The 508,737-nt window shown below is 42.3% G+C and overlaps 1 protein-coding gene across 2 annotated transcripts; it reads left to right on the forward strand.

Moving 5' to 3' along the window:
• Nucleotides 1-48,868: 48,868 nt before the first annotated feature.
• BTRC (beta-transducin repeat containing E3 ubiquitin protein ligase) lies at nt 48,869-466,400 on the forward strand. 2 transcript variants are annotated; one of them, XM_030202848.1, is made up of 15 exons: nt 48,869-49,041; nt 126,105-126,212; nt 225,605-225,682; nt 263,587-263,676; nt 363,851-364,082; nt 380,405-380,591; nt 392,025-392,121; nt 402,255-402,392; nt 425,579-425,697; nt 427,256-427,505; nt 430,023-430,141; nt 431,647-431,757; nt 438,725-438,803; nt 462,746-462,939; nt 463,443-466,400. In XM_030202848.1, the coding sequence occupies exons 1-14, from the start codon at nt 48,997-48,999 to the stop codon at nt 462,905-462,907; spliced, it is 1,815 nt and encodes a 604-aa protein (XP_030058708.1). In that variant the 5' UTR covers nt 48,869-48,996; the 3' UTR covers nt 462,908-462,939; nt 463,443-466,400. The 2 variants fall into 2 exon arrangements, with proteins under 2 accessions (XP_030058708.1, XP_030058709.1); XM_030202849.1 differs by lacking the exon at nt 126,105-126,212.
• The last annotated feature ends 42,337 nt before the right edge of the window (nt 466,401-508,737 follow it).

Genomic DNA, 508,737 nt, shown 5'->3' on the forward strand with positions numbered 1-508,737 from the left:
ATATTCTATAATTAAAGTCCACATATGAAGGAGACCAAGAAATGAATATCTAGGAGAAGATAGATATATACGAAATAGCAAAGAAAAATGTGACCCAAGCACTGTAATTAATAGACCCGCTGTAAATTTGTAACTCACTCATGGGGTCAAGAGGTCACTGTCCCTTTTCCCTCAAGAAAGAACTGTAAACAGATCCAAGATGGCCGCCAGCACTTATGGTTAGCTGCACGCTCTGATTCCTCTCTGCCATTATGCCTAAACGAAGAGGGAAGAATATTGCCCGATTTACCCCACTACCTCCTTCGATTTCCGGACCGATGGATCGGTTTGTGAGCCAGCAGGGGACTGCAATGCAGATCGGGAGAGGCCCCTCGCTGGACGCCGCTGTTTTGGAGGAGTCGATGGCGTCCTCCGGGCTGGATACAACTTTAAGCCCCGATCATAGAGCTCCGCCCCCGCAACCGCCGATCACAAGTTCGCCGCTTCAGGGAGAGCAAGGCCTGGCACAAGAACGCACGGTATCTGCACTGGGTAATCAGTTTCAACTAGATGAGGCGGGACGAACAAGATCGAGTGAAGAAGCAGGGGAAAGAGACGAAAGCGGAGAGCCGGTGGAAGACTGGGAAAGCATATTTCCGGCGGAGCTGTCTAACAAGCCAGTGAAGGTAACTCTAGATTCCCTTTGGGAATTAATGTCCCAACTGGGGAAATTATTTCTTGCTCAATCAGTTAAAGGAACTCAGAAATTAAAATCCTTAGAACAAAGGGTGGAACAGAATGAAAAAACTCAACAAGTTTTGGTAAATCGTATGGATAAGTTAGAACAAGAAACAAAAAAAATTGAAAATCTTCAAATGACTATGGTAAAAGATATTACTAATTTAAGACTGAAAGCTGAAATATATGAGAACCATATGAGAAACCTTAACTTGAGATTCGTAAATTTCCCAAGAATTCAGATGATTCAACCGGCTGAAATGCTGAAAAGATATTTGCGGGAAAATCTGGGAATTCCTCAGGAGAATATTCCACCCTTTACTAAAGTATATTATCTTCCTAACAAAAATACTACTCAACAAAATCAACAGGAACAAAGACCTGAAAATTTATCACAATTTCTAGAGACTTCAGACACTGAATTAGCCACAGCGGCCACTTTGGTGGCAACTGTGGCGTTGCAACATGATAAACAGTGGTTGTTCTCAATGTTTTTTCAACATAGGGATACACTGTTTTGGGGTTTAAAAATTTCCTTGTTTCCTGATCTTTCTAGAGAAACTCAACGTAAACGAAAACAGTTCCTTATTATGAAACCAGCAATTCAACAGTTAGGAGGGGTATTCTTTCTGAGGTATCCATGTAAATGTATTGTTAGGTTTGACTCTGTTAAATATGTTTTCTTGGAACCCCACCAGCTATCGGCTTTTATTGCGTCTAAAAGATCGTCTAGATAGCTTTAAAAAAAAAAATTTAGCACTCCCTTCATAAGTGTTTTTTCTTTCTTATAACTATTTCCTTGTTTTTCCTCTTAGTTTAAAATCTTGGATCCCTTTGTTAGGACGTGAGTGTTTTGCTAGAATATTTCCATTTGGAAGAATGGTAATATTGAATTTTGCCTGTTTGATTTACAATTGTAGATGTACACTATCCTTCAAGTTGTACCTTGAATAACAGTTTGTAAAAATATAAATAATAAAATTTAAAAAAAAAGAAAGAACTGTAATTGGGTTGGTTCAAAAATACATATTTTACATTATTTAAGGAAATCATACATTTACATGGATAACGCAGCTGAAAAGTTGCACCAAGTGCCCACTTTAGAACGATAAGATAAAAAATTCTTCCTGCATATCTGAGTCCAATGAGAAACATCTGGAAAAATAGATATTTTCCCACCCAAATAATTACAGTCCTTAAGTCTAAAAAAATTGGTAACAACATTTTCTTGTCCTGCAGAAATACAAATGAAACCAAAAGAGTAGCTCTAGAAGTTATTTCTTCCACAGATGTCTCCAAAATGTTAGTTAAATTCAAACTCTCTGAAGAAAAATCAAGTTTTTCCAAAGAGCTAGTGCGTTTTTTAAACGAAACGGGAACGAAGTAAATCCTATTCAAGGGGGGTAGAACAGATTCTTGATACCCAAACAATTCTTTTGGAAATTTATAGAAATTCTCCTTAGTTGTAGCTGTTAAAATCTGAGGAAAGTTCAACAATCTCAAATTCAAACTTTTATTATAATTTTCAAAATTCTCTACCCTTTGATATAATATCATTTTATCCAGTAATCAGGGCCGGTCTTAGCAAGTGCAGGGCCCTATGCAGACCAATTTGGTGGGGCCCCACCCTAGCCCCGCCCCCACCCTAGCTCCATCCCATTGATAAGATTATTCCATTTTTAGAACATTTTTTTATTTACGAAATTTCAAATAAAGACAAATGAAGCTAAACTTGTACAAAAAAAACTGATTGAAATAATAAGCACAATGCTATCATGAAACCTCCCCTCCCCAGAAATTATTCAGTTCAAGTCCACTACAATTAGTAGCGGGCCCAAGCCGGGGGTGGATGCCGCACCGGTGGTGGTGGGAGTGGAGTGGCCGAGCCGCGGGAATGGGGATCATCTCAGGCAACTAAGGCGAGCAGCGGCGGAGGTCGGAGCGGAGGCATGGGCGAGGCAGAGTTGAGGCGCTGCGCGGGGCCCCCTTAGGCGCACCGTGCGGGACCCCCTTAGGCACGGGGCCCTATGCGGTCGCCTTGGTCGCCTCTGCCTAAGACTGGCCCTGCCAGTAATAACAAAGTTTGTGTAGATTTCACCTGTTGAACTTGAGTCTCCAAGACCTCCATCCCTTTCAGCACCGCATCGCTCTTTTCCAAAGCCTGGAGCCTGAATTCAGATTGTGACAAAGTGAGCAAGATTTTAGAAGTCAAAAAATAGAGGTCCTCCAAGGCATGCCAAATGACCTCAAGGGTGATTTTTGCTGTTTTAGCCAGGATGGCAGGATCAACTCCAACTCCGTCGCCGGTTTCTCCAGACTTTCTCCCACTGGCATCTTACCCAAAGGTGCTGCCCAAGATGACACTGACTCAGGGGAAGCTTTGGCCCTCAACCCACTCACGGCTGACGATAGCGGAGACTCTGTTGCTGAGCCAGAACCACCCAGCTCTGCTTTCATCCTGGGATGTGGGGGAGTAGCGGGACCTAATGGACAGAATGAAACCTCACTCACGAAGCTCACACCCCTCTCCAAAGCACGAGGAGTCAGTTCACCCAACAGTGCGCTGGTATACATGGTGATTTCTGCCTGATGAAGAGAAGGAAACACCACCAGTCAAGTGGGTTGGGCAGAAGGCTTCCCACGGCATTTTGGCATAAGCACATAAGTATTGCCATACTGGGACAGACCGAAGGTCCATCAAGTCCAACATCCTGTTTCCAACAGTGGCAAACCCAGGTCACAAGTACCTGGCAAAATCCCAAAACAGTACAATACATTTGTGCTGCTTATTCTAGATATAAGCAATGGATTTTCCCCAAGTCCATTTTAATAATGGTCTGTGGACTTTTCCTTTAGGAAGCTATCCAAACCTTTTAAAAACCCCGCTAAGCTAACTAAGGAAACATGGAGAGACCTCACTCACATGTTCATATCTAGGCAACCATCTTGGACTCTGAAAATGACCATTTTCTTCAGTGGAGGAGGGTAAATAGTGGAGTGCCGAGGGATCTATACTGGGACCGGTGCTATTTAACATATCTATAAATGCTCTGGAAATTGGAACAAGTGAGGTGATTACATTTGCAGATGACACAAAACTATTCAAAGTTGATAAACATATGCGGACTGTGAGAAATTGCAGGAAGGCTTTAGGAAATTGAAAGACTGGGTATCCAAATGCAGATGAAATTTAATGTGGACAAATGCAAAGTGATGCACGTTGGGAAGAATAATCCAAATCATAATTACTTGATGCTAGGATCCACCTTAGGAATCAGCACTCAAGAAAAAGATCTAGGTGTCATCATAGACAATATACTGAAATCTTCTGCCCAGTGTGCAGCGGTGGCCAAAAAAGCAAACAAGGTGCTAGGAATTATTAGGAAGGGAATGGAAAATAAGACAAAGAATATTATAATGCCTCTGAATATATGTAAACCGCTTTGAATGCAGTTGCAAAAACCTCAGAAAGGCGGTATATCAAGTCCCATTTCTCTTTCCCCTTTCCCTCTACATCGCTCCATAGTGCGACCTCACCTTGGGTATTACGTGTAATTCTAGTCACCATATCTCAAAAAAGATATAGCAGAATTAGAAAAGATTCAAAGAAGGGTGACCAAAATGATAAAGTGAACTAAACTACTCTCACCTGAGGAAAGGCTTAAGATATTACGGCTCTTCAGCTTGGAAAAGAAATGGATGAGAGAATACAATAGAGGTCTACAAAATCCTGAGTGATGTAGAATGGGCAAAAATGAATCACATTTTTTACTCTTTCGAAAAGTACAAAGACTAGGGGACACTCAATGAAGTTTCATGGAAATAATTATAAAACAAATAGGAGGAAATATTTTTTCACTTAATGGTTAAGCGCAGGAACTTGTTGCCGGAGGATGTATTTACAGCGGTTAGCATATCTGGGTTTTAAAAAGGTTTGGACAGGTTAAGAACATAAGAATAGCCTTACTGGGTCAGACCAATGGGCCAGCTAATCCAGTATCCTGTTCCTAACAGTGGCCAATCTAGATCACAAGTACCTGGCAGAAACTCAAATAGTAGCAACATTCCATGCTACCAATCCCAGGGCAAGCTATGGCTTACTCATGTCTGTCTCAATAGCATACTATGAACTTTTCCTCCAGGAACTTGTCCAAACATTTTTTTCACCCAGATATGCTAACCATCCTCCAGCAAAGAGTTCCGGAGCTTAACTATTCATTAAGTGAAAACATATTTCCTCCTATTTGTTTTAAAAGTATTTCCATGTAACTTCATTGAGTGTCCCCTAGTCTTTGTACTTGAAAGAGTAAAAAATTGATTCACTTCTACTCGTTCTTCACCACTCAGGATTTTATAGACCTCAATCATACCTTCCTTCAGCTGCCTATTTTCCAAGCTAAAGAGCCCTATTCTCTTTAGCCTTTCTTCACATGAGAAGAATTCCATCCCCTTTATCATTATGGTCACTCTTCTTTGAAACATTTCTAATTCCACTATTTCTTTTTTGAGATACAGCGACCAAAACTGAACACAATACTCAAGGTGAGGTCGCACCAAGGAGCAATACAGAGGCATTATAGTATTCTTGATCTTATTTATCATCCCTTTCCTTATAATTCCAAGCACCCTGTTGACTTTTTTGGCTGCTGCCACACACAGGGCAGAAGATTTCAGCGTATTGTCTACAAGGACACCTAAATCTTTTTTTTGGGTGCTGACCCCCAAGGTGGAAGCATTAGGTAACTATGATTTGGATTGTTCTTCACAATATGTATCACTTTGCATTTGTACACATTAAATACCATCTGTCATTTGGATGTCCAGACTTCCAATTTCCTAAGGTCTTCCTGCAATTTTTCACAGTCCGCATGTGTTTTAACAACGTTGAATAGTTTTGTGTCATCGGCAAATTTAATCACCTCACTTTTCGTTTCTGGAGGAAAAATCTATAGTCTGCTATTAAGATAGACATGAGGGAAGCCACTGCTGTCCATGAGATCAGTAGCATGGAATGTTGCTACTATTTGAGATTCTGCCGGGTACTTGTGACCTGGATGTCCACTGTTAGAAGCAGGATACTAGGCTAGATGGACCATTGGTCTGACCCAGTATGACTATTCTTATGATCTTATCTGGACGCTGCTGAGATTCATTGCCAGTGCCAGTGCCCAATCCTACCTTGAATGGACAGTTATCCATGACTGGCTCTAAAAATTGGCAGCACCTGGCTAACTTCTGGCAGCTGCCCAAGACTTTGCTATTCACTGCCAGTAGCCAGATATGGCCCAGCACTAAATACCTGAGTCTAAATCAGCCTGTAGCAGCCAATGTTAAAAAAAAAAATAAGAAACATTAAACATCTCTCCCTCCCCCCAGGCAATCTGGGGGTCACTTAACTCTACTCCCCGAACCCTCTGGTACCTTTAAATTTTTAAAAATCTTCGCCGGCAGCGAGCAGCAACTCATTCCCCTTGCTCGTGCCAGCTCCAAGCCTTCCCTTTCATGCAGCTTCCTGGTCCTGCAAACAGGAAGTTGCATCAGAGGGACGTCTCGGGCCACTGCAAGCAGACAGAATGTATTTCTGCTCACTGCCGGCAAATAACTAAAGGATTTAAAGATAGCAGTGGGGGTGGTTGGGGGAGTGGAGTTAAGTGACCCCCCCAATCTCCTAGAGGGAGAGATGCCAGGAGTCTTCAGCTGCCGGGGCTTGAGGATCCCCAACAACCACATCGCTGCTGGGTGGGCTGAGTGCTAAGTAGGTGGGCAACCACGGTGCTTGAGGACCATAATACAGTCTGTTTTTCAAGATTCCTGCAATGAATATGCATGAGATTGATTTGCATATAATGGAAGCAGTACATGCAAATCAATCTCATGCATACTCATTGTGGAAAGCTTGAAAATCCGACTGGGTTGGGTATCTCAAGAACCGTAGTTGCCCACCCCTGAAGTAGACCCTTATAAAACTGCCTGATATATACACATACATAGCAGGAGCAGAGATACACAGCACCTTCTTTTATCTAATATCCCCCAGATTCTATATATAGTTCCCAAAATTGGGTACCAATCCAAGATGTGCACCCAACTAAACTGGCTAATGAGCCAATTAGTGCCAATAATTGGGTGTTAACTGGCACCAATTTGAATTTGCATGCATACGCTATTCTATAAAATTTGAACCTAAATCCCATAGTGGGCAACCCAAAGGGGGTGTGGCCAAGGGAAGTGCATGGGCAGGTCAGGGGCATTCATAAAATGTGTATGCAGTGTTATGAAATACAGTGGACATGGAATTACACATGGTTTCAGCGCAAAGCATAAGTCCTGGCGTCCAAATCTGGCCACTGAAATTGGCACTCAGTGCTAATCTATAATGGTTATAGATTATAATTATAATCTATAATCTAAAATAGAACACCATTGAGCTCCATATACTGAGTCTAGATCTTTATGTATAGGTGGTCCTGGGGGCTGAGAATAGGCAAAGTAGGGGGAGACTTGCACTTATGTATTTTATAAAATATACTTCACTCCCCTGTCACTTTCTGTTACTATGCCATCTTTGTCATGTATTGTAACCTCCTGATTTATTGTAAGCCACATTGCGCCTGCTCATGTGGGTAAATGTGGGGTAGAAATGCGCAAAAATAAATAAATAAATAAATACTTATATGAGTTTGATCTTACAGCACACATATCCACACAATTAAACCTGCTTCGGAGTAGGTATAAATGTGTACATCTACTTGTCACAGGGTAATTTGGTAAAAGCACAGAGTGATATCAGTTGCCTTTATAAAATAGGTACCTCAAGTGCCTTTCTTGCTAGGATTGTGAAAAATTGCAGGAAGGCCTCAGGAAACTGGAAGGCTGGGCATCCAAATGGCAGAGGAAATTTAATGTGGACAAATTCAAAGTGATGCACATTGGTGAGAATAATCCAAATCATAGTTACCTGATGCTCAGGTCCACCTTAGGAGTCAGAACCCAAGAAAAAGGTGTCACTGTAGACAATGTGCTGAAATCTGTCCAGTGTGCAGCGGTGGCCAAAAAAGCAAACAAGAAGCTAGGAATTATTTGGAAAGGGATGCAAAATAAGACTAAGAATATTATAATGACTCTATATCGCTCCATGGTGTGATCTCACCTTGAGTATTGCGTTCAATTCTGGTCGCCATATCTCAAAAGCTATATAGCGGAATTAGAAAAGGTTCAAAGAAGAGCGACCAAAGTGATAAAGGGGATAGATCTGCTCCCATATGAGGAAAGGTTAAAAAGGTTAGGCCTGTTCAGCTTGGAAAAGAGACGACTGAGGGGAGGAGGGGATATGATTGCGATCTATAAAATCCTGAGTGGGGTAGAACAGGTAAAAATGAATCAATTTTTCATTCTTTCAAAAAGTACAAAGACCAGGTGACAGTCAAAGAAATTACATGGAAATACTTTAAAAACAAGAGGTTGAAATATTTTTTCACTCAACAAATAGTTAAGCTCTGGAACTTATTGCTAGAGGATGCGGTAGCAGCGGTTAGCACAGTGGCGTAGCTACGTGGGGCCTGAGGGGGCCGGGGGCCCCGCAGATTCACCCCAGGACCCCCCTCCCGGCGAACCCGCCCCCGCCGCCGCCTACCTTTTACTTTTGCTGGCGGGGGATCCCACTTCCCGCCAGCCGACGTCTTCTCAGTCCTTCCTGCTCTTCAATTTGTTTGCTGACGTCCTGCACGTAATTGTACGTGCAGGACGTCAGACTCAGAGAACTTCTCTGAGTCTGACGTCCTGCACGTACAACGTGCAGGACGTCAGCAAACAAATTGAAGAGCAGGAAGCGACTAAGAAGAAGACGTCGGCTGGCGGGGAGTGGGATCCCCCGCCAGCAAAAGTAAAAGGTAGGCTGCAGCGGCGGCGGGTTCACGACGGGAGGGGGGGGGGCGGCAATGTCGGCGGTGGGGGGGCGGCGCCGGGGGGAGGGCTAAAATGTGCCCCCTCCCCCGGGCTCTGGACCCCTCTCCCACGGAAGGCTGGCTACGCCCCTGGGTTAGCATATCTAGGTCTAAAAAAGGTTTGGACAAGTTCCTGGAGGAAAGGTCCATAGTCTGTTATTGAGATGGACATGGGGGAAGCCACTGCTTGCCCCAGGATTGGTAGCATGGAATGTTGCTACTAATTGGGTTTCTGCTAGGTACTTGTGACCTGGATTAGCCACTGTTGAAACCAGGATATTGGGCTAGATGGACCATTGGTCTGACCAAATATGGCTATTCTAATGTTCTTCTGCCCTTTTAAAATTTACCCCTTTTTTCAGTTAAAAAAATGCTTGAACATCAAATTTAAAAAAAAATACAAAGATAGGTGCATTATTACAATCCAAGCCATAACTCTGCTCCAGGGGATGCCACTCCAAAATGCAGGAAAAAAGTGTGGAACTTTACAGGATGGATCATTTTCAGACACTCGATTCACGGGGAAAACTCTTTTTTTCCCTTGGAAATCACAATGAAGGTGCACTTTTAAAGAACAAGATAAAACATACCCTTGGAAACACCTGTTCATACCCTCATTCTTCTCTCCCTTAGATAGATAGACAGATAGATAGATACACATAGAGAAATGCATTCACATACTCACACGTCCCAATAAGATTTAAAGAGAAAAAAACCTGCCTGAGTTAAGCCAGGCATTTCTAACTGCTGCTCTCCCTGACAGATGCCTCAGAGCCTGGGGCCGCAGTTAAGGTGACGAGATGCAGCAATTCTTTATGAACATTTCATTGCCGCTCGCTACACGACGTAAATTAGATGGTGTGTTACATTCGGGCAGTAAGAGAGATATGCTGGCCCATTGGATAGGAAGGGTAATCCTGCCGTGAATTTCATTACTGCCTTGATAGAGGCAGAATTAGCAGGTTGACAGTGACTGTGATTGTCTTTCACTAGGGGTTTTGGCTAGGAGTTGGAAGGATCTCCTGCCACTGGAAAAGCTTACTGTGGAGTGACCCCCTGCACACAGTGGCACTTTAATTGCTCGGCACCTTTCAGCCCCTGTTTAGATCCTCTCGAAGTGTCTTGGTATTTTTTTTTTATTTGAAATTTCCAAAAAATAATACATAAAGCAAAATGTTTAAGCAATATTCTACCTGAATAGCCCACTTTAGGTACAGAGAAAAAGAGGAAACATATACAAAAGAAATAAAAGTGAATAACCTTTCCCTCCAATCAAAACAACGTGGAGGGTCATAATCAAAAGGGGCGCCCAAGATTTCCTGGGGCCATCCTCGCAGGACGGCTCCGTGAAGGGGCAGGGAAACCCGTATTATCAAAAAGAAGATGGGCGTCCATCTTTCGTTTCGATAATACAGTCGGGGATGCCCAAATCTCAACATTTAGGTCGACCTTAGAGATGGTCGTCCTTAGGTCATCCTACAACCTTAAATAAATTGCCATCTACAGCCTTAGAAAAATACAAGTCCAGGTGAAAACATCCAAGTGCTCATCAGGGACATCTTTTTTTTTAGAGTATGGGTGAAGGATGTCCTTCGCTATGCCTCCATCCCCTGCGATAGAAAGCGATTTTACAATATCAATGTCTCTGGTAACATCTGATCGCAAATAACACAAACCAGGGCTATTAGTCCTGGTTTGTGTTATTTTCCATCCCCTGCGATGGCAGTTGAGGACATCCAAAATGTGGATGTTTCTGTGAGAAGGATGTCCATGCCTGCTATGCCTCTGACACTCCCTTTATTTATTTGGGTTTTGGATCACAAGTAGCAGCAGTGGGATTTGAACTGGCCACCTCTGGATTGCAAGCCCAGTGCTCTAACCACTAGGCCACTCTTCCACTCCACTCCCTTGAAATGTGGCCGTCCCTGTGGGGGGGGGGGGGGGGGCAGTTCAGGACATCCAAAATGTTTGAAAGAAGGACATCCACACCTTCGCCATGCTTCCGCTGACACACACATACCTCCCCTCCCAGGGACCTGCATACTGCTGCAATGGACTTGAGTATGACATTTCAGGCTGGCAAAAAAAGTTTTTAAAGTTGCTTTTTTCGGGTGGGAGGTGGTTAGTGACCACTGGGGGAGTCAGGGGAGGTCATCCCTGATTCCCTCTGGTGGTCATCTGGTCAGTTCAGGCACCTTTTTGAGGCTTGGTCATAAGAAAAAAATGGATCAAGTAAAGTCGGCCAAGTGCTCGTCAGGGACGCCCTTCTTTTTTCAATTATCACTTTAAGACGCCCATCTGTTAGGCACACCCCAGTCCCGTCTTCGTTACGCCTCCGACATGCCCCCGGGAACTTTGGTCGTCCCTGCGATGGGAAGCAGTTGGGGACGCCCAAAATTGTCTTTCGATTATGCCGATTTGGGCGACCCTGAGAGAAGTATGCCCATCTCCCGATTTGTGTCGAAAGATGAGCGCCCTCCTCTTTCGAAAATAAGCCTGTTAGGCACTATTCTGTAAATGTGTGTGTGTGTTTTCACATGAATCTGTCATTTCTGCCCCATTTCGGTGCCTTGCATTCATTAGAATGCTTTTCCATGCCTAATGTTCGGCACTATATATAGAATTCCCCCATAAGTGCTCCCTGCATTATCTCTGTCTTAGCCAGTTATTGGTTGGTAATCTGAACACACTAGCTGCTTAACGCTTCCATGCCCATTCTCTGCCCGTGATCCATCCCCTCCAAAAAATATATATTTTTAAATAGTTAACAGTGGTTAGCATGTGGAAAAGGGGAAAATACCACAAAATGCTGTAACACATTTTGGGGTAGTCCATTTTCCCACGATAAATGCGTGTTAAGGGCAGGCCTAATATGGTTTAGTAAAACGGCCCTTTTGCCAGAACATAAATAGATAATTCACTATGGGGCTAATTTACAAAAGAGAAAAATGTCTAACAAGTGGCAAAAAGCATTATGTGGACGTTTTTCTCACCAAAGCGTCCAAATCAGTATTCATTTTTGACACCCATTTTGTCCGCAGTGCATCAAAATCTCAAGTGTGGGGGGGGGGGGGGGTGTTAAGGGTGCTATTTGGGCGTTCCTAAAACCTGGATGTTTTTCAACCATAATGGAACAAAACCTAAGATGTTTTGAGCTGGACTTGTTTTAATAATGACTAAGCCACACGTAAGTGCCCTAAATGTCCAGATGACCATTGGAGGAATAAAGGAATGACCCCCTCTTACTCCCTCAGTGATCACTGACCCCCCCTCCCACCCCTCACCCCAAAGGAATAGTACATACCAGCCTTTATGACAGCCGCAGATGTTATAACCAGTTCTTTTACAGAAGGCAAGCAGGTCCCTGGAGTAGCCTAATGGTCGGTTCAGTGCACTATGGAGAAGGGGACCCAGGCCAATAATCCACTCTAACAGTTATACTTGTGGTGGAGCCTTCAAAAACACACCAACAACCTATTGTACCCATATATAGGTGAGACCTGTAGACATAAGGGCTATTTTAGTGGTGTACAGTTAGGTACAGTAGATGTTTAGTGGGTTTTGGAGGGCTTACCATACAATAATAATAGTGAGATGTGTACCTGGGACCTTTTATATGAAGTCCATTGCAATGCCCCCTAGGGTGTCCCACCACTCTGCTGGGATGTCTGTGTGGCCAGTCTACTAAGAATGCTGGCTGCTCTTACATCCCAATGGTTTAATGTGCATTTTGTGTGTTTTTCAATTGGACAGGTTTTTTTTTTTTAATGGACCAAAAAGATAAACACAAGTGGCCATTTTCAGAACAAAAAAGATAGGTGGTTTACTGTTTTGAAAATGGCTATATTTGCTATTCAGATTCTGGATGTTTTGAGCAAAAATGTCCAAAGTCGGTCTTAGACATCATATCGAAAATGCCCCTCTATGCATTGCAAGAGACTGAAAAGTATATAAAAACCCACACAATATTGATAATTTAAAACCTGATATGACCATGTGTTGGCATTCACTAGAGGCCAGACACCACCATTTTTTACAAGATGATGGTGCCAGAGACAGGAGCAAGTGGGCAGTTGGCATGTTTATCGCACGCTAACACCTGTGTTAACGGTTACTGCAGCTAAAACCAGCCAGTGCAGTCAAATTCCCACTCTTCTACTTAGAATGGTTTAGGGTAGTAGTGAGGCAGGTTATAGATGAAAAAAATGCATGTCCCACACTAACAGCTAATGTGTAGTAGATAACCGCATGCTAGCTGTCTGGAATGCTGATAGTGTAGCTGCACTTAACATCACCTCAAGGGGTGATATTAAGTCCAGCCACGCTATCAGCAGGAAGTGTGGCTGCTGCCAAAAGAAATTGTCTAAAAATCCTCTCAGCTGTAGCATGAAATGGCTATAGAGAGGGTGAGATTGGGAGAAGGAAAGCTGGTAGGAAGGCGTGAGATAAAAAGAGAGAGACTGCAGACTTAGAACAGTTGGCATGAAAGAAAGAGACAGAAAGGGGAAAATGAAGTAAGCCTGAAGGTACAGAGGGTTGAGGGAACATGCAAAGAGTAAAAGATATGGAAGATGGCAAGTGTGGAGGGGCATAATCGAACAGGGCGCCCATGTTTCCATGAGGATGTCCTCGCAGGACGTCCCCACGAAGGGGCGGAGAAACCCGTATTATCGAAACAAGATGGGTGTCCATCTTTCGTTTCGATAATACTGTCGGGGATGCCCAATTCTCAACATTTAGCTCGACCTTAGAGATGGTTGTCCCCGATTTTCGGTGATAATGGAAACTGAGGACGTCTGTCTCAGAAACGACCAAATCCAAGCCATTTGGTCATGGGAGGAGCCAGCATTGGTAGTGCACTGGTCTACCTCACATTCCAGGACACCAACCGGGCACCCTAGGGGGCACTGCAGTGGACTTCAGAAAAAGCTTCCAGGTGCATAGCTCCCTTACCTTGTGTGCTGAGCCTCTCAATCTCCTCCAAATCCCACTCCCCACAACTGTACACCACTACCATAGCCCATAGGGTTGAAGGAGGGGGCACTTACATGTGGGTACAGTGGGTTTGTGGTGGGTTTTGAAGGGCTCACATTTACCACCACAAGTGTAACAGGTAGGGGGGGATGGGCCTTGGCCCACCTGCCTGAAGTGCACTGCACCCACTAAAACTGCTCCAGGGACCTGCATACCGCTGTCATGGAGTTGGGTATGATATTTGAGGCTGGCATAGAGGCTGGAAAAAATATATATATTTTTTTTTACGGTGGGAGGGAGTTAGTGACCACTGGGGGAGTAAGGGGAGGTCATTCCCAATTCCCTCCAGTGGTCATCTGGTCATTTAGGGCACATTTTTGTGGCTTGGTCGTAAAAACAAAAAAGGACCAAGTCGTCCAAGTGTTCATCAGGGAAGCCCTTCTTTTTTCTATTATCGGCCTAGGACGCCCCAGTCCCACCTTCGCTATGTTTCCGACACTCCCCCTGAACTTTGGTCGTCCCTGCGACGGAAAGCAGTTGAGGACGCCCAAAATCAGCTTTCGATTATGCTGATTTGGGCGACCCTGGGAGAAAGATGCCCATCTTCCGATTTGTGTTGAAAGATGGGCGCCCTTCTCTTTCGAAAATAAGCCTGACAGTCAGCCCAAGGGGATATGTGATGCTCTTAGTGAACCTTTAGCTGTGTCTTTCCCCCACCCCTAGGTAGCCCAAGGCAATCTGCTACCTGAGGAAAGTGATGGGATGGCATTGGTGATACCCTTGAGATTGTTGTATTGTACTTGACTCAGGGTTGACAATGGAGTTCCAGTAGAGTTAAAAAGGTACTTTTTTAAAATTACATCATTTAAAACAGATTAGAATTTGATTATCTGAGGAACAATTTGACATGTCAAGTGCCTTTGACATAGTTGACCACGGAATCCTATTACACATACTTGAATATTTTGGCATCGGAGGCAATGTCCTAAACTGGTTCAAGGGGTTCCTAACCTTGCGCTCATATCAAGTCACATCAAATTCAACTACGTCTGCTGCATGGACACCTGAATGTGGAGTACCGCAGGGATCCCCCCTCTCGCCAACTATTTTCAACCTAATGATGATTCCCTTGGCAAAACTTCTATCAAATCATAACCTTAACCCTTACATATATGCAGATGATGTAACGATATATATTCCTTTCAAACAAGACATTAACGAAATCTTCAACGAAATCAACCAAAGTCTACACATCATGAATACCTGGGCAGATGCATTCCGACTGAAACTGAATGCAGAAAAAACTCAATGCCTCATACTTACCTCCCAATACAACACGAATAAATTTACCGCTATTAACACACCTAAACTAAATCTGCCAATCTCTGAAACTTTGAAAATCCTTGGAGTCACTATCGACCGCCACCTAACATTTGAGACTCACGCGAACCACACAACCAAGAAAATGTTCTACTCCATGTGGAAACTGAAAAGAATAAGACCATTCTTTCCAAGATCTGTCTTCCGCAGCCTAGTACAATCACTCGTACTCAGTGATCTGGACTACTGTAACTCACTATACGCAGGCTGCAAAGAACAAATACTGAGGAAACTTCAAACAGCCCAGAACACAGCAGCCAGACTCATCTTCGGAAACCAAAATACGAAAGTGCAAAACCCTTACGTGAGAAACTACACTGGCTCCCACTCAAGGAACGTATCACCTTTAAAGTATGCACCTTAGTTCACAAAATCATTCACGGTGAAGCCCCTGCATACATGTCTGATTTAATAGACCTGCCACCCAGAAACGCTAAAAGATCATCCCGAACTTTCCTCAATCTCCACTTCCCTAACTGCAAAGGCATAAAATACAAAGTACTACATGCATCAACCTTCTCTTATATGAGCACGCAACTCTGGAATACACTACCACGCAACCTGAAAACGATCTATGAATTAACCGACTTCCGTAAACGATTGAAGACTTATCTCTTTGAGAAACTTTATTGCAAGGATCACAACACATGAAGTCCTTACACACCAATAAAAATGCATTAATACACTCTCTTCTGAATTCTCTTACCCCGTATTTTCACCACACTTAAAACTCCACCCACATATAAAACTGATATACCCTAATGTTCTCTTGCTATTGTTCTATCGCTCTATCTTTTCCCCATTGTAACATTCCATTGTTTCTACGCCCCTAACGATATTTTGACTTGACTTTGTCTTCCCATAACTCCTCACAATGTAACCCATAATCGTACTGTAACACATTGTATTTCCATCATTCACAATGTATTGTAAGCCACACTGAGCCCGCAAATAGGTGGGAAAATGTGGGATACAAATGCAATAAAATAAATAAATAAAAACACCTGAGTCTATTAGTACATGACTTAATTCAGTCTCAATTGGATTATTGTAATGTGCTATACTTCGAGTTACCAGGCTCTGGCTCTTGGTACAAAATGGTAGTCTTGTACTACCTCTAGGGGGAGTCAGTCTTCCATATAAGAATTACCCCCAAGTGTGCACAGAGGAGGATTTGAAGTAGAGGAATATCGGGCTGTTGTGAGGGGAGGAGGCTTTGGACAAGAAGTGGGACTTAAACTAGAGTTTGAGTTCAGGTGAGAGGGTCAACGGGGGGGGGGGGGGGATAGCATGGGGGTACTGTTGGTAGGGGGAGGGAAATGGAGAAACAGCCACTATAGTGGCATCATGTTCTGCAGGAATTTTGGGGCAGCTGTGTTACTGGACTGCTGACAGTGCAGCTGCACTTAACAACACCTCTTGAGATGGCCTTTCACAGCAGGCCAAGTTTCAAGTTTCTCTTTATTTGTTATACTGCTGATGGGCAAACCATCTAAGCGGTATACAACATCTAATGATTATTATAGAAAAGAAATACAATTAAACAGGGCAGAGAAAGAGAAGAAAGCTAAAAAAAAAACATGCTGCTGCTGCAGCCACAACGTACTACACCTCTACACTGTCAAGACTCAAGGCATCAAAGAGAAGGTGTCAACCACCGTAAGCCTCATGGAAAAGGTGAGTCTTCAAGTGCTCACTAAATTTCTTAAAGGAAGGATCAAAATGAAGAGCCAAAGGGAGTTTATTCCAAAGGGTGGGCCCAGCCACCTTAAACATGGAGTCTCTAAACTTATTATGAGTCTCTTACTCAACACCCTCACTTATCACCCCTACCACTGCAATTTCCCCACCACTAGCTGTCTGTTCATCTATCCAATTTAGATTGTAAGCTCTGTTGAGCAGGGACTGTCTTTTCATGTTAATTTGTACAGTGCTGCGTAAGTCTAGTAGCGCTATAGAAATGTTTAATAGTAGTAGTAGTAATAGTTATTATGAAAGACAGAATGAAATGAAGAGACGTGAAGCAAATTCTGTTGGGAAGCACGAAGAGGGCAGGCAGTAATGTACAGCATTGATAGATGGGATAAGAAGGGCGATATACTGGAAGATGTAATGGTATATATCAGCATAAGAAGTTTATGTAGCTTATGACATGGAATGGGCAAAAAATGCTCAGTCTTCCAGTGGAGTGACATGATCAAATCTGGCCGCACCCGAGATGAGTTTAACAATCACATTCTGTATAAGTTGCAGACGCCTGATTTCTTTTGCTAGAAGTCCTACAAACAGAGCATTAGAATAGTCTAGATATGTCAAGACCAGAGAGTGGATTAGGACTCAAAGTGCCTTAGAGGTCAGTAAGTGACAAATAGAACAAATCTGGTATAAGTTGAAAAAACATTTCCCTATTACATTTGAAATATGAGGATGAAAAGTTAACCCAGTGTCAACTATCACCCCTAAAATTCTCACAGTATCACTGATTGGGATAGTACGGTTGAGAAGGGTAAAATGTGATTATCCTGATGTGGTGTAAACAGGAGAGCTTTGGTCTTATCTAGATTCAGATGCATGCCAAACTAAGACAGCCAAAAGTTTCCCATTCAGCTCAATAAAGGCTTAGGGATCTCGAGAATTCAGAGTCCCCAAAACCTGAATATCATCCACATATATAAAGGGGGGGGGGGGGTCATATCTAATGATGATATCAATGCCATGAGTGTTAAAGAGAATTGGAGTCAAGGGCATCCCGCAGCCCAGAGAAAATGAGGAAGAAATTTCATTTTGCCAAAGAACATGGTATTGTCTATCTAATATATATGACTTGAACCATTTCCAGGCATTACCAATTACGCCAACATCTCACAGTTTGGTAAGTAAAATGGCATGATCAATGAGGTCAAAGGCCAATGAGAGATCCATCAATAACAGGAGAACGTCCTTGCCCTGAGATAATGCAGTCTTTATAACCATATATATACCAATAAGAGCCGTCTCAGTATTATAATGTCTATGAAATTATGTCTGGTGAGAATGGAAGATGTTACTCTGATCCAAAAATGAAGATAGTTGATCAAGCACAAGAAATTCAGCTTAGAGGCAAAAGGGAGATTCGCAACAGGGCAATAGTTAGTAAGTTGATCTGACTGTAATGAAGCGTCCTTCTGATGGGGGTGCACAATGGCTGCCTTCCAGGGCTTAGGAACTACACCTTGGCGGAAGCTCTCACAGACCATTACCAGAAGAAAGGGCGAAAACAATCCTTCATAACATTTAATCAACCATACAGGAAATGGGTCCTGGGGGGATGTCGTAGTACAAACAGAGTACAATGCAACCAAAATACTGCTAAGCATAGGATCTTGAATAATGACAAGGGCTGCAAAATAATATGATTCATGGCGGTGTATATTCATGCTGTAAGCTGACCTAAATTACAAGTATTGTGATTCATGACAATACTGTGTGATAATAATAAATGAGAGAACCAGATATGGCACTTACCTAGAGGGAATATTTGAAATGCACTCCCCTCTAGAGGTAACAATGAAAATGGCAAATCTAAAAAAAATGCATACAAGCTTTTAGTGTGAAAAATCTTAAAAGCAACTGTCTTAGATTAAAAGATAAAGAACATTAAAAAGCCAGCTTACAATAAAAATGGTAAATTTAAAAATTACATACAGAAATTATGTATAAATAAAAGGCTTGAAAACCAATGCCATAAATTAAGAGTTGCAAAGCATTAAAAAGCAACCAACTTACAGCCACAGAAGTTATCCAGTAAAACTCTTAGCAGAAATCAATCAAGTGTTAACTTCTGGACTTGGGTCAATAGTCATTGATGAATCTTTTACTAAGAGATCAATTAAGTAATTTTAAAAAGGCAAAAGGTGTGTGGAAAACTGTTGATCATCATTCAAAATTGCTAAAAATACAAAAAAACTGATCTTAAAAATCACCGATTTGTCTTTAAAATCAAATGTTTTTAAAGGTTTCAAAAACAAAACTAATAGGTGGATTTCAAAGAGTAATGAATGCCCTTTTAGAATTGCTAAAAATTGCATTAAAATGCTGTCTGGAATGCTTAAAAAACCAATAAAAACATAGGAGATTTTTCATGCATTCCAGTGGCCATATTAGACTAAGGGCCATGTTTACTAAGGTGCGCTAAAGCGTTTTTAGCATGCACTAAACATTAGCATGTGCTAAACGCTAGAGACACCTATAGGAATATACAGGAGTCTCTACAATTTAGTGTGCACTAAAAACGCTAGCACACCTTAGTAAACAGGGACCTAAATTCTATAAATGGCACCTAAAAAATTGGCAACAAAAAAAATAGTGCTTAGCGCTATTCTATAAACAGTGCATAAAGTTAGGCATGACCATTTACACCAACAAAACCTTGGTGTTAATCCCCATACCTAAATTAGGCACAGATCTCTGTTATTTATTTATTTATTTGTTGCATTTGTACCTCACATTTTCCCACCTATTTGCAGGCTCAATGTGGCTTACATAGTAAAGGCGTTTGCCCAGTCGGTGGATAACAAATACAAAGTTGTATAGTGATCGTATGAGGTATAAATGGAGGTCGGAATTGATGAAGATTGCGTGATGTCCTGTTTGATCATAGTCATGCTGTGTTGGTAGGTGAAGAGGGTTATGTGGGGTCATTGGGGTAGGCCTTTTTGAAGAGGTAGGTTTTCAGTGATTTCCTGAAGTTCAAGTGGTCGTGCATTGTTTTAACAGCTTTTGGGAGCCCATTCCATAGTTGTGCGCTTATGTAGGAGAAGCCGGTTAATCTATAACAATGTGTATAAAATGTGGGAACATCCCCGAGCTGCCCATGACCCTCCCATGGCTGTGCCGCTTTTTTGGACCCACACATAAATTTTAATTTAATCCAATTAGCACCAATTTTTGCTTGCTAAGAATCCAATTATCGGCGCTAATTGGCTCACTATTCAATTAAATTGTATGCGCAAATTGGGCGCATGCTCAAATTTGCACACACAATTTATAGCGACTTTTACAGAATTTGGGGGATTGTGCGTTCCAATGACACAGTAATGACATCACTGGAATCAGGGCACACTGGTAAAACTTCTACAAACATGTTACAATTGAAATAACTGCAGTTTTGGATTCTAATAGGATAAAATATGCATTTTAAATTTTAAATACAGCATATTTAAAACATAAATACACATGGATTTAAAAAACAATATCAAACTATATAAATAAACATGAAAGTAGGGTAAATCACATCAAAACAAATAAAATGCAAATTATCAGTTTACCAAACTTAAAAATATTATACATGTATATGAAGGGTAAAATTGTATGTGAACATGTAATTAATTAATGATATTTAAAATACAGCTCACAAACATTTATATAAGACAGATATACATTGAAATACATTTTAGAATGTATTTATATTAATCATAATGTGTATCAAAAAATCTCAATGTGCAGTTATGTGTGCACTGGGAAAAAATGTGAAAGAGGGGATGCCATATATGGTTCTCATATAAATACACTCAGATGTGATTCCATATTTAATCCATTCTGTGTAACAGTATTATGTTTAATAATGAACTCCTGTTCTTCTTGTAAAGAATCTTATTCACATCACCCCCTCTCCAAAGAATTTGAACCTTTTTTTACACTATACTAGTAAGCATTTTTTTTGATTTGCCATTTTCATTGTCAGCTTTAGAGGAAAGTGCATTACAAATATTCTGTGAGGAAGTCTATAGGAAATTATCGTTCCCCCTTAACAGTACTCCCTCACAGTCACAGAGCCACCTTAAAAGGCAGACCACAGAACAAAGGAAGAGATGACTAGTAGAAGCAGAGCAGGGAGGGCGTGGTCAAGGCAGGATAAGAACTGTCAGCATAGATCAGAGAGGCCCAGAGGAGAGAAGACTTCCACCCTGTGCCTCCAGCACCAAGGTAGGCCAGGTTTAGTTTGGAACCCTGCTAAAATTGTAACTTTTAAACTGAGGGTCAAACCTGTCTAATTGCGCTGCTTTCTGGGAAGACAGAATTGTAACTCAGGGATTCCAGGCCATAAGCAAGCTGTTTGTGCTGTCTTTTGAAAGACAGATCAGTGCACACCGTGGCCCTGCAGGAGCTGGCCATGGCACAGAAATTTTTGAACAATCAACTACTTTTTAGTTGTGTATTTCATCTTGACCTGTGAGAGGAACAGGTCATCCATTTTTCTGTTTTCAAAAAACTGATTTATTTCACTTTTAAACTCTAGCTGTGTTATTCAAGGCTCCAGGCCTGCCCTTGTTCACGCTACAATGGAGGACAGTGAATGCTGGAGTGCCACAGAGATCTATACTGGGACCAGTGCTATTTAACATATTTATAAATGATCTGGAAATTGGAACAACGAGCGAGGTGAATAAATTTGCAGATAACACAAAACTATTAAGTTGTCAAAACACATGTGGATTGTGAAAAATTGCAGGAAGACTGAGGAAACTGGAAGACTGGGTATCCAAATGGCAGATGAAATTTAATGTGGACAAATGCAAAGTGATGCACATTGGGAAGAATAATCCAAATAATAGTTACCTGATTCAAGGGTCCACCCTGAGTCAGCACTCAAGAAACAAATCCAAGTGTCATTGTAGGGACAATACGCTGAAATCTTCTGCCCAGTGTGCAGTGGCGGCCAAAACAGCAAACCAGATGCTAGAAATTATTATGAAAAGGATAGAAAATAAGACCAAGAACATTATAATGCCTCTGTATTGCTCCATGGTGCGACCTCTCCTTGAGTATTGCGTTCCGTGTCTCAAAAAAGATACAGCGGAATTAGAAAAGGTTCAAAGAAGAGTGACCAAAATGATAAAGGGGATGGAACTTCTTCCATATGAGGAAAGGCTAAAGAGGTTAGGGCTCTTCAGCTTGGAAAAGAGACAACTGAGGGGGGATATGATTGAGGTCTACAAAATCCTGAGTGATATAGAATAGATAAAAGTGAATCGATTTTTCACTCTTTCAAAAAGTATAAAGACCAGGGGACAGTCAATTAAATTACATGGAAATTCTTTTAAAGCAAATAGGGGAAAATATTTTTTCACTCAAAGAATAGTTAAGCTCTGGAACTTGTTGCTGGATGATGTGGTAACAGCGGTTAGCGTATCTGGGTTTAAAAAAGATTTGGACAGTCCATAGTCTGTTATTGAGATGAACATGAGGGAAGCAATTACTTGCCCTAGAATTGGTAACATGGAATGTTGCTACTAATTCTGCTAGGGACTTGTGACCTGGATTGGCTACTGCTGGGTGCAAGATACTGGGCTAGATGCAGTGGTGTGCTGGAGCAGGCTCTCGAGAGCCGTTTGTTAAGTTTTTAAGAATTTTGGGAGCCGGTTCTCCATGGCTACTTTAACAAATGGATCCCAAAATGTGGGCTTGGGCCCCTCCTGAATTCTCTTTTACTTTGCTGGCGAGAGAGAGCCCCCTGTTAACAATTTTGTTGGATTATTTGTAGTAAATAATTAGCAGATTTTAGTACACACAGCTTCAGCTTTAGAAATGTTAATTTCTTTTCTTCATCTCTCTCTCATTCACCCCTGAATAATTCACTGCTGAGTCACTTTAAAGTTGAAGTAACAAAACATCTGTTTACTCACAGTTTGTAGTTAGATTATAATCAGACAGGCTTATATATACATATTATTATACATTTGTATTATCAGCTCCTTCCATGTGCTTAGATGGTAATGGATGCTCACACCACCATAGATCCTCTCAGGTTAGGAGAGATCATGAGCTCCATGTGCTCCATGTGCTGCATGTGCTGCATCTAACCCCCACAGGAAGTTGCATAGCTATGTGACCTCTCTAAGTAATTCACATCAGAGGTCACAGAGTAATCACAGAGAAATAATAGGTGACAGGCAATGCATGTAAAATACAATTACATTCCAACAAACCCCTTCTCATGCATAACTGTCATGCAATTATTTATTCATACAAAGTCCAAGCTTTATACGCAGATTCACAAAATGTTCTCTGGGTAACGGTTTGGTCATGATGTCAGCTGTCATCTCACTGGTGTGACAATAGTGTAGACTGATGACCCCTTCTTTCACCAACTCTCGCACGTTGTGGTATTTCGTTGCGATGTGCTTGGTGCGTGACTGAACCTTGTCATTCTGTGACAGTCGGATGCAGCTCTGATTATCTTCCATTATCTGGATTGGTCTCTGTTCAGCTATTCCGAAATCCAGCAAAAGTTTTTCAATCCACATCAGTTCTCTGCACGCTTCCGATACGGCCACATATTCAGCTTCTGTAGAAGACAAACTCACAATACTTTGTTTATGACTGGCCCATGAAATTTGTACATTTCCATACATAAACACATATCCACTTGTGGATTTATAATCAGAATGATCCCCTGCCCAATCTGAATCACAGTAACATATTAGTTTTGGATTACTATTGGCTGAAATCTTTAATTTACAATCAATGGTACCCTTTAAATACCTTACCATCCTTTTAACTGCAGTCCAATCTGATTTGGTAGGTGAGCAGACCCTTCTGCTCAAAATTCCTACTGCATTTGCTATATCAGCCCTGTATGTGGTAGCTAGATATAAAGCTTACCTATGGCTGATCTATATTGGATGTTATCTGGTAAAGGTTCTCTTACTGTTTCATCCTTCAGAAAATCAGTGATCATGGGAGTGCTTACAACTTGGGCATCTTGCATACCTAAACTTTCAATAAGCTCATTTATTTTCTGCTTCTGGCTTAGAAGATAAGAACCATCATTTTGTTTCTCAATTTCTATACCAAGATAGTATGACACATTTCCAAGTTCTTTTATCTCAACATTCTGGTTTAAACATTTTACAATGTCCTTGTACTCTTGCTCACTTTTGCTTGCAATGAGCAGATCATCAACAAAAGCTAAAATGTATGCATATTGTCCATTTGTGCACCTAGTGTACAAACATTTATCTGCTTCACCTTGCTTAAATCCTAAATTTGTCAATATTTCATGCAATTTTTCATTCCAACATTTTGCACTTTGCTTTAATCCATAAAGACCTTTGTTTAATTTACATACTAGCTGTCTTTGTTTTGTATTTATGAAACCTGTTGGTTGTTCCATGTACAAGTCTTCAGTTATATCTCCGTGAAGAAACGCTGTTTTCACATCAATGTGTTTGACTTGCATGCCTTTTGAGACTGCAATGCTCAGAAGTGTTCTTATTGTCGTGTGTTTCACTACAGGTGCAAACACTTCATCAAAATCTTCTCCATATTTTTGAAGATATCCCTTTGCCACTAGTCTGGCTTTATACCTTTCCACTTTTCCTTGTGCATTCCTTTTTAACTTGAATACCCATTTGCATCCTATAGCTTTCTTGCCAGGAGGTAATTTTGTAAGAATCCAAGTATTATTTTTATCCAATGCATCAATTTCTTCTTGTGCAGCTTTATGCCATTCAGCAGCTTCTTCTGCTGGCATTTTCTCAATCTCATCCCATGTTAAGGGCTCTTGAGCTTCTGCTGACTTTGTTAGGTAAGACAGTCTTGGGGGTGGAACACCTTTGTTTTCCCTGGATGAGCGTCTGACAACAGGTTGGTCTGACCTTTCCGCATCCTCTAAATCTGAGAGTCCTTCTCCAATTGATTCCCCTTCTCCAACTGTACTGTCTTCTTCAATGATCCTTTCTGTGTCTGCTTCCTCTGCCTGTTCCTCGTTAGATACAGATGAGTTGCTTTCAGACATCTGCCTTGGTATGGCATTTATATACACTGGCATGTCTATTATGGTTCTAGTTTCATATTCTGGATGATAAGGCTCATCTGGGATAATCCAGCCTTTATCAACCCTTTTGTTTTCATCAAAATATGTAACATGTCTTATGCCAACAATGCCAGTTTTCAGATTCAAAATTCTATATCCTTTGTGTCCTGGAGCATAGCCAACTAAAATGCCCCTTTCTGTTGTGGAATCCAGCTTATGCCTTCTTTGCTTTGGTATATGAGCATATGCTGTACTTCCAAATGTTCTTATGTGTGACAGGTTTGGCTTCCTACCATGCCATGTCTCATGTGGTGTGCGCTCAGCGCCTTTAGTTGGCATTCTGTTTTGTAGGTACACTGCTGTGAGAATGGCTTCCCCCCATAGTCTTTTAGGGAGATTGCTATCTGACAGCATACATCTGGTCATTTCCACAATTGACCTAAATTTTCTCTCTGCAACAGAATTTTGCTCTGGTGTATAAGCTACTGTTGTGATATGCTGAATGCCTTCTTGTTCTAGAAATGTGCACATGCTTTGTGATGTGAACTCACCACCATTGTCGGTCTGAAGAACCTTTGGTTTTCTTTCAAATTTATTGCTCACCATGGCTACGTATTTCTTCAGCATGTCTGTGACTTGACCTTTTTTTTTTTTCAGCAAATAGGCCACACAATATCTAGAGAAATCATCCAAGAATATTAGCACAAATCTGTTATTTCCCAATGATGGGATATTAAACGGTCCACATAAGTCACTGTGTATTAAGTCCAGCACTTTATTACTCCTATTTCCTGTGTATGCAGGAAATGTGGGTCTCACCCCTTTTTGAGTAACACAGTCTATGCATTTCTCCATTTTACCAGCATCTGCACTTATCTGAATGCCGGTGGCCAGTTGCTTACTGTAAAGATCCTGGATCACCTTAGAATCACGATGTCCCAGGCGGCGGCGCCAGATTTCCAGACTACATTTACCATCATTCTTCCTTACTTGCGCCATATGTGAGGCTTCACCTGAAATGTTCAGCTTATAAACATCATTATGCATAAAAGCTTCAGCATACACTTCATCATTTTTAGAGATTGTGCACTTACTGTTTTCAAAATGAATCGCAAATCCCTTCTTATCTAATGTAGATACACTAAGCATATTGCAAACTGCTTGGGGAATATACAAGACATCACTTACAGGAATTTCTTTAACTTCATTAGACACTTTGCATTTTAAGAATCCAATCCCTTTTGCTTGGATCTTAGCAGTCCCTGCGTTTGCAGTTTTAAGAATACCTTCCTCTGGACACATTTCCTGAAAGAAATCCTTACAATTGGTTAAATGGCATGTGCTCCCTGAATCCAAAATCCAAGTACTTTCATTTGAATTATTATTTACCATAGTCAAAGATTTTTCTGTCATTAGAAAGCCCTTGTGTTTATCTTTGTCCTTCATACATTTCCTGGTTTGAAAATTCTTTAGTTCCATTGGCTTAGGTGAGCTAGAGGGAGTGTTTTGTGTTTCCTTACACCATTTAGATACATGTCCCTCCTTTCCACATGAGTAGCAAATCAGCTTGCCCTTGGGTGGAGTTTTCCCATAGCTCCGCCTTCCTCTGTTCTTTGCCAAGAAATTTGTTTCATTTCTCTCTGACTGACTTTGAGAACACATCTCCTCAGAATCATTTATTATGCATTCCTGCCTTAGTTTTGATGTTGCCTGTTCAAAAGATTGCCCTTCAATGGCCTCATTTACAGACCTAAAAACATCAAACTTCTTTGATAGTGAGGTAAAAAGAAATGCTCTTTTCAATGCATCACACATGGGAATTCCAGAAAGTTCTAACTTTTGAAATGAAGACATAAGATGCATAATGTGATCATTACATTTACTTTTATCCCTTAATTTGGTTTCATTCAACTCTGCCAGCCAAATTGGTTGCTGCTTTGCATATGTAGTTGCATACATAGTTCTCAGTTTATATAAAATGTCCTTTGGTGTATCTTTTCCCTCCACTAATATGGCTTGTTTCTCTGAGAGAGCTTCCAAAAGCATGCACTTCACATAATAGTTTGCATTGTCCCATTCAGCCATATTTTCAGCTGTTCTGTCTTGGTCTAAGCATATATCTAATCTTTTTGCTCGAAGGAAACATATGAATCTTAATTCCCACTGCTGATAATTAAACTCAGTTAATCTAGGCACCTTGAGAGAATAGAACAATGGTGAATTTCTTCCCTCAGCCATTTTCTTAGCCTTCTGTCTGCTGTGTGGGGGGAGAGAGAGACAGACTGAATCTTTCCTTTAAAACTTAAGAGAAAAATGTGGCCTTTTTTTTCTGCCTGGTAATATTTCTCTTCTTTTTCAATTCCTGGACCCTGGGCCCGTAACCCTTTTTGTTGGATTATTTGTAGTAAATAATTAGCAGATTTTAGTACACACAGCTTCAGCTTTAGAAATGTTAATTTCTTTTCTTCATCTCTCTCTCATTCACCCCTGAATAATTCACTGCTGAGTCACTTTAAAGTTGAAGTAACAAAACATCTGTTTACTCACAGTTTGTAGTTAGATTATAATCAGACAGGCTTATATATACATATTATTATACATTTGTATTATCAGCTCCTTCCATGTGCTTAGATGGTAATGGATGCTCACACCACCATAGATCCTCTCAGGTTAGGAGAGATCATGAGCTCCATGTGCTCCATGTGCTGCATGTGCTGCATCTAACCCCCACAGGAAGTTGCATAGCTATGTGACCTCTCTAAGTAATTCACATCAGAGGTCACAGAGTAATCACAGAGAAATAATAGGTGACAGGCAATGCATGTAAAATACAATTACATTCCAACAATGCAGTGGTGTGCTGGAGCAGGCTCTCGAGAGCCGTTTGTTAAGTTTTTAAGAATTTTGGGAGCCGGTTCTCCATGGCTACTTTAACAAATGGATCCCAAAATGTGGGCTTGGGCCCCTCCTGAATTCTCTTTTACTTTGCTGGCGAGAGAGAGCCCCCTGTTAACAATTTACCAGCACACTCCTGGCTAGATGGACCATTGGTCTAACCCAGTAAGGCTATTCTTATGTTCCTATGAGTGGTGGGATCTAAGCATCTACAGATAGAAGAAACCAGAATCCTCAGTCTCCAGGACTCTGGACCTTGTGGCCAGTACCAAACATAATTTGGGCTAAAGAGATTAGCTCTTCCCAGATAAAACAGTGTATTTAGTACCAGACAGGCGGGATTTTTTATTTTCATTTTAGTCAGTGTGCACTAGGGCTGTAAGCAAAACATGGAGAAACTAATCCAGGTCCTGAAGAAGCAGCAGTTTATGCAAACATAACAACAGTTTATCCTAATGTTTATGTTTATTACGGTACTTATATACCGCCTTTCAAAAGAAAAGTCAAAGTTTATGCAGGTGCACTTTGAGCAGCAGCTGCATCAACAGCAACTACAGCAACAAGTTTTGCAGAAACTGGTAGAACTGCAACAGGGCTCGCTGGCCCAGACATCCCCGATACTATAGGGACCAATGTCCCATGCAAAATGTATGTCCCAGTATTGCCTAAAATGACTCTGGAATATGACCTGGATTATTTTCTGGTGAATTTTCGAGATGGCTGCCCGTCTAGCTGGCTGGAGACAACATGGACTACATATTTGAGAAACTTGTTAACAGCCAGCAGTCAAACCACCTTCTATAGTGCCAACCATGATGGTTGAGCTGCTTGTAAGGATGTAGCCATCTTGGAGTGGGTGGGGCATACCCCAGAATCCTATAGGCAACGGTTCAGGATAAGTACTCTTCATGCAAAAGAAACTCCCCACAGTTTTTTTCTACAGGCTGAAAGAGATTGCATAGGGGTGGTTGCAATCAGAGGAAAAATACAGCATGGAAATAGCGAATGTGGTTCTCTTGGAGCAGTTTCTGGATGGGCTACCTCAGTCTACGAGACAATGGGTGAGGTAATACCCCAAGCTGACATTGGAAACTGCCTTGAAATATTCCACCAAGCACAACCAGCCCTTGAACCAGGGAAGGAGGCCTTGGAAGCCTCCAGGTGGGAGCCCTGGAAGAAAAAAAGAGAAGGCAGGGGTCAAGCACCCCAAGGAGAGGAAGCCACCATCAAGTCCAGTGACACAGAAGGGAATGTTGGAGTGATGGATGCTGTCTTCACCCAGAACGCAGTACACCATATAGACCCAGGGACAAGAACCAGGCTCGTTCACTTGCATTGAGTGTGGAGACAAGGGACATTTGGCAAGAGACTGCCCAGGAATGAGTGGCTATAGATGTGAATGTTGCAGAGCTACACTTCTGTAACTTTATGGAAGCCTCCCAGCCAAGAGGCAGGAACTTTGTGCTCCAGACTGAACTGGAGGGGAGTTCATATCAATAACTGGCAGTGTGAAAACTCTCATCCAAAGAGGAAACCTCACCCAGTCTAAAGTGAATTATGACTTTGTCTTGCACACACGGGGATCAGAGGGAATACCCAACCACTCAAGTTTCCTTCAAATTTACAGTTGGAGAAGCCTGTTTGGAGGTTGGGGTTTTGCCTTGGCTACCTTACCCAGTTATCATGGGCTGGATTTTTCAAGATTGGAGGCCCTTTTGACATCGCCAACTGCTATCCCAGAGGAGAAGGATGAGTCTTTCCCTGACCTCTTCCCTTTGGAGGATCCTGATTTATATGTGGAGAACTCGAAGCAACCCAAATCTGCTGGCAGCAACGCCTAGAAAAACTATGTGGCAACCTTAATTTAGGGGCTGCAGTAGATGAGGACCTGGGTGTAGGTGAAGACACTCAGGAAAACCCCAGTCCATTAGAGAATATGGTCAAATGGAGCTGGAAGGACAATCCAGGGTATTTTAAGAGGGCTCAGTTAGAGGACGAGTTCCTCAGAGAGGCGCAAACCCGGGCAGTGATGGTAGATGGGAAACCAGTGGGTAATCAAGACCCTTATAAGGTAGCCCCCCATATTTTATATTGAAAATGACTTGGTATGCAGGGTGGCCAAGAGATCGTTGGAAGGAGAAGAGGTGGATCAATTGTTAGTGCTTCAACCCTATCACAGGCAGGTTATGCAGTTAGCTCATAGCCACCTGTAAGGAGGTCATTTAGGGAAAGAGAAAACCCGGCAGCAGATAATGGCCCAGATTTTCTGGCCAGGCTTATACAAACAGGTCCTGCTCTGCTGCCAATCCCAGCATTCAGCACTGGGATTTCTCTTACTGCATGGCCATGAGTGTCTGGGGTCTTTTTACCAGCTGCGGTAAAAAGGGCCCTGGCGCATGGGAAAAACAGTCCCCGCAGCTAGCGCAAGACCCTTTTTCCTGCATCGTGGTAAAAGGACCCCTCAATTAGACCAGGATATTCAGTTCTAGCCCCTATCCAGGAACCAGAGCTGCATAGCCATGTGCTTGGTTCAACAAACTCTGTTCATTATCCGGGCACCGGCATTGAATATCTGCGGTGCCCAGATAACTTCAGACTCTGCCCCAACTAACCAGATAATGCCATGGCAATCAGAGCAGATATTCAGTGGTTCTAGCCATTTAAATTCCGCTGTAGATCTGCTCTAGGGCCAGCCAGCACAATTTAACTGGACAGGAACCTCTCCTGCCTGGCTGAATTATTTTAAATATTGATCCCTATATACTTAACCCAAATCAAAGTGCCTATGATTATGGTGATTTGTGATGGTGAGACTGAAGATGCAGAAGAAGTGAGTGAATAATTCTAAGTTCATGAACAGAAATTCTTCCCCTGCCTCTCAGGACCCACAACCAAAACACAAGTGTAGCCCTCAGAGCTGCTCCAAACTATGATCTACAGAAGCCAGCTACGATGCAAATGTACCTTGTCTAGAAAGTCATTAAGACGAATGTGTGAACATTTCATGATGCCTGCTTTTTTCAGTACAAAGATTTGCATACGTTTATCATGACTACTAACCAAAGGTAAATTGGCTTTATAAATGCACAGTGACCTCACGATACACCATGTTCTAGCTAAGGCCTCCACAGAATTGAACCAAATTGGCTGCATCTCTATAGGAAATCAAAAGAAGGCATTTTAGGCATCAGGAACATTAAAGACACCTGAAATTGCATCTTTATATTAAATAAAGATGAAATATGGAACTGTGAGTCCAGAGCAGGTCCTACCAATGAGCTACTGTATTTTTCATGCATGCCCCCATTTTTCAGCTCATGTTGACTTATTCAAATGAGACCTCACAACAAAGTCTCTGCTCTTGGGCCTTTTGCATCCCTCACGGGCCACCCCTCTGCAGGTCAGGGAAAACTTTACTAACTTTGATAACATTGAATGAAACTGGGTTAAGTGGTTTAAAAAATATTGGAGGGGAGGCCGCCTTACAGGGAAAGATAGACAGACACAGAGTGATGATCTTAAGACCAGTTTCCCTGTGAAAAAAACCTAGGCACAAAATGGGAACTGTGCAACTCTGCATGGTCTTCAAGGACTGTCCAAACCATGTCAAGTTAAATTAAATGGTCATATCCCTTGTACTTTTTTAGGACCTCAGAAAAATAAAGTGCTTTAAAAAATTGCTTCATTGCTGTCTTTTTTTTTTTTTTTCAAAATAGGAAGGTCCTTTCCTGGCACATGTGTGTGATAAAAAGATTGGCTGTCAACTGAAGGATTGTTTTTTTTTTTCTCTCCTACAGTCCCTAACACAAACCTTCTCATTTATATGTAAAGCAGCCATTAGTCATAGCTCTGTTCCCTCACACTGCCTGATGTACAATCACACTGTACCAGGGATGAATCTTTCAGCACAGCTGCTCTGCTATGAATAATCCATCCCCTGTCCTATAAATCAGAAAAAAATCATACACCTCATTTTCTTGATTCTTACATAAAGTCATATATTTTAAATGAGGATGAGATAAATATTCATGAGGCTTTAAAAACGCTTTGCAGGCACTTGCCTTTTTATTTTTTTATGTTTCTTAAAATATAAACCTTTTTTCAGTGATGTTTAGATGCAACATCCCTTTACCCAATGTGGCTATTTAAATAAAAGGTTATATACACAGAAGGCTTTTATTAAATTGCATTTTCTGCACAACATTTTAACCACCCAGCATTAAAGGATCGGATCACGGTGTAATATCAATGAATTGACTTCCCTTTGCATTTCCCCATAAACATCCTTGTTATATTCTCCTTCATATAATATGCCATAAAAATAAACTATAATATGGTTAAAAGGTTACTGGCAACAGATAGGAATTCAGTACATACAGCATGAACTGTATTAGAATTTTTTTTCCTTAGGGTACAAGTTTAATCTCTCTGTGGAGGATACGATGAATTTCCCAGAGGTCTTAGCTGTGCTGGTAGTTCCTTAGGAACACCATGGGAGAAGTGCTGAAATACTTATTTGAAGCCGTTGTATCCTAAAATGATCCAGTAAAATTGTCTTCATTTAACTCAAAAGGAAGTTTTCTATGTTTTGATTTCTATTTTATGATATGGCATTTAACCGCTTTCTGGCCCCTTTTTTTCGGGGGGGGGGGGGGGGGCGGGGGGACTGAGGCTTCCATATGTGTTGCTTATTGTCCACTGCATCTCAAACTCCAAAATCCCTTTCCTCCTTGTTTAGCCAGTAAGGCCAGCATGTTCCATAAAGCAAGAGAAATAGCACAGGTACACATGAGGAAAATAACAGCAATTCATTTGTGACAACAACAGACGTGGAGGGGCATAATCGAACGGCGCCGGCCATCTATATGGCCGGTGCTGCAAAGAGCAGTCCCGAACCGTATTATCGAAAAAGATGGCCGGCCATCTTTCGTTTCGATAATATGGTTGGGGCCGGTCAAATGTCAGAGATGGCCGGCATCGGTTTTCGGTGATAATGGAAACCGATGCCGGCCATCTCAAACCCGGCCAAATCCAAAGGCATTTGGTTGTGGGAGGGGCCAGCATTTGTAGTGCACTGGTCCCCCTGACATGCCAGGACACCAACCGGGCACCCTAGGGGGCACTGCAGTGGACTTCATAAATTGCTCCCAGGTGCATACCTCCCTTACCTTGGGTGCTGAGCCCCCCCCAAATCCCACTCCCCACAACTCTACACCATTACCATAGCCCTTATGGGTGAAGGGGGGCACCTACATGTGAGTACAGTGGGTTTTTGGGGGGGGGGGTTGGAGGGCTCCCATTTACCACCACAAGTGTAACAGGTAGGGGGGATGGGCCTGGGTCCACCTGCCCGAAGTGCACTGCACCCACAAAATACTGCTCCAGGGACCTGCATACTGTTGTCAGGGAGCTGGGTATGACATTTCAGGCTGGCATAGAGGCTGGCAAAAAAGTTGTTTTTTTTTTGGGTGGGAGGGGGTTGGTGACCACTGGGGGAGTAAGGGGAGGTGATCCCCAATTACCTCCGGTGGTCATCTGGTCAATTGGGGCACTTTTATGAGGCTTGGTCCTAAAAATAAATGGACCAAGTGAAGCCAGCGAAATGCTCGTCCGAGCAGGCTTTCTTTTTTCCATTATTGGGCGAAGCTGGCCATCTCGTGACCACGCTCCCGTCCCGCCTTCGCTACCCCACCGACGCCCCCTTGAAGTTTGGACGGCTCCGCGACGGAAAGCAGCTGGCGCCGGCCAAAATCGGCTTTTGATTATACCGATTTGGCTGGGTTCAGGAGATCGGCGGCCATCTACCGATTTGTGTCGGAAGATGGCCGGCGATCTCCTTTGAAAATAAGCAGGATAGTAACATCCGTGGAGGGGCATAATCGAATGGGGACAACCATCTCTAAGGGCGTCCATCTCTAAGGACGTTCCGGCGAAGGGGCGGGGAAACCCGTATTATCGAAACAAGATGGACGTCCATCTTTCGTTTCAATAATACAGTCGGGGACGCCCAAATCTCAACATTTAGGTCGACCTTAGAGATGGTCATCCCCGGTTTTTGGCCATAATGGAAACCGAGGACGCCCATCTCAGAAATGACCAAATCCAAGCAATTTGGTAGTGGGAGGAGACAGCATTCGTAGTGCACTGGTCCTCCTCACATGCCAGCACACCCTAGAGGGCACTTCAGTGGACTTCACAAATTGCTCCCAGGTGCATAGCTCCCTTACCGTCGGTGCTGAGCCCCCAACCCCCCACCCCCCCACCCCCCAAAACCCACTCCCCACAACTGTACACCAGTACCATAGCCCTTAGGGATGAAGGGGGACACCTACATGTGGGTACAGTGGGTTTCGGGTGGGTTTTGGAGGGCTCACATTTACCACCACGAGTGTAACAGGTGGGGGGGGGGGATGGGCCTGGGTCTGCCTGGCTGAAGTGCACTGCACCCACTAAAAACTGCTCCAGGGACCTGCATACTGCTGTGATGGAGCTGGGTATGACATTTGAGGCTGGCATAGAGGCTGGAAAAATGTTTTATGATTTTTTTATTTTTAGGGTGGGAGGGGGTTGGTGATCACTGGGGGAGTAAGGGGAGGTCATTCCCGATTCCCTCTGGTGGTCATCTGATCAGTTCGGGCACCTTTTCGAGGCTTGGTCGTGAAAAAAAGGGACCAAGTAAAGTTGACCAAATGTTCGTGAGGGACGCCCTTCTTTTTTCCATTATCGGCCGAGGTCGCCCATCTCTTAACCACGCCCCCATCCCGCCTTCGGTACACTGCGGACACGCCCCCATGAACTTTGGTCGTCCCCGCGATGGAAAGCAGTTGAGGATGCAAAAAATCGGCTTTCGATTATGCCGATTTGGGCGACCTCGGGAAAAGGACGCCCATCTCTTGATTTGTGTCGGAAGATGGGCGTCCTTCCCTTTCGAAAATAAACTAAATAGTAACATAGTAGGTGACAGCAGAAATAGACCTGTACAGTCCATCCAGTCTGCCCAACAAGATAAACTCATATGTGCTACTTTATATGTATACCCAGGGCTTTTTTTGTGGGGGTACTTGGGGGTAATGAGTACCGGCACCTTTTCCATTGTCTGCTAAAATTGACCCAAGGACCCCAAGTTTTAATGAAAGAGCTCAAGCTCTACACACCAATTCTGCCTTGTCATAGGTTCTGTGACTGGTTGCAGGGGGCCTGGCTATTGTGGGGTGGATCCCTCAGTGATCACCCCACCCTTGAAGGGTAGCCTAGCATTTGAGTACCAGCACCTTTTTTGCTAGAAAAGATGCATTGTGTATACCTGACCTTGATTTGTATCTGCCATTTTCAGGGCATAGACCGTAGAAGTCTGCCGAGCACTAGCCCCGCCTCCCAACCACTGGTGCTGCCACCCAGACAAAAGCAAAGCAGGAATCCATGTCAAAAGAGAGATCAAAAAAGGAGAATGAATTGAACATTTTTTAAATAGGATGATTCATAAATAATTAAGGGGTCCTTTTACTAAGGTGCGCTGAAAAATAGCCTGCGGTAGTGTAGACGTGTGTTTTGGGTGCGTGCAGAATTATTTTTCAGCACACTTACAAAAAAATGCCTTTTTAAAATTTTTGCCGAAAATGGACATGCGGCAGAATGAAAATTGCCGCGCATCCATTTTGGGTCTGAGAACGTACTGCCAGCCATTGACCTAGCGGTAAAGTCTCACATGTGCGTCAAATGCCACTTGGTGCGCGTCCGATACGTGTGTCTGAAAATATTTTGGATGTGCGTATCAGATGCACACCAAAATGAAATTACCACAAGAGCCACGCGGTAGCTGGGCAGTAACTCCATTCTGGCATGTATTAGGTGCGCATAGATGCTTACGTTGCTTAGTAAAAGGGCTCCTTAGAGACCTTTTTACTACAGTGTGGTAAAATCTGGGATTAGCACGTCCCAATATTGGACTTGCCTGCATGCAAAGCCCAGATTTTGGGCTCCTTTTACAAAGCTGCGCTACCATTAAAAGAAGCCCATGGGAATAGAATGGGCTTCATCGCATTTAGGGCTTCTTTTACAATGCTGCATTAGCGATTCCTATGCAGCAAATGAGAGGAAGCCAATTCAAGTTCTTATGGAATTCCTCTCATTTGCCATGTAAGAACCACTAGCGCAGCTTTGTAAAAGAGGCCCTTAGAGGGGCATAATCGAAAGGGATGCCCAAGTTTTCCTGAGGACGTCCTCACAAAACGTCCCGGTGGAGGGGCGGGGAAACCTGTATTATCGAAACAAGGTGGAAATCCATCTTTCATTTCAATAATACGGTCGGGGACGCCCAAATCTTGACATTTAGGTCGGCCTTAGAGATGGTTGTCCCTAGACTTGGTCGTTTCTGATTCTGACTGTACAACTAAAATGGCAGTATACATCATCAAATGCCCCTGCAATAAGATTTATGTAGGGAGAAGTGTAAGAATGGTAAAAGTACGCTTGACAGAACATAAATCTAGGATCTCCACTAATAAAATGGAGGCACCGCTAGTACAACACTGGGTCCAATCTCAACATCAGATAGCAGACCTCAGATGGCGTATTATAGATCAAGTGATAGAAGGGTAGGAGGGTGGTGATCTTGAAAAAATACTCAACTTTAGAGAAGAATTCTGGATATTCACTCTAAATTCTATGGAACCCTATGGATTAAACCACGAAATCGATTAAACCACGAAATCGAGTGGATGACACTAATTTGACGTATTGTTTACTAGCAATCAGCTGGTCAGCCCTTGCAGTTCAGATTGGTGGTTTGTGTATCACTTGAAGAATTGAAATTGCTATAAAGTTTGTTTTAAAAAAAACGCGGCGGCCATTTTAGAAGCCATTATACTGAAAAAATCCTGGTCAGTGAGAGTTAGTTTTTAATTATAAGCTTGATAGCTCTGCTAGAAATTATGGATTTATATTGTAGGAGACTACCTTGAGTCAGCAAAAAGCGAAACATGGATCTATGTCAGTGACAACTGGTCTCCATTTTTCGATCTGAGTATGGAGAAACTAAGTTAAAAGCTAAGTACTTTTTTGACTTGAAAGATAAATTACAAATAAAAGAAAGAAAAGAAAAGATTAAAACTTTTTGTTAATATAAATTGAAAATTTTGATAAATATGTTGAGAATAAAATATGGACTATTGCTAAATGTTGTAAAGAAGGATTAATGAGGATTATGTATACCCCCCCCCCCCATTGTATGCTTGGCTCATAAAATTATTTAGTCAAAGTGGAGGTGGGTATGTGTATCTGACAGATCCTATCATAGCTCTATTATTTTACTGACTTTATTATAAGACTGAGAAATATTAGAGAAACTGAGCATAACTATGATTGATATCATATTTCTAGGCATATAATAACACAAAGATATAAAAAAATATTGTCAGATTCTGGAATTAACAATACTTCTTTGAGATATTTTGAGATATTTTCTAAACAGAATCTCAAGTGATAATAGAGATCATACAGAAAAATTAAATATTCTTAAATTTTTACTCTGTCAAAAGTCCAACCTGTCAAACGGGCTGGACTCCACTCCAAAAGTGCCTTGAATGTCACCATAAAGTGGCCTAGTTCAATCCCCAAGTCCCTTCACCCCCCACCCATAATAGCGACACAAGGACAAGGGGCTGCAGGTCCAATGGATCTCCATTCCCCCAAAAATGTAAGCTACAAGCACTACAGCGGCGGCAGGGGAAGAAGCAGGAAGCAGCAGATGCCGGACTAGAGGGAGGAGAAAGTAGGGAGCGATGCGCTGTGGCACCCCTGAGAGTTCGCTGCGGCATACCAGGGTACCACGGCGCACAGTTTGGGAATCGCTGCCCTAGAGCCTTTCCTCTGTTCCCTCTTCACCCTATACGAGTCAGAAATCACATAACTAAAGGTTACAGTGGCACAAACTGCTCCAGAATGGTCAGTTCCAGACAGTAAGGCCACTGTCCATACTATACTTCATTTATACAAAACCCTTGAAAGAGCGTAAAGAACTGTTAAAAAAGTACAAATGTTGCTTTTCATCCAAGCATATGGCTAAAGACTGTAAAGCATCCATCAAGTGTACGGAGTGCAATAGTGACCAGTATGTCAGTGCCTTACACCCTGACAAGAGTAAGCCTAATTTTACAGGAGCCCCATCCTTAGAATCAAGCCATAGTGGGGAAAAGGAAGTAGAACCAGCGTCACCACTAAAAGTTACTCCAAACTGTACACAGGTGTGTGGAGGAGGCAGCAGTGGATGGTCTTGCACCAAGATATGTGTAGCTAAAGTATTTCCAAAAGAGCAACCAGAAAAGGCAGTAAAGATATGTGCCATCATAGATGAGCAGTTAATCAGTCCTTGGCAAGGACGGAATTCTTTGACTTATTTGACATCCAGGGAGATCACTTTCCCTACAACCTCAAGACCTATACAGGGATAACAAAGAGGATGGGGAGAAGAGCAAGTGGATGTGTGATAGAAGTGATGGATGGTAGCAACATGACCCATCTACCGACTCTTAACGAGTGTAATCAGATACCAGTGTTGTTGAAAGTACAAGGTCAAAGTGCTTAAGTACAAGTAAAAATAAACGTATGTTTTAATATTTAAGTAAAAGCAAAAAATACAATGAAAAACACATTTAAAAATTTAAGTACAAGTAAAAAAAAGTTATTGCCTAATTTAAAACTGAGTAAAAAGTAAAAGTATTGCAACTATAATGAATGTAACTATTGTTAATGTTTTTATCCCAACAACTTTATTGCTCTACAATTCAATTCACTTTGCTTTTAGTAAGACTACATTTTTGAAATGACTATCAATCATGTGCTTGTGAGTCATTAATCCAGCACAGCTAGAAAGGTTCAAAAACTGCACTACCAGGAAGTGGATTGTTCAGTCTGATAAAAAGTTCCTTCAAATCAGGCCAGGTTTAAATATTACTGATGTCTTCTGACTGGGTCTGCACTCTCAGGTTATGATCAAGGGAATCTCTGAAACACTTGACTTACATATAGCAAAGAGTACTTTATCATCATCATTACCATTATCATAATCATCTGCATTAGAAATAGTGCTGTCTAATTCATCTCTTGCATCTTCATCTCTACCTTTGTTATCATCGTCATGCTGTCCAATTACAAAGAAGTCTTTCACAAAGTTGGAATCATTGTCTGTTCTTGTTCTGACAAATTTTCGTCTGATGGAAAACTCCGTTTCAATATCTTTGAGACTTGATACAAGAACATCAAATGTGTGGGAACCTTTCAATCTTAAGGCCAGACAAGTAGACTTCCTCTCTATAGACACTGCCAATCCACCGGACAGTCATCTTAATGTAAAATTTCCCATGGGATGACAAGCAACAAGAATTGCTACCAGCTTCATTTCTGCTTTAAAATGATCAAACTCATCACTGTTCTGTTTGGCTGGAGACCAGTAACCAGTTCAAGAAACAGGCAACTCCATTGTTCTTATAGGTTATATTCACTGAACAGCAAAATTTAAGATGAGATGATCCACTGTTTGTGTGACAAGGTTTGCAATAGCAAACTCCTGTTCCCAGTTTTGCCATTTTACTTGGTTTACTAAGGAATCATCATTTACATCCCCTGTCACGATCCTTATCCCGAAGCGCTAGGGGCCGGGCAGCGGCAGCCTTGGATGTCACCCTTATGGCGTGGGACTGGGAAGGTCGCGGTGGCTTTAGGAGCGTGCTGGTGGCGGCTTCAGGCAGCTCTTCCGGTGCGGCACGGCGCTGAATGGTACAGGACATCTCTTCGTGCCATGGTGCCACCTCCTTCTGACATCCGCTGGTCTCTCCCCTCACCACGGTCCAGGCTGATGCCCCCGCCTCTCCTCCACAGCAGCACTGCATCACGGCATCTCCCCACAACCTAGCTAAGGGCTTTCCGGTTCTGGCCTCCTGACGTCAGACACCACCAATATTTAAAGGGGTTGTTCCCTTTCCCAATGCTTCAGCTACAACCTTGGTTGTTTCTGACTTCTAGTCTGCTCTCGCTCGTCGGATCTTCTGACCACCGCCTGCCTAGACCTTCACCTGGACCCGGACAATGCCTTCTGACCTCTGCCTGCCTAGACCTTTGCCTGGACCCGGACAGTGCCTTCTGACCATCACCAGCCTAGAACTTTGCCTGGACCTGGACAATGCCTTCTGACCACTACCTGCCTAGACCTTCGCCTGCACCCAGACTCTGCCTTCTCACCGCCGTTGGCCTGAACCTTGCCTGTACCCCGGACTCAGCCCCTGCAAGCCCCTGCTGTCTCCATTCTCTTGCCTGTTCCAGTGCTGTCCCTCGTTCCATGGACCTCGGATTATCCAAGTCCTGTTGGCCATCAGTGGCTCAACTGCTGGGCAATGGCGGTCACCACAGGTAAAGCAGTAGGATTGGCCGACAGCTGCTCTTGGAACAGTACTCTCTGCTTCAAGGACAGCACAGGGACTCACCAATTCTAACATCCCCCTTCCACTTTTACTTTTTACTTTTAACTGCAAGCATCAGATGTAACTGAATAAAAGTAGTAAAAAATGGAAAAATTGTTACTTTAGTAAAAGTAAAAGTAACAAATGTTATCCTGTACTTCTTTACAAGTTAAAGTAAGTAGTTACATTTACATAGTTACAATACAACACTGCTAATAACAGGGAGGAAATTCCCACACCAGAGGTTGAACAGCAGCATCATCTGCAACCTTTAGTGGAGTATCTGCAGTCATTGGACCCAAATGCCAAAATCTTACTCTTGTTGGCAAGAGATGCACCAACAGTGATCAGTGTTCTTGAGTCTCGTGCAGGTTCACCTGACGCTCCATATGCCTACCAACTTGCCCTAGGATGGGTGATAGTAGGTGATGTCTGCCTTAACAGATTGAGGAGACCACGTGTAGATGTATACAAAATGTGCGTCTTGGAGAATGGATGCACCACCTTGTTCAAGCCTTATCATAATGGTCTGCAAGTGGAGGTTTACAGCTGGGAAGAACCAGACACTTGATCAACCATCTGTCAGAACACCTCTCCACCAGAGTTAGGAGAACATCTGGGGAATTTGGTGTTCCAAGTCCAAAGGTTGATGACAAACCAACGCTTTCCTTTTCATGGATAAGGAATTCTACAAGGATGAGTCAAACAGTTGTGTGGCTCCTCTACCATTCCAGATGCTAGATCACAAATCCCTAATAACAGAGAGCAAGCTCTGTTTCATCTCACTTCATTGCAAAAGACTCTAAGAAGGAAACCAGAGACAAAACAGTACTTTACAACATTCATGCAAAACATACTGGATAATGGCCATGCATATCCAGCTCCACCATTAAAAGACAATGAAGAATGTTGGTACTTACCAATCTCTGGTGTGTATCGACCACAAAACACAGGCCATACAAGGACTGTATTCAATTCCAGTGCTCAATTTCAAGGATTCTTACCCAACAATGTGCTGCTTTCTGGGTCTAACATGATAAATAGCCTATTAGGATTTTCTTTAGAAAGGAACCCATCACCATAACAGCAGACATCCAGCAAATGTTCTATTGCTTTGTTGTACACCCAGACTACAGAAACTACTTAAGATTCCTGTGGTACCATGATAATGACATCAACCAGGAACTTGTGGAATACAAAATGAGAGTTCATGTCTTTGGTAACAGTCCATCATCTGCAGTAGCAACCAACAGGCTTAAAAGGACAGCCAAAGAAGGTGAAAAAGAGTGTGGCACAGATTCTTCATTGAAAGAGACGTTTACGTTGACAATGGTTTGAAGTCCTTATGTCACGATCCCAGGCTTTGAACAACCAGGCGCGAACTCTGGAACAACGTGAGCCCTTGGTCTACTGTCGTCGAGCGGCAGCAGGAGGCAAAAACCTCCAAGCAAGACTGGGCTGGATTCAGGATGCACTTGGCTTGGCTAGAGTCAGATACTGGAACAAACCTGGCTTGACTGGACTGGAAACCAATGCTGGAACGGACTTGGCTTGGCTGGACTGGAACCGGATGCTGGAACAAGCTTGGCTTGACTGGACTGGAACCAAATGCTGGAATGGACTTGGCTTGGCTGGACTGGAACTGGATACTGGAACAAGTTTGGCATGACTGGAACGGGATTCAGGATATTCAAGCAAGATTCAGGATTTACAAACAAGCTTGGCAGAAGCAGGATTCAGGATACTCAGGCAGGATTCAGGATTTACAAACAAGCTTGGCAGGGGAACAGGAGCTGAAAGCAAACACGGCAGGGACAAGCAGGAAGGGGACTGGAGCTGAAGGCAGAGGGGACTAGAACAAGCAAGACAGAACGAAGCTGATCCACACAGAAAAACAACAGAACTATGGCTAAAGGCAAAAGGTAGACTAGAACAAGCAAGGCAGACTAGGCAGAACACAAAGGCAGAACACAGAGCACAAAGAAACAGATGTGCACACCGGCACCTTAAACAGAAGTGCCCATGGGCACACAGGCTAAGAACAAAGCAGAAGTGCCCACAGGGACACACAAGAACAAGGCAGAAGTGAACATAGCACATGGTCACGGACTGACCTGGAGACCTTTGGCATTACAAAGGCCCTGAATGAAAGTGAACCACTTCCTTATAAACTGGACAGAGACAGGAAATACACAGAACCCAAAGCGAGGCTTGAAACACGGAGGAAGTGGAAACCCTACACTCTGAACACCCAAGTGAGGCTTAGAACACACAGGACAAACACAACACTGGAGATAGAAGCCAGCTCATGAGCTGACCAGCAGAAATAAGGTGAGTCAAAAGAGGGGTCACGGCCACAATCATGACACCTTACCTACCATAGAAAAAACCATTGACTTGCTAAAGAGAACACAAGCAATGCTGGCAGAGGCCAATCTGAGACTTCATAAAATTGCCTTCAACATTGCAGAACTAATGAGAGCATTTCTTGCAGAGGATCATGCCAAAGATTTAAACAACCTAGTTCTAAGTGTAGACACCCCTCTGCTTCATAGAAGCCTTGGAATGCATTGGGATCTAAAGAGAGACTTTTTTAGTTTTCAAGTCTCCACCCAAGAGAATCCATGTATACACAGAGGTGTCTTGTCTACATTGAATAGTCTGTATGATCCACTGGGGTTTGTAGTTCCAGTCACCATTCAAGGATGATCCCTACTGAGAGAACTGTCCCAAAGTACTGATAAGTGGGATGTCCCACTGCAACCAGAAATGCGACAAGAATGGGAGACATGGATAGATTCTCTAAAGACTCGAAGAACTACATATCCCTCGCACTTACATCCCTGCAACACTCAGTACTGCCTGTCACAAAGAGATCTGCATCTTAGATGCTTCTGAAAAGGCCATAGCTGCAGTGGCCTACTTGACAGCTACAAACACCTACCACCAAAGTGCCATCAGAGATAATGAACTTCAGATCATCAATGACAACTTGGCACCACCTGGAAACTTTGACACAAGACTTCCCTGGAAGACAAGGAACTTCTTCAGCAGAGCCATCACTAAGCCAGTGATCCACAGCACAAAGAGATGAAGACTCTGTGGACCATTGTCCACCAGAGACTCAGAGATTTATCTCTGTTTTGTGTTGTTTGTTGCTTGTGTTATCTCTTGTTTCACTTCCTGTGAAACTGCAAGAGAGAAGTCGCCAGAGCAACAGTGAATTGGAAACAAGATGTCACCATGTTTAAAGATCTTGATATAAATGGACTTTGCATGCCTATAAAGTTTATAGTTTTGAAAAATTAAATAGTGGTATCTACCTATACCAGATGGGGAGTGTTATGCCCACTTGTACATGGAGGCAGATTGCATGTTGTTTGTATAAAGTATTCCGTGCTTGTGCCTTTAAGATAAGAAATTGTGCCCTTGGACTACAAATATTCTTCCAACAGTGGCCAATTCACGTCACAAGTACCTGACAGACCCCCCAAACCCCCCTCCACAAGCAGTCCAGGCCCTGGTGGCTAGTGCCCCCTCTGGCACAGGGACACGGGGGGGCAGGATACTGGGGTAGATGGACCATTGGTCTGACCCAGTATGGCTATTCTTATATTCTTAAGTTCTGCATGCTTTACATTTACTTCTCATTTGTTTACTGCATTACTGCAGAGCACTCAAAGGAACACCTATAACATCTGAAGAAGAATTTACTACAAACACTATTGTGCTAAAAAACCAGTAATCCTGTCACCACTCAAATAGGGTTGTCAACAGAGAAAAACCTGACACCTGCCCCATCCCATACCCCTCCTCTTGCCCCACCTATGCTCCTCCCATGCTCTGCCCCATGCTCCGCTCCAAGTCCCTGCTACACTTTCCAGCACTGCCCTCCCCGATGAAAAGATATCACCTTCTTTTTAATGTTTTTGCTTTATTTTAATTTATTAATCTTTAAAGTAGACTAACATTGGTACTACAGTACTTCACCCTACATTCAAATAAAAAAAAATTCTACCTTTGTTGTCTGGCCATTTAATTTTTCTAACTGTGTAGGTCTCAGTCTCTAGTTACTGCTTTCCTGTCTTCTCTTAGCTCTCTTTCCGGGGTCTCCTATTTGTTTTTCTTATTTAGTTAGTTAGTTAGTTATAGCAGCATTAATATCCCACATCTTTCAAATATGTTTGCTTTGATGTATATTTATTGCATTTGTATCCCACATTTTCCCACCTATTTGCAGGCTCAATATGGTTTACAAAGACCTGTAATGTCATCGCCATTCCAGGATAAAAAGATACATTTGGTAATACAATGAGGTTGAGGTTGATATAGAAGAATTAGACATACAGTTATAGAAGGGCATTGTTCAGAGTGTGGTGGAGCGGTGAGGTGTTATAGTTACTCTATTGATTCTCGTGATAGGCTTTGTTGAAGAGATAGGTTTTCAGAGATTTACAAAAGTTAGTGATTTTGTTAATTGTTTTCAGATTTGTTGGCAGTGCATTCCACTGTGCATTGATGTGGCTTACAATGTTAGTTTGTGAAGGTAGATAAGGTAGGTGTTACATTTTAGAATAATATGTGGGGGAGTAGGTGGTTACATTTTAAAAGAATAGGTGGGGGAGTGAAGGATAGGAAAGATATTTATGGGGAAGAGGGGAGTGGGCATTAGTTTGGGTGAGGGGGATTAAGTCGTATGTTGTGTCGGTGTGGATGATTTGTTTGTGGCTAGGGACTTTTTGAACAGGTACGTTTTGAGGTGTTTCCAAAAGTTTGTGTAGGGAGTTATAGATCTTAGGGATTTGGGGAGTTCATTCCATAGTTTGGTGCTTTGGTATGGGAAGTTCACTGAGTGGACGGATTTGTAGATGAGCTTGTGACATCTGGGATAGTGAAGGGTCAGGTCACTTCTCGCCTCCTTCAGTGTGTTCTTGAGAGGTAGGATAATCATGTCTGAGAGGTAAGCAGGAGCCTCTCCATGGACTATGAGCCAAACCATAGTGCAGAATTTGAAGAATATGCGGGCTTTGATTGGGAGCCAGTGGAGTGCTGTTCATAGAGGCCTAGCCCTTTCATATCGTGGCTTCCTTACGATGAGACTGGCTGCTGTATTTTGGGTGGTTTGGAGTCTCTTTATGACTGGCTGTTTACAGCTGGACTAGATTGCATTGCAGTAGTCTAGGTGTGAGAGAACTGTGGATTGTACAATGAGATGGAATATTTTTGTGGGGAAGTTGTTTCTGATTCTCCTTAGTTTCCACATTGTGTGGAAGGTGTTTGTTACCACCTTTGTGACCTGGGGTTCAAAAGCCAGCTTTTCATCGATAATCATTCCTAGTAGTTTTAGGTCGTTAGTGAGGATCATTTGTTATGTTGGGCATGGTGGCTTGTTTGTGGGGTGCTGTTATTGCCAGGAATTGGATCTTGTCTCTGTTAAGTTTCAGCTTGAATGCAGTGAAACAGTTGTCTATGCTCTTTTTGATGATCTTTGTGATGTCTTTGATGTTGTTTTCGAATGGGATAAAGATGGTCACATCGTCAGTGTAGATGAATGGGTTGAGTCCTTCTTTAGCTAGTTTTCTAGCTAATGGGGTCATCGTGATGTTGAATAGGATTGGGGAGATGGAGGATCCCTGTGGTACTCCTGATTGTGCTTTCCAGGGGGAAGATAGTTCATTGTTCATTTTGACTTGATATGATCTTTTGGTCAGGAAATTTTCGAACCATTTAAGTACTGCCCCACTTATACCGATCTTATTGAGCATTTGAAGTAATATGCAGTGGTCCACCATGTCGAAGGCCGATGACATGTCGAATTGAAGTAGTAATATGTTCCTTCCCTGACTGATTTCTCCTCTAAAGTTGGCGATTAGGGCTGTTAGCGTTGTTTCTGTACTGTGATGCAATCTGAAGCCTGAATGGGATTCATGGAGTATCGAGAAGTTGTTCAAGTATTTGGTAAGTTGTTTGTTGACTATGCTTTCTATTAGCTTGGCAATGAGGGGTATGGAGGCTATTGGTCTGTATTTTTTCGTTGCTTTTGCTTGATTTAGGGTTTTTGGGAATGGGTGTCAGAATGATGTTCCCATTTGCCTTGAGGAATGTGCCTGAGGTCATTAGGTCAGTTAAGTAGGCAGTGATACTTTCTAGGAATTGGGTGGGAGGTTCTTTTAGAAGGTAGTTGGGGCATGTGTCCAGTGAGCAGTGGGATTTAGTGTCTTTTTCATCCATTACATTTATCTGACACTGATCTTTTCCTTTCAACTTCCTTCTATTTTTCTGCCTCTCTATCCATTCAAATTTCATTCACTCTTATTAGCCAGTCTTCAATCTCCCTTTATTCACTGCATCTGCCTACAGCGTTCCATATTTTTAACTCTGCCCAAGCCCTCTCATTTCTTTCCTTTTATTCCTCAGTCTCTCTTCCCCATCCAGTATTACCCCCCGCTCTCTTTTTTCCTCATCCAGCATTACCGCATCTCTCTCTCTCTCTCACTTCACTCCCATCCAGCATTACCTCATTTCACTCTCTCTCTCTCTTCACCCCATCCTAGGGTTACCTATGTCTGGATTTACCCGGACATGTCCTCTTTTTGAGGACATGTCCAGGCGTCCTGACAGGTTTTCCCAGTACGCCCGTTTGTCCGGATTTCTGGACAAACGGCCGGGCGAGTGGGCCTATCCTAGCCTCCCCTTCCTATCTACTGCCCTGGTGGTCTAGTGACCTCTTTGGAAAAAGCCCCCTCTTTCCTGCCCGGAGCACTGCCCTTGCCCTGCATCCTGTTGCTGTGACGGTCTCGGGATTCAAAATGGTCGCCGAGAGTTGAAGCGGCCTCGCAAGACTTCAACTCTAGGTGGCCATTTTGAATCCAGAGACCATCACAGCAACAGGATACAGGGCAAGGACAGAGCTCCGGGCAGGAAAGAGGGGGCTCTTTCCTGCCCCGAAGAGGTCACTAGACCACCAGGGCAGTAGATAGTAAGTAGGGGGAGGGGAGGAGAGGGGACCAGGGGGAGGGGAGGTGATGGGGGAGCAGGGGAGGGGAATATGTGACAGGGGGCGGGGTGAGTATGCAAAGGGGGCAGGGCGTGGGTGGGGCGTGGGCCCTCTTTTTGAGAGGACAAAATATGGTAACCCTACCCCATCCAGTATTATCTGCATCTCTCTTCTATGTCCCTCTTCCTATCCAGCATTACCCCAGCTCTCTCTTATTTCTCCCCATCCAGCATCATCCTATCTCTCTCTCTGTTTCTTCTCCCCCATTCAACATTACTCACTCTCTCTCTCTCTGTCCCTTCTCCCCATGGAGTATTACTGTCTCTATCTCTTCTCCCTATCCAGCATTGCCCCATCTCTCTTTCTGTGTGTGTGTGTATCTCTTTTCCTCCATCCAGCATTACCTCCGTCCTCTCCCTGTCTCACTTTCCCCCATTCAGCATTATTCCTTCGCTCTATCTGTTTTACCTCACCCCCATCTCTCACTCTCTCTGTCCCTTTTCTCCCATTAACTATTACTCCAGCTCTCTCTCTCTGCTGTGTCCTCCTGCCCTCTCTACTGCAACTTCCTGTTTTGATACTAAACAGGAAGTTGCAGTAGAGAGGGCAGGACCTGGCAGGTGGAAGCCAGGCCACAAAGACAGCCTCATACTGTGAATCGCTGCCAGCTGTAGGATCCTGTGAGACCTGAGGGAGGAAAGGATTTTTTACTGCGGGAACAAAACTTTTTACCGCATCCCTCTAAGTGAGCGATCACTCACCGTAAAGGGAATACTGGTAGTGACCCCAAAAGTGTATTTCAGGAAGTGGTGTGCTGGAGCAGGCTCTCACAGGCTCGCAAGAGCCGGTTGTTAAGTTTTTAAGAATTTTGGGAGCCAGTTGTTAAAGTAGGGCCCTCCATGGCTACTTTAACAACTGGCTCCCAAAATGTGGGCTTGGGCCCCCTGCTGAATTATCTTTTACTTTGCTGGTGGGGATGCTGAGCCCTGCCAGCCAAGTAAATAGACTTCTGCTGCTCCCTGCTTCCAGCTCTGGGCAGCAGGCTGGGACTTCTGGAGCATGTGAGAGAAGTTCCAGCATGCTGCTCAGAGCAAGACGTTGGTAGTGATGGCAGTCCATTTAGTGGCTGCCAGCAAAGGTATGCCTAGGCTGCCTGCATGAAGGGAGGGAGGAAGAGAGAGAGGCAAGTGTTGCCCCCCCCCCCCCCCACCTTGCCCTTCCAACTGCAGAGCTGGAGAAAGAGCCTGTTGTTTCAGGAATCCAATGGGAAGCTCTGTGCTAGAGGCTCAGTAATCTATCTAATTTAACCACATCATCCAAGCTGAGAGGAAAGGGATACAGAATATCTAATACAAGTTTGCTAAACGTAGATAGATGCTGGAGTTGGAAGCGAGGGAAGCCCAAGTAGACCTTTCGGTTTCTTAATGAAGTTGCAATTACTCTAAGCCTAAGAACAATTTGCCTGTACATAGTTGTTAACCTAGTTTACAGGCCTTCTGCAGGCCAAAGGGGACAGTTAAAAAAAGTAACTCTGCTGACTTGGACGAGGGTGAGGTGGTCTGAGAAAACGTCTTTGTTCGCTCTCGAAATTTCATCCCGAAAACTACATCTCCCGTCGGCCCCTCTTTCAGCGCACCTTCTTCGCGTTCGTCTGCAGGACGTCGTGACCCTGTGGCGTCCGTCGGGTTCACGTTACTAGTCGGGGGAGGGAAGAAGGACGGACGGGGAGCGGCTTCTTGTAGGCTCAGGCCTAAGATCCTGGGCGTTGCAGGAGGATAGAGGCAGGCGTGAAGCCGATATCTAGCCGCCCCAGCGGCAGAGCGGAGTCGGACGAAAGTAGCCATGGACCCGGAGTCTGTGTTGCAGGAGAAAGCGCTGAAGTTTATGGTGAGGAGAGCTGAACGATGGCTCGGGCCTGCCGGATGCTGGGATTGGAGGAGGAGGAGGAGGCGGCGTACTACGCGGGTGACAGGCACAGTGAGATGCGAGAGGGGTTCCGCGCGGCAGGGCATCTCAGGATCAGGGGAGCGGAGTCTTTGGCTGGGGAGCGGGGCTCCGGCAGCACTGTTTTGACGAGTTGATTGTGGTGGGTAGGAAGTTATTGTGCCGCTGAAGAGTGACGAAGGAACCTTTAGAGATGGGCCGGAAGGAAGTTAGACGTTCATTTGCTAGCAGTTAATCAGAGAGGACGAATGTGACCTTATAAAACGGCAATTATGATAGAGTTGAAAATAATGTTTAAGAGCCCTGTTTTTGTGTGCGTTGTATTTGTAAGAATATGTTTGTGTTATTTTCCTATTTATACATTTTAAAAAATGTTTTTCTTGATCCTTCCTCCCTTGGAGGAGGGTGAAAGTAGGCTGACATTGCTTTATGGATGAATGTAAATATTTAATTTTCTTCCCCACTTTGAAAGCAGCTCCTTTGACCTCGTATTGTGCTGTTATTTCTTTATGCTGGTTATAATCACTATAAAATGGTTGTAAATAGTGTTTTTTTTTTTAAATCTTGGATTATGGCTTGACTTCAGATATCACAACTTTTTATTTATCAGAGTATCAACAATTGATCTTTTGCAGCTTAATTCTGTTATTTTTCAGCATGGACAAAGCTGAACACTGAAAGCAGATTTAATATACGTTTTCAATTATACATCATTTTTGTTTTAAATGTTTAAAAAAAAATAAATTATTGATTGAAAGTGTAAACATGTCAAGAGTAATGAAATAGTGTTTTTTTGTATTGAAAAAGAGTTGAAGAATATAAAATCTGGTTAGGAGTCGTGTCTGAAATACAGTGGTTATAGTTTATATTAAGTAGTGCGCATGCTAAGGCCATTTGTACCGCAGGGCTAAAATGGTCGACTTTTCCATTTTCAGTATTTATGGCCATGCACTAATTTTCCCTTTAGCACATGAGCCCCTACCGCCGCCTGTTTTGCAGGTGGTAAGGGCTCATGCACTAACCACATGCGAATTGGTTAGCGCATGACAAATGTAACTGCACTAACCAATTATCACAGAATACACCTATTGTCCACCCCACCCCAGACCCGCCCCCCAAAACTAAAAAATGAATTTTATTTTTTAGTGTGTGAGTAGCACATGCCAATCCCCAAATTACAGTGGGATGCCTGAGAGCGCCCTGCGATAAGGCTTGCGTTGTTTAGTGACTTTTACAGTCGAAGGGTGTAGAACATTAAGGGGCCCTTTTACTAAGCAGTGGTAAGTACTAATGTGTGCTTACCGCAGGTTAAAAACCTCTATGGAGCGCTTAGTCATCCAGCGGTAGTTTTGGGATTGGTGCTAAAAAGAGATTTTATTTTTTAGCACTGGGGGTACGTCTAGGGGCAGAGAGTAAGTGTGTATTAATTAGCACAGCTACATTGCCGAACGCTAACCAGTTAGTATGTGGTGTGAGTCATGTGTATGTGAGTCCTTACTGCCTTGGAAATAAGTGTCGGTAAGCACTCACACGCTAATGGCCATACAGTAATGGGAAAATTAGCGCGTGACCATCAGTAGGGAAAATTGTAGTGCTGTGCTAAAAGTGGCCTTAGCACATGGAAAGCCCCGCGCTGTTCACTTTTTAGCACAGCTTGGTAAAAGTGCCCCGTAGTATCTTAAGATGAATTTGTATGCACTGTGAGGGCAACTCTGCAACAGTATGCCTATTCTTTAAAGGAGAGTAGGTGCTTACTTTCCTTTATAGAATAGTATCGTAATATGCACCCATGATTTAGATGCAAGTATTTGAGGACAGTCTAAATTGCTGAAATAGGCATAGAGCAGGAGTTCTCGACCCAGTCCTTGGGACACATCCAGCCAGTCAGATTTTCAGGATAGCCACAATGAAAATGCATGCGGTACATTTGCATGCATTACCTTCCTTGTATGCAGTATTCATTGTGGCTATCCTGAAAATCCGACTGGCTAGTTATGTCCTGAGGACTGGGTTGGGAACCCCTGGCGTATAGTATTCTAATAAACGAACAGTGGATCCAAAAAGAAGTCCTCTCACAAATGGTGTTTCCTAAACAAGGTCTTTATTCACATCAAATCAATAAAAACGACCCGACACGAATCGTGTTTCAGCCATAGCGGCCTGCCTCAGGGGTCTATTGATCTTTGATGTAAAAAACAGATGACTCACAATCAAATGTATTCAAAACAGAGATATCTTCCAGTTTGTGTTTAGACTCCTGCAGCTTTCCTTCGCCAACCTCCCACACTTGGAGAAGGCAAGCTGCTGGAGTCTAAACACAAATTGGAAGATATCTCTGTTTTGAATACATTTGATTGTGAGTCATCTGTTTTATCTGTTTTTTACATCAAAGATCAATAGACCCCTGAGGCAGGCCGCTATGGCCGAAACACGATTCGTGTCTGGTCGTTTTTATTGATTTGATGTTTGTTTAGGAAACACCGTTTGTGAGCGGACTTCTTTTTGGATCCACTGTTCGTTTATTTGACTCTCATTTCTCCTGTAGAGAGATCACCTTCTGTAGGTATTTGCTTCGTAGAGTATTCTAAAGTATTAGCATATTATTCTATAATTTATGTTTGTAACTGTGTGCACTGGCCACCTTCCAACTACATGCCAATTGCTTTAAGTGCCTTTTTATAGAATAATGCATAACCAGAACATGGGCGTTTATGCACATATGTGTCAGTTTTCTAATAATTTATCTGTATAAATGTAAGAGCCTTATTTATAGAATTACTGCTTATATGCCTAGAAACAGATTCACACGAAAGTCCCAAAGAATGATGAAATAATACATAATGATGCATTTAATGTTTTTATGTTCTGATGAATTTGTTAAAATTACAGTGAGAAATTTTTGTTTAAAGTACTGTTCATTTATATGGCCATTAGAGTTTCCGTATGCAATTTGTTGCTGAAGAGTGTATTCCACACTATATAGTTCAGTATTAACTCAAATATAACAAAGTGGAATTTAATAAATAATTTGAAAATATTTTTGCTCGTCTTTTCTAGGTTTGGTTTACTCTGCATATAACTCTTAGAACATTATTCATATGTTCATATCATTATTTTTTCTATAACTTCAGTTGTATATTTTTGTGTTGCATTTTTGGGGGAGAAGAAAAAGCCTAAATTGGAGTTGGAAATGCTCAATGGCATCTTAAGAGAAAACTGTCCTTCCTTCCTTTCTTTTCTGTAATCCAGCTGATCTCGTTCATTGGTATGGAAAAACCTCCATTCCAAATCCACAAAATTTCTTTTCAATCAGCTATTTATTGTCCATAATCAATGTTTTTTAAAATATATTTTCACTGTATACGATATATTTTCAATCAATATGTAGAGTATGCAGAATATATACCCTCCTTTAGCTCTGTCATAAATATTTGTGGGTAAGAAGACACTTATCTTTTCATAATCATCCCAACAGGACCTGTTTCACTCTTGTTTCGTCAGAGGATGTCAGTTCATGCCTCTTTCTCTGAAAAATAATGCAACATCTTAACCCACTTTTCCAAGTTTTTTAACATCAAAAAGAGCTCATAGTAATCTTACAAATTGTCCTGGCATGCAGCATCTCTTCTCAATGTTTCTCAGACTTTTTCCCGCTTGCAATAATTCAGAATGGTTCCCACAAGTTAAATAGACGTCAGAGCATGTTCAGTTCTTACAGTGTTTCTTAAAGAAAAACATAGTAATCTATGGCGCTAATCAATCCACTCGGTTCCAGTGTTTGAAGCTGAAATATCCATCGCTGTTCTTTTTGTGTCAACTTTCTGTCACTATTTCCTCCTCTGGTATCGGGGAGATCTATCCAAATGAAGACCAAAACCTAATGATGTTCCTACAGATTTTTTTGTTGAAATTAACAGAACTGGCATTAAAAGAAAATTTCTTTTTGTTCCAAAAAAAAAATATGTATTTGCAACTATCTGGAGTGGTGATGGGGGCAACCTTTGCACCAAGTGTGGCTAAACTTTATACTGTCAGCTTTGAAAGACAGCGGATTGATGATTCCACCTTTTCAGAAAATATCCTCTTGTGGCGAAGATTTATAGATTCTACTTCATATAACTCTAGAAATCCAGTTTAGGTAAGCAAAAGAAAATTAATTCTAAGGAGGAAAACGCCTCGAAAAGCACCTCTTCTGCTCACTTGCAAAAGGAGGGCTAGGCCTTCTTCATCATCGGCTAAAAACCTCCTAGTCTGTATGGCTTGTTTAGATTCTTATACTCAACTCTTCCTTCTCTGGTCACATTTTCTGTCAAAAAGAAGAGGGAGCACTGAAGTTGTGCACCTAATGCTCAACTCATAGGTAACACAAAAGCTTACATTCCGTTCACTCTGCTGACGGATGCATGAAGGGCAACAACAAACAAAACATAGCTGCTTTTTCTACTTTCTGTGACGTCAGATGCTGTCATTTAGACCCAATAAGAACTTTTCTAGATTGGCACTAAGGAATGGGAAAAAAATCAGAAAAAATGAATCCATTCTATCTTCCCATTAAGCCCCTTAGGAACTAAAGTGTTCAAACGAAAGATCCACTGTTCTTCTTTTCTCAAGAGTGCCCGTCGGGCATCTTCATCCTGCAGACCGGTCTCAATCTGTTGCAATGTCACACATTTAAGCAAATCAAAATCATGTGTTAGTTCAGTACAATGAACCGCTAGTGGTGTGGTCGTTTTTTAGTAGAGATTACACTCTTATGTTCCATAAGCCTCACGTATAGTTGACGGGAGGTTTGCCCAACATAGAGTTTACCACATGGGCAAATGATACAATAAATCACTCCCTTCGATCTACACGTCGTGTTAGTATACAGAGCAAACTTGCATCCTGTAGACGGATCTGAAATCAGTGCTCTCTCTTCTTTTTGACAGAAAATGTGATCGGAGGTTCTGAAGCAGCAGAGGTGAAACAGAGGCCAACGTTGACCACGGTCATAGTAACAGTGAAAGATGGAAGGACAACACACGTCTTTAAGCTAAGTACATTTACATAAAGCTAATGTAAATTCGAGAAGGAAGAGTTAAGTATAAGAATCTAAACAAGTCATACAGACTAGGAGGTTTTTAGCCGATGATGAAGAAGGCCTATCCCTCCTTTTGCAAGTGAGCAGAAGAGGTGCTTCTTGAGGCGTTTACCTCCTTAGAATTAATTTTCTTTTGCTTACCTAAACTGGTTTTCTAGAGTTATATGAAGTAGAATTGATTAGTGAAGAGATCTGTGCCCCTTTTAGAAGTTTAGTTCATCTCTATATGAAGATTGATAGATGATATCTTTCTTTTTTGGAGGGGTTCTGAAGAAGATTTACAGTCTCTTGTGGTTAAATGGGCGCAATTTGGCACTACAATTCACCCATGAAAGTTAATTCACTTCTGTGCATTTTTTTAGATGCATACATTATGCAAATAGAAGGAAGATTTAGGACAAAAGTATATAAAAGAAAAGCCTACAGACCATAACAGTATGTTAAAATAGCAGAGTTATCATCCAAAGAAATTAAAAGCTAGTTTGCCACATTCTGAATATTTAAGGTTTCGAAGAATTTGTACTGAAGATAGAGACTTTTTTGTACAAACTAAAACTTTATCAGAAGCATTATTAGATCGAGGCTATCCAATGAAAGTTATATGGAAAGCCTTTACCAGAGCAAGATTTAATGATAGAAATGAGCTGTTGAATAAACAAGAGGAAGATAAAGAAGTGAATAACATCCGAACTTGTGTATTAAAATTTATGTCGGGAGCAGAAGAAGTGGGAAAGATGTTGAGGAAACACTGGGAGATTATGAAAATACATCCTGCATTTCATGACCAAATGTTGTGAATAGCATATTTGCTGGGTTCAAACCTCAAAGAGATATTAAGCCCTGCTATGCTTCCTGTAGAAGATCCTATTAGAAGACAGCAAGCTATGGGGCATAAACAATGTGGACAGTTTAAATCTTGTTCTCAGATAATTGAATGTACACAATTTGTTAATCCTATTAACAGCAGATCATATACTTTGCGTCATGCTATGAATTGTAAATCTAGTTGTGATCTATGTATTGCAATGCACTTGCAATAAGTTATATGTTGGTACAACGACACAGCCTCTTCATTTGAGATTGAATGAACATAATTATAATGTGCAACATAACACTACTCATTCTGTGAGCAAGTAGTATACTATGCCATACTTTGTATTGTTTGAATATTTTTACTGCTGTAATTGTCTATTGCTTATGTTTGACATTCTTGCTGTACTCCACCTTGAGTGAATTCCTTCAAAAAGGCGGTAATAAATCCTATGAAATAAATAAACTTGGGGCGCCGTCGGTAGTACATTGCTTAGAGAAACAGCATTGTTTTGAAGATTTCAAGTGTTTAGTTTTAGATAGATCTTCCCCTGATTCCAAAAGAGGAAATAGTGATAGAAAATTGACACAAAAGAACAGCGAAGGATATTTTGGCTGCAAACACTGGAACCGAGTGGATTGAATAGTGCCATAGATTGGTCTGTTTTTCTTTAAGAAACATTGTAAGAACTGCGCAAGTTCTGACGTCTTTTTAAACTTCTGGGAGCCATTTTGAAGTGAGATACTGTATGCCAGGACAAATTGTAAGATTACTATGAGCTCTTTTTGATGTTAAAAAACTTGGAAAAGAGGGTTAAGATGTTGCATTATTTTTCAGACACAGAGGAATGAACTGACATCCCGTGGCAAAGCAAGAGTGAAATGGGTCCTGTCGGGATGATTATGAAAAGATAAGTGCCTTCTTACCCACAAATATTTATGATAGAGCTAAAGGAGGGTATATACTCTGCATACTCTACATATTGATTGAAAATATATCATATACAGTGAAAATATATTTAAAAAACCAATTGGTTATGGACAATGAATAGCTGATTGAAAAGAATTTTTATGGGTTTGGAATTGAGGTTTTTTAAGCCAATGAACGAGATCAGCTGGTTTAGAGAAAAGGAAGAAGGACAGTTTTCTCCTAAGATGCCATTGAGCATTTCCAACTCCAACTGAGGCTTTTTTTTCTCCAAAAAATATACAAAACACAAACATATACAACTGAAGTTATAGAAATAATAATGATATGAACATATGAATAATGTTGTAAGAGTTATATTCAGGGTAAACCAGTCCTACAAAAGACGAGTAAAAATATTTTAAAATTTAATTCATTCCACTTTGTTGCATTAGCGTTTCAGTTCCATAATTTATTTATTTATTTGTTGCATTTGTATCCCACATTTTCCCACCTGTTTGCAGGCTCAATGTGGTTTACAATGTTCCTTCATGGCATTTGCCACTTATTTGCACTTATTTCTCAAGTTTGGCATTTGCACTTATTTCTCAAGTTTGGCATTTGCACTTATTTCTTAAGTTTGAAAGCTTTGTTTCTAGGAATCCATTTGTGTAAAACTGTAACATTTAAACTTAATTAAGAATGATGCTTACAAGCCCATTAGCAGAAATTGGGCAGAAAGGAAAAATGATATATAGTTGAGAAGTAATTGTTTTAAGATACAAATTCATCATTATTGATACAGTGCGTATAGCCATCCAATCTTTAGCATAAAAGATATATGAAAAAAATCGCATACTTCAGGATGTTTACAGAGTGACATGTTTGCCTGAGTGGACTAATGGCATTCTTTTGATATGACTTTTTTTCCTGTTAAGGTTTAGCTGCTGCTGCTAATGTAGTTGTCCTGCTACTTAATCAGATAGTTTTCTTTGTACTTAAAACATTTTGCTGTCATATTTTTCAGTTCTACCGATTTTGGTATTTTATCATTTGTATCTTGGCATTTGTATTTTGACTCGGTTACTAAAGAGCCAGTGCTCTTTCAAGACTTGTGAGCATTCTATACTTAGCTAGAGATAGTGATTTCTGAATAAGGTATTGTATGATGGATAAGAATATCTTTCTCTGATATTAAACTCTAAGAATTAGTTTCACATACTGTATCTTTCAAGTTGGTTGTTTGCCAATGTTAAATAGCATCTCCAAATAACAATAAATATATACAAACTGCTTTTTTTTACTAGAAGGAAGGGATCCCCAGAAGCTTAGCCGGTGGTGGGAGGCAGGGCTGGTGGGTGGGAGGTGGGGATAGTGCTGGGCAGACTTATACGGTCTGTGCCCTGAAAATGACAGGTACAAATCAAGGTAAGGTATACACAAAAAATGGCACATGTGAGTTTATCTTGTTGGGCAGACTGGGTGGACCATGCAGGTCTTTTTTTTTTTGCCGTCATCTACTATGTTACTATGTAGATGTGCACTTAAGTTTTTACTTTTTGTATGTGTTAGCTTCTGATGGCAAGCAGATGTCTTTAAACTAAAATTACTTGAGATTATTTTGGATATGAATTATCAAGAGGTAAATTTTATTGGGAATGTATCGCTAAATATATTTTCTTAGTAAGATTCAACAAAATTTTAGGAAAATATCAAATTCTGCTAGAGTTTTGGGCAGATTTTGGTTTAGAATCTCTAGCATTGAAAACCTACAATCTGACTAAAGCATTACAGGTAAGAATTGGGCAACTTATGGTGGTCCATATAATTAAACCTGAACTGGCATCATTTTGGGGTAAATTAGTATTATTTGAATCAAAAAATGTTGAATTGCTTACTAGTAACTTTCATCAAATACAATTGAAATCCATAACTGATGTGCCCCTATAGAAAGAGTATTTTTGGTTTAAGTGTGAAGATTGCTCCAAATGGAGACTACTAGTTTTTTCCTTTAAAAGTATTGACTTGCTCATATTTATCATGCCATTGACTCTGAACCATTGGTGGTTGGTTGATCCATAATGCAGTAATCAACTGGTGTTTGGCTGGAGGAATACGCTCTGGTACTTGTTCCTTAGAGAGTGCATCGTACCCTGGACCACTTAACTGTACTACTAGCTGCTGGAGTCCCAAAGGAAAAAGGTTAAATTTGTCTTCGTATGAAAATGGGCATATTTTATAGTTGTTGTTTTTTTTTCCTTCTGACCCTATCGATGTAAAGAGCTCCCGAATTCCATGATCTCGTATTTTGTTAAATTTTAGGATTGTCAGTTTTGAAAAAAAAAAATGGTCGACAGCTGTTAATAGAAGCATCAACCTACAAGCAAATTAAGACCTACTAGTTAATATTTGGTTGTCATATTATCAAGACAACAAGGCACTGGTTTAGAAGAAAGGTGGAATGAAGTAGTTTCATCATTGCTACTTTGGAAAACTGTCAAGAATTCTATGGCCAGTTTATTCAAAGAGTTATCAAATATATACACGGAAATCTCTCAGGATGATACTATTCATACTATCTAAATCAGATTAAAAAAAGAATCAAGAAGTTCAAAGTTTTTTTGCAGATGCCCATGGTGGTTTATACTCTATAAATAAAGGGGCTTGAGCTGTAAGCAGCAGTATGCTTCTTTCCTTAGTACCCTTTTGTCTTTTGAGCATGTTGAAATATTTGTGTGGTGATATTTTTCTTTTAGGGCTCTGTTTACTAAAAATTAGGATGTGCTAACGCTAGAGACACCCATAGGAATATATAGGTGTTTCTAGGCTAATTTTAGTGAATGCTAAAAATGCTAGTGCACCTTAGTAAACAGGGCCGCTAGTATTGTAAACTGCTTTGGTATGGTTGACAAAAGGCAGTATATCAAAATTTAAATTAAAAAAAAAATCTTTTACAAGTAGAATTAAGCATAGTTGTAGTAGGGCACATGTAGCCAAAGTGAGGTCTACTGTATAGTGAAGTAGGTGAAAAAGCACCCAAGGCTTTCAAAGTTGGGATAGTAAAGGAGCTCTTTAATAAGAGACCCAACAAGGGCTGTGTTTTGGAATAAATGACTGCATCAGGGGTCATATATAGAAATTCAGTACACTGAAAGCTGATTAGTCAACAGTTCGTCTCATTTTCGCTACTTCTCAGATGTCACTGCAGTAAACTCCTTTGGGACACACCGGTGTCTGAGAAGTAGCGCTAATAAGATGAACTGTTGACTAATTAGCTTTCAGTGTATTGGATACTGTTTATTGACAGAGTGAATTTCAATAATTGACTTCTGAAGCAGGCGTTAATGAAACACGGCCCATGTTGGGTTTCATTAAAGAACTGCTTTGCTATCCCAACTTTGGAGGCCTTTGGTGCTTATTTCTGCTATTTAGCCTTGTGCTGTGTATTTTGCAATCGCTGTCTTCTGCTGTTGGTGTCTACTGCATATCAGCATGTAGCAGGTTTTGTCATTGTCATCTATCAGATTTACCTGATTCTACAGACCCTTCTGCTCAAACTGTACTGACCATTTTTGAGTGTAGCAACATTAAGGGGGAAAGTTATCAACATGGGCTACTGTTAAGATGTTATTTTACTGTTAACTTGAGTTATTAGTAACTAGGTTTCATTGCATAAAATGGAAACTGTGATAAAATAGCACGAGTTAGTGGTAAAATAATATGGCTTAGTGGTAGCCCGTGTTGATAACTATGCCCCTCAAAGTGACACACTAGTGGACCAAACAACAATCATAAACTGAGAGGTAAGAAGGGTCAAACTACTTGTTCAGCCACATAATTATTTTCACCTGCCTAATTAAAGGTCTAACAAGTTGCTAGATGTTGTAGACCTTACAAACAACTTTTATTAATAGTATTAGTGAATCTTAACAAAGATTCTTGTGGAGAAAAAAATGAATGTCTAGCTTTATGCAAGCTTTGCTTACCCAAAAATTAAAAAAAAAAAAAAAGATTCAACTTTCCAGACTTTTCTTTATATTGTTATACTTACATTCTTCTTTGAAGGAAAGTATAGGGTATACAAAGATTCAACATATTCTACATCTAGGTGGGTAATATTAGAGTGAACTCTAGTGGCGCCCTTGAACCTTCATTTTGTTGATGGTGTGTGTGCATCTGTTTAAATGGTCACTTCTAATCCTGTATTAAAGGAAGTGCTAAAAGTTTTATTTCTCCTCCGCTCTCTTTTACTCCTTCTCTTACTCTCAGCTGGTGACATCAATCCCAATCCTGGCCCTCCTCACCAACTATTATCCAAACTCTACGGATCTCACCGTGACCTCTCTAACCTCATCTCTATTCCTCTACTCCCCTCCTCTTCTCTGCCCTTCTCTTGCGCCCTATGGAATGCCCGCTCTATCTGTAACAAACTCCCCTATATCCAGGACCTCTTTATCTCGCGTCACCTCCATCTGCTCGCCATAACAGAAACCTGGCTCTGCCCTGATGACTCTGCTTCAGTCGCAGCCCTGTGCCATGGCGGTTATCTATTTTCACATACTCCTCGCCCTGCTGGCCGTGGGGGCGGTGTTGGACTACTTCTCTCTCCCTCCTCCAGATTTCAACCCCTTCTTCCACCTCAATCTCACTGTTTTTCCTCCTTTGAAGTCCACTCTATCCGCCTTTTCTCTCCTCTGCCTCTTCGAATAGTGGTCATTTATCGTCCCCCTGATAAGTCCCTTTCATCCTTTCTCAGTGACTTTGACGCCTGGCTTGCCTTCTTCCATGATCCTTCCTCCCCCTCTCTCATCCTTGGTGACTTTAATATTCCTGCTAATGATCCTTCCAACTCTTATATTTCCAAGTTACTCGCTTTAACGTCCTCCTTTAATCTCCAACTATGCTCCACCTCCCCCACTCATCAAAATGGTCACTGTCTTGATCTCATCTTCTCCTCCAACTGTTCACCTTCTAGTTTCCTTGCCTCTGATCATCATCTTATAACTTTCACACTTAAATCTCCTCCCTCCCAGTCCCGTCCTATCCTATCTAATTTATCTAGGAATCTTCACGTTATAGACCCTTCATCTCTATCCTCCCATGTTTCAAACCTCCTCTCTACTGTGGCACCATCCACGTCTGTCAACGAGGCTGTTTCTTCTTACAACAATACTCTATCCTCTGCCTTAGACACTCTTGCACCTTTGATGACCCGCCCTTTAAGGCGTACAAAACCCCAACCTTGGCTGACTTCTAATATCCGCTACCTACGTTCCTGTACCTGCTCCACCGAACGCCTCTGGCGGAAATCTCGGGCCCTTGCTGATTTCTTACACTTTAAGTTCATGCTGACCTCCTTCCAATCTGCTCTTTTACGTGCCAAACAGGATTATTATATCCAACTGACCAACTCTCTTGGCTCTAATCCTCGACTTCTCTTCACCACATTGAACTCTCTCCTCAAGGTGCCCCCTCCCCCAACTCCCCCTTCATTATCTCCTCAGACCCTTGCTGAATTCTTTCACAACAAGGTTCAAAAGATAAACCTTGCTTTCTCTACCTCACCAGCTCTCTCTCCACTAGTCCGTTCCCCTCTCTCTCCTTCCCCTCATTCCCTTTCCTCCTTTCCTGAAGTTACTATTGAGGAAACTACACTTCTCCTTTCTTCCTCAAAATGTACCACCTGTTCCTCTGATCCCATTCCCACCCACCTTCTTAATGCCATCTCTCCTACTCTTATTCCTTTTATCTGTCACATTCTCAACCTCTCACTTTTCACTGCGACTGTCCCTGCTGCCTTTAAACATGCTGTGGTCACACATCTCCTTAAGAAGCCTTCACTTGACCCTACTTGTCCCTCTAATTACCGACCCATCTCCCTCCTTCCTTTTCTCTCGAAATTACTCGAGCGTGCTGTTCACCGCCGCTGCCTTGATTTTCTCTCCTCACATGCTATTCTTGACCCATTACAATCTGGTTTTCGCCCTCTCCACTCAACCGAAACTGCGCTTACTAAAGTCTCCAATGACCTATTACCGGCTAAATCCAGAGGTCAATATTCCATCCTCATTCTTCTTGATCTTTCCGCTGCTTTTGACACTGTCGATCACAGCATACTTCTCGATACCCTGTCCTCACTTGGATTCCAGGGCTCTGTCCTTTCCTGGTTCTCTTCCTATCTCTCCCTCCGCACCTTTAGTGTTCACTCTGGTGGATCCTCTTCTACTTCTATCCCTCTGCCTGTCGGCGTACCTCAGGGTTCTGTTCTTGGTCCCCTCCTCTTTTCTATCTACACTTCTTCCCTTGGTTCATTAATCTCATCCCATGGCTTTTCCTACCATCTCTATGCTGATGACTCCCAAATCTACCTTTCTACCCCTGATATCTCACCTTGCATCCAAACCAAAGTTTCAGTGTGCTTGTCTGACATTGCTGCCTGGATGTCTCAACGCCACCTGAAATTAAATATGACCAAAACCGAGCTTCTCATTTTCCCCCCCAAACCCACCTCCCCGCTCCCCCCGTTTTCTATTTCTGTTGATGGCTCTCTCATTCTCCCTGTCTCCTCAGCTCGAAACCTTGGGGTCATCTTTGACTCTTCTCTCTCCTTCTCTGCTCATATCCAGCAGACCGCCAAGACCTGTCGTTTCTTTCTTTACAACATCCGTAAAATCCGCCCCTTTCTTTCCGAGCACTCTACCAAAACCCTCATCCACACCCTTGTCACCTCTCGTTTAGACTACTGCAATCTGCTTCTTGCTGGCCTCCCACTTAGTCACCTCTCCCCTCTCCAGTCGGTTCAAAACTCTGCTGCCCGTCTCATCTTCCGCCAGGGTCGCTTTACTCATACTACCCCTCTCCTCAAGACCCTTCACTGGCTCCCTATCCGTTTTCGCATCCTGTTCAAACTTCTTCTACTAACCTATAAATGTATTCACTCTGCTGCTCCCCAGTATCTCTCCACACTCGTCCTTCCCTACACCCCTTCCCGTGCACTCCGCTCCATGGATAAATCCTTCTTATCTGTTCCCTTCTCCACTACTGCCAACTCCAGACTTCGCGCCTTCTGTCTCGCTGCACCCTACGCCTGGAATAAACTTCCTGAGCCCCTACGTCTTGCCCCATCCTTGGCCACCTTTAAATCTAGACTGAAAGCCCACCTCTTTAACATTGCTTTTGACTCGTAACCACTTGTAACCACTCGCCTCCACCTACCCTCCTCTCTTCCTTCCCGTTCACATTAATTGATTTGATTTGCTTACTTTATTTATTTTTTGTCTATTAGATTGTAAGCTCTTTGAGCAGGGACTGTCTTTCTTCTATGTTTGTGCAGCGCTGCGTATGCCTTGTAGCGCTATAGAAATGCTAAATAGTAGTAGTAGTAGTAGTAGCAGTTGAAAAAATAAAGAGAGCTTGACAATCCACTGTCCTTCTATGGGTGCAGCCCACCATTTACTCTAAGTAATTGGTGGATATATTGTGCTCCATTGATAATACAAAGGATGGTTGTGTTGCTGACTTGATGCAGGAAAATCAACTGATGATTTTTGTTGCACATTTACAAAGTAATCATGATCTTCCTTTCTCTCAGTGCTACAAATGGATTCAATGACAGTACTTTATTCTCAACTGGAAGAAAGCTTGAAGAAAGCTTTGACAACTAGAGGATGGCTAATTGGTGTGGTACCTGCAAAATGGCAGTTATCAATACACATGCCGCATCTTTCTTTTGTAAATTACTTCACAACATATGTATATCATTGATGAAGTGTGTCCTAAAGAAAATATGGGGGAGAGAGTTTGGCATTTGTATTGAAGAAAAATGGTCCCATTTTTGGCAATAGGCAGCTTGTCTGTCAAAATCTGCATCTCTTTCACAGTCTTTGTTTTTAGTGCATCATGCATTGTGGACTTCCATTAAAGCACGTAGGATCAACGTGTCTTCATCCACTGCTTGTTGGTCATGCAAGGATGATATTGGAACATTGGAGACTCTATGGTCCACCATCCAGAAGATCTTTCACACTTATATTCCATATCATTTTCCATAATTCTCAAATTTATACACTTTTGGGAAATTATTCTGAAATCTGATTTCCATTACTTTATAATTGTGCTTCACAATATGCTTGTTAGTTGGAAGATCACTACTTCATTAATGAATACTTCTAGTTGGAAGATCACTACTTCATTAATGAATACTTCTGGTTGAAATCAGTTTGTCTTAGATATATGAGGCAGCCATAGCAGAGAAAAGTGGGTATATAGAAAAATTCATATAGCAATGGGCATTGATTAAAAAAAAAACCCAAAATACAGAAAGCTTATGAACTTTGTAAGGACTTGAGAAAACTGTACGGGAGCATGAAAGATAATATTTTATGAATGTATAACAGATGTCAAATAGTGCTGCATGTTCTGTTCAATTGTATAAGTTTTATCATTTTTCTTTTAAACTATATTTTACAACATAACTAATTTTTTTAAAATCCTCATATTTTTATTCCTAAAGTCTTGTATTTGCCATATTCCCTGTTTTCTTATTTTGAATCCGTAACGGGCTGGGCTGATGTTCACGTCAGGCTCCTGCAACTTAGATTAAATAGAGCACTTTTTGTTTATTTACAACCCAAACTTTTACAGACTTTTTTTTAGTCTGTGTTGAGGCACCAGTCATCTGTTTTACTTAGAACGTCTTTCATATATTTTGTCTGGAGAAAGAAAACTTTTATCTTACTCTCCTTATGTTCTGTGATCGCAGCTGGATCTATATTTACATCTAAGTCTCCTCCTGGACAATAAAAGAAAAAGCCTACAGCAACCTGCCTTAACTGGACCATCCAAGGATATCTGGACGAGATACTACAAAGTGCATGACTACAATCTTTGAGTTGAAGATTTATTTTAACTACATAACTGTTTCTAAGATTCTGATTCTGTTTCGTTATGTTAAAGTCCACCATCAACCCCCGTCTGCATTGTCTCCAAAGAAATTGACACAGAAGTGCAAAGTTTACTGGAAGCTGTTGATCTCCCTGGCCTGGTCTGAATTTACAACTTTAAAAGGTCTGTTCTCTTAGATGACTTAAAGACTTTAGTCCTACATTGCCAACTGGTAAGATTATTGATCCACAGAGTCTTAGGTCTGTAGTGCCACCCAGTGAAATTTTGCCTAAGGAGCTTCTGATATAAAGAATGTGCCTTGGCCCAGCAGACCGAGAGACCTCAAGGATTCCAGTGGTGTGTGGGAGAGGAAACTATAATCCCCACCAACCAAAGAGCAGACAAAAGTGCAAGAGGTCAAATACCTATATAACAGTACTTAAAAGATCATTTCGTTGCCATACCAAGGCTATCCCCAGCACTGTGACCACCCTTTGGAACTATAGGACTGGTGAATGCCAGATGAGCTGCTAAGAAATCTTCAGTGATCCATGATGTCATCCATGAACAGCATCTTGACATTTTAGGAATAAGTCAAACCTGGCTATATGAAAGTTGGGGTTTACCACTGGCTGAACTATGCCCAACAGGTTTCAACATCAACTAAGACCAGGAAGAGGGAGTGGAGGGGTAGCAGCCCTGATTCGGGATACAATCAAACTGTGCAGAATCGCCATTCCCCAGCTAAATGAATCAGAATCTCTTTTAATCCGCTATGAGAAGAAACCAATCTGGCTGCTCATGGTATACCGAGCACCTTGTAGCAGCACATTATCTGTGCAGGAACTCCATGATCTGATACACAAGTGATCCTGAATTACCCTAGGATGGTGATCATGGGAGATTTCAATGTACACATTGAAACCCCAGATACCACCACAACTGTCTTCCTGGACATGATGACGGCACTAGGAGTCACACAGACGATCAATTCTCCAACCCATGAAAAGGGTCACATACTAGATTTAGTATTCTGCAAAGAGGTTGACATCTCAGAATTGAAAACACTCCTATAATGGACAGACCATTTTCTAATTAAGTTCTCCCACTCCTATAATGGACAGACCATTTTCTAATTAAGTTCTCCCTAAGTGACCACCTGAAACAAATGCCACCTCCCAGAGTTTGGAAAGAGATTAGAGATGAGAAAAAGCTTACTGCTGAGAATTTCCTAGAAACTTTGGACTATCCCCATGTGGATTGTCACGAAACACCAAACCACCTGCCTGGGGTTACCCTGTGGCCACTTAGAGGGTCTATCCCCAGCCCAGCTCAGGTCCGCCTGAACCTGCAGCTTGTGCTCTACACTAGTACCTTCCTCCCACCGACTGAGTCACAACCACCTCTGGGCGAGTCTCCCGCTCTCAAATTATCCCCAGTGATTTCTAAGTTACATAGTAACATAGTAGATGACGGCAGAAAAAGACCTGCACGGTCCATCTAGTCTGCCCAACAAGTTGGTGGAGCCACACTCCCAGTGGTCCCACAGTTCCCAGGAAGCACTCACAGACCCAATACACAAACCACCAGGATGATTTATCAGTCTATACAGGCAGAGGCAATAAACAATTCACCACCGTAACTTCCCCAAACGGTTCCCTCCCAGTCTCAAACAATCTGAAAATTCTGGGAGTTACCATTGATCGAATTCTCACACTTGAAAATCACGTGAAGAATACAACGAAGAAAATGTTTCACTCCTTGTGTAAACTCAAAAGAGTAAAACCCTTCTTCCCAAGAGCCATCTTTTGGAACCTAGTACAGTCAATGGTACTAAGTCACCTGGACTGTTGCAAGCACTCTACGCTGGCTGCAAAGGACAGACCATCAAGTAACTTCAAACAGCCCAAAATACCGCAGCCAGACTCATTTTTGGAAAAACAAAATATGAAAGTGCAAAACCCCTAAGAGAATTTACACTGGCTCCCACTTAAAGAACGCATTGCGTTCAAGATCTGCACGATTGTTCATAAAATCATTTACGGAGATGCCCCGACCTACATGCTAGACCTCGTGGACCTGCCTCCTAGAAATGCCAAAAGATCTTCCCGCACCTTTCTCGACCTACACTTCCCCAGTTGTAAAGGATTAAAATGCAAACTTACACACGCGACCAGCTTCTCCTACATGAGTACAAAGTTGTGGAATACTCTCCCAACTCACCTGAAAACGACAAACAAATTAAGCAACTTCCGCAAATCTCTGAAAACCTCTCTCTTCAACAAAGCCTACCACGAGAACCCATAACTAACTATAATACAACACCTATCTTCCTCTATTCAGAATGTATCTTTCTATAACTGCCTGACAAAATCCTCTTGTTTTTCTTGACTGCTTTGTAACACCAATTGTATTCTTTACTCTGGTATGGCGATGCCATTACAGGTCTTTGTAAGCCACATTGAGCCTGCAAATAGGTGGGAAAATGTGGGATACAAGCGCAATAAATAATTATTGTCTTAAAAATTGAACAATGAACAAAAAATGTGCAATCAGCAAACAATAACAGGTAACTGAAATATGGATCAATTATAACACTAACTAAACATTTGTTTACTTTCTAAAAAGTACCTGACAATAAAGCTTCTCACAAATTATCAAAGGTAACTGTTTACAGGGCTTCAGCAAAGAGCTTTCTTTCTCTCTTCTAGGCTGAAATGGGGGGAAAAAAACCAGTACAATCCAAATGAAAAAAGCTTTTGGGCCAATCAGCCCAGTCAACAAGTTAAAAAAAAAAAGTTGGTTACATCACTTCACTGTAGGCCAGTGGTTCCCAAACCTGGTCCTGAAGGCACTCCAGGCAGTCAGGTTTTCAGGATACCCACAATGAATATTCATAAGAGAGATTTGCATGCAGTGGAGGTAGAGCATACAAATCTCTCTCATGAATATTCATTATGGGTATCCTGAAAACCTGATTGGCTGGGGTGCCTCTAGGACCAGGTTGGGGAACCACTGCCATTTCCTTTATCTATGTGCTAACTAAAAGAAAGAAAGGTTGGTTCCTTGTAACAGCTTAAAACATAACACGCACCACCTGCTGGCCAAACTAGAGAAATGCATTTCAAGAATTAATAAAGGCAGTTTTACAGGCTTAAAACACACTGTTCTGTCACATGGATGAAAAGACAACTACAGCTGGTCTGTTAAGTCTTGGGGTCCATAGTCACATGTATTGGCATATTTGGTCAGTAGTGTTCTAGTCGTAACGTTACAGGCCTATCCAGTTGGGGTACTGCATGGCTAGATCCCACTCATGTGGCCCATCTGGTTGGATGATAAGGAAGGAGAAATTGTCATACCTGATAATTGTCTTTCCTTTAGTCCTAACTGAAAACTAACTATAACCCACTGTAATCTTCTCTGGTGTTCCTAACATTATAAAAATATCTTTAGATGAACCATTCAAATCTCCAATTTTTTTTACAATTTTTAATTTTTCGTATGGAGTAGTAAAAACCTCAGAAATATGGAGAAACTGTAACACTTCAAAGCACCCCTCAATCATCGGCACAAAAACCTCCCCTATGTGTTTTAAAAAAATCTAATTGGATTTTTTTTCCTTTAATCCTACCAGACTAGTCCAGAAACCCTCATTGTTTTAGCTGGTAGGTCTCTATTCTTCTTGTTTGATCTTATACTTTAGAGATGGATTCCTTCTAGAAATTTCTCTAAGGGACTCTGTTACCTTCACCTCTTGACTTTATGAAATATCTTCATGTCTGTATTGGATGTACATGAGCACTATTGCTTGGCTAGTTGAGATACTAAGCATTTTGTGACTTCACCCTACCCTTAAAGGGGAGAATCACACAGAACTACCTTCTTTTTCTGTCTCCATCTACTATTCCCACTCATCTGGACTGGTCTGGTTGGACTAAAGAAAAGAAAATTGTCAGGTTAGACGTAATTTCTCCTTACCTATTTTTTTTAATTTTATTATTATATTTGAACCCCATTTTTGGGAGAAAAGCCTAACTTCTTTTGAGCATTTTCTTGACATCTACTGAAAGGAGTACCGAAGGACCCCCACGTTGTTTGTTGGGTAATCCGTATAAGATTAGAAAAAGACTACTGCTATTGTTGGTTTGTTAAATTGTCTATGCCATTAGTTCAAAGAAAGCATCATGATTGACTTTGGGAGCATACAGGTTTACTATTATACAAGATGGTCAATTCTACCAGAAAATGGACATGATTAGTTTAAAGTAAATATTTTAACTTTTGGCAAAGTGTGCATCAAATGAAAGAGGAAGGATTGAAGTTTACTAAACTATGAGAATGTTCTTTTGACACTTCTGGTAGCCACAGAATTGTTAAAGTCAGAGGTTGTTTTTATGAGAGAAAGCACTTAGGTAATATTATTTTTGGGTGGCTAAATATGACCTAATTGTTTGACACCTCTCAATTATTTTGCTGTTTGAACATACACTAGTTGTACATCCAAAGGCAGAAGCTAGTATGTAAGCTGCTGATTATTCTATAGCTAAGATTGATGTGAAACTACCTGGCAAATTATGTCATTCTGTTACTGGTTTACACATGCTACAGGCTGTGCCAGTAACTAAATGAATATAATGTATATAACAAAATCACTCTTGTGTACAATGACCATTTTTGGTGCTTTTGACATAAATACATTTCTCTAAAGCATAAGCTTCTTTAGAAAACACTGGTAATGGAACAAGAGTTCTTAGTAACAATGACAGTAACAAGAGTGACAAACCCATTCTATTAATGAGTAACGTTGTTTGCTGTTCAGCAATATATCTCGTTGTAACCTCGACGAATCTGAATAAGTTTTGTTCTTGTTTTCTTATTTAAATAGAACTGTTGACTTGTGGCACCTCCTATTAATTATATATTATATGATGTTTTGCAAAAGATATTTACATTGTTTTACATTTTATTTGTTAATTGACATAGAGGCCAGCAGTTAATGGTGACATCTTTTGAACAAGTCTGTGGTTATGTATATTTTAATTTCAGTGCAATTTTCTGAATATTTTATTATGTAAATATGCTGCCTAGGCTGAATAAATCACACACCATGTGAAGCAGTTAAATGTGCGGTATAGGATTAACTTGCTTATTTGTATGACAGTTAAAAAAGTTCTATTGTGTGTATTTTAACTCTTGTGTATACAATTTTTCAGATTAATCATTCCACTCCAACGGAAAAGCAAAGGCATTATAGGCAGAGGCTTAAAAATACAGGAAGATGTATGAAAGAGGGACATGTGCAAAAAACTGAAAAAGAAGTTCATCGCTAAAGAACTTGAACACAGGCATTAATGAAAGAATCATCAAATTTGTTGAATGAAAGAGTCTGAAGCAGGAACATCCAAACAATTTTCAAGCTCTTCAGAAGAAAGTCCATAGAAAAGCCATACAGCAGACAGTAAAGTGGTTAAATGTGCCTCTCAAGCTTTACCAGTTAGTCCAAGGGAAAAAAAGAGTTATGGAACTGTGCAAATGTCACAGTCTCTTACTCAAAAGTCAGCTAGTTCTAGCACACTAAGACCACAGTTCATACACTTTGAAGCAGGACATACCAATGGCAGGGTGCCTGTTTTGCTACCATGAAAAATGTCAACCCCACTAAAAACTGAGCTTAGCAAACACATTCTGTGACTTCATTCATACCTGTGTCTGTGATGCAGGAACAGTGCATGATTGCAGACTGTGACACGTGTGCTGATAGTTTGAAGAGCTGTTTACCAGAGAGGCAAGAACCTTGGAAGGAATATAAAATGGGAACAGTGGGAAAATGCCATCAATGGGTAGAAAAGGTGGAGACATTAGGAACCCTAAAGGACTGCCTCGCTTGACTTGAGAAGCAGCTGCCACATTTTCTTGAACACGTATTCATCAAAAGACAGAAAAGTGACTTCATGCAGGCAAAAGATGCAGTATATCTAAGCTTGGCAGTTGTACAAATTGATTTTGCTGAGGCTTTCAATGTTCAGTCGCAGGCTGAGATAGAATGCTCATTGGAACCATGAACAAGTGACAATCTTCACTGTATATTGTTGGCTTGGTGTAGGCTGTGGCAAAAGTTTTGCACTCGTGAGTGATTAACTTGAACACAAGTGTGCTGTTCATGTATTCCTTGATCGGCTGTTTAACTATGTCAAGTCACACCATCCACAGTTTAAAGCAGGTTGCATTCTTAAGTGATGGCATAGCTAGTAAATTCAAGCAAACATTCTTGTTCTGCAGTCTCATTTGAAGGCAGCTTATGATTTGCATCAGGGACATGGAAAAGGTGTTGTGGATGGGATAGGGGGAGTTGTTTTCCACTTCTAAATTCATTCTACAGTTCTCTTTTCACATGTTGCTAATGCCAGTACCTTTTACTCAGGTTGTTGCTAAAAGAGCATCTAAAGTCATGGTTCTGAAGGCTACTTATTTCTTCTGCAGTGACCAGCGCGATAAGTTGGGTTAACATTGGAATGGTATCAGGGCACTCTGTGGTACAAACAAATGCAGTGTTTCATAACCACTGGTGAGTATTGCATTATGAGCAAGCAGCTGTCTAGCTGTAATGATGGTGTTGCTAATATAATGAAGGGTGAAGTGCAGAAAGATGACATGACTGAGGAATGTGATGAAGAAAAGAAGAGGAAGATGATAAAAGTGAGAAAAAGCAGTTAAGTCAATCAAGGAGAATTTGTACTTGTCAAATACTGTACAAAGAGGAGAGATTTTACGTAGGACAGGTTGTTGCTGTGCTCCTCTGATGATGACACAGTGGAGCTATCATACCTGCGTAAATAGGATCACACAGAGCATATGCTTTATTATATTTCCCCGACAGAAGACAAAAGTTAGGTTTACAGCTGTCAAGCTATTGAGAAACTGGCAACACTGATTATTGAAACCCAGAACTGTGTTTACTTTGCTGCATCGCCAGTTGTTGCAGATTGATTAATAGTGTAAACAGTGCACCCATGTAGTCCTCACTTTGGCGGATTTTATTTAAAAATTATCTGTAGCTTGAACATGATTTATGGTAGTTGTGAATTAGAAAACTTTATTCAGTTGCTTTAAACAGCTTGAAAACTATGCACCTGTTTGTCATTCTGTACTATGATTTTGCATTTTGCAAATGTTTACTTGGTGTGGACTGTCTATCCAGCAGTGTGTGCAGTGTATTTGCAAGTGGTTGGACTGACTTCTGAAGTGTTCTAAACCCACCCTCAAGTTGATGTCCAAAATTTGTCATTCCATTACCAGTCATGTTCCTGGTAGTTTCCTAAAAACCATAACAATCTAAATCAAACAGGAAATCACTACAAATAGTGCCAACTGCAGTGTGCAAAAGCCATGTTCAAATCCGTACAGATATATTCACTGATCTGATATTGAGAAATATTAGTCAATTTGTCATTCTGTCTCTAATGAAATTGACCAGATACAAAGAGGAGTAGCCTAGTGATTAGAACAGCAGGATAATGAACCAAGGAAGTCATGGTTCAAATTCTGCTTCTCTTTGGGCAAGTCAATTCAGCCTCCATTGCCTGAAGCACAACTTGGCTTTTAAATCCACCTGGACAAGGAAATAAGTTGTGAACCTGCTTGTAACTCACCTTGAGCTCAGATTTTGAAAAGGCAAGTAATTAAATCTAAAATAGAAACTAAAACTATTTTCAGTAAGATCTTTCCTCTTTTTTTCAAAATGTGTAGCACTTTTTCATTGAGGTTCCTTTTAATAAATGTAGCTATATCTGCATCTAATTTCTATTAATGTTAGAAGCAGTGTAGTTGGATAGCTTTTTCATTGTAAAATGTCTTTAATTGTCCTCCTGAAATGATCCTCGGATAAAGCAAATACATGCCTTTAACTGTATTGCCTCTTTGAATATCGGCTACATTTTCATAAGCAAATTTAGGCCTTTGATATTTTTGATGACTATTTTTAGTTTTGTAGTTATGATTGTAATTTGAGGTCTGTTTATATGTTTCTACTTATACTTCGCAAAGGTGTCAGGGCAACATCCTTAAGAATATTAATGTATTCACCATTAAATGCAATATCAATAATTATACAGCTACATCATTTTGTGTTTTCTTCCCCCATATACTGTGCTTGCATCACATAGCCATGCAGACTCAAGGTGGAGGAAAGATAGCCTCCATCCATGTGGAACTGTATCTCCAGACAGGCAATAATATAGCACAGGCTATTACTCATCATAGCCCAATTGGCAAAGTTCTTGACGTTTAAAAGAGGAGAAGGTATCAGGCTTAAGACCTCCAGTCTATGACTCTTAGTGTACTGTTTTCGCAGTAAAAATATACAGAATAGCCATTTTAGATTCTGATCCCCGGGGTCACTTCCTGTAGGTATTTTCCTGTGAATTTCTGCAAGGTTTTTTTTTTTTGGGGGGGGGGGGGGGGGGGATAACTTCTTACCAGTTAGTGTACTCTGTATGCTGAGATCATAGCTGTTGAGACTTTGTTGAAATTCAAGATATTCCCACTTCTTAGAGAGCTTATCATGCTACAACTTCAAAAAATCTCAAGAACCCTAGTTCAGGAAAAAATATTATAAATCAACATAACCAAATTTCCAGAGATATAAATGTTGGGACGAAATTAATTTATATGATATGTGGGTGTCCGTGTATAATACATCACTTCCACTAACATATTTCAATTATTCATGGTGAATAAAGCTGTGTGTATCAAAGGTAGGGTCCTTTATTCAAGATTCCCATCACCAGCTCATACACCATCATCGGACATTCACTAGTGTATATCAGCAGTGTGGATTGTGCAACATAATGCCAAGTTCTATAAATATATTATTATAATCTTATGGTCCCAGTATCATAAACAATCATTCAGATAGATTTTAATTTCTGAGAGTCTATAATGGCATGAGGGAAAGAAGTCTACCCAACTCCATACAGGGTCAAATTTAAAATGAAACACTTATCAATCTATGTCCAATTCTCATCCTTGGGGTGGGGGATTTCAACAGAGCCCTATTTTGGCAACTATTCTTACTTCAGGAACCTCAACTGGGGGCAGGAGTAGAGTCCTATCCATGCATTAACTCGAGATGGCAAATCCAACTGAAAATTCCAACGATGTTAGTTGTGAAAAAGAAAATCCCAGAATGATGATTAACCTAACTTTATTGTCAATAAAAATGTTCACAGAATTGTTTTCCACTCTATATTGTCATTTAACCCATTTGGTTTTACTGCTTGTGTTTCAAATATCCAATATTGTTCTCTCAACTGTAACCGGATTTGTCTTTGTGTTGCACAATCCACACAGATTGCACATATACTCTAGTGAGTGTCCGATGATAGTGTATGAGCTGGTGACGGGAATCTTGAATAAGAGACCCTGGCTTTGAAACATACAGTTTCGTTCACCGTGAATAATTGAAACACGGTTGTAGAAGAGAGATTGTTATGATTCTACTGAGACAGGCGGGAATGACTGGGACTCGCTTCTGATTGGCCTGTCAGGGATTGAGATGACGTCAGAAGTCAGACCTGTTTAAATTGACTTCTCCCCATAGCGGACGCTTCAGCGTTAATTCCTGTCAGCTGAGCTCTGGTTCTCTTATTCTGTCTGTGATCGTGGCACAGTGTGTATTTTGAGGAGTTTTGCTTGCTCTCCTTTCTGTTTGTATGTGTGTGTGTTCTGGTTGTAACCAGCATGTCTTTGATTGCTTCTCTGCAGTGCAGCTGGGTCTGTCCTCTGCCTCCTTTCTCCCTGCCTCTGTTAGGCAGCTTTCTGTCCGTGGTAAGCTTGTTCAGTTTCCCTTTACTCAGTGTTAACCCTTTATGTGCAGAACTTGGTATTTGCCTTCTGTGAGCCTGCCTTTGTTAGGCAGCCTTTCTGTCCGTGGTAAGCTCGTTCCTGCTTTATTTAGTTTCCCTTTACTCAGTGTTAACCCTTTATGTGCAGAGCTTGGTATTTGCCTTCTGTGAGCCCTGTCTCTTTTAGGCAGCCTTTCTCTGGTGTCTGCCTTATCCCTTTCTGTACTCTTGTGTACCTGCTTCTTTCCTGTCCTTATATTTGAAAGCAGCATTTTCTTTTAGTCTGTTTTCCCTGTTCAGCCATTCCTTTGGCGCTTTACGCTTGTAGGTTCCGGGTCTATAGTGTCCCATTCTGACCCTGGCCTTCCATTTTTCTCTTTGGGCTTTGCCCTCCGCTACCTGAGTTACTGCGTAGCCTTTGTTTGTATTCTTTCCCTCTGGCTGTAGTCTGTATCCAGTTTTGTCTGTCGACCTTCCCTTTGTGTCACTGGCTGGCGCTGTGTGTGCTGCTTGATCTCCAGTCCCTTCGGGGACCCCTTGTTCTTTTCCCTTCCCTAGTGTATGATTCAGTTCCAGTTCGGCCTTGTGGACCGTATGCTTGGACTTTGTATGCTTGCAGCCCACCTGAGTGGTCTATTTCCCTTTTCTGGTGGTGTTTGTTTGTCCTGAGTGTGCGGGGCTTAGCGCCTGATTGGTCTACCCTAGGCCTTGGCCAAGGTCCTTCCTATGCCTCGGCCTAGGCACAAGGGCTCATGATCAGATTAACAGAGATATTATATTCTGAGGACACCAACATATTAATCATTTCCTTAGCATATGCAGCAGATGAATCCAGGAACTGGTGGGTTGTGTCCATCTACCAGCAGGTGGAGATAGAGATTACAAAGCTGAAGCAAGTGATACCAGATAGCTCCTCCTTCACCTCAGTATATCTCTCTATAAGGTGGTAGACGGTGTCTCTGCAGCTCCTGGATTCGTCTCTTGGGCCTGCTCCTGGGCCTTTTGGCCAGTTGAGCTTAGGGGGTGTTTGGGCTCTGTGCTAACTTTAGGGGCATACCTAGTGGCCTGGGTCGCTGCCTCACCCTGTGGTCCCTTTTCTCCCAGAGTTTGGACTGTTGTTTGGACTGTAGTGTTCCTTACTAAAAAATAAACAAACAAAAAAAAACCTCTAGTCCACAACAGACCTCTGTTTGCTGCTGTTATCAGCTGAAAAAAAAAGAGCAATTTGGGACACAGGCTCTGCAGCTGCAACAGGGCAGCAGGTTGCTAAGAGGAGCCTTGGAGGCAGCGTCTCTGGAGTTTCTGTGTGTGTGTGTGTGTGTAGCCTTCTGAGCCAGTTTGGTGGCAGGCTTGCCAGGGAGGTCCCACTGTCAGTGGGAAGTCTGGTTGCGCATCTCCGGTGAGTGCATTTATTTTCTGCCATTAGGGGATGTGCAGCAGAGGCTCCTTGTCTACCAAGCATTGATTTGGACTGCTTTTGATCCTTTGCAGAAGGCTTTGCTTAGGAGCAGGCGGTGTGCTTGGTTGCCAGTTCTTCGGCATGCAGAATGTCTGAATTTTTAGCGCTGCCATGCCGATCTGCTTTTCTGCAGTTTGCTGACACTGGAGTGACCTTGCATACGATTCCTCCTCTTCTTACCGGCTATGGTTTGGCCTTTCTTCTTTATCAGATTCTCTTTTTTTTTCCCCTTCCTTTTGGAAGGGGGATTTTCATGCGGAGCACGTGGAGCTTGGTCTTCTGGATGTTCAGAGGGTTCTCCGGCATTCGCAGATGTCGCACGTTTTTCAGCGTTCTAATCTTTTCCTTGTCCTTCTCGCTAGTTCTTGCTGTGGGACGGCTGCTTCTGATCCGGCTATTTCTCCTTGGATTTTTTTTTTTTGTTGAGGAAGGTTGCGTCCCGCCGGTAGTGTTCAAGCTCATTCCACGAGGTTGCTATCTACCTCTTGGGTTGAACGGGTTTGCTCTTTCTATTCGGATGCTGCCTTTGCAACGGCTGTTCTGTCTCAAAGAGCGGCAACTTCCCACCCTCATTAGGGATTGCTTTGGTACATCCCACCAGTTCCTGGATTCATCTGCTGCATATGCTAAGAAAGGTAAAATTATTCTTTACCTACTGATAATTTTCTTTCCATTAGTAGCAACAGATGAGTCCAGGATCCCGACCTCTGTCAGCCGCGATTGTTTTGCCTGTCTGTTCTTGTCCTGGTCTTCAAAAACCAAACACCAAACAAACAAACAAAAAAACCCAAAGGGAAAGAAGAAAAAAAAAAGAGAGAGAGAACAGAAACCACTGAAGAGTCCATCGTGGTCATGGTTTCTCTTAAGTCGGACTGACGAGTTTCTGTTGTCTTTGGTTGGTGAGGAAGGCTTCCTGGTTTCTTGTCTGATTCTGCTTTGTGATGAGACATATACTGAGGTGAAGGAGAAGCTGACTGTTTGGTATCACTGCCTTCAGCTTTGTAATCTCTGTCTCCACCTGCTGGTAGATGGACATAACCCACCAGGTCCTGGATTCATTTGCTGCTACTAAAGGAAAGAAAATTATCAGTAGGTAAGGCATAATTTTACCATAAAATTATTCAATTTGGTCCCAACGTTTATATCTCAGGAAATTTTGTGGTGCTCATCTGGTTGTTTTTCCACTCATTAGTAGATGCCAAGGAAAACAGGAACAGCCATGTGTATTGCTTGCCGTTCTTGAGCTTAACAGCTCACATCTTTTTCTCTCTCATGGGAGACGAGTCGGCAAAAATCCTCACTATATGACCTTCCCATATTAATGTATCCCTTTGTAAATACAGAATACTTTTTAGCAGGGTTTTTTTTTTTTTTGGGGGGGGGGGGGGTGGTTCCTAGCAAGATCTAAGAGCCTACTTTACTTTGATCATGGATACAGTTGCTGGACTCTCTCTGGTTCTGATTACTGCTCTTGAAATTTTCTGCACAATAATAGGGCGATATCTTGGATCCCTCGAAGTGGAGATTATTGTGTCGTGCCCTTTTTTAGTATGCTCTATCTTGTTTGAAAACTCATATTTTTCACTAGATTTTGAGCGAGACTTTAGGTCTGCCTATTCCTCCATATTCGAATACACTTCCTCCAAGCAGTGGCTTATATCTGTAAAATCAGACAGCAGCTCAGAGATCAAAGTGGCTATTTTTACTTTAGGTCTAGCAATATCTTTTCTGATATTACCGTTTTTTGAGCATATCGTTTTACTTTGTTTTGGGCTGCTTTGGAGAAAACTATTGCTCTTTCTCGACTCACCACTACCTTTGTTGTGCCTTATTGTGTCAGGCAGAACATTGCATATGCAGACATTCAAATCAGTTGTCTTCCATTAAGTGGACATACACATGCTTTGGATAATTAAGGGGCCCTGCTGTAGCATTGGCGTGTGGATTTTCTGTGCACCGAGGCCCCCTTTTATAGCAGTGGGTAAAAGGCTTTAAAAAAATAAAAATAAAAGAAATGGTCTTGTGGTAAGTTAAACACTTGCCATGCGTCCGTTTCCTGGGGGAACCCTTACTGCCACCTGTTTATGAAGCGGTAAGGGCTCCCGCACTAACTTGGCGGCTGCCTGATTACCACCAGAAAAGCCTCCAGCACTAAAGAGAAAAATATTGTTTAATCCCCAGAAATGGTGGGAGTGGGAAATACTGCTGGGCTCCTGTGGTAGCCTGGTGGTAGTGCCATATTGGCATACGGCAAGCCTATGGTAGGCTTGCTGCGCCGTTGTAAAAAGGCCCCTAAATGAGGTATCCCAGAATATAATTTCAGTGTTGACTACAGATTACCTGTTTGGTGGTTTGGCCATGCAGAGTTTTGAAATTAGGCAGTCACCTAGGCAGGTGATATCGCCACCTACTGTGAATTTTATTTTTGCATTAGTTGAATATCTTCTCTCCACTCAATATGCAAATAATCACTTGATGCGGACACCTCTATGCTGTTCTCATGTTTTTCTCTTGCATTACTGAGTCTGGTTTTTTGCATATAGCTTTTTATTGGTTGGAATGGTAGTGTCCCAGGTAATCATAACCTCTCCATTCTCCATAATTCTTTTAGGGTCAGAACCCTAATGCTTTTCTGCAACAGTGATGTAATGTTTACAGAATGCATTGTGCTTTTATACAGAAATTTTCTCCCATTTTAACCTTGCATCCTGCTATTTATTTGTATTGTACATTGCCTGAATTTCCTTATATATAGGTGGTTTATCAAATTAAATAAACATATAAAAATAACCATTCCTAGCCTTTCCTTGCAGAATGTACATACATCTGTTTTACCAGTTTTTTCTCTGTTTGCTGTCAGCCATCTGATCTGTAATCCACTGTACTCTAATGGTTAGAGCAGTGGGCTGTAAACCACGGAAGCCAGTGTTTAAATCCCATTGCCACTTACCCATTCCATTGTGTTAGGTGCAAGCTTAGATTATGAGGCATATTTTCAAAGCACTTAGCCTTCCAAAGTTCCATAGGTTTCTATGGAACTTTGGAAGGCTAAGTGCTTTGAAAATATGCCTATGTGCACTCAGAGGTAAAGAGAATTCCTGCTGAACTTTTCAACTCCAAACTGCTATTGAAGAACATGAGCTAAATCCGAATCCTTCTCCCTTTCCCTAAATCCAAACCATCAAGCTGTCATCTTAGGTTTCATTTCACCTCATGTTTATCATTTGTGTCCAGTTTTGATCCATGGATGGTTCCAGGACTGACATAGTTTTCCACTGTATTTATGCATTTGTCACTGGCTTTCATTTTTGCAGATCTGGTGGAAATTCTGTTTTCTTATGTGTACTGGTGAATTATTGTGCCTTTTCTTCATTGGCATACTTATGCAAGTTTAATGATGGAGCCAGATTCTGTATGTTTACTTTCATATTTCAGTACTTTGTGCTTTTGGCTCTGTTGATGCTGTTAAGTAGGCTTGGAGGCCTATGATAATAGCTATATGATAGTACAATCTATTGCTATGAGGCTCATTTCTCCTTTGGCTGTGGGAATCTATAGTCTTGGCATACACTGATTCTTATAAATTACCTTGTTGGCATAGAGGAGTTTCTCATTCGTACATCCACATTTTCAAGATATTTGAGAGGGCAAGCTACATCTCCAAAGCTGTATGAAGTGCAGGGGTTGCAGGCTGATTGAGGGCTTGCATCTTGTTTTGTGATAAAGAACTTTACAGGAAATTAAAATTAGAAATTGTAATGTTCTGATGGTTTCTCTTGATAATTTATTATGGATTATTGCTCCTTCCTGTTCAAGTCCCTTTGTCTCACAGGCATCAGTTGGATGTTTTCAGTTTTGTTCAATTTTCCTCAAAGGAAGGTTGCCTTAGCAGATTTGGCGAATCTAAAAATTTATCCTGATGCCATCTGAAAAGCTGCATTTAATAGAGTTTCGAATTGTATAGTGTGATGTTACTGCTGCTCAGAATTGTTAAAATCTTTAGAATTAAGGCTAAATTTCTAACCCAGAAAGTTTGCAAGAGTACTCAAGGGATTAAGTGCTATACAAAACAAGAGAAGTGATCGGGAATTTCCTTCAATATTCTTTGCTGGGCCTTGATGTTAGGAATGACAGATTTTCCATTTTCATATTTATGATCAAGTGTTTTCTACAAGATTTTCATGGTGAACTTGATGTACTCAGTCTAAAAATTTCTTTGTATATTTCAAGGAAATTTATTGTCTGGGGGTATGGGATGCCTATTAAAGGCTTTCTTATTATCATTCAATGCTGTATTGAGTTTTCTGATTTTCTTAACACTAGCCATAATGGTTCTATTTAGCATTCATTGATCTTTTGTTCCATGTGTTCTTCTATTTGCCCTGCTGTTTTGTTGCCATAGAGTTACAGGAATCTTTATAATCATATATTCTGTTGGCATCTATTGCAACTTAGAGATTGTAGGTAGACAAGTTATTGCTCTGTAATTTTTAGGAACATTTCTTGCATCTGTCTTTTAAAAGGAGAAGTGTTCTTTCTTTTGTTTGCAATTGCCTGTTGAATTGATTTTTGCCGTTTGCCAAGTCTTGGCATAGGCTGTTAACTGAGCAAATAATTGGGTATTCAGTCTTTTGTGTAGTTTGGGAGGTTTTTTTTAGTCCACTTTCCACATTCTTTTTTTATTTACTTCAGACCACTGAATAGCTTTGATGTTTGCCTTTTCCAAATTCTTTCTCTTGTTGGGTAGTTATTCTAATTCTTGGTTCCTTGCTTTGAGCATTGTGTTATACGTTAGTAAAAACAATTTTAAATGCCACTATGGTCCTTCAGGCTTTGCTTAGTTTAACTCTTGTGCTTTTGATGTTTAATACAATACTGCATGTTGGCTTGGTGCAGTAACCGTGTGTAGAGCATGTTGAAGTAGCTGTTTGTGGGGAAACTGTTGCCTTTAGACTCAAGGTAGAAGACAACTTTGCTTTGTATTGGCAGGAATATATTAAAGAAATAAAGAAAGAAACATAACTGAAAATGACAGCAGATTGCCTATCCAGTATGCCCATACATACAGTCTACTGTCTTTTTCTGTCCTTAAGAGATCCTATGTGCTTGTTTTCTTGAATTCATATACAATGTCAATGTATACAGTCTTCGTCTCCGCTACATTTACCATAAGGCCATTTCATGCATCCACCAACCTTTCTGTAAAAAATTATTTTCTTAGTTTATTCCTGAATGTATCACCTTTCACTTTTATCGTGTGCCCCCTCATTCCAAAATTTCCTTTCAGTTGAAAGACATGGTAACATAGTAAATGATGGCAGATAAAGACCTGAACGGTCCACCCAGTCTGCCCAGCAAGATAAACTCATTTTACATGGTATGTAATACTTTATATGTATATCCGAGTTTGATTTGTCCCTGCCTTTCTCAGGGCACAGATCATAGAAGTCCGCCCTGCTCCGGTTTTATTCTCCAAATACCGGCGTCGCCACCCAATGTCTGCTAAGATTCCATAGATCCATTCCTTCTAAACAGGATTCCTTTGTGTTTGTCCCACGCATTTTTGAATTCCATTACCGTTTTCATCTCTACCACCACCCACGGGAGAGCATTCCACGTATCCACCACCTTCTCTATGAAAAAATACTTCCTGACATTACTCCTGAGTCTGCCCCCCTGCAACCTCAATTCATGTCCTCTGGTTCTACCACCTTCCCGTCTCCGGAAAAGGTTTGTATGCGGATTAATACCTTTCAAATATTTGAACATCTGTATCATGTCACCCCTGTTTCTCCTTTCCTCCAAGGTATACATGTTCAGGTCGGCAAGTCTCTCCTCGTACGGTTTGCAACGCAAATCCCATACCATTCTTGTAGCTTTTCTTTGCACCGCTTCAATTCTTTTTACATCCTTAGCTAGATACGGCCTCCAAAACTGAACACAATACTACAGGTGGGGCCTTACCAACAACTTATACAGGGGCATCAAAACATCTTTTTTTCTGCTGGTCACACCTCTCTCTATACAGCCTAGCAACCTTCTAGCTATGGCCACCACCTTGTCACACTGTTTCGTCGCCTTCAGATCCTCAGATACTATCACCCCAAGATCTCTCTCCCCGTCTGTACATATCAGACTCTCACCTCCTCAACACCTCCTTATTTCTGCTGGTTATACCCCTCTCTTCGCAGCCTAGCATCCTTCTAGCCACGGCCGTTGCCTTGTCATATTGTTTCTTCACCTTCATATCGTCCGACACCAACACCCCAAGGTCTCTCTCCTGAGTCAAGCTTACTAATCTCTCCCCTCCCATTCGGTATCTCTCTTTTGGGTTTCTACACCCCAAATGCATCACTCTGCACTTCTTGGCATTACATTTTAACTATATTACAAGTGTACCCCTTTTACTTTTTTCAATGTTTATTTTTAATATCAAATCACACTCATAAATAACCAAAAAATCTTCTATACAGTCACTGGAACTCACTCATTCAACCCTTTCACTTCTATGTAAGAGTTTGAAATTTAACCAACATAGCCCAATTGCCCCCAACACATTGCAAATATTTTCTAAACAAGTACATAAATACAGTGCTGTTCCGTTGTTAAAAAGTCAGGGGTTAATACCCCTGATCAAGGATCAATATCCTTATGTCCTTGCATTGTCCATATAAGATGTAAAAAGTTCCAAAATAATATCAGCAATGGAAAATACAGTTCTCCAACCAGAAAAACTCCTTCAATTGGTAAGATATCCTCACAGATTAGCTTAATGGCTTAGCGCAGCTTGAAGAGGGCTTCCTTATGACTGACTTGAGTTTGTTGATCTCATCTTTCAAAGCTGATAATTGGAGACAGATAGGACAAGCTCTAAGGTTCCAGATAGTTTGCCTTAGGATTAAAGCAGAACATGTATTGCACAAGACTTGCCTCATGTGCTTTTAAAGGTATTTAAATGTCTCTCTCTCCTGTCTTGCTTCCATATACCTATTGAAATCTTTGTTCCTATACACTTTGAGGGAGATTCTATATATGGCGCCTACAAAATTGGCATGGAAATCAAATGCTAAGTGTGTTCTATAAATGGTGCCTAGATTTAGGTGCGGTATATAGAATACGCTTAGTTGATATCTCAGCACCTAAAACTATGTGCCTCTATTTACACCAGCATAAATCCTGTGCATAAATTTCAAAACTCCCACGAAGCACCCATAACCATACCCCTTTTTGCCTGTGCGCTTTAGAAGTTAGGCGCACTGCATTACAGAATGTGCTTAGTGAGTTGTGCATGTAAATTCTAATTATTGCCAATTAATGCTCATTATTATATAAGTACATAAGTATTGCCATACTGGGGCAGACTGAAGGTCCATCAAGTCCAGCATCCTGTTTCCAGTAGTGGCCAATCCAGGTTTCAAGTACCTGGCAAAATCCCAAAATAGTACAATACATTTTATGCTGCTTATTCTAGAAATACTGTCAAACCAAAATGGCTGTCTTCTACTTTTATTGTTGAAAAATAACAAATTACTTAAAAGTAGAGCTGCTGAAAGAGTACTGTTGCCACTAATATCATCCGTGATCAAAGAGCTACTGCTGATAATGGAGGAGGAGCCTCATAAACTTACACAGCTAATTTCATTTCACTCTCCAGTGAATCTAAGCTTGTGTGCGTGTTTATAATCATTGGTTCACCTTCCTCCTCTCTCCTATGCAGTGTCCTATGCTAGAGTGATCATGGAATAGCAGATACTGCATAGGAGGGAGGAGGAAGGTGAGCCAATGATTATAAACACGCACACAAGCTTAGATTCACTGGAGAGTGAAATGAAATTAGCTGTGTATGTTTATGAGGCTCGTCCATTATCAGCAGTAGCAGCTATTTGATCACGGATGATATTAGCGGCAACAGTACTCTTTCAGCAGCTCTACTTTTAAGTAATTTGTTATTCTAGAAATAAGCAGTGGATTTAACCCAAGTCCATCTTAATAATGGCTTATGGACTTTTCTTTTAGGAAGCTTTCCAAACCCTTTTTAAACCCCATTACGCTAACTGCTTTTACCACATTCTCTGGCAACGAATTCCAGAGTTTAATTACACGTTGAATAAAGAAATATTTTCTCCAATTTGTTTTAAATTTACTATTTTGTAGCTTCATTGCATGCTCCGTAGTCCTAGGGAGCACGCAATGAAAGAGTAAACAAGCGATTCACATCTACCTGTTCCACTCCACTCAAGTTCTCAATACTCCACGAATCACAATCGGGTTTCTGCCCCCTCCATAGTACCGAATCTGTGCTAGTCACTCTCCTGGCCAAATTCAAGCAGGAAATAGCCATAGGTAAAAGCATACTTCTCTTACAATTTGACATGTCGAGCGCATTCGACATGGTAAACCACAGCTCCTTCTGACTCTGGGCAAGTCACTTAACCCTCCATTGCCCCATGTAAGCCGCATTGAGCCTGCCATGAGTAGAGCAGCAGGCTAAGAACCAGGGAAGCCAGGATTCAAATTGAACTGATGATCCTTGCACAAGTCACTTAACCCTCTGTTGCTTCAGATTAAAAAAAAAAAAACCTTAAAATTGTAAGCCGGCCAAGGACAGGAAAATACATATGATACCTGAATGTTACTTGAGCTGTTTTTGAAAAAGGTGTGGTCATAAATCTATATCTAATACCAGGTTTAGTGTGAAGTAATACAAAATACTACAAATGTCACTCAGGACCTACAGAGCAATTTCAATATACCATAATACAGGGCTCAACAAACCCCAGGTGCTAGGACACCACGGCACCTAGGTTTTACAGCCCAAATATTTGCGGCCTGATCGGGCTGCGGAAAGCAAGGCCAGCATTGGCAGCAGCTTCGGTATGCTTAGAGAAGGGGATGGGGACAGAGCCCGTGGGGATTGGGACAGACTAGCAGGCTTATTTTCTAAAGAGAAGGGCGCCCATCTTTCAACACAAATCGGAAGATGGGTGTCCTTCCCCCAGGGTCGCCCAAATCGGTATAATCGAAAGCCAATTTTGGGCATCCTCAACTGTTTTCCGTCGCGGGGATGACCAAAGTTCCCGGGGTGTGTCGGAAGCATAGCGACGGTGGGACTTGGGTGTGCTTAACACATGGGCGTCCTCAGCCGATAATGGAAGAAAGAAGGGTGTCCCTGATGAGCACTTGGCCAACTTTACTTGGTCCATTTTTTCTAGCGACCAAGCCTCAAAAAGGTGCCCGAACTGACCAGATGACCACCGGAGGGAATCAGGGATGACCTCCCCTTACTCCCCCAGTGGTCACTAACCCCCTCCCACCCTAAAATAACTTTAAAAATATTTTTTGCCAGCCTCTATGCCAGCTTCAAATGTCATACCCAGGTCCCTGGAACAGCTTTAGTGGGTACTGCAGTGCATTTCAGGCAGGCGGACCCAGGCCCGCCCCCCCCCCCCATCTGTATCACTTGTGGTGGTAAATGTGAGCCCTTCAAAACCCACTGTACCCACATCTAGGTGCCCCCTTCACCTCTTAGGGCTATGGTAGTGTTGTACAGTTGTGAGTTTTGGGGGGCTCAGCACCCAAGTTAAGGGAGCTATGCACCTGGGAGCAATTTGTGAAGTCTACTGCAGTGCCCCCTAGGGTGCCCGGTTGGTGTCCTGGCATGTCAGGGGGACCAGTTCACTACGAATGCTGGCTCCTCCCATGACCCAATGGCTTGGATTTGGTTGTGTCTGAGATTGGCGTCCTCGGTTTCCATTATCGCTGAAAACCGGGGACGACCATCTCTAAGGTTGACCTAAATGTTGAGATTTGGGCGTCCCCAACCGTATTATCGAAATGAAAGATGGATGCCCCTCATTTCGATAATACGGGTTTCTCCGCCCCTTCGTGAGGATGTCCTGTGGGGACGCCCTCAGGAAAACTTGGGCACCCTGTTCGATTATGCCCCTCTTTGTCCCTGTGTCACTTTCTACTTTGAAGCCTGTTAATGAGCTGATGCAGATGATATTTTGATTTTTTGGAAAAACAAGCAAACATGCTGGCGACAACTAGCACAATTTGCGTGGGGGATGCTCTACATTCCTGCTACCAGCACATCTTCTAAGAAGACATCTTCTATTGCAAGAAGGACTGTGGAAGACAGGAGAGCTAGACTGAATCCTGAGATTTTTTAATCTATGGATGAATAAGTCATCAACAAGCATAACAGTCCTTTTCTCCCTCACTAGGGCATACAGATCGGGTTGTTATTTTTTATCCTTGGACATTTTAACAAGGTGGATTAGGATTCCTTGGGGTAGTAGAAGTCAGCAATTGTTGGAGTTGGAAGGGTAGAGGGTGGTGGTGGGGAGGGGGTTGTTATAGTTGCTCATTGTTATTGTTTTCAATTTGTGATTTATAAACAGCATATTGTTTTTATACTTTAATAAAAAGATGGAAATATAAAATCCTAAGTGTTTGAGGTTTCTGCTGATGAGGACAGAGCCCACTGGGCATGGGGACAAAACTTGCGGGGATGGGGTGGAGACAGGGTCAGCGGGGACAAGTTAGGGATAGAGATGGAGACAGAGCCAACGAGGATAGGATGGAGACAGAACCTGCGAGGTTTGGGGTGGGAATGGAGACAGAACCCACGGAACAGGGACAAACTTTATCCCTGTGTTATTCTCTAGATATTCTTCCCCTCTCCCTCCCCAACCCAAGTAAACACGGCACCTCCCCTCCTGGCTCTGGTCAGAAGTGAAAGTAAAAGAACAACTGAGTGGAAGAGTAGCCGAGTGGTTAGTGCAGCAGGCTTTGATCTTGGGAAACTGGGTTTGAGTCCCACTGCAGCTCCTTGAGACTCTGGGCAAGTCACTTAACCCTCCATTGCCCCAGGTTCAAAGTATGTACCTGTGTATAATATGTAAACCACTTTGTAACCACAGAAAGATGGTATATTGGCTCATCCCCCCTCCCCCTTTTCCTCTACTGCCTGGTACTGAATGCAAAGTTTGAACAATGTGGTTCAGATCTTGCATGTAGCACCAAATCTGCAGCGGAGGAAGCTCTGGCCATTCTCTACTTCCAGGTCTGACCATCTGGCTCGGGCTACAGGCAGTGGGTGTGAGAGGTGAGAGCTCGGTTTGTTTGTGCTGTGGAAGGAGAAGGCAGAAGCTGTCGAGGGGGATGTGAGAGGTGAGAGCTGGGTTTGTGCTGCTGGAGGAGAAAGTGGATTGGGGGGGGGGGGGGGGGGCAGATGTGAAAGGTGAGAAGTGGTTTTGTCCTGCAGAAGGAGAAGGTGGAAGCTTTGAACTGGGAGGGGGGATATGTGAGAGATGGATTTATTTGTGCCGAAGGAGAAGGTGGAGCTGTCAGCCCGGGGGAGGGGGATGTGAAAAGTGAGAGCGGTGTTTGTGCCTTATAAGGAGGAGGATGAACAGCAAGAGCCTGGCGACTGTGTGCCACTTATGAAGGAAGGGTGGAGCAAGGGCTGGATATCTGCCACAGGGAAGGGGAGAGCTCTGGGTATCTGTTGGGGAGGGAGCAAGAGCTTGGGTGTCTGTACTGTGGGAATGGGGTAGGGAGAGATCTGTTGTATCTATTCAAGGGTAGAGAAAGTTTGAAGCAGGAAGGGAGAGTGTAGGTGCTGGGGAGGTATGCAGATGGAGGAAAAGAGAAAGCTGGAAAGAGATATGGAGAAATTCAGTTATGGTGGGGGTGGCCGTTGGAAGACAGAAATGGGAAGTGGGTAATGAATGCCACATAAGGGTAGATGGGGTAGTGATCATCGAGAGAGAGCTATGGGTGACCACCTGTGTGTGGGGGGGAGGGAAGTTGAGGGAAGGCAGCGAGAGCTTCATTGGGATATGTGTATATGGGGGAGGGGTGAGAGGCAGAGAGCTACGGGGGGGGGGGGGGGGGGGCATATCAGTGGGAATGAGGTTAAAGGGAGGCGGAGAGAGCACTATGGGGATATGTGTGTACTTGGGGCAGGGATATAGCCACGGGTGGGCTTGGGTCCATCCACTTTTCATCTCAGGCCCACCCAGCAGTAACTGTCCTCACTAGTAGATCAGAAAAGCAGCTACTAAGTGCCAGTGTTCTGCCAGCTGACCAACAGATGCAGGTGGCATTCCACCCACCACTGCTGATGCGACCTACATCTGGCAGCCCAATGACCTGTAGTGGCAATGTCATCCTCAGAAGGCACCGTGGGACCTCCCAACTGTGTGCTCTGCAGCTTCCTGCCCCCCCCAAAGGACACAGATTTCCTGTTTCTTTGAGAGCGAGACTCTGCAGAGCTGTCAGCACACACTGCTGGGAGGTACTGTGCTGCCTTCTGAGAATGATATTGCTGCTGCATCTTCGGATGAGCTGATGGCAACCATGGGTAAGGGGCTCATGGTGCTGCAGGGAAAGGAGCTGCTGCAGAGGACAGGAGAATTAGGAGAAGATCTAAAGGGGGTTGGGGTGTGTGGGTGGGATATAAGGACTAAGAGGAAAGATTCTAGGGCACTAAGGAGAGGGGAAGGAGAAATAAAGAGGAGATGCTCAAAATTTTTTTTTTTTGGGGGGGGGGAGGAGAGGGTACAGAGAAGAAATGCTGAACATGAGAGAAATGAGGGGATCCTGGACACAGGGCATGTTGGACATGAGTGAAGTGAAGAAAGGGAGGATTTTGGACACGGCATTTTGAACATGAGGGAAGGAATGGGAGAAGCTTTGGATACAAGGAAAGACTGCACACAGAGGGATGACCGCACACACAAGGAAGGACAGGGCACAGGGTATGCTGGACCATGAGGGAAGGAATGGGTGGGAATGGGGGAAGAGTGTGGATGCAGGGAAAGACTGGACATGAGAGAAGGAGTGGGAGGAGATTCTGGACACAGAGAGAGTCAGGACACAGAGAAGATGCTGGGCATGAGGGACAGAATATGGGTGATTCTGGGCATGAAGGAAGGAATGGAGGAAATTTTGGATACAGGGGAAGACTGCACACAGGGATGAGCGCAGGCACAGGGATGGATGGGACACAGGGTATGCTGGAAACAAGGGAAGGAATGGGGGGGTTAGTATGGACACAGGAAAAGATTGGACATGAGAGAAGGATCGGGAGGAGATTCTGAACACGGAGGGACAGGACACATAGGAGATGCTGGGCATGAGGGAAAGAATGGGGAGATTCTGGACATGGGGAAAGATATGAACAGGGTCATAGAGGTGAGATGCTGGACATGGAAGGATAAGGACAGGCACACAGAAGAGAGATGGATGGTAGACATTGTTACTGTGGAGGAGATTCTCCAGCAGCTCTGTTGGTAGGATAACTATAAACTTTTATAGGATCTGGTTCTTTTTTTTTTTTTTTGGGGGGGGGGGGGGGGGGGAAGAGGGATTCACAGAGGCTACTGCTGGGGGTGAGGGTGGGGGTAGGGATGTTATGACATGGTTGCTGCTGGGGTGGCCGGATAGGTGGTGATAGGCTGTGATGCTGGGAGTGGGTGAGCTAGCTGGGGACAGGTGGACAATAGAGAAATGCTAAGGCTACAGCTTCTTGGAGTAGGTGGATAACGTGCACCAACTCCCCCCTACCCACCCTTAGCACCTTTAGCTTTTCTCCCATTAACCCAGAAATAGCCTAAAGCCTCTCTCCATCACCAGCTACTGTAGGTGAGTGGGCAGTGGGAAAAGCAGTAGCCTTTTATCCCTTCCTTGCTACTTTAATAGCTTGCTGTGCATCACCTTGAGCACATTATTAATATGCAATTTATAAATATGCATATATAAATAATAATTCCTTTCTAGCTCCTAGCTTTTTGGGCTGGCTTCTATATCCAAAGAAACTTTTTGTCAAGCCCTGCCATAATAACCGTTACTTAAACAAGTCACACAACAAGGACCTACCTAGGAAAAAGACAGCCCCGCAAACACTGCAGAGGGCGCTAGAACATTAATAAACATATTGGAAAACTAAACAAGCCAGATTAGTACAGATTGATCCTGCAGTCAGTGCTAACAGAAAGCCGTGTCTCTCTCACATGCAAAACACAGACTCTAACCCAGTACAGAACCACAAACTAAAAATAGAAATAAAAATTAAAATGAACCACCAAGAAGCCAGACTCTTCATACAGTGCAACAATAGAGAAAGAGAAATAGTTATGCATGTCCCCCTCTATTGTGCAAAATATAAAGATATCGGGTGTAAATTTAAAAAACTGGCACATTCCAATCACTACATTAGAAATAAAACAAAAAAAAAAATGGAAAACATAATATAATTTTATTGGACTAAATACATTTTACTACTACTACTACTACTTAACATTTCTAGAGCGCTACTAGGGTTATGCAGCGCTGTACAAAATACACAAAGAAGGACGGTCCCTGCTCAAAGGAGCTTACAATCTAAAGAACGAAATGTGCAGTCAAACAAATTGGGGCAGTCTAGATTTCCTGAATAGAGGTATAATGGTTAGGTGCTGAAGGCGACATTGAAGAGGTGGGCTTTAAGCAGGGATTTGAAGATGGGCAGGGAGGGAGCCTGGCGTATGGGCTCGGGGAGTTTCACGCGTGGGGTGAGGCGAGGCAGAAAGGGCAGAGCCTGGAGTTGGCGGTGGTGGAGAAGGGTACTGAAAGGAGCTACATTTTTCAAGTAGCTTTCATAGACCAAAAGCTCCTTTCTCAAGTCGGGACAGTATGTTGCTGCTATGGTGTCCAACCTGAGGAAAGAGGTTTTGGTATATAGAAATTAGTTCAATAAAAAGAGCACATTTTTTTCCATTTTCTATTTTTATTAACGTTTATTAACAGCTACCACACTACTTTATCTTAAACTAAAAATAAAATTAATTTTTCTGCCTTTGTGGACTGGCTATTTACTTTTTTCAATTCTCTTGGTCCTAGTCTCTGGTTTCTTCTTTCCTGCCCATTTATAATTTTTCTCTGCTCCTTTAACTTTCAGCTTTCTTCAGTTTATTTTCTTCCTCTGTTCAGATTTAAATCTTTCATACTATCCAGCCCTCAATTTCCCTCTTTTTACTGTGAGGTATGTTTTCAAAGCACTTAGACTTACAAAGTTCCATAGTAACCTATGAAACTTTGTAAGTGTAAGTGCTTTGAAAATGATTACCAGTGTACCTGCAGTTCACCACCTCTTTCCCTCACCCTAACTTTCACTTCCTCTTATTCCCTTGTCTCTCATTAATTTTATCATTTCCCCTTTCTATCCAGCATCTGCCCTTTTTCTTTATCCCCCCCACCTTCCATCCAGCATGTACCCTCTTTCTATTCCCTCTTCCAGTGTCTGCCCCCTTTCTCCTTCCATCCAGCATCTGCCGTCTTCACTTAACCCTGTATTGCCCACTAGGCAATGTATTTATTATTTATTTATTTGGTACATTTTCCCACATGAGCAGGCGCAATGTGGCTTACATTAAATCAAGAGGATACAATACAATACATTGATGACACAGAATCGGAATGTGACAGGAGGGGAAGGTACATGAGATAACACGGTGTAAATGTCAGGGGTGAAGAGCCAACAAGCGAGAGAGGTTAAACATTGGAGTTGACAGCGGAATAAGTATATATATTTATACTTGGTCATTTTACTGATGTTATGCTGTTAACAAAATTGTAAGTTTTATGTTAAACTGTACCTGCTGTACACAGCCTTGGGTGAATCTTTTCATAAAGGCAGTTAATACCAATAAATAAGTACATATATAAGATGTAAACTGTTTTGATTGTAACACAGAAAGGTGGTATATCAAATTCCTTCCCCCTTTACCCCCTTACATCTAGCATCTGACCATCAGCCACAGGAATGCACACTGTGGCCCCACAATAGCTGTATTTTGTTTTATTTTGCTGCTGCTGGTGGTTTGAGAACGCAGTAGCGGTGGGAGGTAGATGGATTAGGTCCCGGCACGCTGGCTGTACGGCAGGCCAGAATTGCTGTGCAGTATCTTACTAAAAGGTGCACAGCTTAATGTTAATATTTAGTGATCTGGGGAGTTGTGTACCATATCGTTCCAAATTCATGATTACGTATGTTTAAAAATGCAAATTAAAAGGTCAAATGGTCAGCTACAATGTAGTATAAAATTAGGAAAATATGTTTTATTTGTAAATCAGTTGGTACTGAAATTCCTGGGGAGGAAGGAAATTAAAGGATTGGCTGATGATTGGCCAAGATTATGGACAAGAGAGTGCTCCGTGTTAGAGGGGAATAATTTACTACACAGCACAACTTCTCCGCATAAAGATATTACTAAAAGCAGTATTAGCAAATGAGTGAAAATGTACTAAAACTTAGTGCACATGTTTTTAAACATTAAAAAAAAAAACATGATGCGTAATGTAGTAAGCAAATAGTATGCAAATGAATTGTGAAAAAAAGTATATCAAAATGCACACAAACATGAAGGAGTAAGGTATGGTAAGCTTAGTGCATCTCTTTACAGGTGGAAGTGAGCTGACAACACTTGGAGGAGTAGCCTAGTGGTTAGTGCAGCGGACTTTGATCCTGGGGAACTGGGTTCAATTCCCACTTCAGCTCCTTGTGACTACGGGCAAGTCACTTAACCCTCCATTGTCCCAGGTACAAATAAGTACCTGTATATAATGTAAACCGCTTTGAATGTAGTTGGAAAAACCACAGAAATGTGGTATATTAAGTCCCATTCCCTTTCCCCCCTTTATTACCACTTGTTTAATGTTGGTGGTTATAAGTTGAAACTTAAGGGGGAAGTTACTGTTATTTTAGCACAGGCTCTCATTGCATAAAATTGAGTCCTGTGCTAAAATAACCTGACTTAACAGTAGCTCACAACCTCCCCCCCCCCCCCCCCCCACGTCTTGTGTATATCTTGAATTTAAGAAACCTGATCCTGCCTTGTACTCCTGAATTAGAGGGATTCTGCTCTGAAATTCCTCACTCCCCACCAATTCATTAATCTGCCCCCCTTCTTATCTACAGTAGTCAGAGGGCAAGGCATAATTGGTTGATAGTGGGATTGTAAGGGGGGGATTAGGTTTGGGAGTCTTGAGGTGGGGAGGTGGCTGTCCCTAATGTGGCTTCTCTAATGGTTAACCCATCTTTATTTCATGATTGTAAATTTTACCTCTCACTTAAGAGTTAATTCACATATCTGATGCTGTGCCACAGTAGACCCCAAATCTGGGCTTCCCAGGTGCAGTGGCATACCGTGGACCTGGAAGGCCTAAGTCTATGAACTCACCCCTCCCCTCACACCTAGCTCCACTCACTTATCAACTCCAGGTCTTGGTAATTCTGACTCTGCTCATGGGTAACAACTCATTTCTGGGATCTGTATGAACTTTTTTCCTCTGACACAGAATTAAATTTTCAGCATTAACAAAAAATGAGTTAAACCATGCTTTGAGGTGTATTAGCTGATCGCTTCAGCATAGAGCTATATTAATTTTAGCACACATTTTTTTACTCAAGTTTTTAATGTGTCTTTTCTGTGAATTTAAAACCTAAATCTTGAGTAAAGTTTAATTCACTTAAATAAAAAAGTATGTTAAGCTTATTGTACTTTGTTACATTGGGCTGAAAGTGTTTTGGAGATTATTTCTTGTTTTTTCAGCATTTTTTGCCTTTTGGAATTATTTTGTGCTGTGTCGAGTTTGAAAGTTTGTTTAACTTGTATTATAAAGCATTTAATATTTCAAAATTATGTACTTATTCAACTATTGACATTTTATAAAATATTTTTCCAGTGCTTTCTTACTATTTATCCTATAGTTGAAATGGCATTCTTTTCTCTCCACAGTGTTACTTATTTTTTGTGTGCACTACTCTGCTGTGCCTGTCAGGAAGTGCAGTATATCAAGTGAAATAAACTATAAACCATATTTTAATGGATGTTTTTGAAGTAGTTATTTTTATAAAAAAAGATTGTGGTATGGTTTAGGAAAGAACATTGACATTTCTTTGATGACTATTTTTACATTGCATATTGTACTTCGATTATGGCCATTATTATTAAGTTCTGTTGAAACGAATACATTTATAGTAACTGTTGGGCCTTCTGCTGTTAGTGATTTCTTTTATAGCCAGTCTTGCTTGTTTGTAATTTAGTAGCCCTGATTTCCAAACATTTAGTTTCAGTCACTTGGCTTCATTAAACATATGCAATTATCCAAAGCAAACAGATTTGCTGTTGTCTTATTTTGTTTCTTAAACTAGCCTTTTAGTGAAAGCAGAATTTTCATCCTCCCCCTTAGCATACAATAAACATCTGAAAGAGTAGGTTGACCTTGGTGTTTGCTTCCTCTCTAAATTACCACCTTGCAGCAGTTATTCCATACTGAATAATAAGTTTAATTTCACGCCCTGATTAGTGCAAGTGGGTGCAGGTGGATATTTATTTTATACAACTAAACTGATGTGCATTTGCAAATTACTTGCTAGGCAAGTGGAGCTGTAATTCCTTATGACTAGTTTGTACTGAATCAGTTATCCCTATTAAAGCAAATAAAAGAAGGCACATAGTCAAAACAGCTTGGTGTTTTCGACTGGATTTTATGAGAGGGTGGGAGTTAACCATTACATGACTTGTACAAGGAAAAGGCTAAAATAATTGTAGCAAATACATAGTAACATAGTAAATGACAGCAAAGACCTGAATGGTTCCTCCAGTCTGCCCATCAGTCACACTCATTATTAATTCACTAGTAAAAAAGGCCCGTTTCTGACACTAATGAAATGGGCGCTAGCAAGGTTTTCCTCGGCTCCCCTGCAGCCACCCATGTCCAGCGACCCTCCTCTCCCCCTGCAGCCACCCATGTCCAGCCAACCTCCTCTCTCCCCTGGCCCCCCTCCAGCCACCCATGTCCAGCGACCCTCCTCTGGACATGGATCAGCTGTGAGGCATGTTTCCCCCCACCCCCCCCCCCCCCGGGTTCTGAAGTTGACATCATAATGGCTACGGTGATGTCAGCCTGATCTACGGAGCCTAGCAGACCAACTCAGAATGAGCCACGGTCCCAGGCAGCAAGTCAACGTTGGAGGTGAGAATTATTATATAGGATGATTAAATCAACAGTGAATGTGACATATACTTTATCACAAGTCTGTCTTTGGCGTTTCTGGGACATAGACCGTAGAAGTCCACCTGGCTCTGTCCTTGGGTTTCACCTACTGGAGGTGCTGTCAAAGCTCAGTCCAGCCTATCCAAATCCGCCTTGTCATTTGTGGGACCCAGACCGTAAAAGTCTGCCCAGCAGTGTCCTCAGTTCCAACTACTGAAGTTGCAATTGAAGTCCTTTCCAGCCTATCCTAAACTGGATTGCCATATACAGACACAGACCTACAAAGTCTGCCAGGCACCAGCCTTAGTTCTTCACAGCTGGAGTAGCCATCCAAGTATCACTCGCACATCCACCCCCTGCAGCCATTTAAGGGGTTATTTTTTTAATTTATTTTTGTTTTCCACCATCTATTTTCTAAATAGGGTTCCTCTGTGTTCATCCCACGCCTTTTTGAATTCCATCACTGTTTTTGTCTTTACCAACTCCCTCGGGAGGGCATTCCAGGCATCGACCACCCTTTCCGTGAGAGAGAATTTCCTGATATTACTCCTAAGTTTACCATCCTGCAACCTCAGCACATGTCCTCTAGTTTTACCATTTCTCTTTCTCTGGAAAAAGATTTGTTTCTATATTAATACCTTTCAAGTATTTAAACGTCGGTATTGTATCTCACCTGTCCCTTCTTTCCTCTAGGCTATACATATTCAGGTCTTTCATTCTCTTTTCATATATCTTATGGCGCAGGCCCCATATAATTTTTGTTGCCTTCTTCTGGACCACTTCTAGTCTTTTTATATCCTTAGCAGGATATGGCCTCCAAAACTGAACACAATACTCCAGGTGGGGACTTGTACAGGGGCATCAACACCTCCTTTCTGCTGCTGGTTACTCCTCTCTCCTAGCAACCTAGAATCCTTCTGGCTACAGCCACTGCTTTGTCACACTGTTTTTTCGCTTTAAGGTCTTCAGACACCATCACCCCAACGTTGCTGCCCCCTTCTGTGTGCTCCCTTGGGTTTCTACTCCCCAAATGCACCACTTTAATTTTTTTACATTAAATTTTAATTGCCAGATGTTAGACCATTCTTCTAACTTTTGCAGATCCCTTTTCATGTTTTCTACTCCTGGGAGTGGAACAAATGCTGAATGGCAGTCCAGAAAGTGTGATTAGGAAGGACACAAATAATCAGTATTTTACACTACTGATATTGAAGTAAATATGCTTTTTTTTCAGTGAAAACTGGTTTGCATACCAAGGCAAGATACTTTTATAAGTCCCACCCCACTATATTCATTCCTATTGAGCTAGATCCACATGCTTTTCTGTAGTTGTGCCTATACCATTCAGTTTCTGGTTAGAACTTTCTTTTAATAAATTTTAAGACGGCACTAAAACTTTTCTTCAGAAAAGCCTTTGGCTCCACTTGAAAAATATTTTGCAAGTTCTGTATTAATGTTGTTTGCTTTTTCTTATAGAGCCCTCAGATGTACTACATGCTTGCTTTGTCTGTTTCTCCAGGGTTAATTTTGTCTCCTTCCCCCTAATTCCTTATTAAACAGTGATTATAACCTAGTATCCCTCTTCTGTTTCTCCTCTCCCCTATTCTATTAGCCTTGTTTCTATACTCTTTTAATTTTTGTTTGTAAACTACCTAGATTTTCATTGATTTGTGATATATTAAAATTGAACCTTAAACCTTAGAAAATGGCTGATATAATTTATTTAGATTAAACTGAAGTTGAATTAAATGAGTTGAAGATGGTAATAGATATGAACCCACAGACTGAATGATGTGCAACCATTTGTAGTGGTGGTGTAAACCACTACACATTGTAAGGTCTCCACCACCGGGAGACTCTTGAGTCCCTCGGCCCTTTAGTTGAGCTGTGTGCTGTAATCCACTGCCAAAGATCACACGGCGATCCACAAGGTCAGATCATTATACTTTATTGTAATCCCTTTGTGTCAACTGCTCCTCCAAAGGTAGTTCCCACCACAGCATTTCTCAAGAAGTATAGCAGTTCAACAGCATAGTATTCAAAACAAAAAACCCCCCAAAAGGTTCCAAAATATCAGCAGTTCATATAAAGCAGTAATGCAAAGCAATTCTTCAAACAAAGTAGCTCAAAAAAGGGCTCAGACTCACAACAGTTCATGTATAGCAGGTATGCAAAGTAACTCTCCAAACACAGTAGCTCCAGAAAGGATTCAAACCCTCCCCAGCAGTTCATGTCAGCAGTTAGGCAAAACAATTCCCCAAACACAGCAGTTCAGAAAGGGTTCAAACTCCCAGCAGTTCATGTATAGCAGTTATGCCCAAAACCACCACTCCTTCTCTCTCCCTTTCAAAAGAAATCAACCTAGGGATAGTGGCAATGGTCCCTCCCCAGCCAGGCCAGCATTATACCCTGACCACCACCCGCATGATCCTTCTGTGGTAAACCTGTTGTCTCAGCTCCCCTCGTGGGATAGCCACTTTTTCCCTTCTTCTACCAGGCTCTCCTCCCAAGCAGCTTTCTCCTGTTTCACCTCCTTTCCTTCCAGTTTAGTCAGAGCAGCAATCTCCATTGGCTCCCCTTGCTCTAGTTCCTCCCTCTTTTCTTCCCCTTGCCAGTCTATAGGTTCCTCCCCATACCCATTGCTCAGCTGCTCTCCATTTGCTTGATTGGGCAGGCTCAGAACTCCTTCCCTCATCATGGCTCTCTGGGACAGGTTTTTCCAACTCCCTTCTCATGCCCTTCTCCTGACCTCCTCTGGGGGCTGTTGGGGATTGAAGTCCCTGTTTCTACCATGGGACCTACTCCGGGGCTGCTGGGAATTGTAGTCTTTTTCCTTTTCTCCAATCCCCCAGGGGAAAAGACGCCTTCCTTTCTCTACCCAGTCTCCCTCCCTCTCAATCCTCCTCGTTCTTCCATGTGCCTTCATTCTTCCTCTCACCCTTATATTCTTCACAACATGTATAGGGTAATAAAATATTTTGCCTGTCAGACTAGGTAGAGTACAATAGTACATACACAAAAAACTGAATAATAAAATACAGACAGGCTCATTTTCAAAGCACTTAGATTTACAAAGTTCTTAGGGTTATTATATGGGGCTCATTTTCAAAGCACTTAAACATAGAGAGTACCGATAGTAACCTATGTGTGTATTAAGTGCTTTGAAAATTAGCACCTATGTAACTCTGTAATTCTTAAGTGCTTTGAAAATGCACCTCTTAATAACATAACAGCAATACTTTCAGCCTCTTTTTAAATCCTGCTGTATTTGTCAGTAACTTAAGGGAGCTACAAAGTTTATGCCACTCCTTGGGGCCGGAAATAGAGAGAACATGATCTTGTCTCAGAGAAATGAATCTTCCTCAAAGAAGGTATAGTTAAGTGTTGTGTGCCTTTAAGTGTAAAGATCTCTTTTGGTCTGTAGACTTTCAAAACAGGTGACAAATAATATGGGACATCGCTGGGCCTTGTGTATCAGTGTTAAGACTTTAAAATTAATCTGAAATTGAATAGGCATTCAATGCAATAATTTATGAAAGGGTGCAATTTGATGCTGACATGATGCCCCTGTCAAATAAGCAGAAGCATTCTGAGCAAGCTTGCGAGACTCTGCTGTCAGTTGTCTAACACATTCTCAACCAATGTGCTGTTAGGAATTCCTTGGTATGCCCCATAAGCATCCATCCCTGACTCCACAATCTTCAGCGTGTCTAAAAGCAGACACTGTTGCTAAGAACCATCCTGTGGAGCTTTCCCTGTGCTGCGTACCTGCCTCTCTATAAGAGCCCCCATAACTCTCCTGGAGTGAAAAATAAGGCTTTATCAAAGGAACACCCCCCCCCCCCCCCCCAAATTCTGCTGCTGCTGCAGTTTAGCCTACTTTCTACCCTCTCCAGTCAAAACGATGGTCTTTCCTGTGCTGCTATTGTGACTTACTCTGCTGCTTCTGCCACTGGTTACTTACTGCATTCCAGCAGTGTAGGAGGATCCCCACTCCCATTATTGCAGCTGAGATGGAACTGCTAAAGCAAAAGCTGTGTAGAAGGAGGCACCCCACTCTTGCCATTGCTGCTGTGGACTTCCCTTTTGCCTTCCTAAAGTGAAAAGGGGTTAGCTGCACAACAGGTAAAAATGGCGGCAGTATTTAGTACTGAAAAGAAAGTAAGTGCTGGCTTAGGGAGGAGACCACAAAGAAGTGTTGGCTGGGGTTTTTTTTTTTTTTTTTGGGGGGGGGGGGGGGACACAGAAAGGAGAAATTGCTGGCTGGTGTGGGAGACAGAAGTGTTCACCTGGGGAGGAAAGGTGGCAGAAAAGTGCTAGTTGTGTGAGGTGCCAGAGAAACAAAGGTGCTGCCGAGAGATGTGCTGGCTTTATGTTCATGTAACCTGCTATGATGTTTACTGAATAGCAATATATAAAGTTTTACAGTAAACATTGGGGGGGGGGGGGTAGAAAGAGAGAGAGAGAACATGTCAGTGTTACCCCTGTCCCCACTTTTATATTTGCTTTATTTGGAACCTTTTTTGCAGGACCTGTGTATGGAGCCCACCATCTTGGGAGTTAAAATGGGCCAAGCTGAGATTTGCATTTTAGCATTTGCAGATATTTTATTAATTTTCACCAATCCTGTGCATGTTTTACTTCTAGTGTTGCAGAAGCTCCATATTTTTGAAAACTCAGCGGGTTGTAAGTTGAGTTATGCCAAAACAGTGCCCTTGCCTATTAATTTTGATCCAGAAGCCTAGAGAGAGGGGATTTTTCAATTGGAGGGGGGGGGGGGGGGTATCTATATGGTATCAAGGGGTATAGTTACCTAGGAATTATTCCCAACTTTATACTATGAATGTTACCCCCTTGATGGAGGTTATGAAATCTACATTTCAAAATTGGGAAGGTCTACATTATCGTTGGGTTGGGTGGCACTGTACTATTACCAGAGTGTCCTTATGTAATGCAGAAAAAATACACAAGGGGTAACACACTCAAAATATTTTCAAAAATCATGAAACATGCAGTTTGCTAACAAAATGACTAACACAAACTATGGGAAGCTACAATCATCTCAAAATTTAAATAAATAAGGCCTCAAAGCTCAGAAAGCATCGGTCTGACCAAATGTGTCAGTTTTCCCAAAAGAATTCCCAGATATTATCAGTGGCCTATGCACAATTTTATAAAACTGTTTCTACATTCTAAACATGTTTTACATAAAGTTTTATAAAATTACCCCAATTTGTCTAGGTGAAAATTGGAGACTCATTCTGTGGAAGACATTCCAGGTTATTTTATTTAGAGGTACTAATTAATTTATTAAAGTTATAATGAAACATCGGTCTCTGCAACATCTTGAATGGAAAGAAGCCTATTTTTGGAACCCCTTTTCATCATTATTGAGAAATGTAGTTCCTTAGCACCTGCAGCAGATGAATCCAGGAACTGGTGGTTATATCTGTCTACTACCAGGTGGACATAGAGATAGACAAGACTGAAGGCAGTGATACCAGATGGCCATCCCCTGCATTAGTTAGTTTATCTCTATCTCCAGCAGGTGGTGGATGGATTCTTCCCAGCTCCTGGGGGTGCTCTTGGGCTGGGTGGCCAGTTGAGCAAGGGGGTGATTGGCCGAGGGTGCCAACTTTGGGGGCATACCTGGTGTCAGGGTCCCTGCCTTTCCCTGCTATACTCCTTTTGTGGGGACCGGGGTCTGCCGGCCTCTTCTCCCGGGGATGATCCCACCCTTAAAAGGAGGCGGATGGGCTCATTGGAAGTGGGGGCTTTTAGTCCCAGTGACGGCTGCCTCTTCCCTAGTGGCCCCCTCTGGCGGTTCTTGGAGGCTGCCTGGCCTCGAGGACGTAGAGGAGGGTGAGCTCCTCCATGAGGAGTCAGATGACTTCATGGTTGTCCGTCTCTTTCATAAGGAGGAACTGCTGTCCCTCAACTCTCAAGTCTTGGAGGCCTTAAATATTGCTGACACGGAGTTTATTGCATCGGCTTTGGTTAATCAGAAGATTGCTAGTACTTGGAGGTCATCGAAGGCATTCCCGGTCCATGAAGCCATCCAGGAACTAATTTCTGCGCAGTGGTCGAACCCAGATGGGGGCCTTAAGGTGGCCAAGGCCATTGCATGGCTTTATCCGGTGGGCACAGATTGGGCGGAGCAGTTTTCTCTTCCCAAGGTGGACACTCGGGTGACAACTCTGCCAGTGGAGGATGGAGTAGCATTGAAGGACATGCAGGACCAATGTCTGGAGGCTTCTTTGAAGCAGTCCTTTGAGGTTGCCACGCTGGCTCTTCAGGCATCTGTTTGTTCTTAAGTGGCTAGAGCTTGTCTTAGCTGTCTTCACTCGGTGCTGGAACATGGCCAGGAGAAAACATTCTGGGGCTCCTGGGTTCTCTCAGATGGACGTGGGCCTTGCCTATTTGCGGATGCCTTATATGATTTAGTCCGAGCATCAACCAAGCTGATGGCATTCACGGTTTCCTCTTTTCTTTTGTGACTCTGTTGTTGGTCGGCGGATATAGCTTCCAAGCAGAGTCTTATCAAATTGCCCTTTAGGTATAAATTGCTTTTTAGGGAGGACCTGGAGAAGATTGTGAAGTACTTGGGGGATTACAAGTCGCAATGTCTCCCTTAGGATAAACCCAAACCCGCTCTTTTGGCAGGGTCCTCGAGGTCTCGGTTTCAAGAGGCATGCCGGTACCATCCAGGCCGGTCATTGGGGGCCTTTCAGTGCCTGCGCTTTCAGCAATGCCCTTCCTTTCAGAATGACAAACGAGCTCTTTGAGCAGGGACTGTCTTTTTGTGTATGGTGTACAGTGCTGCGTATGCCTTGTAGCGCTATAGAAGTTATAAGTAGTAGTAGGATCCCTCTATGTTAGCCATAGCATACATTTCTTCTTCCACGCAGTATTGGCGTTTTTGTTTTGCCTCTTTCTCAGGTACAGATTCAGACAGAGAAAGAGAGCGCTCTAAAGACAGGAGTTCAGCATAATTGGTCCTTCAGTTCCTCTGTTTTACACTGATTGGATTATGGTTTTTTGTTGTGAGGAAGGTTTATGGCTTAAGGTTTATTCGTTATAGTTTTCGAATTATCTTCCACTGCTTGCGAATTCAGGGGCTAGCCATCAGGTATCACTGCCTTCAGTCTATCTCTATCTCTATCTCCACCTGCTGGTAGACTGATATAACCCAACTGTTCCTGGATTCATCTGCTGCGGCTAAAGGAAAGAAAATTATCAGGTAAGACATAATTTTACCATATGTTTTCATATTTAGTAATTGGAAATTTCTTGATAGAGAATACTTCATGAATAGACTTTTGCATATTTGTTTCCTGCAAGCCTGAATGTTTTTCATCATATGGATTGCAATCTGCTGAGATTGAACTGGCTATGTCTGTAATAAATTCAGGACAGGAGGGGCAGTTATTCCTCTTGTAGGAGCTTTGCATCTTGAAGATCCAGTTTGATAAAAAGCTGTCTGTACTTTGGGGGAAAAAAACTATTTTGAATGGTATTGAATGCAGCAGTTTGTCACCAGAACCTTACTGTAGCATTTGTGTTGCAGTCACATTTTGCAGCTAAAAGTTGAAGATCTAAACTGTTGAAAAGGTTTCCAATGATTATTCCGATCGCCAATTACCTAGGCGTGATGCAATTTATAATTTTACAGCCTTGTTAGCAAGATCAAACTCTCCATCTGTGGCAGGTTGAAGAACAGTGTAGTTAGGAGTGTTGGCTGCTGATATTTCCTCGAAGGCACATTTAATTAATGTGTCATTCAATGGAGAATTCTTATTTAAAGAAGATTTGGAGTTATTGCTTTGGAGATTTAAAAATGTATCCTGGGGAAGTGTGGAATGTTTTGAAGGGATTTCTTTCATGACTGCTGGCAGTTAAGATTTCCTAGAAGTAGATTTAGAAATGACGAGCTTCAGAATATTTTTCCTCCATTTGTTTTCAAATAATTATAAATAGACTCGGAGGAATCTGGAAAAAGGCAGGAGAAGAAAATTCACACAATGAAGGTTTTTGGTCAGTCTTCTTAATTATTGAAAAGTGACTAATCCAAAATGAAATGGAATCAATTCTAGCACATTATAAGTAGATCATAGAAATCATCAGTTTATATAATGCTCGAGTTTGTTTAGATACCCAGAATGAACAGGTTCTTTAAGTTTCATTTCCAAGACAAGAACAATAAAGGAAATGAAAATCTGTCTTTGCACAGATTTTCTTAACATTTTCAACTTTAACCTTAATATAAATAACCTCATTCATATTGGATCAAAGTTATTTTTTGGATCAAAGTTATTTTTAATTGGGTGGGTGCCAACAGAGAGATAGCACACTGTAGAATGAAGAGAAACATTTCTTCATATCTTTAGTAAATTTCTATATAATTCTAGCCCTTCATTTAATTTGTAAAATAGCATTTTGCATCCTTCTCTGTTGTTTTTCACCAGCAACTTTTTTTAAATCTCCCCAATAGAACAGAATACCTTCCTAAAATTCTAGGATCAATTCTATATCATGATTTGTGCATTAATTTTCCATATGACCGCCACAAGATTTTTTGTCAATTCTGTTTGTTTCTTTTTATGCTGTTTAACTCTTGCAGCTCTGCTTAAAGCTCTGTAGTTTTTTTTTTTTTATTTCTGGACCTTTTCCCAATTTGTGTTCCCCAATATATCCCACAGGATCTAAGGGCTTACTTAAGAGTATTTAGCATTTTGTAGCAAGCACGGTATTCTTTAGTGACCAGCGCCCTTTTTGCGAGTGGGGGCTGTGTGAAGCCTGTTAGTTTCTAATGTAGGATGAGCATGATCAGACCATTTACTTGACCATGATACTTGTCCTGTGTTGCAGGAGAAGACATAGCTATAAATATCAGGGCTAATTAAAAATAGGTCAGTGGGCAAGTAAGACTTATGCCGTTGAGAATAGCAATCCAGTCTGCATGTAGATGCATCCAAGCATCTATCAAGATATGATGTGTAATGATCTCATGCAGAAAAATCTGGCCTGCTTATTGTCCATACCAGACCAGTCCAGACACATGAGTTATGTTCCTCTATCAACAGATGAGGCAAAGAATAAAACCTCAGACCTGACCTGAGTCCATTTATAGGGTTCTGATGCTGATTTTCAGCATCTAATTATTTCTTTTGTTTCCAGCAGAGGATGCAGACATGGATTGGTGCAGCAACTATAAGTAGGCCACTCCTGGGAAGGCTGTAGACTCAGATTCCTAGTAGAGCATAGACCAAGCCTAGGGTTGCTCTTGGAAATGGTCCATTGGGGGCTGATTTCTCTTTCCTTGAGAAGAGAATCAGCTGGGACCGAGTTCCTACACACTGGGTCTGGTATTGGGTGGTGCCTGAAGATTTTTTCACTCTTCGTGGGTCTGAAAGCAGGAACAACTGACAGCATTCTTCCTCTATATGGGGAGGCAGTGAAAATTACAAAAAAAAAAAAAAAAAAAAAAGGAAGGGGTGGTTTTCAGCACAGCCTCTTCTAAGACTGCATTCTGGGTTCCTTTAGTGCTGTGTTGAATTTGGACTTGGTCAGGGGGTCTGAAATGATTACTTTCCCGCTGTCACTACTCTCACTTGATTCCAGTGGAATAAAGGGAGGTGACATGCTGCAAGTAAGTTGTGGCAGTTCATCTTGTCAACTGGTGCATTTGGTTTGACTTTGAAGCAGGCAGGTATTCAGGTGCTAGGTGAGTGGGTGTAATCTGTGGAGGGTTAGCATCCAGTAAAAATGAATTTGGAGGGGTTCCCCAGATTGAGCGGTGGCCTGTGATTGCGCATGGAATAAGACCTGGTTAGTGTTCTTATTTTTGGGTGGGATCATTAGTCATTTTATTGGTTTTATGCCAAAAGTACTTCAGTGAAACATTTTGAGCTCATTATTTAATTATTTAAATATAATATATTATATAACTTCTGCAAGCCTGGCCTATCAAAGTGGTGTGCATTCAGATACTATAGATGATTTTCTGTCCCTGGAGGGCTCATAATCTAAGTTTTGTACCTAAGGCAATGGAGTGTTAAGCGACTTGCCCAAGATCACAAGGAGCTTCAGTGGAATTTGAACCGGGCTCTAACGATTAGGCTTCTCCTCCTCTACTCTTTTCCCTCTGACATACAAATGGGAAGTTAATATAGTCTACATGTCTGTCTGTCTACCACTGCAGTTCTCTACTGAGTTAATATTTCAGCAGGCAATCTCAGAAGTATGTTTAAGCTCTTCTCTTCTCTCCACTTCCCCCCCCCCCCCCCCCACCCGCCTTCCTTACCACCTAGGAATAGACTGCAGAATTAGCTATATGCCCCTTTGTACAGTCAATTTTCCCAGACTCCCTTTAAGGCCAGATTAGGCATGTTCTGCATGGAGGTGACTATAAGCTATGAATTAAAGAAAAAATAATTTTATGGGTAGTCCTGCTATGCCAGTACCTTCAAATAATATCTTGAGCCCTTCCTAGTCTTACATAAGAACATAAGCATTGCCTTACTGGGACAAACTGAACTTCCAGAAGGCCCAGTATCTTGTTTCCAACAGTGCCAGGTCATAAATACCTGTCTGGATATATGTTTTCATTCAACAAATCTGAAGGCAATGTAATAGTTGTAAGTAAATAAATATTTTGCAAAGTTTTTCTGCAAAACTCCCCATATGCCAGTTTCTGAACCTTTTGGTACACCTTATCCTGAAGTTGTTTTTATCTGTAGTGATTTTCCATTTCATCAATTTTAGAATTACTTGCTTTATAGCACTGTTCTGGCTCTTTGCCTATTGCTTAAGTGTAATAATCTTTTTTTTTATTAGAAAATATGTGATTTTCAGGGGAAGTGATGACTGAGAAGCTGATGGTCCCCTTAGGTGCCAGTGCGCCAGCAAAAATCCAGGCAAAGCTGTGCAAATTGCTGCAAATTACTATTGTTTGGGTTGGTAGACACATTAAGACAACTGGCTATCAGTGACAACAAAGTAGTGGTTCTCTGAATTGAGCACCTTCACCTATGAGATGACACAACTGATACCAGGGCATGTGGCAAAGATTATGGTGGCAGCAATCAGAGGAATAAAAGCTGCAGAGCATATTGAGGAGGAGGTGACCCAAATCCTGACTTGGGGTGTGATGTGATGTTGGTTTGCAGACCTGAAGTCAGAGCTTGGGGAGATGAGAGATATGCAGAGGAATTTGGATGAGTCTAGATTGACATCAGGGAGAGTGATTATCAATAGAAGAAGCTGAGGAGAAAATTGAGCACCATGGAAGTGACATTGAGAGATTGAAACAGGAGCTGCAGGAGAAGGGGTAAAGACAAGAAAAAAGCTCTACTGAAAGCAGAGGACCTTGAAAATGATTTGTGTTGATAGAACAATGTACTACTTAGATTGTGTGCCCACTGGGGACAGTCCCAGTACCTGTAAAATGAAGCAACCGCTTAGGTCTAAGCAGTATATAAATACCTAAAATGAAGTGAAATGAAACCTGCAATTGAGGGGGTCCCAGAAACCATGGTTGAAAGGAGCTGTGTAGAGGTGACTCAGAGTATATGTGCAGATATATTGAAGATTATGGTAGAGATGGAGGCCATTGTGGTGGAGAGACTGCACAGAGTTCTGGACCCTAAGGAGTAAAATTGTCCCCGTGGCATAGTTATGTGTTTCCACAGACACACAGTCAAGAAGAAAATACGGCTGCATGAAAGGTGGATGCAATTAAATGGGAGGAGAGCACAGTGAAAATCTATGCCTAATATCTCTCCATCCACCCTACACTGGTGTAGAGAATTCCATGAGATTATAGCTACACTTAGAGAGAAAACTATAAGATATAAATGGATTTACCCCATTGGACTTGCTTTTACCATAGAAAGGGAAGTCCTACAACTTTCAAACTGCGCAGCAATCAAAACAGGTGCTGGTAGGAGCAGGACTTGATGCAGAGCTTAGGCGCCACCACAACCCAATGACAGAGAGTTGAAAGAGGGGGAGGGAAGAGGCTTCAGAGGCACTGGATGAACAGAAGCTATATAGTGTTAAAGGACTTGGGCTGACACATTAATCGTGAAAAGGAAGACTGGGGCAAATGGTACAGTAACCTTTAATTGGGGCCAGAATAATGAGATAAAATCTTCTGCTAGTTCAAGAAGACATTTTCATCATGCTCGGGAAAGCCACTTTCTCCAAATGGAAACTGTGATATACATTTAAGAATATATGGATAGGGAGGGAAAAGGATGGGGAGAAGGAGGAAAGATCTCTAGGATGGGTTGATTGGTATGTATGAGTGTGTGATTGGAGCTCAATGGTGTAGCACGGTGAATGCCTGGATGTGTTTGAGCAGGAGGAGGAGGGAATTGGAACTATATGGCTAAGTTAAAATTGGTATCCTTGAATATTAGGGGCCTGAATTCACCACAAAAAAGGCTCCTACTGTTTAAGGAACTCATTTGGTTACAGGCCACAATAAGCTTTGTCTAGGAGCCTAATCTCCTTAGAAGTAAACATCAGTATTTGCTTTGTCATAAGAAATTTCTCCAGATATTTTGTGAGGAAGGGAGGAAACAGGGGTATGTATTTTTTACTCTCTAGTGATTTGATTGCCAAGTTCTTAATGTTATGAGGGATAGGAAGGAGAGGTATTTATTCTTACAAATATCTGTCTAAGGTAATATCTACACTGCTAACATGGAAAACTGTTTCTTTGAGGGACTGTTGGAAACTGTAGGGGGTTTGGGGGCAACAGCATTAATTGTTGGAGGAGATTTCAACATGATACCAGATACCATGATAACAGAAAGGCTACAACCCCAAAATAATCTCCAAGAATATTGCCTCCTCCCTCAAAACACCCAGAGAAAATCTGCTACAGTACAAAGAAAAAATAGCCACAGACAGAATCCCCCTTATAGTGACATACAACCCAGAGCTGGAAAAATTAAGAAAAAGCATAAGAGATCTGTAGCCTCTACTCCAGGAGGATGAATTACTGAAAGAGATATTCCCATCCCCACCAGTGCTGGCTTTCCGACAGCCACCCAGCTTAAAACACAAGCTAATTAGAAGTAAGCTCCCAACACAGACTCCAAAAAGAAAAGAATGTCACACATTGCAATATATCCAGCTGCAAACTATGCCAAAATATCTCACAGGACCCCACGATCATTCACAAAGGAAAAATATTCAACATTAAGGAATCTTTCACATGCTCATCTTCCAATGTGGTATATATCATTCAGTGTAAAAAGTGCGATGAAGGCTGCTACATTGGAGAAACAAGTCAGATGCTAAAGAAGAGATTTAATTTACATAGACATCATATGAAAAATGCCAGTACAAACAAAGATGTCACGCCTGTGGGACAGCACTTTACAAAACCAGAACACTGTACCAGTGATTTCAAAGTAAGGATCCTGAAAGGGAACTTTAAATCAATACAGGAACGTAAGACCTTTGAAGTCAAAATGATTAAATATTTTGACATCCACCAGACAGCAGGGGCGTAGCCACGGGTGGGCCTGGACGGGCCCAGGCCCACCCATTTTCCCTCCAGGCCCGCCCATCCGCATTGCTGTCTCTATCCCTTTTGTCCCACGGAGGCAGCGCTTCCTTCCTGCCCGTCTTCTCCCGAAGCTCCGCTGCATCGGTCCCTCCCTGCAAGTAGAATCCTCCTTTGCCTGTCGCGCTGCACTGCCATGCAATTGCACACGCAGCTACGCTCCTCCCCCTGCCGCGTTTATCTGGCCCTCTGTGATGCACTTCCTGTTTAGGGCCGGATGCGGCAGGGGGAGGAGCGAAGCTGCGTGTGCATGGCAGCGCAAGGCGACCGGCGAAGGAGGATTCCACTTGCAGGGGACCGATGCAGCGGAGCTTCAGGAAGGAAGTGCTGCCTCCGTGGGACAAAAGGGATAGAGACAGCGCGAAGGATGCGGATGGGCGGACCTGCAGGAAAAATGGCTGAGCTGCTGGGACATGGGAGGGAGAGGAGGAAGGGGCTGGAGGGAAGGGAGAGAGTTGCTGGGACATGGGAGGGAGAGGAAGAAGGGACTGGAAGGAAGGGAGAAGGGACTGGAGGGAAGGGAGAGAGCTACTGGATATGGGAGGGAGAGGAGGAAGGGGCTGGAGGGAAGGGAGAGAGTTGCTGGGACATGGGAGGGAGAGGAAGAAGGGACTGGAAGGAAGGGAGAGAGCTACTGGATATGGGAGGGAGAGGAAGAATGGACTGGAAGGAAGGGAGAGAGCTACTGGATATGGGAGGGAGAGGAAGAAGGGACTGGAGGGAAGGGAGAGAGCTACTGCATATGGGAGGGAGAGGAAGAAGGGACTGGAGGGAAGGGAGCGAGAGCTACTGGATATGGGAGGGAGAGGAGGAAGGGGCTGGAGGGAAGGGAGAGAGTTGCTGGGACATGGGAGGGAGAGGAAGAAGGGATGGAGGGAAGGGAGAGAGCTACTGGATATGGGAGGGAGAGGAAGAAGGGACTGGAGGGAAGCGAGAGAGCTACTGGATATGGGAGGGAGAGGAAGAAGGGACTGGAGGGAAGGGAGAGAGCTACTGGATATGGGAGGGAGAGGAAGAAGGGACTGGAGGGAAGGGAGAGAGCTACTGGATATGGGAGGGAGAGGAAGAAGGGATGGAGGGGAGGGAGAGAGTTGCTGGGACATGGGAGGGAGAGGAAGAAGGGACTAGAGGGAAGGGAGAGAGCTACTGGATATGGGAGGGAGAGGAAGAAGGGACTGTAGGGAAGGGAGAGAGCTACTGGATATGGGAGGGAGAGGAGGAAGGGGCTGGAGGGAAGGGAGAGAGTTGCTGGGATATGGGAGGGAGAGGAGGAAGGGGCTGGAGGGAAGGGAGAGAGTTGCTGGGACATGGGAGGGAGAGGAAGAAGGGACTGGAGGGAAGGGAGAGAGCCGCTGGACATGGGAGGATAGGGAGAGAAAGATGGGAGATGGATGGAAGGATGCAGAGAGAAAGGGGAGAGACTGGAAGGATGTGGAGAGAGAGAGGGGAGACTGAACAGAAAAGGGTAGAGAGATAGAGACACTAGATGGAAGGATCAGGAGAGAGGGTAGATGGGTGGAAAGACGAGGAGAGAAAGAGGGAAGACACTGGATGGAAGGGTAGGGAGAAAAAGGAGACGCTGGATGCAAAAGAAAGAGGGGAGCTGCTGGATGGAAAGAGGGAGAGGACAGAGTAGGGAAAGACTGGAGAATAAGAGGAAGGGGCATGTGGAGAACAAGGGTGAGGAAAAGATGAAAAGCCATAGGTGGTGAATGGACAGGAAACCCTGGCAAGAGAAAGACGAAGGAAAGCAGAATCTAGAGACTGGGAGCAACATAATGAGAAAAAGTAAATGGCCATACAACAAAGGTAAATAAAATAATTTTATTTTAATTTAGGATAAAGTAATATGGTACCTGTGTTAATAAAGTTTCAGAGACCAATACTTCCTTCGTTAGGTCAGGAGAGGATACCATAACAGCGTTATGCTGACCTGAGGCAGAAGGTTTTGGCCTCTGAAAGCTCATTGAAAAGGGTGTTAGGCTTTTAAATAAATTTTCTGAAACCTGATGCACTGAAAAGCAGCACTTTACCCCTATGTGACAAATGCATCTGATTAGTGTGACTAAATTTTGCTGGGGAAGGGGGTTAGAGAGAAAATTTTGTGCCCACCCACTTTAGGTTCAGGCCCAACCAAAATTGGCAGTCTGGCTACGCCACTGCCAGACAGGACTTTACAAAGATCTGGGTTTTCTAGCCCATTACAAAGCATAAAATTGTATTGCTTTGTAAATTGTAGTGCTCTCCTGTCTCCCTGACTCTCACCTACCCACTCCCATCCTGTTAGACTGTCACTGAAATGCTTTGATGTTTCACTCATCCCCTGTCTCCATACATATAGACTGTCACTGAAATGCTTTGATGTTTCGCTAATATATACTGTCATCTCCCAACATTTGCTTATTTCCGATCTGACGAACAAGGGCAACCTTCGAAAGCTAATCAAGAAATGTATTAAGTTATGTCCAAATAAAAAAGGTATCATCTTATTTTCTTTTCCATGTTTTATTTTGTTTGATTTCTATTGATTAACCTTTAAAAGTGGACTAACACGGCTACCACACCTCTCTATTTAACATGATACCAGATTCCTGCCTTAATATTTCTGGGGGAGGGAATAGGATAACAAGTATAAGGAGTCATTAGTTTTAGCAGTTTGTCTCATTTGGGTTAGTGGACGCCCTCCGTAAGAGCGTGGGACCAGTAATCTCATCTGCTGTGAGGAGAGAACACTCTGTCTGCGGCTCCTCACAGCATCTGGTGCATGAGCAAACCTTTTGAGTGATTTTTGTGCCTTCCCTGCAGGATTTTTATCTTGCTTCTTGTTCTTTTTCACTTCAGGTTTTTTTTGTTTTGTTTTGTTTTTGCTGCCTCCCTTTATTGTTTTTAGTTAGGTTCTTCTTTTTCTTTGTGCTCTTTAGGCCCTCTTAGGCCTAAGCTTCAGTTGGGAGTTTTTCCCCTAGATATTTTCAGTCACCAAACAGTCATTTGTTTTGCCACAGCTGTTCTTCTTTCCATGTCATCAAAGGTTCCTAGTGGCTTCAGTCGCTGTGCTCAGTGCAATCGGACCATCTCTGGTAAAGACACCCATTCTTGGTGTCTTCAGTGTCTGGGGCCATAACATTCCCCTGCCAGCTGTATTTTGTGCCTGCATATGCAGAAAAGAACCCGGCTGTCCAGAGATGCTCAAAGACATTGGCGTCCTGATGTCTGCCCTCGATAAGCGCATCCGGACCATACTCCATGGACACCTTGCGGGGCTTATTCAACAGAGTGTATTGGTATCTGGGGTGCTTGTACCAGCCATGCCTCTCCTTGTTGTCCTGCAAGGCCCTCAGCCTGCGGTGAGGTGTCCGACTCCCATGCCACTTGCAGATCCAGTATCGACAGCCACCTATACTGGCACCCCCTTGACGTCGATGGAGGAAACTTCGCCGTAGTCGAGAGTGGAGCCTAAACCTCAACATCCTTCCACACATGGACGTGGTTGCTGTCTCTTGAGGCAGGTTCACTCTCAGCCCTCCTATAAGGAGTTTTTTGCTAACATCAAAGAGAAGTGCTCATGGACTTCTGATGAGGACCCTAGGTACTTCTCGGAGTCCAAGAAAGGTAGCCCTTGTAACCTCCAAGCAGTGGATTCTTCAAATTGTCCATCTTGGTTACACTATGCATTGGCATCAAAGACCACCATATTGCTCTCCAAGAGCATGTTCTTTCAGCTCTCAGCACAAGGAAGTACTTGCAGAGGAATTCTCTGCTCTTATAAAGGCCCATGTGGTTGAGCCCATTCCACAAGAGGAGGAAGGGCAGGGATTCTATTCCAGGTACTTCCTTGTACCAAAGAAAATGGGGGGACGTGCCCCATCCTAGACCTAAGGGCCCCAAACAAATTCCTGGTCAAAGAAATGTTCAGGATGGATTCTCTAGGCACTCTTCTCTCTGTGATTCAGGCTCAAGATTGACTATGCTCTCTGGACTTAAAGGGTGCCTACACTCACATCCTGATACTTCCAGGCCACAGGAGGTATTTCAGATGGGAACACATCACTTCCAGTACTGCATGTTGCTGTTGCCCTTCATCAGTTCCCAGGGTTTTCACCAAATGTCTAGTAATAGTCATAGCTTCGCTTTGCAGCGTTGCTACACAGACTGGGAGTCCATGTGTTTCCCTACCTGAACTATTGGTTGGTGAAGAGCACATCGAAGGACGGTGCTCAGGAGTTCATGCAGTGGACTATTCAGGTGCTGGAGCTACTAGGGTTCATTTTAAACTACCTTAAGGCCCATCTATTCCCAGTTCAGCAATTGGAGTTCATTGGAGCCCTTCTAGACACTCAGCAGGTGCGAGCCTTTCTCTGTGCCGGGGGCAGGCACTCTGGTTATACTCACCATGAGGGTTCAGGCCAGCCAGCAGGTCACAACGTAGCAGATGTTGAGATTTATAGGCCACTTGGCCTTCACGGTGAATGTCAGTCCCTAGACATGTCTGCATATGAGGACCCTGGCTCTGAGTGGTGTTGGGCCTCCGGGAACCTAGAGGATATCATCTGAGTAACACCAGAGTTGGTTCAGTCCCTCCTTTGGTGGACAATTTGATCCAATTTGACTGTGGAACTTCTATTTCAAATTGCTCAGCCCCAGGAGGTGCTGACGATGGATGCATCCTGTCTTGGATGGGGAGCTCATCTGGATGGGCTTCACACCCAGGGTGCTTGGTCAGCTCAGGAAACAGATCTTCAGATCAACCTTCTGGAGCTATGAGCAATCTGGAATGCTCTACAGGCTTTCAGAGATCAGTTGTTCAACCAAATTGTCCGTTTGAATGAGTACAGTCAGGTTGCAATGTAATACACCAACAAGCAGGGGGGAGCAGATCATACTCTCTATGTCAGGAGGCAGTTCAGAACAGGATAGCTCTCAAGCCACATACCTGGTGAGCGAATCCAACACCTTGGCTGACAGTCTGAGCTGGGTCATGCAACCGCACAAGTAGATCACCCCCTCGATGGATCTCTTTGCCACTCTAGTCAACCACAAAGTCCTTCAGTATTATTCCAGGGTCGGGGCACATGATAGACTAGCGTTGGATACCTTCCTCCTCCATTGGGGGAACAGTCTTCTGTATGCATATCCTCCCATCCCTCTCGTGGGGAAGACTTCGTTGAGACTTGAGCAAGGCCGTGGAACCATGAATCTAATCACCCCTTATTGGCCAAGGCAAATCTGGTTCCCTCTTCTTTTGGAGTTGTTCTCTGAAGAACTTTGGAGATTGGAGTGTTTTTCCGACTCTCATCACGCAGAACAAAGGATCTCTTCTACATCCCAACCTCCAGTCCCTGACCCTTAAAGCCTGAATATTGAGAGCTTAGAATTTGCTTCCTTGCTTCTTCCTGAGGGTGTCTCCAGGGTCTTTCTGGTTTCCAGGAAAGATTCCACTAAGTGGTGTTACTATTTCAAATGGAGGAGGTTTAATGTGTGGTATGAGGGCAAGACCCTAGATACTATATCTTGCCCTACACAGACCCTGCTTGAATACGTTCTACACCTTTCTGAGTCTGGTCTCAAGACCATCTCTGTAAGGGTTCACCTCAATGCAGTTAGTGCTTACCATCAGCGTGTGGAAGGTAAGCCTATCTCTGCATAGCCTCTAGTTGTTCGCTTCATGAGAGGTTTGCTGTTGACAAAGCTCCCTATCAAATCTCCACCTGTGTCATGGGACCTCATTGTTATCCTCACCCAGCTGATGAAAGCTTCTTTTGAGACACTAGATTCCTGTCATCTGAAGTATTTGACCTGAAAGGACGTTAAGGTTCGGTGCAATAGATTGCACTCATACATTTGGAGTTGAGAAATCTGAGGAACTGCACCCATTTCTTATGTACTGAGCAGGAGAGAGACTGTAGGGTGAAAGTGCCTACTGATATCGAGGTGGTAAAATAGTGAGATAAGACAATGGCCCAAGCCAGGAGAATGGGAGGCATAATCAGAGAGGGGGGGGGGGGGGGGGACTGATTTGTCTATATATAGGTCATTGGTGAGGCCTTATCTAGAATATTGTGTTCAATTGTGGAGGCTGTATTTCAGAAAGGATAGAAAGGCTAGAAACAGTTCAGAGAAAGACAACCCAAAATGGTGTGGCTGTGCATTAAAAGCTGTGTAAGAGGAAACAAGGATATAAACAGATGTTTTGTCAATTTATCTAGAGCATGATGATGTACGTTTAAAATACCAAGCAATGAAGTAACATGACTTTTTAAATTTCTCCTAAAATTCATGAAATCTGAACACATCCACAGTACCCTTGGGAGGGCAGCATCCAACAATCAAGAGCCACAGCCTGAAAGGCGCTCTAGAGAAACAAACATTTCGATATTTAAATACCTGAAAGGTTTTTCTCTTGTGCACCATTAATATATTTCTTCTGGTTTTTTTTTTCATGAAAAAGAAGTTGTAGAACTAGCGGTCATAGTGTAAAGCTCCAAGGTGGGAGAGAGAAAGACAAGACACATTTTTTTTTGTTGAAAGATGCCTGGAATGCTGTTTTGGAGCATATGGTGGAGATTAAATCTGTAATGTAATTGTACAAAAGCATGAGAAAAATGCATAGGATCATAACAGCTTCAGGATAGAAATTGAGCACCTTGGGGTAACCTGCACAGGGTTATAGTTACAACAGGTATGCAGCTCAAATTTTCTTGTTGTGTTTCCCATATTGTTGCAGCAATGTTGGTTTTGCTCACGGTTTTTTGGCATTTTTTTTTGTTATGGAAGCAATGCTATTAGTGTGCACTTTTTCCAAAAGTATGCCCTTTCAGAAGGAGGGTGGACTCTTCATGAGATTTCATGTTTTTTTCCTGTCGTTTCATTTGAAAATTGCTTAAATAATTTCTATAGATATGCCAAGCAGCATCACTCTAATCGATCCAAGACTACAATCAAGGGCTGCGATACACTTGTAAAAAGTGAGGGAAAAAAAGACCTCAGCGTTCAGGTCCATGCTGTAAACAAAATATTTACAAAGCTAGAGCAAATCAAAACCATCCCGGGTCAGAAAAAACCTCCACTTGTGAGTAACTAAATCATCAAAAAAATCAAAGAGAGTGGAAGCTGCTTTGACGGCAAATAGGAACAAGAAACAATAAACTATTCAACAATCTACTTTTGCTAATTCTCTACTTCAAGCACACATCATCGGCGCTCCAAAATCCAACCTTGACCAGGACAAACTTGAAAGTTACAGGCCAGTATCCAACATCTCGTTTCTAGGGAAACTCATAGAACAAACAGTCTGTGTTCAACTCAATGAATGGCTAGAAAAGAATAACTGGCTAGATCCATGTCAATCTGGATTCAGACCTGGTTATGGAACAGAAACGGTCCTCGTATCCCTGCTAGATGATCTTCACAGAAACCGAGACAAGTGATTTGCCTCGATGTTAGTACTGCTAGATTTCTCAGCAACTTTTGACACTGTGGATCATGATATCTTGCTAGCACAACTGACAGAAACAGGTATCAATGGAACAGCACTTGCTTGGTTCATATCCTATCTATCAGACAGGTAACAATCCATAATGATTGGCAGCAACTCATCACCACCATGGACACTGACCTGCGGGGTACCACAAGGATCAATACTATCATCTATTCTGTTCAATATCTACCTCAAGCTACTAGCTGAGCTGATTTGGTCAATGGACACTCAGTTCTACATCTATGCGGATGATGGTTAGCTACTCATACCCATTGAACCTGACTTACCTACAGCCTTGAATAAACTGATCACTTGTCTAACATCAATTCAAGAATGGGCTAAACACAACAAACTTTGCCTGAACCCAAGTAAAACTGAGCTTCTCTGGGTCCCTAAAACAAGGGGGTACATACCTGACATCAAAATCCCTTTTGGGAAGTATGAACTCCCCCTCAAATCACAAGTCAGGAACCTTGGAATACAGTTAGATTCAACACTTACTCTGATTCCCCAAATCCAAGCAACCTTCAAGAGCTGCTTCTACTATTTACGACAGCTACACTGCCTCTCTCCTTACATCGAGAAGGTAAATCTTATCCCAGTTGTGCATGCCATGGTAACATCAAGACTGGATTACTGCAATGCACTATACAATAGTCTGACTACAAAGGGCCTGCACCAGCTCCAGTTGATTCAGAATGCAGCAGCAAGACTCATAGAAGGTTGCAAGCGACGTGACCACATCACACCATTTTTGCAAAAACTTCATTGGCTACCAGTACAATACAGGGCTAAATTTAAAACTCTATGTCTGACCTTCAAGGCCCTGAAAGGAAATGGCCCCGAGTATCTGAAGAATAGGATGATTCTCCACACACCGCAAAGGACACTAAGGTCCTCCCAAGGACTTTCACTAACTACACCCTCTCCAAAAGACATTACACGATGTGATACCCGAAAGCGAGCCTTCTCTGGAGTAGCCCCCACACTCTGGAATGCATTGCCTGAAAGGCTCCGCTTAACACAAGACTACCTCTACTTCAGCAAGCAGGTGAAAGCTTGGCTCTTCAACCAAGCCTTTAACGGAAGAAGTAACTAACTTGTTAGTCTCACTCACACACACACGGATTGACTCGGGCTGCACATTCTTCAGCGGGACATGTTTATCCACTCCTACCCTAGCTGAGATAATATTTAACCATCTCTCTGACCTCACATGCAACTTTCTTAAAATCAATCACCTTACTTTCTAATTCTTCCAACTTGTGTACTCATCTATTTTATTTTTTAATTTGTACCCCGCGCTTTCCCACTCATGGGAGGCTCAATGCGGCTTAGGTACTTAGGTACTTATTTGTACTATATGTTACAAATAAGTACTATATAGTACAAATAAGTACTTAGGTACTTATTTGTACTATATGTTACAACTTTGCCTTACCCTTCACTACAAATTATAATGTTCTAGTACATATTGGAGGAGTGGCCTAGTGGTTAGGGTGGTGGGCTTTGGTCCTGGGGAACTGAGGAACTGAGTTCAATTCCCACTTCAGGCACAGGCAGCTCCTTGTGACTCTGGGCAAGTCACTTAACCCTCCATTGCCCCATGTAAGCCACGTTGAGCCTGCCATGAGTGGGAAAGTGCGGGGTACAAATGTAACAAAAATTAAAAAAAATTTTTTAAAAATTGTGTTTTCATTGCAAGTAGTATACCATGCCATACTTTGTATTGTTGTTCAAATATTTTTACTGCTCTAATTGCCTCCTGCTCATGTTTGATCTATTCTTACCGTACACTGCCTTGAGTGAATTCCTTCAAAATGGCGGTAAATAAATCCTAATAAATAGATAAATAGGCATAGCTTTTCAACTCATACCTGTTGGAATCCCTGTTTTGCCTTTGTTGCTTCAGGGGAATTACTCCTGCTCCATGATCACGGCAGACTCCAAAATGGCAAATGAGAATCCCACAGCAGACTCCAAAATGGCGAATGAGAATCAAAGATGCCAACTCTTATTTAAAAAGTCCCATAAAGCTATTCTCTCATAATAAACAATTAGCAGAGAGATTGGAAACAGTCCATATTTATTTATTTACTATGACATTTGTATCTCGCATTATCACAAGCAGAGTTCAGGTTCAGTGTGGTTACAATCTAATTATAAGCAGGTACTGTCTCTGTCCCTAGAGGGCTCACAATCTTGGTTTTTGTACCTGAGGCAGTGGAGGGTTAAGTGACTTGCCAAGGGTCACAAGGAGCTGCAGTGGGACTCGAACCCCAGTATGCTGGGATCAAAGTCTGCTGCAACCATTTGGCCACTGCTCATATTGATAAATCCACTTCTGTTCACATTCAGGCTCATTTTCGAAAGAGGACGCCGCCCATCTTTCGACACAAATCGGAAGATGGGCGTCCTTCTCACAGGGTCACCCAAATCGATATAATCGTAAGCCATTTCTGGGTGTCCCCAACTGCTTTCCGTCGCAGGGACGACCAAATTTCACAGGGGCGTTTCGGAGGCATAGCGAAGGCAGGACTTGGGCGTGCCTAACACATGGACGTCCTTGACCCATAGTTGAAAAAAAAGGCGTCCCTGATGAGCACTTGGACAGCTTTACCTGGTCCTATTTTTCTTACGACCAAGGCACAAAAAGGTGCCCGAACTGACCAGATGACCACCGGAGAAAATCGGGGATGACCTTTCCTTACTCCCCCAGTGATCACTAACCCCCCTCCCACCCTCAAAAAAAATCTTTAAAAATATTTTGTGCCAGCCTTTATGTCAGCCTCAAATGTCATACTCGGGTCCATGACAGCGGTATGCAGGTCTCTGGAGCAGTTTTAGTGGGTGCAATGCACTTCAGGCAGGCGGATACAGCCCCCCCCCTCCCCACCTGTTACACTTGTGGTGGTAAATGTGAGCCCTCGAAATCCCACCACAAACCTACTGTACCCACATCTAGGTGCCCCTCTTCACCCGTAAGGGCTATGGTAGTGGTGTACAGTTGTGGGGAGTGGGTTTTGGGGGGGGGGGGCTCAGCACACAAGGTAAGGGAGCTATGTACCTGGGAGCACTTTCTGAAGTCCACTGCAGTGCCCCCTAGGGTGCCCGGTTGGTGTCCTGGCATGTCAGGGGGACCAGTGCACTTCGAATGCTGGCTCCTCCCACGACCAAAGGGCTTGCATTTGGTCATTTCTGAGATGGGCGTCCTTGGTTTCCATTATCGCCGAAAATCAGAAACAACCAAGACTAGGAATGACCATCTCTAAGGACGACCTAAATTTCAAGACTTGGGTGTCCCCAACCGTATTATCGAAACGAAAGATGGACGTCCATCTTGTTTTGATAATATGGGTTTCCTCGCCCCTCCATCGGGACGTTTTGCGAGGACATCCTCAGCAAAACTTGGGCGTCCCTGTCGATTAAGCCCCTCATTGTCTAAGATGTTTCCCAAAATCTCCTCTGTGGTCTGAGCGCTGTAGTTGAAGTACAATTCAGCTTAAAGAACTAAATTTATGCAGCTGTTGTTTACAGTATGCAACTAGAGGTGCTTCCACCTTACTTAAACGCAGACAAGACTGATGTTGTATTAACCTCATTTTAAGGCTGTCCAATATAAATCAAGCCACAAGGGCATTGAATTAGATCATTTCCACTGACTCACATGTCGTTAAACTTCTCAGTTCACAACTCTTGGCTGATCATTGCATCGACATAGGTGGAACCTTCTATTATTACTGCACATGCTGAGCAGAGGACACATTTTTTGTGGCCTTGTTCTATCATTGTTAAAAAGCATCTCTCAGATCACACATCATTCTGGCTCAACTGATCTCCCAAATTACAATTACACTGACAGGAAAACAAAGGGCCCTGTTTACTAGGCAGTGCTAAGGGCGCGCTAGTGTTTTTAGTGTGCGCTAAACATTAGCGTGTGCTAAATGCTAAAGACATCCATAGTAATATAAGGGTGTTGCGCGCTAATTTTAGGCGCATGCTAAAAATGCTAGCACGTCTTTGTAAACAGGGCCCAAAATCTTAACTCTGGCAACGTAAAATAATGGTAAAAAGACAAAACCTAAAAAATAAAAAAATAAGTTTTAGCATTATGTTTATTGGTCATGCTTGCTATACTGCTATTCTTGATACACAGGTCAGAGCTATCAAAGCATTACACGTGTTTTATAACTACCTGAATGCTTAACCTTATCTTTTTGTTTTATTTTTTGTCTTTTTACCATCAGTCATTTTTCCTTGCTATGATTATTTTTGTAGTATGTGCAGCTATATTTTGTTATATGTATTTGTTTTTAATGTAGATATATTCATGGAGTCCTGATGCAGGCAGTTTAGCCAAAACACGGCCTGTGTCGAGTCCTTCTAAACTTGTTGGTCTGAATTTTATTGCTGTAATCTAGTAAAAGGCGCCTTTGGTTACCTGGTCTCCCTTCCATCATTTTTTCGGACAACCCCACTAAACCTTTTTATATTTTGATTATAATACCATTTTTAGTTGTGATCCTAGGTTTCTACCTTTTTTAAATCTGAAGTACAACCCAAATGATACAGGGAATGAGATGGCTTCCCTATGCAGAAAAGGTAACACTGTTCTGGAGAAGATGGCTGAGAAAGGGAAACATGATGGAGGCATATAAAATCATGAGTGGGGGTAGAACAGGTAAATAGGGAATGGTTGTTTACTCTTTCAAATAGTACTAAGATGAGAGGGCATGCCATGAAACTTGCAGGTAGTACATTTAAAACAACAAAAAAAGTTTTTTTCACTTGGTCCATATTTAAGCTGTGGTATTCATTGCCAGAGGATGTGATCAAAGTAGTTAACATAGTTGTGTTAAAAAAAAAGTTTAGATGAGTTCCTGGAGGAGAAGTCCATATCTAGCCATTACTAGTCATGTAAACCTGAGAAGGGCCCTGTTAAGTGAGCAAGAAGGATTGGATGTACTGTTTGGTATCATGCCAGATGCTTGTGTCGGAGAGGGAGTGCTGAGCTCAATGGACCTTTGATCTGACCCAGTATGGCAAATCTTTTGGGTTTTTTTTATGTTCAATTTTATTACATCAGGAAATTAAGTATGTTTTTTTTTTCCTGTATCAGTTTTGGTTAAAAAAATATGCTGGTTTGTGATCCAGCTTTAGGATTTTTTTTTTTGTAGACTGTAGAAAGAATGGAACACTGCTGACCTAAACAACACTCAAACAGCGATTAACTGACCAGAGTAGACCCAGTATTAATTTATATGAAAATACATGCAAATAGAATATTTTTTTTTTTTTTTTTTTAAGGCAGCCTGGTATGCATTTTCTTTCTTTATTAAGTCAATGATCTGCCTTTCTTAAATCTATGTGTGCCCTTCCATGTTTGTAAATATGCCAAATAATTTTATTCTTAGCAACAGCTTTCATCATTTTATCTCGCACTGATGTCGCTCATTAGTGTATAGTTCTATAGCAGATAAATAATAAGTATCATTGTGGTACTAAATTCATTTTTGCTACTATCTACCTTGGACATCATTGGAAGGGTGTTTTAGAAATCCAAATACACAGCCTTCAAAACCGCAGAACTGGCAGTCTGATCCCTCTTACAAACCCAAACCCTGTAGAGCGAATACAGTAAGTTTGGACGTTTATAAGAGCTGTGCTACTCCATAACTAAGGGACCTTTTTTACTAAAACTTATTATGTGCTAAATGCTGGGCATTCAATTTTATACCTACGGACTACCTGGATTTTAGCGCATGCTATTGTTACTGCATGCCAAGCTTTAGTAAAAGGGCCCCTAAATTTGAAGTGTTGATAGTTTTAAAATTAAGTTTATTTCTTGTATATAATATTTCAATGTACTTAAAAAAATCTTTAATTAAAATTATTATGCTAATGGAACACTTTTTGTTGATGGTTATCATATTGGTAGTTCTCAGAAAAAGTTTCCTGTTCCGCCATCTACTGATGAAAACTGATGAGAAAATCAGCTTTTCATGTTTGCCATCAGTTTTTTTTCCATAGTGTGTATGAAAGCTTGGTGGCCTTATCACATGTACAGTGGTGGAAATAAGTATTTGATCCCTTGCTGATTTTGTAAGTTTGCCCACTGACAAAGACATGAGCAGCCCATAATTGAAGGGTAGGTTATTGGTAACAGTGAGAGATAGCACATCACAAATTAAATCCGTAAAATCACATTGTGGAAAGTATATGAATTTATTTGCATTCTGCAGAGGGAAATAAGTATTTGATCCCCCACCAACCAGTAAGAGATCTGGCCCCTACAGACCAGGTAGATGCTCCAAATCAACTCGTTACCTGCATGACAGACAGCTGTCGGCAATGGTCACCTATATGAAAGACACCTGTCCACAGACTCAGTGAATCAGTCAGACTCTAACCTCTACAAAATGGCCAAGAGCAAGGAGCTGTCTAAGGATGTCAGGGACAAGATCATACACCTGCACAAGGCTGGAATGGGCTACAAAACCATCAGTAAGACGCTGGGCGAGAAGGAGACAACTGTTGGTGCCATAGTAAGAAAATGGAAGAAGTACAAAATGACTGTCAATCGACAAAGATCTGGGGCTCCACGCAAAATCTCACCTCGTGGGGTATCCTTGATCATGAGGAAGGTTAGAAATCAGCCTACAACTACAAGGGGGGAACTTGTCAATGATCTCAAGGCAGCTGGGACCACTGTCACCACGAAAACCATTGGTAACACATTACGACATAACGGATTGCAATCCTGCAGTGCCCGCAAGGTCCCCCTGCTCCGGAAGGCACATGTGACGGCCCGTCTGAAGTTTGCCAGTGAACACCTGGATGATGCCGAGAGTGATTGGGAGAAGGTGCTGTGGTCAGATGAGACAAAACTTGAGCTCTTTGGCATGAACTCAACTCGCCGTGTTTGGAGGAAGAGAAATGCTGCCTATGACCCAAAGAACACCGTCCCCACTGTCAAGCATGGAGGTGGAAATGTTATGTTTTGGGGGTGTTTCTCTGCTAAGGGCACAGGACTACTTCACCGCATCAATGGGAGAATGGATGGGGCCATGTACCGTACAATTCTGAGTGACAACCTCCTTCCCTCCGCCAGGGCCTTAAAAATGGGTCGTGGCTGGGTCTTCCAGCACGACAATGACCCAAACCATACAGCCAAGGCAACAAAGGAGTGGCTCAGGAAGAAGCACATTAGGGTCATGGAGTGGCCTAGCCAGTCACCAGACCTTAATCCCATTGAAAACTTATGGAGGGAGCTGAAGCTGCGAGTTGCCAAGCGACAGCCCAGAACTCTTAATGATTTAGAGATGATCTGCAAAGAGGAGTGGACCAAAATTCCTCCTGACATGTGTGCAAACCTCATCATCAACTACAGAAGACGTCTGACCGCTGTGCTTGCCAACAAGGGTTTTGCCACCAAGTATTAGGTCTTGTTTGCCAGAGGGATTAAATACTTATTTCCCTCTGCAGAATGCAAATAAATTCATATACTTTCCACAATGTGATTTTCCGGATTTAATTTGTGATGTGCTATCTCTCACTGTTACCAATAACCTACCCTTCAATTATGGGCTGCTCATGTCTTTGTCAGTGGGCAAACTTACAAAATCAGCAAGGGATCAAATACTTATTTCCACCACTGTATATACATGAAAATTGATGGCCACATCAGTTTACATTAACCCAGATTTCCATTACACTAATAGTAGTTTTAGATGGAAACAGAAGCATAAACTGGGACAGCTTAAGTGTTAGTTCAGTAAATGTTTTACAGTATGATTTATTTATTTTCAAAAATGTATACCCTACCTGTAACCTAAGCGGCTTAGTCTATTGGGGTTGAGACTTTGTAATTCTATGTAATTGTAGGATTAACTTTAGTGCTTCTTTATTATCTGTTAAGGTTAGTCATGTATATTTTATACATGAGGGTTTGATTATGGCTTTGCTTCTTACCTATATGTCCTAGTAGACAGCACCGTAGTACTTGGTTTAAACTGTAGCACTCAAATGTCACCAACCCTCACTGGTTCTTTCAGCATGTAATACCCCTTTTTCGCGGTAGTATACACTAGGAGTTCTTTGATATGATAAATATATGGGTCTAAATTAGGTATAGTTGACATAAACAATATTAAACAAGGAATCACTTTGTATTGCCATTATTGTTTAGAATAGAAAGAGATATATTTTCAAATGCAGTACAGTCTTGTTTATCCAACGTAAACAAGACCGACTCATTGTCTGATAAGTGAACAGTCTGATAGTAGGGAAAACACTGCATAAACCCCTCAAACAATGCATAAACAAAGGCATAGAGTTCCTGATTTTCAAAAGTTCTAAAACAAATATTTTTAATAGTAATAAATGCGATGATGACTCCGGGGGGGGGGGGGGGGGGTAGGGTTCTATCTAATATGCCAACATGGATTATTGAAGGTCAGATAATTGAGACTGTACTGTATTTAAAAAGATATTTTGCACACCACTGTACGTATAAAATAAGCAGAGACTAGGAGTATAATTTGTTAAAAGAAAAATATCCATTGTACACAGGTTCAGAGTTTAGTCAAGCTCTATTGAGCAGGGATTGTCTCTCTGTGTCAGGTGTTCAGCGCTGCGTGCGTCTAGTAGCGCTATACAAATGTTAATAATAATAATAATAAAAATAATTTATTGCCTTTGCATGAAAATTAAATGTGTCCCTAAAATATTTTTCTGAAATTAGTGCAGTTTTATTTCCTGTGGTTTTCCCGGAGTAGCAGCAAGATGGTGGCAGAGAAAAAGACAGCTGCCACGTCACACCCACTTCTTCTGGCTCTTGAATTCTTTCTCATGTTCTTTTTCTTCTCATTTTGCAGAATCAGCATTTCAAAACTTAAGTGAGGGGGAAAGGCTTTATAAAACAGTTATGTTAACATTAGCATACATTTTACATTGGTGTAAAGCAAAGAGTACCGCCCTAAAGTGACCTTTTTGATTGTTGTAAGGCAGATAGGCTGCTTGCCCTTTATCCCTGAACAACAGTGTTAAAGTTGCATTCAAACTTGGCACAGTATGTCAAAGAAACAATCAGGAGGCAACGTTAATGCTTTTTTTTTTTCCAGAGGAATTGTTAAATATCATAATTGTGAACCTAGGTTTAAAAACGTACCAAATTTCGAAAACTAGGGAATCCACCTAATTTATTGGAAGTAGCCATTTGTTAAAAGATGGAACTGGATTCACATATGAGCTCTGTCACTAGCTTGATTTCTGTACAGGTTACTTTTCCTTCCTGTGTCTCCGTTATTCATCTGACTTGGGGTAGTAATATATGTTCTTTCTGTTTTCTGCTTATTAAGCTGTCATATAGTGTATAAATATTGAAGAAAAATTGTATGACCATTCTTCCCATAGCTGCATGTTTAGTTGTAAAGAACTCATGACAGTTGTTGTAGAAAACCCCAAGTTATTGTAGTTTTTATGTACAAAGCCGTGTTCTCGGTGATTATTCCCAATAATATGAAAGCCCACATACCTTTTGAGGATCAATTTGATCCCTAAAAGTTTAATGGGGACTTGTAAATTGCATAGGGGAAGAAAATCATGGCATTCAGTTTGAAATGGATTAATTCTCTTGGTACCTTTTTTTTTAAAGCTAGGATATTACTGATTTGAAAGTGAGATTTATATATATATATATATATATATATATATATATATATATATATATATATATATATATATTTTTTTTTTTTTTTTTTTTTTTTTTTAAATTAGCATCTATATTTTTCCATATAAGGACAGGTAGGCCAAAAAGCCAGCTGAAACCATCTCTCTGCGGTTGAGCTAGCCTTAAAATGTTCTATAATCTATGTCATCTTGTCTCATACTATCCCATCTCATAGTTGTCCTCTCTCTGCAGTGCTCTATGCCCAGGTCTCTGTGGCTGGGCTGCTCCAGCCTGGCGGACAGCATGCCTTCGCTGCGATGCCTGTATAATCCAGGGACTGGCACATTTACAGCTTTCCAGGTACTTTATCTGTCTCTCTCACTTACTAGGATCCATTTATTCTTCCTCATTCTCTGCTGTCATTTTCTGTCATTCAGCAACCTTGCTAGTGTTTAACGTCAGCATTAGTTCACATGCATTCAGTTTTCTCCATTGGCAAACACATTTACCTTTTGTGCGATGTGCTGAACTGACTCACTCGATCAATTTGGTTTTGATGTCTGTGGAACTGCTGAATTTTTAATGGACACGGGAACTTCTCGTGTTAAATCCATTTTGGAAATTTTATGTTAACTTTTGTCTTGATGTTTGAGATGTATGGTCTTCCAGTCATTAACACACACTGTTGTACTGTATAACATCTATTTATATTGAATACATTACTGGTTTGGACAATCTATACACAAACATTACTAGTTAGTAAAGGTTTTGAAGGTGGCTGTCTAATATTCAGTTAAAATGCTTAGAAAACTTGGGTGCTAGGAAATTTTCCATTACATTTGTCTTTGTGGGAGTGGGGGATGGGAGGATGGGGAGGCATTGCATTTATCTTATCTTTTTTTGTTTGTTTTTTTTTTCATTTTGGCTAGTTTTTATTTTGCTACTTTTGATGAACTTTGCTCTGCTCATCTTCTTTTGGCTTCTTTCCCCTCCATGCAGCTTAATCCTTTCTACCAGCCTCTTCCTCTCTTTTCAGTCACTCTTCCCTTTCTGGTTCTGGCAGCTGGGAGCAGCCTTGGGGCTGCAATGTCTCCACTTGAGCCCTGGCCTCTGGCAGTGGTCTCTCTTGTTGGATCTACCTGGTACGATTTGGAGGTCTATAAGAACACTCAACAAATGCAGCAGTATAGAATTCAGTTTTGTCTATGCTGTTTCTGTGTTTCCATTTCTCTGTTGCAGAGTATTTATCCGACTTGCTTTGTCATCATGTTCCACTGAGAATATGGTATTCATAGCAAAATAAAAAAAACTGCTTCTAGACATTTTACCTTTCCCAGCATTAAAATAAAAAAAAAAAAAATGATGAAACTATGCATTTTCTGTGGTTCTGTACCATCATTGTGGAACTCGGTACCATTGGAGGATTGCTGTGAACTAAGTTTAGTGTTCCATGAGATCAAGACCTAGTCTGTTTTTTTTTTCTAGGATGCTGAATAGCTGATTACTCTATAATGCAGTTAATATATTATTTTGGATTGTATTACTTGGTCTTATAGCTTTTATTTTGTATTGATTCATATTGTACTTTTGTTGGAGGAGTAGCCGAGTGCTTAGTGCAGTGGACTTTGATCCTGGGGAACTGAGTTTGATTCCCACTGCAGCTCCTTGTGACTCTGGGCAAGTCACTTAACCCTCCATTGCCCCTGGTACAAAATAAGTACCTGAATACAGTGAAACCTCGGTTTTCGTCGATAATTCGTCTGAAAATAATCGATGAAAATGATGAAAACCGAGGCAATTTATTTTAAATTTTTTAAAATGAATAAAAAGACTAATCCTACTATATAAATGATGATGCGGCACGTCACACAACGCTTCAGATATCATAACAGGCTGTAACTGCGCCAACAAGCTACTAAGGGCAAATCAGCGCCCCGATCAAGAGGACTCCGGATTCCCCTGCCCCGCTTACCTCCGCCTACCCCCCAGTGCACGTCCCCAACCAGCAACTACTTACAATGCACCACATCCGCAAATCGCTATCCCGTCCCGCCCTCACAGATCTCCTACACATACCTCCTCCACCAGCCTCTCCCTAATGATCCCACACACTTAAACACACCCACCTCCTGCTCCCGCCCTTCAAAAATGCTAAACAAATGCAAACAGGAACAAGGGGAAGGGGGGAGTGGCACGCCTTCCACACCAACAGCCAGCCAATGCAATTAACGCACATGATGTAAAAGACACCCACCTCCTGCGCAGGCCCTCAAATCACTAGCAATAAATGAACATTTAACATGGCATTTACCGACGAAAACCGAGACAAAAATTTCGCAAAAAAAATCAACGATAACCAAAAACGACGAAATCCGACGTCAACGAAAACCGAGGTTTCACTGTATATGTAAACCACTTTGAATGTAGTTGCAAAAACCTCAGAAAGGCGGTATATCAAGTCCCATTTCCCTTTCCCTTTTTAGTTTGTTTATAATTCTCTTGGATTCTCTTAAAAAAATTTTTTTTTCAAATACTGCCAGCAAGACAGGGATTGCCAGTGGTTACATGTTTTAGGAAATATTTAACACATGAATCTGGACAGTAAATACTTATAGTTTATCTTAAAAGATGTTTGTATAAATGAACAAACATACCCCCCTGTTTACAAAACCACTCGGCAATGCCGACTCAGCCCTTTGTGTCGGCAGTACCTCACCACCAGCTGCTAGTGCGGCTTTGTAAACATGGGCCATACTGTTTAAAAATGTTGTGCTGTTAGTGGGTAATTTTGTTTTTCATTGGAAGAATAAATTCTAAACTTTACTGCCTTCTAGTTGTTTTGCAGTAGTTCTGCTTTGCAGAACAGAGTGTAAAAAATGTACTTTGCTAAAGCAGAATTTTCTTTTCTGTTAGAAATTACATAAAATCAATTGACTTTCAGTTCTCAATAAACAGTGCTTTTATTCTAGTAAAAAATGGTGCTGGTTCTTGCATGCAGGGCCATCCTTAAAGGATAGGGTGATCACTGAGGCACCTGCACCCACAATAGTTACATTCTCTACAGCTGATCAGTGAAAAGGCTGCATTTTAAATACTACCCCAGCGCCTAGAATACACCAAAAGGTGTGTGGGGGGGGGGGGGGGGGGGAACTGCCACAAATCCCTACACAGAAACTATATGCTTACAAAATACATCTCATTGTCATACATGCAACCTATGGATAGACCTTCATCAAATATAGAATACTAGTAAAAAAGGCCCGTTTCTGACACAAATGAAACGGGCGCTAGCAAGGTTTTCCTCGGAGTGTGTGTGTTTGGGAGAGTGTATGTGAGAGTGAGTGTTTGAGAGTCAGAGTGAAAGTGTGAGTCCAATCCATGCTCCTCTGTCACCTGGCCCCTCCATTCATCCCTATCCAGCAATTCCGCTGTCTCCCTGAGGCCTGCCCTGCAATCCATATGCATCCATGGCCATCTGTCCCTTCCATTCATCCCTATCCAGCAATTCCCCTCTCCATGAGTCCTGCCCTTCCAATCCATGCTCCTTTGTCACCTGGCCCCTCCATTTTTCCCTATCCAGCATTTCCCCTCTCTGCCTGAGGCCTGCCCTGCAATCCATATCCATCCATGGCCATCTGTCCCCTCCATTCATCCCTATCCAGCAATTCCCCTCTCCCTGAGTCCTGCCCTTCCAATCCATGCTCCTCTTTCACCTGGCCCCTCCATTCATCCCTATCCAGCAATTCCCCTCTCTGCCTGAGGCCTGCCCTGCAATCCATATGCATCCATGCCCATCTGTGCCCTCCATTCATCCCTATCCAGCAATTCCCCTCTCCCTGAGTCCTGCCCTTCCAATCCATGCCCATCCATGCTCATCTGTCACCTGGCCCCTCCATTTTTCCCTATCCAGCATTTCCCCTCTCTGCCTGAGGCCTGCCCTGCAATCCATATCCATCCATGGCCATCTGTCCCCTCCATTCATCCCTATTCAGCAATTCCCGTCTCCCTGAGTCCTGCCCTTCCAATCCATGCCCATCCATGCTCATCTGTCACCTGGCCCCTCCATTTTTCCCTATCCAGCAATTGCCCTGTCTCCCTGAGGCCTGCCCTGCAATCTATATCCATCCATGCCCATCTGTCCCCTCTATTCATCCCTATCCAGCAATTTCCCTCTCTCCCTGAGTCCTGCCCTCCCAATCCATGCCCATCCATGCTCCTCTGTCCCCTGCCCCCTCCATTCATCCCTTTCCAGCAATTGCCCTCTCTCCCTGAGCCCTGCCCTCCCAATCCATGGCCATCCATGCTCCTCTGTCCCCTGCCGCCTCCATTCATCCTTTTCCAGCAAGTCCCCTGTCTCCCTTCCATGACCCCCCCTTGCATCCATGCTCCTCTCTCTCCCATGTCCCAGCCTGGGCCGCCCTCTTCTTCCCCCCCCCCCCCCCCCTTCGCATCCATGGTGTCGTTTCTCCCCTGCCTTCCCGCTCCCATTGTTTTTCTTTTGTGGCCACCCTCTTCGCTCCCCCCAACATGTTGTTTTTTTTTTTTCTTGTTTTTAAATGTACCTCCGTGGTTCCGGCAGCGAAGCGTCAGGGAAGGAGGCGGTGCTCCCGACGTCTAGGTTTCCCTTCGCTGTGTTCCGCCTTCTTTTGACGTCATCCTTGACGTCAGAAGAAGGCGGAACACAGCGAAGGGAAGGCTAGACGTTGAGAGCGCCGCCTCCTTCCCTGACGCTTCGCTGCCGAGCTTTGCGATTGGATGAGTGTCATTGCTCCGCCCTCGACGTCATCACGTTTGACGCGTAGGCGGGGCAGACACAATGCGATCTCACCCCCTTCACTTTTGGCTAACAGAGGCTTCATTCGAACGTTGGAGGTGCGTTTTATATAGAGAGAAATGACTACAAATCTGAAATGTGCAGATATAAAAGGAACTGGAAACTCCAAGAAACCAGATTCTGCGTACAGTGCAATACTAGAGGAAATAAAGATATCCGATTCTGCATATTTAGATTTCCAAGCTGACATATTCAGATCACTAAAACAAAACTAGCATATTTTTTCCACCTTTATACATGTGGAATACTGACAGTACACGTGTGTGCTTTGGCATCAAGTTGCATACTTTGCCAGAGGGTGTACAATGTGGGTGGTATGTGAATACAAGCATGCACCTAGTTTATGAAATACTATAATTTACTCATGTACTTGTAATATATAGACACAGACATTTACATCAGTTTTAGGGTTGGTGCCTCTGTGTTATAAAATTAACCTCTTATTGTTTGGGCAGCTCAGCCTCTGTAGCCTATGACCGACCACACTTTGCAGGGGCTGTGCCATTACGTAATGGTTGCAACATGTCCTTCCACAGTCTGCCATGGAACTGCAGGGGTTGACTGGAAACACTGCTTCTCTTATGGGGACACTTTCTGTGAGAGTATTTGGGGTATGCAGAACCTTGTCTCTTTCTTCTTTGATTTGACTATTAAGATTTTTAAAAAACTTAATACCAATAAAAGTAAAGAAACTACTAATAACAAGAAAAAAAACAAGTGGCCTAGTATCTCGTTTCAAGTGTTGATACAAATAGTCACATAAATCTGATTCAGAGACGTTCAAAAAGGAAGAATATGGCAAACCTTATAATTATTATACAAAATGAGTCCTATAGGAACAGACAGATCTTCAGTGGGAAGGTAAATAATTTTTAAGAGAGGACAAAGATTGAACAAAATAATTATATATGCCCTGTTTCCTAGTCATTGCATGTTCATACTTGTATACAAAACAAATGGAATTGTACCAGAAGTGTTGAGCCAAATCCTTCCAATTTTGTAATATCCATTGCAATGCATTTGCGAACAATGTATTAAAAAGGTGTTGATCTTCTTCAGAGAGGCTGTTTTCAGCGGGCAATTTCTTCAAATGGGTTAGTTTTGTGCGTACCTTCACAGGAATGAGCCTCACTACTAAGCCAGGAAATGTGGCGTATGATCTCAGACTCTCAAACTTACTGCTAATGCTCGCTGTGCCAAACAGAACAGCTTTCTGGAGTTCATAAGATGTAATTTGTACAGGCAGCGTATCCAGGTGTGCTTTTAGCACCCAAAACGAGGGGAAATATTTCTGTATCTTTCTGCCACATTTTCTTAGTTTCAGACTGCATTTCTTGGGACATGAAGATCTTCCCTCTTTCCACTGAGTAATTGCTTGGGACCAGTGCACCTATAATCAATACTGTTCTGATGTTTTTCTCTTTTACTACTATATCCGGTTTTCTGGCATTCAGATTTTTATCAGTCAGGATGGGGATGTTCCAGGTGATCATAACCTCTTTGTTTTCCACAATTCTCTTACGGTCATGATCCCAGTGCTTTTTCGGTACACTGATGATGTAATGCTTAGAGTTTGCAGTGAATGAGATGTGCCACTTTGTTGTGCCTTTCTGTATAAAAAGTTTAAACCATCAGCACTTCACTGCCAGCCATGAGATGCGTAATTGTTTCTAGCTGTTTCTTACAGAATCTACAGATGTCTGTTGAACCAGGTTTATTTTCATCTTGTCAGTAATCCACTGTCCTGGGCTGCATCTATCAGTCACTCATCCTTAAGTTTCAGTTCATCTCTCTCTAACCATTCATGTGTCTGATCTTGATCCATGAATAGTTCCTGGAGTAATAATTTGTACTCGCACTGTGCTTAATGCATTTCCACTTTTTGCTTCTTCCTTGTTTTCTTGTAAGAGCAATCCTGAGAACATAACTTGTAGCATATTCATTCAATAATACACCACAGGAGTTATGGACATTTTAATAGTTTCCATATGGGCGAATCTCTGAAAATAAAGTTTTGAACCATATCACTGATTGATCTGCTTTGTTTGTCTCCACGTTGGATTTTGCAGTTCGTTTGCCATCTTGTTTCTTAGGACCCACTAAGATAAGGCCAGAGTGCTCATTTGGTGCACACAAGATTAATATGAGCTAATAAGTTCATCGTGTTAGTCGTAACTGTGGCTTGAAGATCTAGTGGTAGTTCTATAGCCAAATATGCAATGCCGTTAGACACCCATTTAAAGGAATGCTGAAAAAAGTATGAATTTGTACAGTAAGTATTTAAGGGCAGCACATCTGATTTTATATGCTGATATTTGACCAAGATGCGCTAAAGGCAGTTCTATCAGGTTTTGCATGTAGCAAAGTAATAAACCATACAAAATTTGATAAACAAGTACATAAAGTTTAAAGGTAATCCAAGAATTTATTGGAAGCCAATGTAATTTTGCCAGAAGAACAGTTGCCTTAGTATAACGAGGAACTCTACAAACAAGACGAGCAGCTGTGTTCTGTGCTGATTGAAGTTTCTTGACTAAAGAGTACTTTGAACCTGAGTAAACGACATTACAGTGGTTAAACTTAGAGAGTACTAGTATTTGGACCGAAGAACAGAAGATTGAATTTGGAAAGAAAGGTCTCAATCGCGTCAGCCTCCACAATGTATTAGCTTGCTGCTCTAAACATTAGGCTACTACTCCATTCCATAAAGAATTACAGAAATTGAGCTGATGGAAAGAAATTCCCATTTACTTTTCTTTCACAATGGTCCCTGTTTCTAAAAACTGCACTGGCTCCCAATCAAAGAACGCATTGCTTTCAAAATCTGCACTCTGGTTCACAAAATTATCTACGGTGAAGCCCCAGGATACATGACAGACCTGATCGACCTACCAACTAGAAACACATCCGAATCAACATGAATGTACCTAAATCTGCACTACCCAAGCTGCAAAGGACTTAAATACAAATCAACATAAGCACACAAATGTGGAACGCATTACCAAAAGTCTTGAAAACTACGTACGACCACCTAAACTTCCGGAAAAAACTAAAAACCTGTTTAAAAAGGCATACCCTACAGATCCAACCTAAATACCTGAACTCTGCAACACAGCAAAACTAAAGAACATAATGGACATAATATACCTCTTCCTCTCCACAATTCCCTAATGTGTTGTTTCACATGAACCTTATCCTACCAAAACATAACTTTGTATTTGTTCATACCGGAGTTGACGAACGCCCCTCCGATACTATGTAAGCCACATTGAGCCTACAAATAGGTGGGAAAATGTGGGATACAAATGTAACAAATAAATAAATATCACCTTAGACACCCGAGGTTCAAATGACAAATACTGGTCAATAGTTATACCTTAGATTTTCATAGTGGTAACTAACAGTCCATATTATCTATAGTGAAGTTCCTAATAGCCATAGGGTGATAGGGATTAGTCAGGATTAGGAACTTGGTTTTGTCTTTGTTTAGTTTTAATTTGAAATCAGCAGCCCAGGATTCCATCCAAACAGGATTTGATAGTAGGCGAGATTTCAACTACATTGTCTATGAATGGGATGTACATGGTAATATCATTGGCATACATAAAGGTATTAAAACCTCTGGATTCCAGTAAACTACCTAGTGGAGCCATCATTAAATTGAACAGAATGGGGGAAAGAGTGGAGTCCTCAAGTACGCCACAGAGTACCAAGGTGTAGACAAAAGACCAGTCTGCTTTACTCGATATTGTCTAGCTTTCAGAAAACCATTGAACCATTGCAGGACTACGCCACAGATGCCAAAATGATCCATCAAACTTAGTAAAATACAATGGTCAAAAGTATTAAAAATGCTAAAATTGGCTGTCGAGGTGGTTAAGACGTGCTATAATGTAATTGAAAGGATTTGAATTATCAAATACACTAGCAAAATCTATTAATGGAAATCCACAGAGTGACAAATACTTCAAATGAATAAACAAATTATCAAAAAAGGGCAGTATACATCATTTATGAAGCAGTGTTTGGGCTTGGTTCCTGTAGCCAGCATTATATCTAGCTCCTCAAAGATAAGTGTCACTATTATGAACTGTGAAATTGAATTAAGTTTATGCATATTTCACATTAAAAAGTGGAAGGATTTTTTTCAGCCGATGATGAAAGGGTGAGAGATCTTTTTTGATCCCACATTGCTTGGTTAATTAGCCTAGATTCAAGCTCTTTGAGGCTTTTTCCTTCTTTTTTTGATTATTTATTAATTTGAAGTATTTTTCACTTTGTTTAAAAAGAAAAAAATATATATTTAACAAATTTCTGTCCCAGTTATTTACAAATCTAGGCAGGTTACTTAATTACATACATAATAAAAACATAAAGTATAAAGCATTATCATAAATTATAATTTAAATCGAGATATTTTACCCATGTTTATTGGCTGTCTAAAAATTGCCCTGACTCAGTTAGGCTAAAGCTACACATGTTTTCATCCTAGGTTATTGGCCACATTGAGAGAAAGCTTTTGAAGGTGTGTTTAGATTGTGGTGGGGAAAAAGTATGGTCACAGATGGCATTTTCAAATCTTCACATACTGTATGTTTTTCAAGCTAATTTCTACCACCAGAAAAAACATCTGCAAGTGTCTGCTTGTACTTTGTACCCATGACAAGTTTTAAACCATGTTCTTTCATTTAAAAAATTGGTGCAAAAGCCTGGAGATAAAAAAGTATGCAAAATCTTTGTCCTAGTGTAGCGGATCTGAAAATTGCTTGCAGAAAGCTAAAGATATGTAGATTAAATTTTGTTCTGTTTGAAAATGTATTGCTGAATATAGTATTTAAATGGTATATTGAAGAAATAACTGCATTATTTTTAATATAAATTTAAGTTCTGGTAACAAGTCCCAAATTATCTGATGACTTGGAGGCTCAACATGTTGATATTAGAGAAAAAAAACGTGTGCACCGTCTCCAGCTTTGCAGTAATCTAAATTACTTGGTGACAAGCATCTTTTACATCTAGATTTAAAAGTATAATGCCTGGGAAAGTAAACTGTATGGCACACACACTAAGCAATGGCTGCCTCCATGTCAGCATTCTCCCCCCCCCCCCCCCCCCCCACACACACACTTCCCCTCCTTACACCTCTGTACATTTCTGTTTCTCTCCTTTACTCTAATTTTATTTAATACATTTATACCCCACATTTTCCCACTAGATGCAGGCTCAATGTAGCTTACACAGAACCGTAGGGATGACTACAGTACAGAAAAGTACAATTAAGCAGTGTAAAAGAAAGGTAATAAACAAATAGGTAACATTTAGACAACGAAGATAGCAAAAGATAATACAAGGTTACAGGTAATAAGGTCCATGAATCTTGCTGAAACCAGGAATTGGTAGGTTAGGTTGAGTCTGGAAAGTAAGCCTTCTTGAATAGGATGGTCTTCAATAATTTTCTGAAATTTAGATAGTTCTGAGTTGATTTTACGGATTTGGGTAAAGCATTCCATAGTTGTGTGCCTATGAAGGAGAAGTTGGAGGCGTAGGTGGATTTGTATTTAAGGCCATTACAATCAGGATAGTGTAAATTTAGATAGGATCAGGTAAAACTGGAACAGTTTCTAGGTGGTAAGTCAACCAGATCCAGCATGTATTTGGGAACTTCACCATAAATGATCCTGTGAATCAAGGTGCAGACCTTAAAGGCAATACGTTATTTGATGGAAAGCCAATGTAATTTTTCACGAAGGGGCTTGGCAGATTCAAATTTAGATTTGCCAAAAATCAATCCAGTTTGAAGTTTCTTGACTAGATATTCTTTGCAGCCTGCATACATTCCATTACAATAATCCATATGACTTAATACTATTGATTGTATTAAGTTGCGGAAAACATTTCGAGGAAAGAAAGGTTTTATGCGTTTGTCTCCATATGGAGTAAAACATTTTCTTTGCGGTACAATTTATTTGGGTTTCCAGGATTAGATGCTGATCAATGGTAACTCCAAGAATTTTTAAACTGCCCGAAATGGGTAGGGAATAGTTGGGAGGATATAGAGTGGTAGGTTTATATTTATTATGCCGAGACGACAGGATGATGCAGTGAGTCTTCTCAGTATTCAGTTTCAGATGGAAAGAGTTAGCCCATGCGTTCATTGTGCACATGGTGAATTCATGCCCTTCCTCCTTCACCCCCTCACTCCCTTCCCCTCGTTACTTCAGTCCCACCCAGGTTTTCTGTTGTCCCTCTCTGTTTTAAATGTATGCCATAACTTTCCATGTATGTATAAATGAAAAATATAAAAGTAGCTGCTCCGGCAACTACTTTAAAGAATGCCTTCAAATAAAAGACCGAGGCCGAGTATCATATTCTAACTTCTTTGTACTGCACAGCATGTTAGCTATCATAAGATCTCTTTTTCAAGCCTTGCAAATATTCTAATGCTAGATTAGCAAAAGCTTACTGGAAAGGATCATGAGCAGAATACCAGCAGTCTTTGCTTGTGGCTATAGAGAAGATGCCATCTGGAAGGCTACTTAGTCACTGTTGATTTTGTCTAGTTATTTGCATGCTTAACTGTAGAGTTCAAATAAAAATCATGGAACATGAACATTTTGAATCGTTTCAGTATGCTGGAATTTTTAGCTGGAGGAATAAAATTAATCTCCGAACAATCCTAAAATATTTGCCATAAGGGGAATTCTGAGTTTAAAACTCACAAGAGGTAACATAAATTTATTGTAGTGCTGTATTTAAAACAATTGATAGCTAACAGCATTTTATTTACTATTAAACTAAATGTTTCTTGCAGGTCACAACACATTAACCAAACTGGGGCTTTGTTCTCAAGATTAACTATTTCACAGTGCTCACAAATGAGCAAATATAACAATACAGATAGCATTAACATCTTGATATGCATCCTAATATATATTCAGTGTTTTCCAGGTCTAGAAAGCAACTCTGAAGTTATCTTAAATTGGGGGATCAAGTAACATGTGAAATGTTATAGGACTGTGATGTATATTAAACTGGTAACCAGAAGAGCTGAATGAGGGGAGGGCTGGCATGATCTCTTGCTCACCTATCCAGTACTAATTTTGCTGCTCTTTTCTGGACAATCTGCTGCATCCTTAGATATTTGGCAGGCCTTGATATAGAACACTGGAGTACTTATAACAAGAGTATACTAGTTTGACCAAATTAAAATTCTTTGTTTCTTAACAAAAACAGTAATCATACATAAACTGGGCACAGTTAGAAGGTGGAGGGTGGCGGTAGCATAGGATTCAGAGGCTAGCTGAAGGACAGGATGGGAGGCAGCAGAGTTTGTTGGCTTGCATAGGAGAATTTGTGAGCTTATTTTCCTTTGGACTAGTCTGGGCAGATTGGTCCAGTTTGGTCTTTTTCTGCCTTTATTTACTGTGTTAATATGGCCAGGAAAAGGGGTTCACCCCATGTGAATCTACGGGATAGGATAGGGGCCTGAAAGCGGTAAAAGTTGAGAATTTTAGGATTCAATAATCTACATTAAGCTTTATTGTGCTCCTCCATAATACAGTATTTTAATGAACATTTTTATGGGTCATTAGTATTCATACTGATGATCATGACAACACTATTAAAACAAACACCATTACTTATTGTTTATCAGTATGATAATGCTATGAGCATGCGGGCAGTCTATTAGCCATGGAAGACTAGGTGGTTAATGCAGCCTATGCTGTTCTGCCTTTCAGGAGCTCATCTATTCCTGACCAAGGTAGCGAGAGCTAGTTAATACCTTGGGCTTGCTTCCTTTATGGGTCACTATTTCTGTTATCCATGTCCATGGTCAGAATGCAAATTTCTTATTGGCAGTAAAAACTGGTGGCTTTGTAGGCATATTCTCTTTGTTTTGATCTTATAAACATGGTAGTTTAAAAAACCTCATTTATCAAAGGTGAGAGATTAAGGGCCCCTTTTACTAAGCCGCGTAAGGCTCTATGCGTGGCCAATGTGTGCCAAAATGGACTTACCGCCCGACTACCGTGTGGCTCTTGCGGTTCATTGTCTGAAAAATAAATTTTACTTTTGGACGCGCATAGTGGACGCGCGCAGGTCCTTACCGCCCAAATTCTTTACCGCTAGGTCTATGGCCGGTGGTAAGGTCTCAGACTACTACTACTACTTATCATTTCTATAGCGCTACAAGGCATACGCAGTGCTGTACACCCCAAAATGGATGCGCAGCAATTTTGATTTTGCCACATGTCCATTTTCGGCAAAAATTTTAAAAAGGCATTTTTTGTAGGTGCGCTGAAACATAATTCTACGTTCGCCCAAAACCCACGCCTACGCTACCGCAGGCCACTTTTTACCACGGCTTAGTAAAAGGACCCCTTAGTATTAAAAGTTCTATATTATTGCAACTTTTATTGGCATGAAAAAAATTAGGCTCCTCTGCTCTACTTCTAGATATACTATATGCAGTATTCTAAACCCTTCATCTTTCTTCATATCCAATACTGATATCTTGAACTAACTGACATATTTTTGTTGGGGGTGGTGGCAGTGAGGGAGAAGGTTGCAACCTGTTTTCCACAGATCTTAAGCATATGCAGGTAAGGGTGAAGTGAATTATTCTGCATTATTCTTCCTACTAACCTCTGGTAGGTTTTGGGTAGAAAAATATATTTAAAAATTGATCTGGTGGCTCTTGCTGTCCTCCATTTTAGTTAGTAGTAACAAACAGGGAAGTATGTGGAGCATATACAAGCGTTGCCATAATGGGATAGACCAAAGGTCCATCAAGCCCAGTATCCTGTTTCCCAGCAGTGGCCAATCCAGGTCACAAGTACCTGGCAAGATCCCAGAACAGTAAAACAGTTTTTATGCTGCTTATCCTAGAAGTAAGCAGTGGAGTTTTCCAAGTCCATCTTAATGATACTACTACTACTATTTAGCATTTGTATAGCGCTACAAGCGTACGCAGCGCTGCACAAACATAGAAGAAAGACAGTCCCTGCTCAAAGAGCTTACAATCTAGTAGACAAAAAATAAAGCAAACATATCAATTAATGTGTAGAGGAAAGAGGAGAGGAGGGTAGGTGGAGACGAGTGGATACAAGTGGTTACGAGTCAAAAGCAGTGTTAGAGGTGATAGCTCATGGACTTTTCTTTTAGGAAATTAGCCAAACCTTTTTTAAACCTTGCTAAGCTAACTGCTTTTACCACATTCTCTGACAACGAATTCCAGAGTTTAATTACACGTTCAGTGGAGAAATATTTTCTCCACTTTGTTTTAAAGTTACTACTTAGTAGCTTCATTGTGTGTCCCCTAGTCCTAATATTTTTGGAAAGAGTAAACAAGCCATTCACATCTACCTGTTCCACTCTACTCAGTATTTTATAGAAGTCAGCATAGTTCATGGAATTCTTTCCAACCTTTCTGTATCTGTATGTGTGTATTTGATCTGGAGGGGAGAGGGCAGGGGTAGTTTGAATAGACCTGTACCTAAACATTCTGATTTGGAAAGAAAAATTAAAATAAAACTTATTGTGACTATATCAAACCAGTAGATGTCACTGTCAACTAATTTCAAAGAATGGCTTTTATATCTTTATTTTTTTTTCCAAACAGTCATGGAAAAGGGAGATTTTATATATATGTGGTGGAAGTGTATAAAGATTCAGCCCTTCTGGCAGACTATATGGAAGAAAATTACCCAAATAAAACAAAGTGTGTTGTATTCTCTTGGTTTTTATATCTTAATCACAGGGTACCACTGTTGCACATCAACAAATATTAGTTGGCAGTAAATATAGCAACTATTAAGAAATCAGTTTCTAGGTTTCAAAGTAGAATTTACAACAAAGAAAATTAAATACTCATCTGAATCACTAAGACGGGCATTATCGAACGGGGACGACCATCTCTAAGGACGTCCCGGAGAAGGGGCGGGGAAACCCCTATTATCGAAACAAGATGAGCATCCATCTTTCGTTTCGATAATACGGTCAGGGACATCCAAATCCCAACATTTAGGTCGACCTTAGAGATGGTTGTCCTTAGGTCGTCCTTATAGATGGTCGTCCCCGGTTTTCGGCGGTAATGGAAACCGAGGACGCCCATCTCAGAAACGACCAAATCCAAGCCATTTGGTCATGGGAGGAGCCAGCATTCGTAGTGCACTGGTCCCCCTGACATGCCAGGACACCAACCGGGCACCCTAGGGGGCACTGCAGTGGACTTCACAAATTGCTCCCAGGTGCTTAGCTCTCTTACCTTGGCTGCTGAGCCCCCCAACCCCCCCCAAAACCCACTCCCCACAACTGTACAACACTACCATAGCTCTAAGGGATGAAGGGGGGCACCTATATGTGGGTTCAGTGGGTTTCGGGTGGGTTTTGAAGGGCTCACATTTACCACCACAAGTGTAACAGGTAGGGAGGGAGGTGGGCCTGGGTCCGCCTGACGTGCACTGCACCCACTAAAACTGCTCCACGGACCTGCATACTGCTGACAGGGAGCTGGGTATGACATCTGAGGCTGGCAAAAAAAATTTAAGTTTTTTTTTACGGTGGGAGGGGGTTGGTGACCACTGGGGGAGTAAGGGGCGGTCATCCCTGATTCCCTCCGATGGTCATCTGGTCAGTTTGGGTACCTTTTTGAGGCTTGGTTGTGAAAAAAAATGGACCAAGTAAAGTCGGCCAAGTGCTCATCAGGGACGCCCTTCTCTTTTCCATTATCGGCCGAGGACACCCATCTGTTAAGCATGCCCCAGTCCTGCCTTCACTACGCCTACGACGCCCTCGGGAACTTTGGTTGTCCCCACGACGGAAAGCAGTTGACGCCCAAAATCGGCTTTCAATTATGTTGATTTGGGCGACCCTGAGAGAAGGACGCCCATCTCCCGATTTGTGTCGAAAGATGGGCGCCCTTCTCTTTCAAAAATAAGTCTGTAAGAGTCAGTCCTTCAGTGATAGGGATGTGTCAACATGGGGGTTGTTTGTGGATGGTGAGTGGTAGGCAAAAAATGTTGATCATGCCTCATGGAATTACTTCTATGTGTGTGTGTGTGTTTGTGGCCAGAAGACTAGAGGTGAGGCAGCTGTGCTAAAGTGCGTGAAAGTTTCTATGCTGCAGTAGCTGGAAGTACTTTTCCTGAAAATATGCATTGGGCCATTTTTTGAGGGGAAGTAGTTTCTCTGGTTCTTTCAGACCAATCTTGCCTATTTTCAAACTCGGTGTCTTTTTAACCAATTTTTCCCCTATGCCAAATTTGGGCCAGTTTCCTTTAATTTTCAGTGTTAAATATAGTGATACTTATAGTTGCAGTTCAAATTGAAGCTCACAGACCCGCTAATGCTTTTCTTGGGGGGGGGGGGGCTGCCACACAATTTTTCAATTGCTCCTTAAAGTCTCCCCCCATCCAGTCCCATCCAAGGTGTTGAACTTTCCAATGAAAAGCAAGTGTCTCCCTCAACAAGAGCACCTTGTTTCACCCATTTGTTGGCTGCTTCAGGAAAGCAACTACTCCTGGAAATTGTCACGCATCACTATATTTACAGGCTCAGCGTTTTTTGACTTTCCACAAATGTTTACCTGTTCTAAAGGTTTTTGTGTAGGGAAATCTTTTTTGCTCCAGGTCTCTTAGGACTAGTGCCATTTTTTGAGGGTTTGTGTTTGGGTAATTGTTGATTTTGGTATTGTTATTTGGGGTTCACGTTTTTTTATTTGTTTTTATGTTTTGTGTTGTCACTCACCTGTCCTTCTTTTGGTAAAAAGGTTTTTTAAATCATCTGTTTTTCTCTGTAATTAGAGTTTTTGCAGATGATTCATTTTTCCTTTTTTCCAGGCAGGGACCTATGATAGTACCTCACTCCCAATTGGATAGTGGATGTTGTATACTGTTGGTATTTTCCCTATCGGGAGGCGTTTGAGGTTCCAGTTGTTTAAAATTCATCTAGAGATTTCCTGGTTGAAATCTGAAGGTTACAGGAGGGTGAGACACAGAGATAGCTATATATTTTCAAACTTCTTTGGGGTTTGGTAATAATATAGACCCTTACATGATTTAGTTTAATTTGTTTCAGTCATGCTGCAGCATTCTGAATTAGTTGGAATGATAAGTAGTAGTAGTTGGAGCTGATCTCTTTTTGGTTTGACCAATATTCGGGGCATTATAATAATCTTGTCATGATGTAATCATGGTATGGACCATTGTGGTCAGACTTGTCTTTCCAGTACATGGAGAGAGATTTCATAGCTGCCATAGGTGAAAGACAATTTTTGAAGGCTATTTGAATTTACGGGATCAGAGTGAGTGATGAGTCTAGCAGTATCCCATGATTCTATCCCATGATTTCTGACCTGTGATTTTAGGGGGAGTTCATACTTCCCAAAAGGTATTTCGAAGTCTGGCATTTGTCCACTTATGTTAGGTACCCAAAGAATCTCTGTTTTGCTTGGGTTCAGGCAGAATTAGTTGTTGTTTGTCCATTCCTGAATTCTGGTTAGGCAGGCAGACTATTTACTCAAGAGCTGTGGGTAGACCTGGTTCAATGGGCATGAGTAGTTGCACATCATCAACATAGATGTAGAATTTTGTGTTCATCGACCGAAGCAGCTCAGCCAGAGGCTTGAGGTATACATTAAATAAAATGGGAGACAGTATGGATCCCAGTGGCACTCCACAGTTTAGTGCCCAAGATAATGATGTGCTATTGCTGAACAGAACTGATTGTTGTCTGTCTGACAAATAAGATTTGAACCATGTAAGTACTGTGCCACTGATACCTGTTTCTGCCAGTCTTGTATGCATAATATTATGATCCTGTGGCTGAGAAATTCAGCAACACTATTATTGAGGCAGATACCCTGTCACGATTTCTGTCAGATCATCAAGAAGGGACACAAAAACTATCTGTTCTGTACCTAGGTCTGAAGCCAGATTGACATGGGTCTAGCCAATTGCTTTCAGTTAGTCAGTCAAGTTGAATGTAGACTGTCTTTTCTGTAAGTTTTGCTAAGAAAAGAATGTTAGAGACTGGTTGGTAGTTTTCAAGCTTGTCCTGGTTGAGTGAGCTCTTTTTTAGTAGGGGGCACACCACAGCTCTTTTTAGTGTTGTTGGCAGTTGCCCTTGCCCTTCCAAAAGAGAGGTGTTAACAGATTTTCTGGCCCCTTCTATGAGGATTATGCTTGCTCGTACTATCTTTGCTGGACAGGAATCAAGAGGGCAGGTTGTAGGCCATTGGCCTTTCAGGAGTTTTTCAAGAACTTCCTCTGTGACCTGGTTGAATGAATCCCAGATGGATGTACATAGTGAGGAAGAAGGAGTGTTCTCTTCATTAGCTGGTGGGAGCTTTGATGAGACTATCTGTAGGTCTTGATGGAGCTCTTTAATTTTGTTGGAAATGTATGTGGCAAACTTATTGCTGATTAGTTGTGACTGGCAAGGCTGGTTCTGTTTTGGGGTTTGCAGTAGGCTGTTTACTGTTTTAAATAGTTGCTTGGTTAAATTTGCAGCTTGTTCTATATGTTGAGAGAAATATTGTTTTTTGGCTGTTAAAGCCTGGCAGTACATTGCCATGTCCTCTAAGTGAGATTTTTGCCATTTTCTTTCAAGTTGATGTCCTTTACGCTTAAGGACCTGTAGTTCTGGGGAGAACCATGGGGAACGTTTGTAGAGCATAGGATCTTCTTTAGAGGGGCCATTTTTTTCTAATGCCATTGCTAAGAATGCATTCCAGATAACAACCTGTTCTGACACAGTCATCATCTTTCCATGCACATGGGGGTAGGACAAGGCCGCCAGGAAGTTATCAGCAGTCAAATTTCTTGTGTCTCGGATTTCCTTCCAAACTTTGATTGGGACCATCTGTTTTATGTGGTCCTTAATAGAAAATGTGATTAGAGAATGAACAGTCCATGATAGGGGTGTTTTCTTGATTCCACCAGCCTTGTGTTCAGATGTCGACCCCTTTGCAGAACACCAAGTCTAGCATATGGCCCTTTTCAGGAGTTGGAGATTTGATCACCTGAATGAATCCTAGAGCTGCCATTGTATCAAGGAAGGCAGCAGTAGTGGTGTCTGGAGTTAGTTGGATTTTCAACATGAGATTGCTTTTTATCACTTTTCATGTTAGTTTGGAAAGTGGCATGGTAACTTGCTTCAAGGGAACTTATCAAACAGCCTTTGTTTGTAAAGCTGTTTATAAAAATTTTAATAAAGATAAAGGATGAGGTGATTTTTTTTTTTGAAGGGAGAAGGGAAAAAAGGTTGATCATTAGCTTGGCATGCACCCTATAAAAATATTCACTTGTCCCGATAAGAGTGAAGTCATTTTTGACATAGCAAAAGTAAAAATATCCTCCACTTTTGTGAATACTCATCATTGTTTTGATGCTGCAGTTATAAGTATATAGTTCCAATCTTTCAGCGTGTGGGGTTCTTTCCATTATGCTGTTAGTGATTTTAATTTAAAAAAAAATGTCAGTATTAGCTTACATTGTGTACTTTGTGCATTATCAGAATTATATAGTATGTAGAATTTATTGGAGGATATCTATATCAAATTGATGTTTTGGGATTGAAGAATTATGAGACTCACTCTGCCAGCAAGAACAGGTGTTATTGTGGTGATTAGTGGTTTTTCAGTATTCATATGTAATCTATAGTAAAAGTGATTTTCTTGTCAGTCACTGTCTAGGTCCATCTTGTTCTGGCTAACACAAATGTACCGTGATATTCCTGTCTAACTGATGTCCTAGGTTGCTTCTTCTGACTTTGAACAGTCTGGGTTAAATGTCAAACCAGTTTTTGTTCATCCACTAACTGAGGAACTAATTTTGTTTCCAGCCAGCATATGCAAACCTTTGAGTTGTTTGATAGCATCCAGAACCTTTTCCAAAGTGATGGTAGTGGTTGTGCAATGGTGCGAGTAGGGAGTTGGATATGTTTCTTTAACCAAAATTATTTAATGAATCATTAATCATTCATTTTACTCATAACCTCTGTATAAAGCTCAGGTCTGAGTACATAAAATAGTAACCTAACCAGAAAATATACAACATAAATGTGGAGCATAAAAGCACCGTCATAAGTCTAAAATAAAATATAGAAATTTTAAAGGCAGGAATTACGTTTAATTGTGAAAGCCTGATTAAAGCAATACCTTGTTTATATCAGTTTCAGTAGCTCAGAAAGCATAAATATCCAGGCTAGTGCCTGCTGACAGTTCTAGTGCTTACTGGACTCTTTTCCTCTATGCCCAACAAGGTTGTATCAGAAGTAGAGCTGTACAGAGAATAGAAACTCTGATGAAGAATAATTGTTTCCTTATTGTCCAGCTACACCAGTACTTCTCAACCCAGTTCTGGGGGTGCTCTCAACCAGTTGGGAGATTTGCATACTGAGGTGGTAGTATATACAAATATTTCATGCATATTCATTGTGGATATCCTGAAAGCCCAATTGGCTGGGTGTGCTCCGAGGATAGGGTTGAGAAGCTCCGACTTAGCTAGACCAGTCCATACCGGTGGGTTATATCACCCAACCAGCAGATGGAGGTAGAGAGAGAGTTTCCAATAACATTGCTAGTATAACAGCAGGTGCAGCGTGGAGCTAGTCAGTATTTCTCAATCTCCAGCAGATGGTGCAGGTTGGACTGATGCTTTTGTTCTTTTTTTGGCCCGAGTCCCATGGGTCCAGGCTATCACAGGTGTTGTGCTAGTGGAGGCCTTTGGGCTGTTTTTTCTCCCATGCTTGGTCTACAGACCGCTGCCTGGTTGAGTTTAGGGGACTTTAGTTCCCTTGTGCTCTGATCCCTTGCCTGTGGGCTGGGTCCTTTGAGTGGCTGGCATAGGCCCCTGCCAGATGGGGTTGGGCCCTTGCCCTCTCCTTCCTAAGGAGCCTTTGGCAGAAAAAAAAGGTGCTGAGCTGTTAGTCCTGTTTGTTGTAGCCAATTAAAGTCTGTTTAAAAAATAAATAAAAAAGATAGTGTACTTAAACAGCACAGGAAATGGCTCTAGAGATGGGACTGGCCCTGGGTTGTTGGTAGAGGGTCCCTTTTTGTGGCAGGCAGATTGCATGAATGTGTTGAAGGAACTGCAGCATACCTGCATGGTGCTCTAGTTCCTGTAGAAGCCATTGCTTGTCGGCAGTGGTGGGCTCTGTTGGTTCCCAACTGTCAGGTGGGGCCTTAAAGGGCAGTCTCGGACAACTCAGGAGGGGAGTGTACTGGAACAGGCGCCTGGGACTGTACTGGCCACCTCACTGCCTTCTGCATTGAGCCAATGGCGGCGGACTTGTGGTTTTCAAAGGGGGCTGCAGTCATCTCAGATGCCAGCTACATGCTAGGGATGGCAAGATCACAGATGCTCCTTCTTTGGAAGTTCTATGGTACAGCTTCCTGGGCCCCTCAAACATGGATTGCACTTGTGAGGCCACCAGGTGCTCACATTGGGACTTTGGGCCCATGATTGCTGCAGTGATATTGGAGGGACTTGGTAGGGCTCTTGTGGCCTTGGGGGATCAGGCAGGGGCACTGCCTATGCCCTTTCAGTCTTCTGGAGTCCTCCTGCCTCCTTTTCCCCTGCTTCCCTCTCACTTTTCCAAGTAGGCACAGGTTCTAAGTGGAGGCTCTGAAGAGCTTCTTGGGCTGGGGGGGGGGGGGGGGGGAGGAGAGTTCCTTCTGTTGGGTTGATTTTCCGATGTTGCAGATTTTTCTCTGGAGGTGCTCACAGTGCCCATTGATCAGGTTGCTGAGGTTCTGCAGCTGTCATCATTGCCCCCCACAGAGATGAGTAGGGGATCACCTCAGTTTGGTGGGTTTCTCTCCATTGGACTCTCTCAGAGATGGTCCTTAAGGAGTAGGAGACCCTGGGTGCTGTTCTATGTGGATCCAAGTTAATGGGGCAGCTCTAATTGCTTCCCTGCAAAAATGTGCTCTTCCCCCTCCATAGGATGGACACCTTGGTCAAGGTTCTGACCAAGAAGACGACTGTCTTGGTGGAGGGGGCACTGCTTTCTGAAGGAGGAATAGAATTTTAAACTTTGATAGTATTTTCTTTGAATTCATTCCTACTTAGAGTATCTCAGAATTAATTTGACCCCTGTGCAGAGAATACTGCAGGATTTGTATTGAGAGATGGCCAGTTGAACTAGATAAGTGGGGAAATTTTTACTAAAATTTGATTTTGAATATTCCATAACTAGTGGTACTGCTGTGTTATCTTATTTTGTAAATTTTTGCGGTGAATTTCATTGTGTAGGATGCCTTTTAACTGCATTATTGTTTCAAAGACTTGTACCTGCTTTACTGAAGTAATTTGAAATACATCTATACTGAAAATTCCAATCATTAATTTAGATAATTGTCTCTGTGCCTGTTTTTTTAATGATAAATGATGTATGTGAATTACACAGGCATATAAACAGCTTCTGTAATATTTTTGTTGATGCAAGGCACAGAAAACAAAAAGTGGAAATCCAAAAACCATGGAAGAAGCACATGATAAATATATAATTTATATTAATTCTCTGGTTCAGAAGTGGGCAAACTGTGGCCCTCAAGACCATGGGAAGTATACACAGAAAATGTCATTAACTAGAGCTTTGGCAATTTTAAATACTGTGTTTCGTAAATATTGTCAGAATAGCCACTCTAGCTGTTCATGTCTGTTGTTTTTAGTTAAATTTTACTTATCACAGAAGGTCTGTGGCACGCTGTGCATTTCAGGTTCCAATAATACATAATGTTATGGCCTGCTAGGGGTAGTATTGACATTCATGTGGCCTTCTGCATATAAAGGTTGCCCATCCCTTCTCTGATTTTTTTCCCCCCATAATAATTTGAAATATGCTCGTGTTGTGCTTGACCTGCATATTCATCTCTATAGTGAGAGTGAAGCTAAACACTTTCTGTAAATGTTTAGGAGATTGTGGCTGAAACCTTCAACCTTGTATTAAGTCCTCCATATTAATGTAGTTAGATGGTTTTCAACTGTGTACAAGACAGCAGAGGTGAGAGATTTGATTGACAAGTCAGAAATGCATTAGATCATTCCCTCTGCCAGAGTCTCTAGTTCACGTTGTTAAAAATGTCAGCCTCTCCAAGTTTGAATGGCAGCCCGAGGGCCTCAAAAGCCTTTTGTTTCCCGAGATGGAAACACAAATTGGATGTGTGCCTGGAAAGCTTCATCCTGGGCTGTAATTTCATCTTTTAGCTAAGAACCACAAGGTACATGAACAAAGTAGCCTGTAAACAATAATACAGAAAAAAAAAATAAACAAGGTCATGTTTCTGGTGCGTTGATCTACAGTGTCCTGACCTCTATCACACTGAACATCTCTACTCTGATTGCTCTTCCCTTTGGCATCACAATGAGAGGTAGAGGGTTCATATCAGGGGAGAGATTTAAAGTTAAGAGTCATTGCACATTACTTCTATTAACTATGAAAGATTCAACTCTTAGTATCTGACACTTGTTTTTTTCTTTTTTTTTTTTAAGTCGAATTAGTCCTTGTGTGAGGTAGATTTATTTCTCTGAATTGACCTTTGTAGGATTAAGCATTCACCGTAAAATATATAAAAAGTTCATGAAAGTCAAATTGTAGAGAAACATTAGTATAGGGCAAAAAATTAAAGCTTCTTTGCCTTAATAAACAACATTTCGTGAGATTGTTTACTATTTATTTTATTGATTTATTAGAATTATTTACTTCCTTTCTGAAGAAATTCACCCAAAGTGGTATATAGCCAGAATAGGCTGGACATTGGCAATAAACAATTATAGCAGTAAACTGGAAAGGAGATAGCCTATCCTCATCCAGGCAATATTTATGCTAAGCTATAGGAAACACTTGACAAAATACCACCAAGCCTTAGCAGCAGCCAAAGAACAATATTTCTCTCAGTGCATTGAACAGGCTGCCAGTTGAACCAAGCACCTGTTCTGCATTGTTAACAGTCTACTGCAACCCATAGAACCAAACCAACTTGCCCAGTCAAAGTTGAACTGCAGTGATTTTGCTGCATACTTTGCCAACAAAATTAAAAGTGTTCACCAGGATTTACAGGCAGTCTCACCTAGTCCTCCAGTTAGCTAACCAGGCATGCACAAACTTTACCGCTCCCGACTCAGACATATAGGACTCTTTTAACCCAAAAACAAAGAAGGGCCTTGACAAAATCCTAAAGGGCTTCAACCAACTACCTGCCCTTCAAAGATAGTAGAGCAGCAAGCAGGGGCGTCAGAGAAAGTCATACACACAACAGGGGATCTTTAATGAAGCCAAGTAACAGAGGTAAAGGATCTCAGAAACCCACAGACCAATCAATACATTTTTTGTCTGCATCAAGGGTTCAGGTATCATTCATTGATCCTACAAAATGTATTTTTGTTGTGTTTAAAAATTTTTTTTTTTAACTCTTGTACTCTCACACCTATATAGTTGCCTATTTGTAAGATTCTTTCTGACTTAGGAGTACAGTATAGACTGTTTGCTGATAACATAAAGTTCTTCTTTCCTGTTACTGAAAACCTAGCTGGTACTCTGTATTTTTTGGTTGCAGGTTTGTTTGAAAGTTGTTGAATCTTGGTTGGATAAATCGCATATCTTGTTTTTATCAGAATGTGCTAATCTCTCGTTTTCCTCTCAGATAATTTTGGGCAACTTGTTATTGCCCATTGTTAGGGAAGTACAATATCTGGGAGTTTTGTTGGATTCTTCTCTTGTCTTTTTGATCTCATTTACGGAATGTTGTTTGGAAGATTTTCTTTCAGTTAAAATTAGTGAGGGAGCTTCGGACTTTTCTGATGTTTGATAATGTTAGTACAGTGATTCAACTACTTATTACATCTTACTTTGACTAGTGCAAAACTCTGTAGTTGGGTGTTCCCTTTTGTGCAGATAGCTGAGAATGCAGAGGCGCAAGTTTTTTCAGGTCTATCCTGATCTCTTCATATCTTTCCAGCTTTGAAAACTGACACTGGTTGCCTGTTAAACATAGAATTCAGTTTAAGATCTTGACCCTTATCTTCGAAGTATTGCATAATGAGGCTTCAACATTGTTAGCCTCTTACCTGCATGCTTATCGGTAACCTACACTTGTTATGAGGTCCACAGAGAAACTTAGCTGTCCTGCCACTCCACCAAGTTAGGCGGAATGAGACTAGATCTTCGATTTTGATCTGTTGCCGGTCCCATGTTCCTATGGGCAACTTAGAGTTTAGCACATCCCAATCATTAGCGTGCACTAAAAACGCTAATGCGCCCTTGGCGCTGCTTAGTAAACAGGGCCCTTTGCTTTTTATAGCCGCAATACCTCACAATTCCATGCGGGTTACATACAAAGAGACTGGACAGACCAGGAATTACAACATAGTATTATCAATCAATTAAAATAAATACATTAATTTCCTTCCATAATTCTGAAACAAATATGTTTTAAGCAGATGTCTAAAATGCACATAGCTTGATGCCTGAACTGTCAAAGGGGAGATTTCCTTGCCTATTTTAGCAGCCTGGTAAGAAAGCAAAGAATCTATACACTTCTTTCGTATTTTACCCTTCAAAAATGGAAAGGGAAAAAGGTTAAATAACCGATAAACTCAAATTATTTTAGACATGGTAAAACATCTTAGCAAATAAATAGGAGTTAAACCATAGCAGACTTTATATGTTAAACATGAACGTTTAAATAAAACCCTTGAAGTCACTGGTAACCAATGAACTTTAGAATAATAGACATGGTAGAGCGTTTCAAGGAAAAAATCGAGTCTTAATGCGATATTCTGAATAGCCTGTAACTTTCGCAACAGTACTTGAGAACAACCTAAGTATATTATATTAAAGTAATCTAAAGAGCTCAGCAGCAGTGCCTTGACCAATAACCAAAACTGATACTCATATTTACGAATAGAACATAGTTTACGCATAAGAATACATGTTTTCTGAATTACCTTATTAACATGTAGTTCCAGGGAACCCGTAGAAACCAAAAACACCCCTAGATTCTCACAGAGAAGGCAAAGGAATAAACCCAGTGATTGATAGGTTCAATCGGTCCCCAGAACCAATAATAAGTAACAACTTTATTTTTTCAGTATTCAGTTTTCATCTCTGAGCTGTCATCCAGTTTTCTACAGTATGAAATAGCAACTGCAAGGTTGTCTGTTTTGTAGTAACATCACCTTGAACTGAAAGAACAGTTATGTTGTCTGCATAACTGAAAGATACAGTGCTTTTTTTGTGCCGGTACGCGACGGTACGGCGTACCGGCACCTTTTTTCTGGGGCTCCCCTGCTCGCTCCCTGCTGTTTGCACTGATCCCTGCCTCGTAAAACTTATTTTTTCGCAAACCGGCAGACTGAAGAAATAAAACAAACAGCTGACAGGCTTGCCTCGTTCGATCGCGTCGGCCGCTTCCTTTCCCTGCATTCTGAGCGCGTCCCGCCCTCCTCTGATGTCATTTCCTTTCCTCGAGGGTGGGACGCGCTGAGAATGCAGGGAAAGGAAGCGGCCGACGCGATCGAAGGAGGCAAGCCTGTCAGCTGTTTGTTTTATTTCTTCAGTCTGCCGGTTCGCGAAAAAATAAGTTTTACGAAGCAGGGATCGGTGCAAACAGTAGGGAGCGAGCAGGGGAGGGTGAGCAAGTGGGGCTGAGGGTTGTGTGGCCAATTGGGGCTGGGGGGGTTGTGTGGGCAAGTAGGGCTGGGGGTGTGTGTGTGTGGGCAAGTAGGGCTGGGGGTGTGTGTGTGTGGGCAAGTGGGGCTGGGGGTGTGTGTGTGTGGGCAAGTGGGGCTGGGGGGGAGGTTGTGTGGCCAATTGGGGCTGGGGGGGTTGTGTGGCCAATTGGGGCTGGGGGTGTGTGTGGGCAAGTAGGGCTGGGGGTGTGTGTGGGCAAGTAGGGCTGGGTGTGTGTGGGCAAGTAGGGCTGGGGGTGTGTGTGTGTGGGCAAGTGGGGCTGGGGGTGTGTGTGGGCAAGTAGGGCTGAGGGTGTGTGTGTGTGGGAAAGTGGGGCTGGGGGTGTGTGTGTGTGGGCAAGTGGGGCTGGGGGTGTGTATGTGGGGCTGGGGGGCTGGGCAAATGGGGCTGGGGTTTGAATGATCTCGTGGGCAGATGGAGGCTGGGGCGAGTCACTGGACATTGAAGGGAGGGGGAGGATAGGGGGCAAAAGAGAATCGCTGGACATGGAGGGGATGGGATAGTAGGGCAGGGGAGAGAGGAGAATGGAGAATTGCTGGACATGGATGGAAGGGGAAGGCAGGGAAGAGAGAATTGCTGGACTTGGATAGGAGAGGAGGGCAGGGGAGAGAGGAGAATCACTGGACATGGGAGGGGAGGGGAGAGGAGACATGCTGGACATGGATGGAGGGGAGGGAAGATAGGAAGGAGATGCACATGGATGGGATGGCAGGAGAGGAAGGAGAAATGCTGGAAATGGATGGAGAGGAGAGCAGAGCAGGAGATAGAGGAGAATTGCTGGACATGGATGGATGGAGGGGTTGGCGGGGAGAGAGGAGAAATGCTGGACATGGAAGAAGAAAGGAGGAAAGTAAAGAAATAAATGGAAAGGAAGCCCTGGAAACGGAGTTAAGAGAACAGATAGAGAGCAGCAGAATCAGACACTTGGACCAGTATGGATAGAAAACAGTCACCAGACAACAAAGGTAGAAAAAAATTATTTTATTTTCATTTTAGTGTTTGGAATTTGTCCAGTTTGAGAATTTACATCTGTTGTCTTATTTTGCACTGGGTATACTGGAGCTGTAACATCTTACAGAAATGATTTATAATGAATAAAAATCACAAGTTATTGTTTTTCTCCTATACTAGTATATTTTCATTGATGTCTGTTTATATGCGCCATGGCTGACATATCCAAAATTTCAGCTGGTTATGTTGTTTCTCACATAGTGCTACTCCACCTTTTTGGCCAGCTCTATCCTTCTTAAAGAGATTATAGCTTGGTATGGTTGCATCCCATTCATGGGAGTCATTAAACCATGCCTCTGAGATAGCAACAAAGTCTAAGTCCCTGCCTTTAACATCAGGGTTTGCAGATACTGACTGCACTTTTGTGCTGAGACTGCGAGCATTTGCTCATTGCTTTCCAGCTATATTTTATTGATGCTCTTACCTTTTGCATCGCTTTTTGTCTAGTTTCCCCTTCCACTTGGTCACTGATAAATGATTTGCTAAGACAGTTTATTTTATTGTTTCTCCCATTGTTGTTCAACTTTTGTTTTTGCTGGGGGTGACTTCTTGAATTCATCTGATACTGCTTGCCACCCCAACCCTCTAGTTGAATATTTCAAAATATATTGGCTGAATTTCTCATTAAGGATCCTCTTTCCTGCCAAAGAGAGATGCAGGCCATCATTACAGTATAGCCTTTTGTTTCTTCTTATGTGTCTAAAACCTTTGTGTTGATACTATAAATGTTGGTTTTGTTATATGATATTAGAATGTGGTAGCTTAGTTTTGAAACTATAGATTTAAGGATAAGAAGCATTTTTTTCTTGAAATGATTATGGTTAGATATGACTTGATTTTTGCAATCTGAGGGGATAAGGTGTAAATAATTCTTTGATCCTGTTTTGTTAGCAATTTTGAAATCAAGCTATATTTTTTTCAGCAAATGCTCTTCCCTTCGAAAAGGGCCTTGATATTTAGTCATGGGAGAAGGTTTGATACTGATACAAAAATTGATCGTGCTCTGACTTTAATCTTAGAAGAGCTTGCTTTTCTTTCAGAAAAAAACAATTTCATTAGAGAGGTACAGGTGCTATGATCAAAAGTGAAAACATTTCATTCAGTTCTGTGTGCATGAGAAAAATGCTTTGGGATTATTGGGTTACATTAATGTACACTGCCTCAATACAACAAAGTACAGTACCTATTTCTCTGTCCCTGGAGGGCTCACAGTCCGAGTTTGTACCAGAGACAGTGGAGCATTAAGTGACTTGCCATGATCACAAGGTACTGCAGTAGAATTTGAACTGGATTCCCGTGATTCTCAGTCCAGTGCTGTAACAACTAGGCTCCTCCACTCACACAAGACTTGAAACCATGAAACTTTCTGAATTTCCATTCCTTGGGCTTATGGAGAGCAGAATTGTGGTGTGGGAATGGAAGATGTATTATTTCTGAGGGAGCTCTGAAAAAGAAAAACATTCGGGGCATGAAATCTTGGGCAGATAAAAAGCACAGTGGAAGTGACAATAAAGCCTGGAGATCTTTAATAACAATTTCTTCATTCTGACTCGACATGGCTGTGTTTGGCGAAAAGGCTTGCATGAGGAGTCTACACTAGAATACATTCATTTGTGTCCTATATAAAACAGAGAGTACAGATGACAAAACTGTTAAAAACAACCTTACCCAAAAAGTAATGTATGCGGAATATATACATGCTCAAAAGCTAAAAACATGCATATAGATAAGAATAGAAACCTGCATATATGAATACATATACCGGTGTGTGATTACATACCGAAGAAATAAAATATAAACAACTAAATAAAACATGCACAGTGAATATAGCAGTTAAAAAAAAACTATTATAAAGACTTTGTATGAAATAATAATTGGAAGCACCACTGAGAATAAAAGACATTATTTACAACTAATCACATATAAAGGTGTGCAAGTAAATAATAATCAAGGGCATATAATTATGGAGAAAATGAAAATAAAAACAAAAACATACCTGCTACACTCAAAAGAAGAATATAGATTCTAGAATCTAAACAACCTCCTATCAATTAGGTCACCAATCTGTCCAGATATAGAGTGCCAGTTATTCATATAGCTGAAGAAAGGGGCAAAGTACCCATCTATCAAACATCTATTATAAATCAAAATGTGGGTGACACAATACACATATATCACACATGCTTTATTAAAGCGAAGAAAAGGGAAATGAACAGAAGTAAAACTGTGGAAAATCTGTATACAAATGGCAGAGTAAATGTCACCAAGATGCCAAAAAAAAAACTTGAAAACATAAAAGCAAACCATACCAAGAAAGGATAAATGCTATGTACTTCCCACCTATAGATAGATATAAAGATGCACAAACCTTCCAGCATAAATTGAAATCCACAGCTATCACAGTGTATGAACACAACGTGTCTGTTGTCCACCCTATCTGTTGTAAAAATACATGATCATGCTTTAAAAAGCCCATGGTGTCTGCATAGCAGACAGTCCAAGAACAATATATGAATATATTTGTAATTTTTAAAAATGACACTCCAAAGAAGCATGTGTGCAGGCAAGTTCCTGGAGGAAAAGTCCATAGTCTGTTATTGAGATGGACATGGGGGAAGCCACTGCTTGCCCTTGGATATGTAGCATAGAATGGTGTTACTAATTGGGTTTCTGCCAGGAACTTGTGACCTGGATTGGCTACTGCTTGGAAGCAGGATACTGGGCTAGATAGATCATTGGCTAACCCAGTATGGCTATTCTAAAGAACGCAAGCCTCAAAACATGAATTACAAACCAGAGTAAATGCAAAAATGAAAGTGAAGTCTTAAAAGCTCACTAGACAGTTCTCCCACCAAAGCTGTAGAGAAACAAAATGCCAAACCTACTCTAAGCTGTTTAAAAATAAGAGTGCAGCGGCATGTGAGGCGTGGCTCAGTGTAGTGAATATGCAAAATAAGTAATCCCGAGGCGTCCAGAGTTAAAAAAAAAAATCACAGAAATGTGCTTACAGAGATTAACAGAAAAAATCTTTAATGTGGCTAAGAACATAAATGTGTACGCAGAACAATCAAGAATATATCAGAATGCAGTAAAAAAAATATCAAACTTATCATTGTATAGCTAGATAATAGGGGAAGGTACTGAGGACAACACATGTATATTACAAGCTTGTAACTCTTTACCAAAAAAGGAAAGAAATTATGCTCTCAAAAAAATGCACAAAGCATATCAAGGACTACTATATTCAAGACTAAAAATGTAGACACAAAAACCTATATATTTACTTGACATAAACAGAATAAATACATCATTTTGTGAAAATTGCCACTAAGGTGTATCTTATAGATCTATAAGAGCAATGAAACTTTCTTGAATAGAAACAAGATAAAGTGTACTGTGATGTAACAAAAGAGAAGAAAATTGATGAAAAATAGAATAACTAAGGGTCCCTTTTACCAAGCTGTGGCAAAAGGGTGCCGCTGCGGCATTGGCGTGTGCTTTACATGTGCACTGAGGCCCCCTTTTACCGCAGCTGGTAAAAGGGAAGTCTCGCCTTCCTGCAGGAAATGGCCGTGCGGCAAGTAAAGCACTTGCCAAGCGTCCATTTCGGGGGGGGGGGGGGGGAGGGATGGACACAATTTTCAGATTCTGATTATGAGTGATTTGCTCCTGATCCAGTTGGTCAGCTGGTTCCCAGTTGAGCTTTGCAGGTGTCTTGAGTCTGCAGTCATATCTGGAGGTTTTCAGATCTCTGTCTCTGGTTTCCAGCGAATTTACTTCTTCCTTCCCTTCACCTCACTCTCCCCTGTTTTCTGTGGAGCTCTTCTTTTCCAGCACAACAATCTTAAAAAAAAAAAATGCAAAGGAAAGAGATTTGCTGGAGAACATGGGACAGACTTGTAGAGACTGTGAACTTGGGGGAAGCAGGCAGTGGTAACTCCAACTAAAGTTTGACTCAGAACCACTTGGAGGGCTGCAAGTTCTACTTGATGCAGGGAAGGGATCCTGACTCACCACTTGGGACACGTTGTACTGCACTTGAAACAGTTGGTCTGAATAGTTAATCCTGAGGAGACAGTTAAGTGGTGGTTGTTCTGTGGGACCCGCCAGCTAGCGTTGGGGCGTTGCAGTGCATACATGCTGAGATTCCTTCGGGCCATGGAAGAAAAGGATGGCGACAACACATCTGCGGATTTGGCGCAGCATCCAAATATGCCGGGGATCTTTCGGCTCTCCAGCAGGGCCAGTGCGCAGTTTGAATCAGGAGCGTATGGTAACAGGTATCATTTTGTTGAGGCCAGCTGGCAGTGAGAAGCAGCCTCTGATCACACACTGAGCACAGCCAACATTTTACAGTTTCAGGGCCTGACAGAGCATTCCGCTGCATTGGGATCTTTGTTTTCTCTGGAATTTATATTGATCTGGAATGACAATGTCATAACAAAACTATGTAAGCCACATTGAGCCTGCAAATAGGTGGGATAATGTGGGATACAAATGCAATAAATAAATAAAATAAAAATCTTACATCAGGCCTATTTACTGAAGCTTCGGTTTCTCGCCCTGCTACCCCTCCAGCTCTGAAGAGATCTTGTTTAGACCTCCAGGAGTGGACAGATGAGGCTATCTCTACTTCCCTCTCCTTATCTGTTTGCGGTCTATTCAGAGGAGCCATTGTTGAAGGAGCCGTTAGAGAAGAGAGAGCGCCCTCCTGAGGAGGGGATGATCTGAAAATACTGAGATTGTTTCATAAAGAGGAGCTTAGTATTCTTATTTCTGAGGCACTGGCAGTGCTTTCCATTGCGGAGCCTTCTGCTTCAGTGAATTCAATCTTCGTCAATCATAAGAAGGCTGAGAGGTCCTGCTAAGGCCTTCCTGATGCATCCAGACATTCAGGACATGATTACAGCAGAATGGGTCTCACTGGACATGGGGTTGAGAGTGGGAAGAGCCATGGCTCGCTTCTACCTGTCACGCTGGTCAGGAATAGTGAGCCCTTGGGCCACTGCCGAGGAGCAGCAGCGGCAGGCGAATCACCCAAACAGGAGGCAAGGCAGTACAGACTGGTACCACTAGAACTGGAACAGCCAGACTGAAGCTGCTGGACTGGAACAGACGCAATAAGCAGTAAGCAGGAGAATAATCCACGAGCCAAGCAGAGTCTTACTGGCAGGCAGCAAAGCAGAAGGGAAACCAAGAACCAAACAGAGTCTATAGGCTGGCGGCAATCAGTAGTAAACCAGGAATCAAGCAGGGACTTGGGCAGGCAGCAAACAGGAGAATAAGCCAGAGATCAAGCAGGGTCTTGGGCAGGCAGCAGACAGTAGAATAAACCAGGAAACAAGCAGGGTCTTGGGAGGCAGTAGACAGTAGAATAAACCAGGAAACCAGCAGGGTCAAAGGCAGGCAGCAATCAGTAGAATAATCCAGGAAAACAAGCAGGGTCAAGCTGACAAAGAAAGCTTTCAGGGCAGGAACCATAACAGACCAACAGGGACAGGAACACAACTCAAGACCTCTGTTGCCAAGGCAAAGTATAAAGTTGCCAGGTGGTTAATAAAGGCAACATACAAGGGAGGTCACCAGGTAAGGGTGCTGCTTAGTTCCGAAAATCCCAAGACACTCTGGAAGGCTGGAAAATCTGGACCGGACCAGCATGACTTCTGGAACATGGGAAACAGCAAACAGACAGTCCATCGCAGCCACCAGGTCTAACCACCAGGTGGTGAGATGCATGAGAGATGAAACATGGGCACAATCGTGACATTACCCTTTAGTTCTGGAGGAGAAGAATACATTGCAGCTTCCCAGGGTGGGCTCCCTGCTGGTTATGGTAGTGACTAAGAAGAATACCTTTCTGGTGGAAGGGGGGATTGCCCTAAAAGACAGGATATGAAGCTAGAAGGCTCGCTGAAACAAGCCTTTGAAGTGGCCTCTTTCGGCCTTTAGGCAACTGTGTGCAGCTCATTTTTGGCAAAAGCATGCCTGAAGTGACATCAGCAGTTGGAAGCACAAGATGGGTGCCATAATGCCCAGCTGGAAGTTGGGTTGGCCTACTTAGCAGATGCTATATATGACATGTTATGGGTTACGGCTTGCAGTATGTCTTTGGCTGTCACGGCACATCGGCAAATCTGGTTGCGGCATTGGGCAGCAGATGCAGCATCAAAGTCATGTCTAGTTAAACTGCCCTTTTGGGGCAAGTGGCTATTTGGGGAAGATCTCAGTAACTTGGTGAAAGTACAGGTGGAAACACAGTGGTTGCCAGAGGATAAGCTGAAAGCCACTGGTCATATGTCTTCAGGGGGCGCTCTATCTTGATTTTGAGACAGCAGATGGTACTGGCCTGGTGGTCAGCAATATAGTCAGAAGTTCTTCTTTCAGTTACTCTAATTTTTTTGGGTGGACAGGAAGTCCTCCTCTTAGCTAGAATATTCAGTGCCTTCAGAGCTTCACAGTGATGTGAGGCTGGTCCACTCTTCTCTTCCTCCGGTGGGAGTACGTCAGGAGGAGTGGGCCAAAATCATGTCACACCAGTGGGTTCTGGGTATTCTTACAAAAGGCTACAAGTTGGAGTTCTCTCTCCTGATTGCTCCTCTCTTCTTGCAGTCTCCTTGTTGAAAGTGAACCAAGGCAGTCTATGTTCAGGCCACCATAGATTCATTGCTGGCACTCTGGGCCATTGTTCCAGTTGCTCAGGCCTAACAGGGACAAGACAGATACTCCATCTACTTCATTGTCCCAAGTAAGGAAGGTACCTTTTGTTCAGCCTTAGATCTCAAAGGTCTAAACCGCTGCCTCCAAGTGTCCCACTATCACATGGAATTGCTAAGAGCAGTCATAGCCTCGGTTCAAGGAGGAGAATTTCTCACCGCCCTTGATTTCAAGGAGGCATACTTACATATACCAATATGGCTGCCTCATCAGAGGTTTCTACGTTTTGTGGTGCTGGACCATCACTTCCAGTTCAGGGCTTTGCCTTTTGGTCTTGCCACAGCACCAAGAAAGTTTACCAAGGTTATGATGGTGGTGGTGGGTGGGCTTCCTTTGGTGTCAGAGAATCAGAGTTCACCTGTATCTTGATGACTGGCTCATTTGTGCATCATCCTATTCATACAGCATGGTGGCGACAGATAGTTGTCCATCTTCTGCAGTCATCGGGTTGGGTGATCAATTTAGAGAAGAACAGACTAACTCCATCACAGATAACTGCTGGATGTTCTGTTCAACGTCGCAAGGGAAAGGATCATTCTCATGGAATGCAGGAGGTTAAAGCTGGTTCAAAAGATTTGTCTTGTCCTTGGTCATGGCCGGCCGAGGATCTGGGACTATGTTCAGGTTCTGGGAGCAATGTTGGTGGCAGTGGAAGTGGTGCCATGGGCAAGGGCTCATATGCAGCCTTTACAAGAGTCTTTTCTTAGCCGCTGGTCTCCGGTGTTGCGGAAGTATGACTATCTTTCTTGGATGCTGGTTGTCAGACGAAGTATGCATTGTTGTTTATCATCCAGGAAATTGACCATCAGAGCTCCCTTTCCGATAACACAATGGGAGGTAGTGACAACAGATGCCAGCAAGTCAGGTTGGGGAGCGCATTACAAGTTCCATCTGGTACAGGGCACATGGATGAAACAGGAGTCTCGGTGATTGATAAATTGCTTGAATCTCAGGGCAATGTGGAATGCCTTGCATGATTTCACTCCTTTTTTGGCAGGGGCCCTGGTCCGAGTTTTCTTCAACAATGCAATGGTGGTAGCTTATATCAACAATCAAGGGGGTACCCACAGTCGTCCGATGGTGGTGGAGATGGTCTACCTTATAAGTTGGGTGGAGAAAATCTTTTTCCGCATGCTGGCAGCTCACATCACGGAGTTCTTGAACGTGGAGACAGACTTTCTCGGCAGGATCTCCTTGGACCTTGGAGAATTGGAACTATCTAGCCAGAGGTTTCAGCTGATGGTAGACTGATGGGGTTCTCCACTTGTGGATTTGATGAAGAAGAAAAGGAAAGCCAAGTGCCCAAGTTCTTCAGCCATTGGAAAGAACTGGGCTCAATGGGGAGCGATACCCTACTGCAGCCCTGGCTGGAGACACATCTACTGTATGTCTTCCCTCCTTGGCCCTTGGTAGGCCGCATGTTGAAAAGGATCACATTGCACCAGGGTCAAATAATTCTTATAGTCCCAGATTGGCTGCAGAGGCCATGGTACATGGACCTGATTCAACTGCTGCATGAGGGGTCCTCTGTCTTACGCAGGTACATGGCCTGCTGAAACAAGGTCTGGTGTTCATGAAGGATCCGTTCCCCTTTGGTCTTATGGCTTGGCCATTGAAAGGGCTAGGTTGAGATGAAAAAGTTATTCTGATTCGATCATAGCTACCTTGTTTCAGGCTCGGAAATGCTCTACCTGTATGGTGTATGCGAGGGTGTATAGGAGTTCAAGGGCTGATGTTCTGAGCGTGGACTATCTCCCTTCTCTGGTCAGATCGCGCACATGGTGTTGGGTTCTCTAAAAGTTCAGGTTGCAGCTTTGGCCTGTTTCAGGGGCCAACTAGAGAAGATGTCTGTTGTGGAATACTTGGATATTGTTCGATTCTTGCAGGCAGGACATTTGTGGCCTCTCTTTCATATGCCATATCCAGAGTGGAACCTTAACTTAGTCCTTCGGGCACTTCAGAAGCCTCCTTTTGAGCCACCCCGGAAGGCCTCCTTGAAAGATCTTATGCTGAAGAAAGCATTCTTGGTGGCTGTTACATCAGCACATAGGGTTTTGGAGCTTCAGGCTCTCTCTTTTTTTGGACCCCTTTCCTCATTTTTGGAAGGCAGGGGGTCTCCGTGTGCACAGTTCCTTCCAAAAGTGGTATCAACATTTCATCTCAAGCCATCTGTTGAGCTTCCTTTCTTTCTTAGAGAGGACGAAGAGGCTTGGTATTCTTCCTTAGTGTTTCTTGATTTGCAGGCAGTACTCATTACATATCTGGAAGTCATGAAGGAGTTTTTCAAATCATACAGACTGTGCTTTTTGGTAAACAGAGGCTTGGCCTCATATCTTCCAAGCTCATAATTGCTAGATAGCTAAAGGAGATTATCTCATCAGCTTAATTGCTTGCGAGGAAGCAGGCTTCTCAGACCTTGTGGGCTCATTCTACGAGGTGCACAGTGACATCCATGGTGGAGGCTATCTTACTGTCTCCAGCAGATATTTGCGAGGCAGCGACGTGGTTGACGCTGCATACCTTTGCCAAGCACTACAAGGTGGATGTTTTGGGGCTTCAGTTCTCAGGATCACACCCACTCTTAAGTATTGCTTTTGAACCTCCCATAGGCTCTGGAATAGTGGGAAACTACATAATGGAAGGAGAAATGAGGTTTACCTGATAATTTTCTTTCCGTTAGTCCTTCCCACTATTCCAGAGGCCCGCCCGAGGTTTCTGGATGTTTAGTCGGTGTGAAGTAATGGGTCAAGTAACGACTGTCACCTTGCGTGGTGCTTCCTGCACATCTCCTGTTCTGCACAAGTTGTCCAGAGATGAGAGAGGTTCTCTTATGTTTGCTCATCTGGTTAGTGTTAGGTTAGCGAGTTGTTTTAAGATTGTTACGTTTATTCAGAGTTTTGCCTTACTGCTTGTCTACGTAATACTGAGGAGCTAGACTGGATACCGAGAGAGATACATCTCAATTAAGTTTTCAGTTATCTATCTCCACCAGCTGGTTGATGGACACCACTATCCCACAAGTTCTGGAATAGTGGGAAGGACTATGGTAAAAAAATTATTGGGTAAGACCTAATTTCTCCATGTTGGGAATGCACATTTAATGGGTTATAAACATGTTTAGTGCGTTAAAATTTTATTTCAATTAATGCATCAGGCTCCCTGCTCCTCACCATTGCAGTTTTGCACGCCCCCCCCCCCCCCCCCCCCCCCCGGTGTCATTCCAAACTTGTGACTTTGGCTGACCTATAGCCTTCTGCTGTGTCCTGCCTCCTCTAATGTAACTTCTTTTTTCTGGTGAGCGGGATGTGACAGTGGGAAGGCTCTGGGCATTACGGCTGCTGGGTTCAGGGGGAGGGGTAGAGTGGGAGATGCAGGGCCATTGGAGGAGTGAGGGAGAGAAAGAGTTGCTGGGACCTGTAGCAAAGGAAGAGAGAGGAAATAAATCCCTATAAATAAATGCTGGCTGTGAGGGGATGGTGCAGGCGGAAAGGAAGAGAGATGGGGTGGGGGGGGGGGGGGGGAAGATATATGTATAAACACTAATGCCCAAAGACTTACGCTCTTATATGGTATACATTTTAACTTTCGTGTAAATTTCATTTGAATTTGCCCATTGGTAGGTTTAAAAAAGCTTTAATTAATGCTGCTTGATGCACCACAAAAGGTTTTAATAAATTCTGGCTAAGAGCATTTAAAGGCACATGTTCAAGTGTTCATTTTTGATACTTCTGTGTTGAAAAATCGTGCTGATAAAATATAAAATAACAGTGGCATGTTGGAGGGGCAGCAAACTAGTGGTTAGAGCAGCCGGCTAAGAATGAGGAAACCAGGGTTCAAATCCAGTGGCACTTTTTGCTACTCTCTGCAAGATACTTGGAGGCCCTTTTAATCACCCAGTGGTAGGGGTACTGCCGGGTTTGCACATGGCAAATCGGCCCTACTGCCTGGCTCTCCCAGGAGCCTGACAGTAGTTCCTGATCTGCCGTGCACCATTTTTGGCACTAGAAAATATTTTTTATTATCTAGCAGTGGTTGGTGGGGAGTGGGCATGTCCAATGCTGCCTGATTAACGCCAGGTTACCGCCGGAGCCCTCACCGTTTCCTAAATAGGGGGTGGTAAGGGCTCATGCAGTAAATGGCCACATTGCAGTTTTTTACTTACCACATGGACATTTACTGTCTCCTGCAAAAAGTCCCCAGTTTTACCCGCAGTGGTAAAAGATGGCCTCTGTGTGCAGCAATTCCAAGTGCCGACGTCACAGCGGGCCACCTTTTACTGCCACTTGGTAAAAGGGCCCCTTTGCTAACATCGTGTACTAACACAATAATGTACTTCAGTAAAATCTTGTCATACGTTTCTTTAAGAGGCAATGAAGGGCAAATAGGTCCTACTGCATAAAATGTGATTTACGATAAACAGCGTTAGTGCAAATGAATCTACCCCTTAGATTTTAAGCTGCCTAGAGACAGGAAAATATCTACTGTGCCTTAATGCAACTTGCTTTGAGGTACTAATGAAATGGCATAAGTTAAATAGAAGGAATCTGTTTTTGCTTTTAATAGTATATTATTGTGATTAACGTGAAAATGCATTCATCCTATTCGCATGCAATTTCAGCATTAGTGATCAGTAGTTTAGATAACACCCAGAATATTTCTAGGCCTGTAGATATATTGATTTTGAAGCAGGTGATCAAATTTGGAAAGAAGGGGAAAGAAAAGGTTTGATTTAAATTTAAAATATTTCACTCAGTGTGGTCCAACTTGATGTGGCTTGAATAAAATTAAACTTCTAGCTGGAGTGCAAAATTTATGCCAAGGGTGAATCAATGTGCACTTTTTGACTTGCTTATCAAGCTGGAAAATCAGTAACTCATATGGATAATCACTTGACAGCTGTTTGGTGTAAGATTGATGTAGGTTAACAGGTGGAAGAGCTACTTAGTGAGAAATCTTCCTGCCTATCCTCTCCTTTATGTACTTAAAATATTTCTGCGTATATTTCTTTGATTCATGCGTGATATTAAAATAGTCATGTCACAAATTCAGATTGTAAGAGAGAAATCTGAACAAAACCCATCTGAGTTTCAATTACAGTTTACTTGTCCCTTTGTAAATTCAACTGATAATATCCACATTGTCATATCGGAACTATTCAGGTACTAGTCTTATAAAGCCAGTTTCATTGCCTGATGATTGTGAACATCTGTTTAGAGAAATAAGAGAGCACCACAATGCACTAATTAAATTAGACTTTTCCAGAGTTGCGAACTGCACTAATTTAATTAGAATCAGCTGTGTGAGTGTGTATGTATTGAAATTAGCAGAGCTGAAGCCTTATGGGAGTGAAAGTAGAAGACTTGACTGATTTAATGTACTTTGCTGCTATCTAATGGCTATGCATGGTATTGCATGGTCTCTAGGGAAGAGTAATGCGGGTTTATTGATACTATACAGTAGCATATACCTTGGGACTGACCCCATCTAATTTTGTTGTGCTTCTCTCAAGAATGTTAACTGTAAGCAAAGTTAAAAAATATGCAGTTTCCTGCTCCCAAAATATTTATATTTCATCTTTGTTTTCATCTTTTTTCCCCTCTGTCTAAATGCTGTTGGTAGTAGGAAACAAAAGAGTATTTTCTACATTAGCCTATTTTAAATATTAGCTTGAAAAGAAACAGAGTAGTTGCATAGAAATGTCTTTACAGTGGTAATATTTTAGATGCAGGTTTTCAGGACTACTGCAGATCTTTGGCCAAGCAATGTCAGAGAAGCGAATTGCAATTCAAAGACAGCAAAGATGATTGCAGACAGGAAAACTAACTCTTCAAAGTATGTTATGTGTCATACCACAATGAAATGTTTTAAAGTTTATCATTGGTTAATTTACTGCAAGCAATTGGTTTGAATTTCAGTAATGACTCTATTATTTATTTAAGAGCTCTTCTTAAGTGCAAGCCTGACCAAAGCCATTGTATGTGGTTTCCAATAAAACATACATAATAAATCACACACAATTAAACAGACACATTAACAAGCATCAAAAAATTGAAGACATTTGCAATGAAAAAATGTCATCAAAGAAGTGTGTGTAACGTTTTTCCTTTTAAGAGTTTAAAATTGCAGTGCGTCCTAATATCTAATGGCAGCTGGTTTTATAGACAGGGTGCAGCTACTGAAAAAGCAGAGGAATGAGTTTTAGTCAATTTTTCAACTCATGATGAAGGAACTTCCAGCATGCCCATAATTTCAGAACATAATTGCCACACCAGGGAACACCATTGTAAGGAGTTATTCAAGTATGTGAGTCCAAGTTTCCCCATAAAAACTTGAAAGCTAGCCAATAGATTTTAAATTTAATATGCTGCTCTACTAGCAGCCAGTCTAAAGCATGGAAGGGAGGGCACAATATGCTCATGTATGCCACTGCCAGTTAACAACATCCTGGCAGCGAAATTCTGAACCAGTTGCATAGATTGAAGGAGAGCAGATGGGAGGCCTTTATGTAAGCCATTATATTTGTCTAGACTATTTATGCAGCATGTATCTCAACAGGTGTAGTTTAAAGCAGGGGCGTAGCCAGACAACAGATTTTGGGTGGGCCTAGGCAAGAAGTGGGTGGGCACCAAGTGTTCTCCCCCCTCCCCCCCCCCCACCAAAAATATATCTCAGTTGGCAGGAAAATGCTTCTTTCCACCATGGCAGTCTGCAGCAGGTATACGCTGAAAACTGAGTATCATGGAGAGTAGCGTTTTCGTTACCATCAGAGGGAAGTCTTCAGCTGGCAGAGCTTGAGATCCCCACCAGCTACCGCTAAATGTGTGCTATTGTTGGGTGGGCCTGAGCTCTAAGTGGGTGGGCCCCGGCCCACCTGTGTCTACTCCACTGGTTTAAAGAGTGTATTTTTTTGTTTACAGCTATCTTTGACTGTTCCTTTAAGGTCATCAATATTCATCTAGCAGTACCCCCAAGGTTTCTCAGTAGTGGTGATGGCCAATAGTCAAACTCAAGGACAGAACAGTAGACAATGGTGGCTTAATCCACAATGATTTAGTTTTCTTCAAGTTTAAAGCCAGAGTGTTGCCTCCATCTATTAACCAATTACAGAAGAACTTGACCAATCATTTCACAAATATCCTTATGCTGCCTAACTGGTAATAAATCCTGGATATTATCAGTGTAAATCAAGTATTGCAGCTTTTGCTCATGTAAGAGATGAGTGAAAGGTAATAGTTATTAAATAGCTGTGATATAATGCAGACCCTGGAGAAGTACTGTACTTCAAAGTCTTCCACGTGGATTTATTACCAGTCAAAGCTACCTTGAATTCCCACAGTTGTTCAAATGAGTGAAACAAGTGTAGTACACAACCTCCCTGTCTTGATTTTTTTCAACTGGACTAGCAAGGTACTATGGGCAATTGTGTCAAATGCTGCTATAGCATCAAATGTAAGTACCACCATCTGGCTCCTTTGGTCTAATTCCAATCTTACAGTATGTAGTGCAGATATTAGTAATGTTTAAGCTGCCTCAAGGTACGTTTCTCCATAATCTCAGCGAAGTCAAATTTGAAATCTTCATTTGGCTTTTTCAGACTTGACATGTGACTGTCCTTTTCAGAGAATCCAGAGCTGCTGATTACAATAAGCTGTTCACTGTTGACAAGAAATAGGGCTACGCAACTCCTCCAGTTTGGCAACTATGCTAATAGGACAGGAATCCAAGGCCCAGCCTTTGTTTTACAGCTGTCAGTGCCTATGAAACTTTTTTCCACATAATCAGGTGGAATGTGTATGCGTCGTTTAACTCTTCTTCACCAATACTACCCCCATACATGATGGTTTGCATTACACCTTTTCCTTTGTTAGAAATTATGATTTACCTCTTCAACAGCTGAACACAGTTCCTTATGAGTATGAGACCTGTGGCCATTTTCTGCAGAAAACCCTTTTGATTGATTTGCAGCCTTAACTAACGTGGCCAATAGAACCTTCCACTTTTGTGCTTGAACTAAGTTTTAGCTTGTGAGATCTTTTTAATACTCAGCACTTATTTCATCTATAGGATGGTGTGAGTTTCTGTTTTACCCTTCTAAGACACTTTCTGTGGCATGATTTCATTGATATATCACCCATGCCTGGCGCGTATGCTGAGATGGTACAGTTATAGACTTATTATGGTGCCACCTCATTTAACAATTACTCCAATGAGGAATTCCATGTTTATTTGTTCTCACTGGGACATGTGAAGTGAACAAATCCTTCTCTCACCACTTCTCACCTTTCTGGATCAAAAGGTGGACAAAAAACTTGAGTAATACTTTCCTTGGCTGTGGGAAGCAAAAAGACACCCATCAAAGAAAAGTCAATATTCTTACCTTCCATCTTTTTGTTGGGGAGCAAACTCAATTGTCTGGATTGGTATAGCAGGACTTGGGGAAAGGAAATTAGCAGATGAGCCCAAATTTCACCTTTATGTTAAACTTTTAATTCTTACAGTTGATACAGTTTGTTCTTAATTTTCCTTTCCTGTCAGAAATGGTATCCGCGTCTCATAAGATTTAAGGACAGTGTGCTGACAGGCTTAAGTTAAGTGCTGGTCATAGCGTTTAACTTAATCCTTATATTGAATGCTGCTGTCAGTATACATAGTGATCCTGAATATACTTTATTAAAACAATAAATAATGTGGTCACACAAAACTGACATGGCCATGTCTTGGCATATGGCTGTATCAAGGGTAAAAAATTCAGAAGACCGTTTTTGATTGGTTTCTAAACAGTTACATCATCTGTCGGAAAAATTATAAATGCATACGTTAATAGATATCATTAGAGTGGTGGTGTAGGTTAGAAGTAGCTGGGTTTAGCTAGCATGATGGATCTCTGAGAAAATGTGTCAAGGTCACATAGGAAAAAATGATTAGGTTAGTACAGGGTTGGCACAAAAAGAAAAGTGGCAACAAAAGTGGGGAAAGAAACCATTACTCTGTGAAATGTAGTCAGTTGAACACAGGCATTTTTGAAAAATGTGTGATTGGTTAGTAAAGGGTCATAGATTTGATATACTGCCTTTTTGTGGGTACAGTCAAAGTGATTTACATATACTATTTGCAGGTACTTATCACAGTATGGTCCCATGTTAACATAATGTATCCCCTTTGAAAATGACAGGTACGCTGCTAATGCAATTTTTAAATTTTTTATGTTTCAACAAGAACATAAAGTGATAGTGTACAGTTCTAAACCAAAACTGTATATAAATAATCGCTTCTGCATTGAGCCTGCCATGAGTGGGAAAGCGCGGGGTACAAATGTAACAAAAAAAATAAATAAATAAAAGTGTACTGAAAAATCACTTATCTTTTAGTGCACTTCGTGTCAATGTTTCTTTCACAATACTGTCTTATAAGAGTTCTTTCCTTTATAAACTCTCTTCTGCTGCCTTTTCTTGTTTCAACAAGATTGCCTGACCACAGGGTTTCGTCTGAAGCGACTGTAGCAAGTACTCAAGTGGCACCTCAGAACTCAAGCATTCCTCAGAATGTTCAAGTTTTGAGGTCTTCTGTATGCATATTCTTCATTACCTCTTGTGGGGAAGACTTTGCTAAAACTCAAGTAGGATCAGGGAACCATGATACTTATAGTTTTTTTCTGCCTAAGAAGAGAGGTGTGGTAGCCGTGTTAGTCCACTCTTAAAGGTTATCAATAGAAATCAAACAAAATAAAACATGGAAAAGAAAATAAGATGATACCTTTTTTATTGGACATAACTTAATACATTTCTTGATTAGCTTTCGAAGGTTGCCCTTCTTTGTCTACTTCTGGAACCTGTGAAGACTGGAATGGTTTCCAACCCTCATCACTGAGAATGAGGGGTCTCTCTTGCCTCCTAACTTCCAGTCCCTAGCCCTCATGGCTTGGATGTTGAAAGCATAGATTTTACATTCATCCAACTCCATAAAGGGCATTCATCCAACTCCATAAAGGTGTGTCCCATATCCTGCTTGCTTCTGGGAAATATTCCACTAAGAGGTCATACAATTTCAGAGGTTTGCCATCTGCTGTGAGGGCAAGGCCTTAGATCCCTTTTCTTGCCCTACACAAAAACTGCTTGAATACCTTATACACCTTTCTGAGTCTCACCTTGAGATCAACTCTGTAAGGATCCACCCCAGTGCAATTGGTGCTTACTTATCACTGTGTGGAAGGAAAGCCCATCCCTGTACAGCCTCTAGTTTGATTGATGAGAGGTTTGTTATAGACCAAGTCCCCATCAAAACTCCCACTGTCATGGGACCTCAACATCATCCTCACCCAGCTGATGAAAGTTCCTTTTGAGCAACTAGACACCTGTCATCTGAAATTCTTGACCTGGAATTTTCTGTTTCTATTGGTGTCACTTCAGTACACAGAGTTAGTGAGCTTCAGGCCCTAGAAGCTAATCCAACTTACACAGCGTTTCATTATAACAGAGTGGTTCTTTTCACTCATCCTGAGTTCTTTCTGAAGGTGGCGTTGGCAGAACAATTGACTGGTTAAAGTGGAAATCCAACATTTTTCCCAAAGCCTCATGCCCATCCTGGCAAAAGGAAACTGCAGACTTTGGACTTCAAGTGAGCCTTAGCATTCTCTCTGGAGCAGACTAAAGCCCATTGATAGTCCATCCAAATTTTTGTTTATTTTGACTCAATCAGGATGGGGGAAGCTATTGGTAAGTGCACTTTATCCAACTGGCTAGCAGATTGCATCTCCTTTACTAATGCCCAGGCTGACAGCTTATAATGTCAGAGCCATGGCTGTGTTTGTGCCCACTTGAAGTCAGGCGCCATTGAGGAGACTTGCAAGGCTGCAATGTGGTTTCGGTCCACACATTCATATCTCACTGCTGTCTTGTACAAGATTCTTGACAACTCAGTTGGTTTGGTCAGACAGTTCTGTAGAATTTGGAGTCTAGAATCCAACTCCACCCACCTAGGCCCATGTTTGTTCTGTTCAGGCTGCATCTATACCACAACTATGTATATAAGTTCATTGGTTTCTGATTGGCTTTGCCTGTTGCAAGTCCCTATTGACTGTTTGTTGTTTCCAGTGAGCCTGGTAGCTAGGGATTCTCAAATGTGGTATGCAGTGTCCTGCTTGTCTTCTTAGAAGGCAAAGTTACTCACCTGTAACAAATGTTCTCTGAGGACAGCAGGACACACATTGCCACATACTTTTCCACCTCCCCTAGGAGTTGAATCCCTTATGCTTTTTTATTGTACTGCTGGTCCTGCTTGTTCATTTCGAACAGGAAAGCACCCGCGCGTGCGTGGTGCAGCGCTTTTAAAGCTTCCAGAATGCTGAGTCGCATCTGTGCCGGGCTCTGTCAGATGATGTCACTGAAAGGTGTGTCCTGCTATCTTTAAAGAACATCTGTTTCAGGCGATTTTAACTTCACTTTACTGTATTTGACAGGTATCCACTAAACCCTTGATCTTCTCTCCCAGTTCTTGAGGGATGCTTTTTAATTTAGTCTGATAGTAAAACCTATAATTCATTTCTCATCATTATCATTGTGTAGATTATTCAAGGGGATTCACTAACCTCTTGTTGACCCTCTGGTCCCTTAATGTTTCACAATGGCCTGGCCTCTCTTCTTCCTAGCTTTAGATAGACTAGTAACACAAACTACAATGTTTCCTCTTAGAACTACCTCCAATGCTTCCCACCGCAGTGTGAATGAATACTCTGTAGGGGAATAATATGCATTGAACTTATCTGTTTTACCCATCAGCTCCTTGAGTTCAGCTTTTCCTGGCAAAAAGTTATTTTTATTCTCCAAAGGGCATTAGAGGAAGTTTTCTCTTGTAAGTCAGTGACTGTTGAGATAACACTATAATCAGAGATAATAGATGGGAGGATATCATTTGAATTTTCCCACATAGAAAGTAGAGGCACACACTGAAAGATCTCACTTCTGCTATAAGAATTGAACCTAGGGGAAAAATATAGTTTCATCAACTAGGATTAATGTGCTGCCAGACACTTTAAATATGTGTCCAGTAGTTAAAGTATCTGAATGGAGGGATTTGCATGAGGTGGAGGGACTGGATCTAGTCAAGATAGCATTTGGACTAATACTCCAATCACCCCCTATTAACAGTGTGCTAGATGTAATATCGTAAGAACATAAGAGTTGCCCTACTGGGTCCAGACCAACTGGCAGAATCCCAAAAAGTAGCAATAGAGAGACATTATGATATTCTTTGTTTTATTCTGTATTCCTTTCCTAATAATTCTTAACATTCTGTTTATTTTTGTGTCTGTCCTTCCTCATTGGAATAAACCAAAAAACATAAAGTTGAGAAGCAATTTTGATTAAAAAAATATCTCAAAACATTCAAACCATACTTCCTAAGCATAAATACATAGAGGGCAATTTTTTAATGAATCACTTATATAATAAGGTTATAGAAGGTTGCAAGTGATGTGACCACATCACACCATTTTTGCAACAGGTTCATTGGCTACCAGTACAATACAGGGCTCAATTTAAAACTCTATGTCTGGTCTTCAAGGCCCTGAAAGGGAATGGCCCCGAGTACCTGAAGAATAGAATGATTCTCCACACACCACTAAGGACACTAAGGTCCTCCCAAGGACTATCACTAACCACACCCTCTCCATAAGACATTACACGATGTGATACCCGCAAGCGAACCTTCTCCGGAGTAGCCCCCACACTCTGGAATGCACTGCCTGAAAGGCTCCGCTTAACACAAGACTATCTCTACTTCAGGCAGCAGGTGAAAGCTTGGCTCTTCAACCAGGCCTTCGATGGAAGAAGTAACTGATTTGTTAGTCTCACTCACACATACAAGGCGTGACATGGGCTGCACATACTGCAACAGGACATGTTTAACCACTCCTACCCTAGCTGAGATAATATTTAACCATCTCTCTGACCTCGTTTCCAACTTTCTTTAAATCAGTCACCTTACCTTCTAACTCTTCTTACTCTCTTACCTATCTATGTGTTACATCTTTGCTTTACCCTTCACTATCAATGTTCTATTATGTATTGTGTTGACATTGTAAGTAGTATACCATGCCATACTTTGTATTGTTATTTGAATATTTTTACTGCTGTAATTGCGTAATGCTCATATTTGTTGTATTCTTACTGTACACCGCTTTGAGTGAATTCCTTCAAAAAGGCGGTAAATACATTCTAATAAATAAAGGGGTAAAACTACAAATAAAAACATAAAAATAATAAATAACATCATCTCAAGTTATGTACATATATGTATATATATCTTCTCAAATATATAAAAAGTCATAACAGCAAATGATAAAATAAAGTACAATAAATGCATTACATGGTGAATGTGTAATGCATTTATTGTATTTTTATGTTTTTATTTGTAGTTTTACCCCTGACGCAGCCTGAGGGCGAAACATGGCCATGTCGGGTACTGTTTTTATCTTGGTTTGAATACATTATTTCTTTGTTTTTTATATATGTGTATCGGTCTACTTTTTATAATAGCTTTTTCCTTGATACATTTAGATTTTGGAGACTGATCTACCCAAATAGCTGGCAGAAATCTATTTTCTTTGACCATTGTAAAGCACTTTTGAGGCAAATGCCAACCATCTTTTGCTGACTTTGGAATAAAAGCTGTGGTAAAAGTTGACCTTAGCCATTGTTCTCTCTAAACTGAGCGGGAGCCCTCCACCTACAGTGCTGCCATTCGGGGTGTCATTTCATTATCACATTTTCAATAGCGAGAGGCAGGTAAGCTCTGTAGGAACCCAGGGAACCTGCCTGTCCCTAGTGACTAACACAATACTGACCATCCCTCTTCGGTAGCAATGCAGTTGGATGATTCCCACTCAGTTTAGAGGGAACAGTGGCCTTAGCATGCATTTACACGGGTTTTTCTTGCAAGCTAAGGTCATTTTTACTGCTGCTGGAAATTGGCTGATTTTCTATTCATGCGCTAATGTTGCCATTAAAAAAGGTATACCACAGGAGCACTTACCAGTACCTACTTTGTAGACAGTATGGGCTCCTGCAGTAATCCTTCACTAATCAATGTGTGATAACGTAGACGTGCAAGCTGATTAGTGCTAGAATGCCCACTCACCGCCCCCCAGACAGGCCCCCCCCTCCATGCAGAAATAAAATATATTTTTAGCGAGCGGGTTGCATACAGTGATTGGGAACTTACCACAGAACATTTGAGCATATCCCAGAGTAAGCCTTTTCAAGCTGTGGTAAGCACTTTCTAACGCTTACCCCACAGCTTTATAAAAGGACCCCTTTGATTCTCTCCTCCTTGACTCTCCGGTACATAATTGGCATTCCGTATTATGAGCAACCCTTGATGAGTGGCCCCTTATAAGTAGGTTTCTTGCCCATGGAGAGGTCAGCAGTCATGATTTCATTTGTGGTGGGAAGGGCAGAAAATCTGTGCCGGAAAACATGAACTATTGGTTGGGGGGACACCTTTTATTTACTTGGTGCAGGCCTATATAACTTGAAATCATTGAGTGCTTGATGTGGTCTTGAATGGGTTTGTAATAGGGTTTGCTGCTCTAATTTCCAAGACCTCTGTAGCATCCCCTTGAAGGTTAGCTGCCAAAAGAGCTGCAGTTGTGTCTATCCTGTGGATACTGCTTTTATTGGGAGTGGTTATTCAGTTCTTGTTGAGGAGCAGCACCTGGCTTGATAGTCCTTTTACTTTGTGGTGCCCAAGAAGGGTAGGTGCTTTCAGCCTGACCTCAGTGTCATGAGAGTCAGTTCCTCACAAAAAGTTCCTCATTTCTGGATGGATATTTTGGTGATAGGACTTCCCCTTTCTGAATGCCACTTTGATCTCTACATATATCAGAGACCCATTTTCACATTCTAGTCAAGAAACACCAAAGGTTTTTCCGGTTATTCATGCTTGGAAAACACTCTCAGTTTAAAGGTCTTCTCTTTGCCTTATGATCTCACCATTTCTGCAAGAAATTGCATGAATAATAAAACTCTTGCATTCCTTACAGGGTGTAAAACAACAATAATAACCAATATCTGTACATGTTATTTACTTAGCATAAAATTATCCTTCTTCAAATTCTGGTCTAACCCCATTCCTCATTAGTTGGCCAGCATCCCTTAGTAGTGCAAGTCAATAACCGACATCAAATTCCTCTATTGAGTAAATCTCAAGATCCGCATATTCAGAGTCCATGTCCAATCCTTTTATCAGTCAGGCTCATTAGTATGAATGAAAGAATGCTTTCAGTTTTTAGTAAGTAGGCATTCACAGCCCACTTCTAACATAATTCAACATAGCTTAGTCAACCTGGAACAATTTTGCATTGGTTAGCCAAGATATTGACAAGCAATAACCCCAGTGACAAGAAGAGAAAAAAAATAACACGAAAAGATGTCAACAGTAACTCAAGAAAGGCTGCTTGAAAAAAAATTGCATTTTGTTGTCTCCAAAAGTACAGCAAAGTGCAATTCTCACAAGATTTTACCATAAATAGGTGTAATGCAGGATGTAGTGTGCCAGTGAATGGTCTCCTGGATTATTTTGCTTATGGCGCAATGAATAAGCAGGCAGTTTCTTTGAAACTGCAGTGTATGACTAAGGGTAATGCATTTGATATACCACCGTTCTGTGGTACAACTAAAGTGGTTTAGATGTTATATGCAAGTACTTTCTCTGTCCCTAGTGAGCTCACAATCTTAAGTTTTGTACTTTGGACAATGGAGGGTTAAGTGACTTGCTCAGGGTCAGAAGGAGCTGCAGTGGGAATCAAACCCATATGTATCTGTAAACATTCCTTTGGGGACTCTGGCCCAGAACTATTTAAGACTGTAACAGGCATGTTCAAGATCTTAAATACAACCCAGCTCTGAACTGGGAGCCACTATAATAATTCTAAATGTGGCATTGTGCTCTCAAGAGAACTGAAGTCTTCCCGTGATCTGTGCTGCTGCACTCTGAGTTGCAAGTGCCTCAGATCTTTTCTTAGGGAGATATGTTTAACTCATTTTAGTAATCTGTGTATGATGTAACTGTGGCATGTATCAATGTTGCAAGGTCATAGATGTTAAAATAGGAATTAAGCTTCCAAATCATATGCAGGGGCAGGCCTGTAAGGCACGCATGGACATATGCAGAGAGACTAATTATTGGGCTTCATTTGCATAAATCAGGGGCTGAAAAGCAGGGTCATGTGCAAAAGAAACCAAATACACAACCAGTCACTCAGTCCTAGAGCTGACCCTAGTCTTATGTCTGGTCACTTTTTAAAATATGAGCGCATATTCAGATTTGCTTCTAAGTGAAAACCCAGATTTTCGTGCTTTTGAAAACACTTATTTCAAAAATGTTTAATGGTCCTAGGACAGGAAATGGCTTTAAAAATTCATGGAAAGCCTGTATTTTCTCATAACGTGGCAACTCCTTTCTACAGTGCTGTAGTGTAACATTCATGTTGGCCAGGTTGTTCTGTAAATTAAACATTGACAGCTACCCTGAGGGAAGCAGCCAATGTATTTATGATGATGTGCTGATTACACAAAATACACTGCAAGCAGAAAACAGCTGCAGAGAACAAACCTCTTAAAAAGAATACAATTACAAATAGCACCCTCAGTATTTCTAGTAGCAAGTGTGAAATTCAGCATGCTAATGTAGGCTACCTGTTCTACTTGGTAGGAAAAGAAAATCTTAAGGAGATTTAAATTGCTGTATTCCAGTGCACATGTGGTGGCCATATAGAAATGCTAAGAACTAATGTTTTAAGTCAGAGTACTGATACCTACCTTTGGGTGCACAAGATGGCGTTTGTCCTATAGATTATATTTTCATTTCTTTTTGGCATTGCCCGTTCAAGATATTTTAAGGAAAGCTTGTTATGAACAAGTGTTATGTAAAGTGTTCCAGACTAAGAATTTGATAGTTTGATAGCTGCATCGAAATGCAAGTACAGTATAAGAATACCACTAATAGGTAGCATGGCTGTATTTGAAATGTATGGTGCCTTGTGAGTGTATTTTACCCCATGCCACCACTTCTGTATTTATTTATTTATTTATTTGTTGCATTTGTACACCACATTTTCCCACCTATTTGCATGCTCAATGTGGCTTACATAGTACCGTCAGAGGCGTTTGCCCAGTCAGTGGATAACATAGAAACATAGTAGATGACGGCAGAAAAAGACCTGCATGGTCCATCCAGTCTGCCCAACAAGATAAACTCATGTGTATACCTTACCTTGATTTGTACCTGCCTTTTTCAGGGCACAGCCCGTACAAGTCTGCCCAGCAGTATTTCCCACCTCCTAACCACCAGTCCCGCCTCCCATCACCGGCTCTGGCACGGACCTTATAAGTCTGCCCTCCACTATCCTTGCCTCCCAACCACCAACCTCTCTTCCCCCACCTGCTCCGCCACCCAATTTCGGCTAAGCTTCTGAGGATCCATTCCTGCTGCACAGCATTCCTTTATGCACATCCCACGCATGTTTGAATTCCATTACCGTTTTCATCTCCACCACCTCCCACGGGAGGGCATTCCAAGCATCCACCACCCTCTCCGTGAAGAAATACTTCCTGACATCTTTTTTGAGTCTGCCCCCCTTCAATCTCATTTCATGTCCTCTCGTTCTACCGCCTTCCCATCTCCGGAAAAGATTTTTTTGCGGATTAATACCTTTCAAGTATTTGAACGTTTGTATAACAAATACAAAGTTGTATAGTGATCATATGAGGTATAAGTGGAGGGTCAGAATGGATGAAGATTGCGTGTTGTCCTGTTCGATCTTAGTCATGCTGCGTTGGTAGGTGAAGAGGGTTACATGGGGTCGTTGGGGTAGGCCTTTTTGAAGAGGTTGGTTTTTAGTGATTTCCTGAAGTTCAAGTGGTCGTGAATTGTTTTCACAGCTTTTGCACTATATTGCAGCTCTTCCACTTTTGAATTCTGTGGTGGAATTTTTGCATAGGCCAACTGAGTTTTTGGAAGAGTCTGCTAGCTACAATGATATACATATTGAAGGGAATTCATCAAAATTCAGCGCTGAAAGATATTGGCACTAAGCACTATTTTATAAAGGGCATGCATTCTTTATAGAAGCGCGCTGATTCCCACGCCTACCTTTAGGTGCCAGATTTATTTCTACTGATACCTGGTATAAATGCTGGCATCCGGGTTAGGTGTGCTTACCTGGTTTTCTATAACTACATGCATAACTTCTCGGAATGGCCATAACTCCTTTTGAGATGCACGCTATGGGAGTTAAGCACCCTGCCTTATAGAATAGTGTGCAGCTAAATGTGTGTGCACATTTTAGTGAGTGCCAATTAACATCAGTAATTGGTTGTTAGCATGCAATTATTGATGGTTAAGAGCTTGTTAGCCAGTTAATTTGCACGCATATCTTGGCAGCATGCCCAAGTTTGGGTGTGGAAATTTGGTTGACATATATAGAATCCAGGGGATTATGTTGGATGTATGTACCTGTTATATACATACTTTAAGCCAGGGCTTGATAAACCCCAGGTGCCAGATCACCATGGGAACTGAAAACTCGGACCTGGCACCTAGATTTTGCTGGCACAATGCAAGTCAGCTGGCAGCTCAGTTAGTGGTGCAGACAAACAGCGGGCTTTCTCTTTTTCTCAACGCCCAATCATACCTTTCTCTCTCCCCCCTTCCCCTATACCCAGGCCTGTGTTCACTGTAGAGAAGCAGAAGGAAAGGAGAGCAGCTGCATATCAGGCAACAGCCTCCTCTTCTGCTGCCTGGTGCTGAAAGTTATATGCAGATGGAGGAGAGAGAAAACTTTAAGAGATGTATGAAGGGATCGAGTTATGGGAGATGGCCATTGGAAGACAGCAAGCAAGCAAGAAAAAACAGCAGAGTTGAGAATGGGTGAAGAATTTTAATAACAATCCTTCAATATGACTTGACATGGACCGTGTTTCGGCGAGAGGGCCTGTGTCAGGAGGTCTGCAGCTTTATCAAAGAGAATACTATTCTCTTCTATTAGGTTGTTTCTATTCCGTCTTTAGCCATATAGGGCCAGATTATATGTATGGTGCCTAAAAAATCCATGCAGTAAACATTTCCGCCTAAGTGTGTAATATAAATGGTGCCTAGATTTGGGTATGGTATATAGAATACATTTAGTTGATATCCCAGTGCCTAAAACTATGCGCCTCCATTTACACCAACAAAAATTTATGTAAATGCCGGCATGTAGATTTACTATCACTGGGCCATATTCTATAACTACGCACATAAATTTGAGAACTCACATGGAATACCCATTTCTCCGCCTATAGCTGCACTGCTTTTGAACTGCACGCATTAGAATTTAGGCACAGTTCATTACAGAAAAGTACGCTTAGTGAGTTGTGCACATAAAGTCTAATTATTGCCAATTATTGCTTAAGTGCTGTTTTATACGCTGATTGGCTTGTTAAGCCAATTAAGTTATGCAAGTTATTATAGAATACACATGGATTTTGACACGGATCTGTAGGCATGCTATATAGAATCTGGCCCATAGTGCAAAGCGGATTACAATGAGACTTCTAATCAGAAGGAATTTACAAAAATCTACAATACTACAGTAGAAATTAAAAAACAATAACTTAAAACCAGCAGATCAGATTATTGATTTAAGAACAAGCAAGTTTTCAGTGCCTTATGAAAGGAGATATAAGGTGTGATAACTCCTATTTCAACAGGAAGCTTCCAGATTCTAGCCCCTTGAAATTCGAATGAGCGTTCGCAATATCTCTTCAAGTTCATTCCCTTTACAGATGGAAAATCCAGTGTTCATTTTTTCCTACTTCTCAAATGATTGCAATTGTTTGTAAATCGAAGGAGTCCTTCCACTGATTCTGAATTCAGACCATAAAAGCTTTTATATACTAAACATGCACTTTTAAAATGAATTTGAGATTCAAATTTTAGCCAGTGTAGCCTGTTCAAAAGAGGACTAGCTTTGTAAAGTTTTTCTACATTAATAATAATTAGAGTCACTTTTTTAAACTGTACATTGCTTGAACAATACAAAGAATTACCGTAATCTTGATGTAGTAACAGGATTGCTTGAACTATTTGATGGGCTCAATATAGATTATGGCTGCAAACGGCATGACCACATCACACCCTTCTTGCAAAAACTACATGGGCTACCAGTACCTTACAGCACTAAATTTAAAACTCTATGTTTGATTTTCAAGGCCTTCAGACAAAATGGGCTAGAGTACTTAAAGAATAAGTTAGCTGTCTACACGCCTTTGAGACCTCTAAGATCCTCTCAAGGATCATCACTATCTGTCCCCCTCATCAAAACAAATTGTAGGATGTGATACCCGCCAGTGAGCCTTCTCAGGAGTAGCTCCCAAACTCTGGAATTTACTCCCAGAGGGGCTACATCTAATTCAAGACTACCTGTACTTCAGGTAGCAGGTAAAAGCCTGGCTCATCTCCCAAGCCTTTAATCCGTAGGGTGACTGACTATACACCCATTCCGCACCAGGACTAGCTTGCTACACACACTGTACCTTAGACCAGTTCCTTATATCTTGATTAACTGTACAAAGAACTTGCCTTTGGTTTAGCCACCCATTTATTTATCCCAGTTGACTCTGTACCACACATTTTGTCCCCATCTATATAATCTGCATTTCGCTTCTCAGCTATATGGTAAACTGTATTGTAGAAAAGCATTAGTATCACAGCGTTGTTATTTGAATGTTCTAATTGTGGTCTTATTAGATATTCCATCACTATGCTTGCATCATATTATGTCTCTGTTATTTGAATTTCACTGCTATTAAATGTGTATATTTTTGATCCTGTTTCATGGTAGTCTTATTATTAGGTTTCAATTTGCTGTTTTCAAGTCTTCCTCTTTCATTATATTTATGTTTATATTTGTACATTTTACCATTGTTATTCTGTTAACAAAATTGTAAGTTGATGTTAAACTGTACCTACTATACATTGCCTTGGGTGAATCTCTTTATAAAGGTGGTTAATAAATCCCAATAAATAAATAAAAATTAAAAAATAATCTTGATGTGGTAACAGGATTGCATGGGCTATTCTAAAACTTGACGGGCTCAATATAGATTGAACTGCTCTTAATCTATATAGATTGAAAAAAACATTTTTTAACCAATTCTTTCACTTGTTTTAGAAACATCAGTGTGTAAACTAAAATTATCCCCAATACCTTTGATTTAGTATTAAATTTCAAAGATGTTCTTGATGCTAAATCTACAGTCTTAGTGGAGACCCGTTGTTGATCACCAAACCATAACAAATTTGCCTTATATTGTCTGCGTATAATAATGAATATATATTCATATTTCTCAGTTTCCTAAGGGACTAATATATGCATTTGATAACTGAGAGGATAAAGGAGATCCCCGAGGGACCCCACATTTAGGTTGCCAATTTATCGATTTAGTGCCATTTTTCATAACAGTGTATTGTCTGTTCTTGACTTCAAGAAAGCAACAAACCAACTAAAAATTGAACATTCAATCCCCATTTCACTTATCTATTTAACAACAGTGGTCAATGGCATCAAAAGCTGCTGAAACAACAAATCCTAAAAGCTTTGCAACCCATGAAATACTGGCCACTGGTGTATAATAATCTACTTCAGTGAAATTGCCAGCCATATTTTTAGGAATGGGGGTAAGTACAATGCCAGCAACACCTTTGGGATAAATACCTTCTGATAACCCAGTACTGACAGTGAGGTATATTTTCAAAACATTTAGACTTATAAAGTTACATAGTAGCCTATGGAACTTTGTAAGTCAATTTTCTTTGAAAATAAATATAATTATGTAACTTTTTAAGTCTACGTGTTTTGAAAATATGCCTCGAAGTTAGTTATCCAATTTAAAATAACAGGAGGTATTGTTTCAAAGTAAAAGAAGAGCAAATGTCCAAATAGCACCTTTTCTTTGCTAATCTTATGAGAATTTGCAAAACTATTGTTTATGAAACTGAAGAAACCTTATCCTGATATCTATCCACTGGAATTTCCATTCTGTGATCCTGAACTTTCTCTATCAATGCCTCATTAGTTAATTGTCCTATTCAATTGAAATGAGGAATGAATAGTGTTGACTTTGGTTTGAAAATATAATGCTATTTTTTTTTGCTGTAGGTTGTACTGATTCAAGAATTAATAGTACCATCTGTACAGGTTACATTTTGATAAATTTTAAATAGTATCTTAGAAGAATTATCTGCCTCTTTAATCCTTTTATCATAATAGAGAATTTTTGCTTCTTTTATTGCTATTTTATATTGATTATCTCTCCAGCCTAACTAAAGATCATCTTCTTTTGATTTTCTCCATTGATGCTCTATAGCTCTACATTTCCTTTTTAGTTTAAGCAGTGTTGCAGTGAACCATAGATTGGCAAGGTTTTTACATTTCTTTTCATGTAATGGTGCTAAAGCATCCAAACCCGATAAGGTAGTTGAATTCCATGTCTGCATCATTAATTTAATATCATTTATTTATTTATTGCATTTATATCCCACGTTGTCCCACCTCTTTGTAGGCTCAATGTGGCTTACATTATGCCGTAATGGCGATCACCATTTCCGGATTGAGAAATACAAAATAGTGTTACATTAAAGTTCATAAATGTTGAAGTAAATTATAAAGTAAGTTGGATAGACAGTTCATTTCAGGCATGGGAAATAAGAGGGTAATGCGTTAATGTTCATTGAAGCGGTCAGGTGTAGAGAATTCGGTTTTATCTGGTTTGGTAGAGTTATGGTGTTAGGTCATTTGAGATGGCTCATTATGATATATCTTTTTGAACAGGTTGGTCTTTAGTAATTTCCGGAAGGCTGTTAGGTCGTGCATTGTTTTTAAGGCCTTTGGTAGTGCATTCCATTGTTGCGTGCTGATGTAGGAGAAGCTAGATGCATATATTGATTTATATTTAAGTCCTTTGCAACTGGGGTAGTGGAGGTTCAAGAATGTACGTGCTGATCTTTTTGTATTCCTGGTTAGTAAGTCTATGAGGTCAGACATATATGCCGGGGCCTCTCAATGAATGATTTTATGAACCAGGGTACAGATTTTGAATGCAGTTCGTTCTTTCAGTGGGAGCCAGTGTAATTTTTCATGATTACTTAAATCAGTTTTTGTTGTAACCTCCTTCCGAAAAATATCACTTTCTGGTTATTTCCATCCCATACGTTTCTTCCTTAATTTAGAGTCTGAAAGGAGAGGGAAAAGCTTCTAACAACTTTAAATAAAAAGTGGATATATAATTGTTGGATCATATAAGTGACTCAGTCTCATTACCTTCTGTATATGCTATAAAGTCTAATGTATGAGCCTTACTATGTGTTGATCTTATTGGGCCCATCACTAAATTTAAAGAAGATAGGTAAGAATGGAATTGTTGGATTAAGATCATCCTTTAGATGTAAATTTAAATCTCCTAAAATAATTAGTTTGTCAAAAAAACAGAAAATAATGTCTTATTATCTCAGTTATCTTAGGGCCCTGTTTACTAAGCTGCGTTATAGGCACGTTAGCGTTTTTAATGCGCGTTAACCATGTGCACAGTATCTTTCTGACCACGGCTAATGTAAGCTCCCGCTCGCTCTTTCCCTCTCTTACCATTAATACATTTTTGCAGACCAGCACACGATTCATCAGAGACTCTCTATTCCAGTACAAGTTTTGTCAACTTACTCTCAGACACAAAGTACCAAGGTTAGTATTGAAATCCACTATACGTATGGACTTCTTAATGCTGTTCTTTTCCATATTGTATTCAGTTGTAATCTAATCGTTTAAAAGAGATATAGGATTTTATTGTTTGTTTTGCAATTGTCCCTAGTTCATCATGCATTTTTTACTTTTACTTTTATTGAGTGTACCATACTTTTGTCAATTACATACTGTGATTTATATTTTAATCGCCAATATCCTTAAGATATTTGCAGAGCAGCTGTCTGGTCCTCTCTGCATTCTTTTGTGAAGCATTATAGGATTGATGTGCAGGCTAGAGAGGATGCGAGTTTTGGTGCGGCAGTTCTGGTTTTCGGGGTTCCCGCCCTTAGACTATTTACTGCTTTGGTACTTCCTAATGACACAAAGAAATTATACAAAATTATAAACAACCTAACAAACACCAAGGCCCTGATGATGACAAATGAAGACCCTCCCCCCCCCCTCAAGCTATGGAACTTGTCAGATTCTTCTAAGAAAAGATGCTCAAACTAAGGAACAGTATAACAGAAGATGATGTAAACTTCAAAACCCTCATAGACAAACTCAACCACCCAGCTGAAGAAGCACCAGCTGATAAAACATGAGCCACTTTCACACAACCCACATATGAGACAGTGGCCCAAGTGTAAAAAAAAATTCTCTGCCTACTGCATTCTAAATACATGTCCCAATCACATGACCAGCTCACATACCACTTGACCTACATGTTCCAGGAAGGTCGATTTCACTGAAAAAAGGCAGCATACTGCTCACACCAATCCCTAAAGACACCAAGAAAAATATCCTGAAACTACAGGCCAGTGGCATCCGTACCTCTAACGACCAAATAATGGAAGGCATAGTAGCCAACCAGCTGACCAGCTACATCCGCAAATTCTCTATACACGAATCTCAATCAGCCTTCAGTCTCATCACAGAACTGAAACAGTACTGATCACACTACTGGCTAACCTCAAAAAGGAAATCACTTATGGGGAAAAAAAACATTCTACTACAATTTGACCTGTCAAGTGCATTTCATATGGTCAACCATCAAATCTTCATAAGAATATTCAACAAAATTGGCATAGGAGGAAAAGTGCGCAAATGGTAGGGAGTCTGGTGGCTAGGATTCCTAACCACCAGACCCTACCAAGTGAAAATAAAATTCCCTCACTCCCCTCCATGGAAAGCTGAATGTGGGGTCCCCCAAGGCTCACCACTCTCACCAATACTGTTCAACTTAATGATGGACCCCCTGGCCCGAACACTATCCAAACAAGGATTCAGCCCCCTCATATATGCCGATGATGTATCAATCTCCATACCTTTTAATAAGAACCTGTATGAAATCATAACCAGGATTACAGATGGCATAAATATAATGGAATACTGGACATCAGCATTCAAGCTCAAATTAAACAAAGATAAAACACAGTGCCTGATAATTACATCACCACATAACTCCGACCAATTCCCAAACATCTCCACCGTGGGTACACTCCTCCCAATATTTGACAATCTAAAAACTCCTTGAAGTCACCATAGACTGAAACTTGACCCTGGACAAACAAATCTCTAATGTCACAAACAAAATGTTCCAATCCATGTGGAAACAACGCATTAAAAACTACTTTCCAAGAAACATATTCTGCACACTGGTCCAATCCATGGTCCTTGCCCATGCTGGCTACTGCAACGGAATCTTTGCCGGATGTAAGGAACAATCACAGAAGAGACTACAAACAGCTCAAAACACAGCAGCAAGACTTATCTGCGGTAACAACTGATTTGAACGCACCAAACCACTACTCCAAAACCTACACTGGCTACCAGTTAAAGCACGGTTATCCTTCAAGATATGCTCCTTCACCTACAGAATGATATTTGGACTTGCACCGGAGTACATGACAAACCTAATAGAACTATCTACATGCAACACAATCAGAGGAGCAAGAATATGTCTCAACCTCCACATTCCTAAATGTCAAGGCCTGATATCCAAATCTTCATACTCAACCAACTTCACATATATCTGCCCCAAGACATGGAAGGCACTACCAAAAGCCATCAAAAGTATGGATACCTACTTAACATTCCGAAAACACCTTCAAGCCCACTTCTTTAGAAAACTCTTCTGTGACGACCCCATATAATTAAACTGATCACCAACCATCTCACCACGATACCAGAGCGTTAACAGCACATGATTGAAAGTCAGATCTAACTTCTAACGGCTATTGTCACATGTCTACATGATGTAACCTGTAAGCTACATTGAACCGACTACCTGATTGGGAAATGTGGGGTACAAATGAATAAATAAATAGTTCTACCAGAATGCCTCTCCCACTGTAGCTCTCTGTAAATCCCGCGGCACACACTCTACCATAATTCTCTCAACCTTCTCAGTACTTACAGCATCACAGCTCTTATACCTGCCCCCACTATGTGCTCATTCTCCCCACTGCTCTTTTTCTGAATACTCCCGATACACCATCCCAGCAGAAGAAAGTTGATGCCCCTGTATAAGTCGTTGGTGAGGCCCCATCTAGAGTATTGTGTTCAGTTCTGGAGGCCGTATCTTGTTAAGGATGTAAAAAGAATTGAAGCGGTGCAAGGAAAAGCTACGAGAATGATATGGGATTTACGTTACAAGACGTATGAGGAGAGACTTGCGGACCTGAACATGTATACTCTGCAGGAAAGGAGAAACAGGGGTGATATGATACAGACGTTCAAATATTTGAAAGGTATTAATCTGCAAATCTCCTTTTCCGTAGATGCGAAGGCAGTAGAACAAGAGGACCTGAAATGAGATTGAAGGGGGGCATACTCAAGAAAAATGTCAGGAAGTATTTTTTCACGGAGAGAGTAGTGGATGCTTGGAATGCTCTCCCGCGGGAGGTGGTGGAAATGAAAACAGTAACGGAATTCAAACATGCATGGGATAAACATAAAGGAATCCTGCTCAGAAGGAATGGATCCTAAAGAGCTTAGACGAGATTGGGTGGCAAAGCCGGTGGCGGGAGACGGAGATGGTGCTGGGCAGACTTATACGGTCTGTACCAGAATCGGTGGTGGGAGGCGGGGCTGGTGGTTGGGAGGCGGGGATAGTGCTGGGCAGACTTATACGGTCTGTGCCCTGAAAAGGACAGTTACAAATCAAGGTAAGGTATACACAAAAAGTAGCACATGTGAGTATATCTTGTTGGGCAGACTGGATGGACCGTGCAGGTCTTTTTCTGCCATCATCTACTATGTTACTATGTTTTACCTCCCACCTAGCACCTATTTCCTTTTTCCACCCTCCCTCCCTCACAGTATTCCCAGTACAGCACTCAGACTTCACCCGTGGCATCCCTGGTTTGCTCTCCTTTCCCTCCACCTCTGGTACCTTTGGCAGGTACACCCCTCCCTTAGTTCCTCCTGATGTGCCCCTTTCATCTCTTTTCACTCCTCCCACACTGATCTCTCCCACTCCCTTAGCAACCCGCAGCCCATCCTGTTCATTTCCTTTTGCCCCTTCACTCCCTAGTGCTTTTCAAGAGAAGAAGAGGAAGAGAAGGGGCTGCAGCCTCCTCCTTTGCTGTACAACTCTGACTACTGAATGTGAACTGTGTAAGACACCTTACGAGCCTCAAGGTTCAAATTCAGTAGTCAAAGTCAGCATGATAGAGGAGGGGAGGGCACAGCCCAACAGGTAGCTGTTTTCTTCCTCCTTCCCTTTGTTGAAGAGCCCTGGAGAGGGTGGGGGACAAGATGAGATGACAGGGGTGACGGGAGGGGGGCAAAGTTGGTTTGTGTTCTTGGGGGAGGGGTGTGTGAGTGGGTGTCAGCAGTGCCAGTCATTGGTTCATGTGCAGAATTCTGGACAGGAGGTGAAATCTCTGCAAATTCTGCATTGTACAATCCCACAGAATTCCTGCTGCCTCAGAGAACATCTCTTACAGATAAGCAAGTTTGTATTGTGGACTTTTTTGGGGAACTTGTAAAGCTTTTTAAAAATCCAGCTGTGCTAATTGCCTTGATTTTGTCTTCTAGTAACAAATTCCACAATTTAATTATGCATTGGGTGAAAATACTTTTTCTGATTCTTTTAAATGTGCTACCTATTAGTTTCATGGAGTATCCCCTTGACTTGTTACAGTCATTCCCTATTTACCTATTCCACCCACTAATGATTTTATAGGCCTCTATCATATCTTCTCTTAGCAGACTTTTCCAAGCTGAAGAGCCCTACCTGTTCAGCCTTTCTTCATAGGGCAGCTGTTCTATCCCCTTTATTATTTTGGTTGCCCTTCTCTGCACCTTTTCTAGTTCTACTTTGTCTTTTTTGAGATAGGTTAACTCCATGCTGTATTCAAGATAGTGACACTGTGTATTGATACAGAGGGATTATAATGTCCATTTCACTCACCATCCTTTCTTAATAATTCCTGATCTATTTGCTTTTTTGACTGCTGGCCAGGGGCGTAGCCAGACCTTGCCAGGAGGGGGGGCCAGAGCCCGAGATGGGGGGGCACTGTTAAGCCGCCTCCCCCCTCCGGCAACCCCCCTTCCCCCGCTCGATCGCGCCGACACTCTTAAACTCCCCCCCCTCCCGCCACCAACCCTCCCCCACCATCGCCGCCAGCCCCGCTACCGCATGATTTACCTTGATTGCTGGCGGGGATGCCCAAACCCCGCCAGCCTAGAGTGTTCTTCAGCGCTGGAGTTAGTAAACTCCGGCGCCTTCATTCAAGAAAGTTCGTCTGAAGGATCAGCTGGTTTTGACGCATTTACGTCCTGCACGGGGCTACATGCACGGTGCAGGACGTAAGGCGTCAAAACCAGCTGATCCTTCAGGCAAACTTTCTTGAATGAAGGCGCCGGAGTTTACTAACTCCAGCGCTGAAGAACACTCTTGGCTGGCGGGGTTTGGGCATCCCCGCCAGCAATCAAGGTAAATCATGCGGTAGCGGGGCTGGCGGCGATGGTGGGGGAAGGTTGGTGGCGGGAGGGGGGTCGTCGGCAGGGGGCCAGGGGCGAAGGCCCCACGTAGCTACACCACTGGCTGCCACACATTGAGGTGAAGACTTCAGTGTATTCTCTTTTTACTAGGCGGTGACTCCTGATATGGAGCCTAGCATTGAGTACCTATAATTTGGATTATTTTTCCTTTGCACTTGTTCACATTAAAATTCATCTGCTGTTAAAATACCCAGTCCCACAAAATATGATGCAGAAAGCTTTCACAAGCTCAGCTGGGCAGTTACCGGAGGGTATATGCGCACATTACTGGCCGTGAACGCAGGTTTGTGTGGTATAAGTGAACATAAATTGCATTAAAATGTATGATAAAGAGACCAGTAAATATTCCGCAGCAGTGCAGAACAGTGGCTTTTGACGAATGCACAATCCTAGAAAATTTTCACCGGGTCTGGGACAGCTATAGAAAGGGTTGCTCGAGAGGATTTTTGCAAGAAATATTTTGAGCCCTTTTGTTCCAGAGCGGCTGCAACTTTAAATAGATGAGTGATGTGTGTATGTCTGAAGAGAAATGAGGTTTATCCCAATAAAGATCTAATATAATAAAACGCACCCTCAACGTTCTGAAGCCACGTTCTGTGAAGCCGGAAGCCTGAGTTCTGTGAAGCCGGAAACTTGAAGCCGGAAGCCTGAAGCCTGAAGCCTTGAAGCCTGAAGCCTTGAAGCCATCTGACGTCACTCCCAGGCTGAGGCTGAAGGGTTCAGCCTGCCGTCTCTGCCCCGCCCTCGCGACAAAACAAACAAATCCGGAAGCGAAACGTCAGGGAAGGAGGCGGCGCTCCCGACGTCTAGCCTTCCCTTCGCTGTGTTCCGCCTTCAAAACAAGGCGGAACACAGCGAAGGGAAAGCTAGACGTCGGGAGCGCCGCCTCCTTCCCTGACGCTTCGCTGCACGAACCGCCACGGAGGTAAAGTTAAAAAGAATTAAAAAAAAAAAAAAGGATGCATGGATGCGAGGCAAGGATGCGAAGGGGGGGGGCATGGATGCGAAGGGGGGGGGAGAAGAGGGCGGGCCAGGCTGGGATATGGGAGAGAGCGTAGCATGGATGCGAGGGGGGGGGGGAACATGGAAGGGCGAGAGGGGACTTGCTGGAAAAGGATGAATGGAGGCGGCAGGGGACAGAGGAGCATGGATGGGCATGGATTGGTAGGGCAGGACTCAGGGAGAGAGGGAAATTGCTGGATAGGGAAAAATGGAGGGGCCAGGTGACAGATGAGCATGGATGGGCATGGATTGCAAGGGCAGGACTCAGGGAGAGGGGAATTGCTGGATAGGGATGAATGGAGGGGACAGATGGGCATGGATGGATATGGATTGCAGAGCAGGCCTCAGGCAGAGAGGGGAAATGCTGGATAGGGAAAAATGGAGGGGCCAGGTGACAGATGAGCATGGATGGGCATGGATTGGAAGGGCAGGACTCAGGGAGAGGGGAATTGCTGGATAGGGATGAATGGAGGGGACAGATGGGCATGGATGGATATGGATTGCAGAGCAGGCCTCAGGCAGAGAGGGGAAATGCTGGATAGGGAAAAATGGAGGGGCCAGGTGACAGATGAGCATGGATGGGCATGGATTGGAAGGGCAGGACTCAGGGAGAGGGGAATTGCTGGATAGGGATGAATGGAGGGGACAGATGGGCATGGATGGATATGGATTGCAGAGCAGGCCTCAGGCAGAGAGGGAAAATGCTGGATAGGGAAAAATGGAGGGGCCAGGTGACAGAGGAGCATGGATGGGCATGGATTGGAAGGGCAGGACTCAGGGAGAGGGGAATTGCTTGATAGGGATGAATGGAGGGGACAGATGGGCATGGATGGAAATGGATTGCAGAGCAGGCCTCAGGCAGAGAGGGGAAATGCTGGATAGGGAAAAATGGAGGAGCCAGGTGACAGATGAGCATGGATGGGCATGGATTGGAAGGGCAGGACTCAGGGAGAGGGGAATTGCTGGATAGGGATGAATGGAGGGGACAGATGGGCATGGATGGATATGGATTGCAGAGCAGGCCTCAGGCAGAGAGGGGAAATGCAGGATAGGGATGAATGGAGGGGGCAGGTGACAGACAAACATGGATGGCCATGGATTGGGAGGGCAGGGCTCAGGGACAGAGGGGAATTGCTGGAAAAGGATGAATGGAGGGGGCAGGGGACAGATGGCCATGGATTGGGAGGGCACGGCTCACACTCTCTCTCTCATATACAATGTCTTTCTGACTCTCACTCTCACACACTCTGTCTCACACTGTATCACATTCACTCTCTATGTGCCACACAGTCACTCACACACTCGCTTGGTCTCATACACTCACTCAAACAGAGAATCTGTGTCTCACACACACTCTCTCTCTCGCCCACACACACACACTCTCACTCACACTGTGTCTCACATACACACTTGCACACACTCTCATTCTCACACACACACTCTCTCACAAACACACTCACACCCAGACTCACGCTCTCTCTCACACAATCACACTTTCACTCTGACTCTCAAACAGACACTCTCACATACACTCTCCCAAACATACACACTCCGAGGAAAACCTTGCTAGCGCCCGTTTCATTTGTGTCAGAAACGGGCCTTTTTTACTAGTATTAAATAAAAAGATAGAGAGAAAAAGTTCCAATAAACCTCTGCACCTGTTCAGCATATATCATTTGTTAGCCTAATAATATATATGCTTATCCACGTTCTATACACAAGAATGCTTGTACCAATCAGGCAACAGCTTTAGAAGTGCATGCGCAGATGCATGTTCTTACTTTTGGTTTATTTGACCTGGACAGAAACCTGATATATGCAGGAAGGTCTTTTTTTGTTGTTGTGCTTGTGTTCTGTAGTTCATTTGGACTACAGTGGTGCCAGTATATAGACATGCCTTTTGATGGTGATTTCCTCATTTTGCTTGACCTGCTTATATGTGCTGTGCCAGGGATCTGTGGAGCTGGATAAGATGGAGAATATGGTGGAAAAAGAAGGTGAGAACTGGGCAATCAGACAGAAGATGGGAGGCTAGAGGGATGCTAGGTGCCGAGGCCCTGTTACAGCCCAGATAGCTTATATTTCGCCCAAGGACGTCACTGGAGGGTGTGCCAGAGGAATCTGTGGTGCATAACTACTTGTTGTCCAGAAGGGTGATATTATGCCTCTACGAAGAAATAATTTATGATATTGATCCAGTGACAGGTCGAGGGCATGTCATTCCAGGGTTGGCAAATCTACTGGTCACCTTGCGTTTTCTTTCCACTGGATCATTCCAGAATGATGATGAAGTAGCCTGTGGAATGGGCCAATCATGTTATTCCAGACACTTTACTCCCAAGTACTTCAAGCTATGACAACATGTGTTTGAGGACTATATATGCTTCCCAGAGCAGCAGGCACAGTGGCAGGAGTTGAAATGGAGTTTTTCAGTGTTGCTGGGATGCCAAACTTGATGGGTACAATAGATTGCAGCCATGTTGCTCCCTCAAAAGAAGTGGAATTCTGCAATGAAAAGCAGTTCTAGTCACTGAACATCCAGGTTGTGTGTGATGCAAGATTGAAGATCCTTGATGTGGTGGTGAAGTTTCCAAGGAGCTTCCACAGTTCATACATTTTGTCCAGCTCAGCAACAGAGTACAACTATGCTGAAGGGAAGGCTGACTCCTAGGTAAGTCTCACACAGCACTATTGTATCTCCAAGAGCATGGGAAAGCACATGTTGTTGTGAAGTGTATTCCTTGGAAAGGAATAATATAGGTGCTAAGTGTAGGGTGGCAAAGGCTAAAAGGTTTTCTGTAGTTGATTGGGAATTGGCTGGAAAGGGTGGGGAGTTGGGGGGAGTGCCACCATTTTATATAGTACAGTCATTTTTATCATTGATATATATTTTTAAATAGTATGTATATACTTCTGTTCATAAGAGATGCAGGATACTCAACTACCGTATTTTTCGGACTATAAGACGCACTTTTTTCCCCCAAAATTTGGGAGGAAAATGGGGGGTGCGTCTTATAGTCCGAAGGTAGCGATTCCGGATTGCCCTCCCCCCGCGTTCGGGATTGCCCTCCCCTACTCACCTCAGCGATGTTCCCTGGTGGTCTAGTGACGTCGGGGCAGGAAAGAGCCCCCTCTTTCCTGCCCAGCGCGCTGCTGTCCGTCCTCCTCCGTCCTCCTGTATGCTGCCTGACGGTCTCGGCGATATTCAAAATGGCCGCCGAGACTCTCGGCGGCCATTTTGAATATCGCCGAGACCGTCAGGCAGCATACAGGAGGACGGAGGAGGACGGACAGCAGCGCGCTGGGCAGGAAAGAGGGGGCTCTTTCCTGCCCCGACGTCACTAGACCACCAGGGAACATCGCTGACGTGAGTAGGGGAGGGCGATCCCGAACTCGGACAAGACGCACCGGAGCACCTAGGTTTTAGAGGAGGGAAAAAGGAAAAAAAATTTTTTTTCTATTTCCCTCCTCTAAAACGTAGGTGCGTCTTATGGTCCGGTGCGTCTTATAGTCCGAAAAATATGGTAAGACATGACTGCTGACCCCACTGGCATTGCTGCATACACCTCCTGAGAGGAAATAATACGAGATGCACACCACTACGAGGTTGGTTATAGAGCATTCCTTTGGGATACTGAAGAACCACATCCACTGTCTACATCTTTCAGGATAAGCACTGCGATATTTCCCAGAAAAAGTTGTAGATATTATCTGAGCATGTTCTATCCTCCACAGTGTTGTCCTCAACCATGGGATATCTTGGAATCAGATCCTGTCATTTGTCCGCCTGCCACTGACCAGAAGCTGTGAGGGGAAATGAGGTACTATGCAGGGCTATAGAAAATTACATTTCATATAAGTATTATAAAAACCCTTTGAAGTTTTCACTCTTGAAAAACATGCATAGATGAGGCCTCCATGGGTTTATCTGTAATACATTTGCTTGATCTTTCAATGCGTATTCAGCATATCTTAGTGACTAAAGTAAAAGAACCATCCACCAGACAACAGTGCCTTCAAATTGGTTTTACATCTGTGGCCTTATAAATAATCACAGTCTTGTTCATGCACTTGACTTCACTTTGCACTGTATGGATCATGTATATTGTCTAAGACTCTATTTTTGCATGTTCTCAGCCTATCATATTTACTTGACTCTGACTCTGCATGTTCTCTGCCTATCATACCTTCTCCGAGGACAAGCAGGCTGCTTGTTCTCACTGATGGGTGACGTCCACGGCAGCCCCTCCAATCGGAAACTTCACTAGCAAAGTCCTTTGCTAGTCCTCGCGCGCCCGCGCGCACCGCGCATGCGCGGCCGTCTTCCCGCCCGAAACCGGCTCGAGCCGGCCAGTCTTCTTTTGTCCGCACTCGGTACGGTCGTTTTTTCGCCGTGTCGAGCCCCGGAAAGTCGACCTCGCGCGTCCAAAGTTTTTTTTAGCGTGTTTTTTCTTCGGAAAAGCTTTCTTCTAGTGCGGGAAGTGCTCCGGAAACCCTTCCCGGGTTTCGTGTCAATCCTCCCCGTACTTCCAGCTTTTTGCCCCGATAAGTTTTCTTTCGTCGTCGGGGTAGGCCTCTTTCGGCCTCGGTCGAGATTTTCTCCCTCTAAATTTTGGTGCTTCATTTTTCGCCATTTCGGCTTTTGATTTCGCCGGCGTGATTTTTCCGCCCATGACATCGAAGCCTTCCAGCGGCTTCAAGAAGTGCATCCAGTGCGCCCGGGTTATCTCGCTCACTGATCGACACTCGTCGTGTCTTCAGTGTCTGGGGGCTGAGCACCGCCCTCAGAACTGCAGTCTGTGTTCCCTGCTTCAAAGGCGGACTCAGGTAGCGAGACTAGCCCAGTGGAACGTGTTGTTCTCGGGCTCTTCGTCGGCATCGGCACCGGGATCTTCGAGTGCATCGACGTCGTCAGCGTCCAGACCATCTTCCTCGGCCGCCCTTGCATCGAGTGCATCGAGGCATCGGGCCTCTGCATCGGCGCCGAGACATCGGATAGCTGCATCGACGTCGGTGGTACCGGGACCTCGTCTCCTGATGTCGTCGGACGGTGGTGCATCGAGTGGAGTGCAGGTGAGGGCTGTCCATTCCCCTGCTGGTGGCGGTGAGCCCTCGGGTGGGTCTCCTCCTACCCTGAGGGCTCCTGCGGTACAGCCCCCCCGAGATCGACCCTCTTCGGTCTCGGCCCCGAGGAAGCGACGGATGGATTCTACGTCCTCCTCGTCGGTGCCGGGGAGCTCCGGTGACATGCTTCGGAAGAAATCGAAGAAGCATCGACACCGGTCTCCTCCCCGTGTCGGCACCGAGAGCTCTGGGTCGCCGAGGGATTCGGCACCCAGCAGGCATCGGCACCGAGAGGACCGCTCACCCTCTGTTCAAGAGGTGTCGATGCGCTCCACTCTGGACAGCCCGGAACAGCCTCCTCGCCCGGAACAGGTTCTGACGTCGACGCCTGCATCGACCTCTCAGCCTTTTTCTGCAGCCACTCTGAACGAGAGCCTCCGGGCCGTTCTCCCAGAGATTCTGGGAGAGCTGTTGCGCCCTACCCCTCCGGTACCGGCGGTGCTTGCGCCTCCGGTACCGTCGAGCGTGGCGCCGGCTGGCCCATCGCCCAGGTTGAGGTCCCCGACGTCGGTACCGCGTGCGGTGCCGACCGCGGCCACCTCCCAGGAGGGCTCCCCGACTACGTCGGCGGAGGGAGCTTCGCCGATGCGGGCGAGGGAGTCTTCCTCTCGACGCCCCCGTCGTGGACGTGGTTCCAATGAGTCGAGCAGGGCGAGGTTGCAGACACAGGTTCGGGAACTTGTGTCTGACACCGAGGGTGAGGCCTCGTGGGAGGAAGAGGAAGACCCCAGATATTTCTCTGACGAGGAGTCTGAGGGTCTTCCGTCTGATCCCTCTCCCTCTCCTGAAAGGCAGCTTTCTCCTCCTGAGAGCCTGTCTTTCGCTTCCTTTGTCCGGGAGATGTCTACGGCCATCCCCTTCCCGGTGGTTGTGGAGGACGAGCCCAGGGCTGAAATGTTTGAGCTCCTGGACTATCCTTCTCCACCTAAGGAAGCGTCCACTGTTCCCTTGCACCATGTCCTAAAAAAGACATTGCTTGCGAACTGGACAAAACCCTTAACTAATCCCCACATTCCCAAGAAGATCGAGTCCCAGTACCGGATCCATGGGGACCCAGAGCTGATGCGCACTCAGTTGCCTCATGACTCTGGAGTTGTGGATTTGGCCCTAAAGAAGGCTAAGAGTTCTAGGGAACATGCTTCGGCGCCCCCGGGCAAGGACGCTAGAACCTTAGACTCCTTTGGGAGGAAGGCCTACCATTCCTCTATGCTCGTGTCCAAGATCCAGTCTTACCAGCTCTACACGAGCATACACATGCGGAACAATGTGCGGCAGTTGGCGGGCTTGGTTGATGCTCTTCCCCCCGAGCAAGCCAAGCCTTTTCAGGAGGTGGTCAGGCAGCTGAAGGCGTGCAGAAAATTCCTGGCCAGAGGAGTTTATGACACTTTTGATGTTGCGTCCAGGGCCGCTGCTCAAGGTGTGGTGATGCGCAGGCTCTCATGGCTGCGTGCCGCCGACCTGGAGAATAGACTCCAGCAGCGGATTGCGGACTCGCTTTGCCGTGCGGACAATATTTTTGGCGAAAAAGTTGAACAGGTGGTAGAGTCTCTCCACCAGCGGGACACCGCATTCGACAAATTCGCCCGCCGGCAGCCTTCAGCCTCTACCTCTACAGGTAGACGATTTTTCGGGGGAAGGAAGACTGTTCCCTACTCTTCTGGCAAGCGTAGGTACAATCCTCCTTCCCGACAGCCTGCGGCCCAGGCTAAGCCCCAGCGCGCTCGCTCTCGTCAGCAGCGTGCGACTCAGCAAGGCCCCGCGGCTCCCCAGCAAAAGCAAGGGGCGAGCTTTTGACTGGCTCCAGCAGAGCATAGCCGACATCCAAGTGTCCGTGCCGGGCGACCTGCCAGTTGGAGGGAGGTTGAAAGCTTTTCACCAAAGGTGGCCTCTCATAACCTCCGATCAGTGGGTTCTGCAAATAGTCCGGCAGGGATACACCCTCAATTTGACATCAAAACCTCCAAATTGTCCACCGGGAGCTCAGTCTTACAGCTTCCAACACAAGAAGGTACTTGCAGAGGAACTCTCCGCCCTTCTCAGCGCCAATGCGGTCGAGCCCGTGCCATCCGGGCAAGAAGGGCTGGGATTCTATTCCAGGTACTTCCTTGTGGAAAAGAAAACAGGGGGGATGCGTCCCATCCTAGACCTAAGGGCCCTGAACAAATATCTCGAAAAAGAAAAGTTCAGGATGCTTTCCCTGGGCACCCTTCTCCCCATGATTCAGCAAAACGATTGGCTATGCTCTCTGGACTTGAAGGATGCCTACACACACATCCCGATACTGCCAGCTCACAGACAGTATCTGCGATTTCAGGTGGGCACACGCCACTTCCAGTACTGTGTGCTACCCTTTGGGCTCGCCTCTGCGCCCAGGGTGTTCACAAAGTGCCTAGCTGTGGTAGCAGCGGCACTCCGCAGGCTGGGGGTGCACGTGTTCCCATATCTCGACGATTGGCTGGTAAAGAACACATCAGAGGCAGGAGCCCTGCAGTCCATGCGGATGACTATTCGCCTACTGGAACTACTGGGGTTTGTGATAAATTATCCAAAGTCCCACCTTCTCCCAGCGCAGAGACTCGAATTCATAGGAGCTCTGCTGGATTCTCGGACGGCTCGCGCCTATCTCCCAGAGACGAGAGCCAACAACTTGTTGTCCCTCGTCTCGCGGGTGCGAGCGTCCCAGCAGATCACAGCTCGGCAGATGTTGAGATTGCTGGGCCACATGGCCTCCACAGTTCATGTGACTCCCATGGCCCGCCTTCACATGAGATCTGCTCAATGGACCCTGGCCTCTCAGTGGTATCAGGCCGCCGGAGGTCTAGAGGACGTGATCCACCTGTCCACGAGTTTTCTCGACTCCCTGTATTGGTGGACGATTTGCTCCAATTTGACTCTGGGACGTCCCTTCCAAATTCCTCAGCCACAAAAAGTGCTGACCACGGATGCGTCCTTCCTGGGATGGGGAGCTCATGTCGATGGGCTCCACACCCAAGGAAGCTGGTCCCTCCAGGAACGCGATCTGCAGATCAATCTTCTGGAGTTACGAGCGATCTGGAACGCTCTGAAGGCTTTCAGAGATCGGCTGTCCCACCAAATTATCCAAATTCAGACAGACAACCAGGTTGCCATGTACTATGTCAACAAGCAGGGGGGCACCGGATCTCGCCCCCTGTGTCAGGAAGCCGTCAGCATGTGGCTCTGGGCTCGCCGTCAAGGCATGGTGCTCCAAGCCACATATCTGGCAGGCGTAAACAACAGTCTGGCCGACAGGTTGAGCAGGATTATGCAACCTCACGAGTGGTCGCTCAACTCCCGAGTGGTGCGCCAGGTCTTCCAAGCGTGGGGCACCCCCTTGGTAGATCTCTTCGCATCTCGAGTGAACCACAAAGTCCCTCAGTTCTGTTCCAGGCTTCAGGCCCACGGCAGACTGGCATCGGATGCCTTCCTCCTGGATTGGGGGGAGGGCCTGCTGTATGCTTATCCTCCCATCCCTCTGGTGGGGAAGACTTTGTTGAAACTCAAGCAAGACCGAGGCACCATGATTCTGATTGCTCCCTTTTGGCCGCGTCAGATCTGGTTCCCTCTTCTTCTGGAGTTGTCCTCCGAAGAACCGTGGAGATTGGAGTGTTTTCCGACCCTCATCACACAGGACGAAGGGGCGCTTCTGCATCCCAACCTCCAGTCGCTGGCTCTTACGGCCTGGATGTTGAGGGCGTAGACTTTGCCTCTTTGGGTCTGTCGGAGGGTGTCTCCCGCATCTTGCTTGCTTCCAGGAAAGATTCCACTAAGAGGAGTTACTTCTTCCATTGGAGGAGGTTTGCCGTCTGGTGTGACAGCAAGGCCTTAGATCCTCGCTCTTGTCCTACACAGACCCTGCTTGATTACCTTCTGCACTTGTCTGAGTCTGGTCTCAAGACCAACTCCGTAAGGGTTCACCTTAGTGCGATTAGTGCATACCATTACCGTGTGGAAGGTAAGCCGATCTCAGGACAGCCTTTAGTTGTTTGCTTCATGAGAGGTTTGCTTTTGTCAAAGCCCCCTGTCAAGCCTCCTACAGTGTCATGGGATCTCAATGTCGTTCTCACCCAGCTGATGAAACCTCCTTTTGAGCCACTGAATTCCTGCCATCCGAAGTACTTGACCTGGAAGGTCATTTTCTTGGTGGCAGTTACTTCGGCTCGTAGAGTCAGTGAGCTTCAGGCCCTGGTAGCCCAGGCCCCTTACACCAAATTTCATCACAACAGAGTAGTCCTCCGCACTCACCCTAAGTTTCTGCCAAAGGTCGTGTCGGAGTTCCATCTGAACCAGTCAATTGTCTTGCCAACATTCTTTCCCCGTCCTCATTCCTGCCCTGCTGAGCGTCAGCTGCACACATTGGACTGCAAGAGAGCATTGGCCTTCTATCTGGAGCGGACACAGCCCCACAGACAGTCCGCCCAATTGTTTGTTTCTTTTGATCCCAATAGGAGGGGAGTGGCTGTAGGAAAACGCACCATATCCAATTGGCTAGCAGATTGCATTTCCTTCACTTACGCCCAGGCGGGGCTGGCTCTTGAGGGTCATGTCACGGCTCATAATGTTCGAGCCATGGCTGCGTCGGTAGCCCACTTGAAGTCAGCCTCCATTGAAGAAATTTGCAAAGCTGCGACGTGGTCATCTGTCCACACATTCACATCTCATTACTGCCTGCAGCAGGATACCCGACGCGACAGTCGGTTCGGGCAGTCAGTTCTTCAGAACCTGTTTGGGCTTTAGGATCCAACTCCACCCCCCGAGGGCCCTGTTTGTTCTGTTCCAGGCTACACTCTCAGTTAGTTGGTAAATTTTTTAGGTCAATCTCAGTTATGTCCTCGCCGTTGCGAGGCCCAATTGACCATGGTTGTTGTTTTGAGTGAGCCTGGGGGCTAGGGATACCCCATCAGTGAGAACAAGCAGCCTGCTTGTCCTCGGAGAAAGCGAATGCTACATACCTGTAGAAGGTATTCTCCGAGGACAGCAGGCTGATTGTTCTCACAAACCCGCCCGCCTCCCCTTTGGAGTTGTGTCTTCCCTTGAAGTGTATTGTCTTGCTACATACTGGCCGGCTCGAGCCGGTTTCGGGCGGGAAGACGGCCGCGCATGCGCGGTGCGCGCGGGCGCGCGAGGACTAGCAAAGGACTTTGCTAGTGAAGTTTCCGATTGGAGGGGCTGCCGTGGACGTCACCCATCAGTGAGAACAATCAGCCTGCTGTCCTCGGAGAATACCTTCTACAGGTATGTAGCATTCGCTTGCTTGATAGGCTTTCAGTTGTCCACTGTGGAGGGTAACCTAATGGTTAGTGCAGTGGACTTTGATCCTGGGGGAACTGAGTTCGATTCCCACTGCATCTCCTTGTGACTCTGGGCAAGTCACTTAACCCTCCATTGCCCCTGGTACAAAATAAGTATCTGAATATATGTAAACCACTTTGAATGTAGTTGCAAAAATCTCAGATAGGTGTATATCAAGTCCCATTTCCCTTTCCCTAGTTGAGATTCTACATGGAATGTTGCTACTATTTGAGATTCTACATGAGTAGAATGGTGTGGTATGCAGGACGTCAGACTCGCAGAAACAGAAGCCTGCGTGGCCGCGTTGCTGATCTGCAAGGGCAGGCTTCTACATGGAATGTTGCTAGTGGAGGAGTAGCCTAGTGGTTAGTGCAGTGGACTTTGATCCTGGGGAACTGAGCTCCATTCCCACTGTAGCTCCTTATGACTTTGACGTCACTTTACCTTCCCTTGCCCCTGATACAAAATAAGTACCTGAATATATGTAAACTGCTTTGAATGTAGTTGCAAAAACCTCAGAAAGGTGGTATATCAAGTCCCATTTCCCTTTCCCATTATTTCTTGATTCATGAGCAAGCTTCTCTATATTAAACTACCATTACAAAGGCCTTCTGTATCCTAGGACCTCACTGTCACCCCACTTCCTGGATGTAGCTGCTGTTTGAACCAGTTGAAGCATGTTAACTGGCAGGTGCCATTACCTTTGGCTAGAAGAAGTGAACTTCAGGCGCTAGTTGCCTGTGTAACTATGTCCAGTTTCATCACAACAGGGTGGTTCTTCTAAATCAGGGGTGTCAAACCTCGGTCTTTAGATATTCCCAATGAATATGCATGAGATCTATTTGCATGCGCTGCCTCCATTGTATGCAAATAAATCTTATGCACATTCATTATAGAAATCCTGAAAAAGACCCGGCGAGGGCCGAGGTTGGACACTCCTGCTCTAAATCATCTTAACTAATGTGGCAACATATTTCTGTGTGAACAGAGATATGCTGCTTCCTACATTCTGTCCAAAGATTCATAAAAATACAGGCAAAAGTCCCTCCACACTCTGGACTTCAAAAAATGTCTTACTTGCTATTTCAGAAGAATAATTTTATCAGAAAGATACATAACTGTTTGTCATCTTTGATTCCAGCAGAGTTGTCATTTCAGTAGCCAAGTGCACTTTATCAAATGGGCTGGCATTCTGTGTCCAGTCCCGCAATGAACAGACTGGTGCTCTGTTAACCAGCAAAGTGAAATCTCATCAGAGCAGAGCAACTGGAGCTCCTGAAATCTTATTTGGAAGGTTGACCTCTATAAGTAGTATCACAGGCCACACTGGGCAGGAGCTGAGGGGCCTGGGACTGTTCCTGCTTGGTCCACTATGCCACCATGGACCGTCGGGGGGGGGGGGGGGGGAGTCTGGATGATGTGATATCGGGGTGGGAGGATTGGGAAGTGTTTGGCCCAGTGTTTGGCCCTGTTGTGTCTATTGTGTCAAATCCCCACATAGACATGGCAGTGCTATTTTCTCATTTTCTGCCTTTGTAAATTCTGTGCTCGTACTGGACATCACTCACACTGTGATGCTTATGCAAGAAGACCCTTTTCTGAAATTCTTGCCTAATTGTAGACGTCCCGACTTGACATCTCTAAATAGACTTGTGTAGCCTAATCAAGGATGACACATGGCAAAAGCATTCTTCCAATCTGCACACTTTCTGGAGATGGTTGAAAGTCTATCTTTCATCTCATTATTTACTTGTCTTGCATTCAAGATCAACAGGCTATTGATCCTTCTTGGGATTCAAGCAGTGCTCTTTTTCATGCTGTCCTAGTCCTGCTTATATGTGCCATCCCTTATGGGAATGCACTTCGCACATAATTTCCCAGTATAAAAAAATCTCCTTAAATATTTAGATGGACCATCAAAACTGGGAGATAATATATCACTCTCCACTATTCTCATCACAGTCCAAGATTTTCAGTTCACTCTATTGTGAATATAGGTTCACATTCTAATCCAAAGTCCCAGCTTCAGTAAATTTCTTAAAATGAATTACAGTGCTTAGATTGGGACTTTGGATTTAAATGTGTATCTATATACACAATAGAATGAATTGAAGAGATGGCTGAGGGGAGATATGTTAAGAGGTCTATAAAATACTGGGTGGATTGGAAGGAACGGGTAGAGGTAAATCGCTTGTTTACTCTTTCCAAAAATACTAGGACTAGAGGACATGCAATAAAGCTACTAAGTAATGAATTAAAAAAAATGGAGAAAATATTTCTTCACTCAACGTTGCCAGAGAATGTAGTAAAAGCACTTAGCTTAGCAGGGTTTTTAAAAGGTCTGGATAATTTTCTAAAAAGAAAAGTCCATAAGCCTTTTTAAAGATGGGATTGGGAAAATCCACTGCTTATTTCTAGGATAAGCAGCATAATTTTTTTTTTTTTTTACTGCTCTGGGATCTTGCCAGATACTTGTGACCTGGATTGACCTCGGTTGGAACCAGGATACTGTGCTTGATGGACCTTTCGTCTGTCCCAGTATGGCAACGCTTATGTTCTTATGAAAAACTTGGACTGTGATGAGAATAATGGAGAGTGATCTGCATCTTTGAAACAGATATTTATCTCCCACTTTTGATAATCCATCTAAATAGTCAATGAGATTTTTCTATACTGGGAAATTATATATGAGGTGAATTTTGGGTAGAGGTTTCATTGTTTCAATGTGTTTTACTTATATCTTTTGTGAGAATGGCAGATACTATGCTTTGTCCAGAATAATTGCAGAGCCTTGATTTCTAATTTAGGGCCCATAGAGACAGTGTGTGTGTGTGTGTGTGTGCGCTCAGGGGGAGTCTTAGTAAATCAGGTAGTTTATTAAAATTGATTGCATTTTCTCTCATTGATCATGCAACTTCTTTATCTCTTCAGCTCTGGATTTTTATAAACCTGATAACTATTGCAGAAATCATAACTTGACAAACCTCTTAAGCCTGAATACATAGAATATTCTTATGCAGTGAATTCTATGACAACTGTAAAGATTGTTCTGTGAGGACAAGCAGGCATGATATTCTCACATGTGGGTGACGTCATCCACGGAGCCCGATGCAGACACTTTCATAGTGCACTGGCACTTTAAAACTGCGGCAGTGCTCCCACTGTGCATTCATGGGTGCCTTCCTGCCCAGCATTCAAGTGTGTTTTCTGCAGAACAGAGAGGTTGGGTTTCTAATCTCTCCTCAGTGTGTCACTCTTTTCCATTTTGGTATCTTCCCTCTTTTTAAGCACATAAGCACTGCCACGCTGGGAAAAGACCAAAGGCCCATCAAGCCCAGCACTCTGTCTCCGACAGCGGCCAATCCAGGCCCCAAGAACCTGGCAAAAAACCCCAAATTTAATAACGATCAATGGACTTTTCCTTCAGAAATCTGTCCAGACCCCCTTTAAACTCAGCAAGGCCAGCTGCCGTCACTACCTTCTCCGGCAATGAGTTCGAGTCTAACTACGCGCTGAGTAAAGAAAAACTTTCTCTGATTTGTTTTAAATCTACCACATTCTAACTTCATCTTGTGTCCCCTTGTTCTATTATTGTTAGAAAGCGTAAACATTTTCTCATATCTTTCTTTTTTCTTTGTTAATTTTAATCAATTTATTGATTTTTTTTTTTTCAAAGTAGTTTTTCATTTTTCTTTTTTTGGCCTTTGAGGCCTCTGAACCCTTCTTTTTGCCGGGAAGCATCAACCATTTTCGAGTACGGAATTTCTCGAGCTCCCCGGGCCATTGAGCCTTTTGACCTTGCGTCAGTTGTTTTTCCCTCTATGTCATCAAGGGTACCGAATGGCTTAAAAAAGTGTACTTGTTGCAATAGGACCGTTTCAGGCACAGACTCCCATAACTGGTATGTTCAGTGCTTGGGTCCGGAGCACTGAGACATATAGTATGGCCTCTGTCTGCGCATGCAAACGAGGACACTTAAAGCCCACAGAGTCCAATGTGAAAAACTTTTTGGTTCTGCATTGGCTTCGAGCATGGCAGGGGATTTGGCAGTAGATGCAGAATCTGCATTGGACTTGGTACCGCAACCATATAAGGACTGTACGTCCTCCTCATTGGTGCCACGTGCATCGAGGGACTTGCAGTATAAATAAAACTTAGGAATCATTGCCATCATTCTCCCTCCAGGCACTCTGCCAATACCTTCCCTTCATTGACATCTTTGATGCATGGGAAGCATCCATTCTGCAGTGACTGTTCTTCGCTACAACTTATTTCTCAATGAGAGCGCTTTGAGGTCCTCAGTCTCCTACACCTGCACAGGCTATAACTCAGGCTGCCTCCGCACTGCTTTCTCAGCCAGAGCTCTCAGGGCTACTACATATGCAGTCTATTCAGGCTTACAGGGTGCTCACGCCAGTCTCAGGCCAGCCCATAGATGGAGAGACAGTCATGGGTGAGATCCCGCACACCAGCTTGGTATTGACCGTTGAGGGCACCACGAACCTGACCAACGCATTCGCTGACATCGGCAAAAGAACTTTCTCCAGCCTCAAAGACTCATCTGCCTCGACGTTCTTGCACGCAGAGCCGATGCTCTAGTCGACACACACTTCCACATACTACCCAAGAGGAGTACTTTGAAGAGTCAGACTCGGACCTCTCCTGGGAGACGGATCAGGACCCACAGAACCTCTCAGCTGAGGAGTCCTATGGCATACCATCTGACCCTTCTTCGCTGCCTGAGAGACATAAATATATCCTTTCCTGGCCCAAGCAATACCTTTTAAATTGGAGACAGAGGAGGAACCTCGTTCAGAGCCTTTTGAGGTTCTAGATTGACTCTCCTCCTAGTGAGGGGGGAGTCACTGTTCCACTTCACACAGTCATGAGGAATACTCTGATCAAAAACTAGGAGACTCCACTAACAGTTTAAGTTGCTCCAAAGAAAATTGGTACAATGCACAGGATATAAAAATGCACTAGGTTTGAAAAAAGCAGCTACCCCTTCATTCCTTAGTTATACAATCTGTTTTGAGATGTACTCGCAGCGTGAGATGTCATGCTTCTGCTTCTCCAGGCAGAGAAGCTAGAACATTAGACTCTTTTGGTAGGAGAACATTTCAAGCCTCTATACTAACCAAATGCATATTAGATTATCAACTTTGTTCCACATTGTACTTGAAGTCTCTAATACAGAGTACTCTGTCCTTTGCAGACTTCATTCCTCCAGAAAAGGCTGATGAGTTCCTCAGACTTTACAGGAAACTTCTAGATTGTCATAAATATCTAGAAAAACAGGCCTGTTATGCCTTTGACATCTGTTATTTCATTTTTGTCTTGGGAGTAGCAATGTCTTTCATTGCTCAGAGTTTTTGACCTCAAATCTGTTGTTTAGGAGCATCTAGCAGATGTCCCTTGTCGTTGAGAGAACTCATTCGGTGAAAAGGTTGAGGAATTAGCCAACCGAATTAAAAAGCATACAGCTACTATTCAAACTCCTGTCCAGGCCACAGGCTTCTGCTGCCTCTTCTAGAAGATTTGTGGGAGAATTTCAGCACTCTAATTACTTTACATCTAATTGTTGTTATATACCTACTGCTCCTCCACCCTATAGGACTACGCACCTGCGCTCATGTCCATGGCAGTAGCGGGGACAGAAGTCACAAACCCCTTCTCAATTTAAACACACTTTTTGACTCCTTCCTAGAGGGCACTGCCACCATCCAGTTGTCCGTGCCAAGCAGCCTACCAGTTAGAGGCAGACTGATCCTCTTTCAACAAGCTCATAATCTCTGACTGTTGGGTGCTACATATCATCTAGCATGGTTGCACCCTGTGTTGTGGGAAAAAAGACCTTCAGACCATCCACCAAGAGAGTATCATTTCAAGAGGAACTCTCTGCCCTCCTCTGGCAAAATGCAATAGAACCAGTTCTTCCGCGGGAGAGGGGTCGAGGATTTTACACCAGTTACTTTATCATACCAAAAAAGACTGAAGGAGTTTGACCAATTCTCGACCTGGAAGATTTAAACAAACTCCTACTGAAAAAAAAAAATCTCATTGTTTCCCTGGAATCACTCCTCCCCATGATCCAACTTGACAACTGGCTTTTCTCTCTAGATCTGAAGGAGGCATATATTCACATGCCTATTCTCCCTGCACACAAGAAGTTCCTGCACTTACTCTGTGGGACTCTGCATTATCAATACAAGGTCTTACTGTTTGGCTTGGCTTTATCTCCTCGAGTCTTCACAAAATGCCTGATAGTGGTAGCTGCAGTACTTCACAAGTGGGACATATATTTCTTCCCCTACTTCAACGACTGGTTAATAAAAGCAGCCTCCTGAGAGGTGGCACAGACCTCAATTCTCTCCGCTATATATGGCTCCTAGAACTTCTTGGTTTTGTGATAAATTACCCCAAAGCACATTTTCAGCCAGTTCAGACCTTAGAGTTCATCGAGGCTCTCCTGGACACTACTCAGGGTTGATCCTTCCTCCCTCAACCGAGAGCGGACAACATAATGCATCTCGCTGCTCAGATTTCCAGATCCTCCCAAGTATCTACTTGTCCATGTAACACAATTGGCTTGGCCCCACTTTTGAATATCTCAGTGGCCTCTTTCCTCTCAGTTGTCTCAAACCACGGAGTTGCTGTCAGTCCGTATTTGGGTTACTCTACAGCTACAACACTCTTTACAGTGGTCATAGGAGCTGACTCTGTGGGTGCTGTGGGTGCTTGAGCACCCCAGATATTGAGAAAATTCCTTCTATATGTCCAGGAAGAGTTTATTTCCACTGGGCCTAGCACCCCCAATAATTCTGAAAAGTTGGCTCCTATGACAGTGGTGTATGGTTTTCTAGAATCTTACCCGAAGACTTCCGTTTCAGCCTCTTCTACATTACAAAGTCCTCACCACAGTTGCCTCCATGGTAGGTTGGAGTGCTCATCTTGATGGTTTCCATACAGAGGGTTCTTGGTCCCCACAGAAAAAAACATCATATCAATCTCCTGGAATTTCAAGTGGTCTGGAACGCCCTCAAAAATTTCCAAGACCACATTGATCAGATAAGTCTAATTTGCATGGACATCAAAGTTACAATGTATTACCTGAACAAACAGGGAGGAATAGGTTCTTACCACCTCTATCGACAAGCAATCCAGATATGGACTTGGGTAACTTCTCGAAACATTTCTATAAAATTGTTTATCTAGCCAGCAAACAGAATGCTCTGGTAGACAAATTGAGACTTTCAGCCTCATGAATGGTCTCTCAGCATGCCTGTGGCTCGTCAAATATTCCAGCAGTGGGGGACCCAGAGATAGACCTGTTTGCTTCTCCTCAGAACAATAAGCTTCCCTGTTTTTGTTTCAGAATATATATGCTCCCAGCTGTGTAGTCCCAGATGCCTTCCTTTTCCATTGGGGAACAGATCATCTAATTTCCTTTCCCCCAGTGCCGTAGCGAGGGCTAATGGCACCCAGGGGCGGGTCACAGCTGCGCACCCCCCCCCCCCCCCCGGGTGCAGCACGGCACGACCCCCCCCCCCCTCTGCGGCAACCTCCCCCCCCCCCCCCCGGACCGCATTCTTACCTGCGGGAGGGCCGATCCACCCCAAGTGCACGTCACTCGGAGCTGCGTCGGCCCCGCTGGTTCCCTGCTCTCTCTGCCCCGGAACAGGAAGTAACCTGTTCCGGGGCAGAGAGAGCAGGGAACCAGCGGGGCCGGCACCCCCTGAGCGCGTGCACCCTGGGCAGACTGCCCCTCCCGCCCCCCCTTCCTACGCTACTGCTTTCCCCCGTTTCCTCTCATTGGGAAAATGCTTCTCAAACTACGTCAAGACTAAGGGACCATGATCCTAATTGCTCCCCACTGGCCACATCAAATTTGGTTCCCTCTTCTAGAGCTAACTTACAAGGAACCATTGAGGTCTCCCACATGTGAGAATATTGGCCTGTTCTCAGAGAACACTTGCTACAGGTAAGTAACTTTACTTTCTATGAATATGTGTTGCATAAATTCACATGATGACCTGTATCCATTTGAAGCATTGAATTCTCAGTTCACTTTACTTCATACCTCATCATCAGAAAAGGAGCTAGCAGTTGCAGCAAATATGTGGCAGTTTGTGTTTGCTTGGTAACCAGATTTTCAAAGCTTTAGAACTGCTGTTTTGGGAGGCTCCTTTCATCAACACACAGATCATGTGACTGGATTGAATCCATAAAATTATAAATTTATATTATTAGTACATTTCATTTAACAGATAACACATTTATGTAGACTGCTAGAAAACTTAGATTAGCCAGGATATTAATACATTCTGCCAGGTAAATGAGGTATAGCCAAAGAACTTCAGTTTATTTGCCTAAACTAAATCAACTATAATGTATAAAGATTGCTGTTTTGAAGTAGTCAAGTATTATTGGTCTGTTTGGATCTTAAATCACAAGGGAGTAGTAGTCTTAGTCCTGATTTGATGTCCAGTATTTGCTGACATTTATCCTGTGTGGCAAAAAAATAGAAATCTGTATAATCACACTTCTCTAATCGATAGAGTAATTGATAAACCAGATACGATTTAAACTGATTGCTAGCCTGTAGAACTCCTTAGAGGCTTTGGGCGCTCTTAATTTTGACATGTATGTAGTGTACCTTGTGGATGAATTATCTGCCTTTGTTTGCTTAATGATGGGCCGGGTGTTAAAGTCAAGTGTTTAATTAACCCAGCAATGGGCTGTGCTGTCACTTAGACGTACAGCTGATTGAGGTATCTTACCAAGAATACTGAATAGAAATGATAATGTGGCACCGAGATGGAAGATTGCTTTTTTCAGTCCATTTGCAGGGTCACTGCTTTGAATCTGTGATCGGATGAAAAGTATTCAGCCTATTTAAGAACAATATTGGCATTTAAGTGTGCCTTCCATACATTATGTAACTAAAATAAATAAATATATTTTATTTAGTAAGCCATTTGTGTCTTAAGGGTTCAAATATAAAAGTTTATTATTCAATGGCTTCTGTGTAATTTCCTGTTAGTAAAATGGAACACCAGCTAGTCATATAAATCTGCCTTAAACAAATGCCAGATTTTTAATCTCTGCTTTATAGTAATTAAAGGATATTTCATACCTCTCTCCCATCTATTGACTTGGGTATGTTTGTTCTGGGGCTCTTTGACCCCTTAATGCGAAATGTCTTAAACTTTAGGGATCTAGGTTGCTCGTGGTGTTTTTATTTTTGTTTTATATTGAAAGGATTATTTTAATATATGGAAACTTTTATGGTCTTTAGAAAACTATGCATCTAAAATGCAAACGCGCTTTTTTGCTTTCTTACTTGGATGTAGCTCACACCTTTGTCAGTAGTATCTCAGGTGCAGTAGGCATTTCCTTGTCCCTGGAAGGCTCACAGTCTAAAGTTTGTACCTGAGGATTGGAAGCTTAAATGACTTGTCAAATTTGGATCACAAGAAGCAGTAGTAGGATTAGGAATATGTATTGCTATTATTAAAATGGTATTTGCTGCAAATACAATTAACTTAGTGATTCTCAACATGCAAAGACAGTTTACTGATGGACTGAGCTGGAGACGACTTGGCCAATCAATTGGCTGGAACTGCAGGCGGTAATGTATGTCTTTCAGGAGTTTCATACTCTGCTGTTGGACAAGATGGTCAGAGTTTTTTCGGACAACATGACGACGGTGGCTTACATCAATCGCCAGGGTGGGGCACAGAGCAGGGCTCTATCGGTTGAGGCAGGCCACCTCCTGGAATGGACGGAAACCCATCTGCAGTGCCTCTCGGCAGCTCACTTTGCGGGGCAATGCAATGTGCAGGCAGATTTTCTTAGCTGGCATATCCTAGATCCTGCAGACTGGGAATTATCTGAGGAAGCATTTCACGTGATAGTGATATACCAAAGATGAGGCGTTCTGGAAATGGACCTGATAGCGACCAGGGCCGATGCCAAGGTGTCTGTCTTTTTCAGAAGAAGAAAAGAATCTGAATGCGCCACTGCGGCTGTGGCCGGAGTCGGTCCTTCTCTATGTCTTTTCTCCATGGCCGTTGATAGGGTTCTGCGCAGGATCGGGCAAAACCAAGGGCAGGCCATCCTGGTAGCCCCAGATTGGCCGCTGTGTCTGTGGTATGCAGACTTGGTTCGTCTCCTTGTGGAGCCTCCACTTCGACTTCTGGTCAGCCCTGGCCATCTCATCAGGAATCCAATTCAGATAGAGGATCCTTACTAATTGGTTTTATGGCCTGGCTGTTGAGTGGTTGCACTTGACGAAAAAGGGCTATTCGAATGAGGTAATTGCTACCTTATTGCAGGCTCAGAAAAGATCTGCTTCTACGGTCTATGCCCAGGTATGGCGTCTGTTTGTTGCTTGGTGTGAGGATCGCGCTTGGTCTCCGTTCAAGACATCTGTGGCTCAGCTCTTGGCCTTTTTGCAGGATGGGTTGCAGAAGGGGCTGGCTTATAATTCACTGCAGGTGCAGGTGGTGGCTCTGGCCTGTTTCCAGGGTTGAGTATCAGGTTCTTCTCTGGCTGCTTACCCGACATGGTTCGTTTTTTGTAGGGAATGCTATGGCTTCGTCCTCTGCTACGCCAACTTTGCCTGACCTGGAACTTAAATTTGTTCCTTAAGGCTTTGCAAGGAGTGCCCTTTGAGCCCTTGCGCAAGGCTTCTGACAATGATGTCACCTTGAAGGCAGTATTATTGGTGGCTATGGCCTCGGCGAAGAGAGCCTCGGAATGTCAGGTGCTGTCTTGTTGCAATCCGTTCATTCCATTTTCTGAGTGTGGCGTCACTCTGTGGATGGTGCCTTCCTTTTTGCCGAAGATTGTCTCAGCGTTTCATATCAATCAGCCCTTGTTTCTTCTTTCTTTTCAGAAAGAAGACTACCCTGCATAGTTTAGGGATTATCCGACTCTTGGATGTTTGGCTTGTTCTGCACCGATACCTGCAGAAGTCCAGTGACTTTTGACGGTCGGACCACTTGTTTGTTCTCCTTTCCAGTTCACGGTGGGATGCTGCTTTTAAGGGTAATATCGCCCGGTGGATTAAGGACGCAATTTCCTCTGTGTATGTGTTGGCTGGTCGGGTGCCTCTGGTGGCGTTGAGAGCCCACTCCACTAGGGTATAAATTCTGTTAATATTTCATCATCTGTCTCTTCATTTTGGCCAGGTAGACAATGGTATACCCCCACCATTATTCATTTTTCCTTCACAGATGGAATTTCTATCCATATAGCTTCCATGGTGCACTCTGTTTCCTGCAGAATTTATATTCTTTTTAATTCAAATGCTGTCTTTAACTTATGGTGCCACACCTCCACCAATATGGTCTACTCTGTCATTAGAATATATTTTCCATCCTGGTATCAGTAGTTCATTGGTTATCCTCTGTCCGCCACGTGTCTGAGATTTGGATTTGGATGTTGCCAAAAGAGAACACGAAGAGAAACTTGCCTCATATATGTGAAAAACTCATAATAACTTTTTCAGGTATATGAAAAGCAGAAAGTCTGAGGGAATCTGTGGGGATGGTTAGATCATCAAGGAGTAAAAGGGGCAGTTAGGGAAGACAAGGCCATAGTGGAGAAGCTGAATGAATTTTTTTTGCTTTCGTCTTTACTGAAGAAGATGTAAAAGATCTACCTGTACCAAGGGTGACGATGCGGAGGAACCGAAAGAAATCTTGGTGAACCTGTAAGATGTACTGGGTCAAATCGACAAATTAAAGTGTAGTAAATGCACCTGGATCGAATGGTATACATCCTACGGTACTGAAAGAACTCAAATATGAAATTGTAGATCTGCTGTTAATTGTCTGCTGTTAATTGTCCATAGTACCTGAAGATTGGAGGATGGCCAATGTAATGCCAATTTTTAAAAAGGGATCGAGGGGTGATCTGAGAAATTACAGACAGGTAAACCTGACATCAGTGCTGGACAAAATAGTGAAAATTATTATAAAGAATAAAATCACTGAACATATAGACAAATATGATTTAATGGGACAGAGTCAACATGGAATCAGCCAAGGGAATCTTGCCTCACTAATTTGCTTTATTTCTTTGAAGGCATGAATAAGCAAGTGGATAAAGGTGAGCCAATCGATGTATCTAGGTATTCATGAGAGACTCCTGAGAAAAGTAAAGAGCCATGGGATAGGAGGCAGTGTTCTATTGTGGATTAGGAATTGGTTGATGGATAGAAAACAGAGAGTAGGGTTAAATGCCGATTCTCTCAGTGGAGGAGATTGAATAGTGGAGTGCCCCAAGGTTCTGAACTGAGACTGGGGCAATTTAACATATTTATTAATGATCTGGAAATGGGAACTACGAGTGAGGTGATTAAATTTGCAGACAAGGCAAAACTGTTCAGAGTTGTTAAAATGCATGCAGATTGTGAAAAATTGCAGGAAGTCCTTAGGAAGTTGGACGACTGGGCATCCAAATGGCAGATTAAATTTAATGTGGACAAGTGCAAAGTGATACACATTGGGAAGAATAATCCAAATCATAGTTACTTGATGCTAAGATCTACCTTAGGTGTCAGCACCCAAGAAAAAGATCTAGGTGTCATCATAGACATTCTGAAATCTTCTGCCCAGTGTGTGGTGGTGGCCAAAAAGCAAACTGGATACTAAGAATTATTAGGAAAGGGATAGAAAATAAGACAAAGAATATTATAATGCTTCTGTATCACTCTATGGTGCAATTCTGGTCGCCGTATCTTATGAAAGATATAGCAGAATTAGAAAAGTTTCAAAGAGTGACCAAAATGATTAAAGGGATGGAACTCCTCTCATATGAGGAAAGGCTTAAGAGGTTAGGACTCTTCAGCTTCGAAAAGAGATGGCTGAGGGGGATATGATAGAGGTCTACAAAATACTTTGTGGTGTAGAACGGGTAAACATAAATCATTTTTTTACTTTTTCAAAAAGTACAAAGACTAGGGGACACTCAAGGAAGTTACATGGTAGTACTTTTAAAACAAACAGGAGGAAATATTTGTTCACTCAACAAATAGTTAAGCTCTGGAATTCATTGCCAGAGCATATTTTATGAGCAGTTTGTGTATCTAGGTTTAAAAAAGGTTTGGACAAGTTCCTAGAGATAAAGTTCATGGTCTGCTATTGAGATAGACATGGGGAAAGCCACTGCTTGTCCCTGGGATTAGTAGCATGGAATCTTACTACTATCTGGGATTCTGTCAGATACTTGTGACCTGAATTGACCAGTGCTAGAAGCAGGATAATAGGCTAGATGGACCATTGGTCTGACCCAGTATGGCTATTCTTATGTTCAGTGCTATATAGTCTATCTTTGTATATTTTTAGGCTTCTAGTATGTTTTTTGTTTATATTTGTAACCTGTTTCATAGTTGACAGGGATAATCTTTCAACTCTTTTCCTTACAAAAAGGCACTTGGGCTACTTTTGCTTGTATTGCAGCTTCATTGGAATGCCCTGAGTATCTCTGTTCTGATAGTTACTATGTGCTCCTAAGTGAATACTTGACTATCCCCTAGGTTCTAGTTTAAAAGTTGATCTATTATACCCATTTTTAAACATTATTGCCAGCAAACACCGTTCTACCCCAGGTAAGGCAGAGCCCATCCTGTGGGAATAGGTCTCCCCTTTCCCAGAATGTTGCCTGCTAAATCCCTTTTTCCTGCACTGTTGTCTCATCTACTCATTGGGGCCAATGCAGAAAGCCACAAGGTAGAGCGGTGGCTCAGCACATGGCTTCTACTGCAAAATTAACAAGAAAATATACCATGACTATGCAATAATCGGAAAGCATGCAAACTACTGCCGTGTTAAAAAAAAAAGTGGCAGTAATCTGCAGCTCATTACGAAAATGGTTCCCTTCCTCTTGGTGCATGGACGATGATTGCCTCAGACAATGACATGAGTGATGTTTAAAAAAAATTTTTAAAGTAAGCCATTGGTCTACATACCCCCAATACTACCAAAAGCCCTGGTAGTCTAACAGCACTGCCCCCTCCCCCCAAAACAAAATTCACTAGTAGTTTAGTGTAATGATTGAATCACTTGGAGGGCAGGTCCTGGCTACAGAATGACTTCCTGCCACACCAAGGTGGTGATCTCCATTCAGTCCACCTTCCTCCTTCATGGTAGCAGAGGTTGCCAGACTGGAAGGGAGACTCTGCTACTATACTCCTGAAGATGTCTATCTGCCTTAGCTCCTCCAAATCTGCTGCTCTAACTTTCAGAGATTGTTGCACTGAGGGACATATCTAGCACCTTACTTCAGAAGGCCCTGGGATACACAACAGATACTGCTGCGAGGATCTAAGCCTTTGGATTGGGGAATATAGTCATCTAAGATTAATTAAATATTGAGGTTTTGCATCAAAGAACTTTATATTCTGCACTCCACTGAACAGAAAGTCACTGGTGCTCCTTCAAAATAGTACTGGTGTGGATATGAACCGTCCTTCATAGCTAATCTGGTTGCAGGTGAAGACCTTGATATAAAGAATTGTAATGATGTATCTGCCTTGTAAATAAGAGCATGAATCACTGTAACCAGATGGTCTTTTTGCAAAAAAGGGTGTAACTGCCTAATCTACCATAATTTTAAATATTTTACTTTTATCTCATTAATTGAAACACAAGATAGTGTTTTTTGTTTTGTTTTACGCAATATATTGGCATACATAGCTTATTTAATTAAGGATGATCTTTGTTTTTAACTACATATAGATTGTATACACCCACACACATTATATATATATATATATATATATATATACACATACATACATACATTCTAAAAAAAAAAAAAAATATATATATATATATATATATATATATATATATATATAAAATCCACATTTTAAGAAAGTTCCTTATACAACTATTTTTATACCCAATTTGAAATTGTGACATATATACCACAATTTCCACAGTTTTGAATTGGGTATAAAAATGACCGTGTAAGGAACTTCCTTAAAATGTGGATTATTAAATTGAGTTTATTTTCTTGGAAGAAAAGGATTAGCCATTGACTGCAGGTGTTGAAGCAATATGTTATAATGACTTAAGCTTTTGCAGGTTTCAGTGAGTGATAGTGATAAATGTTTTTCCAGCATAGAAAATGTAGCTTATGTGTGTGTGTGTATGTTTATATATATCTATAGATAGATATGTGAAAATATATATATATTTTTTTCCAGTGTTCACATACCTAGTTTCCCTGGAGCTTATCATCTCTGTCAGGTTAATCAATAGGCACCGTATGGCAGAGGGTCAGTAATCAGTGTCATCGTGCCTTTAAATCGCGTTGAAAATTTGCTTAAAGCCTGAGCCAATTAACATCGAGATGATGAATGGATGGGTAGATGAGAATAGCCTGACGCTTAGGGGCTTTGTGAAAAGGAGATGCTCAGCTGTTGAGCAGCAGACACCAGCGAATAAAATCAGCCATTCATATGAGTTTAGTCCACCCACTCTTAATGATAATGTCAATCTAGCAAAATATACACACATTGGAGTTGTCATGAGTTAATAAATCAAAGGAGTTTGTCAAAGGCATTCAGATAGATTAACGAGGCAGCAGCAATAACAAGTCAAATTTGCATAGAGAATTGCCCAAATCTCAGTAAATTATGATCGTGTTTTTCATTTGATTATTTGCTAATGTCTCAGGAGGGAGAATGATTATATTAGCATGCAAAATCTACTCTAGCAGTAGAAATTTGAGGTATAGAGGGCCTGGCACACTGTGACAATCAATCAGTTTCTGCATAGTAGCATAAAAACAAGGCTTTGAAATGGATGCATTTTCCACCCCCTGTTCTACTCAGCTAAATGGTTCAGCTCGACAGAGGTTTTATATCGCTGTAACAGAGTACTGAATTGTGCCTTCAGGCAGAATATAGTTTTGCTGCTATAACCAACCTATCCATCTGCCAACCAGATTGGAATTCTTCTATCCAAGGCTTCTATTAACCCCCACTGACAACTCCAAACAGGATTAAGAATTTTGAAGCATGAAAATATTTGGGCTAGCATCATGTATAGAACCTTTTGTTTTGAAAATGCTGCTGCTGTACTGTTTTCCAGTGGTGGATGAAAGCATATGAGAGAGAGGGAGAATATTTATTACCTATTTAATGGAAGTGGAAGGAAATGAAAGAATGGAAGGGTTAGTGTGTTCTTTGTGAGGGCTTTAAGAAGCCTTGTCCAGGGTAACTCTATATTCAATTAATTGTTTCACAGACAGTTTGAGTCTGTTTTCAAGAAAATGACAACATTGTTCTTATTGTGTTAGTATTTGGGCCACTATGATTAGGATATAAGCAGCAGTTTCAACCTTGCTGATTAAAAAATTTAAAAAAATCATATTTAATGTCATTAACTCTCTGGGAGCATTTTAGCTTCTCCAGTTACATTAGTCAGTGAAACTGAAATATCTTTTTAAAGAGACAACTTACCTTGATATATACATAATTTTGCTCTGAAATTATATTGGCAGAAAAGGTTTCGCAAACTAAAATTTGTGTGCCTAAAAAAATGTAACTGTTAGTGAGGTCCTTGTAACTTTGGCTTAAACTTCTATTAAAAGGTTCAGGATATGGAGGTACCAACCTTAGCAGTGGTATGTTGTATGGTACATTTCAACCAGCTAAGCAACGTGTGTGGTTTATTGCTGCTGTCATCAAAGAATGCCTACTAGAGGTAATGCTTTCTCAAGTTACAAATAAAAATCTAAGCATTTACAAATCATGGATCTTGACTGATGAATATAAAATTGAGTGAGAATACAGCTTTTGTTTCAGACTTTTTTTTAGAGGGTCGGGAGAGGGTGAGAGAGCATGGAAGGGGTGAGTTTGATGATGAGACTATGACTAAGAACATGAACTTCTCAGCTCTTACACCTCATTTATTCATTACACCAGAGGCTACCTACTCCTTCATCTACCCAACTGCAGAAACATATTGTCACACTCCACCCATCCGAAGGTGTGGGCCAAGTATCCAAAGCATCGTCCACACGATGGTGTGGACTGAGTATTCAAAACTAAAGCACCATCCACCCAAGGGTGTGGACCAAGTATACAAAACCAAGGTAAGGACTCCAGTCAAAGGTCCATCCACAAATAGTTCTCTGGAATCCATCAGCCAGTAATCCACCAAGTAGTCCTCTAGAGTCTGTCAACCAGTAATCCACTAGTGCGTAGTCCTTGATTCTCTCCAGGTGATGGAGAGAATGAATTCCAATTCTACCACCTGGCTGACTACAAGGTCCTATCTTGATCCCTCCCTTGATCCCTCCCCAGTATCCACCTATGTATTTTATATGCAAATGTGGGTTATTTTAATCAGCTTCTGGGCACCTGTCTCTCTTACCCAGCTATCGGGGAATTATGTTAACATCTCACAGAGGGGTTAGTTCCCCCCCCCCCTCACCCATCACCTCCCATATAGCTTCCCTGACTGCTGCTTCTTCCCGCACATTGGTCACAGCAGGCTGAAGTTTTGTGATGGGCTGCAGTGATGTCAAGCAAGTTCACTGAATTCCTACCTGATTCTGGATGGAACTATAATCTGTGGCCCATGGCCAAAAATTGCATTGTAGTGGCTGGGTAGGTGGGGGATGAGGTAATTTTCCATACTGTATAAACCCCCAAGTAGTTGCAGAATGGGCTCATAGTGTCACAGAGACTGGTTTCAGGTGACTTCTGTGACATAGAGGGGCATTTTCGAAAGGGACGTCCATGTTTTGATATGGATGTCCTCGCAAAACATCCCGATCTAGGGATGGGGAAACCCGTATTTTCAAAACAAGATGGACGTCCATCTTTCGTTTCAAAAATACCGTCAGGGACGTCCAAATCCTTAAATTTAGTCATCCCTAGATTTAGTCATTTCTGATTTTCGGCGAGAATCGAAACCAAGGACGTCCATCTCAGAAATGACCAAGTGCAAGCCATTTGGTCGTGGAAGGAGCCAGCATTTGTAGTGCACTGGTCCCCCTGACATGCCAGGACACCAACCGGGCACCCTAGGGGGCACTGCAGTGGACTTCATAAATTGCTCCCAGGTGTATAGCTCCCTTACCTTGTGTGCTGAGCCCCCCACCCCCCCCCCCATACCCACTACCCACAACTGTACACCACTACCATAGCCCTTATGGGTGAATGGGGGCACCTAGATGTGGGTACAGTGGGTTTGTGGTGGGTTTTGGAGGGCTCGCTGTTTCCTCCACAGACGTAACAGGTGGGGGGGATGGGCCTGAGTCCGCCTCCCTGAAGTGCACTGCACCCACTAAAACTGCTCCAGGGACCTGCATACTGCTGGCATGGACCTGAGTATGACATCTGAGGCTGACATAGAGGCTGGCACAAAATATTTTGAAAGATATTTTTTGAGGGGGGGGGGGGTTAGTGACCACTGGGGGAGTAAGGGGCGGTCATCCCCGATTCTCTCATCTGGTCATTTTGGGCACCTTTTTGTGCCTTAGTTGTAAGAAAAACACGACCAGGTAAAGTCGTTGACCTGGTTGTTCAAGTGTTCGTCAGGGACGTCCTTGTTTCTTTCAATTATGGGTCGAGGATATCCAAGTGTTAGGCAAGCCCATGTCCCATCTTCGCTACACCTCTGACACACCCCTTGAACTTTGGCCGTCCCTGCGACAGAAAGCAGTTGGGGACATCCAAAATCGGCTTTCGATTATACCGATTTGGACGACCCTGTGAGAAGGACGTCCATCTTCCGATTTATGTCGAAAGATGGGCGTCCTTCTCTTTCGAAAATGAGCCCGATAGTGACAAAGAAGCACAGGAGTCAATATTTAGGGCAGCCAACATATAACGTTTTATGGATAACAGTACAAATATTCAGTGGATGGAACTGTGTATTCAAGTGTGAATCCTGAAAATGCCAGCATATGGTAATTTATCTGTTTAAATTTATTCCTGCCATTATTGTGTTCAGACATTGATGCATTAAGTGAGACAGAATGGCTGAATTTTATCATTCTACATATAACTTTTAACCCTGCATTAGGACTGCCCCAAATCCCACTCCAGTTTAAAATGGATAACCTTGGCTGTATGGCAACTTACATGAGTTTAATGTTTTTCCAAATAAGTGCAGCAATTTTTAATATTGAGTCCATAAGTCATTAGCTGCCATTTTACTCTTGGCAGGGATATTTTTTTATCCTGGGTGTATCACTGTAAAATAAACTCCTCCCTTCCACTTCTAGGGTCAGTAGCCTGGGTAGTACTAGGAAACTTTAGTCCCAAGGTCAGGAGAGACATCTCATCTAAGAAGTCCCTTAGTGCTACTCCATGTGACAGGGGTTATATAGGAGCAGTGATTGTCTTCCATGGTATTATTTATTTACTAGTAAAAAAGGCCCGTTTCTGTAAGAAATGAAACGGGCGCTAGCAAGGTTTTCCTCGGAGTGTAAGTTTGAGAGAGAGAGAGAGAGTGTGTGTGAGAGATGGAGTGTGTGTGTCAGAGAGAGAATGAGAGACAGAGTGTGTGTGTGTGTGTGAGAGAGAGAGAGAGTGAGTCTATGTGCGAGTGTGTGTGTGTGAGAGAGAGAGAGTGTGTGTGTGTGGGAATGAGAGTGTGTGTGTGTGTGAATGAGAGTGTGTGCCAGGGTGGCCTCCTCCCTCCCTCTCTCCCTCCCTGCCAGAGGCCCCCCATCCCTTTCTGTCTGCCAGGGGCCCCCCTCCCTCCTATTTCCATGGCCCTACCAGTTCCAGTGTTCTCCCTCCCTCCCTCTGAGTTCCAGGTTTGTCCCCCCCCCCTTCCCAGTTCTAGGTTCATTGCCTCGCTTAGGGCCCTACCAGCCTCAGGGTTGCCCCTTTTCCCTCCCTCCCTCCGACTTCCATGTTCTTCCCCCCCCCCTCCCAGTTCCAGGTTTCTCCTCTCCCTACCGGTTCCAGGGTACCCCCTATTTCCTTCCTTCCCTCTTAGTTCCAGGTTTGCCCCCCCCCCCCCCTTCCAGTTCCAGGTTCTTTGCCTCCCTCCCTCCCTCCCTCCCTCGTGATACGTTCTTTGATTTTGAGCAAATTTTTTTTTCTTGTATCTGTTCAGTGAAAGGTTTTTTCTCCTACACACCCATCTCCTCCTCCTCCGCCGCTCCCTGCCACTTTCTCCGTGAGTTTCCCTACTCCTCCCCCTGCCTGCCTGTTACTTGTGCTGTGCGTAAGCCGGTCGCCGAGTTGTGGATGGAGGGAGAGCGGGCGGGCGGTCTCTGACAGTGCGCTGAAGCCTTTCTTCTAGCTCAGTGGGAAGGGCTGCCAAAATGCTCGTTCCGCTCCCCGGTTCTCCGTTTTGTAGCGCGTGCAGCTCTGATACTTAGGGAGCACAATAGCTGATGGGCGCGAGGCTGTTTTTTCTTTTGCTGTGTTGTTTGATGCCAGATTTGCGCGTGGCAGTGTGTGTGTGTGGGGGGGGGGAGGGGGGTAGAATCAGCTGTGAGTGACGTCAGCCTGGCTACGGAGCCTAGCTCAGCAACGCCGAAGGAGCCACGGACCCAGGCAAGACATTAGAACGTTGGTGGTGAGAATTATTATATAGGATATCTCAGATTATCCCAAACAAGTTTGAGTTCAGTGTGGCTTACAATAAACAGTATAGGATACATAAGAAAAAATAATGCATAACAAAGTAATTTGTTGTAAGAATTCAATTTTACAATACAGTATCATAAACATACTCAGATAGCTATGGATGTTTAACATTTAGAAAATCTATTATGAATGAGAAATTGTACATGAAGCAAAAAGAAAGTTAATGGTAAATAGAGTAATAACCAATTCAGGTAATAATTAATTGTTTAAGATATGGTTGTTCTTTGTGAGGGTCTGTTTGAATAGGAATGATTTGAGGATTTTGCGAAATCTAATATATTCCTGTATATTGGGTGGTAAGGAGTTCCACCATTTGGTTCCTAAGTAAGTGAAGTCTGCAGAGTGGACAGTTTTCTAGATCACTTTTTTGCAGTTTGGGAGGTGTAGTCTAAGATAGTTTCTTGCCTCGTATTTAGCGTTTCTTTGAGTTAAGTTTATTAATAGTACCATATAGTCTGGAGCTGTGCCATTTAGGATTTGAAAGATAAAGGTACATAATTTGAAGGTGATTCTCGCTTTGATGGGAGCCAGTGTAATTTGATTAATAAAGGGGAGGCATTTTCAAAACAAAAGATTTTATATATGAACCTGGCTGCAGTGTTTTGATCTGTTTGAAGTTTTTTCAACAGGTACTCCTTACAGCCAGCATATATGGCATTACAGTAATTGAATTGGAATAATGTTAATGATGGTACCAAAAGTCTGAATGTTTCTGATGAGAAATAGGGTCTGATTCTTTTTAGTTTCCAAAGAGACCTGAAGGATTTTGTGATTACTGAGGAAACTTGAATATCAAATGTTAAATGTTTGTCTATAATTATACCTAGAATTTTCAGTTTATTGTCTTTGGAGAATGAAGTGTTGTCAATTATGAAACTGTTGTAGTCTTTTTGGTCAAATAGGTTGGTAATGACTAAGAATTTAGTTTTTTTTTTCTTTATTTAGTTTGGATTCTGAGGCTCAGGTTTCCATCAAATTTAAGACAAGTTATGCCATTTGTAAGATAACTTGAATGTTCTTTTTGAAGGTTATGTATATGGTAACCCGTCATCAGCATATATAAATGTTCTGAATCCTGCTGTTTCTAGTCTGTTACCTACTGGTGACATCATTACATTAAACAGTGTGGGCAATAGTGGAGAGCCCTGAGGAACATACCAAACTGCATTATTAAGATCTTAGACCCTATGCTAATTTCCTTTCTGTGATTTGATACTAGGGTAGTAAGGACAGACTCGGTGCTGTAGCATAGTCTGAAACCTGATTGCGATTTTTGTAGTAGGAAGAAATGTGAAAGGCTGCTACTATTCCTTCCATCGCCTTTATCATCAAAGGAATGGCGACTACTGGGTCTGCAGTTTGTTACATCAGTTTTGGGGATTGAATTGTTTTTTGGTGGGGGGATTGGTGTTAGTATAATAGACTTAGACAAAAAATAGGACAATACCACTATGTTTGAAACAAATGAAATTTTACCATCCAAAGTGGCTCAACCAATTAACAGTTGCTATTCAACTTTTTTTATATATATTCAGCTTTTTTTTAAATATTCAACTTTTTAAAATATTTGTAAAAATAAGGAGGAAAAAAGCCTCTGTATTCCCGTTTCAGTACATATTTGTGTCTGTTAAACCGGGATGGAATCTTCATAGGCTAAAAAAACCTCCTTATACCTTTAATCAACAAAACACATCATTTTTGACGAACACTTATCTTTTAGTGCCGTCCTTGCCGTTGCAATTTGGCTTCACTTTGATATGCCTATTAAAGGTATAAGGAGGTTTTTTAGCCTATGAAGATTCCATCCCGGTTTAACAGACACAAATATGTACTGAAACGGGAATACAGAGGCTTTTTTCCTCCTTATTTTTACACATATTTAAAAAAGTTGAATATTAAAAAAAAAGCTGAATATATATAAAAAAAAAGTTGAATAGCAGCTGTTAATTGGTTAGTATAATAGAGCCTTTATTATCAGGGAAAGTGCTGTGGAATAGTAGGAAGGAGATATACTGCTGAAGCAGATTAATGACTATATTAGGAGCTTCCTTCATAAGGTAACTAGGACAAGGGTCAAGTATGCATTGTGAGGTTGGGTATTTTAGGAGGTAATGTTTTACTGTGTCATGGGTTGGGTTGGTAGTTGGAAGAAAGACCAGATTCTGTTAGTGGCTATTCCTGTATATGTATCTGACTGTTTTTTGTAAATATCTTGATGGTTGATTTTTAATTTGAGTACGCCTTCTCTTATTTTAACTGTTTTTTGTTCGAAAAAAGTAGCCAGTTGCTCTGCTGCTGGTGGGGGACTCAGTGGTTGTGGTTATTTCTTTTGTGGATAATAGGCTTTTTATCAGATCAAAAAGTTTACTGGTATTAAGGAAATTACCACCGATTATTTTGTTATAGTATTGAGTTTTTGCAATTTTGATTTCATTTTTATATGTTTTGATAGCAATTTTCTAAGTTAATTTGTTTTCGTTTGATTTGTCTTTAGCCCATTTTCTTTACAGTTTTCTACATTTCCTTTTCAAAAGAAGGATAAATTGATTAAACCAAGGTGAATTTTTTTGGGTTGGTTTGAATGTAGATTTTAGGGGAGCTATGTTATATGAGACATTTTTGCATAAGTCATCCCATTTAATCTTGACTTTGTTATTGTCTGCTGGAGGAAGAGCAGTGGCATTCCTGGGGGGGGGGGGGGGGGGCGGTCCGCCCCGGGTGTACGCCGCTGGGGGAGGGGTGCCGCGCGCGCCTGTCCTCCGTTGGTCCATGCTTCTTCTCTGCCCCGGAACAGGTTACTTCCTGTTCCGGGGCAGAGAAGAAGCATGGACCAACGGAGGACAGGCGCGCGCGGCACCCCCTCCCCAGCGGCGTGCACCTGGCGGGGTGGGGGTTCCTACGCGGGGGTGTCCTTTCGCCGGGGGGGGTCCGCGCTGCATCGGGGGGGGGGCGCTGCACCCGGGGGTGGGGCGCATTGGAGATCCGCCCTGGGTGCCAGCCCCCCCAGGAACGCCACTGAGGAAGAGCAGGATTGTTGATGATGTTGGACGAGAAGGTTATGGTATTTATTTTTCCTCTAGTTTTGTGAGGAGTCGTAGTACTTTTATTTTTCTTTGATTTTATATTTTCCATCCAATAGAGGGAGAATTTGAGTTTACTGTGATCTGACCAGGGAGTTTGAGTCCAAGTATTATGTGCATTGATGATGCATTCTGTGTGATTTTAGCAGAAATGAGCCTCAAGTGAGCTTTGAATGTGCTCTTCATGGAAACATCTATCTTACTTAGTAGATGACTGCAGATAAAGACCTGCATGGTCCATCCAGCCTGCCCAATAAGGTAAACTCATAGCATGTGTTGCAATATAACATATATATTCTTGATCTTCATCTGTCCTTGCCATTTTCAGAGCACAGACCATAAAAGTCTGCCTGGCACTGGACATACTTCCCAACTATTGGAGTTGCTATTGAAGCCCACTCCAGCCCATCCAGATATGTCTAGCCATAATCGGGGCACAGACCGTAGACGTCTGCCTTGCACTGGTCTTATTTTCCAGTTACTGGAGTTACTAAGCACCACTAAGTTTTGATTTGCTTCCATTCTCTTTCCATATAGGAATCCTTTGTGTTTATACCACATATTTTTAAATTCTGTTACCATTTTCATCTCCACTATCTCCCACCACCCTTTCTGTGAAAAAGTACTTCCTGACATTATTCCTAAGTCAACCCAGCTTGCAACTTCAATTCGTGTCTTCTAGTTATATTGGTATACTAGTGCGGGCTCTGATTCTTTTAACTTGTTTGGTACTGGTTACTAGTAGAAATAATAATGATGTGGTTATGCAACAGCTATCCTTACTTTAATTATTTATCCATTCATTTAAGATCATGCACTTCCACACACCGTTCTATTCCTGGCAATTATCTTTCACCAATAGGAGGTATTTGCAAGTACTGCCATCAGTCATTGATGAGATATCTATGTGACACTAATGATTTTTTTTCTTTGTGTTACTGTTGTGATTATTTCTGTAAACAGCCTCTTATTGTAACATGTAATATTCCAAAACCATTTGTTTTCCAAGTTATACTTTTGTGCAATCCTATCTACTGGTTTTTATTTTTAAGAACAAAAGCTCTAGATATAAACGTCCTTCTGATTAAAGACAAAATGTGACTTCCAGCTATCCTGTCTTTAGTGAGCTTAACCCAATTGCTAACAGTGGGACATGTTCAGGATACCTTGTAATAGCATGCTATTGACGCTGTTGTTGGTGCTGTATTGGTTTTTCTCAAGCTGTGCAAGACAATATGCACTTTGCATTTTTCAGATTTTGTTTTTCTTTTTTCCAGTAATCTTGGCTTTACCCACCTCCCTGTCCCCCCTTGCCCTTCACCTCCGACAACCTATATAAAAACATTTCCTGTGTTCTCCAAAATTATTCCTGATGGGTACGCCTAATCTGATTTTGTTAACTGCTCGTTTTGATTTTCCTGATAGCCCACCACATGTATCAATAGTATCCTTTTACATCAGTGGACCACAAAATCAGATATTTCAGAAAGTTGCCTTTCTTGTGAAAAAAAAAAGTTAGCAAACAAAGCATGATTAAATCTTATTCCTTTTTCACAGAATTCCTCAGAGAGAGAGGACTGTATAAATGATGAACCCCCTAGGAAAATTATACCAGAGAAGAATACACTTAGACAGGTGATGTATCCTTTTTTAAATTTCTCTTTTATTTTTAAGCTGTCATGTCAAAGCCTTTTGTGTGTGTGTGTGTGTGTGTGTGTGTGTGTGTGTGTGTGTGTGTGTGTATAGAACTGAGAGGCCAGCCCCAGTGGTTCACTGGCAGTGCTCAGCCATGCCTGCAGAGGACTTGGGTTTAATTCTCAGGTTATGATGTTTACTGCCAGGGCATGCTGGGATTGCTGTAGAGCAGGGCAGTGCCGTAGCGAGGGCGGCTGACACCCAGGGCGGGTCGCCGCTGCGCACCCCCCCCCCAGAGCGCATTCTTACTTAGTTTAGAAGCGAGGAGTGGGCGGGAGGGCCGATCCGCCCCCGAGTCCACGTCGCTGGGAGCTGCGTCGGCTCCATTGGTTCCTTGCTCTCTCTGCCCCGGAACAGGAAGTAACCTGTTCCGGGGCAGAGGGAGCAAGGAACCAACGGAGACGACACCCCCCCAGCAGCGTGCACCTGGGGCGGACCGCCCTACCGCCCCCCCTTCCTACGCCACTGGAGCAGGGTTCTCACCCGAGTCCTAGGGACACACCCACCCAGTTAGGTTTTCAGATATGCATGAGATAGATTTGCATTCAGTACATCCATTGTGTGGAAATCTATCACTTCCATTGTGGATATCCTGAAAACCTGGCGGTCTGGGTTGAGAACAACTGCTTTACAGTGCTGAATTAGGGGAGAAGGATATAAAAGTAGTGGTAAAAAAATATATATATATCTACAGCTACTTGCAAATGAAAACTTATGATGCTATTTCCCAGTCCTGGTTTCCGTTGAGCAGAAAGTATGAAAGAGTAGGTTCAAGTGGCTATGCCAAAACAAAATAAAGAAAAACCCTCTGAGAATTGTAGAAGATTTAGGATTTGATATGTCAGCTGTGTCCTAGCCTAAATGGTTTTGCAATATCTTGCTGCCTAGATTTCTTTCCTTGGCATTTATCTGAAAAAATTTTATGAAAAAGAATTCTTTATGTGTATATAAAAAATAGCATTTTGAATTTCAGCTGTGGCTCCTTTTTGTGCAGATGGCCTATGTTTTGGAGGGGGGGGGGGGAGTTAACATTTTCAGTTTATTCAATTTAGTGTACATAATACTGAAAACCATGGGCCCTGTTTACTAAGGTACACTAGAGGCGTGTTAGCGTTTTTAGCGCACTCTAACCGTGTATATGTCCATAATATTCCTATGTCCACAATATTCCTTAGTAAACAGGGCCCCGTGTCTTTAAAAACCAGCAAGGATTTAACAGATAAAGGAAAAGAAAATAAATAGTATTAGAAAATTGCTGTTGATCCTGTAATAAAAAGCCCCTATAGCAACAGGTCCAAAATGAATTAAAATCCCCCCTTTCAATGCATTGTTTGCAAAGGCAAATCCCCTGATTCTATATAATGCGCTAGAGATTTTGGTGTGGATTTTATAAAAATGCGTGCAACTTAATTGGCTTGATAAGCTAATGAGCGCTGATAACCGCACTTAGAGCCTCTTTTACAAAGCCACGGTACCAATTTCAGGTGTGGCAAATGAGAGGAAGCCCATTCAATTCCTATGGGCTTCCTCTCATTTGCCACACCAGAAATCGGTACCGTGGCTTTGTAAAAGAAGCCAGTAACAAGCAATAATGAACACTAATTGGCACTGATTAGAATTTAGGCACAACTCGCTAAGCATATTCTGTAACAATGTGCGCCGAACTTCTAAAGTGCACAGGCAAAAAGGTGTGGTTATAGGCAGGGAAATGGGCGTTTTGTGGGTGTTCCAAAATTTCTGTGCCTACTTATAGGATATGGCCCAGTGCGCTTAAATCTATGTACCGGGATTTATGCCATATTTTTGATGTAAATGGATGCACGTAGATTTAGGCACTGAAATATCAACTAAGCATATTCTATAATTGGTGCCTAAATCTAGGCGCCAATTATAGAATACACTTAGTCGGCACTGATTTCAGCACTGTTTTAGGCGCCATATATAGAATCTCCCCCAAAGTGCGTAAGGAAAAATAAGAGAATATAAATGTGTTCATGACAAGTCCGTGGATTGTAATTGCATCTCAATTCATATATGTTATAATGCCATTGTATCGCTCCATGGTGCGACCGCACCTGGAGTATTGTGTTCAGTACTGGTCTCCGTATCTCAAAAAAGATATAGTAGAATTGGAAAAGGTACAGCGAAGGGCGACGAAAATGATAGTGGGGATGGGACGACTTTCCTATGAAGAGAGGCTGAGAAGGCTAGGGCTTTTTAGCTTGGAGAAGAGACGGCTGAGGGGAGATATGATAGAAGTGTATAAAATAATGAGTGGAATGGATCGGGTGGATGTGAAGCGACTGTTCACGCTATCCAAAAATACTAGGACTAGAGGGCATGAGTTGAAGCTACAGTGTGGTAAATTTAAAACGAATCGGAGAAAATTTTTCTTCACCCAACGTGTAATTAGACTCTGGAATTCGTTGCCGGAGAACGTGGTACGGGCGGTTAGCTTGACGGAGTTTAAAAAGGGGTTAGATAGATTCCTAAAGGACAAGTCCATAGACCGCTATTAAATGGACTTGGAAAAATTCCGCATTTTTAGGTATAACTTGTCTGGAATGTTTTTACGTTTGGGGAGCGTGCCAGGTGCCCTTGACCTGGATTGGCCACTGTCGGTGACAGGATGCTGGGCTAGATGGACCTTTGGTCTTTCCCAGTATGGCACTACTTATGTACTTATGTACTTATTCAGCCTAAGAAAAGAAGCACCTGAAATTACATGCTGACCATGAAAAACCACCACATTTTATGATCACAGCAAAACAATAAATTATTGAGGATAAAATATAACTATATATAGATATATATTTTAATTTGTACCTTGATAGTTTAGCACTAAGTCTTTGTGACAGATTTTTATCATTCCGTAACCTGCAGACACGTAATTAGATATTTATTTCTGTGAACTAGGGTGTGTCTAGAAATGCTGAAGAATAATGTGTACATTAAAACCTAAAAAAAGGTTCCTTTTGTAGCTGAAAATGTTTTTAAAATGCTGTCTATCATTATGGAAAACTAATTCAACCAGCTTTTTACTCATAGGGAAATTTAAAAAATTTAAAAATTATATACACAGTATTTTAAAAGTATACACAATTCTACTTTTTTGGGGTATGTTTACTAAGGCTCGTAAGCATTTTAATGCGCCTATAAAGTTAAGCTGTGTTAAATGCTGATGCGCCAATACATTCCTATAGGTGCTTTAGCATTCAATGCGCATTAAAAATGCTAACACGCCTATAGCGTGCCTTTGTAAACACAGGCGTTTATTTGTAATTTTTTTATGCATAATATCTCCTTCATAAGGCCTGATTGCTCCTTTTAGGCCTGAAATCTACCCCACTCCTCGAGTCTTTTTCCCCAGCAATATCACTGTTCAGAATTCATCGTCCACAACTTACTCCTTCACCCTGTCTTAGCTTGAGCCCCTTCAGTAAGTTCAACCCCACCTTTTTCTCTGCTTTCGTAGTTGCCTGTGCCCCTACTCTCGTTCACCTTTCTCTCCATTCACTTGTTTTTCTCTCCCTGTCCTATGCAATTCAGTCTTACTGCCCCCCCTCCCCCCCCCAAACTCCCAACTCCCTCAGTTCTGTCTGTCCCCCCCTCGCATAACCCCACATCTCCTTTCTTTCTTTTATTGCCAGGTACATATCTCTACCTCTTCTCCTTTCTTCTCTATCTACTCCCTGTTATGTACTCGAATTTGCTCCAGCCCACCTTCTGTTCCCATCAGTTGGCAAGATGAGGAGGCAAGTGGCTGCACATTGGGCTGTGTCATTGTCCTCTGCTGTTCTGAGCTGATTCCTGATTGCTCATTTAAACCATGCAGCTATATGAAGTGCCATATGGCTCAAATGAGTAGTCTGACCCAGGATGATTCAGAGGAGGATTCAGACCAATGTGCAGCTGTTTACAGTCACCTCATGCCACATAATTGCAGGCTAGTGGGTGATAAGAGATCTTGCAATGCTGCTGCTGCTGCTTCTACCTGCACAGAATTCTTTGCTTGTTCCAACTCATGTTTGCCCAAGCAGTAGCGGCCTCTGTGGAATGTACAGCCGCCCTTTGTGCAATCATTACTACACTTATAATCAATGCTTGATTTATGATATACAACTTTTTATTGCATTGGACTCCTGATGCAGGCAACTCTGCCGAAACATGGCCATGTCAAGTCATGCTTCTCCAGTTGCAAACATTGACCTGGTCATTGTTTATGACCTTAATAAACAGAAATGTTTTATCATTACCTTGGGACTCCTTGGACTTGTTTTGTACTCACTTTATCTTTTGCAGAATTCTGCATAGCAAGTGCAGAATTCCCCCAGGAGTAAGCTTTGATAGAATGTAGTTGAAACACCCTGTCATGTTTAGTCTTTAAACTTTCATTTTCGTTCATTTTTTTCTTTTCATTTTTGGGGGGCTTGCTGCAGAGGTGGCTAGCAGGGAACCTAAGCCTGGCCATTATATGTTACCATTGATCAACATTGTAACACAGTAAATGATGACAGATAAAGACCTGAACGGTCCATGCAGTCTGCCCAACAATCACACTCATTATCAATTCATAAATCAACAATTAATGTGATATTATATACTTTATCATGAGTCTTTCATTGGTGTTTCTGGGGCATAAACCATAGAAGTCCGCATGACTCTGTCCTTAAGTTCCACTTACTGGAGTTGCTGTCAAAGCTCATTCCAGTCTATCCAAATATGTCTTGTCATTTGTGGGACCCAGACTGTAAAAGTCTGCTTGGTACTGTCCTCGGTTCCAGTTGCTGAAGTTGCCATTGAAGCCCTTTCCAGCCTATCTTAAAACTTGTTATTTTTGTTTTATACTATTTTCTAAATAGAGTTCCTCTGTGTTCATCCCATGCCTTTTTGAATTCCATCACTGTTTTTATCTCTACCACCTCCCTCGGGAGGGCATTCTAGGCATCGACCGCCCTCCCTGTAAAAAACACATTTCCTGACATTACTTCTAAGTCTACCACCCTGCAACCTCAGTTCATGTCCTCTAGTTTTACCATTTCCTTTCTGCTAGAGCTGTGAATACTGCCTTTACTGCAGTGGTCCAGAGAACAACAGCCTATCCCATGCCTGAAATTCTAAACATAGAGAATGCCAAATGAGCTTCAACATAGGGAGGGTTGAACAAAAACATGCTGACACTACAGCAGTGGCTATTTTGGCACCAAGGCGACTTTTAGCTAGCATTTTCACATCCGTGTGATCCTTACATTAGAATAACTTGACTTTAGGCACCATAAACTGCCTTGTCCTACCAGCAGTGTATTCTTTGACCCTGAGGCAGGCAGGTTTTCCTGCCGAAACATGGCCTATTGTCAGGACTCTGGTGCCAATAAAGGTGTTTTTGTTTAACCCTCCCTGTGCTGAAGTTTGTGTTGCATTCTCTATTCTTCTGCTTTCCTTGGACTTTATGTAGAGGTGTTTTCCTGTTCTTTGTGGACTCAGAAATTCTAAAGATGACAAACTGGTGCTTTTTTTCTTAAGGAGATCTTGTTTTTATTTTCTTGTTTCCTTCCTACTGTGAGTCAATTTTTGTTGTCTCTTATTCTTTTTCTTTCATGGTCATGTATATGAATTGTTGCACAACTTTTATTGTTCAATTTCATGAGCACAAAGTATACAAAATGTATGTGCTTTTGGATATACTGGGTACATTTGTAAACCCCCTTTGTAGTACAGCTAGTTGACTGCTTAGTGTAAGCCCAGGGTGGTGAGAACAGGGGCACACACTCTCATTTCTTTGGCAAGACCAGAGCCAGGACTAGTATTTACCCTAGGAGACAAAGCAAGCAGCACCAAACTTCAATTCCACACTGTACTTAATAATCCAAACCACACAAAGTCCTTTTTTCTCAACCAAACTTTTGCTGTTCCTTTATTTGATAAGGTAGCAGAAAAAATGTATTTGCAAAACATGTGTCCAACTATGTACACTTTTATGTCTTCTCATATAGCAGCACATATTGTTTCTTTTCATTCCTCTTCGATATTTAGACCTGCTCACCAGGTGCATGAGGGTCATGCAAAATACAGTTCCTTACACATGCTGTTCTCTGAAATCAATTCTTCAACATTATCATTACTTTTCAGATGATAAACACAGGCTAGCAGGTGATGGTGTTATAAATTCTTTCAAAGATGTTATATCTTTCTGCACTAGGTAGAATCTTTCCTCTTAAGATTTGGAACAGGGTACTTGGTTTATAGAGCGGGTATGTCGAATGGACTCTTCCTCTCTCTGGACTTCTTAGGAATTTAGAGGTTCCCCATACCACCACACTGCACAAGCCAGCAAATTCTCAGGTCCTGGTACTTGTCCCTGATCCATAAATCCTTGCTCTGAAGCAAGTGCTTCTGTAGTGTTAACCCATGAGAATATAGCAGGCTGATTCTTCATTTTGATGGCTGCTTCTGACATTGCAAGAAGGAATCTATCTGTGGACTATGGGTAGGGTTGCCAACTGGCTGGTATTCAGCCTGGCCAGTTTTTGAATGGCCAGGCTGGATGCCAGCAAATCCTTAAAACCGGCAAAAGATAAGCCTTTTTGTGCTTCATGCTCCTTGCCCCCTGGTCCAGCAGCTCCCACTCACTTTCCACAATTCCAGCATCTCTCCATCTGCCTCGCCCCTTACCCCCAGGCTCTTGTGGGTCCAGCAGCATCTCTCCCCACCTTCTCTCCCACTCTCACTGCGGCAGCCCTCCCTACCTTTTACTCACTCCCACCATGGCAGCCCTCCAACAGCAGCGAATTGCCATTGGTGAGGAAGAAGCACTATATCCGTCCCGTCCCAGGGCTTTCTCTCTGATGCAACTTCCTGTGAGCAGAATGCATCCAAGAAAAGGGTAGTGGAAATAGAGTGTTCTCTTTGCTCACTGTGTTTGAAGAACCGTGGTCAAGAGAAGGAGAGGGAGAGATACTAGACATGCATGGGGGGGGGGGGGCAGAGAAGGGATTGATGCCAGATCTGCACCGGTGGGGGGGGGGGGGGGGTTAGGGATTGATGCCAGACCTGCATGGGGTGGGGGAGGGAGGGAGTGATGCTAGATCTGCACCTGAGTGAGAGAGAACAATTGATTTCAGATCTGAATGGGGATAGGGAGGGATTGATGCCAGATCTGCATGGAGTGGGGGAATAGATTGACGCTTAATCCATGGGAGGGGAGGGGGTGATGCTAAATCTGAAGGGGGGATCGATACTGTACTAGAAAGGGAGGACAGAGAGATACTGTACTAGGAGGGGAGGGGGAAGAAAGGGAGAGAGAGGCCGTACACATGGGGGGGGGGGGGAGTAGGAGAAAAAAAGAGAGAAATTACCAGGCTTGGGGGTGAGGGAAGAGAGAGGTAAGGGTGATGGTCCAGTAGAGGGAGGGAGGGAGGAAGGAAGAGAGGCATGCTGGACTGCAGAGGAGAAGACAGGAGAGAGAGAGGGAGAGATGCTGGTCCTGGGTTGGGGAAAGTGGGAGGAGGGGAAGACAGAGGGGATAAGTTGGATAAGGGATGGGACAGGGACACAGAGAAAAGGTGGTGGGCATAGTGACCAGGACACAGAGAGGCAATGCTAAACACAGGGGGCAGATGTTGAATATGGGAAGAGGACAGGGACATAGAGAAGAGATGCTGGACAGGATGGATATGAGATGCAAGAAAGATGGATGGTGGACATATAAAAATGTGAAATGGCCAGCATACCCTGACAAGAGAATAAGGAAGAAGAAAAAAAAAAGAAAAGCAGAAAATACACACTGGGCCCAAATGAAATTGAAAAATAAAATGCTCTCACAACAAAGGTAGAAAAAATATTTTGAATTTAATGATTGGCATATGTCAGCTTTTGGAAATGTGAATCTTTGATATCTTGCGTTTCACATTCTATGCCTTTAATATTACTGTATATGCAGAATCTGACTTCTTGAGGTTTTCAGTTCAGTTTTTGCCTTCATAATTACTGATGTGTGGTCCCTTGTTTCATGGTTAAGGGGTTCTCTGTGCTTTGTGTGTGTGACCAAGAGGTATTCTGCTAGTGTTTAATTTCTATGTAGGGATCTGTAACACTCTGACTTGCTCTGTTTTTTTCTAGCAGGAAGGATACTGGTGTTCTGAGGTGCTGCCTTTTTATAAGTAGGGTTGTTGCTGTTTGAGTCCTGGGCATTCTCTCTTTCTAGTCCCTGCTGCCCACAAGCAGCGAGCTCTGAAAGACTTATGGGGCTGTTGAATTGATGGCAGGCCCTAAAATGAGGTGAAGTTGCCAGTGCCATCACTGGCCATCCCATACCAATGGAGGGTTAAGTGGCTTCCTAGGCCACAAGGAGCTGCTGTAGAATTTGAACTTGGGCCTTCCAATTCCCAGCCTGCTGCTCTATTAGGCTACTTCTCTGCCCCATCCTAGACATTAGTGCTACTTTATTATGACAGGTTTTCTATATCAGTCTGGAATGTGCTTTATTTTGTTATATTTTTGCAGAGTTTGGATACTGAGCAATGTTTCCATTATGTGGTTTTTGAAATCATAGAACGTACATACATACATGTGGCAGTTTTCTGAGATGGCAACCCTAGTGCTGACAGTTGGCTGTAGAGGGGCAGGGCAGAACAGGACAAGGGTACAATAGTAGGTGTGACAAGGGAGGGGCATGGAACAGTGCAAGTCAGGTTTTTCTTTGTCAAAAGTTGGCAACCCTAACTGCGGGTCAGAGGTGGGAGATGGGACCTAAGATAATATAAGGAGCCTGGAGTGGGTTTAAATAAGAGGGGGGAAGTGCACTCCTGCTGCCACCAGACCTTTCCCCCTGCTTAACAAAGGGCACTCCTATCCTTCCATCAGTTTTCAGAGACTTTCTAACTTTCCAATCTTTTCTGGAAACTTCTAGTACCTTACTGGTGCCTTTCTGACAGATGCTGGAAGCACCTAAGTTCAACTAGAGGCCTGAGGTAGAATGAACCTCAGGCTGCTTATATGCAGCTGATAAAAGCAGATGGCTTCTTCCTGTGTTCTGGCTTACACTAAAGAGGTAAAGTGGTATTGTTATTACACTAAAGAGAGCCAGGGGTGGAAACACTGACAAGAGGAATGAAATACAGAATTCAGACAGCTTTATACTGGTGAATTTCTCATGATGTTACACACTGTTTGTAACAGTTTGCTGCATTTCTAGGATTTTATTTTATACAGAAGCTGCAACATTTATCTTGTGCATGGCGAGGTGAAACATTTTTTCTTTTCATCCACCCATGTAATTTTATATTTCTTTTTTGGAAACGTATTGATTTCTCCACAAGTCATAGTCGATGTATAATTTTTATCTTAAAAAATTATATGATGCAATTAGATTTCAAATCATGATTTAAGTTTATGTACTTCTAGCTATTAAAGCAAAATATATTTTCACATATCACAGACTCTTCCTATCCAAGGAGAATCTTTTATATAAAAATAAACACCAAAAAAAAAAAACCCAATCAGATTTTCACTTACCAGCTCTTCTACACTACACTAAACTTCCTCTTTTGAAACTACTGTTGGAACCACCAGCCAATGAAATGGCTTTTAGCTGTAGCTATCTGGTTACCTGATAATTATGCACACATCACTGCAGTCATGCCCTCCTCTCGGTGTACAAGCTCAGAAAAAAAAGCCAAAACTTTTGAACCACTTACAGATTTTAACAATTACACTATTTAGTTTTTATTTCTCCCCAGTCTCACTTGCACACCTCCCTCCAAACCTGGCTGTTCTCTTTAATTTGAATGTTGTTCAAGCTCACCCTGAATGAGGAGGTTTTCCCACATCAAAGACATATATAGCACTGGTTGTATTCTTTCAAACAACTTCAGCAGAGCCTGCCTGCCTCAGTGAGCACTGCGGTCAAAGAGGGGAGGGCAGGGGAGAGAGGAGAATCACAGCTTCAGGTAAAACATTTTGCAAGTGAGCTGACCTCAGGAAAAAGGTGCCGGTAGGCGCCCTCCAGAGGTCGGCGCCCCCCTGCGGTGCTTACGCCTCTTACCATGTTGGCACGGCCCTGCAGCTCATTATAATAGCCTTTAGATCATTTGCATTCCGTTTTCGTTAGCTGCTACCGTTATCGGAAAATGCCCTTTTGTGCATGTCCCTTTTTACTACTTGCACGTTAAACTGGCTAAAACCAGTTTAAAACCCACGTTGCTGGCTCAGAAAGCTTAGTGCATCTAGCCCATTGTATCTATTACTGAGACAGTTCTGACTCGGGCTCAGGTCACCGGTCAGCAGTCTGCTGAACTGGAAGTTATAAAATCCAGATTACAGACTATGGAGAGTTTTGAAGCAGTCTCTCTTAAAGAAAGGACTCCTGAACTTTCCTAGGTCTCCTCTTATTTCCCCTATGGATAGGTTTAAGAAATATATGGTGGACATTTTGAAATTTCTTTCAGATTCTTTGCTTCCTATCACCAGGGCTCAATATATACCAGCCACCACAGTTTCTGATGGTTTGGAGACTCAGGCTTGTGATGAAGGTGATCTTAATTTGACTTCTTTCTTGGAGTCTTTGCTGGAGGTGGTAATGCACAGGACCACTCTGGTGGTCACATTTGCTCATCAATCAGATCGTAATACCTTAATGAAACTTTCTTTTAGATACTAGATATGTTGTCTATGGGATCTAAAATATGAGTATTTCCTGATCCAGCTAGGGTTACACCGATGACACATAAGGCTTTCCTAGCCTATAGGCCTAGGTTTCAAACCTTGGGTGCCAATTTTGTATTATGTTTTCTTCATATATATTTAATTGTATTTCAAGGTAATCGATTTCAATTTTTTGATCCCAAACAACTAGATGACTTTTTGCAATATAAAGAGGAGGTGAATGTAACCGTTTAACTCATATGTTCACTGCTTAGGGTGGGCTGAGATATAATTTTGGTTAGCTGTCCTTTTGGATGGATTTTTTGTAATTTCTTTTCTCATTTTTTTTTTCTAAATCTTGGATCATATTTCCTAGTTAGTGGATGAAAAAAGTTGTAATTATTTCTAATGTTATATCAATTTTTCTTTTGATTATTTTCTCATTTATTTGTATCCCAATATTTTGGTGGTACTTGAATATTATAATATGTAAAGCTGAAATTGATACATGTACCACTCCACAGGATCCACTTCCCTCTCTATATGTTAAGAAATTTCTCACAACTTTTCTCCCTTTTATTCACACTATGGTTCAGGCTAGTTTATTAGAAGGTACAGTTCCATCATTATGGAAAATAGCTGCGGTGTTTCCCCAAATTAAAGATGCATCTAAATGTGTTTGTTGCCTCTGTTGAAAATTATCATCCTATTGCCAACTTACCATTCATAGCTAAGATTGTAGAGAATCTTGTTCATTGTTCATATGTTACTATCAGGCTCATTTTCGACAGAGAAGGACACCCATCTTTAGACACAAATCGGAAGATGGGCATCCTTCTCCCAGGGTCGTCCAAATCGATATAATCAAAACGCGATTTTGGACATCCCCAACTGCTTTCCAATGCAGGGACGGCCAAAGTTCAAGGCGGCGTATCGGAGGTGGGACTTGGGCATGCCTAACACATGGACGTCTTCGACCCATAATGGGGAAAAAAAAGTGCATCCCTGACGAGCACTTGGATGACTTTACCTGGTCCTGTTTTTCTTACAACCAAGGCACAAAAAGGTGCCCGAAATGACCAGATGACCACCGGAGAGAATCGGGGATGACCTCCCCTTACTCCCCCAGTGGTCACTAACCCCCTCCCACCCTTGAAAAACATCTTTAAAAATCTTTTCTGCCAGCCTCAAATGTCATACTCGGGTCCGTCACAGCAGTATGCAGATTCCTGGAACAGTTTTAGTGGGTACAGTGCACTTCAGGCAGGCGGACCCAGGCCCATCCCTCTCTACCTGTAACACTTGTGGTGGTAAATGTGAGCCCTCCAAAACCCACCAGAAACCCACTGTACCCACATCTAGGTGCCCCCCCCCTTCACCTGCAAGGGCTATGGTAGTGGTGTACAGTGGTGGGTATTGGGTTTTGGGGGGCTCAGCACACAAGGTAAGGGAGCTATGTACCTGGGAGCAATTTGTGAAGTCCACTGCAGTGCCCACTAGGGTGCCCGGTTGGTGTCCTGGCATGTCAGGGGGACCAGTGCACTATGAATGCTGGCTCCTCCCACAACCAAATGGCTTGGGCATCCCCTTCGATTATGCCCCTCTTTGTCTCATTAATCCATGCTTTTGAATGTGCTCAGTAATTTTGTTCTTTATAACCCCTCTTTTTTCTGCTGTAGTCTCTTAAAAGAGGGAGAAGGGATAAAGGAAAGCCACAAACACTGGTGCCTGCATGTAAATTCTGCACAGTATGTGGAGAATTCTGCTTAGGTAAGGAATTCTGCACAAATTCTTTGTTTCACAGAATTCCCCTAGAAGACAATTTAGTAAAGGGCCACTTTTGTTTACTCTCCCTGTCCTCTGTTTTCTTACCCACCTAGCAGTGTGGGGTGAGCTGAATAAGGTGTTGAACACAGCTCTGTTGTCTTGTGAAAGCAGTGTGATTTCACCCTCCCCCCTTTACATGCCCCCCCTCTATTTATTTATATTAAGGTTTGGATTTTTTTTCCCAATATTCTTTTGTGTGGCTGGAACCATGGAGATCAACGGCTTGAGAGAGGCTAAGAAACTACCAAAAGTATCTACCTCCTTGTTATCTTTTCTGAAAAGGAAGGTGAAAGTAATATCTGAAGGGCATTGCAACCCCCCCCCAACACACTTCTATAGATGGAGAGTTCACCTGCCCTGAGGGGATTCCATTGATTGAGTGGAAGATGTATATTCAAGGTTTTGTTCTTTTTATTGATACTGTGCAGCCCTTAAAGGTGCTGATCAATTGAGTTAACCTGTTTATGGAGGATAAGAACGTAGCTAGCCTTTTTCCAGAAAGCAACAGCCTGGAAACCAACAAAGAAATTGTGTAATGAAACAAGCAGATTTTTTTTTGTTGCAGTTTTTATAGAGTATAGGATAGAAGGCCATTTAGTATTATCAATAGCTGCCACCAGATTCAGACAAGATTTCATACCTTTGCATGTCAAGTTGTCATGGAACTGGAAGCCCTAGTCTGGCTAGTGTAATAATTGATGGCTGGGATTTTAGTAACTTTCATTTGTAGGACTTTTCCAACAGAAACAGCCTAAAAGAATGTGGGTCTGTAGTGGTGGAAGTAATTGACCTGTAGAAGGTATTTTAAAATGGAGAGTTCTTAAGTGCTTGCCAATAATGAACTAACATCTGATGAAATCATTTTAACTTCCTTGGGAGAAATTAACTTATGTTAGGAGTGCTGTGATACTTATGCATGTTCTGTACTTGCATTAACCATATAGCAGGGGTCAGTAGCGTTTTTATTGAAGGTGTGTGTGTTTCATACGCACCCCCTGTCAGACGTAGCCTCCTGCCCATGCTTTAAAATCATCTCTGCTCCAGTGTTCGCCATGGCAGTGGCAGCCACATTCATAGGCTGTCCACAGCCTGCACCAGGACTTCTTCTCTGAACCATCCCTCCCCTTCTGACACAACTTTCTGTTTTCTGAAGGGTAGTACAGTAAATACTGGTGCAGGCCGCAGGCAGCCTATGAGTGCTGCTGCCACTGCCCGGGCAAGGACTGGAACAGCGATGATTTTAAGGTACCTGTGTGGGGGGGGGGGGGGGGGGGGGGATGTGAAAGACACAACTCCGGTTAAAAATTCCTGGCTATGCCAATGGCAGAAGGCTCGGCAAATCCTGGGTGCCAGGTCACTATGGCGTTTAGAAATCATACTGAATGCCCAGCATTTTGTTCCCTCCTGAGATGATTTTTTTTTCCATTTCACCCCCATCAAGTTTGAGCCATCCAGTGAAGAACTCTCCTGCTGCTCTCAGGATGTCATCTTGAATTCTTGCACCACTTGGCTCAAGCTTGAGCTGTCATAGTGTACAGAGGAGGAACTGTTTCAACAGCAGCACAACATCAAGGGGGTGGAGGGAAATTAATTAGAAAAGGAGGGAGGAAGGAAAGGTGTGGAAAAAAGAGAAGGAAGGAAAAGGGAGGAAACAAAGGAAAGATTAGGAGGAGTAATTGAAAAGTTGGAAGAATAAAAAAAAGAGGAAAACTGGGGAGGAAAGAAGAAAAGGAAGAAAAATTGGAAGCAACAGCAACAAAACCATTAAAGGCAGTGGATTCAAGAAAAGAGGGAAGTGGAACCTACTCTTCCTGGAGCCTGCCTCCTGGGGGGGGGGGCGGACTAGGAAAGCTGAGACTGTGGAGGACGATTAAAGAGCACTGAGGGGATGAGAAGAATGGACTTGAAAGAGCTGGACTGAAATGGAATAATGCAAGGCTGAGAAAGAAAAGCCTGAGGGTGGACAGAGTGGTAGGAATAGGAGAGAAAAGGGCACCATGGTGAGAGTGGTAAGAAAGAAAGGGAGACTAATGGAGACCCTGCACTGAGGCTGATAACTGAACTAAAAAGCAAAAACCTCTGGCACTGCTATTAGGAGTTGCTGGCTTCTGACCATGCTATGTAGTGACACTAGGGAGCCTGTTTTACTATAGGGTCCTGTTCTGTTTCCATGGGAAAAGACACCTGTCTTAGATTGTTTTCAACACCTAGTACATGTACCCCAAAGGCTATGCGAGGTGACAGCAGGGGAGTATGCGGTGCTGTTAAGCGACATCTCTCCCTCTTGCTCCCTGCCCCTTTCTGCCCTGGGCACCTGTTCTGTAACTTACTGTACTGCTGACCATTGCCAGGCAGTTTGTGCAGCTAAAGAACATGATACGCTGACATTCATTGATGGCTGCTACTGGCTGCCCCTCAATTGTTCCATTCCCTCAGTTTCTCCACATCAGCAGATAGGAATATGCATCCAGAAAAGAAAAGTCTTTAAATCGAATTTAAACTATGGAAGGAACGTTTGAGAACGGAAAGATTGTGGCAATTTATTCCACTGTTCAGAGCCTTGCACTGAAAAAATACTCCTGGTATGCTCATATGTCTTGAAATGAGGGTATCAGCCTGTTTTGGAAGGATGAGCATAGTGATCTTGAAGTCAAATAGGGGATCAGCAAATGGGAAAAATACAAGGGCTCATCTGAAAGACAAATCTTAAAAACTAGTAGTAAAATCTTGTACATTATACAGTAAATTAATGGGAGCCAGTGTGCTTCTTGGAGAGGGGAGTAATATGATCATACTTATGAGGTACTTTGTCAAATGCCTTTTGAAAATCCAGATATACAATATCGACTGGCTCACCTTTATCCACTTGTTTAATCACCCCTTCAAAGAAATGTAGTAGATTGGTAAGGCAAGATTTCCGTTGACTAAATCCATGTTGGCTTTGTCTCATTAATCCATATTAATGTATATGATCTGTAATTTAGTTTTTTATAATAGTCTCTACCATTTTGCCTGGCACCAACTTCAGGCTCACCAGAAATTGGCATTACATTGAACACTCTCCAATATTCCGGTACCATGTTTGATTTTAACGATAGATGACATATTACAATAGCTCTGCAAGTTCATTTTTCAATTCTGTTAGTACTCTGGGATGTATACCATCCAGTCCAGGCAATTTGCTACTGTTTAAGTTGTCAGATTACCCCATTACATCTTCAGTGTTTACAGAGATTTGTTTGGAAAGGAGGCCTTGGGCAGGACCCATGCTACCTTGTTTGACATGGTAAGCTGGGAAGGCAAATACAAATATATTTACACCTCTAAACTTACACATTTACAGAAGAAATTAACTAAAATAAACCCCCACATTTACAGAAGAAATTAACTAAAATAAACCCCCAGTTTCAAACCAACTGACCTGAAAAGTAGAAATTTCTTCTTTCTTTCTTTCTTGAGTGGCCTTAGGCATTTCTGAGAGCATCATAACTTTCAAATTATAAAACAATGATTTTCTACAACAAAAAATACTTTAGTAGAAAAATCCAGTCTGAGGCTAAAACCAATCATGACATCTTCCTAAAAATCTTGATCCAAGACGTCAACAGTGTATGACAATTGAGATGGTTATAGATCTTCTTCCTTCCTTTTTTCTTAAAGAGCGGTAGGTTATAGGTCTGATGTATCATAGGACAAGCATTTTATGGATTTTTACATATTTAATGTATATACTTGCTGGCGCAACAAGCTTAAGTTCAGAAATGTTGCTTAAACAAATATTTTGGCTGCTAATCACATTTTCTATTGTCTGCACTTTATTATACAAAACAAAGTTTGCTCAAACATGGCAGGCGGCACTTTGACACTACTTTCATCTCACACTATGCACTCCATATATCAACACTTGACACCTTACCTGAGAAGAAGAGTGGAATGCATTATGGCTACAGCATTCAACTACTTATGTAAAAGCCATTTACAGTATTGTGCAATTATTTTCATGCATGCAGTTTACAGTATCAAGTGATTAAATACATGAATCAATCTTCTATCTAGAGCATTTTTGGGCAGGATGTCTAGCGTTTTGAGTCACACAACTCCAACAACTTCCACTTTACTGACGAAGCACCTGCCTGTGACATATAGCATAGAAATGCCAAGGCACTACCATCACTTCTTTGATGAGGGTTTCCTATAAAAGTACTTTCCCCCTCTTAACCGCTGACTCTTTTTTAGCCTCCTCATTCCGTCTAAATCTGAGGTTGGGACCTCCAACTTTCTGTTACTCTGGCACTGGCCCCCCTCTGTACAAGAAGGGGACTGCCCTTAGTCTTTCACATCATCCATGCCATTGCTAGCATGTGACAAAACAACTTCACCTTTGACCAGTGTTGAACCTTGCTTTGGTGTTAAAAACATACTATCAGGCTAGGACCCTCTGCCATAGACAGACACAACAACATCTCGCTTGTCACATTCTCCTCACCAGTCCTACTCATAGCTGTGGCCAATTCTCCAACTTGGGTAAACATAAAACTGCATATATATTTATATCCATTCGGAATGGCATCAAGAATTGAAGATTCTCTTCCATTATAGCAACCAGAACATTCTCTCCTGCATCATCAGCCAAACAACCTCAGATATATATTCATATCATATAAAAACCTGTACAACCTAGGTTTATTAAGCCCCTATTGTTGATTAGGCCCCTTTTTCTAATAAAGCCCCACTTGTGTGTCCCATTTTGACCATGTCATTCTTCCTGTTAGTTTAAAGCCTAGAGGAAGATCCATCTTCCTAAAGAGTGCAAGCCGTTGAGTGGTTGGAAGATCATTGTTAGATCCTATTATTTGAATCTGACTAACCATCGCACTAGTCAACCTGTGAACAAATCAGTATAATAGAAGCAACAGAAACTTAAGCGCCTGCTCATTAATTGATGTAACACAGGCTTGGCCAATAATCCCAGCTTGCATACCATGACACCAGAGTTATGACCACCTTTGAAATTATGAATATAGTCTACATCTATAACCTATGCAGGTACTAAGCTGAGAAGATGATTTCGCGGTTGAAGTCGTGGAGAGGCCCAACATTTGAAATTGTGGAGAACCGGTGCTGTAATTTCAGAATAACATGACAAAGATTAATGAAGTTTGTGACCCTGTTTTTCAATAAATGCCAGATATTATGTCAAAATGATAGTATCTTTCACATCCTGTTTTCTTCAAATGCCGGATATTATGTCAGAACAGTGGTTGCTTTCACGTCCTGTTTTCATCACATGCCATATATATAATAATAATTATAGACCTCACGAACCACGTAAACTACAGACTTCAGAATGGGCTCTTCCCCACGGATAAGGGAAACATCCTACTTACTCCGTTACCAAAAGATGTTAAGAAAAGCACAATGGACCTAACCAACTACCGCCCAGTAGCATCTATCCCACTTACAACTAAACTCATGGAAGGCATAGTGATGAAACAACTCACTGAATACCTAAATAAACACTCAATTTTGCACGACTCTCAATCAGGATTTCGATCAAATCACAGCACCGAAACTGTTTTAGTATCCGCAATGAACTCATTTAAACAAACAATTGCAACTGGTAACAACATACTGCTCCTACAATTCGACATGTCCAGTGCCTTTGACATGATCAGCCATGAAATACTATTACATATACTAGAATACTTCGGAATAGGAGGCACAGTTCTCAAATGGTTCAAAGGATTCCTGACCACACCAAGTAACAACGAACGCGGATAGATCAACCCCATGGACACCTGAATGTGGAGTTCCCCAAGGATCCCCTCTCTCGCCAACCTTATTCAACCTGATGATGATACCTTTAGCCAAATTTCTAGCCAATCAAAACCTCCACCCCCACATATATGCAGATGACGTCACAATCTACATCCCATTCAAACATGGTCTAAGTGAAATCACCAACGAGATCAACCAAAGTCTCCAAATAATGCACACCTGGGCAGATGCATTCCAACTAAAACTAAATGCAGAAAAAACACAATGCCTTGTACTCACATCACAACATAACACAAAACACTTCTCTACTATAACAACACCATACTGTTCTCTCCCGGTCTCAAAAAACTTAAAAATTCTTGGAGTCACCATTGATCAAAACCTCACTCTCAATGACCACGTGAAAAACATGACGAAAAAGATGTTCTACTCCATGTGGAAACTTTAAAAGAGTGAAACTTTTCTTCCCGAGATACATCTTCCGAACCCTGATACAGTCAATGGTAATAAGTCATCTGGACTACTGCATTGCACTATACGCAGGCTGCAGACTATCAAAAAACTACAAACTGCCCAGAATACAGCCGCCAGACTCATATTTGGAAAAACTAAATATGAAAGTGCAAAACCCTTGAGAGAGAAGCTTCACTGGCTCCCACTTAGAGAACGCATTACGTTCAAGATCTGTACGATTGTACACAAAATCATTCACACAGACGCCCCAATCTACAGGCTAAACCTTGTAGGCTTGCCTCCAAGAAACGCCACAAGATCATCCCGCAAATTTCTCGACCTGCACTTCCCCAGTTGTAAAGGACTAAAGTACAAGCAGATGCATGCGACCACATTCTCGTACTTGGGCACGCAAGTGTGGAATGCACTGCCTACAGACCTAAGAACAATCGGTGAAACAACTATCTTTCGCAAATCTCTTAAGACATATCTCTTCAGCAAGGCATACAATGAGAACTAATAGCCACAATAATCCACCCGACAATACACTCAATTAAGATAACTCATCTACTATAGCTACCTAAATTACTCCTCTCCTTCTTCTTTTACCCTCATTTAACCTCTACACAACATTAAATGTATATGTCACCTTGCAATGACAATGTTAACAAAACTATGTAAGCCACATTGAGCCTGCAAATAGGTGGGATAATGTGGGATACAAATGCAATAAAATAAAATAAAAAAATATAATGTCAGAAAACAGTTACTTTAATGTCATGCCTAGCGGAAAACTCAAACCTTCATTAATGTTGAGAAACAGTTGACACCCAAATCTGCCTAAGGCTAACAATTAATTAAAATGTAGCGGGATCTGTGGGCAACTGCATGGGACAGTTCTAGTAGACCCTTCATGACAGCAAACGTCTCTATAATTTTGACCTCAGCATGTCGGACATCTGCTTGAGTGAATGTGGATTGCAATTCCATATACAATATGATACCAACGATAGCTAGTTGTGCGCGGGTGCCCAGCGAGGATGATCTGGTAACTGAAGTTGTGGATAGCTGAAGCTGTATTTACCTGATGAGAACACTCCCCACCTGCATTCATCTCAATTGAAGCAGTCTGCATAAAGGCCTACTAGGGATTAGGACATGTGGGACCTACTTGCACAGCACAGGACAAGAGGATAGAATGTAACATACAAACACCAGAGCAGATGCATTGGAATGTCCAGAATGGTGTTATGTACATAATAGGATATGAATCATACATAAATATGACTCAAAATACTAACATCCAAGCAGATGTATTGCAATGCCCAGAATGGTATTAGGTGCAGATTAGGATATGGACCGTGCATAACAGGATATGAATCAATAGTCACAGTTGCGTGCAAAAGCATTTGTATGACCTGTACAGGCATACATTTGTGTCTTTCACACGCTATTTCATTTACCATGTTAGCAGTCGGCTCATTCACCCCAATAAGTGAAATTGACACCTATGTCTTTGATGGACCTGCAAGGAATCCGCAAATAAGTGAAATTGACACCTATGTCTTTGATGGAAATGTAAGATGGAGAACCAGCTGTGGGGAGCAGAATGTATACCCTTGACTGAAGACTGACAGCCATTATATACTAATGAAAGAGCTGCTGTTACACAAATTCAATGTGTGTTTCCTCAATGATTAGAACAAACTACAAACCGATTTATGTAAATGCCTCGGTGGGGAAATCCATCCTGACATAGAACCCGCTGTTCAGAGGATAACCTTGATGTGTAGTCTATCAATATATGATCTAAACTGGACACTGAATATCATTTAATACTAATGAACAACGTGCTAATACAGCTACTCCACACCTATTCCAGGCTTATTTTCCCTATAGCTACATCCAACCGCAACCAATTTATGCCCCTCTAGTGAGGGAATCCTGTCCTATGTCGTTTGCTAAGCCCACCAAAATGAAAATACCAGCTCAACCTAGGACCTGCCGACCAGAGGAAAAAGGCTGTAACTTTTGACGTGTAGTCCTGCAATGTAGATACTAAGCTGGATGCCGAAAGCAGTATTATCATAATGAAAAGCTGCTGAGCTGATGTAACTACACTACCTAAAGTATGTATTTCTGCAATAAAAACATTAGAATGCATACTGGTTTAAGTAACTAGGCACTGCTATAGGTGTGTCAACTCCTGTCCTTAATCCATTTGGTTCATAACCAAATACTCCGGGGAAACTGTAATAGGCAGTCCTTTAATATTTCTTCTGTGCTGTCCTGAAACTGAAGACAAGTGTAAGACTAGTGGGGAACTGTCTCCTTGATGTAAATGCACATCAACTACTTTATTGTGAACAATCAGTACCACATGCCTTTGAGCACTGCTTCCTTAATGTACTGTTTCCGTGAGGTAAATGCAATTAAACAATGTTCATGTATAGTTCAACCTGGAAAGCCCTATAGCGAAAGAGTGGAAATAGCTGATGGGGAGATCTTCCAGATCTAAATGTAATAGCAACTTGTTCATCCTTAGGGTTCTCAAGCTCCCTTGCCCTTTAGCTTTCAAATCCTGACGCAATGCAGTCAATAGGTCCATATGCATCTTTTACCTGAATACCCCGACAGGAGGCAATTTTTGTGGAGAATATAACTCCATTTATTGTCAGGGAAAATTGATGTCTTGGCGGAAATCCCTGAAGCCTGATGCCCAGTGCTGCTTGTCGGTTAGCAGACAGAATCGAAAGCTGGTTAGTGGCACTATTCTGATGGAGGGATACACTGTGATGTGAATGATATAGGTCACTTCAGCCAGTTAGGTTTTCCCCACTTTGAGTGCCAGGATGCTATAGGCATGGCAGATACTTGCCCTGCTCAGTAGGATTCTGCACATTCGTAAATACGCTGGCAAAGCAACTACGCTTGTTATTTAAAAGACAATACTCTAATATGCCTGGGATTTCAAAAGCATTATTCCTGCATTAAGTGCTCTAGGACTGACTTATATTCGTATTGCCTAGCCTACTTTCCCAACACTATTCGGCCCTTTATCAATCTTCTGGATCGTTTTGTAGGTTCTGGTTCTTTTACTGTTTCAAATTCACTGTCCCCTGCACTCCAACGGACTCGGGGGGGGGGGGGGGGGTTGCATTTTTTTAAAATCAAATGTTAATCAACAGTAGTAACTGCGAAAGGTCTCAGACTTTGTGTATGCAAAGCATCAAGAAACTTTAATATGGCCTGCTCAAGTTAGTAATAAGTTGGACAATCCTTCCATGCCTGGATGCGGGTGGCACACTCCCTTTAAGTGCACCCGTATACTGAGGGGGGGCTGCATGTCACCTCCCCGGTGCCCCTCCCGCTTATCCACATGTTTAAGGCAAACAAAAAGTCAGTCATCTGCCAGCATGGGGCAGTTGGTCATCAAACTCTTTGGGATATAGATCTTTGTACTGACTGGTGATACTAGGCTGCCTTCGATGCCGCTTGAGGCCTCTGGCCATCATGTAAAGACAATGCTGACTCCCCATCAGAGGCATGAAGAGGCCAGACAGGACCAGAACACATGCAGGGAAAATGGCATCACCTGTACATCCCGCACATCACACGCCTCCTGACTCCCCAATTCTCCAACTCTTATGCCAAGCGGCCTGTCTGCAAAGACCGTGTATGCCTGTGCCGCAGACACGGGCAGGCACCATGCGCATAGTGCATAGGCATGCCGCTCCTACCTGCACATAAACCACAACAGACCTGTTGTCGTCTCGCCCTTCAAAAACCCCAAGATGGACTTGGACAGGCCTATGAGCTGCCGGTGCAAAGAGTATGCTGCTCCAACCCGCAAACAAACCGCCACTGACCCGTTGTCAACCCACCCCTCAAATACCTAGAGACAGACGTGGATAGGCACATGTGCTGCCAATGCAAGGCATGCCACTCCAACATTCACGCAAATCACAACAGGCCCATGTTGTTGAACCAAAATGGCTGTCACCTTTAAAATAATGTCCTTGTCTGTAGCACCACTCAATAGCGGACCACAGAGCTTCGAAGCCCTCACTTCAACCCACATGGCCAGCCCTCACTCCAAAAACTTTGCTGTTGCCTGTAGCTCTGACCAACGGTGTGCAGATCGCACAGCTCTGGGCTCTAATGCCACCACAAGGCCTGTCCCCCCGCTGGTGCCCTCGCACAATAAAAACGTCCTCGTGCTGAAAACAAATGCAACTCGCAGCTCGTGATACTGAAAAAGGCTGTGCGCGCACGTATCGGCTGGACAACGTCGCTGTAGCAATCCTGGAAATCTGGTACAGCCCCCACCCAAGGTTAGGCGTGGATGGCGCTGGACCTCTATGGCCCCCAAACTGACACTCGCTGTCGATGAACAGATCACGCTTTTCTCCCGAACCTGAACTTACCCCAGACCCGAAGAATTTTGCCTGAACTGCTCACCTCCCGATGCGCAAGCAGGCATTTGCTATTGCAAGAAGTGCAAAGGAATGAGACGGGAGGCACACAGCCAAGCTAGGAAGATCACAGAACCTTGGGACAAAGGAGGTGAGTAACCCAATTTTCAGTTCGCCTTTGCAATGATACACAAATGTCCCCGAACATGACATAGATTAACTACTACTACTAGTTCGTATCATTTCTATAGCGCTACTAGTCATAAGCACTGCTGTACACCGAACATGTAAGGGACAGAGAGTAACCTGCAGCCCACAGATGCAGCCTAGGCAGGAAGCAAAATTAAGGAGGGGGGGCATAAGCAGAGAGAAAAAGGTATTGAGCTATTGATGCAGTAGGCAAAAATGACGCTTGCACCCTTGTAAACACACCTCTCACTGCCTTCAGTGGCCACCCCTTTTTCCTACCCCTTGGACTTCCCCTCTTGTTACCTGCATCCACCCCTCCCTCCTGCCCTTTACTACCTCCCCTTTTCCTATCCCCGATCTAAACTGCCTGAACCTACTTATGAGCCCCCCTTCCCTCGGCCCCATTTTTGCCGTGCTGTGCCATTTGTGTGTCTGACCTGCCAATGTGTCTAGGTCAGCTTTCTTTACTTAAAAAACTATTGCTCTTTTGATTTAATTTGATCTTGTGATCCATAACAGCTGCAATCAATTTTATGTTAATGACAGACATACAAAGCTCTCCTTTTTGTACACATAAGTATTTCTAAAGAAGCACAACATTTGAACTGCAAGAAATCTTAGTGATGTGCCATTTGAGCATTAAAGCTATTGTGTGCTCTATCAGAGAACTTTTACCACAAACTGTTTTGAAACATTAAGATTTCAGACATGTATATTTGGCAAATCATTTCATCTTGTATACTCCCCAGCAGAATATCTTAGAACAGTTTTTTTCCAAGCTTTTCTCCAATTAGACCACTTTTTAGCAGCTGAAAATTCATGTGATCTCACATGTTAACAAAAGCAAATTCTTTCTCAAACAAATTACTAAGTAGTACATTCAATGTGATTCTAAAGAATCCGTAAAATATAAACTTGTAATTAATATCTGATTTACTGACCACACCCGAGACAGACAGAGACTATAACTATAAGGGTAATGAGTGGCTGATGGTTGGGGATGTCTGCAAATGTGTGATTAGGGGTCTTTTCTCTGAGGATTAGCAGGCCAGTTATATTCTCACATTTGGGTGATGTCATCTGATAGAGCCCTGTGTGTACACTGACTAGCGAGATGATTGTAGAAAATTCTAGAAGCATCTCACTGTGCATGTGCCTTCCTACCTGATGTTCAAGCGTGGGTCCCTCAGTTGTTGCTTTTCCCTTCCCGTGCAGGTATTTTTCTCTTTCCCCCATTCTTTTAAAGTTAGTCTTATTTAAATTAATGAATTAATTTTTAATGGGTTTTTTTTTGGCTTCTCAAGTTCCTTTTCCTTTTTGCGAGTTGCTAGGCCTGCTTAGGCCGGAGCACCAACCTCAGTTTGAACACTGCCCCTTTTTACAGTTGACAATTGAGGTGTTTAATTTGACTATGATTCTTTTTTCAGTGTCTAAGAAGATTCCCCTATTAGCTTCAAAAGGTGCGCACAATTTAATCGGGTGATTTCCGTGACAGACCTGTACTCTTGGAGCATCAGGTGTCTTGGGCTTGACCATGAGCTTAACTCTTGTTCTCTCTATTTGCAAATACAGTTGAGGACACAGAGGGCACATCAGGTCTAGCAAGAGACCTTTTTGGTTCCTTGAAGGTCAATCCATTAACAATGGCACCATAAGCATCGACCTCGATGGCTATTCAGTCTTTGTTTACCACTGGGAGTGCACCAACATCAAGGAGATCTCCACTTTTCTCAACAATAGGCGCTAAAAGTTAGTCCTGAGACCGGTCAGCATCAGACCTGAAACTGAGGATGTGTACAGGTTCGATGATGTCCTCATTGGCACTGAATGACCGCGATGCTGACCATCAGGGGAAGCCCAAGAAGCATACGCTTCGGTCCTCTTCGACCTGTTTGGTAGAGGTGCAGGTGCGCAAGTCTCTGAGCAGCCAGGTTCCTGCTTCTGGTTCAGCACCAACTCCTTCACAGGCTACCTCTGTCCCTGCTCCCCCGCCTTTGCTGATGCCTTCCTTCAATGAGCGATCACGAGCCATGCTCAGAGGAGCTGCTGCAGATAACTGCAGTTGCACTCTGCTCAGGCATCAGGGGTGCTTGCGCCAACTGAGGATCAGCCCCAGATTGTTTTCTGAGGCTGCTACCATGCCTGTGAAGAGATTCTCAGCGCCAGCATCTCAAAGGGTGTTGACATTGACCCATACAATACCGCTGTTGACATAGGGGGAGGAAGCTTCCCTGGAGTCTGAGGGTAGGGCTGCACCTCGGCACACTATGGGGTGTGGATGTGGTTCCACTCAGCTGAGGCAGACACAGACTCAGTCCAGTTTGAGTACGGTGAGGAGTTTGAATGGGGCCGCACATGGGACTCAGAAGAAGACCCTCATTATTTCTTGGAGGAGAAGTCTTATGTGGTCCCTTCTGATCCCTTTCAAGAGAGACGTAAATCTCTATTTGAAGGTCTCTCTCCACCGGTTTTGTCAAGGAGATGGCTTCAGCCATCACACTTAAGATTGAGACAGAGGAGGTGCCATGGCACCCTATCCTTAAAGATGCACTGATGAAGACCTGGGAAATTGTACAGCGCTGCGTAACCCTAGTAATCTCCCCTCTCATTGCAGGTCGCAACTAAGAAGGTGTCGTATCCAGAAGGCTCCTGGATTTGAGAAGGCACATTTGTCTCACCAGTCTCTGGTTGTCAAAATCCACCCTCAGCTAGGAGCTCCAAGACTCATGCCTTGGCTCCCCCAGGTAGAGAGGCTCAGACACTAGACTCATTTGGGAGGAAGGTTTATCAGACCTCGATGCTTATTGCCCACATCCAGTCCTACCAGCTCTACACAAGCCTTTACTTGAAATCTTTACTACATAGTACGCTTAGTCTTGCGGATTCTCTCCCTCAGGAGCAGGCCACAGATCTTTGCCAGTTGACCAGTAAGCAGCTGGAATGTAGAAAGTTTCTAGCCAGGGGCACTTATGATTCTTTTGATATTACATCCAGACTCTCCGCAGTGGGTGTGGGGATGAGGAGACTCTCATGGCTGCATGTCTCTGATCTAGAGTCAGCAGTTCAGGAGAGGTTGGCAGATGTACCCTGCTGAAGAGACTATCTTTTTGGGGACAAGGTGGAGGAGGTCACTGACCTCATAAAGAAACATATGAATAACAGCCAGTCCCTGTCTCAGCAACCTGTAGCTGCAACCTCCTCTTCTAGGAGGTTTTTGAGTTGGCCTCAGCAGTGACCCTACTGCTCTCAAAGGTGTAGGTTTCCACCACCTTCTCGCTTTGCCTGGCAGCCCCAGGCCCAACGTTGTTGGCCTTGTCAGTCCTGTCCTCAGAAGCCCCAGCTAGCTCCCCAGTCAAAGCAAGGGACGAGCTTTTGACTGGTTCCTGTAAGGCATAGCCGCAGTTCAAGTAACCTTCCTCATGGCTTACCGGTAGGGGGAAGGTTAATTTTTTTTCCATCAAAGATGGCCCCTTGTAAATCAGAAATTTTGAATATTACTGTTGGGCAAGAGGACAAACTTTGACTTCAGAGCCATTTCCCTTTTCAGTGGGCCACCAAATCCATATGCAATTTTGGAATAAATCTCAAAGTGGAAAGGGAGGAATCTGTATGAAGCCAACTACCTGTCGCTGCTACAGACTCTTTGGGCAGATTTAGATCATTGGGAGAACTTGCATATTTCTTGGTTAGGTTGGGTGTAGGGGCTTAAAATACTGGTGCACCCTAAATTGTACCTTTTTACTGCTCTCCCGATATCTCTACTTGCTCAGTTTTTTCACACCCTCTCCCATAGGTTTTCTGTATGTTTGTCAACATAAGCCCCCAAAGGTGAAGAAATCGGTTATGTATTAGCCTAAGGGGAAAAGGGGGATGGCAGTCCCACATTTCCAGTGCTACTACCAGGTGGTCTAGTTAAAATCTTTTTTGACCTGGTGTAAAGAGAGCCACAAGAGTTGAGTTCAGGCAGAATGGAGCCCTTTTCCAGCTGGGGTGTGCACATTAATTCCTTGGCTGCATCTATTGGAGTTTCAGGCTCTCGCAGGGCTTGCTAATCCTTATTTGAAGCTTATTCTAGACTCTTGGAACTGGTCCTATTCACATCTTTTGAAAGGTAGACTTTATGTTCAGGCCATCCAGTCTCCGTGGTGTCTGGCTTTCCCCTGGGCTGCACAGATCCTAGAAATAGGGCTTGGAAGTCAGGAGGGTTAGCCCAATTGGGACAGTTGGTGGAGGATGACCAGGTGATTCCTTTTTCCGAGTTGGAGAAGGAATTTGGGTTGGGTCCTCAAGATGTCTTTTCCTATTGCCAAGTCTCTGACTTTCTTCAACAAAGGGCACTCCTAGAATTAAAGCAAGAGGAGATGGAGGAAATGACATCATCGGAGCAATGGCAGCTTCCACACCCTGTTGTCATTAGCTATCATTAGCAACGCAGCTGAATAACTATGATTTGTCTGAACAGTTTCAGCAACGTGCAAATGGACCAGGAGGATGGCAGGCAGAAAAGGAAAGCTTAATCTAAAGGCATTCGCGTACCAGCCAGCAGAACTGAGTGCCGTGATGATAGCAAAGATGGTGCCGACATTTGCGGAGCCTGAGAGTGAAAAGGAGATTTCTGAGGAAGCTCTTGATTGCGCCCGCGAGGAGCAACCAGTTAGCCGGGCAGAGCTCCATACATGGATTACAGATTTGAAAGCCACGCTTGTGAGGGTGCAACAGGAGCTCTACAAGGATGTAGACTGCTTGTGTCGCTCGGTGGAAGACATGAGCCACCGACTTAATGACTTCAACGAGCGGGTGGTCGACCACGAGGGTGACACAGTGGAGCTTCAGAAACAATGTGCTACTCTGGAACATGAAGAACTGCTTTCTTGCATTGAAGACAGTGAAAACCGAGCATGCCACAATATCCTGAGGGCATGAGGAGTGCCGGAGGCTCCAGGTGAGCAGTCTGCTGATATGATCATGCAGGCTCTGCAGAGCTACCGGCAATATATTTTGAAAGGGTGCTTCGAGCTTTGGGTCCCAAAACAGCAGACTGCCCAAGAGACTTGGTAGCTTGCTTCTTGCGCTTCTCGGTGAAGGAGTGCTTACTTCTTGCCGCCCAACATGTTGAGATATTCTTTGGGAGAATGCCAAACTGGAAATATTTGCTGATATGTCCGCCATAACTCTTCGCAAAAGGCGGGCCTTCAGAGAAGTCACCAAGTGCCTTACAATGCTGCTACAGATGACACTATCCTTTTGCTCTTTCTTTTTTGCTTCATCATCATCTGCACAGTCACTACACAGCAGGAAGCAGGGACGGTGCTTTCGGAGGCCCAACTCTGGCAACCATCTGAGGGGAGAGCAAATATTGAAGCAGCAGTGGTGTGTCCAGGCTCTGTGGCACACGCTGGTGAAGGGGAGATCCTAAAACCAAGTATCTCCAAAGGTACTCTGGTCCATCCACTGGAGACCTGGCAGACCCGCCATGATTTTGTTTAATGAGTGACTTATACTTTGTGTTCATATAGAACATAGATGCCTCTGCTCTAGTTCTAATATTTTTCAGGTATATTGTAGATTACAGAATGTGTTTGGATATCTTGCATTTCTAACGGTTGAATGTATGTAGCAGCAATTCCTGTTTATTCGGCAGGTTTATGATGTTTTGAGTTTGGGGGGGACTCCAGGAAAATCGCTCCTTCTAGGTCTACTAATTATGGGCCTCTTACAGTGTTCTGTGATGGGGGGAGGGGTTAGGGGGGTTGGGAGGAGAGGATGTTAATTGGGGTGGGGGGGGGAATTGTACTGTTTGATATCATTTTGCTGGTCAACGTCTGCATGGCAATTTATGCTTCTCTTTTGCATGTTGAGTGCTACATGTGTCATATTATTTAATTTTTAACTTATGGGTTCTCCTAGTTCTTTAATTTTACATATGTTAAATGTACGCTGCCTTAATATACCCCATAAGCGACAACTGTTTTTCAAATAAGTTAAGCGCTTGCGTGTAGGCGTGGGCTTTATACAAGAAACTCACTTTTAAGCATACTTTTGGCATAAACAGGTACTTGTAGAGGAAATCTCCACCCTTCTACAGGCCAATGCGGTCGAACCCATATCACCAGGGGAAGAAGTGTATTCCAGGTACCTCCTTGCACCCAAAAAGATGGAGGGATATTGTCCCATTCTAGAGCTAAGGGCCCTGAACAAATTCCTTTGTATTTTGCTTTTTAGTTTTGACCAAATGTGATGCCAGCATGCTGGTAGAATTTACATAGGGGATTTCTTTATGGGGTGTTTGTGTGCTTTTTAAACCTTAGAGCTATTTCACACAATTTCCAAAGGACTTTTTCCAGGTTAAAATACTGTGGCTTGGTAGCAAGTTTTTGTCATTTTAAATATATTCCTTGTAGAAAATAAGGCGGAGTTCAGCAATCAATCCCTTTTAGAGTGTTATATGTTTCACCTGACAAGTAAGCCCTCTATTGATTAGCCATTACTTTGTTAGATAATCTTGTGTCATTGAATCCATTGTAAAAATTAGACTGTCTAAGATGTTTTACCCTAGCAGCAATGTGAAAATTGAAAACTTGTTCAGAATTACAGTATGCTTCAGATGTGATGGTTGTTTTCAGCAAATAGGCATCCGTTAACTCTGTTATCATACTTGGAGTTCTTTAGCATGTATTTGAAGTGAGCATACAAATGGAATGCTACCTGCTTTTAGTGGATGATAATGCCATTATTTACCAAAATACTATAGTACTTTTTTAAAAATGCATGTTTAGAGTTTTGTCATCTTTACATATGAGCCCCTGAGAACAAAAGTGGACCAAGCCCAGTTTGTTACAATGGGAGATATTAAAGTAAAAGAACAAGCAATGCCTGATTCGGCTTTAATGTATGTAGATATAGACATGGCCCAAATCTTTTCTAAGTCTTTAGGCAATACAGGCGATGAATCAATGCATAGCTGAAATAATGTAAAAAGTGGATATGGCCCACTTTTGCTGCAAAAGGCTCATATTTTCCTGAATTTCTGAAATTCATAGTTAAGCTTTGACTCCAAAGATAGTATGGGGCTAATTCTATTTATTTTAATTCTTTATTCAATTTAAACATATTATACAAGAAAACATCTTGATGGAAAAGCATCATAAAAATAAGGATAATCATATTACAGAAAAATGAAAAAAAAAAAAAACATTTTTCCTTTAAATAGGCAATGATACTCAAGTCCATAATTTAGAATGCAAGATTTAGGAATTCAGGGAGTAAATCATGTAAAAATACAAAAAGAAAAATATATAACTAAGGAATCACATTATTCTTACTAAGTGGAGTTAATATAATTATATTTTAACGCTTATCCCTAGTCAACGATGCTATCAGGGCTGTCAGATGTGAAGGTTCTGTAAAGACATATTTCTTCTCAACAAGTCTTATTATGCACTTGCAGGGGTATCTTAAAAAAAAGGTGCCCCCCAAGTGCAGTACTTCAGACTTAAGGAGTAAAAATTGTTTCCTTCGTCTACGTGTCTCCTTGGAGACATCAGGAAATAATAATACTTTAAAACCCAAAAAGGGTTTATCTTTATTTCGGAAAAATAGACGAAAGATCCAACCTTTATCGGGTAATAATGCAGTGGTTGCGACCAAAGTCGCCGCCACTGCTAATTCAGTGTCAGAAGTCTCAAGCAAACGGGATACATCTAATGGGTTTTCCAAATTTTGATTCGGTTCCTTTCCTGGTATATAATATGCTAAGGTAAATAGAGGCAAATTATGTTCTGGTATATTCAGGATTTCTCGCATATATCGTTTTAACATATCAAGAGGAGTAACAGTCATAATCCTAGGAAAGTTAACAAATCTTAGATTATGATTTTTGGTGTAATTGTCAAACATTTCAGTTTTTCTCCTAAGATTTGTTAAATCATTTGTCATCAACATTTATACTGATTCCAGTTTCATAACTCTTTGTTCCATTTTCTCTCCTTTATCTTCAATAAGTTTAGTCTTTTCCTCTATCTCTTGTACAGCAGTTTCCAATAAATTTACTTTAGGTACAGTCTCATTAATTTGCTTCAAAAAAGTCTGTCCCAGGTTAGAAACCAAATCCCATAAAGCGTCAAGTGTAACCTCTTTTGGCTTGACTACTAACTCAACTGGAATCGCAAACCTTTCAGAAGACTTCACAGGTGGCTTATCCTGACCCTCGGTTCCTGCCTCCTCAGTTCGTGGCGGTCTCACAGGCTCAAGGCCCTCCATTCCTCTCTCTGTTAGAAACGAACCTTCAACTCGGCGTTCTTCCGGGTCAATAATACCCTCGCGGGGAGACCCCGTCGAGTCATCGAGAAAGGAGCTAGCTCCAACCGGCTGAGGAGGTGGGGTGCGCATAGCGGGGCTCAGCGTGGTCTCAAAGCCAGGGGAAGTCGATTCTCCCAAAACGCCGACGCTCCCTTCTGGCAGCATTCCGCTATCCAAATTAACCCTCTGCGGTCTCAAGAATCTCTCAATAGATCCAGGTAAAGAAGGAGTCAACGGCGAGACTCTAGCCGCTATCTTCCCTCTGCGCTTCGGCATTGTATATCGGAGGTGAGAATCGCAGCAACTTAGTAAGATGCGGCCATCTTGGAATGGGGCTAATTCTATAAGGAGCCACCTAGTTTTAGATGGCAAGAACACATATAAACACTGTGGTATTCTAGACATTAACACATATAAGTGGATGAGTTAAGCAGGTATTTCCAGAATACAGCTTAGGCAGAATTTTACAGTTACTCACATAAATGTTTGCACGTATGTTATAGAATAATACCCATACTTTGCTTCTCATTTTATATAAGTAAATATATACGCTTGTTAGGAAGTAAGACTAGTGCCGGGAAGCCTTCCATAGTCTGTGCCCTGAATATGGCAAGACAGATCTGGATGAGCTGAAGTGGGCTTTGACAGCAAGTAGTTGGGAGTGAAGGCCAGTGCTTGTTGGACTTTTAAGAGGGGAATTTATCAAGCAGCCTTAGGGCCATAAATCACGTTAGCGCGACTTAAACAGCTCTAACACCACTTGACCAAATATACCACGGCAATATTTAAGTTGCCATGGGCTAATGATTAATATGCAAGTATGCTCACTACTTGTGGTAATACACCACAGGTCAACTTAGGGCCCAAAAATCCTAATAATCTTGGGTTAGTTCACTGTCTGGGAGCATAGGGCTGCAAAACCACGTCCTGATGTGCCCAGGACATTGGAACAGGGTCTCCTACTTCTTTGTCTTAAGGCCCCCTGACACAAGTACAAGCCCCCAAGCCTCCCACCTTATATATAGCCCCTGCCCATTCAAAGGGCTACTTTAGCATAATTGCTGAGCTGGGGGAAGTCCTCTGGGTGTCTTCCGGGCCAAAGAGGGCAGGAGTGATACCCAGTGGTTCAGTCCGCTGCTGCTGCTGCTGTATCCAAAATGGCACCCCTAGTGGTGGTCACACTAGCAGTAATATCGTACTTCTGCTGCTAGGGGTCATATGTCCTAGGTGGGGTTTTTTTGTTGTTTTTTTGGCACTGAAATTTTTAGACGTGATATATAGAATCTAGTTCTTGACCCCTAGCGGTAGTCACCATGTTGGGTACTGCGCTGGACTGAACAGGAGCGGACTGGGCATCACTCCAGCCCAGAGGACCTTCAAAGATCCCCAGGACCCTCCTGAATCCCCTCTCCCTGAACCACCAATGATGCCAAGGTATCCCTTGGAGGGTGCAAAGGCTACCTTTAAGTTGGGAGGGTAGGGGCTTGTATTAGTTAGGGGAGGTTCTTTGGTGGTGGTGGTGGGGAGCTCCTGCTTGTCTTCATCTTAATTATTCAGTGTTGTTTTGCTCTTTGTATTGTCATTCTTCTCATGTCCTGTTGCTTGTTTATATTGAACATCAAATAAAAAAAAAAAAAGAATATTAGCAAATAAAGGACCTCTTTTATCAAACTGCACCTGTAATCCCTGGTCCGGTAAAGCCAACAAAGCCCATTCACATTGAATGTGTTTTGTCGGCATTGCTGCACGGGGAACCTCTAGTGTGGTTTACTAAGAGGCCCAAAATGTTAATATCAACATTGTTGGATTGTTTGCTTAATCAGGAATTCACTATGAATTTGCTGCAGAAAAAATACAAAACCACTCTTCCAAGATTGTATCATATATAACTTCTTTTCTGTGGCTGGCATTGTGGCAAATTGCCGACTAACCCATTTGTGATGCCAGTATTGAATCATAAAGAAGTGTAACCTGATTGGCAAATTGGATGGGCTGTACAAGTGTTTGCCTGTCATCATTTACAAAGTTACTCTATTTTAAGGTAAGGGTTGAACACTGTGCTTATCAGTACATCATGCCAGATACGAGTTAAAATCTCTTGTCTGATAGGTTTAGACATGATAGAGGTGCTGCATTCACAGGCAGGTGCTCGGAAGCAAATTCGGACGCTAGAGACCATTAGCTAGCTCCAGACTTTCACCTGCATTTGCTGCTGGACTAGCACCGGCATTTGCTACCACAAACGTTCAGAACTGGCGAGCGCATGAAATAACAAACTTGACGGCTCTGAATACAAATTGCATGCAAATGAGTCTCCTGCATTCCTCCCTAATACTCAGTGGGCAGCACGCCAAACAAGGGCACTGCTTCTGCAGCAAACCCTACGCCAGCTCGAAGCTGGCATTAAGGTTTGCCAAGCAGGGGAGGAATGGGGGAGACTGGCTGAAATAACCCTGGTGATCCAGTGGAACCCAGACTGCCATATATGTAAAGGCCTGGAGGTCCAGTGGACCCCCCAGACCCTTCAACCCCCCCCAACATAACACCTCTGAAGGTCCAGTGGACCTCAGATTCCCCCCCTCCCCTCCCAATCCACCGAAAATATTGTTCTGGTACAGTGAGATTCTCGATGTAACCCCCTTCCCTAACCCCCCCCCCCCCCCCCAAGCCACCTAAAATATCCTAGCGGGATCCTCGATGTGACTCAACCCACTCCCCTCATACCTTAAAGTAGTATTAGGAGAAGACACTAGCACTCCCTTTCTGCTCTCCGGGTACCACCTAAAAATGGTGGTACCCTGCCTAGTGCATCCTGGAATGTGTGTTGGGCTGGGTGCTGCCATTTTGAGGTGGCACCTGGAAAGGAGCGAGGGAGTGCTAGTGCCTCCTCCTCCTACTTTAAGGTATGATGCGAGGGGTTCATGTGAAGTGTCCCACTGGACCACCAGCTTATTTTTGGTGACTGAGGGGGGAGTCACATCAAAGGTCCCACTGAACTACCAAGATATATTCGGGGAGTGAGTGGAGGGTAATGTGCTTTGGGAGTAGGTGAGAGGTCCACAAGGCCTCATGTTTGGCAGGGTGTGTTATGTGTTTTGGGGGGGGGGGGGGGGGTGGTGAGTGGTCTGGGGATCCACTGGACCTCCAGGCCCTTGTTTTAATGGGGTGGCGGACCTGGAGGTCTTTAGGCTTGACAGGTCCGGGAGAAAAGCCCAAACCTGTGAAACCTCTACAGGACTGTACATGGGCTCTTGAGCGCATGCCCAGGCACAATCTGCCTGCTTTACTTCCTCATGCGCAAAACTAATAGCGTGCATATTATTTGCATACTATTAGCTTTAAGCATAAGGACATTGTTTTTGTGCAGTGTTGTAGCGCTAAGCTCAGGCGCTGGAGTTTTGAGTATCAGGGCAACAGGCTACATGGTTGGAGGCAGGTGATGGTTGGGTGTCAGTGGCTGATAAAAAGAGGAGGAGCCAGTGCCGTAGCGAGGATGCCTGACACACGGGGCGGGTCGCCGCTGCGCACCCCCCCCCCCCCCCCCCCCGTGTGCAGGGCACGGCGCGCCCCCCCCCCCCCCCGAAATGCACCCTCCCCCCCCGAAACGCACCTTTACCTTGCAACGGAAGGCAGGCGGGAGGGCCGATCCGCCCCCAGTGCACGTCACTGGGAGCTGCGTTGGCTCTGCTGCTTCCCTGCTTTCTCTGCCCCGGAACAGGAAGTAACCTGTTCCGGGGCAGAAAGAGCAGGGAACCAGCGAGCCGACACCCCCCCCCCCCCCCCAGTGGCGTGCACCCGGGGCGGACCGCCCCACCGCCCCCTCCCTTCCTACGCCACTGGGAGGAGCTGAGGTTCAGTCTAAGAAGAGACTTCCAATCTCACCTGTGATCAGTGAATAGTGTGTATGGGTGGAGAAAACTGGGAAATAAAAAAAAAAAAGCCAGGCGATGTTAACACAGTATTTGGCACTTGTATTGGTTGGGGAAAATATTTTGAACCTGTTCAAGAAACTGATTTTATTGTCTTGTTTTTAAAATAACATCTTTTAGATTATAGTTCTTTATTTCATAGGAATATAGTACACAGTTGTAAAACTAATTTTGTAATTCATGTATTTGCCTTTGTCCAAAGAGCTGTATACGCATAATTTATAGTTGTGAAGAACATTTATTACCATATCTGTAAAAATCTTTTAAGGAAGAACTACCTTTTTGATAGAAAAAAATAAAGTCAGTTTTATTTTAAATTTTCGATATTACATTTTGGGGGTAACAATGTGCAAATAATGCATCTTAGAATATGTTGTTACTAAATTACCTTGAAAACACATGAAATAGGAGTGCCATTTTTTCTTAACCTAAATGTCATCTGCTATTTATATTTTCACTTATAAGCTGAGATTTTTCCCCTAATTTATTTCATTTAATTACCACTACCTTTTTTTTTTTTTACTGAATCAGCAGATCTATCTCTCCTTAGTGTGTCATTAGCCATGAAGGCCCGGAGCACACTGCACTCTACAGATCTTCAGTTCAGTGTCTGGATTGTGTTATTGCAAGTTGTCTCAGTGAGTGAGCAGCAGCAGGAAGCTTTATGTACTTGTATATTTGCTGCAGTATGCTCTAGGTGTTCTGTGGACCTGCTCTTGATGTCCTGATGAACAGTAGCTATCCTGCCCACCAAGGTGAGAATCTTGGTGGTTTCTGCTGCTGATCTACCCCACTGGTCTTCTCTTTATTATATCCCATCACTGGTGTGCTGTCCCTGTGAGATGCCAAATGATGCTTTTCTTTGCTTACGCATGGCTCAGTGGTTATATTAAGACCAGCAGGGTCATACTGGGAACTTAGTTTAAATGCTGCTGTTTATGGCATGGTATTTGTCTCTTATACCTGTACCCTTTGAAATAGCCATGTTTTACTTGTCATTTTTGATCATATTGCTTCCTTTAGACTGTAAACCTGTGCTGTTCTTTCAACTCACTTATACAAAACTAGTAAAAAAGGCCCGTTTCAGACAGAAATGAAACGGGCGCTAGCAAGGTTTTCCTTGGAGTGTGTATGTTTGAGAGACTGTATGTGAGAGTGACTGTGTGAGAGAAAGAGAGAGTGACTGTGTGAGAGAAAGAGAGAGTGAGTGTGTGTGTGAGAATGAGAGTGGGTGCAAGTGCGTATGTGAGACACAGTGCGTGTGAGAGTGTTTCACACAGATACAGTGTGTGTGTGAGAGAGAGTGTGTGTGAGAAACAGACTCTCTGTGAGACCGAGTGTATGAGACCAAGAGAGTGTGTGAGTGACTGTGTGACACATAGAGTGAATGTGATACAGTGTGAGAGAAAGAGAGTGTGTGAGAGAGAGTGTGTGTGTGTGACAGAGAGACCCCCCTCTCTGGTGTCAGGCCACCCTCCCTCTCTTTCTCCGGTGTCAGACCCCCTCCCTCTCTTTCTGTGGTGTCAGGCCCCCTCCCTTTCTTTCTGTGGTGTCAGGCCCCCCTCCCTTTCACTCTCTGGTATCAGACCCCCCCCCCTCCCTCCCTCTCTCTCTCCCCCTCTGGTGTCAGTCACCCCCCCTCTCTCTCTCCCTCTACTGTGCAGGACGCTGAGCTCAGGCTGTGCTTCAAGGAACTGACCAATCCTATTTAATAGAATGCACCTCCAACATTCTGAAGCCGAGAAACCTCGTGTGGTTGGTCACTTCTGCAGAAGGATACAGAGAGCATGGACGCTTCAGGCTTATCTTTCTCGGCTTCAGAATGTTGGAGGTGCTTTTTATTATATAGGATAAGAGATGCTGTTGCTGTTGGACAAAGTGTTTTCTTATATGGACATCAAATGTAAATCCTTCAAAATTACATTTTTAGTTTGATTGCACAAATGCTGTTGTGTTCTGCAATGTATGTTATTACAGCCTAAGTGACTGGAAAATTTATATTAACAAAGAAAAAATATATCAGAGGTTTTTGTGAGCTAATCTAATCCTTCTCCAGGATCAATTATAGTTCAGATAAAATGTTTTAATCCAGTCATAAATATTATACAATTTGTTTGTATACAAAATAAACAATTGAAGAGAATGGAATTATGATGTACCAAACTGGGGAGGGAAAAATACATTTTGTTTGATAGCTGCAATTAGTAGAATGCACATAATGCAAACTTAATTTTGAAATTGAGTGGTAATAAAACCATGGACAGTTATAAAACTGTATAACAATCAGTTATTTTCAAATCTGTTCTTGTTACAGACCTATAACAGTTGTGCCAGACTGTACTTAAACCAGGAAACTGTATGTCTGGGAAGCGCTACTATGAAGACTGAAAGCTGTGTGAACAAGGTACATACCACTATAAATCAACTTGGAAATATAATGATTTTGCCAGGTGGAATGAGTAGATATTTTGGGGGCATTTCTATAACTTGGTCCCAAGATGTAGGTGCTATAATGGGGGCACACTTGACACCAATTCTATAATGGCTTCAGGGCATGCATAACAGGTTAATGGCAGGCATAAGTTGGCGCACCTGACATGCTTGTTGACATGCCCATAGCCCACCTAACATTAGGTGCCAAGTTATGGAATGAAGGGGTTTGTGTGTAAATCTTTTGTTATCAAAGACAAAACTATGCATCTGAAAATTACTAACTTGATTGTACAGTTTTAGAATGGATTTTGTTTTAAAGACATCTACTGTGCAACCTTGACATACCATTATTATAGCTACTAGCATTTCAAATTGTCAGATTGGTAATGTGTGTTTTCCAGTTACTCCTTGCTGGCATTCTGCAGCTCAAATATAATAGCAATAGGATAAAATTTGTCTAGGTGCTTAGTTCCCCCCCCCCCCCCCCCCCCCCCAAAAAAAAAAAAGTTGTCATTCCTGGGCATTTTAAGGACACTACATTCAGATGCTGGTTTTGCACATTTCTGTCGGCTTTGATGTTGTTTGACTGAATTTAGTCACTCTTCATTTCTAAGTAGCTTACGCTTATGACTAAATGTTTATTTGCCCCTTGATTTTTTTATCTTGAAGAATTTTGTATACATTGTCATAAAGGTCTGTCTGAGGACAAGTAAGATAAAAGTGAAGCTAGAGACAATCTAAGACTCACTATTGGGTCCTTTTACTAAGGTGTACCGAAAAATGGCCTGCGCTGTTGTAGGTGCGTGTATTGGACGCGCACAGGTCCATTTTTCAGTGCGCCTTTTTTTAGGCGAAAACGGACGTGCGGCAAAATAAAAATTGGCGTGCGTCCATTTTGGGCCTGAGACATTACCACTAACCATTGATTTAGCGGTAAGATCTTGCGCATTAACCGGGCAGTAATCATCAGCGAGCGTACACTGCCGATTACCGCCCGGTTAGTGCCACATGGTAGAAAATAACAAATATTTTCGGCTGCGAGTAAAAAATGGAATTACCGCCTGGGGCTCGTGGTAGCCGGGTGGTAGTTCCAAATTGACGCACGTTGGACGCGCATAGGCGCCTACGTGCCTTAGTAAAAGGGCTCCTATATTTGCTTTATTTATTATGAGGGGTACATGTCTACTATTTTTGTATCATTTATCTAATAATAAAGCTTTGAAATAATCAAAATAGTCCTGTTATGAGCTGTTTCTTAAACATAAGGCCCCAGGATTGGTAGCATGGAATGTTGCTACTAATTTGATTTCTGCCAGTTACTTCTTCCCTCGCATAGCGTTCCAGAAAGACCCAAATATGTGAGCACTTATATTTATGTTAGGAATTCTAGCTCTTGCTGATTTTCAGCCTTCCAAACAGACATAGTTGCTAATTTAGTTATTTTGTTGCCACCTGGTGTGGCTGGTTCACAGACATCTAGCCTCCTAGGTGTCTTGCACGGTCTTCCAGACAAACCAGCTATGTGACCACATGCATTTCAACTAGGACTTCTGGGTTTGATTCTCTCTGCATCTCCTTGTGACCCTGGGCAAGGCTCTTAACCTCCCATTGCCTGTATATAATATGTAAACTGCTTTGATTGTAACCATAGAAAGGTGGTATATCAAACTCCTTCCCCATATGAGATCTTACAATCTAGCAACTAATCTTCCTCTCAAGCTTTATAACCATCTAAACCAGAGTTTCGTGAGTCGGTCCTGGAGTATCCCCTTGCCAGTCATGTTTTCAGGATATCTACAATGAATATGCATGAGATTGATTTGCATACACTGCCTTCATTGTATGCAAATCTCTTACATGCATATTCATTTAGAATATCCTGAAAACTTGACTGGCTGGCATGGGAGTATTCCAGGACTGACTTGGGAAACAGCAAAGAAAACAGAAGAACAGGAACCCTTGCAATCACACAGATATGCCAAACACAGCGAAGGTGACAAAATATGGAAGCTAGATGATGTCCAAAATAAAAGTAGTTTATTAAAGCGTCCAGTGACACTAACTAAAACATCCAATGACTGTGACTCAACATGAGCCATGTTTCAGCCACAAAGGCCAAGTACTGTATCATACCTGCTTCAGAAGAGTAAACCGTTTACTCTTTTGAAGCAGGTACGGAATGGTGCAGTACTTGGTTGAGAGATAATTTATGATTTACTAGGTGTACCATTACGTGTTGTTTTATTTGAAGAGCTAGCATGCTATGACATCCAGACTGAAGACTCCTGAGGCAGGCCTTTGTGGCCGAAACATGGCTCACGTCAAGTCAGTCATTGGATGTTTTAATTGCTGTCATTGGACGCTTTAATAAACTACTTTTATTTTGGACATCGTCTAGCTTCCATTTTTTGTCACCTTTGCTGTGTTTGGCAAGCACTGATCTAAACCACTGCCAAAAGTTTTGAGGCTGGTGTTTGAGCATCTGGCCTCCTAGATTCCCATGAGCTTGTGGGTCAGAATCTGCCTAACACCAACCTGCCAGCACCAAACTATTTGGTTTCTGGGGCATTATAGAATGCTGGTAAAACCCCATTATTCCCCTGGGTTGCAGTATCAGTAGGGTCGTGTTTCCTTTTTCTCTTGACAAGAAGGATTGAGCTAAGCTTACAAATGTATGACATCATCCGACAAAACCTGGATGGAATAGCTATCCCTGATCAGATGTAAAGTTCTGGGTTAGCATGGCCCTTCCCATATACAGGACTTTCTTCAGTCCCCTTAATTTTCTTTTATTTCGCTCTGCCAAATGGGTGCAAAACTTTCCTGTATTCAAAGCTCTTCTGTGTGTGTCTGTTGTTTTTCATAGTCCCTCTTCACAAAAGTGGAAAAAGAGAAGAGTTGGGAAACTAGGGGGCCAGAAAGTCCAACCTTGGAGTGGAAAAGATAATAAAGACACCAGTTTTGGGGGTTGTTTTAGATTCAAAGTTGTCTTTTGAGAGGCAAATTAATGTGCTAATGAAGAAAATTGTCATTATGTTGCGACAAGTCTGAGCGATATGCCCCTCATTAAGTATGCAAAGTTTTAGAATGATAATGCAGGCAATTCTCCTTCCACAGTTGGACTACTATAATTCATTATATTGTAATATTTCAGTTATGCTTCAGAAAAAGCTAGTTGTTACAAAATACCATGGGTAGATTGATGTTTAATGAGCATGGGCATGATAGTGTGGCTCCACTTTTGAAAGATCTTCATTAGTTGACTTGACAAATGTATTAAGTTTAAATTGGTGTGTCTTTTAAATCAATATATGGTCATAATTCAGGAGAGATTATCGAACTGCTTGCTATTCCATTGTATAGACAAAATTCTTGATTTATGAGAACTTTACAAATTGGATACCCTTCACTAAGGAATGTTTGTTTAAAAACTATATATGATCGAATATTTTCAGTTCAAGGGGCGAGAACTTAGAATGAATTACCTTGTTAATTAAGACAAATTTATTTATTGCATTTGTCCCCCACATTTTCTCACCTTTTTGCAGGCTCAGTGTGGCTTACAGAGTGTTGTAATGATATAGTCGTTACATGATTTTAAATACAGTCGATAATAAACTGAAGGTAAAGAGGGTTTAGATGGAAGGTGTTGGGTAAGGTCATGTGAGAGGTGTTTTTTTGCTGTACTTGGGTGGTTTAAGGAATGATTTGATTCATTAAGGATGTTTTTTGTAGGCTTTGTTGAAGAGATGTGTCTTCAAAGCTTTGCGAAAGCTGGTTAGATTATTCATGGTTTTCAGGGCCATGGGTAATGCATTCTAGAACTGTGTGCTTTTGTACGCAAAGGTAGTAGCATAGGCCTGTTTGTATTTCATTCCTTTACAGCTGGGGAAGTTCAGATTGAGGAATTTGCGGGCCGATCTTTTGGCGTTTCTGGGCGGTAAGTCCACTAGGTTTAACATATAAAGTGGGGCATCTGCGTGAATGATTTTATGTACGGTCGTGCAGATCTTGAACTCAATTCGTTCCTTGAGCGGAAGCCAGTGCAGTTTCTCTCTTAGGGGCTTAGCACTTTCATACTTAGGTTTTCCAAAAATGAGTCTGGCTGCGGTGTTCTGGGCTGTTTGGAGTTTTTTAATGGTCTGTTCTTTGCAGCCTGCGTACAGAGCGTTACAGTAGTCCAAGTGGCTTATCACTAATGACTGTACTAGGGTGCGGAAGATGTTTCTTGGGAAAAAAGGTTTTATTCTTTTAAGTTTCCACATCGATTGGAACATTTTTTTCGTTGTATTCTTCACGTGGGTATCGAGTGTGAGGTTTCGGTCGATAGTAACTCCAAGAGTTTTCAGATTTTCTGAGATAGGAAGTGTGCAGTAGGGTGTGGTTATAGTGAAGTAGTTGTTTGTGTTATATTGGGAAGTGATAACTAGACATTGAGTTTTTTCTGCGTTAAGTTTTAACTGGAATGAGTCCGCCCAAGAATGCATGATTTGGAAGCTCAGGTTAATCTCGTTGGTTATTTCGTTTGTCACTTTTGAACAGGATATAGATCGTAACGTCGTCAGCATATATGTAGGGGTTGAGGTTTTGATCGGCTAGGAGTTTGGCTAATGGTATCATCATTAGGTTGAAAATAGTTGGTGAAAGGGGGGATCCTTGAGGAACTCCACATTCCAGTATCCAAGGTGGTGATCTGTCAGTATTCGTTGTTACTTGGTAGGATCTGGTGGTGAGGAATCCTTCGAACCATTTGAGAACTGGGCCTCCGATTCCGAAGTATTCTAGTAGGTGTAGTAATGAGCATGGGCATGGGCATGATCCACCATGTCGAAAGCAATAGAATGCACAAATGACCTCATATTTAAGAATGGGTTTGAAAATTTATTTGTTTAAGGATTAATGAGTTTTTACGGTTTAACGGTTTTTATTCAGGTTCAAAATACAATATACTCAACATCAAGCAACTAAGCCCAAACAGTAACATCAAACAACGACAAGATAATGAGCAAGCTTAACAAAATAATAAGCAAAAACATCTTACAGCAACAACTGTATAACACATGATTCTCGTTTTGTTGTGAGAAACCTCCCACTACCTGCCAACCTCATAACCCCGTGTACTGTTCAGGATTAATGAGTTTTTAATGATTTAGTTGGATTGTATTTTCCCTCAGGTTTTGAGGTCTCTTGGAATATAAACTGCTATGAATTCACGCTGAATATGGCGGTATACAAAACATAGATGGAATAGAATAGAACAGTACACTTCTTACAAACCAATGGTATGCAAGATCCAAGGCAGCATGGCCTCACCAAAGGTACACCATGCCAAACGAATTTGATTTCTTTGACTGGGTGACGAAAGAACTGGATTGAGGGCATGTACTGGATGTGATCTACTTAGATTTCAGCAGAGACTTTGGTAATGTTTTGTTTTAGTTTCATAAACTTGATATGCCACTGTTAGATAATAACTGGCACAGCAGTTTAAATTAAAATAAATAGTAAGTGGATAGTGAATAACTAAAGGTTGGAAAAGAAATTATGTTCATAATTGGTACAAGGATAGTGAAAATAAAAAGCTAGAAAATGTATTGTTCACTCTAGGAGTGCACTCATGACTTTCCTGCCAAACCTCTTCCACTAATCTGTTATATTAATCATCAAAGGCATCCCTAAATAGGAAAGTGTTTATTTTTCCCACAAATTGTAAATAGGAGGGTTCTAGGTGCAGAAGCCCAGGTGATTCCAGGGTGAGGGGCACTAACACTAAAAATCTAGCCCCTTATTGATTCAAGGTGAATATTTCTAAAAGAGGGTACTACAAGTTTTGATTTGAGGAACACAATGATCTAGGTGCTGAAAAGAGAATCAAGCAACATAAGGAGGTTGGTGATCCAGAATGGTGGATCTTTAGACCAAAGTTAAAATCTTAAAAGTTGTCCCATGAAAACTAGAAAGCCAATGCTTGTCTTTTATTAGTGGGGTGATGTGATCCCATTTTTGGCCCTTTAATGAGTCTGTATTCTATAATAGCTGAAGATGTCACAGTTCTCCTGAACCAAATCCCTTTATTTATTTATAACATTTGTATCCCACATTATCCCAGCAACCTGAGTTCTATGTGGCTGACAATACAGTGAAATCATATCATACAGAACACAAAGTGAACGTTCTACTTAAAAACATAAAAAATGTCCATACTGGGTGAGACCAGTGGTCCATCTAGCCCAGTATCCTGTTTCCAACAGTGGCCAAGCCAGGTCACAAGTACCTGGCAAAAAACCAAAAAGTGGCAACATTCCATGCTACCAATCCCAGGGCAAGCGGTAGCTTCCCCATCTCTGTCTCAATAGCAAACTATGGTCTTTTCCTCCTATTTGTTTTAAAAGTATTTCCATGTAACTTCCTTGAGTGGCTCGTAGTCTTTGTACTTTAGGAACAGTAAAAAATCAATTCACTTCTACTCGTTCTAGGCCACTCAGGATTTTGTAGACCTCAATCATATCTCCCCTCATCCATCTCTTTTCCAAGCTGAAGAGCCCTAACCTCTTTAGCCTTTCGTCATATGGGAGGAGTTCCATCCCCTTTATCATTTTGGTTTCTCCTCTTTGAACCTTTTCTATTTCCGCTATATCTTTTTTGAGATACAGCAACCAGAACTGAATGCAATACTCAAGGTGAGGTCGCACCATGGAGCGATACAGAGGCATTATAGTATTTTCACTCTTATTTACTATCCCTTTCCTAATAATTCCTAGTATCCTGTTTGCTTTTTTGGCCGCCACTGCACACTGAGCAGAAGATTTCAACATATAATCTACAATGACACTTACCAATTTAATAGCTGCCCTCTGGATGACTCCATCCAGAGGGTGGCTACTAAATTGATAAGTGGTCTTCGTCATAAAACATATAAGGACAGGCTTGTGAACCTCAACATGTATACTCTGGATGAGAGGCGGGAGAGAGGGGATATGATAGAGACTTTTAAATACTTCAGTGGCGTTAATGTACAGGAGGAGAGCCTTTTTTAAATGAACAAAAACTCTGGAATGACAGGGCATAGGATGAAGTTAAGAGGAAATAGCCTTAGGAGGAATCTAAGAAAATGCTCTTTCATGGGAAGGGTGGTGATTGCGTGGAATGGACTCCCGATGGAGGTCATGGAGACGAAGACTATGTCAGAATTTTAAAAAGCATGGGACGGGCACGTGGGATTCCTTAGGAAAAAGAGGAGTTGGTGGTTACTGAGGATGGGCAGACTGGATTGGCTATTTTGCCCTTATCTGCTGTCATGTTTCTGTGTTACTACTTGGAATACTGTGTTCAGATGTATCTTGCCTCATTAATCTCTCTAAGCCAAATTTGTTGAAGGCCACTTGTACCCAGGTTATATTCCAAATGATGTATGTATTTGTAAAAATAAGAAGCTGAATAGCCAAGAGGCCCAGGTTGCTTGATAAAACTCCATAAGTCCAGAAATAGTAGGCATAGTGCTAAGTTCCTGATACTGTGAATTAGTTATTATATTGCCTAAAGTCCAAATTCCTACTGATAACCAGTGCTCCCAAAAAAGGTGGATTTCTGAATTTGAAGATTCAAATTATACTAAAGTGGCCCATACTGCGACTATCTCCTCTTGATCACAAAAGGTTTGTGTATGATGCCACTTCTGTAGAGTTAGCTTCATAGCAATGAAGATTCAGTTGTAAAGGAGATAAGAAAAAGTAGCAGGTCAGTCGTAAATAAGTCTTTAAACACTACACTTGCTACAGGGTGTTAAGAACATATGCCCGATGTGTTGACGCTGAATGTACCAGTTGTTGAGGCTTGGCTTGAACACCCATTGGTAGCTGAATGCCCCCTGAAGCAGCCTTTGGCAAAACATGACCATGTCAGGTATATGTTTTTAAAACCCTTGAGCAAATGTAGTGAATAAAATCTTTTATCATTTAGAACCGGTCTGCTGTTTTTTCTTCCCATGTTGGATGATTCAAATTGTTGCCTTCTTGTTTTTTGTTCAGTTATAAAGGATCCACAATCGACTTTTCTAATATTTGATGATTCCACTAGATTTTCTGTAGCAGACAACCAAGAAAATCCTTGATGGGACTATGAAAGCCATGTGATAGTGATAGAAACAAGGGAAGTTAATCCCCCTTCCTCAAATTCCTTAGATTTGCAGTGCCTTAAGAACAGTTCTCTGGCACCTTCCTTTCCAATGAAATAATATCATCAATCTCTTTATAAAAGTTTTTTTTTTTTTAGAAAAGTTAGAATCATATTTATAATATGCATAAATATAGGCGCTATGGATATCTTAGGTTTCTATTCCCCCCTCACCAAGTCAGGTGAAGCATGGATCATCTACAACACATATTCCTAATTTTTTGGAGTAGATGTTCATTAAATGTAACAGTACCTTGTAACTGTGAAAATAAGTAAATACCTCAGGGGGTCTTTTACAAAGGTGCACTAGTGTTTTTAGCGCATGCTAAACACTAAAGATGCCCATAGGAATATATGGGCGTCTCTAGCATTTAGCACATGCTTATTTTTTAGCACGTGCTAAAAACACTAGCGTGCCTTTTTTAAAAGGACCCCTAAGTATTATAAACCTTTATTTTGCCATTGAAAGGGGAATACTGCTATATAAGCATTGTAACAATATTCAATGGCATAAACTCGGATTTGTTCCAGTTAATTTTGTATCCAGACCAGACACCAAATTTATGAGCTATGTAATAAGGCTGGATGTATCTGCTCAGGTTGAGTTACCTAAAGCAAAAAATTGTCTGCATAGACAGTTAGTATTCCCTATCCAATTTTGAAATGCCAGAGATCTCCCTAAATTGCCTAATAGCACAAAGAAGTGGCTTCAGTACTAAATAAGAGTAACAATAGGGGGCATTCCTGTCTATTGCCTCTGTGCAGGTCATATAACTCAGAAAAGCATCCATTAATATAGAGTTGAACAGTAGGTTTACTACAAGTCTATAGCAATTCCATCATTGCTATAAATCATTTCCCAAAACCAAACCACTCCAATAGTTGAAACAATTAATGCCATTCTACTCGAGCCAATGCTTTTTTGGCATCTAAAGAGAGCAAAAAAGGGGGGAAACTGAAAAGCAACATGAGGAAGTACTTTTTCACAGGGAGCGTGGTGGATGCCTTTAATCAGGGCTTTTTTTGAGGGGGTACTCGGGGGTACTGAGTACCGACACCTTTTCCAGTGTCTGCTAAAATTGACCTATGGACCAACAAGTTTTAATGAAAGAGCTCAGGCTCAACACACCAATTCTGCCTTGTCATAGATTCTGTGACTGGTTTCAGGGGCCCTGGCTATTGTGAGGTGAGTCCCTCAGTGATCACCCCACCCCTGAAGGATGGCCTGGCATTTGAGTACCGGCACCTTTTTTGCTAGAAAAATTGCACTGCCTTTAATGCTCTTCCTTGGGAGGTGGTGGGGATGAAAATAGTGACAATTAAAAGATATGGGATATACATGGAGGATCCTTGTATGGAAAGAGAATGGAATAAAAGTATAGGAAGCAATATTTTGACATCAAGAAGTAGGCACCAGTTCTATAATGACATTTAGGTGCACCTAAGTTGATATAGAATAATAATGCAAACCTGCTTTGGTGTGCCAGAAGTTAGGCATGATCATTTAAGCATGGTCAGTGGCTGGTGTAAGTGGGTGTGCCTAAGTGTTCCAATCAATGAGCACAGCTGATAGTATTATTCAAGTTGTGTGCATTGTTTGGTTACACGCCCATGGCCTGCCCATGTGTATACCACCTTGCAGTTATGCACTATAACACTTAGGCAGTACCTTACAGAATAGTGCATATACGCACGTCACTGCTGATTATTGGTACCAATGACACGTGAGCAAGTGGCACCTACCTCTAGGCACCCGTTTCTAGAATTGCCCCAGTAGAGTATTTCCTGAGTAGATTCACAAGTGCATTCCTAACAACAAAAGGGGGAGAATTACCCGCACACAGCAGCAGGTTGAACCCTGGTCATCTTTCTGGGCAAATTGGATGGACTGTGTTGGTATTTATCTGCCATTATTTTGACAGGAGTCAAGCAACTCAAACAGAGCTCTCGTTAGCTGGGGGAAGATGACGTTGAGGTCCCTTGACATGGTTGGAGGTTTTATGGGGGGGGGGGGGCTTAGTCAATAACAAACCTCTCATGAAATGAACAACTAAAGGCAGTACAAAGATGGGCTTACCTGCTACACAGTAATAAGCACTGGTTGCACTGAGGTGAACCCTTACAGAGTTGGTTTTGAGGCCAATCTTAGAAAGGTGTTGGAGATGTTCAAGCAGGTTCTGTGCAGGGCAAGTGAGAGGATCTAAGACCTTGCACTCACATCAGATGGCAAACTTTCTCCATTTAAAAGTATAACACCTTTTAGTAGAATCTTTCCTGGAAGCCATCAGGATCTTGGAGATACCCTCAGTCAGCTGCGGAGATGCAAATTCTACATTCTCAACTTCAAGGCCATGAGACCAGGGACTGGAGGATGTGGTGCAGAAGAGACTGCTCATTGTGCGTGATGAGGATCGGAAGACAGTTCAATCTCCTTGGTTCTCTAGAGAACAACTCCAGAAGAAGAGTGAACCAGATCTGCCTCAGGAAATGTGGCTCAATGAGGATCACGGTCCCTTGGCTTTTCTGGAGTTTCAACAAAGTTTTCTCTAGTTGAAACAAACCCTACTAGCTCCCAGATAGTTTTCTGCATGGACTCCCGAGCACCTTCTAATCACGCTCGATTTATCTGCTGCTTTCACCCTTGTAAAACACTCTTTTCTTCAGCATTTAGCAGATCTTCATATTTGTGGGACTGCACTTCTCTGGTTCCACTCTTATTTAATAAATAGATCCTGTACTGTCTATGAGGCATCTGCTCTCTCTGAATGGAAACCACTTATATCTGGGGTTCCTTAGGGCTCAATCTTGGGCCTGATCCTTTTCAATGTTTCTCTAGCTCCTCTTGCCTCACTAATCCAATCCCTTGACATTCCTCTGTATCTATGCAGATGATATATAGATTATTACTCCCATACATGATCTAAGCTCTCACTTAATGTCTCTGATTTCTTCTAAGCTGGATAAGATACCTGACTGGCTATGTAATTCTACTTGAAGTTTAATCCTTCCAAGTCTGAAGCAGTCATTTTCCCCTGGTCCACGAATCATGCCCTCTTCCTCACTCCATATCCACAGTGTAGATGTCTTTTTTAAGGACTCTGTTAAAAACCTGGGGGTCTACCTGGATAGTTCCCTCACCTTTCGCAGACAGATATCTTCTGTTGTACAATGCAGCTTTTTCACCCTTAGGCAGATCTGATCTATTCATTGTATGTATGATAGATCTTTCATCCCTCAGAATTCTTCTTTTGGCACTTGTCATCACTGAATTAGACTTTCAATTCCTTATACCACGGCTTACCAGTTTCTCAAATCTGGCGACTCCAACTAGTTCAGAATACTGCCATTAAACTACTACCTGGAAAGAAATGTTATGAATACAAAACTCCCTTTTTTTATTTCAGAACACTGGCTTCCTGTCTTTTTTCAGATTTTTAAAAAAATGTTCCACCATTGTCCATCAGATCATGCACTCTGGCCTTCTGATATTTTTATCAAACTTCTTGTGTCTGAGAGGTCACAGAACCAGAGAGTGGGGACTTGTAGGCACTGAAATGGATGCCTCAGGCCTCTGGGTCATCTTCGAGAGGCCACCTGCTGCCAGCTACTTTAGCACATCCTTGCCATGGTATGTGGATGTGGGTGTGTGCCAGAAGGGGCGTGGTCAAAGGGGCAAGTCCTGCCCCTTTGGAGCAACTGAGGAGTGAGGAGCATGCTAATTTCCTCCTTTCTTGTGGGGAAGCATAAAGCAAGAAGAAACAAGACTAAGTCCCATTTTTGAACATAAGAATAGCCATACTGAATCAGACTAATGGTCCATCTAGCCCAATATCCTGCTTCCAGCAGTGGCCAATCCAGGTCATAACTACCTGGCAGAAATTAAATTAGTAGCAACATTCCATGCTACCAATCTTGGGGCAAACAGTGGCTTCCCCCATGCCCATCTCAATAACAGACTATGGCAGTGGTTCCCAAACCTGGTCCTGGAGTCACCCCAGCCATTCAGATTTTTGGGATATTTACCATGAATATTCGTGAGAGAAATTTGCATGCAGTGGAGGCAGTGCATGCAGAGCTCTCTCATGAATATTCATGGTGGATATCCCAAAACCTTTGACTGGCTGGGTGCCTCCAGGACCAGGTTTGGGAATCACTGGACTATGGACTTTTTCTCCAGGAACTTACCCAAACCTTTTTTCAACCCAGATGTGCTAACCACTATTACCACATTCTCCGGCAACAAGTTCCAGAGCTTAACTATTCTTTGAGTGAAAGAAATATTCTCTGAGGACAAGCAATCCACTTTGCCCTTTTCTAGATTTTGTGACAAACTTTTACAAAGCTCTTTAGAGCATGAGTGCCTTCCTGCCCACTATGAGAATATGGGACCACAAGTTCTATGTTTTCTGCGGTGAGTGGATGGGTTTTTGTCTTCTCTCCTCGCAGCTGCCTGTTTGGTTCTCTAATGAGAGCTTCTTTTTTTGCCTTCCCGGTTTCTCTTTTAGTTTGTTTTATTTTGTACCTTGTTCAGGATATTCTTCCTTACATTTTTAGCTTATTTCCCCTTTTTTAAAGTTTTTTTTTCCTTTGTTTTACCGTGCTCAGTATGCTGTTTTTAGGCCTGAGCTTTGGTCGGGTTCTTCTCTTCATTTTTCTCTGATGCTTTGCCCCTTTTTCGGCACCATCAAGTCTTTTGATTTCCTTCCATGTCACCAAAGTGGCTTTAAGCGCTGTACCAGGTGCAATAGGACCGTCTCTGGCAAAAGACACCCATTCTTGGTGTCTGCAGTGTTTGGGGTCTGAGCATACCCCTTCTAACTCTCTTCTGTGTCTTTGTATGAAGAAAAGAACACAGTTAGCCAGAGAGGCTCAAAGAGAGAAACCTCGACATCTGCATCGAGTGTTGAATCAAGTGTGTCGGTCTGTATGGTTGCAAAACCCTTAGACTGTGGAAATGACTGTGCATTGAGTGAGTCTCTACCTGTCTCAAAGCCAGCCGCTATGCAGGCCCCCAGGAATAATTGGTGTTGGACCCGAACTTGAGGCGACATGAGGACTTGACATCGTCCTCGTCGGCACTGAGGAGCTTCGATGCCAGGCATTGGAAGAAACATTGGGCATTGATCACCCTCGACGCATGGTTCTGGGAGCTTGGGGCACTGAGGGATTTCTCGGCACCCAAGAAGCGTTTGCACTGGAAGGACTGCTCCCCCTCCATACAGGAGGTGCCAATGCGTGGGTCTCCAGGCAGCCAGGACCAGACACCCACTTCGACCCCACAAGTTCAGCAACCTGTTTCTACATCAACACCCCAGCTTTTTCCGATGTCGGCCCTCAGTGAGCGCCTCTGGGGAAACTTCACCAGAGTCGATGCTGGAGCTGACACCTTGACACTTCTCTCGAGGACATGGTTCCTCTTTGTCAAGGCAGGCTCAGTCTCAGCCCTCCCATGAGGAGTTCCTAACTGACATCGATATGAGGAGTGCTCATGAGAGGTGGAGGAGGATCCACTGTACTTCTCGGAGGAATGTTATGGCATCCTGTCTGATCCCTCCCCTCCACAGGAAAGGAAAAAATCTCCACCTGAGAGCCTTTCCTTCCCATCTTTTATTAAGGAAATAGTGAATGCCGTTCCAGTTCCTTTGGAAGTGGAGAACAAATCCAGGGCTAAGATGTTAGAGGTCCTGGACTATGAGTCTCTTCCTAGAGAAGCCGTGACAGTCTCGCTTCAAGAGATCTTACAGGATGTTCAGATGAAGAACTGGGAGTCCCTTCTGTTGGTCCTTGTCCTTCCAAAGAACATTGACACTATGTACCGGATTCAGTTCAGTCTTCCCCTTGAATTGATAGGCCTCAGTTGCCTCATCATTCCCTAGTGGTGGAATCTGCGCTCAAAAGGGCCAGGAGTTTTAGGAACTATTCTTCTGTATCCTCTGGCAGAGAAGCTAGAACCTTTGATTCTTTTGGGCAAAAGATGTCTCAGGCCTATATGCTCATATCCCTTATCAAATCGTACTATTCTACACAAGCCTGTACTAGCGGTCCTTGGTGCATAGTATGTCTGATATGGCAGACTCTCTCCCACCGGAGCAGGCTGAATGTGCTCACCAGATGGTCAGGCAGCAGAAGGTGTGTCGTAAGTTCTTGGCCAGGGACGCCTTCGACACAGCATCTAGGATCTCTGCTCAGAGTATAGTGATGCGCAGACTCTCATGGCTGCATGTCTCTGACTTGGACCCGGTGGTCCAACAGAGTTTGGTGGATGGTACATGCCAGGGGGATAATCTTTGTGGAGAGAAGGTGGAGTAGGTCACTGACCTCATCAAGAAGCACACTGATACCATCGACGTTGTCTCCCGCTGGGCGCCTTCTGCAACTACCTCCTCATCTAGGAGGTTTTACGGCAAGTCAGAGAGGAGTACTTACTACTCACAGAGGTATAGGTAAACCACTTCTTCTCGCCAGCATGCTCATACTCATCAGTAGCATACGCCTAAGACCCAGACAGCTCCCCAGCAAAGCTGAGCGCAAGCTTTTGACTGGCTCCAGCGGATCATAGCCGCTGTAAAAGTGACCATTCCGGACGACTTGCCGGTTGGGGGGAGGCTGAAGGTTTTTTTTCAGAAAGGTGGACCCTTGTAACCTCTGATCAATGGGTCCTACAAATAGTCCATCTGAGTTACAACCTGTATTGGTGAAAAAGACCATCAGATTTCCCACTGTTCCACCAGGGGAAGAAGGGAAGGGATTCTATTCCAGGTATTTCCTTGTGCAAAACAAGACGGGGGGGGGGGGGGGTGCATCTCATTCTAGACCTAAGGGCCCTGAAGAAATTTCTGGTTAAAGAAAAGTTCAGGATGGTTTCGCTAGGCACCCTTCGCCCCATGATTCAGGAAAATAATTGGCTATGCTCTCGGGACTTCAAGACTGCTTACACTCGTATCCAGATACTTCCAGCTCCCAGGAGGTATCTTCGATTCCAGCTGGGGACATATCACTTCCAGTTTCATGTGTTGCCATTTGGTCTCGCGTCAGCTCCCCAGGTTTTCACCAAGTGTCTTGCTGTAGCCGCAGCATCGCTATGCCTGCTGGGAGTCCATGTGTACCCCTATCTTGATGATTGGCTGGTGAAGAGCATTTTGAAGGTTGGTGCTCAGGATTCCATGCGGATGACTATTTGGATGTTAGAGCTGCTAGGGTTTGTTTTAAGCTACCTCATGTCCCATCTGCTCCCTGTCCAGCGACTGGAGTTCATTGGAGCCCTGCTACACACTCAGTGGGCTTGGGCTTTCCTTCCTGTGGCACTGGTGGATGCTCTGGTCACCCTTGCTGCTTGAGTCCAAGCAGCTCAGCAGATGTTGAGGTTGTTAGGCCATGTGTCCTCCACTGTTCATGTGACAGCTTCCCAGTGGTGTCAGGCCATGGGGAATCTGGAGGATGTCATCTGAGTGTCACCAGAGCAGGTTCAGTCTCTGCTTTGGTGGACGATTCAATCCAGTATGACTCAGGGACTCCCATTCCAAATTCTACAGCCCATAAAGGTGCACAGATGCATCCCATCTGGGGTAGGGAGCTCATGTATATGGGCTTCATACTCAAGGTGCTTGGTCAGCCCAGGAGATGGATCTTTACATCAACCTTCTGGAGCTCCAGAAAATCTGGAACGCTCTAAAGGATTTCAGAGATTGGCTAAACAACCAAATTGTTTTAATTCAAACCATCAATCAGGGTGCCCACGAGGTCTTCCGAGCATGGGGTACCCCCTCGGTGGATCTCTTTGCCACTCTATCCAATCACAAAGTCCCTCAGTTCTGTTCCAGGCTCCAGGACCATGACAGACTAGCATTGGATGTCTTCCTCCTTCTTCAGAGATCAGGTCTTCTGTATACCTATCCTCCCATACCTCTCGTAGGGAAGACTTCGCTGAAACTCAAACAATACCACAGGACCATGATTCTGATTGCTCCTTACAGGTCTCAACAGATCTGGTTCCCTCTTCTTTTGGAGTTATCCTCTAAAGAATTGTGGAGACTGGAGTGTTTTCCAAGCCTCGTCACACAGAACGAGGAACCTGTTCTGTATCCCAACCTCCAGTCTCTGGCCCTCATTGCCCGGATGTTGAGGGCTTAGAATTTGCTTTCTTGCATCTTCTTGAGGGTGCCTCCTGGATCTTGATGGCTTCCAGGAAAGATTCCACCAAGAGATGCTATTCTTTCAAATGGAAGAGGTTTGACGTCTGGTGTGAGGGCAGGGCCCTAGATCCTGTTTCCTGCCCTAAACAGGCCCTGCTTGAGTACTTTCTACACCTCTCTTGAGTCTGGTCTTAAAACCAACTCTGTAAAGGTTCACCTCAGTGCAATTAGTGCTTACCATCCAGGGTAAGCTCATCTCTGGACAGCCTCTAGTTGTTCGCTTCATGAGGGGTTTACTATTGACAAAGCCCTCTGTCAAACCTCCACCTGTGTTATGGACCTCAATGATGTTGTCACCCAGCTGATGAAAACTCCTTTTGATCCACTTGATACCTGTCATCTGAACTACATGACATGGAAGGTCATATATTTGGTGGCTGTTAACAGCTCGCAGGGTCAGTGAACTTCAGGCCTTAGGAATAGATGCACCTTATACTATGTTCATTACAACACAGTAGTCCCCTGCACGCACCCTAAGTTCCTTCCTAAAGTTGTGTTGGAGTTCCATCTGAACCAGTCGATTGACTTGCCAACATTCTCACTCCAACCTCATGCCAAACCTCGCCTAAAGCACACTGCATACCTTTGTCTGCAAACGAGCATTGACCTTTTACTTGGAGTGGACTACACCCTATAGACAGTCCTCCCAGCTTTTTGTTTCTTTTGATACCAAGAGGATGGGGGTTGCCATTGGGAAACTCACCATCTTCAGTTGGTTGGCAGATTGCATTTCTTTCACAAGCCCAGGCTGAGCTGGCCCTTGAGGATTATGTCAAGGCTCACAATGTTGGGGCCATGGCTGCTTTGGTAGCCCACTTGAGGTCAGCCACCATTGAAGGCAGCAAAGTGGTGTTCGATCCACATAGTCACATCTCACTACTGCCTTGAGCAGTATACCCTATGCAACAGTTGGTTTGAACAGACAGTTCTGCAGAAGTTGTTTGGGCTCCACCCTCCTAGGCCTGTTTTTCTGTTCCAGGCTGCACTCTTACTCAGATTATATATAGTTCCAGGTTAATCTGTGTTTGACCTCGCTGTTGCGTGGTCCAGTTGACCAGTGGTTATTGTTTTCAGTGAACCTGGTAGCTAGGGATTCCCACATGTGAGAATCATAGGCTTGCTTGTCCTCAGAGAAAGCAAAAATACTTACCTGTAGCAGGTACTCTCTGAGGATGGTAGGTCTTATATTCTCACATACCCTCCCACCTCCCCTTGGAGTTGTCTCCTCTTTTCTTTTATGCTCTAGTATTATACTGGTGGTGCTGTGCTTTCACAATGGATGGGAAGGCACTCTCACATAAGCAGTGGAGTGCGACTCTTGCTCCAAAGAGCTCTGTAAAAGCTTGTCTCAAACTCCAGACCAGGCAATACGGATCGCATTACCCACATGTGAGAATATAAGGCCTGCTTTCCTCGGAGAGTACCTGCTACAGGTAAGTATCTTCACTTTTCATCCTGTTTCTGTCACCTTCACTGGAAATCCATGCCATGCATCCATCAGCCTTTCAATAAATGTGTTCTGACCATATTTCTGAATCTGCCCCTGAACATTCTAACATGTCTCCTTGTTCTAGTGCCTTGAAAAAAAAACGTTTGCTTCTTGTCCATGTGAGTAAGCATAACATAATTAGCTCAGTCTGTATTTAAATACATTGAAAGCACATTATTGAACCATAAATTGGTTATTTTTAATCTCACTTTACAACGGAAAACTAAAGTTGTTTTGCTGTTGCTGTTTTTTTGTTTTGTTTTGGTTTTTTTTAAGATAAGAAAATAACTTTTGACTGTTCTACATCAGTTTTTGGTTGGTTGCTGGTGATATGAAAGCATAGAATATTTGCTTTTTTCCAGGACTAAACTTTTGATCTGTAAAACTTATCTTGCACTTTGGGTACATGGAAATTTCATGATGTGAAGAGGTAACGATATGTTTACAAATCATACTAAAGCTGTCATAAGATTTATAAAATAAAATATTCAACATTGTTACTTAAATGACAATATCTGGGTACCAGTGTTTAAAAGAATTAATTTGTAAAGTATGGTAGTTGGTTATAGTCTGTGATGTCTTATAAGCCAAAGATTCAGCTGATGCAAGATAGTGCAATAGATAGAGTAAGGCAGCCCTCTGGCTGTATTCACTGAAACTGGAGCTATAACAGTTTAAAATTTATTTTCTCATTTAAAAATAGTCATAAATTAGGGTCAAAACTTGTGTTGAAAACATTCTCCACCTGCATTTCTTCACACTCCTTTCCCCACCAATGCATCATTACTATAAACTCTTCTGCTTCGTCCTATACAATAGCACTATTGACATCACTTATCCCCATAACACTAGCACCCATATCATTAACATTTCTATTTCTGGTGCTCTGCGTCCCTATAATGCAACACCAGAATTTCTCTTTCTCTTTCTATCACATCAGCACTATAATTCCTACTTCTACCCCCACAGTTCCATTGACATGATCTCTCTTTTCTGAAATGGCAAGGTTTCTGTAATCTTTGTTTCCTTGGCACTCCATCGCCATTTTAATGCTGACCAGCCTGTCACAAGATACAACTTTGTCTAAGCTCAAGAGTTCTTCCATCAGAAAATGTTGCTATACCAAAAAAATACATTCTCACATTGAGCAATGTTGAGCTACTAAAATTCTAGAGCACTAGCAGCACTCAAAAAGCTTGCAAAGCCCATATACTAAATATCTTTATATAAATGTGCATGTTTTTCAGGCCATTCTTGTGCTAGATGAGCTTTATCTTGTGGCTGTAATAGCTAAAAGGGTAGAAAAAAAACTTATTGAGCTGGAATATGAGTATGTTTGGTAAATACAGGTGCATCTTGTGTGAAGGTAGCTTTAATGGTTATGGTAGTAGTAAAACCAAGAAAGATGTAATGGCTGGGAAATAAAGATAGATACAGAGAATCCTTAATTTACTTTTCCTTAGTAAGTAAAAATAACTAGTGAGCTAATAATGTTAGTTTATATATTTATCCAATTAATTTAATTAAACCCTTTCATTTTTTTATTCAAGGTAGAACCGAATATACTATTTGTAGGAAAGCCTCCCCCTAACATCACTGTATAGCACTTCTAACATCTAATGGGGTTGTATTGGATGATGGTGTTTGAGGCTATGGAGGATAAAAGGGAAGGAATGTACACGAGTGAGGTGTGAATGTGAAATGAAGATTGCAGGTTAGAGTTTATGGAGTGTGTGTGGTGGTGAATGGGTGGAGGATGTGTCTGTAAGTTGGGTGTTTGATGGAATGGGGGATATGCATATATGGGGTAGGATGTGTCTGAGAAGCATTCTTAAATGGGGGAAGACAGAAGATATGTCTGAGCAAGAGGGTCCTACTTCCTCCTCCTTCTTCTCATCATGTTCCATGTTTTCCTGTTGTTATTACTCCTTTTTCCTCCTCTCCCCCTTTATCCTACATTTTCCTCCTCTGTTCTCCTCTCATTCCCTTGTCCTCCTCAGCTTATGCCTTATTTCCTTGCACTTTCTGGTTGGTAGGCCCTAGGTTTCCCTCTTTCCACTACCCTTATGTCCATTCTTTCCCTGGTATAGCTATGTAGGACCGCTGAGTCCTGGTCTGCTTGAGTAGGTGTACGGCCTGGGCTACCTTCTTACTCAGCTGCTCAGTGCTTGTGATGCTCCTATCAGGCTATGAACTGCACACCAACCCAAGATATATGAAGAGCACAAACAACTGGCTTTTGTTATAGAAAAGTTTTAAAAAATTAAGCTTAGACATCTGCATCATATATCTTTTAATATTAGATTTTTCAGACCCGATATTCTGCTGGCGGTGATCAGCGTTTTGCTAACCACCACTGGCACTGAACATGGAAAGTCAATGCCAAGCAATGCCTGGGTACTGACATTCAATTTCTGTGTTATGTAGCCAGCTAACACATAGCGGGTAAATGCTGTATTCAGCACATAACTGACTATTGGTTACCACATAAAGACAAGACTGACTTTTATGCAGTCAATCTAGCCAGTTAAGTGCTGATTCTGCTTCCAGAATGCCCCCAAAATAGCCAGTTTTCAGTTCAATGCCAACTGGTTAAGTGCCGCTGAACGTTAGCAGTTAGCCCTGAACAGGTAATTCAACCAGCTTGTTTCTGGTCGGTTAAATGGCTTCGAAAACTTGGCAAAAAATAAGAATTTTGCTTAAAGTAACCACAACGAAATAATTATATATGCTAGTTTAAAACAAAAATAGTATGTCTATTTTTTTGTCTGCATATATTTTGTTGTATTCTTGAATTTAAAAATTAGATTATCTACAAATCTAATTCTCATGGCCAGAAGGATGACGTACATAATGCTATGCTATTCATTTTTATATAATTTGTAGCTTTTCCTGATAGAATCAATAAAAGTTTATATTAACCAGGTCACAGAGATAGCAAAGTAAACAAACTGTAAATTGGACAAATATATCTGTCACACTTTAGTACCCAGCACCTGAAGTGATGCCAGAAATTCTTCTGTAGATGGATCTAGATTTTTATGAGACCAGTGTGTTCCTTATTAGAAAAAGATGAAACCAAGTTCTTGACTGCAGCAGTGACCACTGATGCATGTCGGATCACCCGCATGGAGAAGATCACGTGGCTTCTTCAAAAGTCAAACGATCAATTCGCCTCGTTTTGGCACTGTACTTAATGCACAAACAGTGCGATCTGCGGGGCTGTAATTGGATTGTTAGGGCCAAGGAACAAGCCTGTGTCTTTTCAGCAGACAGCTGGCAGGGAGAGAGGCATGTTGTTAGGGAAGAGAGAGGCAAGGCAAATAAAATTACTGCTAACGCTCAGAGATCGGCAGGAGCCCTACTTGCCTAATCTTACCGGTGGGAGCAAGCGGCTGTTGTAATCCAATTATAGCAGCATAAGCAATTTGTTAGACACTCCGCATAATGTAACAATTTCCCAATAAACTCTGACTTGTAATAACGTCGTCAAGAGCCTGCATAAATCTGCCCGAATGGTGGGGGCTGAAGTGTTCAGCTGGGGGCTTGTAATTGGCACCATCAGCACATTTTGTGAAGTGCAGTATAGTGCAGTCTTTTAGTGCAGGAATTTTAAGTAGAAAACTATGGCACATATGGTTAAAAAAAAAAGAATTTAAAATCAGCTAGTAAGAGAAATGGCTGAAAGACTATATTTTAAAAATGTAACAAAAAAGGTTTTGGAGTTTAGAAAATAAACTTCAAGCTGCAAAAAAAGGCATCATTTTCACGTTAATTTGCTACCCTTTCTTTTCAACACTTCATTTTGTAACAGTCTCCTTATTGTTAAAAAATAAAAATAACATGAAAAGATGATGCTTATGAGTCTCTGGAAAATGTAGGTGAGCATGTATTCACTTTTTGTCCTTTAGATTGTAAGCTCCTTTGAGCAGGGACTGGCCTTCTTTGTTAAATTGTACAGTGCTGCGTAACCCTGGTAGCGCTTTAGAAATGTTAAATAGTAGTAGTAGTAGTATTCGATACTTCTACTTTGAGTGTTCATTTATTTATCTTGTTCTGTGTGTAAATTCTATTGACTATTCCTTGCCATCAGTTTTAATGGACAGTGCAAACGGAATAGGTGTTGGAAGCATCAGCTTAGAGCTTTTGTTTAAACATGTTGAGCTAAACCATTTAATTTGTTTATTTTCCTTTTGCATAGAAGGTATTACTCTTACTACCTTAAGGAATATCTTTGTTGTAATTTTTTTCAGAACTATATTCACTAAAATGTAATGGATTCATGTAACGGTGTATAATAGAGTATCTGACATTTTCATTTAGAAATGTCTTAGTTTTGAGATTTTGTATGTGTCTGGCATAGCCAGGATTCATTTTTTTTTTAATTTTTTTGGGTGTGACTCAAGGTTAAGTTGAATGGGTTCAAGGCAGTGCTGATTTTGATGCTGCCTGGGTGCTGCTGCTACTAACTAGGTGGACTTGACTCTAAATTACGAAAACCCAGGCCCACCTGTGGCTACACCCAAGATGTGTATACTGCGAAGAAGTTAGATGTTGGATATGGACTGGGCTCTAATTTGTTGCAATGCAGGAATTAATTTCTGGAGATTGATATCCACATGGAATTTTATCTTGATTAATTTGGGAATTTGTGTAACCAGTATATTTGTACCTGACAGCCTCTAACAGAATTATCCAGTGGTTCTTATGTTGCATTAATTTCTGATCTAGTGAAACATAAAACACAGATGGAAAAGTATTTCATCATAAAGATTATTGCAATGTTTTCTTTATTTCTGAGTTTCATTCTATAACGAAAAGCAAATATTCTGGTTTACATTAGATACATCAATAAACCATGATGCCCTTAATAAAATCTCTTGCTGTCTGTGTTTAACTAATGACTGGTTTTCATTGCTTTGACAGTGAGCTGTGTGCGTTATTTGCTCCCAATATTGTAATAATAATGAGAGTAAATTAGAACAATCAGTTTACACAGAGAACTCCTGATTGGAGACCATGGACAATATGGCAGCAGGCAATCCATCTTCAGGCTCCTGTCACATTAACTTCACCAGTGTGAAAAGATCAGGCAGGGCAGCAGGATCCTGCCCAATCAGAACACTGAAATTAATGAGAAGACTATTGTTCTGTGATCAACCTTTTAATTAGAAAGACTGGAGATGGAAGGCATGATGAATACAGAATCGCAGCTGCTGAATGCAATTTATAAATTCTAAAGGAAAAAGTCCAGAAGTTTAGTATTCTCCATATTGTACTATTGTGTTCCTGTTTTATGAGGTTACTGAACAGTGGATCTAGTTTATCGAGAGTTTTTGTTCCCTTTCTTTACCCATGGAAAAAAAAGCTGTGATTAATTCATTTTAATTAATTAATTAGGCCTAATGTGTGCTTTCAGATCAAAATCATAAATATAGTTGATATTAATGACCTAGAGAACCATTCTGGGATATTTTATACCCCTTTAGAAATTTTTTTTTTTTTTTTTTTGGAGGGGGGGTATATTGGTTTGAAGTATCATTATGTTTCTAAACAGAGAAAAGGGTTGTTTTTTTGTTTTTTAACCCTAAAGCAGGTCAGTGCTTTTGGGCAGTTATTTTCCAAATAGTCTTTTCTTTAATGTTTTCTCAAAAGATCATAACTTTGGATATGCTAATAGAGGACAGATTTCAAAATCCATTTCCTTATTCAACTAGATCAGTCCAGAAGCATGGAGTGAGGCTCACAGGGAAATAGCCCTACAGTCCTGCCACCTTACCAGCAGATAGAAGCAGAAATTTACTTTACATCATCATAGTATACGGAGTAGTAAGCCCTGGAACTTGCTAGTATACTCTGCATCTAATAGTTGGTTGCAGTGTGGACCAACACAGCAGGTATTTATTCTCACCTTTCTCTCTTGGACGCAGTTTGCAGCCTGTGACCCTTAGGTCAAACATGGATAGGCCCATTGGAAGATCTCAGGGATTTGTCTGTGGACCTTTGTCTTCATTGAGAAGTTGGAGTTATCACCTGTCTCAAGGCTTCTTCTCTGAGGCCTCAGTCTTGGTGGGATTTGGTACCCTTGGCAGAGATTCAGTGGGAACCTTCCAGGAAGGCTAAGTCTCACCAAAGAATGCTACTTATCCTCAACTTAGGTAGCACAGATTAGTGTCTTTCTCTGCTATTCTTTGCCAAGTTGGAACAATTTAAAAAAAAAAAAACAAAAAACAGGCTGCAGCGGAGGGTGAAGGAGCAGTGCTACAGACTCTTTGGAAACTGATCATCAGAAGGGAGGTAAAAGGGGAAAACTTGGAGAGGTTCATGACAGTGACTAAGGAAATCTCATGGCTTGGTGGGGAGGCTGGCAGGCATGCTGGAGATGCTGCATGTAAGCAGCATAGCTGACTCCTTTTGCCCTGCATGTGAGAGGTGAATCAACTCCCCAACTCAAGTTCTATTACCCAAGGCTACTTACACTGTGGTTCCCTTTGCAGTTGCAGTTTTCGTGTCAGCAGAAATTGAAGTCATTTTGAGCTCAGACTGTTTGTCCCTCTTGAGGTACCTGGCGCCACAGCAGCAAAGATGGTATGGGAATGGGGATGGGACTTGATATACCACCTTTCTATGGTTACAATCAAAGTGGTTTAAATATTATATACAGGTACTTATTTTGTACCTAGGGCAATGGAGGGTTAATTGACTTGCTCAGAGTCGCAAGGAGCTGCTGTGAGAATTGAACCCTTTTCACCAGGATCAAAGCCCACTGCTTGGTGCCTGAGCCAGAAGGAAAACCATGGGGAGAGGGGAGTTCTCTGCCATTTTGGGACCCCATTTTTATTTCCATGAAATGACAACTTGTTTTCAGAAGGCGCTGGCTGTGCTTCAGGTACCTCTTCAGGGGATGGTCAGTGCAAAGCAGATAGGGTGTTGCCCAAAGTCCAGGGCAATGACTTGAAGAGTGATGGAGACTGAAGTGCCCCAAATTGACTACAAAATGAAGCCCTGGTATCCAAATCCTGGCCCAAAAATGTAAGAAAGAAGAGGAAAATGGGGCAAGCGCTCTTGATAGTCTTTCCACAGCAGAAGGTAAACTCTCTCTGGAAGAAAGCGACAAAATTCTTATTTTCTGCCAAATAACAGTAAATGATGGCTGATAAAGACCAGCATCGCCTAGCTGATCTGTTCAGAAAAGCAACCAGGGTTGTCCCCCTCCCCCTTTATTTCCACAATCTTTAGACTGCACTATCCAAAGTACTAGGCAGTTTACAATTCAACATTCATAACAATAGAATAGCAAACATACAAGTAATAAAACATTCATAAATAACCATAAAATAAATAATCACCTTGTATAATGCAGAATATATCAGATTTGTCACTGTCTATTTGAAAGCATCTTGAAGTAGGAAAGCTTTGAGCAGTTTCTGAAATCTCAAATAGTCTTTCATGGTACATAATATGAGAGGAAATGAATTCCATAGTTTACCCCCTTCCACTTAAAACATTGTAGATCTATACTCCTCCAGTGGGCACATCCAGCGTTAATTTGTCTGAAGACTGCACACGGAGGACAGTATGCCCTCAGAGTTGTGGCCTGTGTTGAACGTACTTCATTATTTAGAGTTTTTAAAATGAGAATCAGTACCTTAAACTGTATGCATTGTTTAACTGGCAACCAATGCAGTTTAATTAAATTTGGTGATTGCTCAAATCTAGAAATCTCTGAGATAAGTCTAGCTGCCGCATTCTGGGTGATTTGCAAATATTTCAAAACATCATTTGGCAGACCCAAGAATAATGAATTACAATAATTGAAATGTGGAGTGATTAATGCATGGACAGTCTTACAAATATCATCCCATAAGAACATAAGAATAGCCATACTGGGTCAGACCAATGGTCAGTCTAGCCCAGTATCCTGTTTCCAACAGTGGCCAATCCAAGTCACAAGTACTTGGCAGAATCCCAAATAGCAGCAACATTCTATGCTATCAGTCTTCCGAGAGTATATCTTTTTCTTATATATCTTTTTTTATTTTTGCAGTAATAATGCAGTACAATAGCCAAACAATAACAAACAAATGATGAATCTCAATACACAATAGTACATGCATTCCGAAGTTTTTTACTAAATTTTAGAAAATCAACTCCCCCTCTCCCATCCAACCCTTATTCCAATTACACTATGCAACTGAATTGGTGAGGTGGCCGGTATACCACAAAGGCAATAATGATAATAATCTTAGGGGACATGTAGTGACATTCTCCAAGTTGTATAAATGTCCCATACTTTACAATGTGGAATAATGTATCCATGCTTCTGTGCTATCAACTTGTGGAGACTGTGAGCTTGGGAGGAGCAGCTGGTAGTGGTAAGTCTGACTAAAGTTGAGTTAGAATCACGTGGAGGGCTGCAAGTTCTACTTGGTGCAAGGGATGGTTCCTGACTCACCACTTTGGACCATGTGGTGCGGTACTTGTGACAGAGTAAATGGCAACTCCCGTGTAGCCAGTTAAGCAATGTTCCCGCTGTGGGATCATTGCAGTGCTTGCAAGCTGGGAATCCCGCAGGAGGTGGAGGAAATGGGTTTGGCACAGTATTCGAATTTGCCGGGGACTTCAAACTTTCTGGCAGGACAGGTGCACAGTTTGATTCAAGAGAGCATGGAAACAGGCGCCATTGTGGTTGGGCTGACTGGCAGTGAGGAATAGCCTTTGATCATGCGTGGAGCACAGCCACCATTTTAAAACCTCAGGGCCCAATAGAGCTACATTAGAATCTTTGTTTTCTCCAGAATTTATATTGCACTTACATCAGGCCATTGACTGAAGCAGGGGAAGACAGAGCTGCTGCAAGGTGCTTCAGTTTCTTGTCCCGGCTCCTAAGAGATCATTTTGACCTCCAGGAGTGATCAGATGAGGCTGTCTGTTTCTCCTTCCTCATCTGATGTAGTCTTGGTTATTCAGAGGAGCCATAATTGAAGGAGTCATTAGAGGAGAGAATGCTCCCTCATGAGGCACTGCCGGTGCTTTCCATTGAAGAGTTTTCTGCTTTAGCGTCAGGAATTCCATCTCTGTCGATCGTGAGGAGGCTTACATGTCCTTCCAAATCCTTCCCAATGCATCCAGGCATTCAGGACATGATTACAGCAAAATGGGTCTCATTGCACACCGGGCTGAGAGTGGGAAGAGCCATGGCTCACCTTTCTACCCATTTGTTCTGGAGGAAAAAGAGAAATTGCAGCTTCCCAGAGTGGATTCTCTTGTTATGGTGGTGTCTAAGAAGACCACCTTACTGGTGGAAGGGGCCATTGCCCTAAAAGACCTATAGGATAGGAAGCTAGAAGGCTCACTGAAACAAGTCTTTGAAGTGGTCTCTTTGAACATTCATGCGACTTTGTGCAGCTCATTTGTGGCAAGAGCATGCCTGAAGTGGCATCACAGTCTGCAACACAAGATGGGCACCATAACACCCAGCTGGAAGCAGGGTTGGCCTACTTGGTGAATGTTATGGGTTACGGCCCGCAGTAGCAAAGAATACCTTGTTGTCTCTGGCGGATTTTTCCAAGCAGCGACTTGGTCACCGATGCATGCCTTTGCCAAGCAGTATAGGGTGGACATTGCAGCATGCTTGGAAGCCAGTTTTGGGGCTTCAGTCTTCCGGGCGGCAGTGCCAGGATCCCACCCACTCTAGGAATTGCTGTTATACATCCCACATATTCTGGAATAGTGGGAAGCTATGTGATGCAGTGAAAGGAGAAATTAGGTCTTACCTGATAATTTTCTTTCCATTAGTCCTTCCCGCTATTCCAGAGGCCCACCCGAGTTTTCTGAGATGTTTAGTCAATACGAAGGAATGGGTCAAATTACAACAATCACCTTGCATGATGGTTCCTGCACATGCCTTTTTCTCTGCAAGTTGCCCAGAGGTAAGAGAAGTTCACAAATGTTTGCTTTTCTGGTTATTATTATGTTAGTGAGTAGTTTAAGGTTGTTGTGTTTATTCTGAGTATTAGCCTTACTGCTTGTCTACGTAAATACTGACTGGATGTCAAGAGAGAGATGTCTCAGTTCAGTTTTCAGTTCTGTATCTCCACCTGCTGCACCTGCCGGTTGATGGACACAACTGTCCCACAGCTTTTGGAATAGTGGGAAGGACTAATGGAAAGACCTAATTTCTCCTTATCTTTTTCAACCCCATATTTCAGGATAGTGAAGGGTTGTTTTTACTATCTTCATCAGCTGTGGAGGATTAGGTTGTTTTTCTGTTTTTTTCCTCCGATTGTGGTTTTGTTAGGTAATTGTATGCTACAGTCCGTTTTCGTATTGGTTATTGTAATGTTCTCTATTTGAGTCTTCCAAAGAAGAGTTTACATCATCGGTTGATGCAGGATGCAGCTGCATGGGTTTTATGGCAGGTGGGGGTTCGTGAACATATTACTCCAGTATTGATATGCCTGCATTGGTTACCAGTTGCTCAACAGATAATTTGAAGTCCTTATTTTTGGTGTTTACTGTGCTGCATTGTTTCAGCCCTGCAGATTTTTTTGTCTAAATTGTGCTGGTATTCCCCTAGTCAGATTTTATATTCTGTGAGTCTAATTACCTTTGTGGTCCCCTGGCCTTAGTATCACTTGATCTGTGGTAGCATGGGAAGCTCTACCTTTTCTGTAGCTTTGGCTGTATTATGGAATAGACTCCCTTTTCAGTACTGATTTCTTTCAGTTCAGAAAGGAGTTCAAAATGTTTTTATTTAATGGGGAATAGTTATTTGTATTGCCTTGACCAGTTCGTTCTGGACTTTGAATTTTCATTGTGAGTCTTGGCAGGCAATTTGGAGTAGGTTTTGATATTGGGAATTTAGATTGTTGGGGCTGGGAGGGAATTTTATGAGTAGCTTATGTGTGAAATTTTTAGCTATATATCTTGCTAAGTATTTTCAATTTTTATGTATGTTTCTTGTAACCTCTCCTGGGACTCAAGTGTGTATAGTCTGTAAATATAAGTAAATAAAATATTGCAGAAATAGGAAGTATGAGCTAGCAATAAAGATAGAATGAAAACTGAATAATAAATCTCAATAAAGGAAAACAAAGTTAAAAAAAAACATTTTCTGTCACAGTCCACAAAAAGAGAGACAGAGGACTTCATGATTAACCCTGAAACATGGTATTGTACATTGAAACATACATTAAAAGAGGAAAACTGTTCAGACCCTCCAATATATCTCTATAATCATGTCAAGAGCATGAAATACATATTCATAAGCATTTTAATGATGATGCCATCAAATTACTTTACTGGGGCTATCCTGCATATTTTTTAATCAATAAAAAATTATAACTGAGAGAGCTCACAAAACAAAACAACAACCCCCCCCCCCCCCCCCCCCCCAAAATACACATTTAACCAAGGAATAGTAACTAAACACAAGAAAATGATTGCCCCAAAGCAAATTCCTTCTTCTGCATGGCAAGGAATTTCTTCCTGTGTTCCTCAATGAATCTAGATAAATAGGGAAAAGACCACATTTTCTGGTCTTACAGACACAGGATACTGTTCCAAATACCAGGAAATGTGATGGTAAGCAACATAGTGGTCCCTATGGTCTCTTCTACTGATTCTGACTCTTTATAAGGTATTATATGGTTTAGCACCAATTACTGTTATGATCATTTTCTTTTTTACAATTCTTTAAAAATGTCAGAAATAAACATATGGATAAAAAAAGAAAATAAATTAATTTTTTTTTGTATGGCATCTGCAAAAGGCAAGAAAAGATTAAGATTAATGGATAGTTTACTTGCTTGTCAAGCTGCCAGACTAAGGAGGTTTCACATATTCTGGCATCATCTCCAACATGTGAAGTCTTCATTTCATTTCTGAGCAATGCAGACTTCACATTGAGTTCCTGTTCGGGCGCGTTCAGGGGAAGCCAGATTCGGCCAGAGCAAGGGCCGATGAGAGTGAAGTGATAAATTAAGAAACACAGTGCACATCGCTACAGCGTTAAGAGATAAGTTCACGTTTTGAGTTATTTATTAGTTTTAGCACTGTGTTATTGGCTACAGCACACACACATAATTTAAGAGTGGCCCGATGAAAGAAAGTGCTATACCACTTGGCAAAGGAATGTATTGCCTTGAATAGTGATTTTATATTGAGGGCACTCTTTTAGAAACAGCAAAGGAAAACGAAAAAAGTAAAAAGAAAAGAATCTTTGTGTTTTATGAGGGTGGTAGCTCAATTTATATTACAGCATATTTAGTCTTGGTTCCAGTATTATATTGAATTATTATTATTCATTTTTTATTGATATATATAAATAAAAAGAGGAGTGTGTATATATATGTGTGTGTATAGATAGATAGACAGACAGACAGGGCTAAACTAATCAAAACTCTTTCTCCCAAGAAAACATCTCATAAATGTTAAATTCAACACTCATAATTTACTCTCATTTACATGAGTCCCAATTGGATATGTTAAATGCCAGATCTACAGTAAACAAAACACAGATAATCAGAGAATGGCTAGAAGAACAACAATTAGGCCTGCTATTGATTACTGAAATCTGGTTACAAGTGCAAGATGATCCAGTAACTGACCTATGTATATATAGATAGATATGTTTTAAATATATAGCATGGGAGAGAGCAGTACTTATTTCTGCTTTGTGGTTGTGTCCTGCACTGGTGCTTTAGAGGTATCTTCGAGGTTGCCTTAATCTCAGGCCTGTGTGAGTGTGTTTGAGACCACTATGCTTGAGGTTCTTTTGTTTGTTTTCTTTTTCCTGCGGAAAATGTGACAGAGAAAGTTGAGTTTCCAGTCATGCCTTAATTATGGTAGAGAAATCTAGAACTTTGACATCTACTTCAGAGCTTGATTTGTCTGGGTTCAGACTATAATCAGGTAGAGTACAAGCACTGTGAAAGATGTCTCCACAAGTCCAGAAGAACTGCCTAAAACTAAATCATATCTGTAATCATGAGGTGGACAAGAAATATCCTGCTTGCTCAGTAAGAGGATAAAACAAAAAGGAGGTAAAAACCCTCACGAAACCGTGAAATATGAAACAAAAAAGTGAGGAGAATGAATGAGGATACCAAATAATGTGTTTATTCACATAAAAAATGACGTAATTCACATAAAAAGTGACCCGACACGGCCGTGTTTCGGCCCAAAGGCCTGCCTCAGGGGTCTTTAAAACCTCAGAGTGTGACTTGAAATGTGTACTCCAAGGAAAATGATAAAACAGAACTCACTTGGGTCTCCTCTCTTCAAAAAAATATTTTTTTATAACCCGGAACAGGCTTGTTATACTCCTCTCCAAAGAGACGTTTGCAATATAGAATACTATGTATTCTATAACTTTGCTCAGTAAGAGGACATATTCTCTCAGCTGATGCTATGCTGTCCAGCAGCTGCTCTTCTGTGGTTGTTGCCTCTGCCTCCATGCACTGTTGCTTTGAGTCAAGCCTCAAACGATCATACCAGGGATCTTCAGTTGGCACAAATCTTAGCTAAGATTTCTTGGCCTAATGCATAACCATATTCAGCTCTCTTGCACAGAGGCATAAATTTAAGACAGCTTTTGAAGATGCTCTATAAACTGCCAGAGAAACACCGGCATGTCAACACACATGATCTGCAGGGCGTAGCCTATAAGCACAGACAAGCACAGCCCTCTCTTGTACTATTTATTTATTTGGAATATTTATTCCTTATTTCTCAGTAAATCAGTGTCTCAAGGGAAATCAAGCTTCGAGGCGGCAGTTTAAACAACTTCTCACTTCAACGGACTTCTTCCATCAGCGAGTCCTGCTGCCTGTCTCAAAGCTGTCATCTATCAACAATCGCAGCCTGAGGGTGCTGATGTCAGTGCCCAGCGGGCTCAAGAGAAATCAAGCTCTGAGTCAGTACTTTAAGCAATTTCTAACTTCGAAGGACGGCTTCCGTCTGCAAGTCCTGCTGCTTGTTTCAAAGCTGTCATCTACCAACAATCGCAGCTCCGAGGTGGCAGTTTAAGCAACTTCTAAATTTCTCAGTTGTCTGCCTTAATTCATCATCTACAGTAAGTCTGTTACTAGACATTATGTCACACTAGTCTCAAAATGTTCTTCCAGTTATTCACAGTTAATTGACTACTGAGCTCATTTTTGAAAGAGAAGGACTTCCATCTTTCGATATAAATCGGAAGATGGACGTCCTTCTCCCAGGGTCATCCAAATCGGTATAATCGAAACCCGATTTAGGATGTCTCCAACTGCACTCCGTCGCAAGGATGGCCAACATTCAAGGGGGCGTGTCGGAGGCGTAGCAAAGGCGGAACTTGGGCGTGCCTAAGACCCCTTGACCCATAATCGAAAAAAACAAGGACATCCCTATCTAACACTTGGACGTTTTCACCCAGACGTGTTTTTATTACGAATAAGGCACAAAAAAGTGCCCAAAATGACCAGATGACCACCGGAGAGAATTGGGGATGACCTCCTGTTACTCCCCCAGTGGTCACTAACCCCCTCCCACCCTCAAAAGACATGTTTAAAAGTATGTCGTGCGAGCCTCAGATGTTATACTCAGGTCCATCACAGCGTATGCAGGTCCCAGGAGCAGTTTTAGTGGGTACTGCAGTGCACTTCAAACAGGCGGACCCAGGCCCATACCCACCCCCCACCTGTTACATTTGTGGAGGAAACAGCGAGCTTAGAGGTTTTTTTGTTTATTCTGTTTTATAGTTACATTTGCTGGCAATCAGAGTATATGCTTTCTCATTTGCTGTGAATGAAGATATTTTTATATTTATTACATTTGTATCCCGCGCTCTCCCACTCAAAGCAGATTCAATGCGGCTTACACAGTAAATGGAATACAGAATATTGTTAGAGAGGGTAAAAGTTAAGTATACCAGAATAATGGACGAGATGGGTAGATAGAAATAGGCAATGGAGAGGGGAATAAGGAGGGAGATGAAGTCTGGGTCAATATCGTTGTCATGGGGGTATGTGTTAGGTATATGGTTCGTAAGATTAAACTGGATAGGTATGTGTCCTATTTATACGTGATTTATTTTATGTGTTAACACTATCTACTATATACATTGGTCTTATTTTTTATATTCTATTTGCACTATTATATTTTATTATTTTTCATATATACTGTATCTTCCGTTTCTATATCTGCCATTGTTAGTACTTGAAACATTTCTGTTTTAATATTATTTCTAAGAATTAACTATATGGCTTGATCTGTATTTACCTGGTTCTTTACTTTTTATTTTTCTATACATCCACAAATGTGTGATTTTAATTTTGTTTCTCCGAGGACAAGCAGGCTGCTTGTTCTCACTGATGGGTGACGTCCACGGCAGCCCCTCCAATCGGAAACTTCTCTAGCAAAGTCCTTTGCTAGTCCTCGCGCGCCCGCGCGCACCGCGCATGCGCGGCCGTCTTCCCGCCCGAAACCGGCTCGAGCCGGCCAGTCTTCTTTTGTCCGCACTCGGTACGGTCGTGTTTTCGCCGTGTCGAGCCCCGGAAAGTCGACCTCGCGCGTCCAAATTTATTTTGACGTGTTTTTCTTCGGAAAAGTCTGTTCAAGTGTCGGGAAGTGCTCCGGAAACCCCCGCCGGGTTTCGTGTTAATCCTCCCCGTACTTCCACCTTTTTGCCCCGATAAGTTTTCTTTCGTCGTCGGGGAAGGCCTCTTTTCGGCCTCGGTCGAGATTTTCTCCCTTACAAATTTTTTGGTGCTCTTTTTCCGTCATTTCGGACTTTGATTTCGCCGGCGTGATTTTTCCGCCCATGACATCGAAGCCTTCCAGCGGCTTCAAGAAGTGCACCCAGTGCGCCCGGGTTATCTCGCTCACTGATCGACACTCGTCGTGTCTTCAGTGTCTGGGGGCCGAGCACCGCCCTCAGAACTGCAGTCTGTGTTCCCTGCTTCAAAGGCGGACTCAGGTAGCGAGACTAGCCCAGTGGAACGTGTTGTTCTCGGGCTCTTCGTCGGCATCGGCACCGGGATCTTCGAGTGCAGCGACGTCGTCAGCGTCCAGACCATCTTCCTCGGCCGCCCCTGCATCGAGTGCATCGAGGCATCGGGCCTCTGCATCGGCGCCGAGACATCGGATAGCTGCATCGACGTCGGTGGTACCGGGACCTCGTCTGCTGATGTCGTCGGACGGTGGTGCATCGTCAGGAGTGCAGGTGAGGGCTGTCCATTCCCCTGCTGGTGGCGGTGAGCCTTCGGGTGGGTCTCCTCCTACCCTGAGGGCTCCTGCGGTACAGCCCCCCCGAGACCGACCTCCTTCGGCCTCGGCCCCGAGGAAGCGACGGCTGGATTCTACGTCCTCCTCGTCGGTGCCGGGGAGCTCCGGTGACATGCTTCGGAAGAAATCGAAGAAGCATCGACACCGGTCGCCTCCCCGCGTCGGCACCGAGAGCTCTGGGTCGCCGAGGGAGTCGGCACCCAGCAGGCATCGGCACCGAGAGGACCGCTCACCCTCTGTTCAAGAGGTGTCGATGCGCTCCGCTCTGGACAGCCCGGAACAGCCTCCTCGCCCGGAACAGGTTCTGACGTCGACGCCTGCATTGACCTCTTTGCCTTTCTCTGCAGCCGCTCTAAACGAGAACCTCCGGGCCGTTCTCCCAGAGATTCTGGGAGAGCTGTTGCGCCCTACCCCTCCGGTACCGGCGGTGCTTGCGCCTCCGGTACCGTCGAGCGTGGCGCCGGCTGGCCCATCGCCCGGGGTGAGGTCCCCGTCGTCGGTACCGCGTGCGGTTCTGACTGCGGCCACCTCCCAGGAGGGCTCCCCGACTACGTCGGCGGAGGGAGCTTCGCCGATGCGGGCCAGGGAGTCTACCTCTCGACGCCCCCATCATGGACGTGGCTCCACTGAGTCGAGCCGGGCGAGGTTGCAGACACAGGTTCGTGAACTTGTGTCTGACACCGAGGGTGAGGCCTCGTGGGAGGAAGAAGAAGACCCCAGATATTTCTCTGACGAGGAGTCTGAGGGTCTTCCTTCTGATCCCACTCCCTCTCCTGAAAGACAGCTTTCTCCTCCTGAGAGTCTGTCTTTCGCTTCCTTTGTCCGGGAGATGTCTACGGCCATCCCCTTCCCGGTGGTTGTGGAGGACGAGCCCAGGGCTGAAATGTTTGAGCTCCTGGACTATCCTTCTCCACCTAAGGAAGCGTCCACTGTTCCCTTGCACCATGTCCTAAAAAAGACATTGCTTGCGAACTGGACAAAACCTCTAACTAATCCCCACATCCCCAAGAAGATCGAGTCCCAGTACCGGATCCATGGGGACCCAGAGCTGATGCGCACCCAGTTGCCTCATGATTCTGGAGTTGTGGATCTGGCCCTAAAGAAGGCTAAGAGTTCTAGGGAGCATGCTTCGGCGCCCCCGGGCAAGGACTCTAGAACCTTAGACTCCTTTGGGAGGAAGGCCTACCATTCCTCTATGCTCGTGGCCAAAATCCAGTCTTACCAGCTCTACACGAGCATACACATGCGGAACAATGTGCGGCAGTTGGCGGGCTTGGTTGATGCTCTCCCCCCTGAGCAAGCCAAGCCTTTTCAGGAGGTGGTCAGGCAGCTGAAGGCGTGCAGAAAATTCCTGGCCAGAGGGGTGTATGACACCTTTGATGTTGCGTCCAGGGCCGCTGCTCAAGGTGTGGTGATGCGCAGGCTCTCATGGCTGCGTGCCGCCGACCTGGAGAATAGACTCCAGCAGCGGATTGCGGACTCGCCTTGCCGTGCGGACAACATTTTTGGAGAGAAAGTCGAACAGGTGGTAGAGTCTCTCCACCAGCGGGACACCGCATTCGACAAGTTCTCCCGCCGGCAGCCTTCAGCATCTACCTCTACAGGTAGAAGATTTTTCGGGGGAAGGAAGACTGTTTCCTACTCTTCTGGTAAGCGTAGGTACAATCCTCCTTCTCGACAGCCTGCGGCCCAGGCTAAGCCCCAGCGCGCTCGCTCTCGTCAGCAGCGTGCGCCTCAGCCAGGCCCCTCGGCTCCCCAGCAAAAGCAAGGGGCGAGCTTTTGACTGGCTCCAGCAGAGCATAGCCGACATCCAAGTGTCAGTGCCGGGCGACCTACCAGTCGGGGGGAGGTTGAAAGCTTTTCACCAAAGGTGGCCTCTGGTAACCTCCGATCAGTGGGTTCTCCAAATAGTCCGGCAAGGATACACCCTCAATTTGGCCTCAACACCTCCAAATTGTCCACCGGGAGCTCAGTCTTACAGCTTCCAGCACAAGCAGGTACTTGCAGAGGAACTCTCCGCCCTTCTCAGCGCCAATGCGGTCGAGCCCGTGCCATCCGGGCAAGAAGGGCTGGGATTCTATTCCAGGTACTTCCTTGTGGAAAAGAAAACAGGGGAGATGCGTCCCATCCTAGACCTAAGGGCCCTGAACAAATATCTCGTAAAAGAAAAGTTCAGGATGCTTTCCCTGGGCACCCTTCTCCCCATGATTCAGCAAAACGATTGGCTATGCTCTCTGGACTTGAAGGATGCCTACACACACATCCCGATACTGCCAGCTCACAGACAGTATCTGCGATTTCAGTTGGGCACACGCCACTTCCAGTACTGTGTGCTACCCTTTGGGCTCGCCTCTGCGCCCAGGGTGTTCACAAAGTGCCTAGCTGTGGTAGCAGCGGCACTTCGCAGGCTGGGGGTGCACGTGTTCCCATATCTCGACGATTGGCTGGTGAAGAACACATCCGAGGCAGGAGCCCTGCAGTCCATGCAGATGACTATTCGCCTCCTGGAGCTACTGGGGTTTGTGATAAATTATCCAAAGTCCCATCTTCTCCCAGTGCAGAAACTCGAATTCATAGGAGCTCTACTGGATTCTCGGACGGCTCGCGCCTATCTCCCGGAGGCGAGGGCCAACAACTTGTTGTCCCTCGTCTCGCGGGTGCGAGCGTCCCAGCAGATCACAGCTCGGCAGATGTTGAGATTGCTGGGCCACATGGCCTCCACAGTTCACGTGACTCCCATGGCCCATCTTCACATGAGATCTGCTCAATGGACCCTAGCCTCCCAGTGGTTTCAGGCTGCTGGGGGTCTAGAAGACGTGATCCACCTGTCCACGAGTTTTCTCGAATCCCTGTATTGGTGGACAATCTGGTCCAATTTGACTCTGGGACGTCCTTTCCAAATTCCTCAGCCACAAAAAGTGCTGACAACGGATGCGTCTCTCCTGGGATGGGGAGCTCATGTCGATGGGCTTCACACCCAAGGAAGCTGGTCCCTCCAGGAACGCGGTCTACAGATCAATCTCCTGGAGTTGCGAGCGATCTGGAACGCTCTGAAGGCTTTCAGAGATCGGCTGTCCCATCAAATTATCCAAATTCAGACAGACAACCAGGTTGCCATGTACTACGTCAACAAGCAGGGGGGCACCGGATCTCGCCCCCTGTGTCAGGAAGCCGTCAGCATGTGGCTCTGGGCTCGCCGTTTCGGCATGGTGCTCCAAGCCACATATCTGGCAGGCGTAAACAACAGTCTGGCCGACAGACTGAGCCGGATTATGCAACCTCACGAGTGGTCGCTCAACTCCCGAGTGGTGCGCCAGATCTTCCAAGCGTGGGGCACCCCCTTGGTGGATCTCTTCGCATCTCGAGTGAACCACAAAGTCCCTCAGTTCTGTTCCAGGCTTCAGGCCCCCGGCAGACTAGCATCGGATGCCTTCCTCCTGTTTTGGGGGGAGGGCCTGCTGTATGCTTATCCTCCCATTCCTCTGGTGGGGAAGACTTTGTTGAAACTCAAGCAAGACCGAGGCACCATGATTCTGATTGCTCCCTTTTGGCCGCGTCAGATCTGGTTCCCTCTTCTTCTGGAGTTATCCTCCGAAGAACCGTGGAGATTGGAGTGTTTTCCAACCCTCATCACGCAGGACGAAGGGGCGCTTCTGCATCCCAGCCTCCGGTCCCTGGCTCTCACGGCCTGGATGTTGAGAGCGTAGACTTTGCCTCTTTGGGTCTGTCAGAGGGTGTCTCCCGCGTCTTGCTTGCTTCCAGGAAAGATTCCACTAAGAGGAGTTACTTCTTTCTATGGAGGAGGTTTGCCGTCTGGTGTGACAGCAAGGCCCTAGCTCCTCGCTCCTGTCCTACACAGACCCTGCTTGAATACCTTCTGCACTTGTCTGAGTCTGGTCTCAAGACCAACTCTGTAAGAGTTCACCTTAGCGCAATCAGTGCATACCATTACCATGTGGAAGGTAAGCCGATCTCAGGACAGCCTTTAGTTGTTCGCTTCATGAGAGGTTTGCTTTTGTCAAAGCCCCCTGTCAAGCCTCCTACAGTGTCATGGGATCTCAATGTCGTTCTCACCCAGCTGATGAAACCTCCTTTTGAGCCACTGAATTCCTGCCATCTGAAGTACTTGACCTGGAAGGTCATTTTCTTGGTGGCAGTTACTTCAGCTCGTAGAGTCAGTGAGCTTCAGGCCCTGGTAGCCCAGGCCCCTTACACCAAATTTCATCATAACAGAGTAGTCCTCCGCACTCACCCTAAGTTCTTGCCAAAGGTCGTGTCGGAGTTCCATCTGAACCAGTCAATTGTCTTGCCAACATTCTTTCCCCGTCCTCATTCCTGCCCTGCTGAACGTCAGCTGCACACATTGAACTGCAAGAGAGCATTGGCCTTCTATCTGGAGCGGACACAGCCCAACAGACAGTCCGCCCAATTGTTTGTTTCTTTTGATCACAATAGGAGGGGAGTGGCTGTGGGGAAACGCACCATATCCAATTGGCTAGCAGATTGCATTTCCTTCACTTACGCCCAGGCGGGGCTGGCTCTTGAGGGTCATGTCACGGCTCATAATGTTAGAGCCATGGCTGCGTCGGTAGCCCACTTGAAGTCAGCCTCTATTGAAGAAATTTGCAAAGCTGCGACGTGGTCATCTGTCCACACATTCACATCCCATTACTGCCTGCAGCAGGATACACGACGCGACAGTCGGTTCGGGCAGTCAGTTCTTCAGAACCTGTTTGGGCTTTAGGATCCAACTCCACCCCCCGAGGGCCCTGTTTGTTCTGTTCCAGGCTGCACTCTCAGTTAGTTGGTAAATTTTTTAGGTCAATCTCAGTTATGTCCTCGCCGTTGCGAGGCCCAATTGACCATGGTTGTTGTTTTGAGTGAGCCTGGGGGCTAGGGATACCCCATCAGTGAGAACAAGCAGCCTGCTTGTCCTCGGAGAAAGCGAATGCTACATACCTGTAGAAGGTATTCTCCGAGGACAGCAGGCTGATTGTTCTCACAAAACCCGCCCGCCTCCCCTTTGGAGTTGTGTCTTCCCTTGTATTGTCTTGCTACATACTGGACTGGCCGGCTCAAGCCGGTTTCGTGCGGGAAGACGGCCGTGGACGTCACCCATCAGTGAGAACAATCAGCCTGCTGTCCTCGGAGAATACCTTCTACAGGTATGTAGCATTCACTTTATTATTTATTGTTTTAGAGCCCCTGATGCAGCCCTTCTGGGTAAAACACAGAAGGGCACTTTTTATTGAAGTGTTTACCCTATAAATAAAGATTGATTGGGATTATTGTCTGATCTGTTCAGTTTGTCTCCAGGTTGGATTTTGCGGATTGTTTGCCTTGTTGTTTTCTGGGACTTAAATTCCACAAGGATAGGCCTTTGTTTAAAAAACAAAATGTCCTCTGCCTGGCCACTACTAGCTGAGTGTCCCAGTGTACTTGCAGTAAAACTTGAGTAGCACAACACAAGATCTGGGTTGGGACAGTGTTCAATATAAGTGCGTAAATAAGCTGATTTCCTAGATTTGACACTGGGTAATTCCAACTGGGGAATTTCTTGAGAACACGAAGAATGATTTGGCTTTTTAATGTACCTTTATTTCAGATCATGATACAGCCTAAACAGTCATTCCCTTTCATGTCACTGGAGCACTAGTTCATCCCCACATTAGATATTTCCAAAGGTTGGGAAACTCAACTAACTCTTAATTCATACAAAAAGTCTGGTTACAAGACAAATAAATGCTCTGCATCAGTCATTGAGCTCAGGTCAGTCCTTTATTCTCCACTGGTGTTTATCTATCTTTTAACGGATAAATCAGTTCTGATATAGACAAGTTGCTATGTTTTCTGCAACAATCAGGGGGAAGTATGAGTTCCCTTCAACTTTACCAGGAAGCAGCATAGATTTGAGACTTTGTGATATTGCATACAAATTCAGACCACCTACATCCCAGGCAGTCAGAACCAGATGGCAGACAAGATCAGCAGAGCCTGAATCCTCATGATTAGTACAGGGCTTTTTTTTCAGGATGGTGGCACTCTTTAAATAGATCTGTTTGCCAGCAGCAAAAATGTAAAGCTGCCCCTTTTGTTGAGTGCACCCGTCCCTGGATCAACTAGTGCAAGATGCACTAAGCATAAAATGGACTTGGCCTGTCTACTACACTTTTCTTCTACCCATTTGTCAAATTCAAAAATGTTTTGGATATGGTAGATAATTGGATTATATCATGTAGGCTAAAGTTGAACAGAAGTAAAACTAAATTTCTTTTATTAGAGAAAAGTAGTAATAATCAGTCTTTTCAATCATTTACCGTTAACAGATTGTTATGAGTTGGATTCAGTAACATGGATCCTGGATGTTCAGCTAGACAATCAAATTTCTATGGAAAATCAGGTTAACAAAATCGTGAAAACATCGTTTTGTTTGCTTAGAAAATTGCAGTTAATTAGGAAGAATTTTGGAAAACACATCTTCAGACTAATCTTTCAGTCTATTGTGCTTTCACAGTTAGATTACCTTAATGTAGTTTATTCTGGATGTTGTACAATTATTTATAGTAAATTACAAACAATTCAAAATATAGTAGCAAGGCTTTTGTGGCACAGAGACATGATAGGGTGACTCCATTGCTTGTTAGATTGCACAGGCTGCCAGTAGAGGCCATAGTTTATTTTAAAGTTTGTACACTTGCATTTAGAACTTTATGTGGACATGCCCTTCTTTATATGGTTTCCTCGGTTCAATTGCTATTAGGGGGTGTGAGATCAGGATTACATCAACAAATGTTATTACATTTTCCATCATTTCTTTTGGTTAAGGATAAGAAGTCCTTGTTGTCTTTTTCATATCAAGCTGCAATAATGTGGAATTCACTTCCTTTTGAAATAGGAATAATACAGGACTATGGGTTGTTTAGGAGAGTAAAACCTTTTTATTCAAGACATTTTTATTTGATATATAGGCTGTATTTTTAGTGTTACAATGATGTTTGCTGTGTTCAGTATTTGCTGTATGTATTTCCTTGGTAATGGCCAAGCTTCTTTTTGGTTGTTACCCACATTGAACCTGTCCAAGGTAGTTATGGGATATAAGAGCCAGAATAAGATAAGGTAAGAAAATAACAAGACCCTTACATGTTCCAACAAGACCCATCACAATTAACCTCATAGCACTATTCTAGCCTCATCAGAAATGGTTTTTCTTCTCAGAAGACACTCATTCTTCCTCTTTGCATTATTCCAACCTTTCCAGAGTTAATATTGGAAAATTATAACTCCTTTCAATCCCAATTCCTCTTATCTCAAAGATACTGAGCAGCATTTAGTTGCCACCCTAGACCTACCACTGCCAATTCAAGACATCTTGGTGGCAGAAAGATTTTTAACAGATGTACATACATACTTTTGTAGAAAAGGTTTTCAATATAGTGCTTCACCAGTGGTCAAGACCACATTTGATTCCTCCATTACCATACTGTACGATAATGTCCTATCCTTCTTGCCTATGACTGCAGTATACTGCAGTGCAATCTTAGCCTTTCATATACCTAGTGACAGATTCCAAGCTTTGCTGTGTCTAGTCATTTTTATATTCATGAAGGGGACAGGGATACCTTCATGCCAAATCATTATTTCAGAAATCCCTCTGTGCAAAGGGATCTTGATGTCATCCTTAAATCTCACATGAAACTACCATTTGAACCAGTGGAATGTGTCTCTCAAGCATCTTATCTGGAAGGCTTCAGGCCTTAATCACCTATGAACCATACATGCAGTTTCATCATGATAAAGTAATTTTACATACTTATATTGTCACCCAAGGTGGTCACACTTCCATGTGAATGAAGAAGTGGTTGTTCTTATGTTTATCCTACACCACACAAATAACTAAGCAAGAAGTCCCGTCACACTTTGGAGAACAGAATCTATCATACAGTCTACGCAGTCGTTTACCTTGTTCAACACCAACGGACTTGGCCTTCCAGTAGCCAAAATGGACTCTAGCCAATTGGCTAGCTTCCTATATCCAGTTCTGGTATTAAACAGTCTGGTATACCTCTAACTAGTAGAAGCTAAGTCTTGAAGTCTGCTTCATTGAACAGCATATGCACAAGAGCTGTTTGGTCCTTTCTCATTACTTCTCACTACTGCTTGGACCATACTTTGATCAGAGATGGTGCATTTGGTCAAGCAGTACTAAATCTATGTTTGTGATATCTGCAACTCTTATATCATTATCGATGAGCGCTCCTGGACAATAGATAAGTTATCTATGAAACTAAGTGACCCTGAGCTTGGGAGCATGTCTTATTATAATCTACTTGCTGACGAAAAAAAGTGGAGTTGCTTTCCTGTAACAGGTTTTTTTTTTCCATAAACAGCAGAATTAATCAGGCAAACGATCTCTCCAATCTCCTGAAGTGTTAAATTCTTTCTTGACCTATTCAACTAACTGGAGAGATTGCTGCATGCGGGAAGGGTTATACATGCTCAGAACCGTACATATAGTTCTGAATGCTGGGAAAGCTGTTCCATCCTGGCGCTGTGCAGTGACAGCACCTGCGTGTGTGACTGATCCTGCTGTCTGCAGAAAACACGTTCTACAGACAGATAGGAGACTTTGCCTTCTACATGAAAAGTTGCTTTACATGAAGAAGGCGCTAAGTAAAATTACCCCCTAAATGTCTAGCATTTCATCCTTGGACATGTTGTAGTTCACATGTCTAGTTTAGTATCCTCAAATTAATTGCAAGAAAAGATTTGTCTATTTCCAGACAACAAATAAAGAGTGGATAGTTTCCTAGGTTTGCAAACAGTGTACTCCAAATTAAGACTAACTACTAAATATGGGAGGGTTAGAGGGGGGTCATATTCTAGTCTTGGAATCACAGAGTGTCCTGATTTGAAGAGTGTTTGATTAGCAGTAGTGTGGTGGTGACTGTGTACAAGAACAGCAGAAGCCGTAGGTCAGAATTAAGGTGCATCGTCAGAGCTGTATGGTAAGTTTAAACAGCTGGCGGAACTGGGGCGTGGTTATCGGCCGAGGAGAGATGGGCGTCTTTAGCTGATAATCGAAAAAAAAAGGCGTTTTTACCGCGATTTTGGGTCACTTTTTTTGGACCCTTTTTTTTCACGAACAAGTCCCAAAAAAGTGCCCCAACTTTCCAGATGACCACCGGAGGGAATCGGGGATGACCTCCCCGGACTCCCCCAGAGGGAAGGCTGTGAGGCCAACATGAGCAGTGTGTATTAGTTGCTGCTCGCTGCCGATGAAAATCTGCTATTTAAAAGGTATGCGGGGGAGGGGGATATTTGAGAAACCATATGGCATACAGGCAAGAGAAGGAGAGACCAAATCACTTTTGGGACAGGGCAGAGTTCTGCCCACCCATCTTGGGCCCAGGCCCACCCAAAATTGGGTGTCTGGCTACGCCCCTGACTACTAGATATGGGAGGGTTAGAGGGGGTCCTATTCTAGTCTTAGAATCACAGAGTGTCCTGATTTGAAGTGTTTGATTAGCAGTCGTGTGGTGGTGACTGTGTACAAGAACAGCAGAAGCTGTAGGTCAGAATTAAGGTGCATCGTCAGAGCTGTATGGTAAGTTTAAACAGCTGCTGTTTGCATAATGTCTGGCTCTAACTAATGCATGTAATCTCATTTTCATTCATCAAATTAACTTGAAATGAAAAAAAAAATGCTACAATTAACTTTTTAAATCATTTTTGGTTGCTTTTGTTAATTGAGGGAGGCTTGGAATTTCTTAGAGGAATTGTCTGGTAAAGCTTCTTGTGAGGCTTTGATTGTAGGTAATAAAACCATTCCTTAATTAATGTCAGTATTTTTAAGCTTCTAAGTTTTAGAAAATTGAGTGAAATGTACCATCCGAGGCCCTGAATCAAATTGCTTTTTTATCATCTTAATTTAGGTCTGTCATTGCCATTTTAAATCATGATTTATAAGTCCAGATAGTTATCAGGTGGATTGTAACAATTCCAATGTGTTTAGAAGGATAAGCAGTACAGTATGCATTTTGGAACTTGGGTTTATATTTGTCCTAGATTATATGAAATACATAAAGTGATCTCCGTTTTTCTTTCAATTAACATTTTCATATGGCACGCCTGCCAAATGATTTGTGGCCTATGTACTTTCTCGAGCAATTCTGTAGCATTTCATTCCAGATTGGGCCAGTTGAATACTATGGGGTCCTTTTTACTAAGCTGCAGTAAAACGCACCCTGCGCTAGCGGGCGGGGGCTGTTTTTGCCACGCACTGCAGCCCTTTTTACTGCAGCAGGTAATAAAGGCTGAAAATAGCCATGGGCATGCGGTAAGATTGCTTTTACCCGCGTGGCCATGTGAGGGGGAGAGCATACTGCCACTCATTGAGGAGGCAGTAAGGGCTTCTATGCTAACCTAGCGGTAACCGGGTAGCGTGCGGCTCTGCCTGATTACTGCCGAGTTAGTGCTGACCCTACTTCCCAACTACTGGAGTTGCCATTGAAACCCACTTGATCTCAATCTTTCTTGCCATATAGAGGACACAGACCGTAGAAGTCTGTCTGGCATTGGCCCTACTTCCCACTGCTGGAGTTGCCGTCGAAGCCCATTCCAGCCCATCCTGCTAATCAGTCTTGCCATATACAGGACATAAACCGTAGAAGTTCTTCCGGCATTGACCTGATTTCACGACTGCTGGAGCTGCCATCTAAGCATCACTCCTGCCCATCATAAATTAACTTTTACCTGTTAATGTGTTAAGTTTTGTTTTGATACTAACTTCTTTCTATTTAAGGATCCTTTGTGTTTATCCTGCACATTTTTGAATTCCATCACTATTTTTATCTCCGCCGCCTCCACTGGGAGGGCATTTTAAGCATCCACTACTCTCTCCTTGAAAAAGTATTTCCTGACGTTACGCCTACCCCACGTTATGTTTTCTAGTTTTATCATGTCTCTGTTTCTGGAAAAGATTTATCTGTAGATTGGTACCGTTCAATATTTAAACGTCTGTATCATATCTCCTCTGTCCGTTTTTTGGGGTTAGGGCAATTGCATTGTCATAATTTTTTGGGTCAGGGCAATTTTTGGAGTGGTGGGGCAGTTGCAGTGACATATTTATTCAAGGTGCGTGCATTTGCATATGCATCCGCTGTCAGACACACACCCCCTTGCTCCCTCTCCTGTGCCTTAAAGTCACCTCCCCTCCAGTCTTCGCCCAGGCAACGGCATTTATAGGCTACCTGCGTCCTGCACTAGGACTTTGTCTCTGCAGTGTCCCACCCTTCACAGAACAGGAATTTGTGTCAGAAGGGGCAGGATGGTTCAGAGAGAAAGTCCTGGTGCAGGCTGCAGACAGCCTATGAATGCCACTGCCTAGGTGAAGGCTGGAAAGGAGGTGATTTTAAGGTACAGGGTGGATGGGGGCGGGGGGGGGGGGGCAGGAGACACACATCCTGTAAAAAGTTTCTGGCTATGCCCAGTGGAGTTCCTAGGGGGGCTGACACCCAGGGCGGATCGCTGATGCGCCCCGCCCCCCGGGTGTAGCGCCCCCCCCCCCCTCCCGGTGAAAGAACCCCCGGGTGCACGCTGCTGGGGGGGGGTGCCGCTCGCCTGTCCGCTTCGTTCGTTTCCATGCTCCCTCTGCCCCGGAACAGGAAGTAACCTGTTCCTGGGCAGAGGGAGCACAGAACGAACGTAGCGGACAGGCACGCGGCACCCCCCTCAGCGGCGTGCACCCGGGGGTTCTTTCACCGGGGGGGGGGGGGTGCAAATCGGCGATCCGCCCTGGGTGTCAGCCCCCCTAGGAACGCTGATAAAGATAAAATGGAATAGCTTAACAAATATCTCTCTTCTGTGCTCACAGTTGAGGGGCTGGTAGCAGGACCGCAGCAGAAAAGCACAAATAGGAATGTAGAGGTGATAGTCCCTGAATGATTTTCAGAGGACTGTGTTTGTGAGGAGCTGGATAAACAAAGTGATGGGGCCGGATGTTACTGAAGGAACTTAGGGAAGTTTAAGCACAGAGATTTTCAACCTTTTTCGTCTCAAGGCACATCCCCACACGTGATCCATCGTTTTATCTTCTACTCCACCCCCATACCTGGTTCAGCATTTTACCTCCCCCCCCCCCCCCCCCCCACCAATGGTCCTGCATTTTACCTTCTTTCGCCCCACCCCACTCCCACTTCCACACATGGTCTAGTATTTTACCTCCTCCCTCCCCCAAAATCACACATAGTCCAGCATTTATTTTTCTTTTCCCCACCCCCTCCCCCATGCTCACAAAGAATCCAGCATCTTTTCCTATGGTCCAATCTCCAGCCAGCGAACAGGCATCTCCCCTTGTCTCTCTTGACACCCATCCACCCCCCACCCTGTGTACCTTTAAGTTTTCTTGTCTCTAGCAGTCAGTGGCAACAGTTCATACAGCTTGCTTGCACCAACCCCGGAGCCTTCTCTCTGATGCTTCCTGCTTATGTGGAAACAGGATGTTACATCAGATAGAAGACTCTGGGGTTGGCATGAGCAGGCTGTATGAACTGCTACCGTTGACCACTAGAGACAAGAAAATGTAAAAGGTACACTCCGTTCCAGAACAAATTAAGCTGGCTCTACTAATAAATGACCCTCAACTCCCAAGGCATGTCTGCAGACTAGCCGCAGCACACCAATGTGTCGTGGCACACTGGTTGAAAAATGCTGCGGCTGCACTGGCTAACCTTTTCAATGCTTCTGTAGAGTTGGGAGTGGTCCCAGAGGAATGGAGAAGAGCAGATGTGGTCCCTCTCCACAAAAGCAGAAGCAAGGAAGAGGTTGGGAACTACAGGCCGGTAAATCTGACTTCTGTGATGGGTAAATTAATGGAAACACTTTTAAAACAGAATAGTAAAGTTTTTGGAATCAAATGGATTACAGGACCCAAGGCAACATGGTTTCACTAGAGGCAGGTCTTGTCAGACAAATCTGATTAATTTCTTTGACTGGGTGACCAGAGAGTTGGATTGAGAGAGAGCAAAGCCTTTGATATGGTTCCTCATAGATGACTAATAAATAAACTGATGCCCTCAGTATGGGCCCTAAAGTGACTGACTGAGTTAGGAACTGGTTGATTGGAAGGCGATAGTGGTAAATGGAGCTCATTCTGAGGAAAAGGATGTTACTAGTGGTGTGCCGCAAGGTTTGGTTCTTGCGCCGGTTCTTTTAAATCCTTTTGTAAGTGATATTGCTGAAGGGCTGTCTGGTAAGGTTTGCCACGTTGCGGATGATACCAAAATCTGCAATAAGGTAGACATTCTTGATGGTGTGGATAACATGAGGAAGGACTTAGCAAAGCTAGAGGAATGGTCTGGAATTTGATTTAGTGCTAAAAAATGCAGAGACGTACATTTGGGCTGCAAAAACCAGAGGGAATGGTATAGTTTAGGGGGTGAAGAACTTTTATGCACAAAAGAGGAACAGGACTTGGGTATGATCGTATATGATGATCTTAAGGTGGCCAGATAGGTAGAAACGGTGACGGCAAAAGCTTGAAGGATTCTTAGGTGCATAGAGAGAGAAATGGTCAGTAGGGAAAAGGAGATGATGATGCCCCTGTATAAGACTCTGGTGAGACCTCATCTAGAATATTGTGTACAATTCTGGAGATTGCACCTTCAAAAATATATAAACAAGATGGAGACAGTCCAGCTGGGATGGAGACTGTCCATATGGTGGCTGTTAAAATGGTCTGTGGTGTTCAGCATAAAGCCTGTGGGGACAGATTTAAATATCACAATATGTATACTTTGGAAGAAAGGCGGGAGAGGGGAGATATAATAGAGACATTCAAATACCTATGTGGCATAAATTCACAGGATGCAAGTCTCTTTGAATTGAAAGGAACCTCTGAAATGAGAGGGCATAGGATGAAGGTGAAAGGGGATATACTTAGAAGTAACCTGAGTAAATACATCTTCATGGAAAGGGTGGTGAATTCATAGAACGGCCTCCAGGTGGAAGTGGTGGCGACGAAAACAGTATCTGAATTCAAGAGAGCTTGGGACAAGTACATAGGGTCTCTGTGGTACTGATAGAGAGTAGATAGCATGAATGGGCAGCCTGGATATGCTATATGCTCTTTTTCTGCATACATTTTTCTCTGTTTCTAAAAAATAAAAAATATGCATGCATGCCTAGATAGAGAGAACTGAATGGCAGTTATGGTTTCCCACAAGAGTTACAAATTTAAATATTTCAGGGCATTTTTGTCGTTCCTGAGTCCAAAAGAGAGGGACTTGCAAAGTCCTCAAGAGAGATATTCTTCAGATCTCACCTTATTGCCTGACTCTACAGCTTCTACTCTGTTATACTGCTTCTGTTTAGGTCCAGCCTGCCCTCCAGTATCATCCCATTCCTAGAACAGCTCAGTGTGACACTCTTCTGCCCAGTCTGGCCTAGCACATAATTGTCCTCTTGACATTCTGGGAATAGCATTACCTATTACCTCTTTGCAAAAGGACCTTCTACAGCTCTCTCTGCTAGCAATGCTCAGGAGAATAAATTGCCAATTCAGAGGAAGTTGCAGGCCCTTCCACTCATGATCCCAAATGAAAGCATCAACAATAGACCTGAAGTGGCAATGCAAGTTACAAAAGGTATTGATCAGGCCATAAATGGGGACAGGTCCAGACTCATGATGGAAGATCTAGACCTTTGCTTTACTCTTCACCATGCTGTTAAGATGCAGTCTCAGGTCTTTAGATAAGAAGAGAACATTATCTGGATTGAAATATTTTAAGTGTAAAAAAAAACTTAATGCATTAGTTGCCTATCCTGCTTATTTTTCGAACGAGAAGGCCGGCCATCTTCCGACACAAATTGGGAGATGGCCGGCCTTCTCCTAAAGCCGGCCAAATCGGTATAATCGAAAGCCAATTTTGGCCAGCTTCAACTGCTTTCCGTCACAGAGCCGGCGAAAGTTCAAGGGGGTGTCTCGGCAGTGTACCGAAGGCGGTACGGGGCGTGGTTAAGAGATGGCCGGCTTCAGCCGATAATGGAAAAAAGAAAGCCAGCCCTGACGAGCATTTGGCTGACTTTACTTGGTCCCTTTTTGTTCACGACCAAGCCTCAAAAAGGTGCCCCAACTGACCAGATGACCACCGGAGGGAATAAGGGATGACCTCCCCTTACTCCTCTAGTGGTCACCAACCCATTCCCACCCAAACAAAATATATTTAAAAAAAACATTTTTTCCAGCCTCTATGCCTCAGATGTCATACCCAGCTCCATCACAGCAGTATGCAGGTCCCTGGAGCAGTTTTAGTGGGTGCAGTGCACTTCAGGCAGGTGGACCCAGCCCCACCCCCCCTACCTGTTACACTTGTGGTGGTAAATGGGAGCCCTCCAACCCCCCCCCCCCCAAAAAAAAAAAAACCCACTGTACCTACATATAGGTGCCCCCCTTCATGCCTAAGGTCTATGGTAGTGGTGTTCAGTTGTGGGGAGTGGGTTTTTTTTTTTTTGGGGGGGGGGTTGGGAGCTCAGCACACAAGGTAAGGGAGCTATGTACCTGGGATCAATTTGTGAAGTCCACTGCAGTGCCCCCTAGGGTGCACGGTTGGTGTCTTGGCATGTGAGGGGGACCAGTGCTCTACAAATGCTGGCTCCTCCCACGACCAAATGCCTTGGATTTGGTCGGGTTTGAGATGGCCGCCATTAGTTTCCATTATCAGCGAAAACCAATAGCGGCCATCTCTAACGCCGGCGATCTCTAAGGGCAGGCCAAATGTTGAGATTTGGGCGTCCCCCACTGCATTATTGAAACAAAAGATGGCCGGCCATCTTGTTTCGATAATACAGTAGGGTGCGCCGCTTGACGGGGCCGACGTTAGAGATTGACGCCCTTATAGATGGCCGGTCAGTTCGATTACGGCCCTCCACGTGACACTGTTTAGCACTGTTTTTTTTAACATCTTAAATACAAAACCTTTCATAAAGTAGAAAAAGGGGAAAAGTAACAAACCCCAAACCAAATAAAATGGCCCTTGGATTGAGTTCACCCTACTCTTTAATTTTATATTTTTGCAAGTGTATGTAAATTGTTTTCTAGGTCATGCAGTTTTTTTTCTCTATTTCCTGTTTATTCAATGTTAAAAAGAAAATTCTGAAAAAAGTCATAGAAACATCCAAAGTTTGAACAGTATGTGGAAAGTTAACTGCCTCAAGTCTGTTAAATGTAAGTGACACGTATCCAGTAATAAGCTGTTGGTTGTTTGCTGCCTACAAAGAAACATAAACACAGTGCTCATTTCTGGCAGGTTTTTACTGTCAAGAGTTTCTCCTATTATATTTATCTTACAATTTGCCAGGGGGTGAAGTTATTAAGTTTTAGCAGCAGCCATCGATCAAGTTCGCAAGTTAACACGATAAAGGCTCTGTGCCTGCTCTGTTCCGGGGAAATGATGAGCCTCACACGGTAATTAACTAAATGAGAAAGTTAAATCTTACTTGAGAGCTCAGAGAGATGAAAGAGAGGTGTTTGTCAGTTTCTCTGTGGAAATTAGAAGCAGTTTTCTGCAATTCCCACCGCTGCTGCTCTGTCATATTTTACATAACCACTGGGAAAACATCTTGTAATTAGTGCTGTCGTGGAAGAATTTTTTTTTTGTTGTTGTTGAAAGATGTTGGAATAATTCATTAGATTATCAAGAAAAGCTTGTGTCCTGAAATGATTAGCATAGTGAAATTTAAACCATTAACGATAACAAGTTTAGAGCATGCTGCAGTGCAGAAGCAGTGAGGTTTGTGTCTGTACCCATTTCAATAATTTCTTATAATTAAACATTGTTCTTTTTCCTTCACTCCATTTCTCAAGGATGGCTTACTTTTTAGAGATCAGAATATCATAGTAAAATTGATTGATTTTAACAATGCTGTAGTCAAATACATAGTTAACATTTTTTGTGTGCTGAAGGACACACATATCTTCCTCTCTTTTTTATTAAAACGAGGAAGATTCTGGAGTCTCCTGCTCCTCGTTTGACCCTGCATGCAATGTAAGGTAATGGAGATTGGACCTGCCTGTTTTCAGTAGGAAGAGCACATCTTCTCTTGTGTTTTGGAGGTATGTATGAGAGACCTTCAGGCTTATTTTCGAAAGAGAAGGGCGCCCAACTTTTGACACAAATCAGGAGATAGATGTCCTTCTCCCAGGGTCACCCAAATCGGCATAATCGAAAGACGATTTTGGGCATCCCCAACTGCTTTCTGTCGCAGGGACGACCAAAGTTCCCGGGGGCATGTCGGAAGCATAGCGAAGGTGGGACTGGGGCGTGCTTAACACATGGGCATCCTCGGTCAATAATGGAAAAAAGAAGGGCATCCGTGACGTGCACTTGGCCGACTTTACTTGGGCCATTTTTTCTTGCGACCAAGCCTCATAAAGGTGCCTGAACTGACCAGATAACCACCGGAGGGAATCGGGGAGACTTCCTCTTACTCACCCTCCCACCCTAAAAAAAAAAACTTTAACAATATTTTGTGCCAGCCTCAAATGTCATACCCAGCTCCCTGACAGCAGTATGCAGGTCCCTGGAGCAGTTTTGGTGGGTACAGTGCAATTCAGGCAGGCGGACCCAGGCCCATCCCCCCCCCTACCTGTTACACTTGTGGTGGTAAATGTGAGCCCTTCAAAACCCACCAGAAACCCACTGTACCCACATGTAGGTGCCCCCCTTCACCCCTTAGGGCTATGGTAGTGGTGTACAGTTGTGGGGAGTGGGTTTTGAGGGGTTTGGGGGAGCTCAGCACCCAAGGTAAGGGAGCTGTGCACCTGGGAGCAATTTGTGAAGTCCACTGCAGTGCCCCCTAGGTTGCCCGGTTGGTGTCCTGGCATGTGAGAGGGACCAGTGCACTACGAATGCTGGCTCCTTCGACGACCAAAGGGCTTGCATTTGGTCGTTTCTGAGATGGGCGTCCTCGGTTTCCATTATCACCAAAAACCAGGGACGACCATCTCTAAGGTCGACCTAAATGTTGATATTTGGGCATCCCCGACCGTATTATCGAAGCGAAATATGGACACCCATCTTGTTTCGATAATACGGGTTTCCCCGCCCCTTTGCTGAGACGTCCTGCTTGGACGTCCTCAGGAAAACTTTGGCGCACCGTTCAATTATGCCCCTCCTTGTTTCTTAAGAGCCGAAGATTATTCCTCAAGGTGAGTCTCCCTGATGGCTAGCTGGATTATCCTAATAGAAGAGAAAATTGGTCCTAAACTGGTTAGGCTTAATGGCTTAACAAACGAGAGACACTAAAAGAGGTAGAGATAGCTGGCAAGACTACACAAGGACTGTGGAAAGCCAGCAGACGGCAGTTGGGAGACCTCAAGACAACATGGGTTTAAGCAAAGGGCCCCAGCAGAGTCATGCTGCAAGCAGAGTGTTGATAAACTCAGGAAGATGAGTAGGATCCCTAGAGTGCATCCCAACACTACACCTGAGAATTTGAATACAGTGGTGAAAGGGACCAGTCTCATGGGTGTCGCCTGAGCACACCAATAGGAATTTTGAGATTTATATGGAAAGGAATATTCTCATTTTCACAATCTTTTGGGGGTGGAAAACGGGTTCCCCAATTTGTCTCCTTTAATAAGTGATGATAGATTTTTTTCCCATTTTCTCTTAAGAGTTAAAGGCACTTGACATTATAACAATATTTAATTATTGATCCATGAATTATGGGATGGACATCTGATTGGAGTCTAGGATACCCTGTTTGGGATGCTGAAGAGGAGGAGAGGACTTGAAACAAGGACTTTCTCTTGTTTGACTTTGCCTTTTACCCTTTTGTTTTTCCCCTTGTTTTGCTTGAATTTTACTGTAAAGGTGTCTATGTTCCCTCACTTAAAGAAACTCAGAAATGTGGGATAATGGTGGGGACAAGAAACCAAGAATCAGGTTTAGTCTGTGAACTACAGAATCAATCTCTGAGGGAACTGATAGGCAAGAGTAGTCACCTGAGCCCTAAAGACAGTCTCCAGTTCTTCAGATAGGAATAACAGGCAGGTACTCCTCTTCAATCTGGTCCCAGAGTAGTGCTTGGGGGAGTAGTCTACTGTCCTATAAGAGGTAGAAGTTTGAAGCAGAGCTCAGTCTCCCTGTGGGGAGGCAAAGGTGAAGGGTGCTGGAGCCAGGTCTGAAGCCTGCAACATTTGACAGAAAGTATAAGACTTTCTTGTTTGCTTTTTGCTTGTGTGATTTATTTTGTTGGGTATTTTTGTTCTCCACAGGTTACCTAGTTTAAGCATGTTTTGAATGAATTTAAATGACAGTTTGTTTTCCTGCCAGCAGGTGGATGTAGCTGCAGGCAGAGCTATGCTGGTGGTGGATGCACAGGTTAGGACAGGGTCTGACCCCCAACTACATGATTTTTGTTTTGGATTCTTTTTTTGCTATAAACTTATGAGATAAAGGACACATTCCTGAATATTTTTGTTTATGTATACAGAGCTGTTGCTTGAATTTTGGAGACCTTTTGTTGAACTCCATAGAGTGAGGCGAGACAGGGGCCAGGGCGAGGCCCTTCTGGGTAACCTTGCAGGAAACCAACTCAACAGAGGTTAAGTGAGATAACCACATAAGGGCAAGGACCTAACTATTTATATGGAGGACAGAGATTTCTGTGCTGACAAGAGCATAGGAGGAGAAGTCTACATCTTCAATTGGCCCATACCACAGAGTGGACAGAGATTAACAAGCCTTCACAGACACTCAGCCCACACACACAGGTGGCCTTACCCTTACACTTACACAGGACATATCTAAATATTCTAGGTGAGTTTCCTTCTGAAGGCTTATTTTGAGTCTGGTTCTGAATGCAGTGCCCCTCCCCCCTCTTTCCTACCTACATGTCCTATATGCCACAGATTCTCCCAAAATGCTCCCTCACATTCAGTTTTTGGTTGTTGTAAAAAAAATGGTGGCTTTGGTTGCTTGCTAGGATTTACAACTCCTGTTTCTTCCTGGATTTTTCTTCTTCCCTGAGGTTGAGTGGGACTGTGGATTCTTTCTTTCAAGTAGCTGATAGTCACCTCACAACCACCCTCATTTCTTCAGATTATGCCTTGTTACCTGCTGGAGCAAAGTAAATTCTGTGAAACCTTCAGATTTCATATGGAGAAGGCACGTCATAGTCATCTGTCTTTGCAATAACAATGTATGGATCTGAGGCAACCTGTGCAAGTTCATTATACTTTGATTCTAGATTCTTGCAGTGGCCACACCAGGGTTCATAGAACCCAATTAGTGGATCTTTGCTCTCATCATTGACAATTTCCTCAAAGTTCTCAACTACAACAGTCTTGACAGGTCCATCGTTGCTGTCTGGGATTGGTTCAGATTTCAGGTATCTTTTCAATTTGCCATTAAAAAAAAGCTTGAAGGAATCTCTCTAAAGCCTTCCCGTCATGGAGGAGTTCCACTTGCATGATGAACTTTTCTGTTTTAGCAATCTAATTTTCAACAACAGGAACCTCACCAGTGCTCCAATCCAAACCAAAGTCATAAAAACTTGTCTTGTAGCGCAGATTCATTCCCTGGTGCAAGCTGCTTGCAGTATCTACACCTTGGATCCAAAATTTCTACCAGGAGAAGGCTGTGCTGCTTAGTAATATTGAAGTTGTTGTCTTTTAAGTCTATATCATTGGAGGAGGCAAAGGCCAAACCAGCAGCCAGGAGGAGCAAGATGCAGAGGAGCAGGGTCTGGTCGGCCATGATGGGCAACTGGCATATAAGATCTCAAACTGATGGACAACTGCTTAGAAGGCTGCTTGCAACATACTGTGGAAGAACAGGGTCACCCTCATGCACATGGTGTACCCTCCCCCTTAACAAATACTTTAAGAAAAATGCAGTGGAACATTGTTTACCGTCTATCCCATTTGCTGTTTAATTAAGGCTGCTATGATGAAATTCAGAATATAGAAACTCAGGAGCTCTGTAAGACTAGTGAATATATTCCAAAATAAAAAAAAAAAGGGATAGAAAAAAAGTTTATCAGCATAAAAGAACATCTGCATCGACTAAAGTTATTTCTTAAAAAAACAAAAAAGGAGGTTGCCCATTGCAGATGTACCTGCTGTGATAGAGCTATCCAAATCATCCCTTCTAATTATCTTTGATTAGGAGTTGTGAAAAAAAATCATGCATTGAGCTGCATTATTGAATTTTATGGTATCTTACTGAATCAACTACAATTTTCCAGCGTAGATCTATATAATTATAATAAAGCCATGGTGTGGTGTAGATTATCTTCCCCTAATAAAGTTAGATGTTGAAAAAAAGAATATGAATAAAATTATTTTGCAGAATTTGGTTGACAGAGGTGGTGATGGTGAATGGAATTCACTCAGAAGAAAGAAAGGTGCATAAGTACATAAGTATTGCCATACTGGGAAAGACCAAAGGTCCATCGAGCCCAGCATCCTGTTTCTAACAGTGGCCAATCCAGGTCACAGATACCCGGCAAGATCCCATAAATGTACAAAACATTTTATATTGCTTATTCCAGAACTAGTGGATTTTCCCCAAGTCCATTTAATAACGGTCTATGGACTTTTCCTTTAGGAAGCTGTCCAAACCTTTTTTTAAACTCCGCTAAGCTAACCGCCTTTACCACATTCTCTGGCAACAAATTCCAGAGTTTAATTACAAGTTGAGTGAAGAAATATTTTCTCCAATTCGTTTTAAATTTACTACATTGTAGCTTCATCGCATGCCCCCTAGTCCTAGTTTTTTTGGAAAGCGTGAAGAGTGATGTGCCTCAAGGATTGGTCCTAGGACTTAAGCTAAGGCAAGTTGGAGACCATTGGCATAAACAGTGATTCAAGAGATATTAAAATTGCTTATTTGACCTGTATGAATTTGTCTGACATTGATTCAAAAATATGAACGTTCATTATGGGCAGAAACTTCAAAATACTCTAAACAGACCTTAAAAGCTGTTTTATACAGTGAAGTTAACTAACTACACTGCTCAGTTGAATGCTCAAAACATCCCAAGTGCTGAAGTTTGTGGAATATTTTGAGGAAAAGGTAGCAAGAAACGGATTTCTAGTGATGTGCAGGAACCTGTATGTGAGCAAGCAGCTGTGTGTTGCCCAGTGGGAGGATTTTCCAGTTTAGAACTACTGTGGAAGATGATTTCTTGCAAAAGTCATGTTCTGGATCCTTGTCCACAATGCTGCTAAGACGTAGCAGATGCATTATTTCAAATTTGTTTACTTGGGAAATTTTATTAGTTTTTGTCTATGGATCAATTTTGTCTTACAAACTTTGGTGCTTTCAGGACTGTATTATTGTAACTCTTTGTTGGATTACTGGATTATGCTTTGCAGTCATAAATAGTAAAGAATACAGCAGTGCAATTGATGACAGGACAGGGAATCCTGTTACATATTATGCCATTTTTGGAGGATCTGCTCTGGCTTCCAGTGAGACAGTATCTGTTATCTGGAGGGTAGTGAATTAGAAGGCACCTCAATATTTGAGTTCTTTTGTATTTTTTAATCTGGTAATGCTTCTAGAGCAGGTGGTGCAAAGAAATTGGTAATCCCCTCTGTTGTGCAGTTTTGATTGGAGATCACAAGAAAGGCAGCCCATTTCAGTTGCTGGCCAAGTTGTTTGGAATTACTTGCCTAGTAATTTGTGGGGTCAAGTGGATTCTGTGAGTTTTAGGAAGTAATTGAAGGGCCTTTTTTTTTTTTTTACACAGGTCCTTAATATTTGAAATTGGTTGGTTAGACATAATGAAATGTTTACTAGTATCTGGTTTTATGTTGTGTTGTATTATTTATATTGTTTGTACTTTATTTAAAACATCTATGTATATAGTGGAATATAAATTAAATGAATTTCCCAAATGGAGTGTATTTGTAGCCTACCGTGTAGATCTCAGAAATTAATGGAGGGTATTCTCAAAATCATACAGAAATATGCTCTGCTCTCTTTTTACTTTCTCTTCCTCGCCTTCGTATCTCACCTCTTCCTCCTTGCCCAGATCTACTCCATCTCTGTTCATTGATCACCTTTGTCTTAGCACTTTTAGACACCGAGAAAAGGACTTGATTATGTGTGCATTTTCAACCAGGCCCATTTTAAACCATAGCTAACCAGGTCCATTATCATTCTCCTCCACATACTGCTGTTATATAAACACATTCATAGAATATAATTGGGAAGTTGATTACTATTTTTGATAGTGTCTGAGCTAGGTTCATTTTGTAAGTATTTAAGAAAAGTTTAAACTCTAATTTAAACTTTTAGAAATCCTTTTTAAATCACCGTTTTTTATCCACCCTGATTACAATAATGACTTTTTAGGAAAGTACCTAGGAGAGAGAATTAGAGTATCTTATTCTTTTGACCAGTAATTTGTTATAGTAAGTCACAAATTTTTGATGAAGGCTTTCAGTCAGAGGTGACACATTGGCCAAAGGTACATGAATGGCTTCCTATCTGACTGGCGTGGAGAAGGACAAATGCTTCTGTATTTCTATCAATTTTAATGTAAAAAATAGTACTATTTCCCCACATTACTGTAACATACAATTTAATCTCCTATATAACTAGTCATTTCATTTAATTTCTGAAGGAATCTGAGGCACGATTTCACTTGACAGCTTTCACATCTAAAGAACATAAGTGAAATCACAAGTGCAAATCACTCTTCATGCTCCATTAATGAATAGAAGGAAATTCATCAGTGTAGATTTGAGCCTATCATTTCAGAAACTAGAAAGCATACTTAAGGTACTTTACAACATTTAAATTCATACTTCACTAAATTAAATTTTTAAATCAAAATATCAGATAACATTCCTGTATAAGCATTCTCCTTTGTTTCCCGAGTTCAGAATTTCACCATCTTTTGCAATCTGAATCCCAAGTTTAAACATCTGGCTCTAACCTTGAAATATATTCAAAGCTTGGTACCTCCCTATCGTTCTGCTCTTTTCTTTTCAGTTTCTCCTTGTTTTGCTTAATCATGCACTCTCTTCAAGGTGCCGCTTACCAATCAACTTGTCTATACAATTCTTTGAAAAATCTTCGTCCCCTTCATTGTTTTTCACATATTGTGTCTAAAAATACAATTCAAAAGTGTATTAAAGTAGGAGTGTATACTTTTAACATGGGATAAACGCAGGAGATGCCTAAATAGAAAGAGGGGGGAACACAACGTAGCTATTGAAGTGTTATATTGGGCAAGAATAGTGGGAATGAAGGCCAGTGTCAGACAGACTTCTATGGGCTATGTCCTGCAAATGGCAAAAGACAGGTGAAGATTTGGCAACTCCAGTATTGTATATCAGTTTATTATTATATATGCTGCAAGTGAGGGTAGCAAGTTAAATATTGTTAGTAATACTTTGGTTGTCACATATATTCTCCTAAGATTCCATCATATTTTAAAGCCTATATTTGGTTGGCATGACAGCAAATTGCCAACCAGTGTTTAAGCACGAATGACTTTAACCTGCACAGAATGATAGATGTTGCTCTGGCAGCCTTGTTGGGCAGACTGGATGGACCGTGCAGGTCTTGATTTGCCATCATTTATTGTGTTGTGTAAAACTTGATGAAGAATATGAAACCAAGAAGTCTTGATTGCACAAGTCTTCACACCCCTTCACTCAGTGTTTCATGAAAGGCCCTTTTCCAGTAACAACAGTCATGCATCATTTAGGCTAAGGGGTAATTCATAAGTACATAAGTATTGCTATACTGGGGCAGACCGAAGGTCCATCAAGCCCAGCATCCTGTTTTCAACAGTGGCCAATCCAGGTTACAAGTACCTGGCATGATCCCACAGCAATACAAAACATTTTTTGCTGCTTATCCTAGAAATAAGCAGTGGATTTTCCCCAAGTCCATTTTAATAATGGCTTATGGACTTCTCTTTTAGGAAGCTATCCAAACCTTTTTTAAACCCCGCTAAGCTAACTGCTTTTACTACATTCTTTGGTAATGAATTCCAGAGTTTAATTACACATTGAGTGAAGAAATATTTTCTCCAATGTACTTTGTAGCTTCATTACGTGCCCCTTAGTCCTAGTATTTTTGTAAAGAGTAAACAAGTGATTCACATTTACCCATTCCACTCTACTTATTATTTTATAGACCTCTATCATATCTCCCCTCAGCCATCTTTTCTCCAAGCTGAAGAGCCCTAGCCACTTTAGCCTTTCCTCATAGGGAAGTTGGCCCATCTCCTTTATCATTTTGGTCGCCCTTCTCTGTACCTTTTCTAATTCTACTATATCTCTTTTACGATGCGGTAACCAGAATTGCACACAATATTCGAGGTGCAATCGCACCATGGAGCGATATAAAGGTATTACAACGTCCTCATTTTTGTTTTTCATTCCTTTCCTCATTATAACTAACATTCTATTTGTTTTCTTAGCCGCTGCCACACACTGAGCAGAGGTTTTCAATGTATCATCAACGATGACACCTAGATCCCATTCTTGGTCAGTGACTCCTAATATGGAACCTTGCATTACATAGCTATAGTTCAGGTTCCTCTTTCCCATGTGCATCACTTTGCACTTGCTCACATTAAACGCCATCTGCCATTTGGATGTCCAGTCGCCTAGTCTGGTAAGTCCTCTTCTAATGTTTAACAATCCTCTTGCGATTTAACACCCAATAAGGTGCACAAACTTAGCATCAAATATCATGGCGCCAAGTGGTGGGTAAGTGCTGTTATAGAGCATGAGAATAAGGCACCACATATGTGCAAACATAGCCGTGATCATTTATGCCAGTGTTTCCCAAGTCAGTCCTGGAATACCCGCTTGTCAGTCACGTTTTCAGGGTATCCACAGTGAATATGCATGAAAGAGATTTGCATACAATGGAGTCAATATATGCAAATAAATCCCATGCATAGTCATTGTGGTTATCCTGAAAACCTGACTGACAAGTGGGTACTCCAGGACCGTACTTGGAAAACACTGATTTATGCTGTGTCAGTAGCTGGTGAAGTGTTTGTGGCTATGTGGCACCACATTCCGCATGTAACTTAGTGTTCTGTAAGTTACACTTGTATCCAGTAGAGCCACTCATTGCCCACTCATGCTCCACATACATGAACGCCCCCTTTCATATACGTACTAAAGTGAATACATGTGTATTTTGTAGGATTGCATCTAGAACATACACAGGTAAGTGCCAATTTGTGGTGCTTCGTACCTACATATGTGCTAGTATTCTGCAACATACTTGAATATTTGTCATCTACTTGTAGGCTCTAGTAACTGATCTAGTAACTTTAGACAAGGTTTCATCATAACAGAGTAGTTCTCTACAAGCATCGTAAGTTCCTTTCTAGGGTGGTATCAGAATTCCATCTTAACCAGTTTGTTGTTTTGCCAGCATTCTTTCGCAAACCTTATGCTCATCCTGTTAAAAGCACACTGCACACCTTGGACTGCAAGAGAGCCATAGCCTTCTATGTTGAGCGGATAAAGCCCATAGATAGTCCACCCAATTTTTGTTTCTTTTGACTCAAATAGAATGGGGGCAACCATAGGGAAACACACTCTATCCAGTTGGCTAGCAGGCTGGGATGACTTAGGAGGGCAAGAGCTATGGCTGCTTCGGTAGCCCATCTGAGATCAGCCTCCATTGAGGAGATCTGCAAAGCTGTGGTGTAGTCTAACGTTCACACATTCACATATCACTACTGCATTGAACAAAACTCCTGATGCAACATCCAGTTTGGTCAGTCAGATCCTCAAAGTTTATTTGGGGTCTAGAATCCAATTCCAACCCCCTAAGTCCAATATGTTTCTGTTCCAGGCTGATCAAAAAAAGAAAAATTCTACATCATAAAAAAACAAAAAAACAAATTCTCTCTAGGCCTTAGCTTGTTGCAGGCCTTGATCTTATCTTCTCTTGTTTTTGATTAGCCTGGTAGCTAAGGATTCCCACATGTGAAAATGTGATGTCCTGCTTGTCCTCAGAGAAAGAAAAGTTACTCATGTTCTCCGAGGACAGCAGAACACATATTCTCACATACCTGCCCTCTTTCCCTAGGAGTTATATTCTCTAAGCTAATTTACTAGACGGCATTGGTCTCGTTTAGCATCTACAGGCATGGAAGGTGTGTGCATGAGTGGTCCGGCTTCCAAAACCTTCTATAATTAAAAGCTGGAGAACATGTCCTCACCAGGCTCTATTATCTAACATCTCCAACGTTGAGAATATGTGTCTTGCTGTCCTCGGAGAACATCTGCTACAGGTGAGCAATATCTCTTATTTTGTCCATGCTGCTGCAAAGCACCTCCACAAGATAATGCAGCCACCACCATCATGTTTTAGCAGGGTGATGTACTGTATTTGTTTTATGTTACAAAAAATCAAAATGGGAGTGGGGACATCAAACCAAGCCAAATAAAAACCGTCCCACTTACACACAGAAAATAACTTCAGTCAATTTTCAGGAAGGAAACGCATCAAAGAGCTCCAAGTCAGGCCAACCTATAGAGCTATAACGATCAAATTAGATCTGCTCATCTAATTTGATCGTTATAGCTGTATAGGTTGGCCTGACTTGGAGCTCTTTGAGACTTTTCCTTCCCGAAAATTCATTGAAGTTATTTTCCGTGTGTAAGTGGAACAATTTTTGTTTATTTGTTTTATGTTACACAAATGGTTTAGCATGAAGACCAAAATGTACAACTTCTGTTTCATGACACTACAAAACCTACATGTATGCAGTGTCTTCTAAATTTCTCTAATGACTGAACTGGTTGCTATGTGTATTGCCACCTAGAAGTGGAGAAGCATTGTACCTGTTGCTTGGAGACAATGGCACCCTCTGTCTCTAAGCAATATGTACTGTAAAATAGATTCTTTTGAACTCTGTTGACAATGACATCTAATGGTTAGATATATTATTACCCTTAGTTTCATTTTTTTTATTCTTTCCAAACCTGTATAATGTTTGAGTACTGCTCTATTCTAGCCACCCCTCACCTCTCTCCTCTAGGTCAGAGACAGCGTAGACTGACTCAATTCACGCACACAGACAAAAGCAGCAGAGAAATAAATGTACATGTGCTCACATGCACACTTACACTGGTTAGAAAGAATTCCATGAGCCATGCTCTGTTTGCTTTCTGCATTGAGTATTACTATAATTGTTCTTTCTTTCACATTGACAGTGTAGAGAATGTTGTGGAGATCAGTGAAACAACCTCATATGTAAATGTATTTTGAACCATATGACTTAGACAGCAGAATGTGAAAAATGTACAAAGGTATGAAGATTTTTGCAAATTACTGTATTTTTTTTTGTTCAGTTTAGAATAAATTACCTTCCCTGACATCTGAAGCTCTCTTCCTTTGCTGGTCTTCAGTCTATAACGTTTAGGCTGTTTGTGCCCCTCACTGTGTTGCTTTAATACTACATCATTTAACATACTTTGCCCTGATTTCTCTCTCTCTTTTTAAAGTGCTCTGGTTAAGTATGCCAAATGTCAAAATAATAAAGTGGTATATAGTTTTTAATTAATTGAAACTTCGTGTTATCATTTGTTTTAGGAACAGAGGAGGAGGTGCAAGTCTCACAGGTATACAACAGCAAGACACGAACAGTGAGGCGCAAAAAAACAGGACTCAGATGGTCCAAAATCAAGCAAGTTTATTTGAAAAGTCTTAATTTAGCGTGTTGAGAGGACTCAACACAGCTGTGTTTCAGCAACAATGTCTGCGTCAGGAGTCTTTCAACTTTGTAAAAACATAAAAAATTATAATTTTATTTATTTGCTGCACTTGTATCCCACATTTTCCCACCTATTTGCAGGCTCAATGTGGCTTACAAAATGTTATAACAACATGTACACATTATAGGATAAGAATTTCAGAATATAGATACAGATGGGTACAGAGAATATCATAGCAATCATATTAACGGTATAATAATAATAATAATAATAAGAAACAAAAACATTTAAATATATATTGCCATAGAATTAATTAACTCATAAAACATAATATACAAACATAATTGAAATACATAATTGAAATACAAACAGGCTTATGCTACTACCTTTGCGTACAAAAGTACACAGTTTTGGAATGCACTACCCATGTCCCTAAAAACCATGGCCAATCTAACCAGCTTTCGCAAAGCTTTGAAAACACATCTCTTCAACAGAGCCTACAAAAGTCACCCTCAATGAAACAAATCATTCCTTAAACCACCCAAGTACACCAAAACACCTCTCACACGACCTTACCTAACACCTTCTACCTAAATTCCTCTCTCACCCCAGCTTATGATCGACTGTGTTCTTAAATTATGTAATGACGTTCTCATTTCCATACTCTGTAAGCCACATTGAGCCTGCAAAAAGGTGGGAAAATGTGGGGTACAAATACAATAAATAAATACGATTATAAGGATCAAACAAACTTAATAACATATAAAAATATGTTGATATAAATTACCATAAAATTAGTTTTCTGGCATGATTCCTTGGCATCCTGCTCTGCACTAGGAACCCATTCTGTTTTCAGATTGACCCCTGAGGCAGGCGTTGGTTTACACTGAAACATAGCCTGTGTTGGGTCATCAATAAAGTGTGCTGGTTCCATTCTTGAGAGTCCTTTGATCTTTTTTCTGGACTTTTGTGCTGTGTACTTTGACCCTCTCCTGTTGTATGATGAATTTGAACATTAAAATGATCACTAAAAACAATGAATGGAAACAAATGTGGTACAGACAAGATCACAGCATTGTATAATTGTTTATTTAAAAAACCACTGTATTCAAGTGCCTGTGTCTTCTGACAAAATGATGTGCTTCACATAATAAGTATTTTGAGTTAGGGGATGTACTAACCATCATACCTTTTAGATGAGACAGTGTTGTAAGCAGATCTAGTGTGTGTCAGTTTGGAGATAATAATCTGAAATATGCAGTGCAAAAAATTCTAAGAAACAAATAATAAATAGACATCACTTAATCCGAACAAAAGGCCGATGAATGATTAGAGACTCAAGACCGCTTAGAAAAACAAGCCACTGTAAAACTGTAGTTATAAAGACACGATGAATAAGTTGCCAGTATAATACAGTGGTTCATAGAACAGCTTATGTGAACAAGATGCGGTTGTTCGAGAGAGAATGCATAATGACACAAACACACCAGAGATTGTGTATATAAATATACAGTTATATAGCTTACTGGACAACTGCTTAGTGCGGTAGCCACAAGGAACAGTGTTTCTTAATAAAATCTAAAACTGTATGTCCATGTTGTTTAAAAGCACTATTTTGGTGCCAAAACCCCCCAAAAACCAGAAATAAAAAAACAATGAGGGGCATAATCAAACAGGGCGCCCATGTTTTCCTGAGGGCGTCCTCGCTGGATGTCCTTGGGAAAGGGCGGGGAAACCCATATTATCGAAACAAGATGGGCGTCCATCTTTCGTTTCGATAATACGGTCGGGGACGCCCAAATCTTAACATTTAGGTTGACCTTAGAGAGAGTCATCCTTAGAGATGGTCATCCCCGGTTTTCAGCGATAATGGAAACTGAGGACGCCCATCTCAGAAATGACCAAATCCAAGCCATTTGGTTGTGGGAGGAGCCAGCATTCGTAGTGCACTGGTCCCCCTGACATGCCAGGAAACCAACCGGGCACCCTAGAGGACACTGCAGTGGACTTCACAAATTGCTCCCATATGCATAGTTCCCTTACCTTGGGTGCTGAGCCCCCCCAAAAAAAAGCCAAAACCCACTCCCCACAACTGTACAACACTACCATAGCCCTAAGGGGTGAAGGGGGGGCACCTACATGTGAGTACAGTGGGTTTCTGGTGGGTTTTGAAGGGCTCACATTTACCACCACAAGTATAACAGGTGGGGGGGCCTGGGTCCGCCTGCCTGAAGTGCACTGCAGTACCTACTAAAACTGCTCCAGGGACCTGCATACTGCTGTCAGGGAGCTGGGTATGACATTTGAGGCTGGCATAGAGGCTGACAAAAAATATTTGTAAAGTTTTTTTGCAGGTGGGAGGGGGTTAGTGACCACTGGGGGAGTAAGGGGAGGTCATCCTCGATTCCCTCCGGTGGTCATCTGGTCAGTTCGGGCACCTTTTCACAGCTTGGTTGCAAGAAAAATGGACCAAGTAAAGTTGGCCAAGTGCTTGTCAGCGACACCCTTCTTTTTTCTGTTCTCGGCTGAGGACGCCCATGTGTTCAGCATGCCCTAGTCCCGCCTTCGCTACACTTCCGACACGCCTCTGGGAACTTTGGTCGTCCCCGCGACGGAAAGCAATTGAGGACGCCGAAAATCGGCTTTCGATTATGCCGATTTGGGCGACCCTGGGAGAAGGACGCCCATTTCCGATTTGTGTCGAAAGATGGGCGCCCTTCTCTTTTGAAAATAAGCCTGAATGTGTGTAAAAAATGGACATTTATATACAAATTTGAATGTGCGTGTGTTGTGAAAACAATATTGAACTAAAAATCAAGATGGAAAAGATGATGATGGGGCCGAGTGGGCAATATGCAAATAAGCTTCCCGATCATCCACCTAATGGTGTGCTTAATGGAAATATGCTGAATTGTTTAATAGTGTCAAAAGAAAAGAGAGAGATATGGCACGTATAAAAAAGTGCAATTACAATCAATATAGAAGCGCTGATGTCTTATTTTGCTAGTGCCGGGAGATAGGCAATGAGGTTACTGATGAAAGGTATGCAGACATCTATTGTTGTCTCTGGTTTGGACCTAAAAATGAGTTATAGCGATAACTGATAAAAAGTGAAAGAGAAAAGTACTGGCAAATGAAAAATGGAACAGACCATAGAAGAGAAGTAAGAAAAAATTAAATAAAAAAATATAGTGTGACCCATGTGACTATCTACATGTTATAGATAAACTGGAATGTATAAATGTGTCTAATAGTGGTAAGAGAAATGGCTGTCAGAAAAAAAACATGGGAAGAGTTAAGAATGTAAGAGACTAGGAAGGAAGATGGGATAAGAGTTGGCTGACCATATGCTTGTGCTACATACTTTAGAAAAACTGAAATGAGAAAATCTATCTAATACTAATAAAAGAGAAGAATATGGATTTTCTTTAAAATGATTTTTAAAAAGGAATAATTAAAAGGTCAGTCAGCTGGAGAAATATAATACAATATGTATAGAAAATATACTCTTTGAATGACTACCCCATCAGAGGAATGATGTGGGGTTTCCTCATTGATACTGAAATCACATGCCCTGAATAATTAAATGCCATAAAAGACAGACTAATGGAATGAGTGTGAAATGCTACCATGTGCAGGGAGATAAAAACAGTGGTGTATGTGAAAAAGTACAAGTCAGATGAGAGAGAGTTGAAATTAAGAGGATAACTAGATACTGTGTATGTACGTGAATTAGTGCTGTGACAATGGACACAAGACTCTGATATAAGAACGTTAAAGGAAAATGCTGTAGTCAATTTCTAAATTTAACCCATCATGTTAAATCGTATTAACTTGATATATAAGTCTCTGTTCTTCTCCATTAAGCCTCATGTCTATGTTCCCACATTTCCATCTGGTGGTAAAACTCTTAAATACAAAAATATTTGAGATTCTCCATCTCTGCTCAACGTTCAACCAAAGTTGCTGAGCGTATGTCTCAGTTGAAGCAGTTCTTGTGTTTGATGATAGCTGATTTTTCCATTATACAATGTATTACATGGACAAATGATGATATAAGTGAATTGTATGGTATTGCAATCGGAATAATGTTTCAAAATGAATTTTTGTTTTGGTTTGTGGGTCTGAGACTTTTATTGGCAAAAAGTGTTTACATACTGAACAGTGACCATAGGCTTGATGACTGGCTGGTCGAGAGGGCTGATGAAGTAGTTCTGGCAAGGTCAATTGTGCCAAGATATCCCACAGATGTTGTGTGGGCAACAGTGAGTCTCTTATTCTGGAAACATTGGTGACCCTCTAAAATATGGCAGTGTTTCATAACGGATTTATTTATGTTGCCAAATAAGTGCGAGAACCTCGGGGTACATACTAACTCTGGTGATTGCGTGGGATGTTCAGGAAGCAGCATTTCGCGGTTTTCAAGTAATGCTCTTGTGTACACTCTGGATAGCATCTGTGCTCGACACATTTTCCCATCAAGGCAGCCTGTGTTTTGAATTCAATGATGTCGGTACAAAATCTTCTTAAACATAGAAATATATATATATATATATATATATATATATATATATTTTTTTTTTTTTTTTTTTTTTTTAATGGAAGGGCAATGTTGAGCTTCTGGAGACCTTTCTCACATGGTTTAACACCCATGAAAAGAATCTACATTTCAATATACAGTACAACACCAACTCCATCTTATTTCTTGATAATCTCATCTGAAAAACAAGGTATTTTTTGTTACGATTTACAGAAAAACTACAGACAAAAATACGTACCTTCATTATCATAGTTTTCATCAATAAACACACAAAAGTAACCATATTCACTATATATATATATATATATATATATATATAATGCTTACAAAATCTTATTTCACTGGCAAAACGATTTCTGAGAAAATCTCTTCAAACTGGGCAATGTACAGATTTGTGATGTCTGGAGCCATGGTTGCACCCATTGCGGTGCCCTGTATCTATTGAAAAAATCTTCCTTGAAAAGCAAAAAGGTTTTTTGTGAGAGCAGCAGTGGCCAGGGTCATGATAAAAAGATTGGGAATCCTTTGATCGGTCGTGTGGTCCTTTAATGTGTTCTCCACAGTGGCTAGTGCTTTTGTTTGTGGTATGTTCTTTTATAATGCATCAATGTCTAAGGCTACCATGATATCTGTAAGGTCCCTATCAAAGGATTCCAAAAGATTTATCATATGCGTTGAATCTTAAACATATGATGTAATCTTGAGAATATATGGTCTTAGAAAGTGGTCCACAAAGATTGAAAGGGGTTCGAGAATCAAACCATTTGCTGATAGACTTGGCCTGCCTGGAGGTTTCTGTAAGCACTTGTGCATCTTAAGTAGAATGTAGATTGTAGGAACAGTTGGATGTTCTACAATCAAAAATCTCTTTCCTTTGCTAATATCTTTTGGGTTCTATTTCTAATAGGGTGTAATGTTCTGGGTCAAAAATCTGTTGATTAGTCTCTTGAATTTAATCATTTCTATTGAGGATTACAGTCCTGCCCCCTTTGTCGGCAGGTTTCATTACGATGCTTAGGTTATTTGGCAAGGATTTAAAGCTCAACTTTCTGCTTTGGTGAGATTGTAGTATCTTTTGGTCTTTTTCTTTTCTAGGATGGAAATATACTTTAATACACATTCTTGAAAAACACAGCTAAGTTGGTTCTTGGGCCCAAGAGGGGTCCACCATGACTTCTGTTTAACGACTGACCTATCTACATATTGTGTTGAATTGCTTCAGAAAAAAATGACTAATTTGTAATTTTCAAATTAACTTGAATATGTCTATTCTTCTCTGGAATGAATCATTGAATGGAGGAAATTAAGGACAAACCTTTATGAAGAACATGTACTTCCACATTTGTTAAAATGACTTCAGAGAGATTAAAAATGGGCACATCCATCTCCATGATCTCATTGCAAATCTGCCCCTCCCTCTGCCATGACACAGTGTAGGGAATGTACCTTTCTGCCAGCGAGTCTGTGCTTGTTCTCTGTGTGGGGCTTTCTCCCAAATTTAATCTAACATGTTACTCTACCCTGGCACTAGAGTAGTCTCCGGGCTACTTGAACAGGAGGTGAATAGGATCATCGGACTTGTTTTAGACCCTATAGGTTATATTTGACATAGTGAACTTTGGGTTTGTGGTCCAGATATGAAGCATGTAGTAAATTTCTTGGTTTCTCTGGCCTTTGTAATGGATATGTTCAAAATTAGGGTCAATATTTGTAAGAAAATCAATTTCTTCACTATATTCAACCTTTAAAGCATCACTTCATTTTTACAATGATGTTTCTGCTAATAAAATAAAGATCTAGAGAACATTTGTTTAAAATGGCATAACGCTGGTCCAGAAAATTCTGATCGTCTGTAAACATACTTGGTGCTTTGAGAAGCCTGAGGCTGCTTGAGATTCTTTTAGCTCTTTTTTAAGTGATGCATGTTTGTTTGTTTGTTTGTTTATTTATTTATTTAATTATTTTCATTGAACTTTTTAGGCTGTATATTTTAGCTGCTAATCTCAAAATTGACACACACTAGATCTGCTTATAACCCCGTCTCTTCTGAAAGATATGGTTAGCACATCCCCTAACTCAAAATATTTATAATTATTTGAAGCACATCATTTTGTCAGAAGACATAGGCACTTGAACACAATGGGGGTTTTTTTAATAAACAATTATACAATGTTGTGATCTTGTCTGTACCACATACTTTGTTTCAATTAATTGTTTTTATTCAATTGTGATCATTTCAACATTTAAATTCATGACTTTTTTGTTTTTACAGTCCATTTATATCCCCCTTTTCTTAATTTTATATTATTAATTTCATATTTACATTGTGACACACAATATATTATTCACCCTTGTCGTTCACATACATCTTACATATATATTTTTTATATGTTGCTCGTTTTCTGTTCACTTGCATTTTGACCTATGATGTTTGTTCATCTCATCCCATATTTGTAATTGTATGAGTTTTTGTGTGGTGTTAAATTTTATGGAAATTTATAGCCGTATGTTTTTATATGTTCTTAAGTTTGTTTGATCCTTGTAATCATATTATGTTTTATGAGTTAATCCCATGGTAAAGTATATTTAAATGTTTTTGTTATTTTCATTTTTATGTTTTTACATAAAACATGTTTTTACAAGGTTGAAAGACTCTTGACGCAGACATTGTTTCTGAAACACAGCCATGAGGTGTTCTTTCAACATGCTAAATTGAGACTTTTCAAACAAACTTGCTTGATTATAGGCCATCTAACTCCTGGTTTTTTGTGCTTCACTATTCGTGTCATATTTTGTTTTTAACAAGTCTACACATATATAAAAATCTGAAATATATATATTGTCTAAAATTTGCTGTAGTATGGAACTGTTAATATTTTTCTAAAAAGTTTCATTCATTTTTTTCTTAGATTTTTGGAATTATAATTGTCTTTCAAAATCTACTCCATGAGAGATCAAACCATTCTAGCCTGTCAGGCTCACTAAACACATACCATATAGAGTGAAATATTTACATAATGGTTCTCTAGGTAACATAGCACCAAAAATATTACCAACATTGCTTGCTTGTTTGACCAAAATATTGCGGAAGAAAATTCATACTGTGGACAAGCAAATGTTTTAACCTATAGCCCCTACCACATATGTGAAATCACCAAACTTGACAAATTGTATATGTCTTGGAATTGGGGGTCAGCTATAACATTTTCTAAGTTTAATTCTGTACATATATTGTAGATAACAAACAAAATAGTGGTACCCAATTGCAGAAAAAATATACAGATGAAATACACAGCAATAGGGAAGAAGAAGCAAAATGAATATTAAAAAATAACAGAGCAATAATAAAATCAATCATATAAATAATTACCAATATTAAGACCATACAATATGGTTGCCAAAGAATAATAACAGTGCTGTTACAAAGCAAAATCACTGTCCTCTGTGAGTTTGTTGTTTATCATTTATATTATATATCAGATGCCCAACATGTTTTAGCGTAATGCTTGTTTCAACAGCTTTATGGAAACTAGGTGATAGTGATGTCAGTGCAGTGTAGAATATACCAAAAGGGCAAAAGTACACAACAAATCCGATCACAAAGGTGCTAGTGTCACATGCCACATATAAATTCAACTTCTTTTTAAAAAATGTAAAGTGAAAAAGAACGTAAGAATAGCCATACTGGGTCACATCAATGGTCCATCTAGCCCAATATCCTGCTTCCAGCAGTGGCCAATCCAAGTCACAAGTACCTGGCAGAAACCCAAAAAGCAACATTCCATACTACCAACCCCAGAGCAAATAGCGGACTATGGACTTTTCATCCAGGAACTTGTCCAAAACATTTTTAAACCCAGATACATTAACCGCCATTACCACATCCTCTAGCTGCAAGTCCCAGAGCTTAACTATTGTTTGTGTGAAAAAATATTTCCTCCTATTTGTTTTAAAAGTATTCTCATGTAATTTCATTGAGTGTCCCCCAGTCTTTGTACTTAAGAGTGAAAAATTGATTCACTTTTACCCATTCTACACCACTCAAGATTTTATAGACCTCAATCATATCCCCCTCAGCTGTCTCTTTTCCAAGCTGAAGATCCCTAACTTCTTTAGCCTTTTCTTATATGGGAGGAGTTCCATCCCCTTTATCATTTTTCCTTGAACCTTTTCTAATTCCGCTGTATCTTTTTTTGAGATAAGGCGACCAGAATTGAACGCAATAATGAAAGTGAGGTCACTTCATGGAGCAATACAGATGCATTATAATATCCTTGGTCTTATTTTGCATCCCTTTCCTAACAATTCCTAGCATCGTTTGCTTTTTTGGCCACCATCGCACATTGGGCAGAAGATTTCAGCGTATTGTCTACAGTGAAACCTAGGGACCCTTTTACGAAGCTGCATAGGCACCTGCATGTGACTAAAGTGCATCAGTTTGGAGTGCCCGGCTACTGCGTGGCCCTTTTGGTAATTTCATTTTTGACACGCGTCCACTATGCGCACCAGAAAACATTTTTATTTTCTGGCATGCGGGTGGTAATAGGCATTTTACGTGCGTAGATCATTACTGCCCGATTACCGCGTGAGACCTTACCGCTAGGTCAATGGCTGGCGGTAAGGTCTCAGACCCAAAATGGATGCACAGCAGATTTCATTTTGCCATATGTCCATTTTCAGCAAAAATAAAAAAGGAAATTTTTTACAGGTGTGCTGAAAAATGATTCTGCACACGCCCAAAACTACTGCAGACCATTTTTCAGCGCACCTTTATAAAAGGGCCCCCTAGATCTTTTTCTTGAGTGCTGACTTCTGAGGTTGACTCCAGCATCAGGTAACTATAATTTAGATGATTCTTCATAATGTGCATCACTTTTTATTGTCTACATTAAATTTCATCTGCCATTTGGATGCCCAGTCTTCCTCCAATTTTTCACAATCTGCATGCATTTTTACAACTTTGTATAGTTTTGTATTCATCGAGGACAAGCAGGCTTCTTGTTCTCACTGATGGGTGACGTCCATGGCAGCCCCCTCCAATCGGAATCTTCACTAGCAAAGGCCTTTGCTAGCCCTCGCGCGCCCATGCGCACCGCGCATGCGCGACCGTCTTCCCGCCCGAACTGGCTCGTGTTCGTCAGTCTTCTTTTGTCCGCGCTCGGGACGGTCGTGTTTTGCCGCCGTTTCGTGCCCCTCAAGTTGACCTCGCGCGTCTTCGCGATTTTCGCTTTAAAAAAAAAAAAAAAAAGAGACCGATCAGGTCTTTACCCGTGTTGTCAGCTTTTCCCCCGCGTAAGTTTCCTTTCGCTTTCGGGACCGACCTATTTGGCCTCGGTACAGGTTTTTTTTCTCCCTTCCTTTTGGTGCCTTTCGTCATCATCGCGAATTTTGATTTCGCCGGCGTGATTTTTCCGCCCATGTCATCGAAGTCTTCCAGCGGCTTCAAGAAGTGCACCCAGGGCGCCCGGGTAATCTCGCTCACTGATAGGCACGCTTCGTGTCTGGGGCCTGGGCACCGCCCGCAGGCCTGTAGTCTTTGTGCTCTTTTGAAAAAGAGGACTCAGGTAGCGAGATTGGCCCAGTGGAATGTGTTGTTCTCGGGCTCTTCGACGACAACAGCACGGGACTCGTCGAGTGCATCGACGTCGACAGCATCGAAATCTTCGACCTCTGCATCGGCATCGACTGCATCAAGGCTTCTACCTCTTGCATCGTCGGTACCGAGACATCGGAAGGCTGCGTCAACGTCTGTGGTACCGGGACCTCCGCTATTGCTGATGTCGTCGGACGGTGGTGCTTCGTCTGGAGTGCAGGTGAGGGCTGTCCATTCCCCTGCTGGTGGCGGTGAGCCTTCGGGTGGGTCTCCTCCTGCCCTGAGGGCTCCTGCGGTACAGCCCCCCCGAGATCGACCTTCTTCAGCCTCGGCCCCAAGGAAGCGACGATTGGATTCTATGTCCTCCTCGTCGGTACCGGGAAGCTCCGGTGACATGCTTCGCTTGAAGAAGTCGAAGAAGCATCGACACCGGTCTCCTTCCAGTCTCGGTACCGAGAGCTCTGGGTTGCCGAGGGAGTCGGCACCCAGTAGGCATCGGCACCGGGAGGACCGCTCACCCTCTATTCAGGAGGTGTCGATGCGCTCCCCCTTGGAACCGCCTCCACGCCCGGAACAGACTCTGACCTCGACGCCTGCATCGGCTTCTCAGTCTTTCTCCACAGCCGCTCTGCACGAGAGTCTCCGGGTCGTTCTTCCAGAGATTCTGGGAGAGCTGTTGCGCCCTTCTCCTCCGGTACCGGGGTGCTTGCACCTCCGGTACTATCGGGTGAGGCGACGGCTGGCCCTTTGCCCGAGGTGAGGTCTCCGGTATCGGTACCGCTTGCGGAACCGGCTACGGCCGCCTCCCAGGCAGACTCCCTGACGACGTCGGTGGAGGGAGCTTCGCCAGTGCTGGCGAGGGAGTCCACCTCTTGATGCTCCTACCATGGCCGTGTTTCCACGGAGTTGAGTCGGGCACGGCTTCAGACGCAGGTTCGTGAACTTGTGTCTGATACCAATGGTGAAGCCTCGTGGGAGGAGGAGGAGGACATCAGATATTTCTCTGACAAGGAGTCTGATGGCCTTCCTTCTGACCCCACTCCCTCCCCTGAAAGGCAGCTTTCTCCTCCCGAGAGTCTGTCTTTCGCGGCCTTTGTCCGGGAGATGTCTACGGCCATCCCCTTCCCGGTGGTCGTGGAGGATGAGCCCAGGGCTGAGATGTTTGAGCTCTTGGATTATCCTTCTCCACCTAAGGAAGCATCCACAGTACCCATGCATCATGTCCTAAAAAAGACATTGCTGGCGAACTGGACCAAGCCATTAACTAATCCCCACATTCCCAAGAAGATCGAATCCCAGTATCGGATCCATGGGGACCCAGAGCTGATGCGCACTCAGTTGCCTCACGACTCTGGTGTGGTGGATCTGGCCCTAAAGAAGGCTAAGAGTTCTAGAGAGCATGTTTCGGCGCCCCCGGGCAGAGACTCCAGAACCTTAGACTCCTTTGGGAGGAAGGCCTATCTTTCCTCTATGCTCGTGGCCAAGATTCAGTCCTACCAGCTCTACACGAGCATCCATATGCGGAACAATGTGCGACAGTTGGTGGACAAGCTCCCTTCTGAGCAAGCCAAGCCGGTTCAGGAGGTGGTCAGGCAGCTGAAGGCGTGCAGAAAATTCCTGGCCAGAGGGGTATATGATACCTTTGATGTAGCGTCCAGGGCCGCTGCTCAAGGTGTGGTGATGCGCAGACTCTCATGGCTGTGTGCCTCCGACCTGAAGAATAGGATCCAGCAGCGGATTACGGACTCCCCTTGCCGAGCGGACAACATTTTTGGAGAAAAAGTCGAACAGGTGGTAGAACAGCTCCACCAGCGGGATAACGCTTTCGACAAATTCTCCCGCCGGCAGCCTTCAGCATCTACCTCATCAGGTAGACGTTTTTATGGGGGAAGGAGGGCTGTTCCCTACTCTTCTGGTAAGCGTAGGTACAATTCTCCCTCTCGCCAGCCTGCGGCCCAGGCTAAGCCCCAGCGCGTTCGCTCTCGTCAGCAGCGTGCGCCTCAGCAAGGCCCCATGGCTCCCCAGCAAAAGCAGGGGATGAGCTTTTGACTGGCTCCAGCAGAGCATAGCCGACATCAACGTGTCCGTGCCGGGCGATCTGCCGGTCGTGGGGAGGTTGAAAGTTTTTCACCAAAGGTGGCCTCTTATAACCTCCGACCGTTGGGTTCTTCAAATAGTCCGGCAAGGGTACGCCCTCAATTTGGCTTCGAAGCCTCCAAATTGCCCACCGGGAGCTCAGTCCTACAGCTTCCAGCACAAGCAGGTACTTGCAGAGGAACTCTCCGCCCTTCTCAGCGCCAATGCGGTCGAGCCCGTGCCATCCGGGCAAAAAGGGCTGGGATTCTATTCCAGGTACTTCCTTGTGGAAAAGAAAACAGGGGGGATACGTCCCATCCTAGACCTAAGGGCCCTGAACAAATATCTGATCAAGGAAAAGTTCAGGATGCTTTCCCTAGGCACCCATCTTCCCATGATTCAGGAAAACGATTGGCTATGCTCTCTGGACTTGAAGGACGCCTACACGCACTTCCCGATATTGCCAGCTCACAGGCAGTATCTGTGATTTCGTCTGGGCGCACACGTCACTTCCAGTACTGTGTGCTACCCTTTGGGCTCGCCTCTGTGCCCAGGGTGTTCACGAAGTGCCTGGCTGTAGTAGCAGCAGCGCTTTGCAGGCTGGGAGTGCACGTGTTCCCTTATCTCGACGATTGGCTGGTGAAGAACAATTCCGAGGCAGGAGCTCTACAGTTCATGCAGATGACTATTCGACTCCTGGAGCTACTGGGGTTTGTGATAAATTATCCAAAGTCCCATCTTCTCCCAGTACAGAGACTCGAATTCATAGGAGCTCTGCTGGATTCTCGGACGGCTCGTGCCTATCTTCCGGAGACAAGGGCCAGCAATCTGCTGACCCTCGTCTCCCGGGTACGAGCGTCCCAGCAGATCACAGCTCGGCAGATGTTGAGATTGCTTGGCCACATGGCCTCCACAGTTCATGTGACTCCCATGGCTCGTCTTCACATGCGATCTGCTCAATGGACCCTAGCTTCCCAGGGGTTTCAGGCTGCTGGGGATCTAGAAGACGTGATCCACCTGTCCACGAGTTTTCTCAAATCCCTGTATTGGTGGACGATTTGGTCCAATTTGACTCTGGGACGCCCTTTCCAAATTCCTCACCCACAAAAAGTGCTGACTACGGATGCGTCTCTCCTGGGGTGGGGAGCTCATGTCGATGGGCTTCACACCCAGGGAAGCTGGTCCCTCCAGGAACGCGATCTGCAGATCAATCTCCTGGAGTTAAGAGCGGTCTGGAACGCTCTGAAGGCTTTCAGAGATTGGCTGTCCCACCAAATTATCCAAATTCAGACAGACAACCAGGTTGCCATGTATTACATCAACAAGCAGGGGGGGCACCGGATCTCACCCCCTGTGTCAGGAAGCCGTCAGCACGTGGCTGTGGGCTCGCTGTTATGGCATGTTGCTCCAAGCCACATATCTGGCAGGCGTAAACAACAGTCTGGCCGACAGGTTGAGCAGAATTATGCAACCTCACGAGTGGTCGCTCAACTCCAAAGTAGTGCGCCGGATCTTCCAGGTGTGGGGCACCCCCTTGGTAGATCTCTTTGAATCTCGAGCCAACCACAAGGTCCCTCAGTTCTGTTCCAGACTTCAGGCCCACGGCCGACTGGCATCGGATGCCTTCCTCCTGGATTGGGGAGAAGGCCTGCTGTATGCTTATCCTCCCATACCTCTGGTGGGGAAGACTTTGTTGAAACTCAAGCAAGACCAAGGCACCATGATTCTGATTGCCCCTTTTTGGCCGCGTCAGATCTGGTTCCCTCTCCTTCTGGAGTTGTCCTCCGAAGAACCGTGGAGATTAGAGTGTTTTCCGACCCTCATCACACAGGACGAAGGGGCGCTTCTGCATCCCAACCTCCAGTCTCTGGCTCTCACGGCCTGGATGTTGAGAGCGTAGACTTTGCCTCTTTGGGTCTGTCGGAGGGTGTCTCCCGTGTCTTGCTTGCTTCCAGAAAAGATTCCACTAAGAGGAGTTACTTCTTTTTATGGAGGAGGTTTGCCGTCTGGTGTGACAGCAAGGCCTTAGATCCTCGCTCCTGTCCTACACAGACCCTGCTTGAATACCTTCTGCACTTGTCTGAGTCTGGTCTCAAGACCAACTCTGTAAGGGTTCACCTTAGCGCAATCAGTGCACACCATTACCGTGTGGAAGGTAAGCCGATCTCAGGATAGCCTTTAGTTGTTCGCTTCATGAGAGGTTTGCTTTTGTCAAAGCCCCCCGTCAAACCTCCTACAGTGTCATGGGATCTCAATGTCGTTCTCACCCAGCTGATGAAACCTCCTTTTGAGCCACTGAACTCCTGCCATCTGAAGTACTTGACCTGGAAGGTCATTTTCTTGGTGGCAGTTACTTCAGCTCATAGAGTCAGTGAGCTTCAGGCCCTGGTAGCCCAGGCCCCTTACACCAAATTTCATCATAATAGAGTAGTCCTCCGCACTCACCCTAGGTTCTTGCCAAAGGTAGTGTCGGAGTTCCATCTGAACCAGTCAATTGTCTTGCCAACATTCTTTCCCCGTCCGCATTCCTGCCCTGCTGAACGTCAGCTGCACACATTGGACTGCAAAAGAGCATTGGCCTTCTATCTGGAGCGGACACAGCACAACAGACAGTCCGCCCAATTGTTTGTTTCTTTTGATCCCAACAGGAGGGGAGTGGCTGTGGGGAAACGCACCATTTCCAATTGGCTAGCAGATTGCATTTCCTTCACTTAAGCCAAGGCTGGGCTGGCTCTTGAGGGTCATGTCACAGCTCATAATGTTAGAGCCATGGCAGCGTCTGTGGCCCACTTGAAGTCGGCCACTATTGAAGAGATTTGCAAGGCTGCGACATGGTCATCTGTCCACACATTCACATCTCATTACTGCCTGCAGCAGGATACCCGACGCGACAGTCGGTTCGGGCAGTCAGTGCTTTAGAATCTTTTCGGGATTTAGAATCCAACTCCACCCCCCTAGGCCCATGTTTATTCTGTTCCAGGCTACACTCTCAGTTAGTTGGATAAGTTGTTAGGTCAATCTCAGTTATGTCCTCGCCGTTGCAAGGCCCAATTGACCATGTTTGTTGTTTTGAGTGAGCCTGGGGGCTAGGGATTCCCCATCAGTGAGAACAAGCAGCCTGCTTGTCCTCGGAGAAAGCGAATGCTACATACCTGTAGAAGGTATTCTCCGAGGACAGCAGGCTGATTGTTCTCACAAACCCGCCCGCCTCCCCTTTGGAGTTGTGTCTTCCCTTGTCTTTGTCTTGCTATATACGGGACTGACGAACACGAGCCAGTTCGGGCGGGAAGACGGTCGCGCATGGGCGCGCGAAGGCTAGCAAAGGCCTTTGCTAGTGAAGATTCCGATTAGAGGGGGCTGCCGTGGACGTCACCCATCAGTGAGAACAATCAGCCTGCTGTCCTCGGAGAATACCTTCTACAGGTATGTAGCATTCGCTTTATCTGTGAATTTAATTGCCTCACTCATGGTTCTGTTTTCTAGATCATTTATAAATATGTTAAATAGCACCGGTCCCAGTACAAAGCCCTGTGGTACTCCACTCATTCTCCTACCCATGAATTTTTAATTTTCTCAGGAGTCTCTCATAAGAAACTTTGTCAAAAGCTTTCTGAAAATCTAGATACTCTACATCAACCGACTCACCTTTATCCATACGTTTATTTATGCCTTCAAAGAAATGAAGCAAACTGGTGAGGCAAGACTTTCTTTGGCTGAACCCATGCTGACTGTCCCATTAAACCATGTTTGTCTATGCATTCTGTAATTTTATTCTTTATAATAGTTTTCACTATTTTTCCCAGCACTGAAGTCAGGTTTACCGATCTGTAATTTCTAGGATTACCCCTGGAACCCTTTTTAAAAATTGGCGTTACACTGGCCACTCTCCAATCTTTAGGTACTACGGACAATTTTAACAAGTTTCAGACCACTAATAACAGATCAGCAATTTCATGTTTGAGTTCTTTCAGTACCCTGGGGTGTATACCATCCAGTCCAGATGATTTATCACTCTTTAACTTGTCTATTTGGCAAGAAATCAAACTAGAGCAAAAATTGAAGCAACTCTTCTGCTATACCCAGTCTATAAGTATACTAGTAAAAAAGCCCCGTTTCTGATGCAAATAAAACGGGGGGCTAGCAAGGTTTTCTTCAGAGTGTGCATTTGGGAGTGTGTGTCCCTGGCCCTCTGCCCTCTCGCCCTCCCCCCTCCGAGTCCAGTCCTTCAGTGTTAAGTTTCCTGCTGTTCTGTGTTTGTGTTAGAGAGAGAGTTAGGGCATCTGTCTCCCCTCCCCCCTCTGAGTCCTTCACTGTTACAGAGAGAGGGATTTCCTGCTGTGCTGTTTTCCTTCACTCATGGGGAAACCGGATATCTCTGGCGCTTCACACTTCCGGCTGGAGGCTTCAGGTGGTGCCTTTTATATATAGAGAAGATGAGGGAGCTAGGACAAACTTCGGGAAATGTTACATAAAATTAAGGAAAAAGACTGCTGACATTGCTGACATCTCTATGGAGTAGGCATAGTTGCTAGTCCTAAAACTGTAGTTGCATTTAACCCATCCTTGGAGTCCAAAAAAGCAGCCAAATGTGATGGTTCATAGAAAATATACTTAACAGAGTGGTATTTAACTACCCATTTACAAAGATAATTTAACCAATATAAACCGCCTAAACTTACATCATAATATCTCAAAAGTAAAAGTTGCTAACGTTTTTTTTTTTTTTGTGTAGGTCTTGAGACATCAGGGTAAACCTGAACAAATTCAGGAAAGGTACACCTAGCAAAAAAAAAAAATATCTTTAGGACTTAGTTTTTATCTGGCTCTAAAATGAACGTAGCTATTAATGTAGCTGGAATGACATTTGCTTCTTTCTCTTCTATAAGGTGAGTTGCATTCAGAGAGTCAAAAGAAATATCTGAAGCAGGTAATAATAGTTGTCCTTCCTCTCTTTTAACCAATGGTGGCAAGTAATAGGCTCTTGAAATAAGAGGACAAGAATTTTCTGTAATCTTTAAAAAAATCCTGAAAATATATTTTCAAAGTCAAAACTAGAGCTATTGAAGTCTGCTTGGGAAAATTAATAAATCGAAGTATATGAAAAGAAACTATTTTCTAATTCTCGTTTCCTATGGATAAACAAATTTTCCTGCACAAGATTAATTTGTTGGTCAGAAACTCCTTTAAAAGGCTCTTCAAACTGAACCTGCTTATTTTCTGTGGAAAGTACCCTTGTTTCCCTTTCTTTGATTATTTTGTTCAAAAGTGAAGACACAGATGCAAACTTTTGAGAAATTGATAATTAAAACCTTGCAAAGCTTCCCAGAAGGAATCAAGGGTTTTGGTGAAAATCAAGTGCTCATACGGCCCCAGCATCTCTCCCAGTTTCTCTCCAGGGGGCGAGAGGAGGCCTCCCACAGCTTCTGTTAGGCCAGCAGGTCTGGCAGTTGCGGTCACACACGCCGGATTGGTAGTCTGAAGCAGCACCTCTGTTGACCAGACTGGTCCTGCCATGGGGCTTCTGATCCCCTCATTGGGGTGCAAAAGACACATCCATAATCTGGCCTGGATCTGCTGGGACATGTTGCTCTTTTGGTCTCAAAGTTGTCTTCTACAAGCGGAGGAGTCTGCTCTCTTCCTCCCAAGCTCCCTGGCAGAGTGGCTCCAGCTCCCGTTACTTCAGCAACACCGGTGGTCATGAAGCAATCCAGCAGGCAAAGAAGTAGATGGCACCACGGGGTAGGTGTGTGTCTTTTCTTTCGTTTTAACTATAGAAGTAGAGGAATCTGAGTAAGAGGAACGCCAAAATAGAGAGAGATGCTTCGCTTGCAGCCTATAAAACAGCCATCTTGCCCTCCCCCTACACACACACATAAAAAAAAATCAGCTTCTTATGTCTCCAACCCCAGTATAAGAAACAAATCTTCAATCTCTAGAAACCTTGAAGATATCCTAATATTTTCGGGATCCCTCTGCACCATAAAAATTGCAGCATTGCAGTCGAGTTTTTATTGTCTTTTGGAATCAAACTGAGTTGAACTGTTTGAAACATAGAGACGTTTAGGTAATAATATTTTAATTTAAAAAGGGTGGTCACATGATGCTGTGATCGGAGCAGGATGTGTGCCTGACTGGCTCCACAGTCCTGATTCCATCCATCCTTTTCTTCTCTTATTATTTCACCGTTTCCCAGTTTTATTTTAGCGCTGCGTTACAAGGAGTTTATGGACAGATTTCATACCTGGTCTGGAACTGTGATGACTAGTAAAGCGGCAAGGGCCAGAACGTTGCCTTCTGACTCCAAGATGGTAGAGAGCCCTGATGGTGCGGTCAACAATTTATGGATGGAGCCCTCTCAGATCTAACTAGTGCAATGGTGCTTGAGCATCGTGTATCTGGCCTTGAAGATGGTGCGAATATGGCACAGTCTGATATGGAGACAACCTTGGTTCTTGCCTATGCCAAAAAATTGAAGGACTTGAAAAACAGTTCCCGCCGAGGAAATCTGCACTTCTTAGGCATTCCAAAGACAATCTCCAATCTGCAGTTAGTGTCTGTTTTGGAAACTTGGTTGACCTCTGAATTCCCTTTGCTTGATGGGATGAGCCCCTTAAGGCTGAAGCGCATGCACTATTTAGACAAAAGATCTGCATGTGATATTCCCCTCGCATTGTCATAGCGAAGTTTCACAATTATGCCCATAAAGTTGAAATTCTCCGTTTATATAAATCGAAAAAGAACACACCTACGATGAAACTCTGGTTTGCATTTTCCAAGATTTCTCAGCGATGCTTACAGAAAAAAGGCGTCAGCTTCATCCACTGTGCTACACACTTGCAGAACATAAGGAGTGCTTTATGTTTTTACACCCTGCCTTGTTAAAAGATTATCACAATGGATCTTGGAAGACATTTGATGGTTTAACAGACACTCAGGAATTTGTGCAGGGTCTGCCCACCAGAAGAGCAACGTGACATCTTTATATAAGATCTTAGGGGTACACCTTTTTGCTTTGGTGTGGGGCACTTGTTCATGCTTTAAGAGTGCTTTCCTTGAGAGTTTGTTTTTTTCGTTACTGGCTCTTTAAATGTCCGAATTTCCTTGGGATGGAAAGGGTTCTCTTAACATGGGTATGTGACCTTTGAACCCTGATTGGTGGTGATGGTTTTCACTTCCCTGGGTTTGCTGATTTTCTTGAGGGAGTTTGGGGATAGAGGGGTGTGGGGAGGGGGAGATGGGGCTGTGGGAAGGGGGAGGAGAGCGGGTGTGTATGGGAATGGTTTTAACAGTTATACTTGTTACCATGCATCATTTAATTATCAGATTTTATTGGTTTTTAAGCTTTTACTGTTTAGGTATCAACCTACTCTCTGAGCTCCCTCAATATCCTGAGATTGATCCCATCCAGTCCCGTGACCATTTGTCCATTGCATTATTTGTGGTGGGAGATTTTAATCAGGTTTATAATCCCCAGTTAGATAGAGCATCTCCTCAGACCCGTCCTGGATTGGGTAGGGTAAGGGTTTGCCTTCTGTGCCTCCCTAAATTTGGTAGATTCATGGAGACTACTACATCTTACTGAGCAGGATTGCATGCATTTATCTAGGGCACACGGGACTATGTCCCATATAGATTATATTCTGTTATTGCAGTCTTTGTTGTCCATGGTGGTGGGTGCTGAGATTTGGTCCTATTTCTATCTCTGGCCATTCTATCATTTGGGTGGATCTGGAATGGAACTTTTTATATAGCCCTGGGGTGGGGTGGTGTTTTTTTCTCCTATCTTTTTCAGATTCAGTCTTTCAGACCTATCTAATAAAAAAAAATGGGAGGAGTATGCCACTTTTAATGCTCAACATGTTGATGATTTCTTGCTTTATTGGAATGCTTTAAAAATAGTACTTCAGGGTGACATTATTTCTTATACAGTGGTCCGAGCTAGGTGTATTTCCCAAGGCATTGTCCTTTTAGAGAGGTGTTATAATCAAGCTAAGCACCAGTATATGCTAAATCCTACCCCAGCTGCCAAGGATTCTTTGTTGACTACTCAGGCTGCTTTGAATGCTTTAATTCATGAGCGCACTAAGAAAATGTTATTTCTTCATAAATTTCTGTATTTTTGATATGTAGACAGACCTGGGAAACCTTTAGCATGTATTACTAAGACTTGGCAGGGCTCTAGATACGTCTCTACATTGCCTCTTTTACTAAGACATCTGAGACTGCACAGATTTTTCTAGATTATTTTACTCCGATATGTAGTGAAGATCCTATGCAGTTGGACCCTCAGCTTGTTGATTACTTTGAGGATGCGGGCCTTCCACGCTTCTCCTGTGAAGTGATACAACATCTTAATTACCCCCTTCAGGTGAAAGAAATTCAAAAAGCAATTAAAGGCCTTAGATGTTGTATGGCCCCAGGTCCCAATGGTTATACGCCCATCCCAATGGTTATATAAGCTTATGATGGTGCAAGCTTGTGGCCCTCTCTTATCTTATTATATGGATGTTGTTGTTGCTGGTGCCTTTCCATTGCACCCTAATGAAGCTTTAATAACGCTTATCTCTAAGCCTGGTAAACCATCCAGATTCCTATTGCCCCCTTTCTTTAATAAATATGGATATCAAATTTTTGTACATAGCATTAGACAGATTGACCTCCTACTTGCCAGTGGTGATCTGTCCTGAGCAGGTGGGGTTTGTGGCGGGTAGGGAATCTGTAGTGAATTTGCATAAGGCACTATTAGCCATATTCCATAGTTTGGATATGCAGAATCCAGCTGCTCTGATCGACCTGGATGCAGAAAAAGCTTTTGATGAAGTGAATTGGCAATACATGAGTATCTGTGGCTGGTATTTGCAACTCTACACACCCTTTAAATGAATCCTGTAGCTAGACTTGTGGTTAATGGTTTTCAAACATTCTCTTTCTCTATATGCTGAAGCATCCATCAGGACTGTCCCCTATCTCCTTTATTGTTTTTGATGTATCTGGAGCCTGTATTACATATCATACATAAAGACCCTGATATTTATGGGGTGACTATGGGTTCATCTACACTTAAGGTGTGGCCTTTGCCTATGATATCTTGTTGATAATGTCCCGGCCCCAGGTCTCGGTTTGGGGCCTACTTTCTTGAATGAGTTTGGCTACTATTCTGGATTTACACTTCAGCACAAATCTGTTGTCCTTCCGCTATTTTCCTTTACTAGACATACCTGGGTGGGGGATTTTCCATTTAGTTGAGTAGGCTCATCTATTAAATATTTAGCAATTTGGCTCCTCCGAGATTTAGTCACTCTTTAACTGTTAACATTTCCCCTTTGTTGCAATCTACTAGACAGAAGCTACAGATGTGGCAGATGCAATGATCAAAACATGATCAGATTAGATATCTCTGGAGTAAATACACACAGGAAATCCAATGTGTTAGCATTACATAAGTAATGCCATACTGGGAAAAGACCAAGGGTCCATCGAGCCCAGCATCCTGTCCATGACAGCGGCCAATCCAGGCACCTGGCAAGCTTCCCAAACGTACAAACATTCTATACATGTTATTCCTGGGATTTTGGATTTTTCCCAGTCCGTTTAGTAACAGTTTATGGACTTGTCCTTTAGGAAACCGTCCAACCCCTTTTTAAACTCTGCTAAGCTAACCGCCTTCACCACATTTTCCGGCAATGAATTCCAGAGTTTAATTACACGTTGGGTGAAGAAAAGTTTCTCCGATTTGTTTTAAATTTACTACACTGTAGTTTAATCGCATGCCCCCTAGTCCTAGTATTTTTGGAAAGCGTGAACAGACGCTTCACATCCACCTGTTCCACTCCACTCATTATTTTATATACCTCTATCATGTCTCCCCTCAGCCGTCTCTTCTCCAAGCTGAATAGCCCTAGCCTCCTTAGTCTTTCTTCATAGGGAAGTCATCCCATCCCCGCTATCATTTTAGGAGACTATGGTAAAATGAGGAGAATGGTTAAAAAAAAACTTAGAGGAGCAGCTGCAAAGGTCAAAAATTTACATTAGGTGTGGATGCTATTTAGAAAATACCATCCTGGAAGCCCAAACCAGATATATTCTATGTGTTAAAAAAAGGAGAAAAGAAGGCCAAATGACAGCTGGCATGGTTAGAAAGTGAAGTGACAGAAGCTATTAGAACTAAAAGAAAATCCTTCAGAAAAATGGAAGAAGGATCTGACTGAAAATAATAAGAAACAGCATATGGAATGGCAAGTCAAATGCAAAGCAATGATAAGGAAGGCAAAGAGAGGCTTTGAAAAGAAGATTGCGTTGAAGGCAAAAATACATAGTACACACTTTTTAGGTATATTAGAAGCAAGAAGCTGGTAAAAGAATCAGTTGGACCGCTAGAGTGGAGTGGAGGAGTAGCCTAGTGGTTAGGGTGGTGGACTTTGGTCCTGGAGAACTGAGGAACTGAGTTCAATTCCTACTTCAGGCACAGGCAGCTCCTTGTGACTCTGGGCAAGTCACTTAACCCTCCATTGCCCCTTATAAGCCGCATTGAGCCTGCCATGAGTGGGAAAGCGCGGGGTACAAATGTAACAAAAATAAAATAAAAAATAGATGATTAGGGATAAAAGGGATACTCAGGGAAGACAAGGCCATAGTGGAAAGATTAAATTAATTCTTTGTTTCGGTTTTCACAGAGGAAGATGTGGGAGAGCTACCAGTGCCAGAAATGTTATTCGATGTTGATGATCCAGAGCAACTGAAATAAATCTCTGTAAACCTGGAAGACGTAATGGGGCAATTTGACAAATTGAAGAGTAGTAAATTGCCTGGACTGGATAGTATACATCCCAGAGTACTGATTAAATTGAAAATTGAACTTGCAGAACTATTGTTAGTAATATGTCATTTAGCTTTAAAATCAAACATGGTACCAGAAAATTGGAGGGTGACCGATATAATGCCAGTTTTTAAAATGGTTCCAGAGGTGATCCAGGAAATTACAGATTGCCAAGTCTGACGTTAGTGCCAAGTAAAATGGTAGAGACTATTATAAGGAACAAAATTACAGTTCATCTATATAAGCATGGATTAATGAGACAAAGACAACATGGATTTAGTCAAGGGAACTCTTGCCTCATCAATCTACTACGTTTCTTTGAAGGGATGAATAAATATATGGTTAAAGGTGAGCCGGTCGATAATTATGTATCTGGATTTTCAAAAGTTATTTGACAAAGTATATTGTAAAAGACTCCTGAGGAAATTAGAAAGTCATGGGATAGGAGGTAATGTCTTATTGTGGATTAAAAACTGGTTTAAAGATAGAAAACAGAGAGTAGGGTTAAATGGTCAGTATTCTCAATGCAGAAGTGTAGATAATGGAGTACCCTAGGGGTCTGTGCTAAGACTGCTGCTTTTTTAACATATTTATAAATGATCTAGAGATGGGAATAACTAGTGAGGTAATTAAATTTGCTGATAACACAAAGTTATTCAAAGTTGTTAAATGCAAGAGGATTGTGAAAAATTACAAGAGGACCTTATGAGACTGGACATCTAAATGACAGATGACGTTTAAATGAGCAAGTATAAAGTGATGCAGGTGGGGAAAGAGGAACCCAAAACTGATGCAAGGTTCCACATTAGGAATCACCACCCAGAAAAAGGATCTAGGTATTATCATTGATGATACTTTGAAACCCTCTGCTCAGTGTGCAGTGGCACCTAAGAAAGCAAATAGAGTGTTATAAATTATTAGGAAAAGAATGAAGAACAAAAATGAGAATGTTATAATGCCTTTTTATCGCGTCATGATGCGACCACACCATGAATACTGTGTTCAATTCTGGTCACTGCATCTCAGAAAAGATGTAGTGTAATTAGAAAAGGTACAGAACAGGGTGACAAAATGATCAAGGGGAAGGGATGGCTTCCTTATGAGGAAAGGCTGAAGTGGCTAGGGCTTTTCAGCTTAGAGATGAGATGGCTGAGGGGAGATATGATAGAGGTCTATAAAATACTGAGTGGAATGGAACAAGTAGACGCGACTTGCTTGTTTACTCTTTCCAAAAATACTAGGGGGCCACACAATGAAGCTGCTAAGGAGTACATTTTTTTTTTTTAATGGAGAAAATATTTCTTCACTCAACGTGTAATTAACCTCTGAAATTTGTTACCTGAGAATGTGGTAAAAGCAGATTGCTTAGCAGTGTTTAAAAGGGTTTGGTTATTTCTTAAAAGAAAAGTCTATAAGGCATTGTTAAGATGGATTTGGGAAAATCCACTACTTACTTCTAGAATAAGTAACATAAAATCTGTTTTACTGTTCTGGGATCTTTCCAAGTAATTATGACCTGGATTGGCCACTGTTGGAAACAAGATACTGGATTTGGTGGACCTTCTATCTGTCCCAGTATGGCAACGTTTATGTTCTTATGTATGACCTCCTAGTGAGAATCGGGAAGCATTCCAGTCTCCATGGATCTTTGGAGGCTAGCTCCATAAGAATAGCCATACTGGGTCAGACCAATGGTCCATCTAGCCTAGTATCCTGCTTCAAATAGTGGCCAATCTAGGTCACAAGTACCTGGTTGAATCCCAAAATAGCAGGAAGATTCCATGCTATCGATCCCAGAGCAAGCAGTGGCTTCCCCCATGTCAATCTCAATAGCAGACTATGGAGTCTTCCCTTAGGAATTTGTCCAAACCTTTTCTAAACCCAGGTATGCTTTCCATATTAATAAGAGTTGCTCTGTCTCCACTGTACGCAAATCTTTCTCATGAATATTTACAGTGGATATCCTGAAAACCTGACTGACTGGGGTGCCTCCAGGACCAGGTTTGGGAACCACTGCTCTAATGTCATCCTAGAATCAAGAATGACAACTAAAACTTTTAATTTATTTTCTCTCTGCAAAATTTCTCCTTTAGCCAATATAAAATTCTTCTGAGGTGGTAGGGACTATTTATGCCAGTGCACTGCTTGGGGGGGGGGGGGGGGGGTAGGGGAAAAGGGGGGAGAGTTTTCCTCAAAGTATGATAACATAGATGGGGTAGGTTGGTAATTCTAGTTTGTTACAGCTATAGTGATTGAGCTGTTGTGTAGTATCCGTTAATTGATTGGTATGTATAATCCGATTTGTTGGTTTATTGGGGAGTTGTTATCCCACCTATATGGTTGTACAAATGTTATCCTGCCTCTTCAATAAAAACATCTAAAGTTAAAAAATTCTTCTGAGGAATTGACTCAAAATCACCAAATCAAGCAACTTTTTTCTGTCTATTCACTTTTAGGGAATTATTCTTAGTCCATGACTCCACTAAAGAAACATTTCTATTTAATAGTTCTATAGTCTTATCAAAAGTTTCTAATATTAAATATAGAAGAAAAATATTGTCTGCCTATGATAGCACTAAAACACCAAGTTTGGTCAATAACTCTCCTAAAGATTTCATATAGATATTAAAAAGCAATGGAAGAGTGGCAAACCCTGAGGAACTCCACACAGAGAATTCCAAGGAATTGAAATAAGCCCATTCTTCTGTACCCTATATGATCTTTTCCCCCCAAATTCCTTAAAACCATTTAATAACTGGTCCTGAGATACTTAACTCCCTAAGTCTGTACAACAAAGAATGATCTATCTCATCAAATGTTGCCAAAATATCAAATTGAAGAACTACCTACTCAAAATTTCCTTGACTTCTGATGATAATATCTATAACAACAATTCAGTAATATATATAGGATGAAAGCCATGTTAGGAAAAATGTAAAGAATCATTTGAATATATAAAGTCTGAAAGTTAGTCGTAAACCACAAATTCCAGTAAATTGGCTGGCCAAGGAATACCAGCCACTGGTCTATAATTATCAACTACTGTAAGGTCTACTCCAGTTGACTTTGGTATAGGAGTTAGTACTAATTCTGTTATTGTGTCCAGATATAAACCTTACTGCAACGTGATTAATACATTTTACAAGCCATAACATTATATCCTGTACAACAGTTTTTAAAAGATGAGACATATATCCAAACTACAAGATCTCTTTGAAAGCTTTTTTATCAAACTTTTAATCAAACTGGATGAAATCACAGTAAATCTGTCCCATACTCTGTCTCGAGGAATTCCTTCCACTATTATTTATTTATTTAACACATTTATATCCCACATTATCCCACTTAATTGCAGGCTCAATGTGGCTTACACAATTCCGTAGAGGTAGGCTCCGGTTCAATAATACAAATACATAGTATAGTATTAAGCATGTAACAAACATCAGTATAAAACATCAAGGAAATACAGAGGGGGTAGTGATAGAAGTCTAGTACGGTCCATAGTTTGCTGTGTCGCAGGAAGTAGGAAGTTAATTTGGATCAAGGGGGTAGGTCTTCTTAAACAAGTTGGTTTTCAATAGTTTCCTGAAGTTAAGATGGTTTTGAATAGATCTCACGGTTTTGGGCAAAGCGTTCCACAGTTGTGTACTTATGTAAGAAAAGCTAGATGCATAAATTGATTTGTATCTAAGTCCAATGCAGTCTGGATAATGCAGATTTAAATAAGTTTGGGATAGGCTGGTACTATTTCTAGGTGGTAATTTTATGAGGTCCAACATGTATCCAGGAACTTCACCATAAATAATCCTGTGGACAAGAGTGCAAACCTTGAAGGCAATACGTTCCTTAGTGGGAAGCCAATGCAGTTTTTCACGAAGGGGCCTGGCACTCTCAAATTTTGGTTTCCGAATATCAGTCTGGCTGCTGTGTTCTGTGCGGTCTGAAGTTTCTTTGTTAGTTGTTCTTTGTAACCTGCATAGATTCCATTGCAGTAATCTAAATGGCTTAGTACCATAAATTGTACCAGGTTGCGAAATACATCTCATGGGAAGAAATGTTTTATGCATTTAAGTTTCCACATTGAGTGAAACATTTTCTTTGTAGTAGAATTTACTTGACTTTCAAGTGTTAGATTGCAGTCAATTGTGATGCCAAACAGTTTTAGGCTATCCGAGATTGGAAGAGAGTAGTTTGGGATGTTTAAGGTTGAAAGTTTATACTTATTGTGTTTAGATGAAAGGATAAGACAATGAGTCAATTAGAGGCAATTAGACAATTATAGGCATTGGAAGATCTGCATACAGAAGAACCTGCCCTGAATTTTGGAGAAAGGCATCCAAATCTAGTTTGTTGTGTGATCCCAGTCTGGAACAGTATTGAGGGAGTTTTGTGTTGAGATGAGTGACATAAAGATCCACTGAGGGGGTTCCCCACTCTCTAAAGATCTTCCAGGTGATGCCTATGATGAGGGACCACTTGTATGGCTGTATGATCTGACTCACCTTGACCATCAAATAGCTGTTTTTCCCCACCGGGTAAGTAGGAGGGGGGCCCATCTCCATTCCCCCTGCTTGTTGGCATAGTACATTACAACCACGATAATTTGGTTTGTCAACTGATCTCTGAAAGCCTTTAAAGCATTCCAGATAACTCTGTGCTCTAGGAGATGGATTTGGTGCTGTCTTTCCTGAGAAGACCACTGATCCTAGATGTGAAACCCATCTACATGAGCTCCTAAATGGGTTAGACAGTTTCCTAAAGGACAAGTCCATAAACCACTACTAAATGGACTTGGGAAAAATCCACAATTCCAGGAATAACATGTATAGAATGTTTGTACGTTTGGGAAGCTTCCTAGGTGCCCTTGGCCTGGATTAGCCGCTGTTGTGGACAGGATGCTGGGCTTGATGGACCCTTGGTCTTTTCCCAGTGTGGCATTACTTATGTACTTATGTAAACCCAATCCAGATTAATCTGTTAGTGTCTTGTGGGGTTGAGGTATTTGGAAGGGGAGTCTCTTGTCCAAATTGCTGTGAATTAGCCCCCAAGACAGAGAAGTCGTGATGGAAGGTGTATCAGTGATGACATTTTGAAGATTCCTGTGGCCTGAGACCAATGAGAAGACAAGGTCCTTTGAGCTGGACTAAAATTGAGGCATGCCATGGTTGTGATATGAACAGTAGAAGCTATCTGTCGAGCTGCTACCTGCTGACTTGTGAACCTCCTGAACCACAAAGGTGAGAGCCTCTATTCGTTGAGTTGGGAGGAAAGCAAGGACCTGAGTCATGTCTAGCAGGGCTCCAGTGAACTCCAATTGTTGGCACAGACTAAGGTGGAACTTTATTAAGTACTCTAACTGAACCAGCACCCAAATGGTTCTGCACGTTGATTATTTTGCACCTTCCATTGATGTGCTCTTGACCAGCCATTCATCCACATAGGGAAACACATCCATTCCCAGTCTGAGTAGCAGTGCTGCAAACTTTTAGACATTTTGTGAAGACACAGTACTGGCAATGGTGTTTCCCTACTGGGAATCTCATATACTTCCTGTGACTGGGATTTATCTGTATATGGGTATAATCAACCTGTTCCTGAATTGTTGGGTGCCCAAGGAAACCATCCTGAACTTCTGCTTTGCTGGATACTTGTTCAAGGCCCTTTGGTTTAAGATGGGACAAAATATATCCCCCCTCCCCTCTTGATGACCAGTATTTGGAATAAAATCCCTTCCCTTTTTCCCCTGGTGGCACAGGTTCGACTACATTGGCCTACAAAAGGTAAGAGCTTTCCTTTTTAAGCAATTCCTGGTGCTGAGAGCTTTTGACCCTCTCAGTGGGCAATTTGGAGGAGTGTGTTCCAACTGTAGTGTGTAGCCTACCCGGACTATTTTGACAACTAACCAGTCTGAAGTCCAAAGGGTCACCTTCCTACCAGAAGGTCATCCATAACACCTGTGGGAACTGCGGCTATACTTTCCTGGAACCATTCAGAAGTTCACACCAAGCTTTGACTGGGGAGCTGATTGGTACTCCTGGGCTCTCTGGTGCCATGGGCGAGAGGAAGATCCCTGGTTATTCTGAGGAGGGCGGAGGGGGAGGAAACCTATGCTTCTGAGAGTAGTAGATCCTCCACTGCCCTCTGCCAAAATACTTCCTGGATGTGGAGGCCGAGCTGGGAGTGGGCCAGAATAATGACTTGGTCTCAGAATGTTTCCTGATGAGGTCTACAATCTCCTACATCTTGTTGCCAAAAAGAAGGGTAAGATTTGAGAATGCATCCACTAAAGCCAACATTTGCCCAGACTGCTGCTAATAACATTTTACATGATAAAGCTAAGAAATAAAGATATTGCAGAGGCCTTACACACTATTTCATACAATTATATACTGATGATGGATTAGTTGCTGAAATAGTCTGCTCAGTTAAAAGCCTTCGGTCTTCCACGATTGGCCCAGGAGGAATTAGAATCCCTGAATGCACCAATTTGGAAAGTGGAGCTGCAGAAAATAATAAACGGTTTAAAATTGAATAAGGCTGCTGTACTTGACAGGTATACAGGAGAGTTTCACTGTGTACTAGAACTGCAATTATGTGGGCCACTTGAAAGCTATTGTACTAAAGTAATTGCAGACTGTAAACTCCCCAAGGGAACAAATAAGGCCCTAGAAACAGTCATACCAAAACAGGCAGGGACATCCTGAAACTAAAGTCGTATAGGCTGATAATCCCTCCTTAACATGGAGGTAAATATTTTGACAAAACTTTTTACACAGCATTTGGCACAGAGACTCCCAAGCATAGTTGAAGAAAACTAAAAAGGCTTTGTTAAAAATTGTCATGCTGTGTTTAACGGGAGGAAAATTACTGCGGTTATTGAATATTGTAGAAATAATAATGCCAAAGCTATGATGATTAGTTGCAATGTGAAAAACAAATTTGATACGATTTTATTCGGATTTTGATCTCAAAGGTTGAGATATTATGGTATTCAGGGACCCTTTTGATATATTTTCAAAAATTCTCTTCCGAGAACCAGAATTGGAGGTTACCGTAAACAGAATAACCTCGTCTGCCTTTCAACTGCAGGCTGGTATGTGACAGGAATGTTCACCTTACCATTTTTTTTTTCACTTTTTTCTGGAACCTTTTTTGCAAAAACTTAGACTTAATCCAGGTAGAAAGGGAATAAAAATGGGAAGGGGGGAGGACATCAAATGCCCGACATTTGCTGATATCATCTTTTAAAAATTAACTCAGCTCTATCATTAGCACACGCTAAAACGTTTGCGCGCCTACAGCACGGCTTAGTAAACAGAGCAATGAAGGATTAAGTGACTTGCCCAAGATCACAAGGAGCAGCAGTGGAATTTGAGCCGGCCATCTCTGGATGTCAAGATGGATGCTATAACCACTAGGCCACTCCTCCACACAATATGCTTTTGCTGACCAATAAATAAGATCTTCAACTTTGACAACAACAATTCTTCAGTGGAAATAAATGTAATGTACACCAATCAAATGATGTGACCAAGCAAAGTTTTGAAACCTCCACCCCCACCCCCACACACACACACACCCTCTCTCTCTCTCTCTCTCTCCAGGCCTTAGTAGCTGATCCCACCCAGTGGTGTGCTGGTAAATGTTTAACAACAGGCTCTCTCCCTGGTCCACCTCTGCGCCCCCCCATCCACCCTCCCCCCCCAAATTACAGAGCTGGCTATAGCCGGGGAGAGAGCCTGGGGGGGGGGGGGGGGGCAATGCATTACTCCAGGGAAAAAAAATTAAATGATCCCAGGTTCCAATCTAATTCATGTTTAATGTGGGATAAAATGCCATAAAAAGTAAATAAATATAAACTTTTAATGTTGAGCACCTGATTCTCAAAGTGGACATATTCCAAACACTATAATGAAAATAAAATTATTTTTTTCTACCTTTGTTGTCTGGTGACTTTGTTTTTCTGATCATGCTGGCCCAGTATCCAATTCTGCTGCTATCTGTCCTCTTAACTCCGTTTCCAGGGCTTCCTTTCCATTTATTTCTTTTCTTTCCGCCTTTCTTCTTCATTTCTTGCCCTACATCCATAAGTAAAAGCTGGGTCCTCCGCAGACTGTCCAGTGGATCCAGCTTCTGCCTATTTTCTTCATCCATGTGCAGCTTTTCTCCTCTCTTCCTTTCCCCTCATCTCATCTCCTTCCTCACTCTTCCCTCCATCCATGTCCTGCATTTCTTCTCTCCCTTCCCTCTCCTCCATCCACCCATGTCCAGCAACCCTCCCCTCCATCTACCCATGTCCAGCAACCCTCCCCTCCCCTCCAGCAATTCTCTTTGCTCCCCTGCCCCCCTCCAGCCACCTATACCCAACGACGGTCCTCTCTCCCCTGCCTCCCTCCTCCAGCAACCCATGTCCAGCGACTCCCTTCTCTCCCCTGCCCCCCCTCCAGCCACCCATACCCAGCGATTCTCTTTGCTCCCCTGCCCCCCTCCAGCCACCCATACCCAACGACTGTCCTCTCTCCCCTGCCCCCTCCTCCAGCCACCCATACCCAATGACTGTCTTTTCTCCCCTGCCGCCCTCCTCCAGCCACCCATGCCCAGCAACTCCCTTCTCTACCCTGCCCCACTCCAGCCACCCATACCCTATGATTGCCCTCTCTCCCCTGCCCCCCTCCAGCCACCCATGCCCAGCAACTCCCTTCTCTCCCCTGCCCCCCCTCCAGCCACCCATGTCCAGTGAGTCCCTTCTCTCCCCTGCCACCCCCTCCAGCCACCGAGTTGTTCAGCGAATTCTTTGGGGCAGGCAGTCTTGCCTACCCGCTGCCGGCGCTGACTCTCCCCCGCTGCCGGATCGCTCTTCAAAATGGTCACCGAGACTTAGAAGGCGGCCTGCAAGACTTCAGCAGAAGTCTCCCGAGGCCGCCTTTGGAAGTCTCGGCGGCCATTTTTAAAGAGTGATCCGGCAGCGGGGGAGAGTCAGCGCCGGCAGCAGGCCGGCAAGATTGCCTGCCCCAAAGAATTCACTGGACAAGGTGAGGGACCGGATCCGGAGGGAGGGAGGAGAGCTGGCTCGCACTCAGGAGCAACTGGCTCGCAAGTCGGTACAAAATTTAACAACCGGCTCTTGCGAGCCGGCTCCAGCACACCTACATAAAGCTTGAAAACAACAGATTGGTTTTGCGTACGCATCCTAAGTTTCTTCCTAAGGTAGTGTCAGTATTCCATCTTAATCAGTCCATTGTCCTGCCAAAATTTTCCCAAGACCGCATGCCAATGAAGGGGGAAGGTGAGCTGCATACTCTGGACTGCAAGAGAGCTTTGGCCTTCTATCTGGAGCAGACTAAAGCCCATAGAAAGTCCGCCCAATATTTTGTTTCTTTTGACCCCAACAGGATGAGACTGCCTTTGGTAAATGCTGTCATTTGAATTAGCTCATAGACTGGGTGGACTCTGAAGGGTCATGTTATGAATTACAATGTAAGAGCCATGGCTGCATCAGTAGCCCACTTCTTTATACACTGAACTCTTCCACAGAATCTTTGACACTCTCAAATCCAAAACATAAACTGTAGAAATTCCCTTCTTACTATTATGGAGTAGTGTTTGAAAAAAAAAAAACCCACTGGGAGGAGGAAAGACCTCAAAAAACACCCAGGTGCTGGGACTCACTTTGCAACCAAAATCGCACTCACCGAGCTTATACTTATCATTGGCCGAAACCTCCTCCAAACCCTTACATTTGTGTATTCTTTTCAAATATCAGTTTTGTTTTTTTTATGTCTGCTTATTAGTGTTCAAAGAGAAAATAAATCAACTTGTGTGCTCAAAATTGATAAAAATCACTTAGCTTTCAAAACTTGCCAGGCTACACTTGCCTCCTTTCAGCATCACCATTGCTGTCGCATTATTTTTCAAGGAGAGTTGATTGAGCAGTACGTGGCTCCTACCTTGGTTAGTGATTATGTCCCTAGACAGTACACATGGTCGAGCCCTCTGACACCTTTTCCTCATATGCATGCTGCTGCTGGACAATGGACAATAAATGAACACTTGAGGAGCCCTGAGCTGGGGAGTCTACCCGCTTGTGTGCTTGACTGAAATCTGGCTTCTCAGTTGAAAAATAATTGTAATGGATGTTTTCCTTAGATAACAAGATTGATAAGCACACAACCCCACCTGCCTCCCTAAGAGTAGTGTTAATTTCTTGAGCTATGTAGCTCATGAGACTGCTGCACACAGGAAGGGCTTCACATGCTCAGATCTTTGCATGTCACACACTTATGTGCCTGATCAATCCAGAAAACACCTGTTATAGGTGAGCAACAATATTTTATTGCAGTTTCTCATATCAAGGTTTACCAGATATTGTTCTTTAGTATTTACCATTTGATCAAGAATACAGCAGTCAAGGGAAGAATGATCTTATTATCCAATTTTCTATGAGCTATACTGGGTTTCAGTAGTGGCTAGAATAAAATAGGCATTTGAACCTGGACTGACAGCAGTATTTAGCTAATCTTTTGAGACATGAACCAGCAAGATCACTTAAATCATTGCAGCAGTCACTACTGGTGGTTTAGCTTCAGTAGCAATAAGTTCAAATGCACTAGGCTATGTACACTGGTTAGCTTGGCTTTAACTCATACTTTTGTGGCGCACAGTGCAAAAACGAGTTTTGAGCTATTCATGTGCAAAACCTTGTGTAGACACCAGTACTCAGCACATTTAAATCCATTCTAATGAAGATATTAGCTTTTCAATGCAGATACAGAAAAGTGTGCAGAACACCAAAAGACTGAGCTCAGTGCCAAGGCTTTAACACAGGTTGTTTTTCTGCGGTCAGCATAAATGAGGATTTCATGCCTGCTGCTTTGCTATGACGTGCAACTTTTTGTGTGTTCCATAAAGGTCATGGTTCTTGCTTTGAGGTGAAACATTTTTTGATTTTGGTTCAAGCAGTGATCCTCTCTAAATAAGATTATTGTAACGGCGTATATTATCTTCTTTCAGCCAACTTGACTGCTAGACTGCAAATATTGCAAAACACTGCAGCTAAGATGATCATGGGGCAAAAGAGACTGGATCACGTTACACCTAAGTTGATCAATTTCCATTGGTTACCCATTAAAGCCCGAATTATTTTTAAGCTTGCATGTTGTGTATATAAGATCTTCTATGGTATATGTCCAGAATATTTCTTTTCGTTTTCATCTCCAGTTTCATCACATTCTATAGATTCATGCCTTCTTTGTTTTCCATCATTTGTAGAAATAAGGTTTAAGAAATCTCTATCGACGTCATTTCCGTATCAGGCAGTTTCAACATGGTCCTCACTCCCAGTTGATAACAGAAAGATTAATTCTTTCCTACTGTTTTGAAAACAACTGAAAGCTTATCTGTTTTTTGTTACATTTGTACCCCATGCTTTCCCACTCATGGCAGGCTCAATGCGGCTTACATATTATATACAGGCACTTATTTGTACCTGGGGCGATGGAGGGTTAAGTGACTTGCCCAGAGTCACAAGGAGCTGCCTGTGCCTGCAGTGGGAATCAAACCCAGTTCCCCAGGACCAAAGTCCACCACACTAACCACTAGGCGACTCCTCCACTAGCAACATTCCATGTAGAAGCCTGTCCTTGCAGCCGCGCAGGCTTCGGTTTCTGTGCAGGACGTCAGACTCACAGAAACAGAAGCCTGCGCGGCTGCAAGGGCAGGCTTCTACATGGAATGTTGCTAGTGGAATAGCAAAATTAACATTCCATGTAGAATCTCAAATACATAGTAACATAGTAGATGACGGCAGATAAAGACGTGCATGGTCCATCCAGTCTGCCCATGACAAATTCATATGTGTATACCTTACCTTGAATTTGTACCTGTCCTTTTCAGGGCACAGACCATATAAGTCTGCCCAGCAGTATTTCCCGCCTCCCAACCACCAATCCCGCCTCCCATCACCGGCTCTGGTACAGACCGTATAAGTCTGCCCTCCCCTATCCTCGCCTCCCAACCACCACCCCCTCTTCCCCCCAACTGCTCCAACAGAATCTCAATAGTAGCAAAATTCCATCTAGAACCTCCAATAGTAGCAACATTCCATGTAGAATCTCCAATAGTATCTATTTTATTTTTGTTACATTTGTACCCTGCGCTTTCCCACTCATGGCAGGCTCAATGCGGCTTACATGGGGCAATGGAGGGTTAAGTGACTTGCCCAGAGTCACAAGGAGCTGTCTGTGCCTGAAGTGGGAATCGAACTCAGTTCCCCAGGACCAAAGTCCACCACCCTAACCACTAGGCCACTCCTTCAGTGATAGCAGTCTTTTTTGGTATCTGTTTCTTTTCATTATTGTGTAATAGTTAATTCTTGTGTTATCCGCATTGAACCTCTTTGACTGAGAGTTGGCAGACTATAAGCACTGTTATCATTACCAAGGTGTGCTGAACAGTGAGCAAAGTGCTGAATGTTTGAGAGTTGCATGTGCACACAAGTCTCAGCACAAAAGAATTGCATGCAGTGGAATGCTATTCTGCAGATACATTTTGATATTTCAAACATTTTATGCACAGAACACAATTCCAGCATACATCCAAGATGTGTGTATGCAACTCTGGGTGCGGATTTCTGTGCAAAGTACAGCTGCCACTAACAGATCCGTGTGTGTATGCTTCTTGTGTGCCCTCAAATATACAATACATTTTTGTGTTGGGCTTATCTGCATACTGTTTGGTTACTGTATTGGGGAGCAAAATTGTAATATTACTTTTTAGTTAGAGGCTGTGTGCAAAGTGCCACTGGGTGGCTCTAATGCAAGGCTTTTGCATCGGCGCCTCTGTCAGTTGCCAAATTGTCTGTTACAAGAGAGGAGAGGGTTCATTTAATTATTTTCCCAATGTTATGGAATTCAGTCCATCTGACATTACAAGTGTAACTGAATTATTTCAGCTTTGGAAAGAAGGACTAGGCTTGGCTTTTTGCTTAGATTTTTCTAGGCTTTTGATAGTAGATTACGGAATTTGCTGTTGAGATGAACTACAGAGTAGTTTAGGTTATTGACTTATTTTAAGTAAGCTTTAAATATTGGTTGGGTTATTCCAACAATGTTTGGATTTATAATTTTGGATTGCTTTATAAATTCAATTTGTATATGTATTGTACTTTGTTTTAACTTATGTTGATTTATACCCCACTTTGTTTATGTGAAAGGCAAGTAATCAACTATGAATAAAAAATGGCTTTGGATAGTTGAAAAACATAGAATCTGCTTGGCCTGTGTCTGTTGGTGACCAGTGGGAATGTTCTGGGGAAGGGTGCTGGAGTCCAGAACAGAGAGCAAGGCAGGAAGATAGTCTTCCTTGGTATCAGATTGTGGTAGTTCTGAAATTCATAAATAAATGCACAGGTTACTGTATCTGTAATTTAAAGCTACTAAAGCATAATGCATGCTAACAGACACTGCACACTAAATGCTACATATCATATTATACCTATGGGTTACCATGGCACTTAGTGCACGCTAATGTCCGTTAGCGTGCACTAAGCTGTAGTAAAGGGGCCCATTGGTTTCTGATGACAAATAGGTTTAATGTCTTTTCAGATACACAACTCCGAACAGTAATAACTCGTAGTTTGAAAAACCATGTCTGTCTGTAAGGAAGTAATCATTTTGACGCACAGTGCGCCTTTGTTTGTTTTTCCGTTGACGGCAGACATTGCTCTTAGTGGATCATACAGTCTAATCTCTTTGAGAATTTTACTGCCAACAATCCATGAGACTTCTGAGGCAGGCTTTATTGCCCAAAACACAGCTGTGTCGAGTCTTGATTGTTAAACAATAAACTCATAGACCCTTTGAAGCATAATCTGTTAACTTTTTGAGTCATCTTCGTTGTTTTCCTGAGTATCAACCCCAAAGCACCAGAAAATAAATGAACATGATTTAATTAAAATGTTATCTCAGTTGTTCGTGTAACTATACTTTTATTTTCACTTTACTGTCAATTTTTGCTGCTTTATCAAGTCCATGACCCTTAACCCCCTCCCCCACCTGCATAATATGTCGTGATCAGCAAAAAAGTGTGTAATATGTTTTTCTACAAACTTTCTAATAAAAAGCAATTAGAAAAATACTTCCTAATAAATGTATTTATTTGTAAGACTGGAAATGGTCAAATTGTCTGAATATTTTTCTTGTTGTATAGCAGATTAAATATCTTCTGTAAATTCAGAAGGCTGCTGAGCTTAACTTCAAGTTCTTGTTCTTTTTCTTTCTTTTCCTAGACAAAACTTGCCAATGGCACCTCCAGTATGATTGTGCCCAAACAGAGGAAACTGTCAGCAAATTATGAAAAAGAAAAGGAGCTATGTGTAAAGTATTTTGAACAATGGTCAGAGTCTGACCAAGTGGAGTTTGTAGAACACCTGATCTCCCGGATGTGCCATTATCAGCACGGACACATAAACTTGTACCTCAAACCAATGCTACAAAGAGATTTTATTACTGCACTTCCAGGTATTTAACAAGAACAAAAGTAATAGGTCCTTATGTAAACACACAATACTTGCTTGATAGTGCTGAAAAGATTCACACAGCTTGGCTGGGCATTATGCATCCTTTAATAGTATAAATTTCTTTGGAAGCAACATTTCTTAGGTTATTGCAAAACTAAACAGGCAGAAGCTAGGAGTTTCTGTAGTTTCCATGTCAACTTTATTTATTAATTATTTTTTTATTAACCGCCTTCATGAAGAGACTCACCCAAGGTGGTGTACAGCAGATGAAGTCCCTTAATAGGTACCAATTGCCAGATCCTTGCTGTCCCCTCAAAAGTCTTTCTCCATCTCTCCCATCCATTTCCCCTCCTCCAACCCAATACTCCACAACTGACTCACCAGTTCCCAGTCATAATCTGCTCTGTTCCCCTAGCTCCCTCCTCTAGTTTCATCCATCTTCTGATCTTTTCCCCCCACTCCTGAGCCCCATCTTCTGCTCTTACCAGGGTCTGTGGTCCAATTCTCTCCATGTCACAGGTCACCAGATCCTGCAAAATCAATCCCCCAACTCCATCTTCTGTTGAACTGAAGAATCATTTTACAGCCCTGGAGGCAGAAGAGCTGAAAACATCTCAAAAACAAGAGGAGACGATGATCAATAATCCCAAAACTGCTGGATTGGTGGCCAATAAGAAGCGGAAGGTAGTGGTTGTTGGTGATTCTCTTCTGAGAGGTACTGAGGTGCCCATTTCCCGACCAGACATGATGTCCAGGGAGGTGTGCTGTCTGCCTGGTGCCAAGATTTGAGATGTAGCGAAAAGATTGCCTAGACTCATCAAGCCTGACCACTATCCTATTCTGCACATCTATGTTGGCACAAGTGATACTGCTAGGTATTCTACTGAGCATATCAAATGTGACTTCATGGCTCTGGGTCAGAGGTTTAAGCACCTAGATGCTCAGGCGGTGTACTCATCAATCTTTCCTGTTGCAGGAAAAGGCTGAATGAGGGAAGCTGGCATCCTGGAGATAAATGTGTGGTTGCATGGATGGTGCCAACACGAGCACTTTGGTCTCCTAGACCATGGGATAATTTTCCAAGAGCAGCTGGGTGGTGATGGTGTCCATCTTTAAGGAAGGGTCGAAGTGTCTTTAGTAACAGACTGGGTAAAATACTAAAGAGGGCTTTAAACTGAATTTGCTGGCAATGGGTGAGAAAAGCCCCAAAATAATAACTCTCAAGAAGGTAAGACATCAACTACCTTTATAGAAAAGGGAGAAAAAAGTAACACCTGGAGAGCCTTGTGTACTAATGCTTACAGTATGGGAAACAAAATTCTAGATCTAGAGGCTGCAGTGATAGAAGCCGACTTGGATTTAGTGGCGGTCACGGAGATATGGTTCACAGAAAGCCATGATTAGGATATAGTTATACCTGACTATAATCTATTCAGGAAGGACAGGGTAGGAAAAAAGGGTGGAGGAGTGGCATTATATGTTAAGAATAATATTAAACTGATAGAACTGCAAGACGAATGGAGTAAGGAAGAGGCATTTTGGGTTAAACTGGTAAGAGGAAAAGGAAAATGTATTTACATTGGTGTAATATACAGGTCACTTTCACAATACGAAGAAATGGACAGAGACTTAATTGAAGACATCCACAAAATAACTAGAAAAGGGGAAGTACTACTGATAGGTGAATTTAACATGCCGGACGTCAATTGGGGTGTCCCTGCTGCAAGGTCATTAAGAAGCAAAGAGATCTTGGATTCTGTACAAGAAGAATTTTTCTACAGTGGGTAACAGAACTGACGTGAGATGGAGCTATTCTAGACCTGGTTCTCACAAATGGGGAGAATGTTTCTGATGTTATGTGGGAGAACATTTTGCATCTAGCAATTACTGAATGGTGTGGTTCAATAGTAAGACAAAGGAGGAGAGGGCTTATTCAAGACTGAAAGTACTAGATTTCAAAAGAACCTTCTTTGTTCAGATGGGGGAATGTCTCAAGAAAGAGTTAGTTGGATGGGAACAGCTGAAGAAAGTAGAACAGCAGTGGGCAAAACTGAAAGGAGCTGTTTTAAAGGCAACAAACTTTTATGTTAGAGGCAGGCTGTGTCAGACAAATCTGATTGATTTCTTTGACTGGGTGACCAAACAGTTGGACTTAGGAGGTATGCTAGATGTGGTGTACTTGGGTTTTAGCAAAGCCTTTGACATGATTCCGCACAGGCGACTGATAAATAAACTGAGTGCCCTTAGTATGGAACCTAAAGTGACTGACTGGGTTAAAAAGTGGATAAATGGAAGGAGACAGAGGGTAGTGGTAAGTGGAGCTGGCTCTGAGGAAAGGGATGTTATCAGTGGTTTACCACAGGGGTCTGTCCTCGGGCCGGCTTTTTTTAACATCTTTGTGAGTGATATCGCAGAAGGGCTATCTGGTAAGAATTGTCTCTTTATGGATGATATCAAACTCTGTAATAGGGCGGACACCCCAGAGTGTGTGGATGGCATGAGGAAGGATCTGGCGAAGCTTGAAGAATGGTCCAATGGTTGGCAGCTAATATTTAATGATAAGAAATTCAGTGTCACGCACTTGGGTTACAAGAATCCAGGGGAGTGGTACAATATAGGGGGTGAACTGCTTTTGTGTACGAAAGAAGAGCGGGATTTGGGGGTGATTGTGTCTGATGACCTTAAGGTCTCCAAACAGGTAGAAAAAATGATGGTCAAAGCCAGAAGGATGCTTGGCTGCATAAGGAGAGGAATGCCCAGCAGGAAAAAAGAGGTGATAGTGCCCTCGTGCAATTCTGGAGACCTCACCTACAGAAGGATATAAACAGGATGAAGTCAGTCCAGAGGGCGGCTACAAAATTGGTAAGCAGTCTCAGTCATAAAACATATAGGTACAGGCTTAGGAACCTCAACATGTATACGCTGGAAGAGAGCGGATATGACTTTTAAATACCTCAGTGGCGTTAATGTACAGGAAGTGAGCCTTTTTCAAATGAACGAAAACTCAGGTATGAGAGGGCATACGATGAAGTTAAGAGGAAATAGCCTTAGGAGGAATCTAAGAACATACTTTTTCACGGAAAGGGTGGTGGATGCGTGGAATGGCCTCCTAATTGGGGGGGGGGGGGGGTCATGGAGGCAAGGACTGTGTCAGAATTTAAGGAAGTGTGGGACAGGCACATGGGATCCCTTAGGAAAGGAAGAGTTAGTGGTTACTGAGGATGGTCAAACTGGATGGGCCACTTGGCCCTTATCTGCCATCATATTTCTATGTTTCTGTGTCCACCATCATTTACTCTGTGTCCCTGTCTGTCCTTTCTATCATTTACCCTCTGTGTCCCCATCCCAAATCACCCCCCTCCCCAGGTTTAGCATGCATTTAAAACTTTCCCCTGTAGAGGGCACTGGGACTCACTTAAACCGAGAGGAGGGTGGGATAACAGAATGGGGAAGAATAATCCAGAAAAACCCTGGTGGTACTGCTCAGTGAGGGAGAAGCTTTCTAGGAAGGAGCAGGGGTGTATAAAAGCTCACATTGAAGCAAAGGAGGGAGAAGGAATGAGCCAGCCCATGGAGGTCAAGGAGTATCCCAGTGCAGAGGATGCTCATGGCTATGAGGAAGGTGCACCTCAGAGGAGGAATTGGAGGTTCAATACACTTAACCACTTATAAAGGTAGTGTTAAGCAGTACTTCAAAGAAAGGAACTGAGTGCATAACCTATGAAGAAATAAGTTACACTTTTGTCCTTTTATAAATTTAGGTTTGCTGGCAGAATGGGGTAAGTCTCAATGCAGCATAAGCCGGCTGGATTGGGAGTAAAGGATTTTGGGTCTGCCAGCGTTTGAGCCCTAGGCTTACTAGGGGAGAGGGCTCAACTTTTTTTTCTTGTGAACATTTTTTGTTAAGAGTAAAAGACTATGAAGGCTTGCTACCTAATGTGTGTTTTTTTGTTACTTTCTGGACTATTGTGAATACATTAGGGAAAAGCACAAGAAAAGTTTCATGTTTTGTTTTGTTTTGTTGTTTTCCAACCAAGACTGTTGAATGACGCTGTTTAAAACCCTGCAAGGAATCAGGTGTAGAAAGTTAGACTGCCCTTGGTGGGGAGGAGGGAAATGAATATAGGAACCTGAACTAATTTGCATATTGTTTTTTTGCCCAATTTTTAATGAAGGGCATGGCTGTTTTCCTTCCTTCTCCTGGGGAAAATGAAAGGGGATGAACTAGAAAAGTAAGAACTCTTTTATCACTGACCAGAAAAGAGGACCAAAAGATTGTTTTGGGAATCACTCACCCTAAAGGAAAAAGGGACTCTCTAACTTGACTGTGGGAGTGAAAAAAAAGGCCTTGTGGTCAGTGGGCTATTTCTCTGTAGACTTCCTTTTTCTGGGGAAAAAGTTCCCAATTTCTTAGCACCTTCTGTTTGAAGGAGAAGGTGCTGGTAATAGCTCCTCCACTTGGAGATCTGGGATAGAGGGGAGAGTCTCTGGCAGAATGCTGATGTCATTCCCAGGTCAGAGTGGGAGACAGGGGCGTAGCCACGGGTGGGCCTGGGTGGGCCTAGGCCCACCCAGTTTGGGTTCAGGCCCACCCAGCAGTGGAGAACTTTAATTTCAACGGCAGTGGAGGGAGCAGGCTGGTCCGATCCTGCATCTGCCTCCCTCTCTCCCACAGCGCCTCTCAGACGCTGCCTACCTACCGCCACCACGGAGATATTTTGTCAGAATAGGAAACCGAGAATATTATTAACCCAACTGTTTTATTTGTGACTGAAAGGAGGCCTATCCTTACCTGATCTGTATAAATATAATATAATTGTAATTTGTGGCATATAGTGGACTTGTACAGAGGTTTACTATACCCCTCTGTCACTTGAACAACAGATAGAGTAGCCTTGGAGTTTATTGTATGCATGCTACAGGGATGTGGCTTGGAATGTTTATTTTCACATTGAGGTATGGTTTTGTAAAAAATTAAAGATTAGTGGTAAGGTTACTCCTCTGTTGCCCTTGATGGGAAATGCCGACTTTGAACCTGGTATGAAGATGGCAATAATGCATTATTAGGATGTATTGGGTATCTCTGTAGTTAAAGACATAGTAACAGCTGAAGGGGGTTTGTATGTAAGCCTGTAAAAGTATTAGTCCCAAGTGAATGACTTCAAAGTGGGCTGTTTTTGCCTATTTTCAAATTAGAAACTATGTTAAATCCCTAGTGCATAAAAAATTAAACAGAAGAGGTGTACGGGGTGTTTGAGGGCAAAAGTGATGAGCAAAAATTATCCTTTTCCAGAAAGTGCTGAGAGATCTGGATTGTGTATGAACCAGGGATACTCTGGTGGAGAAATGAAATTTCCATAGCGTCCCACAGATCAGTCCAGAGACGAGTGGGTTATGTCCCTCTACCAGCAGGTGGAGATAGAGAGAACGGAGGCTTCTTTTGACTACTAGCTGTGCTCTACAGTGATGCTATGTTAAACTCTAACCCCCTTCTTTAGAAAGCCGCATTAGTGGCTGCAGGTGCACTAATGACAACACAGCCCATTGGAATGGGCTGTGTTGGCATTGCCGCATGGTAGCCGCTAGCAAAGCTTTGTAAACGGGATTTACTTGCCTATTCTCTAAAGCAGCTCTTGATCATAACACATTCTATTCTCTAATTCTTTCCCTTTTCATGACCCGCGTAGATTATTGCAATATCATTTATTTACCAGAAAACAGTAAGGCAACCGATCTGCAAAATCCAACATGGAAAACAAACAAGCAGATCAGTATAATATCCAAAAAAAACTTTATCGTGTATAAGACAAATGCCCGACACAGGCCGTGTTTCACCCAACGATAGGGCTGCGTCAGGGGCTAGTCTGTATCTTTCTTAAATAACAGCGGTATCAAATAATATAACAGGATGAGGATACAAGAAATTTGCTTCATAAAAAACACAAGAAAAGTTTCATGTTTTGTTTTTTTCCAACCAAGACTGTTGAATGACGCTGTTTAAAACATTGTCAAATTTCTGGAAATGAAAAAGACAATGCATGGCTGTAATGTCTGTAGTCTTTTGAGCAGTGAATTAGAAATGCCTAAATAAATGATATTGGGTGGAAAACAAACAAGCAAATCAGTATAATATCCCCCAAAAAATGTATTGAAGACATTGTGTACAAGACAAATGCCCGACACAGGCCGTGTTTCGCCCAACAATAAAAAACCAGCATGAGCAGCTCAAAATAGCATATCCTGCATGACACCAGATAATCGATAAATAGTCTGCTACCAAGGGCTGGCGTCATGCAGGATATGCTATTTTGAGCTGCTCATGCTGGTTTTTTATTGTTGGGCGAAACACGGCCTGTGTCGGGCATTTGTCTTATACACAATGTCTTCAATAAATTTTTTTTTTGGATATTATACTGATTTGCTTGTTTGTTTTCCACCCAATATCATTTATTTAGGCATTTCTAATTCACTGCTCAAAAGACTACAGACATTACAGCCATGCGTTGTCTTTTTCATTTACAGAAATTTGACAATGTCACACTTGCCTTGCAAGGTCACCACTGGTTGCCAGTCTTTTACCATATTGAATTCAACACATTGTTTTTGACTTTCAAAATCTTTCTGAGAGGGTACACCTTTGTATCTTTCCTCACTGACCATTCCGTATTCTTCGTCACGTGTCCTGTGCTCCATTAATGACCACCGCATGGTCCTACCGAGGCCCCCCCTTAGCTCAAATGGAAATCACATGTCACTGTGCTTTTTTCTTTGTTGCCCCACATTTGTGGAACTCCATGCCACTCTCTATACACAACGAATTCAATCTAAAGAAATTTAAAGCGCTTTTGAATGCATGGTTGTTCCAGCAGGTATACTCTAGTGAGTGAGGCGGTTCTCTTGGGCACTAATATCTGGGGGAGAATATGCAAGAATGCCACCTTTGTTTTGGATGCCATTTTAAATATGCGCATTCTTGTATGTGTGTTTTATGTTCCTGTTGAAAATTGTGGTTCATTTTCTTTGCTTTTTTTTTTCTGTTGTAAACCACTTTAATCTGTCCATCCGTTAAAGTGGTATATCAAATTATGAATAAATAAATAAGCTGTCTTTACTAACTAAGCAGCGTAACTTAAAATAAAGACACCAAGATAACCTATTTAACCCCAAGTCTATCTTTTCCCAAGTTTAAATGCAGTATCCCAGAAAATAAAATACCAATATAGTTTTCTTCCCCTCAAAAAGTCCTCTCACAGCACCTCTTCTGGAGAATAAAACAAAGAATATTATAACGCTTCTGTATCACTCCATGATGGAACAGCATCATGAGTACTTTGTGCAATTTTGGACACCACATCAAAACAAAAAAGCGGAATTAGAAAAGGTTGAGAGAAAGGTGAACTCGTATAAGAAAAGACTAAATAGGTTAGTTCAATTTAGAGAAGGCTAATGAGGGGAGATATAACAGAGGTCTACAAAATCATGAGTGGAGCAGAATGGGTGGCATAAGTCGATTGTTTACTCTCTTAAAAAGTGCAAAGACTAGGGGACATACCATAGAACAATCACATATTATTTTTCTCAGACAGTGCATAGCTGAGACACACTGTGGAAGACTTCTGGTTTGTAGTTTTGGAGGCTCCACAATTACCTTGAGGTGGAGACATGCCTTCAGTTTTGTGGAAGAAAGTGCAAAGATGGATTTATCATTGGCAAACCATAGAGCCTCTCGAACTTAATCGGGAGGTGGAATGGTGGGCGTTTTTACATTGATGATGTCTATTAGAACACTGACAATATTACACAAATAGCAACACTTTTTATAATTTGTTATAATCGGTTTTCTTTACAGAGCTCTGTCTGTTGTTCCTATCTGTACTTTAGTATTTTTGTATCAATTTAAAATCGTTGGCTGGAGTTTTCATCCACTAGACAACCGAATTCTGTCCACGTAACCCTTTCCTTTTTAATTGAGGGTATGACCAGAGGTCAGTGGCATCTTTCATTTTGTTATACAGAACTGTGAATGAGGTACTCTTCCTTATCTGCATTCTGATGTCAATTTTTTACACGATCTTAGAAATATCTTTGCACAATTTTGGTAAAATTGTTTAATGGCTCTTCTTTGGTCTTTAGAGTTTGGCCCTTAAAAGCTAACGAAGGATGTTGAAATTTGATCTTTGCAATTGAAATTTGGGTTCCCTGATGTAGCGGTTGATGAAACATGGTCCATGTTGGGACCCTGCAAAAGATAAGTTACTGTGTTTTGGGCATCTTTAGATCCATGGTGGTCTCTTCCATAGTATGAGAACACGTATTCAATACTTTGAGGTTTTTGTAAAAAAAAATAGGTTTAAAGATTGTGAATTATGTTTAGCACTGTGGAATTATTGGAGTTTTTGGTTACACTTTAAGTTTCCCCGGTTTTAATTTATGTATAATTTCCCTATGTGAAGTTGAAAGGATGTGGTAAAAGCAATTAATGTAGCTGTGTTTAAAGAAGATTTGTCAGATTCCTGGAAGAAAATGTCAAACTGTTAAGGTAGACCTGGGGAAAGCCACTGCTTATTGCTTCGGATAAGTAGCATGGAACCTCACTACTTTTCCCAGAAAATTATGACCTGAACTAGCCGCTGTTACAAAAAGGATACTAGGCTAGATGGATCTTTGGTCTGACCCCAGTATAGCAGTTCTTATGTGCACTTTTATGAAAACTAAGGCTTGATGCTTGTGCCTCATGGAAATTTTTAACTTTCTTTTTCCAAAGCTAAATGTAGCAAATTTGAAAAACCCCTTTGCTACATCATCATTCTAGTTAACAGACATGTACGCATGCCTAACTGTATAAGCATTAGGAGTTTCTATTGAAATTATTTTTATACTAATAGCATTGTATTCTGTAAAACAAGTCACCCTTTTTCAGCTAAATAATTTTTGGATGTAAGTTGCTAATTTGAAATGCTTACTCCTGGAGTAATACCACCAAATGGATTAACTTTATACACACCATGACAGGACTAAATCTCACCTCTGTGTCAGGATACGTTGGAGATTCATCGGTGATGCTTGCCTCAGCCCCTGCATTGCGCCAAAGAGAGCTTTTTTCTAGTGTTCATAAGATGTAATATGCCCAGGCAACATATCAAGTTGTGCTTAGAAATTTTTTTAATCAGTCCAATGACCCACAGTATAATTGGAACATTTTCTGTATCTTTCTACTACATTTTCTTGGTCGATGCCTTCTTTTATTATTATTATTTCAGGATCTTCTCTTTGTACTGAATAGTCACTTGGCACCGGCACTTCTATTGGTAATGCTGTTCTTGTATTCAGTTTGAAGGTGGGGTTTCTCATGATTCATTCGAGTTCAGTGACATGAATCAATGATACATATTTTAGTCGCATTCAGATTAAGCACATGGTTCTAGCTAGACAAAAAGGAGTCAGGTCTGCTGTGATAAATATGATAAAGTCCTTAACACAATTGTAATGGGATTTAAAAAGGAGTTCTTTAATATGTTGTGTGCATTAACTGTATATATATGTCTGTGTACATCAGATATTTTTTTGTGAAAAGACATGAAATGCGTTTTCAGACTGCTTGCTCTTTTGTTTTGTAAAACTTTGTTGCCTGAGGAAGGACTCTATTGAACTACAACTGTGTTCAAAGCATCTAAAATGTGACTAGAAGAGAAATAACCTCCTGACTGTTGCTGTCTCGCTTGTGAATTAGAACTGCAGCACGGAGAGGTTATTAGTGCAACCATCTTATTTTATAGGCATCTATTCCTCTGAGGCCTCAGCGTAGATTAGGCTTGAGTGGGTGGTTGAGAATTTTAATGGAAAAGCCCATCTAGTTTAAGCAGTGTAGAGAGAACCCCCTACTGTAATCCTATGTATATCCAGTAATATAGTCACCAGAGTGTTAACCAGGTTATTGGTCCACTGCCCTTTCATTTTTAGCCAGCTTCTTCCACGTTTTCCTGCAGTGCTATTGAAATGCAAGGCAACTGTTTTTATTATTTACGAACTGCTTCTCAGTCTAAACAAACATGCGGGCGTGTTCGTGATCTTTGCTAGTTTTTGCATCTATTTGGTCTATCACTGAATTCTTGCAAGCAAACACGGAGAGTTCTTCTATCATTTAAAGTAAAAGATAGGCAGTAATTTCAGGGTTGTATTTTGACCCCAATCACGTATGTTTCTAATCCTTAGGAATGGTAGGCCTGAGGTAGTAGCTAATTATGAGCCTCCTGAAATTGAGAATCTGTGCAATATGGGGGGGGGGGCTGCATGAACACTAGGGTGATGGCTAAAGCATGAGGTTTTAACCTTCCATTAAAAAAAAATTCTGCATCAGAGTTGTTGTTCGAAACAGAGAAGTTATTCACAAGTAAAAACTACTATGCCTATATAGTCTGCCCAGTATTTCTTATCTACTTAAATAATACTATTTACCCTTGGTTTTTTGTCAGGAAGGATCCTTGCATTGCACTTTGAAATGTAATATCTTGTTTGCTTCCACTGCCTTTGCTGTGAGATTACTCTTTGCATCTGTCCCCCTTTCTGTCAAGTGATACTTCCTTTTATAGCTTCTAGCCTCACATGGCCTTCTAGAACTTGTTTACCAAAATGCTGTTTTGGTGTATTATTTATACTCTTAACATCTTTTAAATATCTTTCATATCTCAATTCTCACTCCTCTGTTGAGATTCCTAAATTTCACTTTATAAATTGTACACCATTCCAGTAGCTGTCCTCTGGGTTGTCGCTGTTCTGCCTGGACACTTTTAGATTTGTGACTTATAAAATCTGACACAATTTTTTTTTATTGCTTTTCAATTTTACAAACAAATATATGTTTGTAAGGAAATACAGAGAAATCAATATAAGAGGAAAAAAAATATTTATCCATTGTAACATTTTACACTCTTCCTCAGACCACTAAATTGAGGCTCTCAAGGGAAGAGGTTTAGCAATATAAGGAGATTATAAAATAAAGGAAAAACTTTCTTAAATTATAATCAAATTGGCTTAAGTCTTGTTCTTTCTCCCTGTTTCTTAATTCACAGCTGTACATGTTGTTTCGCCCAGTCGGCTAGATGGGTTTTTTTGAGTCCAGAAAGAGTCTTAATTGATTCGGTTCAAAAAATACATACTTAATTCCTAGCATACGAATCAGACATTTACAAGGGTATGCTAATGTGAAAATTGCTCCTAATTCTCTTGCTTCTTGTCTTAAAGTCAGAAATTGTTTCCTTCTTTGTTGTGTTGTTTTTGTCACATCTGGATAAATCCAGATTTTTTGACCATAGAATAAAACAGAGGAATATTTGAAGTATAATTGCATTATCATATTTAAGTCCTGCTCAAAGACAAAAGATACAATCAATGTCCCTCTAGATGAAATTTCTGTCATTGATTCTTCCAAAAATAAAATCTGACACAATTTTATCTTATATGTGGGTCATATAGAGAGATACTATCACCATAAGTTTTCTGACAGTTAATGCTTTCCTTATAATTCCTAGCATTCCACTGACATGCTTCCATATCTTACTCCATTGTTTGTAGACTTTGAGATTATCAGGAATGATTACCCAGATCCCCCTCTCTTATTTCCTGTTTAGTACTTGAGCCTCCATTATTTACTGCTGTCTTGAGTTTCTGTGCCCTAATGATACATCTTTATCATTTACCAGACCAGTACAGACTGCATGGGATACAGCTCTCAGCCAGCAGAGACACAAGAACTCCAAACAGGATCGAGTCAGCAAAGGGAGACAGAGACCTATGAGCTGTGATATCTGCCCTGTAAGAGGCATTATGCAGTGGAAGCTCCCAATTATTCTCTGTCTCTAGCAGACATTATAATTTAGTTTAAGAGCCCCTTGGCCCGGCTGGAGAACTGCTCAACCAGTTCAGCAGTTTTGTTGGAGAGGGGTCCATAGTTTTAAGGATTCTTGGAATAGTCCAGGTTCCTCCTCTTCCCAGGCAGACCACACCATTCTGGTGCCCTTTTTCCTCCCTCCCCATGCATGCCAGGTAATTGAGGTCAGTGATATAGGAGAATTATGAGGCCAGCCTGCTGCCCCCTCCCTCTTCCTCCCTGGACCATGACAGGCTGTTTCAAGCTGGGGAGCAGCTAAGGGCAGTGTCACAAAGCTCAGGCTTTTCACTGTTGAGAAGTCTCTGTGACAAGCTGTGTTGGACCTATCACATGACTGCTACTGCAGTCTAATGGAAGCATCTTCCAAGTGTATCAACAGGTGTTCAGACTGTGGTGAATGCTGCAACACCTCAGGACAATGCAACACATGCTGCAGAATTTCAGGCTGTTCCTCCCAAGGTATTGAACCATCTAGCCTATGTTCTGAGCCACTGGACAGGCAAGTGATACGGGAGAATGAGACTCCTGCAGGGCCTGTTCAGAACCACCTGACCTCTTACAAAGTTGCGGGCAAATTGGACATTTTGTCACCTAGAGATTTGGCATTTCAGTGCTTTACCTCCGCTTTAGTGCTGGCCCAGATAACACTATGTTGGGTCAGAAGCTCCCCCTACAGAATCCCTTGGGACTTTCCCTTTCAGGATCAGGTACTCTGGGAAAAGTTGTGGGGGGGGGAGTTCCCCAAGTTTATCCTTCTCCTGCATAAGACTTGTTTGTTCAAGCAGGCACAGGGACCTGGAGGGTATGTGAGTGTCAGAGAGCAGCTTGGTTATTCTGGTATGGACGTTGAGCATTTTAGTGCAGCTAGTGGGTTTATGGTTTATTTAGGCTTGATATACCACCTTTAGTAAGCAGACACCAAAGTGATTTATAAAATAGAAACAACTCAATAAGAAATATCAAAAAATAAAATAAAAATAAGACAAATGACACACAATAGGAACTCTATTATTTAGATAGAACCAATAGACATGAGAAACAAGACACAGGCATCATCAGTAGTTTACCGGAAACCTAAGCAGTAGATGCCACAACTATAGTTGTTCTATAAATGCTATTCTAAAGAGGGGGGATTTAAGAGCAACCTTAAAATTTAGTTTAAGATCATTTTGCTTTCAATTCAAGAGGCATTGAATTCCAAGTAGAAGAAGGCAGAATAGCATGTAGAATCAAGGTGTGCATGTGACAATGGTGGAAAGGAGAGAAGAAGCTCACTGGAAGGGCAAAGATGGCAAGATGGCCTGTAAGGGACCAGTAAAGATGACATATAAGATGGAATATCCCTAAAAAGGGCACTGTGAGCCAATAAAAGAATTTTAGGCAGAGGCTTATCAACAGCAGACTCTCTGGAGGTGAGTGGGCTCTCCATTGCAGAGGGGGATGATTCCAAAGTCACCCATCTCTTCCAGAGGGAAGATCTAGCAGAAATGACTTCACAGGCACTGGAAACTCTGAGTATTTTGGATTCCCCTCTGCAGCAGTCAGATTCTATGGAAGATTCCATTTTGGAAAGTATCCACAAGCCCACAAAAACGTTTGTGGTACACCAGACAATTCAGTCAATCTTCACAGCAAAGTGGGAGCCTCCGAAGGCTAGTCTCAGAATGGATAGGGCCATAGGTATGCTTTGACCATTATTGGTTCTTAAAGAGACGCTGAAGTTACTGAAAGTGAACACCTTGGTAATACTAAGAAAACAATCATTCTGGTTGAGTGCAGTACAATGGTGAAAGACATGCAAGATTGCAAGCTTGAGTCCTTGCTGAAATAGAGTTATGAGATGTCAGCGTTCGGCTTTCAGGCGGCTGTCTGCCCTGCCCTATATGTCTAGATCATGTTTGTGCTGGGTCCAGCGCATAGATGATAACTTAGAGGAGCACAGTTGGAGCCTGAAGCAGGTGGCTTGCTTTGAAGTGGGATGGGATGCTTGTATGTGGTGAATGCTCTCTCTGACCTTATTAATATCTTTATGTAATAATAATACTCTTCAAATATCAAAACAAACAGTGAACTCACTCAGACTTGTTACTATGAAACTCAAACAGGAGGAAAGAGCCTTAGAACCCCACCTCTGTTCTTAAATAGAATAAGGATTTATGGGTAATACCATAGGCAGAAAAAGAAATCTCCTGGAAATTAAATTTCTAGCTTAAAGTGCTCTGTGCAGTGCAAAATTAAACACATTCCAACTTTTCTTTAAAAAGACTCTATAAATAAAGTGAAAACTTACCTTGTAAACTGTAGACTGTTGCAGGTAGTTTTATGCCTCATACTGTTGTGGGGCTGAAGCTTCCCGGAATGAACCACAAGATCTCCTGGTTGTTATCATCCATACAAACACCACTGTTTGTCCTATATCATAATCTTGTATATTGTGCACAAAAAAATAAAAACAAAACAATTCTGTCAATACAGATGACAAGTTTATACCCCTACCTAATCCACAGAAGCCAGTATAGATGCAATTTCTTATACTAATGTGGCAATATTTATCTTTTCTAATTTACTCCAAATAAAGTGAAGATGTTAAACTTCTCCAAAGGCCGGCTAAAGGGTGCTAAAGAAGAATCCTTCAACAAAGTCCTCAAAAATTATATTCTATACCAAACCTCTTAAATAAATCCCAAATATTTTCATAAACCAAAACGCTCCAGATGTCAGCAAGCCGTGAAAGCCACAGAGACATGTATGGCTGCTTAGTAGTACATTATTGGACGCTATTGGCAGCATGAGGCTGAGCTCACGATGAGAAAGCTGGCAAGACAGAAGACCACAAATGTGGCACAGGCAAATGAGACTGAGATGGCAAAGGAAACAGTTTGCCCTTGTAATGGTAATGAAGAAGAAAGGAGGAGAGAGGGGAGTGTTAAAGGGAAGGAGGAAAGAAGTGAGGAGAGGCTGTAAGGGTAAGAGGGATGAGGGAAAAGTGATAAGGAAATGACGGGGAAAAATAGAGGAGGTGAGGAAGAAGGAAAGGGTGTTTCAAAAGAAATACCTATTTGAGGGGCCTTTTACTAAGACGCTTAGGCACCTACATGCGTACAACGTGCGTCAAATTAGAACTACTGCCTGGCTACCGCATGCCCCTGGCGGTAATTCTAAGTTCTACATACGTCCAATATGCGCAGCAGAAAATAATTTCTATTTTCTACCCTGTGGCACTAACCTGGCGGTAATCGGCAGTGTGCATGTGCTGACGATTACCACCCGGTTAACACCTGAGACCTTAACGCTAAGCCAGTGGGTGGTGGTAAAGTCTCAGGCCCAAAATGGATGTGCGCTGATTTTTATTTTGCGGCACGTCCATTTTCAGCAAACAAAAAAAAAAGCCTTTTTTGCAGGTGCGCTGAAAAATGAGACCTGCGTGCGTCCAATACACGCGTCTATACCAGCGCAGGCCATTTCTCAGCACACCTTAGTAAAAGAACCCCTGAATGTAGTTGTTTTGTGGGTTTTAGCTAATTTATATGGATTAGCTCTATTCTCCTAAATTCTAAGAGGGTATTACTAATATTTGTTAACCCAAAACTGCAGAGGAAAGTCCTGTCTCTGAAATGGTGACAAAGAAGATGTTTTCCTTTGTATTGACATTCATATGGGTAAGAATGAACATGAATGTTTTTGTAATGCTTATTTTCTGTTAAGGTAAAATTCAAATATTATTCTGATTTTATATAGACAGAATAAGTTAACCCATGTAAAACTGTATATTGGCTTTTTTCATCTAGGTTAATATCGCATTCAGATCAGTGTCACACCAATTAGAAAATCTGGCTACTATTGAGGCATTATGGGCCCTGTTTGCTAAGGCGCGCTAGCGTTTATAGCGCATGCTAATGCTAGAGACACCCATATATTCCTAAACATATTAGCTCATCTACAGCGCGGCTTAGTAAACAGGGTCCTATATATATATCCAGGCATCAGAAATATACTAGAGGACACACTTCAGGTCTTTTTTTTTTCTTTTTTGTTTTTCTTACAGGGTGATTGCAGTTTTTTTGCACCTGGAATTAGCATTGCATCTTCAATAATATATGTTTATAACAATTCTATCAAGGCTTGTTAATACTGATATGGATGCCAGGTCATATTGAGAATATAAGGCAAATGGTACTATTGGGTCCTGCAGTTTCTTCTTGATCATATGTTTAAAAGTTGCTTTTGGACTTAACTAAACATTGCAGCATTTTAAGTTGATGAAAGCATAATGTTGAGAGCACATGTGACAACATAGGTTTGAAAAGAACGCAGTTTTTTGTATGTACTTTAATATTTGTGCTCTGTTGCATTGTGGATTGTATGCTGTACCTTTAACATTGGGATTAAAAGACCTTCCTCATCTCCTAAATGACAAGTGCACTTCTTTCTATCAGCTCGGGGTTTGGACCACATTGCTGAGAACATTCTGTCATACCTAGATGCCAAATCACTGTGTTCTGCAGAGCTAGTATGCAAGGAGTGGTACCGGGTGACGTCGGATGGCATGTTATGGAAAAAACTAATCGAGAGGATGGTCAGGACTGATTCTCTTTGGAGAGGGCTGGCAGAGCGAAGAGGATGGTGAGAAAGCATGTTTTAGCTGTTTCTTGCTGTTCCAGCGCCATCGGTGCTGAATGTTTAGTGCCACTTCAGTAGTAGAGATTTGTTGAAATGACCTGCTGAATCAGCCAGTTGGACAGTTCATTATCCTGAAGTATAATTATCTGTGTAGAAGCCTAATAACCCTCAAGGCGAGAAGTTTTACTAGCGAGTTTGAAGTTGCTCTGTTAACACAAAGGTTCCAATTTATTAGAACTTTTCTTCTCCTCTGGGTTGAGTCCTTTATATGTAATTTTGTTTCCATGAGTGTCCCTTAGATGTCTTCTAGAAAGCTTTATAAGAATATTTCATAAACAAGATAACGATGATAGCTTGTGCTTTCCATTATAGGTGAGTGGATGTATTGCTATTAAAATATATTACGACAGAAGTCTGAAACATATAGACATTTCTGAGTAGCCCAAATCATCTTAAAATATATGAAACTATAATATGCTACATCTGATGATATCCAAAAGGAACAATGGGCGTATTTTAAGTTATTTGAGCTTTTGGATGAGTTAGAATGTAGCAAATACATGCAAGTGTCTTTTGTGTTTTTCTTTGACAAAAATAATTTTACTTTTAAAGAGAGGTAAAGCACTAATAGCCAAAATTAAATGAAATGCAAAAATATTTGACATGATAGGTATTAGTAATTCACTGTATAGCTTTGCACATCTGTATTCGATTTTTAATAAAGCTGGTGCTTACAAAACCACCACAGAATTGAGCAGGGTTGACACTTTGTTCTAAGAGATACCTAGGATTTAGATATCGAGCCTGAGTTGGATGGTTGAAATTAAGATGCTTTTCTAAAATAATTCTGAGGATAATTTTCATCATATTGGCACAGTTTGTACTCTCTCTTATTGCTGTGCCTATTGAAAAAGCACAGTGTTTTAAAAGAATTGGTAAAATAAGGTAAATCTACAAAGGAGTATCTATTCAAAAAAAAAGAAATAATTTATTACATGCAACTGAATAGAGGGCAAACTTCTTTGGTAACATGGGGATTTTCAGTTTCATGTACCATATTCTTTGCAACCTTAGTATATGAAGACATACATTCCAATTCAATAAATATTAATTGGGGAGGACTACTTAATTTTGACTGAATGCTTTCAATGAATGATGGTTACAAGACTGTTGTACTCCCTAGAATAATGAGCTTCATATTTCTCCATTTTTATTTGTCAAGATTTAAATCACACATTAAACACCCATGTGATGCTTTTGTTTCTCACAGTTTGATGCTTTCTTTAACAATTAATCATTAGGCTTTCACCTTTCAGCTTAACTGCTTGAATATGTATAGAGAACATGCATAGCATCTCTTTTTTTTTTTTTAATGGATCCTCCTCAAAATGTAGTCTAATGATGTACAAAGGAAATCACATTCATAGACTTTGGGACATTAATTATATTGTAATCAAGAGCAGTGGGAGAAGAGGGAAAAGACAGGGAAAATATTTCTCTGATGCCAGGATTATACTCAAAAGCATTTTCTGCTTGTCTCCAGTTGTCAAGGCAGGTTGCCAGTCAGAATGGTAATTAGTACACCCATGGTGGGGTTTACTAGCTTACACACCGTGTTGGGTAGTTTCTTAACTTCAGGATGAGGAATTAAATATTTTACACAGCATTAAGTGATTGCCATTTACTCAGTTCGGTAGCAGAATATCTAACCAGGGAAATGAATATTTTAAAGCTGCATTAACCACATGAAATATTTTATCAAAAAGGAGTGGTCTAGTAGCTAGAGCAGTAGGCCGAGAACCAGGAAAACCAGAATTCCAAATCCAATTTCTTGTGACCTTGGCCAATTCACTTCTTCTCTCATTACCTGAACTATTCCACCTTGCACATTACTTGGAAAGGTAAGAGATCTAGATAGATAGTTCTAAGTGTGTGTGTGTGTGTCTGTGTGTGTGTGTGTTTGAAACAATATGTACAGTGGGGGAAATAAGTATTTGATCCCTTGCTGATTTTGTAAGTTTGCCCACTGACAAAGACATGAGCAGCCCATAATTGAAGGGTAGGTTATTGGTAACAGTGAGAGATAGCACATCACAAATTAAATCCGGAAAATCACATTGTGGAAAGTATATGAATTTATTTGCATTCTGCAGAGGGAAATAAGTATTTGATCCCCCACCAACCAGTAAGAGATCTGGCCCCTACAGACCAGGTAGATGCTCCAAATCAACTCGTTACCTGCATGACAGACAGCTGTCGGCAATGGTCACCTGTATGAAAGACACCTGTCCACAGACTCAGTGAATCAGTCAGACTCTAACCTCTACAAAATGGCCAAGAGCAAGGAGCTGTCTAAGGATGTCAGGGACAAGATCATACACCTGCACAAGGCTGGAATGGGCTACAAAACCATCAGTAAGACGCTGGGCGAGAAGGAGACAACTGTTGGTGCCATAGTAAGAAAATGGAAGAAGTACAAAATGACTGTCAATCGACAAAGATCTGGGGCTCCACGCAAAATCTCACCTCGTGGGGTATCCTTGATCATGAGGAAGGTTAGAAATCAGCCTACAACTACAAGGGGGGAACTTGTCAATGATCTCAAGGCAGCTGGGACCACTGTCACCACGAAAACCATTGGTAACACATTACGACATAACGGATTGCAATCCTGCAGTGCCCGCAAGGTCCCCCTGCTCCGGAAGGCACATGTGACGGCCCATCTGAAGTTTGCCAGTGAACACCTGGATGATGCCGAGAGTGATTGGGAGAAGGTGCTGTGGTCAGATGAGACAAAAATTGAGCTCTTTGGCATGAACTCAACTCGCCGTGTTTGGAGGAAGAGAAATGCTGCCTATGACCCAAAGAACACCGTCCCCACTGTCAAGCATGGAGGTGGAAATGTTATGTTTTGGGGGTGTTTCTCTGCTAAGGGCACAGGACTACTTCACCGCATCAATGGGAGAATGGATGGGGCCATGTACCGTACAATTCTGAGTGACAACCTCCTTCCCTCCGCCAGGGCCTTAAAAATGGGTCGTGGCTGGGTCTTCCAGCACGACAATGACCCAAAACATACAGCCAAGGCAACAAAGGAGTGGCTCAGGAAGAAGCACATTAGGGTCATGGAGTGGCCTAGCCAGTCACCAGACCTTAATCCCATTGAAAACTTATGGAGGGAGCTGAAGATGCGAGTTGCCAAGCGACAGCCCAGAACTCTTAATGATTTAGAGATGATCTGCAAAGAGGAGTGGACCAAAATTCCTCCTGACATGTGTGCAAACCTCATCATAACTACAGAAGACGTCTGACCGCTGTGCTTGCCAACAAGGGTTTTGCCACCAAGTATTAGGTCTTGTTTGCCAGAGGGATTAAATACTTATTTCCCTCTGCAGAATGCAAATAAATTCATATACTTTCCACAATGTGATTTTCCGGATTTAATTTGTGATGTGCTATTTCTCACTGTTACCAATAACCTACCCTTCAATTATGGGCTGCTCATGTCTTTGTCAGTGGGCAAACTTACAAAATCAGCAAGGGATCAAATACTTATTTCCCCCACTGTAGATATAGATATCAACAAACAGGATCGAGTCAGGCAAACAAGTGTGTAATGTCATCTGACAGTACCAGGAATTTAGTGCTTCCAGAATGCAGAACTACTGTATTTTTCGGACTATAAGACGTACCGGACCATAAGATGCACCTAGGTTTTAGAGGAGGGAAATAGGAAAAAAAAAATTTTCCTTTTTCCCTCCTCTAAAACCTAGGTGCTCTGGTGCGTCTTGTCCGAATCCCTCCCTCCGAGTTTGGGATCGCCCTCCCCCCGGCCCTGTCACCACTTCTCCCTACTCACGCGATCTTCCCTGGTGGTCTAGTGACGTCGGGGCAGGAAAGAGCCCCCTCTTTCCTGCCCAGCGCGCTGCTCTCCATCCTCCTGTATGCATTGCTGCCTGACGGTCTCGGCGAGATTCAAAATGGCCGCCGAGAATTGAAGTCTCGGCGGCCAATTTGAATCTCGCCGAGACCGTCAGGCAGCAATGCATACAGGACGATGGAGAGCAGTGCGCTGGGCAGGAAAGAGGGGGCTCTTTCCTGCCCCGACGTCACTAGACCACCAGGGAAGATCGCGTGAGTAGGGAGAAGTGGTGACAGGGCCGGGGGGGGGGGGGAGGTAACCCTGACGGCGATCCGGAACTCGGAGGGCGGGCGGGCGGCCTGCCAGCCAGCCAGCCAAATCTACCTTCGGACTATAAGACGCACCCCCCATTTTCCTCCCAAATTTTGGGGGAAAAAAGTGCGTCTTATAGTCCGAAATATACGGTAAGTGTAAAGTTGTGAGCATACACAGCCCTTTCTGCACACAGCTATCTCTTGGTTTTCCAGTTTTATCCACTCTGCTGAATGGATACAAAAAGAAAACTGCCACCTTTAGTGAGGCGTTTCTCCTCTTATCTGTCTTCCAATATTGCTTTTGTTCATTGTTTAAGTAAAAGTAACTACTAGAATCTTTCACGTCTGTATTCAGCCTCCATAGTTGTTGCTATTTTTTTTAAACACTAGTTGTGTTGGTAAAAAAATATCCCAATATTGATCGCCACTATCCAGATGGTGGACAGTGCTGAATATCCAGATAAGGCAGTCAGTGCCCGAAGACAGTATTCTATTTGTAAAAAGGTGTTGCAAAGTCAGGATTCTGTCCTTCCCCTCAGTTCAGTAGAAAGGTCTAGAACTTTGATACATAATTCGAGGATCCTGATTTGTCTTGCATGGACTATAACCAGGAGAGTGTAATCACTGCCTAAGGATGTTTCCAGAAACTTGAAAATATCACTTCAATTGTGTCAATCATTATGAGGCAGATGGACTACTATTTGCACAGAAGTATGAAAGAAAAAAAATCTGCACAAAGGTTGACTATCTTGCTCACTCCAATAGATCCTGTTCTTCTGCGGATGTTCTCTACCATCATGTGCAGTGACTTTAAGTCCAAACAGAAAGGAGCAGTGCCAGGGATCTTTTAAGTGGCAGAAGCCTCATCTGAGAATTCCAGGACTAAAGTACAGTCATCCTCAATACACTCATATAGCTTCAAAACTGCCCTTTAAAGCACTGGAGAAGCACCGATATCTCAGCACAGATGACTGTCAGAGTACAGGCTCTAAAGTCATTGGAAGTATTTCCTGCAATATCTGTGCCTTCTAAAGAATTTTACAAGTCCCCGTAGCATTACCCTGAGGACAGACATCTCCATGCCCTCCTAGTGCAATTCATGACAGCTGTCTTCCAGCACGCACTTCATTTCATCTATATCCGTCCAGCAGAGAACCTGCACAGTGATCTTCAGTCTAAACTGCAGTCTACTCCAGTTCTTGTATAGCCACAGATTCTTCTCTAGCAGTTTAACTTCCTCTACCATAGCAGCTGTACATATTCCTACAAAAGATGTCTTTGCTGATAAGATACATAGCAGAGCTGGCGCGAAAACGTTCTCAGGGGGATTGTCCTTGAGACAGCTCGTGTTACAGTGAAACATATGTCGGACAATGGAACCCCTGGGTCCGATGGAAAAAAGGATTTAAAAAAATAAGTTATATCATATATATTTAAAGTTATTTGTAAAAACTAAGAAAGATATCAGAACTGACCAATGAAGAAGCAGATGTTGCTCACATTGCCAAAAAAAACAATAGTTTGTTGGCAATGAACATCACTGAGGTCATTTAGAACTATATGTATATAAAAAAAGATATTGAATGGTTGTTTGGAAAATTTTCATCAAAGTATTGACTTCTTTATATTTGGCTGGATACCTGAGAAATTTAGATTATTAATTTTGTAAAGCATAATGGTTAAGATCTTCCATAAGTCCAGTATCAGGAATAAAGCACAGCATGAGTGTCTTAACCCATAGGCATTACTCTTGCACAGAGAGAATCTCATTTGTCACAAGATACATTGTTATCTGTGGTCTTCTAACTCTGATTCCAGACTGCAAAGTTCATTCAGTGGATGTCCAGAGATGTTCTCTTTCCTCTTCAGCAAGAAGATCAAAAGTTGATCATATATATGTAGCCTTTCAAAATATATTTGAGTACCAAAGGCCATAATATTATTATTATTAACATTTGTATAGTGCTACCAGATGCACGCAGCGCTGAACACCTGACACAGAGAGTGCAGCAGTTTTGTTTGTGTCAGATCCCCCTAATAATTCAGCCTGCCACTAAAGAAATGGTCTGAAAATATAAAGTTAGGCCATCACCTGGATTCAGTGAAGTCCAGCTGTCTCATTCTTCAGTAGCAGTTAAATCGGAAACGAAAAAGGCAAAGAAATGTAGAGAGGTTTTTAAATGCTACTTGGTAGAAATCACATGAATCAATTTGTCTCCTTCATGGCTTGGATTTTCCTGTCAACTTCAAGAAAACCTTTCAACCTACCAACTGGATTTCAGTCATAGGACCTGTTTTGGACACAGATCAAGCAAAAGCTTTTCTCTACAAGGTAGATGCCTGTCACTAACGCATTATGTCCAAAATGTTCAATGCTCCCCATCAGTTTCAACAATAACTTCTTGCAGATATTGATGCAGTTGCTATGATGGTCTTTTCCTGTCCAGTTTAATGTGATTGGTTTATCCAGCCTGTTTCTACCCAAATTTATCCATCTGCTTCAGTGCAGACAAGGTTACAGACAGGATGTCACAACCCTTCCTGTTCAGAAGTATTCCCGCACCACTGGACTATTCTTGTATCTTGACAACAGATGTTTCCAACAGGCGGTGGAGCCCATCTTGGCACTCCACTCACAAGGGAAGCCAGGTCTTAAACAGGACAAATGCTCCATAGCAATCATATGGAGCTCTTTTTTTTTTTTTTTTTTACTTCCTCTAAGTATTTACACATAATCTTCAGAGTCAGTCATTTTTACAGGTAGGCAATCAAGTTGCCATGTTTTGTATCAACGGACAGGGCAACACAGATTTCCTTTACCTGTGCCAGAAAGCAATATGAGTTTGGGAATTTGATTATCATTGTGTAATAATCCCATCCACTTAACATCCTGGGCAGACAAACTAAGAAGAGCTCTTCAGCCCCACAAGTGGTCTCTGGACCATTGAGCTTTGCTAGACTTTTTTTTAATGTCTGTGACAATCCTCAAAAAAACTCATTTGCCAGTCCTAAAAATGCAAAACTGCCACCTTTTTTTCAGTTCATCTCTCACCATATCAGCTGGTGAGGGATGTGCTGAGCTTAAACTGGACCAATGTATTCTTATATGAATAATAATCCTTCCATCCCTTTAATAGCAAAATAATGTACGTTTCAAATACATAGCACAATTATTCTCATAGCACCATATGGTCTTTATCAGAACTGATTTGCTGTTATCAGAAGCTCAGTTCTTCTTCCTTTCAGGGTTTAATCCTTGCAAACTTTGATAATACAGAATAGGAACTCTCTTCTGGATCCAGACCTCAAACTTTAATCCTAATAGAATGGAAATCGAGCAGCGCTTAATTCTCATCCTTTTTCTACCAACACCATTCAAAATATCTTGGTGGCCTTTCACCAGATGCAGCTGTGCCTTTAAATGGAAGAGTGTTCTTACTAATGGTAATGCCTCTATTTGGTGTCTCCCAGACACTGTACTACAGTATGTTTCTCTGAAGGTAAGCAAGACAGAAAGTCCTTACAGATGGGTGGCATCATCTAATGGAACCTACATGGAAAAAGGGTCTCTCCAGCCATAAAAATTCTGGAAAGCTTTTGAGAAACCAACTGGGCATGTGGTCCATTTCCCGCCCACCTCAGTCTTCATTTTCTGTGGCACCAGTATGACATGATGTTGTGTTCTTACTAGTTTCTAATTTTGACACCTTTTTTTGCATTTTGTCACATGTGAACCTCTTCTCTTGCCCCTTCAGAATCCAGAGCAAAGTTTTTGATTGCTTTCAAGTTTCCTTTTTCATTCAGTCACCCTCTGCCATGGCCACCATCTCTTGGGACCTGGAGAATTCAGGTGGGCCTATTTTTCAAGAATCGAATCCATTTGATTTCACTGCAGCTGTATTTTTTGGTGATATACCACAAAGGAAGCCCCCTTGAGCAGTGTTAAAAAGTGCAGTTGGGGTGTCAGAGATTCGTAGCCATGAAAACCTGAGTGGAAAAACTCTTCAGTTCCTCTTAAGACCAGTACATTGACACCAGCATTGGAAGTGTTGGTCGTTAAAAATTTAGGAGCTGCACCAGATGTCAAGGATGTATCTTCGTCGAGATTACATCATTCACCCTTGATAATGAGTGTTGACTGAGGCCACAGGGAATGAACAATGATTGATTCCCACATGAAGCAGAGGAAGGATTCATCCTTTTCCTCCTCAACATCAAGTGGAAACTGGGAAGCAATGGGGCATAGCATTAAGAGCACTGACTTAATGGCAGCAGATGCACCTACAAAGCATTCCTCTTCAACATCACCTGCTTCTCTCCCTTCGAACTTGACATTAACAGTCGTCTTAGAGGATCCCAATTTTGAAGATTGACAAGAGGCTGGCATCATTCTTGCTCAATGTGATGCCTTTGCTTTGACAGTTGTACAACCAGCTCCCAAGACCTACACTCTTCCTGAAAGTGGTTCATTGATATCAAAGCCTCAAAGGGCCTCAGAGTTGGTGTTAGCCATGCTGGTGTCTATTTTCAGTGCTTTAGGTGAGGAAATTTCCTTGATGTGCAGAAGTTCATCTGCATCTGGATGCTCTCAATCAAGGGTGCCTCTACTGAGACATTGGGATATAGTTAGGCTCAGATCTGCACATCCCCTTTTCTGGATCTGGTTCAGAGCACTTATGGGATTCCGTTTATGAACCTGTTGAATTGTACTCTTTATCCATGAAAGGAGAAAGTCTCATTCGGAGGACCTCACCTTCCCTAATTTTTTCAAGGAAATGTTGGATACCATTCTATATAAGTAGATATGGAAGAGGAACACAGGGAGGTCAATTGGCATCCTCCAATTCCCCTCCACAACCCCAAGGAAACTGTGCTAGTGCCTATTCACAGAATTCTAAAAAATGTTCAGAAAATGATGTGTAAAATCCCCATTTCTGTACATTCTGTGAATAAGAAAACTGACTCAAAGCATAGAGTCCCGAAGGCTCCATGAAGAAGCAACATCTTCTATATCATTCAGTTCTAGATGAATCTGCTTTCAGGAGCACATGTCCATTGGGTGTTATGGAGCTACAAGCTGTTTTGAGAGTTGAGAAGTCTGGGGGCATTCTGTAGTGATTAGTGATCTAAGGTGAAGTGCTGTACCTCGCCATAGGGCACTCTCTGCTCTCATGCTACATCTTTGTCAGGCCTGAGCTGACATGAAAATTCAGCTATACAAAAGGAGTGTGAAAGAAACTGTACTAGATTTTAACGCAGTTTTTTTAAATATAGGAGCAGAATGATTTGCTTGTGTTTTGCATATATGTCACACTGAATGGTTGCTGATCTTTAAACAAAATGTAATATTGAGCAAAGGGAACATAAGTAAACACAACACGGTTTGTACATTATTATATTATTTATTTAAGGAACAAAGTTATCCGACACATGTGAAAAAGTAACTGCCTTCTAAACTTAATAACTGGTTGTACCACCTTTAGCATCAATAATTGCAACCATGCGTGAGATTTGCATGCCCTGCCTCTACTGCATGCAGATCTCTCTCATGTATATTCATTGTAGATATCCTGAAAACCTGACTGGCTGGGGTGCCTCCAGGGCCAGGTTTGTGAACCACTGAGCTAGGGCCTAGTTTTCATGCTAACCAAAATATATACATTTACTGGACTCTTATACCAAGTATATTTAGAGTGAATGTTGTGCTCTCAGGTGCTGGTTGATTCCCATTGAGTTAGAACAAAGTGGTTGCCTGACCAAAACCCGGTAGATAATTTTCTTTTCATGATGTTGAACTCCATTCTGTGAAAACTGCCAAAACAAAATGATTAACTTCAGTAGGTGCCAATGTGCTTATTTATTTATTGGGATTTAATAACCACCTTTATGAAGAGATTTATGTACAACAGGTACAGTTTGAAATAAAACTTGCAACAGCATAACAATAATATAAACATAAATACCATAAATGAGGTAAGCTTGGAAACAGCAAATTGAAACCTAATAATAGGACTACCATGAAACAGTATAAAAACACTGCAGAACTATGTAATAGAAATATGATAAATGTCAGTACAATACAAATAATACCATAACAGACAGCATGGAACAACATTCAAATAATATAGATATGATGCTAATGCTTTTTTACAATACAACTTACCATGTAGCAAAGGGGCCATGTGGGGACAAGACGGGTAGTATAGTCACTTGAGATAAATAGATGGGTGGCTAAACTTTAATTAGATTGTAATTAGATTGTCGAGCAGGGACTGTCTCTTCATGTTCAAGTGTATAGCGCTGCGTACATCTAGTAGTGCTATAGAAATGATTAGTAGTAGTAGGCAAGTGGTATGCATTCAGTATTGGAATGCCTGTCCCAACCTCACCAATTAGGTGTTCATTTTGGAAATAATTCATGGTAAATGAACACTGTAGGCAACATGAAAAGCTGCTGTCATTTTCCATTGATTTATCAAACTATAAATTTTGATCCAGCTCAGTGGCTCAGTAGCAAGTGCTATTCATTTCTAAACAGAACATCCTCTCTTTGATGCTTGGTCATCTGCACCCTGGCCCAACTGGGATGCTGTGGAGGTTAGCATCTTAGTTTTTGGTGGAAACAGTGTTAAGGAAATCAAAAAGGTGGCACCTGGTGGCCTAGTCTCAGGATCAATGCTACACTGATTGGGGCCAGTGTTAAATATGATGGGGCCCAGGAATGAAGTGTGGTAGGGGGTTGCAGAGCTCACCATAGCATCTTGTTCAGCTTTAGATAGCTTCAGCTTTAGATAGGTTTGGTCGGTGCACCCCTGTAGCATGGAGGCCCAGGGCAGTTGCTCTGTTTGCACCTCCCTTAACACCGGTACTGAGTACTGACAGTGACCAAATTGAAAGCAGCAGAAGGGTTTCAGTAGGTAAAATCCTTGGGTAGTTGTGAATGAAGGGTCATGGTACTAGGTTCTGTTCCTGGTTCCAGTTGAGCTGGAAAAAAGGCCTAAAGTCTGTACTCTTTGCAATAAGTAGTTAGCAATGGTTATCAATCAGGTCCATGAATTTTCACTAAAGATTCATAAAAAAAAAAACAAGGTCTGAACAATATGATGAATTTTAGCATTCAGCCATTTCTTCATGCCTGCCTTTGAGTGTTAATTTTAAAATATATTAAATGACATTATGTTTCTTGCATGTAAAGAAAATTGGGGACAGCTTTATGCCGAACTATCAAAACATTGACATCAGATATTTCCTGCTTTTCAGGGGTCAGTATCTGTTTAAAAACAAGCCTCCAGATGGAACTACCCCACCAAATTCCTTTTACAGAGCACTTTATCCTAAAATTATTCAAGATATTGAGGTAAGACTAATGAAAATATGAATTTTCTGTCTTTAAACAATTTGCATTGATTTTTCAAGTAACACTTACGAGAAAAACTACACTGGCTCCCACTTAAGGAACGTATCGCTTTCAAGGTATGCTCACTAGTTCATAAAATTATCCATGGAGATGCACCAGCTTACATGTCAGACCTGATTGACTTACCATCTAGGAATGCCAAAAGATCATCCCGCACATTCCTTGACCTGCACTTCCCCAGCTGCAAAGGAATGAAATACAAACTAATGCATGCGTCAGACTTCACCTACCTGAGCACGCAGTTATGGAATGCACTGCCGCGCAGCTTGAAATCGATTTACGAAAGAACGAACTTCCGCTGATTACTGAAGACCCATCTCTTTAATAAAGCCTACCACAAAGATGAACCAATGTGAATATGCACAACTCGCCCATTTATATTCAAAATTGTCTCTTAATATCTGCTTGTATACTATTACTTTGTTTTATTATCATCATGCTGACCAAAACCCTGCAATACTAACTGTTAATTTACTAACATTCTTCCACTATTCATGATGTATTGTAAGCCACTTTGAGCCTGCAAAGAGGTGGGATAAGGTGGGATACAAATGCAACAAATAAATAATAAATAAATAAGTATCTATGTAGATATGAAGCCATTGAAACATCAACCTACCCCATCTGTTTCCAACACACACACACCCCCCACCCCCCTTTCATACTCCAGTTATAGCTAATTTCAGTCCACAGAAAGAACTTTGGACTTACCACACCACCAACTTTTGAAACTTGAGCTCTTCAACATTTGTTTCCTCTATATTCACGTTCTCCAATTCACCCACACTGACTAAAGTTCCAACTCCACCTTGAAATACACTGCAGACCACCCTCTCAATTATGGGAGGCAACCCACATTTCCAGTTGGCCAGTAGAGTTCTCCTACCAGCAGAAATTAACTTTTTAGCCAGCTGGGTCTGTGGTCCCTCCCCCAACTCATAGGTAAGGTAAGCAAACAGCTGGGTTTTCAGCTGCAAGGACACCTCTCGGTTCCTTTTTTGTTTTTTACAACATTTTGCACAAATCACCAGTATTCCTTTATAGCTGGCCACTTTCCCAAAATATGGGACAGTGTTTCTCTGTCCACAACCCCACCAGCATACATCACCCTTTCCTCTCTCCAACATATTTAGCAATTTGACATCTTATATCCTGTCATGAACATTTTGTATTGTTGTTCCATAATATTAACTGACTTCAAGCATTTCCATAATAATTTGAAGAGAACATGCCAGTTCTATTCCCCAGTTACATTTCCCAGCTCCTTATTCTAAGTTTCTGCACCTCCTATTGGTTTTTTATTGAAAATCTCTTGAAGAGCACTATATATCTTACTTAACCTACTCTTAGTTTGTGGCCTCAGCAACACCTCCCTCTCTAAATTGATTGGCCCCTTAGAAAATTGTTCCATATTGTCTTTTTTTAACAAAAGATCCCTCAACTGAAAAGAGGTGTTTCTTCATTATCCTGCTAGACCAGCCCAGACACCTGGGTTAATGTCACCCCTCCCAGCAGGACACCTGGGTTAATGTCACCCCTCCCAGCAGATGAAGTCAGCGACATCAATCCTGTCTATAATAAGCTATATACTCAAGTCACTTGCCAGTATTCTCTGCCTCTAGCAGATAGTGCTGCTAGTCCTGCCAAGTTGCTACCTTGCGCTGTGGGATATACTCCCATACCCCCTGGCTACTGCGATAAGCCTAATACACAGGTGATCCCGCCTCCAGGGCCTTCACAGGCCCAACCACCCACAACCCCATCACAATTACCTGAACCCCAAACTTGTATTACCCTTGATAGTCCTACAACTGTGCATATCCTCGGTACCGCCCCTATTTCAACATAAAATTTTCCCACTCCTGCATCTGGCATCATGTTTTTAGACACTTCTTTTTCTAACTGAGATGGGGAAATTCCACTCTATAACTGGCACTTTAGAGTTTCCATTTTGTTTTCTGATTCTCCATTTTGTTTCATGTTTCTCTGACCAATTTTCCTAATTTAGATTATTTAGGCCTCAATCCGGGCTTAAAACTAGGCCATGCTTTTTTCCAGCAAGCTCCTAGTTATGCCAACCATCAGATTTCTGACTTGGCCTATGTCTCTAGTAGCCTCAGCTCTATGGCTCAACCCTCCACCATTCCAGTGGGGGTCTCTGGCTGTATTATATCTTATCAAGTGGTAAATGTAATTCCTCCAAAACCCACCAGAAACCAACTGTACCCACATCTTGGTGCCCCCCTTCACCCGTAAGGGCTATGGTAGTGGTGTACAGTTGTGGGTAGTGGGTTTTGGGGGGGATTTGGGGGGCTCAGCACACAAGGTAAGGGAGCTACCCTGGTAGCGCTTTATAAATGTTAAGTAGTAGTAGTAGTAGCTATGTACCTGGGAGCAATTTGTGAAGTCCACTGCAGTGCCCCCTAGGGTGCCCAGTTGGTGTCCTGGCATGTGAGGGGGACCAGTGCACTACAAATGCTGGCTCCTCCCACAACCAAAGGGCATTGGCATATTTGAATGTAGGGAACAACTGTTGGATCCGTGAGTCTTATGCCTGATAGGAGTCTCCCAGAGATGCAAAGAGTGAGTTCTAGCAGTTAGTAGAGAGGCAGGTATGGATTGTACCATAGCTTCTGTTTCTCCTTTGCTTCTGACAAGTGCTCTTTTGGTAAGACCTGTTTGCAGTATTCTTGGTTTGATATGGAAGCTATTGCGAATTAGGGAAATTTTTGTTACCATATGTAAATACCTTGACAAATAAAGTTACCAGGCTGGAGGCTGAACTGGAAAGCAACATTGTGAAACTATCTGCTGCTGAACCATAAGTTGAGAAGCTTGAAAGAATTAACTGAAGCAGCACAAGCTTACCAGCTAATGCTATTAAAGTTCTTTCTTCTTTGTGATTGATAGTGGAAACTCGGTATAATGCTACGCAGAGTTCAAATCTCTGAATTCTTAATTGTCCTACCATCTATTTCCCTCCTTGTAAGATTTTAAAAGATATATGATAGAAATACTTATGGTACCTTCACATAATCTTGCCCCATTAGCTTATGTTTATTATTTACCAGAAGAGAGATCTAAACTATAAATTCCATAATTTCCTGGATATTTCTAGACAGACTTTGAATAGAAGGAAGCAGTTATTCTGTTGCGACCCGAAATCAGAAATCTTCCAATAGGGAACATCTTTTTTCCTTTAATTCCCCCCAAAATATATTCTAATTATCAGTCGGCTGTCTTTTTTTGATCCTTCTCACTTTTGACCACCTTCCTCTAAGATACTGGCAATGAGTATGGTATCCCTGTCATGATTAGGGCTTGAAGTGTTAGTTGTGGGCCAGTGGGTGGATAGTTGCAGTCTTTTCTTATATTATATCTATTCTAAGTTGCCAGATTGATGTTTTTCCTTAATTCCTCCCTTTATCATCTTGGAACCCTTATTAGTAGAGGACTTTTGCTGTATTCATTTATATATATATATATTATTTTTTTTTTTAATTTTGTGTTGATGCTATGAATCAGCTTGCTTGGAAATCTATATATATTAAAAAACATAAATAAATAAATAAATATGGTCCACCTACAAAAGACCCCTTAATAAAATAACTGTGAAAAAGTACACGGGGGGGGGGGGGGGGGGGAGGGGACCTGCACCTTCTCATGAATATTCTATTTTATTTATTTATTGGGATTTATTAACTGCCTTTATGAAGAGATTCACCCAAGGCAGTATACATCGGGTACAGTCTGTCATAAAACTTACAATTTTGTTAACAGCATAACAATAGTAAAATAACCAAGATTAAACATAAATACAATAAATTTGGTAAACTTGAAAACAGTAAATTGACACCTAATAATATAACTACCAACAGTATCAAAATATACAAATTGTATATGTTTATTCAGTCATGGTGATACCATGACAGAGCAATGTAAGACACATAGAGCCTGCAAATATGTGGGAATATGTGGGATACAAATGCAATAAATAAATAAATATACACATTTAACAGCACTGGAATTCAAATACCAGAGATTTAATACATTGTTAGCACAATAATAATGATACACCTAATAAGCATGCATTAGAACATTCAACTAGCATAGATATGATGCTAAAGATTTTCTACTATACGGCTTGTCATACAGCTGAGGGACCAAGAGCTGATATATAATGGGAAAAAGATGCGTAGTACAGAGTCAGTTGATATAATTTGATAGTTAGCTAAACTGTATTTTAATAGAGAGCCATGGGTTAGGTTTAGAATAGAGGGGTTTGTTTTGTTTTAAAATTTAAAAAAAGGAGTCCCCTTGTATGCAATTCTGAATGGAAACATTCATATCCATTTATTTATTTATGTGTGTATAACTTTAAATGGATAAGAAATGCGTTTAAAGTTAAACATTTATCACCACTAAGGCAGCAGTTCTAAATATAGGTACAACAAAGGGACATGCTTAACACCAGCTCTATAATGGCTTAAGGGTGCACCTAAGCTGTCATAGAATATTAGTGCAAAATTGCACTGGTGTGCCTGCAGTTCAATGTCTGGCGTAAGTGAGCATTCCTAAGTGTGTTGTGCAAATGATGATATTCTGTAAGTTGCCCATGCTCTGCCTATGTGTACGCTTCCTGACAGGTGCATGTTAAGTGATTTAGGCACACTATTTATGGAATAGTATCTGGAACTTATACATCTGTTGATTATTGGTACTAATTACAAGCATAAGCACCACAAGCTGAAGTAATGGAAATATGTTATCAATGTTAAACGTATCTCTGCAATATTATTCTTTGGTAATTTCATTCTCAATAAAAATTGTTGAATATACAAGCATAAGCACTACTATTCTATAAAATGCACTATCAGTACCTACATTTAGGCATCGGCTTAATGAGTTGCCTTTTAAAGCAGTGAAAACAGCCTACGACCACCTAAACTTCAGGAAATCACTAAAAACTTCTCTATTCAAACAGGCATACCCCACCAACCCAACTTAGATACCTTCACTCTGCAACGCAGCAAAACCCAAAGATCGAAATGGACACTATATAACCTTTCTTCCCCTCAACCTCCATTGTACCTGACACACATATACCTTATTCGACCACAATATCACCTTGTATTTGTTTCTCTTCCAGACTTGGCGAATGCCTTATTCAACCACAATATCACCTTGTATTTGTTTCTCTACCGGACTTGGCGAATGCCTTATTTAACCACAATATCACCTTGTATTTGTTTCTCTACCGGACTTGGCGAATGCCTTTATGGTACTATGTAAGCCACATTGAGCCTGCAAATAGGTGGGAAAATGTGGGATAGAAATGCAACAAATAAATAAATAAATGTACACAGGTAACTTTAAACAGATATTGCAAAACGGATAACTTATAAGACCACCTATAACCCTTCACAAGCCATGTCCTGATTTTAAACAAATAACTTTTGACCATTTAGGGCCATAACCATTTAAAGTGGCACAAATGTTTTCCTTTGCCCCAAGTACGAAAACTTATATTATGAGCCCACTAGGAACATGGAAAGTACCAGCTTATAGTAAATATAAATTGCTTTAGTTGTAGGAAGGTGGTATATCAAATCCATGACCTTTTAACTTTTACCTTTTCAAAAACAAAAAAAAGGAGTGTTTGGCACTAACATCAACTGCATTAGTGTGTCTGTATATTATGCCCTAACACCCGTATTCTATATATTGCACCTTAATTTCCATGTGGAAATCAAAGTATATTCTATAACAATGTGTGTAACTTGGTTAACTAGCTAATCAGCACTGTCAATTGGATGTTAACAAGCTTAATCAGAACTAATTGGCATTAAGATTTATGCACACAAATTGCTAAGAGTATTCTGTAATGTGGCGCGCCTAAATTCTAAGTCACATAGTTGAAAGGGCGTGGGCATTTCTAAAATCTATGCGCGTTGTTATAGAATACACCCGCTCTGCACCTAATTTAGGTGATGTAAATGACCACAACTAAATTTGGTCGCGTGGAGAAGCACACAGCGTATTCTATATACCATAGGGTAATTTAAGCTTATTCTATAAAATTTAGGTGTACTTTAGAGCAGTGTTTCCCAAGTCCAGTCCTTCACTGCATGCAAATCTCTCTCATGAATATTCATTATGATTCCTGAAAACCTGACTGGCTGGGGTGCCTCCAGGACCAGGTTTGGGAACCACTGGCATATACTAAAGCCTCCAAGCCTTCACAAGACTCTTCTGTCCTATCTTGATCATCCCACGGACAGTTAGGATTTACAGAATGTGAGCATAAGAGAATAAAAATGGCTATACTGGGTCAGACCAATGGTCCATCTAGCCCAGTATCCTGCTTCCAGCAGTAGCCAATCCAGGTCACAAGTACTTAATAGAAAGAAACCCAGTTAATAGCAATATTCCATGTTAATAATCCAGGGGCAAGCAATGGCTTCCCCCCATGTCCATCTTAATAACAGACCATGGACTTTTCCTCCAGGAACTTGTTCAAACTTTTTAAAAACCCAGATACACTAACTGTCGTTACCGCGTACTCTGGCAACGAGTTCCAGAGTTTAATATTCTTTGAGTGAAAAAATATTTCCTCCTATTTGTTTTAAGTGTTTCTTTGTAATTCCATTCAGCGTCCCCTGGTCTTTGTACTATTTGAAAGAGTGAAAAATCGATTCACTTTTACCCGTTCTACACCACTCAGGATTTTATAGACCTCAGCCTTCTCTTTTCCAAGCTGAAGAGCCCTAACCTCTTTAGCCTTTCTTCATATGAGAGGAGTTTCATCCCCATTATAATTTTGGTCGCTCTTCTTTGAACCACATTGTCCGTTCATAGAGAAATGTGCATAAACTGGAGATTCTGTAAGTTCACTTTTTTCATGATCAGTTTGGAGAAGAGAGAGTTGAGAGAGGAGATATGATAGAGGTCTACAAAATTTTGAGCAGAGTGGAATGGATAAACATAAATCAATTTTTACTCCTTTAGAAGTACAAAGGACATTCTATGAAGTTACAAAGTATAATATTTAAAACAGATAGGAGAAAATATGTTTTCACTTGACACATAGTTAAGCTCTTATTGCCAGAAGTCGTCGTAACAACAGTTATAAGTGGGTTTAAGGTTTGCACAAGTTCCTGAAAGTCCATAAACAGTTATTAAGGTAGACGTATGGGAAACCACTGCTTTCCCTGGCAATAAGCAGCATAGAATCATACTATATTTTGGAATCCGGGAAGGCACTTATGGCCTCAATTTGCCACTGTTGGACACAAGATACTGGAATTAAAGTATCGCTGTTCACCTAATATGACAATTCTTATGTTTTTATGATGTAAACTATGGATATTCTGAAAGTGTAATTGGCCATGGGATCACCAGTGCCTGTTTGGTAACTCCTGGGTTACAGGATATCTCATATTTATTGGCAGTTGACCTGGACTAGGTTTTAGGTCCTTTGGTTTAAAAATCTGAGATCACAATATTACATACTGATTAGGGGGTTCTTTTACAAAGGCGCGCTGAAAAATGACTTGCGGTAGTGTAGGCGCGGGTTTTGGGCGCTTACTGATCCATTTTTTAGCTTGCCTATAGAAAAGGCCTTTTTTTTTTTTTACCGAAAATGGACGTGTGGCAAAATCTAAATTGCTAAGCATCCATTTTGGGTCTGAGACCTTATCGCCAGCCATTGACCTAGCGGTAAAGAATCCGGGCAGTAATGACCTATGCCGGGGGTGGGCAACCTCGGTCCTGAAGGGCCGCAGCCCAGTTGGATTTTCAGGATTTCCACAATTAATATTTATGAGATCTATTTGCATATAATGGAGGCAGTGCATACAAATAGATCTCATGCATAGTCCAAGTTTCTAAGTTTATTTAAAATTTGATATACAGCTCAACTGAAAATCTAGGTGGTTTACAACATTAAAATATTCACAGAAAGGAAAGGAATGTCAATAAAGATAAGAGAGAAAAACAACAACAAAAAAGTCATTCAGGAAATCCTGAAAACATGACTGGGTTGTGGCTCTTGAGGACCAAGGTTGCCCACCCCTGACCTATGCACATCAAATGTCACTTGGCGCGCGTCCGTTATGCATGCCCAAGAATAAAAATATTTTTCAGACGCGTGTATCAGACGCACGCCAAAAATGAAATTACCACAAGAGCCACGTGGTAGTCAGGTGGTAACTCCATTTTGGTCCACGTTGGGCGCACGTAGACACGTGGCTTAGTAAAAAGGCCCCTAGATGCATTTTGTGGAATTGCATTCTCAGATTGCATACATAGATCTAACATGGTCACTCCTACATGTTTAAAAAGGCATACCCTAAAAGCTTGATATCTGTGACATAACAACACTAAAGTTTGTCATAGTCTTTACACAATTTCTCCCGTAGTAGGATCACCTTTATGCGATCCTACCACACGAACCTTATCCTACCACAACAACGCCTTGTATTTGTTTACTCCGGAGCCTGCACACAGCTCTCCGGCACAATGTAAGCCACATTGAGCGTACAAATAGGTGGGGAAATGTGGGATACAAATGTAACAAATAAATAAATTCATTCATTAAAAAGAATTTAAAATATCTTGATTTTTATGGATTACAGTTTTGCAGTTTGAAATAGTAGCCAAGTCCCATCTATGTACTAATATCACAAAAAGGGTGTGAGCTCAATCCAAATTCTCTATCTGAAATTTTAATATTTTTATTTCATTTTCATGTTATTTCTTATATACCATTCCAGCAGTACATGTATCGTGTGGTACAGTTTACAATTAAAAAAAAAATTAGAAATGGAGTCCCTTTTTACTGAAGGATCAAATTCAATGGGGATATCCTGAAAACCCCAACTGCTGGGTGTGCCCCGAGGACTGGGTTGAAAACCCCTGCCTTAACGTGTGGTTAATGCGTGAAAACAGGCTACTGCACAAACACGTTAAAATGTTTTATGTTATTTTTCCTGTTTCTGTGCGTTAAACTGTGCATTATTTAATTTTTATGAATTTTTCTCTGCAGGTACATGGCACAGAGCCTTGACGTGGAAGCATTAATCAGCTTGCACATTATGATTAGTATGTGCTAACTGGCTAACACAGAGTTAACGGAAGAACATTTAGTGACTCCTAAATAAGAGGTGCTAATTGTTCCCACGTTAATTTTTTTTTGCAGATACTGTGCACTAATGGGAACATTAGCACATCACCTGCAAATAAACAAAAAGAAAAAGCTCTAAAAAAAAGTACCACTTTAAATCTGGGTTTAGTGTGCAGTAAAGTCCCGCATTAAAAAACGTTAAGCCCAGATTTTACCGCACTTTAATGAAAGGGCTCCAAAAGCACATAAAAATAAAAAGTTATACTTCCATAAACCTAATAGAGACTTCAGATCTTAACCACTGAGCCAACACAGCCTTCCATTTTAACCCATCATTTTTTATTTTTAAATAAATAGTTGGAAGTACTTCACCTTATTGCCAGTCTACTAAGCATTCATTTTCATGTATTTAGGGAACACCCTAGTTGGCCTGCCTGGAGCCATGATAACATTTAGCAAACATGGCTCTAACTGCCAGTTTGCACGTTATACCTATGGAAACTAACGCGGTTTGCATACTCTAACATTTAGGGCCCTGTTTACTAAGCCACGCTGTAGGTGCACAAACATTTTAGCGTGCTAACAATAGAGACGTTCATAGAATATAATGGGTGCCTCTGTCATTAGTGCACGCTAATTTTTAGCTCGCACTAATAAGCTAGCACACCTACAGCGCAGCTTAGTAAACAGGGCCCTAAGTAAAAAACAGCCCTTAATAATGTATTTCTCTGTTAACCTTATGTGTTTATTGTTTTATTTTTGTGCAGCTAGGTCATGGCACAGGTTTCATTACTTGTTAATAAAATGAGGAGGTGTAATGCTCCCTGATATTCCTAATATAAAGAGTTTATAAAGATAACTATTCCTGCTTTTCCTTTCTGGCCAAGTGCAGACTTTAAAGTGCATGATCAAAAAGATTGTCATGTAATATTTTCATCTCCAAATACAGATGATAGAATCCAACTGGCGATGTGGAAGACACAGTTTACAGCGAATCCACTGCCGAAGTGAGACTAGCAAAGGTGTTTATTGTTTGCAGTATGATGATCAGAAGATAGTAAGTGGTCTCAGAGATAACACTATCAAGGTGAGGATCAGCTATTCAGTCAGTTTTATTGTGATTTACAGTTAGAAATGAAGCTGCCCCCTTTATTTTGTTAGAAATGTATTTTATTCATTTTAAAGTCTATATTAGTTGACACTGAATTTTGTTACATCCCATTCTAGTCAAAAATACTCAGTGGTGAATCTTCGAGGAAGCATGAATTAAATAATTTGTTCTCCTTTTTCCAGCTTGTTAAGAATTGTTCATGTGATTCTCGGAAGACAACAGGATGACAATATTCTTCCTGTTATGCAGCACCATCCAAAGGAGCCCACCGCAGTAAGCTGTCCCCAGCATTCCTTCTCAAATCTTTTGGAAGCTGCCTACTATGCAGGCACACATCTTCCCACCTGCTGTTGTCATGTTAGACCAGCTCAATTCTGTCTTTTCCTTGGAGCAGTATGGACATGTTCGTTGTTTCTCCCCATAGCTTGTCTTTGAATATTTTCTTCTTCATGTTTTGCAATGTTCTATTGGCTTGCCAGTTCCTGTGTAAGTGTCTAATGGTCCTCTTCTCTCTTTTATTTCTTTTAATCAGGTTTTTCAGCACTTCTAACTTTTCTTAATTTTCCATGGTTCACTAGACCTTCTTAAGCCTTAAGAACCTGGTCAGGAATTTTTCACCTTTGAGCCATTTGATTTCGCCTCTGCTGTTTTTCCTTAATATGTCACAGAAAGCTACCAGTGGTTTTGAAAAGGGTACCTAATGCAGTAGGATTATGTCCCTCACCAACATCCATAATTTGTGCCTGGGGCTCAGTCATAATTTCTCCTTTTCTATTAGATTGTAAGCTCTTTGAGCAGGGACTGTCTTTCTTCTATGTTTGTGCAGCGCTGCGTACGCCTTGTAGCGCTATAGAAATGCTAAATAGTAGTAGTAGTAGATGTCAAGAAGAAGTATTAGAGGCTGAGAAACGGACTGTGAATGGATTTTTGGTGCTTCGGAGGCTTTGCTTTCTAGGTCTCCTGAAGCTGTATCAGACATTGGGGATGCATCAACATCAAGAGGGCCTCCCCCTTTCTCTACATTTAGTGTTGATAGCGGCTTCCAGGATCAAGCATCCTCTCCTGAGGGATAGGAAGAATTCATCGTTGTAATGAATGTCGAGGGACTCCAATGCTGTTGCCAGGCAGAGGCCAAGAAGCATCGGGGTCGAGAGCACCAAGGCATTCAAGGTTATTAATACTGCACAGGATGAGGGCCACTTACTCTCCAGGGAACCAGATGGGGCACAACAGCCTCCATCTAGCTAAGACCAGGTCACCGATACTGCCCCAATAACTTCGAAGGATGTGACCATTACAGCTGAGACCCAGCCTCCATTGATGGTAGCCATCGAGGAGCAGTTCAGGGTTGTGTTTGAAGAAGAGATGGGGTGTCTTCTTCCCAGCAAGGAGTTATGGCATCAAGGACATCGATGCCAACTCCTCAGGAGCCTCAACCTATCCTTGGAGACCCATGCACTGCTTGCAAGGAGCACATCAACACCAAGGCCTAAAGGGCCTCAGGTATAGTTTGTATCAAACTGACGTTGGTCTCCACCTCGGGGAGGGGGGGACAGATACTCCTTGGAGAACTAGGGATCTCCAGTGCCTCAATGTCCCTGACCTGAGCCTAATCAGAATGTCAAACATGCGAGGCAAGCAGAGGCTTGGATGTCTCCAAAGAAATACTTCTGAGTGTCTGATTGTGACCATTCCTGGATGTATGAGGAGGGACAAGAGGGGGTGCTTTGGTCTATCCTCAAACCCTTCCCCTACACATGAAAGCAGAAAGTCACCTCCAGAAGATCTCTCCTGTTTTTCTTTTTTTTTTTAATTTTGTGCAGGAGATGGCTACATACATCTCATTTGATTTAGAGACTGAGGAAAAGCCTAAGGCTGAGATATTGGACATCCTTTAGTTTGATGCCCCCACCCCGCAAAAAAAAGAAGGCTATGACAGCGCCCATGCATAGGATCCTTTTGGGACAGATGAAGCAGTAGGAGACATCCCGCACAGCAGGTGAGTAAGATTGATACTGTATATAGAGTCCAGAAGGCTCCATGATTCATGAAGCTTCTTCTTCCTTACCATTCCATGGTGGTTGAAGCAGCTCTGAAAAGAACCAAGAGTTCCAAGACTCAATCCTTAGTGCCCCCTGTGAGGAAGGCCCAGACCTTGGAGTCTTTTGGGAAAAAGTTTTATCAGAACATTGTTTTTGCCTCCCACATAGCTTCTTAGTAGATCTTAATAAGCATGTGCTTATGGAACATTGTTCACAGTGTGGCGGAATTTGTAGACACTCTCCTTTAAAATAAGGCTGAGGCACTCTATCAGCTAGTAGCCAAAGAGCTGCAGAAAATATGTGGTCCGGGAAACATATGATGCTTTCAGTATGGTGTGCAGTGTTTCCGCCATTGGTATAGGGCTGTGCAAACTCACCTGGCTGTGCATCCCAGACCTAGAACCAGTAGTTCAGGAGAGGCTGGCAGACATTTCATAATGGGGAGACAACTTTTTTGTGACAAGGTGTAAGAGGTAGCAGACCTCATTAAGAAATGCTCTGAAACCATCAAATCACTGTCCTGGCCCACTCCAGTCTGGGGTTACAGTGGTGGAAATAAGTATTTGATCCCTTGCTGATTTTGTAAGTTTGCCCACTGACAAAGACATGAGCAGCCCATAATTGAAGGGTAGGTTATTGGTAACAGTGAGAGATAGCACATCACAAATTAAATCCGGAAAATCACATTGTGGAAAGTATATGAATTTATTTGCATTCTGCAGAGGGAAATAAGTATTTAATCCCTCTGGCAAACAAGACCTAATACTTGGTGGCAAAACCCTTGTTGGCAAGCACAGCGGTCAGACGTCTTCTGTAGTTGATGATGAGGTTTGCACACATGTCAGGAGGAATTTTGGTCCACTCCTCTTTGCAGATCATCTCTAAATCATTAAGAGTTCTGGGCTGTCGCTTGGCAACTCGCAGCTTCAGCTCCCTCCATAAGTTTTCAATGGGATTAAGGTCTGGTGACTGGCTAGGCCACTCCATGACCCTAATGTGCTTCTTCCTGAGCCACTCCTTTGTTGCCTTGGCTGTATGTTTTGGGTCATTGTCGTGCTGGAAGACCCAGCCACGACCCATTTTTAAGGCCCTGGCAGAGGGAAGGAGGTTGTCACTCAGAATTGTACGGTACATGGCCCCATCCATTCTCCCATTGATGCGGTGAAGTAGTCCTGTGCCCTTAGCAGAGAAACACCCCCAAAACATAACATTTCCACCTCCATGCTTGACAGTGGGGACGGTGTTCTTTGGGTCATAGGCAGCATTTCTCTTCCTCCAAACACGGCGAGTTGAGTTCATGCCAAAGAGCTCAATTTTTGTCTCATCTGACCACAGCACCTTCTCCCAATCACTCTCGGCATCATCCAGGTGTTCACTGGCAAACTTCAGACGGGCCGTCACATGTGCCTTCCGGAGCAGGGGGACCTTGCGGGCACTGCAGGATTGCAATCCGTTATGTCGTAATGTGTTACCAATGGTTTTCGTGGTGACAGTGGTCCCAGCTGCCTTGAGATCATTGACAAGTTCCCCCCTTGTAGTTGTAGGCTGATTTCTAACCTTCCTCATGATCAAGGATACCCCACGAGGTGAGATTTTGCGTGGAGCCCCAGATCTTTGTCGATTGACAGTCATTTTGTACTTCTTCCATTTTCTTACTATGGCACCAACAGTTGTCTCCTTCTCGCCCAGCGTCTTACTGATGGTTTTGTAGCCCATTCCAGCCTTGTGCAGGTGTATGATCTTGTCCCTGACATCCTTAGACAGCTCCTTGCTCTTGGCCATTTTGTAGAGGTTAGAGTCTGACTGATTCACTGAGTCTGTGGACAGGTGTCTTTCATACAGGTGACCATTGCCGACAGCTGTCTGTCATGCAGGTAACGAGTTGATTTGGAGCATCTACCTGGTCTGTAGGGGCCAGATCTCTTACTGGTTGGTGGGGGATCAAATACTTATTTCCCTCTGCAGAATGCAAATAAATTCATATACTTTCCACAATGTGATTTTCCGGATTTAATTTGTGATGTGCTATCTCTCACTGTTACCAATAACCTACCCTTCAATTATGGGCTGCTCATGTCTTTGTCAGTGGGCAAACTTACAAAATCAGCAAGGGATCAAATACTTATTTCCACCACTGTATATGGCAGATTATCTTTAGATGCGTTTATCCTCAACTGGGGGAAAGATCTTCTGTACAGGTGTCCTCCAACACCTCTAATAGTGAAAATGCTCCTGAAAGTCTAGCAGGGAAGGGAAACCATGGTACTCATGGGGAGATATGGGCCACAGCCTCAACTTCTGGAGCAGACCTTCAAAGCTCTGTAGAGACTGGAATGCTTTCCAATCTTCATTGCTCAGAAAGAAGGGTCCCTTGTAGATTCTGACCTTCAGTCCCTGGCCTTTACAGCATGGATGTTGAGAGGTTAGAAGTGGACTTCTTGGATCTACTGAAGGATGTCTCTCGAGTTCTGCTTGTTTCCAAGAGAGAGTCCACTAGAAAGTCATAAGTTTCAAGTGGAAGAGGTTTGCCTTCAGTTGTGAAGGCAGGGCCCTAGATGCTTTCTCCTGTCCTACACAAAAACTGCTTGAATACCTTCTACACCTGTCTAAATCGGGTCTCAAGACCAACTCAAATGTGTGCAATTAGAGCATATGAACCCTGTGTAGAGGATAAGCCCATCTCTGCTCAGACTTTAGTTGTTTGATTCATGAGGTGCTTGTTTGTACTAAAACCTCCCATCAAGCCCCGCACAATGTCACGAGATCTCAACCTTGTCCTTATCCAGCTGATGAAAGCTCCTTTCGAGCCACTTGATACCTGTCATCTGAAGTACCTTGCCTGGAAGGACTTGTTTTTTGTGGCATTCACTTCAGCATGAATGGTCAGTAAATTCCAGACCTTCAAAGCTGATCCACCTTATATGTATAAAAACAGAATGGTTTTGCACATGCATCCTAAGTTCCTTCCTAAGGTAATAGCAGAATCCCATCTTAACTAGTTAATTGTCCTGTCAGCTTTTCTTCTCAAAGACCCATGCCCATCAAGGTGAAAGTGCACTGCACACTCTAGTCTGCAAGAGAACCTTGGCCTTCTATCTGGAGCAAACTAAAGCCCATAGAAAGTCCACCCAGCTTTTTGTTTCTTTTGACCCCAAAACGGATGGGGACTGCCACTGGTAAATGCACTCTTGGCTTGTAGACTTCATATACTTTACTTTACTTTACTTTACTTTACCCAAGCTGGGCTAACTCTGAAGGGCATGTTGTAGCTCACAATGGAAGACTCGTATAGCTGCATCAGTAGCCCACATGAGATCAGCCTCCATAGAGGAGATTTTCAGGGCTGTAATGTGCTGTTCACTCCACATATTCATCTCTCATTACTGCCTAGAACAAGACTCCCAATGCAACAACTGGTTTGGTCAGACAGTTCTTCAGAATTTATTGGTGTCTAGAATCCTACTCCATACCCCTAGGCCCATTTGTTTTCTGATCCAGACTTTCAAAGAAAAGAAAAGACAAAATAAAAATGTTGATGGTTCATTAGTTGTATTTAAGACAGCCGGTAGCTAGGTATTCCCAACAGTAAGAATATTGTCATCCTGCTTGTCCTCAGAGAAAGTGAAGTTAATCCCCTTTAGTAGGTGTTATCTAAGGACAATAGGATGAATATTTTTATTGCCCTGCACACCGCCCCTTGAGTGTTGAATTCTTTCAGCTATTATATTAGAGTGAGCCAGTCCCATGCAACAGTGGCAGACAGGAAGATGCATGAATTTGTGGTAAGCCGCTTTCAAAAGCTTGAAGAAGGAATGCTGGGGAGCACTTACTGTGCTGGGCTTCATTGAATGATGCTGCTGTCCTCAGAGAATACCTGCTACTTGTGAGTAACTTTGCTTCATATGCATTTCTCTTTTTAAGAATGTACACTGCTTTGATAGGCTTTTTGAGCCTGAAGGTCAGTTAATAATATCTTGGAAATGTCTCTTATTCACTACTAGTAAGAAATGCCCGTTTCGGGGGAAAATGAAACGGGCGCTAGCAGGATAATCCCCCCCCCCCCCCCCCACCGTCCTCCCTCCCTCCCTCCCTCTCTCTCGAGTTCCAGACACCCCCTCCGTGCCTCCCTTCCGAATTCCACACCTCTCCTCTCCCTCCGTCCCTCAGTGACGTGGTTGCGAGTTTGCGAAGTTCGGTGCGCTCTCCCAGCAGCTGTGAGAGAATGTGTGGAAGTCGTCGGTTGTGTCTTCGCCACCCCGCCCTCTGCGTCATCGCGTGTTGACGTGAGGGCGTAGGTAGACTGACTGCAGACCCGCCCCGCCCTCAACGTCATCGCGTTTTGATGCGAGGGCGGAGCTACAGTGACTGCAGCCTGCAGGCCAAACCGGATATCTCGGGCGCCTCAAGTTTCCGGCTTGAGGCTTCAATGGAACGTTGGAGGTGCCTTTTATATATATACTAGTAAAAAAGGCCCGTTTCTGACACAAATGAAACGGGCGCTAGCAAGGTTTTCCTCGGAGTGTGTATGTTTGGGAGAGTGTATGTGAGAGTGACTGTGTGAGAGTCAGAGTGAAAGTGTGAGTGTGTGTGTGAGAGAGAGAGAGTGAGTCTGGGTGTGAGTGTGTTTGTGAGAGAGTGTGTGTGTGAGAATGAGAGTGTGTGCAAGTGTGTATGTGAGACACAGTGTGAGAGAGAGTGTGTGTGTGAGAGAGAGAGTGTGTGTGAGACACAGATTCTCTGTGAGAGTGAGTGTATGAGACCAAGCGAGTGTGTGAGTGACTGTGTGGCACATAGAGAGTGAATGTGAGACAGAGTGTGTGAGAGTGAGAGTCAGAAAGACATTGTATATGAGAGAGAGAGTGTGAGCCTTGCCCTCCCAATCCATGCCCATCTGTCCCCTGCCCCCTCCATTCATCCTTTTCCAGCAATTCCCCTCTCTCCCTGAGCCCTGCCCTCCCAATCCATGCCCATCCATGCTCCTCTGTCACCTGCCCCCTCCATTCATCCCTATCCAGCAATTCCCCTCTCTCCCTGAGCCCTGCCCTGCAATCCATATCCATCCATGCCCATCTGTCCCCTCCATTCATCCCTATCCAGCAATTCCCCTCTCTCCCTGAGCCCTGCCCTCCCAATCCATGCCCATCCATGCTCCTCTGTCCCCTGCCCCCTCCATTTATCCCTTTCCAGCAATTCCCCTCTCTCCCTGAGCCCTGCCCTCCCAATCCATGCCCATCTATGCTCCTCTGTCCCCTGCCCCCTCCATTCATCCCTTTCCAGCAATTCCCCTCTCTCCCTGAGCCCTGCCCTCCCAATCCATGCTCCTCTGTCCCCTGCCCCCTCCATTCATCCCTTTCCAGCAATTCCCCTCTCTCCCTGAGCCCTGCCCTCCCAATTCATGCCCATCCATGCTCCTCTGTCCCCTGCCCCCTCCATTCATCCCTTTCCAGCAATTCCCCTCTCTCCCTGAGCCCTGCCCTCCCAATCCATGCTCCTCTGTCCCCTGCCCCCTCCATTCATCCCTATCCAGCAATTCCCCTCTCTCCCTGAGCCCTGCCCTCCCAATCCATGCCCATCCATGCTCCTCTGTCCCCTGCCCCCTCCATTCATCCCTTTCCAGCAATTCCCCTCTCTCCCTGAGCCCTGCCCTCCCAATCCATGCCCATCCATGCTCCTCTGTCCCCTGCCCCCTCCATTCATCCTTTTCCAGCAATTCCCCTCTCTCCCTTCCATGACCCCCCCTCACATCCATGCTCCTCTCTCTCCCATGTCCCAGCTTGGCCCGCCCTCTTCTCCCCCCCCCCCCCTTTCGCATCCATGCTGTCGTTTCTCCCCTGCCCTCCCGCTCCCATTGTTCAACTTTACTGCCCACCCTCTTCTCTCCCCCCAACATCCCTTTTTTTTTTCTTCTTCTTCTTTTTAAATTTACCTCGGTGGCGGTTCTGGCAGCGCAGCGTCAGGGAAGGAGGCGGCGCTCCCGACGTCTAGCCTTCCCTTCGCTGTGTTCCGCCTTCTTCTGACGTCATCATTGACGTCAGAAGAAGGCGGAACACAGTGAAGGGAAGGCTAGAGACGTCGGAAGCGCCGCCTCCTTCCCTGACGCTGCGCTTTGTTTGGTTTTTTTTCCGCCCTCAACGTCATGACGTTTGCCCTCGACGTCATGACGTTTGACGCGAGGGCGGGGCAGAGACGGCTGGCTGGCTTCACACCATGAATCCACGAACCCTACAGGGAGTGTTTGAGTGACTTCAGAACGTTCACGGTGCTTTTTATTATATTAGATGTGCAAATACCTGCTTTACTCTAATTGTGGCCTTACAGTTTTACAAAACATAAGCAGCAAGAGCTAGGCCCTTTCTCTCTTGACTATATTTTAAACTGCAGACAGAAAGGGCCTGGCTCTTTCTGCTTATGCCTTGTAAAACTGTATAAATATCTTAGATTAGTAATAGTAAAATAAAAGTTGTATACTTTGCCCTGCCTTTTTGAATTGTTCATCAGATTTAGTGTAACAGTTTGCTTTTAACTGTTTTTCTTTCCTTTTGTTTTCTTTTTTAACTAAGCAGTTTCCTTCTGTTCTTTTGAGCTACCAATTCAAAGAAGAGCCAGCTGGGATATAATACAATGAGCCTTCCTTCACACCTACCACAAAAATTTCTTGTTTTATTCCCTTCCCTCTTTTCTGCAACAACTCTCCCCACCCTACCTTTCAAGGACCCTTTGCATTGCACAGCACTGTCCGAACAAAGAACAGTGGGGAAATAAATCAGTTTTGATTAAAGCAATAGAAATAATTAACTGATTTACCCAAATGTAATGAAATTATTATTTACTAATCAATACACAAAAAATTAACGGTAGAAATAATATGTAAAAAACAAATACAACTGAAACATAAAATTACATTATGGAACTCTACATGGCTATGTTTCAGCACTTAAGGCTCCTTCTACCCAGCGGCGGTAGGCATCAGCACGAGGGTTTGCCATGCGCTATGCGCTGAGGCCCCCTGTTACCACCGCCCGATAAAAGGGAATTTAAGGGCTCCTGCAGTAGCCTGGCAGTAACTGGGCAGCGCTGACTAACACCAGGCATGCCCCCACCATTCAGTGGCGGCTGGAACTACAAAGTGAGACATTTTAGTTTATTCAGCTTACTATACCGCCTGGCTTTAGGCAAGAACACAGCAGTGAACAATGCAAATTTAGAAAAATAAAGAAAGGAAAAATAAAGAAGGAATTCCAAAAAAATGATAGGAAAGTCCATAGACCATTATTAAATAGACTTAGGGACAATCCACTGCTTATTTCTGGGATAAGCAGCATAAAATGTATTGCGCTTTTTTGGGATCTTGCCAGGTATTTGTGACCTGGATTGGCCACTGTTGGAAACAGAATGCTGGGCTTGATGGACCTTTGGTCTGTGCTGGTGTGGCAATACTTATGTTCAAACTTTTCAACAAAATAGGTAGACATATTTTCTACAGGTGGCATTTACTCACGTTTTGCTCGAGCTCCACCACATAGATTAGAAACCACAGAAACTAATTTCCAGGCAGGACATTCATCCTGCTTACAAGGGATAAAAAATACATTTTGCGTCCTTTACATGAACCATGTAATACTTGAGCAGGTTTTGACAACAGCTGTTGAGATCAGGCATCTGATTCTTGTGCCAAAGGTGTTCAGTCTGTCTCACATGCTTCTTCAGGAGTTTCAGACCCACATGATACCAGTGATTAAGGTGTCCAATTCTTTACTACCCTTTGATGCAAAAGCACCACTTCAGTAAACACTGCTCCTAATGAACTATTCCAAGGATAATGATTCAAAGTTTGCTGGAAGAAAAGTAATCAAAAGAGGCAAAGCCTAGTGAGTCTAATCCAGACAGGTTAGAAAAAATTAGTGATGAACCCACTAACACACCAACTCCACATTATTAAGCATGGAGCCATAAATGATAGTATACTCGCACCTACAAGTTTCCCAGCTAGCTCACCCAATGGAGCAAGCCCAAGCACGACCTATTCTTTGGGTGCGTTCCTGAAGTGTGCGCTCATGGCTATTGCTGGTATTTTAAAGGGCTATGGAGCATACGTCTAGTGGTCACATGACCCCATTTTACTGTTTGTTGCTAACACTGTTCCTAGACAGACAAGCAGAGTAATGCTTCCCCTGCAAGTCTAGCAGTCGTGTCCACATAATAACAATATATTGTGAAACATATGAATATCATCCATATGGACACAAGTTAAAAAAAAAAAGAGAGAGAGAAAAGGGGTACTTGAGAAATACAGTGAAATTATTTGAAAATGCCATTATAAAATTATTTATCCCACTGTGGTTAAATATGGCAGAAAATCTACCATTCCAATATTCATCAAATGTAAAATGAATGTTTATAAAATAAAGCTACAGTTAAAATTTAAAAGATATAAATGGCTCTCTTGACAATGAGAAGAACAAAAGAGAGGAAGAGGAGAAACCTCACGTGGATGTGGACAGTGAACAAGAGAGTGAGGACAGCTCAAAGAGGAGGTCAAGAATCTTAAATGTGAACAACTAAAAATCGACCCGACATGGCCATGTTTCGGCACAAAATCCTGCATCAGGGGTTAAATATATCTCTTGTGCTGTGTCACTTCTAAAAGATCCTCAATGAAGCAAACAAGGATTGTAAGACGCCATCGCAGCAACAAACATCTATAATATCAAAAATACGAAAGGCGTCCTAGATGGTTGTTGCTGCGACGGCCTCTTACTATCCTTGTTTCCTTCATTGAGGATCTTCATTGAGGAAGTGACACAGCCAGTATTTCGATTTCACTCCTGGGTTAAGCTTTCCTGCCACAACACAAGAGAGATATTTGACCCCTGATGCAGGCTTTTGTGCTGAAACACGGCCGTGTCCGGTCGATTTTTAGCTGTTCACATTAAAGACTTCTTGACATCCTCTTTCAGTTGTTCTCACTCTCTTGTTCATTGTCTCTTGACAATGAAACACTGGGACTTGATCTTTTTACAACTAAATCTATATCACTGGACAGCACTATAACATTACCTACATAAGTACATAAGTATTGCCATACTGGGACAGACCAAAGGTCCATCAAGCCCAGTATCCTGTTTCCAACAGTGGCCAATCCAGGTCACAAATACCTGGCAAGATCCACAAAAAGTACAAAACATTTTATGCTGCTTATCCGAGAAATAAGCAGTGGATTTTCCCCAAGTCCATTTTAATAATGGTCTATGGACTTTTCCTTTAGGAAGCCATCCAAACCTTTTTTAAACCCCATTAAGCTAACAGCCTTTACCACATTCTCTGGCAACGAATTGCAGAGTTTAATTACATGTTGAGTGAAGAAATATTTTCTCTGATTAGTTTTAAATTTACTACTTTGCAGCTTCATTGCATGCCCCCTAGTCCTATTATTATTGGAAACAGTAAACAGACACTTCATGTCTACCCGTTCCACTCCACTCATTATTTTATAGACCTCTATCATATCTCCCCTCAGCTGTCTTTTCTCCAAGCTGTAGAGCCCTAGCCACTTTAGCCTTTCCTAATAGGGAAGTCGTCTCATCCCCTTTATCATTTTCGTCGCCCTTCTCTGCACCTTTTCTAATTCCACTATCAGGCTCATTTTCAAAAGAGATGGACATCCATCTTTCAACATAAATCGGAACATGGGTGTCCATCTCCCAGGGACGTCCAAATCGGTATAATCAAAACCCGATTTTGGACGTCTCCAACTGCAGTCCCGTCATAAGGACGTCCAAATCTCAAGGGGGCATGCCAGGGATGTGTTCAAGGCGGGACTTGGAAGTTCCTAAGACATGGATGTCTTTCAGTGATAATTGAACAAAACAAAGACGTCCAAGACTAAAAGGAAGACATTTTGAGCTAGACCTCTTTTTATAATGAATAGCTGCAGTGTGAATTGAACCCAGGTCCCCAGGATCAAAGTCTGCTGCACTAACCACTAGGCTACTCCTCTACTCCATACAAGAGGTGCCCCAAATGACCACTGGAGGGACTCGGGGATCACCTCCCCTTACTCCCCCAAATCACAAACCATTTTTCCAAACAGCACTTTCAAAAAGAAAAGATAGAGTGTTTTTTTTGTAGAAAATGACCTTTCCTGTTCTGATTTTGGACGTTTTACAAAAAACGTCCAAATTCAGACTTCGATGTCATATCCAAAAATGCCCTTTCTGTATTTGACTTGCCCAAAGTCTGAAGGAGCAGCAGTGGGAATTGAACCCATGTTGCCAGGATCAAAGCCTGCTGCACTAACCAGTAAGCCACGCCTCCTCTGTTTTGGACATCTTGCATTTGGATGTTTTTTATTCAAAAATGGACCAAAACCAAAGACCTCCAAATCAAAGGACGTACTTGGTATTTTCAAAATGAAAGATGGACGTCCATCTTTTTTCGAAAATGACCTTCTCCCTGCCTCCGAATTTGGATGTCTTGTTAAAACGTCCAAATTCCGACTTAGACGTTTCTTTCCAAAATGCCTCTCTATATCTTTTTTGAGATGCGGCGACCAGAATTGAACACAGTATTCCAGGTGCAATCGCACCATGGAGCGATACAAAGGCATTATAACATCCTCATTTTTGTTTTCCATTCCTTTCCTAATAATACCTAACATTCTATTTGCTTTCTTAGCCGCCGTAGCAGCACACTGAGCATCAGGTTTCAACGTATCGTCAACGACGACACCTAGATCCCTTTCTTGGTCGGTGACTCCTAACGTGGAACCTTGCATTACATAGCTATAATTCAGGTTCCACTTTCCCACAAGCATCACTTTGCACTTGCTCACATTAAACGTCATCTGCCATTTAGACGCCCAATCGCCCAGTCTCGTAAGGTCCTCTTGTAATTTTACACAATCCTCTTGCGATTTAACAACTTTGAATAACTTCGTGTCATCGGCAAATTTAATTACCTCAGTAGTTACTCCCATCTCTAGGTCATTTATAAATATGTTGAAAAGCAGCGGTCCCAGCACAGAGCCCTGGGGAACCCCACTAACTACCCTTCTGCATTGTGAATACTGACCATTTAACCCTACTCTCTGTTTTCTCTCTTTTAACCAGTTTTTAATCCACAATAGGACACTACCTCCTATCCCATGACTCTCCAATTTCCTCTGAAGTCTTTCATGAGGTGTTTTGTCAAACATCTTTTGAAAATCCAGATACACAATATCAACTAGCTCACCTTTATCCACATGTTTGTTTACCCCTTCAAAAAAATGTAATAGATTGGTGAGGCAAGATTTCCCTTCACTAAATCCATGTTGGCTTTCTCTCATTAATCCATGCTTTTGAATTTGCTCTGTAATTTTGTTCTTTATAATAGTCTCTACCATTTTGCCTGGCACCGCTGTCAGACTCACCGGTCTATAATTTCCCGGATCTCCTCTGGAACCTTTTTTGAAAATCGGCATTACATTGGGCACTTTCCAATCTTCCAGTACCATGTTCAATTTCAAAGATAAATTACATATTACTAACAATAGTTCTGCAAGTTCATTTTTCAATTCTATCAGTACTCTGGGATGAATATCATCCGGTTCAGGAGATTTGCTACTCTTCAGTTTGTCAAATTGCCCCATTACATCCTCCAGGTTTATAGAGATTTCATTCAGTTTCTCCGACTCGTCATTTTTGAATACCATATCTAGCACCGGTATCTCTCCCAAATCTTCCTCGGTGAAGACCGAAGCAAAGAATTCATTTAATCTCTCCGCTATGGCTTTGTCTTCCCTGATTGCCCCTTTTACCCCTCGGTCATCTAGCGGTCCAACCAATTCTTTTGCCAGCTTCCTGCTTTTAATATACCTAAAAAAAATTTACTATGTGTTTTTGCCTCCATCGCAATCTTTTTTTCAAAGTCCCTCTTTACCTTCCTTATCAGTGCTTTGCATTTGGCTTGACATTCCTTATTCTGTTTCTTAATATTTTCAGTTGGTTCCTTCTTCCATTTTCTGAAGTGACCACACCTGTCATATAAGCCTATTATTCAGGTCTCAAAATGGAGGCAATAACAAAAATAAAATTTTGAATAATGTATAATAATATAGGAAGAGACCTTTTAACTAAACTGTTGTATAGTTTACCACATGCTAACTGCTTTCGCACAATCGTGTTAAAGGCTTTGTGGTATTTTTGCAGTTCATGTGTAGTAAACCAAGTGTAAAGTGCTTTTTGTTTTAAGGGAGTGTGCCATGGGTAGAGAGTGGACGTGGAAGGTGTTTTGTGATTAACATTCTGCAAATTATATGCTGTATTTGGCACATTTAAAGTTACAATGGGACTACTTAAAGACTCTTTGTTGACTGCAAATTTAACAGGGCACCTTTAAGGGCAAATGCTGGAAATACCCTCCAATGGTTGACGCTTTAAATTTGCAGCTACCACACAGTAAATTCTCCTGTTAAACCACAGTAGATGCAAATTTTATTGCAACTTAGTAAAAGAGCTCCAAAGAAAGATTCCTTTTTAACTGTTGTGAATAAATAACCCTCATGCAGGCACTAGGTGATCAAACATGGCCATGTAATGTTCCCTAATAGAATGTTGTCTGTTTTTATGATTTTTCTTCTATGTTTATTAATTTTATGTGTCTGTTAATGTTTGATTATAATTTAATCAGGTAAAATCTATTGATCTATTTTCACTGACGCTTGCTGCCACAATGCCACCAGAACAACTCTGTTTTTGAGTGCTTTACATTGCTTTTGCTAGCATTTTTGTTTACTCCATTACAGTTTTGTTTATTTGTTCTATCTTTTGTAAAAATTACATTAAAATTTTGGTGCTGTATAGATTGTCTTCAGCTGTCTTTGAAGTTGAGATAGAAAGGGTAGATTTAACAACGTAAAAGGGGTCTTTTTACTAAACCGCACTAAAATTTGCACTTACCGTGGTTTAACATGGAACTTCAGCATACGGTAGCGTCAAATATAAAACGGCAGCCATTGGGGACATTTCCATTTACAAGCCCCATGTTAAAAGTTTGCAGTTATCATGGATGCACTTAACGTCTTCTATGTATGGGGCAATAAGTGTTTTTGCTTTAACTGCGCCTCAGTTGAAATGATGATCTTAAAACTATTGATTCCTCATTGTCTCACTAGACTAGTCCAGATGCTTGGTTTGTGCTATCCTGTCAGCAGATGGAGACTGAGAACTACTGAGCTGTGATGTCATCACTTAACCCTGCGCAACCCAGTGGCCAGTCAATATTTCTCAGTATGTAGCAGGTGATAGGCTTCCTGTGCAGTATGTGGTAGTCTGATAGCATTTTATTTCCATTTTCTTAATCTGAAATACTCTCTCTAAATTAATTAGGTCCTCTCTGAATCAACGCAACCTCCTGGCTCTAGAATTGCTAATTTGGAAGTTAGTCTCTCTGTAGCTGCTCTAGGTCAATATTATTTTTCTAAGGTAGCGATGTTGGAATCATCCTCAGTTTTATGCAGCAGAGCAAGAAAACATTTTTGCTTGGTTTTAAAAGTCTCTAAATCAACTGAAGTCCTAGACCGACACCAACACCGTTAAGCCCTGTGAACTTGCTGTTTCAAGGAGCGGACCGCCTGTTGAGAACAAGGTTGATTACCCCATTGAGAAGAATGACTGGGACGTAAGGGAACAACCTGATCCAGAAAAGAAGGTAGCCATAAAGGAGACCGGGATTTCTCCACGGTAATGTCAGGTACTACGAAGAGTTCACAGTATAGGTTTGCAGGCTTGTCTCTGATGCCTTTGGTAGTAGGTCAACTAAAATTATTTTAACAGAGGTGGGTCCAGATTACCACAGATCTTTGGAACTTAGGAGATCCAAGATGGTGGCGTAGTGAGTTGCAGCACCAGACACGCGCCACGTTAGAGCCAAGAAGGACCCTTGAACCCCTCGTAAGATGGGGAAAAGGAAAGGAAAGATACGGGAATGTCCCTCAACCCCTACCGGGACTCACCCTTCCCAGCAACCGAAGTTGGAGTGCTTCGAGGTGATGACGGGACCTAGACAATCTTCTTCCTCTGCTATTGGCGCCGACGTATCCATGTCGGCCGGCAGTGTAGATGGGGTTTCCTTATGCCCCGTCATGCATTCGGTTACCCCACAGCCAGGAGGAGGAGGCATGGAAGCAAGTCCTACTGTTCCGTCTCCAGGAGAAGAGGAACAGAACGTGCAGGGAGGGAACCTGCCCATGCCGAGTGAGGTGGTCGAGAGTGGTCTGGTAGGAGAACAGATTTCAATGCATGTTTTGCTTTTACAGATAGTTGCCAATCTGAACTAGATACTCAATGCTCCCCCCCCCCCACCCCCCACGCCGATCTATCATTAAGAACTTTAGTTAAACCAGCCGTGGTGACAATGGAGTCACTCTGGGATTTGACATACACTTTGCATTCCTCTTTGCAATCTTTAATTTCAAAAAATACTTAGGAAATTAAGGTTTTGACTGAGGCAGTCCTTATCCAAGCGCAAACTAATACCCAACAGTTTTCTGAAGTGAAACAACTAGGGGGAAAATTACAAAAATTGGAGAATTTGGGTCAAATCTCAATTAAGGAAAGGAATTTTACCTTACGTCGATTAGAATATTTGGAAAATCAAACTAGGAAACTTAATTTGAGACTAACCAATTTTCCAAGGTCTCCATTGATAACACCTGTGGATATGGTGAAAAAATATTTGGTACAGGTTTTGGGGATGCCGAGTGACTCACTGCCTCCTATAATTCATGTGCAACACTTACAGAATAATATAAAATCTGTTACTGGAATTTCTCAACCAAATATAGGAGATGGTATGAACTTGACATCCTTTTTGGAATCATCATTGGAAGTTGTTACTCAAAGATCTACCGCAGTGATGTCTTTTGCTTTGGAAATGGATCAAGATGTTGTTCTAAGACTTTCCTTTAGACATTGTGACTCTCTGTTCTTAGGATCTAAAATAAGAATTTATCCAGCTTTATCTAGAGAAATGCAGAAGAGGCGCAGGGCCTTTTTGGCTATGCGTCAGAGGACTTTGGCTTTAGGGGACAATTTTGTACTTAAATTTTCTTGTATATGCCGAGTGTTATTTCAAACTAAGCAGTTTCAATTCTTTGATCGTAAGCAGTTAGAAGAGTTTTTGGTTTCTAAAGAAGAAGTGAATGTGAATGTTAACTAACAGAATGCACACTGTAAGATAGTTTGGAAGAAGAAATAGGTCAGCAGTATCTCCTGTGTTGATTTATTTTTAAGTTTACGTTAATAGTATTATGTTATTTCTTTCTCTTGGATCTATTTTGCCTAATTATAAAGGTCGAAGAAATTAAGTAAATTTCAACTTAATGTTAATAGAGATATTTGGTTTAAGTTAATTACAAATTTCTGTATCATCTCTGTTTGAGCTGTAAAATATATATAATTAATTAATAAAGAAAATTTTTTAAAAGTCTCTCAATCAGCTGAAGTCCTCGACCAACACCAACACCATTAAGCCCTGTGAACTTACTGTTTCAAGGAGCGGACCTCCTGTTGAGAACAAGGTTGATTACCCCATTGAGAAGAATGACTGGGACGTAAGGGAGCAACCTGATCCAGAAAAGAAGGTAGCCATAAAGGAGACCGGGATTTCTCCATGGTAATGTCAGGTACTACGAAAGAGTTCACAGTATAGGTTAACAGGCTTGTCTTTGATGCCTTTGGTAGGAGACTTTTAAGACTGATGATTCCGGCAGTGCAACAGACAGTTTATTGCTTCTTTACATTTAATTGAAACTTACCTACACATCCCCATCAATCTCATCAGTGTTCTCTGAGGTTTGTGATCTTGGAACACATTTTTGTACTGGCCGTGGTACCGTGTACATTTACAAAGACGATGGTGGTGGTGATAGTCGCCTTACAAAAAGAGGGAATTTTGGTCCACCTTTATTTAGACAACTGGTTTAAGAGAGAAGCTGTTCCAAGAAAACAAAACAGGCACCCGGCAAGTGGTGCACTTCTTACAAGAGTTGGGATGGGTTGTCAGTTATTCCAAGAACAACCTTACCTCGAATATATGGGGGTAAAGTTCAACACTTGCCAAGGCAAAATATTTTTTCTTGCAATGAAAGGGGAGCAAGTATCCCCTATGGCCGACTGATATAAGATGAGTATTTGTTAAAAAGCATTTAGCATTTGGAAAAAATTTAAATTACCTAAGTAATGTACAAACCACTAAATAAGGAGTTAGCAGGGTGGAGGCAGCTAATCGATGACGAGATTGGTGTGTAGGTCTCAGCGCATAAACGTAGTTGCTGAGCGGCACCACTAATGTTATCGCCTTACACATATATACTATGTTGACAGCTGGATGCATTGGTATTCAAGAGAACTGGTGAATATCAAATTTGTAGGGATAATTCAACCATGGCCATAATTGGGTCTTCTATATGTATTTGTGCTCTGGCCAGTCATAAATAGACTCATTCAAAGGATAGAGAAGCATTGGGTTCTATTAGTGTTGATTTCTGTGGATTGGTCAAGAAAACCCTAATACAGGGAACTGATGCATCTGAAAATAGAGGATCCTCTATCTTTGGTGCTCAGGGAGCATCTGTTGTTTCAAGACCCGATCAGCATGCCAAACATGTATCAGTTTATTCTACAACTTGGTTCTTGAGAGGATGAAGTTAAAGAAGAAAGGCTATTCAAGTAAGGTGATAGCTACCTTGTTACATTTTAGAAAAAGGTTTACCTTGTTAGGGAGGACCAAGTTTTAAACCACCTGAGCACAAAAAACTTAGTTTTCAGAATTTCATTAAAAGATTTTTGAGAAGTGTTTGCACTCCCAACTTAATTACTGAAGACAATGTGTTAATATATGCGGAAGGTTTTTACGCCAGTGATAACATTGTCCTGAGAGTATATGAATGAGTGCTCAATTTTTATCTGAGGCTTTTCCTTCTGAGTAAACTGCTGTGTTTAGCTTTTTTTTAATGTCTGAACACGTCTACTGATGTGTTTTTTTATGTAAATTTAGTATTTTTACTTGAGCTTCACACCTCACAATAATAGGTTGTAAGACTACCTTGTTAGCATACATACCTGCTTATAATCGAATGAGAAAAACGCCCAAGTTCCGACCTAAATCGGGAGATGGACGTTTATCTCACAAAAATGAATAAAGCAGTATAATCGAAAGCCGATTTTTGGACGTTTTCAACTGCAATCCGTCGCGGATGCGGACAAAGTTGATGGGGGCGTGTCAGAGGTGTGGCGAAGGCAGAACTGGGGCGTGGTTATCTGACGAACAGAGATGGGCGCATTTCACCGATAATGGGAAAAAAGTATGCGTTTTTAGCTAGAATTTAGGACACTTTTCCTGGACCCTGTTTTTTCACGAATAAGGCCCCAAAAAGTGCCCTAAATGACCAGATGACCACTGGAGGGAATCGGGGATGACCTCCCCTGACTCCCCCAGTGGTCACTAACCCCCTCCCACCACAAAAAATGAAGTTTCTCAACTTTTTATTTTCACCCTCAAATGTCATACCCAGCTCCCTGGCAGCAGTATGCAGGTCACTGGAGGAGTTGTTAGGGGGTGCAGTGGACTTCAGGCAGGTGGACCCAGGCCCATCCCCCCTACCTGTTACAATTGTGCTGCTTAATGCTTATTAGTCGTCCAACCCCCCCAAACCCACTGTACCCACATGTAGGTGCCCCCCTTCACCCCTTAGGGCTATAGTAATGGTGTAGACTTGTGGGCAGTGGGTTTTGAGGGGGATTTGGGGGGCTCAACACACAAGGGAAGGGTGCTATGCACCTGGGAGCTCTTTTACCTTTTTGTTTGTTTTTGTAAAAGTGCCCCCTAGGGTGCCCGGTTGGTGTCCTGGCATGTGAGGGGGACCAGTGCACTATGAATCCTGGCCCCTCCCACGAACAAATGCCTTGGATGTATTCGTTTTTGAGCTGGGCGCTTTCATTTTCCATTATCGCTGAAAAACAAAAACGCCCAGCTCACACATCGTTGAATAAAACATGGGCGTCTATTTTTTCCCAAAATACGGTTCGGTCCGCCCCTTCACGGACCCGTTCTTGGAGATTAACGCCCATGGAGATAGGCGTTTTCGTTCAATTATGCCCCTCATAGCCATTTAGAGGATTTCTCAGAATTGGTGTAAAGTAAGTCTGTTTTTCCTCTGCATTCTTCTGTTCCAGATATTTTGGATTTCTTGTAAGATGGTTTGTACAAGGGGCTGTCATTCACCTCATTGAAAGTACAGCTGGCTGCTTTGTCCTGTTTAGAGGTCTTGTGAAAGAAAAGAGTTTGGCTTTGCATCCGAATGTGGTATGTTTTTTCCAAGGTGTTAAACTTATGAATTTGTTATGTCTTCCATTGATTTCACCAAGGATATAAACCTCCCTCATTTTGGTTTTTTTTATTATTTCTTTATTCATATATTTCCATATATCATCACAATACATGAATATGCAATCGGCATTTATACAAAAGGCAAAAATAAAAAATAAAGAGAAATATCATTAACAGCCTTTCTGTCCACAAGTTTAGGAAATTTTTGGAATCCAAGAATTTAGAATTTAAAGTAAAACATATAGCAATAATTAAGGACTAGTGGTTGCAACCTCTGGTTCAGACCCCAGCCTGCATTTAGGGAGGGCACACAACATTCAATTCCACTCTAGCATCTAGAAATTGTTTTAACTGTTTTGGGTCTACAAATTGAAACTGTTTACCCTCAAGCATTACATTACAATAACAAGGAAAACGTAATATAAAAGTTGCTCCCAGTGGTACCACCCTAGGGCGGAGTTCCAAAAAGGCCCTCCGTCTCATCTGTGTAGGCCTTGAGAGATCAGGACAAATACGAATTTTTGAGCCCAAAAACAGATTTTCTAAGTGTCTCAAGGAAAGCCTTAATACGGCATTCCTGTCAGGCTCCAGCACAAAAGTAACAAGCAGAGTCAACCTCTGAGTAATTATCTCCAATGAACTTTCAAGGAAAGAAGTAAGATCCATTCCTTCCCCTGCTATCGGGGGATTTTCTTCCACCACTCCACCACTCCTGATGTAATAAGCCCGAGTAAGGAGAGGCAGTGAGTCCTTATCCATTCCAAGAATATCAATCATATATTTTTTAACCATGTCCAAAGGGGAAATTAAAGGCGATTTGGGAAAATTAAGAAACCTGAGGTTTAATCTTCTAGTCTGGTTTTCTAGGTACTACAATCTTTTATGTAGGAAATTATTATCCTTAACCAAAGCCATTTCTACAAATCCCATTTCTTGAATTTTAATATTCACAGTCTCCAAATCTAAGGTTTGCTGTGCAGTCTTTTGCGCCTGAAGCAGGGCAGCCTCAGAAAGAGTCTTTATATCAGAAGTATTCACTTTTAAAGTAGTTTGCATAGAAGTGTGAATGCTGTAAACCATATCCCATAGTGACTCTAATGTCACAGTTGCTGGTCTATTCACACCACTAATGGCTGGAGAAGGGTGAGGTTGATCTTCAACACAAGCAAGTTTAGAAACTATATCCTGAGGCAATACCTTTGAAGCTGATTGTAGCAATAGTTCTCGGCGTTGAGATTCAGCCTCCGTTACTGCAGACACTCCCTCAAACAGGTCGGGCTGAGCCCCTTCGTCTTCCTTCCCTATCAGAGCTGCCAGCAACTCCCCTCCAGGCTGGGGTGGAGCAACTCGTTCCACGGGGCTCAGGGAAGCCCCGTTTCCATTCTCAATCGACACCGAAGTGCTGAGAGTTGCAGAGGGGGTCGGAAAGCCTTGAGGACCTGGTTGCTGTCTGAAAAATTGCAAAGTTGTCTGCCTCGTCGCTGAAGAAGTCACAGGAGCTGAGGGATGTTCCCTCACTTTTCCCCTCCGTTTCCCCATGCTTAATGAGGCGACAGAGGTGCCGTAGAGGACCTACAAACAGAGCAACTTCCAGGAGCTAACACAGGTGCGTCCATTCACAACGCCATCTTGGAATCCTCCTAAACCTCCCTCATTTTGAATCTGTGGATACCACAGCCTTAAGAGATATCACCATTAAGACAGTTGTTCTTGTAGCTATTTGTTCGGCTAGATGAATTTCAGAATTACAGATCTTGTCCTATAGAGAACATTTTTTGGTCTTTAGGAAGGAAAAGGTTGTGCTTAGACTGGTTTTATCCATCCTTCCCAAAGTGGTATCCTTTCATCTGAATCAGAGTATTTCTTTACCTGTTTTCCTGTTTTTCAGGATCTTAAAAATGAGAGTAGTGCAGTTGCCTTGCACAAATTGGATGTAGGTCACATGTTGAAGAATTACCTGATGAGTATAGAGGCAATAAAGGAATGAGATATGCTATTTATTCTTTTCGGTGGAGCCCATAAAGGGGAAGCAACATCAAAAGCAACAGTTGCTCATTGGGTTTAAAGAGGCTGTTGCTTCTGCGTATATTCTCCATGATCATCCAGTTTCAGAAGTTTTGAAAGCTCACTCTACAAAGGGTTGATCTGTTTCTTGGCGGAGCACTACTTAGCAAAGCGGCAACCTAGAAATTATACATTCTTTTGTCCGTCACAACAGATTGAATGTTCAAGCTCAAAGTCATGTGGCCCTTGGGACCAAAGTATTAATGGAAGGGATTTCAGTGTCCTACCCTCAGTAAGTACTGCTTTGGTACTTCTCGAAGTATCCGGACTGGTCTGGTGAGACGATAAAGAACCCAACTGTGGTTCTTAACATAAGTTTGTTTTATCTCATAAAGTGTAAAGATTTTATTTTGGCTAGTTCATTATTCCTGTTGGATCTTTAGACTGGAGAGCTTTATCCTTCTTTAGTGGTTCTTTGTTGAGTGGTTCATTAGTTCTTAGGGGAGATTTTTCCTTTTAATTGCCTTTGTTCTTCTGCTTTGTTACAATAAATACTGACTCGCTGGGGGGGGGAGGGGGGAGAGTTTGCACAGGTTTCTTAAATGATGATCCCACAGCTCAGTAGTTCTCATTTTCCACCTGCCACAGGACAGTACAAATCAAGCATCTGGACTGGTCTGGAGAGACTCAAAGAAAGAAAATTAGCGGGTAAGAACTAATTTACTCTTTCTTTTACTTAAATTGTAGATCTGGGACAAAAATACATTGGAGTGTAAACGAGTTCTGACTGGACATACAGGTTCAGTCTTATGTCTACAGTATGATGAGAGAGTGATCATTACAGGGTCCTCAGACTCTACCGTCAGGTACTTTTTTTATCTTTATTTTTTTCAAAAGACATATGTTCAGATATTTATAAAGAAACATTCCCCAAGGAGATGACAACATACTGTATGAGTCTAGTATCTACAGTAAATCATTATTCTTCACTGTGGGTGCTTTTTGCTGAAAGGCAAAAACAAAGTTGAACTAAATAGATAAATTTGTGTAGAGCAAAGGTTATCAACCCAGTCCTCAGGACACACCTAGCCAGTCAGGTTTTCAGGATCCCCCTAATATATATGCATAACTGTATCAAAATGAGCCCTCGTTAATTTCTTGCAGGAACTTTCTCCAGGAACTTGTCCAAACATTTTTTAAACCCAGATACGCTAACTGCTATTACCACATCCGTGGCAACGAGTTCCAGAGCTTAATAATTCTTTGAGTGAAAAAAATATTTTCTCATATTTGTTTTAAAAGTATTTCCATGTAAACATTGAGTGTTCCCTGGGCTTTGTACTTTTTGAAAGAGTGAAAAATTGATTCAGTTTTACCTATTCTATACCACTCAGGATTTTGTAGAACTCAGTCACATCCCTCTCAGTGATATCTTTTCCAATCTGAAGAGCCCTAACCTCTTTAACCTTTCCTCATATGAGAGGAGTTCCATCCCCTTTATCATTTCGGTTGCTCTTCTTTGAACCTTTTCTAATTTTGCTATACAGTACAATCTTGCTTATCCGACCTTTGCTGATATGACCATCTGGCATATCTGACAGAACCCCAGTAATGTTATGTTATACATGGAAATTTAATCCCAGGCCATGTCCGGGATTCGACATAGAATATCGATGTATGCGGAGCCAGCTACACCACAGCTGGTGTCCTTATACTAAGCTGTGGTAAAAAGTGGCCTGCGGTAGTGTGGGCACATGTTTTTGGCACAAGGTGGGCCATTTATTACCATGGCTGGGAAAAAAGGCTTTTTAAAATGGGGGCAGTAAATGGCCGTGTGCTAAAATTAAAAGTAACATGCGGCTGTTTACTGCCTGAGTCCTTACCACCATCCATTGACCTCGCTAAGCATATTCTACGATGAGCCTAAATTCTAATGCACGTAGTTCAAAAGGGTCATGGGTGGGGAAATTGGTGTTCCTAAATTTTCATGCGTAGTTACAGAATATGGCCCAGTGTGGGTAAATTTACACACTGGGATTTACACCACGTTTTTGTTGTTGTAAATGGAGGCGCATGGGATATCAACTCAGCGTATTCTGTATACCACGCCTAAATCTAGGTGCCGCTTATAGAATATGCTTAGCCGGAAATGTTTACCATGCAGATTTTTTAGGCATCTTATATAATATCTGGCCCATACTGCATAAAATTAGGCGCTGTGCTGCTGTTCGCCTACTTTTTACATGGGGTCTATCCCCAGGCAGTTTAATTTTTAAAAGAGTCTATTTCAGTATGTAAAATAGTGTTCTACATGCTCAAGTCCTATAACATGGGGTCCAAAATGTTTTAATCATGCATAGAAGGATATTAGTTTTTGCATATCAGCAGTTTAATAAATCTTTCTTTCTGACTCCAATTTTCTAGAGTATGGGATGTAAATACAGGTGAGATGCTAAACACACTAATTCACCACTGTGAAGCAGTACTGCATTTGCGCTTCAATAATGGCATGATGGTGACATGTTCCAAAGATCGTTCCATTGCAGTGTGGGACATGGCTTCTCCTACAGACATCACTCTGCGAAGGGTACTAGTTGGCCACAGAGCAGCTGTCAATGTTGTGGACTTTGATGACAAGTACATTGTGTCAGCATCAGGTGATAGAACTATAAAGGTACGAAAAATTGAGTTCTTCAAGATTGCTAGGAGTTCCAGAATTTTATAGAAATAAACATGATAGCAGATAAAGATCTCGTGTCCTGTCTAGTCTGCCTTTTTTCTCTTTCTGTTGCAATACCTCATTTTCAGTTTGATCTCCTTTTTCAATGAAAGACCAGAACTACCACAATTTCTGAAAACACATGTACCTTCTATTAATGCAAGAATTGTTTCACCTTTATTTACATCTTTGAAAACCCCTTCTTAAAATGACTGTCCCGGCATCTTCATTTCCTCACTGATGAAGGTCTGAAGCAATAATTTTTTGCCAGTGGGGGTTATTCACAGCAGCTGCACTGGCCTTTATTGTCAATGATGGATTAAGTACATTACTAACTTCCCAGGGAACCACCATTCAATGTTAGGGTCAGACCACTGACATATTATATTTTGAAGCATTTGGCAGCTCCTCCTACTTAGCAATTCCTACCTTCATGAATCTGAATGCAGTAGAATTAGAGGACCATGTGGTCTATAACACTAGTTCTTGTAAAGCTTGAATACAGCAATATGAAACAGCCCCCCCCCCCCTTTCTTGGGTTCCCTTATTGCATATGTCACACTAAATAATTTCTGAGCTTTGAAAAAAATGCAGTATTAGACAAAGGGAACCTAAGTAAACACATAACACAATTTTTAAATTATTGCTTCATTTATTTAAGGAACAAAGTTATCCAACCTTTATAATATTTCATGGTGTCATTCTCTTTCAATATTGTTTCAAGTTGCACGTAAGCTCCTTCTGAATGTAGAAGTCTATTGTAATCCACTTTGCAATTTACATTAAAGGTGGAATAGAAGTAAATAAATAAAATACAATTATATCACTTATGAAAAAGTAACTGCCCCCTTTGCTACTTAGTCAACCAGTTCAACAAACTGTAATTGATAATTAGGTTCAGCTGATTGAACACAGGCTTGATTGCAGCCAGGCCTGTTGAATCTAAACCTCGCTATGTATTGAACTTTACCATGAGAGTGAAGTAGTCACCCCAAAGCTTTTCAAGAACACTATGCTTTCATCAAAGGAAATTCCAGAAGAGATGAGAAAAATAAAATGTTGGTGAAAGATATCAGACTGGAAAGGGTTACAAAGCCATTTATAAAGCTCTGGGACTCCACTGAACCACCGTGAAAGCCATTATCTCCAAATGGAGAAGACATGGAACAGTGGTGAGTCTTCCCAGGAGTGGTCGGCTTACTAAAATCACTAGGGCACAGCAACAGCTTATCCAGAAAGTCTCAAAACTTCCCAGAACAACATAGAAAGAACTGCAGGCTTCTCCAGCCTCAGCTAAGGTCAGGCAAAAATGGAATTCATGGGAGAGTAGAAAGGCAGAAACCACTGCTATCTAAGAATAACATCAGTGCTCGTCTCACATTTGCAAAAACACACCTAGATGAACCCCAGCCTTTTGGGATAATGTTTGTGGACAGATGAGTCAAAAGTGGAACTTTGGACAACCTTGGTCCCATTATGTCTGACAAAAAGCAAGTAGTAAAGCATTCAACAGTAAGAACATCATACCAACCGTCAAACATGGTGGTAATAAGTGTTATGGTGTGGCAATGCTTTGCTGCCTCAGGACCTGGAAACCTTGCCATTATTGAAGGAACCACGAATTCTATATTGTACCAGAAAATTCTTTAAGGAGAATTTCCGGTCAACTGTCAACTGAAGCATAATTGGGTTATGCAGCAAGACAATGATACAAAACACAACAGCAAGTTTACATCTGAATGGCTGAGGAGAAACAAAATTAGAATCCTGATTTGAACCCAGTAGAGATGCTGTGGTGGGTTCTAAACTGAGCAGTTCACGCACCAAAAACCTACGAATGTGTTTGATTCAAAGAAGAGTGGGCACAGCAATGTGAAAGACTGATAACAAATTACAGGAAGAATTTTGATGCAATGATTGCTGCTAAAGGTGGTGCAACTAGTTATTAAGTTTAGGGGGAAGTTACTTTTTCACATGGGTGATATGGGTGCTGGATAACTTAAGTAAATGAAGTAATAATTTATAAACTGTTATGTGTTTACTCAGGTTCCTTTTGTCTAATACATTATTACATTTTGTTTAAAGAGTAGCAATCATTCAGTCTGACATTTGCAATAATAGGAGAAATGGGGTGGGTGGGGGGATTCACCACCATATATCACAACAGCGGAAGCATTCTAGCAACAAGTGGCCTGGTCTTAATTAAAGGTGCATACTTTTTATTCTCAAAAAGTGTAAAACTATTAGAAACAAATACTAGAAGCGAAAGAAGACCCAGAACTGTCTTAAAAGGGAAAGCAAAAGAAGATGAGAAACAAGCAATTGATATTTTCAAGAATTTAGCTTGTCAAGTGGCTTTAACATACAACTAAGAGTTGAATCATATGTAAATTTTTCAAATATTTTTATCTGAGAACTATTTTATTAATAGTATATTGATAGCAACTTCTCACTCCCTTTTCTAAATAACAGGTATGGACCACTAGCACATGCGAGTTTGTACGAACCTTAAATGGCCATAAACGAGGCATCGCTTGCCTGCAGTACAGAGATAGACTTGTAGTGAGTGGTTCTTCAGATAACACTATCAGGTGAGAAGCAAAGTCGGTGGAGTTTGAACTTACCAACTTCAGAAATTCAGGTCTACAAATAGATATTATTTTCAGGATTGATACAATATTCAAGTTATATTGTAAAATAACATATTTTATGCAGACACAATGATGGCCTTTTATCTAAAATTCCTTAGGTGTCTGAATAATTGGTATGGTAAGGTTCACATTGGGTTTTTCTCTGGTTTTAATATATACATTTTTATATATCATTGCTTAAAACTGTTTACTATGCAATAATTGCCATTGATTGAATTGTAGTTATTTTATTTTATATACTTGCTGCAATCCATTTAGCAAAAGCCACTCAACCAGCATTGATCAAACTTTTTTCCAGGGATTGTGGTATATAAGGCATTTTAAATAAGTAAAATTTAATTATGCATTTTGCTTTTCAGTTTAACAGTTTTGACTTTTTAGGTCCATCATTGTTTTGTTTTTTTATTTGCTTAGAAATGTTAATCAGTTTTGTTCCTATTTTAATATAGTGTCATGGTAATATTTTACATTTACTATATAATTGACTTGTCTTATTTAATTTTCTGCTTTGAACTTATGGAAAAGTTGATTAGAAATTGAAGCGCTTATGTCTAAAACCCGCTAACGCCATATTAATTGCATTGAACTTAGATTTTGGAAATAAGCCCTTCAATTGTGAACAACTTTGAATGGCGGTCGAGGAAGACAGTCTAGTAGTGTTTTATAAATATATAAACTTAGGTCTGTTTTTCAAAACTACAACAAAAAATGCTGAGGCCAATATTCGGACCACAGGAGTTAGATTGGCTAGCTCCCACGGTTTGGTCTAAGCCTGGATATTCAATGCCGGACCATTTCCGGTGACCGGCATTGAATGTCTGGTTTATTTTTTGGCCAGTTTAAAGATAACCAACTAAGTCAATATTCAGACTTAGCCAGTTATCTTTAAACCAGCAAAAGATATGTTAAGTTTTCACACAGCCAAATATGGCCGTGAAAACCTGGTTTAAAAATAGGCTGATAGCGTGATACAACTGGCTAGCTGCTAACCAGGGATATTCAGCAGGGGATAACCAGTTATCCCCCCATTGAATATCAGTTGGTAGCCGGTTAAGCACTATTTAACTGGTTAGCAGCTGTTTTGACTGGTTAAATTGCTCTGACTATAAAAGTTCATTTTTGAATTTGGTTATAGTGTCGTTCATTACATTTAAACAGTGCAAGTCAAGCCTAAGATGCATATTTCTTATTTGAAGAGTGATATTTTACATGGAGCCTTTTTTCCTATAAGAACATGCAAATGTCTAGTGCTGCTGCTGTTAAATTAAGCCAGCTACATTTTCCTGACTTAAAAAATGCTTTTTTTTTTACTTCTTCTTCTTTAAAGACATCATTGTAGTTGGAAACCTTAATTCTGTTTTCCATGGAACATTTTAAGATTCTTTTGTGGATTAGATCTCATTAAATAAGTAGATCCTCATTTTCTTCTCTATGATCTTTTCCAGGTTATGGGATATAGAATGTGGAGCATGTTTACGAGTTCTAGAAGGTCATGAAGAACTGGTACGATGTATACGTTTCGATAACAAGAGAATAGTCAGCGGGGCATATGATGGGTGAGGCTTTCATGTGTCTCAAATCCCTTTTTGTTTGTAAGAAACTACTCTAAGGCCCCCTACTTTGGGGCAGTGGAGCACCTTTTTTTGAGGGAAGGAAGAGGGGAAGGGTCCAAATTCTGCCATACCAAGAACAGAAATATTCTGCTTAAAGTACACAGCTGACTGCGTGAATTACACACTGAAACAATCAGCTATAAACTTTAACCAAAAATTGAGGGAAAACAATTGAACATTTACAATCATACAACAAAAAATAAATCATACAACAAAAAATAAATCATACAACAACAAAAATACAAAATGGTGTAAGACACCCAGCAAGCACAAATACAGTTTAAACAACAGTGTCTATTCTGAAAATGTAAACAGTTGTGTCCATGCTATTGTCCCACAATACCCTTTAAATGCAAATTCCAATTCCTCCCCCCCCCCCCCCCCAAAAAAAAAAGAAACCTTATCAATGGAAAAAATCTGAAGAATAGTTACTTATCTCATCAGAACAGGAAAATTCTACGCATGCATACTATCATAATGCAAAATTGTATTAGGATCCATAGGTTAGTAAATACCTTCAATTTAAATTGGCCATCCACTAGATCAATCTTCACATCTGGAAAAGGTAATGGTAGAAAAATTATGCGGTGCTTCAAATTTAATAGTGGTATGACAACCATTCAAATACTGAACAAATTGAAAAAAAAATCCACTTCAGACCCAGTCCACAGTATAAAAATATTGTCTATGTACTGACATCAAATCAAAACAGAAGGAAAATATATTGAGGAGTAAACCATTTGACTTCAAAATCCCCCATAAAATGATTTGCTATGGTGGGAGCAAAAGTCGCCCCCATAGCTACTCCCAATAGTTGTTGAAAAATTTGATCTTCAAAAACAAAAAGATTAAAGCACAATGTGATCAATGATAAAAGCACCAAAAAGGTTGTAGGAACAGCATGTGGATGAGGACGCAGCTCTAAAACATCATAAACAATGCTTCCATTGTGGAATATTTGTATAGAGCATTTTTTCGAGAACAAGCAGGGCATCATTTACCACATATTGGGTGACATCACCGACAGATCCCCACTGCGGATGTTGCCCTATTTTCTAAAGTTTCTAGAAGTCTTTGGCAGCTACGACAGTGCATGAGCATGTGCGCTTTCCCACCTGCTTCAGTCATGCAGGACCAGCAGTCGTCTTCTATATGCGGATCTGAGAAGACAGCTTTCAGTGCTCTCCTCAACACTCTTCTCAGTGCGTCTATTTTTTCCCTTTGCAGCCTTTCTTGCCTGTTCAACTTTTTTTTTGCATGAGTAGCAAGGGACCAATTCCCTCTCTGTTCTTATATTTGTCCCCTGTGGTTCTTTTAGTTTTTCATTCTGTTTAAGTTTCCCTTCTTCTTCCTCAGCTCAACGGCCTGCTTAGGCCTGAGCTTTCTGGCCAGGACTTAACTTTTTTTTTTTTTTTTTTTAAATCATTGATCCATTTGATTCCACTTTGGTTGTTTTTCCACCAATGTCATTAAAAACTCCTACTAGTTTTTAAGAAGTGTTCTCAGTTCAGCAAGGTCATGCCTATGACTGACCCCCACAACTGATGTTTGCCATGCCTTGGACTCACCAATTATAAACTCTGTTCTCAAATGCAGAGAAGGATTCAAAATCATCATGAAGTCTTGTGTGAGAGAATTTTTGACTCATCTGAGCCCAGTCCATCAGCATAGGCATTGGAGGCATCAGTCTCTGTGGCTCTTGGAGCTGCGTCAGACACTGGGGATGCACCAGCACCAAGGAGGTCTCCACATGCCTTGGCATTAGTGATTGATAGTGCCTGTCCAGGCCAAGGAGCTTCAAACCCAACACCTAGGTCATGCAAGGATTTGATCTTCTTTGCACTGAGAGATCCCAATGTTAGGCACCGAGTATAAGCAAGCACCAACATCGGAGCTCCTCGATGAACAGTCCCCAGAGCTCTGGGACACAAGCATTGCCAGGACACAAGAAACATCAGTATTGAGAGGGACGCACCTCCACTGACCCAGCCTTTACCAATCCCTGCTTCCAAAGAGTGTCTCCAGAAGCTGCCCAGTGGTCAGTAGAACAGGATGAAGCATAGTTGGCCCTGGTATGATGTGTCCCGGAAAGTGCATGTGGAGATTTCTAAGGAGGGCATTATGTGCTCTGAGATCAGTTTCAGATTTAAGTAAGATCTATAGATGATCACTACTCCCCATTCCCCCCTCCCCCGTTTTTTGTGGTCCGCATCAAGTGGATTATTTTATAGCCAGGTGGTCATAGATATTTACTACTGAATCATCTTTTCTACGTAACCAGGTCAAGGGTGTTGGTGACAGCCATGGTGCCTCCCCAATTGATCCTGGAGGCTCATGCCTTGCCTGTTGGCCATTTGTTGACACCAGTGTCCTATTGGAACCAGCGCCAGCCAAACTGGTGCTCCTTTCTAGCCTATCGGGGGAGGAAGCCCCACACACACACACACACACACACATACACACACACACACAGAGTCTCCAGGAGTGGGTCCATCCCTCGATGCTCCTGCCCAGAGTCGAGCCATGAGTCCAGCAGTCTGAGGTGGGAACAGACTCAGACTTCTCATGAAGAGAACTTTGCTGAGTCTGATACAGACCGCTCTTGGGCATCTAATGCAAACCAGAGGACCTCTCTGAGGAGGGTCCCTTGGTCTTTCTTCAGACCCCTCCCCATAGCAGGAAAGGAGACAATCTCCCCCAGAGGAGCTCTCCTTTATCACCTTTTTAAGAGAGCTGTCTGAGTCCATCCCATTTAAATTGGAAATCAAGGAGAAGCCCAGGGCCAAGATGTTAGACATCCTTGACTATGATTCCCCTCCCACAGTATCCTTAGGGCAGCTTAGATGAAGAATTGAGAGACCCCTCTTTATGTGCAGCCTATATTTAAGAAGGCAGACTGTATGTACAGAGTCCAGAAGGCTCCCAGATTTGAGAAGCAGTAGCTTCCTTATCATTTCATGATGGTCAAATCTGCTCTCAAAAGGGCCAGAATCTCCAAGACCCATGCTTCGGTGCCCCCATGAAAGGATGCTCAGACTAGAGTCTTTTGGGAGGAAGGCTTTCCAGAGCTTTATGCTTATTTCCCACATACAGTCCTATCAGCTCTACATTTTACTTATTTGTTCTTTCACCCCACATTGTCCAAGTAATCGTTCAGGTCAATGTGACTTATGGTGTAACAGAAATGATTACATAAAAACAGTAAATACAATGTAACTAGGGTAAGTATATGAAACAATAGATTACAGTGAAACTAGGGAATATGCATAGTACAGGAGCCTAACAAAGTATTCATGGAAACAAAACATAGAAACATCGTCTTAAGACCTATTTAAGTTTCAGTAGATTTAAACGTATAATCATTGCAGTGTAAAGAACATGCTGCATATATTAGCCTGCGCTTGATGGGCTAACCGTTGCCTGCAAGATACAGGGATGCTTTAAGGATCTTGCAGAAGTATAGATAGTTTGTTATTTTTCTTACGGCTAACAGTAATGACTTCCACATTTTAGATGCAAGATAGGGGAAACCTGAGTCATGGATGGACTTAAATCTTATGCCTTTACAGTGGGGTAGGTGTAATAGTAGGTAATTTCTAGCACCTGACTGGGAATTCTGGTGTGGTAATGTTGTAAATGGGCTAAGATAATCGGAGCCATGCTGTTAAGTACTCGTTTCACATGAGCCTACCACTCATGGCATAGCACAAGCAGGACCTCACAGCTTGGAAGGAGCAGGCAGCTCTCCCACAGCGTAAGAACTCAGTACGACCTGGATCACAGAAGGATTAGGTAAAAGATGCATATCGTGACCCAGGCCTTGGAGTCTGGAAGGAGCAGGTGGTTCTCCGGCAGCATGAGGACTGCAGCATGAGTCAGTTCTACCGCAGTGAAACCAGGGCCTCGGAGCCCAGAAGGAACAGGTGGATTTCCCGCAGCGCAAGGGCACCCATAGGGCACCATGTATGCACTTGTGGCCCCACTTGCAGCTCTGATCAGTATCTACGGAGGCGATTGCTCCTCAGGTCCCATCTGAAGAGACTGTGAGCTTCCAGCGCAGCGTGATGCAGGCATCGGAATCCAGAAAAAGCAGGCAGTTTCTCCTGCAGCATGAGTGCGTGCACCAATTCTACAACTGAACCAAGAGAGGCCTCCCAGACCTTACCACTAGCACTCAGACACCCAATGATCTCACCATCCCAGCCTCGTTATTGCTGGACTCTCCTGTCATAATAGGGACCCTAAAAAGGTACTTCATTCTTTTTCTACTCATAGCCTGGTCACTAAATGTAAGAGCTTGGTACCAAGATCCACAAGATAGATTACAGATGCTCCCAATCACCAACCGCCGTCTGAGAAGCCACCACCCCACCATAGAGACTGACAATGGTTCCCTAGATAAAATCAACATAACTCCATCTCATAGATACCTAACCTCCTCACATAGAAGAAATGCACCTAAGTGGAACACGGAACCTACAATACTAAACACCACTTGATAAAGATTAAATGTGAGACTATTGAACGAGACTCATTTATACTGATCCCGATAATAAAAAAGAGCTGTTGAGGTCATGGATAGAAGAGGAATACCTAGGCCTAGCCCTCATAACCAAGAACTGGTTGCGTAATAAAGATGACCCAGTAGTAAATGATCTATGCCCATCTGGCTATAAAATGATCCACTTGACGCACCCTCACTGGCTTGCCCCTTAAGCCAGCCCTGCCATTCTCTCCCACTCCCTTTATAGATCTGACCCTTTGTTTTGTCTCTCTTCTTTTTCTCAGCCCCCTATCCCTTTCTATTGACCTTCAGCTCTCCAGCTTTTTGCATCCTGACTCCTGTCCTCCAGCCTATCTAGCATATCCCTACTCATAACCCTCATCCATTCTCCCAGTTTCCCAGTCCCTGAGTTTGTGCTTTTCTGCTCTCTCACCCAGTTTGCTCTCATATCTCCCCTTCTTTCGTTTGTATTCTCTTCCTCCCTACACACACCCCTTTCTCATCTTTTCTTCCCTCCCCTTCTCCCTTACTATGATTCTTCTCCTTACAGTCCTCCTTTTTCTTCTATCCTCACCCCCTCTCCACACCTTTACACCTCTCTCTTCCCTCCTCCCTTCCTATCACTCACTTATCCATTTTCTATCTCACAGTTTTCTCCATCCCTGTTTTCCCCCTCCATTTTTCTGCCATGCCTCTCTAACCCCTCCCCTGTCCACCAGTCTTTGCCACATAGCCATAGTAATCTTCAATTCCAACATTGGATAGTCAACCCAGGAATTAGAACCAGCAGCACTCAATGCTACTTACTTTCTAGCTCTTCCTGCAGCATGGACAGTGATGGAATTAGTGCAGAGCAGACTGTGAGACTAAAAGTATGCACAGTACTTCTGTTTTCTACATCTCCCCCCACCCCAGACACACACAGAGGCACTCATGCCCATTGTTTGTGCTCTGAAGCAGTAAGCCAACATTTGGAGGAAGGGAGGCATATGCTTTTGAGTCCTGTGGCCCGCTTTGCAGTAATTCCTCTGTTGTCCATGGTGCAGAAGAGCCTGAAAGTAGCTTTACTATCCCTATAGCAAGGGAAAGGGGATGGGATTTGATGTACCACTTTTCTGTGGTTACAGTGAAAGGAGTTTACATATTATATACAGGTACTTATGTAGCAGTGGAGTTAAGTGAACATAGGATTAGTCATACCAGTGGTCCATCTAGCCTAATATTCAGTTTCCAACAGTGGCCAATCTAGGTCACAGGTACATGGCGGAATCCCAGATAGTAGCAAGATTCTATGCTTGCCCCAAATCACAAGGAGCTGCAGTGGGAATTGAACCCAGTTCCCCCGGGTTCTCAGGCTGCTGCACTAACCACCGGGCTACTCCTCCAATGTTACTGCTTCTCCACACATCCTCTAAACTATGGTGCCACAGTGCAGAGCCCTTTTTTCCCACTCTAGTTCTGACTCACCAGGGATAGCCAAGGCCATAATCACAACTCAAGGATACTGCTAACAATTTATGAGCTTGAAGGTTGAGTACTCTATTTGTCTTCTCAGTTCTTTCTGAGATAACACGTTTCTGTTGTAAATTATTTTTGCACTAGGTCTGAATATGCAATTTCTAGAACAACACAAGAACAAAGATAGAGGTCATGGTTCACAAAAGGAGGTAGGGACCCCAGGACTGTATGTCAAGCAATTAAAGCACAGTCCAAATAAAAATAAAACTAGCTTTATTTCAGTAATGTAGTTTAGAGCTAGAATAAACCCCTACCAAGAAGCGTAATGTACATCCATGAATGCATATTGACCTTTAAATAAAGTGGAGTTTTTCTGGACTTTCCTTTGTTTTGATCTGAATAGACAGTAGAAGAAACTCACTGTCAAGTTTTGTTCCTTGAGACCATTAAACTTTTGATCTGTGGTGAACAAACAGCTGTTGAACTCAAGGCAGTTAGGATATTGTGCTGCTGTCAATCCACAGTGGTAGCTAGGTATCAGATTTGTCTAACAGGACCAGTGATTGATTTAACACTGTAGAATGTGAGGGGATCTAAAATAATTCAGGGAGATAAATATGTCATAAACAGTGAGAATAGTTCATTCTGTCCTTTTGAGTGAGTATGATATCTTATAAAATAGACTTTGTAGAGAAAACCCATTTTTATTTTTGTTGATGATTCCACCAGATTTAAACCTTCAGTCACCTGTTTTTATGCAATTCATTTTTATGTTAACCATTTACTTTAAGATCTGCAAGCTTTACACAAGACAAAATGTGAGAGCCAAGTCTCAAAAGCATCAAGGTCTATATATTTTTCCATGAGCTTGTCTTGTTAATGTTATTGGTCTGTAACCTTATAAAACTCCTCTGGTCTTTCTGAGAACCCTGTCTCTTTGTTTCTTAGAAAAATTAAAGTGTGGGATCTGGTTGCTGCCCTTGACCCTCGTGCACCAGCAGGAACCCTCTGTTTACGGACCCTGGTAGTAAGTGTTTTGACAAATGCAAAAATAATGTTAACAGAATCTTGAGCTTTTTGTATAGTTTGGAGCTAAGTGTATGTGTTTATATACATATCAAGGGCTATGTTTGCAGTGCGGCCACACTGGGCACAACTTGGAGGGGCACAAGAATTTCCCCCAGCCCACCATCTCCTCTCATGGTGATAGATGATGCCAAAAGGCAAATGTCTTAGGCACAGTTGTTGAGGGAATGGGCATGTATGTAGTTGACATCACGTTTTGGTAGGTGTGCAGTAGTGCATTAGTGAACTGCAGCAGACCTCAGTGAGGATGCCCCCATGCCCTATCCCCTTCATCCAAATTTTGGTGGGAAGGAATGGATGACATTAGTGGTCTTAGCTGTTGATTTCCTTAATTTAAAGAAAATTTGTGAAGACTGATGTAGGAAATTAAATTAAGTATGAAAAGTATAGATTTATACTCTGAAAATAGTGTCAACTGGCAAAATGTTTTTGATCTGAAATGTATTTTGTAACAAAACTTATATAAGGTTTTATGTGATATAAAAATTATTTTTGGCTTCCATGAGAAAAGCCATTTTTGACCATCTTCATATATTTTGGATATAATTTACATGCTACTGAAATGATAAATTCTGTATCTGTCAGAGATACTCCATATTATATAGTTTATACTTTTCAAATTCTCTTGCAATACCTTTACTGTATTGAGAAACTCCTGTACAGCTTATAAAGCTGTACTAAAAAGATGTTTCCTTAGCATCAGCAGCAGATGAATCCAGGTACTTGTGGGTAGGTTGTATCAATCTACCAGCAGGTGGAGATAGAGAGTTGCACTGCCTTATGGGATGGGATGCTCTCTAGCCAGTCAGTATTATCTATCTCCAGCAGGCAGATGGACAGTCTCTCACAAGTTCCTGGTCTCATCTGATTGTGGCTCCTGTTCTGTGTCTCTCAGTTCGCTAGAGCTTAGGGGTGTCTGGCTGAGTGGTGCCAGCTTTAGGCTGTACACCTGGAGGCACATTTTCAAAGCACTTAGCCTTCCAAAGTTCCATAGGTTTCTATGGAACTTTGGAAGGCTAAGTGCTTTGAAAATGTGCCCGCTGGTCACCCCAGGTCCCTCCCCCACCCTTCTCCCCTTTCCTGCCCTTTCCTCCCTTCTCCTTCCTCACAAAAAAAACACCTAGAAAAGGGAGGATTGTTGACTCTACACTAGCCTTTCCTGGTATTGATTTTCTCTCCTCACATGCTATTCTTGACCCACTACAATCTGGTTTTCGCCCTCTCCACTCAACCGAAACTGCGCTTACTAAAGTCTCCAATGACCTATTACTGGCTAAATCCAGAGGTCTCTATTCTATCCTCATTCTTCTTGATCTTTCCGCTGCTTTTGACACTGTCGATCACAGCATACTCCTCGATACCCTGTCCTCACTTGGATTCCAGGGCTCTGTCCTTTCCTGGTTCTCTTCCTACCTCTCCCTCCGCACCTTCAGTGTTCACTCTGGTGGATCCTCTTCTACTTCTATCCCTCTGCCTGTCAGCGTACCTCAGGGTTCTGTTCTTGGTCCCCTCCTCTTTTCTATCTACACTTCTTCCCTTGGTTCATTAATCTCATCCCATGGCTTTTCCTACCATCTCTATGCTGATGACTCCCAAATCTATCTTTCTACCCCTGATATCTCACCTTGCATCCAAACCAAAGTTTCAGCGTGCTTGTCTGACATTGCTGTCTGGATGTCTCAACGCCACCTGAAATTAAACATGACCAAAACCGAGCTTCTCATTTTCCCCCCAAACCCACCTCCCCACTCCCCCCATTTTCTATTTCTGTTGATGGCTCTCTCATTCTCCCTGTCTCCTCAGCTCGAAACCTTGGGGTCATCTTTGACTCTTCTCTCTCCTTCTCTGCTTATATCCAGCAGATCGCCAAGACCTGTCGTTTTTCTTTACAACATCCGTAAAATCCGCCCCTTTCTTTCCGAGCACTCTACCAAAACCCTCATCCACACCCTTGTCACCTCTCGTTTAGACTACTGCAATCTGCTTCTTGCTGGCCTCCCACTTAGTCACCTCTCCCCTCTCCAATTGGTTCAAAACTCTGCTGCCCGTCTCGTCCTCCGCCAGGGTCGCTTTACTCATACTACCCCTCTCCTCAAGTCGCTTCACTGGCTCCCTATCCGTTTTACGCATCCTGTTCAAACTTCTTCTACTAACTTATAAATGTACTCACTCTGCTGCTCCCCAGTATCTCTCCACACTCGTCCTTCCCTACACCCCTTCCCGTGTACTCCGCTCCATGGATAAATCCTTCTTATCTGTTCCCTTCTCCACTACTGCCAACTCCAGACTTCGCGCCTTCTGTCTCGCTGCACCCTACACCTGGAATAAACTTCCTGAGCCCCTACGTCTTGCCCCATCCTTGGCCACCTTTAAATCTAGACTGAAAGCCCACCTCTTTAACATTGCTTTTGACTCGTAACCACTCGCCTCCACCTACCCTCCTCTCTTCCTTCCCGTACACATTAATTGATTTGATTTGCTTACTTTATTTTTTGTCTATTAGATTGTAAGCTGTTTGAGCAGGGACTGTCTTTCTTTATGTTTGTGCAGCGCTGCGTACGCCTTGTAGCGCTATAGAAATGCTAAATAATAGTAGTAGTAGTAGGCTGTAGCTGTTTCCTGCAGAGGGTGAGAAACTGGGAAAACATGCCTCAGAGAGCTGGCGGCAACATCAAACGTTCAATACCACATGAACCTGCACAAAAGACACCGCAAACAGCAGAACCGGTGATGTCACCCCAGTGAGGAGAAAAATTAAAAGGAGAAGATACAACACAGACCAGGACATCTGACTGACTTGCCAGAGGTACTGGCATCTCCATGCTTAGCACTGTGGTGAGTGTTACCCTAAATTCTTATGGTTTTCAGTCAGCGTCCGTACTGCAAACGGTGTTTGGCTGGGGTAGGAGAAATTATTTTCCCGATGCTGAGGTGCCTGTTCTTCTGTTTGGACCCGCGCCGTTTGTCTTCATGGGAAACGTAAGCTGGGTTTCTTTTCAGTGCCCTCTAGGACTCTGTCACTTTTCAGCCTGCCGCGGCCATTTTTTCCTTCAGAGCACATATAGGTGCTATTACAGCGGTTATTTGATCTCACTGTAGTGAGCTTTCTCTTTGCCCTTTCCCCTCCACATTGCTTAGATATGGAATTGGGGGTCTAGCCCTGCTGCAGTACTGCCTGTCTGGGGGGGGGGGGGGGGGGGGGTCTACCTGCGATCTCGCAGGATGTTTTTCTGTGGAGGACTTATTCATTTCCCGCACGGGGAATACATGGAATACTTTCTTTATTGCTATAGTCCAGTCATTGCCTCCCTGTCTTTTTGGTGCATGGGCTGAGGTTCCCAGTGTTGTATGGTGGAGCAGCTGTTTTCTTTTTCTCATGGGATTCAAGTCCTCTACCTCCCTCCCTTCTTGGTTGTCTGCGAGAGAGAGTTTGCTTCTGAATGTTTGGTGCTGAGGGGAATATTCCAAGGATGTCCTGTCGGGCTGTTATGATATTTACGTCTGGTTCTCTTATGCTGTAGAGTGAGTCTTCAGTAGCCTCCAGGCTCCCCTGTCTTCCATCGCTCAGTGTTTTAAACCCAAGGGATGCTCTGAGAAGAGCGGAGGACTTACCGTGTGTTGGGTGAGGTTCAGCTTTCCTGTGAGTGTGGACTGCGTTGTCACTTTGAAGCTGTCTGAGGTGACCTGTGTGATTTAGTGCTTTTTTGTGTCACTACCTCTGGTTGGCAGTGTGACCACTGATGGTTCCCTGCAGGCTATCCAGATTCCAGGTTATTGGTGGCATAGTATTACTGGAGTGAGCTTCTTTGGACGCCTTCCTGGTCTGTGTTGTATCTTCTCCTTTTAATTTTTCTCCTCACTGGGGTGATATCACAGGTTCTGCTGTTTGCGGTGTCTTTTGTGCAGGTTCATGTGGTATTGAACGTTTGATGTTGCCGCCAGCTCTCTGATGCCTGAGGCATGTTTTCCCAGTTTCCCTGCCCTTCTCGGGGACTAAGGGATAGGGGAACTCTCTCTCCTGGTTTCCAGGGTGTTCTCTGGTTCTCTTTGTAATGGCTGCATTAGGTGCTATTCTTAGAAGTGGAAAAAATCAGACTAAGTTAGAAAGAAAGGAATCTTTTTATTACTCACCGCAACAATACAAGAAATAGTATTGGCTCTCAGCATTAGTAGTTTTACAAAACAGAGTCTAACAATAGTAGCTTTGGAATTTGTAAAAGAATCAGCCTGAACTTAGAGAAAAGAGAAAAAGGAGGAAGGAAAGTTTATTCCTCACTGTCATACAAAGGTCACAGAGCTGAGAGAGAGAATTGAAAGAAAGAAAGAAAGAAAGAATGAATGATTCTTAGCTGCAAAGAATTAGGGGGGGAGTGGGGGAAGTACACCCCCAAACGCTCTTTCAAGGATATGAAACTCTCCTGCCAGCAAGGCTATTTCAGAGTCTCTTTGTCTGCTTAGTATCTTTATAGGACTGTGGTGCCTACTCACCTTTCCCCCACCCCTGGACCAATCAGACACCCCGCAAATACAAAGGAGCAGTGGCGTACCAAGGTGGGTGCGGTCCGCCCCGGGTGCACGCCGCTGGGGGGGTGCCGCGCGCCTGTCGGCTCTTCGTTTTCATGCTCCCTTTGCCCCGGAACAGGTTACTTTCTGTTCCGGGGCAGAGGGAGCATGAAAACGAAGAGCCGGCAGGCGCGCGGCACCACCACCACCACCAGCGGCGTGCACCCGGGGGGGGGTTATTTCGCCGGGGGATCGGGGGTTCTTTTGCCGGGGGGGCGTCGCGCTGTTCCGGGGGGGGCGCTGCATAGGAGACCTGCAATAGGGTCCTTGCCACATCTCTTCTCAGTAAATTATATTTGTAACAAAACAGTTGGGATGTCATGACAATGGGGGTCTTGTCAGTTTGTGTTCAGCCAGAAATTCCTGCCTTGCAACTGTCAGTGGAAACTCATAGAAACACACACAGAAATAAGCGGACCCAAAAGAAAAGGCCAGAAAATTCCAGAACATCTTCTGTCCACAGGAGTTTACTATCCAGTCAACCTTGACCTCATGCTTGCATGTTGTAAAAAAAATTCTCCCAGGCTGGGGATTTTTCTCTTTAAGATGGTGTGGCAGCGCTTTTAGTCATGCCACAGTTTTTTCTGGAAGGCGGCTGATGTCGCTCTCTAGCTCACAGGTACTCCTCGCTTTTTCTTGGGGGCGTTTTTTGTTTCACTCTGCTGTACAGCTTGCCTTGGCAAGTAGTTCTTGGCATGGATGGATCAGCTGTCTCCATGCCATGATACTAACTACTAGTGTGGGTTTTCCTCAGCAGCTTGTTTCAAGTCTGGCACCCTGTCGCTGGCATAGCCTGTTACGTGCTAGCTCTGGCACTGCTTTCTCAATAGCAGTGTCCCTGAGTCTTAATATGTTTCAGAGTTCCTGGTGAATGCGGCTAGTGGAGAGTGAGCACAATGCGCCCCAGGTTTCTAATTCTGGACCCACTGCTGGTGGCCTGTCATGAATGCATGGTTCTGCACAGCCATATCCTCTTTACCAAATTGGAGATAATATTTCTCCCATCTCAGTGTAATTAAACTCAGGGATTCTTTCCCAGAGAATGTAGTTTAAGCAATTAGCTTAGCGGGTTTTGATAAAGGTTTCAGATTTCTTCCTAGCAGAAGAACCCATCAGCCTTTATTGAGTGGACTTGGGAACATCCTCTGCTTATTTCTAGGATAAGCTATTTAAAATGTATGGTTCTATTTTGGGATCTTTGCCACTGTTGAAAAAAGGTTACTGGGCTAGAGGTACCTACGGATGATTCCAGTGTGGCAATACTCTTCTCTGATGGCTCTCAGCCACTCTGGCTAGCACCTTGCGTACCCATGCCAGCCAGTGCTAGTACGCATGGTACTTCAGCCATCTCTTGTCTATCGGCAAAAGGCTAGCTCTGGCTTAGAATTTGGGCACCTGATGGGACTCTACATCACTTTGGATGAGCTACCCTTTCGAGGTGGGCTCCTGTTTGGATGGGATCTAGAGAGGTTGGTGTGAATTCTACGGAATTTCGCATTTCAGAGGGACAGCGGATAGGTTTCAGGATTCTGTTACTGCCTCTTAGTCTCGTTTTAACCTTCGTGGTTAGTCTTCCTAGCCAGACTGGCTAATGGGCAGGATCCTCTCTTCAACACATCTGGTTACTTAGCATGCTACTCCTCCGAGTCTCTTCATGCCCTCTGCACTGTCTACTTGTGGGGACTCGGTGCTCTCCTCGGATTTCTTTATAGCGCTGTGGCTACCAGGTTCACTGAGTAGTGGCACTGTCTGTTGCAGTTACATGGGTCATGGTGTTCCTGCCCCGAGTGATTTTCTGGGGTGCTCCCATTTACATTGTGTTCAGGATAAGGGTGATGCCTTTCCCTGAGTTTGAACTTCAAGGAGTTCACAACATCCTTAGGGTCTCCTTGTCATGTGGACCATGTGGATGTCTAGTATAACTGCAGTCCAAGCCGGGAGAGTTTTGGCCTCCCTGGATCTCTAGGAAGCGGGAGGGGGGGGGGGTTATTTCCCAGTTTTTCCTTTCATGGTTTTGTTCTGTGATTTCTGATCCTTGTCAGGATGTAGATGGATAAAGGAGTAAAATTTACTCCCGGCTGTTGGATGGACTTTCTTGTCTGTCCATTCATGCAAGTTCCTTTCCTTACTCTTTGTTAGAGGTTCTGCGTCTGTGTCTCAAACTTGCTTGCCCTCGGGTTCTTTGTTCTTGCCCTTTGGGCTGTTTGCTCCTCTTCTTATCTAAGGAGTCTGCAAGTTCCCCCCATATATCTCATCTTCTTTAGTCCTTTGGATTGGGCTTCAATTTCTCCAAGACTTGGTTGTCTCCACCAAACTCTTTGGACATCTGGGGGTGCTTTTTGGCCATAGGCTTAGGTTGCTCTTCTGCTCCAGGCTTTGTTCTGCATCAGGTGCTAATTCCTCGTTCTTCTCCTAAACTCTGGGAGTATTTTTGGGTTCTGGACCCAACGGCATCTATTTAGCAATTCTTCCTTGAACCTGTGTCACGTCAGGCCGCTGTGGTGTTTCCTTCACAGCCCTTCAGAGCTATCTCCCTTGGAGCTATGAACCATCTATCACTTTTACTAGATTCAGCTCAGCATTCTGCTGACGAATCGATTGCTCTTGCTGTCTGAAAACTGCTCTGTGCAGGAAGATCGGACGTATTTTAAAACACGAGTCATGCACGCCTTGAGACAGCTCCCAGCAGCAAAACTCTGGCCACAGTCGGTGTGATTGACCGACCACACACGTTTTTGCTCATCTGCACTTTGAAGTTAAAGTTAAGTAATTCTTTTACTTCTTTTTGTGGATCCATTAATTGTAATTTCTGTGAAGTTTAGCAATTTTGAACTCGAGTCAAGGGTTTTTTATGCCGATGAAGAGAGGTAATCCATATGCTTTCCTCCACCTTTGTTTTTGAAAACATTGATTTTGGGTGGAGGTTGGGTTCAGAGGCGTTTTCCCTTTCCTCATTAAGGTTTTTATTGCACTTCACAGGACTACAGTCTTGTTAAAGTACTTTGCTACCTATATCAGAGAGAGAATTTTGTACAATAAATAAATAATAAACTTAATTTAGATGGATTACTTTCCATTTTAGACCTCAGGAACCTCAGTGTGTTCCTTTGCAAAGAAAAGTTCAAAATGCAAACTTCTCCTTCAATCTTCCCCTACTCATATACCCAAATATCAGTTTATCACATATGCAGAAAATAACTTTGGTTCCTTCTGCATTCAGACCATTACCATTACAAAGTCCTCATTAGTCTCCAGAGTTTTCATCAAATTCCTTATGGTGGTGTGGCCACTTACCTGTATCAACAGGGGCATTTAGTCTTTCCATACCTTGACAACTGGCTTCTGGCAGCTTCTTTTTGAGATCTGGTGCTCTCTGTCAATTACAATTACAATAAAATTTATATTCTACTACAAACCATTACTGGATCAGTATGGATTACAACAATTTTAAGAAGAACTAGACTAACACTAGTAGAATTACAATTTTAAAATGGTGTCACTGATTTCTGTCTAAAAGATCAAAGCCTTAACCCAAATATATAGAAAATAAATACATTTTTAACATTTTTCAAAACTTCAGTTAATAAGATGTTAAGAGGCAATGAAATCCAGCACTGAGCAGATCTATAAGCAAAGCTCATTATATGTACAGATTTATAGTTCACATTTCTTAAAGTTGGGTAATATTCCTTGTTTAATCGACCTAAGGGATTGGTTACTCAAACCAACAGCCAGCAAAAATACTAGATATTCCAGGACATTACCATAAAGAATCTTATGAATTAAACTACACAGTTTGAACTTACATCAAGCCTCCAGAAGAAGCCAATGCAGGCTCTTCAACAAAGGAGTAGCAAAATCTGATCTTCGTTTACCGAAAATCAACTTTTTATACTGTATTTTGTAGCACTTGTAAATGCTTCAAGAAGCTCTTTGAACAACCCATATATAGGGAGTTACAGTAGTCAAGCTGAGACAAAACCAACACCTGAACGATCAATCGAAATTGGCCTTGATCTACAATATTTTTATGTGCTCTAATTCTCTTAGCTTGAGAAAAACTCTCCTTGTTACTTGTTTAATCTGAGATTTCATATTTAAATGCCAGTCCACAATTATCCCAAACACCCTCAGTGAGGTTTCCAAAACAAAAGAAGTACCTGTGATAATTAAAGATGAACTGAAAAATGTTTTAGTTGGAGGGGTAAGGCACAAAACTTCATTTTACTGATATTTAACTTCAGCGTATAACTAGACACCCATTATTCCATCCTATTAAAATAGCTGGTTATAATTGCAGCACTATCCTCAATGGAACTAGACGACTGATAAAATAATTGTCATATTGTCTAGTGATGAGTTAAAAAGCCTACCCAAAGTGGTCATTCAAATATTAAAGAGGACAGGGGAAAATGGTAAACCCTGAGGGACCCCCACCATACAGTCCTATGATCTTGACATGCATTGTCCCTTTTGGACTCTGTACGTTCTCCTCTTAAGAAAACCTTCACATCATTGGAATACTGGTCCTGTCAAGCCAAAACCATCCAGTATGTTCAGTAAATACAACAATCCACCAGGTCAAAGGCTGATGATAAGACAAATTGCATTAAATGACCTGGTGACATTGAGACAGTGCTGGCCTAATTTGTGCTAATAAACAATTGAGTAAGGTCTCTGTACTGATACCTTGTCTAAAGCCTGACTATGTTGCTCTAAATAATTTTCCAACTGTTTGGCCACTAAAGATTCCATAATTTTAGCAAACATAGGAATGTTTACTACAGGACGATAGTTACATGTTTGTCCCAGAATCCAAGGCTGGAGCCTTTAAGAGCGGCCATAATAAAACATAAGTACATAAGTAATGCCACACTGGGAAAAGACCAAGGATCCATCGAGCCCACCATCCTGTCCCCGACAGCAGCCAATCCAGGCCAAGGGCACCTGTCAAACTTCCCAAAGGTACAAACATTCTATACATGTTATTCCTGTAACTGTGGATTTTTCCCAAGTCCATTTAGTAGTGGTTTATGGACTTGTCCCTTAGGAAACCGTCCAACCCCTTTTATAACTCTGCCAAGCTAACCGCCTTCACCACGTTCTCCGGCAATGAATTCCAGAGTTTAATTAGGCGTTGAGTGAAGAAAACGTTTCTCCGATTTGTTTTAAATTTACTACACTGTTTTATTGATCTTAACAATGATAATCAGGTCTGTGGCAACCATGAACTGGAAACAATAGGGAGGGGGGAGGGGAGGTAGAGGAGGGGGGAGGGTGGGGGGGAGGGGGGGAAAGGGAGGGGAGGGGGAGAAAAAGGGGGAAAAATAATATGATGTTCCAGTTGTGTGAGTTCTGTTTATGTATAACTCAGTGATAACTTAATGGAGGATAAAACAGAAATGTTATGATTGTTTGGAAAGTTGAACATCAATAAAAATGATTGAACATAAATTTACTACACTGTAGTTTCATCGCATGCCCCCTAGTCCTAGTATTTTTGGAAAGCGTGAACAGACGCTTCACATCCACCTGTTCCACTCCACTCATTATTTTATATACCTCTATCATGTCTCCCCTCAGCCGTCTCTTCTCCAAGCTGAAAAGCCCTAGCCTCCTTAGTCTTTCTTCATAGGGAAGTCGTCCCATCCCCGCTATCATTTTAGTCGCCCTTCGCTGCACCCAAACTTTGAGGGAACTGGCCTATCATCAGAAGATCTACAATGGATGTATATAACGAAGCCTTAAACTTTGGGGGAGCCATCACAAAAACACCCTTAGTAACAATATCCAATTAACTACAGGATTTAGAGAACCTATCAAATAATGTTAAAAACTTGTCCATACTTGGAACTACAAATTTTGAACAGACACGGTTCACTGGGGCCACCAAAACATTTATGTACAAGGGAACCATGTCTGTTAACTCTTCCATAGCCGGTAATAATTGATTCTGTAGTGTTCTGTTCTTATCTTGAAAGAAATTGGCAAACCCATATACTGAGGGTTCGAGTGAGAGATCTGCTTCCAGGACAGATGTTTGTTCTGGTTTTATTAAAGAACTTAAAATGTGGAATAATTGTTTAATATTGGACTCTGCAGAATCAATCAACAAATTATAATAATCCCTCAGCCTGTATTATACTGGCCTTGTAACTACTGACCCATTTTCTCCTGTAATTTTAACCACTGATGTTCTAAATAGCGACACTGTTGCTTTAAATCCAAAAGATCAGAATTAAACCACGGGGTGTTGACCCTACAGAAACTTGTCTTTATAAGGAGCAATTTCATCAAGGACCATTTCAACTGAGTCTTGCCTACTATCAAATTTGCCCCATCCTCAAAATTAGGGGATAGTAGACTCCAAAATAACCCAGCATCTATCTATCTTCTAGTGCCACACAATTCCTAGTCAAGACTTAGTTCTTACATATTTGTCTATTCTCCAATATAAAGAGAATTCTAACAAATAATGAACAGACCATTTGAGGGACCATAATGACTCCATTATCTTAATATTCTCCCCTCTTCCCCCTTAAAAGCTAAAAAAATCAATCTGATGTCCGGCCAAATGCGTCCGTACAACATTTTGAAATTTCAATCCTCCTGATTCTAAAAATTCCTGAAATTCTAAGACCCTACTATCTAACTTTGATTCCAAGAGTAAATTAATATCCCCAATCACAATGCAAGAGTCAAACTTAATCAGACAGGATGAAACAAATTCATAAAGCATATCTCTAATTCCCTGGAAACAAAACAATGTCTCTTTCAGGGCCTAGAGTTTATCTTCAAGTTGAAGAAGTGAACACAGTCTAGAAATGAGAATACATTCATGGCACTATTCTGGACACATATTAGGCAAAGGCTTTCCTGCCTCTGGACAGACAATTGAAAGTAATGTATACAAAAGGCTCAATGTTCCATGATGCTTATGGCCAGGACCCACTTACAGATGTTAGTCCATATGGCTACTGCAGTCCATACCATGCCTTTTGTCTGCCTGAAAATGAAAAGGTCACAGTGGGATCTCAGACTTGACAACTAAAATTCATCCTTTGCCTTCACTTCGGTCCATGCTATAGTAGTGGATGTCTGAATTCAACCTGACCAGAGTTAACATCTTTGCTCCACTAGAATGCTACTCCATCCTCACAATGGGTGTTTCCAACACTAACTGGGGAGGCTAACTGTAGGGAATCTGGTCACCAAATGAGCTACTGCTCTATATCAACCATCTGGCGTTTTGAATGATATTTTATTCCCCCGAGTATTTGCACAGCATCATCAGGATCATTCTGTTTAATGCAGACATGGTCAAGTTGCAGTGTTTTATGCCAATATGCAAAGAAGAACGGGTTCCCTTAAGCTGTGAAGCAGATTGAAATTGGGATTTTGCAAATTCTAATCACATACAAAACTGGGTCACTTGCATCCCTTGCAATCAGAATCTGATAACCAAGAGACTCAAAAAAAAATCTCTTCTCTTCCCTTCCTTTTATGTTAAGGTTTAGTATATTGGCCCCAAAATCTTTAAATAATTTGCACTATTGCTCTCCACTACCCACATTATTACAATTTGAGTTGATGGCAGTTCTCCATTGACAATTAATGTATTGATAACCATCCTACATTTCTGATTTCTTTTCCATGTAAGCAGGGTTGATTTTAGATCCCAGGTCCTCTCCCTCCTTTCAGCAGCTCATCTGTTCCCCATAGATCCTTCCTGAAGTCTTCCTCCTCTTTCCATCAGATCTCCAGTATTTGAGCCTCTCTTCCCCTGAGGATTTGTCTCCTGCTGCTTATTTTCTTATTCCTTTCAGCCTTTCATCGCTCCTTCTTGTCATCTGTCTGATATTCTCCCCCCCCCCCCCCCCCCCCCCCGCGCCAATAACATCACCTCAGGGCCTCTCCCTCACCCCCATGGCTTTTTCCTGTGTTCTTTCCGTCATAGCTTTTCATAGTCGCATGCATATTCATATTAGCTTATATACTTAGAGAATTTCTAAAATATGTCAAGCATTCCAGTCTTGATTTTTGACATAGCTTTGGCACAGTTTGTTTTGTAACATGTAGACAAATTTTAATAACTCTCTTTCACCTGCATGTGTTCATTTATGGAGTATTCAGAGGTGACATTAACTAAATTTGTTTGATGGCAAAAAGAGTATGCAGGAAGAGAATTAAAGTCATGCAGCAAGATGAATATATAGAATACAAGTTAAATAAAATCCTACTACACAGTTACTGTGAACATCGCTTGTGGGTCTGTTTTATGGCTGTAACTACAGGACATCAAATATCAGCTTGCCACGCTGCTCTGTTACCATTGTTGTCCAAAATTAAACCTTGCTCAGCACTAGAGATAAGTAACCTCCTGCTGTTTGTCTTCAATTTGCAAGCAGTAGGAGAAAGTTCACAGATAGTAAATGTTCACTGCAGGCCAGTATACTTCCATTTTGCAGTTGGCAAAGCAGCTACATGAATTGACAGCAGTTTTTGAGTGGAAAAATAAATATAGCACAGCCTTACAATGTTGTCAACAGGGAGCATCATTAACACTTGACACTGCAGAGTCAGAATTTTCTGGGTTCTACATGTAAAACACATTAGTGTTCATAGCAAGAGTTCTGTAACCTTGTCTTTTTTTAATACTGCAAAAATGTCAAGACACCATAACTGTGACAGAAAGAAGTAATGATATGCCAGTTTCTCCAGAAGTTTCAGATAACATGTTTTGTTCCTTTATAACATCCATTAATTGCTGATATGTCTTTTCCATGTCTTACCCATATAGACTCCATATTATAAAGCTTTTATGATGAATGCAGTGGTAGCAGGGGTATCATTCTTTTATCAGCTATTCTTAATAAAGAAATTCATTAAATATATATGTAAGGGTGGTCTCATGTGTATGATTGGAGACTGTGTGGAGGGACCGCTCATATAATTAATTGATTTGTTTGGGACCAGAATCAGGACTCACAAATGCCAAGAAACCATCTATTGGCAATTAGTCCCTACATATTGCACCTCCACACAGCCAGAGACCACTGTGGTATTGCTGTTCTGAACCAACAAGTTTACTTTTCTGGTAAGTGACTGGGACAATAACAATAGCAGAGGCAATAAGAAAACAGTATTTGCAAAGGGACTCATTTTCAAAGCACTTTTACAAAGTTCCATAGGTTACTAATACACCTCTATGTCTCTTTATCTCCCTTCTATCCTTTTCCTCTATGTGAGAATATGTGATTATCCTCTCTGACAGTGTAGCAAGTAGTATAAACAAGTATCAAAGATGATAGTCACAGTCTTAGATGCTTTGAGACTCGGATATTATGAGGGTCTTGGGTAGTGCTTTTGGTGGCTTAGTCCTGGTTGGAAGTGTAATGATCCCCAGGCGTCTTGTTGCAGTAAGTGATACTTGTTTTTTATGCTTCAGGAGCTATTCCAGGTGTAGATGATATTTCCCCAACTTCTATTTTACTCCTTGGCTCTAGGAGTAGGTACAGTAGGTTCCCCATTCCCATTATCCCAGTTGCAGCATAGAACTTGAATTGAAGTAATTGATTGGAAGTGTTGCATTTTTGATGTGGTCACTTCAGCATGCATAGTCAATGAACACCAGACCTTAATTATTTATATACCTTATACAGCATTTCTAACAAGAGTGTGGTTCAGTAACTGCATCCTAAATCCTGCCTCAGCTGGTGTCAGAATTCTACTTCAACCAAGCAATCATATTCCCAACATTTTTCCCCAACTCACATGTTCACAAATTAATAGTTCCACAGAGTTCAAACTGGGGAGGGGGGGGGGGCGGTATAAATATCAATGTGCGAGCCAAAACTCAACGCTTAAAAATCTTCGCATACATATAAACATGACAGCAGATAAAGGCCATATGACCCATCCTCTATACCCTTAACTTTTCCTTTTCCTAAGTGATCCCACATGCTTATCCCATGCCTTTTTAAATTCTGGAACAGTCCTAGACTCCACAACCTCCACCGGGAGGCCATTCCATGCCTCCACCACCCTTTCTGTGAAATTGTACTTCCTTAGATTATTCTAAGACCTGCAATTGAATATCAGTAAGGGAAATGAGGGAGCCTGCCTGACTGATACCAAAGGGCAATCCTAGATTTATGTTTGTTCAGTCTGCTGGTAATCTGCCAAGATGTCCTACCCACATAGAGCAATTGGCACGGGCACTGCATAACATAAATAACATTGTGTGAATCACAGTCAGTGTTATCCCGCGACCCAATGGCTCTATTCTTCCCAGGTGGTGTCCAAAATTGTTCTACCATAGCAGACCCACATCACTGACAATTGCCATAAGTCATGTGACCCTGTATAAGAGCATACTGTAATAAGTAATCTATCCTCCTATAAGTCAGTACTTACTACTACTACTACTACTTAACATTTCTAGAGCGCTACTAGGGTTACACAGCGCTGTACAAATTAACGAATAAGGACGGTCCCTGCTCAGAAGAGCTTACAATCTAAAGGACGAAATGTCAAGTTGGGGTATATGAGATTTCCTGAGAAGAGATGTAGTGATTAGGTGCCGAAGGCGACATTGAAGAGGTGGGCTTTGAGCAATGATTTGAAGATGGGTAGGGAGGGGGCCAGGCGTATGGGCTCAGGGAGTTTGTTCCAAGCATGGGGAGAGGCGAGGCAGAAGGGGCGAAGCCTAGAGTTGGCGGTGGTGGAGAAGGGTACTGAAAGGAGGGATTTGTCTTGAGAGCTATCGTATATCCTCGCTGATAAGTAATCATAGAATAAAGGTGAACAAGCCTTAGCCTTCAGTCTGGAGCAGACTAAAGTACTTTGAAAGTCTATCCAGCTTTTTGTTTCTTTTACAGCCACAGACCTGGCATTACTAAAGTCAAGCATACACAATGTAATTGACTCTATAGACTGATAAAGTTAACAGTTAAAGCAGCATCCAAAGAGTCAGGGTTGCCTCCATAAGGCTGCAATATGAAGTTTAATCCACACATTTACACCCCATTACTTTTTGAATTAAGACTCCTGACAAGGCAGTGTGTTTGGGCAGTCTGTCTAGCAAAGTCTGTTTGAGATTTAGAATCTAATTCGCTCTCCTAGGGCCCATTTTTATTTTTTCTAGGGCACCTCATATTTATATTTACAAATGATCATTTATAACAAAAACAAATTGCTTACCTGTTGGCATTATTCTATATTTTCCCCTTGTGTTTTATTTAAGGAAGTCTGTAACTAGAGAACTTTTAGCAACCATGATGACATAGGACATCCAGCATATGCTCAGTAGAGTATCTATAAAAGACATCACCCAGGTGTGATTGGTAACTTGCTGTCCTTAGAGAACTCCTATTACAAGTGAGCAACTTTGCTTTCTTGCACCTTCCTCAGAAGCTTCAAATGTGTTCTGGATCAAACTACAAACATCAAACCTCCTGTCCGTCTGTCTTCTTATCCCTGGTTATAAGTCTCCAGAGTGAGTGCTTTGCCCCCTTCAGTAACTTGTATAATGTGATTTTACTGTGGGAGTATCCTGTCATCTGATTTGGAAATCCAGCATAGTTAACCAACATAATAAAGATATTTTTGTAATTCTTGCCATCTGTGCAGTCATCTTGTCTTGTTTCGTTAGTTAACTGAAAATACAGCCTGTGTATTAAGCAGCCATTAAGATGTATTATTAAGGAAGCTATACTGTTAATAAGTAGCTGTAATGGAGGGATCACCATCAGTTCCACTAAGGCAGCGTTTTTCAACTAGTGTGCCGCAGCTGCTCCCCAGGTGTGCCATGGGCAGGAGCAGACTTGACTTCCAGCAACCAAAGACCCAGAGCACCAGGGGCCCCAGTGCTGCATTTCTCTCTGTGTCTTCAAGTCTTCTCCCTCACCACCCCACGTCTACCTTAAACCACATCTTGGAAGCAAGTTCCCCAGCAGTGGCAATAATTCAGAGTCACTGCTTGCAGCCTTCTTGGCGTATCTCCTCTGCCACATAAACAGGAAGTTGTGTCAGAAGGGGCAGGTTGCAGCAGAAGAGAGGCTCCAAACAGGCTGCAAGCAGTGGCAGTGGATTACTGGCGCTGCCGAGGAACCTCCTTGAAGGCTTAGTTTAAGGTAGACCGGGGGGGACTGAAAGAGAAAGACGTTTACTCGGGTTGGGGGGGGGGGGGGGGGAGAAAGAGAAAATTCCTGGAACCATGATGAGGTGGAAGGGAGTTAGGGAAGAAAGAGAGAAAAGCCAATCCAGGTCACAAGTACCTGGCAGAAACCCAATTAGAAGCAACATTCCATGTTGCCAATCCCAGGGCAAGCAGTGGCAGATTACAACAGAGACAGATGTAACAAGGGAACGGAACAAGACAGGAGGAGACATGAGAAATTGACAGCAGCCCCTGGAAAGAGAGCAGAAGACAGGAAAGCAGAAAAGAAAAATTAAGATCAACGTGATGGGAAAAATGTCCAGACAACAAAGGTAGAAAGAAAGTGTTTTATTTTGAATTTATTAACTATGGGCCCCTTTTACTACACGGTGGTAAGCCCAATGCGGGCTTACCGCTCGCTAAACAGGAAGTACTGCTGGGCAACCGCAGCAGCCCGGCAATACTTCCCACCCTTAGTGCGCTGTCATATCCGACACTACAAAAATATATTTATTTTGTAGCACCAGAATGTACCCGGCGGTACACTGCCCAATTACTGCCGGGTTAGCGTGGGAGCCCCTACCGCCACCTCAATGGATGGAGCAGTAAGGGCTCCCCCCCCCCCCCCCCCCCACCAGAAATGGCTACACAGCAAGTGCTTTACTTACCGTTTCCTGCAAGAAAGAGAGACTTCCCTTTTACCCGCTGCGGTAAAAGGGGGCCTCAGGTGACACCAGCGCAGGCCCCCTTTTGCCGCAGCTTGGTAAAAGGGGGCCCTATGTTAGTTTACGAAATGTACATCATGGATATCTTTGTATTATGTTCAGTATAAGAGGAAATGCATTTCCGTTTTTATTTCTCCCATGTTGTGGTACATACCTAGTTTGACTTCTTGGGGTTCCCAGTTCAATTTTTGTCTTTATATCTCTATTTCTAAACTGTGATCCCCTTGTCACCTCTCGTTTAGACTACTGCAATCTGCTTCTTGCTGGCCTCCCACTTAGTCACCTCTCCCCTCTCCAGTCGGTTCAAAACTCTGCTGCCCGTCTCATCTTCCGCCAGGGTCGCTTTACTCATACTACCCCTCTCCTCAAGACCCTTCACTGGCTCCCTATCCGTTTTCGCATCCTGTTCAAACTTCTTCTACTAACCTATAAATGTACTCACTTTGCTGCTCCCCAGTATCTCTCCACACTCGTCCTTCCCTACACCCCTTCCAGTGCACTCCGCTCCATGGATAAATCCTTCTTATCTGTTCCCTTCTCCACTACTGCCAACTCCAGACTTCGCGCCTTCTGTCTCGCTGCACCCTACGCCTGGAATAAACTTCCTGAGCCCCTACGTCTTGCCCCATCCTTGGCCACCTTTAAATCTAGACTGAAAGCCCACCTCTTTAACATTGCTTTTGACTCGTAACCACTCGCCTCCACCTACCCTCCTCTCTTCCTTCCCGTTCACATTAATTGATTTGATTTGCTTACTTTATTTATTTTTTGTCTATTAGATTGTAAGCTCTTTGAGCAGGGACTGTCTTTCTTCTATGTTTGTGCAGCGCTGCGTATGCTTTGTAGCGCTATAGAAATGCTAAATAGTAGTAGTAGTAGTAGGTATTTGATGAGGGTCTGTCTATGTTTTGCGTGTGACTGAGGTATGGTATTCTGTGGGCATGTAGTTTCTGTGTTGATCTGTATCTATCCTACTTGTTCTGTTTTACCAGTTGGAAGTGTATTGGTGTTTTTGGGCCCAGTGTAATATTTGTTTTGCTGCCTATTTATATTACTACTACTACTACTATTAAACATTTCTATAGCCATAGGCGGTCGGTGGCCCAACTGTTTGGGGAGGCTAAAGGGGGCGGGGCTATGGGTGGGGTCATGGGCGGGGCTTACATCCATAATTGTCTGACAACACAGAAAAAAAATAAGTAAAAATAAGTCACAATTAATACCTTTTATTACATTTAGATATTAAATATGTATCATATGTCAAAGAATAAAGTGGTTGCTCAAAGCATATACTAACCACAATCGCTCAACTGTAAAACACTGTGCACAAATTTGTGCAAAAACACACTCAGAACCTTACTGTACCATAACACTAGGCAGACCCTAATACACCAATATACCACCCATATGGAAAATGCAGACCGTCAACAATATGAAACAAGGGATCATAATATCACAATTCTCATGTAGAGCCACAAAACACCCTTTTAGGGTGGATAGTGTTCACAATGAGCTCCTTTTATGAACGACTATATGTAGATCCTTCAAGAGGTAGTGTGTCATGATTTAGGCTCTAAAACCCCTTTCTGATGTTTTGGTGCCACCTCAGTAAGGCCAATACACAATCTCTCTACTGCAAAACACTATACACAAACTTATGCAAAAACACACTCGTAACCTTAGCAAACCATAACAGCACTAATTCCAAGGACAGGACGAGCTACAACCTTATGTGTGGAAAGGCAGCACTGTAATTACACCAGTAATTTAAAACACCAGTACACAACCTAGTGAAACAAAAAAAAACCCAAAATGGGCTGTAAATACTACACACTAGTAGAATACTGCACCTTGATTACACATGAAAACCACATGACACAACAGATATGAAGGCAAAACTGGAAAGTTACCTAAGAAGTCAGACTCAGCATGGAGCAATACTAGAAAAATTGAAACTTACTTGCAAAATATCACAGATGCACATTTCCAAAAGCTGACATATTCCAGTTAATAAATTCTGAATAAAGTACTTTTTTCTACCTTTGTTGTCTGATCATTTAGGTTTTTCTATTTGCTTTAGTCCCAGTGTCTTCTTTCCATTTGATATTTTTTCTCTCACCATGTCCACCATCCTCCTGTGTCCTTATGCGTCCTGTGTACCATCTGTAGCCCTGTCCCTATCCTTCAGTATCCCGATCCAGCTCTTAAAGTCAACAGTTTTCCCTCCATCCATATCCAGCATTTCTCCTCACTCCCCTCCATCCATGTGCATATACTTCCCTTCCCTCCATCCATGTCCAGTACCTTCCCTCTTTCTCTCCTACCATTCCATCCAGTGTCATCCCTCTTTCTCTCTCCATCCTTCCACCCATTATCCTCTCCCAATCCTTCCGTCCATTGTCTTCCTCTATCTCCCCTTCCTTCTAGACAGTTCTCTCTCTTGACCCTTTTCCATTCAGCATGTCCTCTCTCACCCCATCCTTCCAGTGTCTTTCCTCTTTCCCTCCCTACCAGTTTCTTCCCTCCTTCCAGCATTTTTCCTCTTTCTCCCTCCTTTCATCCAGCCAGCATTTCTCAGTCTGACAGCTAGGGTCTCCCCCAGTTTCTCCCCAGCAGCTTCTCTCTCTCTCCTGCCCATGTCCCCTCTTTCTCTCCCCATCTCTTTTTGGCTCTCCCCTACTTTTTTCCATGTCCCTGGCTCTCCCCTGCTCTTTTCCATGGCCCCTCTTTCTCTCCCCATCTCTTTCTGGCTCTCCCTTGCTTTTTTTCCATGTCCTTGGCTCTCCTCTGCTCTTTTCCATGGCCCCTCTTTCTCTCCCCATTTCTTTCTGGCTCTCCCCTGCTTTTTTTCCATGTCCCTGGCTCTCCCCTGTTCTTTTCCATGGCCCCTCTTTCTCTCCCCATCTCTTTCTGGCTCGCCCCTCCTTTTTTCCATGTCCCTGGCTCTCCCCTGCTCTTTTTCATGGCCCCTCTTTCTCTCCCCATCTCTTTCTGGCTCTCCCCTGCTTTTTTTCCATGTCCCTGGCTCTCCCCTGCTCTTTTCCATGTCCCCTCTTTCTTTCCCTATCACTCTCTGGCTCTCCCCTGCTCTCCTTCTCTCTCCTCCTACCGTTTCCACACATTCTCTTCTCTCCCTCTGGCCCGGGCTTCTTTACAGCAGCGCTGACAGAAGAAGAAAAAGAAGCGCGGGGCCGCAGCAGCGTTCAGACATGCGCTGTCGGCTCTGCCGGTCCTCTGCCCCCGGAATGGGAAATTGACGTCACGGGGCAGAGACCGGCAGAGCCGACAGTGCATGTCTGAACGCTGCTGCGGCCCCGCGCTTCTTTTTCTTCTTATGTTATGCTGGCTCCGAGAGAAGCGGCTGCCGCTGCGCTGCTCAATAGAAGAGGCCGCAGCAGAAGATTTCGTCGTCGGGAGTCTCGGGGTACATTTGGAGAGGGAGGCAGGTGGGGCCGCCGCGAAGCTCACAGCTGGGCTGGGGAGGCTTAGCCTCCCCAAGCCTCTTATATGGGGCGCCTATGTCTATAGCGCTACTAGACTTATGCAGTGCTGTACAAATTAACATGAAAAGACAGTCCCTGCTCAACAGAGCTTACAATCTAACTAGGGTGGGGAAATTGCAGTGGTAGGGGTGATAAGTGAGGGTGTTGAGTAAGAGAGTCATGGTTAGGAGTCGAAAGCAGTAGCAAAGAGGTGGGCTTTAAGCCTAAACTTGAAGACAGGCAGAGACTGAGCCTGACGTACCGGCTCAGGGAGTCTATTCCAGGCATAGGGAGCAGCGAGATAGAAGGAACGGAGCCGGGAGTTAGCAGTGGGGGAGAAGGGGGACGACAGGAGACATTTACCCAGCGAACGGAGTTCACGGGGAGGAGTGTAGGGAGAGATGAGAGCAGAAAGGTACTGAGGAGCTGCGGAGTGGATGCACTTGTAGGTCAAAAGGAGAAGTTTGAACCGTATGCGGAAGCGGATAGGGAGCCAGTGAAGCGACTTGAGGAGAGGGCTAACGTGAGTATAGCGACTCTGGCGGAATATAAGATGTGCAGCAGAGTTTTGGACAGATTGAAGAGGAGATAGATGGCTGAGCGGGAGACTAGCGAGAAGCAAATTGCAGTAGTCTAGGCGAGAGGTGATAAGGGTGTGGGTAAGGGTTTTGGTAGCGTCCTCGGACGGTAGGGTTCTTGCTATTTAAATCACAGGAATTAGTGCTACTGTTGTATGACATATTTGTACATGTATTTTAGGATTTTTTTTCAGGTTTTGTATTTTTTTCACAATGTGCTTAATAGTGGAGAGTTTTATTTTGCTATGGCTCAGATGACATGAGAATCAGAATATTTTTTGAATGGTGCCTTCTATGTTTTTGAATGCATTTTATTTGTGGTTAATTTTGTTATCTTTGAATTATTTTGTTGCCCTTTTACTAACTTGTATCTTCAATAAAAATATTCAACTATAAAGATAGCACAGTGATTAAAAATGTAATTATTGGACTTTAAACACAATATTAATACTCATTTGTTAAATGATAATGAATATATCTTTTTAAAAACTGATGGTGTGCCTTAACAAATTTTTGCGCCTTGTCAGTGTGCCATGAGATGAAAAAGGTTGAAAATCACTGCACTAAGAAGCCCTTTTAAAAAGCTACAGGAGGGTTAACACATGCCAAATCAGTACTACCGCCGGGGTAGCGTGTGCGCCCAGCGGTAATTCAGAGTTTGGCGTGTGCCAAATCCCGTGGTAAAAAAAATTTCTATTTTCTACCATGGGGGCATTCTCATCGATAATCGGCAGCGCAGCCACATTGGTGCGTGCTACATGATTACCGCGCAGGTAGTGCATGAGCCCTTACTTCTAGGTCAATGGCTGGGGGAAAGGGCTCAAGCCATAAATAGGCGAGCGTTAGTTTTAATTTTTTGCGAACGCCCATTTTCCAGCCCAGTAAAAAATGGACTTTTTCCCAGCTGTGCCTGCAGTATAGTGCAGGCGTGTCTTTTTGGTGCGCGCTAGGCCACATTTTACCGCTGCTTTGTAAAAGGACCCCTAAGGGCATTTCTTGACCCAGTTTTCTAATTTTGCAACATTTTCTTCTTCACCCAGCTTCAGGAGCAAGATCTTGAGAACAAAATTTTTAATGCAGTTTGCTTCAAAGGGTGCCAATCCCTAAACCACCAGGCTTATTTCAGGCACATAATTTATTTTTCTTATTTGTTAATATGTGCATATTTACTTACCTAAACAATTCCAGCCATTTTGAAAATATCACAGAAATACTTGGGTGCTTAATTTACTAAGGAATTGATCAAGATACAGGTTTACAGCTGTGCAATTAACTGGCCAGAGTGGTTGATTTAGGAATTATATACAGCCTTAAAGTGATTTTCTTATAGGAAAACAGGATCATGATCATTTATAATAATGGTAAAAAAAAAATTCTGGACTATCCTACACAGGATATATTTGTGAAAAATTTAAATCCCAGTATTCCAGAATTTTGTGGAATCCAGACCTTGCCATAGAATCATGGGAAATGGGTCAGTCATTCAACTCCTAATTGGCCATAACTCGGGCAGCCTCTGCCAGGCCACTGTCACACCCTGTGCTACTGTCAGACATGTATAGGGCTGTTGCCTTTGCAGTCCATAGCCACCTCCGCCTCCCATCCTGCTTAAATAGAGGAATGTACAGGGACCAGAACAAGGACCATTGATGAATTAAAGGAACCAGCTTGGAGAAAGGACCCTAAGAGAAACAGGAGGTAGGATTCTGGTAGTTGAAGGAAGGAGGGCAAGAAGGAAACAAGTATGTGGAGACTGAATGGAGGAAAGGTGAGTAGAATATACAAGAAGGAAAGAGAGTGCATGTGAAGGAGGACTGAAGAGTATGAAAGGGAGGAAGGAAAAATGCCAAGGAGAAGGGAATAGGGTAGAAGAGACACAATAAATAAATAAAAATCCAAGATAAATTAAAATTAAAAAAAAAAGAAAAGAAAATATAACTGAGAAATGAAAACATTTTAATTTGAAACAAAAGGTAATGAAAAAAAAAATTAATAAAAGCTGAAGAGGTGAAAAGACAATCAGACTATTCACAATTCCAAAAGGCACCAAAGAAACAGTTCTTTATAGTCATGGAAATGAGGTAGGCGGGAGTAGCTAAGCTGGTTTGGCATGTTAAGTACTGTTGTAATGTATTTGAATTTAAATTCTTATTTTATTGGAATAAATATGTAACTTTTTAATACCCTGTTTGTACATTCCAGGAGCGAAAAGGCGGATGTGTGTCTTAAATATAATTAAATGTATCCATGTGCTATCACAGGAAACTGAGGGCTGTGATGATATCTAATATTATAACTGGTATTTTTGTGGATTTTTCAGGCATCTTAGAATGCATAATAAAACAGTACTTGTTTGGGGTTGGTTTTTTTTTCAGGAGCATTCTGGCAGAGTCTTCCGCCTGCAATTCGATGAGTTCCAAATTGTCAGCAGTTCACACGATGATACAATCCTCATCTGGGATTTCCTCAATGATCCAAGTGCACAAGCAGATTCAAACCGTTCACCTTCCAGGACATACACTTATATCTCTAGATAAATATTGCTGCACCATACCTCTTGATTGCACAGGTAAACATCACAAAATGCATATGCACTCCTCCTTGTATTGAGTCTTCCTCCTCTTGTCTCTGTGCACTGCGTTTGACCATTTTGTCGCCCTTGTTGATTTCATTCACTGTATTCCGCAAGGTCCTTTCATTGTGAAGAATGTCTTCAACAGTGGGCACCTCAGCAGATGCTACGTTGTCAGGAATTTAGTGTCACAGTTAACAAATAGTTGAACTAGTGATATATCTCCATATCTTCATTGATTTCCTTGTGGCAGTCTGAGCTCTCACTAACTATTAATTGTATGGAAGAGTATACATCGAACTACAAAAATAAACACTCTAAATCTGAGTTCCCTGGCTTTGCTACAAATGGTACAGTTGGCTGCATTGAGGAAGGCAACTCTCACTCATTAATTGTCATTGTGTATTCTTTCTTTAGCTGAATGAATTAAAATAAGTGCAATAGGTGGCAAGAGTATGTGTCAGTTAAAACCTGGTGTTTTCTCTTTTCTTTTCTTGCAGGACTTATCAAAACGGTGGTATTAAAATTAGTCCCAATGCCAGGAAGAAGTATATACTAAACCAGTAATTGATGAAATGATGTGCACGCTGACCCTTTGGCAGGCAATGGGACTTGAACAGGTCTAGTCATTTCATCTGACTCCTGAACTGCTGCTGTCAGAAGATGTCTTTTATCTTTTAATGGACCATAGAAAGTGATATAAGGCAAAAACTCTCCTTTTGTTTGAGTCAGGATTTCAGTTGGTTTGCTATTAACAGAAGACCTGTGGAGAGAAATCACTTAAAAGCGGGACTTCTTCAAGCTGAATGATGGTCGGACCCTTCTGGTAGTGTTTAGAATGTAAAATTATTATTATTATGGGATAGAGGCAACGTTTGGAAATACGAGCCTACTGCCTTTGGCTATTATGAAGAAAATATGTGTGTCTGTGTTGAACTACTGTGTAACATGGGAGGTTAATGGAATTCTTCCTAATTTATTTTTAACTTTTTCAATTTTTCTCGGCCCATCTCCTATCAAGTTCAGTGTTGCTGATTTTTCTTGTCCTTCAGGGACCATTAAATCAAAAAGTCTACATTGTTAAACTGGTTGCCAGCACTGGTACGCACCACTCTCTCTCCAAACATAAACACTAGAGATACGTAGATGATGCACACAGTATGTGGGTTTAGACTTTATTCCACCTTGGAATAGTATTTGTAATCTTACGATGCACAATTTCTGGCCAGAGGATGGAGAGAGATAACACCACACATTTTTATGAGTACTTTATTCAGTTATAGTTTTTGGTTTTAGTCATTAATGTTGCCTGTATCTCTAAAAATCAGGAAAGTTAACAAAATACTAGACTGCTATCCTTCCACATGTAGCCTTTCAGAAGCTATCACCCTCACTAGCTAATACAAACACGCAAAAAGCCGAGGTAACATTGGTTCCTAGAAGATATAGAGGTTCTTGATACTTAGCCGTCTGTAGGTTACAGCATGACAAATTCAGTTTGTAAATAATGAGCTGAAGAAATAGTTGTTAATCTGAATAGGCAGCTTTTTAATATCCAACCTGTGGCTTGCTAGCCATGACAATATTACATTTGCATAAGTTCATTCTGTAAAAACGCTGCTGTTTAAGCTTCTGTTCCAAGCCTATGGCGATTGGCCAGATTTTATGTTGTGCCACTAATTTGTGACCATGAATGAAAACAACATCGTTTTAAAAAGCAAGTAACTGCCTTTTTAAATATATGGTAGAGCTATTTGAGTTTTTCTGTGTTTAAGTTTAGTTTGGCAAGTAAAAGCATAGACAAAAATAAACACACAAAATCTTGAGGTCATTTTGAATAAAGAAATGATAGGAAGAGGAGAGAGTTAACCTGTCAAAAAATTCAAGAGGATTTAATTTTAAAAGATATTTGGAAGATTTAAAGGCTAATCAAATTCCTATTTGTGGTCCAAGAAAGGGATGCCTTTTTTTTAATAGCAATGTGTGGACTTGAAGTATTCTTAGTGTTTATCTGGACTGAGAGAAAAGGGAACTTGACTTCTGTAATTGTTTTCTTGCTTGCTGAGAAGACTTTGAAAGTAGTTCAGGACCTCAGTGCTTGGCTGTGTATTAAGTGGCTATACCTCTTTTATGTATAAAGATCTGTCCTTCTACTCATACAATAGACAGATTGATGATGTACATGAAATTCTGAGCATGACTGAGAACTATTGAGAATGCTGCTGTTCCGATTTAAGTGCCACACAAGTCATTTAAATCACACCCTCCGCCTCTTATTGCATGTGTGCATTTTTTTTAATGAACAGCTAGTTTCCTTGAAATATGCAACTAGACTGGATAACAAATTGTGAAAAGAAAAACTGTGTCTGTCCTTGAAGGAGGTCTTTCTAATGTGTCTTTATTTATCTTTCAGGGATAGACTCTGGAAACTGACATTTTTAATAGAATAACATGAAGTCTGTGGTCATTGTCAAGAAAAGTATTTTTAATTCTGTGAACTGGAAAAATAGTGTACCTCCCTTCTCAAGATGGGTCACACTGTTTTATTAGGATTTGTTTTGGTTTTTTTTTTGTAGTAGAAATATTAGAAAGAAAGCACTCCTCCCTCTGACTGAACTGAAAATATAAGAGATAAAATAGAAATAGTTTTCTTTTGCAGGCGTGCCTCTTCTGTTTAGCATCGTTATAAATGCACCTTGTTTTAGAATACAGAAAGATTCTTTACTCCTTTACCTAGAAAGAATATAAATACTTCAAAGAAAAACTCTACCTGCTTTATAAAGAGATGAATTCTCTGTATGAATGTTTGATTTAAGAGAAAGATTTTGCCATTAAATCAGTTTGAAAGTCCAGGGCATGTATGATGTTCCCATCAGGCAAAGTAGCTTGAAATTAGCTCCCGATCTGTTCTAACGAATGGTGCAGAACTGACAGACTATTCCACCCATTAGATACAACATGGATTCAGCACCTCCAGAGTAGGTCTTTCGAGCTGGTTTACTAAGAGTTTTATTTTTTTTCTTTTGCGTTATAGAGCCCAAGAAATGTATCTCCCATATTTAGATGCCAGGGTTGCCACTTTAAAAAAAAGCAGGGGCAATTTCCAATCAAGAAAAGGAGCAGCGTAAAGCATTCTATATATTATGTTTCAATCATTTTATTATTATAAAAAATCTACACAATACATATAACTGCAGTACAAAGAAAAATTTCTTACAATGATAACCTCACCTCCCACCTCTCCTTCCCCTAACATCACCTTTACAAGTAACAGAATAGAGTAAGCACTAAAAGATGTAGGAAGAAAAACATGAGAATGCGAAAGGAGGTATTTTAAAAATTTAATAATCTGCTATGAGCCCGATGGGGCAAGGTTAGCCAAAATGGCTCCCAGGTTGCTATAAAAGCCTGACATAAGTATTGCCATACTGGGACAGACTGAAGATCCATCAAGCCCAGCATCCTGTTTCCAATAGTGGTCAATCCAGGTCACAAGTACTTGGCAAGATCCCAAAAAAGTACAATACATTTTATGCTGCCTATCCTAGAAATAAGCAGTGGATTTTCCCCATCCATTTTAATAATGGTCTATGGACTTTTCCTTTAGGAAGCTATCCAAACCTTTTTAATACCCCGCTAAGCTAACTGCTTTTACTGCATTCTCTGGCAACAAATTCTAGAGTTTAATTACGTGTTGAGTGAAGAAAAACTGTTGAGTGAAGTGCTATTAAGATCATGTATCTTCAAGCAATCCATTCACAATTGTTCGAGCGTGTAAGCACTCCATCTCTGGAGAGAAGGAGGATCAATCTGCAACCAGGCATGTAAGATAGTTTTAATCCCAAACAGCAGGGACAAATGCAAAAAATGCTTAAAACCCCATGGAACTGGGTTCTTAATACACAATGTACAAAAAGTATGAGTGGCTGAAAGGCAAACGCACATGAATACCATTGTTGGAGCATTCCAAGCAGTACCTGCCAAAAGTGTTGCACAGTGTCAAAACATGTGCCCCAAAGTTGCGTTCCCCAAAGCACATTTTAAACAGGTTCCTCCAGAAGGCAATCTCACTTGATGAGCTCTGGATGGGGAAATATATAATCTCAACACAAATTTGTATAGAGTTTCCTTGTGTCGCATATTAACCACATGCTTGTGCAAATGCCTGATACAATCTTGTAATATTTGAGAGGTCCCTCAATAGTGTAGATCTCTAGTCCAGCGCATAGCAAGCGCTGCATAATCAATGTCTGCTGTAGTAACTTGAAGAAATCGATGATGAAATGTTTTAGGCAAATCCTGCTGCGCTCCCAAAGTAAGGGCTTCCGCAAGAGTATCTTGCACATCTTCTGTCAAGTCAGTCCATAACAAAGTAGATAAGTAATGATGTAGTTGTATATATGTAAGATACTGAAAAGGCAGTGAATCATAGGCCTGTTGCAAGTCTTGAAACATTTTAATTTTGCTATCTTCTGTAATCACATGAAGTACATATTTAAGATCCTTAGCAGCCCATTGAGAAAATATTCCTGTAATCCGTCCTGGGGGAACGCTGGGTTATCACAAATAGACATATATGGAGTCACTGATGCTGAGAAGCCAAAATGATGGCAGGGCCAGCGCCACATCTGTCTACCAGCCCCAAACACATGATAATATTTTAAAATGCCTATAGGTAAAGGGCACGTACCATGTAAAATATGACTCGGGTGTACTCGGGGATCCAACCCTGCCTCCAGTAAAGTGACAGAAAACTGGCTCGTTCCCCGAAGCTAATCATGGATATGTCTCATGCCACTGGCTACCATTAAGTATCTAATATTAAGTAGACCCATCCCTCCATGTAATTTAGGCTTTCTTAGTACTTCCATTGACAATTGAGGTTTCTTACCGCCCCACAAATCTGATGCAGCAATTTCTATTTTCTAATCCCAAGAAAAAGGGGCAGGAGCTGAAAAACATAAAGCCAATGGGGTGTCAGGATCATGTTAACTAAGTGACTGCAGCCCCATAACAAAAGAGAGCATGCAGCCAATAAGTGCAATTTCCTAGAGGTATCCTCTAATAAAGGATGAATGTTGACAGAGCAGACAAATTCACTGAGAGGTATATACCTAAGTATTTTAAGCACATTATTTCTCAGGTGAACGAGAAATCTCCCCTCCACTGGTCTCTAACTTCTGGCAGGATTGACATGGCTCTTGATTTAGTGAGATTTAACTTGAACCCAGAAATCCTCCCGAAGACCTCCATAATACATAGTAACTGAGATAACAATTGTGAGGGATCCAGCAACATGACAAAAAGATCATCTGCAAATGCTGAAGCCTTCACCTCATGCCCACCCAGTTCCACCATCCGATGAAGTGAAGATTCTAAACTCAACACAAATAATAATGGGGAAAGGGTCAGCCCTGATGGGTACCACATTGAATTGGAAAGGAAACAGTGTGTTCTCCATAGACTAAAATTTGTGCATGAGCATCAGAATATAATGTAGCAACTATATCATAAAACCACCCACAGATACCCACCCAGGACAGAACATTAAACAAATGTGACCATGATACTATATCAAAAGCTTTTTCCGCATCTAAGCTGACTGCCAATGCTGGAAGATTATGCAGCATGCAAAAGTCCATGGCCAGTAAAACTTTCCTCACATTATCCACAGATTGTCATCAACGAACAAATCCTGTCTCTTCCTCACCAAGCAGGGATGGGAAGCGAGCCTGTTAGTCAAGATCTTCGCCAACAATTTTACATCTACATTCGATAAAGATATTGGCCTACAGGGATTGGCCTCTTCCTTTGGTTTATTCGGTTTAGGAATCAAAGTGATAAGGGCCACATTATTGTGAGGGGGAAAAGTCCTGGATTCCACCACCACCTGGTAAGATGCCAGAAAGGGCTCCAGAAGAAGCACCTGCAGAATTTTATAGAGCGCCACAGAGTAGCTGTCTGCCCCTGGAGCAGAATGCACTTTCAGGGCCTTAATTGCCTCTTATAACTCTTTAGCCTAAATGGGAGCCTTTAAGCCTTGTACTGCCTCTGGAGATAAATCAGCTTGATCCAGAAAGGCTGAGGACAGAATCTCTGGGTCATCCTCGGTAGATGTGTATAGGGTGCTAAAGTGGGCCAAAAATATGTTTGTGATACGATCGCTTCTGTTTGTATCAGGTCCAGAGGAGTCCCTCAATGTCACTACCACTCAAGAACCCCCCAAGGCTGCACTACTCTCGCTAGCTGATTTCCTACTTTGTTACCATATTTATAAAATTTATATGTACGATATACCATGCTGATTTATGCCACTTTCTGGACGTTTTTTTTTTTTTCTTTTTTCAAAATGAGCCCCGTGGTCTCCCACATTCTGTATATTATACCAGCATGACAGACAAACATGGAGGGGTCATAAGATAATCAGAGATTGTTTTCAAAGTCTAGGAAAGAAAAGCAAATGTTGCTTTGTGTTACTTTTAAGAGAGCACAGAACCTTAATAAGAAGTTGATCCGTTTGGTGGGCCCTGTGGTATATATAAGACTATAACTCCAACCAACTTGATCATTTTAACATTCTTCCCACATGTTGCTGTTACATTTTCATTGAAAGCAACAGCATGTATTTTACTGTAACTCCATGATACACTGAATTTGCCTGATAATAAATTTTAGACCTAGAATTTCTAAATAAGTATTCCTTAACACATACACGCAGACATTAAAAAGCTGGTTCTAAATTTTGTACTGCTTTCAAACTTCCCCAAGAATGTAATTGTATATATATATTTTCTCTTTTGTTGAACCTAGATGTTGACCAAGGCCTTGAAAAAAAATCTTTTAATATTGTCTCAAGGTTTTATAGTTACTTCTTATACAGCCCAACCCCTTTATAATGTGATTCTGTTACAACACAAATCCGCTTATAATGTGATGCAAGCATGGCTCACGATTTGATTAACAGGAGACACAGATAGGATTAAATCTGAGTCCAGCAAACCCAAGTGGGTAGAGGGGTGTATTGTCTCACACTAGCCACCCTTCGGGTAACAACCAGCAGGTATAGGCAATGCCTAGACTATACTTTACTCTCTGTTCTGCATGTTCCCTTGCCCACAACCAACATGGCTGAGGGCCTTGGAAGATGTGTGAACACATGCTTCATATCTACATATTTACATACAGTACAGCAATGGAGGGAAAGGAACTGTTATAGATATGTCTGTTTACTGTGTGCTTCCACCATGTGAACATGACCTATGAGTTTAGCAAAAATGCATGGATGACTTCTATCATTTTATAAAACTTGCAGCAACAAATTGAACTTCCGAAAGACGCTGATACTGCGATTAATCATATGTGAGGATTCAGTTACTGCATTTTTAAAAGAAGCTAAACATAAAATACATTTTTTACATTGCCTGGGATGCGATAACAAAAAAAATTGCATTTCTAAATATTGCAAAAACTTAACTGGTGCAAGTATAGTATACGCTTCTGAAGGCCTCACAGAAAATGAAATGGCTGATGCAGAAAGACTGCTGGAAGCGTTCATTGGTAGGAGAGTAGGGCCACATGACTGATCTGAAGAGAATCAAAAATGTTACTGACGAAAATCGTGATTTGGATGCAACCAAAGTAGAAGAAGATGAGGACCCAGAGCTGCCACCTAAGATCACAGAGCTCCTTGCAAGTTTGCAAATGGGACTTAAATTTATTGAAACGGAAAAGGTACTGTAGTTTCTCTTTCAGTTTCACTATTAAGATGCTGATTGAAATCACAAAAAATAAGCAAAGAGATACAATAAAACAACCCACTTCTAGGTAGACTCTAATGTTTGTTTATAGTTAATTTAAAAAGTAATTATTGACATTATTGCATGGACAAGATGGCGGTTTTTAATTTTATTCTAAAGTACTTTATAAGTTGAATGCAGAAAAATGGGTTGGAACGCTTATACCTCAATGTGATTCTCTGGACCCCAAGCATTGTGTTATAACAGGGTTGAACTGTATTAAAGAAAGTGCATTTCTGTTAGGTATTATTAGGAAAGGAATGGAAAACAAAAATGAGGATGTTATAATGCCTTTGTATCATGTGATGCAACCACACCTCGAATATCGTGTGCAATTCTGGTCACCGCATCTCAAAAAAGATATAGTGGAATTAGAAAAGATACAGAGAAGGGCGACCAAAATGATAAAGGGGATGGGACGAGTTCCATATGAGGAAAGGCTAAAGCAGCTAGGGCTCTTCTGCTTGGAGAAAAGACGACTGAGGGGAGATATGATAGAGGTCTATAAAATAACGAGTGGAATGAGTAGACGTGAATCACTTGTTCACTCTTTCCAAAAATATTAGGGCTAGGGGGCACGCAATGAAGCTACAAAGTAGTAAATTTTCTCTTAAATATTTCTTCACTTCAACATGTAATTAAACTCTGGAATTCATTGCCAGAGAATGTAGTAAAAGCAGTTAGCTTAACGGGGTTTTAAAAAGGTTTGGATATAGCTTTCTAAAAGAAAAGTCCATAAGCCATTATTAAAATGGACTTGGGGAAAATCCACTGCTTATTTCTAGGATAAGCAGCATAAAATGTATTGTACTATTTTGAGATCTTGCCAGGTACTTGTGACCTGGATTGACCTCTGTTGGAAACAGGATACTGGGCGTGATGGACCTTCAGTCTGTCCCAGTATGGCAGTACTTATATTCTTATGGATATCTGCATTGTTTAGCCACACCCATAGTAACAACTAATGAACTGATGAAAGCAACAGAGCCTATTCAGTAGGGAGATGTAATGAGCTGCTCTGAACAAGTCGGTCTCGAGGCATCACCAAGGAGCTGTTCTACTAAACCATGTTAAGTACTAATGTGTGGTAGTCTGCCTGTCAGCACGTGAAAGAGAGAGTAATCCACCTAAGTGGATGAACACAAACTCCCACGTAAAAATAACAGTACAGAAAAAAAGAGTGGGAAATGGACCAATGACTCCAGGACAACGGGAAATGAAATACCAAGGAACCACTTTATTAAATGACTCGACACAAAAAAAAGCTGTGTTTCGGCCAGAAGGCCTGCCTCAGGAGTCTAAAAACAACAAATATTTAAAAACATAAATAAGCATTTGGTAACATAATTTGAAATAAACAACAAAATTAAAAAATGATGATAGGAGATAATACGACAAAAAAATACCTAACAATATGTATCTAAAATAGAAATATCTAAAGTAAATATATCTAAAGTGAAATGAAATTATAAACATGGAGACATGATATATACATAAACAATGCAGAATAATAAAATATCTAAAAACATGAATAAACATAAAGTGACATAAATTGAGGTAAGCATCAAAAATAAAAATGATGGTAAAAGATTGTGTCGAGTCATTTAATAAAGTGGTTCCTTGGTATTTCATTTCCCGTTGTCCTGGAGTCATTGGTCCATTTCCCACTCTTTTTTTCTGTACTGTCAGCACGTGCTAACTCACACATTAGCTATAAAATATTTTTTGCTAAGGGCGTGTCATGGGTGGAGGGTAGGTATGTAACTGTTAACCAGCTAGCATGTTTGTGTTAGTGCGCACTGCTTAACACAGAGTTAATACAGGAGCACTTAGTGCCTCCTGAATCTTTCTGTGTTAGAAATGGGCTTTTGAGTGCACGGAAAAGTCCCACATTAAAACTCGCTATGCCTATATTCTAATGTGGCTTAATAAAATGGCCCCCAAGTCTTAAGTCTACTTCTGAAGTATGAGTAAGTCATAGAGATATTAAGGATGTGCATTCATTACAACATTTAGAGGGGAAGTTATCAGTGTGGATTACTGTTAAAATGTGCTATTTTACTCTTTACCCAGTTATTAGTAACTAGGTCTCATTGTATTAAATGGGACCTGTGCTAAAATAGCACAAAAAGAGGTAAAATAACACATTCTAACAGGAATCCACATTGATAACTAATGTACACCAAATTGATCTGTTAAACCTAAGAATTAACCTGCCTTAAGCCAATTGTGGGGATTAAAACTTTTTTTATTATTATTAAAATGAATGCATCAAATGAACTGGAAAAATATGCCCCAAAATTGAGAAAATTCTAAAACTTAACCAGAAGTATTTTGCCTGATCAGATCCTTAATGCATACGTATATACACACACACACAGAGCCGCCTACCTTTTTGTTCATATTTTTGTTTAAGTCTAACTCAGGGCCCTGTTTACTAGGACACGTTAGCGTTTTTAACGCACCTACAATTAACGTGCGCTAATCATGTAGGTGCCTATAGGAATATTGTAGGCGTGTACAGAGTTAACGCATGTACATTGTTATCGCGCCTATAACACAGCTTAGTAAACGGCCCTAGGGATCTTAGTGAATCACTGATGGGAAATATTGAAATACATTTTTGAAAAAAAAACCATATTCAGTTATCTTTGTAAGAACTGAAAAATGGTACCTGAATCTGTTCTGATCCTATAAAATACTTTCTTAGATATTCAGTAATACCTTCTACAGTAACAGTCAGTACTTCAGCTCAAGCTATTTTATATCAAAATTGTTCAGACAGGGAAGAGGAAGTGTGTTTTCTGAAATATTTTGTTCATTCCTCTGCTCTGTTTGTTCTCTAGAATCAAGTGCTTGAAATCATGTGATTGCATTAAAGTGATGCATAGTGAATGTACTAATATGTTCAACTGAGCTCTGATCATGGTATTACTGTGTGTTTTCTTTTTTTAACTGTTCAGAAAATAGCTTAAATTCAAATATAATATTAATTAAAATGCTTCTCATTCGACTGGTGTGTTTATTTGATTTTATAGTAAATGCCAATGTACAAATTGTTTTGGCCAAAATCTAGAATCAAGCCAGAACAAATACTAAAAGAAAAGAGTACATAATCAAATTATCCAAATCTGTTAGTCTGCCAAGTGCAAGTTCATCAGAATTGTGAAGAACAGCATCACGTAATATGTGTAGGCCATACACACTTATGTCCACTAAGTCTAACTACAGCTAGTCAAAAGATTTACCCACAAAAAGTCCAGAAAATAAATCTTTTACCCTTCCGTCTCTTGCTGAAGTGAATAAAGGATATATCTTGGATTTTGCATTATTCATTCAAAGCAAACTCAGCTCTCATGAGATCTCCTCTTTGTTGAAAAACAAAGGGGTCCTTTTATCAAGCCGTGCTAGAAAGTGGCTGGTGCTGCATTTAGCATGTGGGTTTGCCATGTGCTCCAGCCACTTTCTAGCACGGCTGAAGAACGACCGTGGTTGGGGCTTTTTTATTTTTATAAAGGCTTTTGCTAATTTTCCCATTAGCGTGTGGCCATTGCCGCAGCCACCCGGAGCCCCCTGTTTAGAAGGTAGTGAGGGCTCCTGCACTGATCAGGTAGCACGCAGTAATGTACCAATAGCATAGGCAAGCCTACTCTCCGCCCCAAGACACGCCTCCCGCAGCAAACAATTTTTTTAACATTTTACCGTGGAAGTAGTGTGCACTGCTGCTCGAACTGCCACTTACCTCAGCACATCCTGCAGTAGTGCCCTTTTACTGCACAGCCCGCATTAGGACTACCGCGCCTTAGTTCAAGGGCCCCCAAATCTCATTTCCTTTCAATCATTAAATCTTGAATCACTAGGATACAAATGTACTTTGGACCCATAAAAGAGGGAATGCCACTTATTTAAATGTGTCAATATCCAGTCTCTATCAGGACAAATTCATCACTGTGAGGGAGTGAGTGGTATAGTGGCAAGTATCCCTAGGAACATTCCCTCACTGAAGGTGCAGATTAACCACCTTACAGCAGGTGGCACTAAGTGGATGCAGTTTAGCTGCCTGAAAGCAGGTGGCGCTAAACTGCCAAAGCAGGTCCTGAGTCAGAAGGGCGGGGATCAAAGGGAACAAAGGTTAAATGCCCTGAGAGAGTATAGAACCAGTGAGGATTCGAGGCAAGAGGTCTCCAGGAGGAAGGCTGTGAGAGAAGGAATCCTCCTAAGGGGTTGGCTGGGGTAGAGTACCTGGAGGAGGCTCAGGGAAGCTAATATCTCCAGAGTCTATGTGGGAAAGACAATCCAGGTAGGAAGTTCTGCAATTACCTTGAAGACTCAGATGTTGTGTGTCCAGGCTGAAGGCAAGCCTGTGTTGGATTGTGTTTGGAACAGTGGAGGAGTGGTCTAGTGGTTAGGGTGGTGGACTTTGGTCCTGGGGAACTGAGGAAGTGAGTTCGATTCCCGGCACAGGCAGCTCCTTGTGACTCTGGGCAAGTCACTTAACCCTCCATTGCCTGCTGCATTGAGCCTGCCATGAGTAGGAAAGCGCGGGGTACAAATGTAACAAAAAAAAAAAAAAACGTATTTAGGGTTTGACAAGAACACTGATAGCACTGCACTAAGCTGTGATGCAACAGGCTTTTTGTATATTTGAACACTGTAATAAAGAATTCTTCTGTTTATTGTTACCCCTTTGTCTGCCAGTGTCTGTGAAATCCTGTAGCCAACTGCCAGTTACACTTACAGTCACCAAAACAATTCTCTTTCTCAACTCTTGGGACAAATCTAAAGTGGCTTCTGCATCATTGCACCACTTTAGTTAAAAGGTAGTATACTTTTAATATAGATAGAAATGTGCCCTTAGAGATTTGCATGAATTCATTCATATATTTCCTAAATCATTCCAAAGCTGAAATATTCCTAGCAGTGAAATTTATAGCTCTAATATTACAATACTTTCATATATTTTTCATGTTCTTCAACCTTCTTCTGGTTCCTAAATTATCTTGCACCAATCTCAAGTTCATTTCTTTAATAGACTGTCTTATTGCCAGTATTTCTGTGTTTCCAGATGATTGGCCTTTTGTTTTCTTCAGTGTACTACGCAAGAAGGAGGCAGTGTTGAAGCCCTTAGCATGCTGGGTTCAAATTCTGATTGAGTCAGTGTGTACCCTTGGCGACAAAGTAGTGCCAGAATGTCTATGAGCACTTTCTGCAGGAGTACAGGCGACCACCTGGGCTGAGGCCAGAGCAATTGCTCTGGAAAATATTTGTAAGGTGGCCACATGGTCATCCTTGCATCACTTGCAAGATTGATGATTGTGCCAGAGAGGGATAGGGCTTTTGACAGGACTGTTCTAGAGGGTGCTTTGTCTTCCTTCTGCCCTGAGGGATAAAGCTTAGTACATCCCACTGGTCCAGCAGGATTAAGGTGAAACTTGTCCATCCTTAAGTACATAAGTAATGCCATACTGGGAAAAGACCAAGGGTCCATCGAGCCCAGCATCCTGTCCACGACAGCGGCCAATCCAGGCCAAGGGCACCTGGCAAGCTTCCCAAACGTACAAACATTCTATACATGTTATTCCTGGAATTGTGGATTTTTCCCAAGTCCATTTAGTAGCGGTTTATGGACTTGTCCTTTAGGAAACCGTCCAACCCCTTTTTAAACTCTGCTAAGCTAACCGCCTTCACCACTTTCTCCGGCAACGAATTCCAGAGTTTAATTACACGTTGGGTGAAGAAAATTTTTTTCTCCGATTTGTTTTAAATTTACTACACTGTAGTTTCATCGCATGCCCCCTAGTCCTAGTATTTTTGGAAAGTGTGAACAGACACTTCACATCCACCTGTTCCACTCCACTCATTATTTTATATACCTCTATCATGTCTCCCCTCAGCCGTCTCTTCTCCAAGCTGAATAGCCCTAGCCTCCTTAATCTTTCTTCATAGGGAAGTCGTCCCATCCCCGCTATCATTTTAGTCGCCCTTCTCTGCACCTTTTCCAATTCTACTATATCATTCTTGAGATGCGGCGACCAGAATTGAACACAATACTCAAGGTGTGGTCGCACCATGGAGCGATACAACGGCATTATAACATCCTCACACCTGTTTTCCATACCTTTCCTAATAATACCCAACATTCTATTCGCTTTCCTAGCCGCAGCAGCACACTGAGCAGAAGGTTTCAGTGTGTTATCGACGACGACACCCAGATCCCTTTCTTGGTCCGTAACTCCTAACGTGGAACCTTGCATGATGTAGCTATAATTCGGGTTCTTTTTTTCCCACATGCATCACCTTGCACTTGCTCACATTAAACGTCATCTGCCATTTAGCCACCCAGTCTCCCAGTCTCGTAAGGTCCGCTTGTAATTTTTCACAATCCTGTCGCGATTTAACAACTTTGAATAACTTTGTGTCATCAGCAAATTTAATTACCTTGCTAGTTACTCCCATCTCTAAATCATTTATAAATATATTAAAAAGCAGCGGTCCTAGCACACTTTGCTCTGGCTTCTTTGTATATATCAAGGGGAACAAAACCTGTGGAAACTGCAGAAAGTTCCCTCTCAGGGTGTTACTTGTGTTTTATACGTACGTTTTCTTTCTTTGTTTTTAAAATTTTTGACTTTAGCATTAAAAATACTGGCAAATTCCAGACTGCACTATTCCTTTATACTAGAGATATCATTGGAAAGTTCAGTTAACATAATTTGCTGGTCTAGCAGGACTCAAGGAAAGGAGATTAGCAGTTAAGGACAAATTTCCTCAGTGTATGTTACCATTTCTGTTTATATCTTCTGTGGTGCCAGGTGAATGGCCTGGAACATGGTTTCCCCCACTTTTGTTCAGACTCCAGAGCAGCAAGGATGTTACATTCCAGCCCCTCACTTCCGGACAGCCTGCATGGAAGAATGAGGGGAGGGGGTGAGCTGGGAGCAGAGTAAAGAACAGAGACTCTAATCTCTAACCCAGCCACTTTTCTCATGTTGCTCCTGGTTCTCGCCCTGGTCCACCTATTCCTCCCCCAGCTGTACAGTTCACTTCCTTTTTTTTTTCTACAAATTACGCCTTCTGTGTGTATTTTATAAAAGACCTGGCACTTGCTGAGCTTTTTATAAGATAGATTCCTAGTTTTACACCAGTGTATCTGACTATCCCTTTAGCAACCTATGCAAGCTATACAAACATCCTTTTGGGGGGTGATTTTATGACAGCAACACTAGGTTAAGTGAGCATGAAAGTGCCAAAAATTGGCATTATTTTATAAATATAGGTATTTGGCTATAAACGCTCCCCTTTGGTTCTCTCCCAGAACTTTGGACCCTTAAGAGCAAAGGATGGAAACATGAAAAAAGATGGCATAAAATCTTGCCTGGCTGAGGACAGGCTAAACTGTAGGAAATGCATGGCAAAGTGCTTCCAAGCTTTAACAGCAGCCAAAAGCAATATTTATCTCAATTCATTGAACAGGTTGCCAATTCAACCAAGCACCATTTCAGCATATTAAATGGCTTATGCAACCCCCATACAAAACTGGCCTTTCCATTCGAATCTAAACCCAAGCAAAACACCTGTGGACCTTTAACATGTGTCACACACCTGACATTGTTGTTAGGCTTTTTTTTGCCAGATAATGATCATTTTTTATAAGTAAAAAATAGTTGTAACCCTGGAAGCAGGAGCACCAGCGCTGCTGATATACCAGTATTTACATCTATTTTTATATATTAGCTTTGAATGTTTTCATTGACTCAGCATGTGATCGCATTATTTTATAACCTTTTGATATTGGAAATTTTTATATGAGTTTGTAGCACCTCTTAAGTTATTTTGCTTGGACACTTGAAATGTACAATGGTTTTTATGTAGGTAAATGTGACTGAATCAATGATCGGTGGTCTTGACCTGGAATAGCATGTTCTATAAGAGGTCTTTTGACCTTTATGATATGTTTATGATGTCCTCCACACTCTTATTTATATAAGTTGATGTAGATTTAAGTTATCGCTATTTGACCAACCTTGCATTATTTCATTAAACAGGATACTGGGCTTGATGGACCTTCGGTCTGTCCCGGTGTGGCAATTCTTATGTTCTTAAATCCAGTCTATGTTCTCCATTAGCTTCTCGCAAGCTTCGCTTGAGTCCTACAGCAAGCAGTAATGCCTCTGTTTCTGGTTTTATTTCAATCAGAGAAAGAAAACTCCAGAACTTGGGGGACCACGTGACAAGATGGCGGCACGTTAGTTTGTGGCTTGTGTGAGCTCCGGAGTTTAGCTTGCCGAAAACTCTTACCTTCTAAGAATGCCCCATACAAAGCGTAAAGGAACGGTTAAGGCAGGAACCTCGACGCCCAGGCCTTCCATAGGGCAGCAAACAATGGAGAGATACGCCACAACGGCACCTACCCAGGTTTCCGGGGATAGTCCTGCAACCTCTCTGGAAGGAGACCATGAGGGTATGGGACTCAACGTCACTCTTTCTCCCCCGGAACTCGAGCCACCGCCCCAACCCGAAGGGCGCCTTCTCCAGACGGGGTTCTTGCGACTGGGATCGGGTGCACAAGGACCCGCGGATCGAGGAATGGAGACGGCGAAACCCGATGGAGGGAAGAAGGGAGGAATCCCTACTCCTGAGCTGAGAGCTCTAGTTGTTAAACCTGTGGCGGTGACGCTGGAGAGTATTTGGGAAGCTCTCCAACGTTTGGACATCTCAGTAGCCAATTCTACAAAAGAAAGTTCGTCTCTTGTGAGTAAAGTAGATTCACTTTATAACACTATGGAAAATACAAAACAAGAATTTGCTTCTCAATTGGTGGAAGTTAAACAAGAAATGAAGATTCTACAGGAATTTAATTCAACAACTGTTAAAGATAAGACTTTTATTCATCGGAAAATAGAACAGATTGAAAACTTTCACCGCAGACTAACATTACGTTTTTTGAACTTTCCTAAGTCCTTAGTGGTTAGCCCATTAGAAGCATTTAAGAAATATCTACAAGAAACTTTACATTATTCTCCTGAAATGTTTCCCCCGATAAGTAAGATATACTATATTCAATCAAAAAAAAGTCTCTGAAATTCAATCAGGATTACAAACCACTCAATCTTTAAATCAAAATAAGGACAGTTTGAATTTGTCTGAGCTTCTAGAGACTTCTATGACCGAGGATTCTGAAAGATGTACTTTAATAGTGACTTATGTATTTGAGCAAGACTTAGAATCGGTTAAATGTTTATACTTTAGAAATGCAAAAGCCCTTTTTTTGGGCAAAAAGGTATGGATGTTCCCAGATGTGACTAAACCTACTCAAGAGCGACGGAAAGTTTTCTTAGCTCTTAGAGCTGAAACATTAGCTCTGAGGGCATCATTTTATCTTAATTACCCCTGTAAGTGTGTGGTAAAGTACCTAGGGATAAAGTACATATTCTTTCAACCTGAACATCTTAGTGAATTTGTTAAAGTTAAGAAATTGGCTACTGGTTAATACCAGCTTCTAGTCGAGAATAATGTTTAGACGGATAGGTGCGTGTTAAGCTATACATCTGCTATAATGTTTTTTTCTTTTCCTCTTAAGACTTCTCCTGTTATTTTCCTTTCATGTGATCCCCCATTCTTGTGGTCTAAGGAAGATGAGTAAAAAAAAATTTCTTTATTATTTGCATGTTATGATTTCAAAATATGTATCTGTATTGCCTATTCAAGTTTATAAATGGCTTGTAAAAAATTCTAAAATGGAAAAAAAAAAAATAAAAAAAAAATAAAACTCCAGAACTTGGTAAATGTTCTACTCAGTTATTTGTAAACTCAAAAGGACTGTAACCTCTTTATAGTAAGGCCCTTACACACTTGTAGATGCTGCAGGATGAATCAATTTAAAGACGGCAGGTTCTAGTGGTGGGTTGGGCAGTCAACAAAATATGCATGTCCCAGTTTACAATGGAAATACATATGCCAGGCTGGCTAAAGGCATTCTGGTGCTCTAAGCCAACTGTTACTTTGGTGCCCCATCAGCTCCTCCCTTCCAGCCAGCTCTACCAACCCTCCCACACACACACACACATACACACATACCCCTGCTCACATCAGCTTCCAGTCAGCTGTACCCCTTCCCCACCTGCTTGCATCAGCTTCTTTCCAGCCAGCTTCCCCCACCCACCCTCATCAATTCCCTTCCAACCAGTTCCCGTCCACCTGACCCTATCACCCTGACATACCTCTAAAACCCTGACTTACCCCAGGGGTCCCAGAGAAAGGAGCCAGCAGTTGCCTTCTTCAAAATAGTGCCACTGGACCCTACTGGTAGTCTCATGGTACTCTGACTAGGGTTTTAAAGCTCCCTTATATGGATACTTGAACCCCCTAGCAGAAGTACTCTGAGATTATCGCTAGGAGTCCATGGCACCATTTTGAAGAAAGCAGCTGCTGGGACAGGAGCAAGTAGGGATAATTCCTGTCCTTGAAAACTTTGGGGTGAGTCATGGTTTCAGAAACTAAAACTTAAACCATGAAAAATGACGAGGACTCCTGATTGCCCATAGAGAGCCTCCATCCCTCTGTATCTCTATACTTATGACAAGGGCTAAGGTTTCCTTTGAATCGGCCATAAAAGTTGTTGTTGCAACCTTAGATGAAATCTTGAATTTTCAACCACCTCTATTGTAAGTAAGCATTGCTTCTTTAAACTTTGAATGATATATTCTGTACATTGCCTATTCACTATGAGCTCTCTCTGGATTCTTATTCACTCACTGATTATTACCAGCTTAGATTACTGTAATACTCTTCTAGAAGGTATTAGATTCAGTTTCATCAAATGACTACAAATAGTTCAAAATATGGCAGTGCTGATAATGGGAGTGAGAAAATCTGCTCATATAACACTCCTTTGTGAGGAACACTGGCTGTCAATCTCTCATAGGAATTCTTATAAGATCCTAACATTAGTACACAAATACACTATTCCAGATCTCCTACATATCTTTCTTGTTAGGAAGTGGGTGTTGATGAGGGCAGTGGAGGGGGGAACAGAGAGGGAGATGATGATGGTGGAGGGACTGAGGAGGAGAGCTCTGGTGCTCATGGAGGGATGGCACAAAGGATGCTAGTTCTGGCCATGGTGGAGGATATGGGGCAAGAGGTTTGGGAGGGGGAGAGTGGTGGCATGAGGTTTGGGAGGGGGAGAGTGGTGGCATGAGGTTTGGGAGACAGGAGAGACTGATGGTATGGAGATAGGGGGCTGATGGAAATGTTGAGGGTGCAGAAAGAAGCAGGTTTTATAGAAGAAGGTGGTGGCGTGAGGTGGTTGGGGAGTGGGATATAATAGATACAGGATGGAGTGGGGAGGATGGCAGACACTGAGGGAAAGGAGGAAGAAAGGCAGGGGACAGATGCTAATGGAGGTAGGCAGGAGGCAAGAGGCACATGCTATGGAAGAGGGGAGATAGGGGCAGATAAAGAAATGGAAAGGGAGAGGTACGGGGTGGATGCTGGGGGCAGTAAAAAGAAAGGTAAGAAAATAGATGCTAGGGAAAGAGAGAGCGAGAGAGGCAGGAAGGACAGATGCTGGGGAAAGAGGCAAGTAGGTGGAATCTTGGGATTTGGGAATGGAATAAGGAAGCAGGGTAGCAGGTATAGAGGAAAAAGGATACAAGGCAGGAGGGCGGGTGTTGATAATATAGTGATAGGGAGACCAGAGATACTGAGTTATGTGGTGACTTGGGGGATTGGGTGGAAGAAGAGCACAGATTTGAGACTTGGCTGGGTATTGGGTAGGTTAAGGAAATAGAAATTTGGGGCTTCAGTGAGGGAAGAATTAAGAATGAGTTTCAGCAGGGAATTGGAGATTAGGAGGACAGGGTGGACAAGGCATTGAGTGTGGAACATAATAGTAAGTGTGGGTTAGACGGGTGTGATCCAGGGGTGAAGAAAGGGGAGGAAAGGTTGGTAGTCAGTAGAAAGAGATAGAGGGGCTGTTGATGTGGTGGTGAGGACTTTGAAGAAAGTGAGGGAGGATAGAGATGCAGGTAGTAAAAGGAGGAATAGGAGGCTGGGGGGGTGAATACAGAGAGTGGAAATGAGCTAGAAAATGGTGAAAGAAGACAGGATAGTGGGAAAGGAGTAAAAGAGACTGGAATAACTGGACATGGAAAGTGTGTAAGTAGGAGAGAAGTGAAAATAAGAGATTGAAGTTGGGGGGATAGAAGAAGATATGGAGGAGTACTGGGGCCGCGAGCGTGGTACCGGAAGATTGGAGGGTGGCCAATGTAACGCCCATTTTTTAAAAAGGCTCCAGGGGAGATCCGGGAAATTATAGACCGGTGAGTCAGACGTCGGTGCCTGGGAAATGGTAGAGGCTATTATTAAAAACAAAATTACAGAGCACATCCGAGGACATGGATTACTGAGACCAAGTCAGCATGGCTTTTGTGTGGTGAAATCTTGCCTGACCAATTTACTTCAATTCTTTGAGGGAGTGAACAAACATGTGGACAAAGGGGAGTCGGTTGATATTGTGTATCTGGATTTTCAAAAGGCGTTTGACAAGGTACCTCATGAAAGGCTACAGAGGAAATTGGAGGGTCATGGGATAGGAGGAAATGTCCTATTGTGGATTAAAAACTGGTTGAAGGATAGGAAACAGAGAGTGGGGTTAAATGGGCAGTATTCACAATGGAGAAGGGTAGTTAGTGGGGTTCCTCAGGGGTCTGTGCTAGGACCGCTGCTTTTTAATATATTTATAAATGATTTAGAGATGGGAGTAACTAGCGAGGTAATTAAATTTGCTGATGACACAAAGTTATTCAAAGTCGTTAAATTGCGACAGGATTATGAAAAATTACAAGAGGACCTTACGAGACTGGGAGACTGGGCGGCTAAATGGCAGATGACGTTTAATGTGAGCAAGTGCAAGGTGATGCATGTGGGAAAAAAGAACCCGAATTATAGCTACGTCATGCAAGGTTCCACGTTAGGAGTTACGGACCAAGAAAGGGATCTGGGTGTCGTCGTCGATAACACACTGAAACCTTCTGCTCAGTGTGCTGCTGCGGCTAAGAAAGCAAATAGAATGTTGGGTATTATTAGGAAAGGTATGGAAAACAGGTGTGAGGATGTTATAATGCCGTTGTATCGCTCCATGGTGCGACCGCACCTTGAGTATTGTGTTCAATTCTGGTTGCCGCATCTCAAGAAAGATATAGTAGAATTGGAAAAGGTGCAGCGAAGGGCGACTAAAATGATAGCGGGGATGGGACGACTTCCCTATGAAGAAAGACTAAGGAGGCTAGGGCTATACAGCTTGGAGAAGAGACGGCTGAGGGGAGACATGATAGAGGTATATAAAATAATGAGTGGAGTGGAACAGGTGGATATGAAGAGTCTGTTCACGCTTTCCAAAAATACTAGGACTAGGGGGCATGCGATGAAACTACAGTGTAGTAAATTTAAAACAAATCGGAGAAAATCTTTCTTCACCCAACGTGTAATTAAACTCTGGAATTCGTTGCCGGAGAAAGTGGTGAAGGCGGTTAGCTTAGCAGAGTTTAAAAAGGGGTTAGACGGTTTCCTAAAGGACAAGTCCATAAACCGCTACTAAACGGACTTGGAAAAATCCAAAATTCCAGGAATAACATGTATAGAATGTTTGTACGTTTGGGAAGCTTGCCAGGTGCCCTTGGCCTGGATTGGCCGCTGTCGTGGACAGGATGCTGGGCTCGATGGACCCTTGGTCTTTTCCCAGTATGGCATTACTTATGTACTTATGAGTAAAATTCAACTATGAATGTATTAAGAGGCAGAAAACAGAAATAGAGATCAAAGATGAAAGAGAAAATTGTTCACAGAAAGAGGAGAGAAGAAACAGAAAATGAAAAAGACTCAGGGAAAACATAAGAATAGTCATAATGGGTCAGACCAATGGTTCATCTAGTCCAATGTCCTGTTTCCAATAGTGGACAATACAGGTCACAAGTACCAGGCAGAAACCTGAATACTAGCAAGATTCATGCTACCAATCCCAGGGCAAGCAGTGGCTTCCCCCTTGCCTATCTCAATAACAAACTATGGACTTTTCCTCCAGGAACTTGTAGAAACCTTTATTAAACCCAGATACGCTAACTGCTGTTACCACATCCTCTGGCAATGCGTTCCAAAGCTTAACTATTTGTTGAGTGAAATAATGTTTCCTCCTATTTGTTTTAAAAGTATTTCCATGTAACTTCCTCGAGTGTCTCCTAGTCTTTGTACTTTTTGAAAGAGTATAAAATCGATTCACTTCTACTTGTTCTACACTACTCAAGATTTTGTAGAGCTCGATCGTATCTCCTCTCAGCTGTCTCTTTTCCAAGCTGAAGAGCCCTAACTTCTTTAGCCTTTCCTCATAGGAGAGAGAAAGATAGAGAAATAGAATTAGGAGAAGACCAACAAGTGAAAGCAACCCAAATTTAAAAAAAATAATAAAATTATCAGATGCAGCAGAGGTACAAAAATATTTTATTTTGAGTTTTTATTGATTATATGTCCGCTTTGGAAATGTGCATTTCATATAGTTTAGTAGTTTGCTCAGTACAAGAAGGAAATGCATTTTCTCATTGTTCTACCACTCACTATCTGGTTTCTTGGGGTTTCCAGCAGAGTTTTTGTCTGCATGTTCCTGATGCTTCTTTGTAGTGTTTTATTCTGCATGAGGCAATGATCGGTTGTGTTCTGTATGTGTGACAGAGACTCAGTATTTCTGCTAGCATGTAGCTTCTGTGTAGGGATCTGTAGAAATCTGTTTTCACAGTAGGCGTATTGAGGTATTAGAGCCCAATGTAATACACATAGTGCTGCCTATTCGTAGGTAAGGTTTCTGCTGTTTGACTCTTTGGAGTTAATGTTGTTATAGTGTGGTAAGGTTTCACAAGCAGAAAATTTGTATTTGCTGCAGGGAGACTAAATACCACCAGATGGGAACTATATGCAAAAGAAACAGGCAGCCCAGCAGCTAGAGAGAGAGTTGGAAATGGAATCATTCTGCCAAATGGCTCTCTATGTGCATTAAAACTGCTGAAAAGTAAACCACTCTGGGACCAAGGTTCACTATGAGTTAAACTGCTTTAAGTGGCAATGGCTGTGAGAAAAACTGCAGTGAATCCAAACTACTAGCTACTTGCTTCACAGCTTCATGGGTATTGTGGCCTTGGGATTTGCTATCTCTTACATCTGGGAGTGAAAAAAAAATGGAATTCTCCATTTGCTATTGACTCAAACAGGGTCACTGTCAGAGAAAGGATGCTGGACTTCATGGACCATTGGTCTGAAGGAGCTTAGCACTTCTTATGTACTTAAGATTATTACTGTTTTTTAAATTATTATGATCTCCAGAAAGGGGACCAGTGCAGAAATAGACTGATTATTTGTTATGGGATTGATTGAGTCTGATGCTTGTCATGGGTTCTTTGCTTTCCACCTAATTCTTCTTGTGTATTTTGAAAACTAATAAATATGGCAAGAAAGGAAGGCTTCAGACATGTTTTACCCCTTTTAATATAAACTTAATAAGTCATTTATCATAAAACAAAGTTGAAAGATTAATGCTAAGTTAATTTCCCATATCAGATGAGGTTTAAGAACATTGTGCAGGACTTGATGTGATGATATTTTTTGTCTTTATAGCAGACTTGTATCTGGTTACGTTTAAATTACATTATGGGGTACTGTCTCTGGAGTCTTCTCTAAATATAATTGAATTGTTTCCCTATGTGTTTATGTGGTTTAGCATTGGCAAGTGCTTGAAATAACTGAGTTTAAAATATTTTAGGGTCATCCATGATGCATGTTTTAGAAATCCGCCTAAGTGTACTGTAAGTCATTATTTGTTGATAGGAGTATAACTATGCCTAATGCACCCCCCCCCCCCCCCCCCCCACATCTAAAATAATTAGGAAACTGAGCTTTGAGAAGGCAGGTGAAATTTAATGTGGATAAAGACAAAAATGACAACAAAGAAGACAGGTTGAATCTGTGACTACAATGAAGGTCCTTGGTGTTTTAAACCTTGGAAATCCTTGTTGGATTATTGAACTATTATATGAAACACCTACCACTCTCTCATACCCTATAGTGCTAGGCAGATAACATGTAGCAAACCAACAAGATAGTATTCACCCAATGTCCTACTTTACAATACTGTACCAACTGTATCTAACCAACAAGATTATATTCGCACAATGTCCTATTTATAACATTGTACCATCTTCTGCCCCACTGATGATGTAAATCACATTGAACCCTGAGAAAGGGATATTAGCGGTATATAAGACCTGAATTGAATTGTTGTGTTTGGCCTCACTTCTTTGTGAAGTTTTGGATTCTCTCTCCTCCTTTTCTGCTTTCTCCAAAGGCAAAGATGCACATAAGGAAGTATGACTTAATCTATATCTATAGCTACTAGGTCTTGGCTATTGTTAACAATGACATGTCCCAGGTCGTTGCATCTCATTAAATGAAAACAAGTAGAAAAACACATTTTGAGGTTTTTTTGTGTGCCAATAATAGTGTGCACACTGTAAATGACACTGCTCCCATAATGACAAAATGGCCAAAAATAAGCCCCAAATAAAATGAAAATTCCTGTTAACAATACTGGAAACAACATGAAATGAAACGTTTTGGCTGTCCATCCCTAGTATCTACATGATACTAGGTATCACATTAGGAGTCATTGCCCAGACATCATTGTGGGCAATATGTTGAAATCTTCTGTTCATTGTATGGTAGCGACCATAAAAGCAAACAGCAATCAATAGGTAAGGAATAGAGAGTAAACCAACATCATAATGCCTATGTATCACCTCATAGTCTGACTGCACTTTGGGTAACTAGAACTGCACTCAGTACTCAATCTCAAAAAAATATATAATGGAATTAGAAAAAGTACAGAGAAAAGTGACTAAAAAATACAGCCTGCAAATAGGTGTGGGAATGTGGGATACAAATGCAATAATGTAGTTGCAACAAAAAAACCTCAGAAAGGTGGTATATCAAGTCCCTTTCCCCTTCCCTTCATTCATATAGACCAACTTTTATAGCTAATATAGTAAGGGAGTATGCACTCTAAAAACAAAAATGGCAAAAAGACAGATGAGGGTTCGACAACTCCAGTGTTGTAGATCACTTTATTGTCGCATACTGCGAGTGAGGGTGCTGTGCAGCTCAGAGGGGAGGGGAAGACATCTTGACTGGTAACTTGAATACTGTCAGCAATACTTGGACTCTTGGTTATAACCACACATTATCCCCATCACGTTTGGCTACCTATATGGTTGGCGTGGTGGAGACTTAGCAACCAGCATTTAAGCTTGGGTGACTGGGGCCTGCCCAAAGTGATGGGCGTGGTTCTCACCACTTGTTGGGCAGACTGGATGGACCATGTGGGTCTTTATCTGCCGTCAGGTACTGTGTTACTGTGGTGCATATACCCTGGCTATGGATCTGTGCAAGGCTCCAGTCTACACATGGATTGTCAATTTCTTTAAATCAGTCACCTTACTTACCAATCTATATGTTACATTTTGTTTTGCCCTTCACTATCAATTAAAATGTTCTGTTACGTATTGTGTTGACATTGTATTGTTATTTGAGTATTTTTACTGCTGTAATTGCCTATTGCTCATGTTTGATCTATTCTTACTGTACATCGCCTTGAGTGAATTCCTTCACAAAAGGCGGTAAATAAATCCTAATAAATAAATAAAATCTGAACCTAAGAAGTTAAGTGTTGCCCGATATCCTGTTTACAACAGTGGCCAATCCAAGTCACAAGTACCTGGCAAGATCCCAGGACAATAAACAGATTTTATGCTGCTTATCCTAGAAATAAGCAGTGGGGTTTTCCAAGTCCATCCTAATAATGGTCTATGGACTTTTCTTTTAGGAAATTATCCAAACCTTTTTAAACCCTGCTAAGATAACTACTTTTACCACATTCTCTGGCAACAAATTCCAGAGTTTAATTACACGTTGAGTGAAGAAATATTTTCTCTGGTTTGTTTTAAATTTACTACTTAGTAGTTTCACCGCATGCCTCCTAGTCCTAGCATTTTTGGAAAGAATAAATGAGCAATCCCCGTCTACCTGGTCCACTCCACTCAGTATTTTGTAGGCCTCTATCAAATCCTTCCCTCAGCTGTCTCTTCTCTAAGCTGAAGAACCCTAGCTGCTTTATCCTTTTCTCATAGGGAAGTCACCAAATCCCATTTATCATTTTAGTTGTCCTTCTCTATACCTTTTCTAATTCCACTATATCTTTTTGAGATGTGGTGACCAGAATTGTACATAGTATTCAAGGTGCAGTCACACCATGGAGTGATACAAAGGCATTATAACATTCTCATTTTTATTTTCTATTCCTTTCCTAATGATTCCTAACATTCTATTTGCTTTCCTAGTTTCCCTGGGCAGTGATTGGAACTTTGCATCAGATAGCTAATACCTTATTATTCCCATCAGCAAAACCTGGCTATTCTCACCAACAAACACCCAGAGTCACACATACATTACATTACAAATCACATTTATCAACTGCCAATACTGAATAACTGAGCATTCTCAGCAATCAAAACATCATTTAATTAAGAACATAAGTGTTGCCATACTAGGACAGACCGAAGGTCCATCATGCCCAGCATCCTGTTTCCAACAGTGGCCAATCCAGGTCACAAGTACCTGGCAAAATTCCAAACAGTACAATATATTTTATGCTGCTTATCCTATAAATAAGCAGTGGATTTTTCCCAAGTCCATCTTAATAATGGCTTATGAACTTTTCTTTTAAGAAGTGATCCAAACCTTTTTTAAACCCAGCTAAGCTAACTTCTTTTACTACATTTTCTGGCAAAGAATTTGAGAGTTTAATTACACGTGTGAAGACATATTTTCTCTAATTTGTTTTAAATTTACTATTTTGTAGCTTCGTTGCATGCCCCCTAGTCCTAGTATTTTTGGAAAGAGTAAACAAGCAATTCATGTCTACCTGTTCCACTCTGCTCATTATTTTATAGTCCTCTATTATATCTCCCCTCAGCAATCATTTCTCCAAGCTGAAGAGCCCTAGCCAGTTTAGGCTAGGAGTAGCCTAGTGGTTAGTGCAGTGGAGTTCGATTCCCACTGCAGCTCCTTGTGACTGTGGGCAAGTCACTTAACCCTTCATTGCCCCTGGAATGTTTAATGTGAGCAAGTGCAAAGTGATGCATGTGGGAAAGAGGAACCCAAATTATAGCTACGCCATCCAAGGTTCCACGTTAGAGGAGTCACAGACCAAGAAAGGGATCTAGGTGTCGTCATTGATGATATGTTGAAACCTTCTGTTCAGTGTGCTGCTGCAGCTAAGAAAGCAAATAAAATGTTAGGTATTATTAGGAAAGGAATGGAAAACAAAAATGAGCATGTTATAATGCTTTTGTATCGCTCCATGGTGCGACCACACCTTGAATATTGTGTTTAATTCTGGTAGCCGCATCTCAAAAAAGATATAGTGGAATTAGAAACGGTACAGAGAAGGGTGACGAAAATGATAAAGGAGATGGGACGACTTCCCTATGAGGAAAGTCTAAAGCGGCTAGGGCTCTTCAACTTGGAGAAAAGGTGGCTGAGAGGAGATATGATAGAGGTCTATAAAATAATGAGTGGAGTGGAATGGGTAGATGTGAAGCGTCTGTTTATGCTATTCAAAAATACTAGGACTAGGGGGCATGCGATGAAGCTATAATGTAGTAAATTTAAAACGAATTGGAGAAAATGTTTCTTCACTCAACGTGTAATTAAACTCGAATTTGTTGCCAGAGAATGTGGTAAAGGCGGTTAGCTTAGCGGAGTTTTAGAAAGGTTTGGATGGCTTCCTAAAGGAAAAATCCATAGACCATTATTAATTGGGGAAAATCCACTATTTCTGGAATAAGCAGTATAAAATGTTTTGTAGTTTTTTAGGATCTTTAGGTATTTGTGATCTGGATTAGCCACTGTTGGAAACAAGATGCTGGGCTTGAAGGACCTTTGGTCTTTTCCAGTATGGCAATACTTATGTACTTATATAGATGTACCATTGGAGCGTATTCTCCTTAGTTTCCACAAAATCCTAAACACAAACAGAAACTGCTCTCAGTTATTTATTTTTATTTATTATTTATTGCATTTGAATCCCACATTTTCCCACCTTTTTGCGGGCTCAGTGTGGCTTACAATACATTATGAATAATGGAAATACAGTTTGTTACAATTCAGGTTATGGATTACATTGTGAAGGGTAAGCGAGATAAAGTCAAAATCGTTAAGGAATAAATTAATTGAAAGGAAAAATGAGAGAAATAAGACATTGGAAGGAGAGAACGGGAGATTAAGGGGCGCTATATGAAGCTATATGAAGCATATGGTATACTTTTTTCTGCGGGTAAAGGTATGAGTGTGGTAAGATTGGGGTTTTGAGTTGAGCTTCTAAGGTGAGATAGTTATCAAATATAATACCCAGTATTTTAAGCTCCTTCTCCAAAAGAAGTTATACCACTCACTATATAATCTTTATATGGTAGCTGATTATGAGGCATATTTTCAAAGCAGTTTGGGAGGCTAAGTTACATAGGTTTCTATGGAACTTTGGGAGGCTAAGTGCTTTGAAAATGAGCCTCTATAGCTACTACTCAATACTAAAAACTTGGTTTTCTCTCTGCTGCACCCAGACTCAAGACACCTTGCACATACAGCCAGAAAAACACACAGATGCGGATTCTCAGGCAGCATTACAGCTGCAGACAGACTATGCCAGGCTTAACTCGGGGAGGGGTGTTGAGGGATACAGGTGAGTTGGGAAAGGGTGTAGGGGAGAAGGGCATGCACAGAGAGGCTTTGAATGGGGGTAACAGAGAGATTTCAGAGGTAACAGTAAACAATGGGGACAATTGTTAGACACCAGCCTACCTCAAAACAGCTCTATCCCAGTCAGCATCCAAACAAGCAGTCCAAAAGACAAACAGTGCTGGCATTTAGTTGTGTCTTGTAGCATGGGTAAATCCTAGATTTTTCTTTCAATACATCAACGTGCTACCTGGAATTGCTGCTACATATTAATAATTCTTCACTACCTATAGCACAACCTTCTGCCTACAGGAAGATGTTTCCACATCATTGTCATATCCACGTGTGTTTCACAGCTGTTTGAGAATAGAAATAGAAATAGCGAGAAGGTTGCTAGGCTGTATAGAAAGAGGTGTGATCAGCAGAAGAAAGGAAGTGTTGATGCCCCTGTACAAGTCGTTGGTGAGGCCCCACCTGGAGTATTGTGTTTGGTTTTGGAGGCCGTACCTTGCGAAGGATGTTAAAAAAATGGAAGCGGTGCAAAGAAAAGCTTCGAGAATGGTATGGGATTTGCGTTCCAAGACGTATGAGCAAAGACTTGCTGACCTGAACATGTATACCCTGGAGGAAAGGAGGAACAGGGGTGATATGATACAGACGTTCAAATACTTGAAAAGTATTAATCCGCAAAAAAATCTTTTCCGGAGATGGGAAGGCGGTAGAACGAGAGCACATGAAATGAGATTGAAGGGGGGCAGACTCAAAAAAGATGTCAGGAAGTATTTTTTCACGGAGAGGGTGGTGGATGCTTGGAATGCCATCCCGCGGGAGGTGGTGGAGATGAAAATGGTAACAGAATTCAAACATGCGTGGGATATGCATAAAGGAATCCTGTGCAGTAGCAATGGATCCTCAGAAGCTTAGCCGAAATTGGGAGGCGGAGCAGGTGGGGGAAGAGAGGTTGGTGGTTGGGAGGCGAGGATAGTGGAGGGCAGACTTATATGGTCTGTGCCAGAGCCGGTGATGGGAGGCGGGAAATACTGCTGGGCAGACTTGTACGGTCTGTGCCCTGAAAAAGGCAGGTACCAATCAAGGTAAGGTATACACATATGAGTTTATCTTGTTAGGCAGACTGGATGGACCATGCAGGTCTTTTTCTGCTGTCATCTACTATGTTACTATGTTACTATGTATGAATGGTGTTTCCTTGTGAAAGAGCTGGCACATCTGCATTTATAATATGAATATAACTTCTAAAGTGAGGGCCAAACATTTCTTCCATGTTATTAAATATATATAATTTTTTTTAAACACTGGAAAACAACATCCTAAATTCCTCATGCCAGAAAACACTATAGTATCGATCACTCAGATTTCCTCTTGCCACATCTGTCCATAAAGGGAATGGCGAAGGAAGGAGAGAGGAGGATATTTTCTGAGATCTACAAGAAAAGAAGTAGGGGAGGACCAACAAAAAAAATCAATGAAAAAAGAACCTAGCAGTCAAAGAATGAGAAACACAAAGTTTATTTTGATAAAAAAAAATAGACCAACAGTTTGAGTAAACAATTTCCTAAAACAGTGGAGGTTCAGAAGAAGGTCTCGACATGGTGCCGTGTTTTGGCACAATCGCCTGCATCAGGAGTTAGAAAAATCTAGGACCACAAACACAATAAAAAAAAAAACATTCAGAAGACAAAAAAACAGAGAGCCAAATGAACTATACAATTTGCAAATAGATATTCAATGGATATAAATATTACATAAAGGTTTTTTTTTTTTTTGTTACATTTGTACCCCGCACTTTCCCACTCATGGCAGGCTCAATGTGGCTTACTTGGGGAAATGGAAGGTTAAGTGACATGCCCAGAGTCACAAGGAGCTGCCTGTGCTGGGAATCAAACTCAGTTCCCCATGCCCAAGGTCCACTCCTCCACTCCTAAGGATACTAAATTACTGTATTACTACACAACAGGTTAAATAATGCACTGATAATGTACTATTTTGAATAAATTTGAATCACCGCCTGTATCAGTGGTTCCCAAACCTGGTCCTGGAGGCACCCCAGCCAGTCAGATTTTCAGGATATCCGCAATGAATATTCATGAGAGAGATCTGGCACATTCATTGTGAATATCCTGAAAACCTGACTGGCTGGGGTGCCTCCAGGACCAGGTTAACGAGAGCTATTAATATATGAAAACACCTTATGTGTGTGTGCCTTTTTCATAGGAGATCCTTTCTCCTTTTTTGTGTGTGTTGTTTTATTTTCTATGTGCCATGCACAGGCTGCCTTGTCAGGATTTTCAAGTGGCTGTAGAACTTTCCTATAGCTACACTGGGCAGACCCCCACTCCCCCTGATATGCCACTTTTTTCAAATTTTGGAGATGAACAGAAGAAAAGGGGAATGAAAAAGGAGCAAGATTCCCTAAATAGAAGCTCTGCTCCACCCACCACCCCACCCACTGCTTGATTTAGGTTTATAAAACCTTGTTATGGAGAACAGTGGCTTGTGTTCTGAATAGCAGTTGCTAGGGGCTGTAACTTTTATCTTATTTACATGACCTGTAATCACAACAGACAACATTATCTTTCTTCTCCAGGGTGAAAAATGGATGCACTTAAGATGGAGAAAAGATAAAGTAAGAGACTGTCAAAGACCTCTGGGGACTTTCAAGGACCACAGGCTTCAGCTGAAATAATGCATCTCTGCTCTCCTGGAAAGGAGACATATATCAGATTCAACAAAGGGACAGACAGTCATCCACTCTCCAAGGTTGAATTAGTAGCTGTGTGCAGCTCCAGCAGAGAGAAAATCACATTGTGTTAAAAAAAAAATGTAATTCTGCAGCTGATGGTGGAGGAGTGCTTAAAAAAAAAAAACAAATAAAAACCCTTTGATTTCCCACTTTTTTTGTGCCTTTCATTAGGAATGTTTTTAATAATGCACTACTAGGTAGATTATTGAAAATACTCACTTTCTTGTTTTTAATTATATAGGTCTTTCTTTTGATCTCATTTGCTTAGGGGCCTTTTTACTATGCTGTGGCAAAATGTATCCCTAGGGTACCGTTACGCAAGTCTTTACGGCACGCTAAGCAGGGCTGCCGAGAGACTGAGCCGGGCTTGGGGCAGGCCCGCTGCTGCTGTCACCCCCTCCCAATCGCTGCCCCCTGACTGCCACCCCTCCCGGATCATCGCCACTCCCGCCCCCTCCCACCAGGATCACCGCTACCGCAACTGAGGTACCTTGGGGCTGGCGGGGATCCCGAGGCCCCGCCAGCGGAAGAATCCAGCGCTGCTCTTCACTCCATGCCTGCCCTGCCCCTGCTTTTTTCTCTTGTCACGCATGCTCGGGAAAAGCAGCCGCTCAGCACGGCGGTAGAAGCGAGCAAAGAGCAGCGCTGGAGGGGGGGCCCGACGCCAGAGTTTTCTCTCTCCTGCTCCTGTCGGGATCCAATCATTAGGGGCCCATCAGGAGCAGGAAAGAGAGAGACCCCGATGTTGCCCCCCCCCCCCTTGGAGGCTGGGCCCGGGGAACTTTGGCCTCCCTGCCTCCCCTCTCGGTGGCCCTGACACTGACCATTTTTTCCACAGGGATCAAATGGCTAATTTTCAGATTTTTGCGTTAATGGCCACACACTAGTTTTCTCATTAGTGCTTGAGCCCCTTCCGCTACCTATTTTGTAGGTGGTAGGAACTCATGTGCTACACCCGTGTTAATTGCTTAGCATGCAGCAATGCCGACACAGTAACTGATTTGCATAGAAACACCCACTTTCCGCCCCAGACATGCCTCCTGCTCCAGAAAATAAAATGTATTTTTTAGCGCATGGGTAGCACACGCACATGGCAAAATTACCATGAGATGCCTCAGTGCACCTCACTGTACGCCATTTTTTGCTGTGGTCAGCACGCTTTATCTTTCAAATCCTAAATGGCCATAGCTCCAGACTATATGGTACCATTAATAAACTTACCTCAAAGAGATGCTAAATATGAGGCAAGAAACTATCTCAGACCACACCTCCCAAATTGCAAAATAGTCATCTACAAAACTGTCCACTCGGCAGACTTCACTTACCTAGGAACCAAATGGTGGAACTCCTTACCACCCAAAATTAGAAATATACAGGAATATACTAGATTCCGCAAAATCCTCAAATCGTTCCTATTCAAACAGACCCTCACAAAGAACAACCATATCTCAAACAATTAATTATTACCTGAATTAGTTATTACTGTATTTACCATTAACTTTCTCTTTGCTTCATGTACAATTTCTCATTCATAATAGATTTTCTAATTGTTAAACATCCATATCTATCCCGGTGTGTTTATGATACTGTATTGTAAAATTGGATTCTTATAATAAATTACTTTCTTATGCATTATTCCTTGTTATGTATCCTATACTGTTTATTGTAAGCCACATTGAACTCAAAGTTAAATTAGTGCTTACTCAAGATTAGTAAAAGGGCCGGGAGTACAAACAAAATAGTGCAGCAAATCTAATGTCTAAATACGGTAAATCTATACAAAACAAAAAGTGACACTAGAAAATAGTCCGCTGTTATATGCGACGTAATTTTGATGAGAAGAAAATCCCTCAGAAACCTTTCAGACTCATGGTCTTAGGTTTTTTTTTTTTTTTTGTTACATTTGTACCCCGCGCTTTCCCACTCATGGCAGGCTCAATGCGGCTTTGATGGAGCAATGGAGGGTTAAGTGACTTGCCCAGAGTCACAAGAAGCTGTCTGTGCTGGGAATCGAACTCAGTTCCTCAGTTCCCCAGGACCAAAGTCCACCACCCTAACCACTAGGCCACTCCTCCACTCCAACGGGTCCCAAAAAAGTGCCCTAAATGACCAGATGACCACCGGAGGGAATCGGGGATGACCTCCCCTGACTCCCCCAGTGGTCACTAACCCCCTCCCACCCAAAAATAAAAATAATTTTAACACCTTTTTTCCCAGCCTGTATGCCAGCCTCAAATGTCATACCCAGCTCCATCACAGCAGTATGCAGGTCCCTGGAGCAGTTGTTAGTGGGTGCAGTGGACTTCAGCCAGGCAGACCCAGGCCCATCCCCCCCTACCTATTACACTTGTGCTGGGTAATGCTGAGCCCTCCAACCCCTCCAAACCAACTGTACCCACATGTAGGTGCCCCCTTCACCCCTTAGGGCTATGGTAATGGTGTAGACTTGTGGGCTGTGGGATTTGGGGGGCTCAGCACCCAAGGGAAGGGAGCTATGCACCTGGGAGCTCTTTTACTGTTTTTTTGTTAATTTGTAAAAGTGCCCCCTAGGATGCCCAGTTGGTGTCCTGGCATGTGAGGGGACCAGTGCACTATGAATCCTGGCCCCTCCCATGACCAAATGCCTTGGATTTGTTCGTTTTTGAGATGGGCGCCTTCGGTTTCCATTATCGCTGAAAACCGATAGCGCCCAGCTGAAAAACGGCCAACTCCCAGGCATTTGCCCCGCACAACCCGTATTATCGGAAAAAAGATGGGCACCCATCTTTTTTCGAAAATACGGGTTGTCCCGTTCACGGAAATAGGCGCCCACGGATATAGGTGCCCATGGAGATGGGTGTTCGCGTTCGATTATGCCCCTCTAAGCTCTAATAAGTCAATCAGCCCTTCGGCATTAGAACAAGAGAGGGACTCAAAGATCATACATATCATCTTGAAACTAATTCTTTTTGTGATAGGTGACCAATCAGAGTGGGGGAGACACTATCGAACCGACCCAAACCGGAGATCAGTCTGATGGCTGTGCTCTGCAGGACCGGATGGCATTCATCCCAGAGTACTGATAGAATTGAAAAATGAGCTTGCGTAACTATTGTTAGTAATATGTAATTTATTTTTAAAATCAAGCATGGTACCGGAAGATTGGAGGGTGGCCATTGTAACCCCTATTTTTAAAAAAAGGTTCCAGAGGAGATCCTGGAAATTATAGACCAGTGAGCCTGATGTCGATGCCGGGCAAAATGGTAGAGACTATTCTAAAAAACAAAATTACAGAGCATATTTAAAAGCGTGGATTAATGAGAGAAAGCCAGCATGGATTTAGTGATGGGAAATCTTGTCTCACCAATCTATTACATTTCTTTAAAGAGGTGAACAAACATGTGGATAAAGGTGAGCCGGTCGATACTGTGTATCTGGATTTTCAAAAGGCGTTTGACAAAGTACCTCATGAAAGACTCCAGAGGAAATTGGAGAGTCATGGGATAGGAGGTAGTTTCCTATTGTGGATTAAAAACTGGTCACAAGATAGAAAACAGAGAGTAGGGTTAAATGGTCAGTATTCTCAATGGAGAAGGGTAGATAGTGGTGTTCCCCAGTATGGCAATACTTATGTACTTATGTTTTTAGCTTTTGACTGATCTGAAGAATATAAGGAGTTACAGTAATTCAGTTGGGGAAGTAGCATAGCCTGTGCCACAGTTCTGAAGTCTTCCATCCGTAGGGAAGACCTGATCACACGCAGCTGTCTGTAGGTCTCAGAAAGAACTGCTTACTACTTTGTGCCATTTGGGCCGAATAGTCATTAAACAAGAGCAATTTATGTCTCTAGTACTCCAGGGCTCCATGCCTCCTCTCATAATGCTCTCTTTGTCAGACCAGTTGAGATATTTCGCAATCACAGGCTGCAATCTCAGGGACCGATCCTTGACCTGGCCTAAACAATGGGCCCTTTCACATATAATGGAACCTTGTGCATTTTTCACTGTTAGCTGGTCTGGGAGCCATGAGTCAAATATACTGCACAGTTCAGAATCTCTCTACTACTACTATTTAGCATTTCTATAGCGCTACAAGGCGTACGCAGCGCTGCACAAACATAGAAGAAAGACAGTCCCTGCTCAAAGAACTTACAATCTAATAGACAAAAAATAAAGTAAGCCAATCAAATCAATTAATGTGTACAGGAAGGAGGAGAGGAGGGTAGGTGGAGGCAAGTGGTTACAAGTGGTTACAAATCTTGCATTGAATCTTGTCACTCTTTACGATTCCAGAATCTTGCTATTCTTTGGGGTTCTACATGGAATGTTGCTACTCTTTGAGATTCTGCTTGGAATCTTGTCACTCTTTAGGATTCCAGAATCTTGCTATTCTTTGGGGTTCTACATGGAATGTTGATACTTCTTGAGATTACTACCACTACTATTTAGCATTTCTATAGCGCTACAAGGCATACGCAGCGCTGCACAAACATAGAAGAAAGCCAGTCCCTGCTCAAAGAGCTTACAATCTAATAGACAAAAAATAAAGTAAGCAAATCAAATCAATTAATGTGTACAGGAAGGAGGAGAGGAGGATAGGTGGAGGCGAGTGGTTACGAGTCAAAAGCAATGATGCACATTATTTCTCCTAGCACGGTTTTGATGATCATGCACTTACTCTATGAGCCAATCATTATCTGAGCGAAGCTGTGCCATCCGTTCCTCCATGCGTGCCATGCGGTCCTCCTGGGCCAATATTCAGGCCTCTGTCTCGTCAAGACGCTTAGCATGCGAATCAAAGCACTCACAAATATCCTCCAGCACTGTATGAAGTTTATTTAATTTGTTTTCCAAGGTTGCAGATACCAATGTAGAAATTTCTTTTGCCAGTGTTCCTGAGAGCGGGGCTGCTGGTTTGGTGAGAGTGGACAACATCTTGGGTGAGTCTGGCTTTCTCTTTTCCCGTGGAGATTTAAGTGTTTTAGGAGGCATCGTTCCTGCTGCTCCCTGGTACCAACGCTAGTCACCCCACAAGTGAGCAGTGTCCTGACATGCTTCAGAAGCTGGTTTTCACTCTGCTGCCACCTCCCTATTAGCTCGATTGATCTTCCATCTTGTAAAAGTTGAACTGGAGGCCCAGCCACACACAGCCATCTAGCTCCGCATCATACCAGAAGTCCCTGTTTCAACATTATTAACATTACTGGTTAAAAGTGGTTGATTGGTTAGGAAAATACTATTCAGTTTCTATGAGGCAAGTGGGAGGGACTGGGGATCAGGATTTTGATGAAGTGGCAGCAAACAATTTAATGTGCTTGTATATAATAAAGAGGTAGGTTTTCACGATAAACTGTTAAGGCTGCATCTGCCACTCATCCGATGCTTTAAATCCTCTGCACTGTGTTGAATATGAAAAGATACTCTGGGCTGATATTCTCTAGGATTTTTGCTGAGTATTGTGTTAAGCCAGGTAGCGTTGATGATAATTCTTTTTTTTTTTATTATTGACTTACATTTCACAGTGAAGTTATTTTCAGTGCAGAATTCTAGTTGCTACACAGCCCCTCCTGGAATATTAGCAGGCTGTGAGAGCTTTCATTAGACCAAAAATTGTTCTGTAATATCTTTTGATTATTCCTATGTTGCTCTAATAAAAGGTTAGAAAAAAGCTTCTAAGAACAAAGATTTTTCTGAATTATGGACAAATGGGAGGAACTGGAACAGCACCCTGTTCAATAACACGTTCCAATTCTGTTGAGTTAATTCAAGAGACCAAACAATTTATGCTGGGGGGACAGTTATTCAGGCAAAACTGAATGTAGTGTGCTTGATTTAGGGTGAGTTTGAAGGAACACACCATTTTCCACAGTCTAAGGGGACTGGATTAATAATTGGGGGGTTTTTCCTGACTGCAATTCCCAATTTAGGAAATAGGTGCTCGAATCAGCTTTCATCATCAAGACATGGAAGGATTTAGTCCTGACCACGTTCTTCAGTAAACATCAAATGAAACAAGATAACTTTATTGCCCTTTTTGGGAGGTACAAAAAAAAGGTAAATGTAGTCTCCTGTATGCAATTATCAAGTTAGCAGACTATTAGCAGGGTGGTTATCACTGCCTTTCCCAATTGTCTTTAACCCCTGAGACCGGTTACCCATTGACTGACCAAAAGTGGATGGATGGCTGAGTTGGTCAGAGCAGTTACCTGGCAGAAATTCCACTGTGAGATTCAAACTCAGGTCATGGCTGGGAGGGAAGAAATAATTCCATGGTATTGATGTGGAACTGGATGAATAATGACAGTGTGTCTTCACAGATTTCTAGTAAAGATAAATCAATGAACCTTTGAAGATTCAATGATGAGCTATGAGTTAAAATCATATCTGATGGGTATCACCATTCTTGGTGGTGTTCCATCTGAACAGATGAGATATGGCTAATGGGTTTATTTTTCTCCAAAAGCTCAGGACCTGGATCTGCCATGCTGGAAGATGTATCACAGTTTCTATGAAGTCACCATCTTATAGATGAAGTGCACCAGTTGTGGTTCTCTCTTGAGTAAAGGTGAGAAGTGAAGTCTTGGATTTAGTAACTGGGGGGAGCGTGTAATCCCCTCTTAGGTTGGGGATTACTGAGAAGGGAAGGTTCCCTAAAGAGTCAGTGGGGGGAGGGGAGCTGGCCCAGCCCATGAGGAGTGGTTGATACAAGTGACAGGGAGGGAAGGGTTCCCTGGGAATGAATGACAAGGAGGGAGGAATGACCAAGGAAATAAGAGGTTGGAATTAGGCCATGGGGAGAGGGGGAGTCTTTGGTTGTCTGAGCGTTCCCTGCCAAGATACCTGGAGGAGGAAAGAGGAATCCTGAGTTGAGGAGTGTGACCTCTGGCTGTAAACAGGGGGGTTGTGACTCCTAAAGTGTCAACCGACAAAGTGCATGAGAAATGGATGGGAAGAGGAGAGACCCAGTCTGGAAGCAGGGGATAGGAACCAGGGAGAGCTTGGTCCCAAGACCAGGGTGGATCCAGTGCGAGGTCACCGCTGAAAGAGGGTCAGACCAGGGAAGGGTCTGAGCCCGCTGGAAATTGAGCCTGCATAGGGAGAAGGAGAAACAGCCAGCAGAAACAACACTGCTCCACGGGATAGGCATGAACAGGAGAACTGTATATATGTATACTTTCAATTTTAAATCTACCCTTGTAAATAAACCTGAGCGGACTAAGTGGTGTGGGAGTTCCTCAGAGGAACAACAGAAGAATTGGAATGCAGTTTGGGTTTACCTGGAGTTTGATCATAATATGCTGTTGATGTTGCTGCTATTGCAGAATTGGAGAGTAAAGGTTTGAGTTTTGCACAGTTACCTGAAATGTACTTATTGAAGCCAAGAGGGCACGCGAGTGTCTCTCAAATCCCCGAATTGCAATTTTGGAACTTCAATCCATCCCAGTTTGTCATGAGTGTGGACTGAATTACTGAGAAGAGTGGTGTGCCTGAGTGTGAAAGGTGGTGGAATTGTAACATAGTAAATGACGACAGATAAAGACCTGTACGGTCCATCCAGTCTGCCCAACAAGATAAACTCATTTTACATGATATGTGATGCTTTATATGTATACCCGAGTTTGATTTGTCCTTGCCATTCTCAGGCAAGGGCAATTCAGTTGTCCCTGTGAGCCCGGGCCCAAGTGAACTGCGCCTAGCCTAGGGGTGTGACCTGGGCTACAAATGTAACACAGTTTAAAACATATTAAAGTAATCCCTGAAATTCAGAGATACAAGTCAAACATTTGTGCACATGTGATCAGAGGAGCGCCCACATTCCAAGACCTCTCTTCTCACTAATTCTGAAAATCCACAGTGGCAGTGTTGCGTGGCCAGGGGTTCCTTAAGCCCAGCCCAGTGTTGCCAACTAGATCCAGATTTGCAGGACAGGGTTGATACAGTCCTGGGTTTTACCCCAATGAATGCAGGGACTTTGTAGCCTTGCTTTTCTTAGGGCATCCAATGGGGAAATCAGAACCACAAGTCCCTGCATGCAATGGGGTAAGGCCAGAACTGGATCAATGCTGTCGGGAGAATCTGGATCTAGTTGGCAACCCTAAGTCCATTAAGACATGAAAAGTAGATCTGAGATGATGCAGCAGGAGCCTGGTCATAAAAGTACAGTATTAAGGAGTAATGACTGTGAAGGGGTAGGGGAGGGCTGTCAGAAAGGAGGTGATTGAGCACAGAGGGGAGATGTTTGCTTGGTTGGGGGAGGAGGTATTTTGTTGGGGAGAGTGTCAAAGGCAATTGTGCACAAGAGAGGTTTGCTAAGGAAAGTGCAGAGATGATCAAGGTTAAGAGGATGAAGGCCAAAGAGAAAGAATTGCTTGGGCAGGGGTGGGGTGGCATGCATAGTACAGTATATTTATTAATTAGGATTTATTTACTGCCTTTTTGAAGGAATTCACTCAAGGTGGTGTACAGTAAGCATAGATCAAACATGGGCCATAGGCAATTACAGAAGAAAAATATTCAACTAACAATACAAAGTATGGCATGGTATACTACTTAAGTATGTTAAAAATAGGGACCACTGGTTTCTTATTCAAATCCTTATAGTATTTCCATGTGGTATTCAAAATATCCTGCTCCAAACATTCGAATCTGGTTGTTTACCAATTTTTATTAATTTTTATTAAATGGACCTCAGAACTTCCCAGCTTGGCTGTTCTATTCAGAACGCAGTTTGTACTGTATGTTCATAAGTGCGCTGAAGCTGTTCACTGGAGGTAGTTTTATCACTGGTCCTGAATTTACTATAAATATATTTTCGGGGTCCAGGTATCTTATGTCAATTGGAAAAAACTCCCACTGGGAGAAAAATATTCGAACAACAATACAAAGTATAGCATGGTATACTACTTGCAACATCAGCCCAATACATAATGGAACATTATAATTGATAGTGAAGGGTAAAGCAAAGTTGTAACATATAGATGGATAAGAAAGTAGGAAGAGTTAGAAAGTAAGGTGATAGATTTGAAGAAAGTTGCACATAAGGTCAGAGAGATGGTTAAGCATTATCTCAGCTAGGGTAGGAGTGGATAAACATGCCGTGCTGCAGTATGTGCAGCCCGAGTCACTCGTGTGTGTAAGTGAGACTAACAAGTTAGTTACTTCTTCCATTAAAGACCTGGTCGAAGAGCCAAGCTTTCACCCGCTTCCTGAAGTAGAGATAGTCTTGTGTTAAGCGGAGCCTTTCAGGCACTGCATTCCAGATTTCACTCTTTGGGATGGGCCCATCTCTGGAAATGCCAAAAATGAGCATTCAGTACAACCTGAACACAACAATACAACAAAGTATTGAGAAATGATGCTAAGGAGATAGCAATGTATCTTATATACCTATACATAAAGCTGATGGATTCCTGATTTCACTCCTGCTGAGGGTCACCACCATCATGATATTTTAGCTCAGTGGAGCTTGTAAAAGTTGGGAATGTATGAATAAATGTTTAATCTTTTTTTGTTTAAGGTTTTGTACTGAAATACTGATCCCCCTTTTGCAAAAAGGTAAATCCTGGTCTGATTTGTCACCCTGTGATTAGATGGTGGTATGCCCCAGGATCTCCCTTGAGTGAGACCCCATGTGGTTGAGTCCATTGTGTGTTACTGGACAGAGAATCCAAAGCTTGCTTTCCTATGAGAGGGAGAGAGAAAGGAAGTGACTAGTGAGAGAAAAAGATCTGGAGGGAGCTTGCAGTATTGCAAGGAGGAGAACTTCACATGGAAAAGGCCAGAATTAACTGACTCCATGGTAGGAGTAACTGCCAGCTCCCAAGAAGAGAAGTATGAACTCCAGCTAGAACAGGTTACGGATCTGAATGAAGTGTCTCAAGTTGGTGAGGAATCTAATACATGGCAAGGAACATGGTTCTGATGATAACCTCCATTGGGAAAAGCAGCCAAGGCAATGAACAGTTAGTTCATTTCCTTGATTGCTTTTCCCAATCAAATCCATTTCAAACCAATCACATTTCTCTAGGTATCAATAATAATATTCTAGTGCATATTGTGTTGTCATTGCAAGTAGTATACCATGCCATACTTTGTATTGTTGTTCGAATATTTTTACTGCTGTAATTGCCTACTGCTCATGTTTGATCTATTCTTACTGTACACCGCCTTGAGTGAATTCCTTCAAAAAGGCGGTAAATAAATCCTAATAATAGTAATGCATGGTAAGTTGGAGACAGTAGGGTCCTAAAAGTAAAGGGGCAATATTCAAACTGCTGCATGGAAGTCCATACATTCTTTTTCTAGCTCAGTTCTTCCACTAGTTTAAAAAGGGGAAGTACATACATAGAAACATGACGGCAGATAGGGGCCAAATGGCCCATCCAGTCTTCCCTTCCTCGGTACCCACTAACTCTTCCTTTTCCTAAGGAATCCCACGTGCCTGTTCCACGCTTTCTTAAATTCCAACACAGTCTTCATTTCCACAACCTCCATCAGGAGGCCATTCCATGCATCCACCACCCTTTTCGTAAAAGATTATTTTTCTTAGATTCCTCCTAAGCCTATTTCCTCTTAACATCATCATATGCCCCCCCTCATTCCAGAGTTTTCCTTCATGTTTTCACCTTTAAAATGGTCATCCACAGATACTTGCTCTCACCTAAACGTGCCTCCAGTAATACCGCCTCTCAAGGCAGCTAAGTGTACACCCAGAGCTGCCAAGGAGAATCACTTTTTAAGCAGGAGATTTTGGCCACACATCTCACCCCAGATCACACCCCAGCCCCTCCACATTCCTCGCCTACTCATGACTCAGATTCTTTTGTGCCAGAATAAAAAAGAGCAATTTTAGATCTCTCAGCGGACACTTCCTGCCTGTTAATCTTGCAAAATCAGCAGCAGGAATTGTTGGCCATGAAATTTGAAGTTACTTGCATTTGCAATGTGGGTATTGAAAAACTAGGCTCCCACCGCTCCACCTCCATATCTAATGTATCTCCACCAGCCAATTCAATATTACCGACACTGCACATCCACAGCAGATGCCATCTGTGCGGGAGTATTCTGCTCTTGTAGGGGAGATTTGGCAGGTCTGTACATCTATTGCCAGGGATTAATTAGTAAACAAGAGGAAGTTGAAATGTAGTGGTATGTAGGGGAAGGGGGCAGATTTACAGGGCAGGGCTGGAAGTGAACTGTGGGAGGTCGGCAGCAGTTTTGGGGAATGGTGAGCTCAGTAGTGGCACTTACCCACCCCTGTGGTCTCCCCCTACCCCTAACTGATCTTTCCTCCACCAATTAGCCCAATGCTCTCCCCTGACCAATTGCTCACCCCAGTGGTCTTGCCCTTCGTCAGTAACTCAGACCCATGCTCTTTGTCCTCTCACGTCATTCACACCAATGTTCTTCTAGTCAGTTACCACCATGCTTTTCCCCAACTGTTGTCGCTTACCCCTGTGTTCTCCTCACCCTAGTCACATACCCCCATGCAATGTCTCTCTCCTAGATCTCTCAACTACACAGCAGACAGTGTAGTCACAGATAGAGGGAAGCTTAAAAGTAGCACCAGAAGCTTTGGCATGCTCAGAGATGTGTTCAGCTGTCAAGCACAGCACAGAGTAGCGGCATGCCAGTACCTCTCTTGTGGAAATTTAATGGTAGTAACCAATGTGATGTTTTCGAAACACTTTATAAGGCTCAATGAAAGAATACACAATATACTCCACAGCATTCTTTTGTTTAAATTTCCATGGCAACTTCAAGAGTGCTTTATGACTCCATGACCTGCATGTGTATATCTTGCATTGGGCAGATGTGAAGTGTGGAGGGGTGCAGTGTTTGGGAGGATTGGAGATCTGTGTCATAGAGGGGTGGTTGAGGTATTAGGAAGGGGTATTATAGGAAATCCCACACACTTGCACCTCTACTCTCTTTCTGATCTCATGATCATTCTTTCAACCTCACACTCTTTTTCTTACCCCATCCACACTACCCCACCTGCACTTTCAACCACTGCCCTTACCCCATACTTCCTCACCTCCTTATTCTGTCTACTTCACTCACTCTTCCCCCTGCACTTACCCCATGATCTCTTCTCCAACTCCTTCACCTAGACCTCATTCACTGTCCCCACTCACCCCATTCTCTTTTCCACATCCCAATCACTCACTCCTTCCACCAATTACCCCAGTGCTCTCCCCCAATTGATTATCCTAATGCCCCCCCCCCCAATCAGTCACTCAGGGCCATATTCTTTGTCCTCCTAGTCATTCACCCCACTGCTCTTTCTGACCCCTAGTCACTCACCACTATCACCACCATGGTCCCCCCCCCCCCCACACACACACACACACACACACTTATCCCTGTGTTCTTCTCATCTCAGTCATAGACCCCAACATAAGTATTGCCATACTGGGACAGACTGAAGGTCCATAAAGCTCAGCATCCTGATTCCAGCAGTGGCCAATCCAGGTCACAAGTACCTGGCAAGATCTCAAAATAGTACAATACATTTTATGCTGCTTATCCTAGAAATAAGCAGTGGATTTTCCCTAAGTCTTTTCCTTTAGGAAGCCATCCAAACCCTTTTTAAAGCAGTGGAGCTAACTGCTTTTGCTACATTCTCTGACAACGAATTCCAGAGTTTTAATTACACACTGAGTGAATAAATGTTTTCTCAGATTTGTTTTAAATTTACTACTTTGTAGCTTCATTGCGTGCCCCCTAGTTAGGGGGCTCCACAAAAAGGAGGACGGATTGAGCCAGCCGGGTTTTACTTCCATTGCTTGAAAGCAATGGAAGTAAAATCCAGCTGGCTCAATCCGTCCTCCTTTTTCTGGAGCCATATGGTAACCCTAGTCCTAGTATTTTTGGAAAAAGTAAACAAGCGATTCATATCTACCTGTTCCACTACACTCATTATTTTATAGACCTGTATCAGACAGAGGGAAGCTTGAAAGTCTGCTTTCAGGAGTCTTCTGCCAGCAGGGCCTGGTTATTCCTATTAACAGTTCAGAGCTGGGTCCCAGGGTGTTCAGCTTGCTGGGGCCTAGTGATCTTCACTGACACAGCACAGCTGCTCTCCAGGGTCTTCAGCTGCTAGGCCGGGTGTAGAGAAAATGTTTTGCTAATATAGGGTTAATCATTCTTACAATTTCTAAATAAATGTAAAAGAGGAACAGTTCAGCTCTGACCTTGTAAGTAGAACTGAATGTTCTTAGATAAGGTAACAGCCTAGAACTGTAACATGTTAATGACAGACACATAGGCGCTGTGAAACTGCACGTAGGCATTATAAGAGAAAGGTTTATAAGAGCGGGGGGGGGGGGGGGGTTCCTAGAGTCAGGCAACCTCCTGACTTGTTGGATTTTTGTCTTTCTTGCAAGAAAACAAATAAACCTGTTTGTGGTTAAACCTGCTTGATCCTTTGGGGATTCGTGAGTATATTTGGTTAAATTCTCTTAACACTGGGTGATCATTGTAGCATGGCAGAGCCAGTTCCCAGATCTCCAGAATGTTTAGCTGGTGGGGGGCCTGGCTTGCGCAACCAGCACGGCAGAGTCAGTCTCTGGGGTCTTCATCCAGTAGAAGCAACTGCAACCTCGCTTTCGGTTTCTTAAGACGTGCTTGAACATTGTTACATCCTGTTCCAGCAGAAACTAAGCTCTAGCTGTTGGATTGGATTACAACATGTGGACTTTTAGCTGCATTGAGAGACAGCAATTTTCATACAGCCAACTTAAAAAAAAGTAAAATTTTACTTATGTAAATAGCTTTGAAAATTGCCCTCTAAATGACCAGATGGAAAATGTACTTCCTCTAAAAATGAACTTGTTATCCCAGTCTGCGATGGTACAGAGGAATCCTTGACCTGTCGGGAAATGGCTTCCAGTCTGTAGTCCAGATTTTGGAGTGCAAGTTTGCCTGTGCATTGGAGCTGTGATTTTTTTTTTAGCTGCATCAAGCTGTACCACAGTTAAAGTACTGTCAGTTATAGGGACTACGATATGTACTGTTTAAAGCAAGACTGTTAAGTGGCTTAGCTAGGGCTGAATGGGCCCCGCCCTATAATATCATCTCTCACAAGAGAGTGGGGGGCAGAGTCTAGGTCCCCTTCAGAGTTTGTCAGGTAGCCAGGAAGGGAGAGGGGGAAACAGAGGTGTATCTAGGTTACAGTGTGTAGAGATGGATATTAGGGGGGAAAAGTGTAAGCAGGGCTGGAGTTTTGGTGTGTTGGTAGGTGAGGATACCTGTGGGTTGTGTAGGAGTATCCAAGTTAGTAGGGCTGTGTAGGGAGTGTTTACCTCTGGGTGAGATGTCTGACAGAGTTTTACAAAAATTATTACAGTAGCAGGCAGAATAGGGATGGCACTGCATGACACATGAGAATGGTGACACAAAACATAATGACATGAAATGAAAATGT

The sequence above is a fragment of the Microcaecilia unicolor genome, chromosome 5 (assembly GCF_901765095.1).
Source record: "Microcaecilia unicolor chromosome 5, aMicUni1.1, whole genome shotgun sequence".
NCBI classification, from domain to species: Eukaryota; Metazoa; Chordata; class Amphibia; order Gymnophiona; family Siphonopidae; genus Microcaecilia; species Microcaecilia unicolor.

Coding starts and splice junctions, on each gene's coding strand:
- BTRC (XM_030202848.1), top strand. CDS start 48,997: ATGGACCCGGAGTCTGTGTTGCAGGAGAAAGCGCTGAAGTTTATG. Junction 225,683..263,586: donor AGAAGAATACACTTAGACAG/GTGATGTATCCT, acceptor TTCTTGTTACAG/ACCTATAACAGTTGTGCCAG. Junction 430,142..431,646: donor TCTTCAGATAACACTATCAG/GTGAGAAGCAAA, acceptor GATCTTTTCCAG/GTTATGGGATATAGAATGTG.